The 507,230-nt window shown below is 53.8% G+C and overlaps 9 protein-coding genes, 2 long non-coding RNA genes, 1 other non-coding gene and 1 pseudogene across 34 annotated transcripts; 4 read left to right on the top strand and 9 right to left on the bottom strand.

Moving 5' to 3' along the window:
• The first annotated feature begins 21,002 nt into the window (after positions 1-21,002).
• Positions 21,003-112,826, top strand: GALNT9 (polypeptide N-acetylgalactosaminyltransferase 9). 3 transcript variants are annotated; one of them, XM_049697919.1, is made up of 11 exons: positions 21,003-21,293; positions 46,264-46,444; positions 61,964-62,130; positions 64,219-64,393; positions 67,554-67,751; positions 76,893-77,010; positions 102,591-102,776; positions 104,944-105,081; positions 107,080-107,175; positions 110,822-110,989; positions 111,315-111,710. In XM_049697919.1, exons 2-11 carry the CDS (start codon positions 46,320-46,322, stop codon positions 111,498-111,500), a joined length of 1,557 nt encoding a protein of 518 aa, XP_049553876.1. In that variant the 5' UTR covers positions 21,003-21,293; positions 46,264-46,319; the 3' UTR covers positions 111,501-111,710. The 3 variants fall into 3 exon arrangements, with proteins under 3 accessions (XP_049553876.1, XP_049553875.1, XP_004276672.1); XM_049697918.1 differs by lacking the exon at positions 21,003-21,293 and adding an exon at positions 21,414-22,056; XM_004276624.3 differs by lacking the exons at positions 21,003-21,293; positions 111,315-111,710 and adding exons at positions 21,415-22,056; positions 111,929-112,826.
• A 24,670-nt stretch (positions 112,827-137,496) lies between these two features.
• On the bottom strand, positions 137,497-139,033 carry LOC125961209 (uncharacterized). The gene is made up of 3 exons (XM_049697697.1): positions 139,021-139,033; positions 137,975-138,906; positions 137,497-137,610 (listed from the first exon to the last, which is right to left on the bottom strand). Exons 1-3 carry the CDS (start codon positions 139,031-139,033, stop codon positions 137,512-137,514), a joined length of 1,044 nt encoding a protein of 347 aa, XP_049553654.1. The 3' UTR covers positions 137,497-137,511.
• Positions 138,199-143,867, bottom strand: NOC4L (nucleolar complex associated 4 homolog). The gene is made up of 15 exons (XM_004276625.3): positions 143,597-143,867; positions 143,148-143,268; positions 142,552-142,658; positions 142,178-142,285; positions 141,859-142,008; positions 141,675-141,774; positions 141,560-141,594; positions 141,190-141,240; positions 140,998-141,109; positions 140,792-140,852; positions 140,549-140,659; positions 140,228-140,388; positions 140,056-140,138; positions 139,655-139,768; positions 138,199-139,568 (listed from the first exon to the last, which is right to left on the bottom strand). Exons 1-15 carry the CDS (start codon positions 143,711-143,713, stop codon positions 139,449-139,451), a joined length of 1,551 nt encoding a protein of 516 aa, XP_004276673.1. The 5' UTR covers positions 143,714-143,867; the 3' UTR covers positions 138,199-139,448.
• On the top strand, positions 143,865-150,987 carry DDX51 (DEAD-box helicase 51). Its single transcript, XM_004276626.4, is given in 16 exon segments — positions 143,865-144,203; positions 144,205-144,411; positions 145,407-145,557; positions 145,873-146,018; positions 146,130-146,201; positions 146,296-146,402; positions 146,567-146,675; positions 146,745-146,890; positions 147,021-147,219; positions 147,297-147,412; positions 147,494-147,610; positions 147,800-147,901; positions 148,015-148,078; positions 148,158-148,292; positions 148,516-149,829; positions 149,959-150,987. Coding segments are annotated over 15 exon segments (2,037 nt in total). The 3' UTR covers positions 148,543-149,829; positions 149,959-150,987.
• A 9,579-nt stretch (positions 150,988-160,566) lies between these two features.
• On the bottom strand, positions 160,567-272,068 carry EP400 (E1A binding protein p400). 12 transcript variants are annotated; one of them, XM_033440625.2, is made up of 54 exons: positions 271,702-272,067; positions 253,539-254,872; positions 251,912-252,022; positions 238,901-238,991; positions 237,161-237,268; positions 236,291-236,652; positions 233,917-234,210; positions 233,143-233,328; positions 231,058-231,198; positions 230,195-230,273; positions 229,470-229,519; positions 229,066-229,123; positions 228,162-228,251; positions 223,910-224,017; positions 222,785-222,975; positions 222,366-222,543; positions 217,559-217,695; positions 216,358-216,527; positions 215,766-215,940; positions 215,528-215,664; positions 213,021-213,207; positions 210,612-210,778; positions 209,000-209,166; positions 207,908-208,150; positions 205,898-206,062; positions 204,436-204,591; positions 202,694-202,788; positions 201,916-202,187; positions 197,731-197,933; positions 197,474-197,643; positions 195,816-196,012; positions 194,022-194,133; positions 193,727-193,870; positions 190,556-190,696; positions 190,276-190,359; positions 189,826-189,957; positions 189,575-189,619; positions 189,315-189,468; positions 188,955-189,196; positions 188,687-188,860; positions 187,337-187,473; positions 187,044-187,100; positions 184,165-184,243; positions 183,802-184,059; positions 182,716-182,764; positions 182,526-182,635; positions 176,306-176,513; positions 176,036-176,196; positions 174,238-174,456; positions 172,101-172,296; positions 171,616-171,740; positions 170,006-170,152; positions 164,324-164,401; positions 160,567-163,540 (listed from the first exon to the last, which is right to left on the bottom strand). In XM_033440625.2, the coding sequence occupies exons 2-54, from the start codon at positions 254,835-254,837 to the stop codon at positions 163,268-163,270; spliced, it is 9,312 nt and encodes a 3,103-aa protein (XP_033296516.2). In that variant the 5' UTR covers positions 254,838-254,872; positions 271,702-272,067; the 3' UTR covers positions 160,567-163,267. The 12 variants fall into 12 exon arrangements, with proteins under 12 accessions (XP_033296516.2, XP_033296518.2, XP_033296517.2 ...); XM_033440627.2 differs by having other exon boundaries at positions 182,716-182,761; XM_033440626.2 differs by having other exon boundaries at positions 253,539-254,869.
• LOC117195406 (small nucleolar RNA SNORA49) lies at positions 196,300-196,427 on the bottom strand. Its single transcript, XR_004475132.1, has one exon. It is a non-coding gene; the product is annotated as a small nucleolar RNA SNORA49 (small nucleolar RNA).
• Positions 272,069-279,198: 7,130 nt separating the features above from the next.
• Positions 279,199-291,532, bottom strand: PUS1 (pseudouridine synthase 1). Of its 3 annotated transcripts, none has more exons than XR_007471936.1 (7): positions 291,400-291,532; positions 290,396-290,627; positions 288,434-288,571; positions 284,568-284,670; positions 280,984-281,675; positions 280,405-280,830; positions 279,199-279,490 (listed from the first exon to the last, which is right to left on the bottom strand). XR_007471936.1 is itself a non-coding variant. In XM_004276628.3 (6 exons), exons 1-6 carry the CDS (start codon positions 291,021-291,023, stop codon positions 279,449-279,451), a joined length of 1,296 nt encoding a protein of 431 aa, XP_004276676.2. In that variant the 5' UTR covers positions 291,024-291,393; the 3' UTR covers positions 279,199-279,448. The 3 variants fall into 3 exon arrangements, 1 of the variants encoding a protein (XP_004276676.2); XR_007471935.1 differs by lacking the exon at positions 291,400-291,532 and adding an exon at positions 290,935-291,393; XM_004276628.3 differs by lacking the exons at positions 280,405-280,830; positions 291,400-291,532 and adding an exon at positions 290,935-291,393.
• Positions 291,533-295,599: 4,067 nt separating this feature from the next.
• Positions 295,600-317,834, bottom strand: ULK1 (unc-51 like autophagy activating kinase 1). Of its 3 annotated transcripts, none has more exons than XM_049698647.1 (28): positions 317,491-317,834; positions 317,048-317,227; positions 316,926-316,967; positions 309,241-309,273; positions 308,913-308,949; positions 308,050-308,223; positions 307,893-307,966; positions 307,566-307,667; positions 306,514-306,572; positions 306,344-306,426; positions 305,923-305,973; positions 305,490-305,578; positions 304,591-304,744; positions 303,875-303,935; positions 303,582-303,671; positions 302,965-303,090; positions 302,299-302,447; positions 302,088-302,174; positions 301,398-301,666; positions 300,538-300,731; positions 300,097-300,206; positions 299,867-300,010; positions 299,322-299,515; positions 299,050-299,222; positions 298,851-298,969; positions 298,303-298,460; positions 297,407-297,542; positions 295,600-297,311 (listed from the first exon to the last, which is right to left on the bottom strand). In XM_049698647.1, exons 4-28 carry the CDS (start codon positions 309,268-309,270, stop codon positions 297,256-297,258), a joined length of 2,919 nt encoding a protein of 972 aa, XP_049554604.1. In that variant the 5' UTR covers positions 309,271-309,273; positions 316,926-316,967; positions 317,048-317,227; positions 317,491-317,834; the 3' UTR covers positions 295,600-297,255. The 3 variants fall into 3 exon arrangements, with proteins under 3 accessions (XP_049554604.1, XP_004276677.1, XP_049554605.1); XM_004276629.4 differs by having other exon boundaries at positions 317,048-317,140; XM_049698648.1 differs by lacking the exons at positions 309,241-309,273; positions 316,926-316,967; positions 317,048-317,227; positions 317,491-317,834 and having other exon boundaries at positions 308,816-308,949.
• LOC117203978 (uncharacterized) lies at positions 316,217-318,704 on the top strand. Its single transcript, XR_004486958.2, has 3 exons — positions 316,217-316,634; positions 316,972-317,095; positions 318,420-318,704. It is a non-coding gene; the product is annotated as an uncharacterized LOC117203978 (long non-coding RNA).
• Positions 318,705-320,232: 1,528 nt separating this feature from the next.
• MMP17 (matrix metallopeptidase 17) lies at positions 320,233-369,372 on the bottom strand. Of its 4 annotated transcripts, none has more exons than XM_033440646.2 (12): positions 369,100-369,372; positions 359,394-359,526; positions 358,450-358,522; positions 357,684-357,967; positions 356,577-356,753; positions 354,795-354,894; positions 353,330-353,412; positions 353,079-353,231; positions 349,957-350,214; positions 342,458-349,203; positions 321,495-321,618; positions 320,233-320,655 (listed from the first exon to the last, which is right to left on the bottom strand). In XM_033440646.2, the coding sequence occupies exons 1-10, from the start codon at positions 369,241-369,243 to the stop codon at positions 348,890-348,892; spliced, it is 1,719 nt and encodes a 572-aa protein (XP_033296537.1). In that variant the 5' UTR covers positions 369,244-369,372; the 3' UTR covers positions 320,233-320,655; positions 321,495-321,618; positions 342,458-348,889. The 4 variants fall into 4 exon arrangements, with proteins under 4 accessions (XP_033296537.1, XP_033296536.1, XP_049554608.1 ...); XM_033440645.2 differs by having other exon boundaries at positions 358,450-358,579; positions 369,100-369,371; XM_049698651.1 differs by lacking the exon at positions 369,100-369,372 and having other exon boundaries at positions 358,450-358,579; positions 359,365-362,522.
• LOC125961329 (uncharacterized) lies at positions 364,036-365,881 on the top strand. Its single transcript, XR_007471939.1, has 3 exons — positions 364,036-364,174; positions 365,470-365,596; positions 365,745-365,881. It is a non-coding gene; the product is annotated as an uncharacterized LOC125961329 (long non-coding RNA).
• A 10,001-nt stretch (positions 369,373-379,373) lies between the features above and the next one.
• SFSWAP (splicing factor SWAP) lies at positions 379,374-459,753 on the bottom strand. Of its 3 annotated transcripts, XM_033440649.2 has the most exons (19): positions 459,389-459,753; positions 456,667-456,836; positions 455,954-456,085; positions 451,368-451,453; positions 445,442-445,667; positions 444,160-444,272; positions 443,077-443,212; positions 427,199-427,439; positions 426,058-426,189; positions 425,436-425,529; positions 424,312-424,483; positions 416,484-416,714; positions 415,170-415,360; positions 397,633-397,902; positions 392,521-392,672; positions 391,116-391,241; positions 381,451-381,606; positions 380,060-380,132; positions 379,374-379,683 (listed from the first exon to the last, which is right to left on the bottom strand). In XM_033440649.2, the coding sequence occupies exons 1-19, from the start codon at positions 459,604-459,606 to the stop codon at positions 379,618-379,620; spliced, it is 2,985 nt and encodes a 994-aa protein (XP_033296540.2). In that variant the 5' UTR covers positions 459,607-459,753; the 3' UTR covers positions 379,374-379,617. The 3 variants fall into 3 exon arrangements, with proteins under 3 accessions (XP_033296540.2, XP_004276680.2, XP_033296539.2); XM_004276632.4 differs by lacking the exon at positions 392,521-392,672 and having other exon boundaries at positions 397,637-397,902; positions 459,389-459,750; XM_033440648.2 differs by lacking the exons at positions 392,521-392,672; positions 459,389-459,753 and having other exon boundaries at positions 397,637-397,902; positions 456,714-459,059.
• A 36,258-nt stretch (positions 459,754-496,011) lies between these two features.
• The window catches only part of LOC101275615 (zinc transporter 9-like), an 11,492-nt pseudogene continuing 273 nt past the window's right edge, over positions 496,012-507,230 (bottom strand).

Here is a 507,230-nt window from a genome sequence, read left to right as displayed (position 1 = left end):
CAGTCTGCTGTGTGAGGAGTCTGGTGTTCAGATTGAAACGGGGCTTCTCTGGGAAAACTCAGTTCCACAGCAGCCTGGGATTGGAGCCTGGGGGAGCGCTTACTCTTCTGCAGAGGTAATGGAAAGCTCTCTTGCTGGTTTCAGGAGAAATTCTGGTAATTTCACCACAAGGCTCTCTGAGAGCCCTCCAACCCAGCCCCTCAAGTGGAGACAGAGCCCGAAACAGGCAATCTTCTCCTGCTGGGCCAGGCCCGGAGGAACGCCCCTTCCCTGGGCCGAGGCCACAGTAAGGGAAGGAAGTGTGGAGCAGGGAGGTAGGGCCAGAGGAGCTGGTGTGTCTCTGGCAGTGGCCGACGCAGCAGGCCGGGAGCTGGGCGCTGCACACTCATCCTGATGAATAACAGGATGGCTGATGTCTACCGGGCGCCTCCAAAGCGCCAGGCCCCATTGTTCACATGTTACAGGCGTTTATCCTTTAAATCCTCACAGCCTTAGGTGGAAAGCACCCCGTTTCTCAGACCAGAAAGGCCGTCAAGAGAGCTGAGGTGCTCCGCTCAAGGCCACAAGCCCCTCATTGGCTATCATGGGTCAGACTATGTCCCCCCGCCAAATGCACACGTTGACATCCCAAACCCCCAGTAGCTCAGAACGTGACCCCACTAGGAAACAGGGTCCTTGCAGATGTAATTAGTCAAGTTAAGATGAGGTCGTACTGGAGCGGGTGGACCCTCATCCACCATGGGACTGGTGTCCTCATTAAAAGGGGAGATTTGGACACAGACACGCACCCAGGGAGAAGGCCACACAAAGACGGACGTGGAGGGGGTGAGGCAGCAAGCCGAGGACACCGGGACTGCCAGCAGCCACTGGGAGAGCCTCGGAGGACCAGCCCTGAGATCCAGGACACGAGGGGACGAATGTGTGCTGCAGGGGCCACTGTGCGAGGTGCTCGGTAGGGTGGCCCGGCAGACGAACACAGCGGCATGTCTAGACCGGAACCAGGCAGGGCGGTTCCAGCCGGCTCTTCCTCTACCCCTGCCTCCCCAGAATGGGGGCTGTCACGCTCTCATAGGCAGGCTGGAGGCGGGGCAGAACCCGCACTGATTGGTCAGCCCTGAGCACATGCGCCCCAAGTGACCCTCCAGTTGCCGTTCACCCCTGTGTTCCACAGGTGAAATAGGTTAAGGCTGAGACACGGGCAGGTGCGGGGACTTGCCCGGGGTCACAGAAGCAAGGCTCAAACTCAGGTGTGTCCCTCAGTGGCTCTCGATGTGGGGTCTCCAGGACACAGAAGTCTCTAAATGTCCCCCATCTCAAAGGACACACCAGAGGCCTGCCCAGCACCACCAGGCCACCCAAGAGCCCTCAGATCCCCAATGCTGGAAGGAAGGCAGAGGCTCAGGGACAGCCCCCATCACATGGGAGCACACACACACACAAAGGGGCACACATGACACAACACATACACCATCACGTGGGAACACACACACACACAAAGGGGCACACATAACATGACACATACACCATCACAAGGGAGCACACACACACAAAGGGGCACACATGACACAACACATACCCGTGTGCACACACATACATTGGCACACACGCCACACATAATACACAAATACATACACATCCCAGTACACACCAGCACACAACACACATTCAGGCGCACACCACACGTGTGCACACGCACACACAAACACCAGGCACACATGTGCACACATGTATACAGCACACATACACACATGCTTGCACACACATACATAACCACACAACACACACATGCACACACATGCGGCACATGACAATACACATGTGTACGCACACACCACACAAACGCCGACACATAAGGCACACCACAACACACACGCACGACTACACAATGCACATTCCTGAACACCACACATGTGCACACACACAAACACATGCACACACACAGGTGTACACATATACAATGCTTGCACACACATGTATACAGATATGCGTGCACACACTCGCACACACATACACATGCACACACCCACAGAGTGCATACAGATACAAGCACGCATGTCAGTCCGGGAGCTGACAGCGCGGGCTCGGCTGTGACGGGGACGCCCAGTGAAGCGGTTCAGCACCTCAAGGCAAGGCCTCCAGGGCCCGGTGATGGCGAGAGCCGCTCCAGGGGCGAAGCTGCATTGAGCCCAGTGATGGCGAGAGTCGCTCCAGGGGAGAAGCTGCATGTCGGGGGCACCGTGGGGGCATTCCTGGGAAAGTTTGCGCGAGGGAGCTTCGCACGGGGGCTTGCGCTGTCTCTGCAGCCCACACCCGCTCCTTCCACTTCTGGAAACTGCGGCCCTCTTCTGTTTGGGGTCGCTGCTGCCCCACTGTGTGAAGTCTTCGAGGGACTGGCCAGACGCCATTCCCTGCCCTCCAAAGAGAAGCCAGCTGGCCTCTGTCTCCCCAGCATCTGGCTCCTGAGCAGAGAAGGGCTAATGCTGGTCCAGCCAGAGGCCCACGGAGCTCCGCCCCCGATCTCTGGCTCCACCCACTCCCGTCCAGGGGGCGCTGGCCTTTCTCAGAGCTCGGCTGTTCCCTTCGCCTCCTATGTTGCTCACATCTTCCCAGTAGATCCTATTCCTGCACTTGTTATTCGGGACCAGTGTCTGTGGCCAGCGAACAAAGGGCTCTGGGTAGATTGATGGCATCTGTGACCCCAGGAGCAGGCCCCGCCCTTCGGCCCTTTGCCTCCCACGTTGCGGGCCCCCCACTGTGACGCACGCCTTCCTCTGGCCACGGGCAGAGCAGCCTCGATGCAGACGGAGGCTTGAGACAGCCCTTGTGCATTTTCAGGCCCTCTCTTTCCTCTCCGTGAGCACTTCCAGAAGGTGCCCGGGCCAGCCCGCGGGGGAGCCGGGTCATCTCAGCCAAGGGTCCCCATGTGTGGAGGGGAGAGCCGTCCTCTCGCGACAGCTGAGCCAGCCCAGGAGAACCGGCTGACCTCGCCGTGGGCAAACATAACTGTTCAGTGTGGGCATCTGCTGCTCTGAGCGCCTGAGTATGACTCAGCGTAACGGAACGCAATTCAACAGATGAGACAGAGAGAGCCACGGCATCTCCACAAGGTCTCATGACCAGCCCACCTGAACACTTCGCCCGGACGTGACTCAGCAGGGCCACCAGTCAGGTAGACGGGAAGCTGCCTCCTCTGTGGGGGGGACGCGACCCCAGCCCGTCAGCGAGCTCTGCGTGTGGGCTGCTGCCCGCAGCTGCGTGGGTCTCAGAGTCGTGGCGATGACAGCTCCCACACACAAAGCAAGTCCCAGTGAGCAATTTCCTTTGATAAAGTCGTTAAGAAAATTATATGTAGAACTGAAATTATATAACTGTTATTACAGCTTGTTGAAAAATTATTTGGATTTAATTGATCAATTAGATTAAATTATATAGTAGTGATAGCTGGCAAAGGCCCAGGCCGGCGCTCACAGAGCTGAGGAGCCCACGCTCCGGGCTCTGGCTCCGGAAGCCTTGAAGCAGCACGGATTGCTTTTCTAATGAGGTTGTTACAGGTTATTCTAGATGGTTTGTTTAGAAAAAGGGCAGGTGACATTCCTGTGCCTGAACGGCCTCAGGACGTCCTGGGGACACCTGACAAGTCTCGCGGCAGCAGCACTGGCAGTTGCTCTGTGACGCGCCCCCGGCACAGAGCATCCGGGCGTCACTGCCACCGTTCCCTGCCGGCTTCCCGTTTTCCCACCTTCTCCGGACACCCTTGCGATGGCCGAGCCCCCGGAGGCCCAGAGGTGGCCGTGGGGAGCCCTGAGCAGGCAGCTTTCTCGCGACGGTAACTTTGTATGCAGGTGGCCCCAGGGGACCAGCTCTTGTGATCTCCTCCAGCCTCAGACCTGGGACCCGTCTTGGTGGGTTCCAGTGGCCGCTGTCTGGAGTGTCATGGGTGCGCCTGCGGGGGACACGTGCATGTGGGCAGAGGGCAGGTGAGGTCTGGGGGGGGCGAGTCCATCTGCCACTCTCCCAGGTGCCACTCTGGCCAAATCCGATCCCATCGGGTCAGAGATGGGAAGAGCTACAGAAATGTTTTCTCGGCCAGCACAGAAGAGTGCTGATTTCCCCTAAAAATTAACTCATGGAGTTACGACAGGGCGGAAAGCCAGGTGTCCTCCGAAACTTGGAACGATCCAGCCACCCACACGCCCTCTCTGCCATCTGCTCTGGCGCCCCCTCCTCTGTTAGCTTGGTGAGGAATTGAGGTTTTGATTAGAGCTCACTGCCAGCTCGCCTTCCCCAGTACCCCCGGCCAGCGCCTTCCCTTCCTTTCTGGATCTGTGTTTGCAGACACCCCGAACCTCCAGCTGGGAACAGGGCGTGGAGCTGGGCAGCTTCCCAGAGGTAAGTCCTCAGCCTCGGGACTCGGTTCCTACTTTACAGGAGCTGGTTAGGGCCCCCCCGAGACCCCTGGCTGCTTGACAAGAGGGCTAGTCTGGGGTTCCCTGGCACCTCCACTGCCCACCCCAGCTGTCTGTGTCCACTGGCTTCTCCGAGGCAGACCGTGCAGTTCACCTCTCCTCCGTCCCAGGAAATGGGAAGCAAGTGTTTATCAGGCTCCCCCCAAGCGCCAGGCACTGTCCCTGAGGCCCGGAGTCTGAACTGGAGACACAGCCCAGGCACACAGCCAGGACCCCGGATGCCTGCTCCGTGGTGACGAGGACCGTGAAGCACAGCGAGACAGACGCAGTGACTGCGGGGGCTCAGTGGGGGGTCGGGGCATGCTCGGGGGCGATGACACCAGAGCTCGGGCCTGAGAGGCGAGAAGGAGAGAGTCGGGTGAACACTGCGTACGGCGGCCAGCAGGTCACGGGTGTCCGGGGCTGGGACTCTGAGACAAGCGGGAAGAATAGCTTCCTACTCGCGGACGCCCACCCACGCATTCCACCTCCATGGATGCATCACTGACACCCACCCCTGCACTCCGGAAGGGGTCTCCCCGCCCACCGGTTCTCGGGACCGTTCCGTTGGCCGGAAGAAAGCCGGGAGCAGGGCAGTGACGCCCCGCCCAGAGCCGGCCGTCCCGGCAGGTGCTCAGAGATGCCTGATTTACGAGGACTGAGTACATGCAGTTTGGGACCCGCTTGCTCCTTCACACTAACTGAAAGGAAAGGCAGCGGCTGGGGCACCGTGTCCGCGAGCGCACACGCGTGTACAAAAGGCTGTTGTAAATCTTCCTGCGTGCCGGCTCTGCTTTGTTGCCTATCTTGGGGGGTTCAGCTGGAAAACCAGAGTTGGGGAGACTGCCCGGAGGGGAGAGGAATGTCAGATGGCCCACAGGGGCGCCCGTGTCCTACCCCGACTCTCACTGCTTCCAAACGTCACCGAAAGTGCTGAGCTTTCCTGCTGTCAGCTTGGACAAAGTGCTTGGCAAGTAAAGATCTTTCTGGGATTCCCAGGGAGACCCCTTCTTAGAACTAAGAAATTACATCCTGGGTAATGTGTTAGTAAGAAAGCTTTTGTTGGGAAGACTGCACAGGCTGCGGAGCAACTAAGCCCGTGTGCCACAACTACCGAGTCTGCAAGCCGCAACTACTGAAGCCTGCGTGCCTAGAGCCCGTGCTCTGCAACAAGAAAGCCACCGCAGTGAGAAGCCCGCTCACGGCAACAAAGAGTAGCCCCCGCTCGCCACAACTAGAGAAAGCCTGCACACAGCAACGAAGACCCAACACAGCCAAAAATAAATAAATAAATAAAAGAAATTAATTTTAAAAAAAAAGAAAGCTTTTGTTAGCAAGCAGTAGAGTTCCAGCCCACACAAGTTTAACCAAAACAGGAAATGTACTGATTTATGTAACCAGGGGTTGTGTGCTGGACCTAGGGCTTCAGACATAGCTGGATCCAGGGGCTTAAATGATATCATTACAATTTACACACACACACACACACACACACACACACACACACACACATATACACATGTGTTTGTGTATTTGGTCTATTATAATTATTCTCAGTAGTTATGTTCTATAAAGTCACTGCAAATACTGAATCCGTGGATACTAAACTGCTGTTCTTAGGGGTAAAACAGAGTTGCGTTCCTGTGAGCTTCTGGTCACAACATTTTCACCAAATAATCAATACATCACCTTGTTTTATATGCGTTTCTGTTTAAAGAAATCTCAATTCATCTATGTTGTTGATTCAGGAATGTGGACTTCACGTCCACAGCGCTGTGACCACACCAGAAAAAACCCTCTGACACGCATTTTCTCAGCGGCACGTCACAGCCTTCTTGTCCTTAGGACACTGGTTGGTGCTTCAGCTCTGTGCTGAGGGCTGTCTTAAACAGTGAAATCACCCACTAAAAGCACAAAAATGCAAAAAACATGGCCCTAAACAGACATGAAGTGCACTTGCTTACAGCCCCAGAGCTGCCACAAGACGGCAGCATCGCCTGGCTCCGCCCCTGCCAGGAAGACGCGTGTCGGGCCAGTCACGTCTCTCCTGCTCTGCCACGTCCCCAAGTGACCAGGAAGAACCATGAGTACCGATCGTGAGGTTACACACAGATTCCAGTGGGCAGGCACACGCACAAGTGCGGAATCCTCCAACGACGGGGAGGGACTGCACACGTGTGTACGTATGTACTACGCATGGATTCCCTACACTGTGTGTGTTCTGTGTGTGTGTGAGCGTCTCCCTCGTCCGCCCTCCCTCCCTCCCTCAGTTCTCCTGCCCTGGGCGTTGACTGTATTCTCAGGCAGGCTCCCTCCCAGAATTGCGACCAGGACCTCCAGGTGTGTATCTCATCCCCTTAGTGACCCCGGCAGAGAGAGAAAGTGCAGGCAGCCATCCTGGCCACAGCCAAGCAGGCGGCCCACCGCGCCCAAGGCAGAGAGAGTGGGGTCAGCCCAGGTGGGCTATGCGGGTTCTGGGCCCGTGGGTTAGAGGTGGGGGAGCCTGGCATTAGCCCGCCTCCCTGTGGTCACTGCATGGAAAAGGGCCCCGCTTGTGGGGAAGAGAGGGCCAAGCTGGCCCTGGTGGGGAGGGCATGCCGGGGAGCAAGGTGTTAACCAGGGGCCGAGACCGTGGGGTGGAGGTGGAGGGGCGGCGCAGCTGCAGCCTCTGCCAGTGTCTGTGGCGTGAACCTCCCGCCATGGCCAGTTTCAAGCCCCAGCGGGATGTCACCCAGTCCCCAGCAGCCCTCGCTGCTTACCGGGCGGTCGCTCCCGGGTGAAGGGCGGGCGTGAGCCCCGTGCGTCTCCAGAGAAGCTGCCCCAGGCGTCTCGGACGCGGTGCTGATCCGCAGCGTTTTAGCACGTGCCGCTCTTGCCAACATTTAAATACTGAGAAATTTCACGTGGCATTTGAAATTTCTAGTTTTCTTGAAAATTTTGGAACCTCTGACAACATTGGGGCCACAGTTGGCCGGAGATGAGATTTGTGAAGCCCTGGCAACAGTGAGGACCACATAAACATCAAATGGAATAAAGTCCCCTCCCCTCCCCCACTGGCAGACACCCCCCATCTAACCTCATGCCTGCGGGGTCCGCCACAGACTGTACAGGAAAACGGGATTTCCCTCATGCATTCTGATGTCCATTGTTATCACTGTTTATATTTGAAGCTTGTTTTAAAGTCCTGTTATGAGTTCCCTGAGCGCTGAAAACCGCAGGAGTTTGTCCTCTCAGTTCTGGAGGCCAGAAATCTGAGACCCGGGTGTCGCAGGGCCAGTTCCTCCTGGGGGATCTGAGGGCAGATCTGCTGCTGCTTCTCCCGCTCCTGGAGTGGCGGCCCCAGCCCTGTGGACCACGCACTCTGGTCTCTGCTCTGGCCTCGCCCGCCCTCCCTCCCGTGGGCCCCCATCCCCCTTTCTCCCCTCCCTTAGGGAGCCAGCCGCTGGCTGCCGGGCCCGCCCTCACCCAGGGTAATTCATCTCGAGATCCTCGCCTTAATTCCACCTGCAAAGGCCCGGTCTCCAAACGAGGTCGCCTCCACAGGCCCCGGGCTTGGCACATGGACGTGCGTTTGGGGGGCTGCCATTCAGCCCACGACGGTCGGAGGCCGCTGCGCCCCACCTGCCTCACCTGTTCTCCCGCAGGTGACTGCTCACAGCTTCAGCCAGGGCCCTGGAAGGCAGCGCAGAGACTTCAGAGGTCCCGGCTCGGGGTCCCCACAAAGCCTGAAGTTCCTGCCGCCCAGCCCCAGCCCTGCCTGCGCCTGCCTTTGCTCCTTTCTCCACGGGGGAAGCTCTCCCCCTTCCCCCCCGGGGAGCCTCTTCCTGGCTGCGGAAGCCCCTCCATCCCGTGGCATCTCCGCCCTTGCTTCGCTCTCCTGCACACCCAACCCGCCTGCTGGCTGCCTCCCAGCCACGCTGCACGAGCTCGCACTCTGTCCCCCGACCGCCCACCGCAGGACAGAAAGCCTGACCTTCTCTAACGAAGCGTGAGGTGCCCTCCGTGATTGGAACCCTCCCCTCTCGTCCAGGACACGGTCAAACTGTGCCTTGGGCTGCGCGCTTCTGGCCCCCCCGTCTCGTCCTAACCGCCCTTTCCCTCTTTCTTGCCGCGGCTCAGCCACTCCAGCCTGCTCCCGGTTCCAGAAGGTTCCCTGACCCCGCGCGGAGCCCATCCTCACCAGGTTCTCGCGGGATGACGCTTCCCTTCTTCACCTGTCGGGGCCTCCTGCTCGGCGGCTTCCTCTGAGGAGCCGGGCGCCCCGCCGGCTGCTCAGACCCCCTCTGCTATGCGCAGCCGCGGGCCCTCCCCAGGGCACAGCGCCCGTGCGCCGCGTGAGTGAGGCTGGGGCCCGAGCTGCCGAGGGTGTGGGTGTGTGTCTGGCTCAGTGAAGGGGCCGCGCCGGGGCCTCCACGGCTCCTCGGGCAGGGCCAGGGCCTCTGCATTCGGACGGGCCCGTGTGGGGTCACAGCCACCACGGGGCAGACGTCAGACTGCAGGACGGCAGCCCCGGTGGTGTGCGGTGGGGCGATGCTTGTGCGTGTGGGCCCTGAGAGGCGCCAGCAGCCTGACTGCGTGAGGTCAGGATTCCTGAGACAAGGGCGACGCGCCTGTATCCCGGTCGCCGGGGAGAGGCGAGCCCGCTTTCCGTCCCTGCCGCCCAGGCGTGGCGCCCATCGTCCGTGCCCAGAAGAACCAAAGTCCGCGCAGACGTCAGGCTTTCACGCCGAGACGACGCGCTGCGGCCTCCTGGCCTCTGACCCTGGCCTTCCTTTCTGCAAAGCAGCCTTGGTGACTTATGCAAACCAGCATTTCCCCTCTCCGCCCGGCCGCATGCCACCCACTCCCGCCAAGTCAGTCAGGCCCTGTCGCCGTGGGGGGCACACACGGGCACGTGCACACACACAGCCACACACACCACACTTGTGTGCAAGCACGCGCAGCACACGCCCACTTGCAAGTCACCTCCACGTACACACACTGCACACACACTCACGTGCACACCTGGCAAAAAAGCGTTCCCCACCCCCTCCCGAAACAGCACTCCAATCTCCTTGCACACCTGTCTGTTCACATCTGTTTTGGAAGCACACATGACTAGACGTGGTTTTGCAGTCAAAGGTGGTCTGTGACTGTGGGGACTTGGGTCAGTAGGGCTAGGTCGCCCCCAGAAAGCGCCCATTTACTCTCCCTGCAGCAGGAGAGGCAGCCCCGCCCCACTCCCGCCCCATGACGTCATGCTGTCCTTTCGGCCCCAGCTGGTCGAGCGGTTACGGTAATATTTATGGATGTTTTAATCTGGAGGTCTTTGGTCACCAGAGAAGTTGATTGTTCCCCATAAATGTACTGGCCACTTGTCTTTCCTCCTTTGTGAACTCTCTTTCTGGGGTGGGCGCAGGCCTTCCTGCAGGACGTGGGGCAGCGCTGGCTGGAGGACGCCGCCAGCCTGGCTGAGACTTTCCAGCCACACCTCAGACTGGGCTCCGCGGCCCTGATGCTCCTCCCTCCTGCTGCCCCGCAGGGGCCAGACCTGCTCGGTGTGAAGACGTCCCTGCCCCCTCCGGTTTCCTCCCTCGCACCCTCTGCAGGCATTTCTTCCCATAGGTTTCCTGCACCTTTCATCTGGTCTTGGCACTGAACTGACACAGTCGTGTACCGGCTTCAGGCACAGATTGACCCAGAGGCTCGGTCACTGACTCAGGGTCTTAGCTCTTCCCGTCCCGAGGCTGTAGTTTCCCCGGGGCTTGGCCACATGGCCCTTTGGGTTACTTCCCTGCAGCGGCACTGGCTGCACCGGCGTCACAGCTCACAGCCCCCAAATCTGTCTTTCCTGGTCATTCCAGCAGAAGTCTTGGGTCACCTCTGACCAGATCCAACAGCCTGGTCACTGTCCTTTTGTGAGCCGATCACGGTCACCAGCACAACGCAGCGTCTGATCCGCCCACCTGATGCCTGCCTGCCACGGGGTGAGTGCGGGGTGGGAGGGGAGCCATGCAAGCCCCTGGACTGTGGCTGAATGAGGGGTGGCGCCCCCAAACAGACATTATTCCAGAAGAAGGGGTGATGGGTGGGCGGCAAGAAAACAGAGGTCCTCCACAGGGCCGGCCACTCTCCAGGCCTCAGCCCCACCCCTCCCCCTGCAAGGCTGCCGACTGAGCAGTCAGAGGCCCCCTCAGATAGCTTCTGTTCCCACAAGGAGCTTAAAAAGAAGACCATGTTGGGGCTTCCCTGGTGGTCCGGTGGCTAAGACTCCAAATAAATAAATAAATATTTAAAAAAAGAAGGCCATGGGGCTTCCTTGGTGGCGCAGGGGTTGGGAGTCCGCCTGCCGATGCGGGGGACGCGGGTTCGTGCCCCGGTCCGGGAGGATCCCACATGCCGCAGAGCGGCTGGGCCCGTGAGCCATGGCCGCTGAGCCTGCGCGTCTGGAGCCTGTGCTCCGCAACGGGAGAGGCCACGGCAGTGAGAGGCCCGCGTACCGCAAAAAAAAAAAAAAAAAGGAAGTCCTGCCATTCACAACAACATGGATGGACCCAAGTGAGATGATCCAGACACAGAAAGACAAACACCGTATGATCTCAGCCACATGTGGAATGTGTGTAAAATCTGAAATCAGAGAAGCGAAAGAGTAGATGCTGGTTTCCAGGGGCTGCGGGGGGGGTGGGGAGACGCTGGTCAAAGGGCACGAAGTCCCAGTTGCAAGCGGGACCGCACAGACAGTGTGGAGACTGTGCTTAACAGCCCTGCACTGTGTACTTGAGATTTGCTGAGAGGAAATGTTATTCTCACCGCACACACAGAATGGTACCTAAGTGGGGTGATGGACGTGCCATTAGCTTAATTGTGACGATCGGTTCACAATGTACACGCGTATCAAATCATCACACTGTACACCTTAAGTATCTACAATTTTTATTTGTCATTTTTACCCCAATAAAGCTGGGGAAAAACCCCAATCTTATCGTGCGATTGTTCTGTGTCTACAACCTCCTCCAACTCCGCCCGACGCTGATATCTTTCCAGGTCAGGTGGGGCCACAGAGCGTGTCCCCGGGACAGGGGCCCCTTCCGGGGGCCTTCTGCTCGCTCCCAAGCCACTGTGTGTCCCCCAGCTTCCTCTGTGGTCAGACCCCGCCGTCAGCTCGCGGAAGTCCAGGCTGGACGCTCCCAGCCTCTCAGGGCCGTGTGTGGCACGGGGCCACCTTCGCTCACTCACCCGCGCCCCATGCCGCTCTGGGAGCCTCGGCCCACGAAGGTCTGACTCCGGCCGGCCTTGGCGACTGCGTGGGTAGCACACCGCAGTCATCGGCGGCCCACAGCTCCGCGCTGGGGCTGCTCCCCAGAGGCTGCAGCCTCCCTCTGCTTGGACAGGACCCCGCGAAGGCTGGGCAGTGGGTCCCTGGAAACTGTGAATGCTGTATTTTCAAGTCAGCCTGCGTTATTAGACCCTTTCAAGGGACCCGATAAGGGCGGGCTGGCCAGCTTACAGGTCTACTCCAGGCCTGGGAGTCGATGGAAATGAAAACCGTTTAGACGGAGATTTTCTCCTCTGGCAGAAGGAAGAGTGTCCAGTAACGGCCTTTTCCAGCTGAAGTGTTCTCTGTGAGCTCTGAGCTAATTCTGCCTACAGCAGGAAGGGGAATCAAAGACGCCCCTCTGCAGATGATGGTAATTTCATGTTCCTCATGCAAAGATGTCTGTTTCTCTGTGATAACGCGCTGACCCAGGTCACATCACTTCCCCGCATGACAGCAGCAGGAACCCTGGACAAAGGGCCTTCGTCATGGTCTTCTGGGCCTCAGGAACTTGCTGAGCCCCCTTATCCCGTCCTGGCAGCACACCGGGCACCTCGAAACGTGTCCTCCAGGTAAGGGGGAGGTGGCAGCCCTGGGCCTGCATGACTGAGGCCCCACACTCTGGATGTCTTGAGATCCACGTTCGCTTCCAACGAGGCAGAGCCTGCTGGCGGGGTGTGGACCTGGCATACGACTGCCCTCGTGCCAATCCTGGCTGGGCAGCTTCCCCACTGTGTGGCCTGTCTGGTCACTTCACGTCTCTGAGCTTCAGTTTCCTTGTCTGCAAATCGGTAGTGATAACACCATTACCAGGCAGCCGTGTCCGGGGATTCCTGGGAAGAGACAGCTGAGCTCAAGCACAGGGGCACGGGGCAGGGTGGTGAGGAAACAGCGCAGGTTTCCATTTTATCGACCAGTGGTGAGGGGAGATGGAGCGCAGCAGGAGATGATGCTGGGGACATAGCGGAGAGCGAGCGTGCAGAGGCCTGAGGCTTGCCGGGGCAGACTTTATCCTGGAGGCACTAGCGAGTCATGGAAGCATGTGAGGAAGTGTGGCACCCCTGCTGGAGCTGTGCTTTGGAAGGAATCCTCATGCCACCATCGATGATGGATGGCAAGAGGGATGGGGGTCACAGGGAACAACTTTTTTTTTTTAATTTATTTATTTAATTTATTTATTTTTGGCTGTGTTGGGTCTTCGTTGCTGCACGTGGGCTTTTTCTAGTTGCGGTGAGCAGGGGCCACTCTTCTATGTGCTGTGCGGGCTTCTCTTGCTGCAGAGCACGGGCTCTAGATGTGCGGGCTTCAGTAGCTGCAGCATGTGGGCTCGGTAGTTGTGGCTCATGGGCTCTAGAGCGCAGGCTCAGTAGTTGTGGCGCACTGGCTTAGTTGCTCCGCGGCATGTGGGAGCTTCCCGGACCAGGGCTCAAACCCGTGTCCCCTGCATTGGCAGGTGGGTTCTTAACCACTGTGCACCAGGGAAGCCCACGGGGACCAACTTGAAGAGGTGATGAAGACCTGCGCTGTGTGGTCTGATTGGGAAGGAAAGAAAGGTGTGGTGCGGAATGAGGATTACAAAGTGCGGACCACCGAACCACAGGATGGGCAGAGACCGGGATGGGACCAGTTGCCTGGACGGACCTGGGGAGTCGGCGTCTCCCTCTCGCTGAGGTCTCTGCCATTCTGGTCTTGTATCCGCAGGCTTTTCTCCTACGCTCCACAGTATGGGAAGAAGATGCTGACTCGGGGCATTCGGACAGAAGTGGAAGCGGGTGTGGATGCAGTCGGGTGGAGGGTGTTGAAGGAAGGTCTAAGGACGGGGCCCTGAGCGGCACCGCACTTCAAGCCTGAGCAGGGAAGACCAGTCCCCACAGGAGACCCAGAAGACGAGGCCGGAGGCGCAGGAGGGAATCCGAGGAAGGGTGGTACCACCCTAGCTGGAGAGCAGTTTCCGAGAAAGGCGAGCGACCTGGTGTCAGGGCCGCCGAGAGAGGGGCTGGCTGGGCGGAGAGGCTCCACCCAGCGCACAAAGCCCGACTGGGCGTGTCCCCAACTCTACGTTCAGTGGTGTCACATTGCCAGCTTGAAACCAGCCGTGACGGGAGTACTTACACCACGGAAATTGGCAAACCCTGCACAACTGCTCTCTTCCGCCTGCAGAGCTGATTGTTAAACACGTCCCAGCACAGCATGGGAGGGGCGTGAGGGAGGAATTGAGAGCAGGTCCCTGAGTCTGGCAAGTACCTTCACGAGAGCCCTTCTCGTGAAGGCAGGGGTGCCACTGAAGGGGGAACCAAGGATGGGAATCCAAGCAGGAAGTAAAGGCAGCCGCACCAGGAAGCTTAGCCACAGAGGGCAGGACAGAGGGACAGGGATTCATGAGGCCCTGGTGGTCCATCTCCTCCACGGGGACCAGACTCCAGGTCGGCACGGACCACAGAAGGGGCCCCGTCAGAGAGAAGCAGGTGTGGGCCGAGCCACGCCCAGGCAAGGCGGGCACAGGTAGGATGGGGGTGATGCCACGTGGGGCTGGCAGAGCCTGCGGCAGCGTTCCCACCTGGGTGCAGGCGACCCTCCTCAACCCACAGGGCGCTCAGCTGATGACAAGGCTCTGAGGGCGAGGACAGCCAAGGTCATGGGAAGCTCCCTCCCCGCCTCTTTCACTGCAAGGGTACCAAGCAGCCTGCAGCCTCTGGCCTTGGAGTAGCCTGGGTGCCCGGGGGCAGTGACAGCCCTGGATGCACAGAGCCCCAAGCAGAGGCCACGGGTGCTCAGGGCAGATCCAGGTTATACGTGTTGCTTTGGCAACAGTTTGCTAGTTGCAGTCACTGAAAGCTCCTTGCTCAGAACACAGGACGGGGAAGACACATCACCCTTGTCCTCCAGCTACAGGACGGTAGACATTTATGGGGGTTCATGAGTCAGGGGACCATGGAAGTTGTGCTTGTGGTGGATGATTGAGTGGTTCAGCCGGCCCCAAACCGTGGAGCAGCTCATGAGGTATATTAACTAGGGATGCAGGGCTGAAAGCCTGGCTAATGGCAGCTCAAGCGATAGCAGTTCATTTGTTTCACGTAACAGGATTCCACAGGCCAGCAGCCCAGTCCTGGAGAGCTGCTCAGTGATGCTGTCAGGGACCTTCCTCCTTCACTTTTCTGTTTTGTCATCCTTAATGGGTGTTGACCTTCATCCATATGCTTGTAGCTTCATGGTTACCAAACGGCTGCTGTCCCTCCAGGCATCACATTTGAGTTCCAGAGAGGACAAATGGAAGGGGGAAAGGGAACGTTGGCCAGATCAGTAGAATCAGTGCCTTTTACTCAAGGAAGAAAACCTTTCCTACAAGCTCTTCCCTGCAGACTTCTGCCTACATTCTCGGCCACAACTGGCTAATATGACCACCTGTCTTAGTCCATTGGAGCTGCTATAACAAGACGCCGCAGACTGAGTAGCGTATAAACAACAGATACTTATTTCTCACAGTTCTGGAGGCTGGAAGTCCAAGATCAAGGCACCAGCATTGTCAGGTGAGGGTCGTCTCCAGGCTACAGACTGCCAACTTCCGGCTGTGTCCTTACATGACGGAAGGGGCGAGGGAGCTCTCTGGGGCCTCTTTAATAAGGGCACTAACCCCACCCTTGAGGGCACCACCTCATGACCTAATCACCTCCCAAAGGCCCCACCTTCTACTAATACCATCACCTTTGGGGGTTAGGATTTCAACATATGAAATTTGCGGGGGGGACACAAACATTCAGACCATAGCACCTTCCATAGACCTATCATGGGTTGGTTTCAACTAATCAAGATTTACTTCTTGGTCTGAAATAGGCGTTTGTGGCCAAGAGGCGTTTGTTGTTGCTCTTGCAACAGGGAAGGAAGGGAGGTTGGGTAAGCAACTGATGGCATCTGCCCCGCTGGGACTCCAGCCCAGGGTTTATGACATTAGACTCAGCTGCTCAAGTGGTGTCGCTGTTAAAACGTAACTGCAGTCAAGAATGATGCCCACACAAACGAGACCCCTGGCTCCACCGGGGGGGATGGTCCTCCGTGCAGCTAGGCTTGAGCCATAGCCTTCCAACAGCTGGGAAGTGAGAGCAAGAGACGTTTCATCAGACTGGTTAGGGAAGAGGTCCCCAGGTAGAGTCATTCCAAAACATGCCCACAAAGAGATGTTGTCTGTGTCCCTCCCCTCAATCTGGGTGGCGGAAGCAACACTGTGTAACCTCTGAGGCTGGGTCACAAGAGGCAGTGTGGCTGGCCCTCTAGGCAGGCTTGGTCCTGGAATTGGAAGTCACGTTGTGAGGAAGCCCTGGCCACGTGGAGGGGCCAGTGTGAGCGGAGGGGCCAGCATGGGTGTTCTGGTAGCCCAGCCCAGGTCCCAGCCAACCACGGGCCACAACGACAGCCACGAGTGAATGAACCTTCGGATGGTCCCCTTCCACTCCTTAATGCCAACTGGGGCCCCAGACGCCATGGAGCAGAGATGAGCCTGACCTGTGAGCCCTGCCGTGGTTGTAGACACACCTGCTGAATGACTGAATGCTGTCGATTTAAGCTGCTGTTCGGTGGTGCTTTGAATACCCTGGGGGGTTAATGATTCAGCAGCCCAGGCACCTGTGATGAAGGGACAAGTTAGCGTTATGGGCGAGTAGGAAACAGGAGAGATTAATCTTCAATATGATAAAAGGAACAATATATTTTAGATAGCTTACTGGCAGCAGAGGCACCTGAGCGTAGAGTTTGAAAGCTGCAGCCAGGTGGCCTGGGTTGCATCCCAGCTCCATCTCCGATACCTGTGTGACTTTAGGCAGTTACTAAACCTCTCTGTGCCTCTATTTCCTCATCTACAAAGTGGGCATAATGGCTTCCCTTTGAGGGTTGCGTGAATGCACTTTGTAAAGTGCTTGGATGAGTGTCTGGCATGTGGTAAACGCTCTTTAAGTGTCTGGTAAATATATTACGAGTCAGACACGGAAGGCCTCCTAGATGAGGTTTTTGTTCTACGTGAGACCAGTGAGGAACAGACCTTTGAACCATTACTGTCGGGAAGTAGACAATGCCATTGTGCCGGAGCAGTTGTGAAACTGGGTTATAGCTTCAGAACCCAAGGGCCAGACGTGACTCAGGCGGTGAGGACGCTCGCAAATTCGATCACCGTTTTAGAATGTCTTGGGGAGAAATGACAGCAGGAAGCGACACCCAGCGTCTTCCATTGCGATGGACGCTCCCTTCCACCCCATCTCCCACCAAATTCTCTTTCTCCTCCGCCCTCCCTGTCCTTCCTGTCTTTCTCTCCCTGTCCATCTCTCTCTCACCCCCCCCCCGCTCCCCTCCCCACCCCTTGCACGCGCTTTCTGGTCATCCTGGCGCCACTTTCCTCTCTTGGCTCAGTGGAAGGTGCCCTCTGTGCCCGGAGAAGGAAGGTGTGGTCTGGCCTGCAGATCTCAGCCCTCGCTGCCTCTCCACCCACTGTGCACCCGCATCACCTGCCCGAGGACTGATGTGCCCATCTGGGGGGGTAACGGGCTGCAGGCCCACCGGCTGTCATGGGGGGCATCCAAAGGGGCCCGTGGTTAGTGAACGGACCCCGCCAACATCTCTGTTGCCTCTTTAAAGCTGCCTAGAGTCAGATCTGGTGGCCTAAGTCAGAGGCAGGGGAAGACAAGACTGGAGTTGGGATCCTGGGGTGTCATTAGCTCCCCACTTTGTCTCTGGTCATGAACTGGAGCTGTTGGAGCGTTCCTGCAGCTCCGTGTCTGGGGGTCAATCTCTCAGCGAGAACTTGGCCCGCACAACCTCTGCCCTCGTCTTGGGCCCCTGCCAGCTGGGAATCCCCATGGGGAGGAGCCCCGTCATTCAGAAGCTCAGCTTGCAATTCTCAGCGGATGGCGGCTCAGGAGCAATGAATCCTGTCTGAACCAAAATTCACCGCACGTTTTTTTTTTTTTTTTTTTTGCTTTAGTCTTCCATAAAATGGTTGCATTAATTTTTAATTTGACAACAATCATGTGTTGCTACCCTGGGGAGCCTGGTACTTGGGAGTGTGGGAGGAGTTTGGAATAAAATCCTAATTTTCTGGAAGGTTGCTGTGCGGATCCTGAGTGTTATTCACCCAAATACCTCCAGATCGCCCTCTTCCAAGTGCACGGTAGAATTTCACTTCTATCCCGGCCGTCGGTGCAGGGTGGTCCACATGACACTCTCTGGACGATACGTTTTGAGTGGAAATAGCAGGTGTCACTTCTAGGCTGGGAGTTTAATGACCAGCGTGAGGCCCCCCTAAGCTCTCCTCTCCTCTCCCCTCGGCACATTCGTAGGCAACGCTCAAGGCGGCTGCTCTCGGACGACTGGGTCCCGAGGTGAGTCGTCAGCAAACTCCCCTGTTGACCCCCGTGGATGTGCAGCTTGTCCGAGAAATAGCCCCGCATTGTCTGAGCTGCCGAGATTTGGCCGTTTGCTTCTGCAACACCACCCAGGCTCTCCTGACTGATACGTTTAGATAATGAAACACCGCATGCCGTATACGCAGGCTGAATTCTGAACAGGAAACGCCCTCCTCTCCATGAGCTGGGAGAGAATCATCTAGTGAATCCTGAGTTTCAGTTTGGGGTCCACAAAAGGACAAGGCCCAAGTCAGAGTGAATTCTGTTCAGACAAGAGTGTTGCCTCAAGGCAAACCTCGGGATGGAGGCTGGCTTCAAGGACATCAGAGGACCTAGCACGTCCTTTCCTGGGGCCACTTTGTGTTTCCATGGTTCCGCCTTCCCGTGGCCTGCACCAGCACAGACGCCTGCCCGCCTCAAGGCTGTGACCACAAGACTCCCTTAGTCCCGTGGCTGCCTTCCCACCTGGTATCCGCAATTCCGGTGAGGGTTTTCCCAGGCTGGCCAATCAGCACTGTGGACTGCAGGCTCCCTTGTGGCTTCTGAAGGGCTGGCATCTGAGGAAGCCCCCGGGAAGCCAGAGCTCTGTCAGAGGGAAGGTGGTCATGGTGGAGGGGGGGTGGTTCTCCTCATTGCACGGTCCTGCGTTAGAGCCACATTACTGCAGCACATCTCACAACTCACTGCTGAGCATTCAGTCTATTTAAGAAATCAAATGAATACCAGTTAGCTGGCCTGATGCATTTCCGTCCGTGCAAAGTACCCCAAACTTTCCCAGGTCAATGTGCTTGTACTTCAAATGAAATGTAGCCAAATATGAATGCGTATTGGGGATGCATCATTTCCTGCTAAACCTTAGGATGCAGCCCAATGTATTTACATGAACAAAGTAATGCTTCCTTTGCAAAACCACTCTAACATCATGTTCAATAGACACATAATGAAAAGTGCTTGATTCCTCTTTTCTCGAGTGACAGTGGCGAATACATTGGATTCTGGAGCCAAATTGTCTGGGCTTGAAGCCCAGATCCATGCTTTGCCCTTGACGTGACCTTGAACAAGGCTTTCGCCCTCTCACTGCCTCAGTTTCCTCGTAGTTTAATTAGATCATGCCAGTTGCTGTCGGTCTTAATCGGCTAATGGCCGTAAAGGACCTAGAACAGGGTCTGGTACAATCTTACCAACTGTGGAAATGTTAGCCGTTTGTATTTTTATTCCAAAAGCCATCCTTGTAAAATGGGGAAACATCTTACAACTTGGCATTTTATAAACAGAAAAATACAGTATTTCTTAAGGAGGGACAGGGGAATGGCTATTTACCAAGAACAGACCAGTGTTTATCAAACTTGCTGCATGTGAGACGCTCCCAGAATGATGATGAAAAACAGAATCTCAGCTTCCTCTCAGGCGAACACCCTGTAGCCAGCTGTGGCCTCAAGTCCCAACGGCTGGGCCCTTCCCGGTGATGGTTCTCTGCCTTTCTTGGACAAACTTCCTGAGAAAGAAAAGAAAGTTTTGACGAGGGAAAGGAGCAAGGGGTCTTTCGGCTTCTCAGGAGAATCTACCAAGAGGCACAGAACCTCCATGCTGGATAGGCTAGTATGTGTGACGTTTAGAAATGTATGCTTGCAAGAAGAGCACTGGACCAAGAGCCAGAGACCCCGAAGTTCCCCTAAACACTCACACATGGATACACACACATATACACACGAACACACACATAGGCACATGCCCACGGACACACCCATAAATGCACACATGGACAAATACACACATGTACACATATGTACACACACAAATGCACTTTTGGACACAAATGCACATACGTGGACACACATATGAACACACACACTCAAATACACACACAGAGGAACTTCCTTGGAGCTCCAGTGGTTAAGAATTTGCGCTTCCACTGCAGGAGACACAGGTTCGATCCCTGGTCAGGGAAGTTCCACATGCCACGTGATGTGGCCAAAAACCAAAAAGCACTCACAGAGACACACATGCATACAGACATGTGCACACACACACACACACGCCAAGAGCTCCCTGAAGCCCAAGGGTCAGTATCTTATTCATCTCTGTATAGTGAGGGACCAGCACAAAGCCAGCTCTTTTTTAAAAAAATTATTATTTATTTATTTATTTATGGCTGCGTTGGGTCATCGTTGCTGCACGCGGGCTTTCTCTAGTTGTGGTGAGCAGGCTTCTCATTGCGGGGGCTTCTCTTGTTGTGGAGCACAGGCTCTAGATGCACGGGCTTCAGTAGTTGTGGCTTGCAGGCTCAATAGTTGTGGCGCACGGGCTTAGTTGCTCCGCGGCATGTGGGATCTTCCCGGACCAGGGCTCGAACCCGTGTCCCCTGCATTGGCAGGCGGATTCTTAACCACTGCGCCACCAGGAAAGCCCCACAAAGCCAGCTCTTAATGCATGTTCCCACAATTATTCACTCAACAAGTATTTACTGAGCACCAAGTAAACACGAGGCACTGGCGAGACAGCGTGAAGTCGACAGAACCCCTTGCCTCTGGCCGCTCAGTTTCCAACGGAGCCCGGCTGTCTCATCTATAAAACGCTCTATGAAACGCGGGCTTGGGGCTAGATTAGAGATGGGAGTGGAGACGCGGTGAGCCGGGTTTGCTCTCACCTGAGGTCTGAGGACCCCGACCTGGAGCACCCGACGCCCAGCGGTCTGCACCTTTTCCCCCTCCTGGTGGGTTTCGCAGTTCCGCCTGGAGGTGCCCCTAGGTACCACCGACTCTCAAGCGCGGCCCACGCGTCATTGGACTCAGCTCTCCCCAGCCTTCAGCCTCAGAGAGGGGCAAGGGGAGGGAGACCGGGAGTAGATTCAGTTTGGCCTAGGGAAGGGGGAGACGAGCCACCGAGGTGGCTTTGACCCTACTGTCCCCCCTTCTCTCATAAAGACGCCCCCGCCTACCCCTGCTCATCCTCGTGGACTACACTGCCTTGACCAGGCGCTCCCCAGGACCCCGCTTCGGTCGGTCAAGTCTGGGGAGGGGGAGTGGAGAGAGACTGCGCGCGTGCTCCGCCCCCCCCCCCCCCGCCCCCGCCCGGATGCCCTTGGTCGGGGTACCCTGAGCGCGAGGCCCCGCCCCACCCTGCTCGGGCGCCGGGAGCGCGCGCCGGACCTTGCGCCCCGCAGGGGAGGTGAGGGGAGGGGAGGGTGGTCCCGGAGGGGGCGTCCCGGGAGGGTGGGCCTGCGGGGGAGGGTGCGGGCCCCGCTTGCATGCTGATGAGCTGGGCGGCCGCGTCACTCCGCACCGGCGCCGTGGCGGCGGGGCGGGCAGGAGCCGCACGCCAGCCGAGCGCCTGCCGGCCCGCACCTCCGTCGTTTCTCCGGGCCCCGAGGCCCGCCCCGCCGCCCCCGAGACTGGGCCGCGCCCCTCTGCAGAGGATGCCGGGTGCCCCCTGCATCCGCGGCCCCGCGCAGCCCCTGCGCGTGGGGAACCCGGGAGGCGGAGGGGCGTGCTGAGCCGGCGCGGGCGGTACTGAAGGGACAGCTCCCGGGGACAGGCGGCAGAGCGCGCAGCGGGTCCGCAGACCCCAGCCCGCGGCAAGCCGGGCTGGCTCATGGTCCCCGAAGCAGCGGGCCAGACGGAGGCTCCTGCGGCCGCCGGGCCCACGGGGATGCCCCGCGGGTGAGGCAGCCCCCAGCTTCCAGCCGCGTTCATGGCGGTGGCCAGGAAGATCAAAACTTTGCTGACGGTCAACATCCTGGTGTTCGTGGGCATCATCCTCTTCTCGGTGTACTGCCGCCTGCAGGACCGCTCAGAGGGGCCGGTGCAGATCGTGCGCAGCGCCGACCGCCGGGTGCGCAGCCGGCACGCCACGGTGGGCGCGCTGGCGGAGCGCGAGGCCATCCTGCAACGCCTCGACCACCTGGAGGAGGTGGTCTACACCCAGCTGAACGGTGAGCCGAGCCAGCGCCCCGCTCGGGACAGAGGCGCTGGGCAGGGGGGAAGCGTCCCCGTGCTTGGGACGCTGCACTGCGCACGACCGCTAAAACCTCTGAGGACCCCAGGGGCCCGATGGCCAACTAGGGCTGGGGTCGAACTCCTGTTTCTTGGCAGGGAATTAGGCAGGAGGCCAAAAGCGATGAAGGCTCCGTGTGGCAGAGGGCACTGGCCTGCTTGGCCACTCACGCATTCACTCGTCCAGTGGACCCTTGCGTACCGTCCCCCCTCCCCCCAGCACACATGAGGGGAATCCGCCTTGTCCCCCGAGGGGATGTGAGAGAACTTCCAGAGGTTGTAGGACCTGCGTTAAGAGCAGGCGGTGCCCAGGACAAGAGCTGTGATGCCCCGGGAGATGTGGCGCATCAGGGCTTAGCCCGGACTCACTCCCCTCCCTCGGGGAGGAAGTGCAGAGAGGTGGGGTGGTGACACTGCCCTTCAGAGGTGTCCTTTAAATGTTGGTGGAGAAAGGTACCCCCGGCCACTGGGCCCGTTCAGCCTCCTGTCCTGGGGATGCTCGGGGCTCCCTCCACAAAGAGTCGTGGGCCACGTCTGAGGCCGTGAGCCTGTGGCTCGTGGATGGAGAGACTCCAGGGCCTAGCAGGGGCTTGGCAGGTGTTAGTTACCCAGATGGACCCTGGAGTCCAGGAAGCTTCTCCAGGAAGCCCAGCTCCTGGAGGTGGGCGCCTTGTTTCATCCCAAGCAGGTGTGGGTCACCCTGAGAGTCAGAGTGGGAGTCAAGGAGGGTGAGGGGAGGGGGGGAGTACTTTTCCACTTGGGGATGCAGCGGGGCAGAAGAGAGCGGCTGCTCCCCCGTCGGTTCACCCGGTGCCGAGGTACGAGGAGGAAGGAGGGAAGTTAGTGCTTACCTCACTCGCGAGCTCCCCTCTGTCCTGTGCTATTCCGGTTTCTGCATCAGCAGACCCAGCAACACCCCTCAGGCAGCGTCAGTAACAGGCTCCAGCAGGAGCTGTCTGGGAGCCAGCTTGCACAGGCAGGGCCTGTTCTGCGTGGCGCCCGCCCGACGTGAGGGTCATCTCAGGATTTTCTTCTGGAGGCCCAGCCGGCCTCGGAGCAGCGGCTCTGAACCTGAGGCTTGGTGACGCCGGGGACGCAGGAGTTGTCCGCAGCCGTGCCCACCTGCTCGGGGAAGGCAGAGCGTCCTCTGGCTTCCCAAGCACCTTCTCACCACCCCCGAACTCCTGGTTTTTCTCTGGAGGTACTTTTGGTGGGCTCCGTGGCTTTTCTGATCTCTCCTGCTCAGCTGAAGCCACGAGGGCAGAACAGTTTGGTTCAACTGCCATTTGACCATTCCGGCAGTGATTCATCTCCGGGAAGGCGGTGTGCCCCAGTAATAGCACACAGCTTTATTGAAGTGTACTTGCCAGGGTGTTATGGTCTGTTCTATGGGGAAACCAGAGGATTCTATAAAAACACTGGCAGCGTGTCGGGTGGTCACATCATGACGGCCAGCTCAGCACCGAGAGCCATTCTCCCCACCCTTCAGGGTGAGAAGGGACCAGGATTCTTGGAGGCAGAAAAAGCCAAGACCTTCGACAGACTTTCCCGACACTGATGGGAGATGATGAAGGGTTTCGGGAAAGTGGAGTGTTATCCCCAGGCCCACCCCAGCCTCTCCCTCTCCTGTCTCCTGGCTTCTCCCTCCTTCCTCTCTCCATTCCCCTCGCTTCCCTCTTCCCCCTCCTCCCACCCTTTCTCCTTTCTTCTTTTTAAAATCTTTCCTCCCTCTTCCCTTCAGCAAGTCTCTTCCTCGTCATCAATGTCCCTCTCTCCTTCTCCTTTCTTTTTTTCTTTTTTTTTTTTTTGCGGTACGCGGGCCTCTCACTGTTGTGGCCTCTCCCGTTGCGGAGCACAGGCTCCGGACGCGCAGGCTCAGTGGCCATGGCTCACGGGCCCAGCCGCTCTGCGGCATGTGGGATCTTCCCAGACCGGGGCATGAACCCGTGTCCGCTGCATCGTCAGGCGGACTCTCAACCACTGCGCCACCAGGGAAGCCCTCCTTCTCCTTTCTTTACCCACCCCTTCCTCCAACTGTTCTGTCCCTCTGTCCACTCCCCCCAACCCCACTCTCTTTGATGAATCCGCCTTGCATCCCTCTCTTAGGCCATGTGCCTAGCATAGCATCTTACCCAGGGGTCATCCAGTATTTGTTCCTGGAAATGACAAGAGAGCACCAATCTAGCCCTCACCCCAGGTCGGTCCCTAAGGATAGGACAGCGCAGGCGTGGGGCTGACCTTGGTCCACAGGAAGCTGTGTGAGAGCAGTGCTCACGCCTTCAAACTGGCACCGACTCCCGTGTTAAAGGTGTTGAAGCGCGGCAAGGAGAATGCTTCCTGGAAGAGGCGAGCCGCTGCCCTTTGCACTAGTGTCTGTTGTGTTTTAGATCCAAGAAATATGAAACAGATTCCTGGAGTTTCTACTCGACACTAATTCAGCAGAGTTTAGAAAGGAGAGGGAGAAACCCAAACAAAATTGATTTATTGCTTATCTTTCCTTTGCTTTGACTGCTTTTAGAAATACCTCTCCTGGCTTGAAGGAGCTGGTGGGAAGGAAAGGCTGTCCCCGGGAGCAGGGCCCAGAGGCAGGGTATTCTCCCCAGCTCTCGCCACACCGTTTCTTTAGCCGGTCCAGTGACCTTTACTCAAGGTGTCTTGTTGACCTCAGCAAAGACTTATTAAGTGGTGTGTGTGGATTCAAATTCACAGGACCCGGGGGAAAATATTCTTTAAGGAAATGCAGTGTAGTCACATCCTGTACGTACACGAGAGTTTGCTTCTAAATTCAGTGCTCAAGGCAAGAAAAAATGTTTATAGACAGAAATCATCCTTCTGAATATCTTAAATTGCACATAAAATACAGCATCCCTGGTTCCGTTGCCTGCAACTGGCACAGCGAGTCTTTCGAAAGTGGAATTGGAGAACCTCTAAGCTCAGTGAGAAGGGAAAGAGAGTCCCATTCAGTTGATCGTATGTTCAAGCCCTTCTGCCTTCTTATGACCCCTTAGGAGCAGAGGCTGAATTCAAGCTGGGGATGGGATGGGAGGGTTTCCATTTGGGTTGGCTGGTTGGTTTTTAAAATTCAGACACATGTGCGTTAATTCCCTCTAACCAGACCCACCCCAGCCCAAGTGCTTTACAGTCAGAGGTCAAAGCCATTACAGTCAGAAGTCAACGCCATGGGCCCATTGTACAGATGGAAAAGCTGAGAGCCAGTGAGACAGCAGGACTTGCCCCAGGTTGTTTAGAAAGTTAGTGATGGCAGCTGCTAAAAGCATACTTGCTTCAGAATGATCTACATTTCTGCACTTATTAAAAGTTCAAGATAAAATAACAGAAGGTCCAATTGTGGTCTACCGGGCAATGGCCTTGGACATCTCAGGTGCAGGCCCCCTCCCGCCAGCCCTGCCAACGTCACTCCCCCTCCACTGGGAAGAGGTACTTGCTGGCCCTGCTGTCTCTCAAACTAGAGACATTCACGTAAGACTGGTACTGTTTTACCAGACTTGTGCACAACACCTGTTCTGCTATTCATCTCAGGGCGGGAATTTTTGTCTGTTTTATTCACAACTCTACATGCCAAGGGTCCAGGGAGGCACCCTGCCTATAGTTAGCGCCCCATAAATATCTGTTGGCTGAGCGAGTGAGCGGGTCTTTCTCTAAACAATTGTTTTTGTTTAGAATAAATTTATTTTAAAAGACACTTGCAAATCACCGCTGTACCCATAAGCAGGAGGGGACTGCGTGAATGAATGCGATGAAAACAAAATCATGCCCTTCAATTCCGGCGTGACGCAGCCGTCACCAGAGGCTCTGAGCCAGAGGCCTGCCCTCTCTTTGTTAAAGGGGAGATTCTCGCGTATGGGGGATACATTGGCATGAAACCAAGACTTTCTCCTCGAAGAAATCGGGAGATCCAGACAGACTTTAAAAGGCGATAAGTCGCATGGCGCGAGTCAATGCTGCTTAACACCGCGTTCGTTTTCTGCCAACGATCCTATCCTGCGTGCCGGTCCTGCCAGGGTTCCGACCCCACACTTTGGGAACCCCGGGTCTGCATCAGAGCAGCAGAGGGGATGGTACGGGGGGTGCGGGCATGGAGGAAGGGGGTGGGAAGAGTGGGGAGCTGGGCTGTCATGTTGCCAAGGGGCGTGTGTCCCCGAGGCTGCCTCCGCTGCGGCGGGGCCCAGGTTTCAGATCGGGAAGCTGAAATCCTACCAAGAGTCTGAGCGCCATGAGTTTTAATAATCGAAGCCTGTAGGAGCTGGGGCCGGGAGGCCCCCGGGGGAAGGTGAGAAGCAGAAGGGTGGAGAGAGTGCGTTCCCCTTGGACTCTCGGGCCACAGAGGGAGCAAGTGTCTCCTCGTGCAGCCGTCTTCCCCGTGCCTGCTTCCGCGGTAGGCAGGTGCCACAGCTGAGAAGCCAAATCTGGGGAGGCGTCCGAGGTTTCCCCACCTGCGATGGGGATTCAGACATCACACGAGAGCACAAGCCACATGAGGGCAGCAGGTGCCTCAGACTGTGGCACCGGGAGGAGGAGGCGCCTCGTCGGCACCGTTTACGCGACCAAAGCATGAATGACACACTTGGGTGGAGCCTGCAGGAGAGCGTCGTGGAGAAGGGGCTGGGTGGGAGTCTGAGAAGCGCATGGAAGGTTCTTGAGGCCAGAGGGGGGCCGGCCGCCTCACTGGACCACCCCTGGCCTCCGTGGCACTCCTGTGCCGGCCCGCCCACCCCTGAGAGCCGGCTTCTCAGGAGGGTTTCCGAGCGCCTTCTGTGCGTGAGTAGCTCCGTTCTGAAGACCACACTCCACCTGTAGGGCACGCACATTTCATCACAAAGCTTCCCCTGTTCATCGTGAGCTTTAATTCCAGGAGGAGCTCCCCGCTGGCTCCGGGGCCTTTCCAGCTTGAGTTCATCCACCTCCATCCTCCCTGAATCTGCTTAACGAGCTAAAATGTCCTGCCTCGCCCATCCCAGCAGTCAGAGCCACCGCGGCTGAAGGAACAGCTGCCGTCTGTTCGGGGTTTAATCACGGGTCCTGGCAGGTCTTGCTTCAAAGTGGCAGCATTTAACTGGCTGGCCCTTCCCCCCGCTCCGGGCCATTAATTGAGTGGCCTTATCCCCCTGCATCCGTCTCACATCTCCCCCACTGTTGCTGATTTACTACAGAAAGTGAGAAAATACTCGGTGCGCCCAACTGGAGCCCAGGCCTCCCACAGCCGCGGCCGGCGGGGTGTTTGACGAGAATCACCTTTTCCCTTCTCCTCCGCCGGAGCTGCCTGCAATTACATTTCACTCACCCTGAGAAGATTAAGAGCACGTCGGTTTTGCTTTTTTTCCTCTTCTTTGCCTGTGATCCTCTGCCTGCTGGTCTGGCTCTGACCCCAACTGACCACTGGTGAGTCAGAACGACCGAGGCCACTTCCGGTCACAGAGGTTAGCGCTGTGCAGACCTGGGCCTTGGCATTTTCAGGGGACGAGAGGCAGGGGTGCTTCACCCTGAGATAAACACCCCGCACGTAATTCCCTTGGGAGGAGCGGACCTCACCCGGGCTGGCTCTATCCGCAGACTTCTGTCTGCAGATCCAGTGGGCCAGCGCTTCTAGGAATAATTCATGCAGGCGGTGATCCCCGCCTCGGGAGTGTGCCGGGGCTAAGTGATTGCATTTACAATTCAGCTCAGCAATCTGCATATTTCAAAGTTTCGGCACCGTATTCTGAAAGGACAGCTTATCCTTCGTTGGCTGGAAACTCAACAAAAAAATGTCTCTATCCATTTCCATGTCCGATGTCCCACTGAGGACATTCCCAGATGGGATCCAGGTCTTGGAACAGTTTGGTCAGCTTCTCTGTTCTGCTCTCAAAAAGCACAGGTACCCTTGAAGGGAGGCTGGCCAGGTGTCAAAGGAGGGAGGGGCAAGGCCGATTCACGGCGAGAGGGGTCCTCGGAAACTCCCCTGCAGGCGGAAGCTCTCCCTCTCTGGAATGATGGAAAAGCTCTTTCATCCGTGTGTTGTTCACTCCTCACGTGTTCCTGATGCCGAGTCAGGAGTCACTGAGGCACGGGTTCCTGCCTCTCGGGGCTGACGTCCCACGGGGGACGGTAGTGCTGGGATTTGGACCCCGGCACACTGGCGCCAGGGTCCCTGCCCTGGACCACCTCCCTGGGGATGGACTGGGAAAGACATCAGCCCGGTCAGCTCGGTGGTGAGGGCTTATGCCTCCGGCTAGAGCGAAAAGGACTGCTTGTACTTTTAACAGGATGTAGTCCAGTCAAAGCCAGCTCTGGGCGCTGCCTGCATCTGAGACCCAGCAAGCCTCGATTCCATTTCAGAGAAAGAAAGTAACAGAAAGTGCCTGGGTTATGCAAGGGGCTATTTTCACACCATGTGAGCGGACTGTGGAAAATGTGTTAATATTCCATGTGCTTGAGCTCTTAGCAGTGGACGCAGGGAAGGAGGAAATCTTATCTTCCTCGGTGGGGCAGAGCTTTGCAGCTGAAATGTGGCCACAGAGCCAGACCACCCGGGTAAGCAGCCCTGCTCCCTGCAGCCTCGGGCAGCTTCCTTCACGGCCTCGCTCTCAGTTTCTTCACCTGTAAAATGGGATGAAATACTAACTATCTCCCGGTGTCACCGTGAGAAGTAAGTGAGGGAAGCACGTGAGCTCTTGGGCGATGCCTGGCGCGTGGGTCTCGCTCAGCTGACTTGGCTGAGCTCCAGCTCTCTTTTCCGCTTGTCCACAGTCCCCTGACCTTCCCCCCACCGACTCCGCCAGCCCTGTGGGTCCCTTTCTGACGCAGCCCCACCCCTGCAGAAAAACGCATGGCCCCCAGGCATCCACGGGAAGTTGGGGAGTGGGGATCAGGGAGGTGGTTTCATCCAGTTCACACTTTATTCACAGAACCAGCGCTGGCTGCTTGCAGAGCACAGGACGGGGTGCCCACAGCTCAGGGCCTGGGTGCCTTCCTCTGAGAGTTTACAGCCAGGTGGCGGGGAGGCAACTGCCTGGCATTCTCTGTTCTCTAAGGCAGTGAGTGTGAGTGACAAGAAAGCACGGTGTTGATGGGCTGTGTTGAAGGTCAGGAGGGCTTCCTGGAAGGAGAGGAGTTTGGAGCTGCACACTGGAGTTGCATAGATGACCCAAACCCCAACTGGGAGACCGTGGCAGGTCAGTTCCCCTCGCTGAGCCACGGTTTTCCCATCTGTGAAATGGGGAGGGTGATCATCCTTCCATGAAAGGATTTTTTTTTTTTTTGCGGTACGCGGGCCTCTCACTGCTGTGGCCTCTCCCGTCGCGGAGCACAGGCTCCGGACGCGCAGGCTCAGCGGCCATGGCTCACGGGCCCAGCCGCTCCGCGGCATGTGGGATCCTCCCGGACCGGGGCACGAACCCGCGTCCCCTGCATCGGCAGGCGGACTCTCACCCACTGCGCCACCAGGGAAGCCCCATGAAAGGATCTTGAGGCGATTAGACAAGATGATGCGTGTGAAAGTGCCTGACACATAACAGGTCCTCAGAAACGTGAGCAAAGACAGTGGAAGGAAAAGAATTGAAATGAGGCGGAATTGGGACAGATGGCTAGCATGGCGCCCGACATAAGAGTTTCTCAATAAATGTCCACTGGACGGGTGGATGGATTTATGGTTGGGGGGAGGGAGGGAGGGAGGGAGGATGTTTGAGTGGACAGGGGGATGGGTGGGGAGGTGGATGGATTATGGATGAATGAATATGGGAGGAGACCCCATAGAGGGTGCAAAGCCAAGCAGTGAGGAAGGGGGACGGGCATCTGGCATGGCTGGAGGAGGACAGAGGGCCAGGAAGGTGGGGGCCCTGCGCACCCTTGTGGAGATGAACAGCTGGCCTGGCGCAGGTGTGAGGAAGACAGCCTCGTATCCGGCGTGGCCCTGGTGTAAGGGCGGCCCCGCCCTGTGGCACAGTCAAAGGGCGCTGGGCACTGCCTGGGGCTGCAGGAAGCCCTCGCTGCCCCCGCGAACAGGGCTGTGAGGCACGTGCTCCCTCCGGGGCTGCAGATGTCAGAGCAGACTCCTGGCAGCTGGGAGCGAGTGTGCCCAGAGAGCTACCCAGAGAAAATTCATGTGGCTCTGAGACCCGCGGAAGTCAACTGCTAAGCTCTAGGCCTTCACCTCCTCGCCTCCAAGGTCCCTCCACTGCTGGAAGGGCTAGCATCTCTGTTACTGACCTGGTGGCCTGTGGGGTCAGAAGGACCCAAGAAGCAGGGACCTGCTGGTCCTCAGTCAGCGCCACTTAGGGCAGGTGTCTTCACGCTGCACCCCACCTCCCTCCGGAAAGGCAGCTCTTCCGGGCCCAGGACTCTGCCCCCGACCTGGGGCCCTGCGGCTGGAGCGGCCTCTGGGGATTAGAGGGAATCCCTCGGGCCGGTGGGTACCACAGGTCCCCAGCCCTCTTCCTGGTCTCACTTCATCCCAGCGCTAGCGAGGAGCCAGGAGGCCACAGAGCTGTGTTCAGTGAACTTGGAGCCGTCGAGGGCGATTCTGAGGGTGGGTCGGGGACAGCCACTGCCGGTCTGATCTGTCCTGACTCGGCAGCCAGCCCGGCTCGCAGCAGTTCTGCAGATTGGAGCCTGCAGGCCATCCCCCAGCAGGAGCTGGTCTGCCTCCTGCAGCCTCGCCCAGCCCTCCGTTCCCGCCTCCGCCCGCGCCACGTAACCGTGGTTGCCGTACCTGCCCACACCTGGCTGCACCTGTGCCACTCTGCCCTCGGGTCTTCTCAAAGGCACTTGACGGTGGGCCCATGACTCTCCTGTCTTGGTGGGAGTGGCTGGGATGCTAAACGTGGGGGAGAGAAACCCAAACGGCGGGGAAATGCGAACAGCCCCTGTGTCAGGAGCCGTTCGACTGTGTGTCGCCAGGAGGACAAACGACCCGAGCGCCCGTCGTGCTGAGTGTCACGCGCGCCACCTCGTCCAGCCCCACAGCAGCCCTGGGATGGGGGCTCTGCCCCCTTCACCCGAGGGAGGCACGCGAAGGCTGAGCGTCTCGCCTGAAGTTAGGACGTGGGCGAAGGTGGGGTCTGAATCTTGGTGGCTTCGCTCCAGCCTCCAACTCAAACACATTCCAGCTTGATTTAGGGGGGAGGGGGGGTTAGACCAGGAGCAAAACGAGACGTCGGACTCGGCCCCGGCCTGGCTCTGGGTCCTGGAGAGCCCGGCGCCACAGCTGTCCAGGGGCTCGGGTCTGAGGGGACGCGAGTGGCTGATACACATTTAGAGAAGCCCTTGAGCTGAGACTTCCTAGTTGATGCCAGCGTGGATTAAGGCTTTGGGGGTGTTGGGAAGGACTGAGTGTATTTTGCGTGAGAGAAGGATATGAATTTGGGGGGCCAGTGGTGGAATGCAATGGACTAAATGTCTGTGTCCCCCAAATTCCTACGTTGGAGCCCTAATCCCAGTGGGCTGGTGTCAGGAGGTGGGGCCTCTGGGATGTGGTTGGGGGAGATGAGGTCATAAGCGTGGCCCCCATGATGGGATTAGTGGCCTTGTAAGGAGAGGAGGTCGGGGATCTCATTTTCTCTGCGTGCGCACGCCGAGGAAGGACCCCTGAGGAAGTAGCAGGGGGGTCGCCATCCGCAGGGCAGGGAGCGGATTCTCATCAGGAACCAAATCGCTGTCTTCATCTGGACTTCCAGCCTCCAGAACCGTGAGAAACAGATGTCTGCTGTTAGGCCCCCTGTCCGTGGTGCTGGTTACGAAGCCCAAGCTGACTGAGCCGGGGGTCCCACGCCGTGGGGCGCTCTGCATCCTCAGGGTCAGCGTGCGCTTGTACGCTCGTCCGTCATTCTTTGTCTGGAAGGACACTCTCTGCAGACGGAGCGTGGGGGCAACACCCCTGGCTCCAGTTCCGTTTCCTTCGGTGGGCGCCCTGCAGTGGCCCCTTCATTCATGCATATGTGCCTTCATTCATTCATTCATAAACACCTACTATGCACGAGGTCCTGGGGCTCTGGCCTGAGTAAGGCGGGCAGCCCCTGCCCCGGGATGTCAGCAGCTAGGCCCAGGGTGGGGCCGGGCCCTCTGTACCTGTCCAGTGGGGCTAGGGGCACAGAGCCAGCCTCACTCTCTGGGCTGCCTGGACTCTCGGCTCCCTGGGGACCTGAGTGTGGGCTCTGAGGTCTCCTCCTGCCTGTGACCCCCAGAGCGGGGCTGGCCTACGGGACAAGCGTTTCCCGGGAGATTCTGCCGTCGGGACCGGAGCCCGATGCGGTGGGCGTGGGGAAGGTCGGGCCCCAGCCACCCTGACATCCTTGGGCAGCTTCGCTCAGAGCCCGGTCACCGCTGAAGGGACAGGACGCCCAAATGTCCCCCGTACCCACTCCCCAGCAGTGATCAGGCCCAAATTTGGGGCAGGTTGGCCCAAGAGCTGGCCGAGGGACATTCCACGGCCCATGTGCTTTACAAAGTGAAGGAGCTAGGAAAGGCATTTCGCCAGATGTTTCCAGTCATCCCTTATCTCCCAGGCTTTGGCCCCATAAATATTCATATTAGTTGAACAGGAGTATCATGTGTGAAGATTCATCAAATACCAGATTAGTCTCAGTGAGAATATAGTTTACAGGTATTGCCACGTCCTGCGAAATATTCATGGCTTCATAGTTTCAGAAGGGCAGTCCGCCTTCCCACTATTGACAATGTGTTATCGCTTTGGGTCCCCCGGGAATCTTAAAAGACCTGTCTGTAATGAAATTAGCCGTTGTGTTTGGAGAGAGTGGCTAAAGCTGAAGCCGGGAGGGACGTGGCCTTCGGAGGCGAACCAGGGGCTGTCGCTTTAATCTCCTCTTTGTAATCATCAACATTAACAATCAGGCACGTTAAATCAGCCCAAGTTCTCATAGGGGAAGGAAAGAGGGAAGCCGGGGCCACCGTTGCCACCCCTCATCCCCCCAACCCCAAGGTCACGGGCACTGGAAGGACACCACCTAGAGCCCGGCAGGTGACGGGCAGGTGACGGGCAGGTGACGGGGGATTTCTCCACTGCGCACTGTGGAGTCCCGCTTGCTGGGTGATGTTAGGAGAGGGGACTGAGGGCCTCTTTGATCCGAGGGCAGCGTGAGGACCCACAACCCGGCAGTGCCCGTCTGAAGCCTGTCTCTGTTCTCTCGAGTGTCCTGGTGTGTTTGCTGCGTGCTGGTCATCGTCAGGAAACACGGAGTTGTGGCCTCATTGGAGACCTGGACGGGCAGGATCTGTGTCTGCGCCGTTCCCCAGGCCTCCCAGAGGCTGTATGCCCCACACGGGGGTCCGTCTGGCCCTCTGACTTCCTTCCCCCTGTGCCCCCAAGTCCACAGAGTTCAGAACATCCTCCGGGGAAAAGCAAGTCCTGGATTCATCTCCCAGATCTCCACTGTTCTTCACGCTCATCCCAGTAATTTCTTCCCGTCTTGTCAGATACTTAGTGCTTTTTCACAATTGATTTTGTTACTTTGTTTTAAATCTTAGTGGTTTTAGGGCGGCGGGTCAGTCCGACTGGCCTGTCCTGTCCCTATGGGGACTCTGCTGACGGAGTCCCCTTCTCTAGGCCGCCAGCGGCCGTGTGTCCCCAGGGGTGTCCCAACACCGAGGCCGTACCTCACGGGCCTGTCCAACCCGGTTGCCAAAGGTGTCTTCATTCTGCTTCTTCCTCTCAGATTATCTTGTGACCGGCAGCCTCTCCATTTGGGCTGTTTCCTCTCTCAGAATATTGGCTTAAGTCGCTATGACAGATGGAAATCAGTGATTCAAAGAGAAGCTGGAAGCCTGAAAGCCACGCTTCCTTCCAAGTTGAAAAATTGCAGTCGCCCACGTAGCCCAGGTTTCTGTGCTGGAAGGAGTGGGTTGGCCAAGTGTGAAATGACTCTTCTGGGGAGAGGATGTTCCGGGGGTGGTCCTTGGGAGCTGGCGGTCCATCCACGTCCCGGGAAGCCTCTCGGCTCAGGGTGGGCAGCCAAGTCCTCTTTGGGTGGGAGGCCACTGGCTGGGGGAGGCGGCTTGGCCTTTCTTGTTGCAGTGTCCTCTTATTCCTAACGTGAACCCCCTCGCCTCTCGGGGTGAAGAATTCAGAGTCCTGACAAAACCCCAACTGACATGACCTAACTGCACTGTGCTTTGTTTTTCTTGCGAACATGAAATCCCGAGGCTGGTAGATGTCCTCAAGAGCCCAACCCCATTTGAATCGCAGCTCCCCCCTTCCTCTCGTGTGGCATTCCACCTCATGGTCACACGACGGCTGCTCCAGCCCCAGACATTGAGTCCTAGTTCCAGGTAGGAGAAAGGGGGAAGGGCTGTAGATAAAAGGCAAAAACCAAAAACAGACCCCACATATACCAGCTGAGTCTCTGCCCCTTTTAGACACGTTTCCCAGAAATTCCACCCAGCGAATGCCATTTAAATTTTATTGACCAGATTTTGGTCACATGCCACTCCTAGCTGCGAGGTCAGCCCAGGGAGGCGAGCCTTTTAGCTGAAGGCATTTCTCTCCAAAACAAATTGAGGTTCTACTAATAAAAAGGATGGAGAGAATAGATGCTGGCCAAGCAACCACAGGGTGTGCAGCTGGCCCTTTTCCCCCTCCTACCCACCCCTCCCTCTCCCCCTCCCCCTCCTCCTTCCCTCTCCTATGAGCTTCCTGGGGCCGCTGTAACAAATGACCACAAACAGGGTAGCTTTAAACAACAGGAACTTCTTCTTTCACAGTCCTGGAGGCCGGAAGTGTGAAATCAGTGTTGGCAGGCTGATCCCTCCTGGAGGCTCTGAGGACGTCTGTTCCAGGCCTCTCCCCAGCTTCTCGTGCCCCGGGCAATCCTCGGCAGTCCTTGGCTTGTAGACGCCTAATTCCAATCTCTCTCTCCCTCACCATGTGGCTTCTCCTTCTGTAAGTGTCTCTCTAAATCGTAAGGACGCAGGTCGTTGCATTTAAGACCCACCCTCATCCAGAGATTTCATCCGAAGTCCTTACCTTAGTTACATCTGCAAAGACCCTTTTCCCAAATAAGGCTACTTTCACAGGTTTCTGCTGGACAGCGCCTCAGGGGCCACCATGCAACCCAGCACCCCTCTCCAACCATCTAAACCAGGGGCACAACCTCTCGACCTCCAGGGCACCATGCAAAACCTGCAGGGACGGTGAGAGAGCAGAGGCCCTGCCTGGGGCGGGGGTGGAGCCCATCGCTGCCCTGTGGAGAAGCAGGCCTGTGCGGCCAGCACGCCAGATCCTTCCAAAGAGCTGGAGTCAGGCTTCCACGTGAAACCCGCATGGGCTGATTTCCAAGAGCACCACGTGGGGAAAACACCAGGACCCACAGCAGCACCTCTGGGGCTTCTTCCCTGCTCTAGCCCCGCTGGTTCCTCCTGTTGGCTGGTCCTCTGCAGGGTCCGGACCGTCCGCATTAGCTGAGGGTCAGCGCCCGAGGGTCCCGAGGCGTGTCCAGCTGCCGGGCACCTCAGAACCCAGGCACCTTCGCTCTAGCCGGCTGCCCTGAGGTTCTGAGGTGCCCAGGAGCTGGAGAATCCCCGGGCCAGGGCTCACCTCCAGAGCACCTGGACTCCTGGGCCAGTGTACCCGGGCGCCTGGACTCCACCAGCTCATGTGGCCCCTCGGCAGACGCCTTCCGCCTCTCCACCCCCCAAACCTCCGGGTCTGACAGTCTGTGCTCCCGCCATCCCTGGGGCGCCACGGCTCACGTGTGCTGACGGCAGATGAAAGGGCTTCGACTGCCCAGCCCAGGGCTACTGGCAAGGGCTGGTGAGAGCAGACCATCCCAAGACCCCAGCTCTGGGGGCCTCCCCACCTTGGCGGGCAGGTCTCCAGCAAGCGCTCTGCCTGGTCCCCTGCCACATCCTGGGGACATCAGGGCCCCAGGGCAGAGGAGCGAGAGAGGAACCGCCCAGGACGTTAGCTTCCCCTGCTGTTGCAGCAGGTCTGTCTGTCGAGTTCGTTTCCTGGAGCTGCGGTGACAGCCCACGTGTTGGGGACTTAACACCACGCAGATGTGTTCTCTCACAGTTCCGGAGGTCAGGAGCCCAAAATGGGTTTCCCTGGGCTGCGGTCGGTGTGTGGGCAGAGCCACACTCTCCGAAGCCTCCGGGGGAGGATCCTTCCCGCCTTCGCTGCCCGCTGAGCCTCCACGTCACAGGGCTCCCTCTCTGTCTCTGTCAAACCTCCCCCAACCCTCTCCATTCAGGGCCACTTGTGATGGCGTTTAGGGCCCTCCTGGGTCACCCACCTCTGCCCATCTCAGGGGTCTTAACTTAATCCCACCTGCAAAGTCCCGTTTACCATTTAAGGCAACGTGTCCACAGGTTCTGGGGATTAGAACCTGGTATCTTTGGGAGCTATTACTTAGCCCACCACACCGGTCCTGGCTAACTAACAGATAGAGACCCTATTTGTTACTTAACTTATGAGATTTTTTTCCAAAATATGAATGAGCTGCTGATATGTAGAGAGATGAATCTGTACTGCTGCTTTCTCTCGAAAGTCTAGAAGAGCTGGTGGCTTTGGACCTGTTAGATCCGGAGCAGTGGTCCCCGCAGGTCGGACGTGTGCACCCACTCACCGCAGTCCCCACCCCTCCCTATTGCCCTATGACACATGCCAAACGACAGTCCCTATTTATCATGAAATGCCATTGTCACTTTTCTCGGGGCACAACAAGAGAAAGCGTCTGGGAAACGGGCTCCAAACTCCTCCCCTCGGCTCCTGAGTCATCTCCTCAGTTGCACCTTCCTGCTGTCCTGCCTTCCAACCCAGAGTCAGTCCCCTTCCCCCCGCGTGAATAGGGTCTCCCACCCGCGCTCGGATAGAGACATCTCGCCACTGCGTCTTCCAAATTATCTCTTGTAATTAGAAAAGTGTGCTCCCTCAGGTCGTGGGAAAGGAACTTCAAATGATTATTCCATAAAAGTAGAACTGCTGTGGGCGACCGGCGGTCTTTCACATTAGTGCATGATCCCTGCCAGTTACCGCAGAGATGATGAATTTGAGACGGTTCACCCAGGCCCTCAAACGGAAGACACTTTACCTCTGGAAAGTCAAATTGTTGCCTCTGAAGCCAAATGCGTTTCACCAGAGGTGTCCCCTCGGGCTCTGGGCCAGAGCAGCAGAGCAGAGAATGTTCTGGAAGCAGTGGGCACCCCGACGGGCACTCCATCAGTAGGAGCATGCTGGGACTTTGGATTTGGAAAGGGAGCCTTGCTTTCCACCCGACCTTGACGAGTTGCTTCCTACAGCTCGGGACCCACCTCTGCCCCCTCCGCCTGGGCTCCCAGCTATCTGGGCCCCTGGGAGAGCCACCCACCCACCAGGCCTCTGTGCTGGGGCCTCAGGCCCTGTTCTGCCTTGGCCAGCTCAGCTCCTGTTTACCTGGGCTGGGCTGACTGCACCTGAGTGGGCCACCCATCCGGGCTGGGATGGAGAACACCTGAACGGGCAGCCTCCCTTTGTGGAGACCAAGATGGCCCTCAAAGCCCTTATTCTTGGTGCTCAAGATACCAGAGGAGGGGGCTGTTCTCCTGGTTATTAATCTTCCTGGGGCACATGCCCACCGTTGGCCAGTGTCCAGGGGATGAAGTGTCTCATTGGAACCCTGTGGCGGAGAAGGCAGGCCACATGGGTGACAGCCATGGAGAGGGCCGGTTCCTGAAAGAACTAGAGAGGGTCTGCTGAGGTCGGGGGGAGAGAGAGGGAGGGAAGGCACTGGGTCACCCGTGCCTACAGGCCACCTTGCCTGCAGGGAGCCCTCACCCCCTCCCACCTGGACGCCACTGCCAGACCGTCAGACTCAGCACAGGCCCCTCCGAGCCCCCTCCACCCGATGGTTAGTGTTCCTGGCCCTTCTGTGGGCCCCTTTCCTGCAGGTTCAGAAAGCTCCCCGGAGGCTCCAGGAGGCCGTGTCTGAACCCCCAACCCCAGCCTGCGGGGGCAGCTGCCCTGTGTCTTCCCGTGAGCGTGGCTGACCTCAGCACACTGGCCCACGACTGCGTTTGTGTGACTGTCTCCTGCCCGAGGGCAGGCATTGCGCGTGTTCCCCTGGGAACCTACGCACAGCACCTGGCACGGATCCTGGCATTTGAGATGCTTCATGTATTTTTGATAAATGGTTGAAGGAATAAACAGTACGGCCACAAGATGAGATTTTATGTTCGCAGTCATGAAAAGTGATGCTTACGCAGAATTTCTGTGACATAAGAAAATGCTTAGGACGTAGTGATAAGAGCAGAATGCAGACTTGTATATACATCATGTGTATTTATTAAACTCAGTTGAAACTATTATATACAATCTTATAAAAATAATCTAGAGCACTGAAATACTGATACTGGTTTTCCCTGTGGAGTGAGACCCTGGGTAGCCCTGTGGGCGTGTGTGTGTGTGTGTGTGGGCGTGTGTGGGCGTGTGTGTGTGTGTGTGTGGGCGTGTGCGTGTGTGTGTGTGTGTGTGTGTGTGTGTGGCTTCAGAACTTTCTGCAATAAGTATTTGTGATCTTTTCAATCAGAAGAAACGCACTTTCTAATTAGAGAAGTAAGAACGTATATTGCTGGCAACAACATAAAACAAACCTAAACTTTCTGGAAAGTAATTTGGCGCCAAGATCCACAAAAATATTTTATCCTTGACCCAGCGGCTCAATATCTGAATAAGGAAACAGACCTGAATGCACAAAATAAATAAACAAGTCAATGTACAGGACATAGGAACGGTTAAGTAAATGTTTAATATCTTGGTGCTTTAAAAGGTGATCATTAATTATAATTATTATCGAGTCACATATAACAGCACAGGAGACACTGACAATAACTTTAAGTGGCAGCAAAAGAGGGATGCAGACTTGCCCCTTGGTGCCCCCCCGGCCCCTCCCCAAGGGCAATGCAGAAGCGGGGAGCCAGCGGGCGCCAGGGAAGCCTGGGTCGTCCGATTCCCACTGAGCTGGAGAAGCTCCCTGAATGCCAGTGGGCAGCTCATCTTTGGGAGAGACGTGAGGCCCCTGTGGGTGTGCAGAGGGGCTCCATAGATCTCCCGAGCAGGGCTTGTGTTCAGTCTGGATGCTGTGACGGGGCTGCACCTGTTATCCACCGTCACCTGGTCGGTCCCCGTGCCATGCTGACTGTGGGTGTTCCCACACCATCCCTGCCTCTAACCTTGACTGGCATTCCCCCCCCTACCCACAGAGGGAGCCCCTTACCTGGCTGGAGGGGAAGTGTGCAACCAGGAGCACCGTGGACCAGCAGGTGCTGGGAGAGCCTCCCGTGGCTCACCTGTAGTGTGGGCCTGAAGCTCACCCCCGCGCCCCCACCTGCCCGGGGAAAATGAAAGCCAGGTGTATTTCACTAAAATGCTACCATGAGGGTGCATCCTTCCTGCCCAGGGTGTAGTGCAGGACCTTCCTTTCATGAGATGGTAGTAATAGTGACAAGTAATTGTAATTAAAATGTCCTTGATGTCAAAGTGAAAAGCTGGTGACCTCTCTGAGTCCCCTCTAAGAAGCTTCTTTGAGATGCTTTGAAGTTTACAGCACGTGGCTAAGAGGCTGGGCTCGCCACCTGCTGGCTCTGGGGCCATGGCGAGCCTCGGTGGTCTCCTCCGTGAAGTGGGGGGATGAAGGCGCCTGGCATAGAAGGGTCCGTGGGGAGTAACGGAAGCAGGTGTGGGCAGTGCCTGGCACGGGTGGGCCAGTGCGGCAAACGTCAGCTCTGACCTCCAGTCCCAGAACTGCGTTGAGGATGCTGGCTTTTGTTTCTTTTGTCAGAAAAGCTGTCCGACAGAGGTTTCCGAGCTAATGAATGCAAATTTCCCATTGTTCTCAAAATCACGGCTATTCAAGGACGAAATGACAAGTTTGCGGCACCCTCCACTGGAGGAGGAGGTGGAGGGTTTCAAACAGGAAAAACAACCCCTCTGCTCCTGTTAAGGAAGCCGGTGCCTCTGGAATCTGCGCCCACATCCGCGCAGGTCAGCCTGACAACGGCCTGAGCGTGCATCGGATGTGAGGGACGCTGCACCTTGGCACGTGCCGTTCTCAGGATCCACCGGCTGCAGGTCACGTCCCAGCGGGAGGCGTGAGTGGTGGGTCTGTGTGTTCGTTTCCACAAGCGGATGGCTGAAACAAGAGTCATCCGTTCCCTCACGGTTCTGGAGGCAGAAATCTGCAGCCAACGTGTGTGCAGGGCCACGCTCCCTCTGGAGGCTCCACGGGAGAGTCCTTCCTGCCTCTTCCAGCTCCTGGTGGCCCCAGGTGTCCTGCGCTCGCGGCCACATCACTCCCAACACCGCCTCTATGGTCTCATGGCCATCTTCTCTGTGTGTGTCTGTGTCCAAAATTCCTTCTTCTTTTAAGGGGCTCAAGTCATTGGGTTAGAACCCACCCCAAGTCAGGATGCCCTCATTGTAAATGACTACATCTGCAAAGGCCTATATCCAAATAAGTTTGCAACCACGGGTCCCAAGCGTCAGGACTTGGGTGTATCTCTGGGGGCCACAGTTCAACTCAGAACCGTCTGGAGAATCTGGTTTCTTGCTCTTTCAGGGGCCCTCACACCGAGGCTGGCTAATTGGAGCAGGAGCCCCAAGAGGCAGGGCAGGAACGAGGGCACTTTGCTGCCTCCCCACACCCCCACCCCCAGCCCTCCGGTCCCAGCCCCGCCCCTGCCCCACCCCGGCCCCGGCCCCGCCCCACCCCCGGCCCCACCTCTGGCGCCCCCCCTGGCCCCAGCCCCGCCCCTCCGGCCCACCCCAGCCCCACCCCCGCCCCAGGCCCCATCCCGGCCCCCACCCCCGGCCCCACCCCCTGCGGGCTGCTTGGTGATGCCAGGAGCTGAGAGATGTGAGGACAAAAGCCCAGTTGCAGGCGTGGCTCCAGCAGGCCTCGGCAGGCCCTACCTGGCCATCGGTTCAGTGGGCCTCAGACCCTGCAGTAACGGCCGAGCCATCTTTAATCTTGACAATTTTCTTCTCTCTCCGTTTGCCCTCGTTTCCCGGGGGTACCAATCAATCCCGCCTCTTAGAAGGAATTCTTCGGGAGAAGAGATGTGAGTCAACGCTGGGACACGAGAAAAAAGGTGGGATGAGAGCTCCGGGAGCCCTGCGGGGAAGCACCGATGTGCGCGACTTTCCTTGAAAACGAAACGAGATCCGTGGGTTCTCAATCAGGCGAGCGGTTACGGGTCTTTACTGCTCTGGAGACTACGACGGGGGCTATCAGAGACCCGCGGCGGGCAGCTCTGACCCCTTGCCTCCCCGCAAGGGTGCTCTGGGGGGCCAGCCTCTGAGAGCCGCTGCAGCCTCCTCTGGGTCGGCCGTCTCCGCAGAGCCAAGAAGGCCCAGGGTGAGGCCCAGAAGGTGCCGACCCAGGATCCTCCCCTTGCTTCCAGCCCCACTGGAGCCCAAAGGCCGGGTGTGCACCATGTTCTCGCCTGCAGTGCGTCTTGTACCTGTGGCGGGGTGAAAGGCGGTGAGCGCCTGTTCCACGGCAGAGGTCCTCCGAGTGGGGTCCCCAGCCGGCAGCATCAGCATGCCCTGGGGGCTTCTCAGAGGTGCCAGTTCTGCCTCCGGCCACCCCGGACCTGCGAAATCAGATGCTCCGGGTGGGCCCCTGCAGTCTGTGTCCTCCAGGGGTCGCTGCCCACGTTTGAGAACAGCCATCTAAGGGCAGCTGTTGCTCCGCGGAGCCCCCGCCTCCAGGGCCCAGCAGGAGAGTGTCTCGGGGGTACAGCCCCTTGGGGTTGGCGTGCTGGCTCCCTGCCCACCCTCTCTGTCCGTCGGGCTCAGTCATTCATTCTCCATCCACTCTCCCAGCTCACGTCCCTCCGGGCTCTGTGGCTGCTGGGAGATCAGCAATGAAGAGCACGGACAAGGCTCCCGGGGCTTTGGTTCCAGCGATGGCCAGTGTCCAGCTGGTCCCACCAGCACGTCCGCAGCGGTGTTTTGTGATCATTTGCGGACGTGGGCACCTGGCAAATGGCTGATTCAAGGAGCAAAGTCGTGGAGGACTTTAAGAGACGGGGACCCTGAAGGCGGGCGTCTCCTTGAAACTTGCACCCCAGGCACCTCACTCTAGTCCCAGCTCTGCCGTGAGGAGTGTCTGCAAGAGGAAACTGGACCCTGTCTCACGAGGCAGGTGATTCGGAAGCTCCGGGAGAGTCAGCAGCACAACAGTGAAGCACCTTCCCTCGGCGCCACACCGCCGGCGTACAGAGACAGGTTCTGGTGCTTGCAAACTGTGTGACCTTGAGCAGGTCATTGGACCTCTCTGTGCCTCAGTTAACTCATCTGCAAAATGGGGTGAATTATAGCCCTACCTCACAGGGGTGTTGTGGGGAATGAGTGTGCTGGTATCTAAAGGACACATGCTAGCTGAATGTTAACTGTTATCATTCTTACACGTTCATCTTAAAAAGCTGTACAGAAAGTCAAGCTGCAAACCTAAAGCAAACCAAAATATGCATACTTCGGGGAAATTAACAGAGTATCACAAAAGCCATCAACACTGCCTTGACATTTGGAAATTCTTCACTAAGTGCACGGGTTCAGTTAGTGATAGAATTCCACTTCAGTCCTCACGGGCCCTCATTGCTTGTCTCCACAGTGAATAATATTAACATAATCACAGTGTGGCAAATGTGGACTCCTCTCTCGTTTTGGAATCAACCCATGGACAAATCTGTGGAAAGCCCAGTCGCAGTTACAGAGCAAAATGTAGATGTTACAAATGATCTTTGACACCATAAAAGGGATGGCGCAGCTAAGTGGGAGACGCAAAGGAAGTATGCTAATGTCTTTTCTTTTTCTTTTGCGATTCAACATTTGATTTATTTATATTGTGGTAAGAACACTGAACAGGAGATCTGACCTCTTAACACATTTTTAAGTGCACAATACAGTATTGTTAACTAGGCACAGTGTTGTACAGCAGACCTCTAAGTTTATTCAGAGGGGTGTGTGTGTGTGTGTGTGTGTGTGTGTATCCCTGGAACAAATATATATAACTGAAACTTTATACCCATTGAACAGCAACCCCAGGAGTATGTTAATTTCCCCTGTAACCTGGTAAGGAGTCCATAGACAGCAGCTAAAGTTGATACTTCCAGAAATAGAGCCTTAAGTGTTCCTTTTAAGGTCACAAAAGTAACCACCAGAACAACTACAAATGATAACATAGCTAAGGAAAATCAAGGGAGGCAGGAGCGGGATGTAGGCGGTAGGGAAAATGGGCTAAATCCTCATCTTTCATGCCAGGAAGTCAAGGGAAATAGTCTCTGGCTGACAAAAACTAGACCCATAAAATTACTCTGCGTGTCCACAGTGGACAAAATGAGAAGGCCTAACACCAGAAAAAATCGTTTCCTTTGGAGAGAGGGAGAGAGCACGGGAAGCGCTGGCTCTTCATTTTATAGCTTTTTCTGGAGGGTTTGAATTTCTCAACAGGTGCATATTTTGCTTTCGTAAGCGGAACCTGGTGTGATGGCCTCAGCCACGCTGCCGGGGCCCGGCTGCAGCAGGCGGTCCCACCCGGGGCAACCCCTCCCTCTGGCCACCTGAATGCACTCTGAGGCTGGGCTGCCATGAGCAGTGAGACTCTCTCTTCAGGTGTGGAAGCACATTTGCCTGTGGGAGACGTCTGTTTACAAACCTTTCAGAGAAACTGCAAGTACAGCACAGACGTTTAAAAACAGCATGATTATATATATATATATATAGCAGTATTAAGATAAGCGGAAGTGATTTGTGTCATGTGATTTTTCAATTTTACATCCAGTGAGTATCCTTCAGTCCTACATAGATACCAACGCTACATTTGTCATTTACAATGGAGTATTCCCAGGACTTCCCTGGGGGTCCAGTGGTTAAGACTCTGCGCTCCCAATGCAGGGGCGCGGGTTTGATCCCTGGTCTGGGAACTGGGGGAGGGGGGGGTCCCTGGAGCCTGCGGCCTTGGCTCTGGTGATCAGAGGAGCCCCCGGCTGTGTGGAGGATGGAGGTCGGCTCCCCACCCCTGCCCTCGCTGGGAACCGCTAAAAGACAAACTGAGGCATATTGCAAATTTTAAGATTATATTGGACATGGGAATTCCCTGGTGGTCCAGAGGTTAGGGCTCCAGGCTTCCACTGCAGACGGGCGTGGGTTTGGTCCCTGATTGGGATCCCGCATGCGCACTGCCAGCCAAAAAATAAACAAAAAGGATTATATTTGGACAAAAATTGATTGGAATGGGGCAACCTAGAACTGGAAGTGGTTAGGAGCGCCCCACCCATAGCAGCTGGAGAACGTATAGACTAAGCGCTGAAGCAAAGCAAAAGTGATCGTTAACCGGTATGGCTTAAAGCCCAGCTGGGAGTGGTTGGCTGTGATTGGCTGTGTGTGATTGGCTGTGTGTGATTGGCTGAGAGTGGCTGTGTGTGGTTGTCTGTGATTGGCTGAGAGTGGCTGTGTGTGGTTGGCTCTGTGTGATTGGCTGTGTGTGGGTGTCTGTGATTGGCTGTGTGTGATTGGCTGTGATTCTCTGTGTGTGATTGGCTGTGTGTGGTTGGGTTTCCGTTTCGTAACCTCGAGGCATTCACAGGCTTAGGTTTGGGTTTCTTTGCACACAGGCCATGTATTAGACCCCCCAGCCAAGTGGCCTCCTTGTTTAACTAATTTAAAAACCTAAGGAGGGAGTGGGTGTCACAAAAGAAGATCCTGGTACCCAGTGTGGGGCAGCGTGTGACATCAATGTTAGGTATTTCCCTGGGTTTATACTTCTAGTGGCCTGAGCTAGGACCAGAGACTTCTCTGTGGAAGCTATTAACTGCATCTCTGGGATGGGAATTCATCCCAACTCTTTCTGGCTTAAACTTCTGCTCCCCAGACCTCACTCCCAAAACCAAGATGCCCCAGAATCACCCGTCCCAGAGACAGCAAGGGGTGTTGTCCTTGCCTGACTGGCACTGCTCTGGTCCCTGGCATCAGGGGGATGATGTCTCCTCTCCTGGCACAAGTGACCAAATAGAACATTCCAGAAAACATCCTTGGCCTGGCCTTCTCAGGCACCCACACATGCACACACACCCTGGTCATCCCGGGAGGGCTCCTTTTCAGCCAATGCCACCTTCCACCCCGGTGGTCCCTGTTCTTGCTGCTGTCACCATTGAGTAGCTTCCTCTGTTCCTCCAGTTTTGTAAATAGAGTCCTACATATGTTTTCCTCTGTGTCTCTGGAGGCTTCTCGCTCAACATAATGCTTTTGAGACTCATCCAGATTGTTGCATATTTGGTAGTTCCTTTGTTTTTATCCCAAAGTAGCATTCCATTGTGTGGATGTACAATTAGTTTAAATTATAAAGACCAACAATATCAAGGATTGGTGAGCAAGTGGGGCAGCTGCTTTGCATTTTTAAAGTTAATTTATTTTTATTTTATATTTTTAAAAAACCATGAGAGTTCCCTGGTGGTCCAGTGGCTAAGACTCCTTGCTCCCCATGCAGGGGGCCCGGGTTCAATCCCTGGTCAGGGAACTAGATCCCTCATGCATGCCGCAACTAAGAGTTCGCATGCCACAGCTAAAGACCCCGCGGCAATGAAGACCTGGGGCAGACAAAATAAATAAGTAAATATTTTTTAAAAATAGCTTTTGCTTTTTAGAACAGTTTTGGGTTTATAGAAACATTGAGTGGCAGGTGCAGAGAGTTCCCATGTCGCCTCGCCCCCGCCCAGTTTCTCCTGTTATTAACACCTTGCATTGATGTGGTACATTTGTTACAATTAGTGAACCTGCACCGACGCATCGTAATCACTGAAAGTCCACAGTTTACATGAGGCTTCACTCTCGGTGCCGTACATGCGCTGGGTTCGGACAAATGTATACGGACGTGTACCCACCATTACAGAATGATACAGAGTAGCTTCACTGCCCTAAAAGTCCTCTGTGCTCTGCCTGTTCATCCCTCCGCACAAACCCCGGCAACCACTGATCTTTTTACTGTCTCCATAGCTTTGCCTTTCCTGCAGTGTCCTAGAGCTGGAATCCTGCAGTATGCGAGGAATTTGCTGAGTTTGCACCTGCAAAAAGGGCCTTTTAGGGTGAGGCTGGGAGAAGGGCGGGGGAAGGACACGGTCGGTCCTGGCACGTGCCTGACCCCCTCTTTTCTCCGTTCCGCCAGGGCTCGCCAAGCCCATCGGTCTGGTGGAGGGGCCGGGCGGCCTGGGCCAGGGCGGCATGGCGGCCACACTGCATGACGACAGCCAGGAGACAGAGGGCAAGTTCGAGGAATACGGGTACAACGCACAGCTCAGCGACCGCATCTCCCTGGACAGGACCATCCCTGACTACAGGCCCAAAAAGTGAGTACGCCGCCCCTCCCACAGACACCTCCAGGCAGCCCCCCGCAGGCCTGGGCTCCTGGCACCCAGATGTTCACAGGATCTGCTGGACAGGCAGAGCGGAGGGAGGGGGGCCCTGGCAGGTGGGGCACCCCCCATCCGTCTTCTCTTCTCCGGTTTCTCTGCTCTCGGCCATGGGCATCCTCTGCAGGTGCCCAGTACAGGACTGAGGCTGCTGCTCCAGGTGCCGCCACTTATACAAATGACACAAGTGACAAGTGACACAGCTTCAAGCACAGTCTCTGCCAAAGGCGTCTGTCCTCCCACTTTTGGTGCAGGAGCCGCGATGGTGGGCGGAGGTCCTGCTTGAAATGAGCATCGCCCGTGTCTAAAAGGCGTTCCATTTCTGTCACTTGCCTGTAAACCCCGGTCCCCCCCACCCCCAAAGCCACAGCAGTTGATTAGTCAGAAAAGTCAGACCCCTCGATGGCTGTGCCTTGCCTTCTGGTCACTCAGGACTCCTGGTCTCAGATCATCGCCTCCTGTAGTAAAGCAGAGGCGAGACTAGAACAAAACTCCGTGTTGAGTGGACCTCACTGCTTTACTAACTTCCGCCGAGTAGGGCGCCTGCACCCCGGACATGAAGCCAGGCTCCTTCCTGTGGCCCTGGCCGCAGGAACTCAGCCTGCAGCTTGCAACGTTGAACAGGACAGCACTTTCAGCAGCACCTTCTTCCTGGCAGGGGCCACAGTGCAGGGCTGGGCTGGGCCGGGCAGCCGTGCGGTCAGAGTTGCCGCTCTGAGTCCTGAGTCCGCGGAGCAGCCTTCAAGGAAAGGTGGGTGGGGGGTGCGGGGGAGTGTCTCCTTTTAGCGCCTGTCTTGGTTTGCCCCTCTTCCAGTTGTGGCTTCTGAGATAGGACTCTGGTTTGGGAAGTGGTCCCAGAAGCCCTGGGAGGGGGGTGGGAAGGCTGACAGGGAAGGGGCCGGAGCGTGAGAAGGTGCATCATCGTTGCGGGTACAGGTGGTCGGCGGCGGATCAGCTCCACTGGGGACACAGGGCCTCGGGGCTACCCCAGCCCAGGGAGGACCAGGGAGCGGTTCTCACAGACTCCCTGTTCCTCCAAGCTTGAGGGCTTGCTGTGCGAGGAGTGAGGTGAGATGCCCAGAAATGAGTTTCTAGGGCGCTGGGGCAGGGCCGGCAGTGAGCGCGTGGCCGCCCCAGGGAGTGCTGGGGCCTGGGGCGCGGGGACCAGCGCGTCTGCCCAGGTTCCGTGCTCTAGCCGCAGCCGGGATGCGTGAGCTGCAGGGTGGGAGGTTAGGCCGTCTCGTGACTCCATTCCTGTCGCGTTATACCCAGAGAGCCTGGAGCAGGCGGCTCCCCCCGCCTTGACCACCACGGCTCGTGATGGCGCTATTTTATTTTCATCGCATTTATTTTCATGGTTACCGTTGATTTAGCATAAGTGGTGCTGCTTTGCATTTGCAGCGATGAAATAAAGGTGCCGTTTTGAATTAAAAAAATGCATTTAGGTGTAAAACAGGCCAATTTGGAGAAACATACAAAGTAAATAGTAACGCAGGTGGTGCCGAGATGTGACGGCAGTCACGGACGCGGACCTGAATGAGTCAGGGGCTCTGAGGGTGTGTGTGAGTGTGTGTGCACGCGTGTGCGTGCGCATGTGTTTGAGTGTGAGTCGCTTTCTGAAAGCCCCCGTTGTGTCCTGACTTTTGGAGGATGAACTAAGTTGCCCACCAGCAGGGTCAGCACAGCTGCTGGCGTTTAGCTCTGAGCGCCTGGGCAGCCCAGGTGCGGTTCGGGGGACCCCCCCAAGGCCAGCCTCAAGTTCAATAATTCACTAAAATGAGTCAAAAGGCTCAGCAAAGCTGTTGCACACGTGGTGCAGTTTGCTATCGCTGAAGGACACCAGGCAGGAGTTTCCAGCTGGCCCTCATGGTGGGGCTCACAGGGACGGTGCCTGATTACCCCAGCAATGAGGTGTGAGCACGCTATGACATATTGCCAGCCGCAGGGCTCCCTCGAGCCTTTTGTTTGTATGTTTTTTCCCTTGAGCCTTGGCGTCTGGGTTTTTACTGGCTGACCTCAGTCTCCAGCCCCTGCAGAGGTCAAGTCGAGACCCCACATGAATCCCACTGTAGCAAAGACCCCCTGGCAAGGCCCCAGGCCTCCAGGTGAAGGTGACGCTCTTCTCAGGCAGGACGTTCCAAGGGCTCAGAGGTCACCTCCCAGGAGGTGCAGGGCATGGACGAGCCAGACCTGTTGCCTTGGCCCCTTCCTGTGCACGTGGTCCTCGTGGGGACACCTCAGCTGACTTGGTACGGAAGTGGCACCATGCTCCACCTTCCTGAGCCACGCGGCACATCGGGTCACAGCACCCCGTCCCTGTGACTCCGGGGGCTTGCAGCCCCTGGACTTGGGTTGGAGGCAGTGGGGGGCGTTCTCCTGCTGCGTCTCCTCCTTCACCTCATGGCACTTGTTGTCATAACTGAAGACAGCCCCTTCTTGCCCTGTTTCCCAGAGATCGTCTTCTTTTGGTGGCTCTGCGGAACCCTCTGGAACCCCTCCACGCTGCCTCTGCATGGCTGGACCCCTTGCCCAGTGGGCATTGGGCTTGAGTCCAGTCATGCCCAAGTAATGATGAAGCGGAAGCCTCTCTGTGACCCCCTGAATGCCCCCAGGGCCCGCTTTCAGAGCAGTCCCAGCCCACAGGGGTCCAGCCCACCACCCCCAGCCCTGGGCCAAGGGCAGGGGTCTCCCAACGGTCCTGCCGCATCTCCCAACATCAGAGCAGTGGTGCTTACAGAACAGATGTGCGTCTGCGTGCAGCAGACGCTTGTCGGTCGCCTCCTCAAAATCCAGTTCTCTTTCTTCGGGCAGTAGCTCCCTGTTTCCATGTGGGGACCCATGGAAACTTCCCACCCCTGCTGCAGGGTGGGTCACATGACCAGGGCTAAGCCAATCAGAGCTCACGGTCCACCAGCCACAGTGATTGGCTCAAGGAGATCACATGGTCTGGGCCAGTCCAGCTGAACCTCGGAATTACCTGAGGCCATGGGGGGGAAAATCAAGATTTTCCCCAAAAGTAAAAGTGCAAGTTTAGGAGCCTGGGGATCTGCACTATCTTATCATCATGAGGGGAGAGCTTGAGCTCCCAGGGTGCACTTGTGAAACCGAAGAAAAAAATCCGGTTGCAGGGCATGGCAGAGCTGGGATGTGGGGAGGAACTGGGTTCCAGTGCTATGAGCACCTGGATCCAGCTGTCCCTGAAGCCACTTGCAATAAATTACAAATAAATTTTAAAAATAAGTCCGCTAGACTCTGCAGTAAATTAGTATACACACATACACATATATACTTTAAATTTTTTGCTTAAGCAAATTTGCACTGGATTTTCTGCTTTTTAAGCTGAAAGGGCTCCACCCGATGTGTGTGGTGTGTCACTGCACACTCTCCTGTCCTCGGGAGCACTGTCCTCCCATGTCTTGCTGGGCCTGGGATTTGCTCAAGCAGCAGGAGCGATTCTGGCTTTCCCTTTGAGGATTCAGATCCCCCGTAAGAAACCTCAGCCTGCCGAAATAAAAGCTGACAGAGTGATCAATCCCAGTTGTCACTCTCACGTCACAAAAGAAGACATCAGGGCGAATTTTGAAAGAGCTGACCTTTACACTCTGCCTTAATTGATAGAAACCTGCTTTACAGAAACTCTGATTTGAAGGGGCGGAGCTCTCTGCCTCCCTGAATTAGAGAATGTGGATTTTATCTAGTTACTTACCTGGTTGTTTATATCCCATTTCTTCCCAAAAAAGAAGCGAGGAGGCTTTGGCGCCAGGTACATGGGCAGACCACCCCTCCTACCCCCATGGGCGATGTGGCTGAAGAATCAGAAGTGGAGAGGGGCCGTCCACGCCCCTCCCCCCACGCCCCTCCCCCCAGTGCCCTCTTGTCCCACAGGCTCCGCCCGGGGCCTCTCTGGAGCTTACTCAACCCAGAGCTTCCCTCTGCACGCAGGGGGCTGCATCATGGGGATTTTTCAAAGCAGTGACAGCCCTCATGAGAGCCTCGCTTAAAACACGGGCTCCAGTCCCCCAGGGGCCTTTCTGACGAGGAGCTGGGGTCTTCTCATGAGCATGACCAGGCATCCAGTCTTCTATATTTGGAAGTGAGATCTTCCCTGACCTTTAGTCCTCCAACAGGAATTCCCCTTATTGCCTACCATTCTGGGGGCTGGGTTGGTAAGACTTAAAACCCAGTTTGAAACGGCTGAAGCAAAAAAAGGGAATGTATTGGCTCAGGCTCTGAAGGGTAGGCTTTCAGGCACGGCTTGATCTAGGGGATGCCGCTGTTACATCAGCTCTGCCTGCCTTCAAGTCGGGTCAGTCAGGATCCTGGAAGGAAATCGGTGACATCCTCAGGAGGGATGTGGGCAGAATCTAGGAACCCCACGAGGGCTGTGAGGCACCCAGGGAGCGCAGCAGCGGCTGAGAAAGCTGCTCAGTAACATACAATATCCTGGAGCCTGATGTTCTGCAGTGGGCGGCGTCAGAAGACTTTTCCTGAAAAAGGCCGTGTGTAAAAACCTCCCTGTTTTTCTTTACTCTCACAAGACTGCCACACTCACAACACTTGTGACATCAGATGTGTGGGGCTTTCCCACACCAGCCAATTCTCTGACACCAGCTGTGTGTCCTGCACTTCAATTCAGTTCTGACACTCTCTGCCTGCAGTCGGCGTCAGACCCGCAGGTGCAGGGCTTAGATGCCAACCTCAGCTCCAGGCTCTGCCCCGGCACTTGTGACCCCTGCTTGGCTTCAGACACTTGCTAGGACTGCGCACGGAACTCAGGGACACTTGTGTTTACTGGCGTGTTCTAGAATGAGGACGCGATGAAGGACACGGGGGAGGAGCCGGAAGAAGCGCTGCGCAGCGGGAAGCCTGGGAGGGTCCTGAGCACACGAGCGTCTGTCCCTGAGGAGCCGGGGTATCCCACGCTCCTGGCACTGGATTTGTTTGGGGCCCAGAAACTCTCCAAATCCCGTACTTCAGAGGCTTCATCACGTTGGCATGATCCATTTTTAGCTTCGCTTTCAGCCCCTCCTCCCCAGAGGGTGGGGAGGAGGGGCTGAAAGCGCCAACTTTTTTTTTTTTTGCGTTACACGGGCCTCGCACTGCTGTGGCCTCTCCCGTTGCGGAGCACAGGCTCCGGACGCGCAGGCTCAGCGGCCATGGTTCACGGGCCCAGCCGCTCTGCGGCATGTGGGATCTTCCCGGACCGGGGCACGAACCCGCGTGCCCTGCTTCAGCATGCGGACTCTCAACCACTGCGCCACCAGGGAAGCCCAACTTCTAATCGTGCTTCGGTCCTTCTGATGACCAGCCCCCAACCAGGAGCCCACCCAGAGTTGCCTCATTAGAACAAAACTCCCTCCCGTCAGCCAGGGACTCCCAAGGCACTCGGAGCTCAGTGTGAACACTCCGACCTCGCCCATCGCCCTGGAGGTTCCAAGGGTGCGGCTCTGTGTCTGAGAAACGGGCGCAGAGACCAGTGCATGTTTCTCGTTACTTCATGAGCCAGACAGTACCTGTTTCAGGCTTTGGGGCCGCGCGAGAGCGGCCACAGCCAGTAGGTACATGAGCGGGCGTGGCTCTGGCCCCAAAAAACTTTATCTGCAAATCCAGGAGGCAGCCTGTTGTGTGGCGTGATTTCCCCCAGTCTTACCTTCCTCACGTGACCCGGTGTGACTGATCGTATTTTCCAAAGGTGGACGCAAACCCCTCGTCTGGAACCTTGCCCCGCCCGCATCAAGAGGTGGAGACAGTGTCCGTCCCCTTGCAGTCAGGGGGCTTTTGAGGCTGGTCATTCCATCGAGGAGGGCGGACGTGAGGCTGTGGAGCTCTAGGGCTCCCCGCCAGCCCGGCAGGCGCCCTGGACCAGGGGCCGCCACGTTGTGAGGAAGCGCCTGCGCGCTCCGGCAGAGCGTCCATGCGGCCGGGCGCCGAGAGCCGGCGCTCAGAGACCCGCCAGCCGGTGCCGCCTCAGCCCCACCCGACGGCCCGCTCCACAGTCCCTGACCCGGCACTGCCAGCCGACACCTGGCAGGGGGCCGCGGCAGGAAACGAGATGACGCCGACCCCGCGCTGAGGATGCCTGGCGCCCGCGGGAGGAGGCCTGAGGCTGGCGCTGCAGCGGGCTCGCTCGCGGGCACCGGGGGAGCCTGCGCTCCGCAAACAGCAGCCGCTGCGCGTTGTCACACATCGGTGGCCGTGCCCGGTGCCTAGGGGGCCCTCAGGAAATATGCGTGGAGGATTAAATGAATCAATACATAAATGCAAGCTCTATCTACGCCCGTTTGAAACTTTCAGTTTGGTTTCCTGAACAGCCTTTAGCCCCCGGAGCCCATCCATCCAATCTGGCAGGTGCAGTCATCAGAACACACGCGGGTGGAGGAGCGTGTGCGTGTGTGTGCAGGCACACGTGTGTGGGCATGTGTTCCCACCTCAACTGGCAATTCCATCCACTCTCAAACCAAAGTTCTCTGTACCTTTCTCCATTGGATACATTATTGATTTCCCTTTGTCTGGAGGTAGATAGCTTTTCTGATTAAGCGGTGGCTTTAATTATGCCGCAAAGCACATAACAAAGATCTTGATTATTAAGACTGGCCCACGGGATAATGGAAGGAAGACTGGCAAACCCAAATTAAACGGCATCGTAAAAATGAGCGGCCTCGTCCGAGGCCCTGTCCTGCGTTCCCGTGCAGTGATGCCCCCCCCCCCCCCCGCCTCGTTAGGGCTGGAGAAGTCTTAGTGCTGTGAACCGTCTCTGCTGCGCGTGGCTCGGCGGTCAAGGGTAATGAGTGTGGATTTAGCGGATGGTGATCGCGAGGCACTGGAAACAGGCACCACATGCCACGTGCCAATCCGGCTCCACATGGGGGCTCTGATGCCACTGGCATTGAGGGTCTGCAAGTGGAGGCAAGGGTCCCAGATAACGGGATGGAAAGCACGGTGCTGTCAGGGAAACGGGCTGGTTTCTTTCCTCCTGCTGCAGCCAGTAGACCCCCTTCCCTTCCCACCAGGCCCAGGAGCCCAGGGAAGGAGATGCTTGGGGAGGGCGGGGGCCCCTCAGCTGAGGCTGCTCCTCCGCCTGGGAGGCTCGCCGAGGGGAACAGGCCCCACCCGCTCACCCTGCTGTGTGCCGGGCTCTTCCTTAGAGCCAGCTGGTCCCCCTGCAGCAGGGTTGGAGGCTAACAAAGCCAGACAGGAAAATCGGAGGCCACCTGCCCCGTGGCTCCGTCTCAGCTGGGGATTTGCTGGGAAGGGGGAGCCCACTCAAGGGCCCCGTGGAGGGTCCACTCGACGTGGGGCTGCCCCAGATCCCGTCGGGGGCCGGACAAACAAGTACCAGGGTCCCACCTCTCCCTTCCCTTCCACTGACCACCCTAAGGGCTCACTGATGATCCCCAGGGCCCTGCTGGGGCTGCTGGGGCAACAGAAGACACCTGCGCTGAGCTGGACCCTGGCATGGGGCGGGTCATCGGCCTCTGGCCCAGCGACCACAGGGACTGCCCTAGGGAGTGCCTGGAGGGGCTGGAGGTCGCAGGCCCTGAAGGTCGCACACTTGGGCCCCGATGGACCTCACTGCCCAGGCAGAGACACTCCAGGTGGGCGCAGGGGTCCTCTGCAGCACTGCACCCAGGGCTGTGTGGTCTGGCCACCCTTGCAGTCCGCTCGCTCTCCTGGGCACGAGCAGGCCTCCAGGCAGCCAGACGGCGACCGGGCCTGTGAGCGCGCGACCCCACGTGTTACTGTCCCACCGGGCTCCTATGAGGGGGGTGTGAGGGGCCTTTCTGTGCACGGGCCAGTGTTCTGTTTCTGACCGGCTTTTGCTCTGAGCTCTGAGGGTGGAGTGTGTGCTCATTTCTCCTTGAACACGTGGTGCAGTGATTCTCATGCATCTCAGCCCGTGTCTCTCCAAAGGTGCGTATGGGTCGCCCGCAGCTGTGAGTGAGGGCCTGGGTGTGGAAGGGTGAGTCTGAGACCCGTACTCACCCTTAGCTCCGCGCACAGGCTCCTCCAATGAATATGAGCCATTAATGTCTCCACAGAGTGCGGCTGTGCGTAAGGTGCCCGTGAGGGCATGTGTGTGAAGGCATCATGGGCAATGTCTCCACAGAGTGTGGCTGTGTGTAAGATGCCCGTGAGGGCGTGCGTGTGAATGCATGATGGGCACGTATAATGCGCATGTGCACATCTATGCTGTGTGTGCAGTTGTATGTATGTGTATTTGCAGTGTTTTACTTGTGTGCACGTGTGCTTGTGCATGTGTGTAGTATACGCATGTCTGGGTGTGTGCACATACATATTGCTTCTGGGAAGTCTTGCAGCCAGCTGCCTGGACGGATGGGTGGACTCAGGCTGGGAAAGACAAGACCCCAAAGCAGGAGGCTCTGGCGTTCCTCGTTGCTCAGGTTTCCTCCTCTCCACCTTCCCAAGCAGCCCCTCTTGAGCGGTTTTCTGTGGGGCTGCGCTGTCTCTGTGCCCATCAGGATCCTGCCTTGGGCTGGCAGGAAGGCCAGGCGTTGGTGTGGGATGCACTGGTCTGGGATTCCAGGCTCGCACCGATGTTCCTGAGAGGGCAGGAGCGTGTCAAGCCAGCAGGCAGCTGCTGCCCAGAAGGCATCCCCACTCCCCGGTGACGTGCTTCCAAGAACCCTCCTGACAGCTGTTCCCAGACACGTCCCTCTCGGCTTCCGATGGTACAGCTCCTGGGTCTGTGCTCAACCCGGACCCGTCTCCTCTGGCAGGAGATGGATGTGTGTCCTGTTGTCACAGGCAAAGCTTGCTGCCCCCCCGGGAGGCCACTGCCACTTCATCCCCTCTCCATCCTGCATTTATTTCTCCAGCGGCACAAAGGGCATCCCCATAAATTTCCATCAGTGTCGCTGCCATGGCCCCGTTTCCCCGGAGGCCAGCTGGGACACGGCGTGCGACGCATTCCAGTCACGACCTCGGAAGTGGCTTCGAGAGCCCGTAACCACTCCTGGTGCTCTGTGGGCTTATAAATCCTCTGTGGTTGAGGATGTCCTGCTTCTCTGGCTCCAGATGGGACATGCGAAGCCGAGCCAGAGCCTCTCTGGGGCCCACAGCCCAGCCCCTCCTCCGGCCTTGACCTGAGGGGGTGGGCGTGAAGCCGGCCAGCCTGCGGGAAGCGTCCAGCCTGTACCCAGCACTGTGTGGGAGGCGTCCAGCCTGTACCCAGCACCGTGCAGGAGGCGTCCAGCGCGTACCCAGCACCGTGCGGGAGGCGTCCAGCGCGTACCCAGCACCGTGCGGGAGGCGTCCAGCCTGTACCCAGCACCGTGCGGGAGGCGTCCAGCCTGTACCCAGCACCGTGCGGGAGGCGTCCAGCCTGTACCCAGCACCGTGCGGGAGGCGTCCAGCCTGTACCCAGCACCGTGCGGGAGGCGTCCAGCGCGTACCCAGCACCACGCAGGACAGCGTGTGTCCAAGGAAAGGACAGAGCCGCCGGACTTTGGGGAACGTACCTGTCCTGGTTACGATCGCTGCTTAGTCGGCTGCGTTAAACCACGTTTTAATGTACTGAGGGGCAGGAGGTCAGGCGGGGTGCAGGGGGAATAGCCTCTCTGAGCAGTACTTCCTGAGACCTCAGCTGCGAAGGTGTGATGGGGGTGCTCAACGGTGGGGGCTGGAATCATCTGGGGGGGCAGCGTGCACACGCCTGGCAGCAGATGGACGGTCCACGCAAGCACCCACACGCGGACCCTCTGTGTGGCCTGGGCTTCCTCACAGCGCGGCGGCCTGGGCAGAGTTGCCTCTCTGGTGCCATGTGGCCCCAGAGCAAAGTCCCAGCACGCGAAGCCTCGCTGCTCTTCGTGGCTCAGCTCAGAAGGTGCGCAGCACCCCTCCCGTGGCCTGTTGGTGAGAGGCGGCAGAGCCCACCGTCGTGCAAAGGGAGGGTGGCAAAGTCCCAGGGGACTTGGGGGCTGTCGTCACAGCATCTTTGGAAAGCATGATCTACCACAGCACCCATCCCGGACTGTCGTGAGGTGACGTCTGAGGGCACGAGGGCTAGATGACGTTCCGAGGGAGGATGGGATTCCCCTAAAAAGAATGGATGTTCTGTGTCACCGAGAATGCTTTCGGATGGAAACCTAGCGAGTCTGAAGCGGCTGCAACAACCCCGGGATTCCTGACCTCAGATAGTGAGAAGTCCACGGCTCGGGGTGGGGGGCAGAGTTGTTCATTGGTGGTTCAACGACATCATCAGGGACCTGGGCTCTTCCCACCTCTCTGCTCTGCCACGCTCAGTGCATTGGGCTTATCTCCTCATGGTCACAATATGGTTGCCATAGCTCTCAGCGTCACGTCTTCAGAGGCCAAATTTCCAAAGGGCTAGAATAAATATGTTCCTACATCTTGTCCCTCTTTAAGAACAGAGGAATCGTTCCCAGAGCCCCCTACAGACATCCCCTCCTGTGTCCTGGGCTTTCTGTGTGTCTCACCTTGCACCATGCAAGGCAAGGATGCTTTCCTGCTCCTTCTCAGAGCCCCTCCAGTGTTTAGTTTGCTCAGTCTTTGCCTCTCAGGATGGCGGAGACACCCAAGTCCCAAAGAATGGGGTTTGCCTAGAATTTAGCTGAGGAGGTTGGCAGCTGGCTCTCTCCTCCTCTCGAGGAAGCCGAGGTCCCAAGCTGGGACTGTCTGTGTCCTAGACAAGGACAGGGTTAGGATGAAGCAGCTGGTGTCATCTCTACCAACAATGTGAGAAAGGCCCAGCTCGCCTGGACGGGGACGTCCTGAGACAGGGTGTGCAATGGCTGAGGCCAGACTAACCTCTGTGAGCACTGGACCCGCCGGCCCCCTGCCTTCCCCTCTCGGCCTGGTCTGGGACTCTGGGGTGCGGCCGACTGGGCAGACCCCTCCTGAGGGGCGTTCACAAGTGTGTCCCTGCATCATACACATGGCAGGACCTGTGCAGGGTCAGGACTGACAGAAGATCCATTTCAAATCGGCTTAAGCTGGAAAAAGAGAGAGAAAGGGAGAGACGGGGAGAGAATGTATTATTCCTGCAACTACAAAGTCTGGAGGAAGCACTGGCTTCGTGTAGACTTGGATTTGAGGCTCAGCTGATGTCATCTGGACCTGGCATCTCACCATCTCTCTGCTCTGCTATTGGTCTCATTGGCTTCATCCTGACCACTGGACGCAAGATGGATGCAGCTGCTCCGGCCTCACATCCTGTCTCCCCAAGGCCCCAGCCAACCTCTCCATGTCTCTGTGTGTCTGTTCCTGAGCCTATTGCTGAGCTGCCTGGTTCAGACCCAGTCACGTCACCCCCCCGCTTCATCCAGGGGCTGGGATTCCACCCAGTGACTTAGAATGTGACAGTGGGGGATGAACCACACATGTTATGGGGGACAAGGAAGAGACTGAGCAGGACCACAGCAGACATCCACAGCCTGAGACGGGATGGACAGGACTCCGGCTGGAGTTCGATTTTCAGGGGGAGGAAGGGACCTAGGGAGGGTTTCACTCCAGCTAACATCAGTCACCGGGCACGCTGGGCTGGGTGCCGGGAGCCTCACGATGCTGGAACGGTTGCCAAATCCCAGCCCCCCCAGGGCCAGACCCCAGATCCTAGACCAGGGCTTCTCACCGGGCGATTTCACCCCGGGGCACATTTGGAGATGTCTGGAGGCATTCTGGGTTGTCTCAACCTGGCTGGGGGCCAAGGATGCTACTAAACACTGTATCACACACAGGACGACCGCCACAACAGAGAATTCTCCGAATATCCAGCCCCAAAAGTCCATAGGGCTGAGACTGGGAGACCCTGGTCTGGATGGATTAGACGTGGCTCAGCCAGGACTGGAGAGACCCCCAAATAAGGCAGATGCCCCAAGTGGGGCGGGGGCACAGCCCTGTCAAGGGCTCGTGGGTGTGTGTGTGAGTGTGGGCATGCATGCGCCCATGTGGTACGTGCACACGTATCCTCAGATTCAGCTCGAGGCTCAAGTTTAGACTTTTAACGTCTCCCTCACACAAAATCATTCGGAGCTCCGACACATGTCGCAGCTTTAAACGTGCACCTCATGCCCCACCTTTGATTCCACCAGGAGCTGTGAATGGAAGCTTCTTAGATATTGTGGATTGAAGCCCATGGAGCGTCTGCCGTTCTAGATGCCGTGAAGCAGTGACCAGACAAACAGGGGGCCCTGCCTGGGGGCTCCCAGCCCAGGGGAGAAAGAGCAGAAGAGCAGTCAGTGACGTGGCCATGGGAGAGGGCGTGCAAAGGCCCTGAGGCAGGAGCAGGACTGGCGTGCTCCTGGAGGCACTGGGGCCACGTGGGGCCATTGAGTGAGCAAAAGGAAACAGACAAAGAGGTAAGGTCAGAGGGGGCCCAGCTCACACATCCTAGAGACCACGCCCTTTCTCAGCGGACGGTGAGCACATCCAGGAAGAGAGTCAGGGAGAGGCGGGGAGACCACAGTCAAGGCCAAGGCTTTGCCAGAGCAGGTGGGCCAGAAATAGACCGTGTTCATCACTAAGGGGAGCAGGTGGGGGGCAGCAGGAGGGAGGGCTCAGGGCGATGTCGTCTGGTTCTCTCCCGACCTGTTTGAACGTAGAAATGTTACTCGGTCAAGTGGGAATCTTTAAAGTGTGTCACCCGTCTTCCTTCAGTTTTACGGTGACCAAGAGCCTCGGCGTGTGGGAGTGCTCTGCGTGTCCCTCCACCTCCGGAGGCTCTGGGAGGGGGCGATGGGGTACTCCTGCCCCAGGGCCCGAGTCCCTCTGTCCCGGCCTCTGCCCCACTCCTGGGGCCCACCCTGGGTCACCAGGTTTACAAGCTCTCAGAGCCGCCCCCTTGCTGAACTCTGATTCTTTCCAATCACCATAAACGTGGTTTATTTTCTGTCGGACAGGAACAGGGCTTTCAATTACAGAGGAGAACCTTCTGGCTCCGCTCAGACCGACTTCTTCCAGGGCTGCAGTGTGGCGGCCAGTTTTGTTTCCCCCGCCCCACCGAGTGCCTCCCGGGCTTCAGCGCAGGGACAGTCCCTGCAGGGTGGGAGGACATTGAGCCCTGAGACTGAGGCCGATTCAGGTGCAGAAGGAAACCCAGAAACACAGCACCTCCTGCCCGGAGGAGGGAAGCAGGGGCGTCGTGGGACAGTCCCACCCAGCGGCCACCCGAGCTTGTGCGGGTGCAAAGGCAGGACAGGAGGACTCCGGCCTAAGGTCAAGTCCACGTGCGCTACTGGCCAGGTGCCTGGGGTCAGAGGCTGTAAAGAGAAGCTCAGGGGGAGGGTGGTAACCTTCCTTGTCTTCAAGGGGGTTTTAGGCGTGGGCTTCTTACTTCCTCACTGACGTCATACCTCCCTGTGTGTGAGGAACATCCCCTTCGATCTGCTCAATATTTACCGATTGATTTTTAAGTTTTTGGCCTGCACCACTCGGCTTGCGGGGTCTTAGTTCCCCCACCAGGGATTGAACCCGGGCCACAGTAGTGAAAGCACCAAGTTCTAACCACTGGACCACCAGGGAATTCCCTCTGCTCAATATTTAACACAACCAATTTTTTTTTCAACTGAGAAGGGGATTATATTATAAGGAAAACAGATTATTTTTATGCAAATTTGTGGTGGACAAAAATGAGCCGTATATATTGCACGATTTCTAATTTAAACAACCATTTGTAAGCTGCACATGTTTATAACAGGAGTGATTTGTTACGTGTAGATGAACACAATAAAGTGAGACAGCGCATCGCCCCGTGGGAGACGTGCCCACACACTCCTGCCGCACCGGACGGCCCCGGTCCTAGCCTGGCTGGGCCCTCCTTAGCCTTTGGGTCTCGTTAGGGGCTGAGTTGTGTCCCCCGACCCCAATGCACAGGTTGAAGTCCTGACCCCAGGACCTCAGGATGTGACTGTGTGTGGAGACCGGGCCTTTACAGAGGTGACTGAGGCAAAATGAGGCCATAGGATGGGTCCTCATCCCATAGGACTGGTGTCCTTAGAAGAGGAGATGAGGGCTTCCCTGGTGATGCAGTGGTTGAGAATCCGCCTGCCGATGCAGGGGACACGGGTTCGAGCCCTGGTCCGGGAAGATCCCACATGCCGCAGAGAAGCTAAGCCCGTGCGCCACAACTACTGAGCCTGCACTCTAGAGCCCACGAGCCACAACTACTGAGCCCACGTGCCACAACTACTGAAGCCTGAGCTCTAGAGCCCACGAGCCACAACTACTGAAGCCTGTGCACCTAGAGCCCGTGCTCCGCAACAAGAGAAGCCACCACAATGCGAAGCCCGTGCACCGCAATGAAGAGTAGCCCCCGCTCGCCACAACTAGAGAAAGCCCGCGTGCAGCAACGAAGACCCAATGCAGCCAAAAATAAATAAATAAATAAATAAATTTATTAAATAAATTAATTAATTAAAAATCGCTCTATCTGAACTGTGTTTATTGTGAACTGCACACAGCAGAGCTGAGTGTGATTGAGTGAGTGTGTGCATGTGTAAGTGTGCTTTAGTGTGCGTGTATCTAAGTTCATTGAAAAGCCTCTAAAAAAAAAAAGAAAGAAAAGCCTCTGGCATTTTAAGGAGAGAGTAAGTTTATTTGCATTTATTGTAGCAGCCAACGTACTTGATTGGGTGCCTTCTGTCTTACTTTATTTTTTGTTCCTTTTTTCCCATTTCTCTAGTTTTGAGAGCTCCCTTTGCCCGTTTGTGAACTTATTCCACTGTCACCGGCCTCATCCCACACCCAATGTGGAATATTTTGCTTTCCCTGCCCCCCATCTTTTCCCCTCCCACAGCCCTACAGCCAAGATAAGACCTTGGGAAGAAGATACTTCATCCTTCCATTTCACCCTCGATGCTAAGGTTGGGCGGAGGCCGATTAGGCTGTCCCGTGCAGGCATCGCTCCCGCTTCAACAGCCCTCGTCTGGCACTAGCGCTCCGCCCTCCTGGGCAGCCCAGCACTGTCCCCACTTCAGGGGACAGTGGCCGCCGAGCGCAGGACCCACCCGGTAGATGCCACCTGCCCCGTGACCACCCAGTGCTCAGGTAGAGCTGGGCCTCGGGAGCTGACGTGGGCTCCGGGCTGGGCTCTCTCCCAGGCCCTCCACGGGGCTACACCGCGAGATGACTACCATTCCTTTCATCTCTCTTCCACGCCTTCCAAGGGCATCAAGGAGGAATGCTCTGTGTGATCCCAGTGGGACTTTAACCCCTTAAAGTGCAAGTTCCCTGCCTTTCTGCAGGAGACAGCAGGGTTCAGGCTCAGAGCCTTGAAGTCCAGAGCTTCTGAGACAAACGTCATCGTGCTGTTCCTCTCACCGTGCTCGGTCCTTTTCCATCTGTGGCATTGCTGTCGCCCTTCCACTGGGAGTAAGATTGAGAACTGGTCCCAGCAGGCATCCCGCGGGGGCACCAGGCTCCCACCTCCCCGTCACATCCCGACACGGACCACTGCCCCCAACCCCGTCTCTCCCGCAGGTGCAGACAGATGACCTACTCGGACGACCTGCCCCAGATCTCCGTGGTGTTCATCTTTGTCAATGAAGCCCTCTCGGTCATCCTGCGCTCCGTCCACAGCGTGGTCAACCACACGCCCTCCCAGCTCCTCAGGGAGGTCATCCTGGTGGACGACAACAGCGATAACGGTGAGTGGGACCCGCCCGGCCCCCCGCGAGGGAAGCATGTCAGAGCCCTGGCGGTCAGAAGTCTGAATTCGGGCTGGGAGTTGGGCCACACTCCCTCCAGGGGCTCCAGGGGAGGGTCCTTCCCGCCTCGCCCAGCTTCTCCCGGCTGCCGGCGTCCCTGGTGTCCCGGGCTTGGGGCCACACCCCTCCCACCTCTGACTCCACCTTCACAAGGCCTCTTCCCGGTGTGTCTGTGTCTCTCCTCTTCTAAGGACACTTGTCCTTGGAGTTAGGGCCCACCCTAACCCGGAAGGTTTTCACCTCAAGATCCTGAACTAGTTATATCCACAAAGATCCTACTTCCTCCTGAGGCCTCATTCTGAGGTCCTGGGTGGACCGAGCTGTGGCAGGGTGCTATCACTCCTCCAGCCAGGAAGGCCCCCAGCATGCTGAGTTCTCCCATATGCTAATGGCACCTGGACAAAGCTGCAGTGGGAGCCTTGCTGGTGGGGAAGCTGGACTGGCGCTCACGGCCGGAACCCGGGCCCTTAGCGTGGCCCTGCGTCAGCCTCAGTCCAGCCCAGCACGCTGTCCACACCCAGCAGGCACAGGGGCTCCGAGCCCCTAACAGGGGTCCGGAGGTGCCCCGCCTGCCCCCATCTGCGGTCCCCACACCGAGCCCCTGGCGCGCTGAGCCGGGCCTGCCGGCCCCTCCTCGTCCCCAGTCTCTCCCATCACAGCAGCCTCTCCTCCTAACCTCGGGAGTCGGGGGGCGGGTGGAGGAGAGCGGGGTGAGGCCTCCCAGAGCCCTCCAGGACGGCCTGAAGGAGCTCCAGCCCTGCGTGTGCTCTGTGTCTACGCGGGGGTGGGGGGGAGAGCCCCGCCCGACACCGTCAAGGGAGCCAGGAGCGGGTGGCCGGCGCCGGCCTGCGGGGCCCTGGAGAGGGGGGACAGAGCACAGGAAGGCTGGCCTGCGGGGCCCTGGAGAGGGGGGACAGAGCGCAGGAAGGCTGCTCCAGGGGCCCCTGGCTGCTGCGGCTGGGACACCCCAGGGACCAGGGCTGCCCTTGCAGGAGTGTCCACTGGAGCCTGGTGACTGAGGGGGAGGGATGGAGACAGGCTGCCCCGCACAGGCCCAGCCGACCCGGAGAAGCTCCCGCCTCACTCAGGTGTCCACTCGCTTTTCCCCTTTTTCTTTTTCCTGCCGGCTAAAGTCTGTTGCTATGGTGACTTACTTTGTTGCTTGCACTTTTGGCCATTGGGAGCTTCCTCACGTAGACGCCTGCGCCCTCATCAGTTTTTTAATAATTTACTGAGTTGAAATTCTCATAACATAAAATTAACCATTTACAAAATAAGTGTAGAGTTCAGGGGTATTAAGTACATTCACATCATTGTGCAACTATCACCATCGTCATCTCCAGAACATTTTCACTTTCCCAAAGTGAAACTCTGTCCCCATTAAACACTGACTCCCCAGAGCCTGTGCTCCGCAACGGGAGAGGCCACAACAGTGAGAGGCCCACATACAGCAAAAACCCCAAAAACCCCACTAACTCCCCCCCACCCTCCCCAGCCCCTGGCGCCCAGCACCCTGCTTGCGCCTCCGTGGAGCTGTCCGCTCTCGGGGCCTCACATAGGCGGAATCACAGGATGTGCCACTTGGCTACTGGGTTATTTCACTGAGCGCAACGCCCTCGAGTTTCTCCACGTGGCAACATGTGTGAGAATCCCCTCCTGTCTCAGGCTGGATCCTTTTCCATTGTATGGATGGGCCACGCTTTGTTTATCCATCCATCTGTCCACGGACTGCCTTCCTTTCTACAGCTGAGTAATTCAGGCCCGTTTTCTCCTGTCTTTATAACACGTGCCTCTGTCTGAATCAGTCTGGCTTGACTGTTCATTGTCTCTCCCGCTGGAATGCAGCTCCGTGCGGTGGGCTTTTATCTCTCCGAGGTCGCCCCCAGCACCCCGAGCCCACGTCCAGCACCGGCGGGTCCTCTTAAATGTTTATGAAATACGGATCCAGGGCACACAACGACCGTGGGTCTCGGTGACCTCAGGCCCTCCCGAGGTGTCACGCCCGAAACATCTCTGTGTCCCCCGCAGTGGAACTCAAGCTCCACCTGGACCAGTACGTCAGCAAGCGGTACCCGGGCCTTGTGAAAATCGTCCGAAACGGCAGGAGAGAAGGCCTGATCCGGGCTCGCCTGCAGGGCTGGAAGGTCGCCACGGCCCCTGTCGTGGGCTTCTTCGACGCCCACGTGGAGTTCAGCGTGGGCTGGTAAGGGCGGGGCTGGGCCCCGGGCGGGGTCGGCGGGGTCTGCTGGCGACTGCAGGACCCCCGCAAAGAGGATGAGCCTGGCAGGGCCGGGGGCAGCCGAGTCCAGCCACGTGGCCGCTCCATGTCCAGCTCCTGGACCCAGAACCTGTTTCTGATGCATATAGATGAAGATGGATCTGTATCCCCACCTTGTCCCCAAAGGAATTTGAATTGGCCACTCATTCCAGCAGGTGACAGTCCAATGAGGCTGTTCATGTGACCTCAGGCCAGGGGAACACACAAAGGTTGGGGGCAGTTCCTGCATGAACACGTGGTCTGTAGGGTCTCAGTAAGTCTAGGGCACAAGGTGGAAGCAATTTCTCATCCTTATGGAAAATTCTAGATCAAAGCGTCCACTCATTTTCTCCCACCCATCCATGCAGGGGTGAGGTGGGCTTCTAGTGAGAAACCTGGAGGGGGATGTGGCCAGGGGGGCGGCAGGGATACCTCAGTGACGCAGGAGCATCTGCGTGAGGTGATCTAGAGGTGCCCCGGGGCCCGCCCCGCAGGAAGCCTGGGACGTCTTGCTTTCAGGGCCCAGCCCAATCCAGGCTGATCTCATCTTGGGCTTTTTAACTGAATTACATCTGCAAAGACTCTATTTCCAAATAAGGTCCCCTCCCAGGTTCCAGATGGACAAGTCTTTGTGGGAAGACACCGCTCAACCCTCTCCCAGCTTCTGGGGGCTCCAGGAGTCCCTCCAATCTCTACCTCCGTCTTCACACGGCTTCTCCTCTCTGTGTGACTCTGTCTCTCCTCTTCTCTCTCCTAAGTACCCTTGCCAGTGGGTTTAGGGCCCACCCAGGTCACCCAGGATGATCCCATCTCGAGATCCTTAAGTTAAACCCACAGTGGGAGGGTCTGCAGGGGGTCCACACTGGGCAGGGAGTATGAGCCCTGCACCCAGGGGCAGCCTGAGCACCCACCAGGTGAGCTGCAGGGAAAAGTCAGCCCCGGGGTGGGTGGGCAGCTGGCCCTGTTTCAAGAGAGACTAAACCTCGCCGTTTTTATATCAAATCGCCCACATTACACCTTCAAACTCTGTGAAGCCTAAACTAAGACGTTCGCTGAGACACTCCCTTGCGGGAAACGCGAGGGCTGCGAACGCTGTAAGGAGGTGTTCGTGGTGGACGTGCTGACCAAGTCGCACAGCGCCTGGCCGGCATCCCCAGCTGGGGACCACGAGGGTCTGGCCTTCGGTGTCTCTCGAAGTTCTTGGTTTTCCTAATGGCTCCTGCTGGTTGGACCAGGGCTTTTGTGCCTGGGCGGCAGGTGAGTGGAGCCCTCTCCTCCACGTTCCCTCCACTCTCGCTGTGGCATCTCAGTCACCCCAGGACCACGAGTTTGTTCTCAGCGCTGCGTCTGTCCCAGTACGTTCCTGACCAAGATTCAATGTCTTTCTGCTTTGACTTCCCCTGCTGGCCCCCACTTCCCTCTCCTCTGCCACCCTCATGAAGCGAGTCTTCTTTTCCCATGACACCTGTCACGTTCTATCGTTAATGACGTGTTATGGTCTGCGCTCCCCACCAGGGTCACTCCATACTGTTGGGCAGGTTGTGCACTGCACAGCTGTACTCGGAGGCCTTTCTGTCCCTCTAACATACGTTAAACTCCCTGGAGCATTTGGAGGGCGTTTGGGAGAATCACAAGTCTACCACATCAAAACGCAACTTTAATTTTCACAACTGAAAACCCAGTTATCCATCTGCAAATAGCCCTTCCCTCCAAGAATTGCCTCCACAAAGATCCTGCCTGATTAGCAGATGTGGCATTTGCAGAGAGCTTTTCACTTCTGAAGCACTCTGCTAACAGTAATTAATTAAGCCTCCTCATGAAGCTGAAAGGCAGGTAAATACCAGGCTGTCGCTTGGAAGCACAGGAAGGAAGGCGGGCCACGTGGCGCATCTCGCCAGGGTCAGAGAACTGCCCCAGCCCCACCCTGCCCCCGCTGTCCCTGCCTGAGCTTGGCCCCCTGGCCCCCTGTAGCGTTCGTCTCTCTGGCTGCCCCGTCAGTGGGCTGTTCACGACCATGTTGAACTCCAGTTCGGTGACAGGCCCTCGGGCAGCATCTCATCCTTGCGGTAGACAAGGCCGCCTCCGGGGTCAAGCTGCACCCTGCTTGCCCCTTGGACTCCTGCAAGGAGAATCCGCAACCAACAGCCCATGTCCTCTGGTCCCCCTCCTCCCCGGCTTCATTGCCTACACTGCCCCCATCTTGCCACTCCAGGCCCCTGGCCCGCTCCCCAAGTGCACCAGCACATCCCAGGAGCTCAGCACTGGCTGCTCCCTCTGCGTGGAGTGCCCCCCCCTCCCCAGCTCTCCCAACCACCTGCTACATCCTACACCTCCTTCTGTTCACCACCCAGGGCAACATACACCAGGCACCCTATTTAAAAGTGCAATTCCAAATCCTCCTTACTTGCTCTCTTTTTCTACCACAACAGCTATCACCTCCTAATATATTATATCATTTATTTATACATTATTTTCTGTCCCCTGACCCCCACCCAGTCAGGGCTACCACATACTGTTGTGTAGGTTGTGCATGGCACAACAGTACCTGGTAGCCTTTCTGTCCCTTCAGTGTATCCTAAGTTCCCTGAGGCATGGATTTTTTTTTTTCTTTTCTAGTTCGTGAATGTACTCCGGTGTGTTAAAACAGGGTGTGGCACATAACAGGTCCTCAGTTCATGCTTGTAAATGAACGTACGGCCACCCGTGCGGGGAAGGAGGGCCCGGAAGTGGGATGCGCTGGAGGGGGAGGCCGAGCTGTGAAGGGACAGACTGAGCTGACCCACAGGGCCTCTGGAGCCAGGATGGACCCATAGAGGCGTCAGAGATTGGGCCCAATCCGTGTGCTCGTATCCCTGGTGTCCATCAGTCCTTAGCCACGGGCTGGCCCGGGAAGGGCGAGACCTCGGCAGGCGGGTCTGCAGCCCAGGCGACCCCGGGGCTTCCAGAGGTGAAGCTCTTGGATCCGCCGTCCGCAGGCGCCATCAGACCCGGGTGTGGCCGCCTCCCTGGAGGAGGCCCGGCTCCGGCCCCCCCCCCCAACCTGGGGGCATGGGGCGGGGGCTCCCGGCATCCACGCCCTTCCCCATGGTCATGCACCGCCCCGCAGGGCCGAGCCCGCCCTCTCGCGGATCCGGGAGGACCGCCGGCGCATCGTCCTGCCGGCCATCGACAACATCAAGTACGACACATTTGAGGTGCAGCAGTACGCCAGCGCTGCCCACGGCTACAACTGGGGCCTCTGGTGCATGTACATCATCCCGCCCCAGGACTGGCTGGACCGTGGTGACGAGGCAGCGCCCATCAGGTGAGCCGACCCCCGGGGCCCCGGGGCAGGGCCTGCCCTGGAAGGAGCCAGGACAGCGTGAGGTGGCGGTGGGGCAGGGCTGCCGCAGGGGGCTTGGGGGCTGGAGGGACGGGGGTGCTCTCCTGCAGAAAGCCAGGGCCTGCGCCATGTGGGGAAGGAAATGTGGTGGGATGCAGCGTCTGCCCAGACGTGCAGAGGGACATGGTGATGTGATGGGGGACTTGGGAGTGGCTCCAGTGTGTGACCTGAGAGATGACGAGGTCGGGCGGGGGCGGGGGAGAGGGAGGGAGAGGGAGGGAGACAGACAGACAGACAGACAGAGCTAACACCCAAAGAGAAAGAGCCAGTAAAAGAGACTGAAAAGGGACACAGACATGGAGAGAGCAGAACAGGGGACTCACCAAGGAAAGTGAGAGGGAACAAGAAAGAGAGATGAACAGAGGAAGACAGAGTCAGGGTAGGCGGCAGCGAGACCAAGAGACAAAACTGGGAAGGCGTCACGGAGTAGAGAGAACGAGAGGTGCAGAGATGGAGAGAGGGAGGGAAAGGAGACAGAGACTTAGAGAGAACGAGGGAGAGACAGACAGAGGCAGAGACAGCACCACAAGAGTCAAAAACATGAGCCGGGGAGCAGAGCAGAGACCTGGAGACCACAGATGCTGTGTGTGCTACAGAGACCCCAGGCATTTCAGCAGACCCCAGAGATTGTCCTGCAAAGCATTTATTTTATTTTGAATCGGTTCCCAAACATGAAAACGGAGAGATTTTCACATGTTAAAAATACACAACCCAGGGACTTCTCTTGTGGTGCAGTGGTTAAGACTCCATGCTCCCAATGCAGGGAGCCCAAGTTCAATCCCTGGTCCGGGAACTAGATCCCACATGCATGCCACAACTAAGAGTTTGCATGCCACAACTAAGGAGCCCGCCTGCTGCAACTAAGACCTGGCACAACCAAATAACTAAATAAATAAATAAATAAAATATTTAAAAAGAATACACAACCCAGGGCTTCCCTGGTGGCACAGTGGTTGGGAATCCACCTGCCAATGCAGGGGACACAGGTTCAAGCCCTGGTCCGGGAAGATCCCACATGCTGCAGAGCAACGAAGCCCGTGTGCCACAACTACTGAAGCCCGTACGCCTAGAGCCCGTGCTCCGCAACAAGAGAAGCCACCGCAATGAGAAGCCCGCGCACCACAACGAAGAGTAGCCCCCGCTCGCCGCAACTAGAGAAGAAAGCCCGTGTGCAGCAGTGAAGACCCAACGCAGCCACAAATAAATAAATAAAATAAATTTTAAAAAAACCTACAGCCCAGCATCTTTATAAAAATGGGAAGGTGCACATTCTCACAAGGCAGCAGTCCCTGGGGCTGAGAAGCAGTCCCCTGTCTAAACAGGGTGGTGGTCTCCAGTTCCCGAAATCCCCACCCCTCCCCATTGTCTCCCTGACGCTCTGCCTTCCTACCTGCGCTGTCATTTCTTGCACCTGGCCTGCTTTGTTTGTTTCCATCACCGACTGAGCTTCTGTAGTTTGCAGCCCTTCCTTCCACTTCCCTAGTCTGCTGAGCCCCTGGGAAATCTATGTTTCAAAATCTAGTGGGGCTACCACTTTCTCCTGGGGGCCCAGCAGGATGGAGGTATTTTTTTCCTGGAGTGAACGTGCATCTGCAGGATCTGTTGACCCCTTGCAGCCTTGGCCAGGTCACCCCTGTAGAGGTTTGGATCTTAGGGCCTCGGGCTGGGACCCTCCTGCCTCATCTGTACAAACTGATGTGTCCCTGCTGAAACAAGCCGCTCTGCCCGCAAGTGACCAAGACCATCCCTCACTGCGCCTCTGAAAGCTCTCTCTTCCCCTAGGAGTGTCTTACGGGGGCTTCCGGGCACCTACCCTCCATGAGCAAAGAGCCGTCCAGCGAGAAATTAAGTCTCAGAGCAGCCTGGATGCCCCGAGCTGCAGGAGGGACGCTCTGGACAGACTGTGCATCGTCTCAAGCTTTGCTCCTTATTACTATTACCTGGAGAGCATTTGAAACCCCTGATGCCCAAAACCCAAACAAAAAATGGGCAAAGGCCTCGAACAGATACTGCACACAGGAAGGTAGACAAAGTGCTAACACACTCATAGAAAAACGCCCCCCACGGAGTCACACAGTGTCCCAGTGAGGGGCCCTGCATGCCTGCTAGAACGGACAGACAGACCAGTGGCAGCGGGGACTGGTGACACGGAGTAGTCGGAACTCTCAGCACGGCCGGTGCGAGAAGGCATCGGCAAGACCACTTTGTAATACTTGCAGTTTCTCAAAGAGGTAAAAACACTTCCTGTATGACCAGCCGCTCTACCCCAGGTATCTTCCCAAAGGAAATGAAAACGCACGTCTACAAAAGACACCTGCGAATGTTTGTGGTGGCAGCTTTACTCACAGTAGTCCCGAATTGGACCCAGATGTCCACCAACAGGTGACTAGATAAACGAAGCATAACCTATCTATGTAACGGGAGGCTTCTCAGAACTAAAAGGGAATAAACGGTTATGCCCGTAACAATGCGGGTGAAACTCAAAATGGTGAAACAGAGGCGAAAGAGCCAGATACACGAGAGCGCGCAGTGTGTGATCTGATGCACAGAGAAGCCCAGAGAACGCAGTCCCCTGGTGGAGGACCGAGGAGCCCTGCGTGGGCACATTCTCCGTCTGGACTGGGACGGGGTTACCCGACGTTCCCTCCGTCAGACCACTCGGACCACACGCTTTGAAGGGATGTGTCCTGTTGCGTGTAAATTTAACTTTGTTGAGTTGATTTTTAAAATGAATTTCAAAACATACAAAAAAGCAATAATTCCAATGCCCAAGCTGCTTACCATGCCAGTTAAATTAGCATCTCTGAGCCGGGACCAGGAGGATTCCAGCAACAGAGAAGGGCGCCAGCTAACGTGAGCTGAAGCGGCTCTGGGGAGGAGGCAGCAGGAAAGCCAGACGTCTCCCCGACACTGCGGACGGGTGTCCCTCCACCCCAGTCAGTCCCCGGAACAGAGGAGGCAGGGGCTGAACTTGGGCCGCAAACCCCTGCCCCCACCTTTCCTGGAAGCAGATGGGAGAAGGCGTCCTCCAGCGACTCTCTGACCTTCACAGAGGGGAAGGTCTGGGGACTCACCGTCCCACAGGGAGTATGTGCAAGGAGAGAGGCGGTCTCCCTAAAAGATGTTGGGGTGTTTATAAGAAGGCTGGGCGCAGCAGACAGGCGTGTCCACATCCTGACCCCCAGAGCCCATGAAGGCGACCTCATTGGGGAAAGGATCTTTGCAGATGCAATTGGGATCTTGTGACGGGGAGATTACCTTGGATCACCAGGCTGGGCCCTGAATGCCGTCATGAGTGTCCTTAGGAGAGACACACACAGAAGAGGAAAGGCCACGCCACTCTGGAGTCAGAGACGGGAGGGACGCAGCCAGAAGCCAAGGGACGCCTGGGGCCCCCAGCAGCTGGAAGAGGCAGGAAGGACCCTCCCCTGGAGCCTCCAGAGAGAGCGCGGCCCTGGGACACCTCGACCTCGGACTTCCAGCGCCAGGAGCTGGGAGAGGACACACATCTCCAGTCCAACACACCTGACCTCGGACTTCCGGCGCCAGGAGCTGGGAGAGGACACACATCTCCAGTCCAACACCTCGACCTCGGACTTCTGGCGTCAGGAGCTGGGAGAGGACACACATCTCTGGTCTGAAGCCCGTTTATGGTACTTCTTTTCGCAGCCACGGGAAGTGAACATGCTGGGTAACCTAAAATGGCCAATGTCCAGAACAGGCCCTCTGCAGAGCCCTGCGCTGAGACTGGAAGGTCTAAGCCTTGCTGGGCATCTGCCAGGAGGGCGTCCCCGTGGGGATGGAGCCGGCACACAGCCACGCTGAGGCGAGACCATGGTGGCAGTCTGGAGCCGGTGCTGCATGTGACAGTCACAAGCATTCCTCAGCTCCACGCGGAGCCACGACCACAGCCAGTCCCCGAACTGCGTCCTCGACGGGCATGAGTGCAGCCCGCGGGGAAGCAGAGTCCCGACAAGGGCCTCTCAAGGCTGCCTGCGGGGCTGATGGCTTTGACCGCGCCCAGCCAAGGCTCCCTGGGAATCAGATGTGGTGTGTCCCTCGGGGAAGAGAGGAGGCCGACCGGAGCCTCCCCAGACCCGCCTGGCCCTCAGCAGGCTCCGTGCCGGGACTCACTGCCCTGCCCCCAGACCCCCGGCCCCTCTTCCTGGGGAGAGAAGTCACTCTGAATCTCCCGTCTCAGTGTGCACAGCACCCGGGGAGCCAAGGGTGGCGTAACCGCGTCCTTCAAGTTCTAGAAAAGGCCGTCTCTGAGTTACAGCGTGTTGCCTCGATTGTACCGTGTATGTTTTGAATTGGAACCAATGTTTACACTTAAGAGATTTCACATGAAATTGATATCTACTCTTTGAAAAGTAGAAGATTCTGGAAAACCCAGGCCCCCATTCCTGCCTGGTGACGGTCCACTGGAGCTGAGCTGCCACTGGTCCCCCGGGAGGGGCAGCACCACAGTCCCCAGCGCTCCCCGCAGCCTGTTCCCCTCGGGCCTCGAGCTGGGGGTTCAGGAGAAACAGGACCGCAGGGGCAGCCGCGAGGTCCTTTGCTTCCAAGGTTGTTATCCAGAGGATGGCCCTCCTCTCCCCCTTCTCAGGGAAGGGTCTTCACACAACCTCCCCGCGACAGCAGACCCCGCGGGAAAAGCCCTGGCACCCCAGTGCCTGCAGAAAAGGCTCCTGGCCACCCTCTGATGGAGCCCCTCACCCTGCACACCCCGACCCCCGGACCCCAGGCTGGGAAACTGCATCCCCGGGGACAGCGCGGGCCTGGAAGGGTCTCTCCTGAAAACCGCTCTGGGATTTCTCGTTTCCCTCGGACCTGGGCGCGGACCCGCTGCCCTTCTCCTGAAGGATGCAGCTCGCACACCCACCCTGGAGCCCGGGTGGGAAATTAGCCTGGGAGAGGCTGGCGTGTGAAGATTTCCTTTAGGAAATTTCCCTACCGTTCATTATCCTTGAAGCTCAAGGAAGAAAAAGGCGTGAGAAGAAGGCTTGGATTGCTGGAGGGAAGTATCTCAGCCTTGACAGAAGGAGAAAGACGACTCCCCCCGCACGTGGAAAGGGGAGTGAGGGGCCCGCAGGCCTGGTGTGGGCCCAGGGGTCCTGCGTGCTGGGGGCGGCTGGCCGCATGCGCAAACCATGTCACTGAAATGGAGCTATTTCCCGGGTCTGAAGGAGGTCAAAACGGGACCCGTGACCAGTGGCGTGTTCGTCCCCGTCTCCGCGTGGCTCCGAGCTGCCAGCAGGGTGCAGGCGCGGAGCGTCTTGGCCGCGTCGTACGGACCCCCGCCTCGGGGAGGGCAGTGCAGCCCCTTGGCGCACGCGGCTCGCATCTTCCAGGGGCCGTGGAGCTCGTGCGAGGGTTTGCACCCCGTCCCCCGAGGGGAGTCCAGATCCAGGCCAGTGTGTCTGGTGGAGGCGGAGGGATTGCGGGTGTAAGTCGCTACCAGTGGGGCCAGAGGAGCCCGGAGGAAAGGGGGACGCTCGGGGGGTGGCAGAGGGGCCCCCTCCCAGCACCCAGTCCCCCCCACCAAGCAGGGGAGCGTGGAACGAGGCCCCAAGTAACACACGCACACTCACACACACATGCGCAAAATCACACACAGATGCACACACGTGCATAGAGGTGCACACACAGATACAAATGCAAGCACACAGACACACGTACACACTCTCACACACAAAACCACACAGACCCGCCCACCCAGACACACACGCACACACACACACACATATGCGCAAGACCACACATAGACCCGCGTGCACACACACATTCACACATAATTGCTTCTCCGGTCACGGTGGTAGCATAGTGACATTTTCCTGCTGACTTGTCACTTACCCTCTCCTGAGCCGTCACTTCCCGTGGTGCTGGGGGTCTTGGTAAGCACCTCGCCTGCTGGGTGGGTAACAGTCCATAAAAGGGATGGCTCGAAATTCATTCGACCGTCTACACTGATGGACTCTAAGTTGATTTCCCTTTGGCCGCTATAACTCACGCTGCAGTGCACAGCTTTGTGCGAATAGCTTTTGGATTAGTCTCCTAGGATAAATGCCAGCTGTGGAATCAGGGGATAAAATAATAACAGCAAACGGTTCCCAGGCTCCAGACACTCCTCTATGCAGTTTTCATCTGCACAGCAGCCTGTGGAGGAGGCACCGTCCTGCCTTTCACGTTATGGGTGGGGCAGCCGAGCACAGAGAAGCTGAGCGACTTGCCCAAGGTCACACAGCTGGTGCACACCGAGCCGGGTCGTCGTTGCATCACTGCACAGGTATCGTTGGCTGTCTATTCATAGCTTTGGACTTTTCCAAGACAGTTGAGCCAACCCACCCCAGTTTCTCCACAAACTCGCCACCAGTGCATGTGACCCCTGCACCCAGTTCGGCAGCGAGTCTGCAAGATTCTGCACACGCCTTCCCTGTGCTTGTGCCGATTGCCTGGCCATGCCCTGCCTGCGAGCACGTGTTCTTCCTCAAGATGCCGGGAGCAGATGACTCTCTTGTCCCTTGTCACTCTCCTGAAGGCTGAAGGACCCGTTTGTGACCTTAATTCTATGCACTCCCATTTATACAGAACTCCAGAATTCCATGGACTCGAGGATGTGGATTGTCTATGCGTGGGTGTCTGGGTGTGTCTCTGTGTGTGCATGTGTTGTATGTGTATCTGTGTGTGTGTTCACTGCAGGTGTGGGTCTGTGTTTATGTGTGCGGGGGTGCACATGTGTGTTTCTCTGGGTGTTACCTGTGTGCATCTGGGTGTGTACATGTAGGTCTGTGTGTATGGGTATCTATCTGTGGGTACGTTTGTGGGACCATGTACGTGTATTACATGTGTCTGTATATCTGTACATCTGTTTGTTGGGTGTGTGTCTGGCCTTGTAGTGGGTGTGTTGCGTGTGTGTCTACATGTGTCCGTGTACCTGTCTGTTGCATGTGTGTACTTTTGCACGCACGCGTGTGTGTTGTGTGCATCCATGCATCTGTGTGTGTCCGCATGTCTGTTGCCTTTACAAGGCAAGAGCCCGGGTGAGGACCCTTTGCAGAGATGCCGCTTGCTATATCCCGGCATGTGCACATCAGCCCCGATGTAAGGATGCCCCCAGGACGACACGTCTCCCCCTGCCCGGCCGAACCTGAGAACCCCTCGGCCCTGGCTGTTTTCTGTAAACACAGCAAGAATTTCTCATGCAAATAAATTCCGTGCCAGCTGATTCTGCTTCCATCGCCTTCTGAGTTTAAGTTTATTTTGGAACTCTGAGCAGTAATAAAAAAATTCTTACTAGCTACATCAGACTTGGGAGGGATTTGGTAGTTAAGTTCACCAGAGATCGCCTGAGATTTTTGTGTCGTTAAGAAAATGAGAGAAATATCTCTCTTGGTTGGTGAACCATAACTTAACCAGTCAAACGCTTGCTATTACACATCACAGATGACATTAAAATTTCGTTGCTGTTAGATTTGTGGCTCAAATGTCATGACTGAACAAATTGGATCTTTTTACAAATAAAAGGATAATCGCCTTTTAATGCCTCTGTTATTCTTGGACAACTCATGGGCATTTGCTTCTGATGTCCTAGTCACATTGAAAAGAAATGCTTCTTTTAAATTGTGATTGAGAACAATTTATCATGGCGTTATCATGAGTGACTTCATACCTGTGGGAGCAGCGGGACAGCGGGGGGAACGGAGCAGGAAACAGCCTTAGCCTTCAGCCTTGCCAGGACCACAGGGGCCTTCGGGGACAGTGGGGAGCCTTTTTGTTTTTGTTTTTTAATTTATTTGTTCTATTTTATTTTTGGCTGCGTTGGATCTTCTTTGCGGTGCACGGGCTTCTCACTGCGGTGGCTTCTCTTGTTGCAGAGCACAGGCTGTAGGCACGCGGACTTCAGTAGTTGTGGCTCGCGGGCTCTAGAGAGCAGGCTCGGTAGTTGTGGCGCACGGGCTTAGTTGCTCCGCAGCATGTGGGATCTTCCCAGAGCAGGGCTCGAACCCGTGTCCCCTGCATTGGCAGGCAGATTCTTAACCACTGTGCCACCAGGGAAGCCCCAGTGGGGAGCCTTTACTAGTCCTCTCAGAGCTCGGAAGAAACTAAGCCCTCAGCCTACAAGGGAGGTGTCTTTGTTTTGAGGGAAACACGTCCTTCAAAAGCTTGGAAGGTCCTGCTTTCTTACAAAACAGAGACTGTGTCTACTTCTTGCTAGCAAGCTATTTTTCCGTTCTCTTTCCTTTCTCTTTTTTATCCCCTCCGACTAATAGGCACTCAGTATATCCTGCATTCATGATGTGAATGTATCATGAATGAATGAATGAGTCAGCAAATGTGCAGTTCTATTCACAGTGACACCGTCCACTTTTCTCTGCCACTCTGTCTCACCCTGTCCTGCTTTGACCACTGCTGCTCCATGAGACCAGTGGAGGTCTCAACACTGATAGATTGTTAATGCATTTTAGAAAAAACTATAACCAGCACATTGACACATGATTTTACAGATACAATTGCTTGGGACAAGGCAAGATTTACTGACATTTTAAAAATATGTAGCTGTAAATAGAATTATTACAGGAATAATAGTACAGTTGGCAGTCTTTTGCAGACAGCTGCACAGGTTGTGTACTGTACAACTTCAAGGTGTGTCATTCAGAGAGAGTCTGATATTGAAGAGCTTCCATAGAGTTGAGCAGTGCACAGCCTGTGCAACCGCCCATTACAGCCCTGACTACTGATACACAGATAAAATAACGAAGGAGGTAGGCAAGTGACTGATGATCAGGGCAACTAAACAACTCATCGGGTAAACAGATTTTTAAAAATTTCCACTAAGTTGCCTGAATTGAATACTGGTTTTTGTCATCTCTGAGGGATGCAAAGGCAAGTCCTAGGCAGCCCTGCCCGTGTCCCAAGCCCTGGGCACAGTGACCAAGCGGAGGCGAGGAGTGCAGGGATGAGGTGTGGGGACTTGGAAAGAGGATGGTGAGCCCACCCAGGCTGTGGAGATCCGGGGCCACACACCAGCAACCAGCTCATGCACTGCCTGCTTCCCTCCAGAACCCCGGCCATGATCGGCTGCTCCTTCGTGGTGGACCGGGAGTACTTCGGGGACATCGGCCTGCTGGACCCGGGCATGGAGGTGTACGGTGGGGAGAACATCGAGCTGGGCATGAGGGTAAGTGTCACTGCCTGGCCACCGAGGCCTCATGAGGGGACCGTCTGCCGAGCAGACCTGTTGGCCTGGCTGGTCCGTGAGCTGCGTGTTACCAGTAAGGGGGACGTAAGGCCCCCAAACTTAGGTCAATGTAAGAAACCTCGATGGCAGCGGGACTGGGAAACATTATGAATATGGTAACAAGAGGTTGTGTTTTGGATGTGACTTTCTTTCTCAAGCCACGCGTTTCGTTGCATTACACTAAAGTGGGGGCTGGTGGGGGGGTGGAAATTGTAAAGGCTGGTCCTCGGCTTGGGGAGTTTGCACGATGGCGACGAGGAGACCCACCCTGTTTCGTGGGCTTGTCTTGGTGGATGTGTGTGAAGCAGGGTGCAGATGGGGGTTGTGAGCATCTGAATTCCCCACGGCTGCTCCTGGGGGGGCAGCTTGTAGAGAAGGCTCCAGAGAGGACGTTTTCTTCTAGGAATTTTATGATTCCAGGCCTTATGCTCAAAGCTTTAGTCCATTTTGAGTTAATTTTTCTGTATGGTGTAAGACAGTGGTCCAGTTTTACTCTTTTGCATGGAGCTGTCCGGTTTTCCCAGCACCATTTTTTGAGGAGACTATCTTTTCCTCGTTGTATATTCTTGGCTCCTTTGTTATAAATTAATTGACAATGTGTGCATGGGTTTGTTTCTGGGTTCTGTATTCTGTTCCATTGATCTATGGAATGTTTTTATGCCAATGCCATATGTTTTGATTCTTGTAGCTTTGCAAGGTAGTTTGAAATCAGGGAGTGTGATGCCTCCAGCTTTGTTCTTCTTTCTCAAGATTGCTCTGGGGTCTTTGTGGTTCCACACAAATTATAGGATTGGCTGTTCTATTTTTGAGGAAAAATGTCATTGGCATTTTGATAGGGATGTACTCAATCTGTAGATTGCTTTGGGTAGTACAGTCATTTTAACAACATTTTTCCGATCCATGAGCATGGATACTTTTCCATTTATTTGTGTCTTCTTCAACTTCTTTCATCAATGTCTTATAGTTTTCAGTGTGCAGGCCTTTCACCTCCTTGGTTCAGTGTATTCTTAGGATAAAATCAGGTTTGGTTCGGAGCCCAGTCAAAGGCTAGTATATCCTGGGCTCTGTTCACGGCTCAGCGGGACGGTCACAGCATGATTAACGTGACGTGACACAGCCCATCCAGAGAGGGATGGGCAGGGCTTTCAAGGGCTGTGGACCTGGGGTGCCAAAGGACCCTGCTTCCAGGAGAGTTCGGGTTTGAGCCCTCAGCACCAGGTCGTGGGTTACGACCAGGTCACCAGGTCACCAATTCCTTGCCCTTCACGCACAAATGCTCCTTCTGAGGTGCTGTGACCCCGCTCCACACAGAATGCTCAGAGGCCCAGGATGGGGAAGCAGCTTAGCCATTGGTACCAGGGGCTGGAACGCATATCCCCACTAGCTCAAGCCTAACTAACCAGCTGGTTAGCTGTCTACCCAGTGGCGACACCAGAGCCCCCAAATCAAAGAGTTTTTGACACTGGATCTGTTAGCCTTGACAGAGTACCGTCACCCGGGAGGCCTAAAGCCACGGCCCCCTCCTCTTACTGCACTGAGGCTGGAGTCTGAAGTCTCCGGGGCTGCGCCCCCGGGGGCTCCCAGGGAGGGTCCTTCCTGCCTCTCCCAGCTCCCGGTATTTGCTGTGAACCCTGGTGCTTGTAGATGCGACCCTCCAATCACATGGCCGTCTTCTCCCTGTGTCTTTACGTCCCCTCCCTCTGTGTGTGCTCCCCGTTAGAAGGACACCAGTCACACTGGATTAGGGCCCACCTGAATGACCTTGTTTTAACCTGATTACCCCTTTATTTTTTTTAAAAAAAAAACACTGTTTTAAGTTTCCTCTCTCTTTTTTTTTAGACCTTTTTTTTTTTTTTTCTTTGCGGTACGCGGGCCTCTCACTGCTGTGGCCTCTCCCGTTGCAGAGCACAGGCTCCAGACACACAGGCTCAGCGGCCATGGCTCACAGGCCCAGCCGCTCCGCGGCATGTGGGATCTTCCTGGACCGGAGCACGAACCCACGTCCCCTGCATCGGCAGGCGGACTCTCAACCACTGCGCCACCAGGGAAGCCCCTGATTATTCTTAATTATCAGCATTGCCAGCACCAAGAGCGTCCCATCCGGGGGCAGAGTAACTTAGGCAGCTGTTGGTGCCCCAGCTGGTGATGTCCTCTCTCCAGGGGAAGCTGACTGAGCTTGGTCATGGGTCCAAACTGTGAAGCAGGGCAGCTCCAACGGCCTGGAAATGACGGTGGCCCACGGGGCTCTGGCTGTGTGGGAGCGAGGCTGCCAGCAGCTGGGAAGCCAGAGCTGGAGGTCAAGGATGTGACCCCCACACTGTCACCTCTGACCTCACTGCCGTGGCCTCCGGCCCCTCTTCAGAGAGGCCAAGGCTCAGGGTCTGGGGACGGCCAGTGAACTGAGCAAGTCCTGCAGCAGCAGGTGGGCCACGAGCTCCCAGCCACCAGCAGCCAAGCCTGAGGTTCAGAGCTGTTTCTGGATGTAAAACAGAGGAAGCCAGCGTGTGCAGTGACTGTCCCATTATATGGGACAAGAATCACAGTTAGCCAGGATGCTGAGTCCTGATGACACCGACCAGGGTTCTTGGCCTTCCCCAATCGATAGAAATTGTCCTGAGGCCAGACAGGAAATTCAGGCAAGGCGTTCCTGGGGCCCCTGCTGCAGGTTGGGGGGGGCGGTGCGGAGACCAAACAACAGCTTCCCTTGCTTGCCCGCTCCCTGAGGGGGGGCTGGTCCCTTACATGGGGTGAGGGTAGGGGTGTGTCCAGGGGTCGGGCTGGAGGCGTGGCTCAGGTGGTCTGCCCAGCGCCCAGGTGGTGCTGAGTGCAGGGGGCCTGCTAGGTGCCCTGCTTTTGCTCCTGACACCCTGTTTTTGCTCCCAGCTCTTCAGAAGCGGCAGCTGGGTTTTATTTGGTCTTTTTGTATCTTTTGTCCAGAATTTGCAGCAGCTGCACATGCGTGCATTTATTTTTAGTCCCGTATAGTTTCTTCGTATTTATTGCTGGAGGAGAGGTGTGTCCAGGTACAAGCACTGCAGCAAAGGGGCCCAGGTTCCAGGTCCCAGCCTGTCTCACTGAGGCCCCAGGATGCTGTGACAGCCGCTCCACCGCTCAGAGCGCTGAGCAGAGCACGTTCACAGGCAGAGCAGGAGGGGCCAGGAGACCTACCAGAAGGGTGAGGCTGGTCTCTGGGCCTGGTTCTCAGACTCCAGCTGCACCAGAATCCCTTAGAGTCTCCTTAAAATAGATCACTGGGCCCCAACCCAGAGATGTGGATTCAGTATGGCAGGGTGGAGCCCGGGAATCTTTTTTTAAAAATTCATCTATTTGTTTATTTTTGGCTGCGATGGGTGTTTGTTGCTGTGTGCGGGCTTTCTCTAGTTGCAGCCAGTGGAGGCCCCTCTTCGTTGCGGTGCGCGGGCCTCTCATTGCGGTGGCTTCTCTTGTTGCAGAGCACGGGCTGTAGGTGCACGGGCTTCAGTAGTTGTGGCACGCGGGCTCGGTAGTTGTGGCTCACGGGCTCTAGGGCGCAGGCTCAGTAGTTGTGGCACATGGGCTTAGTTGCTCTGCGTCATGTGGGATCTTCCCGGGCCAGGGCTCGAACCTGTGTCCCCTGCCCTGGCAGGCGGATTCTTAACCGCTGCGCCACCAGGGAAGCCCAGCCAGGAATCTTAATTTCCAACAAATTCCCAAGGGCCACTGACTCTGTTGGTCCAGGGAACCCACTTTGAGAACCAGCCTCCGCCCAGCCGCCACTCTGCGGACCGTAAGCCGGCCAGGCTTGCTCTGCACAGGGCCTGGAGCACTACTGAGCGCTCTGTAAATGCCCACGGATGGACGGAAGGGCAGCGGCCGGGGCCAGGCCTCGGGGTCCACTGTGGCCGAGCTCTGCTGATGTGGGGCTGAACTCTGATTGGTTTGGGGTCCTTGTGGATTTTGTGGGTTTTTTCTGGGGTTTCATTTAGGTTTTTGTTTGTCTGTAGGGACTTAGGTCACAGAAAAGATTATTTAAGGCTGGTTTTTAAAAACTTATATACAGTTTATTGAAGTTACACCTTTCCAAACCTGTTTGCTTTAAGCTTTTCAGTTAAACCTAGAGACCATATTATTGTGGTTATAAATAAAGTAAGAACACTCAGCTTCCCCTTTTCTTTGATTAATGCTTGATTAACTCAGTTTAACAGATTAAATGCTATTAAACAACCATCAGTTCCATTTCTGCCTTTAGTTAATTCAATTCCCTTGAGCTTTTAAAATGACACAAATGTGGCGTATTTTCTTTTCTCTGTAAGCACATTGAGTGCCTGATATCATGGCAGAAATTCCCCTAAGCGCTTAAAAGCTCTAGAGTGTCTAGTATATTAAACTTATACCAAATCTCAGCTTCCCTGAAGCATTTCGGTATTGTTTGCTAATGTTTAAAATTCTCTGACAAGGTCCAATTTTAAATCACAAATTGAGAATCAATCCTCAGTTATACACGTTAAAATGGAATCAGAGGATTAGCCGGCAGAGTCTTCGGTATGCTGACTTTTCTCAGCTGTTTTCGTCATTAAAGACAAATCCTTTCCGATGATTCCTGAACCTGGCAGAAAGTACCAGCTCTCCGTGTCTGATTGATTCCTGCACCTCGACACTGGATTCTAATCCTTCCCAGTGTTAGAGGATGTCAGCTCGGGAACCACAGTCAGAGTCCCAAGGAAGCTGCAGAGCCCCTGGGGGCTGCCCCTGACCCCTGGCCTGGGTGTGGGTAGCAGGGGGCTCAGTGGACATGCGCCTGGGTGGAGGGACCGCCCTGGGGGGGATGAACCACCACTGGAGACGCAAGGCGCCCACACAGGGAGGGGCAGGGGAGAAGTGCCCCGACAGACCTCTTGCGCCCTGCCTCCTTCCAAACCAAACCCAGCTGGGAGCCTGAGGGCAGGAAGGGACCTGCCTGGAAGGGCGACCGGGCCTTGCCAACCCAGCCAGGTGGGCCCGGCCAGGGGTTGTGGGCCGTGAGGGCAGGAGGAGGAATTTGAGGACGGGGACCCCCAGGGGCTCGCAGTGGCTCAAGTCGGAGGCAGTGCGGGGTCAGGCAGAAGCCAGCATGGGGGAACCGAGCAGGGAGGGAGGAACAGTGGGTGTGGTCGAGGTGAGAAGACACCAGGTGTCGGGGGGCCGGATGAGGGCGACAGCCTCATCCCACATGCCGTTGGGGAGAGAGAAGTGAGGCTGGACGCCACCACCAGCATCCAGGAAGCAGGCTGTGTACGGGGTAAGGTTAGGGTCGGGGTCCATCTGAGACCCCAATCTGTCCGAAAGAGAACTTGGTATGGGGGGTGGGGGAGGCACTGCCCTGGGTGTCACCACGTAGGCGCCTGGGAGAGGGCGATGGAGAGACAGGCCTGTCTCCATCCCTGGTGGCACCTGGGTGGGAATATCCTCCTGGAGGATTTTGCAGCATGGGGAACGGGGAAGGAGGTGAGCCTCCACGAAGGAGCGTCTCCTGAAGGAGAGGCAGGAGCCTGTTGCCGTGGTAACTAACTGGGGGCACGAGACACCTCACTGGGAAGAGAGGGCACCCTGCGCAGTGGTCGGGGAGACAGAGGGGACGGGGCGGGGGGTGATCCGAACGTAACACGAGCAGTGCCCACGCCCACCACGTACAGTGCGCGGCCCGCAGTGAGGGGGCGTCCAGGAGTGGGGTAGGTGCCCAGTGCACGTGGGGGACAGCCGAGGCCGCATGGGGGTCACGGGGTGCTGACCGGCGCAGGTGGAGGGCAGAGCTGGGCAAAGCCCCCGGTCCCAGCTGGTGAGGCAGGGAGGGGTCCAGGTGTGGAAGCTCCCTCGCACCCAGCTGTAGCTGGGAGACCTGAGCTCTGTGAATGCACAGTGACTGCGGGTTTGGCCATTAGACAGCGACAAAGGGCCAGGTTGATGCTCCCCTGGGTGAGTTCTAGCCGGTGGTCACAGTGACGAGGGATTGGAAGGAAGACAGAAACCCTCCGAGGTGTTGAAGAAGGGGCGTCCAGCAAAAGGAGGCCCGGCAGCAGGCTCCGTCTGGCCCTGGTGCTTTGACCACAGGTGGGTCCCCAACACCCCTGGTCTGGGTCTCCACTTTGTAAAGGGGGCTCTGAGCTCTGAGCTGGGCAGTGTCCCCCTAGCTGTTGGGGAGGGGTCTGGGGTTGGCGTTGCCTGTGGGACATCAGGGGACATTTGCGGACTGGGGTGATGCAGGTGTAGGTGTAGATATGGATTAGGTGTGGAAATGGGTATGGATGGAGCTACAGAGGCGTAGATATAGATATTGCTGTAGATCTGGATATAGATATGGATAGACAGGCGTGTAGAATCCATACAGATTATAGAGATAGATATGCATGTACAGAATCACACATACTTACGTACATTAAGTGTACAGATGTGTGTATATATGTATATATATTTTTAAACTTTTATTTTTTTCAGTTATAGATATATATACATTCTTTTTTCTACTCTTTTCCATTATGGTTTATCCCAGGATATTGAATATAGTTCCCTGTGCTATACAGTAGGACATGTTGTTTATCCATTCTATATATAATAGGTTACAGCTACTAGACCCAAACTCCCACTCCATCCCTCCCCCACCCCTTTCCCCCTTGGCAACCACAAGTCCATTCTCTTTCATAGATAGGTTCATTTGTGTCATGTTTTAGACTCCACATGTAATTGGTATCATGTGGTATTTGTCTTTGTCTGACTTACTTCACGTAGTATGATAATCTCTAGTTGCATCCATGTTACTGCAAGTGGCATTATTTCATTCTCTTTATGGCTGAGTACTATTCCATTGTATATATATATACACCACATCTTCTTTATCCATCATCTGTCGATGGACATTCAGGTTGTTCCCGTGTCTTGGCTACTGTGAACAGTGCTGCTGTGAACATGGGGGTGCCTGGATCTTTCTGCATTAGAGTTTGGTCTGGAAATACGCCCAGGAGTGGGGTGGCTGGGTCATAGGGCCACTCTATTTTTATAAACTTTTATTGTTGACCGGATTTAAGGCAGCTTGCCAGGAAACAGAAAAATCCCAGCAAGATAAAGTAAATTATAAATAGCAAGAAAGAAGAAAGAAAAAATCAGACAGAGACATGGAAGGGAGGTGGGACCTCCACGGGCGAGCCCGGAGGCCGGGATCAGAAGCCCAGGACCTCCCCTCTGGCGTCGGGTGAAGGCAGGCCCACATCCGGGGCAGCAGGCTGTTATCGCAGAGGCCTGCGGGTGGGGAAGGCCGGCGGACGCCTCAGTGATGCCTGCCCTGTGCTTTGCAGGCTGCCCTCTGCTGTTAACAGCCAGTGGCAGGAAACCCATGGGCCCGAGGGCAGCAGCTCCACTGTCTGTGCCCCGGGCTGGGGCCTCCGGCTCAGTCCCTGAGTTCAGGGCAGGGTCTCCTTACAAGCCTAGCAGCCCGTGGGCCACAGCAGAGTGCAGAGGAGCGAGGCAGCAGGCCCGGGCCGCGGGGGGTCAGAGAGGGCAGGTGTGCCCCGCCCCCGTTTAGAGCAGGGACGACATTCATTTCAAGCCACCTTTCCTAAATGTCGTTCTCAGTGGAACAGTTGTTTAACGTCATACAGCAATGTGGCCCCGTGGCCGTCCCTGACCCAGGGCACTGGAGCAGTTCCACACACCACCGCTGGGGGGCGGGGTGGGCCACGCCGTCCTCCATGTTCCCGGCCTCGGGGCTGTGCCCGCAGGATCCCCTGCAGGCTGCACGTCCAGGTCCTGGAGAGGCTCTGGCGGGGCCGGGCTGGGCATCCCTCCCCCATGCCTGGGGCTCCAGCTCCTGCCCTGACAGTCCCTAGGTGCTTCCGGCAGCTTCCAGGGAGAGGCCTGGGCGCTGTGCACCCCGTGCCCCTCACAGCCCGGCTGTTGCCTGTCGCTGGCTGCCTGAGCCCCGCCCTCCCCACCGCCCGCCCTACCGGTGACCAGTCCTGTGTTGCATCCCCTGTTTGAAACGATCGGATTAGTTTCTGTTCTGATCGGGGGTGCCTCGCAGCCCTGGGCAGTGTCCTCCCAGAAAAGCCACCTGTCCCTGGAGGAGGGGGGCCTGGGTAGAAGGCCTCCATCTCACAGGACACGAAGAGGGACAGGGAGTGAATGGAACGCGGGCCCAAAGCCCAGGAAGGAGGCTGGACGGCGAATCCCCGCTGAGGGTGGATGCGATGGTAGATGGGATTGTTTCTTGAATTTCTCTTTCTGATCTTTCGTCGTTAGTGTATAGGAATGCAACAGATTTCTGTGTATTAATTTTGCAACCTGCAACTTTACCAAATTCATTGATGAGCTCTGGTAGCATCTTTAGGAATTTCTACATATAGTATCATGTCACCTACAAACAGTGACAGTGTAACTTCTTTTCCAAGCTGGATTCCTTTTTTTTTCTTTTTCTTCTCTGATTGCCGTGGTTAGGACTTCCAAAACTCTGTTGAATAAAAGTGGCGAGAGTGGACATCCTTGTCTTGTTCCTGATCTTAGAGGAAATGCTTTTCACTGTTGAGTAAGATGTTGGCTGTGGGTTTGCCGTATATGGACTTTGTTATGTTGAGGTAGGTTCACTCTATGCCCACTTTCTGGAGAGTTTTTATCATTAATGGGTGTTGAATTTTGTCAAAAGCTTTCTCTGCCTCTATTGAGATGATCATATGGTTTTTCTCCTTCAGTTTGTTAATATGGTGTATCGCGTTGATTGATTTGCGAATATTGAAGAATCCTTGCATCCCTGGGATAAACCCCACTTGATCGTGGTGTATGATCCTTTTAATGTGTTGTTGGATTCGAATTGCTAGTATTTTGTTGAGGATTTTTGCATTTATGTTCATCAGTGATATTGGCCTGTAGTTTTCTTTTTTGTGGTATCTTTGTCTGGTTTTGGTATCAGGGTGATATCAGGTGGCCTCGTAGAATGAGTTTGGGAGTTTTCCTTCCTCTGCAGTTTTTTGCAAGAGCTTCAGAAGAATAGCTGTTAGCTCTTTAAGTGTTTAATAGAATTTGCCTGTGAGGCCATCTGGTCCTGGACTTTTGTTTGTTGGTACTTTTTGTTTTTGTTTTATAAGTTATGTTGACTCTTTTTAAAAAATTTATTTATTTAATTCATTTATTTTTGGCTGCGTTGGGTCTTCGTTGCTGTGCACGGGCTTTCTCTAGTTGCGGCGAGTGGGGGCTACACTTCGTTGCGGTGCCTGGGCTTCTCATTGCTCTCTTGTTGCAGAGCACGGGCTCTAGGTGCACGGGCTTCAGTAGCTGCAGCATGCGGGTTCAGTAGTTGTGGTTCGTGGGATCTAGAGCACAGGCTCAGTAGTTGTGGCACACGGGCTTAGTTGCTCCGTGGCATGTGGGATCTTCCCAGACCAGGGATAGAACCAGTGTCCCCTGCATTGGAAGGCAGATTCCTAACTACTGCACCACCAGGGAAGTCCCAAAAGTGTGGTTTTGAGACAGGCTGGGACCTGGGACCCTTTACTGGAGTGCTTGCAGCTGGACAACAGAATACGAAGAAAGTATAAGGGACTAAAAATAACTGCACGCATGCTCAGTTGGGGCAAATTTTGAACAATAAGGTACAAAAAGGCCACAAACCAACTGCCATTTGTCAGGTGCAGGGAGCAAAACCGGGTCCTGCCCACGATCCCTGCACACGGCATCACTGAGTGGGTGGGCAGACCGCCTAAGGCTCCCCTCCGGCCTGAGCCCTGGACCCACCCCTGCCCGCTCCCCATTTAAGGGACCAGCCCACCTTCCCCGGGAGCTGGCAAGGCCACCTCTAGTTCTCGCTCCCTGGTGCTTCAGCACAGCCCTGATAAAGCCTCGCCTGAATTCCTCACCTGGCCTCTTATCAACATCTACTGATTAAAAAACCCGGGTCGGCGTCAATCCCACCTGGAATTCAGCTCATCTCTGGCCTGCACCCTTCTGCCTTCTCATCTGCTCTACGTAAAAGCCAAGAGAGGGCTATTGCAACCTCATTAGGGCTTCCCCACCCTGAGAATTAATCCCAGACTCCCTCCCATGGTGTGCAGGACCCTCTCGCCATCCTGCTGACCATGTGTCCTGGTGCCCACCCTCTCGCCCACCCGCCATCCTGCTGACCATGTGTCCTGGTGCCCACCCTCTCGCCCACCCGCACCAGCCCCTGACCTTCGGCCTCCCTGTCCAAACCGAGCTCCATCCCCCACAGCCCAGGAGCCCCGCCCAGCCTGGCTGCTCCTGACCCTTGGTCTTGGCCCTGCCCAGCCACAGCGCACCAAAGCCTGGCTGTGTCTCCTTGCACGACACGGCTCTACCCATCACTGTCTCACTGCTTTGCTTACTTTTTACTGCCTGTCTCCCCGCTCCGTCACCAGCTGGGATGCGAGTGAGTCCTTGTGCCCAGGGCTGGGTCTCCTTCACTGCTGCGTGCGACTGCCTGTCGACGTTTAGGTTTACTTACAGAATAAACAGATGGGTCATTTGGGAAAGAGGGGGCCTCTGTGCTGTGCTAAGTGCTGGGTCGGTGGGGGGGCATCAAAGGGAGGCAAGCCGTCCATTGTCTTGTTGATGAAAACGAGCGTCTGGGTGCTGACCACCGTCCCAGGTGCTGGGATTCGGCAGGGTACGCACGTCCCCTCATCCCCAGGCTAGCAGTGTCTGGGATGGGGGAGGTTGTCATTTTAAAAGGGGTAACCAGGGAAGGGAATACAGAGATGTGACATCTGAGCAGACATGAAGGAGAGGAAGCGAGCTGTGTGGCTACGGGGAAGTGTTCCCGGCGAGGGAACAGCAAGTGCAAAGGCCCTGTGGCAGGAGCCCGTGAGCGGCCCTGGCCTGCGTGCTCCTCCCCCGCCTTCCTGGAACCCCTGCTCCTGCCCAGATGGCCCTTGAAGCCACCGCTGAATCCGATCCGTCGTTAACACAGATGACCACGCAGCCCTTCTGATAGATTCAGTCCAATTAGAGGAGTAATTCTGTGGTCTCGGGGCTAATTTACATTTCTGTGATTGTCGAAATGCCAACTGCTCGTCCAGTAATGAGGAAAGTCCTCGAGCCAATTAGGGGGAAATGAATCCGTCGCGTCCGTTAGGTTTAATAAAGGTCAAGACAGAATCAAGTGGCGCGCGCCTGGTTAGGCAAAGCTCTGCCACACAGAAATTGGAAATCGTTCGCTTCTCTATTTTAAAATGTTCCGACTCGCTGCCTTCCCAGGGTGTTACAGGCAAACCTCTCAGCACGGAGGGCAATTACTGGGCCTTCAACTCCCGACCCTCTGAGGGGCTGTCTTAGCGCTAGACATCTGGGGGCCGGGTGGTAGGTTTTCCCTATTCCCCCGGAGTGGATCGTCACAGGCTCCTGTCCTGCCAGAGCAGGGAAGTGGCCTCGTTACTCGTGGAGGAATCCACGCTGCTCCACGGGCCACACCAGAGGGGCTGTGGGTGTCCCCCAGGCTGGTCCTGGACCTTTCTTGGTGGCAGTGGGAGTAGACTGTGAAGTCCCATCTGGTTCTGCTTCAGGAAGGGCTTGTTCTAGTCACAAGTGGGTCTGTCTGCCTGATAAGGTGAGGACGCACGTCCTCTCCCCAGTAGCCCACAGGGGGACCGCTCGCCTGCCCAGCCAGCCTCCGCTCCCCCAAACAGATGACCCAGGCCTCCAGACAGCGGAAGCAGATGCAACGCGGGGGAGGGAAAGTCTCATCCACTTGAGTGTTCTGTGGAAAAGCCCCTGTGGCTACATGGGGTCTTCAGATGTCCCCTTGAGACTTGCCTTTGGAGGTGGTCCTGCCCGTCAGCCACCTGGGCCACCTCCTTTCTGAGCCTCAGTTCCCACTTCTGTCCCCAAGGGGCGTATAGGACACAACTCCTGGGGCCGGCTGGGGATTAAATGAAACGTGGCCAGCATGTGACGGCACTCATTGTTTGTGCAGGGATTTCTGGAATACTATTTTTCTTCCCTTTATAAGAGTGACTTTTATTAGAAAAACACAAGGTCAGCTAACAGGAACAAAATTAAGTCACCCGGGATTCTGTCTCTGTTGTCGCCAGGGTGGATGTCCTCTCAGAGGTGCCTTGCGTGTGTCTAAAATTCTCTCCACGTGCACATAATGTGTGCCACATTTTCGCTTATGTTTTATATATGTGTACATTTCTGGAAAGCCATGACCCCAACAGTTACTCGACGGTGGGTCTCTGTCTATAATGGGGCCGCCCCTCCACACGGCACAGCCCTGAAGTCGTGTTCTCACGTCTGGATCTTCCTTCATGTCTCAGCATTTCCTCAGGATGAACTTCTAGAAATGGAACTGCTAGATCAGCTGAAACACATCATTTTATGGCTTTTGATACAATTTGCCAAATCCCCCGCCCTGCCCCCCACAAAAGTCTGTGTGTGGTGTGTGTCTGTGTATGTGGTGTGTGTGTGTGGTGTGTGTGTGTGGTGTGTGTGTGTGGTGTGTGTGTGTTTTCTCAAATGGTACATGAGGAGGCAGTTTCCCAGGCATATAACACATGTGATCTGATTAAATATAATCTTCCTTTTTTCATACATGACAGACACACAGGGAACGTCTTGTTGTTTAACTTGCTTTTCTTCAATTACTAATGAGGTTAATTTTTTTTTGTTTTTGCGGTATGCGGGCCTCTCACCGCTGTGGCCTCTCCCGTTGCGGAGCACAGGCTCCGGACGCGCAGGCTCAGCGGCCATGGCTCACGGGCCCAGCCGCTCCGCGGCACGTGGGATCTTCCCGGACCGGGGCGCGAACCCGTGTCCCCTGCATCGGCAGGCGGACTCTCAACCACTGCGCCACCAGGGAAGCCGGAGGTTAATATTTTTGTACATTTGTTGACCATATACTTTTCTTTCTTTGCTAATTTTTTTCTCATGACGTCCCTCATTTTCTAGTAGATTTTAAGAGCACTTCATACATTAGGGATATTAACTCTTTCCTGTGTGACACGAGTGCTTTCCTTGTTCTTAATTTTATGATGTTGACTTTTTATAGAGAGAATTTTTTAATGTAAGTACCTACTTTTTATTAAATGGCTTGTGTATTTGCTGTCCTTCTTAGAAAGGCCTATTTGAAAGACTATTTGACCACATTTCCTTCTGACACTTTTATAGTTCCTTTTTTACATTAAAATCTTTAATCCACTTGGAATATGTTATTTATATAAGTTAGGTTGTGATATTTCTTTATACCGTTTTAAATGATGGACTATCTCTTTTCGCACCGTCCGCTAAGCATTCCATCCTTTCCCCCGATGAGAAAGGCGGCCTTTACCATATTCTAAGTGCTTCTAGATACGCTTGTGTCTATTTTGAACTTTTTACTTTTAGCCATTATCTCCTGCTTTATAAAATATGCTAATGTCTAGCAATTGAATGCTTCCTCCTTGTCATTTTAGAATCTTCCTGGCTGCTCTCTTGCTTTTCCTCTTTTGTATGAACTTAGAAACATTTTATCAGACTCTGTCCACCTGTACATCAGTTGAGTTTACAGAGTGTCACACAGGAATGGATGGGAAGATAGTCCTGGCCCCTGAGTCCCTCGTGTTCTAGGACCCTTTGCCTTGTATTCTTCTCGAGTGCTGGCGTACGTCATCAACCTGAGGCTTCTGTTTTACGGATCCAGAAGGTGCTCGGGTTCTTAGTATGTGGCCTCACCTGATCTGGAAATCCTGTTGGATGCCTGGTGAGGCTGTACCGTCGACCCTCCAGGTCTCTTCAGATCTCATCCACTTTACCACATCTTCCTCATCGTGCCATGTGTTCTGGGTAATGTCCTCAGCTCCATATTCCAGTGAACAAATTCTACCTTCAGCCAGGTCCAGATGACTACTTAAGCCACCTGTTTAGCGTTGCCTTTCAATTTTCATGAATACAGCTTACATTTATGAGCTCTTCTGGTGGTATTTTTCATATCTGCTTGTTCTTTTTTATAACTGCCTGCTGTGATTCATACCTCCTGTTCTGTACTGATGAGTGCTTTTCCCTCATTCCTCATCTCTTTGAAAAATGTTAATAGTCTGCTTAAGACCTTCTTAGTCACTTTTTCTCTCTCTCTTTCCTTGGGTTTAAATCCACCCATCTTTGGATTTGTTGGTGACTCTCCTGGAATCCGGTTTCCTTGTGTGCTGTATCTTCACAGCACACTCACTCATTCCTGGGAGGAAGTTTCAGGTTATCTTGTCCCCAGATCCATGGCTCAGAATTTAGTGGCTTAGGGTTTTTTTTCCTTTTTTTCTTTTTATCGAACCATAGTTGATTAGCGATAGTTTTCACCCTGAGATCTCCAGTTTCATTTCTCATGCAGAGAACCGGATTGATTCCAGGTGCTGTGTACATGTCTGCTTCCTCTCCTGGTAGATTATTTCTGGCTGAACCCCAGGGATCAGTCAGAGCTGGTTTCGCCTTCTACTCTACAGGGAGCCTAGTCTCAGCCCCAGGCTTCACACAGGATCCTGGCTACACGTTCAGCCCCGCCCCCTCGTAAGGGTTACATGCATCTGCCTTAGAGCTTCCGCCACACTTACATCAGTGCATTTCTGCTCTCTCTGAGCTAAGCGGAATTTCATCTTGCTTTCTAGTATATATTTTTAACTTTTAAAATCATTTTGTCTATCATTTCTATATGTTTGGGGCAGATAGGGGAGATTTTCACATCCATGATATTAGCTAGATGTCTTCTTTGTCATTTCATCCAGCTACAGTGGGCTTGGTTCCATGGGAATCATGACCTAAAAAGTATAGCCTCACTTCTGTTTGAGGACAGAAAACTCAATAAGACGTGGTCCCACCCTCAAGTAGTGTTCAAGGGACACAGCTTCTGAAGTAGACGATTATGCCAAGTGCTCAAAGGACTAATGAGAAGGTGGGGGGAGGGATGAGAAGCCTCAGCGTTTAGCACAGCTGTTCTCAAATTGCAGCAAACATCAGAACCCCCCCCCCCACAAAGTCCTTATTAAAACATTCCCAGAGTTTCTGGTTCAGCAGGAATGCAGCCGGAGTGCAGCCTGAGAATCTGCATTTCTAAGGAGTGTTGGGGGGTGCTGATGCTTCTGGTCCAAGGACCACAGTTTTTTTTTTTTTTTTTTTTTTGGCCGCCTTCCCCAACCAGGGATTGAACCTGGACCCCGGCAGTGAGAGCACCAAGTCCTAACCACTGGACCGCCAGGGAATTCCCCAAGGACCACACTTTGCACACCACTTGTTTAGAAGGAAGGAAACTGGTTTTTTCTTTTCTTTTTCTTTGAGAAGTTCAAAGCATTCAGTGAAACAAGTGGGAGGAATCTGGAATGAAAGCTCAGCTTGAAAGTTTCTGGCATAAGAACAGAACACTGAAACAGCAGTTTTCATAGCATATGTGTGTGTATATATATATAACCTCAGATAGTCCGGGAAGAGATGTGTTCTTGTCAAAATTTTATGAATCGAGCCCAACTGAGCCCTGGGAGATGGGACTTGCTTTTCCAAAGCTAAATCCAGTCAAATTCTGCCCCTGGAGATGAATCATTCCCGCAGAGCAAGGAGTCTGTGTGACGAGAGGGAGGCATCAGCCTTGGCTGCCCTGTAGGAATTATTTCCTGAAATTGGACCTGGGCTGGGGGGGTGGCAATTGAGCAGATTGTAAATCTTTTTTAAAATTAGGTTCCGATGTGAAATCTCTAAACATGAGGACATCGCTTTCTTCAGGGTGAATATAAAGCCCTGTTTTTTTGTTAAAGGTGGAAACTCTGTACGGCCAAAAGGAAGATGATGGTTGGTACCTCTTGGGTATGTGCCAGGTGTGAGGCAGGATGCCTGGGTTCCTGTCAGCCTCAGCCTGGACCACTGGTGCATCCGACCTTTTTCCTTGAGGCCTGGGCTAGGAACACTGAGCTTGCTTCGCCTCTCAATTTGATTTCCTGATCTTAATACAGCTTTGCACATTGCCTAGAGTCATGTTGATTGTATGCACTAATGCGGATGAATGGGTGGGTGGATGGATGGAAGGATGGATGGATGGGTGGATGGATGGATGGGCAGATGGATGGATAGATGTGTGGATGGATAGATTGGTGGTTGGTGGATAGGTGGTGGATGGATGGATGGGCAGATGGATGGATAGATGAGTGGATGGATAGATTGGTGGTTGGTGGATAGGTGGTGGATGGATGGATGGGCAGATGGATGGATAGATGAGTGGATGGATAGATTGGTGGTTGGTGGATAGGTGGTGGATGGATGGATGGACGAGTAGATGGGTGGATGAATGGGTTTATCAATGAGTGAATGGGTGGTGGATGGACAATTTGATCCGTTTTAGATCCATGGATTATTACAAAGGTAAAGAAGACAGAGGCCAGCCTGAGTAGATGTTGGCCATAGCTTGACAGGCAAAGTCCCATCCTCAGTATTTTCAAGGTGAAAACCAGCTTCTATCATGTTCAGTGGATCCCAACACCCAGAAGGAAACGTGTGTGTTCATCACATGTAAACCTAGGAGTTAAGAACTAAATTATCCCCAAGTTGTCCTCACCACTTACAAACGCAGGCTAGCCCAAGGACGACAAGCCCAGAGACTCAAGAAGATGTTCCTCGTAATACACAGCCTGGACAAAGCCAGCTTTAAACTCAGAACAGCACTCAGCAAAGACGTCAGCTTCAGCCCCTGTGGCTCCCTCGGGCCCTGCCACTGAGCCCCCTGCTCACCGGTCCAAAGAGAAAACACACTCCCCACAGACTGTGGAGCCCCTTCCCAGAGAGGTGGTGAGGCTACATGGATCTCAGGAGAAAGATGCCCAGTGAATGCCAGGGACACATCGACGGGAAGCCAGGATTGGGTGCTGCAGGCCTGGGGACCCACCGACATCTGCCATGAGCCTCCTGCCATAGAAAATCCCTTCAGGGCTGCAGGGTGGCGCAGCGAGGAGATGCCAGGCTGGGCTCCCACACCCCGCCTCCAGCTTCCCCACTCTGCCTGTTACACTGCTTGTTTGGAACCGAGGAATTGACTCACGCGGATGAGCCCACATGGGAGAAGCCTCGGAAACGCCAGCCCCTCCCCAGCTCTGGCACGGACGCCCCTTAGAAGGGATGAATGGAGGTGGGCCGCTCTGGACCTCTCATTTGCTTCTCCAGCCTTCGCTCAGCACGTGCTCCTTCTCTTCCACGGGGTCTCCCACGCAGGTGGATTGCTCCCCTCCATTTTGCTTCTCTCCCCTCCCCCCTCCCCTCCTCTCCCCTCCCCCCTCCCCTCCTCTCCCCTCCCCCCTCCCCTCCTCTCCCCTCCCCCCTCCCCTCCCCCTCCCCTCCTCTCCCTCCCCTCCCCCTCCCCTCCTCTCCCTCCCCTCCCCCTCCCCTCCCCTCCCCTCCCCCCCTCCCCTCCCCCTGCAGCAAAGCTCCCCTGTGTGATTGCAAGCCTCCCTTTCCTGGAGGCCAGCACCAGCCCGCCCCATTAGGTGTGGCCTCCCACCCCGCCCCCCACTCCCAGATGGGGCAATGCGGGGAGGGGGCGGCAGCTCCACCCTCAGGCCTGAGCAGGGACATTCTCCCACGCTGTCCTCGGCGCCCGCGCCCACGCTCCTCCTCCATCCAACAGGCGCTGGGAGAGCGCGTATCCGCCACGAAGTGCCGGGTCCCCAGGGGCCGTGTGGAGCCGCCCGGCCTGTGCCCCGCTGCCTGCAGCGCGCTGAGACGGAAGCCAGGCGTGAACTCCTGTGCGCATGCAGTGAGATCCGGTTGCTGATTAGAGCGATCAGCCTATCCTGATACCGCAAAGGGTCTCTCTCCATCCTCAGGTCTAGGGCTCAGAGACGAAACGGCCAGCTGGGGCCATCGGGGTGGATGTGGGACGTGCCGGCCTGGGCTGGGCCCTCAGGGAACCCAGCGGCGTGAGCTCCCCGGACGGCGGGAGAGGACGTCTGCTTGGGTGAGCCTGTCCACGTGGCAGCCGAGGCAGCTACCAAGAAACAGCCGTCACCAGGAACCGAGGGCCGCGCTCAGAGAACCCTTCCAGCCTGGACGCACAGCAGAGTCCGCGGAACAGCCGTGACTCCGACGCCACCAGGCATCTCTGCGCACACGGGGAGCGCTGATACAGCTCAGCTCAGGATGCGTGCCAGGGATGGTTTGTGTTACTGAAAGCCTCCCTGTGTCACCTGCAAATCATGTGAGAAAGACTTGAGGGTCCCGAGCAGGTCGCCTGTGAAACTGACGACTTCTGTTATGCCAAAGTGGCCCGGGGCGGGGCCCACGGTGCCTGACTGGGGTGTGCACCCCCGAGAGCCAGAGTCTGGGCATCATTCCCTCCCAAGTGGCCTTAAACAGGCTGGACCAGAGAGCAGTAACGAGGACGCTGGCAAGGCCACCAACAGCAGCAGAAGTTTCTCCCAGGCCCGCACATGGGAACCAGCAGCTTCTCAGATCTCCCAGCAGCACACTCTGAGTTTGCCCAGCAGCTAGAATCTTCCTCCAGGGCAGCTGGAGAATAATAACGGGGACGGGCCTCTGTGGAGTGGCCAAGCGCACCCTGCTCTGTGAGATGAAAGCTGAGAGGGAATTGGGGTCGAAGGCCCTGCTGTCACCTGCTGTCCCAGCCCCCAGGTAGCCGCCAGCTGTTTTATTGTTATTCAGGTATAGAGCGGCCAGCGGATCAGGAGACCACGTCCGCTGACGGGAGGGGGTTACTCCCAGCTCCCAGGAGGATGGGCCACGGGGAGGTCAGGAGGCAGAGGGTGGGGTGCACGGGGGTCAGAGCCTTTACTGGGCTTCCCAGGGGAGGATGCCTCAGGGGAGCCCAGCAGTGGCTGGCTGAGCCATTCCCGGGGCTCTGGGGCGCGGGGCTGGCCCTGCCCTGGGGGTGAGAGCCCACGGAGGGGGGTCGGGGGGGGCTCGGGCTGGCTGGGTTACACGTGACGGAGCGCTCAGGTGAGTGGCTTACAGCCTCCTGGAATCCGGAACCTGGGAGAGGCCGTCCCTCCGGGTCAGCGAGGCCCCAGACGTCAAAGTATCAGAATAAAGAAATTTAAGACAGTTAAGGGAATTCCCTGGCAATCCAGTGGTTAGGACTCCGAGCTTTCACTGCCGAGGGCCCAGGTTTGATCCCTGGTCGGGGAACTAAGATCCCACCGGCCTCTTGGAGCCACCAAAAAAAAAAAAAAAGAAGACACAGTTACTACACAGGCCAGCCCTCCTCTCCCCCCTGCGTGGCTCCCCTCTGGCCTGTCTCGAGTCTGTGCAAGCCCAGGCCAGCTGTCTCGTAATGAGCCAGCATCATAGGTCACGGACGTTTGCGTTTGGGCACATGAATCAATGCCCTCTTTTCCAGTGCCCTTTGGGGTGACCCTTCCCCTGAATAATCCTGAAGGAGGTGGTGTCCCCAGCCCTGACCCAGCCTGGCAGTGGCCACGTGCGTCAGGCTGGGCCACCAGCGGTGCTCCCCAGGTTCTCTGAAAGTACAGGAAGGATGGACAGATGTTTGGGGAGGGGCTCAAGGCTCAGACTGCCTGCGTTTCCAGGCTGAGGGACCAGCCCCGTGGTTTGGTTTTTTTTGTTTGTTTTGTTTTTCGGGGTGGTTTTGGCCACGCTGCGTGGTTTACGGGACCCTAGTTCCCCAGCCAGGGATTGAACCCTGGGCCGTGGCAGTGAAAGTGCCGAACCCTAACCCTGGGCCGCCAGGGAGTCCCCGCAGCCTGGTGGTTTACCTGTTCACCTCTTATCCGGCGCTGTTTCACCAGCCAGCGCCCACCTGTGGAGGGACTGGATTCGTGACCAGGAGCTCGGCCACCGGGGCACCTCCCGCCAGGTCTCCCAGAGGCGCTTCTCAGCTGTGATCAGGGAGGGTGGGCCGGGCCTGAGCTTCCGCACTGCTGACCGGCCCCCAGGCCGCTCTGAGGGGAGAGGAGCTGCAGCAGCCCCGGCCGCTCTCCTGCTTCGACGCTGGGACCCCTGAGGCCTTCGGGGTCAGCCCTGAGGCAGCAGACGCCCGACCCCCATTCCTCCTCCATCCCCCTTGGGGACCAGGGCTGCGTCTGGAGAAGCAGCTGCAGTTGTTTGCTGGGCCGCCAGCTCCAAGGGACCTGAGATTTGCTGGGTCTCTGCTCTGGGCCCGGAGCTCTTTATTTCGGGTCCAAGATGTGTCAGCGGCCTTCTGTCCCAGTGGCCGGCGCGCTGAGCCCTAGGGCTCCGGCAGAGGCCCCGGGGGGCTCCTGGATGTCCCTCCTGAAGTCCCCCCACGGGGCAGGGGCTGCTGACGGACCGTTATTTCCGGGCTTTGTAAGAAGGGCTCGTGTATAAAGGCTGCTGCTCTGGAATCCCAGCCTCAGACACCAGCAGCAAGGCTCCGGGAGCTGAGATCTGCTGGCTGAGGGGCGGGGGTCCCTCTGGGCGGGGTGGGCGCCCCCCCACCCCCGTGCCCTTCGCCCTCCCTCCAAGCCGCTGCCTGAAGGCCTGACACCTGGTCCTCTGCCTCGTGTTTGCTGTTTCTGTTTGGGTGGCAATTAACCAAGTCGATTGAGATAATTAGTGGTTGAGACACAGGGTGGGTGTGACAGGAACACTTAGATCGTGTGAATCGTCCCCGTGACGCCTTTCACAGCTGTGGGTGAAGCAGAAACTTCAGGGTCTTTGTGCAAGCGTTCTGAATCCCTGTCCCACCACGAACCAGCTGTGTGAGCCTGGATGTGTTTCTTAACGTCTCTGAGCCTCAGTTCTTATTTTCGTCTGCAGCGAGGGCGAGGTTAATCCCCTGCTCGCCCCCGCATGGCATTGTTGGGGTTTATCGTCATCCCACTGCTACCTCCTGGTCCAGCTTTGTCAGCTGGGAATGCGGCAATGGAAAACCCCACTGACCGAGGCTTACATTTTAGTGGGGCAGACAGACAACATGGAATCAGCAGGTAAATGGTGTCACATGTTAGAAAGACACAAAAGCCACAGAGGGAGACAGGGCTGCCCGGGGAATGAGGCTTGAGGGGCTGCGCTTTAAATGGGGTGGTAAGGAGGGAATCCCGGAGGAGGTGACATGCGAGCACAGTTGAAGGTGGAGAGGCGGCCAGGCAGGCAGAGCTCGGGGAGGGCGTTCCCGTCAGAGGGAGCAGCCGGCACAGGGGCCCTGGCAGGGTGTGGGGTGGGCGCTGAGACGAGCAGGGGCGAGGGGAGGTTCAGAGGCCTGGACGGCTGGACAGAAGCCCCGGCCCCGGCTGGAGACTAGGCAGGCACGGACAGCAGGGAGGCCCCTCAGGAAACGTGCGGTGACGGTGGCCACAGAGGATGGGCAGGGGGACCGGGCGCTTGCCCTGCGGGTGTGCAGAGCTTCCTCTGTTTGTTTCCGTGTTTGGCCTCCTGGAAGGTTCCCGGCTCACCAGGTGACCACCTGCGCTCCCAGCCTCCTGGGCAGCTGGGCCCCGTGCCGGGGTTTGACAGAGGTGTGTGAGCGGAAGTGGTGGGAGTTGGGCAGGGCCCTCAGCCCTCCCCCTGCGGCCCCACCTCCAGCCACGTGGAAGCAAAGCCACGTGGAAGCAAGACCGCGTCTGCAGCTCGGGACCTGGGCGTAAACATGCGCTGCGTCTCTGGTACAGAGCGTGCGCGGTTCTCACCATCGGGCGGAGGCCGTGGAGGCTGCCTGCTGAGCCTGCAGGGTGCCAAGCAGTGGTCCCGAGTGGCCATGAGCCGGGCCAGGGGAGAGCGTGCTGGGCACGCGCTCAGTGAGCCACGAGGAGCGGGCAGCCTCCCCTCCCTCGCTCGGGTGATTTCTTATCCCAGCCGTGGGTGGTGTCAGGAGGGGCCGCCCGTTACCTGCTGTGAGACTTTCCTGTCTTCCTCTGCTTTCCCGGGGCAGAGAGTAGGGCCGATGGAGCAGGCAGGGCTGGGCCGTGCTCTTCCCCGAGACGGGGGCTTGGCGTCTGTGGTGGGTGAATGGCAGCCCCGGAGACCTCTGCCTGGAAGCTGTGAGGGGTCTCAAGATGAGATCCTCCTGGAATTAGGGTGGGCCCTAAATCTGATGGCTGCTGTCCTTACCCGAGAGAGGAGAGGGGAACTTGAGACACAGACCCATGGGGGGGAGGCTGCGTGGCGGGAGGGATGGGGCCACAAGCCAAGGGCACCTGGGACCACCAGAAGCTGGGAGAGGGAGGTGGGACCCTCCCCTGGAGCCCCAGAGGGAGCGGGGCCTCAAGGGCTGTGAGAGAATGTGTCTGTTGTTTACACCTGGTCTGCGGTCCTCCTTACGCAGCCCCAGGAAAGGAGCGCGGCCTCTAGTTGGTGTGAGCTCTAGCAGGCCCCGCCTTCCACGCCTCCCGTGAAGCCAGCCCCGCTTCTCAAGCCCCTCCTCATGGGCCCCAGAGTGGGTTCTGCAAATTCAGGCTGGAGCCCCGAGGCATCAAGGCCACTCTGCGCAGTTGCTGTCTGGGAGGAATGGGCCTTGGTGAAGCCAGCGCCACTTAAACTGGGCGTGAGGCAGAACGTTTAGGCTGAAGAAGGCTAGACAAGAGGCCAGAGGGACCCACGGAGTGAAATCCATGCCCAAGACTGAGAAACACCCAGTTGTATTTGTCAACAAGACTTTAGCTTGAAGTACTCGTGCCTGCCAACTTACCGCGATGATTTAGCCCAAGAAAGTGTTTCTGATGTGGAGTACAGCCTTGATTTTAATAGTGAAGAAACTACAGGAGGAAAATCTAAATGTCTAGTAACTGGGGCAATAGGGAAGTGAATTAAGGCCCATCCTCTCTGCGATAAGAAATGACAACTTTTGGACTTCCCTGGTGGTGCAGTGGTTGAGAATCCGCCTGCTAATGCAGGGGGCACGGGTTTGATCCCTGGTCCGGGAAGACCCCTTCCACCGCAGAGCAACTAAGCCCGTGCGCCACAACTACAGAGCCTGCACTCTAGAGCCCGTGAGCCACAACTAAGGAGCACGCGTGCCACAACTACTGAGGCCTGTGGGCCTAGAGCCTGTGCTCTGCAACAAGAGAAGCCACCGCAATGAGAAGCCCATGCACCGCAACGAAGAGTAGCCCCCGCTCGCCGCAACTAGAGAAAGCCCAACGCAGCCAAAAAAAGCTGGAGAATAATAACAGGGACGGGCCTCTGTGGAGTGGCCAGGCGCACCCTGCTCTGTGAGATGAAAGCTGAGAGGGAATTGGGGTCGAAGGCCCTGCTGTCACCTGCTGTCCCAGCCCCCAGGTAGCCGCCAGCACTGGCCAGCTGTTTTATTGTTATTCAGGTATGGAGTGGCCGGCGGATCAGGAGACCCAACGCAGCCAACAAAGACCCAACGCAGCCAAAAAAAAAAAAAAAACCCACAACATTGTAAATCAACTATATTGCAATAAAAATTATTAAAAAAAAAAAAAAAGAGGGCTTCCCTGGTGGCGCAGTGGTTGAGAGTCCGCCTGCCGATGCAGGGGATGTGGGTTCGTGCCCCGGTCCGGGAAGATCCCACGTGCCGCGGAGCGGCTGGGCCCGTGAGCCATGGCCGCTGAGCCTGCGCGTCCAGAGCCTGTGCTCTGCAACGGGAGAGGCCACAGCAGTGAGAGGCCCGCGTACCGCAAAAAAAAAAAAAAAAAAAGAAATGACAACTTTCAAGTGTGGCTGCATGGACAAATGTTTGTGAACTGATGTTATATTTCAACTATAAAATACAACAGTTTCCAGAAGACAGTGGCCGTGTGGGGGAGGTATGACCAGCACAGCACTGACATTAAGAGGCTGTGGGATCAGTCAGGCCTGGTCAGGTCCCGTGAGCTCGTGTGACTGGCTTAACCTCTCTGACCCTCGGTATCTTCTTCTGTACAGTGAGGAGAACATTGCCTGTGGTACCCGTCCTTCCTGGGTCGTGGTGGGTTGAGTGAGATGAGGCGAGTAAGCACGTGCCTGGCATTTCCAAAATGTCTGAATTAGAAGAGGCTTAGGGGTAAGAATCTGACCGAAGAGAGCTTGGGCCAAGTTGATCAGACTGAGTTGTTCATGGTGAAGTCGACCTGGTGGGTTGCACTGCATTTTTTCAGTGGGATGGGGTAGGGTGGAATAAGATAGGGTAGGACATTAGTCTGGGTTATCCAGAGATGATAAGGAATTGGCCCACACAGCTACGGAGGCTCAGAAGTCCAAGACCTGCAGTTGGCTAGCTGGAGGCCCAGGAGAGCTGAGGGTGTGGTTCCAGACCAAGTCTGAAGGCAGGAGAAGGCCAGCAGCCCAGCTCGATGACCGTCAGGCAAAGAGTGAACTGTCCCTCCCTCAGCCTTTCTGTTCTGTTCAGGCCTTCAACTGATTGGTTGGGGCCCACCCACACTGAGGAGGGCAATCTGCTTTACTCAGCCCACCAACTTGTGTTCATCTCACCTGGACACACCCAGAGCCGTGTGAACCAAGTACCTGGGCGCCTCATGGCACAGGTAGGCTCGCATAGGCTGGGCTAGAGTAGAATAGACGAACACGACCCGTGCCTAGTGAGGCTGAGTTGTGTCGGGTGAGGCAGCGCAGAAGCAAGCAGGCATGAAAGGAGCTCCTGATGCGACGTTTCTATCGCAAGTGAGGGTCCTAGCGCTTAGGGACTTGGGGAGCCTTATTTGCAGAAGAAACAGCTGTTTGTTTAGACTTTTCCTTTAGACCGAGACTGTGTCTGGGGTGCTTGAAGCACTGTTTGCATAGCAAGCTGCTCTTTTTTTAAAATATAAATTTATTTATTTTATTTTTGGCTGCATTGGGTCTTCATTGCTGCACAGGGGCTCTCTTCTCTAGTTGCAGCGAGCAGGGGCTACTCTTCCTTGCGGTGCTCAGGCTTCTCATTGCGGTGGCTTCTCTTGTTGTGGCGCACAGGCTCTAGGCACACGAGCTTCAGTAGTTGTGGCACGCGGGCTCAGTAGTTGTGGTGCGCAGACTCTAGAACACAGGCTCAGTAGTTGTGGCTCATGGACTCTAGAGCACAGCCTCAGTAGTTGTGGCGTGAAGGCTTAGTAGTTGTTGTGCACAGGCTTAGTTTCTCCGCGGCATGTGGGATCTTCCCGGACCAGGGCTCGAACTCGTGTCCCCTGCGTTGGCAGGCGGATTCTTATCCACTGCGCCACCAGGGAAGTCCCGCAAGCTGCTCTTTTAAAATTAGACTGTAGGTTGGTTCTTCCAGCTGCGGGGGGAGGACAGCTGCTGGTGGGAAGTAACCCCTCTCAGGCCAGGCTCTGGGCCCAGAGCAAACACTGAGTGGTGGCAGGGGCCATAGGAAAGGGATAATAATGAATTGTCAGGATATCAGAAAAAAAACCCTCCATTGTTTAGATTGTGGGACGTGCAAGAGAAATGCAATTCGGTGGGAAATCCAGAAGGGGAGGCAGCCTTGCCCCCAGGCTTCGGTGGGCTTAACCCAAAGCCACGGCTTCTCTTTGGCATCTTCCGCTGGAACGGCCCAGGCGGCCGGGCCTCCTTGCCCTCTGGAAGGCCTGTCCCGGGGATCTGAGAACAGGGGATGCGGGGAGGGAGGAGGGTGCCCTTGGCCCCGGTGGCCGCTGGGAGGGGCGGGTCCACCATCCAGACCCGGGTCCCCACAGGTGTGGCAGTGCGGCGGCAGCATGGAGGTTCTGCCCTGCTCCCGCGTGGCCCACATCGAGCGTACCAAGAAGCCCTACAACAACGACATTGACTACTACGCAAAGCGCAACGCCCTGCGGGCGGCCGAGGTGTGGATGGACAGCTTCAAGTCCCACGTGTACATGGCCTGGAACATCCCCATGAGCGTAAGCTGGTGGACCGGGTGGTGAGGAGGAGGGCTGGGGGCGGGGCTGCCCCCGGGGACAGCCTCAGTGGTCATCCAAGGCACAGCCCGGCCATGCGAGGTGGGGCCTCCTGGACAGCTCAGCCAGGGTGAGGCTCAGGGACGTCATGACCTTCACCAAGCAGAGCCCGTTTCCAGCAGCTGTGACGCTGGTTGGCACGCCTCCCTCCCGCCCCGAGAGCTCCTTCCCTCCATGGTGTGAGCCCCCGAGCGGCCGCAGACGTGGCACTGCGGGGTCGCAGTCGCTGCTGCGCTGAGAGCTGCCCCAGGGTGACCACAGCCCCTCCTGGGACTCATAGCCTACCCCTTGCCACGCAGAAGCCTCTCCCCGTAGTTCTGCACGAGGCCACGGTGATGCGATGACCGTAATGATGACCCCATCACTTCCACACGGCAGATTGGGAAACCGAGGCACACGAGGGTGCGCGGTGAAAAGAGGCAGAGCCGGAACGTAACTCGGTCCCCCGCGGGACCCTGTCACGAGACTCTCAGGCCCGCCTGCTGTGGGTGTGGCGGCTTCTCCCACGTGTGATGTCTGCAGCCAGATCCGCCTGCCCTGCAGGGCGCGGGGGCAGGAGGGGTCTGTTCGAGGGGTCTGCCTGTGGCCGGCGGGAAGAAGGGTGTGAGCCAGAGGGTCCTAACCAGGGCCTGGGGGGTGGGGCAGCCCGGAGAAGGGGCTTGGGCGTACACGTGTGTGTGCACTGTGTGCATGGGAGTGCTGAGGACAGGCTGCCCATTCCGCTCACCCCCACTGGCGGCAGGCCCAGCCCCACGCACTTCTGCTCCCCTGGACACGGGAGGATTCGCGTCTCTGGGGTACACTCATCCTGGAAGCACCCACCCGCAGAAGGAGCTTCATCTTTTATTAGGACACACACACACACAGGCATGCGTGTGCATGGATTAGGACACACACACAGGCACGCGTGTGCATGGATTAGGACACACACACACAGGCACGCGTGTGCATGGATTAGGACACACACACAGGCACGCGTGTGCATGGATTAGGACACACACACAGGCACACGTGTGCATGGAGCTTGATCTTTTATTAGGACACACACACACACAGGCACGCGTGGGCATGGGTTTCTAGCTGTCAGCAGATAGAGCTTCGTGTATATAACAAAAAAGTTAAGAGACATTATCTTCATTACGTGCAAAACGTCCTGGTATTTTAAACATCTTCACTGCAACCTCCTGAACTGAGTCGGATTCACGGCCCCATGTCTGGGTGATGCCGCCTTGTAGGTGGGGGGCTCCCAGGGTCATTTGCTCCCGCGTCCAGCCCAGGGTCTGCCCTTCACACCAGGCCCACGGTCCTTCCTTAGCTGGTATCAGAGCCTCAGGGACCTGGGCTTGGGGAGGGGCTTTCTCAAACCCACCCACGTCCCCAACCTGTCACAGAGTGTCAGGGCCCCCAGGACCACCCTCAGGTTCAGTGTTTGGCGACAAGGACTCAGAAAAGCTGTTATGTGGGGGCTGTGGTTTATTATAATGAAAGGATATGACTCCCGGGGAGTCACAGAAATTGCGCTTAATGCTCCCAGCTGCGATGTGTGACAATATGTACAGCGTATCACCAACCCGGGAAGCGCACCCGAGCCTCGGCCTCCAGAATTTACTGGGGCTCACGTGCCTGGCCTTGGCCTCCGGCCCCTGCAGAGGTCAAGCTGATGCCCCACGGCGACCCCCGTAGATCACCCTGGAGCACAGACGACCTGGCCTGGCCCCCGTAAACAATACTCGGGATGTTTGAAGTCACCTCCCGGGAGCTGGCTGAGGGCAGGTCTTTCCTTCGGCGGGTGCAGGGTGTTACGAGCCTGGCCCACACACACCGCCGGTGGCTGTCTGTCCAGGCCAGCTGCTCTCCAGCTGGTCCTGCTGCAAACAGGCCGGAGATGCCAGGCCTTTCCCATCGGCCCCGCTGCCCTGGACCTTCCAGGAGCCTGGGAGGGCAGAAGGCCCCCAGACGAGGCTCGGGGCCGGGAAGCCCTGAGCGCGGGCACGCTCCTGTGATGGGGGGCCTGCGGGTCCTGGGGCTCCCCAACCCCCTGGGCAGAGGCCTGGCTGGTGCGGGCTCTGCACACCGCAGCGCCCGTCCCGCCTCGCTTCCGGCTTCGCAGAACCCCGGCGTGGACTTTGGGGACGTGTCCGAGCGGCTGGCCCTGCGCCGGAGGCTGAAGTGCCGCAGCTTCAAGTGGTACCTGGACAACGTGTACCCGGAGATGAGGACCTACAACGACACGCTCACGTACGGAGAGGTACCGCCTCCGCGGCATGGCTGCGCCCTGCACCCGCGCCGCGCCCCGCCTCCCGGCATCCTGGCCTGTCCCCGGGCTCACGCTCACGGCCAGCAGCCAGCAGAGCGCACGGGCACACTCACAGGAGTGTAAGAGCCGCAGGGACACACACTCGTGCCTGCATACCGAGGTACACAGAGTAGATTCAGAGACACGTGTGTGCATACGTATCTGTGTCGCACACGTGTGTTTATACATGCCCTCATGCACATGCATTGATCCGTGCACACATGCATATGGGTGTAAGTGCACACAGACACAGAAGTGTACATTTGCACACTGTTTTGCTCACAGACACACAGAAAGCTACCTGTACATCTTCACCTGTGTATGCAGACCCCACCCAAGCTGCCTGCCCTGCACGGTGCAAATACTTGTTACTGAGACAAAATGACACGTGAACACATAAGTACATATGCGCAGAGCCCTGCACACGGATGCGTTCACACACACAGCGTGTCCGTGTGCCACAATGCCTGCATGCGAGTGCACGACAGGACACACAGACTCGCACCCGTACAGGCACCAGCTGTGGGAAGACCCATGTGTCTGCACCGGCCCCCATGTGCACGGCCACGCACACCTCTCCTTAAAGCCGGGGGAGGGCACCGCGTTCCTGCCCACTCGTCCTGGTCTGTGCTGGGGGACAGGCCTCCCCCTGTCCCAGGCCTCAGCTCCTCCATGGGGACCCAGGCTCCCCAAGGCAAAGGAATGCATGAACTTAGGTGGGCCAAGCAGAAGTGATACTGGGGGCGGGGGACAATCCCAGGAGGCCCGTCTGTTCCTGGAGCCCCTGGTACACCCCCAAGCCAGATTCCCGCTCCTCTGGACACAGAGGTTTCCCACATGGCAGGGAGCTCCACGGGTGCACATCAGCAGCGTGGGCGGGAGGCCACTGTCCTCCCAGCCCCTCCCAGGCTGCCCTGCGTGCTCCTGACCACGATGAGTGAAATTCATGCAGCGCCCGCCCACAGAAGCCGCAACGTTAGGGACTTCGCCAGCTGACAAGGTTGGGGTGGGAGTGCTGTGTCAGTGAGTTAGTGCTGCCAAACAAACATCCCCAGAACACAGAGGGTTCGGGCAGCGCCCCTGTGCCCGCTCACAAGTCTAGGGGTCATCCGGGCAGCCCTGACCTCGGCCAGTCTGACATCAGGTCTCTGGGGACAGGCTCACCCGCACACCTGGAGGATGGCTGGCTGTCAACAGGGCACTGGGGCGCAGGTGACATGTCTGTCACCCCCAGCGGGCAGCTGGCTTGTTCTCAGGGTAGAGTCAGGGGTCAAGGCAGAGCGGGGGCTGCAGGTGTCCTGCGGCTCAGAGCTGCACACAGCCATCTCCGTTGCGTCTATTGGCTGAGCAAGCCTCCAGGCCAGACCAGACTCGGGGGCTGTGGGAGTAGCCCCCTGACCCCCGGTGAGGGGACGAGCTGCAGTCATGCAGCAAAAGGCGTGAGTGTGGGGAGGCTGTTCCCGGGAGCCAGCCAGGCCCTCCTCACTGTTTTCCAAGGCTACCGCTTCTGTGGTGAGCTTCACCTGGGGAGGGTGGCCGGGTCTACACGCGCACGCACGCACGGCACGTCGGTCCACATCGCCCCCAGAGCCAGGCCTGGTCATCCCTTCCGAGGAGCCCAGCCAGTCCGTCTGCAGCCAGCCCACCGGCCAGGGCACTGTCCCCTCCCTCCCCCCACCCACCTTTCCCCTCCTCGCCCTCCTCCCCCTCCCTCTTCTCACCCTCCCCCTCCCCCTCCCCCTTTCCCCTCCTCTCCCCCCTCCCCCTCCCCTTCTCGCCCTCCCACTTCCTTTCCTCCCCCCTCCCCCGTCCCTCCTCTTACCCCAGCAGGGCCACCCCTTCCTGCTAGCACAGGTCCTGGGCAGGGGACAGGTCGGTAAAGCCCCCTCTAGCCTGCCTCTGCACTTAGCACCCTTGTGACAGGGCCTCTCCTTTGATTTCTGGTCGTAGGTGAGAAACAGCAAAGCCAGCGGCTACTGCTTGGACCAGGGGGCAGAAGACGATGACCGTGCCATCCTGTACCCCTGCCACGGGATGTCCTCCCAGGTAGGGGTGGCGGTGACGTTCCTGAGGGACAGAGCCCCGAGCACAGGTGGAGGTGGCCCCCGGGGGGCAGAGGCAGGCCTGCCGGGGCATTCTGATGCCGTACAGGCTGTGAGCTCAGGCCCTGGGTAAATTAAGAGCAGCGGCTTTGCTTTGGGCGAATCACCTGACACCCGTGCCTCAGTTTCCCTATTCACCGAGGGGATGATCGCGGTACCTATTTCTCAGGGCTGCCGTATGAACTGAAGTGGAAAATGAGGGTAAATGGTAGCCACAGTGTAGACGTAACCCAGGAAGTATCACATTAGCCACCAGTTCTTATCAGCTGGAGGGCTTTAAAGACAGCCACTCGGGTGTCCAGACCCCAGGCAGGTGTGTTTCCAGAGGTGGCGGTGCTGCTGTGCTGGACCCCGATGCAGCCTGATGTTTCCAATCCCAAGCGGACCCGCCTTCTGCTTGCAGTGACAATGCTTCTTCTCAGTGGGTGGGATTTAAATTAACCCCCGAAATGACACTCGGCCCCCTTGAAGCTCTCTGAACCTGTTCCCGCTCTGGGACATCCACACGGCTGCGCAGGGGTCCATCGCGGGTGGGGGGTGCCAAGCCTGTGGCGACAGAGAAGACCGTGCTCCCCTGGCACCCCTGCAGCCTCTTCACAGGACCCCTGCTGGCACGTGGCCTTGCCTTAAGAGAGCGAAGCAGAATCACCCGTCGAGGTGCAAACGTGGCCTCCCGGGAGAAATCCAGTTTGCTGGGCCCTCAGCTGCAGGAGGGGAATCCTCTGGCCGGTACAGACCTGAGGTGAGAGGCCACGTCTGTGGGGCGTCGCCGGACACGCCCTGCTCCTCTTCGACTCCAGGTGGCTGGGTGGACGGTGGTCATTTCCCAGCGAGCCCTGCTGTGGCAGCGAATCGCGTGGCTGAGTGAGGTGTGGGTGTTCCAAGGACGCCGCGTGACGCCTGGGGGAGCGCCCCCCTCCACCTGCGAGTGGACCCTGAGGCGGCCGGCAGAAGCGGCCTCGCTGCTGGAACCAGGGTGGATGTGGACACAGGTGGACGGGGAGGCCAGTCCATGGGACCGCGCCCCACGGAGAGGTCGGATGGACCCATGTGCCCACCAGGCCGGACATGCCCGTGGTGGTGTCTCCTTTGCAAATGACTTCAGTCGGTGTGGTCTCAGTGGAGGCTGCTGAGGTGTTCACGGGGACAAGCTACATCCCCAAGCCCTGATCCCCGGCTGTGTTAGTGTCCTGGGGCCAACTGGGAACCAGTTTAAATGACAGGTGTTTATTCTCTCAGCTCTGGAGACCAGAAATCTGAAATCACGGCCTGGGCAGGGCTGTGCTCCCTCCTCAGGCTCTAGGGCCGCCCTTCCCACCCCGGTGGTCCCACAGTTCTTGTCTGGTGGCCGCATCCCTCCAGGCTCTGCCTCCGTCATCACGTGGCCTGGGCGGGCCTGTGGCTGAGTCTTCACCCTGCCTTCTCCTTGTGTCTCTGTTTTCTCTGCTTATCAGGATACCAGTCATGTTGGATTAGGGCCGCCCTAACCCAGTATGACCTCATCTTACCTTGAGCACTTCTGCAACGATCCTATTTCCAGATAAGGTCACATTCACAGGTGCCAGGGGGTTAGGACTTCAACATGACTTCTGGGGGGAAGCATTTCAGCCTACAACATAAAGAAAGCCAGTCTCGGACCAAAATCTGCACACGTACAGATGGTTAGTAAACAGTCTTCAGGGAGCAGACACAGACCAGTGCATGGACCCCTCACGATGGGGCCCAGCCCTCTGTCCTCTGTCCGCTGCGCTGGCCTGACCAGTGTGAGTGAGAGGGACACGGGGCAGGCGCGTCCAGCCCCATGTGGGCCTGGGACCCCTCCTGGGCTGGACTCGACATAGCCTGGGGGTCGTTAGGAGGCCCTTCCTTTAACCTGTCAGGTTTTATTCTGACCACTTTCAAGCTTCCAGAAAAGTAGAAAAGTCTTCAGATGACCAACCACACACTCATGGGGTCGACAAAGAGCAGCCCGCCGGCCAAAGAAAATTTTTACCTTTTTACAGGTTTATGGAGGGAAAAGAAGGGAAAACACGTGCAGCAGTAACCATGAAGCACACATGCTTGTCCCGGCCCCTCACAGACACGGTTCTCCACCCTGATCCTGATGCAGTGGTGTTCAGATCGGGCTGTATTTGCATCATTTATTTTTTTCTGAGTCATTTTAAAGCAAGTTGCAGGCGTCAGGTCCTTTCACCTCAGAGTATTTCAGAACGCATCTCTAAAAGCACACGGCTTCCCCACAAGCCAGCGGTGACGCCTGTGGTCACCGAAGCCCTTCCCAGCCCGGCTCGCTGCCCCGCTCGGCGTCTGGGACAGACCTCCCTGAGCACGGGCCGTGCTGGCTCCCCGGCACTGAGGCTCCCGCTTCCGAGCTCCGCCAGGCCTTACCTCCAAGGCTGAAGCTACAGGTGGCAGGGGCTCCGGCTTGGAGCTGGTGCTGGACATTTCAGGGGCTGCGGACCCCATATTCAAATCTCTGTGGCTTCAGAAAGTTTACAGAGAAGGGACACGAGCATATCTGTGACCACCTGTCCCCAGGCAGAATGGCCCGCCAGGACCACAGTCTTTATTTTACTCACAGATCTGCAGCAGGACCCACTCTGCACGGCACTGCCCAGGCCACCCGGCAGGCTGGTGAGGCCACGTCTGAGCCACCGTGAGCTGCCGCTCCGGGGCCTCGGCCCCTCCGCACACGGCCTCCCCCTGCTGCTCGGGCCTCCTCACCCTGGAGACGTGGGAGGTGTCACGCGCGTTTACGCCCCGCCCCCAGGAGGACGCAGGAGAGAACGTGGGCCCCATGCTAAGCGGGGGTGGCAGAGTCGCAGGGACACGCGAACATGCAGGGGAGGTGCTGCGCCACCAGGTTGTACTGGAAACACAGCAGAGGGCGCGCGCGCCCACTCTTCTGGGAGAGAAAACGCAAGAAAGGAGAGGAGAGAAGCACTTGACCGACCCCGGCACCTGCTGTGCTCAGCCTGCACTCCACACGCCTGTGGGGTCCCCACGGTGGCCCTGCCCGGCCGGCACTGTCATCATCTCCCGCTCACAGATGAGGAAACCAAGGCACAGAGAGGTGGCGTGACTCGCCCAAAGCCACACAGCCGGGGAGCGGAGGAATCTAGAGCACTGGTTTCCTCGTGGGTGCACAGGCGTTACTGAGCTGGTGTTTGGCAAATGACGTGACCTGGAACCATGAACTTGGGGCGGCCTCCGGTTCGAGGGCAGACGGGCGGGGCCCGGGGCACGTGTGAAGTCCTCCTCGTCTGAGGCCGAGGCTCTGGGCCCCATGGAGGGAGGGGTCCGAGCAGAGCTCCGGGGAAGGAGTCCGAGAGCATCCCGCTGGGGGAATTTGTGGAAGAAAGGGGGCTGGGGCCGCGGGGCCACCGGAAGGCATCCCCTGTGGGCTCCGCGCCCACGGCCTCTCGGGCGCCCTGGGGCCGAGGGGGCTCCTCGGGGCCCGGTACCTCCCCAGCAAGGCTGGCCCCTGACCGGGCTGGCCCACCCGCGATGCCCCACCTACTCCCTCCAGGGCCTCGGGCGGTCCCCTGTGAGGCCAGCCCCGGCCCACCGCCCGCTCCGCCTCTCCCCAGCTGGTGCGGTACAGCGCCGAGGGCCTGCTGCAGCTGGGCCCCCTGGGCTCCACCGCCTTCCTGCCCGACTCCAAGTGCCTGGTGGATGACGGCAGGGGCCGCACGCCTGCCCTGAGGAAGTGTGAGGACGTGGCCCGGCCAGCGCAGCGGCTGTGGGACTTCACTCAGGTCAGCGGGCTGCTGGGACCCCGGGCCGCCGGACCAGCCTGTGGGGAAGCCGAGGGCAGCGGGGGCTGCAGGGCTCGGGGGCTGGACCAGCTGCTCCCACGTGACCCCCTCATGGACGTTAGGGGACCTGCCAGCAGTCACAGCCAGGGAAGGGCCGGGCTGTTCACAGCCCCGTGGCTGCCTCTTCTGGCCTCCTGGGGAGGGGCTTTAGGCAGAAGGGATGGGGTCTGACTGCCCCGGAAGCCCCGCCCCAGCTGCTGGCCAAGCGGGGCCAGACTGGGCTCCCCAGAGATTTGTTGAAATCGACCCAACTCCTCCCACGCAGGAGACCCTGGGACAGATGCGTGCACGGTCCTGTCTGGGGGCTCCCGGTTACAGGAGAGGCTGCAGGGATGAGCTGTCACTGTCTCAAGTGGACCCAACAAGACCAGCGGGTCCCCAGGAGGCTGCGTTTGGAGCCAGGACGCTGAGGGCCAGCGTGCATGGGAGGGACCTGTCTGGAGAAGGATAGAGGATGTACAGGACATGAGCTTGGGGGTCCTTGGGTTTGGGCCAGGGCCCTTGATGTCTGGGGGACCAGAGGGCCTGCAGAGGTGACCGATGGGCAAATCAGACATGCCAGGGGTCAGGGGGGCAATTCTGAGGGAGAAGCCCGTCTCAGCGGCCCTGGGGTCCACTGTCTTGATCACTCCTGGGACTCCAAGAGAAGGGAGATGGCTGACGGGGGCGGGGGCGAGAGGACAGAGGGATTGGGGGACAGAGGGATGGGGGATAGGGGGTCAGGAGGGACCGAGGGATGGGGGACAGAGGGACTGGGAGAGTCAGGACCCCGAGTCCCAGGTGGCCGTGCAGTGACGCGCTTGGCCTTGGTATCACCCCCGCTCCTTGGAAGCTCTTGCGATGGGACCCCCGGGCTGACCGGGTCTCCCTCCCATGCAGGGCGGCCCCATCGTGAGCAGAGACACAGGCCGGTGCCTGGAGGTGGAGATGTCCAAGGACGCCAACTTCGGGCTCCGGCTGGTGGTGCAGAGGTGCTCGGGGCAGAAGTGGACCATCAGAAACTGGATCAAGCCAGGGCGGCACTGACCCCCAGGCTCACCCTGTGCCCCCGCTCCAGCGCAGACCCCGAGGACCTGGGGCAGGCGTGGGGCCCCTCCCACTCAGCCCACCACTGGAACCCAGAGGGCCCTGGCCGTGCCCGCATCCCCTCGGGGGGGGACCTATTCTCAGCTGCCGGCGGGTCCTGGGGACATGGGGACATGGGGACCTCTCCCCCTCCAGGAGTGCGGACCCCCCGCAGCTGGCGGCTCTGCCTGAGCGCATCAGCTGACCGCCAACTCCAGACCTGAATCACGTGCCTTTTCTACGGTATTCCTGTCGAGCCGCCAGTGGCCACCTCCTTGCATGTGCTGAAGCTCCCGTCCACCCCCCAGGCAGCAATAGCCCCCTGTGAACTCCGAGCTCCAGACCTCTCCGCCCTTTGGCGGGGCTGCCCCGGTGACCACCTCCATCTAAACCGAGCGGAGCTAGGCTCTCCCTGGCTGGTGAGGGGGGATGGGGACAGCAGCTGCAGTGGCCTCAAGGACAACCCCCAACAGTGCTTGTGCGAGGAGACTGATGTGACTGCTTCAGTCCCGGTAAAGAGTGATTAAACCGTACAGACCTGATGTCTCGCCCACAGGAGCCAGAGCTGGTCGGCCGTCCAGGGAGGAACCCTGTTCTAGCGGCTCACCAGGGGCCAGGCACCTCTTGTGTTGCTCTAAGGCAGAGGTCAGCAAACGATGACCCGCGGCCCCTCGCCTATTTTTATAAATAAAGTTTTATTGGCACACGGCCACACCCCTCGGTTTATGTACGTCCACAGCGGCTTTCACACTCCAGGGCTGGAGCTGAGAAGCAGCACACCCCCACCAGGGCTGTCCCAGAGCCTCCAGGAGGTCCTCTCAAGATTGCACTTAAAATTGCAGGACAGGGCTTCCCTGGTGGCGCAGTGGTTGAGAGTCCGCCTGCTGATACAGGGGACATGGGTTCGTGCCCCGGTCCGGGAAGATCCCACATGCCGCGGAGCGGCTGGGCCCGTGAGCCATGGCCGCTGAGCCTGCGCGTCCGGAGCCTGTGCTCCGCAACGGGAGAGGCCACGGCAGTGAGAGGCCCGCGTACCGCAAAAAAAAAAAAAAAAAAAAAAATTTCAGGACAAAAAGTTCTGCCTGTCCCTTTCCCCCATCAGATCCAGTGCCAAGCTAGCTTCTTCCCAATCCTAGCTGCTTCCTCCTGCCTCCTGTCTGATGGTGGAAGGCCTCAGCTGTACAACGGTGAGGGGCCCCAGGGCTTGGCTCACCCAGCCATGGAAATGAACAGTAGATGGGATGCCAAGCTCCCGACAGCCAACCCACCTAGCTCCCCCCACCCCATGCACAGGGTCTCCTGGCCCCTTTGGTGGTCTCCCAGGGACAGAAATTGTGGGCACCATCAGTAACTTCCAAGTTTCTCCCCATTCGTATAGAGTAACCTGGAAAGCAGGCTGGCAGGGTTTCCAGACATCAGGGCTTCAAGCTGGGGGGCTTGAAGATCCTACCTGTTCTCACTGTGCTGTGGCCAGGCAGCCCATCCTTCCAGAAGACGGGGAGCCAGTCCATCCCCCACACCTCCCGGGCTCCCCCCTCTTGCTCCCTGCCTCTCAGTCATTAATCCCATAGTGCCTCTTTCTGGGAGAGGAAAAGTCCCTTCTGGTAGTGCCAGGGATCTTATATCTCGTGGGGGAATTTTCCCCAAAGAAGAGATGAGAATTTTCCTGGAAGATATGAAAGAAGCAGAAGAAGTGTTTCTGAACCAAACTTGGGTCCGGCCGCCTGCGCACAGCAAAGCTGATCTACTGACGCGGGTTTGTGGTGAAGGGAAGGGCAGCGTTTCCTGCAGGGAGCGAGCAAGGAGTCCAGGTAGTTAGTGCTCAGAAGACCCGCACTCCCTGAGGGCTTTCAGGGGAAGGAAGAGCCAGGGTGAGGGAGGAGGTTTCCAGGTGCATGGCCACCTTGTGGACCTTCTTCTGATTGGTTGGTGGTGAGGTAATTGGGAGTCAACACCATCAACTTTCTGGTTCCAGCCGGTCTGGGGTCTACGTGCTTGTGGGCAGCATAGAGTTAACTTCCTCCACCTGGTGGGGGTCTCGGTATCTGCAAAACAGCTCAAGGACACGGCTCAGCATAGTATCTACAGCCCTTGAGGCGGAACTAAAGGTCCTTGACTTTGTTTAATGGCTAAACTATTATAGTCTTGTTTGACTGTTTTCCTTTCTTTTTGCATTTCCTCATTTCTCTGATTAAATTTATTCTTTGAAACTTGGGGAAGGCCTAGGAGGCTAAGTTTTTCTGCACACAGAGGCAGGCAGAGGTCATGGCAGGGGCAGGGGGTCTGTCCCAAGAAGGCCCCACAGGGTTCTGCTCAGTTACAGAAGCGAACTCTGGGTCTCTGGGGAGAGCGAGGGCTCTGGCCTTCCCTCGGAGTCTGAGGGGGCGTGTTGGTGATGCATCCATGGCCCCCCTGCCCTGGGGTGAAGTAATGAATCTACACTTCACTGTCCTCCGTCCCCAGCCCAGTGGCATGTGCCCCTCCCCCAGTGCCCTGCCCACCGGGCACCCTCTTCCGCTTCTCCTTCCGTGGGGATCCTGACCCCATTCCTCCAGTTCCTTGCTTCCTGCTGCTGGGAGAGCTCTGAAGTGTCCCAATTTCTCCATTCTCAGCAGAGAATTCTACCAGCTCTAACCCAAGTCCCCCAAACCCTCTCTCTATTCCAGATTTTCCCCAAAATTTAAGACGATGATGGAGGCAATAAAAGTGGCCATGAGTGAAGCCTTAAAAGCCAGTCTCTAGCCAAGGACTGGTCTGCAGGAATACAGAAGTTTCTTAAGTGAAATTATGACAGGTAGCGGCCATTAGCACGCAGAGTGCATTGCCTGTGGTTTAAAATAGGAAATATCACAGGCTCGAACTTTTAAACCTCACTTGTGTTACAGTTCATTGGGCAAATTGACACTCCCATCAGAGTCGGCTGGTTTGCAGCCCACACAGGATCCCATGAAATGCTGACACTTGGAAACTTGCTTCTCAAGGTCTTGACAAACCTCTCACCCCCTTGAAGGGGGTGAGTTCCCGTGTTTGGAAACCCTGCGTGTTCTGTCAGGGTCCTGTCTGGCACCAGGACACGTGAGGACAAAGGTGCTGAGCTGGGTCCACGGGCAGCGGGACTGTCAGTCAGCCCATCGCGGCCCAGCGCCATCCACGGTCTCCTAGCGGGAGGCAGCCGTCTATCGGACCCGAGTGGCCTTCATCCTAATACGTGGCCCTGGAGCACGCTTATGTCTATTCCCTGCAGTCCTTACCTGCCTCATGAGCAGGTGTATCCCTCGTGAGGATCGCCCTTTTCTAGAAGAACCGCCCAAGAATCCTGGGGGTAACTCCATGCAAAGAGTCCCCACCCAAACGTCAGCTGGAAAGAGAGTTGAAGGTGGACCACGGTTTCCATGCTGCTGTGTGTGGGGCAGCCACTTGGTGGTGCCCCTGGGAGCGGTCCCTGCAGTTTTGTGGTTGACACTTGGCCACGGCTGGTGGGACGTCCCTGCTGGTCGAGACCCCTGCCTGCACCCCAGGAGTGCCTCTGTCTGGGGCCAAGTTCACAGAGCTTTCTAATTCATGGTGACATGCACATTCATTGACCCCCGCCTCTGTAATCCTGGGTTCAGAATAACCACTAACGCCATCCACGGACGGTACTGAAGCCATCCCGGCCCCCTAAACCATTTGGCCCTCCTGTTCATACTTCCTTTACCTTAGGGACAGTGTTTCTCTTTGTCTTGTTTTCCAACCACTGGCCCATGGCTGAGGCCACTCCTATTGTACCAGCCTGCATCCCATCTGCCAGACAAAGGGAATTTGAGACCAGGGATTGATCACACAAGTTACGGAAGGGCTGAGGCATCCCAGGGACTCATCTTCCATCGGCTGAAGGGACCTGGAGGGGGTGGTGTAGCTAGAGCCAGGAGCCACAGCCAGAAGGACGGATGGACGAGACACGGCGCTTCCAGAAAGAGCCCTAAAGCCAGAGACGGGGAGGGAAACACCCTGCTTTCTCCCCACCCTCCAATTTCCCAACATATCCTTTTGGCTGATGCCATCTGGAGCCGAAGGACAAGAAACGTGGGACACAGAACGCTCTGCTTTGCAGGGAGAGCCATAGAGCAGGAGGCGGGTCTGAGCGCAGACCCGGGGGTGGCGGCTACAGCTCGTCTCAGCTGGACTGGACTCCTGACTCGGACGGGTTGAAGCCGGGCCAGAGGGTCCCCCTGCCCTGCAGAGGGCCCAGGACGCCCTCCCCCCTCGCGGGGCCCGGGCTGAGAGGCACCCACGATGAAATCAGGCCTGCTGTGTCCCCCACAGCAGCACCTGAAGCTGGACCACTCCAGCTGGCAAGAGCCAGTTTTGAAATTTTCAGGAATTTTGTGCACCAGTTGTGAACCAGAGCTATTACTAAAAATAAACTGCATGCACTTACAATTCAATTATACTAAAAGCAAAGGTAATAAATACTCAAAGCTCACCACTTCCTGGTGATTGACTCTAGTTGAGATTATTTGCGTTTATGTATCTGTGTGGTGAGGACGGTGGCAAGCTCCTGTTCTCAACTCCACGCTTTACAGAGCAGGTCAGACGAGGATAGGCAACAGGTAAACTGCGTGTTGGATGGTGGTAAGCGCTGAGGAGAGAAGCGAAGCACCACAGAAGAGGGAGAGGCTGGTGTGCAACCCTTAGAGAGACATCAGGGGAAACCCCACGGAGAAGGTGCCGCTTGAGCAAAGACCAGCGAGGACAGCCCGTGCAAATGCCCTGGGGCAGCAGCAACCAGAGAGCAAGTGCCCTGGGCTGGGGCAGGCGAGGGCAGAGGAGTGGAGGTGGTCAGAGCAGGGCAGCGTGTAGGCCTTGCAGACCCTCGGGGAGTGCCTCCAGCTGGGATGTGGGGTCATCGGAGGTCGGGCGGGGCAGCGTCACTGTCTGTGGCGGCGGAGACCGTGAGGACCGGACGAGGGGGTGAGAGAGGAGAAGCGGCCTCTCCTCCGATTCAGATATCTGGGCTCAGGATGGGCGGAGTTGCCATCAACCAAGATGGGGGTCTGGGGAAGGGGAAGGTGGGGGAAGGGCACAGGTGCATGGGGGCCGGTGCCCCTCGGACAGCTCACCGAGGGCACCGATGGAGTCTGAGCCTGGGGGAGAGGTCCGGGCTGGGATCAGGGCTGCTTCAAGACATCAGACTAGGTGACATCACCGAGGAGTGAGTGTGGCCAGGGAGGAGAAGCCAGGAAGGGCTCCAGTGTAGAGGCCTCGGAGACAAGGAGGCCCTGGGGAAGGAGAGCCCGTTTGCTGGGGCCGCCAGACAAAGCGCCACGAAGTCGGCACCTTCAGCAACAGACACATATGTCTCAGAGTTCTGGAAGCTGGAAGTCTGAGATCAAGGTGCGCCTCCTGAGGCCGTGCAAGGCGGTCTGTCCCTGCCCCTCCCCCAGGTCCTGGCCGTCCGCTGGCAGCACCCCTCAGCTTGTAGAAGCATCAGCCCACCTCTACCTCTGCTGCACGTGATGTTCTCCCTGTGTGCGTGTCTGAGTCCAAATTTCCCCTTTTATAAGGACATCAGTCCTGTTGGATCAGGGCCCACACCTTAAGGGTCTCATTTTAACTTAATCACCTCGGTAAAGATTTCGTCTCCAGATAAGGTCACAGCCTGAGGTCCTGGGGGTTAGGGCTTCATGGTTTTGGGGGGACACATTGCAGCCCACAGCAGGGCAGCTTAGTTACTGAGGTCAATGAAGAAAGCACGTCGCAGGGGAGAGCCAGAGCTTGTGTGCCCGTAGATGGCGTGAGAGGAGACCTGAAAGGACTGCCAGACAATAGAAGAGCTTCATAAAACACTGCCCGTCACCGTTTGGAGAAAAGCACCGCACACAGAGCTCCTGGCATGAGTGCAGCCAAACAGCCCTTGTGCAGCCCCGAGGGAGGGCCTGGCCTGGAAGAAGAAAGGGGATGAGGGGCCCCCCAGCACCTACCCCGTCCTGGGGTCCCTGGTCCAACCACAGGCACAGAGGGCCCATCGCTGTGCTCTCAGCCTCCCGGGCGTTCTCTCAGGGATAGATCTCACCCCCAGGCACACTCACTAAGGGTCAGCACGGTGCCCCCTGGCATCCCCACAGTGCCCCCCTCCCTGCTCAGAAGGACCCCAGCTGCATTTAATATTTACCTGAGGTCCCTAATCATATTTGGATGAGGAGCTGGGCAAATCGTGTGGTCGGTCCAGCCACACGCCCGCCGCCCCCCGGAGCCTGTCCTGAGACCCCCTTTCAATGGTGACTGGAGGGAAATACCTCTTGCCTGGGCCATTCATTCATTTATTCACTCGCTCACTTATTCAACGAGGGTGTTCTGAGCACACTGGCTGGGAGTGGGGAGCCTTGGGGAGTGAACGCTGGGGAAGCAAAGATGCCAGGAGCCCCCAGCCCCATGGCAGGGCCCCCAGAGTCGGAGAGAGGGTCCCAGCCCTGCCTCTCCAGGGCCTCCCCGGAGAGGTGAATTACGAGCACTCTCTCAACAAAGGTGTGCAAAGAACTTTACTCATGACGAGAGCCTGGAGCTCGCTTGAGATGTGGCTGAGATTTTAGGAGCCTGCAGCCCCGAGCACGGCTGGTGGCCCGCTGGCAGGCCCTGCGTTAGCCCCTCCTGTGCTGGCCTCGGGCGAAGCCCCGCTGCTCCGTGGATCTCTGCCCCGAGCACGGCTGGTGGCCCGCTGGCAGGCCCTGCGTCAGCCCCTCCTGTGCTGGCCTCGGGCGAAGCCCCGCTGCTCCGTGGATCTCTGCCCCGAGCACGGCTGGTGGCCCGCTGGCAGGCCCTGCGTCAGCCCCTCCTGTGCTGGCCTCGGGCGAAGCCCCGCTGCTCCGTGGATCTCTGCCCCGAGCACGGCTGGTGGCCCGCTGGCAGGCCCTGCGTCAGCCCCTCCTGTGCTGGCCTCGGGCGAAGCCCCGCTGCTCCGTGGATCTCTGTTATTTTAAGCCCAAAGAGCTGCTGTGTTCTGGAGTCACCAAAGCCTCCAAAAGGAACTAAAAGAACCCCGACAGAGTGGCTTTACCGCGTGGCCCCCAGCTGATCCATGGCTCTCACCTACCAGGTGACCAGGACGCTGCCCCTGTCATCCTCATCACAGCATCCGGAAGCCTTGCCGTTTGCCTGGGAGGGGACCCTAGAGCATCCCTGAGGCTTGGAAAAGGGAACATCCTCCCCTTCCTGGACCCAGACCGTCACACCCCCTTCTGCTTCAAAATGCTGCTGCTTCCAGCCGCAGCGCGGGGTGGGTCTCCCACCAGCGTCGCTTAAAGGAAGACGATATCTCTGCACAGTGACAGCAGGAGCAAAGTCGATAAACTGTCTTTGACAAATGTCTTCCGCGTCAGGCAGCAGAGGATTAAAAATGAGGACATCAACTGCCCCAAGCCCACGGACCACTTCAGGCAGAGGCTCCCAGCCCTGCCTCTCCCGGGCAGGCGGGGACAGCCAGGGACGCCGTTTGTCCTGGGGCTCCGAGCAGATGGTGGAGAAAAGACCCCCAGAGCCCAGGAAATGTCCTCCAACAGCTTTGAGAAAGCATGGGGGCCCCTGCAGAGAAAGGGGCTACTCAGAGCCACACAGGAGGCTCAGGACCGGGGTCTCCTGGCACCCTGTGCAGCTGGGACCCCCAAAGACACAAGATAGGTCTCCTGGACAGTAAAGAATCGTGCTGCCTTGGGCACGGGGCAGCGGAGCCCGAGAGAACCCTGCCAGCCCCGAGGCCTGGAGGGGGGCATAAAACGGGACCACAGCGCTGACTGCCAACCACCATCACTCCCAGGGGGGCCGAGGGCATCAGGAGGCACATCCCAGGTGCCCCCACCAGGACCCCCCCCACCAGGCTGCCCAGGCCTTCAGGATAGCGCCCCCCACCCCGGCGTGGGTCTGTGCCCCTTTTCCCAGCTCCTGAGGACACCATCCGTGGATGAAGACGCACCCCGGACGGCCCCATTTCCACTTAGGGTCACGAGGATGCCGCGAAAGCAGGCGTCAGTGATGAGGAGCTAAACACGTCTTGGGGCGGCAGTGGGGAGGGGGACACAGTCCACACCCCGTCTATGGAAGACAGAGCAGCCTGGCAGGCTGGCCCCGTGTCTGGGGGGCACAGAGGCCAGGTGCACTCTCAGAGGTAACGATGGCGGACAAGCGCCCCCAACCCCCGGCTCACCCACCCTGAGGGCTGTCCTCCCCCGGGCCTGCGTGAGGTACACGCCCCGACGCTGCCGAGCCTGGGCCTCGAGCAGACGGGCTGTCCTGGCAGGACGGGAGGAGGCCTGGAGCGCCGGCCTTGGAGACCAACAGCACCGTCTGGCCCCGGGGAGGCGAGACCCCCGGCAGAGCGAGAAACAGAGGGGCCAGGCCGGGGGCCACATCCCAGCCCAGTGACAGGAAGCCGGGTCAGGTGGGTGGACACTGGAAGCTCGGCTCCCCGGGTAGAAGGGCTGAGCCGCGCTGGGGGTTGCAGTGAGCGTGCGGGGGGCCGTGTGAGGCGGGAGGCCCCGTGGACGCCCACCCTGGAGCCCGGCTCCCCTCCCTTCCAAGAGCCTCCTACAGACTGGAGGGAGTCACCGCCAGACCGAAGCCAGAAACTGTCCTTGGGGACCGGGACTCACCCTGACTCTCGGGCTTGGCTCTCCTTTGCCCAAGGGTCCCAAGCCCGTGGCGTGTCCAGACCCTCAGGAGCGTCCCGGGTCCCCTGCCCTGTGCAGTGGGTCGAGGATGGAAGCCGTCCTGGCAGGGGCAGCACAGGGACAGAAGGGGGGCCACCACCAGCTCCCGAGTCGAATTTGGCTCAGAAAATACACGCTGCAGAAGCATCAAAGGGGCACAGAGTTGGGCCCAGCCCGCAGGGGCCCACGGGGTGCAGAGGGAAGCACCACAGCCGCCGGCGCGCCCTGGGCAACGTAGGCGACAGCGATGCCTTCCTGGGACGTGGGCAGGCCAGGGAGGAGGTCACTTCCTGTGCTGGGATCGGCAGTGCCCCCGAGATGGTGTCCACCTGGAACCTCAGAAGGTGACCTTATTTGGGACTAGGGTCTTCGTGGAGGTAATTGATTAGGAAGAGCTCAGCCAGGAGTAGGTGGGCCCTAACCCAATGACAGGGTCCTTAGAAGAAGAGATTAGACACAGAGAACGCGGCCATGTAAAGACAGAGCCAGAGATCGGAGTGACGCAGCCACGCGGCCGGGACGTCAAGCACGCCGGCAGCACCCGGAGAGGGAGAGAGGCCTGGACCAGTGTCTCCCTCTGACACCACGAGGAAGCAGCCCGGCCGATACCTGGGTCCCAGAGTCCTGCTGTTTTAAGCCAGGATGTCTGTGGTCACTTGGTGCGGTCGCCCAGACACAGATACACTCCTTTAGCCATAACTCCCGTCTCAGAGATGCGTGCGGCACCGTGCTCGCCACCCATGGCACCTAAAGGACAGAGCCGGGACCTGCAGCCTGGGCGCTCAGCTGACGTCTTTGTATCCCGGACGCTCCCCACTCCCCGCCGGCATCTCGGGCGGCTGGACCAGCACGCGTCCACCGCCTCCAGGGTCTGCAGAGCAGAAGTCAGATCTCCCAGGCCTGGTGGCCGAGGATGTGTCCACGTGGAGGCTGCACGAGGATGAGGCCCCCCGGGCTGACAAAAGACGTGAGATTATAGAGGAGACAAGTTCTGCTGGGATCCAGCCAGCTGGCAAAGTATTAAAAGCAAACGCAAGGGCTTCCCTGGTGGCGCAGTGGTTGAGAGTCCGCCTGCCGATGCAGGGGATGTGGGTTCGTGCCCCGGTCCGGGAGGATCCCACGTGCCGCAGAGCGGCTGGGCCCGTGAGCCATGGCCGCTGAGCCTGCGCGTCCGGAGCCTGTGCTCTGCAATGGGAGAGGCCACAGCAGTGAGAGGCCCGCGTACCGCAAAAATAATAATAATAATAATAATACAAACACAAGTGACAGAATCGGCTGCTTTAGCTGAGCTTCAGGTACGAAGCTGCGGCCGCAGGTGTGAGGGCGCCTCAGGATCCCAGCCGCGATGAGGCGGGAGATTTCTTCAGCGACGGCAACGATGCAAATTGAAACTCTGAGATTTCCACTGACGACATCGCCATCCACATGCTCCTAATAAAACCGAGGTTTGCCGCCGTGCAGCCACCCGTGTCATTCACAGATTCTGTATTTGTGATGTACCCGCCTGTTAAATCTCCCTGTGACCCCAACATCAAGAGGTGGGCGCTTTCGTGGGTGCTGAGAACGTGGCAGAGCGGGAGACACGTGACTGGCCCGACACGCGTGTTCCCGGCGGGGGCGGAGCCAGGTGACGCTGTCTTGTGTCAGCTCTGGGGCTGTGAGCAAGTGCCCTTTGCATCTGTTTAGGGTTTTTTGCATTGTTGTGTTTGTCGGTGGTTTTGCTGTTTAAAATGGCGCCAAGTTCAGAGCGGAAGCACCATCCAGTGTCCTAAGGACAAGAAAGACGCGTGCGAGACGGGCTTGGTCCCGGCGTGACCACAGCGCTGTGACGTGACACGGAGAAGACGCGTGCGAGACGGGCTCGGTTCCGGCGTGACCACAGCCTGTGGGCCCGAGGTCCACACTACGAGTCAACAACGTAGATTAAATGAGGTGTCTTTAAACAGAAACACATCGAATAACATCGTCTATTGATCGGTTGACAAAATATCGTGCCCAGAGGCTCACAGGACCCTGACTAACCCCGCATTTTCCCTGGAGCAGGTTTGGTAACCACTAATTCCGCGTTCATAGCGCGGGACTCCTGCAGGTGATGAGAATCGAGCGTGTTTAGAACTGAAGGAAACACTGCTTTCCATTTAGAAGTTAGCGAGGACGAAGACGTGGTTTCTCCCCCGCACGGTCACAGGCCCTGGGAACGGCTGCCGCGTGCTGGCACTGTCACCTCCCGCGACGGGCTGGCCCTCGTCTGGCTCCTGTCACGCCCTGTGCGGCCATAGGGACTCGGGCCCAGGGGAAGGGGATGAAGAGCCCCTCGAACTGGCTGAGATGTGTGTCCCCCCTCCGAGGAGGGGCCTCCGGCACACAGAGGTGTTTAGAGCAGCCAAGTTCCGTTCCTCGGGCGCCCGGACGCGGTCGGCGCAGTCAGGCTCGGATGCGCTCACGTGCGTTCGGCTCCGGGAAGCAGGAGGCGGGACCAGTGCCGGCGCTCGGGGTCTGAGCAGAGGGCGGCCAAGGGCTGTGCGCTGGAGATAGCGCCGATGGGCGTGAGCCCCCTGAACCGCTGGGCCCCAGAAGAGCCAGAGCCGCGTGAACGGACAGGGACCTGCAGGGCCTGGTACAGCAGCGCTGCCCCCTCTTCTTGATGAGAACTGCTTCCCAGGCCAAAGTCAATTAAACTGACAGCCTTGATAAGCCGCAGGGGTAACCGCTCAGGGATAAATAAGAGGAGATGCCTTGTTTGTTATTCCTTGTTGTTCTTTTAAGCACCCGATAAGACATTTTAAATGAAATTAAATGGCTTATCTGGGCTAATGCAGACGGACGGGGTGATCGACTCAGTGATGGGCAATCGTGTTCTCGCCCTGCAAACATCACTCATCTCGGCACAGCTCAGCCTGGCCGCGAGCTTCCAAGTGATGAATAACAAAGCCAGTGTTGTTTTCTCCCTGCAGGTTACAGTTGAGTGCGCTCCAGTTGTCCTTTCTGACCTCAGACCCCACCTTCACGGGGCGTCCAGTGCGGGGTGCCCACAGAAACAGGAACATCCTCGCGGCGGGCTCGCTCCTGTTTCTGGGCAGGGCTGTGGGGCTGCAGGAGGGAAGGCCCCGTGCCCACCATCAGGACCACACGGCGGCCTGGCGGCCCCTCGTCCGCCCCTCCTCCCACAAGTGCGGCCAGAAACTCAGGACATTCCGGAGAGAGACCTGGCAGGTGCAGAGACGGGCAGGCTGGCTTCGGGGCCTCGGGCCTAAGGAGTGACACGTGAGGAGGGCTGCTGAAACTCGGCGTCCGTGCACCGGTGCCGAATAGAAACGCGGAGGCAGAGTTCCGGGTGAAGGAGAAAAGAAATAGCTTTATTGCTTTGCCAGGCAAAGGGGGCCACAGCGGGCTCCTGCCCTAGAGACTGTGTGTCCCGACCTGGAGGGGGTCGTGAGGAGTTTTATAGCAATGGTTCAAAGAGGAGGGCGTGGTCAGCCCATGGACCTTCTTCTGATTGGCTGGTGGTGAGGTAATCGGGGGTCGGCACCACTGACCTTCAGGTTCCAGCCTGTCTGGGGTCTGCGTGCTTGTGGGCAGCAGACAGTTAACTTCTCCCACCTGGCGGGGGTCTCAGTATCTGCAGAGCAGCTCAAGGACACGGCTCAGCATAGTATCTACAGCCCTTGAGGAGGAACTAAAGGTCCTTGGCTTTGTTTAATGGCTGAAAATATTATTATTTTGTCTCACTTGACTGTTTTCCTTTCTTTCTGCATTTTCTCACTTCTCTGATTAAATTTGTTCTTTGACTAAAGTCTTTTCTGCAGACCGAGGGCAGGCGGAGGACACGGGTAGGGTCTATTCTGGGACGGCCTCACAGGGTCCTGCTCAGTGACAGGAGTGTCTTTCTTCTTGCCGCGTCAACCCACACTGACTGGGAGCCTCAGAAGTCAGCGACTCAGAAACCACGATGCCCCCAGCAAACAAGCCTGCTCTTTGCCAAAGGACCAGGAAAGGGGCAGCTAGCAGGACAGAAGACTCCCAAACCCGACTGCTCTCCTCTACCCAAATGCCGTGCAAGGTCTGGGCCCCACGCACGCTGGCCAGGGCCCGACCGTAGGGTCAGCGGAGGCCACGTGGGGAGCCAGGCCCTCTGCCCCCACCTGCTCCTGCCAGGGCCCTCTGTACTGAGGCCAGCGGGAAGTAGGATCCCCCCGATGGAGACGGAAATGAAACATCAAATGTGGGGGGCATTTAGGACGTGCAGCCCCCAACGCTCACAGGAAAGAGAAACATATCAGATCCATCATCCAGGCTTCCAGCCCAAGAAGCAAGCCGGCAGCAGAGAGAATAAACAGCAGAAGTCAGTGACCCCGAAAAAGGAAGACGGGATGTCACGGTGCTGGTTCCCGGAAGAGATCAGGACAGACCGTCACGGTGCTGGTTCCGGGAAGAGATCAGGACAGACCGTCACGGTGCTGGTTCCAGGAAGAGATCAGTGAAGTGGACAAACCTCTAGTGAGAATGACGGAAAGAAAAGGTGGAAGACAATCACCAGAATCAGGAATGCAGCCAGGACACCACTACCAACCCTACAGACGCTGAGAGAATCAGGGACTCAGGGACAGCTTGGACACACGCAGGCTCCCCTTGGGGCCTGGCCCCACGATGTCCTGCTCTATCTCTGACCATTTTCTGCTGGCCAGCCTCCTGGTCAGTGTCGTGGAAGGGACAGTCTTCCCACGAGGGGCCAGCGATGTCATCTGTCCCCTGGCGTTCTCCAGTCCTGACACCCCGAGCTGAGGGTGCACTCTCACATGAGGCCTGACGCTCGATCAAGCCCCAGACCCCTGGTGGGCTCCTGAAAGCAGACGTGAGGCCACTCCCAGAGCCTCTGACTCAGCAGATCTGGGCGGCCCTGGGAATTTGCACTTCTGACAAGTTCTCAGTGGACGCTGGTACTATGGGCCCAGGGTCCCCACCTGGACAACCTCTGACGAGATGAAAGCTGGCAATAGGATGTAGGTTCAAGGAAGATGGAGTCACGTCTCTTAGATGCCTCCGTGGAGGATGGAAACTTGCACACGTGTGGGAACGGAGAGCAGGTAGCGACGGCGGTGCTCACAGGGGGCACCTGGGAGCTCTCGCTGTGCACAGCACTTTCATACCTTGGTTCTTCCATCTTCACAAAGAGCCTGTGAGGGAGACGCCACATTAACTCCCATCTTGCAGACAGGGAAAGTGCAGTAGAGAGAGGCTCGGTAAATTGCCTGAAGTCACACTGCCGACAAGCGGTTGTAATAGTCAGGGCTCTCCAGAGACGTCGAACCAATACGATGGATGGATGGATGGATGGGTGGAGGATAGACAGATGATAAATGGGGAGATAGATTAGATAGATACTAGATAGATGGTAGGTAGATAGATGATAGATAGATAGATAGATGATAGATAGATGGTAGGTAGATAGATGATAGATAGATAGATAGATAGATGATAGATAGATGATAGATAGATAGATGATAGATAGATGGTAGGTAGATAGATGATAGATAGATAGATAGATGATAGATAGATGGTAGGTAGATAGATGATAGATATATAGATAGATAGATAGATGATAGATAGATGATAGATAGATAGATGATAGATAGATGGTAGGTAGATAGATGATAGATAGATAGATGATAGATAGATGATAGATAGATAGATGATAGATAGATGGTAGGTAGATAGATGATAGATAGATAGATAGATAGATGATAGATAGATGGTAGATAGATAGATGATAGATAGATAGATAGATAGATGATAGATAGATGATAGATGATAGATAGATAGATGATAGATAGATGGTAGGTAGATAGATGATAGATAGATAGATAGATGATAGATAGATGGTAGGTAGATAGATGATAGATAGATAGGTAGATGATAGATAGGTGGTAGGTAGATAGATGATAGATAGATAGATGATAGATAGATAGATGATAGATAGATGGTAGGTAGATAGATGATAGATGGTAGGTAGATAGATGATAGATAGGTAGATGATAGATAGGTGGTAGGTAGATAGATGATAGATAGATAGATGATAGATAGATAGATGATAGATAGATGGTAGGTAGATAGATGATAGATAGATAGATGATAGATAGATGGTAGGTAGATAGATGATAGATAGATAGATGATAGATAGATGGTAGGTAGATAGATGATAGATAGATGATAGATGGTAGGTAGATAGATGATAGATAGATGATAGATAGATGGTAGGTAGATAGATGATAGACAGATAGATGATAGATAGATGGTAGGTAGATAGATGATAGATAGATAGATGATAGATAGATGGTAGGTAGATAGATGATAGATAGATAGATGAATAGATGATAGATAGATGGATAAGCAGATAGAAGAGACTTATGAGGGACTGGCACAATGGAAGCTGAGGAGTCCCAGGACCTGCAAGCTGGAGGCCTAGGAAAGCGCGTGTCGTTCAGTCCAAGTCCCGAGGCTGAACTGAAGTCGGCGGAGCCACTGGCAGGGGGCGGGAGAACATGGCTGTCCCAGCTCATGCAGAAAAAGCAAATTGTTCTCCCTTTTTGCTCTACTCGGCCCTTCCGTGGACTGGATGATGCGCCCCCGCCACTGGAGAAGGTGGATCTCTTTATCCGCTGATTCAAGGGAACACCCTCACAGGCCCTCCCAGAAATAACACGTTACCAGCTCTCTGGGCGTCCCTGTGGCCCGGCTGAGGGGCACCTAAGACCAGCCATCTCAGGGGTCAAGCTGAGCTTCCTCAGAGCCCACACTGCCAGGACGACAAGAGACACGTCCTGATCAGCGTTTGGACACCCGATTCCCTGCTGAAAGCGGGCAGAGGGGGCCGAGGGCGGGAAGGCCCAGACACATGGTGGTGTTCTCCTCGGAGCCCCCCAGCCCCAGCCCCTGAGACAAGAGGGCTGCTCGAGGCGCTGGCAACCCTGAGCCGGCGGGTCCGAGGAGGGAAGAGGGGCGACGCAGAAGCTGCAGAGATCGCCTCGTCCGACACACACTCTGCCCAGAGGGGCCCTCCCGGATGGTGAGAGAGAGCTCCTGGGGACCGAGAAATTAATGTTACGGAGAAACAAATGAGAAGTGCTGAGGGGATAAACCTCACAGCTCCGGGGACGTCTGCTGGGGACAGGCGTCTGTTCTCAGCCTGGGTGGGACGCCCGGGTCATCAGGCAAAGCCAGGACCCCCAGGCCGGCGGAGGGGCCTCCTGAAGGCAGGGGACAGGGGCCCTGTGCGAGCCCTCTGCACCAGCTGGGCTGGCAGGCTCCCTGTGGACGGGGAGGCCCAGAGCCGGGGTCAGGCTGGCTCAACCCCTGCGAGAGGCACAGGCTGCAAGTGGGACCCACGAGGAGTCCAGAGGCGAGTTGAAGGAGAGAGTCACGTCTTAGATTTGCTTTTCTGCTCTATCTATAACAAGAAAATAATATTCTGCCGCTTCTCATAATTATAATTGTGGTTATAATTAATATCTATAGTGATTATATTAATAATTTCATTTAATTGTTAGTATAAATAATAGAAATTATTTAAATAATGATTTATTATTAATTACATAGTGATTACAACTAAAACTATACAATTTATAATAATTAGTATCTATTAATTATATAGTTACAATTAATGATTATATAGTAATATAATTAATAACTATGTTACTCATTTAAAATAATTGAGTTATACTTAGTTATAATTATAATTTCTATAGTTATTCTATAATAGGATAATATTCTATGTCAAGAAATGATTATTTCTTTGTGTTTTTAAAAAATATTTATTTATATTATTTGGCCGCGCTGCGTCTTACTTGCGGCATGCAGGATCTGCGTTGCCACGTGCAGGATCCTTTAGCTGCGGCAGGCATGTGGGATCTAGTTCCCTGACTGGGGACAGAACCCTGGGCCCCTGCATTGGGAGCGCAGAGTCTTAACCACTGGACCCCCAGAGAAGTCCCGAAACGATTCTCTCTTAAATCACGGATGAGTTGAGTGAGGGCCCAGGGGTCTCTGCTGGGCTGAAGGGACCTCAAAAGCCACCTTTGGGCCCATGGGCAGCTGTGCATCAGCTGGGCCGCCTGCTGGGCAGGGGTCCAGGCAACCCATCCTGGGTCCCTGACTGGCGCCCACCTGCAGTTCCGTGCAGGGCCCAACTCGTCCCAGGAAAGCTCAGGCCTGCGGGAGGGAGCGACGACACCCTCTGGGAGAGCCACGCCCCTGCCAGGGGAGACGGGCAGCAGGACCCTCCAGACCCGAGAGCCCACCTTGCTCCTCAAAGGCAGACCTGAAAGCCTCGGGTCTGGCTCGGGGGCTCTGACCCCACCCTTACCACTCGGCTGCCCGCCCCCCACCTGCAGCCAGACGTGTCCAGTCCTCTCCGTCCGCAGCCCCCTCAGGACGTGCTCTCATTTAATTCTGGGTCCACCCCGCAAGGGAAGCGTAAGGGCTTTAGGAAACGCTGTGCTTCTTACAGTAAGAGCAGGTCTACGTCTGCCCCACTGCAGCCAGTAGGCAAAGCGATGCCTCTTAACAGACTCTGCACCGCAACTTCAGGTGCCACCCGAGACAGGCCCCATGGCAGCGCCCAGAGGCCCCCTGCTAGCCCGGGGCGGGGGGCCCCCAGCACGCTGGCGCCTCTAAACCACTGCTGCTCGCGCTGGGGGCCTGTGTGAGAATGAGGCCACCCCACCCTTGGAGCTTCCAAGCCACGCGAGGCCAGAATTTGCATCTTTTTCTTGGTTTTTAGGGCAAAAGATATTTTAATACATATAACGAAGAACCACAACCAAAATGTGTGTAAAGAACATCTACAAACCAACAAAGTTAAACAGAAAAGTGGGCAGAGGTTGCTTGACCAGACTTCTCAGCACTAAAGACACATGTGAAGAGTATAGCTCTCACGTTAAGAGTTCTTATCACAATAAAAAGTGCTTTAAAGTACTCATACTAATACTAATAATTGGCGTTTCTAGCAAGTTCCCAGGTGCTGCTGGCGCGGCTCCAGGGACCCCACTTTGAGAACCAGGGGTGGGAAGCAGTCCCCGCTCCCTGAGAAGCTCGGGTGTGGCCTCGAGCCCAGGAAGACACTCCTCTTGTTACTGGGACCTCATTACCACGAGCGTAAAGGTGAGTTTATCAGACGTTCACTGTGAGACGCGTCATCACGGTCTGGGCAACTTCTGTTGACTTCACTCTTCTGCACCTCCCCCCCCCACCTCCTCCCCAGGTGCCCCCTCTCCAGGTGCCCCCCTCCCCAGGTGCCCCCTCTCCAGGTGCCCCCTCTCCAGATGCCCCCCCTCCAGGTGCCCCCTCCCCAGGTGCCCCCTCCCCAGGTGCCCCCTCTCCAGATGCCCCCCTCCAGGTGCCCCCCTCCAGGTGTCCCCCTCCCCAGGTGCCCCCTCCCCAGGTGCCCCCTCTCCAGGTGCACCCCCTCCAGGTGCCCCCTCCCCAGGTGCCCCCTCTCCAGATGCCCCCCTCCAGGTGCCCCCCTCCAGGTGCCCCCTCTCCAGGTGCCCCCCTCCAGGTGTCCCCCTCCCCAGGTGCCCCCTCCCCAGGTGCCCCCTCTCCAGGTGCCCCCTCTCCAGATGCCCCCCTCCAGGTGCCCCCCCTCCAGGTGCCCCCCTCCCCAGGTGCCCCCTCCCCAGGTGCCCCCTCTCCAGCAGGTCTGATATTTATCTTTAAATAGACACGTATCCTTGCAAAACGTGTAGGATTGTTTTGTGTGTGTTTTCTAGTCACACCAGTGGTATTGTGTTTCCACATCTCAATCTGTTTCCCCTCCTTTTTCTCATCAAACCCTGCCTGTCACCATGTTTCCACGTTGCTGTATGCGTGTCTGGTCCCCGCCACTGTGCCCACCACATTTCACTCATCCATCCCTTTGTCTGGAACGCTCAGCAGGCCCCCAGCTCCCAGTCCCTCAACAACAACCAACACATAACCTCATCGCTTCTTGGACGTGTAAGAATTTACCCAGTGCCGCAAAGCCCAGATGTCTGAAAGCGTGTCCCTGCGGCCCAGCATCCTGCCCCACCGTCACCCTCGTGAAGCAGCACATCCGCCCTTGCGCTGGCCGAGGATGGAGAGGCCGGCTACCAGCCCAGGACACCAGGGGCACCGGCAGCACCAGAGGCTGGGGAGGCAGGGAGGCTCCTCCCCTAGAGCCTCAGGGTGACGCAGGAGATGGACGGGCCCCGCGCTGGACAGCTGGGTTCACCCAGTGGAGGACCACGAAGCTCTGTTCTCACCCAGACGCTCCAAGGACAAAGCTGGTGGCCGAAGCTGAGCTCTGCTGGAATAAAGATAAGACGACCCCTCCCGGGGTCAGGGAAACTGCCCTGCCTGCACATGCGCAGGAAGGCTTCTTGCGGGTCAGAAAGGGAGGGGGCACCTCCCACAAGCCTCTGCAGCGGGATCTTAGTGGCGGTGCGCAGGCTGCTCTCTCTCGTTGTGGTGCTCCAGAGTGCATGGGCTCAAGAGCTGCGGCGTGCGGGCTTAGCTGTCCTGCGGCAACTTAGTTCCCTCACTAGGGATTGAACCCACGTCCCCTGCCTTGGAAGGTGGATTCTTAACCACTGGACCACCAGGGAATCCCAATTACTCTTGCTTTAAGCCTTGGAGTTTGTGGTGTTTGTTACGTGGCCCCAGGACACTAATTCCCCCAATTCTCCATGTACCCCTCGTCATTCCCCATGGGACGTGTGCTGTTCTCGTTACCACTTTACAGGTGGGGACCCTGAGGCCTAGCCAGGCCATGTCACTTGCCCACAGTGGTAGAGCCGGGTCAGCGTCTCCCTCCATGCACAACCTCCTCCCCATGCCTGAAGAGGAAGGACCTTCCCTCCCGCCAGCCCGGGGCCAGCGGAGGCTCCGCGGTTTGACAGCTTTCCAGTTCAGAGGTGAGGTCCATGTTCCCTCCCTCGAGGCTGGGAGCACAGCCGGTGGCCCTGGGTGACTTCTGAAGCAGGGTCATTAAAGGCCACGCAGCATCCACCTGCTCTCAGAGCCCTGGCCGCTCCGTGGAATCCACAGGCCCGAGGCCCCCAGAGCCACAGAACCAGCCCTGGGAGTCCAGCTGCCTCCAAAAGACCTGGCCCTGCCCTCGAATCTCCGCCAGGCTCCCACCAGCCCGCTGGGGCCCCAGACACTGTGGAGCGACGTGAGCCATCCCAGGGGGCCCTGCCTCTGAATTCCTGACCCAGAGAACTTGGGAACATAGTAAAATGCTGTTTCTTGCCACCGAGTTTGGGGGCGGTTTGTTTCACAGGAACAGTAAGGGGAGGGATAGGAGGCCTGCGGGGAAATGCGCACATCGTCCCAGAGACTGTCAGGGCTGCACCCTGCTTGGGGAGGCTCTCCTGGAGGCCCCGATCACACAGCTTGCGATGGGCCTCCAGATCCCAGCCGGCATTATGCGGGGAGGGGAGCAGCGCTGAAGTGCTTTGCCCGAGAGACAGGCCAGGCAGAGAACGGGCCACAGTGCGGGGAGCAGGGCCAGGGGCTCCTTCTTCTGGCAAGAGACTCAGATTTCCAGGCAAATGCTCACCTGTCTGCCTCCGCTAAATGGGGGTGGGCGCCAAGGAGAGGCCCTGCCACTCGGGACCATCCCTCCCCTCTGCCCCCCAACTGAGACTGGTTCAGCGGCAGCCTCTGCAGCTTCTGGGGTGGCGAGGATGCAGAGGGAGGGATACAGAAGGTGTCACAGCACAGACACTGTCACATTCTCCCGGGAGAACACCTGACCACACGTTTAATATTTAATCCACTTCCCAGGAATCTGTTGTGTCCAGTAACCCTAGAAATTAGTAACGGCCTCTCAGAAATTCAAACAAATTCCTCACGGGTCAGAAAAGAAAGGGGGGGGGCTTCCCTGGTGGCGCAGTGGTTGAGAGTCCGCCTGCCGATGCAGGGGACACGGGTTCGTGCCCCGGTCTGGGAAGATCCCACATGCCGCGGAGCGGCTGGGCCCGTGAGCCATGGCCGCTGAGCCTGCGCATCCGGAGCCTGTGCTCCGCAGCGGGAGAGGCCACAGCAGTGAAAGGCCCGCGTACCGCCAAAAAAAAAAAAAAAAAAAAAAAAAAAAGAAAGTGAGAATCGATACTTCAATGACAGACATTCGATGACAATTCAATACATCGCAGCTCAGGGGACATGCGGGGCGGCCAGTCAGCGAGAATGCCACATGCACACACTGTGTCGTCATGTTTCCGAGGCAGACGGGTGGCTGGGGCGCACGAGCCCTGTGATGTGATGCTGGGATTTTTCATTAAAGGGATGCTGGGGAGAGGGCAGATATGCACCAAGCTGGCAACCACGGTCGTGTCGGGGACTGGGGTCCCGGGGACTGTTTTTTAAATAGATTTAAATTTATTTATTTATTTATTTTTGGCTGCATCGGGTCTTCGCTGCTGCGCGCGGGCTTCCTCTAGTTGCGGCGAGTGGGGGCTACTCTTTGTTGCAGTGTGTGGGCTTCTCATTGCGGTGGCTTCTCTTGTTGCGGAGCACGGGCTCTAGGCGCGCGGGCTCAGTAGTTGTGGCATGTGGGCTTGGTAGTTGTGGCTCATGGGCTCTAGAGCACAGGCTCAGTAGTTGTGGTGCACGGGCTTAGTTGCTCCGCGGCATGTGGGATCTTCCCGGACCAGGGCTCGAACCTGTGTCCCCTGCACTGGCAGGTGGATTCTTAACCACTGTGCCACCAGGGAAGCCCAATCCCGGGGACTATTAATGGTCAGTTTCTGTAAAAGGGAAAAAGCATAACTCACCTACAGATACAAATGGACGCGTATCAGAGAGTCGATTTAACCGTTAACTAATGAAACGGCTGATAAAACTTCAAACTGTTCCTGGGGGGACCCGAGAACAGGCCTACCGGGAGAACTGAAGTGAATCCCCCAAACTGATGCAAAGCTGCCCCCTTCCACCTGCGGGGGGGACACCACCATCCCTCCTACAGACCAAGTTCATTCCGTGGACAAGAACTGTTTGCATAGCTCTTGGTCATGTCCACCAAAGAAGACCCAGAGACAGACAGACAGACCGGGAAGGTCGCTAGACCAGGGGTGGGCAAGCTGTGGCCCGCAGGCCGGATCTGACCCCGACTTTGTAGAGCGTTTTATAGGCACACAGCGTTCACGTCCGCGCTGTCCTGGCGGCTTTCTACAGCAGAGGCGAGCTGCTGCCCCTGGCCACCCTCTGGGCTTTCCAGAGCCTCGTGGCTGCCCCCCCGGGCAGTGCCCATCTCCCAGAGCAGTCTCCTGGGAATCTCCTTGATCATTGCAGACCTCACAGGTCCTCCATGTGCGGCTTTCCCTTCCCACCGACGTCCATCTCCATAGTAACTGAGGTCTTTATAATGAGCACAAATGAACTGTGTGGAGAAGAAACATTTTGCCCTACTTTAGCACATCTGTCTCGGCAGGCCTTTAAGCCTCAAGCAATGCCAGTGGTCCAGGCCTCCTCTGACCTCGACACGCCGTACTTAACGACCTCAGTGGCTCCGGCTCTGACCTAGAACAGCCCAGACCTCAGGGAGCTCAGCCCCGACGTCCCAGCCGCCCCAGCTCCTGCCGAGGAGAGCAGAGACCAGCTGTCCCCCCGCAAGCCCTGTGCAGGCTGCAGACTCATGAGCGAAATCGATGTTGTAGTGGTTTCATGCCTCTAAGTTTTGGACTGATTTCCTACGCAACCACAGCCCCTGGAACCGCCCACTTTGTGGATGAGAGGACCGAGGCCTGGAGGGGCTGGGCAACTTTCCCGAGCACAGAGCGGGGCACCAGCCGGTGGGCACTGAGGCCGTGACCTCACCAGGCCGTGATCAGCTGGGAGCAGGGGTGGGGCCCCGGGAGGCTTCCATTAACGGAGGATGCCCCACGGAGGAGGGCGGCTCAGTGCTAGGGGCCAGCTGCTGCCCCCCACCCCGTGCCCCCAGCCCAGCGGGAAAGCCCTGGTGGGGGCGCACATTCCCCAAGGTCTACGCCCTGGCTGTTTCAGGAGGCACCCCTCGGACATCCGGTTCTCTGCAGCTTACTTGCTACATGCCCGTTAAATGCTTGAGCACTCCTATCGCTGGAGAGTGTTCTCCGCGTCTCGTAATACGTTCCTCATTACGCGTGTGACTGTGACTTAATCATCCAACAGCCCCATTCGTCTCCTGGAGGGAGACAGAGAGACAGACAGGGAGACAGAGGGACAGAGGGACAGACAGGGCTGGCCTGTTTGTGCAGCAGGACCAGGGGACGGCGCCCCGGGCACACAGCAGGCAGCCCCCCCCCCAACATCGGGCCACCCCCGCCCTCCCTCCAAGCTTTTCTGAAACCCTGGACCCGACAGCCCTGGAGCCGTGGCATCGTGCAGCGGGGTAGTCAGCGGGGGCCCGCCGCAGATGCAGGAAGGGGTCCCCCATGTCCCTGGCTCACCGGGTCTCAGTAACTCGAGAGGCAGGACCACGGGTCGTGCAGGAAACAGCGCGTCCCTGTGTTTCTGCCGCGGGGTTGAAACTCTACTTCAAGCTCCGGCTCCGGATGCGGCAGACATGAGGTCTCTGCTGGTCAGGGTCCCCCCTTTCCCCGGTGGGGTCGGGACAGGTGTACGTGCCGGGAACAGAGAAGCAGCGTTTGAGTCAGGAGGAGGGCAGGCTGCCCTGAGATGGGCAGCAGGGAAACCACCGTCACCCTGAGCGAATGAGGCAGGGAGGCAGGGCCCGGGCCGTCTGGGCAGGCACACCCACGGCGGGGCTCCCTGCGAGGAGCCTGGACTCAAGGCACTTGGGAAGGACTCGGCGGCCCCCTGGCACGCAAGGTACTACCTGTCCTCACTGGCACCCCGAGAGACCCTCTTCCCCTCCGTGAGGCTCCTGCCTGCCCTGCTGCCCCTGGCGATCCTGGACGCCCCGTCCAAGACCGTCCGCCAACCTTTCTACTCTGGAGGTGCCTCCCGGCCTGCCCCGGACCCTCCTCATAGCGGGGTATCAACCCCCTTACTGCTTGGTGGGGTGGCAGGTGCAGGGACTCTCTTTCTCAGGGGCCCTCCAACATCAGGCACTCAAGACCATCCCCACCCCGACACCGACTACGAGTCCAAGGCCCCTGAGATCCCCTCGGGTTGGACAACCCCCCGGGAGGATCACCCGAGCCCCCTCAGGGCTCTGTTCTCACAGTCCTGGTTCACTGCAGGGAGGGGGTGTGAAGTACCCCGGCCAAGGGAAGGCGCAGGACAGACCCCGGAGATCTCTGACCACGAGCGTCCAGTGTCTTCCCCGTGGGCCCTGACGTGCGACAGCACACGCACGGGGTGCTGCCAGCCGGGGGCTCCCCGCCTCGGCGTTCCGATTTTACCGGGGCTGTGGGACCCACGTGGCTGCCCCCAGTGTCCAGCCCCTCCGGAGGGGGAGCGGATGCCACTCAGCCCAAAGCCCCGCCGTGACCCCCATCGGGGACTCTGACGGGCCGCGGCCCCACAGATGGTGCTCCCATCAGGACGCCCGGGGCCTCGGGTCCCTCCTGGAGCCAGACAAAGGCCAGCCCTCAATTTCAACCAGGTTAAATCCCCCACCAGACGCCAGACTCCCGGGGGCGGGCATGGCAGGCTGGCAGCCCAGAATGCGTGGACCTCCCTCCTACAGACCCCAGCCCAGGTGCTGCCGCCCGAGGGTCCTGGCTCTGCGCGTCCACTCAGGTTTCCGATTCCTGCTGGAGGCCTGGGGCTGACCCAGCTCTGAGTGGCCACCCAGCCTTGGAGGGAAAAGATGGCAGAGCCCACTCCATGGGGCCCCGAGCAGGCCTGTGGGGACGTCTGGCCTCCAGACGCCTTCCCATGGACATGGGCCTCCTCTTGAAACAGGAGAGGTCAGGATACACACCATTCACGGGTGACAGAAAGTTCTAGAACTATATACAGGCAACGGTCACATGTCATGGATGCACGAATGCCACTGACTCATGCATTTTTATAAATTTATTTTATCTATTTTTGGCTGCACTGGTCTTCATTGCAGTGGCTTCTCTTGTTGCAGAGCACAGGCTCTAGGCACACGGGCTTTGGTAGTTGTGGCTCGCGGGCTCTGGAGCGCAGCCTCAGTAGTTGTGGTGCACGGGCTCAGTAGCTGTGGATTGCGGGCTCTAGAGCACAGGCTCAGTAGTTGTGGCACACGGGCTTAGTTGCTCTGCGGCATGTGGGACCTTCCCAGACCAGGGCTCGAGCCCGTGTCCCCTGCGTTGGCAGGTGGATTCTTAACCACTGTGCCACCAGGGAAGTCCCTGAATCACGCATTTTACAGCGGTTAGATGTTTTGTGGATTTCACTTTAACTTTTAAAATTTAGTGCATCTCAAATATCAAACGGGGCATACTTAAGCTAAAAAGGTATTCATTCTGTGTCTGAAATCTTTTTTAGAGCAATTTGTAAAAACTGGACCTAGGAAACAACAGCGTCCCCAGCGCCACAAACAAAACGTCTGCGTGGGCAGGTGGAGGGAGGCTTTGGGCAGGTGCACCCGGCCTCTCCCCCGGCGCGGGAAGCACGAGGGTCTGTGCGGGCGAAGTGGCGGCAGAGGAGAGGGTGGGTTACGGGCCTGGGGAGCGAGCAGTCTTCCCCATCTCCCCACACGCTGCTCTTTCACTGGAGTTCCTAGTTAGACGCGAGCTGCTTTGTAACTTACTAAAGGCCAAACAACCCGGGGCAGGGCTGTAGTTAAGCAAAGGGCAGCGGGCTTCCCCTTCGGCCTCCTCCAAGGGAGCCCTGGAGGGCTGAGGCTGCCAGTAGCGGGTTCGCTGGTGCCTGTCTTTTCTTCTTTTTAAACATATAAACGTTTACTCTTTCTAAGCGCCTGCACTCTCGTCTCTGGGCTCAGAGGTGGGTCGCTCACAAGCGGCTCAGGATGGTCTCCTGGTACAGACCAGGGAGCCGCTATGTCCTCCACCCTCAGGTACGCCTGCCCGAGGCCCTTCCCTCCCTCCGCCCGCCCACGTAGACATCTCACTTGATCCCAGGTGGTTCCAAAGCCCTTGAAAGTCTGAGCTTGTACCTCCCCTGGAGCCAGGAGCCCTGCAGTCAGCCCCACGTGCCCCGGAGGCTGTCCCGGCCACCCCTCGGGCTCCTGAAGGACAGGCAGAGCCCCAGCGGTGGCCCCAGCCCCCCCCCGTTCAGTTCTTACCTCCAACCCACCACGCGGCCTCTCAGTCAACCTCGCAGCCGCTGGGAGGGGCACTCTCACCCCTCTTCCCCCACGGACAACCAGGCCCAGAGGACAGGAAATGGGGACCTGCCGGAGGGCAAACACGGCAGAGTGCAGCTGCCCGGGCACCAGCGCGGCTACGGGCCACAGCCAGGACCTACGGGAGCGCAGGACGCCGAATGCAGACAAGACCAAGAGAGCCTGTTCAAGTGTTTTGTAGTTTGTAAATTTTTTTACACAGTGGCATTTTTCAAGAAAAGCGGGAGGCCTCAGGCCGTCCAGCACTGCCCCCTGGCATCCCCACACAAGGCCACGGCGGCCTCTGGCCCACTGGACACTCCTGGTGCCAGATGGCCTGGCTCTCTCAAGACCGCCCACCCCCGCCCCCTGCTCCAGGCAAGCCCTGCGCCCCAGGGACAAGGCGGTTTCCAGCTCAGTAACGGACGTGGGAAGACGGGTAAAGGGCAGCGGGGCCACGTGGTGTGCTGCTACCAGCAGGGTGCACTGGGACCCCGGGCCGGTGGGGGGTACCTGGACACCAGACTGGCGGAACCCTTCCCTGCTGTGACTCCAGGGTGCCCACCACGAGCTCCCACCCTGCTCCCCGGGGGGAGGGGCAGGGCGGGGCCAGGAGCAGCAGAGGGCAGCGAGGTATCTTATCTCCCTGGGGGCTGCCCCACCCCGTGCCCCCACCAGCCCCTGCCAACCGTGGGCCGGCTCCAGGCGTGTGCCGGACCAAGTGGGTTTTTTAAAGGAAACAGGGTCACTACCAGAGCCGGAAAACCCGCCACCTTTGGCAGAAAAGAAACCTCTAAAAGATAACCGTGGAAACAACCGGGCTGCTGGCCCACTCCGCTCAGGGGATGGAGGAATGAACCAGCCCCGCCTGTAACCCCTCGATGGGGCAGACGCTCACCCCCGGACTCACTGTGCTTCTGGGGACAAAGGTGACCTCAGTAGGGCCTGGCCAGGCACAGAGAGCTCGTGCCCCTCTCTGTGCTCCCCGCCGAGACTGACCGGGGCACAGAGCCACCCCATCGCTCCCACGTCACAGTCTAACTGCAGCAGACAGGCTCTCACGGCCGCCCCGTGTCAGGAAGCACAGCGATGCAGAGAGCCTGGCGCGTCTTGGGGGGGAATCGCTGGGGCCGACAAAAGCCACGACCCGGCGCGCTTGTAACTTGAGGCCCCGGAAGCAGGGGCTGCCCTGCAGCGCCCCCCATACCCCACCTCGCCCCTCCCCACCAGGCCGCAGGGAAGGGAGGGCCCCGAGCAGCACCCTCCGGTGAGGCCAGCAGGGTAGGCGGGTGGAGGGGCGGCAGGTGGACGGCGCTCTGACCCCAGCCCCAGGGGCACAGGTGAAGGCCCTGCACCTCCCGAGACCCCCGCCCACCAGCACCCCCCAGCAGCTTTCCCACAAAACCATCTGTCGGGGGCAGCGGGGCACGCAGGGTCAGCTCAGCGTGAAGTGCTGGGCACAGAGGTCGCCCCGCCGGCCCAGCAGGCCCTGGGCCGGGATGAACTCCAATGGCACCGGCTCGGGCCCTTTTTTCTGCAGGTCCTGCTCGAATATCTGCGGGGCGGGGACAGGCGGCCGGTCACGCGCCCCGTGCTGCACGGCCCTCACTGCCCAGCGCCCAGCCCGCCTCACAGCCTCACCTGGAAGGCGGTGAGCCCCAGAAGCGGCGCGATGCTGGCCTCGGCTGCGGACAGCACCTGGCTAATGGCGCCGGCGGCCTCGGACACCTCGGGGTGGTAATGCTGCTGGAGGGCCTGGAGGGGCACGTGGGACGTCACCGCCCCTCGTGGGCAAAGCGAGGGGCACAGGACGCACTGAGCAGGGGACCATCCCCCCACCTCCGCAGGCCAGGGACAGGAGAGGCGGAGGCAAAGGCTCCTCTGGGTGAGCAAAGTGACAAGGCAAGGTGGGATCCTTGGGGACCTGGAAGAGGTGCTGGCAGGGGCGTGCAGGTGGGGCTGGGTGGGAGGCCGAGGGGGAGCGCCCAGGTGGAGCGGCTCCAGGAAGCCCAGGGAGTGACCGGCAGGCAGGGCGCCCTCACCTGCAGCTCCCACAGGGAGCTCTCCAGGGCTCGGCTCCGGGCTGGGTCCTCCTCTTGGGGGTCATAGGGGTCGGCGTCCAGCTCTAGGAACGAGACCCAGGCTCCATTCTGCCACCTGCACCCACGTGCTGGCCTCTTGGCCAGGCCTCCCAGGGGCTCCGGCCGCACTCACCAGGGCCCCTGGGGCGGTGCATGAGGACGCAGCAGGCTGGGTGTCTGCGCAGCAGGTTGCAGATAAAGGGCAGGACCGTGAGTAGAGCCTCGGGGGGCGCCGTCAGGGCCAGGCGGGCCAGGCGCTTGGTGAAGGCAGCCACCAGGTAGGCAGGCAGATGCCTGGGGGGGGCGGGGGGGAGGCGTAAGACTCCACCCCTCCATGCCAGCCCCCAGCTCCCGTCCTGGCCTGCGGGCCCGCAGCCCCACAGGGATGGGCGGGGCCCAGGCAGCCCTGCGGCTCTGAGCCAGGCCAGGTGTCCCCAGCCCCGCCCCCACTCACGAGGACGACAGGAAGAGGTCAGCCAGGTGGAAGAAGCGCGCCCGGTACTTGACGTGGAAGACAGACGGGTCGAGCAGACCATACAGCTTCCGGTAGAAGTCAGGGTACTCCCTGGAGGCGGAGGTGAGTGACGGAGCACGTGTCGGGGCAGAGCCACAAACAGAACAGATCAGGAATCCCGGCCGGGGTCACGGATGAACGGGCAGAGCTGAAAAGCCCTCAGACCCCGAGGCGGACACTCACAGGTTGTGCTTATGAATCAGGATGAAAAGTCCGTTCAAAGCCAGGAGGCTGACGGCTCCACCTGCAGACAGACACGCAGCCGTGGAGCCCAACCCGACGGCACACCCCCGCCGGCTGCCTGGCCCGGGGCTGCAGAGCCCCCCGCCCCACCGCCGCCCTGGTCCCGCTGCTCCCGGCTCCGGGCCCGCCAGGTGCTCCCTGCTCACCGACGTCACAGGCGCGGGCGAGGAAGTCGATCATGAGGCTGGGCTGTGCCAGGTGAGGCAAGATGGAGTCATGCATGATCACCAGCACCTTCTTGCAGATGCGAAGAGGCAGCTGCCGGAAGCAGCAGTCAGGTCGGTGCGGCCCGCCCCGCCTGCTGGAGCCCAGCCCCGGGGTCCCTCCCCCACCCCTACCTGGTGCTTGAGGAAGCCGAGCCACATCTGCTGGAAGGCCTTCCTGTGCTCCTGCGGGGAGGCGGCAGGGTGGGCGTGCCCACGCTCCCAGTCGTGCCCACTCTCCTCCTGCCTCCGCTACGGAGCCAGGGCCTAAGAAACCCCAGCGAGAGAACACCTCCCTCTCGGCCACAGGCCCTGTGTTCACAGCCGCCCTGGCAGTGACACTCAGCCCCAGAGAGATCTGGGCAGGCCGCCTCTGACCTCCGGGAACCGTGCCTGGGCCCTCGGGGCCTCCTGTGACCCCGGTGGCTGACAAGGCCAGGAAGGGGGCGCTAGCCCAGGACCGGGGGATTCCCAGGGAAACCACCACCCACCCAGGGCGTCTCACCCTCAGATGAATGACCTTCCACTTGTCCGAGAGCTCTGCAGATAAAGCGAGGGGTCACCCGACACGGGAGAAGGCCGGGCCCCTGCCCTCCCGCCCTCCCAGCCCCGGCGCTCACCCGCGTGCTTCACGTAGAAGCTGGGGTGGGCGCTCTCCTGGCGGGGCAGGCTCACGGAGGACAGCAGCGTGAAGGCGTTGTTCCAAAAAGCGAGGGGCACCTGCCGCAGACCTGGCCTGAGCACCTGGACGCCGCGTGCCCATCACCCCCCTGCCCCCATCCTCCCCGGACCCAGGCGGCTCACCTCAGGGCGCCCATCAGTGGCCCGGGCCACAGCGTCCGCCGCGGCCTGCATCGTGTGGTAGCGGATGTCGTCGTGTTCCAGGTACTCCTGGAATTGACAGAGCAACAGGGAGCGGTCCTCTTCTGGAGAGAGCAGGCCTCCTACCACCGACTGCAGGGGAGGGGGAACAAGGTGGTGAGCACCTCTCTGACCCCCAGGACAGGCGGCCCAGGTGTGGAGCTCACATAGCAGAGTCTGGGGGGAGGCTTCCAGAGTCCCCCCAAACCCCACAACCCACAGGCAGCCGGGGAGACCCGCAAGCGGGCAGCCTGGGCCTCACCTTGAAGAGCTGGTAGGGGAACAGATAGTTGCCTTCCCACTTGGGCTTCTCCAGGGGGTGTTTGCCCTCCAGCTGCACGAACTTCATGAGGGTGCTGAGGGCCAGCTCCTAGGAGGGGCGGCAAAGGGACCGCGAGGCGCCCGCCACACGTCACCCCTGCAGACAGGCCCACAGAGCTCCCCCAGCCCTCAGGCCTGAACACCCGCAAGATAAAGCTCCTGTGAGAATCAGGAAACAGGACGGACGCAGCCACACCCAGAGGAACCAGCCACAGAAGGAGACAGCACCCTCACCTGGACCGGCACCTGCAGCCACGGCCCCAGACCCCTCGCAGACCCCTGCGTGGGCAAGCAAGGCTAGCGGCCCAGACTCACCTTGATCCGAAAGGAGGAGCGAGCCAAGAGCTCCCCCAGGCGGTTGCAGCAGCTGTGGTACCGATGCCGCATCCACACCCTGTACTTGCGAGTGGCCCCCCGGGACCCTGCAGGTGGGGCAGGGCGGTCAGCCCACACCGACGCCCGCACATGCCAGACGGGACCCAGCCCCACCCTCCCCCTGCCCTCTACTCAGCCCACCCGAGGAATGAGTGAAAACGAGTCACTGTGGTTCCAGACCTGGGGCAGGACCAGCACGTTCCCCCAGGCAGGATCCTCTCTCCTTTCACCCCAAGACCCAGACGCGCCAAGGGCTGAGACACATAACTCTAAACCTCCATGGAATTAACAGTCAACCATACGCATCACCAAATCCCACAAGAGGCACAAAATAAGACCAACAGTTCCACCCCACCCAATCTTTACTCACACCTGGCTTCAACGCCCCTATTACCCACCCCTTCCCCCAAACACAATCTCCCGATTCCACCGACCCACATGACCTATGATGGAGTTCTGGGGGGGGGGGGGCTCATCCCATGTTAGCAAGATCCCCCTCTAACCTTGTCAGAGACCAGGCCCTCCTGGACACTGACCTGCCATGACCATCTCCTCAGAGGGCAGCTGGCCCACAAACAGCTCTCCGCGGGCCAGCAGGGCCCCGAAAAGTCGGCTGCATGCACGCACCGCTTCGTGGACCTCCTCCTGGTCCTCAGACTGCGGGGAGATGCCGGTCGCGGGGTGCCCCGCCTGAAGCTGTGGCCCCTGCCCCCTTTCCCGACCAGGACCCCAGCCCCACCCCACCCCACCCCTGAGCCCGCGTGACCCTCCCATCCCACCTCTGCCAAACCCCGCACCCGACCCTCCAACCTGGGAGCCCTGCGAGACTGGAGAATACCCCCAGAAAAGTCCTGAACTCCGCTTTGCAATTAGCTGCCGCATTCCGAACCCAAGCCCCACCTCGTCAGAGCCCGAGAAGGCCCCCATTCTGGTCTCCAACCCCGGGACCCGGCCGCGACCCCCGCCGCTCCCCACGGGCCCCCACCTGCAGCACGGCCAGGATGTCGAACACGGCGTTGGCCTTGCCTCGGTTTGCCAGCACCGCCTCCACCAGGCGGCCCAGCGCCCGGCGCGCGCCCCCAGGGCCGGCTTCCCCTTCCATGCCGCCACCCCACGCGGCAGAGACCAACTCAGCCGCCCACCGGCTCCGCCTCCCGGCGCGCCACTGACGTCACCGCCGGCGCCTGATGACGTAGCGCCCCGCCCCCTCGTCATCGTGGCGCGTCGGGCCGGACTGGCGCGCGGCGGGTGGCATGGCGCTCTTCCACGTTGCGCGGTACGCGGGCCCCGAGGCGGCCGGGGCGGAGGCCGAGGCGGACGGCCGGGCTCGCGCGCTGCTGGAGCGGCTGCGGTGCCGGGCCCGAGAGCGGGAGCTGCAGAAGCAGCCGCCGCAGCAAGAACCCTCGGAGCCCGCGGAGGCCGCGCAGACCGCTCAGGCGGCGGGGAAGCGGCGACGGCGGCCGCGCAGAACGCGGAGGCGCAAGAGCGGCGGGGCGCCGGGGAGCCCGCACGCACCTCCCTGCAAGCGGCGGAAGGCGGACGACGAGGATGAGGACGCGGGCGCAGGTAGGGCCTCGCGGGGCGGGGCCCTGGGACTCGGGACCGCGTGGGGCTGACGCGCCGCCCCGCCCCCGTTTCTGCCGCGCAGAGAGCAGCGAGGAGGCGCCGGCGGGGAACAGCGTGGGCGCCGAAGCCGCGGGGTCGCCGGAGGGCCAGGGCGGACCGCCCCCCGAAGAGGCTTCTGGTCCCCCAGCCCACGCCCTGGTGCTCGGGGGCTTCGGGAGGAGCAAGGCGCCAAAGGTGAGCGGCCCGGGGAGGAGGCTGCAGCGCTGGGGTGGCTGTCGTTATCGCGGCTTGTGTTCGTGGGACGGCTTGGAGGACGGTGCTTTCGCCTGATGGGTGTATGGTTTGTGTTCGGTGAGTGAACACCTGAGCCGGCCGACTGCTGATGTCTTAGCATCCTCGTTTACGGTTTGAATCCTGTGCAAACTCGGCACTTCTATTTTCAATTGTAAGAGTTCTCTTTCTTTTCCGAAACCAGCGGGTTGACTTGGTTTCCGTGCTGCTGTCACAGAGATCTCTCTAAACAGCTTCGCTTCCTTGGTGTACATTTAAGGAGCTTCCACTGTGCTCACCAATCTAGCGAACAAAATGGGAGATCCTACCAGGCCTACCAGGTTCCTGGGCGAGTAGCAGATTTATGTCAGCATAAGATTTCAGTAGTCGAATACGTGAGTTAAAGGATGTCTGGAGCGTGATCGTCATCATGAAGAATAAGAGAGGCTGGGTAGAGTGCCCTTGGGGAGATCCACTTTGAGTTGGAATCAGAAGACAGGGATCAGCCTGGTTAAGGTGTGGTGGGGGCAGGGGGGTGTGTGCCAGGGAGAGGGCCGAGTTGGGGCAAAGGCCCTGAGGTAGCAATGAGTTTGTTGTGTAAAACGACAGAAGGGTTGTACGGTTGGTGCAGAGCCAGTGATAGCAAACAGGTCACGGGCACCTTGCGGGTGTAGTCCGGAGCACAGATGTCATTGGGGCACGGGTGTTACTAGGTGCGAAGGTGCCCCTGGGTGGTCTGGCTCAGGGAGTGGCGCTTTCTGGTATGTATTTTTCACGCCTTTTAAAGGCTTCACGGAGAGTGAGACGTGGGCGGTCTAGGAGAAGCTAGAAAGCTTGTCTCTTTCCTGCGGCCTCTTCAGCCTGAGTGTCTTGAGCGCTTGGCTCACGGGGCCCTGCTCTGCTGGCCTGGCGGGTTTGGGAGCGTTCACCGCATCTCTTTCTCTTTCCCTCTGTGATAGGTCCAGCCTTTCCTGCCAGCGTGGCTGGCTGAGCCAAGCTGCGTTGGAAAGAGTGTCACCGAAGGCCTGGTGCCTATTGAGGATATCCCGGAAGTCCACCCGGACCTGCGGAAGAGGCTGCGGGCTCAGGGCATCTCGTCCTACTTTCCAGGTGCCCCTGCCCTGCGCAAGTGGGGTGGGGTGGCGGTGGGAGCAGGGTTTCCTTCCAGAGCATCTTCTCCCAGAACCGGGCAAGGCCCTCGCTCAGCAGCTGTCCACACAGGCAGCCTGTGCACACGTCCGGTGGCAGGTGTGGTCCTGGCCTCGGCACCTCCAGCCTCTCAGCACTCCGGGAGGCTCTGGTGCGGACCTTGAGTGAGAGCTCAGCCCAGAGGTCACAGACAGGGAGGCGGCCGTCTCTGGTGCCTGTGCTGGTACTGGGTGTCCCTGCACCGATGTGACGTGCGTCTCGCCGTTCCTTGTCCAGTGCAGGCAGCAGTGATTCCCGCTCTCCTGGAGAGCGCAGCCAACGGGTTTCTGGTAAGCAGAGGCGGCTACCGGCCTAGCGACCTCTGTGTGTCTGCCCCAACGGGCAGTGGGAAGACACTGGCCTTCGTCATCCCCGTGGTGCAGGTGAGCGCAGAGAGCCCTCGCCCTCCAGGCGGGTCTGCAGGCAGGAGCGGCTGACGCGGGCGCGGGCGGACGCGGGGGGTGGGCTGACGCGGGCGGCTGTCTACCCCGCAGGCCCTGCTACGGCGAGCCGTGTGCCAGGTTCGGGCCCTGGTTGTGCTGCCGACCAAGGAGCTGGCCCAGCAGGTACGTGGGCCCATGCCTGGAGGTCAGAGCCGGGGGCTTCGTCACTGCGGCGCGGGGCCTCGGGTCGCGCTGTTCATGGCTGCTTTTCCTCCAGGTGAGCAAAGTGTTCAGCGTCTACACAGATGCCACTCCTCTTCGGGTCGCCCTGGTCACCGGGCAGAAGTCGCTGGCCAAGGAGCAGGAGAGTCTCGTGCAGGACACGTAGGTTCCTCCGGTCTGTGGGCTCCTCCGAGAGGTGGGCTCGCTCTGCAGCCGCATCGTAGCCATCTGGCCCCGGGGAGCAGAGCGCTGCCGTCCACAGGGTCCCCACGTCGGGGGGGTGGTCAGTGCAGGGCGGCCCTCCTGAGCCACTCTCCGCTCCACAGAGCAGACGGCTTCCGCTGCCTGGCAGACATCGTGGTGGCCACCCCTGGCCGCCTGGTAGACCACGTCGAGCAGACCCCAGGATTCAGCCTCCAGCATCTCCGCTTCCTGGTAGGTGGCCCACGTGGAGGGAGGCCCGGGCCCAGACCCGAAGCTGACCACGGCCCCCCCGCCCCGCAGGTCATCGATGAGGCCGACCGCGTGATAGACAGCATGCACCAGGCCTGGCTGCCGCGGGTGGTGGCCGCGGCCTTTCCCAGTGAGGGCAGTAGGGATCCCTTTGCTTTGCTCCAGAGAACACAGCCCCGGGCTGTGACTGCAGCCAGGTACCAGGCCCTGCACTCTGCTCTGCGCCCAGTGCCGCCGCCCTGAGCTGGTCCCCTCTGCTGTCCCCCATCTGAGACGCTCTCCCACCAGGCTGGGGTGCTGCTTTCCCAGCGTGCCCTCCCTTTCCAGCTTCTGCTGCCCCCAGATGCCACTGCAGAAACTACTCTTCTCAGCCACTCTGACCCAGAACCCCGAAAAGCTGCAGCAGCTCGGCCTCTACCGGCCCCGGCTCTTTTCCACGGGGTCGGTGCACGGGGGCCTCAGAGACCCCGACGTGGACGTGGCCGGGGACTTGGGTGGGAAGTATACCTTCCCTGCGGGGCTCACGGTGAGCAGGGCACTTGGAGGGGGGAGGGGGCGCGTCTAGGCACCGGGCTGTGGCCAACCTCGCGCCGTCCCCCGCAGCATCGCTACGTGCCCTGCAGCCTCCGTCTCAAGCCGTTGGTCGTCCTGCACCTGATCCTGGAGATGAATCTCTCAAGGGTCCTGTGTTTCACCAACTCCCGTGAGAACTCCCACAGGTGAGGCCCGCGTGGTGCAGGGACTGGAGGGGAGAGGAGGTGGTTCCCCCAGCCCACCCGGCTCTGGCCTCTCCCGCCCAGGCTCTTTCTGCTAGTCCAGGCTTTTGGGGGCGTGCGCGTGGCCGACTTCTCCTCCCGCTACGGGCCTGGCGCTAGGAAGCTGATCTTGAAGCGCTTTCAGCAGGGGAAGATCCAGCTGTGAGTACCTGGGAAGACAGGCCGGGGTCCTGCTCTGGGGAGGGCGCTCGCTCCGGCGTCAGCCTGGGTTCCTGAAGGGCGCCTCGGGCCCTCCCCAGCTCCGTGGCGGGGTCCCCAGCAGGGCGGGAAGGGGCGTGTGTCCCTGCTCCCGGCCTCAGGCAGGGCCCGTGGCCCCTTGTGTCCTGCCAGCCTCATCAGCACCGACGCCACGGCCCGCGGCATCGACGTGCAGGGCGTGCAGCTGGTGGTGAACTACGACGCCCCCCAGTACCTGCGGACCTACGTGCACCGGTGCGGGACTGGCCTTGGGTCTGGGGAGGGGGTGGCTTGTGGAGAAAGCCTGGTCCCAACAGCCCTCAGGGGCTGGGGGCCACGGCTCTGGAGGAGGCTGTGCTCCGTTTCAGGGTTGGAAGAACCGCCCGCGCCGGAAAATCCGGACAGGCCTTCACGCTGCTCCTCGAGGTGCAGGTCAGCCTGGGGGTCTCAGCCCGAGGTGGGGCCCGGGCGGGGCGGGAGCCTCTTCCCCTCACGTGCTCCTTCCCCGCAGGAGAGGAGGTTCGTCCGGATGCTCAGGGAAGGCGGGGTGCCCAGGCTGGAGCGGCACGACGCCCCCAGTGAGCTCCTGCAGCCGCTGGTCCCACGGTACCAGGAGGCCCTGTCCCAGCTGGAGAGGGCCGTCAGGGTGAGGCGCCGTGGGGGCTCGTCTTGGGACAGCTGAGGTGGAGGGAGGAGACGGCAGGGGGCCCCACGGCCCGGAGGGGTCCGGCACCGAACTGGCTTTCCGAGCGGGCGTGGGGATGGGGCGTCTCTGCCCTCGGGGGTGGAGGGCGGGGCCGGCCGCAAGGAGTGAGCGGCGGGTGGCGCCTGCCAACCCCTGCCAACTGCCACCCCCGCCACCCCCGCAGGAGGAGCAGAGGCAGAAGGCAGCCTAGGCCGGGGCTCTGCCCTCGTGGTGGGGGAGCCGCCTCCTTTCTGGAAACATCCCGAGCACCGGTTGCTGGACGCACGAGCAGGAGACGGGGATTCCTCAGCTGAGCGAGCCTCGGTCCCCAAGCACGCTGCTGCCCTGGACACAAGGCTCCGGCCCAGGCCTGAGACCTTCCAGGGGGCACAAGGTCAGCCCCCTGTCGGGTGGTCTTTCTGGAAGCAAGTCTCCAGTGAAACTGTTTACACTCCCCCGGAGCTGACGGGGTGGCGTCTGCCACGTGTTAGGCTGTAAGTTGGGGATCAGCCTTGAGGTACCTTCAGGAATTCAGTTCTTCTAACAGCGTAAGCCACCACCCTGTGTGGGAGAGGTGGCCCTGAGTCCCTCGCTGTTGGGGTGAACGGCCGGCTGCTAAGTAGCCATTCCCCGCAAGGCGTCACAGAGACCGGAGGATGCGCTGCGAGGTCATCATGGCTGTACTTCACGATTAGTCATCGCGTGTGTGAGACGAGTGTCCAGGAAACAGGCTTCAGAGCACTGACCGCCGTCTCTGAGAAAGCTTCGTTTCCAAGAGTCACGTGTTGACAGAGCCTTAATGGGAATGAACCGCAGCTCCTTGTGTTGGCAGAATCACCACCATGAGTCCTGGCGTCCCGTGTGCTCGCTGTCGCCCGAGTGGACGTCATGGGGCAGAGTGGGCAGCTTACGGGAGAGCACGCGGACCAGGACTCGGGTCGCACCAGCCCGGACCTCTCGGGGCTGTAAACGCACCCTGCATACCGAACCCGCTCACATTTCAGTCCAGGCTTCGCACGGGACCCGGGGGGCGGCACAGCCATGCACAGCCTCTGAGAGGCGGCTTCCCAGTCTGTGGATTGTATCTCAATAAAGCATCTGTTTAAAAACACATACGGACTTCTTCCCTGGTGACGCAGTGGTTAGGAATCTGCCCACCAATGCAGGGGACACAGGTTCAAACCCTGGTCCGGGAAGATCCCACATGCCGCAGAGCAACAAAGCCCGTGTGCCACAACTACCGAGCCTGCATTCTAGAGCCCACGAGCCACAACTACTGAGCCTGTGCTCTAGAGCCCACGAGCCACAACTGCTGAGCCTGTGCTCTAGAGCCCGCGAGCCACAACTACCGAATCCTGTGTGCCTAGAGCCCGTGCTCCGCAACAAGAGAAGCCACCGCAATGAGAAGCCCGCGCACCGCAACAAAGAGTAGCCCCCGCTTGTCGCAACTAGAGAAAGCCCCCGTGCAGCAATGAAGACCCAATGCAGCCAAAAATAAGTAAGTAAATTAATTTTTTTAAATAAATAAATAAAATTTAAAAAAATAGTGAACACACGTGCCCCTGGGTGATAGGATTGCTGGAAATACCAGATTGCCTCCTCAGCCTGCCTTTTCTTTTACATTCAGTCACGCTTGTGTCAGAAGACGGGAAGAGGCCCAGGCAGGTGACTGAAGACAACGGCTGAGCTTTTAGAAGTTTCGTAATATTGATAATTGCCAGCAGAACAAAGAATTCCGATGTCACCTTTACTGAGCATTGCGGAGTGGCCGGGCGCGTGGGGACAGGAGAGAAGCTGCAGCGTGTGCGGAGGCCCCGAGCCTGCCCACGGGTTCCGGGAAGAGGTTGAAGTGGAGGCTGGGGGCTGGGAGCATGCAGCCACTCATGGGGGCACCGCAGGCGCTGCCGCTGCCGCGGGAGACTGAGCAGAAGCACCTCGGCTGTGGCCTGTCCCGAGCCTTCCTGCCCCTCACTTCCGGGAGGGGGGGCCCGGGAGTAGCAAAGTGACCACTAGGCGGAAACGACATTGCCTGCTTTCGCCCTTCACTTTGAACTTGGGAGATACAGGGCCTCCCCTGCACCTGCTGGGTCTCTGGGGCCTTGGGCATCTGGGAGACGGGCGGTAGTGGTGTCTTCAAGGCAGGCTGCGGTGTGCAGGTCACTTTGCTGTTGGGTTTCAACAGCGACTTGCTGGGCATTTATCTGGAAAAGAAGACGACTTCAGAGAAAAGCGAAGTAGCAGGAATTAACAGCGTGTAAGCCAGTCACTCATACTGCAAAACAAACTCATAGAAAGAGAGATCAGGTTTGTCATTACCAGAAGCAGGGGGATTGGATGAGACGGTCAAAAGGTACAAACTTCCCTTTATTAGGTAAATAAGTATTAGGAATGTAATGTACAACATGACAAATATAACACTGCTGTAGGTTACCCATGATGTGTATGAGAGCTGTTAAGAGTAAATCCTGAGTTCTCACCACAAGGAAAACATTTTTTTTCTATTTAATGTTCTATCTGTGTGAGATGGCAGACGTTCGTTAAACTTTGATAATCACTCCATGATGTGTAAGTCAGGTCATTATGCTGCACACCTTAGACGTATACAGTGCTGTATGTCAATGATATCTCAATAAAACTGGGAGAAATAAGAAGCAAAGAGTGAAGGGGGCGCGAACGTGGCAGACCAGCCTCGCAGGCATTCCTGCTGCCACCGCACACACAGCAGGGTGGGCACAGATGCTCTGTGCTGGCAGGAACTGAGCTCACAAAGGCTCCAGGGGGACCTCAGACCCCGGAACTGCATCCCCCCGAGGGTTAGAACTGATCAGGGTTAGGACTGAGCAGGGCCGGGCCGGGACCCACCGGTCCAGCAGCTGTGCTGGTCGTCCGACGGCCCTGGGATGGCTGTTCGGCCCTCCTGGGGGGACCCCTCGGCCAGGCCGGCCCACGAGCACCGAGACACGCAGATGACAGCGTGGCCTTGGTGCAACCATTCTGCTGCCCTCGCCCCCCTGGGCACGCGGGGCAAGGATGGGGAGCGAGGCACCTGCAGGTCTCGTCACCCAGGAAGGCCCCAGGTGCTGCCTCTCAGAAGGCTGGAGGGGAGGTGCCACTCTGGTGCAGCGAAGGCTCCCTCCTGCTGAAGAGCAGTCTAGACTGTGCCCACCGGTGCTCCTGGGAGCGTTCCCTGGCAAGTGTGCAAAGGGGTGCTGTGGCCTGCCAGCTTCTCCTCCCCCGGGCACATCGACGCCTTCTGGTACAAGAGACAGAGGAGGCGGGTGGCGAGGCCACAGCCGCAGCTCTGGACACATGTGCTGTGTCTGCGAACCCGCACCCCCAGAGCATCACGACAGAGCCGTGAAAAGGCAAATAAGGGGACTGTCAGGTACCATCCAATACTCCGTCTACGACTGGATGCTGCCCATCACCCCACACTCCTCTCTGTGAATCCCTATTCCCGCTCCATTCCCCCCACAGATCTAATGTATTTTATGCTTGGAATTATTTTATAGACCCCCGATCATGCGTCCCTGCAATAGAAATGTGCTCCAGAATTGACCACAAGGCTCTAAGTGTTCAAAAATAATAATCTTCTGGCCGCTGAGCCTGCGCGTCCGGAGCCTGTGCTCCGCAACGGGAGAGGCCACGACAGTGAGAGGCCCGCGTACCGCAAAATAATAATAATAATCGTCTGGATTGAGAAAGTGGTACAATTATTATTGGTATGCAAGTAATCAAAATGACAAGTGTATTACAGTTATGGTAAATAATTACTAAACATAAAAATTAAAATTTAATAGATGGAGAGGGCTAATCTGTTTTCTTCAGTTAGTTCCTATGCCCACAAGGCTCAGCGTCAACTCTATTCTTATTTTTCCAATTTATAAATCAAAACACTGAAAAAATCCCATTCCCATAAATAAACCGATGGCACCAGAGAGCTTTGTTGTCGAAACGTCACTCGATCCTTTGGTCCCTTTCTGAGCTCTGTGAGGTCTGTTGCCAAAATCTACGTCCAGTGCTCTCAGTTGGAAGGATGGGTCCTCCAGGTCGTGCGGAGACACAAAGCAGAAGCTGCCACCCGGAAGCTGCTGCATCCCCGCCCCCAGCCTGCCTGAGAGCGTCCTGTCCTCAGACTTGTGCCCACGCGAGCGGGCACGGTGGGTGGAGGGACACCCTAAAGCGGCTCCCGTGAAGCCATCCGCGCGGCACCCCACGGAGCCTCTGTTTATCCCAACTCTCGGAAGAACTCTCCGGTTTCTGTAGTTACCACTGAGAAGTTAGCCATCGGTCTAACTGTCCTTCTGCAGGTGATCTGTGTGTTCCCTCCACTCCTGTGACCTCTCCTTGCCTCCCGAGTTTACCGTTGGCCTAAATGTGTCTGCGGGGATCTTTTCTTTATCCTGTTTGAGACCTTCTGGCTTTCCTGAATCTCTGGATTGGCACCGTAAGCCGGTTCTCGAACGTCCTCAGATATTACCTGTCTCGCATTCTCTTCTGGAACTCAACTCCGACATTAGACCTCTCACCCCTCTGCCATCTGTCTCTCCACGCATCTTTCTTTCTTCCTGTTCTTCGTGTTGCAGTAGGTTGATTTTCTCCAGATCTCTCTGTCACTAATTCTCAAATGTACTGTTTACTCTCCCATGAAGTTTTTAAAAACTGCAGTAGAATTTGCATACAGGGGACCTCTCTGGCAGTCCAGTGGTTAGGACTCCACGCTTCCACTGCAGGGGACACGAGTTCGATCCATGGTTGGAGAACTAAGATTCCACGTGCCACACAGCTTGGCCAAAAAATAAAATTCAAAATGTTCTAAATTAAAAAAAAATTTTAATAAAAAATTTGCATTGAGTAAAAATCACCCCCCCCCCCTTTTTCCTGGCTGCACTGGGTCTTTGTTGCTGCGCGGGCTTCTCATTGTGGTGGCTTCTCTTGTTGCGGAGCACGGGCTCTAGGCGCGCAGGCTTCAGTAGTTGCAGCACGCGGGCTCGGTAGTTGTGGCGCACGGGCTCAGTAGTTGTGGCGCACGGGCTTAGTTGCTCCACGGCATGTGGGATCTTCCCGGACCAGGGTTCGAACCCGTGTCTCCTGCATTGGCAGGCGGATTCTTAACCACCATGCCACCAGGGAAGTCCCCAAAATCACCCTTTTTGATGTATGGTTTTATGAGTGTTGACAAAGGCCTGTGGTCATGTAACCACCAACGCAATCGAGAACAGGACATTTCCATCACCCCCCAAATCCCCAATGGCTCTTTTGAGGTCAGTCCTTCCCCCCGCCCCGCCCCCATCCCACCCCTGAGACCCCTGAGCTATAGTCTGACCCTATCGTTTTGCCGTCTCCAGGACATCATATAAGTGAAATCATAGAGTATGTAGCCTTTTGTGTCTGGCCTCTTTTGCACAATACATTCGAGTTTCCCCCCTGCCGTCTGAGCACCAGCAGCCTGGTCCTGCTACCTGAGTGCCACGTCATCGTTCGGAGGGGCCGTGGTTTGCTTCTCCATCTGGCAGTTGAATGGCTGGGCTGCTTCCAGTTTGGGGAGATTACGAATAAAGCTGCTATAAACATTTGCATACAGGTTATCATGTGGATGTGTGTTTTCACTTCTGTGTAAACTGTGAGAAGTGAGATTGCTGGGTCAGAGAGTAAATGATTGTTTAAGTAAAATACATGAGAAACTGCCGAACTGTTTGCAACGGGGCTTGGCTCTTGGGCGCCGCCCACCGGCAAGGCACGGGAGCAGGCCACTCCTCACCCTCACTAGCCCAGGTCCTCGTTTTTTAGCTGGTGTGTCCTTGTATCTCCTTGCGGTTTTAATTTGTATTTCCCTAATGAAAGGATACTGACATCTTTTCATGTGCTTATTTGCCATTCTTAGAGCTTATCTGGTGAAGTGTCTGGTCAAATCTTTTGTCCACTTTTAAAAATGAGTCTTTCTTTTGTAAAAAAAATATTCGGTTGCACCACGCCTTACTTGCAGTAGGTGGGTTCCTTAGTTGCAGCTCATGGGCTCCTTAGTTGCAGTTCGCCAGCTCCTTAGTTGTAGCACGCAAACTCTAAGTTGAGGCATGCATGTGGGATCTAGTTCCCTGACCAGGGATTGAACCCGGGCCGCCTGCATTGGGAGTGCAGAGTCTTAACCACTTCGCCACCAGGGAAGTTCCAAAAATGAGTTATTTTCTTGTTATGGAGTTCTGACAATTTTTTTAAAAAATAAATTTATTTATTTTCATTTTGGGCTGCGTTGGGTCTCTGTTGCTGTGCGTGGGCTTTCTCTAGTTGCGTTGAGTGGGGATTACTCTTTGTTGCAGTGCGTGGGCTTCTCATCGTGGTGGCTTCTCTTGTTGTGGAGCACAGGCTCTAGGCACGCAGGCTCGGTAGTTGTGGCTCGTGGGCTGTAGAGCGCAGGCGGGCTTAGTTGCTCTGCGGCATGTGGGATCTTCTTGGACCAGGGCTTGAACCCGTGTCCCCTGCATTGGCAGGCGGATTCTTAACCACTGTGCCACCAGGGAAGCCCTCTGACAATTCTTTACTGTGAAATGATAAGAAATATATGTTGTATATTGGTCTCTGCCCCCAGCTCCTAGAACCCTTGGAATCCACTGAGTGGCAGGGGTGCCAGGAGGTCTTTTGTTCCAATGAGGTGACTTGGTGGGCTCCTGGCTGGGGGTTGGTCACCAGAAAGACCAAACTATGATCAGAAGCTTGGAACCTTCAGCCTCACCGCACACACACCCCCCCCATCCTCTGGGGAGCAGAGAAGGGGTAGGCACTGAGGTAATCATCAATCCGGCCCATGTAACGGAGCCTCCACAAAACCCCAGGACAGGTTCGGGGGAGCTTCCAGGTTGGTGAACACGAGAGGATTCTGGGAGAGTGGTGCCCAGAGAGGTCAAGGAAGCTCCACTTCCATTCCCCACACTTCGCCCTATGAATCTCTTCCATCTGGCTGTTCCTGAGTTATATCCTTTTATCATAAACCACTAACCTCGTAAGTAAACTTTTCCTGAGTTCTGTGAGCCGTCCTAGCGAACGATCCAACCCAAGGAGGGGTTGTGGAATCCTCCAATTTATAGCCAGTTGGTCAAAAGGACAGGTGACAACCTGGCACTTGTAACTGGCATCTGAAGGGGGTCGTCTGTGGGGCTGGGTCCTTAGCCTGCAGGCTCTGTGCTAGCCTCGGGCAGTCAGCGTCAGAACTGGGCTCTTGTAGGACAGCTGGTCCATGTCACGGAGACCTGGAGAACAGCTTGGTGTGGGAGACCCCCATGCAGCTGGTGTCAGAAGTGTCGTCAGTAAAGGAAACGCGTTTTTTCTTTTATTTATATATCCTATTACAAGTGCTTCATTGGCTGTGTCTTTTGCAAATGTTTTCTCCCAGTGGCTCTTCATTATCTCAATAATGTTCTTCACATAGCAAAATGTTTTTAATTTTAATAAAGTTCCACTTTTCATTTTTATTCTTTTATAGATTTGTGCTTTGGGTGCTGTAGCTAAGAAATCTTAATTTAACCCAAGGCTACAAAGATTTTTTCCTGTGTTTCAGAACTGTGAGTTCCACATTTAGGTCTCTGATCCATTCTGCGTTAATTTTTGCATATGGTGTGAGGTAGGGATTGAGATTACTTCCACTAAATTTTAAATTTCAATTGTTTTATGTTTAATTTCTAGAAGAACTATTTGGTTCATTTTTTTTTTTTTTTTATCTGCTTGGTCTCTGGTGACCCCTTGTTTCTCCTCCATGCTTGTTATTTCCTCTTTTGTTTCTTTAACCATATGAAATACATTTTGCATTTCTTATTCTAGATCCAGCAATTCTGGCATCTTAATGTCTCTACAGGTGTGAGTCAGACCCTCACTCCTGAGGCCTCTTCACTGTGTATGCTGTGATTTTCTGTCATGAGCATACATTCTGGGGGCTGCTGGCTGGAGTTCCTTGAGGCCTGGAGTTGAGGGTTCCTCCAACCAGGCTAACATTTTCTAAGGCCAGTCCCCTGGGCTCAGACATGTGCTAATGGCTTCCCATCCCTCACTCAGTGATTATTCATGAGAACACCACCAGACCAATTCCACCATCTTCCTATTTGACACCAAGGGAACTGAGGATGAGAGGGGAACACCCTGCCCGAGCCAAGAGGCAGTGGGTGTCTTCAGCCCCTCCACTCCATCGCAACTTGGGACTCAAGCCCAGGATACAGGTGATTCCCTATTTCCAAATATGTTTGTATAAAGTACGTGTATTTTATAGACAAATGTATTTTACAAGATGCTCAGATCTCATTTTTTTCCATCATAATACATCATATAAATTCAGGGGAAACAGCTTAAAAGTTTTTCAAACCACATGATCCGATATAGAATTTCTATCCAGAAGAATTCTCAAACTCAGTTTGAAGAAAAAAAATTTTTTTAAATCATTTACAAAATTTTTATTTATTTATTTTTGGCTGTGTTGGGTCTTCGTCGCTGCGTGTGGGCTTTCTCTAGTTGTGGCGAGCGGGAGCCACTCTTCATTGTGGTGCGTGGGCTTCTCACTGTGTTCCCTTCTTTTGTTGCGGAGCATGGGATCTAGGTGCATGGGCTTCAGTAGCTGTGGCTCGCGGGCTCAGTAGTTGTGGCTCGCGGGCTCTAGAGCGCAGGCTCAGTAGTTGTGGCGCACGGGCTTAGTTGCTCTGCGGCATGTGGTTTCTTCCCGGACCAGGGCTCGAACCCGTGTCCCCTGCATTGGCAGGCGGATTCTTAACCACTGTGCCACCAGGGCAGTCCCTGCACACAATTCTTAACATACGTACCAAAAATCGAAAAAATCATGTAGTTGTGATTCTTTTCTGAACAGTTATTCCAGTGACTTTCCAGCTTAATATTTGGAGGCAAATTTTCCTTAACAGGATAGCAAGTACCAATACCTTCAAATATTGATATGCTGTTCCGTCATAAGTCCCACTAATTCACAATTTAATATCATATACTGTACATACTCAAATTGTCCATCGTTCACAGCACATTAACAAAGTTACTAGAACTGTACTACCACGACCAAAGATGTTACAGAGCACACAGAATTCTGACCAGGAGAGCCAAGATCAAGGAGTGAGTGGTTTGCTTCAGGAAGAATTCTATCAAAAACAACATGGGACGAGAAGTACTTTAAAGTGTTGGGGGTCAGGGGGATGGGATGAATTGGGAGATTGGGGTTGACACACATACACTATTGATACTATGTATAAAATAGATAACTAATGAGCACCTATTGTAGAGCACAGGGAACTCTACTCAGTGCTCTGTGGTGACCTAACTTAGAAGGAAATCCAAAAAAGAGGGGATGTATGAATATGTATAGCTGATTCACTTTGCTGTACAGTATAAACTAACACAATATTGTAAAGCAACTGTACTCTAATAAAAATTACCAAAAAAAAGTGTTCAAGACATTAAATGCACACCTGACTCCAAATGCCATGTAGTAAATGCTTTGTATTACAGGATATAAAAGCTACCCCCATCTATGGAATGTTAAGCTGACACCCAAGACAGTCAAAGCCTCCCGTATTCAATATCCCACTGTTTTCTGGTTGTACCAAAAAATAAATAACCAGCCAATGCTTTCACCTCTTAAAAAAAAAATTTTTTTTTTACACTTAAAAAATGGGATGAGGGGGGAGTCCCTCCTTTTAAAAAATGTTTCTAGAGCTCCTAAAAAACTGTCATTTACTAAATAGTTGGATCGTGCAGGAAGAGAGACAGGGACCACTGATAGGACCAGGTGTGTGATACTAATCAGACTTGGCTTCTCTCTCTCCTGCGTCAACAGAAGCTGGGCTGTCCTCGTTTTTAGTTTCTCCATTTTCTGCAGGTACACCTTTAGTCTCTTGGTTAGCCGCTTCAGCCTGTTTTCCCTTCGCTCCCCCTTTCCCTTTTGTTTGCACCTTTTTTTGTCTGAAGATTTATTCTTTCCTGCCGCCTTTTTGGGCTTCGTTTCCACTTTTGCAGGAGCCGGTTTAGCTGACAACCTTTAAAGGAGAAAGTCGTATTTCTCTTGCTATCTTGATGTGAACATTAAGAAAACACTTTTATAAATAAACGAACATCCTGTCTATCTGCTTGGCAAAAGGTTACAGAAATGCGTGCGCAATGCCTCTGTGTCACTCTGTAGGCGTTGGGCATCCCCACTCAGCGCACGGAGCACCCAGTAATCATCAAGACCCAACACCACAACTGGAAGGCAGTCACGTGGGCTGAGAGGTGCTCCACGTTCTCACGTGTCATTGGCGGACGCCGGCCCCGTGAAGCCCGGGAACAGACCTGGGAGCTGGGGCTTCGCGCGCGAGCTGCGAGCTGCGCGTAGCCAAAGCAGTTTTCGGCGAGGAAGGGATCCTCCCTCAGCTCTGGGGCCGGGTTGTGAAGTGTCTGCTAGGCCGCGCGGTCTTCGGGCCTGAAGGCAAAGCTGAGCTCCGTTCTCGCTCTCCGTCGTGGGAAAGGCCTCCGTGGGCAGGGGTGCCCAGGCGCCTCTCCCGACAGACGCCCCGGCGGGGCCGGCCGAGGAGACGCCGCAGCCCGGACTCCACTCTGCCTCCCGGGTGTGCGGCGGGGACACCCCGACCAGCGGCCCCTCCAGACACGCGGCGCCGGCGGCGTCAGCACCGCGGACAGCGGCCTCCCGGGGCCGGCGGGGCGGGGGTCAGCGGCGAGGGTCACGGGGTCGTTGAGGGGGAGGTGGACGGGGGAACGCTGGGGCACCGGGCGGGCGGGGAGGCCGAAGGAGAGCCGCGCGGCCCTGAGCGCCCGCCCCGCCCCGGCGCGGACAGGCTGCGGGCCCTCACCGCGGCTGCCGGGCGACGCGGCGGAGAGTGCCGGCGGGGACAAGAGCGGCGGCAGCCGAGGGCGGGCCCGGGCCACCCGACCCGACCCGACGCAAGCCGGCGGCCGGCTTGGACCCAGTGCGCAGGCGCGGCGCCGGCCGATCGGCGCGGGCAGGCGGGGCGAGGGCGGGAGGACCGGAAGCAGCGGCAGCTGAGGCGGGAACTGCACCCGAGGCCCCCGGGCCGCGCCTGCGTACTCCCGCGGCTTCCTTCGCCCGCGGTCACGTGCGCGCCAGCCTCCGTTCGTTCCTACCGTTCGCCTGCAGCCTTCCGTCCACCCGTCCGTCCGCTCCTCCGCTGCCCACCCACCGCCTCATCGCACACTTAACTGCCTGTTGCGTTGACCAGGCACGTCCCGTCCTTGCCCTGGCAGGACCTGCGGTCTAGGGAGGAGGGGGCACACATCGGCAAAGGGATGCCCGGTTACAGGAAGTAGGGCCGAGCGGCTGAGAAAAGGAGGTGGAGGTTGAGTGCCCATTTTAAGTTAGGGGGCGGCAGTCAGAAAATGCCTCCTAAGGCTGTTGAGCTGGGATCTGAAGACCCACAAGGATGGTTTTTTCCCTTGTTTGTGACCAGGGAGATGGTCCAGCGGGTCTGTCCCTGGTTTCACTCTGGCTACCTTCAACCACCACCTCCCCTGCAGACACAGTGAGCTTTCCAACTTGTAAGTCAAGCTGTCTTCCAGGCTTCTGCTTAGCATGAAGTCCAGATCGCCGGCCGTGACCTTGTCCCTGTTTCTTCATGGTGCTTACACCGTTCTGAATCATTTTATCATCTGTCTGGACTACTAGAACGTAACCTCCTTTTCTACTTTGCTCGTAGCTATCGCTCCAGGGCCTAGACACACAGTATGCACTCAGTAAGCATCAGCTGAATAAACCAATAATTTACCCATCTATCTCTCATTAGTTTTGATTTTCTTGAAGAGCCAAGTGTTGCTTTTTTAAAAAAACTTCCACCATTAGTGATAACGTTGGCATGTATTATGCTTCAGTAAATACTCACTGCACAGGGACAGAAGCACAGAGCAGCTGAGGAAGTGCTGCTGTCTAGTACAAGGTAGCACTGGAGAACAAGAACATTACGAAGAAAAATAAACGCACCGGGTCCTTCCTCCTCGTGTGGCTTTGGAACACAGTGGCCAGGTGGACATGGTCTCTGCGGAGAGAAATGGTGATTTCACTGAGAAACTCCATCCCTTCTAGTTCTGGCTACCGTCTGGGGGAGGAGCGAGGAGAAGAAAACCTCCGTTCGCAACACTAACTTGGTTTCCCTGTGTCTTGTTTTCTCTTCACACAAATGAAATGAATATGACTGGTATCTTATTTTAACCTGAACAGTAGCTTTCTATGAAAGACAAAACAAAAAAGCATATAAAAAGGTCAATTTATTATACCTTTTGTTTGGTGGGGTATCAGTGCCCTTTAAAACCCTACTATTCAAGTACAAATGATTGTTTACAAAGTATTTACAATTTCGGTCTTCTTCCTTTATATTTTAAAACACAACAGCTATCTGGTTACAACAGTTAACAAATAGTCCTGAAGGTGGCAAAAGGGAAAGCCTCTGCCTCAGGAGGCTGACTCCAGCCTCCTACTTCCCCCGCCCCCGGATCCTCCAACCACCACCCAGCCTCCCTGGAACAAATGTCTCTGAATTAAAGAAAACCTGGGTGACTGCTTTTTCCACGGTGGCCCATTCCAGTTTGACGGTGTTTTTGCCTGCTGTCTTTATATTTTATGTTCTGAAGATTTCTCTCAATCCTTACCATGCATTGGGTGGGAACCCTGTTCTACAAGGTAATGTGGGATTCTGACAACAGTAACAATCTGAGGAAGCCTGGAAAACATCGTCCTAAACTCACACTTACTCTTAAATATGGAAAGTTTAACCTTTAAAACAGAAAGCGAAGAAAACAATACACCGGACCCTTTACCTAAATGGCTGTGGAAGACTAGGAGGTGAGTGCTGACATCCAGATGTTACTAAATCGTCTGATACCAGTAACGCTATTTTCTGTCCCATATTTTGCAACAGGGAATCGCTGAAGAAAACACACTTCTTTCACTCACATAGTAAGACAGGGCAGGAGTCCCACACTGCAAATATTCAGACCCTAGTTCTGTTATCTTAGAAAGCTTTTGAGAGATTTTTCTAAATTCTCTTCTAGTGTTCTAGATTAATAGAGGACTTCTACTCAGGCAGCTATGTCTAGGATATTCTAAACACTCAACACTTCACCATCATCTACAGAGATCGTCCACACCCCAAGAAGGGTAAGAACAAAACCAACAGGCTTCACAAGTTAAAATAAGCTGAAAAGGAGAATTCCTTTTTAGTTCTGCACATTTGAGGATTTAAAAAAAAAAGTAGGAACTCTCCTCAGTACCCAGATACGAAGCACAGAAGCCTCGTGCAGCCGCACTCCCTCATTACAGCACATGCTGAACCCACAATGAACAAGTCAGAAGGCAAATTATAGTGTTCAAGTAACTAGAACGTTAAATCCTGTCCACTTTGAACAACTGGTCTTTACTTTTTTCCAAATTTCTCACCAAGAACTCAAAAATGAGCTGCCCGGTTGGCTTCACTAAAGTATCAATCGCCGTATTAGTGTCCACATATATTGATGGGAAACAAAAAAACTCGGGACAGGACACTTTCCTTTGTGTCATATAAAGTGATATAAAGGGGGAGGAGACAGACTGATTACAAATTTAAAATCTCTCAGTATGCCGGAACTGTTCCTAAGTACACACAGACCTAACACAACCTGATGTCCTGGACCAGAACTGTAGAAGAGGCACAGAGACGGAGCGGAGAGGGTGTCATCAGACACGCGCCTTTTGCTTGGGTGGACACCTCCAGGTAATCAGACATCGTCAGCCAATCAAGCCCTTTGCAGTTGCCACAGTAAAAAAAAATAAAAACAGCAAATCCAGGGCCCCCTCTTTGCCCCTCAACCACGGGCCCCCCACCCCAAAGAGCCTGGATGGCTCCCTGCTTTACGCAGAACCCCAAGTGGGCGACATGCTCACATACGAGACATGGCAGTCTAGTATGAAGAGCTTACCACACCCATTTCTGTGGGTAATACTTGTAGGTGCATACACACAGCACCTGCACAAGGAGGCTTCTCACCTCTGCACGTCACGCCTGGGCTGGGCACGAAAGCAAAGGGGCGATGGCAGGCCGCCCCCTTGCAAGGGCCTCGCCGAGCACTCAGCAGTGCCGTCTGCAACGTGACAACACTTGCACAGCACTCTGGGCCCCGAACCATATTCCCAGACAGGAGCCCCACAAGGTTTGCTGGCGCTGCTTCAGTAGCCTAAGTCCACTTACAAGTTTATCCGAAACCCGGGAAACTATCGTGGATGTGCTGGGGTGGGGAGCAGCCCCAAGGGTTCCGTTGACGTGGAAACCGGCCACTCTGAGGGAAGCCACGCGATGCTCTTTGCAATGAAAATGCAGTCACAGACCATTCCCCTTCAACACAAGCTGGGAACGCGTCACGAATGTGCTTCAATGCATGTCAGTACTAAACGTCTCCTTTAAGAGTCCAAACAAGTCACATTTTAGGAGGGAGGGGAGAAACCATGTTGGTTTTCCCTGATCTGAGATGACCTACCTTTGATATCAGACAGTCTTTCTCCTCTCGAAGGACCATAACGTGCTTTCAGTTAGGAATAAAGAACCAGGCAGAGACAGATGCTGTCAGACCACATTTTAGCTCCACAAGGTCTATTTTATGACTCACTGCACCTTCCAAATGGCTACTTGTGATGTGCAAAAAACACTGTACACTAACAGAGAAATTCTAAATGGCTTTCAAGACCCAGCAGTACTGCCCTGGAGGAGAAACTAAAAGGTAAAGCATCGAGGAAACACTGCCACTGCCGCTTTCTCAGTCAGCCACATAACACGTGACGGGGGCGCTCGCTGAGGGTCGCCGCTCCAGGCACTGGACGCCCTGCAGGGCACTGTCCTGGGGCTCAGTAAATAAGTCCACCCCATCTGGGCGGGGCGGTGGCAGGCACGGGCGGCCCGCCTGGGGCCGCGCCGCGCTCCCGACTAGGGGCACGGAGGCTTGGTGGGCGTCTTTAACCTGACGGCGGGGACTCTCATCTGGAGCTTGGGCTGCTGGTTCGGGCTGTCGGAGCTGGCCGGCACCTGGGCTGGGTTGGGAACACCGGGGGTCTGCAGCTGGGCCGCCGCCGTGGTCACGACTTGCTGCTGCATGAGCTTCTGCTGGACTACCTGTGCTGTCGCTGTCACTGCGGGGATCACCTGGACCTGCTGCCCGGCCGCTGTCGCCTGGGTGAGGGTCACAGTCTGTGGGGAAGCCTGAACCAAAACAGAAACACATCTCCTAGAAAACGCAGATCAGGTGACATGAAAACTTAGACGTCCTTGGGGGTGGGGGTTAGAAACATGACTAGCGCGAATGCTTCCATGAAATGTAAAAACCACCTGACCTATCAAAATAGGACCTCTGGTTTCTAACCAAACAAAAATAGAAAACGAAACTACTGCTGCTTTTAGGCTGCAAGCGGACGCCTCTGGGGAAAGGATGGCCGGGGACTGGTGCTGCTGGTGTCCAGCTCCTAATACTATCTGGTTTCTTGACACCTACATGCCAGTGTGATTCTGAATCAACTACAATTATTTTAAAGCACTGCTTTTATACGGCCACATTTTTAGCAGTAAAAAGCCGGTAAGAACCGAAAGCTAGGCTCTGTTGGGAAGGTAAGTCCTGGCTGTCCCCAGTAGTATTTCTACTCTAAGACCCAAGGTCGATACGAACGGATTCTGTTTTCTTTCTTCGTTTCCCTAAAAGGAAGGTGTGGTGGCTTCAGCTGGCAGGATGCACCTAAGGTTTACTGGCTGAACGAAGGAGCCCAGAAATGAGCCCCCTCAGCACATGTGACACTGAGTCCAAACACATTTGTTCAGGGTTTTTTTCCTGCTAGTCTCAGGATATCAAGTGTTTTCTCCAAAGTTAATTTTCTTTTCTGTATTATGAAGATCACAAGCCGTTCTCTAGGAATTAAAATTCTATTTCCTCGGATGAAAAGCAAGAACTCTCTTCGTGGGAACCCCCGACAGCTGCGGGTCTCCAGGTCCTACCTGTTGGGAAGCAGAGGCAACCTGCTGGATGCTGGCCACGGGTGTCTGCTGCTGGACGACTTGAGGGAGTTTCGCAACCTTGGACAAAACAAAAAAGACAAATGGAGATGCCAAATGAACGTGTGCGCAAAAGAGATTTCTTGCCCTCTCTCCTTCTCAGTTCTTAATGCAAAAAACAAAAAACAACAAAAAAAGACGGTGGTCAGACGACACAAAATAGCAGGTCTCAAAAGTGGGCTCACCTGGAACCCTGAGAGAACCAGTTATTTCACCTTTGCACTGAGTAACGACTGCCTTCCTAATCGGTAATCACATGTAATTTGAAGCTTATTATCGGTCTCATATTTCAGACAGTCACATTTTTCTTTTATAAAAATCGCTACAAGTCTATATGAGAGAGTTACATGGAAGACAGAGTGCCTGGGCGCCACTCCACGTATGCCCCCATTGTCAGGGGACCCGGACCAACACCCAGGTTCAGCCCTAGTCCAGAGACATCTACGCCCAAACTCTAAAGTGGTTACTTCACCATTTTTCTACATTCTTCTTCATCATGATTGATATCTTCCTCTACAAAACAAAACCTTCCACCCAATGGTCACTTTTTGTAAACCTGCCTATCTTGCTGTCCTGCTGTAATAAGACAATTCAGGCCACTTGTGTCTACTCAGGGCTTCGGGGACACCGGTTCACAGAAGCAGCTCCCGAGTGGGTAGCTGCTGGGGGCCATGGAAAGCCCCCTCAGGTCTCTAACTGGCGGAACAGGGATGAAAATAAGTCTTGCCCAAGATAATCCTGGAGGAAATGTGAAATTATATGATGTACTTGCAAATGACAAGCTACCAAATAAATACGAGTTCTCACGGAAATTAAAATGAATCAGAAGGCATTTACTAGTTTACTGTAACTTAAATCAAAAACTGTGAACCGCACTCACTGACATCAAAGGAACCCCTGAGTGAGCCTGTGCGCTTCCTCTGACGGGAGAGACGTTTGGTCAGCTACTGCAGCGCACGGGCCACAGCTCAGACCGGCAGCCACGAAAATGCTGGGATGCCATGCATAACACCAAGGTGACGTCTTAAAACGCATCGATAAACTTGCAGGAAGTCCAGAGCTCCCAGTGCCAAAACTTAAGCAAATGGGGGACCCCGAGCCATGAGAAGGTGCTACAGCAGCTCGTGCCCGAGACCACGTGCTGCAGGGGAAGCCTTGCACTGGGTTTTCATGGCCTCCCGGGTGCAGCAAAGAGACCAAGTCCAAACCCACTCTCAGGAGGAGATAACAAGAGGGCTGCCCGATGCCCCCCGCAGCTGCGATCCTGGCACTCAAAGGGTCTGTGAGGAAGCCGCCTGCCTTAGGCCTCGGTGCTAGGCAGGGGAGGGGGAAACACAGGCTGGCAGACCAAACCCTCAAGCCACAACTGATGTGGTCCTGACGGCACCCATGGGAGCCCAGCACAAGGAAGAACCCACCTTCAACCCAGACCTCAAAGCCTTCCAACCAACAGAACTTCAAGGGAAACTGGCTCACAAGAAGACAACTCCTATAATGACAAAAACCCCACAGTTCCTGAAGCAAGAACAGCAGAAACAAGTAAAATCAGACGCACATGGACTTCAAATAGAGGAATTATCAGGCACGCACAAAACAGTGTGCCGTCCTGTGCAGCCTGAAAACACGTATGGGAACAAGAAACTACAAAGACCAAGCAGGTTTGAGACAAAAACAGAACTTCGAAGAATAAAATACTTATAATCACCAAAATTAAAATTCAATGGACAAGCTTAACAGCAGATTAGACCTAATGAAAGGAAAGCTCAGTGAAATGGGAGACAGGTTAGAGGTCATTACTCAGAATGCAGCACAGAGAGACAATGGAAGGAAAGCACAGAGACTGAAGAGACACGGAGGGCAGGAAATGGGGTAGAGGCGGCACCTAAAGAAACGGCGGCTGGTCATTTCCTAAACTGACAAGAGAGATCAATGCCCAGATTCCAGACGATCAGCAAATTCCAAGCTAGATCGTCACAGCATTTATAAAACGCCAAAGACAAAGAAAAGATCTCAAAAGGAAACAGAGGGAAAAAAGACAGGTTCCCATCGAAGCAGCGACCCGCTGCACAGACATCTGACTTCTCCTCAACAACAAAAGACCAGGAGCCAGGGAGTACTGTTAATGTGCTGAGAAAATAAATGTCCATCTAGAATTCCATACAACGCAGAAGCATCCTTCAGGAACAAGAGTGAAATACAGGCATCTTCAAACACTATGGGAAACTCCAAAGGGTGTACTTCAAGCAGAAGAAAAGGAATTTTACATGAAAAGTGAAAATGAAGCAGGATAGAAGGAAACTGCGTGACTGCAGCAGCGTGTGAGTTGAGAGGGCCAGGGAGCAACGGTGTTGACAGACCCGTGCTCGAGAGCAGAGCAGAGACGGTGGTTTGTGCTATACTCTGACAAGGTAAATCTGCACATGGAGATTTTAGGATAACCACTTAGAGAACAGAAAAAAAACATGTAATTTTCAAACGAGTCAGAGGAGGAAAAAAACCCAGAATGACAAAAAATAAATACATAAATGGAATAAGAGAAGGCAAGTAAGGCTGGAAAGAGAAAACAGAACAAGTTGAAAATGCAAACAAAATGGAAGCTAAAAGCCGTTCCTCCCAGGCCTCACCATAAAGGGAGTGAATGTGTCACAGCTGAAGGACCAAAACTGAGACACGGGACAATGACAGTGAGGCGGCGTCCAATGACTGTTTCTGTGACATATGGGTAGAGTTCTCGGTATGAGGCACAACAGGCTGCCACACCGAAACAGTACTTCAAAATAATAAAAGTTAAAATTTTAATTTATGTGCAGCTAACAACAGAGCACCTAATATAAAAAGCAAAAGTAGAAAGGAATATAAGGAAAAACAGATAAACCCATAACCAGAATGGGAGGGGGTTTTTTCCTCCATTTTTTGGGCTGTGCCAGGCGGCATGTGGCATCCTCAGTTCCCCGACCAGGGATGGAAGCCGCGCCCCCTGCAGTGGAAGCACGGAGTCCCAACCACTGGAGCGCCAGGGGAGTCCCAGAATGGGAGATTTTAACTCACCCCTCTCATAACTGACAGAAGAAGCCGACTAGCAGGCACAACACCCCGGAAAAACCTGACCTAGAGGTGACAAAGGGACCCCACGCCGCCACAAAGCACGTCTCAGCGCACTTCACTGCAGGATCCGTGCTGGGCCGGGTCTGGAGCGTGAAGAGCAGCGGAGGGTTTGGCCCAGGAAAGGCTGAAGGTCAGGGAAGACAGAACTGCTGTCCCAGAGCTGGAGGAGGAGGGGCTAAGGTACCAGAGGCACACACCTCCAGGGGGCCGTCCAAAGGCAGCCAGGATTAAAACCCTGGGCGAGATGAGAGCTGGCCGCAGATGCGAATCTGGACTCATGGGCACAGAGATGGGCTTGAAGCCTCGAGACTGGAGGGACCACGAGGGGAGGGGTGCAGACAGAGGGTTTGTAAAGAAACAAAACACCACAACCAAAGGAACAAAAAGTTGTAGCAATCTAGATAAAGAAGAGACTTTTCTTACTGTGCTGAAGGGTGATTTTAAAAACCCAACCCGGGCTTCCCTGGTGGCGCAGTGGTTGAGAGTCCGCCTGCCGATGCAGGGGACACAGGTTCGTGCCCCGGTCCGGGAAGATCCCACATGCCGCGGAGCGGCTGGGCCCGTGAGCCATGGCCGCTGAGCCTGCGCGTCCGGAGCCTGTGCTCCGCAACGGGAGAGGCCACGACAGTGAGAGGCCCGCGTACCGCAAAAAAAAAAAAAAAAAAAAAAAAAAAAAAAAAAAAAGCTTGTAAAAAAAAAACCCAACCCGCAGAACGACCATGAGGAGAGCCATGTGGCCGAGCTTCCTGTCTGCACCTGTCACACTGCCTTGCGGGCATCGCCAGCACGTCGAGGCGGGAATAAGAAACAGAAGGACGAAGGGGAAGATGCCAGCCGCCAGGACTCACAGGTGATGTGATCGACACAAGGGAAACAGAAACCAACTAGAACAGATTGAGGCTGTGGGATTCAAAAGTCAACATACAGTGTCCTACAGACACAGACAAAAAGAGGGAACTTAGAGCAGAGTATCAGAAAACACCCGTTACTTAGGAATAAATCTAATACACGCAATAAGATCTTTATGGAAAAAAAATCAGAAAACTTACTTAAAGGGCATTAAAGAAGATTGAAACAGCAAATGATGTATCATGTTGGTGAATCTGAAGTCAAGGCTATAGAGATGCCCACTCTCCCCCAAACTGATCTACAGAGTCAATGCAGTTCTAACAAAAACGCCATCAGTTTTGACCACGGTGCGTATACTAAATAAGCTGACTCAAAATCGACACGGGGGCTTCCCTGGTGGCGCAGTGGTTGAGAGTCTGCCTGCCAATGCAGGGGACACGGGTTCGAGCCCTGGTCTGGGAAGATCCCACATGCCGCGAAGCAACTGGGCCCGTGAGCCATAATTACTGAGCCTGTGCGTCTGGAGCCTGTGCTCCGCAACAAGAGAGGCCGCGATAGTGAGAGGCCCGCGCACCGCGATGAAGAGGGGCCCCCGCTCGCCGCAACTGGAGAAAGCCCTCGCACAGAAACGAAGACCCAATGCAGCCAAAAATAAATAAATAAATAAATTAAAAAAAAAAAAAAAACGACACGGAAGTGCAGAGAGCGGGAAAGCAGGATGCTCCCGACAGCAGGAGGTGGATGCCGAGAATCATCGTGCAGCAGAGTGGCGAAGAGCGGGCAGTGTGGGCTCACAGGGGCCGAGACCACGGTGCTCAGAGAAGCCCCCGAGGAACCGCACGTCACGCGTGCCTGGTCACACGGAGGGTCGGGGGAGAGAAGGGACTCCCGAATGAGTAGTGTGAAAGTAACAGGGCGTTGTGTTCACGTGGAAAAATTAAACTGAACCCCTATTTTTGCATCATCTCCAAAAACCAATTCCAGGAAGGTTAAAGACATAAATGTGAACAAAAAAATTATCAAGTTTTTAGAAATGATCTAGGAAACAGCACCATGACCTCTGGGAAGGATTTCTTAAGCAAAGCGCAGAAGGCACTGTTCAGACACAAAAAGATGGATAAATCCCAATACACTCAAATCCAGAAGCTCCGTTCGTAAAGTGAGCGAGCAGGTGAGGCACAAGCTGGGAGAAGTGTGACACCCAGGCCCAAAGCAGACGCCCGGGACGCACAGCCCCACCGGGAAGCCCCCGAACAGGCTCGTCCCAAGGGAGGGGCCCCGACGGTCAGCAGATTCGCACCGCTGCCAGAGGAAGGCAGACGGCAGGCCGGCACGGGCCGAGGCTGAGGGACCACAGGAGCTCGGTGGGTGGGCGTGCCCACAGCCCCGCACCCCGTCCCGGGCGTCACGCGTGTGCCGGGACCCAGGAGACGTGCAATGCTGGGCTGGCCAGTGCCGGGCAGCCGGCGGCAGCGGAGGAACGACCACGACCCCTGCAGGAGCCTCACCAGCACAAAGGCTGCCACCGCAGCAGGACCTGAGCACAGTCCCCAGGCCACGCTGCAGGGCCCCACGACGCTCTCCATGGGGCGCTGGTTGGCGGCGCCCCCCTGCTCTACCTCCGAGCGCCCGCCGCGTCTGCTCCCAGCCCTCGGGCTCCCCGCTGCTCACCTGGATCTGGGTCTGCACCTGCTGGGTCCCAGCCAGTTTCTGGGCCTGGGAGATGGGCGTGGTGAGAAACTGGGTTTTAAGGGCTGGCTGGGTGGCGTAGGTGACCTTCTGTGGCTGGCCCTGAGCGGCAATCTGCTGTGCTGTGATCTGAGGAAAGAGAGGCCGCCCAGGGTTAGAGCAGGCAAGGCTCTGCGTCCCCTTCTCAGAGCCCCCCAGACGCCCGCAGCGTGACCACCCCGGCTCCTGGCCCTGCCCGCCCGCTGCCCTGTGTTCTTGCTGCTGCCCCCCCGGGGGGCCCGGTCCTGGGTCATCTCCTCCCCTGCTGGGAGGTCCCCTCATGGCCCAGGCTGGGCTTCATCTCCCATCCTCTGAGGCACCTGGTGCCACGTCTGCTCATCATGTAAGTGAGCGAACTTGACAATACAGAAAACACACACCGTTTCCCAAATCTAACTTTAAGAATTTGGCCCATACTCAAAACTATTTAGCACAAACAGAAACAAACCTGTACGCACAATCTTTACACATTTAGTCTAATTTTCCGTTTTCCCTGCCAGGAGCGTTTAAATACTATTCAGAAAGCCATGCGTGTATGTGGCCCATATATTCGGTTTACAAAGCCACAGCTATGGACAGTTTTAACGTCTCAGAAATCTTCTTTCAAGTTATGTGAACATACCGACTGGCACTTTGGCTAAAGCCCTTCTCCTTCTCTCTTTCAGACGCTGGCTAAGCCCCCGCGATGACCCAGCCCGGTCTCCGTCCTGTCACAGTGCCTCCTAGCCCGGCACGCCCCACCCCAGAAGTCACTTCACGTCTCTGCGCGTCTGTCAGTTTCTGGAAAGGGGCACCAGCCGCCTGCAGAGCCCTCAGCACATGGGGACAGGGCGCTGGCTCGCTCCGGTTCAGAAAACAGCACAGATGCAACACGAAGGTCAAGAGCCCAGACGCCATCATCTGTGCGTCGGGCTTTGTGCCACCAGGAGCAGATGAGGCAGAAGTCCTGGGGAGCAGAGCGCCTTGCACTCCGCTCCTGCTTGCCAGCGCAGCCCCGAACCCCCGCCTCTGAGGAGGACTCGCCTCTGGGGCCTCAATCAGCTCAGAGCTGCCTCCCAGCCTTCTGAGACAGAGGGTCGCTGACAGCACTCCTCTCACAGTACCCCTTCCCCTCTCTCCCCCCTCTCCGTCCATCCGCTGATGGCGCGTGTGTACACACGTACACACACACATGCACACACGTGTACACACACACACACACACACAGCTGGCTCCTGTGCACCCAGATGGGTCGCACACCAGGAGCTACACATGCTTCCCCGAGTCCTTCCGGCCCCTCCCAGTCATACAGTTCCACAGCCTGCGTCCTTCACAGTTGCCCCCACGAGCCGGCAGGACATGGGGGCTCCCCCTCTCGTGAACCATGCCCTCCCTCCAGGGCCAGCCCCAAGGCCATCCTACGTACAGCCCAAGGCCACAACCATGGGGTCTCCGGTGCGTGGAGGCCAGGCAGCCACGCAGGGCCGGCTCGGAACCCTATCCATCTCCGTGCATCCCACGCTTGGCAGCGGGGCCCGGCTCACGTGAAGAGGGGTCAACCGGGCGCCCGGTACCTTCTGCTGGACGGCGGCCGGGCCTGGGGCGGCTTGCGGCTGGATGGCCTTCTGCTGCTGGACGGCCTGCTGCTTCAGCTTCAGCAGCTGCTGGACGTGCACAGGCTGGGCCACGACAGTCTGCCCTGAGAACACAGGTCAGGTCATTGAATCACAAGCGCCAAGTAGGGACAAGGTCTCAGGGCTCACAGTGAGTTCAGCTTCAGTGATCTCTGTACAGAAAACTACACGCTGAAATGATGCTGAGCTGAATAAAGCCCGCCTTACATCTACTTAAAATGTTTCCAGGTCCACAACGACATTTGGACAAAGGGCGGGCAAGTTAAGAACGTGAACGGTTAAATCGAGGGACACTTCTGCTAAAATACACCGTGACACACCCGAGATGGCTGCGGGCCACAGCTACTAACTAGAAAAGGCTTGTCAGCCCCACTCAAGGCTGTACGCGGAGCGGCGGGGGGCGAGGGGTGGCATGAGACAGGCACCTGCGGCTTTCTGCGGCTGCCCGATGGCCACACTGATTCCAGCAACGTTCATGGGCAGCGTCGTGACGCCCGGCGAGGAGACCACGGCTGCGGGCACCGACACCACCGGGGGCTTCGCCAGTGCCACCTGGGCCGGCTGGGGTGCCGGGGCCTGCATCTGCCCTTGAGCCTGCAGCTGTGAAGTGGGGACCCGGGTCTAGACAGTGAAAACAATGGGAGAGTCCAGAGACATTCAGCATTCCACACGTCTGCAGACATTTCCCCACCAGCGGTCAGGTGGTGAGAAACTGACACATTCACAAAGGTGCTGCGTGGCGGTCAGCTAATGGAAAACAGCTCACTGTGGGCCGCCTATGTGCCCTGACCGTCACCAGCGGACACAGGGAGCGGGGCTCGGCGGCCCCCGGACGCCTGGGCGCACTGCTGCTCAGATGCGCTCCTGTCCCACAGCGAGCGTCTCTGCCTCCTGCATCTCAGAGCCTGACAGCACCCCACTCCAGCCACACTTCCTACGCTCGTCTCCTATCCCTCAGCGGCCACGGAAGATCAGCCCGAATTTACGACCTCGGCCTCCCACCAAGGGCCACTCTCGGTCTCCACCTCCTGCGACTTGCTTATCACTCGGCTACCAAGCACTTTTTTCCTTAAGTTATATTTTTTAAAAGGGAAATGGAAATAGATCCGTTTTTATACATACAAAAACTCAGACTACCTAAGAAAATACGAGGAAGTAAAAATCAGCCATAGCCCTAAGGTGCCCACATGTGAATGTGGAAACGACACCCAGCCCCCCAGACCTTGTCCTTATCTGTGCGGCCTGCCAGGAAAGTGTGTAAAGTGGGATGAGTTCTAGGTATCTGTAAGCTCTCCTCCTTCTACAACCCCTTTTCCAAAGCTGTGCACGACCCCACTGTGCGCACGCTGTACAGTCTATGTAGTCAACTCCCCAGTAACGGAGATTCAGGTCCCCTAATGCTCCTGGTGCAAGTCTGTACATTTACTACTTTGTACTGGTCCTATCACTTCTTTAGGATACAGCAGAAACAGGATCACTGGGTAAAGTAACGGGCATGTTTCTTAGCTCAACTGACTACCACCCCCTCCGGGGGAGCCGGCTCCTGCTGGCAAGCCCTCCGCCCGAGGCCTGGGCTGCCTGAGGCGGGCCGTCATGCGCGATTACCACTCGGCTCGTTTGAGCTGGCATTTTCTTGTGAACACAGGTAACACCAAGCTTGCTTTCACAGTTTTTATCCACTTCTGTCCCCTCTCTTACAGACTTAAAAGTGGAGTGAAGCACGCGGGAAGCAGAGCCTGGGCCCCCAGAGCCCCGGATCACAGCTGTGCTGTGGGTGACAAGCTGTAAGATCTGGGTAAGTTCTGAAGGCATATGCCTTGGTTTCTGCGCCTGCAAAATGGAGCTAGCATCACAGCACCCACTCCTGCCTCAGCACCAATCAGGTGACAGGCGGAGAGCCTACGGCGGCACCTGACCCAGAGCAGGAGCCCTAATGCTAGCCGTCGCCAGTGCCAGAAAGGGAGCCGCCCGCGCTGGGCACTGGTCTGCCTGATGTGCAGCATCTGGGCTCCAGGACACCCCCTCGACACGTGCCGAATGTAGCTGGCGTTCCCAGACACCCCCTTCACCACACCATCGTCCCCTCCTTCAGAAACCTTCGATGCCTCTCTGGGCCTGCAGAGCACCGCGACCCCTGAGTCTGGCTCTGGGGCCTCACTCGCCCCTCCACCTCCCCTCTGCTCTGACCACACGGGCCTCGTGCCTGGCCTCTGCCCCAGCAGCACCGGGACACCTTCCAGGGGCCACACCTCGCCCTCCCGTCGCCCCCCCACGTAAAGCCTGCTCTCCCTCCGTGGTCGGGCTCGCTCCCCACCCCACCCCCAGCCTCTCAGGCCACCATAAGCTCTGCGACACCGACATTCTGGAAAGCGTGACTGTGTAAATGTCTCCCACGTGCTGTTTCACCCTCTCCGAGGAGAACTTAAGTTCCTGGGGGAACGACCGTGCCTTTACTTGTCACTCCGCCATAATACCTGCAAGGGCCTGAGCGAGCAACAACGGTTCAGTTAAAACGTAAGAAGACGCTGCTCTGGAAAAACAAGCGTATCGACCGGAACTTACGAGCCGGGCCACCTGGAGGTTGGCCACGGTGGTGCCCGTGAGCAGGGCGCCGGGCCTCGGGGCCGTGACCGTGGTGAGCTGGGGGCTCTGCTGCTGCGTGGGCTGCGGGGGCTGCACCTGCACTTGTGCCGTTGGCTGCGGGGGCCCCGGCGGGGCCTGTGCTGGGGGCGCCTGCTGGGGCAGCTGCAGTTTCTGCTTCTGCATTTTGATCAGGTGTTCCTAAAACCCAGATAAAGTAATCTTTTCATCAACGTCAACTGCATTCCATTTCGTATATATCTTGGTTTTAAGTTACTGTTCTACTACCCGTTCAATGTCGAAGTAAACAGTTGCTGACGTGCAGTATGCAAACCATCCTCCAGGCCTTGCCAACATTTTTTAAATGTTCCCTTTACCACTGATGAAAACTAGCAACAGTGATTCTCACAGATTAGCAAATGCACAGCAAAATTCCTGGGTTCTTATCGCTTACAAGCAAGGCGATTCGAATCTGTGGTACCACCCCAAATCGTTAAGTCTTAAAATTGTAGTCACTCTTGAAGTTCTACAAGGTACCATAAGGTAAGCACGAGCTCTAAATTTTGTACTCCAACTGTCTCCAAATGAAAGTTTAATTGGTAAATAAACCCATGTCTTTAAAGGAAGTCAAAATATCAAGATAAAGATAGCTCAGGAAATATTTTAGGGGATAAAAATGTTTTAAGGAAATTTATATTGAGTTATTCACGACCCTCCGATCTCGTTCAAGGTGCTGAAAAAGAAAAGGACTTTGCCGCTGGTTTAGGAGAGGGAAGGGAAGGGAGTAACAGGACCAGGCAAGCGAGCCGGTGCGTGGGGCTCTGAGCAGCTGCAAGAGGGGAGCAGGGGCAACTGAAGGCCCCGCCGCCTTAGAGCGCGAGGAGCGTTGGTGGGGGGGAAGGAAAGGCCGTGGGGCGGGAGGACCCTAACTCAGCGCTGTCTGCTGGTCGCCAGCTTCGGCGGTGACGGACACGTTCTGGAGCTGGGCTGTCCAATGTGGCGGGCACAGCCATGTGTGGCCTTGCGCCCTTGAGCTGTGGCTGGTGTGATGGAGGACGGAACGCCTCGTTTCCCTGGCGCGCATTCGGGTGCCTCCGGGACGAAGAAGTCTCAGCTGGTGCTCGCACGTCCTCACCGCCCTCCAGCGCCCTCGTCCCCTCTGTCACCCGCAAGGGGCAGGCCCGAGGTCAGGTACTTACTGTGGCAGGCCCGACAGCGCGCTGGAATTCTGAAGTACCATCTTGCGTTTATTACACGTTTTTCTGGTTACTTTCTGTGTTGAGTACTAATGCTTTTCCACTTGTGGCAGGAATATAGCATTTCCTTTTAAAATGAACGTGTTTACTTATGTAACAGCACAGGTCGTGCACAGACTGGCAAGATTCAGGGGCATCAGCACCCACATGAGAGAAACGACACCGCACACGAGCTACTCCTCAGGAAGCCAAGCTCCACCACCTCGTCTCTTAAAGCTGTCGAGGAATACTTTTCACTGACATTTTCTCAGGTTGGGAAAAGAGCACAGAGCCTGAGCACAGAGCACAAGCAAGCGAGTGGGAAGATCCATCCGGAAATGGGGATTAAGGCCTCAGAGAGCTGTGAACAAGCTGGTCGCGTGATCATGGAAGCGGCCCTGTGTGCAAAGTGATTTCTAAAGACAACACAAACACACTTCCCACATAAAGACGATGGCGGACTGTGCAAAACACACTCTGAATCACATGACACACCAAGGCATCATCACACAGTGTGTGTGTTCGGTTTTCTAGAGGACGCTCACCGGAGTCAACTTGCCCACCGCCTTGATCTGCGCCGGCGCCTGGGCCTGGCCCTGGATCTGCGGGACCTGCACCTGCGAGGCCTGCTGCTGCTGTTGCTGCTGCCGCAGGAGCTGGAAGTGCGCGGGAGTGATGGTTTTCCCCGGAAGCTGGACCCCTGTGGCTGAAGAGGTCGTCTGGTGAGACTGCGGCCCCGCACACGTGTGCAAGCCTGAGCCCTGAGGGGCCTGAAGAGCGGGACAGGCCACACAGGAAACCAACCCTGCCTTTACCTTGGGACACTTGAGTCACCAAAGACCGGGTCGGGGTCTGCACCGGGGTCAGGCTGGTAGTGACCACAGCCGAGGCCGTCACTGAGGTGACCGCTCGAACACCCTGAGTCGGTGCCAGGGACACCATGTCGGACGTGGCCGTGGCGGGGGACCCAACTGCTCGAGGCTGGGTGTGGACCACCTGGGCAGGAGCAGAGCCTCCCGAGGTCTGGAAAAGGCGAAGAGAAGAAAAGCGTCAGGCTGCTGCACAACATTCAAGACTCCTTATAGCCGTCGGGTGAAGAGAAAAGGACATCAAACGCTAAATCCTAGAAAACGAAGCACATTCCAGATTCTGGCCTTTTGACAGATTGCTAAGAGACTGTTTCCCTTGTGAACTCAAAGCCTGTGCCTAGGGCTAGCGTGGATGGGTCGCTCGCAGAAGGGAAGATCACGACGCTGCCGCCCCCAGTCTAAAACACTGCCTGTCCCCGTCCCGCTGTCCTCGCTCAAAAGACCTTTTGGTCCCAGGAACCATCTAGATGCCCGTGTTCATCCCCCGGAAACATACAGGCCCCTAACCCCCCACGGCCATCCCCAGGCAGCTGCGGAGGCTGCAGCCCTGGACCCGTGCGGCGTCTCGACTTGGCCTCGCTGTGTCCTCGTCCCTTGGCGCCCCGGCCGCCGCAGCCCCTCAGCGGACTGGGCCCAGCTCCACCGAGTCCGCCTCTGAAAGCACCCTGAAATGTGGCGCTGGCCCCTGCTGGCCCCCTTGGTGCAGACGGTCATTATGTTTTCCTGTTTAGTTTGTCCCTAATCTTACATTTCATTACCTATTTGAATCCAAATCCAGTATCTTATTCTGTGCTTTCTATTCAACTCACCTGTTCCGTATTTCTTTTAATCATCTTTCTTGCCTTCCTGCACATTACTTTCTTCTCATCCCACTTTCCCCTCCCAAAGTTTGGAAGTTATACTCTATTCTTATTCTTTTGGTGGCTTGTCTAAAAATTGTATCAAGAACTTACAAAAGTCTAATCCATAATTTCACACTTTTCCTGAACAATAAAGGGATTCTGGAATGTTTCAACATCCCTAGCCCTGCTCACGTCATTGCATCGTGTATGTCATGTCTGCCTTTGTTGACCCTACAGTAAGTTACTGCTGTTCGCAAAGTCCGTTTGCACCTCAATTAGTTCATGTAGGCGAGATCTATAGGGAATTCTCTTAGGCTTTGTTTGGAAATGTTTGTTCTTCAAGGTATTTTCAGGGCTGGCAGTTATACTCTCCGACTACAATGAAGATGCCATTCCATTCCAGGAGCTGGTTCCTGGCTTCATTACCACCGTTGAGAAGTAAGCAGCTGTACCTCTGAAGGCAACCTGACTTTTTCAGGCTGCTTTGAAGACCTCCTTGTCGTTGGCATTATGTAAGCATGGAGCCCCTTTCATCATCCCTGACCGGGGTATACGGATCAGTGTCATCAATCAGTTCTGGGAAACTCTTACATCTTCACATACTATCTCTGCTCAACTTTCTCTCTGTCTGGAACTCTGATTAACCTCTGATTACATCCTCTCACTCAATCTTCCGTGGCTTTAAATTCTCTTCCGTACTTCCATCTGTTGTCTCCCTGTGCTGCATTCGGGATAACTTCTTCTGATTTATCTTCCAGTTCACTAACTCTCTCTTCAGCTGTGTGGAAAGTGATATTAAGCCCGATTATAAGACATTTATTTTTCAAGGCTGGTAACCATACTTTTCATTTCTTAAAGTTCTCTATATTCTTTTAAGTATAGTTTCCTGGTTTTTACAGACATTCGCAAGCTTCTCTTTTATTTCTTTAAAATAGAAAGTATAACCGTTTTATCATCTATGCCTGCTAACCCCCACCATCTCAAGTCTTTAAGGATCTGCCCAGTGTCTGTTGCTTCTGTTGGTTCTCACTCATGGTGTCTTCTTTCCGTGTGTTTGGTTATCTTCTATTATATGCGGCTCGTTATACCTGGAAATCACTGTGGACATTCTAAGAAGTCCAGGTTGAAGGCACATTCCTCCAGAGAATCTGCATTCGATTCTGGCCACTTACCCAGGAACACTGCTCATCCAGGTCTACGTCACATGATTTGAGGGGCTTTGGGAGCCCTTCTGGGGAGCCATCAACGTGAGCTGCAAACTGACAGCTGACTTGGGGCTAGAGCTCCACAGGAAGAGCCCCCGCCCCACCCTCTGCTCAGCATGATGGATTTTACTTCCGGTTCACCCTGCCCTAAGGACTTAGCCGTTTGGGGGCCTGTCTCAAGGCATCAATGCCTCCTTTTAGACTCTCCACCTGGGTGAGTCGAGCCTTGGGCTTGAACGGGGGGTCCCCCTGTCTGAGAAGGTGAAGTGTACTCCAAGGCGGACACAAGGGCACCCTGTGTATCTCTCTGGGTTGCCTCTTCCCTTAGATTTTGGCCCAATAATTATTTACTCTTTTGTCAGCTCCTTGAAATTTTGAAGAGGATACTTAAAAATTTTATCCAATAATTTCAGTTCTTTTCATTAGGAGAGTGGTATAAATAACTCAACTCACCTTATCACCAGAAACAGAAGTCCTTTCCCGCACTACTGAAATAGCTTTCTCTCTAACCTTTTCTGCAATGATCTACTCTACACATAAAACATCACATGAATTTCCCTAAAACACACCTCTGCTCAAACATTTTCAAGGGCTCCCCATCGCCTGGTGAATGGAACCCACATTCTTCAGCCTGAAATCCAAACACCATGACAGTCCAGGCTCACCGTCACACAAGACCAAGCACGCGCAGCCGCTCAAGAACCTGTGAGAGGTTGTGGGAACCACCGCTTCTCTGCTAATGCATCTTGTGCTCCGTCCAAACAGAACCGCTTGCTGTGCCCAGTATACACCATTCACTTTCCCACCACTGAACCTTTGCTTGTACGACTTGCCCTGCCTTCCAAAGAGCCATTTTGGTGGATGACATCTTCCTATTCTGTGGAAGCCCAATGCTCCCTTCTCCAGAAAACCTCCCTGTTACCTGTACCTCTTTTAGGTGCGGCCACAGGACTGACTGTAAGAACCCCATGAAAGCGAGCCGTGTGTTTGAGTCCTACTTCTAGCCCCACATCACCAGGGAGAGAATCTTGCCTGTAAGAGCTGTTCAAAAAATACATTGTGGATAAATTGCTTTATCTTTTAAAAATATGACTACAGAAATAGGTCTTTTCAAAATAAAATACCAAGTGCAATGATCTGGGCTTGCCACCCTCACGGAAGTAGTGACACTGGTCATAGGAAATGATCCTAATGCCACAGGCTAACTAATAGCTTCTGTATTCAGTGAACTGGCTGAGTGTAAAGTGGTTTACTACAAAGTAGAAAGAAAAATGAATGAAATAATCCACAGTCACATTCTAGAAAAACTGTTTTCATAGTCACTCTACTGCTTAGAGTATTCTAATTTTTTAAACCCAATTTACTGAGGTGTAACTCACATACAGTAAAATTCACCTGTTTCAGGAATACAGTTCTATGAATTTTTATAAATGTATGAGGCCGAGTAGCCACCAGATAGATACAGAACATATTCTGTTTTCCGTCCGTAAAGCCTTGCCTTTTCCATGTGGTTTAAATGGAATCACACACACACGAAGGCTTTCAAAACTCCTATCAGCCAGCACAATGCCACTGAGATCTGCCGTGCAGCCGCACGTGCCAGCAGTCTCCTGCCCCGCTGGGCAGTGCCAGATGGGCCGGGTGCACCATCTTCCCTTCTGCTCAAGGACATTTGGGCTGTTCCCTTATGTCGTAATTATGAACACAGCCACTAAACACATTCACGCTCAGGTGTTTTTGTGCAGACGTGTTTTCATTTCTCTTGGGAGAAAACCTAGGAGTGGAACTGATAGGCTGGAGAGTAGGTGTACGTTTAATTTTGTAAGAAATAAACTGTCTTCCAGACTGACTGCTAAGGTTCTGCATTCCCATCAGCAATGAGGATTCCAGCTGCTCTGCATCCTCACCAGCATTTGATACTGCCAGGTTTTTCTTTTCTTAAAGCCATTCTCAGAGATGTGTAGCAGTAGCAGATCACTGTAGCTTTAATTTACATCTCCCTAATGACTAACAATGTTGAACATCTTTTCCTATTTATTTGCTATCCATATGGTGTGTGTGTGTGTGTGTGTGTATATATATATATATCTCCATATGTATCTTCCATGGTGAAGTAACTGCTCAAATCTTTTGTCCATTAAAAAAAAATTTTTTGTCCACTTTTAAAAGTTGTTTGTTTTCTTATTATTGATTGAAAAAATCTCTGTATAATCTAAGTACCAGTCTTTTATCAGATATGTTCTTCAAATATTTTCCATGCCTTGCTTTTCATTTTATTAACAGTATCTTCCAAAGAACAGAAGTTCTTGATTTGATGAAGCCTCATTTATTTTTTTTCATAATTTGTAGGCTTTTGGGATCCTAGGAAATCTTTGCCTAAAACCAAGCAAAGATGTTCTATGTTTTTTTCTAGAAATTTTATAGTTTTGGGTTTTACATCTGGGCCCATGATCCACTTTGAGTGACTTTTCATATACAGTATTAGTAACAGTTCAAAGTTCATTCGGCTTTGAACGTTTCCCCAGTTCCTCCAGCACCATTTGTTGAAAAGACTGCCCTTTCTCCACTGAAATCCCTCGGCACTCTTTTTTTTCTTTTAAAATTTTATTTATTTCTGGCTGCGTTAGGTCTTCACTGCTGTGCGCGGGCTTTCTCTAGTCGCGGGGAGCGGGGGCTGCTCTTTGTTGCGGTGCGCAGGCTTCTTATTGCGGTGGCTTCTCTTGCGGAGCATGGGCTCTAGGCGTGCGGGCTTCAGTAGTTGTGGCTCACGGGCTCTAGAGAGCTGGCTCAGTAATTGTGGTGCACGGGCTTAGTTGCTCCGCGGCACGTGGGATCTTTCCGGACCGGGGCTCAAACCTGTGTCCCCTGCATTGGCAGGCAGATTCTTAACCACTGCGCCACCAGGGAAGCCCCTCTTTTTTTTTTAAAGAGTTCTCCTCTCTATTTTTAATTAATTAATTAATTAATGGCTGCGTTGGGTCTTCGTTGCTGCGTGCGGGCTTTCTCTAGTTGCGGTGAGCGGGGACTACTACTCTTCGTTGCGGTGCGCGGGCTTCTCATTGCGGTGGCTTCTCTTGTTGGGGAGCACGGGCTCTAGGGGCGCAGGCTCAGTAGCTGTGGCACGTGGGCTCAGTAGTTGTGGCTCACGGGCTCTAGAGCACAGGCTCAGTAGTTGTGGCGCACGGGCTTAGTTGCTCTGCGGCATGTGGGATCTTTCCGGACCAGGGCTTGAACCAGTGTCCCCTGCATTGGCAGGCGGATTCTTAACCACTGCACCACCAAGGAAGTCCCTCCCTGCACTAAGAGTCCCGCCCGGCACTCTTAGTAAAAATTAATCAACTATGTACATGTGGGTCTATTTCTGGACTCTCTATCCTACTCCATGGATCTATGTGTCCATCCTTTTCCCAACACCACACTGTCTAGTTCACTACCAACAACACCTTCATAGGAAACACATTCCTCAGAATCCAACAGGGACATCACTCTATTTGCCAAAGCACTGCTGACTTTGAAGCAGCTTCTCACTCAGGGCACATGTTGTCTTTAGATCTGTGACTAAACTGCAACTCAGGATGTAAATGTAAACTCCTTTATTTCCGTCATTTATTTTTGTTTTCTACGGTGACACCACAGACGGCAGGTGCGTCCAGGTGAGCGCCCTGTCTCCTTCTGGTTACATGCTCAGAGGTCTTGTGGCTCTGCGTCTCTCCCTCTGCCCACATCTGGCCCCTTCCTGCTTCCCACGCATGGGCCTAGACACCCATAAACACACTGCCCCGCCTTGTGCCCCGTTGTGCAACAGCGCCATGTCCACACACACGGGCAAACCTGCCGCTACGGCATGTGGGCACCCTGTCCGTGGAGCTGGAGACGTGCCCTTGCACCCCCTCCCTCCTCCTGGAACCACGGTGGGGGATTTCAACACACTCTCTCCCAGAAAGCACATGTGGAAACCATCCTCTGTACCCCTCAATGTCCTCAGTATTTTATGAAACGCAAACTAGATCAGGACTTTCTGTACCAATGGAATAGAATTTTTTTTAAGAAGCCAACAGCTACTGCAGCGTCCTGGGTCATGCATGCCACCAAAAGCACCCAGGATCAGGGACAACTCACAGTCAAGGCTCCAGGTGCCACGGGTGAAGCGAGGCGCTTGTTAATGGACTGGAAGGTGGCAGCGGGGACGCCGGCGATGGTGTTCACGATCACATTTCCGCTCACTGTGCCTGCGGGGAGAGGACACGAGGTAGGAGAGCAGGAAAGAACTCACCTCCAATCGCGGCACCTCGCCCGTGAGACTTCTTACCCGCGGGCATGCTTGTCCCTGTGACGGATGTCTTGATGGCTCCTGCCTGCTGAAAAAAGAAAACCATTTGAATTTCAGGTCAAGCTGCGCCCTGCGTAAACACTCCAAAGCCTTCCCCCTCATCAGGATCAAACCCAAACCCTTGGTCACGGTTACTTGGCCCGCATGGCTGACTTCAGCCCCCTTCCCCCACCTCCTCCCACAGTGCTGAGTCTGTCCCTCCGTCACCAGGCTCCGGCCACACTGACCCTTCTGAGCCCCACGCCTGCCAAGTTCAGGGCCCCTGTGCTGGCTGTTTTCCATTCTTTTCTGACTAATGTCACTTGGCCACAGCCCAGGGGTCAGCCCTGCAGAAGGTCTCTTCCTGACCACCCACCACTGTTCTCCTGGGCAGGGAGCAGCCCTCACACCAGGCAGGTGCTTAGTTTTCTGAACAACGAAGGACGGAGCTGCCAAGTGCACATCGAACGCCACTGCAGCAAATGTAACAAAGAACACGGGGTGGAAATGACCCCGTACAACAAGACCGTCCCGCGCCGGGCAGCAGTGCTTCCCCACGTGGGACTCTAACGTGTCACCAGGCACACACAGAGAGGGAACGCGGCAGGGCACAGCGGCGACAGCGCAAGGTGCGTAAGATCGGCACATTGCCTTTCTTTTTTTATGCACTTCACCACCTTCCTCTCACGGGCACTGAAGATGCACACGCGTGTGCACAGCTCTGGGGGAAAGTGGGGCAGGGTGGGGAGAGGGAAGTCTGCACTAACAGTACCTGCTCTTCGAGTCTGTAGGGACAAGAGAGGGCGACCTCTTCACGCTTCACAAAACCCTAATTCCACACCTCCCGCTCACCTCCACCTAGAAGAACTGCCTCGTCTCCCACATCGCTGCCCAGTTAACCCAGCCCAGAGGGCGGAGCTGACCCAGCACCGGAGAGACGGGGTGAGGCATGCGCTTCCTTGAGGGGCAGACTGGGGGAGACTGGGCTGGCCTCCCACTTCCTCTGGGAGGAAGGTCCGCGGGCTGGAAGCCACAGGACCCTGGACAGGGGCGCGCTGGAGCTGATCGCTCTGTGTGCCTTCTCACCAGCACTGCAGCGCTGCCCACCGTCGTGATCGCAGGGGGCGCCTTCGGCGGGGGCGGCGTGGGCTGTGCCGGGGGCTGCGCCTGGGCCTGGGGCTGGACGGCGGGCGGCCCCGCAGGCTGCTGGCTGCCAGCGGACGGGGGCTGGGGCAGCGGTGGGGGCGGCTGCTGCGGTGGCGGTGGCTGCGGCTGCGGCGGCGGCGGTGGTGGCGGCGGCTGTGCCACGGGCGGCTGCTGCGCCTTCTGCTGGTCGGCCAGCGCCTACGGGGCAGGAGGGAATGGAGCCGTGTGGAGGAGCTGGCCCGGGGTGGGGGGACCCCTGGCCCCCTCTCATGGCCCTCCCGCCGCCCGCTATACCACACACACCTTTTTTTCCTTGGCGATGCGCTCCGCCCGGAGGGATGCGACCTGAATAGGAGGCAGGGGTTTGTCGTAGTTGATTCCACTAAAGACAAGGGAAAAACGAGAAATAAACTGCGAGTTCTAAGTAGACAAATGCACTAGAAATCCAAAGTCCTCATTTCCCACGACGCCGAGTGCCGGGACGCCAAGGCCGGGGCCCGAGCGGCTCGGCCCTGGAGAGGAGAGGCTGCCAGTCTGCCCCAGACAACGGCGGCTCCCACTCCCTCGCAACAAGGACCACCTGCCAGAGGCGGGCCCGGGCCTGGTCCCCTGCAGCAGCGGCACTCGGCACGGCGCCTGGATACCACGCGTCCCCGAACACGTGGGGCAAGAAAGCCCCTCGGCGCCGTGCTCCTCACTGCAAACCAACGCCCCCGCCCCCAAAGCCAGGCCTGCCCCCGCCTGCACTGAGCGCCAGCCCTCGCCCCGCGGAGAGCAGCCGGCCACCCACCCAGAGCCGTGAGCGGCCCACAGCCCTCCGCAGCCTCTCACTGAACCCTTGCTTCCAGGGGCTCCTGGGCTGACGGTCACCTACCAGCCTTGAGTCCTGCCGCAGGGAGGCTGCCTCTGCCCTCGTGTGCCGCTTCTGCATTTCGGGGCGGCGCAGGTGCCGCTGCTGCGCCTGTCTGGCCCCTCTGGACACCAGCCCTCCCGCGTCATGTGCCCTAGCTCACGCAGTGCATCCTCTCCCATTCTCTGACCTCGCCCACGTCAGTCCACTCAGTCCCCCGACACCTCGAGGAACTCCTGCAACCACCCTGCCGCCCCCATATTCGCATGCTGGCCCCCCTCACCCCGTGTCTCTCCATCACGCCTGGTGGTAAAGCCACAGCCTCAGCGCACTCCCCACTCCGCCTGCCCCAGGCCTCCACCACTGGGGGGAATTCAACCGCTGGGCGTGGCGACGGTCCAGCCGCCGCAGCGGTCCCTGCTCCACATCCAGCTCCCTCCCGGGACACACGGCCTGGCCTCCCACTGCTTACAGACCCTGACCCTGGCCACTACCTAGAGACAACCCCTCGGCACACCTGGCCTGCACGTGGCCAAGGCCAGCCCGGCTCCACCCTCATCCTGTCCGCCAACCTCTCCCACCGGCGCCAGACACACAAAAACAAAACCGAGCCACCGAGATGCCTCCAGGTCTGCGTTCACCTTGCAGCCGCTCTCCAGCTCACTCTGATCGGCCTCACGCCACCCCTGCTTCCGCCCAAACTGCGGGCCACCCCTGCGCTGCCCTGCTCCCCGCCGCGGGGGCACCATCCCCAGACCTCCTCCCTCGCATCCTGCACGCCAGCCTTCTATTCGCCCACCCTGCGCTCCGTGCCTTCCCACCCGCCGGCCCTCACTCAGAGGAACAAGTGTCCCTTCTCGCACCCGCCCCGTTCTCCCCAGCTCAGCCAGGCTAGGTTCTGTTCCCCTTCAGGATGAATCCTCGCCCTCCGTAAGGATTACTCAGAGTCTGTGTCTTGTGCGAGAGAAACAGGAGGGCAGGACTGGGCCCGCCTCGTTCACTGCTGAACCCCGGCCCGGCCTGTTTTTCTTGTTAAGAAAACCAATTAATGAAATCATCATCAATTCGATCAATACACACATACGGAACATGTGCTCTGCGCCTCTAGCCTCTAGAACCCCTACGTCCACGGAGCTCATGCAAGATGCTGAAGGAGTCAAGTAAAAATGCAAAGACGATCCGCTCCAGGAAGAAACACAGAGAGGGGCTGGGGCGCGAGTACCAACGAGGAGAAGATGACGTGTGAGGGAGGGCCTGGCGGGGGGCCGACGGGTCCAGACAGACGGTCCCAGATGGAGCAACCCGCAAGGCCGAGCCAGCCGCCAGGCGGAGGAGCAGGCTGTGGAGGCCGGGGTGCATGGAGCGGGAGGGCAGCGCAGGCCTTGGTCCTTGGTGTGGCCGGGGGGCCCTCAGCAGGCACAGGCCCGTGTCAGGTGGTATCTGCAAAACCTACCTGGTGACGAGGAAGGCTTGAGCCAGAGGAGCAACTGGGCTCCGTCTGAACATGTGTTTTTTCCCGATATTTTATTAGAAAGAGGCAAACATGCAGGAAGTTGCAGGGATTTTATAGCAAACGCCCACGTGCCGAGCAACTCAGACCGTACAGTTCTCTTTCCCTCTGTCCGCTCTCTCACACCTACCCATCTCTCTACCCATCTACCCAGTCATTTTTCTTCCTTTGCAAAATTTCAAGGCAAGAACACTCACCCCAGGTCTTCCCTGGTGGCGCAGTGGTTGAGAATCCGCCTGCCAACGCAGGGGACATGGGTTCGAGCCCTGGTCCGGGAAGATCCCACATGCCGTGGAGCAACTAAGCCCGTGCGCCACAACTGCTGAACCTGTGCTCTAGAGCCCGCGAGCCACAACTGCTGAGCCGGCATGCTGCAACTACAGAAGCCCACACGCCTAGAGCCCGCGCTCCACAACAAGAGAAACCACCGCAACGAGAAGCCCACGCACCGCAGCTAGGGAAAGCCCACGCACAGCAACAAAGACCCAACGGAGCTATAAATAAATAAATAAATAAATAAAAAGAACACTCACCCCCACCCCCAACCCCGGTCAACTGGGTACATTTCTAGGGCGGGGCCAAGCAGACATATGCCAGCTGAGAGGTGGCACAGCCGCTGTGACACTGTCAGACTGCAGGCAGGACACCCCATCCCGTGAACGGGGACACGAGTGTGCCCGGCCCGCCTCACCTCGACACCACCCCCAGCTGATGCCTGGACACGCCATTCGCACAACAATTCACTGAACTTGTAGGGTTTAAGAAAACATTAAAATGAAATCATTTCAAACGATGAAAACTGTGCCACACATACAGAAATACCTTTCTGCCAACACGGAAGCGTGCTTGGGGTTTTTCTGAAAGGGATTCATGCCAAGCCTGTAACACACAGAGAGAGGATTACTGAAGAGAGGACAATGCACTGAAGAAGGAAGGGAAGGCCAAGGACACACGGAGCCCCCGACCCCACGGAGCCCCCGACCCCACGGAGCCCCCGGCCCCACGGAGCCCCCGACCCCACGGAGCCCCGACCCCACGGAGCCCCCGGCCCCACGGAGCCCCGACCCCACGGAGCCCCGGCCCCACGGAGCCGGCGCAGCGGCGCGGGCGCGTACAGAGGCTTGATGGGGGGGCTCCTCTTGCCCGCAGTCATCTTCATCAGGTCAAAGTGACTCGTGTACAGCTGGGTGTGCGTGGCGTTCTCGTCCTGAGCGTACATCTGGCCAGTGCGCAGAGGACGGTTGTTCTTACTCTGAAACAGGATGGGGCGGACACAGCAGGGTCAGACGCCGACCCTGCGAACAGGGTCCCTGACTGGGAGGTCTAACGTGCAATCCCCGGCTTAAACAATGAGTCCCTTCTTCCCACCCTTCTCTCTGAGACTCAACACAGATGCAACAGCGACGACATAGTGGCCGTCGTCCACCGACCGCAAACACACTCCCCGGCCTGGGCTACGCCTTCCCGCCCGTCCCGCCGCCAGCTCGGCAGACAGCAGTGAGGCCGAGTGGCCAGGCTGACACAGCCAGCGGCCCGCAGCCAGCGCGCCTTCACCCTGGTCGGCCCCGGGGCACCAAGCGGCAGCTGTCCCCCAGTTTGGAGACAACTGTTCTTAGAAAAATGAAAACCAAGATTCGTTAAAGCGTGCTTATAGAAACAAAATAAGTAATTTCCATGAATTAGAAACCCAGGAGCAAACTTCATCAAAGCCCAGGATGTCTGCCGCTGCCACGCATGCCCTGGCCCGTCCCAGGCGGGAGACGCGGTCATCGCTCCCGCTCTATGACTGGGCGCCGGCCACAGGTACACGCCAGCCCGACGCCGCGTGCCGAGGCTTTCTGCATGGAGGCCACAGACACCCTCCTGAGGACAGGCGAGGAGCTGAGAGGCAGCAAGGCGGGGACAGAGCAGATGGAGAAATGGAAAGAGACAAATGCAGCTCAAGGGAGACGAGAAAAGGCAGCGCCCTGGAGACCCCCTCAGCAGCCACGCGGACTTGAGGGGCCTGGCTGCCCCACAGGTGGCCTCCTGATGACAGACACCACGTACTCGGCTGTTCTGCACTCAGAGTCTCTGATGCCCGCGGCTGGGACCAGAATGTCTAGCGCCTGTCAAGCCGCTGCAGTGGCCAAGGCCCCGGGAAAGCACAGTGATGCACGAAGCGGGAGGCACCGACGGGCCCTCCTTCGATGAAGCTAACAGCACAGAGCCGTGCCCGTCTACACACCCAACCCGGGAGGGGGGACGAAGCGCTAGGACGGCACTGGGCCACAGGCAGCACACAGAATCTTCCAAATGACGCAGCAGCGCGGCTGCTCTCTGTCGGGCAAGATCTCGGCGCAGGGACTCCGGCCGGCGGGAACGGGGACTGGGACTGTGTCTGCCCCAGCTCAGGGCCGCGCCCAGCACCCATGCCCCTCCCTCCCCCTCGCCGAGCCGCGTGCCCCGCAGGAAGGAGGCCTCACCTTCCCCTCCTCCCTTGGGATGAGCACGTTCTCGTAGCGGTTCCGGCACTGCTTGGAGGAGCGGTAGATGCGGCTGCAGGAGTTGACGACGTCGCTGACGAGGTCCCAGTTGGGCGTGTGGGCCGGGGACACGACTGTGAGGTTGAGCGGCAGCTCGAGCAGCTGCTTCACGGCCTGGAGGACCAAGATCAGGCGCCGCGGGTCAAGGGGCTGCGCGTCAGCGGCTTCCCCGCCCTCCGAAGGGCCCTGAGGACGCGGCCGGCCTCACCTGCAGCAGCGCCCAGTCCTCGCTGATGAGCCACTCCGGGTTGTCGGGGCCGGACTCGGCGGCTGGTTTGGCAAAGGTGGGCAGAGGCTTGGCGAACTGCGTCTGCTGCTTCAACAGGATGTTCTTCTTCTGCTCCTTCCCCTCTCGGCGGATCTTCAACATGCCGGGCGTCGCGCGGTCGAACAGCGACCGCGGGGGCACCACGGCCTCCCCGTGACGCTGCTTCTTCTTCCTGCCTGCGGCTGCACGGAGAGGCTGCTTCAGCCAGCAGGGCGGCGGGGAAGGGGGGCAGCAGGGCCGCGGAGGAGGATTACCGAGGCCACCGGGAGCGCCGAACCCTCTCCCGCCACGGGAACCCACCTGACGGGTCCGTCTTGTGTCTCCGGCGCTCCTTCCTCACGTACACGGGCGGCAGCTTGGACTCCGGGATGGGAGTGGTTTCGTACATGAGACACATGACTGAGTCGATGTAGATGTCGTTGTCGTCCTGGGGGGGCGTGGGCGGCGTCCAAAGCTGCGTGTGGAAGGGAGAGCCCTGAGCCGTGTGGCCCCAGGAGCAGCCGCCCGACAGGGCGGGAGGCGGGAGGTGAGCCCAGGGACACGGGGAGGCGGGCACTCACCGGCATGACCTCCGTCTGCCCGTCGGCGCCCTCATACACGAACTCCTACAGGAGAAGGGGAGCTTTTCAGGTCCACCCAGCCCTGGCTTCAAGCTGCAGCCACCCAGCATCCACCTTCACGCCGGTCAAGTCTTGGAAACAAGCTCGCAGCGTGGCTGTCGAGAAGCCCCGCGGTGCGTCTGCGCCCCGGCCGGCGGGCAGCGCGGCGGGGCACGCCCGCGCGGGTAAGGGGAGCCCTCGGGCACACGTACCGCGCGGCAGGCGTCCTCCCGGGTGTAGGTGAGCAGCTGCTGCTCGGGCTCGCGCCGTGCCCGGGCCTCGCGCTCCCGCAGTGCCCGCGCGTGCCGGGCCTCCCACTCGCCCACGGCGGCCAGCACGGCGCCCTGGAGAGACAGCGGTCGTTCCCATTGCCGCCCACGCCCCCTGCGCCCCCCAGCCCTGCCCCGCCCCTGTGCTCCCGGCCCGGGCCCTTCTCTTTGTTCCCAATACGTGACCCTCTTTGGAGCCCCAAGCTGCTTCAGAACCGAGGAAAACTGCACCTGCAGGTTCCTGAGGCTTCTCCCTTCCGATCAGTTTGTACACAGGTGGGTCTGGGTTTATTCCTTTAATTCTAGGCAAGTCACACTTAGTTCCAACCTAGTTTAACCCTGAAGAATCTGAGATTCTCACGTGTTAAGATGGTCAGAAGTTCATTCTCTTACCTCGCTATTTCTCTCCTTTTCTTGATCAGTGGAAGTATGGAATAATTCCAGGTAATTCAAAGCATACTTTTCAATTGGTGTGAGCTGTTTCAAGATGTATTTTTTGAATACGGTTAACAGCAAGTTCACAAGGACTTAGTTCCTCTTATGACCCCCCACCAACACTTGAATCAAAACAGCGACTGTTCTTGGTCAAGATGAACAAGAAATATCTCCCAGAAGGGTCACATGTTTAAAGTATTTAGGTGCAGAGAAGCAAATGAAGTAGAAAATGCCAAACCTGTCCCATGAAGTCCGCTAACTCCTCCAGTGGCGAGGGCTCCTCGCCCCACCGGGAACCGTCGGGGCACCGAGACCCGGGCGCCAACTCCTCTGCTGACTCGTGTGCGTCCTCCTCCAGACACTCGATGCTCTTGAGGGCCTGCAGGAAGTGCGCCCTTAGTGGACGTGACTCGGATGCGCTCTCAACACTTCAGTTGAGGGGTACAGCCCACACAGCTGCCCACGTGCCCACACTGTACACCAAGCCTCCCACGGTGATGCCTGCTCTCCTCGGCCCCCCTCGTACGCCTGAGACGGCGGCGCCGCGGGCACAGGGAAAACGGGCACGCCCTCGAGAAGAGCCACAGGCACACAGGCTGACATGCACAGCCCGGCCCCCAGACTCAGAGAACCGAGCAGGATGGGGCGTCTGGCTGCATCTCACACCCGCCACCCACCACCCTGCCCCGGTCCTGACCATGAGAACAATTCTTCGTCGTGCACGAGATACAGGCCGTGGTCTGTGGTGAAGACAGAAACCAAGCCCCCAGAAAACGTGCTGCAGACGGCGACAGACACATTAAGGGTCAGTGTCACCACAGTTCAAGAAACGCCCATTAGACTAGCAGATGCTGCATGTGCCTCTCCCGACACCCGACAGCCAGGCTGGCAAATGCAGACACACACGCTCACGTCGGGGCCGGGGCTGGGGGGACCATGCAGCTGAGAGGATGTCAGTTAAGACGGGTACCTCTTTCCAGGGCATTGGGCAACATCTGCAGAGTTTAAAATGTAACCCTTCCTCACACGATACCCAGAAAGTATTTCCAGACAGACCGTACGTCTAAGTATGAAGCACAAAACACTGAAACACGCAGAAGAAAATAGAGAAGAACCTCTCTTAGAACGCAAAAGCACCAACCATGTGATAAAGATGGTCTGCTGGGTGGCATTAGGACCAAGAATTGCTGCTTGCTGAAAGACAGCATTAAAAAAGGCAAACCACAGGCTGGGAGAAGACATTTTACATGTATCCCACAAAAGCCTCGCATCCAGAATACAGAAAAAAGCCAAGAAGCCATTAAGAAAAAAAAAGAATCCAGTTAAAAAAAAATAGGAAAAAGACGCAACGAGCACTTCATCAACAAGCACCCACGCTGCCGATGAACGCAAAGCTCACCAGCCAGGAGCAAACTGCACCTCAAGCAGGGATGCGCCCACACTGCCCCCCCACGCCTGCACCTCTGAACCGGCCCCAGTCCAGGGTCAGCATACAGCCAGGCGATGCTCCCAACCCACATGTCCGCGGGCAGCCCGTCTCCATCGCCCTCGTCCCCCAGCCACACCTGGCCCCTACTGTCCGGACCCGGAGGTGCTGCCCCTCCACCCCTAACACTCCTCCTGGACACCGCATGGCGCACCATCTCCGCAGGGTGATGGTGTGTCATCTCTCCTGTCACTAGAATAGAAGCTTTGTGGAGGACGAGAGTTCTTTCTCTCAACTCTATACCCCTTCTGCCTACAACAGCGCCCAACTCACAGTAGGATGTTCAGCCAGAACGTTTCAAAGAATCTGTGTGCTGAAACACCACACTGTGCCGACATCTCAGAGATGCACTGAGAAACAACAGCAAGGGTGTGTAACACACTCACATTCCTCAAACACACATGCCTTCAGGCCTCACGTTTCTTCCAGGATCCATGTAAGATATATACTTTTAAAATTTATTTATTATTTATTTATTTTTGGCTGCGTTTTTGGTCTTCGTTGCTGCGCGTGGGCTTTCTCTAGTTGCGGCGAGTGAGGGCTACTCTTCATTGTGGTGTGCAGGCTTCTCACTGCAGTGGCTCCTCTTGTTGTGGAGCACAGGTTCTAGGCGCGCAGGCTTCAGTAGTTGAGGCACGCGGGCTCAGCAGTTGTGGCTCACAGGCTTCAGTAGTGGCACGTGGGCTCAGCAGTTGTGGCACGTGGGCTCAGTAGCTGCGGCGCACAGGCTCAGCTGCTCCACGGCACGTGGGATCCTCCCGGACCAGGGCTGGAACCCGAGTCCCCCACACTGGCAGGCGAGTTCTTGGACACTGTGCCACCAGGGACCCCCATAAGACTTTTAACAATGGTTGAGTGGTCACCTCCAGGACAGGTAACCTACTGTTTCCCTACTATCATTTCTGTTGTGAGGTTTCTACAATCATTTCCGTTATGAGGTTTAGATCATGCTGTTTGACGTTTTTTTTTAAAAAAAACCTGGTGCACGTATCACCAATTTTTAAAAGAAAACGGTACATCTATCTGTCCCTCCTGATACCGAAACAGCTGTAAGGTACTTCTGTGCAAGTGACATTATACACAGACAACTCCTGGAAGAAAATGTGAAAGACAGCTGACAGTGGTGGTCTCTGAGAGGGAAGTGAGGGCCTGGTGCAGGACACTTACTTTTCATTATAAATTCTTGAAGGTTTTTTACCACACGCATTTATTACTTCTCAATCACTGGATAGTCAAGTTTCAAAAACAGGAGAGGAGGTGTCCTGCAGTCAAAGGCCCCCAGGAGGCAGGACGGGAGCAGGGTCTCGGGGAGGGAAGCAAGGGGCCTGACAGGCAAGCGTGTGCCAGGTCTGCACAGCAGCACTGCCCCAAAGCAGCAGCGCGCGAGCCAAGCGCGCAGTCTGCGACCTCAAGGGTCCAGGCCGGAAACGCAGAAGGCGAGATTTCAGTTAGAATCCAAGGCATTGTCATCTCAGCGGGTCACCAACGCAGGGAGGCTGGGTGAGACAGCTGCTATTCTTTTTGGTTCTGTCCTCAGAGTGGGACGTGTATCTCACACTCACGCCAGGGCTCCCTGCAGAGCGGGGCATCCTCCCCAGCAACGCTGTGACAGAGGTGCTGACACAGCAGGGTGGAGGGGTCGGGGCACAAAGTCACACAGGACGGCGAGGGGTGGCCCGAGAAGCGTGGGTGAAAACGGCGACGGTGGCAGGGTGGGCAGCGAGGCCCACACCGCTCTCTCGCGCGTCCTTCACCTCTTTTTACAACTAAAATCCCCCAAACCAAAAGCAGGGAGGGAGGGGCTGACAGGCCAGGCTCGAGCGACTGGAGCCTGGGGAGGGGGCGGCAGCAGTGCCGCAGGAGCGGAGGGCAGACCCAAAGCCCCAGACCCGACGCCGCCAGGCCGGCGCCGGCCACCCTCACCTCTATGAAAGGCCTGGCAATTTTGGGTGCGATGGTTTCTGTGACAGAAGGTTCCTGAGAAAGGACGACAAACTCCTCGGCTTTCACTGGGAAGCCAGTGTCATCCACGGGTGGATAAACCTCAAACAGCTCCTGGATCGTCCGCTGACACAGAAATGAGGACCACTGAGCTTGAGGCCTCCACGCGTGGAAAACCGCCAGCAGCCACCCCCCTCAATCGTTACACCCGCCCGGTTCCCGTCACTGTGTGGCAACCCCGCCCCCCGGCCCCAGGCCTCCTTGTGGACGAAGGTACCTGCGTGAGGAATGCCATGGAGTAGTCGTTTCCCTGAGCGGCCACTTCTCGGATCAAATCTTTGGTTCCATTTTTCAACAATTTCTCCTCAATGGAATTGCCACTCACGAGCCTACAAACCAAATACACATGCGACAGCTAAGTCCCCGGGAGCTGAGGACGGCACGAGTGCCACGGTGCCTGGACCACCCGGCAGAACAGCACCTGCGTGGCACGGCTTGTCAGCCCCACTCTGCGCTGGTTCCTTCCTTCGTGTGGAGCCCAGAGGTGACCATGCCTGTCCCGCCTCCCACACGGCAGGAGGGCGGGCCCCGGAGGCCCGCATGCCACCCACGCTGGCCATCCATGTCCCCCACCGGCCTCCACCTGGAAAGGCCCCCGGGGGCCTCCGGACCCTCGAGCCCCGTCTCCTTCAGTGCTGACGGTGGCGGGCGGGCGCCCCCGCATCACTGTGCACCTCTCTGCACTGCACCCCCAAATGAACCCGTGTCCAGTGGCTGCAGCCCAAGGATGCGTGTCCCCTGGCTCCCGCTTTGTGCCCCCAGAAAGCTGCAGTAACCATTCCCACACCCATGATCAGCGCTTTCACTAAAAAATGATGTTAAAACTTTCACTATCGCTTTGGGGAGACTTCACAATTTTACGAACCAGGTCTTCCCGTCTAAGAACAGAGCACATCCTCCCGCTGGTGACATCTCTCAGCTTATGCCCTTCCACGATTTTATACTCTACTTCCTACACATCCAGCACCTTTACTGCTAAGGTCATTCCTAAGAGTTTACAGATTGTGTCTCCTGAGAATAAAACGTTTTCCCCCGTTTCTAGCTAGTAACTGCTAAAGGGCCAATGATAAGGAAGGGATTACACAATGAAACGTTATCCATTTATATAAACAATGTATCAAATTTATATTTATTAACACAGAAATACACTCACAATATACTGTTAAAAGAAAACAGGATTACGCAGTAAGACTGACTGCTGGCATGAGCCATCTAAAAAAAACCAGGGAAATGTCTGGAAAGACACACACCAAAATGCTACTGACTGCCGTCTGGGCAGGATACTGATTTTCTCCATGTGCTTTCCTTTTTTTTTTTTCTTTTTCTTTTCAATGAACAAGTAATACATTTATAATCAGGAAAAAATTAAAGCTATTTAAACACAGTGCACGGATGACGACGTCTTGATGAAAACGGCGAGGGTTACGCACGTGGGCTGGGGTCCCCGTCCCAGGCTGGCCGCCAGGGACCGCACCCTCGGTGCCGACCCCAGAGGTGGCAGGAGCGCAGGGGAAGGGGGGCGGCGCGTGCCTGGCACACTCGGGCACCAGACGGGCAGCCAGCGGGGGCCGAGTGCTGCTGTGCTCTCCCAGTCGACACTCCCAGAGCTCAGAAACAATGGCAGAGGCTTCTCTGCTTTCCTCAACTGCGTGTGGTTGGCCGCTTGTAAGATTTAAATGCTTTCAATAGGGAATTTACAAATTGCTAACTGTTAAGTTATGATAATTTATATCTGAAAATACTTGAAACAACCTAGAACATGAAGCACCCTCTTAAGGGTCAGGGACTCCAGGAGAAATACAAGTACACGTCGGAAGGACAGCAGTTATGTCTCAGCAGCACAACCCAGTCACCGCTGCAAACAAACTCAGTTACGCCCCAGGCAGATGCTGAGTATAAAGAAAGAACACACAGGACGGCAGGAACACGAGCCTGCCTGAAGGAAAGTAAACAGAACGTGGGAGAAGCTTCTGCAGTACGCTGCAGCCCCCGGCCCAGCCGCCTGCCTCACCTGTATATGTGCACGTCCTTGCGCCGCCCGATCCGGTCGCACCACTCCTGGGCCTTGGCGTCCATCACCGGGTTGAGGTCGTGGTCGTAGAACACCACCGCGTCCGCCTCCACCAGGCTCACGCCCGTGGCGCGGCTGTGTGTGGAAAGGAGGGCACAGAAGACCCGCCGGTCCCGGTTGAAACTCCTCATCAGGTCCTGAGGCGAAATGAAACCCCGAGTTACCATCCCTGCCAAACAACAGGCAACCTCTGACGTGTTCTGGTACTTATCAGTTAGAAATTATTCCGTAACACAACTGTTCGGTTTGTGTTTCTTTTGGCGCGAGGTCCGTGTTCCAATTACACCGGACTTCAGCATTTTATCGTGGCTCTTCCGGGCACGTGCCGCATCTCTCGCTTACTGGTTGCCGACACCTCTACCCTGTTTAAGCATCGCCAGTCAGCAGGTACAGAAAGGAAAGTGTCCGACCCCACCCGACCTGTGCTGTCAGCTCCACGAGTGGGCCCCACAGGACAGCAGTCTCCCTGGGGAGGGATGCGTGCTCTTTCATGTACCCTCCGGCAATGCCAGGCGCTTTACAGCAAAAGCCCCTGGAGTAAGGCTGAGGGAGCAGCCGCCGGCCTCCCCACTCCCGCAGGGCCGCCAGCTGAAATGGCCTCATTCCCACGACTTCTCTCCTGCAATGACGTCAGCGCCCAAACAGACTTAGCAGGTGTGACCTGCCCTCTTCCTTCAGGAAATTCTCTATATAATTTGTTACATCACTCCGGACAGAACTTGTCACTAAGACCGTGGTGTACCTCCTTCCAGGCCTTCTCAGCATGGGGAGGGCTGCCTGTGCTGGACGGCGTGAAGTGGGTAATGTGATGTACAGGCCAGCAGCTTGCCTGCACTCGGGAATGCTCTGCCTTGATACTAAAACCTGTTCTGAAACGCTGCTGAAGATGGCTTCCTAGTTCACGCTGTGGGACACTCGGGACAGGGCCAAGCCCTGTGGCATGCAGACCACTACTGACCCATTCTCCTACTCCTGGACTGGGACTTTGCTCCCCACTGGGGCTTATCACAAACATTTCCACCATCAGCAACTGTGCATGTGCACCCCTGAGTGCTGCTAAAGGAGAGAGCCCTGATGCAGAATTAGCAGGTCAGGCGCACATCCTTTTTCAGGCTCACAACCCACACTGTCAGCTCGCCTTCTAGAAAGTTGTGCTAATTTGCGCCCCACCAGCAGCGCACGAGAAAGCTGCTCTCACTGTGCCTGATGGAATCCAGCTACCCTGAGCTAACCTGACAGGTAAAGAACGGGCATGTTATTTTAACCTGTAATTCTTTAACTGTAGATCAGTCTGCAGAACTTCCCTGTTTTCATGTGGCTGCCTCCCAAAGGACACCCATCTCCTCCCTGTAAGGACTGCAGGTCACCAGTTTTGATTCTGAGACATCTAGCCGACTGCACTTCCCAAATAACAGGACTTAGGAAAAAACATCAAAGGATGGAGCTAAAGCCCAAAGACACTAAGAAGTTCTTCCCTTGTTTAGAAAGCATGGCAACACTGAGTTTGCACAGCTCTGAGAAACCAGGTTAGAAACTGGCGATCAAAGTTAACCCAAATGAGTCATAAACGATAACAAAAGAAATGATTTCCTTCCTACCTGCCGTTGTTCACTGTTGGCGTTTTCGTCAATTCTTATATAGGTGAGATAATGGAAGTTCAAGAACATTTCTAAAATGTCTAACATGAGAACCATCTGCGATAAAATCAGCACGCGACGTCCTTCAGATTTCAACTTCTGAAGTAAGATAGCCAACGCTTCCAGCTTTCCTGTGAAATGAGTAACATCAACAGCATCTCATACTCCAAAGCAAGTGCATCCGACACAGGCAGCAGTACAGACGGGGTGTCTCGTACCTGAGTCAAACTGGACCAGTCTCAGCTCGGGAAACCGCAGGGAGCGCAGAGCTGTCACCCGCTGCAGCTGCTGGGCGAAGGGCGCCGTGTGCTCCCGCAGGTAGTGTCTGAAGAGCCTCATCTTGTGGCTGTAGCGGGAGGGCGGCCTCGCCACCCACAAGCACGGGGGCGCGGCCACCACCGGCGGAATCACACACACCACCCTGAGAAGCAGAAAGCACATGTGTCACAGGTGGCGCACCTGGGGTGTCTCCGCCGAGCGGCCCCTCTGTCTCAGGCAGCGAAGGCTTGAGAAGGAAGAGGGCAGAACCACCTGGCAGTCGGGAGTCACCAGGGCAGCCAGAGCGCCTAGCTCCAGTCACCGGGCTGCTGGACCACACTATCGCAGCAACCACGGGGGCGGGTCCTGACCAGTCCCGGCCAGTGAGGGCTACCCAGATCAAAATGAACAGCGCAGGGTACCCCCCAGGGCAGAGGGATGGGTGCAGAGGCAGCCTGCCGTCTTTGGATGGGAATTCCGGAATGCAGGCACTCTGTTGCCTGGACGGTCTGGGGGAGGATGTGAGCCCTGAAGCTGCTACAGCCACCGTGCCACCAGAAAGGGAGCCAGACTTGGGAGGAGGGGCCCCGCAGAGAGCAGCACCATGACGACTCAGATGAGCCATTACAGCCAACCTGACACCCACCTCCCAACCTGCAAACACCACCTGCTCCAGAAAAGCCCTCATTCTGGGACTCAGCACAAGCCGGGCTTGCATGATGACTTGCTACCAACTGCATGCAAACTACAAAACCACTTATGACCAAAGCTCTGATCAATGAAATCAAAGAGGCACTAAATAAATGGAGAAATATTCCATGTTCATGGACAGGAAGATCCAATACTGTCGAGATGTCAGTTCTTCCCGACTTGATCTAGACGTTCAATGCAATCCCAGCCAGCTATTCTGTAGATACCAACCGACTGAATCTAAAGTTTACATGGAGAAGCAACTGCCCGGAAGAGCCAACACGATACTGAATAGGAAAAAGTTGGAGGACTGGCACTACCTGACTTCAAGACCTACCAGAAAGCTACAGTGATCAACAGCACGGTACCGGCAAAAGAACAAGCAAACAGATCAATGGAACAGAACAGAAAGCCCAGAAAGAGACTCTCATAATTACCGTCAATTGACTTTTGGCAAAGGAACAAAGGTAACACAAGGGAGCAAAGACAGTCTTGTCAACAAATAGTGCTAGAAGGCTTCCCTGGTGGTGCAGTGGTTAAGAATCCACCTGCCAATGCAGAGGACACAGGTCTGAGCCCTGGTCTGGGAAGATCCCACATGCCGCAGAGCAACTAAGCCCGTGCGCCACGACTACTGAGCCTGCACTCTAGGGCCTGTGAGCCACAACTACTGAGCCCGTGTGCCACAACTACTGAAGCCCACGCGCCTAGAGCCTATGCTCTGCAACAAGAGAAGCCACCGCAACGAGAAGCCTGCGCGCCGCGACAAAGAGTAGCCCCTGCTTGCCGCAATGAGAGAAAGCCCGCGCCCAGCAATGAAGACCCAACGCAGCCAAAATAAATAAATATTATTAAAAAAAAAAAAAGAACTGTTACCCAAAATACACAAAGAACTCTTAAAATGCAACAATAAAAAAACAAGCAACCTGTTTTAAAAATGGGCCAAAGACCTTAGGAGACATGTTACCAAAGGTATACAGATGACAAATACGGATATGAAAAGATGCTCAACGTACATACCATCAGGGAAATGCAAATTAAAACAATGAGATACCACTACACATCTATTAAAACAGCCAAAATCCAGACCACTGACAACAGCAGTTGCTGGCGAGGCTGTGGAGCAACAGGAACTCTCGTCAGTGCTGCTGGGAGCGCAGGATGCTGCAGCCACTTTGGAAGGCAGTGTGGTGGTTTCTAACAAAACTAAACATGCTCTTACTGTGTGATCTGGTAATCACGCTCCTTGGTATTCACGCAAATGAATTAAAAACCATGTCCACACAAAAACCTACACATGGGTGTTTATAGCAGCTTTATTCATAATTGCCAAATCTTAGAAGCAACCACGTTGTCCTTCAGTAGGTGAACGTATTTAAGCAAACTGTGGTGCTTCCAGACAATGGAATATTATTCAGGGCTAAAAGGAAATGAGCTATCAAGCCATGAAGAGACAAGGAGAAACCTTAAGTGCACATTCCTACGTGAAAGAAGCCATCTGAAAAGGCTGCCTACTCTACGTTCCAACTATCTGACATTCTGGAAAAGCAAAACTATGGAGACAGTGAAAAGATAAGTGGTTGCCAGGGTTTCGGGCGGGGCTGGGGGGGAGGGACGAATGAGCAGAGCACAGCGGGGTTTCAGGGCAGTGAAGCTACTCTGTACGATCCTCTAATGGCGGGTGCGCGTCACTATACACTTGTGCAAGCCCACAGAACACCCAAGGCCAAAAGCACAGCCCCCCGTGCACCGCGGACCCTGGGCGCTGATGAAGAATCACCGGAGGCGCGTGGGTTGTAAGGAGTGCGCTACTCCGGCGCGGGGTGCTGACGGTGGGGGCAGCTGGCGGAAGGCGGGAGCCCTGCGCGCCTTCCCCTCGATTTTGCTGTGAACCCGAGACTGCTCTAACAAACAGCCTCTGTCTTAAAAAGTCATCTGTAACGTCAGAGGAAAAGGAGGAAAGAAAGACAAGTCAGCATCCGAAGCAAGACAAGTGCGGGGAGGGCGGCAACCTCCCTACACAGTGAAGCAGGGAAGAGCTCCTTGCGGAGGCCGCGCCCAGTTCCATCGTTTCCATGATTGCTGTTCCTGATCTGAGAGGCCTAAAGAGGACACACCCTGAAAGCTGAGCCCGGGCACACAAAACAGAAGGGACAGGAAATACCCTCAGGCTGAAACTCAAAATCAGGCCAAAGCAGTGAACGAAGCTGCAAGCAGGGCCTGACACTCTAGTGGGGCAAAGAGAGACCAGGGCCCCGGCCTGGCGGGGGAGGGGCTGATACCGCCGGTGGGCCCCAACAGCACCTGGGCTTCTGTTTCTCTCTCTCTCTCTTTTCTTGGCCTTACTGGGCGGCATGAAAAACTTCCCCGACCAGGGCTCGAACCCACGTCCCCAGCAGCGGAAGCGTGGAATCTTAACCCCTGGACACTTAAACACATGTTTCTCATCATGCAACGGTAAATCATTCCTGTGGTTTCTTAATAAAATATTGTTATTGGGCTTCCCTGGTGGCGCGCTGGTTAAGAACCCACCTGCCAATGCTAAGGGACACGGGTTCGAGCCCTGGTCCGGGAAGATCTCACATGCCGCAGAACAACTAAGCCCGTGCGCCGCAACTACTGAGCCTGTGCTCTAGAGCCCGCGAGCCCCAACTACTGAAGCCTGCACACCTAGAGCCCATGGTCTACAACAAGAGAAGCCACTGCACTGAGAAGCCTGCGCACCAAAATAAATGAGAAGCCAAAAATAAATAAATAAGTAAATTTAAAAATAATAATAATTTTTTTTCTTTTTTTTTTGGCTGCGTTGGGTCTTCGTTGCTGCATGCGGGCTTTCTCTAGTTGTGGTGAGCGGGGGCTACTCTTCGTTGCGGTGCGCAGGCTTCTCATTGCGGTGGCTTCTCTTGTTGCAGAGCACGGGCTGTAGGCGTGCAGGCTTCAGTAGTTGTGGCACGCGGGCTCAGTAGTTGTGGCACGCGGGCTCAGTAGTTGTGGCTCGCGGGCTCTAGAGCACAGGCTCAGTAGCTCTGCGGCATGTGGGATCTTCCCAGACCAGGGCCCGAACCCGTGTCCCCTGAATTGGCAGGCGGATTCTTAACCACTGCGCCGCCAGGGAAGTCCCTAAAATACTATTTTAAAAAAGCAAAATGGAGAAAGCGGTCTACAACACAATGGTCTGGCCCCCAGCCCCGAATGAGCACGGTGCTGTGCTCTGCACCCAGGCCCAGGCCCATGGGGTACAGAACTGATCCGCAGGGAGGGGCACACAGGCTCCCAGAGGGTGGAGAGGCCATCTGGTGCCAAAGCTGAAGACTCTGAAACAGATTTCGGACAGACTCCAAGGGACAACACGGGGAGAAACTTAGAGGGATGAGATCAGCGTCCACAGAACAACAAAAGCTGCTTGGGTGCGACACAGCGACTGAGTAAAGAACGCTTACAGCATGCTACCATACCTGTCCATGACGTCCTGGAGGGATTCCTGACGTTGAGTCAGGGTCAAAATCAGGTCCCTGTGAGTTGTTGAGGGTGACGTGTACCGGCTCGCGGGCCCAGCCCCCTTCCCATGACCTCCATCAGGAGCCCCGAGCCAAGGCAACCGCCCTCTGCCGGGCAGGGAACAAACCCCCAACAGGTCTCTGCCGTAGACAGGGGTGCGAGAGCAGCGCCGTTCGTTGACAAAATAAATCTGGTCCAGCCGCTCTTTCAAAAGTCTGGTCTTTTCCTCCTTCATCAAAAACAGAGATGAAAACGGTTACTGAGAAACAGCACGGCCAGTTCCCGGCCTCACCAAGCCCCATGGGTCCCTCACGCACGGTGACCGGCCGCAGAGCACGCTTAGACGTGCGGGCCCTGGCTCCACGGGAAACAGTGACAGAAAAGAGAGCAGAGCAAATGGGCGCCGTTTTCTCTGCCAACGTGTAAAGTACTTCTTGAGACACAGTGAGCGTTTCTAATGCCTGGAAGACCAGTAGAAGAATACAAAAAAATGTGAAAGGGCATTTTTGCAATCCTAAAGCCTGGTTTCATTTCTTTTAGTAGGAAAAGCGTCTTTAAGATCAAAATTCTCTAATTTAGAGAGACAGCGCGTTTTTAGCAGCAGATAAACTGATGCCGCCTTGCAGAAGCGGTTAAGTATCACAACCCTCCCGAGTGACAAGCAGCTCCCGAGAGCGACCTCCGCGCATGCAGGGGTGGCGCTGGCACCGCGTGCTGGGGTCTGCTGCCCCGTACCTGCGTCGGCCCGGCGATGGGAGAGGCTGGCTTGGAGGCCACTCCAGGTTCTCCTGCGGCCAGGGGACTGACGGCCAGTCGGCTGGGCACACCCACTACAAAGGCAAAAACGAAGGGTTGGCATACAAAACTACGGGCAACACTCCGGAACATCGTCAGCTTCCACTAGCACGTTTCTGGAGTGGGTCAACCGTTCACAACCACCAGTAAGTGCTCTCCCGCTCTCTGGCCAGGGTCTGAGCTGAGCGCCGCGATCTGCCTCCTTCCTTTGGCAGCGCCCGGCGTGACCTCAGACCCGCAGTCACTCCCGTCACTGCGCCAAGCAGCAGCCACGCGGGCCCAGCGCTCCACTGCCCTTGGCACCTCGGCAGCATTGACCTGCGTGCCTGGGACAGAGGGATGCCCGGGCCCCACGCGGCCTGCTCCCGTCAGCCACGCCACACTGCCCGTCTGACAGAGGCTCCTCCGCAAGGGCCTGCGGAAGAGGCGGCTGAGGACCGAGAAGGGGCCACTTGCGGGGAGCGACAGAGAAGGGTCGAGGTGACTAGAACCCAGCGGCCGGACTGGTGTCAGGTCGGGAAGCTGGGGCCCGCAGAGCAGGACTGAGCGCCCTCCGGGGAGGGTGCTGGCACAGCTGGTTCCAGGAAGCAGGAAGAAAGGCTGAAGAACAGACCAACCGAGTAGAGCTGCACGGCCTGGCTGGGAGGTAGAGCGGCCGCCAGGCAATGCTGCCAGCCTCATGGTCCCTCCAGCACCCACTCACTGACAGAGCCCAGTGGGGATGGGGTGCAGAGGCCCCACTCCAACGGCACCACCGACGACCCAAGGCCTGGGGCTGGGCAGTGACCAGGGATTCCACTTGAGAGAGGTCCCTGCCGCTTGCATACATCAACCCGACCCAAGTGCCCGTGCCCGATGTTTGCAGTGTGGGTGTGTCTGGAGAGCAGGGGACCCTGGTGGGAAGGAGGCTGCGGAACAGGCAAGGAGGCACACTGGCCGCAGACAGGCCCAGGTCCAAACCCTGCTCCGTTACCTGTCCAAGAACTTCTAGCACGTGCCCTAAATGTATCTGTAACATTAACAAGCAAAATTTCTCATGATTCCAAGTTTCTTGTCAGAGCAAAACCAAATCAAACATCTAAAGGCTGAGTGAGGGTGGTTAGGCTCGACCGTTACCTTTGGGAGCAAAAGAGAAAGAAAAGAAACCAAGCTGACACGGGCCATCTATGGAAATCAGAGGTGGCCACAACTGGGACTACGGGTTCTGAGGCATCACAGAAATCATCCACGCCCCCCACTTGCCTCAGAAGCAAAGAAAGTCAGAAAGAAGTTTCATGGACTTCCCTGGTGGCGCAGTGGTTAAGAATCTGCCTGCCAATGCAGAGGACACGGGTTCGAGCCCTGGCCCGGGAAGATCCCACATGCCACGTAGCAACTAAGCCTGCGTGCCACAACTACTAAGCCTGCGCTCTAGAGCCCGCAAGCCACAACGACTGACCCCACGTGCCTAGAGCCTGTGCTCTGCAGAAAGAGGAGCCACTGCAACGAGAAGCCCGTGCACCGCAACGGAGATAAATAAACAAATTTATAGAAAGATAGAAAAGAAGGAAAGAAAGGAAGAAAGAAAGAAAGAAAGGAAGGAAGAAGGGAAGAAAGGAAGAAAGGAAAGAAAGGGAAAGGAAGGAAGGAAGGAAGAAAAGACGTTTCAAAACCAAGCCTCCTTCCGGCTCACAGCACTCTACCTGGAGGGGTCATGGGTGCGGGGCTTGGGCCGCCGGCTGGGGGCTTGCTTCCCAGGGCGTTCAGGGCCCCCGCCTGAGACACTGTCTGCATCACCACGGGGCCTGGAGGTCGCAGGTAGGACTGCCCGGGCGCGGACACAATCTGGAGGACGCTGCCTGCAATCACACATGCATGGGGGTCAGTCACGAGCCAAGTGTGCCTTCAACCCCCAGGCTACACCCACTTCCTAAGGTACAGGAACAAGGCAATAAACCGAAAATCCAAAATCAAACTTCCTCCAATGAGGCAATGCCAAGTTCAGTTACTTGGAGAATAATGAAACTGTTTCATTCACAGTGAATGAAAATGCCAAGGATCAAAGTCACTTGGCTTAACGTCAAGAAAAAGCGCCTCTACTCCTCGCGATGCCTGACTGCTTTCGGGTAATGCAGCGAGCACCCGCTCAGCATCTGTCACGTCTGCTCGAGGCCTGAGGCAGTCACGGGTTGGAAGGTCCCAGCTCCCAGATCACATACTGGGTGCGCCTGCCAACCAGACAAGCTGGGTGAAGAAATACCAAAACACTCGTTTGTTTTTAGCCCAAATGCTGTGGCTCTATCGCCACTGTTCCAGGAGCCTGCCATTCCAACCTCTCTGTGATGAAGTCTCCTGGCATCTTCTGCTCCGGAATCGTCCTCTACAAAAACTAGAGTTCACCAGAAATTTTAAGAGATGACCTCGCCCCTTTGGTCAAAAAACCAGAGAAATATGGAATGAAACCAAATGAACCCGTTTCTTTGTGGCGCGTTTCCTGGGGGCCTCTGCTCTGCTGAGGTGCGTGTCCCCAGCGTCCACACAGAGCACCCCAGACCTGGCTGACAACTGAACCTTCCGCCCCGATGAGAGCCGTGAACGACGACGCGTCGGGGGAGGCTGCCTGGGGAGGTGGCCGGATCCCCCCTCTGGGTCCTACCCTCCAGCTGAGTCGCTGAGGGTTAACATGAACTAAAGTGCATCCCCTCGTTTCCTCCGAGAAGCAGTTACTACACGAACACAGTGCTCTCAGCCACAGGCCTGGGAGGGCTTTGGTCTGGAAGTTTTAAAACCTGTACATAAAAGAAAATAATTTCTCCTACATAAATTGCTGGACCTTTGGCACTTTTAGGACAATTTACCTCACAATGAAATTTGAAAGGAGTAAATATTTCTATTTTGATTTTTAAAATAGGAAACTTTACTCAAAGGGCAGATTTTATTTAGAAACGACTATCCTCTATTTAACGTGTGTCAGGGTCCAGGCCACCAGGTGATGTACCCGCTATCTCCCAAGTCCTCTGAACGCCAACGAGGTGAGACTCATTAAGGCCATTTACAGGTGAAGCACCTGTGCTTAAGGGGGCCAAAGTCACAGCTGCAGTGGGGAGCTGCCGGGACGCCCCGGCTTAAAGCCTTCGTGGGTCACCGCCCGTCAGCGAACCCTACCTTGGAGCTGCAGGGGCTGGCCGGCTGTCAGCTGCCGCAGCTGGCTATGCGACAAGGTGAACTTGTTGCCCTGGAACTGAAGCGTCACGGGGCTCTCCGGCTGGGCGACTCGGCTCGGCGGGCCCGCGAGGGAAGCCAGCTGGGCTATTTTGACCACCTCCCCACCTGCGGAGACGCAGAGGAGACGAGAAAGAAAACTCTTGGGAAGAGTTTTCGATTGCTATATTGACGATCACTTGTCACAGAGAATGATCGTCTGTAGCAAACTGAAGTGTCACAGAAACATTTATTGGGTATTTCTAACACTTTCAGAAAATATTTTAATAGAAAAAAAACAATTAAAATTAACACCAGATTTTAATGGTTAACTTCATCATAACTGGTAGAAATTTTAGAGTATCAGATATTAATATAATTAACCAAGCCCTTAAGGAACATTTTGCTTTTCTTTCCAGGCAATAAAAAAGTAGCAAACATCAGAAGTAGCGGAAATGTATTGGTCATACACTTTGAAACTCTCATATCAACCTCTCAACTTCAGAATCCTTTCAGAATGTGAGAAAGTACATGTCCGATTTAGCTCACAGAGATAAACAAGATTTTATCACTACAGATATAAAATAGAGAACTAGCTTCAATTATACTCATAACCTTTTCAAAATGTGGGAATGTATTTAAGTACATAAATACATCACACTTTATGATACAGTGTTTCACACTACTTTGAACTAGATCGTAGGATTCAGTCTATAATTTTAACTGTGAAAAAATGGAAGATTTAACACTGCTTCAAGCATTTTTTTTTTCTTAAAAACAGAACTCAGATGGAGTCATATGCACCTCACTCAAAAAGGTACCACCTTCAAACTGTAATTCAATAATAGCTTTAAAGGCTTTTTTTTTTTTAAACCCAATGGTTGATATTCGAGTCTAGATGTTCCTCCCATGAAAATTCAGGCCAGAATTAGTAGTGATGCTATAAAGAGAATAGTTAGCAAAAGACAAGGAAAACATCCAAGGATATCTTGCCCACAGAAACCATAAACAGGAAGGGAAAACGGAAAAAGAGATGCAGAGATCTGTGCACAGAACTACGACTCTCCCACAAGCCCTCCTCAGTCCAGAAGTGGAGGCATGAAAGGCGGCCTGACCCTGCGCCCCCCAAGCACGGCTCCTGGGTACACCCCCGGGACTCCTACCCCTGGCCCAAAAGAAAGAAAAAGCGCAATGTATGCAAGGGCTGTCCTCCCCTGGGCAATGAACCAGGATAAGTGCTTCGCATCTGCTGGCACGGAAGACAGGCTCATCACAAGAGAAAACTAGCCAGAACCCGGTGTCTCCTCATGACACTACTTCTCTCTCTCTCCTGTCTCTCCAGAAAGGCCTCAACACAACTTGTGCCAACCGATAAAGTGCTCCAGGTGGCATCTGAGAAAAGGTGTAGCCCAGGACAGTTTCCATCAGGGTACTTCCAACAGCAGGGTGGACAGAGGTAGTACCCTAATCGCGCTGGTCACAATAAAAAGTTCTATTTAAAAAATGTAAGAAGGTTGCGATGTTTCAGTGAGTTATTGCAAAATGTCTCACTTGAGCAATAGTCATTCCAGATTTAAATTTGGTAATAAGCAAGAGACTAAAAGGAAGTCGAAGCCTAGTTCACAAGGCTTTCGTTTTATTGCCCTTTGCTCTCCGAGGGGCCCTGGAGGCTGGCGGGACAAACCCGTGGCTCACAGAGGAGAAGTACCATCCTCGGCCACCGGGCCGAGCACGAGCACGGGGGAGAAGCAGAGCTGACGGACGGGGTCAGAAGGAAGGACAGAGAAAGGCCCTGAGCGGAGCCCTCCCTCTGCAGATTTAGGGCTGGAAAGGACAGCGTGGCGAAAGGCAGCACCGGACACGGGGTCGGGGAGACAAAGGGAGTGGACAGCAAGGCCCTTCACACGCCGCTCGTGTGAACGCAATGTCCTTGTACAAAGAGGTGGCAGACCCAGGAGAGGCGAAGCCACTTACTAGGCAGGCGCGCCTGGGCCTGCGAGGTGAGCACCAGCCCCTGAGGCAGCGCGCTCTGCCCGGCCGGGTGCGAGGGGGCCTGGGGCTGGGGCTGGGGCGGGCCCGGGGTGGAGGCCGGGGCAGTGGTTTGAGCCCGCAGTTTCACAGGATGGGCTGGGCTAGGTGCTGTGCTGAAGGTCGAGGCGGGCTGGTGTCTCGGAGCACCGGTGGAGGCCTGAGAGGTCTGAAACGGGGTTGCTGGCGCTGCAATCGATAAGGTTGGTTTGTGCAAAGCTGTTAGAGGTTCTTCAGAAAATGCAGTATTAAACCCGAATTTTAAAGAAATAAAACAAACATTACTTCATACCGCCTCTCAAAGGAGACGCCCTCTCTAAAAAGGGGGTGGGTGGTCTACAGGATGAGAGAAATCTAATTTTTTATCCGTCGTTAACTATTGATATTTTCACTTCGAGTCCACCAGTCCACGACACGGTGCATTTCTGGAGTAAACGGGAGTGTCACAAGCCGGCCCCTTCGGGCATGTCCGTGAGAACCACATCTTAACCACGCACGGAGGTCAGGCAGCGCTGGCGTCCCCAGCTGCACGAAGAGCTCTTGCAACAAGCAGCTCTGGCATTTATGAAGATCTCAGAAAAACACAGGGGACTTGACATTGAGGACCCCGTGGATTAGGGTTAGAAGACAATTTTTATTACCGTTTCTGCCATTTAACCCTATCCTTCTTCAAGTAACAATCAGGTTACATTGAAGCGGTGGCGCAGAACACAAAAGCAGACTTCCTCAGAAGTTTCATAAATGACTTCGACACGCGTTTCCCGACATAAAAGAGAACGTTTCTGCCGAGGTACATCTTCCCCATCACATCAACAGTAACTCGACTAAGAAGGGGATATCTTATACAGTTCAAAGACATTAAAAAAAAGCGTAAAACTCACGTGAGAACTACACATGGTCTCCTGGGCAGAGCCAGGGTGCACGGTCCCACTCCCGCTAGAGGAGTGGTCACACGTCCCCATGGGGCCAGGGAAGCACGAAGAACTTCTTCCACAAAAACCCTCTGCGGTGCCGAGCACACCCCCACGAGAGGCATACCTTTTGCATCCGGATTTGCAGAGAACGTGGCGATGGGCGGCCGTCCTCGAACGTGGCCCTGCGGCGTGGCAGTGGCTGTGGGCGTGGCCGTCCGGGGCGGGTGTGTGCTGGGGAAAGCCACGGTGCGGCCCTCGGGCTTCTGGCCGTACTGCACGGGCTGAAACAACCTGGACGCCCGAGCGCGGGCAGGAAGACACGAGCACTGCTGAGACGCGGCAGGCATGGCCTCTTGGACGGGCCCCGGGGATACAGGGCTGCCCCGCGGGCAGTGGGGTTCCCACACCCTGGGTGCAGTTTAAAGAGGGGTGGGGGGATTTCTAAATGCTGTGCTAAGAAGCAGCGCTCACCAGGGACGCTGAGGGAGGTGCTTAGTACCTAAAAATGGTACATCTACCCCAACGCTTGGGCGATGTAGGGGTGAATGTGATTAAGTTCCCGTGAACGTGGACTAGAAAAACTGCTTCTAACACATAAAGTCCATTCTACTACTCTTTTGAATAAGAGTAAAGTGGGGTGAAAAGTCAACTTGCACAACTAGGTAACAAGGCAGTACAGGAAATGGAGAGAAACAGCAGACATGGTAAAGGCACCCCACAGGCACCAGTGGGTAAAACTGTGAAGGGGGATCCACACCATGGCTGCTTCGTCCGATTTTATCACAAGCAACATGCTCCTCCTATTTCTTTAACCCGGAAAACCATGATGGCAGGACTTCTATACCAAAACCCCCGTGCAATGCGCAGCCAGCAGAAAGCCACTACACGAGGCCGGGCCAGCCCCGAGGACTGCGGCTTCGTTGCCCTGGCCACGTGTTTAGCTGAGGGCTGCAGGCTCCTGTGAGTGTGGGCCAGGCAGCTGAGGCGAGGGTGGTCGGATCCACGTCGCCAGGGAGGGCACACAGAGAAAAGGCAACAGAAATGGCTGCCGTCTGCAGAGCCGGCCCGTTTCTCTCGAGAACACCTGTCTGCTTTTCCTGTTTTTAGCTGGAGCGCAGAGCTGTGCACAAACCCGGCTGCCCGGTGGGGCCTGTCTTGAATCACGTGCTTCGAGTTCCTCCATCTGCGCGCACCGCTCCTCCCAGTCTCGTGGCACCTGTATCATGTCCCTGGAGGCCCTTGACGCTGCAGTCAGGGGTGGAGCCTCTGCCAGACCTCAGGGTCCCAAGCCCGCCCCCCCGCAGTGCCCCCCTGCCCTGACGGTTGCCACCATACCCGCACCAGGTCAGAGGCAGCCTGAGCACCCCGCCCCTGACCACCCCCCTAGGCAGAGCCCTCCCAAAGGCCAACGCTTCTTCAAGATGATGAAAAGAGCCTCTCCTACGCCCTGCACACCCCTGCTGCTTATCCCAGGATCCAAGGACATCTGGGTAATTTCCAGGAGAAGCAGATAGCCCAATTAGATGATTAGCCTTTCTTTTCACAGGCTGTAGCCCCAGTTCTCGTGTGGAGCTCCAACCTGGTGGTCCCAGGTCTGCCCGAGAGGCTGCGGGGCCGGGGTCCCTTTCAGCAGGAGAAGAGGGGATGCCACCCAGACCCCACGACACACAACCAGCCAGGACCCAGCCAGAGCCGGCTGGTGAGCAGGAAGTGACGCTCCACACCACACCACACACCTGCTGGGCTTCAGTCTGACGGCCGCTGGCCTGCCCGATGGTGGCGGCGCGGTGAACAGCTCCTCGAAGAGTTTCCGCGTCACCTTCTTCTTACCCAGCAGTTCTGACTCGTGGCGAGTCATTTTATTTTCTAAGCCAATAAGATCAAATATAGAAAGGTCGGTTTCCTAAGGAGAAAAAGAAAACAATTTTGCTACAGGAGGCAGGAAGAAAACAGCTGACTAGGAATCCAAGTCGATTCCAAACCGGGAAGGCCAGGCCCCGAGCAGCCGTATTGCTGAGAGGCACCCGCCGGACCTCGGTGTGCTCAGTTCCCCAACTTAAAGAAAGGTGGGAGTGATGGCACGTGGTCATCCCGAGCGGCAGTGGGAAAGGAGAGGGTGGCACTTAAGAGACAGACTAGACTCAGCAGAGAGGGACGAGCCTGGAAAACGCTCGTCTAAACGGACGGAGATGCTCGGCCTCGTTGGGGAGGCTGAGGGAGAGACCCTAGCGTGCTGGTGCAGGTGCAGCGGGCGTGTGGCACGTCGCTATGTCCGGAGCCCTGGGGATGTTCACTCCACCTGTGCTTCTCTCAGACGTTCTCACCCCCACCAGGATGGCGGGAATCAAAGAGGATGGACAGCAGGTGTGGGCAAGGATGTGGAGACGTGAATGCCCCCACCCCCTCACACCCTGGTGGGGATGGGAAACCTGGCAGCCACCATGCAAGGCAGTTGATCAAAAGGTTAAACATGGACTCTACACGTGACCCTGCAACTCCTCGCCCGTCAGACATGTGCCCAAGAGGAGCCCCACAAGAAGGAAGCCCCACGCCCACGCAAAACTTGCACATGAATGTGCACTCACAGTGGCCAAAAAGTGGAAACCACCCAAGTGCCCATCAGCTCGTGGACGGATGAACATACTGCAGTCCATCCAGACAATGGAGGAAGGAGATTCTGACACAGGCTGCAACGTGGATGAACTCTGAAAATATTATGCTCAAGTGAAGTGAGCCATTGATATAAAATATCTGGACCTGGTGAATCCACAGAGACAGATGCAGGTAAGTGGCTGCCAGGGCTGGGAAGGGGAGGGGGAATGGGAATGACAGTGCGTGTGGATTTTCTCTTTGGGGTAATGAAATGTTCTAGTATTAGTGGTGATGGCTGTTACACAACTCTGTGAATATACTCAAACCAACAAACTGTGTGCTTCAGAACAGTGAGTTTTACGATAATGAGCTACCTCAATAAAACTGTTTTTAAAATGAAAACACAACATAAAAACTACTATCCATGAAACACCCCCCCGCCCCAGTGGTATCTTGAGGTAGCCTGCTTCTGACGCAACTTTATCCTCCATGGCTCAATTTTTCTTTAACTCAACGAAAAACTCATCCCTACCTAAAAGTAATACTATAAATCAACTACACTCCAATAAAAGAGTAGTAGACATAGTGGTAGGAATCACATTCATCACGTAACTCACCACATACTACTGCTTACCAACCAGGCCCTTCCTCAGACCATCACGTACATTAACTGACCGATTCCTCACGACTTCCCGGTGTGGTGAGGAAACCGAGGCAGACTGACCACCCGAGGCCGCACTCCTCATGGGGCAGAGCCGGGACGTGAGCCCCTGCAATCTGGCCCCAGGGTCCCTGTCCTGTCCACACCCCGAACCTGCACAAGCCTATCGAAGCCACAGAGCTGGTTCCTGTTTCTCCGCATTTGTGAGACCTCGGTCCCTGGTCCTCTGGGGTAGAGACAGCCGAGGGGAACTCAGGCACCAGCCTGCCAGCGGCCGGCTGGTCTGGGCAAGCTCTCGGCCTCCTGCGTGGAAGCCAGAGCAGGAACGACGGCCCCTGAGGGCTCGGCCCTGCCCTGCTGAGAGCCACGAGCCCAGCACACTTGCGCTCAGAATCACCCAACCTAACCCAATCTCTTTTGTTTTAAAAATTTTGGTTTTGGAAAAACTTTCCAAAATTACCCCAAAATTCAAACACAGAAAGGTATACGACTCTATTTTTTTGGTCAAAAAATAACCGAGTTTCCCCACCTAGGGACAGTTACTAACATTTTAACAGAAAGGCCCCCGCAGGCCTCAGACCACGCGCGTGCGTGTGAGGACACCCCCGCGGTCCCGCAGTTCCGAGCCCTGCTCTCCTCCACACGCTCTGCCATTTCTCAGGGACCAACGGTCAGGCGAGGAAAACCCTCCCTGCTCCTTCACACTGTGGGCTCACCCCTCGGGGCCCATTCCAAAGCGGGTTCTAGGTCGAGGGGAAGGCCCATCACACCGCCACTCGATGCTGCCCAGCATCAGGCGATGGCGAAACGCAGGACGCAAGTTAGTGGAGACCGACGTTCCGGAAGCACCCAGAACAGACCTCAGGCAGAGCCACCCGCACCCTCTGCGTACCTTCCAGAAGTCTCGGTCAAGCGCCTTCAGGATGAGCGAGGCCGAGCGGCACTGCAGCGGCCCCGCCGTGTAGGAGGACTCCGGGAGCCGGGGCGCCACCAGCCCGGGGTGGTTGCAGATCCGCTGCAGCCGCAGCAGGATGCTCAGCACGTCCACAAAGCGCCCGCTCTTCAGAGCTTCCTGCGTCCTGTGCGTGGGGAGAGACACGAGCACTGCCTTGGCTGCAAGCACGTGCCGGCCGGGCTCCACAGACACGCAGTCGGCGCGCTCTCCCCAGACCTGGCTCGCACGGCAACGACATCCGGACCCACCTCTGTGCGGTGAGGGTTCTCAGACTCGCTCACCACCCCCGTGACACAGGATGGGCAGCCGGAGAGCCAGGGCGCGCGGCAGACGGGAACAGCCCTCCTCGCCTCCCGCGACAGGGACGACGCCATTCTCCACGGCAGCCATGACGGGCACCGGCAGGCAGTGGCGGGGTGAGAACACCCGGCCTAGGGGAGAAGGCCCTCGAGGGGCAGGGGTAGGAGTGACTGGACGGGGTGGTCCGGCGAAGGAGGAGACCCACAGTCCTGATACCGCGCCGGCGCCACGGGGGCCACAGTGCGGGGACTGCATGGAGGCCAGCTGAGACCTCCAGGCTGGGGGCCCCCAAGGGCGGCCGCAGAGCACAGCGCGCCCAGCGGGCGAGGCAGGAAGGAGCTGTGGAGAGGGGCGGGCAGGGACTCGCGAGCAGAGGGGGAGCAGAGCGGGAGCAGAGGGGACGGCAGGACGGGAGGACGGCCTGGACGGTGGAGCACAGCGTCCTGAGTCAGGCAAGCCTAGCGGAGAGGCACGTCTGGGGAAGCCAGTCCCGCACACGTGGGATCTGCGGTGCCTGGGGACAGCTCAAGCCGCCACAGGAGGACGCGGTCAGCCCGGCGGCCCAGGCAGCTCCCGCCAGGACGGAGCGCGTGGGCGCAGGGGTGGAGCGGGGTGGGGTCGGGGACATGGACGGCGCACAGGCGGTGCCAGAGAGCAGAAGGGGAGTGGGGAGGGCGGCCGTTCAGAGGCCAGCGATATGTGTCCAGATGAGACAGGAGAGAAAACACAAGACCAAGAAAACTGCACATGGAGGCTCCTGAGGGCTGAGCTCAGAGCTGCCGGAAGGGCTGTAACAGAAACCAGGAGGAGGTGGCGCCACCACAGGCGGGCCCGCAGGGCTCTCTGGGAAGGCGGTAGAAACGTGTGACACGGTCGCCACGCAGAGGGCAGGAAGGCGCTGACCGGGAGCGACGTTCAGAGCCCATCCGAGGACCCCGAGACCATAGCGTCAACACGCGCCAAGGCGTGCAGGGCACGCCCGGGAGCCGCCGTGGGGTTAGCACACGCCTGCTCATGGCCCCCCTTGACTTGACCAACAGGCCCGAGAGAAAGAGGTGCAGGGACCTAAGACAGGGAATCTCCCCGCCGCTCCATCGGGACCTTGCGGCACAGGACAACCTAGGCTCTGCTGGCCCAGTGCTTCCCGGATGCAGGGGCCTCTCCTATGAGCACACAGAGAGCATCCCACACTCGACAAGCGGGACCAAGCTCGTCACTGCCAAGCGCAACCAAAGCGACGTCCCACGGCACGCCACCAAAGAGCGACACGGCAGGCGTCCCGAGGACGCCGGGGCTCTGTCTGTCTGGTGAAGGGATGCCTGCTGGTCCAGGACCCGCCCTTTGCGCACGCTGCGATTCTCTCCGGATCAGCACGGGCTGAGACAGCTGACCGCCAGCAGGCGCCAGCCGTGCCGCGGGCTGTCTGCTCCCAGTGTCCCGGAAGCAGGAGCTGTCACTGCACGTGTTGTCAGGGGTGGGGTCTCCACAGCTCCTATGCCTGACTGAGATGGTCAACGGCCTGCCGCAGCATGACGCTGGTTGCCAAGGACTGGCTACTTACACTCCGTCCTAAAGCTGTCTAAAAAGAAGCCTATGACACAAGCAGGCATTAACAGCAAAACCCTCTCCTGCACACCTGCTGCCGTGGACGCTATCCGGACCACGTTACGCACTTAAGCACACAACGCTCGCGACCAATGACAAAGAGCCAAACAGGTCATGGGAAGGATCATGGACAGGACGGGGCCCCACCCTTCTAGGGTCCATACAGAGGTGCCCGTGGCCACCCGGTGTGGCCCTGGAGCGCCTGACCACACGGCACACGGGCCTCGGTCTCACATCCTACACGCGGCTGTGAACGGACGAGCCACTCAATCAGCACGGCCTCCTGCGTGAACCTCCAGTGCAGTGCGGCACCGAGCGGCTTGCGACGCTGTGCTCCTCCTGGGCCGGCTCTGGGCATGGCCTCTGACGGGACCAGGGAGGGGCAGCCTGCCAGCCTGAGAGGAGCGGAGCCGCCAGGGCCGGGCGTGAGCATGGCCTCCAGCTGCAGAGGCCCACCGCCGAGGAGGAGTCTTCTGGAAGGCCAGAGGGGCCCGCTCTTCCCCAGGAAGGTGGCCAGGAGTGCGCAGCCCTGAGCTCACCCCGGCTGCAGGATGACGTCCTCGTACAAGGCCTTCTGTCGATTGGAGAGGCGGCACTTCAGGACGTGCTCGTATTTCTTCGTTAGCTGCTTCTCCACATCTCTCTTAGTTCTCCGCAAAATAAAGGGCTGTGTCACCTGAAAAAAGAAAGTTCTCCTTTGCTAAAATGAATTCGTGGCCCATACACGCTAAGCCGGGGGTGCTCGTGAAGCAGGGACCCGCAGCGGCGGCCGCATACCCGGTGCAGCCGGATGACCACTTTGTGGTAGTAGTCCTGATTCTCCTCGCTGGGGGCTTTCAGGGGCAAGTGCAGGTACGGCCTGGAGATGCCCGGGATGAGGAAGTGCACCATGGTCCACAGCTCCAGGAAGGTGTTGTGCAGCGGGGCGTCGATGAGCAGCAGTCGCTGCTGGCTGAACACACAACGGGAGATGACACCTGAAACGTCAAGCTGGGCGCAGAGCCTGTCTCGGGAGACATTCAAGGAAAGGGACAACGATCCTCGGGAGCTAACACACACACAGACACACATACACAGACACACACACACAGAGACACACACACAGACACATGCACACACACAGACACACACACACAGACACACACACGCAGACACACACACGCGCACACACACACACAGACACACACACACACACACATACACACACACACGTCTTGAGGAACGGACTGAATTAAATGAGCGCCTTCAGTGAGGGGAGCCCTTGAAGCTGAAAGGCCATTCTGGGAGCCTGCAGTTTCCTACAGTCCCTCCAAAGAACCTCTACATCAACAATACCCAGCACACGGCATGCGGAGAGGGGTGGCCAGACCTCTGCAGGGTGAACACGGCCTCCCAGTGCCTCTCGGTCATGCCCTTCACACGCTGCATCTCGTCGATGACCAGGCACTTCCAGCGCACCCGTGTGAAGGACGCGTAGCCCTTGAAGAACTGCTTGTAGGACGTGATGCAGACGTTGATGCGGTTGGGCTCTGTCCACCCCTGCAGCACAAAAGCCAGGCCTCACTGTCTGTGCAGGAACAAGCGGCCTGGAGAGGACTTCCGTGCGCGCTCACTACCCACCTAACCTGCCCCACCGCCGTCACCCCTCCTTTTCCTTGGTCACCTGCTCTCTCATCACACAGAAAACAGCTGTTTATGTTTTTATGATCTTTTTCTTTAGGAGGCTAAGCACTTGTGTGGACAAATTACGAAACTGCTTTGGAGGCATTAACAATCGCTTTTGGAAAACAGATCAGCAAACAGCATCCAGAAATGGGGCTCGCTTTCATAGTCTATCATCTTAGTGATGGAACACGTATTCAGAAGATGACAGGAAATGTGAGCATCTATGCTGCAGCTGACTACATTCCAAGATATTAAAAAGCAAATTAATTACCAGAGGGTTAAAAAAAAAAAGAGAGGAAAAAAGAAAAGACCCCTCAAAGCACTCGCTTTTTAAGTAAATATTACTCAACACAGTAGAGTCTAACCGTAAGCCAAAATGTCCTCTCTGATGAAAACCTGTGACCTGTAACATACTTCTACCTAGAATCTAGTGCTAGGAACTACTGGGCAGAAAATAGAAAAGTAAGAGTCCACATTTATTTCAGAAGCTCATCTGTTTGTCACAAATATTCCTAATAAACACATCCATGGGAATTATTTTACGGATCTGTAATTCAGAACTCAGGATGCATCACAATTTCTTATTTCTGCCTGTGATAACCAACAGGTCTACAGTTTAATAAAAGGATGACAGCACCTCCAGAGACCATCCGAGCTCTGGGGGAAGCTCCCTCGCTTCCTGGGAGGTGAACACAAGCCCTGCATGGAATGGCCGGTTTCCTGAGTGTAGTCTATGCTTCAAGGCGGCTCTAAGCCCAGACAACCAGAAGGTCTCGTATCTCATAAACGAGTGATTGACAGTAATCTCATAAACGAGTGATTGACAGTGGACACTTTGAAATGTGTCTTCCATAGAAAGTAAGATGTTTTCTGTTTAGTTCTATTTCAAGTTTAAACTAACATACCTGTCTCTTTGCCTTGAGTTCTCTATGGCTGCCAACATACAAGAGCGTTTTGAGCCCCGGACACCAGCGCTTCAGTTCGAGCTCCCACTTGAGGATGTTACAGCCCCTCACAACGACAAGATGAGGGCCCCAGTTGCCTACACAGGAGACATACAAATGCCCTCTGTAACAAAAACCATCTGTCTGGGGCAGGTCCCCAGCGCTGTGCCCGGTCAGCAGGTGTGCGTGAGGCCAGGGTGCGACTAGAGCAGACATCACTGGGACGCGGGGGGTCCCTGCCCGCCCTACAGTGCAGCCGCCACCGTCAGGACGGGCCGCTGCCCGGCTCCCAGGGCCAAGGCAGGACGCACTCAACAGAGAGGAACCGAGTGAGTGAGCAGCCAGTAAAATGAGAGCGGATTCAAACATGACCCCTTAACGTAAGCAGGGGAAGGACTCCCATCTACAGTGAACAATGCTCAGAAAGGAAGACCCTCAGCCTCGAGCCCCGCGGCCAGCACGGCCCGCTGGCAGCCCCATGCTACAGGCACTGGTCCAACACTCACACTCGTCACGGTCCCCAGCCGCCAGTCAGAACACACCCAAACCCATCCCAACCCAGCCCAAAGCACACGGTTTCAACTGCATTCTTCGGAAAAGTAAGCGTTTCTTAAATTTCTGGGCAATACACACATAAATGTCAACTTCTGTGCTACAAATAAACATAAACCAAGTTAAAAGTCAGAAATGGCAGGCTTGGAAACAATACCTGTAACACACACATCTCGAGCCATTACAGCTCATGAGCAAGTGTTATTACTACTGATCCTTGAAAAGAACCAGCCAAAACGGGAGAAAATATCTGCAAACAATACAGTTGACAAGGGTTTTAACATCCAAAATATACAAACAGCTCATAAAACTCAATATTGAAAAGACAAACACCTCAATCAAAAAATGGGCAGAAGACCTAAACAGACATTGCTCCAAAAAAGACACAGATGGCTAAGAGGCACATGAAAAGATGCTCAACATCGCTAATTATCAGAGAAATGCAGATCAAAACTACAGCGAGATATCACCTCATACCGCTCAGAAAGGCCACCGTCAAAAAGTCTACAAGCAGTAAACGCTGCAGAGGGTGTGGAGAGAAGGGAACCCTCCTACGCTGTTGGTGGGAATGTAAGTTGGTGCAGCCACTATGGAGAACAGTATGGAGGTTCCTCAAAAACTAAAATGAGAGTTGCCATATGATCCAGCAGTCCCGCCCATGGGCGTATATCCAGAGGAAACTCTAATTAGAAAAGGTACCTGCACCCAATGGTCACAGTAGCACTATTCACAATAGCCAAGACATGGAAACAACCTGAATGTCCATCAACAGAGGAATGAATAAAGAAGATGTGGTGTACACACACACACACACACACACACACACACACACACACACGCACGAATACTACTCAGCCATAAAAAAGAATGAAATAATGCCATTTGCAGCAACATGGGTGGACCCAGAGATTATCATACTGAGTGAAGTAAGTCAGCGAAAGACAGATATTATGTTAACACTTATATGTGGAATCTAAAAAATAATACAACTGAACCCATTTACAAAACAAAAAAGATTCACAGACACAGAAAAAAAATTAACAACTTATGGTTACCAAAGGGAAATTAGGAGTATGGGATTAACATACAAACTACTATACATAAAATCGATAAGCAGGGCTTCCCTGGTGGCACAGTGGTTGAGAGTCTGCCTGCCAATGCAGGGGACGCGGGTTCGAGCCCTGGTCTGGGAGGATCCTACATGCCGCAGAGAAACTAAGCCCATGCGCCACGGCTGCCGGGTCTGTGCTCTAGAGCCCGCGAGCCACAACTACTGAAGCCTGCACGCCTGGAGCCCGTGCTCTGCAACGCGAGAGGCCACCGCAATGAGAGGCCTGCGCACCGTGGCGATGAGTGGCCCCCGCTCACCGCAACTAGAGAAAAGCCCGCATGCAGCAATGAAGACCCAACGCAGCTAAAAATAAATTTAAGAAAAAAAAAAATTGACAAGCAGTAAGGATTTACTATAGCACAGGGAACTATATTCAATATCTTGTAATAACCTATAATGGAAAATAACCTCAAAATATATATATATAACACTCAATCACTTTGCTGTACACCTGGAACTAACACAATAATATAAATCAACTATACTTCAATTAAAATAAAACCACCTAAGAGGAAAACGAACAAGGAAGTGAACGGAAATTCTACAAAGGATGGGACTTCCCTGGCGGTCCAGTGGTCAGGACTCCGTGCCTCCACTGCGGAGGGCCTGGGTTCGATCCCTGGTCAGGGAACCAAGATCCCACAAGCTGCGCGGTGCAGCCAAAAAAAAGAGAAAGAGAAAGAAAAAAGAAATTTCACAGAGGGAAACATACAAGCAGGCGGTACACTCTCCGAAGGGCATGGCCTCGTGCGTAGGGAAATGTAAATCAACCCCAGGTGCCTTGCCCCTCCAGTGAAAAGCAAGTTTGTTTGTTTGTCTCACTAGCAGTTAGCACACCGTTCCATTTCTGGAGAGGAGGGACAAGTGTCTGTGTATGTGCTTGTGAGCATGTCTGTTGACACCTGGGCGAAGCAAGGCAGGACACACAGCAGACTGCCCCGAGGGGTCACCACTGGGGATGGAAGCAGGTGGACAGCTACAGACTGTTGGCTGTTTTACTTTAGAAAGAAAAAAGTGGTGAGTTTGTGAGGGATTCCAACTGTGAACTTACCAGAACCCCCTCGCTCAGAGTCTCTTGGAGTGAGCCCTCTGCTCTTGAGGAACCGGTGAACTCCAGCTTTACGGTCCCACAGTGAGGAGGAGGCCAAGGACACTGGGCCCCAGGGGGCGGGGGCAGGCAGGGGAGCCAGGTCCCAGGCAGGCCCCACTCGGCCTGTCCTGTGCGGAAGCGGAGCGGGCGGCACACGCCTGCCCGCCCTCCCTTCAGGCCCCCCAGGACCTGCCAGGCCCCCGCCTCTCCCCCAGGGCGGCAAGCTTCCCAACAGCTGGCCCTCTGAGTCTGTTCCCAGCACCAAGGAGGTCCAGTGACCCCTCCGACACCCGCACTAACACGGACCTCTAACCAGGAAGAGCCAGACCCTGCGCAGCCTGCAAGGCCCTCACCTGGCCGGCCGGCGGCCTTCCTGGCTCTGCACCCTCTGGCCTCCGCACCAGCCTCAGCACTGTCCCGTGGACACACCGGCAACCCCTTCAGCCTCTGCACCCACCACCCCATGTTCCCAAGTCCCTCGATCCTGGTGGCCACGGCTTTCTCAGGCCTCTGCTCACAGGCTGTGCCGAGCACGCCATACACAATGGCAACGTGCTGCTTCCCATGTGTGGAATCCTTATTCACTGTGCCTGCTGTGAGCCTCACGGGTGGTGGGGGGGCTTTGTTTTGCTCACAGCTGCACCCCCGGTGCCTACAACAGTGCCTGGGACCAGGTAGGTGCTGGGTAAGCACCTATGGAACGAATAACTGATCCATTTGTTTGTTCAACCGATGAAATAAAATCCCCTACTTTTGAAAGTGTACACTGCTTCCAAGTTCTTACTATTATAAATACAATAATGAACACTTTTTTCAACTAAACAATACAATAGTAAGACAAGGTAGCTCTTCTATCTTGAGATAACTATATATATATAAAAACTCATTTTAAAGTACTACATCGTACACTTTGCAGTACTGGGTCAAAAACAAACATATTAGCACAAGGAAATAAGGCCTCAAAGTTGATCTATTTGTACTAAAGGTAAGATCAAGTAAGCTTTCAAAACCAAGGGCAAAGAAGAGTTATTTACTAAAGATGCTAAGGTAACTGTGAAGGAATTTAGAGGGGCCGGGGAGGAAGAAACGATCCCAGGGCTGAAGGAATCTCCATCTAGCCGACTCAGGGTGCCGACTCCCCCTAAACTCAAGGGCCCCCCCCCCCGCTACTGAAGCTATGACACGGAGATGAAGGTGGAGGCCTGTGCTTCCTCAGGAGCTGGCTAAGTGCTGGAACGCGAGGTTCCTGCTCCCCTACCCCCGGTGCTACGGGACACTTCCCTTGCGAGAGGAAGCCTATAAGCCCCTGTCCCGTGTTAGAGACATGCACACAGGCTCGTCCACAGCCCCACAGCACAGGCGGGGAGCAGGCTGGCGCCAGGCCCACAGCCAAGCGGAGGGCAGTGAACGGGGGCCGAAGGCTGAACGTCTGTGCGAGCTGGAAGAGCCGAGGGGTGAGGAGGCAGACGTCCGGGGTGAGGGCACGGCCTGCCGCAGAGTGTGGGCACCCCGTCCCTCTGCTGCTGCACAGACGCTGAGCCCTCACAAGGCTCCAGGGGTGGCGGAATCCAGCAAAGACAGGAGGGCCTGCGCCACAGCACAGGGGAGACGCCGATAGGCCTCAGCAGGGCGACCAATCACGCCACGGGGGACGCGCACCCGCCGGCCCACGGGCAGCCCAAGGGGAGAGCCCGGCCACGAGGACTCATGCCAACGTGAAGTAGCGCAGAGGCCCTGCAGCCTGGAAGTCACAAAGCCCCAGTCACACAGCCTGCTGGGTCTTATATTACGTTAGACTTTGAAAAATGGTGAGTTACTCGATCTAGTGTTTGTTGTGAACGAGTGCTTTGTTTGTTCCAGTGATGAGTGCCTCTGAGCCCAGTTCTCTGAGTCTGGACCAGAGCACGGAACAAAGGAGCAGAGAATAAAGGCCTCTCCCCACCCTCATGCCAGATGCACTGCCTATGGTTCAGTTTCAGCAAATACGAACTGTTCAAAAAACAACAAGCTCTTACCTTCATTACAGGCTAGGTGGGCAAAAAAAGCAATGATCTGCACTGTTTTACCAAGCCCAGCTTCATCTGCCAATACGCCATTGAGGTTCTTCCGGTAGAGCTTGGCCAGCCAGTCCAGGCCAATCTTCTGGTAATCTCTGAGGGCGCCGTACAGAAGAGCCGGAGCGTTCAACTTCACCTGCAGGGGCAGACGGGCCCAACAGGCACATCTCAGAACAACAATTACAACTGTTGTCAGATCACTCATATGATAAGCCTACTGGAAAGCCACAAAGATGATTTACAGATAACAGCAAAAGAAAGATCCTTGATTGTTTTTCCTGACAACTTCTGCCGTTGGGATAAAGAGCTCGTTTGGAAGGAGGTAGCTTTTCCCCTCAACAGAGACACCATCCCTCACACAGGGCGCAGCGGCTCACCGCGGTGCTGATCCGAGCACTGCCCTTGGGCAGGATGGCTTCGGCCACAGCGGTCACTTCCGCGATGTCCTTTGTGTGAGGCTTCCCGACAACCACTCTCTCTGTGGCTTTAAACTGGTCCATGATGAAGAGCGAGTCGATGAGAACCACACCCTTCCGGCTCTCCCGGTCACCCGAGCAGTCTTCCATGTCTGTGATCAATGGAAAAACGGGATTTGTGAGGTTTGAGAGGCTGTGATAGTATTATGAGGCCACTTAACATGACAAAAAAAAGAGAGAGAAGAGAAAAAAGAAAAGGAGTTGCTAGAACCCAAACACTTCAAAGACAGAATTGAGCAGCAGATTTTTGTTTTTAATCCACTTTAGATAGTTAACAATGTATCCAGATAAACAGGTACAAACTCTTATGGAGTTTGTAGGACGGCTCTGGAAGGCCCTTGGGTGAAGTTGGAAAATGTCTGTGCAGCATCAGGAGCTAGTATCACCCAGAGATTTACAGCCATCTAAGGGTTTAGTGACTGCCCTCCACCACCAAGAATGGAAGGATCAGAAGCATCCTAGTTTGGGCAAGCAAGGGGGCCACCAGCCCCCCCTGGAGTCCTGTTGCAGCGTGGGGTCCGGCAAGCCCTGGCCTCCCCGCAGAATCTTCTGGGCCCCTCCCTTGCTGCCCCCCGCAGGCAGCCACGTCTATGGACCAGAACAGGGGGGATGAAAACGACACGTGGACTCTTCCGGGCGTAGTCTGTGTACCTCCTTGGAACTCCAATAAAAGTCAAGTAAAGTCCTTAAACTGGGTGTGTTAAATTAAACAAACACAGCACAGCCTGGATAAATGATAAAACCTAGGCCCGTAAAATGTGTATAAATGTGGAGAAGAGTATTTCTACACTGTTCACAACTTGATCAAGTACTCTGATAATTATGCCAAGTTAACCAATAAAAATAAAAAGCACAGAATTTAATGAAACTATTAATATAAACTTTCATATTAAATATATTTTCAACTTTTTATCAGACTGAAAGGAGTGAAGGTAATTCTTAAACTCTGTTTTAAGCACCCTTCCTCTGTTAAGTATTTTGGCTTTTGTTTTCAAAGCTGAATTCTTCAAAGATGTTAAAACAGACCTTCGTCTTCACTTGTCTCTTCACTGTCAGGTTTAGGTTGGGGCCACTGGAAATTCGGCAGAAAGGCACCTTCATACAACTTCATCAAATCAATTAAGGGCAATTCAGCTGGAAAGGATTGTAGGAAGAAAGATTATTTTACACCAATAGTGTCAGCAGGGAAGAAAACACAGTGAGAAGGGCCCTTTCATATACAGTTGACCTTGAACAACTCAGAGGTTAGCGTTGCCGACCCTGCAGTGGAAAACCCGAGTGTAACTTAGTCTGCTCTCCTTGTACGAGGTTCCTCCACACCCGATCAACCGTGGATCGATCGTGTACCACTGTAGTGTTTACTATTGGAAAAAATCCACGTGTAAGTAAGTGGACCTGTGCAGTTCACACCTGTGTTGTTCAGGGGTCAAACGTATATTCCTTTTCCTAGCTTTAAATTAATTCCTTGGGAAATGTATGTATTTTCTAAAAGCACATTTATTTTTTTCCAAAAACTAATAATGATTGTCCGTTACTGATACAAGATATACGACCTTTTCTTTATAAAGATGAGAATCTTTGAAATGAAGAAACTCAGGTTTTATTCATAAAGGAACAAATATTCCTGAAATAATCTTAATAAATGTACAGTAAAATCTACAGATTAATAAATGAAAATATAAAAATACTACTGATAGAAATAATCAGTGGAGATGAGACATAAAAATACAAAACATCAAGTAAAAGTAAAAATAAAACAAAAAATGTTCAAAAAAGATGATAAAATATTGCTATAGACTTTTTGTATAAAGAGCTCACCCTAATTGATCAAACAGCCCACCACACGGAAGCCCAGTGGGCGAGGGACATGGAGCTGTCTCACACACAAAACACTCTAAAGGGCTCATACAGTATCTCTTTAACTGAGCACCTCCAGAAACCAGTGCGCAATGCATCCCCCACTGCATGGCAACCACCTTACAACCGTAATGCTGGATGAGCATAATGAATCAGTCTCACCACTGCGGGTGATGGTACAAACAGGCTTAACTTTTCTGGAAACCAGTGTGAAAAGCTGAAGAGCTTTAAATTTCATGCCCTCTGACGTCGCTATTTCCCAGTCCATGGGTCTGTCCAGGGGAGTAATCGGAAACTTGGACCCAGGTTTGTATTCAAACACAGTTCCACTGGGTGTTATATATAACAAGGCAACGAACGCTGTGAGCTGTGTACCTGTGATACATGAGCCTTTCTGCACGTACACCGTATGTCACTAAAATCTGTGGTCAAAGTAACAAACGCCACAGAGAAGTACCCCAAAAGAACAGTATTAAGGGCTCTCTTTGTTTAAGACTTATAATCCAGTGACTTCACTTGCTCATGATTTAAACTATTCATCATATGGGTCTGATAGGTAGATACGTGATAAAGCGAAGACCAATTGTGGAAGGGAGGTGGCGGGTGTATGGGCGTTCGTAATAAGGTTCTTCAACTTTTCTGTTTGCATGTTTTCATAACAAAATGCAGGGAAATGTACATATACATCATATAATGACTATCAAAGTAGGAAAAAAAGAAAAACAGCAGAAACAACTGAAAAACTACCTCAAGAATAAGATAATTCGTAAGGTGTCTTGGAACAAACAACTCACAGGAATCAACAGCCTTCACACATATAAACTAGTTTGAAGATATAATGGGAAAGAAGATTCTATTTAGACAGAAAGTATTTCTATACTTCTTTAGATAGGAAGTATTTAAATACTTAGAATTTAGGTTTTAAAAAATTCACAACATCTACATAAAGAAAGTGCTGAAAGGTTCATGAGGGGCACGAGAGGAGACCCGACCAGGAAGAGGCACCCCAGTAAATGGACGAAGATGTGCCCCGGTGACACGGCTCCCTGCGGTCACAGCCTGGTCAGTTCCCCTGAGTGGCCAGGGATAACCAGGGTGATCGCCTGCTGTGGGGACACCAGCCACCGTGCCACCCCATCCTGAGGACACTCGAACAGCCACCCAGAGAAGTCCCCGTGTAGGGGGACTGGACTCGCCTGCCAACCACCATCCACCCGGCCAGCTCGGGGGCCAGCTGGGGAGGACCGGAGGCTGGGCCTGCTGGCGGCCGCATCTCCGTGAGACCCGAGCCAGAAGCACCCGGCCGGGCTGCTCCCAATTCCTTACAGGAAGGGGTAGAGTAGCTCCAAGTTAACACAGACTCTACCAAGTCAGGGATGCACACACGAATCAGAAAGGCCTGCAACAAGAACGCAAGACAAGGTGTAGCTCAAAGGCTAAGAGAAGAGATAAAACAGCACACTGGATTTGAACCAAGCAGTCGTGACCAACCACCACAAGCTGCTGCCTTTCCGGGTGAAAACGTCCCTCTCAAATCACGAACGAGCCGAAGGCCGGGAAATGCCCTGGCGGTCCAGCAGTTAGGACTCCACATGCTTTCACTGCTGAGGGCCCGGGTGCAATCCCTGGTCGGGGAACTAAATATCCCACAAGCTGTGTGGTGCATCCAAAAACAAAAGAACAAGCCAAAGGTGCCCACCGTCAGCACCTCTATTTCTACACTTCATTGCAAGGAACGGTAATAGAAGGACCAGCATTATAAAGAAAAAACTGTTATTCTTCAGAGATGAAGTAATGTGAGAATTTAGCACAGCTGCTGGATTTAAGATCAGTAAATAAAAATCAACTGCATTTCTACAGACCAGCAACAAATTAAAACGTAATCTGAAAAAAAACCCACTGATTACAACTTCAAAAAATATAATGCACCTAGAAATAAATCTAATAAAAATATGCAACCATAACATGTTAGCGGAAGCGATTTAAGGAGATCTAAGTAAACGGAGAGGCTACCTTGATCATAGGTTGGAAAAGCTCTTCATAGAGATGCAATTCTCACCAAACACCCACTAATTCAACCACATTTGAATCAAAATCCCCAAGCAGTTTTTCTCTGAAACTTGATAAACTGATTCTGAGCTGTATCTGAAATAGACCCAAATTAGTCAAAGGTCTCCTAAAAAAGAATAAGGCAGAAGGACTGACCTAGCTACGCCTCAAGAATTATTATAAAGCTAGAGTAATCAAGGGAGTGTGGTATTGGTACAAACTGACCAGTAAAACAATGAAGGTCCCAGAAAGAGCCGTGCGTCTCAGGAAAACGTGACTAACACGTGAGCCAGCACTGAGCATCACTGAGGAACGATGGCCTTTTCAAATGGCATGGGGAGAGTTAGTGAACCATTTGGGGAAAAAAGAAGAAACTGCACTCTTATTTCACACTAGAGACAAAAGTGATTCTTGGTGGATTACAAACATTGATACGAGCGTAAAACAAAAATTTTTAGACAATGCACAAAGACATCCTTTTGATCCTGAGGTTAAAAAAATTTAAACAACACGGACAAACTCAACTACACTAAAATTAAGAACACCTGTTCCTCAAAAGGCACCATAAAGAGAAGGAAGACCCACTCCAGACTGGAAAAAGGTTACTAGGACACACGTCACTGACAAGGAAACGTGTCCAGAACACAGGAAGAACACCCAGAGTCAGTACAGAAAAGAAAACCCAAAATCAAGTGGGCGAGGACAGCTGTGAGAAGACGCTGCGCCTCGTGGGTGACACTCCCCCACCACAGGCAGACACCACCAGGCGCTCCTGGGACGCAGGGCCCGGCCAGCACTCCAACCACGGCGGAGCGCCGCCTCGTGTGTGCACGCCCTGCAAGCCGGCCCCCCCGCTCTGAGCACAGACGCTCGAGCATGTGTGCACAGGACACACGAGAGTGCTGCAGGCAGCGCCGCCTGTGAGGACGAACGCAGGGAAACCACTGAACTGCCCACCAACAGCACAACCGCTAACCCGTGACACATGCACACACAGACCACCATTCAGCAGTGGGCACTGATTCTGTAGCAAGACACCTCCACGAGGACGAAACTCGGAAACGGAACTGAGAAAGGCCAGCGGGTGAGCCTCCAGAGTGATTCCGTTTATACCAAGTTCTAAGACCCAAACAAAGCGGTACGTTCAGGATTCACGCAGGGGGAGGGGGAAACTGAGTGGAAGGAATGATAAACGCCAAGATCCAGGCCGCAGTCACCCGCTGGGACAAGGGCAGAGGCAGAATGGCGCTCTCTCCTACACTGGGTGGCGTGGCCGCTTACACCGCATGCAACCTATTGCGGTTTTCATACCTTACGTGTGTGTTTCAATAAATGTTTAATAGAGCATCGCAGGAAGCCGCTCGGAGCCCACCTTCTCTGGCTAACTCCAACAGCTCCGCCTGGTGGTCCGCAGCCCCCTCCAGCGCCTCTTCCTCTGCAATCGTCTCCTCCTCGTCTTCCACTGGAATGGCCACCATCAAATGTCAGCGAGAGACCCCATGGCATCTTCCTCGCAATTACTCATGAAACGCTACAAGGCTTCAAAACTGTCATGCACAGCCATTAGAGAAGTGAAAACTAAGTCCTAATTTCTCAGGTTAAATCTGGAAGTGATAGTTTATTAAGTAAGCAAAAAACAAGGGACCATACTTTATACTTTCTCTTCCATTTCACAGTGTGAAATAGAGGCCGGTTTTCATCACATCCTACTCAGGCCCAAACAGGGAGCGATGTGGAACTTCCTGTCCACCTGCAGAGCCCACTACAGAAAGACCCACAAGCACGTTGTTCGGTGTCACTATGAATTCATCATCGCCCATTTCAGAGGTCCCAGCCCCTGCCCAGCTGAGGATTCCCCGAGCTCAGCTCCTGTCCGGCAGCTCCAGCCCTGCAACCCCACAGCCGGCTCCTGGTGGCTAAGAGTCCCACCCGCCCTCGGGCCACCTCTCCATCTGAGCTGAGCCCTCACCATGGCACGCCTTCCCTCCCGCTGACTCCTGCCCCCAACACGCACTGCCTCTCCTCCCTACCGACAAAAGGCACACGCGTGCGCACGCACGCACACGGTCCGACACCTTCCCTCCTCCACAACTCCTCATCTCTCCACTGCAAAACCCCACCATCCACCAAGGCCCCCGGCCCCCAAGAGCATAAGCCACTGAGCCACCGGACTCTCGCGGTCCAGGCGGTCCTCGACGCCCCGGCAGCACCGAGTGAGCTCTCCAGCTGCGCGTTCAGAGAGCCCTGCAGACAGCCAAAGCACCAGGGGGACAGACCTTCATCATCGGTTAAAGATGTGCTTGCTTTTCTTTTTCTTCCAGGTATCCCCGAATCCTGTGACACAGAACACAAATCATAAGCGTGAGATCTGAAAACACAGAATGAGAACCCAGAGCAGAACTGTAGTCAACATGCAACCGGGAGGACCTGGGAGGCCGTGCCAGGCGTGTCCACGGCAGACACCGCAAAGGTGGGGAGGAGGCTGCGGGGAAGCAAGACGAAACCCACGCCTGCCCTTCCCAAACCACCAAGGTTAACACCCAGGTGAGCCTGAAGCTGGAAAGAACCAGCTGTAGGCCCAAGGGGGACTGCTCTCCAGCGAGAGGGAACGCTATTCATGCCTACGACTTCCTGCAGACAGACACCCCCTCGCACAGCGACGCGACAGTCCCGAACTCACCACAAAGCTTTCCCGTAACGCATCAAGCCCCGTAGGTCTCGACTCTTTACCTAAAGAGACAGGTAACGCGATTCGCTTTCACTAAGGCAGTGGAGGAGGTGATGCTCCTCACACGACCATGGGCACCTGTGCCCGCCCCCCAAGGAGAGCAGAGGACAGCAAGGCGGGTCCCACCTCCCCTCTGCGACGCAGGGCGGCACAGCCACACCGCCACGCCCGCTCTCGGCTTCAGCAGGAACCTAGAGTCTCCAACCTGGCAAAGCTTCTCGCTCATGACTTGCATAATCTTAGAGCTCCGTGACTCTCAACAGGGACCACCTCCTTCACCTCAGTTTCCTCATCAGTAAAAGGGAGGAATCCTCCCTGCCCCCTCCCCAGGTTTCCAGTGATGGGGTAGCTACTGCTGAGCGCCGTGGGAGCAGCACGACGCCTAGACACGGGGACCGCGGTGGGGTGGGGGGCAAAGCCGGGGGAGTTCATCTCACTCTCCGGGGACACGGGGGACAGGCTCAGAACCTCAATCCTGAGAGCCCCCCAAAGTTGGTCACCCTGGGGCTTATTGACTCATACTAGCGAACCTCAGAAGAACTGAAATGCCAGGACCAGGCTGCTGAGTAAACAGCCTCGCCGGGGAGGCTCCACGGGAAGCCACGATGTCACAAGGCGACGGTGAGCAGAAAATCGAGCACCGCAAAAGGGGAAGGCTTTTTAAAAAGTAATCATACCTTTCCGGGAGACTTTCTGGAAATTTAAAGCCTTTTTCCTTTTTTCTTCTAATTCTACTTGTAGTTTTATTTCCACAACCTAAATGCAAAGAGTTAAATAAATAAGCATGTTACTAAGAAATACAAGTTCTATATATGAAAACATTAAAACTCACACACGTAGGCCAAAAGCACAGCTGTCCCAAGCCCATTTCAGATTAGAGCTGACCCTTGGACAACGTGGATTTGAACTGTGCAGGTCCACTGGTACTCAGATTTTTTCCGGTAGTAAACCCTACAGAGCTGCACGGTCTGCGGCTAGCTACACCCGCAGCCATGGAACCGCAGATGCAGCGGGCAGATGACGAGGGGTGTGCAGATTTTCAGCTGCACGTAGGGTTGGCAACCCTAACCCCCCACGCTGTCCAAAGAGAAATGTTCAGTTTGGTCCTCTTTCATTATTTTGTGTCAACTGCATCCTGCCCAAATTCTGTCAGACGGTAAGAAGAGAATTTTTACGAAAAGGAAGCGAGAGACAGAGCAAGCCACTCTGGAACTAAGCAGCTTTTAGTGACCTGCGCCAATACTAAACAGAACTACCGGAAGGACCCCTCAGGAAGGCTCCCAGACACCAGAGAGCACGCAGGCCACAGCTGATGGGGATTTCGATGCACAAAGAGAAACACAGAGGCAGAGCCAGGTCTCCTGATGAGCCAACAGCCCAGAGGTGCCCAGGAAGTGCGGGCACCCGCCTTTCCAAACGACGCCACAGGCTCCACCGGTGGGATTTCCCCATGGCACAGGCAGGCTGGGCTCAGAAGGCCGCCTCAGCAACCCCGACACAGTCTGTGCTCCCAGGAGCCCATCAAAATCTCAGAATTTACCTGTTCAATATTTGACCAAAAATATTCTATTTCTCTAGCAGTTGACGCAGCTATTCGTCTCAATCGGTTCTGTTCTTCTCTCCTTCCCCGCTCCTCCCGAAGCTGCTTCTCTTCGTGATGACGCACTACAGTTCTGACAAGCTAGTAAATGAAAGTCCAAGAATTTTACGTTGTGCGCTGTGTCATGCTATCAGAAAAAAGATACATAACGTTTCTTTAACATCTTCTCGGCCCGTAACTACATATAATCCACAGAGAGACACACCCTCACCTGCTCTACGGGCACGCGGGAGAAATGCTGATCCCAGAGCAAACCACCACCAACGGTCTGCCTGGCTTTCCTACAAGTGTTATTTTACCAAATACACATATTTTTCTCCAAAATGGAATATCATACTGTGCTACAATCGTCCTTTCCCCCTTTAATATGAGTAACGTCTTTCCATCAATCAACACAGATCAAAATCATTTTTAATACGTATCATTTCCACTGCGTGGATGCAGCCAAATTTAACTCCTAGGATTAAAAAAGTTGGGTTGGGATAATTCACATTTTTTAAGGCTTTTGCTTTAAATTGCCAAACCGCTTTCCAGAATTTCTACTCTTTACCTCCTCCCCAGCTGTACCTCCAAAAGGTGCAGAGAAGTAACTCAGAAAGGGACACATCCTGAGTCCCGAGTGCAGCGGAGCTGCCAGCCCCTCAGCTCTGGGATGCCCCCGAGGCGGCCGCCCAGCACAGGACTCCCAGGGCCTTGTGCTGGTCAGCGCGCACCCCTCGCACAAAGCCGCCGGCTCCCGGGGGTAGAGGGACGGCGCGAGGAGGGGCAGCACAGCGCGCAGCCGCGGCCCCCGGCTCAGCTGCCTCTCAGTCCCACCGCTCGGCGTCCATCCCTGCCCCTCGGCCCCGGCCACTGCCCTGTCCAGCCCTGCGTCCACATGCTCAGGACCATCAACTTTCGTGAAAAAGGAAATGTTTAAGGAGCGATCTGGTTTTTTTCTTAAATACACATGAATCTGATTAAAGACCCTTTACACTCAGACCCTGCTGTTACCCCCTTGGTCTCGGCTTCTCTCTACCAAAACTACGTGGGGAAAGCAAGGGGGAGAATTCAGAGGAGGGAGGTGGACAGGCCAGGCACACAGGATCAATCCCCAGTCCTGAGAGTATAGGAAATATGAAGGCAGCATCCAGGTCCCGAGGAATAAAGACACACAGTGATGGAGGAAGAAGCAGCTGGGCCTGGAGCTATGTACACGTACGCAAGGACAGCTGCTCTACACTCTGGGACCCAAGAGTCCTAGAAATCTGTCACTTTCCACACTGCCAGCTTTAGCAGTAGCATCTCCTAGAGGTCCTACCCCGGGCTGGGTGCCTACTTCGGGAGCAGAGAGAAGGTAATAAATTCTGAGCCAGAACTGGAGAGAAGCTGGACCGGAAGACCAGGCAACACAGAGCAGGCAGGCTGCGGGGAGCCAGAGGGCCGGGATGAGTGCCCGAGCTGCCGACCAGCCACCTGGCCTCTTCCCCCTTCCTACTCTCAGCCTGGATCTGGGGGGCTGCAGGCATCCTCATGCCAACTGCCGGGCAAAACTGGCCAGAAAAAGAACCCAAATCCCAGGTCAGAACTGCAGCAGAAGGGCCTGTGTCTGTTCCCAGCAGTCCACGCTAGAGCACTGGGGACAGCCCTCAGAAATGAAGCAACGCAGCAGTTACTTTCTAAATAGCAGCAAAACATTCTTCAGATACATCGTAAGTCCAGAAACTCTTTACAGGGACTTCCCTGGTGGTCCAGTGCTTAAGAATCCGCCTTCCAATGCAGGGGACGCAGGTTCGATCCCTGGTTGGGGAACTAAGATCCCACATGCCGCGGGGGAACTAAGCCCGCACCTCAACTAGACAGCCCACGCGCCACCAACTACAGAGCCCATGCGCTCTGGAGCCTGTGTGCCACAACTAGAGAGCCAACACAGCCAAATAAATAAATATTTAAGAAGAAAAAGAAACCGTTTAGAAAGTGGGGCTTAAGCCCCTGGCGCTGCTTGATGACCCCTGGGCACCGCGGTGGCCTGTGTCTCAAACCCACCTTCTTGGCAGCGGCCACCTTCCACCTCCTCTCCTGGGCGAAGTCTGTGGCCATCCACTGCATCTCCTCCAGCAGGTAGTCCCAGTGCGATTTGGACCGCGGGGCCTCCTGCAGCTTGGGCAGCCGTCTGAGGGACCACAGGCCTTCTTTCCTTAAATCTGCTATCCGCTGATGGATCTGGTTCTCCTGCAAGGAGCACGGGGTGGAAGACGTCCGGCACAGTTTAAGTGCAAGCCACCGACGCACACCCCAGTCAGTGCGACCCTGCTACGTGGCGGTCTCAGCAACAAAGAAGAGTTGCTGAACAAGGCTCTACGAGAGGGCAGAGGCAAGGGCGTGCGACCCCCGGGAGCCTCATCCTGGAAACCCAGGACAGAGCTCCCAGGCCAGCGCTCACGGCGGAGCACTTACAAATAACTGCTCAGTCGCCCAACAAACAGCAAACGCTCACTAGGTGCAGGCCGTGAGCTGCACTGGCCTGGGCAGCCTCCCGAGGGCTCTGAGCTCTCAGCCTGCACCCCACACCCCCCTCCCCCCGACTGCTGACACCAGCACAGAAAAGACCTTCTCCACACCAGTCTAGCTGCCCCTCCGGCAGGACAGGGCCAACTACGCGGTTTTAATCTTGGTTTCTCCGGATCACAAACCTTACTATCAGGTGTTCCGTCTTGTACTACTGCCCCCTTAGAAAGTGAAAGCACACGCGTTCCACAGGCTGGAGTATACGGTGAGCTCTTCTTGAGCACTTTCAAGAGCTTCTTCAGGCGCACTTACCAGCGCTATCTGTTCTGCCAGCTTGTCCTGAGAACCGTCGTGGGGCGCGGCGGCATTCTGAGCGGGGCTCTGTGGTTTCGGGGGCGCTGACACGGCTGCCCCTGGGGAGCGGGCGATGACCGGAGACAGCGACTTGGCTGCCGGGGAGGGTCTGTTCACCGGGGAGGCCCGGGCAGGCGAAGGCCCCGGGCCTGAGCCACTGGCGGGGACAACGGTCGAGGCAGAGGAGGCGGAGGGCAGCGGCCGCGGGCAGGGCTGGGCGGGGTCCATGGGCGGTCTGGGTGGCGCCGCCGTCTGGCAGGGAAAACGGGGCTCAGCGCCGTGCCCGGAACCCACAGGCTGGCTGGAGGCCCCTGTGCAATGCCCCTCCCTCTCCCCAGCAGCGCAGACTGACCAGTGGGCCTACTGCGGACCACAGGGCCACGCAGACTAACCGTGTCTACAGAAGAGAAGAAGCCCTGTTAGTCCACAAAGCCACATCAGAGCTCCCTGTAAACGGTGCCTTCACATATGGTCTTACGTCGGGTTTGGTTTTTTTTTTTTTGCTTTTTCAAGTAATTTTTTAGAATTTTTAATTGTAGAAACTTCTTAACTGAGAAGTACCAAATGCTCACCGTGCACCTGTTCTCTGAAGGGCAAAGACAAATTCCACGCGGCCCCCTCGCGGTGGGCAAGCTGGAAGGTTAGAAACCCTCCTCCGTGCCGTCCCGAGAGCCGAGCTTGTAAAACTGAGGAGCCCCTCCGCCCAGCCCTCCCTGGGCCAAGGGGAGCTTAGATTCACACGGGAGTTCCAGCCGTGAGGAGGTGGGGGGACAGAGAGCAGGGAAGCCAAGGCCCTGCCGCACCAGGAGGCCTGAGGACAGAGCGACGCGCTCGCGGCACATTTATAACCCGCGGTGCGGACGAGACACCGCAGCCAAGGCCGGGCCCCTCACGGCGCACAGCTTCTCCGCCCACCTCTAAGGAGATTTCCTCCACCTCAGCGGTCGGTAAACTGTGGCCGGCCACACACTTTGGGAGAGTTCCACAGGCCACGGCCGCTCATCTGTGGGCCCTGGCGCTGCTCTCAGCTTCAGCGGCGGAGCTGAGCAACTCAACAGGAAGCACACGGCCTGCAAACCCTGAAATACCGTTACACTCCCTCTCTGTGGCCCTTTACAGAAGAAGACTGCCGGCCCCGCCCAATCTGGAAGGAACAGAATTCCACGGCTTCTGTAAGGAGCTTCTTCTAAAATCACATCCCACAGCTCACACCGTTGACAACAAGGGCGGGAAAGAAACCCAAGAAAAACGTCAGTGCTGCGTGAGGTCGGTACCAGCCTCAATGACAGTATTCAAAACAGAGAGCCTCACTTCCATGGAACCCTCAAGCCCGCGGAGGCCCAAGAAGCTCAGCGCCCTGGCGGGGGAGGGGGTACTCCTTCCCAAGGCGCACAAAAGGCTCCAGAATCAACCAGGGGGCCAGCCACAGCCCCTCCAGCACTGGCTGACCAACCGTGCCAAGTTATCTGGCCTCTCTGGCCTCCGTCTTTCCATAGCTAACGGGCGTGATAAAGATTCTACCACAGAGGGCTGCCAGGTAGAGGAGAGCAAATAATGGCCCGGAAGTGCCCATCACCGCGCCTTGCACCTGGCAGGCGGTGAGTGAAAGGTAGCATCCTTACATGAAAGCAAACTTCTACAATCACCAGAAGAACTCGAACTCCGAGCCCAGCTAGGAAATCTCCTTGTTAACGAGGGAGAGGGGAGAGGAAGGGGAGGTTTTCCTAAGCGGCTGACCACACGCTGCTGAGACAAGCCTCTGAAAACACTGCCTCTGGCCCCTTTGGTGCCCCAGACCCATGCTTCACAAACGCACTGCTCCTCAGGGGCCCCACGTGGTCTACTGTACACGTTCAAAAAGACGTCTGGGTGAAGTTAATTTGTGGACGAGGAGGGGCATTATAAAACCTGGAAACGTGTATCAAGCCTGGAAAGCAGCCTCACCCACGCTGGTGGAGTGGAGCGTCCGGGGGAGGCACCGTGGACAGAGCCTGGCAGACGGTCAGGCTCATAGGAGCCCCACCGCCCCCAGGCCTTCGCTCCTATGACCTCGCGTTACTCGGCACATCAGGTGGGACCAGGGCCACCGTGCCCTGTGCGTGGCTCCCTGTGCCGAGAGCAGCACTCAGAATCGTGTCGTTTTCTGACATTTTAACAACAATAACTACAACTGCACAGTAAATTTACGTTGCAGCTACTGAACTGACTGTTGCACAGTGGAGAGCGAAGCGCTGGGAGAGAGGGAGTTACCCAGCTGGGCACCATCCCGTCCAGCACACAGCCTGTCTCTTGTTCCACCTCTAGCTCGGGGAACGGCAGGGGCCCGGAGTACCTGCGGCTGGGACGGGAGCGGAGGGGCCTGCATCTGCGCCTTCGCGGGCACCGGGACGTGGAGGGCCGCGGGGAGCTGGCCAGGCGGAGGCGCCGGGGCAGGGGCGTTTGGCGGCTGCGTCTTCACCGGCACCGGGAGCGGGGTCTGCGGCTCCGCCGTCTGCGGCTGCGGGGGGAACTGCAGCGCCGGCGGCAGGGGCGCAGCGGGGAGGCCGGCCGGGGGCAGCCTGGCGGGCAGCTGCGGCGGCGGCGTGTGCAGGCTGGCGGCGTTCTGCACCGGCGGCCCCGTGGAGGGGTCGTACCGCTGCTGGCTCTGCTTCTGGCCGGCGAGCTGAGCAGCCTGCGGCGCGGGTGGCATTCCCCCTGCAACAGAGGGCAGACCCAGCGGCCCTGACTCCCGGGCTCGGACTCCACCGGCCAGGGCTGCCTCAGACCCTGCGCTCGCAACACACACACTCAAACGGGAGGTTTACCTGGTGGGAGATCTCTGTGTATTAGGTCTAACGTGATAAATGAGCACACAACAAAGGAAAGAAAGGCCTCGGCCTTTGCGTGTTAGCATCAAGCAGAGCAGGCACGGGATAACCGCAGGGTCCCTACCACAGCAGCAAGTCAGAGAAAACACAGGAGGGAAAACCGGAGAGAAGCTGAGGACAGTGGGACGTGCGGCTCCGCTAAAGTGACAAGAGCTGGTCTCCGGTGGTTTCTTCATACTGTGTGAAGTGGGACTCAGAGGAACGTCCCGATGGCAGAAACCACCTCAGATATGCTACCTGGACTGCACACGTTTTAGTCTGCTGCTGCTTCCTTAAGCCCTCTCTGCACTCCCTCTTTCTGAGCTAAGAGAGCTAGTTCTGGCGCTGGGTCTTACCTTGAACTGTCGGCATTAACTGCTGGAGAGGAACTCCTGTATTCACCCCTGGGTGCTGGAAAACTACCCCTTGGTGACCCACTTCGAGTCGAGGTCTCTTAGACTGCTCTAGAATAATTTTCAGAAAAGGTGCAGTTTGATGTAAAAATGAAACCACAAAAGTAGTAGAAAAAACATGTGTAAGTGTTTTTATCATCTTTGAACAGAGAGGCCTTTCTATGCATGAACCAAAATGCAGAAGCCATAAAAGATAGGGTTGATAAATATAATTTCTTTCCGTTAAAAATTTGTAAATATAAGGAAAAGCATCATAAAAAAGGCAAAGGACAAGCGTCAACCTAAGAGACAATTATCTGCAACATACACAACGGGCAACATTCATAAAGCTCTTACAAATTAATATGAAAAGGATCAACAACCAGAAAGACAAAATGGGCAAAGAACACAAACAACGAGCAGAGGAACACATTCACAAATGGTTAAAAACATGAAGAGGTAACTGAAACCGCATCAAAATTAAAGAAATCCATTATCAAAACAAAGATTTTATTTTTTACCCATTGGATCGACAAAGATTAAAAGATACTTAATAAAATGGCCAAAATTTGAGAGAACCAGAAACTGCTGACGGGAGCAAAAGCTGACCCTACCCTTTTGGAGGGCAACTTAGCCTCACTAACACTTAACTATGCACACATTTTGATCTAGCAATTTCACTCTTGGAGCGCTGCTTTTAGATACATGGACAGGGCTTCCCTGGTGGCGCAGTGGTTGAGAGTCCACCTGCCGATGCAGGGGACATGGGTTCATGCCCCGGTCCAGGAAGATCCCACATGCCGCAGAGCGGCTGGGCCCGTGAGCCATGGCCGCTGGGCCTGCACATCTGGAGCCTGTGCTCCGCAACGGGAGAGGCCACAACAGTGAGAGGCCCGCGTACCGCAAAAAAAAAAAAAAAAAAAAAAAAAAAAATAGATACATGGACAGACATGTATAGAAAAAACTGTGAAACTAAATGTTCAATCAGGTTTTGATTACAACAGAAAAAAGGTGATGCTAACAAATGAATGCTAACACGGGTCTGATGCCTAAAGAAGGAAGCACCCATGCAGTGGGTGCAGTATTTTGCAGCTATCAAAAAGAATGAGGTCCATGACTGGGGAAGATGGCCTAGTCAATTCATATTAAAGACATAACAGTGTATATATATAGGATCACATTTGAACTTTTTCAGAATGACACACCTGTAGCAATGCTTGTCTGTGAAACTGAACAAACATAGCCAGCTCTGTGGCTAGGGAATGGGGAAGGAATACCAAACCAGAGACAGACTTAAACTACACCCTTCTAAACTGTTTGAATCTTTTACACAAAATGTGTATTAAGTTCCTAACTTGGAGAAAAAATTCAGTTTGTAAAATGAATGACAATTTGAAAAGGCAGATGGCTTTACACTTCATCATGCCATGAGGACTGAACAGCCTACAAATGCACACGGAAAACCAAACTGGAATGTACCTACTCAACTGACAAGTTTCTCACTTCAGCACACATAAACATGCACATAAACATTTTGCTTAGCTGATTACCACAAAAGAAAAATTAACTTTCAAAGTAGAAACTAACCAAAACTAAGTTCCTTAGGGGCCACGCTTTAGAAACAGGCGGCCACTACGCTGGAATTCCCAAACTAAGACGCCAACTGGCTCCGGGGGGCCCTTCAGCCTGTGCTCCGTGACATACCTGCCGGAGGTCCCGCCTGCTGCCTCTTAAAGGGGTCCGTTTCGATCACACTGCCAGCCCCTGCCACAAGGGTCCCTGCAAGGGCTTGTTGCTGGAGAAAAAAAAAAAAGGAAAAACTGAGATTTTCATAATTTAAATGCATTACAAGAATGAATGTAAACTAAAACTATCATAATTATCCCAAACACTGACTTCCCTTCTTTTTAAGAAGAGAAATGTCATCTACCCGATGTACTATAATAAATAATTTAAAGTTCTAACTTACCTCTGGAGGATAAAAAAGGATTTGCATTCTGGTTTTAAATGGAATTTCAGTTCAATGCAAATCTAGAGTCCTTCAGAAACGAGCTGGCTTTGCACACACAATGACAGCAGAAGCTAACGCAGGAAACCTCAGTCTCGGCAAGGACTACAACTTAGCCTCCTGACCAGTCACACTGCCTGGCGTCGCTCAGCCCGCCAAAATCACAAAAGCTGAATGATAAGAAGACTGAAATTGTCTTCCTACTGGAAAATGGTGCTAAAACTCCAATTAAGCACTATCTAATTGACTTCAAAATGGTACTGCAGTTAGTACCCTACCTGATATATAACTGTGTGAAATATATACAGGTTATTTAAAATGTTTAAGTGAAAAGCTACCGGCAAAGACAGAAACTAGCTGACTCTGGGCGCCCTACACCTTTGACACCTCTGCACTACCCCTGAAGGGCTACTAAAGGCTAAGCACGATGTTTAACAGTTGCTAACTTTTTTAATAATTCAATTATATCCACTCTACTTAGCGAGGCATTTTAAATGCAAAAGTTACAGGTGTCCGAACGAAGAAACTGCCTGTGAGAGTGGCTACTGACCCCAGCATCCCTAGGAAGGGACACTGCACTGCCAGGACCATGAGAGTGGCTACTGACCCCAGCATCCCTAGGAAGGGACACTACACTGCCAGGACCAGGAGAGTGGCTACTGACCCCAGCATCCCTAGGAAGGGACACTACACTGCCAGGACCATGAGAGTGACTACTGACCCCAGCATCCCTAGGAAGGGATACTACACTGCCAGGACCAGCCATGCTGCAGGTTTTGCCTCACATGGGGCAAGGCCTCAGAGTAAGGAAAAGGGAAAGTAAGCACCCCCTGTTTACATTTAACAAAGATGGGGGCGGAAGGAAGAGAGGGAAGGAGGGAGAAGAGAAAAGAATGATTTAAAAAACAGACAATATGTGAACAGTGGTTGTCTCTGGGGACAAGATTACAATCAATTTATAATCTGTGTGTGTGTGCACTTTTCTAAATTTTCTAAATGTTTTACAATGAACATGTATTACTTCTGTAATCAAAAAAAGGTTTTGTGTTTTTTTTTTAATAAAAGAAATTGATACAGGGTTCTGTGTCCAGTAATGGCCAAGTACTTCCTGTTGGACTAAACACATTCAAGATAAATACAAACTCTACAAGAAATATTAAAAATGTGAAAAGGTGGGCAGATACAGCATGGGACTCGATACCTGCAAGGAGGGAATGACACTAGGAGACGCTTCTGGGTTTATGGCATTTGGCACAAGGGCAGGCCCCAGTCTCAGACCCAGACAGGGAGGGTCTCACTGGCTTGAAGACTACTAGGATGGAGAGTAGGAGACCAGAGCGGAGACAGGTAAGGGAGAATCGCCACAGGAGGCAGCAGAGATGGGCCCCAAGCTCCCCTTTTTTCTGGCTGCCTCCTGACCACCCACATGCCAAGACGCCAAGCACAGGCCAGCATAACCACACTGAGATCTCAGGAGGCAGAGTCTACAGTTTCAATCCAATCACATTAACTAGATGTGAAAGCAAACCAGCAGAACTCCTCAGAAGGATATAACAGATCTCAGGGTCTCTGCAACCTATCATTCACGATACCCAAAACCCAATCCAAAATCAATCAACATGATACACCATATTAACAAATTGAAGGATAAAAACCATATGATCATCTCAATAGAAAAAGCTTTTGACAAAAGTCAACACCCAATTCTGATAAAAACCCTCCAGAAGGCAGGCACAGAGGGAACTTACCTCAACATAATAAAGGCCATATGTGACAAATCCACAGCCAACATCGTCCTCAATGGTGAAAAACTGAAAGCATTTCCTCTAACATGAGGAACAAGACAAGGTTGGCCACTCTCACCACTATTATTCAAGATAGTTTTGGAAGTTTTAGCCACAGCAATCAGAGAAGAAAAAGAAATAAAAGGAATCCAAATCGGAAAAGAAGTAAAACTGTCACTGTTTGCAGATGACATGATACTATACACAGAGAATCCTAAAGATGCTACCAGAAAACTACTAGAGCTAATCAATGAATTTGGTAAAGTAGCAGGATACAAAATTAATGTACAGAAATCTCTTGCATTCCTATACACTAATGATGAAAAATCTGAAAGAGAAATTAAGGAAATACTCCCATTTACCATTGCAACAAAAAGAATAAAATACCGAGGAATAAACCTACCTAAGGAGACAAAAGACCTGTATGAAGAAAACTGTAAGACACTGATGAAAGAAACTGAAGATGATACAAACGGATGGAGAGATATACCACGTTCCTGGATTGGAAGAATCGACATTGTGAAAATGACTCTACTACCCAAAGCAATCTACAGATTCAATGTAATCCCTATCAAACTACCAATGGCATTTTTCACAGAACTAGAACAAAAAATTTCACAATTTGTATGGAAACACAAAAGACCCCGAATACCCAAAGCAATCTTGAGAAAGAAAAACGGAGCTGGAGGAATCAGGCTCCCTGACCTCAGACTATACTACAAAGCTACAGCAATCAAGACTTCCCTGGTGGCACAGTGGTTGAGAATCTGCCTGCCAATGCAGGGGACACGGGTTCAAGCCCTGGTCTGGGAAGATCCCACATGCCGTGGAGCAACTAGGACCATGAGCCACAACTACTGAGCCTGTACGTCTGGGGCCTGTGCTCTGCAACAAGAGAGGCCGCAACAGTGAGAGGCCTGCACACCGCAATGAAGAGTGGCTCCCACTCGCCGCAACTAGAGAAAGCCCTCACACAGAAACCAAGACCCAACACAGCCCAAAATAAATAATTAAAAAAAAAAGACAGTATGGTACTGGCACAAAAACAGAATCTATAGATCAATAGAACAGGATAGAAAGCCCAGAGATAAACCCATGCACATATGGTCACCTTATCTTTGATAAAGGAGGTAAGAATATACAATGGAGAAAAGACAGAAGTGGTGCTGGGAAAACTGGACAGCTACATGTAAAAGAATGAAATTAGAACACTCCCTGACAACATACACACAGAAAAACCTCAAAATGGATTAAAGACCCAAATGTAAGGACAGACACTATAAAACTCTTAGAGGAAAACACAGGTAGAACACTCTATGACATAAATCACATCAAGATCCTTTTTGACCCACCTCCTAGAGAAATGGAAATAAAAACAAAAATAAACAAATGGGACCTAATGAAACTTGAAAGCTTTTGCACAGCAAAGGAAACCATAAAAAAGACGAAAAGACAACCCTCAGAATGGGAGAAAATATTTGCAAACGAAGCAACTGACAAAAGATTAATCTCCAAAATATACAAGCAGCTCATGCAGCTCAATATCAAAAAAAACAAACAACCCAATCCAAAAATGAGCAGAAGACCTAAACAGATATTTCTCCGAAGAAGATATACAGATTGCCAACAAACACATGAAAGGATGCTCAACATCACTAATCATTAGAGAAATGCAAATCAAAACTGCAATGAGGGGGCTTCCCTGGTGGCGCAGTGGTGAAGAATCTGCCTGCTAAGGCAGGGGACATGGGTTCGAGCCCTGGCCCGTGAAGATCCCACATACTGCGGAGCAACTAAGCCCATGCGTCACAACTACTGAGCCTGCGCTCAAGAGCCCGCAAGTCGCAACTACTGAGCCCACGTGCCACAACTACTGAAGCCTGCGTGCCTAGAGCCCATGCTTCGCTACTAGAGAAACCACCGCAATGAGAAGCCCACGCACCACAACAAAGAGCAGCCCCCACTTGCAGCAACTAGACAAAGCCCGCACAAAGCAACGAAGACCCAATGGAGCCAAAAATAAAAACAAATAAATAAATTTATAAAACAAAAAAGCAAAAAACTACGAGGTATCACCTCACACCGGTCAGAATGGCCATCATCAAAAAATCTACAAACAATAAATGCTGGAGAGGGTGTGGAGAAAAGGGAACCCTCTTGCACTGTTGGTGGGAATGTAAATTGATACGGCCACTATGGAGAACAGTATGGAGGTTCCTTAAAAAACTAAAAATAGAACTACCATACGACCCAGCAGCAATCCCACTCCTGGGCATATACCCTGAGAAAACCATAATTCAAAAAGAGTCATGTACCAAAATGTTCACTGCAGCTCTATTTACAATAGCCGGGACATGGAAGCAACCTAAGTGTCCATCGACAGATGAATGGATAAAGAAGATGTGGCATATATATACAATGGAATATTACTCAGCCATAAAAAGAAATGAAATTGAACTATTCGTAGTGAGGTGGATGGACCTAGAATCCGTCATACAGAGCAAAGTAAGTCAGAAAGAGAAAAACAAATACAGTATGCTAACACATATATATGGAATCTAAAAAAATGGTTCTGAAGAACCTAGGGGCAGGACAGGAATAAAGACGCAGACATAGAAAATGGACTTGAGGACACGGGGAGGGGGAAGGGTAAGCTGGGACGAAGTGAGAGAGTGGCATGGACATATATACACTACCAAACGTAAAATAGATAGCTAGTGGGAAGCAGCCGCATAGCACAGGGAGATCAGCTCGGGGCTTTGTGACCACCTAGAGGGGTGGGATAGGAAGGGTGGGAGGGAGACGCAAGAGGGAGGGGATATGGGGATATATGTATACATACAGCTGATTCACTTTGTTATACAGCAGAAACTAACACAACATTGTAAAGCAATTATACTCCAATAAAGATGTTAAAAATATATATATTTTTAAAAAATTACTCCAAAGCACAGAGACAAGAAAACACAAGCCATACTCAAAACAATCAATGGACACCAACCCCCAGACGCCTCACATTCTGGAAGTAGCAGCAGGGATTTTACAGTAGGTTTACTAAGGACGCCCAAGGACATAAAGGTATGTTGTAATGAAAGACGAGAGGAAATCCTGACAGAAAAAAAGAAACGATTAAAAAACAGAACCAATCTGAAAAAGAATATATATATCACTTCGCTGTACACCAGAAACACTGTAAATCAACTATACTTCAGTAAAAAAATAATTTTTTTTAAAAAAGAAAGAGAACCAAATAAAGACCTAGAACAGAAAAAGTGTCTGAAAGTTAAAAAATTCATTGGATAGGCTGAAGAGTAGGGTGGGGACACAGAGGTTGGTGAATTGAAAACAGAGTCTTGAGGGAAGAACAAGAGGAAGCCTGGACTTCAAGACTCAGCAGATGGCACAGTGCTGCTTAAGGATGGACGACAGATAAAAACAGCTGAGCAGAGAGCCCAGAGGGAGACTCAGACTCACACAACCTTGCCAGTTCCTAAAGACACCAAAGCAACCCAAATGGAATGAAAAGTCTTTTCAACCAAATGATGCTAGAAGACTGGATATCCATGTGAAAAAACTGATAAATTGAACTTCATTAAAATAAAAAACTAAGGGGCTTCCCTGGTGGCACAGTGGTTAAGAATCCGCCTGCCAATGCAGGGGACACGGGTTTGAACCCTGGTCCAGGAAGATCCCACATGTTGAGGAGCAACTAAGCCCATGCGCCACAACTACTGAGCCTGCACTCTATAGAGCCCACAAGCCACAACTACTGAGCCTGCGTGCCACAACTACTGAAGCCTGTGCGCCTAGAGCCCGTGCTCCGCAACAAGAGAAGCCACCACAATGAGAAGCCCGCGCACCACAACGAAGAGCAGCCCCCGTGCATGGCAACGAAGACCCAATGCAGCTAAAAATAAATAAATAAAATTTTAAAAGAATAAAAAAATCAGTAGTTGGGGGATAAATCAGGAGCTTAAGGTTAAAATATACACACTACTATATATAAAATAGATAACCAACAAGGACCTACTGCATAGCACTGGAAACTATACTCAATATCTTGTAATAACCTATAATGGAAGAAAATGTTAAAAAAATATACATATATTTATATACATGTGTGTATAACTGAACCACTTTACTGTACACCTGAAACACAGCATTGTAAATCAACTAAATTTCAATATATTTTTTTAAATGGCAAAAAAAAAAAAAAAATCAATAGTTGGGGTAGGGTTACAGAACTATAATTATTCATTCCCTTTAATGCTATAATCACCGAAAAATAATCTCCACTTAGGATTTTTTAAGATCTAAATAACTGTAATAAAAACTATTTTGGGGAATTCCCTGGCAGTCCAGTGGCTAGGACTCAGCCATGGGTCCGGGGTTCAATCCCTGGTCGGGGAACTAAGATCCCACAAGCGCGGCCAAAAAAAAGAAGAAGAAAGAAAAAAATACTACCTCAAAGTCTTTTGGAAGCAGACAGAAATTAATATACTGTGTATGTAATACAAGGAATTCTGAATTTATTTCTAGAGTTTCATTGGTCAATATAAAAATTCTACAACTGGTTGTAAATAATAAAACTCATACTGAGATTTTTTTTTTCCGAAGAAAACAAAAGGTATGTTTTTTCATTTCAATTCTTTCCTGACAGACTCTCCATTTTCTTGTCTCCTTAGACATCCACTAGTATTTGCGACAAAGATCTATAATTCAAAATGGAGATTCCTTGGTTTTCCTCTTTTAGGTCTCTTAAATATTTATAACATTAAATAATGTGATTTTTAAAAGCATAGTAAAATTAATCATAGAATTTTTTTAAAAAAATTTTTTCAAAACTTGAATAGGTTTTTCTCCAGAGAAGATATACAAATGACCAACAAGCACATTAAGATGCCCACCATCACTCATCATAAGAGAAATGCAAAAGAAAACACAATGAGACACCACTTCACACTCACTAGGATGGCCAGAATTTCTTTTAACAGGAAAAAAAGAGTTGGCAAGGATATACAAATATCGGAAGCTCTGTATATTGCTGACGGGATGTAAAATGGGGTAGCTACTAAGTATTCATAGTGGACTGTTCGCAACAGCCAAGAGCTGCAGACAGCCCGAATAGCCATCAAGAGTGGATAAGCAAAATGTAGCACACCCGTACAATGGGTACACACTCTGCCATAAAAAGTTATGGAGTGCCGGGGCATGCTACAATGTGGGTGAACCTTGAAAACATCGTGTTAAGTGAAAGAAACCAGACACAAAATATTGCACGACTCCACACTAGGTCCATCTATGGAGACGATGCCGACTGGTGGCTGCCAGTGGCTGGAGGAGCAGGTACTGGGGAGTGACTGCTTTTTGGGTACGGGGTTTTCTTTTAAGACAATAAAGATATTTTAGAAATTGATATACATAACAGTGGTTGCTTAACACTGTGAATGTACTAAATGCCACTGAATATTATGCGGTTAATACAAAAATGGTTATGTGAATTTCACGTATTTGTGCATAATCACAGAATTTAAACAGTGGGATGTGAGTGTTCACTGAACACTGTTTAGCTTTCCTGTCTGAAATTTTTCATAATAAAATGCTGAGAATTAGAAAAACTTATAAGTTTAAAAAGTAATGATAAAGCAATCACCCGTGTACTCATCCCGAGGCTTAAGAATAAGCTGTTACGCATGCCCTGGAGACCCCACGCACTATGAAGGCATCCCCCTCCCCGCCTGAACTGTGCGTGAACATTCTCCCCTGGCGCCACCACCTACAGGCTTAGCTCCACGCTACGCTGCGTTTGGTTTTGCTTCCTAGTGAACTTTACCTGAAGGAACGCTGCAGCTGGGCTCTCCCGTAACTCCTTCTGTTCCACAGGGCGCTGCTGAGACCCGCCCACACCGACTCACTCCTTTTCACTACTGATACTATTAGCATTCCTCTTATATGAATGTGCATGACCCGCTGATCTGTTCTACTGCTGACGGACATTATGTATCTTTCCAGTTTGGGGCTATTAGAAGAAACGACGCTGCTGGGAACATTATTAGATGTGTTTTCTGGCACACAAACACAAGAATACCTTTAGAGCATGCTGTTTGGATCAAAAGGGCCTACCCACACTCACCTTTTCCAGATCATGTGAAATGTTTCCATGCTACACTCCCAATCAACAGTGGGTAAGAATCTCATAGACCTACATCAACAGATTCTGTCCAATTTAATTTCTGGCAATCTGGTGAGTATGACAGTAAATCAGAGGGCTTAATTTGTGTCACTGTGGAGACCATGCAACCTAAGTTTACAGGCACTCCCTGCCAACCACTGTCCCACGGTTCTTATGCAAATATTTATCAATGTGGTCTATAAACGCACTGATGTATTACATTCCTCTAAGCACTAACAGGAAATTTGTCCCACTAATAAACTTTCTGACAATTTCCAATTCAAGAAATTTTATCTTCAGTTGTATCAAATTCATTACAAGAACACCTAAATATTGGGTTCAAATTATTATTCCCCACCAAAAAGAACACAGTTCCTTGGAGAAATGACTGATTCCTGGACTGAATCAAGGCATGTGCGAGATAAACTTTAAACATTTTGTGCCAGAATGTAAGGAAGTACTTGGACAGTGCCAGGGATGTGTCAAAAGTATACTAGAGCCCGCTTGAAAGGGCTCCCACTGGTCAAATTACAGATAATTTGAACATCAAAATAAACAGTAATAGAATAAATAGTAATAAACTGGGGCGGGGGGGCTGGGTAGCGGATGGCTGGCAGGGCACAAGGAGACTTGGTGGAAGTGGACGCCCTGACACGTGTATGGGTTACACGGGCACTTGTCAAACTCAACAAATTCTAACATTTAAGATCTGTGCAGTCCCTGCCTACAAATTATACCTTAATATGATATAATTCACCACTTTTACAGACCAAAAAAGAAAAATCACATGATTATGTGAATAGATGCAGCAAATAGTATTTGACAAAATCCAACATCCATTCATGATAAATACTAGGAATAAAGGAATTTCCTTAACCTGATAAAGGACAGCTACAAAGTCTACAGCTAACATCATACTCCATATGGTGAAAGACTAAATGCTTCCCCCTAAGATCCAGAAGGTAAGAATTGTCTGTTCTTATCACTCCTATTCAGCATCACAGTGCAAGTCCATGCCAGTCCATGCCATTGCCAGTGCAAATAAGGCAAGAAAAAGAAATAAAAGGCATACAGATAGAAGAAAATATAAATTTTGCTTTCTTTGCAGACATGATTCTCTAGGTAGGAAATCCCATGGAATCTACAAAAAAGCTCCTAAAACTAATAAATGAGTTTAGCAAGGTTGCATAATCAACTGTATTCCTATATACTTGCAATGAACAACTAGAAAAAACTTTTTAAATTTAAGTACCATCTATAGCACCACAGAAAAATTGGAATAGCTGGGTATAAGTCTAACAAAACATACATAGAATTTGCATGCTGAAAACTACAAAATACTGATGAAAGAAATCAAAGAAGACAAAAATAAATGGAGAACATACCATATTCCTGGCCTGGAAGACTCAACGTTGTCAAGATATTACTTCACCCCAAACAGGTCAATAGAGTCAATCCAATCTCAATCAAAATCCTAGCAGGGGGCTTCCCTGGTGGCGCAGTGGTTGAGAGTCTGCCTGCCGATGCGGGGGACGCAGGTTCGTGCCCCGGTCCGGGAGGATCCTACATGCCGCGGAGCGGCTGGGCCCGTGAGCCATGGCCACTGAGCCTGCGCGTCCGGAGCCTGTGCTCCGCAATGGGAGAGGCCACAGCAGTGAGAGGCCCGCATACCGCAAAAAAAAAAAAAAAAAAAAAAAAAAATCCTAGCAGGATGTTCTATGGATATTGACAAGCTGATTCTAAAATGTATATGAAAAGTGAAAGGAACCAGAATGACCAAAACAATTCTGAAAAAGAACAGAGTTGAAGAACTCACACTAACTGATTTCAGGACTTACTACAAAGATACAGTAGTAAAGACAGTGTGGCATTAAGCAAAAAGATAGACACAGAGATCAATGGAAGAGAAGAGAGCCTAGAAACAGACCCATACGGACAGGATCAACTGATTTCTGGCAAAGATGCAAAATCAATTCAGCAGATACAAGACAGTCTTTTTAAGAAACACTGCTCAACTAACTGGCTGTCAATATACAAAGAAATAAACTTCTACCGATGCTTGCATGTTATACAATACTTTACTCAAAATGGATCACACGGGCTTCCCTGGTGGTGCAGTGGTTGAGAGTCTGCCTGCCGATGCAGGGGATACGGGTTTGTGCCCCAGTCTGGGAAGATCCCACATGCCGCGGAGCGGCTGGGCCCGTGAGCCATGGCCGTTGGGCCTGTGCATCCGGAGCCTGTGCTCTGCAACAGGAGGGGCCACAACAGTGAGAGGCCCGCGTATCGGGAAAAAAAAAAAAAAAAGGATCACAGACCTAAATGTAAAACATAAAACTATACAACTTCTAAGAAAAAAAACTAGAGGAAATTTTTGTGACCTTGGGTTGAGTGAAGAGTTCTTATATATCAAAATCACAATCCATAAACGAAAAAAAATGATAAAAGAGACCACATCAAAATTCAGAACTTCTGCTCTGTAAAAAATGATATAAAAGAAGAAAAAGATACGGCACAGAATGACAGAAAAATATTTGCAAATTTATATCTGACAAAAAGCTTATATCCAAATTATATAAAGAATTCTCAAATGCAACAATAAAGCAAATGACTCAATGGGAAAAAAATGGTGAAGGAAATGAACAGATACTTCACCGAAGAAGATATACAAATGGAAATGAACGCATGAAAAAGAAAAGTTGTTCAACATCATTAGTCTTTAGAGATATACAAGTTAAAACCACTGCATACGTATTAGAATAACTACAGAAGAAAACTGACAAGAACAAGTAGTGGGGAGGACGCAGAACAAAAGGAACTCTCAGTCACCGCTGGTGGGAATGTGAAACGGACAGCCACTGTGGAAAGTTTGGCAGTCGCATGTGAAACTGAATGTACTCTTAATAACAGCCCAGAAACCTGTCTCCTAGGTATGCCAACAACTGGAAACAACCCAACGTCCTTCAAAGGGTGAATGGCTCAACAAACTGGGGAACACTCATATAGTGGAATACCGCTCAGCAAAAAAAGGAAACAATTGGCAAATTCAACAACGTGGATGAATCTCAAATGCATTAATTATTATGCTAACTGAAAGAAGCCAGACTGAAAAGGCAGCATGCATATACTATACTGTATAATTCCATTTATATTTTATTCTGGAAAAGGCAAAATCATAGACAGAGAACAAAGGTTAAGGGAGGGAGAAAATTTGACGACAGAGATGTGGCATGAGGAACATCTGGGGGGATGACAGAACTCCTCTGTCTCTTGGGTGGTGGTGGTTACACAACTCTAAGCATTTAACAAAACTCACAGAACTATAGACCAAAAAGAATAAACTTTACTGAATTAAATAAATTTAAATAAATAAATACCGTTAATGACATATGAAAATGAAATAAGAATCTGTATGTGAATATACGTAATGGAAGAAAAAAGAAAGTTCATCATTACAGCAGAATGCCAGCCAATGAATGCAGAAGGAATAATGGAGTTAGAAAATCCACTTTGCAGTCTTTAACGTGACAGCTGACTCCAGCAGGACTCGCCAATAGATCACAGAATTAGTGGCCCATGTCAAACGACATTCTACAAAATAACTGACCTACACTTCTCAAAAATGTGAAGGCATGAAAGAGCGAGGAACTTGCCCAGATTAAAGAAGACCAGAGAGGCATGGCAACTAAACACAACGGGTGATCCCAGACTGGGAGAAAAACAACTATACAAAGGATGTCACCGGAACAAGAGACAAAATTCGCACATGAGCTGTGGCTTAGTCATAGTAAAAGTTACTGTAAAATTTCCAGAATTGATTGTTATACCACGGTTAGGTCAGGTAACACTCGTACCTGATACCATATGAAGAAGGACTTAGGGATGCAAGTGTGATATGATGTCTGCAATTTACTCTCAAATAGTTTGGGGGAAATGTGTATGTGTGTACATATAAAAGAGAGAGAGAATAAAAATAATGCAAATGGGGCAAAAAGTTAACAACTGGTGAATTTGGGTAGAGGATATAACGGGAGGTCTTTGTACTGTTATTGCAACTTTTATATATGTTTGAAATTATACCAAAATTAAAAATTAAGAAAATTTTAAAAACATTATCACCACAAGATTCAACTGCTTTCAGAACCTAGCACAATCTATTCCAAAATGACTAGAATCTGACCTGTACTTTTAGGTTCTTGGCATTTATTAATGTAACACTGAGTGATTTAATTTTCAAAAAATTAAAAATAATCAGTTTGCATTCAATTAACATCCATTTAGAAGCCTAAGGTCCTGGTATTTTAGAAGTGTGTTTCATTTCAGTGTTTCTTCTAGCTACAGAAAATATCAAGTTATCATCTGTGTAATCTTTTTTTTTTCCTTCTGTTTGCACTGTTCTCAAAAATACAGATAGAAGACACAAGAAAGAACCAACATTTAAAACACAGCACACAAGGAATCCTGAGCATACATTCAACAGGACTGTAGGTATTAGATGACATGCATGCTGAAGCTACTACTGCGTTACAGGTCAATACACACAAAAAATAATGCATTAAGGTCTGTGTTGTCATTTACTCATGCAATTTAGTTGTATAATTTTATATGCAGGAAGGCTTTTTTACTTTTTTAAAATAAGGAATGGGCTCTGGAAAAAAATGCTGAAGAGCAAATAGTAAATTGAAGGTTAAAATATCTGGATGAAGGAAAAGTTTCGGATGAGACTACATTTTAGAACCATCGAAAAGTACCTGAAATGGTTGCTGCTGGGATGAAAAAGCAGCAGAAACATTTGGAGGAAGCTGGGTTGCTATAGCAACAGGAGTACCAGTCTGCCCATCCTTTCCTGTCACAACCTTTACCTGAGAGGAAATATTTTGAGAAAAAAAGGCAACATAATTTTTAAGACTGCTCAAAATTTTGTTAGAATTTTATTGCTGATAGCTCACTGATGTCTGGTGTTTAAAAATGGAATTTTTTTGCATCAAATCCTGTAAAAGGACACTGAACTGATTTGTGACAGATTTATAATACCCTAACTCAACTGCAAATCTTGCAGAAACTCCAATTTAAGTCACAAGTGCAATGTCCTTAGATTCTGCAACTTCAAACTTTAAAAATGGTAATGGCGGACAGTCTTCAAGTAGCAAAGCCCTGACAACCTCATAGGCAGTTTACACCCTGGCCTACTACGTGCAGGTCAGAATGGCAATGACAGATAAGGGGGATTGAGCCTACAGACAACATTGGTGTACAAACATAAAAGAGAACTGAATTTCACTATTTCATGGCAACAGAGGTGAAATCCTCAAAAAAAAAAATCATATAAACCTTTTAGAAAATAAAAATGGTTCATCCTGGAAAGGGTGTTAAAGAAAACACCAAATGGCAAAGCCACACATAATAAATATCAACGAGGAGATGAGCAAAGAGGCCAGCTTTTGTTCATCAAAGGCTGATTTCTTTGCAGAAGAACTGACAGAGATTTACACTGTTTTAGCTGTATCAAAAAACAAAATGAGCTCCACCAACACAGTGTACAGTCACAACACAGAGGCACAAATCCAGTGCATCACGCTGCACCTCACTGTCGCCCTGTCTGCTCAGCTTCCTTCTCTAGGAAGTACCAATAAGGGACCTTAGGAATCACTAAAGTACTGAGAATCCCAATTGGGGTTATTTATTAAGCACCCATTCCAGGTACCCAAAAAGTTCACTATCTAAAAAAGATTCTACCTTAAATACCACTCAGTAGCTATGTGCAACAGCGTGAGTTAAATATGTGATCTCAAATCTAAGACTACATCTAAAAATTGAAAAAATTCTCAGTTGCTTTGCCATAATAACCATATTTTAATCATGAAGATACCTTATAAATGTATCTAGTGATTTAAATCATAAGTGATATACTGTAACAACCTAGTGATTCAAATCCCTTCTTTAAAAATGACATTCATGGTGTTGAGAATCCCAATGGGTGAACCTGCGTAAGTAAAATGTGAAACCTGGGGAACCAGCGGGAAGGTGTCCACGCCCCTGGCTTCTGCAGGCCCTTCGGGGCTGGCCAACCTCCACACACCCAGCAGAGCACAGGGGAACGCTGGGTCAGGCCAGGTTGGCTCCCCAAACCGGGGAAGCATCCCTGTTCTAAACGCACCGGCAATACTCACAGCACCACTCTGCACCGTCCTCCTAACTAGAGCAGCTCTTTCCTTCCATGAAGGAAAAAGCAAATGCATCTTCCATTTGCTCCTGGATCAAATCCTTATGAACTGCATCTCATGAACACCCCAGGCTCACAGATCACGTGCAATTCACGGCTGCCTGCACGCACAGCCAAGCAGCCCGGCCTGCTGGTGACTGGGCGCCGCCCCTCACCTCGTCGTTGATGACCTCAGACTTCTCCTCGTCCTCGTCCTCGTCCTCCTCCTCCAGGTCCAAATCGTTCTGCCTAAGGTAAGCTTGTAACGGGGCATAATGCTTCTTCTTGAAAGCTAGGAAATCCATCATGTTTCCCTGAAGGTGCTGCAAGAAGAACAGCTCGACCAAGTACTCCTTGAAGGCCGCCTTCAGAGCCTCCATCTCCCTGAAGTGGTAGTCCAGGCACTGCTTCCGCATCTGAGCCAGCTCCTGGGAGGCCGCGGGGATCTCTTCCAATTTCCTGGGAGCCTTTCTTATCCCCGCGCTCCCCGCAGACGGGACAGGAAGGCTGGAGAGGCCCGGGGGCGCTGCGGTCCTGGAAGGGCTGGTGGGGGGCGGGGACGTCATCCCAAACGCCGAAGTCCCCCCGACCCCAGGGAGCAGAGGCCTGGTCAGCGGAGGCCCCTGCAGCACCTGCTGCTGCTGGATCAGCTGCCCCTGGATGATACTGCTGATCTGGGGCGGCAGGCTCGTCGTGGTGATGTGGCCAGGGCTGGCCAGGGGCTGCAGGCCGGCCCCGCCTGCGGCCGCGGGGCTCTGAGGTCCCAGGTGGTGGACGGTGCCCCCCGACTGCGCGTGGGGCTGCGAGAGTCTGCGTTCTCTGACCGTGATGGGCGCCCCCGTGTGCTGCAGCTGCACCTGGGCGCCCGGGGCCATCTGCGCCAGGCCCGAGCCCTCCTGGAACACGAAGTGGCCGCCACTGGACGGGCTCAGGCTGATCTGTCTCACCAGCACACTGGCGTCCACGAAGCCCCCGGTGGGACTGCTGCTGCATAGGCCCAGGCCGGGGCCAGGGGCTCCCGCCCGCACGCTCTGCAGGCCCGGTCCCGGCCCGGGGCTGGGCTGGGTGGGGCTCTGAGTCTGCACCTGCTGGGACAGCGGCGAGGTGACCTGGATGTACGATGGAGACCCGTGCTCAAACCGCCTCTGCTGTGCACTGAACTGGAATCCCGGAGAAGTGGGGCTGGGCAGCGGCAGGGGGGCCAGCGTGATCTGGGGGTTCCCTCCCACCACCGGCCCCACATTCTGAAGGGCGATGTTCACGCTCTGCCCGGCCACGGGGCTGCGGTTCATCAGCTGCTGAACTTGGTAACCGGGGGACTGGGGCGCGGACGGGCTCGCCGCCGGCGCAAAGGGCGTGGCGGGGGACTGCGGGGGGTTGGGACGGGCCTGCTGCTCTTCTCCTTCGCTGCCAGCGAAGGCCCTGGACCTCTGCAGCTGGTGCTGGACGTTCTGAGGGCCGCTGCCATGGTGCATGATCGCCCTCCTTTTTTATCCAACTTAATGCTCTGCTGAAAAAACAAAGTTAAAATCAAGTTACTTAGAGGCAAATATAACCATCTGATCACTACTTATTCTGAGTACCATTTAGCAGCACCGGACAGATGCTCTGGAGGGATGTTCCCACCAGCATCTCATACAAACCACTGTCTTACTGTCATCGAGCCCCGACGAGATGGCACTGGAGACCATCTCCTTCAGCACAGAGGAGGGACAGGGCCTTCTGGGTCACTGCTGTGCCTGGGGCCAGGACATGGCCTGGCAGGAGCAGGTGGGTGGTCCCAACCAGCTCCCGAGGAAGCTAACTGGCAATCACTTGCTCAAGGCCAGCGGGATATGAACCTGGTGCTGGCGCTCGTGACAGGCATGTTTCTTCCTGGGAGGCTATTCCTCGTCCGGTGGCCCTGCTCCGTGCCGCCACATGCTGGGGCAGTCTGCCCATCTCTCCCAGTGGAGGAACGGTGCCCAGGAGGCCGCCAGTGGCTCCCACACATGCCACCATCGCATGTCATCAGAAGAGAACCGCCCCTCACCAGCTGGCAGTTCTCATGAGCATCTGTGCAACGCCCCTGCAAACACCCCCGGGTTACTTGAGTGTGAACACACAGAGCCCCTCTGCGCTCCTGGGGGAGAGACCCAGGCCTGGTGCCAGCCTCGCACCTCAGCCCTCTCTACGAGCTCACCTGGGGGTGGTGGGTGTTTCCAGAAGAAAACCTCAGGAGAGAAGGGAGCAGCCAGGACGGGAGAGTCCCCGTCAGGGGTCCGCCAACTCTCTGGGAGCTGGGACATGGCTTTAAAGGGGCTCATGGCCCCAAGAGTGCTGAGGGCTGTGGACTAGGGAAGGGGACGGGAGAGGGGACAGGACGCTGAGAAAGGACGGGAGGAAGCAGAGGACTAGCGGGAGGAGGATAATTCCGAGGTGAGGCAGGGAGGCCGCCCACAAGTCACACTGGGCTGGAGCCTCGCTGTCTGCAAGGGGGTGACCCCGCTGGGAACAGGACGACAGCCGCAGCCTGTCTGCTGCCCACTGGCTGGGTCAGAAATACCCTCCCCCCGATTACAATTCTCAAGTCTTTGCTGACACACCTAGCTCCCCATTTCTTGGTGTTCCCTCCAGCCCTCCCCGCAAGACAAGCAGGAGCATCCTTTCGTCTTCAGGGCATCAGTGTTATTTCACGGAGAAAACGGACAAGGGATGAAAAACATTATAAACCGAAAGTTACAAGACTTAAAAAGTGAAAACACACATTTGTATGAATGCTGCCACAGTCCCAGGCCCCTGGCTGAAACACACATATGTATGAAATCAAGAGCTAGAGAACTCACGGGTGCACAAGTGAAGGCTGGGAAACATAAAGACCAGTGCCTGCTTAGACTAGCAGGAGAAGGCACTCTCTGCTCTGATGACCGTCTCTGAAGATGGAGTCTAAAGACCATGGGCAAGCTGCAGCCAACACATCCAAACGGGAAATCGGGACCACAGCCTTAATTATCATCCCAGGAGCCCTCTCCCACCCTCGCCCCCAGCAGAGAGCCCAGCAACGTGGGCGGGAACCGTGAGCTGTGGGACACTCAAGGGCGGGCGGGGGACTCTGGGGCATGCTTATTGCTTTCAAGACGAGCTTTTGGGACTTCCATCGTGGTCCAGTGGTTAAGACTCTGTGCTCCCAGTGCAGGGGGCCTGGGTTTGATCTCTGGTCAGGGAACTGGATCCCGCATGCATGACGCAACTAAGACCCGGCACAGCCCAATCAATCAATCAAGTTTTAAAAAAGAGCTTTTGTTCCTGATCTTTTTAAACAAGCATTATGAGGAAGATTAGTGTAGAACAAACACAAAAATAGAATAAAAAGAATAAACAAACACATTAGGACATATTTCAGATTATTTCCTTAAAATACATTCCCAGAATACCAAAGATGATAAGAGAGAACAAAGGCCAGAAAGAAACTCTCTCACATATAATAATTTACAAAACCAGGGGGAAGGTAAAGAATGCGGGGGGGAATACGTTGTGATGACTGACCTCTTGAAAAAATGTGGAGGGAGACAGCGCAGATCTCTGAGGGCTCAGAGCTCAGAACGTGCCTAACAGGGTGGCCGACAACGGTGGGGAAGCAGGCCCCATTACCTTTGACCTACTAATCCAACCTCTGGGAATTGCTAAGGAAATTCACCTACCAATTTTTTAAAATTATGCATAAAAATATTTATTACAGAATAATACAGTAGAAGTAAAAAGAAGTGTAACCAGAAATATCCAATGTTCAGGGGACCCCTGCCTACACCAAGGGGCATGCTGTTTGCCACACTGACTCGGTCCTGCTTGGCAGTTCACAGGAGCACAGGGATGAGGCCCCGAGGGAGCACAACAACAAGCTAACTGCAGGGAACACGTGGCGGGCACTCCGCCCTGTGCTGGATGCCAGCAGCGCCCGGGGCGCACCTGCCGGCTGCAAGAGCCAGGCACACCTTGGCTGATCCAGCACATAAAGAAAACAACACATGAAAGCAGACTCACAGATACAGAGAGCAAACAGGTGGCTGCCAGAAGGGAGGGGATGAGAGGTGGGTGAAATGGGGGAAGGGTATTAAGTGGTACAAGCCTCCAGTTATAGAAGTCAGTCATGTGATGTAAGGTGCAGCATAAGGAATATGGTCAGTGACACTGTAATAACACTTTGTACGGTGACAGATGGCTACTAGACTCATCACGGTGACCGTTTCATAATGTGCGCACATGTCAAATCATTAGTACACCTGGAACTAACACAATATTGTAACCAACTATACTTCAATTTAAAAAAAAAAAGAAAACACTTTGCAATAGAAGAGACGCCACACCCTCCACTCCAGCCTATCGCACAAACCCCCGCAGTTCTCTGCCTTAAGACACAAGACCCCGCTGACATATCTGTCCCTGCCTCCCTGCCACCTCCAGCAATGGTCCACCCGGTGAGCCTCTCAGGGTTTCGTGGGGCCCACAAATCCGTGCCTCACCAAGAGCTGCAGACCACAGAGAAAAAGGCCTCTCACAGACAGATGCTATTTTTAAACCTCTCTGACTGTTGTCGAGATGTTTAAAATAAGAAGTCTTTTTAGAGCATTACTAAAGTTCACAACAGCTTTCTGGAAGGCTAAAGAATTATTTTTTTATCACTTATTTATTTTTTTATTTATATTTTGGCTGCTCTTTGCGGCACGTGGGATCTTAGTTCCCTGACCAGGGATCGAACCTGCACACCCTGCAGTGGAAGCGTGGAGTCTCAACCACTGGACAGCCAGAGAAGTCCTGAAGCTAGAGAATTAAAATCCAAACTTTCTTAGATCGATCCATTTAGAAAAATAAAAGTCAGATCTACCCCCTGAGCCCCGCCCACCCCTGCACCTCACACCATTCACAAAAATTACTCAAGGGGGTAAAATCAAACCATAAAAATATTTTGAAACATATGAGAATATCTTTATAATCCTGCAGTAATGAAGAGTTTCCTAAACACGGCGTGAAACCTAGAAACAATATTTATTTTTAAAAAGCATTAACAACTGCCAACCTTACTAAAGAAGAACACTACAATAAAAAAGTGAGATTGATAAAAAATATTTGAAGCCTATGGGCTTCCCTGGTGGCGCAGTGGTTGAGAGTCCACCTGCCGATGCAGGGGACGCAGGTTCGTGCCCCGGTCCGGGAAGATCCCACGTACCACGGAGCGGCTGGGCCCGTGAGCCATGGCCACTGGGCCTGCGCATCCGGAGCCTGTGCTCCGCAGCGGGAGAGGCCACAACAGTGAGAGGCCCGCGTACCGCAAAAAAAAAAAAAAAATTTGAAGCCTATATGACAAAAGGTTATCCATCCTTAAGAATTCCCACAAATCAAGAAGAGCGAAACAACCCAAGAAAAGAGGCTAAACCAGAAATTCTACAAGAAATTCAGATGACACATAAACATCAAAAATGCCTAACCTCATTAATAACAAAATATGAAATAAAGTGAGACAATTATTTGTTGTTTGACAGGTTAGTGAAGATCAAAAGACTGGTAATATTCAGGTTTAGTAAGGCTGCTAGGAAATGGTGAACCCGCCATACACAAATGAGGGAAGTAAAGCACAGCTATAGCTTTCTGGAGGGTAACGCGGCATTACCTATCACAATTTTAATGTACACTGATCAAGGAACTCCAGCTCTAGGGATCTATTCACACAAATATACAGTTGTCCAAAGGTGTTCATTATAATATTATTTATAATGTCAAATTTCAAACAATGTAAATGCTCACCTATAGGGAACTTTTAACAAAATTTGGCATAACCACCCTTTAGAGGCAGCCACTAAAAGAATGGGGAAACACCTGTACGTACTTAAATTATATAACTTGAGTAAAGCCAAACATACGTGTAGCATATATATTATACGTACACACGTTTTTAAACTCTCAACATGACAACACATATATGGGCGTGTACACATTTCTAGCTCTCTCTGTACACGTTAAAAGAAACGTCTTTGGCCAAGCATAACAGCGTGTCGTGTGAGGGAGGCTGTCTGACTGGGCTCACTGATGAACCACCAGCACCCAGAACAGAGCCTGGCATATGAGAGACACCCGGTAGGTGCTTGGTGAGTAAACGAGCGAGCATGGGAAAAGCAGAGGAGGGGAAAGTGCTAGAATACTAGCGTGCTGAAGACCAAGGCCAAGGAGACAGACAGAGCCAGGGCTCAGAGGGCCATTACGCCACACTGGGTGGGGAGTCCCCAAGTCGCTCGGCAGGAGATGCTGGCAATCATGGCCGCCCTGGCTCTATGCAGACCAAAGACACGGTTTTAGTCTGTATGATGTCATCTGCTGTTTGGATTCATCTCAATTGATATTTTTATACCAGGAGATTTCACATGAAAAACGCAAGTTGTCAGCTTCATTCATGAGAAACGTCCAAGTACTGGCCACACTGGGCCACATCCCAGCCGGCAACAAGAAGCGGGAGCTGAGCAGAAGCCCCAGGCTGCCAGGCTCACTGCGCTCATCGCCACAGTCGACGCGCCTCCCACACCACAGCCAAGGGCCAGGCACCGCTCACCACCCAGGGAGCACTGCTGTTAGAGTGGGGAAGCATTTCTATACTGCACCATCAAGGGGGCCATTTCTGAACAGGAGGAAGCCCACATCCAATGTGCAGCGTCTGCATCAAAGAGCCCCTCACAGGCCATGAAGATATGCAGAGGCAGAAACCAGAGAAGGCCTGGCCTGCCAGAAATAAAGCCAGCTCCACAACTTCCTAACACAATTACCAGCATCAACCAGAACCCAGGCTTGGCCTTCTTGACTAACATCAAAACCCACCAAAACACTATGACTCTCTCTACAAGGTTGCTCACATGTAACGAACCAAACGCCTGATTCATTTCACTCACGCCTAGCCTGTATTTATGAAATGGGATTTTCTATTGCAAAAATCAGTAAAACAAAGTAAAACTCCAAGGTAAGACTTGAGGCTGAATTTTTCAAGCACATTCACTTGTAAATCCATCACTCATAATGAAAGAAATATGAATTAAAGCTAAGCTGAAATACCATTTCTCATCTCTCAGCCTAACAAAATTCAAAAGCCAGACAACACACTCTGTTGGTGAGACTGTGGGAACCAGGCCCTCTCAACTCTGCTGTGGGATGCTAAGCTGTACAACCCTACAAGGGGACCTGGCACCATTTACCCAAAACTACACATGCTCAGGACTTCCCTCGTGGTCCATTGGTTAAGAATCCGCCTTCCAATGCAGGGGACGCGGGTTTGATTCCTGGTCGGGGAATTAAGATCCCACATGCCGCGGAGCAACTAAGCCCTCAGGCCACAACTACTGAGCCCACACGCCACAACTAGAGACGCCCACGCACCACAACGAAGAGCCTGTACACCGCAACAAAGACCCAGCACAGCAAAAAAGAAGAAGAAACTACACATGCTCTTACTCTTCAACCCAGCATCCCACTACACATTCACCATGAATATCCACCTCCGAAATGAAAACACACAAGCACAATGTTTATTCACTACAGCATTATTTGTAAACGCAAAATACCGGAAATAAACTGCACATCCATAATATTTCAGAGACTGGTTGACTATATTACAGTACATTCACTTAATGGAGTACTACATAGCTGTACAAAAGAACGAGGAAGATTTCCATGAACTGGTATAAAGCAATTTCCAGAACGCATACTGCTAAATCAAATAAACAAAGTGTAAAAGACTATACATATGGGGAAATAACTTTGTATAAGAAAGGGGAAAAGAAAGACAGACGGACTAATTAATGGAAGGACAGAGACATACCTTTCCTGCACTCATTCATTCATTTATTTTTATCTTTATTTGGCTGTGTTGGGTCTTCATTGCTGCACCCAGGCTTTCTCTAGTTGCAGTGAGCGGGGGCTACTCTTCATTGCGGTGCACAGGTTTCTCACTGCAGTGGCTTCTCTTGTTGTAGAGCATGGGCTCTAGGCGTGCAGGCTTCAATATTTGCAGCACGCGGGCTCAGTAGCTGCAGCATGGGGGCCCTAGAGCATGTGGGCTTCAGTAGTTGTGGTACACAGGCTCAGAAGCTGTGGCTCGCAGGCTCTAGAGCACAGGCTTAGTAGTTGTGGTGCACGGGCTTAGTTGCTCCATGGCATGTGGGACCTTCCCGGACCAGGAATCGAACCCACATCCCCTGCATTGGCAGGTGGATTCTTAACCACTGCACCAAGGAAGCCCTGTTTATTTTTGTAAAAAAAAGAATGCAGGGACACGGGTTCGAGCCCTGCTCCGGGAAGATCCCACATGCCACAGAGCAACTAAGCCCGTGCACCACAACTACTGAGCCTGCGCTCTACAGCCCGCGAGCCACAACTACTTGAAGCCCACGCGCCCAGAGCCCGTGCTCCACAACAAGAGAAGCCACCACAATGAGAAGCCCGCGCACTGCAACGAAGAGTAGCTCCCACTCACTGCAACTAGAGAAAGCCCGCATGCAGCAACGAAGACCCAACATAGCCAAAACTAAATAAATAAACAGATACATTCCAACAAACAAAAGTCCAGGACCAGATGGCATCACTGATGAATTCTACCAAACATTCAAAAACGATTTAATGCCTATCCTTCTCAAACTCTTCTAAAAAATGAAAAGGAGGCAACGCTCCCAAATTCATTTTACGAGGCCAGCATTACCGATACGAAAACCAGACGAGGACACCACCAAAAGAGAAATTACAGGTTAACATCCCTGATGAACACAGATGCAAAAATCCTCAACAAAATATCAGCAAACTGAATTCAACAATACATTGAAAGGATAATACACCGTGATCAACTGGGACTTATTCCAGAGATGCAGGATGGTTCAACATGAGCAAATCAATCAACGTGTTGCACCACGTTAACAAAAGGAAGGATAAAAATCACATGATCATCTCAATAGAGCAGAGAAAGCATTTGACAAAACTCAACATCCATTTAGAATAAAAACTCTTAACAAAGTGGGTACAGAGGGAACATACCTCAACGTAATAAAGACCACATATGACAAGCCCATAGCTACATCATACTCGACAGTGAGAAGCTGAAAGCACTTCCTCTCATATCAGGACAAGACAAGGGTGCCCCCTCTTGCCATTTTTATTCGACACACTTTTGGAAGAGCCCTAGCCAGAACAATTAGACAGGGAAAAGGAATAAAAGGGCATCCAAGATCAGAAAGAAGTAAAACTGTCACCATCTGCAGATGACACGATATGATGTACAGAAAACCCTCAAGACTCCACCAAAAACCTGTTACAGTTAATAAATGAATTCAGTGAAGTTGCAGGATACAAAATCAGTAAGCAAAAATCTGTTACATTTTCATATACTAAGAATTATTAGAGAAGTTAAGAAAAACACCCATTTACAATTGCATCAAAAAGAATAAAATAAAAAAAAAAAAAGAATAAAATACTTAGGAATTTTCTGGCCAAGGAGGTAAAAGACCTGTACACTAAGAACTGTAAGACACTGATGAAGAAACTGAAGATGACACAAGTAAATGGAAAGATATCCTGTGCTCTCAGATTAGGATTAACATTGTTAAAATGTCCATACTACCTAAAGCAATCTACAGGTTCAACGCAATCCCTATCAAACTCCCAAAGGTATTTTTCACAGAAATAGAACAAACAATCTAAAAATTTGTATGGAACCACAAAAGATCATGAAAAGCCAAAGTAATCTTGAGAAAAAAGAACAACACTAGAGGCATCAAGCTCCCTGATTTCAAACCATATTACAGAGTTTTAGTAGTCACAACAGTATGGTATTGGCATCAAAACAAACCCACAGATCAATGGAACAGAAGGTCCAAAAATAAACCCACACATATATGGTCAATTAATTTATGACAAAGGAGGTAAGAAAATACAATGGGAAAGAAACAGTCTCTTCAATAAATGGTGTTGGGAAAACTGAACAGCCACATGCAAAAAAATAAAACTGGACCACTATCTTACACCATACACAAAAATTAACTCAAAATGGATTAACGACTTGAATGTATGACCAGAGACCATAAAACTCCTAGAAGAAAACACAGGTGGTTAAGCTTCTTGACATCTCTCTTGGAGACTTTTTTTTTTTTTTTTGGATCTGACTCCAAAGGCAATGGCAACAAAAGCAAAAATAAACAAATGGGAGACATCAAACTTAAAAGCTCTGTGCAACAAAGAAAACCGTCAACAAAATAAAAAGGCAATCTTTTTATAGGAAGAATAGAAGAAGATATTTGCAAATCATATATCTGATAAGGGGTTAACATCCAAAATATATAAAGAACTCATGCAGCTCAATAACAACAACAAAAAAATCCAATTGAAAAATGGACAGAGGATCCGAATAGACATTTTTCCAAAGAAGAAACAGATGGCCAACAGATACATGAAAAGATGCTCAACATCACTAATCATCAGGCAAATGCAAATCAAAACCACGAGATACCACTTCACACCGGAAAGGCAAATCGAAACCACGAGGTATCACCTCACACCTATTATCAAAAAGACCACAAATGACAAATGTTGGCAAAGATGCGGAGAAAAGGGAACCCTCAGGCACTGTTAGTGGGACTGCAAACTGGTGCAGCCACTATGGAAAACAGTATGGAGCTTCCTCAAAAAAAATTAAAAACAGAACTACCATATGACAATTCTATTACCAGCCATTCCACTGTATCTGAAGAAAACAAAAACACTAATTTGAAAAGTTATAGGTACCCCTATGTTCATATGCACCATTATTTACGATAGCCAAGACAGAGAAGCAACCTAAGTGCCCGTCAATAAATGAGTGGATAAAGAAGATGTGAGCTATATAGAGAGACAGATATGGAGAGATACACAATGGAATATTACTCAGCCATAAAAAAGAATGAAATCCTGCCATTTGCAACAACATGGATGGAACCTGAGGTATTATGTTAAGTGAAATAAGTCAGGCAAAGGAAGACAAATACTGTGTGATGTCACTTGTATGTGAAATCTAAACAAAACTCACAGAGAACAAGCTGGTGGTTGCAGTGGGGGTTGGCTGGTAGGTGAAGTGGGTTAAAGGGGATCAAAAGGTACAAACTTCCAGCTATAAGATAAGTAAGTCCTGGGGAGGTAGAGCTTGGGAACTGTAGTCAGCAATATTGTGCTGCATATTCAAAAATTGCTGAGAGTAAATCTTTATTTTCTTTAATTTTATTTATTTATTTTTGGCTGCGTTGGGTCTTTGCTGCTGCGCGTGGGCTTTGCTCTAGTTGCGGCGAGCGGAGGCTGCTCTTCGTTGCGGTGCGCGGGCTTCTCGTTGCGGTGGCCTCTCTTGTTGCGGAGCACAGGCTCTAGGCACGTGGGCTTCAGTAGTTGTGGCTCACGGGCTCTAGAGCGCAGGCTCAGTAGCTGTGGCGCACGGGCTCAGCTGCTCCGCGGCATGTGGGATCTTCCCGGACCAAGGCTCAAACCCATGTCCCCTGAACTGGCAGGTGGTTTCTTAACCACTGTGCCACCAGGGAAGCCCCGAGAGAGTAAATCTTGAAAATTCTCATCACAAGAAAAAAAAAATTGTAACTCTGTATGACGACAGATGGTAACTAGACTTAATGTGGTGACCATTTTGCAATGTACACAAATGTCAAATCATTATGATGGACACCTAAAACTAATATAATGTTGTATGTTAATTATATTCCCATAAAAATAAGCAGATACATACATATCTATATATATATTTCTTTCTTAAAAAATATATTTCCTAGTTATGTCCACTAAAGAGTCTGGAAGCAATAACACCCCATAAATACCTGCTTACTTTTGCAAAAAAGGAACTCAGGAAGAATAAGCCAGAAATGAAGGGGGTGGGTGCAAGCAGACTGGCAGGACAGGGGAGGAAGGGGCGCTTCTGAGTACACCATCTCGTATCATTTTGACTTCTAGAATCATGTTAAAGTGTTACACGTTCAAAAAGCAAAATTAAATCAATAGGGATGAAGAGCTCCCTAAAACTGAACGCAAACAGAAGCAAATCTAACTCTGGAAAGGACAAAATAATCACCAATGGAACGGGGAAGGAAGGCACGGATCAACTCCATGATGCTGGATGAGAAGAGGGAGTCAGTATCAACTCATGGTTTTTCCTTAAAACACATTTCCTGTCTCCTGAAATGGCCTAAAAACAATGACATCCTGGCAGAATGGAGGAAAACTAGGGGCAGAGAGCTCTGCAGAACAAGCAGCAATGTACACAGCCTTGCCCGGGGTGGTGACGGAAGACAGAGAGAAAGGTTAGGAGATTTTAGGACAGTGGTTCTCAGCAGTTTCATCTCCATCTTTGAAATAAATAAACTCATGCCATCGTTTAACACCATTTGTATCTCAAAGTCAAGTCAGCGATGGGACTACAAACAAATCCAAGACTAAGTAAAGCTTCTCCTTTCAACCTGAGGCTCTCCTCAAACAGAGACGCTGCTGCACACACACTCACACTCTAGGAAACCAGCAGAGTTAAGACTGGAGGCCTAGTAACAGGCACAGGCGGGTTAAGAAAGGCCAGGGTGAAGGACGCCACTCAGGGCACCGTGGGGGCCGCGTCACCACACGGAGCAGGCCTCTGCGGGGCTGAAACGCAGGCAGCGTCGGCCGGGGGAGTCTGAGGTCCGCGGGCTCCAGGCACCACCACCACATCTCAGTTTTGTGAGAAAGCGATCCAGGGGGAGCCCAGGCGGGATGGAGACTGACCCCCATCAGCAGAGCGGTGGCAGCTACACCACGAGGACCTTCACCCCCAGACACCACACGTGCAGCCACGTGAACCCTCCCTCTCTCCCTGAAAAAGCACCGCCGCCCTCCAGAACTCCCCTCTGTGGAGAATGCTCTCTGCCCTCCACTCCCTGGTAACCTGTATTCAAGGGCTTTTTATATAAGTTGTCTTTGTGCGGCCCTAAGTAACTTGATAGACACCCCTAAAACGGACCAACTACCTCTGCGAGAGGGAGTAAAAAAGAGGCTTAAATTAAACACATTAAAAACAATGCTTTCACTCATCTTGAATTGCTCCCCCAAATTTTTAAAAGATGGATGGATAGATGGATGTGTGATAAAGCAGGTCAGTAAAATGTTAATAATAGAAAACTAGGTGGTGGGTATCTAGGTGTTTACTATAAAATTCTTTCAATCTTTGTGTATCTTTGAAATTTTTCATAGTAAAATGTTAGCATCTATTAAGATGGTAACACCAGATGCCACTTAAGAAAAGTCCTATTGGCTAACAAAACACTCATTCTTCTCCCACCTCAGAGCAGGTTACGAAGGTTCCACAGTAGTTCCTAAAATACGTAAGTTCCAAAAGATATAAAATGGACTAAACTGAGTTTTAAAACTCGGTTTTAAGGGTGCACTACACCATGTGCTACTACACAGGCCTGACCTCTCTGGGGCTGCAGTGCAAACGGAAGCCCAGACTTCATGTCCCCAGAGTCCCTTCTGATTAAAACCATGGTGTTGGTGGTGGGTCCTTAACCCGATGGGCCAGCGCCCCCTGTACTACGCCAGGTGGGATCTATCTCAGCTTGAGAGGAACATTCAAGACAAACTGAAGAAGTGCTTCCTTAAACACCAGCTAATAAAGCTACAAATGCCCAATTCATTATTCTGCTGCTATTTCTCAACCTTTTTTCCCCCACTGTCCCCCTAAGAAGCCTATTTAGGCATTTCTCTCCCGACCGTCCCCCGTGAAGTTGTAAACCATAGCTATGCTGTATATCTGGGAAGTACTATGACTCTTTGGGATGCCACAAACCACTGTCATACCTAATTTTTTCTCACCTTCCTCTCAAGAACCAATTCTGATCCTCTTGTGGGAGATATCACCCTCACAGAGAATGTAGCTTCTAATGTATAGAAAGAAACCTATTTTTGCAAATTTTCTGTACATCTAAAGTTATTCCAAAGTGTTTATTTAAAAGTTAAACAGAGGCTTCCCTGGTGGCACAGTGGTTAAGAATCCGCCTGCCAATGCAGGGGACCCGGGTTCGAGCCCTGGTCTGGGAACGAAGATCCCACATGCCGTGTAGCAACTAAGCCCGTGCGCCACAACTACTAAGCCTGCACTCTAGAGCCCGTGAGCCACAACTACCGAAGCCTGCGCGCCTAGAGCCCGTGCTCCGCAACAAGAGAAGCCACCGCAATGAGAAGCCCTCGCATCACATCCAAGAGTAGCCCCCGCTCGCCACAACTAGAGAAAGCCCGCGTACAGCAATGAAGACCCAACGCGGCCAAAAATAAGTAAAATAAATTTATATTAAAAAAATTAAATAGACCAAATATCAAATAAAAATCTTAAAGTCACAATCTAGATTAAGAAAATAAGACTCAACTATATGCTGTTTACAAGAATACACTTTGAAAAGAAATGGATACCGGGGAATTCCCCGGTGGTCCACAGGTTAGGATTCAGTGCTTTCACTGCTGAGGGTCTGGGTTCAATCCCTGGTCAGGAAACTTAACATCCTGCAAGCCACATGGCATGGCCAAAAAAAAAAAAAAAATTTTTTTTTAAATTTAAAAGTAAATAAAGAAATGGATACCAAATCAGTCAGTCTGGGGAAGTCAAGAATGAGGAGAAAGAGCAAAGAGGAACCTCGTCATGCTTGGGGTGCTTCTGTACTGTCTGACTGTAATGCAATGTAAACTGTTCATTCATTACTTGTATTAAAATGCTGGCAAGAATCCAAATGTCCTTCAACGAGTGAATGGATAACCGCGGTCCATCCACACTGTGGACCTACTACTCCACAAAAAGGGACATTCTTGGTACACGCAGCAACCTGGATGAATCTCAAAGGCATTACGCTCAGTGGAAGAAGCCAGACTCAAAAGGCTCCACGCTGTGTGAGTTCCTGTAGCTGACATCCTGAAAAACACAGAAAACACACACTCAGGGGTCAGAGGCTGCCGAGGGCTGGGGAAAGAGTTCACTACAGAGTGGCAGCACAAGGCAACTGCTGGGAGGGAAGGAATTGTTTTGTATCCCAATTATCATGGAAATTACACATCTGTCAAAATTCTCTGAATTCTACTCCAAAAAGTGAATACTATTAAACGTACATTAAAAAAAAAAAAAAAAGCTAAGTAAAACAGCAAAGTGAGGATATACAAAGACCTTCCCTTCCACTCAGAACATAAATGATTTTTTAAATTTATTTCTACACTATAATAGTGCACCTAAACAGGATAAAAATTTCTGTTGGTTAGAACAAAGCAAAAAAAAACACAGAGGGGGCGGGGCTGAGATAACAGGCCCAAAGGATGCTCTACGCAGAAGAAAAGTCTAAGGGCCAGGGTCTTGACTCTGAAAGGCAGCGGTGCGTAGTCCCTGTACAGGGGGCTGAGGAGCAGAGGCAGCCCCAGAGCAAGATGTGAGGCCGCAGCCGCAGTCAGCTGCTCGCCCTGCAGGCGCTCACTGCCGCCACACTGGGAACGCGGGACCCTGGGGGTGCGGGTAGCAGTGCAGAGAGAATGCCAACGAGAGAATTCAAGACATAAGACGGACGGCCCCGGTGAATGGTCCACGTGAAGGACACCACGCTGCCTGTGCAGGACGTCTAACTTCACCCAGGGCCCCCTGAATGCAAGATCCAGCAGCTGAACCCTTCCTTCAATGGCCTCCGGAGCTCCCATCTCCAACTGCAGGAGTCAAATTCAATTCTCTTCATTTCTACCTACGAAATCCAAACCTCACCTCGTGCATTAAGTCTCTACTAGAAAAGCCAATTTCCCTCCTCTAACTGAGAGCATGCGAAGTCTATTCCTCAGCAACCCCTACAATTTCTAATTACGCTTGCATGCCTAGGTCCCTACCAAATCCACCTGCTTTAGAAAAGAATGTGTTCACTAACTTATTTACTCAACAAATGTTTATTAAGCACGTACGCCATCAGACACGATTTGAAGCACTGTGTGTACGACAGCGAACAAAGCATAGCTCCTGCCCCAACGCACAAAGCGGTGAGTGCCAGACCATCAGTGCAGTGGCGCAGCTCAGGGTAAGGGATGGAGCACGCGGGCGAGTGGGCAAGGCGCTGGGTTATCCAGCAGCCTCTCTGAGGAGGGAACTGCTGAAAAGAGAACTCAGTGAGAGGCAGACCCGTGGCACGTGGGGACCTGATGTTTCAGGCAGAGCCGAAGTGTGCCCAGGCCTGAGCTGGGTGTGGCAGGAGCCAGGTGACAACGAGTGGGGTCAGGACATGAAGTCACAGGGGCAGCAGGGACCTGGGCACAAGGGGCCTCATAAACTGCCTTAAGGACTTTGGCTTTTTTTCTCAGGGAGATGAGAAACGATGGAGGGCTCTGAACAAGCAGTGCATCACCCGAATCTGTGCTCAGAGTCAACTGCAGAGCAGCTCAGCTCAGGTGAGCAGGAAGGAGGTCACTGGAATAACCCAGGCGAGATGACCCGGGGGGCTTAAATGACAGCTGTAGCCAAGAAGGCAGTGAGAAGCAGTCAGGTTTGAGATCAATTTTTAAAGTGCCGACCAATCAAATTTGGAACGTGGAAGGAACGCAGAGACCACACAAGGAGCTCTGTCCTGAGCAACAGGAAGAATGGCGCTGCCTCTGACTGAGATGCAGCAGTGTATAAGCAGGTTTCACACATGTAAAAGTGGCTGTTTGGAAGATCCTGCCAGGAGAAACACATTCAGGATGTGTTGACAAGTGACCCAGTCGTGACACGGGATGAGATCACCCAGTGTACAGACCAGAGAGGAGGTGAGAGGACCACCTCGAGGCCTTATAATTTGTGTAAGTTAGGGAGATGAGAAGGAACCAGGAAGGAGGCTGAGGAGAGCAACCATCAAGGTAAAAGGACAATCAACAGAGTTATGTCCCAGTGCCACCAGGGCACAGCGATTCAAGGAAGCCATGGGAGGCCCAGTCAAAGGTGGCCAACAGGGGGACTTGGCAATATGGTGTCACCTAACCCCAAGAGGAGCTGTTTCAGAGGCGAGGTGGGACCAAAAGCTTAGCTTGAACCAACGTTCAAGAGAAATGAGAAGAGGAAGTAGTGATAGGGAGCTCGCGATTCTTCCTAATTCTGGTATAAAAGGAAGCTAAGCCCTAGAAAGGGTAACGGTAGCTGGAGGGGCTGTACGTTGATGAGAATACTCTGAAGAGAAGATAAACTGAAGGCAACACAAGGATATTAAAGCCACGGCCTGGGATAGGCAAGAAAGAGGGGATCCAACACAAGAAATTAAGTAGATGACGGTTCACTAATACTACTCGACTAACAGCAACTGCTGTAGAGAATTTCATGGCACCTGATCATGCTAACTACATGTTTTTAAAAGCACATAGAATTACACTGTACAATCCCCATTATTAAAAAAAAATTACACGAATAGAACAAGGGGCCACAAAGAAACTGCTAAGTGTGCTTATCTTTGGGTGGTAGAATGATTTAGAGTTTTAAGATGTATTTTTACATTTTCTTCCAACCATTCAGAAAGCATATTTATATTTCACTGGTTCCACTAAAAAAAAAATTACAAAAACCATTTTATTGCACATATCAGGTAAAAAAATAAAAATTCACCAGAAAATACAAATAAGCGAAGAGAATAAAACTCATCTGTAACGCCCGGGATAATCACTACTAGCCCGCCGCTAGGTTATTCTTCTCCGACTGAGGAGGTGGCGTCTGAGCAGAGATGTGGGCGGCAGATCTCTGCGGGAAGGTGTTCCGGGCGGAGGGCGCGGGCAACGCGAAGACCCCGGGGGCGACAGCCTTAGCCAGCTGAGAGCTGCAAGTGGGCGAGGGAGGGGGGCTGGAGGCGGCCGCACGCCGCGGCGCCGCAGGGCTCCCTGGCCAACGCGTCTGACAAGTCACTCTCCCTCGGCACCTTTGCCCACACCTGCGGGGGACACCTCGCGCGAAGCAGCAAAGCCGCGCCATCCCCATGCTGCGGAGAGGGTCGGGCATCGAACCCGGACCACGAGACCAAAAGAAAGCAACAGACCTGACTTGAATCCCACGCACAAAAAAGAATGCGAGGCGCCCCGCGGCCCCACGGCCCACTCACCGGGAGGAACGGGCGGGCCCGCAGCGTCCCCGGCCGCCGCCGGCCCGCCTCACGGCCGACCGGTCCCGGCGCCGAGCCCGTCCCGTCCCACAGCCAGCGCCGCGCGGGGCCTCCCTCCCCGGAGCCCCGGGCCCCCGCGGCTCCAGGGGGAACCGAGGCCGGGGCGCAGGCCATAAGACCCCCGGCCCGTTGTCCCCGCCGCGCCCACACCTACCCCGGGTCTGAGCCGCGCTCCTCCACGTCGGGCTGGGGCTGGGGACCGGGCCCAGACGGCACCGTTCCGCTCGACACATCCGGGGCCCGGCCGGAGGAAGCGGCGGCGCGCCTGCTACGGCGAGCCGGAAGGGACGCGCGCCCCGCGCTCGCAGCTGCGCGTTGGCGCCCGGCGTGACGTCGGCGGAGCGGGAGGAGTGGAGACGGCGGTGAGGGCTAGACCGGCAAGGCGAGGGCGCGGGCCGATGGGCCGGCGGCGGAGCGGGCGCCGGGTTTGTGGAGAGCGGAGGTTGCCCTGGGGGCGCTGCGAGGACGAGGGAGCGGGTGTGCGCTCGCTCCTCCCGCCGCAGCGCCTATTGCGCGCCGGCTGCTGGCCTCCGGAGGAGGTCTCGGAAGCCCCCGGGGCCGCCCATCCCGGGGGGGCGGGGTCGGCTGCCGGCGCTGTGGGCGGGGCGAGGGGCGGGCAGGCGGGCTGGCCGAGCCGGAGGAAGGGTCAGCCGGAGGGCGGAGTGAGGAGGCGGTGCAGAAAGGGGGCGGGAGCCGAGGAAGTCACCCCTCAGAACCAGACAAACCGTGCGGGGAGACGGGGTGTCCACTGGTAACTGTTCCCCAGCTCAGCTTCGGCTGCTCGCTGCTCAAAGCCAATAAACGGGAAGCAAGAGTCAGGAGAAGGAAAGGTGCTTTAATCAGAAAAGCCGGCCGTCTGGGGAGGAGGTGGACTCGCGTCCAGAGATCAACTCCGAGGATTCTGCTCAGCCATGACAGTTTTTAAAGGGAAGAAGGGGGGAGAATCTCAGGCAGACATCGAGGCAGGAGGGTGGGTTCTGCGTCCTTCTCCATTGCGTGCACACTGCCTGACTCTTCAGATGTTATCTTGCCTCAGTGATCTGCCTGCAGGATTGCTAAGGGGGCTGCTGGGGGCAGAGAGCTGGTCAGTTTTTAACTGCTTAGTTCTTCATTCTGACTTCTTTTAATCTAGGGAAAGAATCAACAGGTTAGGCAAGGCATGTGTGCATTCAGGAGAGCATCAGTCAGGAATTAGGTTAAATTGCCTAGTGGTATCATTCCTATAATTAGGTTCTTTTAAGGTTAGAGGGGAACAGAAATGGGCAAACAGGGAAGGGGCAAAGGAGCTGCTTTCATAAAGAATGGAGTCGGACCACAGCCTCACACTATATGCAAAAGTGAACTCAAAATGGATCAAAGGCCTAAATGTAAGTGCTAAAATTACAGAACTCGCAGAAGGAAACAGATGCAAATCTTCAGGTTCATGGATTAGGCAGTGGTTTCTTATGACACCAAAAGCAGAAGTAACAACATAAAAAATAGGTTGGACATCATCAAAATTAAAAACTTGTGCTTCAGATGACACCATTAAGAAAAGACAACCCAGAGAATGAGAGAAAATAGCTGCAAATCATATACCTGATAAGGGACTTGTATCCAGAATAAAGAACTTGCAACTGAAGAGTTAAAAGGCTAATAATTTTAAAATGGGCAAAGGGGGGCTTCCCTGGTGGCGCAGTGGTTGAGAGTTCGCCTGCCGACGCAGGGGACACGGGTTTGTGCCCCGGTCCGGGAAGATCCCACATGCCCCAGAGCGGCTGGGCCCGTGAGCCTGCGCGTCCGGAGCCTGTGCTCCACAACGGGAGAGGCCACAACAGTGAGAGGCCCGCGTACCGCAAAAAAAAAAAAAAAAAAATGGGCAAACGGATGGATTAACAACAAGGTCCTACTGTATAGCACAGGGAAATATGTTCAGTATCCTGTGACAAACCATCATGGAAAAGAATATGCAAAAGTATATATATATATGTATATGTGTATAACTGAGTCACTTTGCTGTACAGAAGAAATTAACACAACATTGTAAATCAACTATACTTCAGTTAAAAAAAATTTTTTTAATGGGCAAAGGACTTGCATATATGCCTCAAAAGAGGATGTACAAATAGGCCCATGAAAAGATATTCAACGTCATTAGGGATCGGGGAAATATAAACCAAAACCACTAGGATGGCTTGAATCAAAAAGTTAGGTAGGGCTTCCCTCGTGGCGCAATGGTTAAGAATCCGCCTGCCAATGCAGGGGACACGGGTTCGAGCCCTGGTCCGGGAAGATCCCACATGCCGCGGAGCGGTTGAGCCCATGCACCACAACTACTGACCCTGCTCTCTAGAGCCCGTGAGCCACAACTACTGAGCCCACATGCTGCAACTACTGAAGCCCACGTGCCTAGAGCCCATGCTCCGCAACAAGAGAAGCCACTGCAATGAGAAGACCGCGCAGTGCAATGAAGAATAGCCCCGGGCTTCCCTGGTGGCGCAGTGGTTAAGAATCCGCCTGCCAATGCAGGGGACATGGGTTCGTGGCCCGGTCTGGTAAGATACCACATGCTGCGGAGCGGCTGGGCCCGTGAGCCATGGCCGCTGAGCCTGCGCGTCTGGAGCCTATGCTCCGCAACGGGAGAGGACACAGCAGTGAGAGGCCCGCGAACCGCAAAAAAAAATAAAAAAAGAGTAGCCCCAGCTCGCCAAAACTAGAGAAAGCCCGCGTGCAGCAACGCAGATCCGAGGCAGCCAAATAAATTAATTAAATTTTAAAAAGACATTGTTTAAAAAAAAAAAGGTAACTGCATCTTTATCTTGGATAGCTCTGAATGAGCCCGTGTGAGCCCCGAATGTAATCACAAGTGGGAGGTAGAGGGAGATTTGACTCCAGAAGAAGTAGGAGAGGAGATGAGAGAAGCAAGAGGCTGGACAGGTACGACTGCTGGCTGTGGGCTGTGAGGCAAGGAATGTGCGCAGAAGCTGAAAAGGACAAGGAGATGAATTCTCCCCTGGAGCCTCCTGCCAGCACCATGATTTTAGCCGCATGAGACCCATTTTGGACTTCTGGCCTGCATGACTCTAAGATAATAAATCTGCGTTGTTTCAAGCCAAAAAAAAAAAAAGGTAACAAGAAGTGCACAAGCCTATGGCGAAATCGGAAACCTCATACACTGCTGGTGGGAATTTAAAGTGATGCAGCCTCTTGAAAAAAATGGTTTGGCAGTTCCACAAAAGACTTGTTAGGAGTTAACATACGACCCAGGAATTCCACTCCTAAGTATATACCCAAGAGAATTAAAAACACACAGCCAAATGGAAGTGTGTATGAAAATGTTCTTAGCAGCATTACTCATAATTCCCAAGAAATGTAAACAACCCAAACGTCCATCAACTGATGAATAAACAAAATGTGGCCTAGCCATAGAATGGAGTATTATTCAGCAGAAAAAAGGAGGGTGAAATATTGACACAGGCTACAGCATAGATGAACCTTGAAAAAAACACTACACTAAGTGAGAGAAGCCAGCCGCAGGAGGCCGCGCATCTCATGATCCCATTTATATCAAATGTACAGAACAGGCAAATCCACAGAGATGGAAAGTCGATGCGGGTTTCCAGGGGCTGGAGGGAGGGCACTGGGACAGCAGCTGGGTGCAGGGTTTCCTTTCAAGGTTGATGAAAAAGGTGAAATTAGGTAGTGCTGGTGGTTGCACAACTTTGTGAATTTACTAAACACCGCTGGATTGTGCACTTTGAAAGGATGAGTTTCGTGGTACGTGAATTATATCTCAATCAGAAATCCACCTTAAAAAAAGAAAAGCAGGCTAAAGTGATCAACTGCTCAGCAAAATGCAGATGCAAGTATCCTCTCTGATATAAACACACAAAAAATTCTAAAGAGAAAGGAAAACTTGACTATAAAAGGGAGACAGGAGAGGGACATGAAAGGGATCAAATTAGTTGGATGAAAGAGGGGAGTGATTTCATGTTTCTAAGTACTGGTAGGGAGGCCCTTTCAATCTTCACTCCACCCTCCTACTTAGCAACGTTGGAAAGTTAAAAACTACACCTGCCAGACTCCTTGGAGGCCCGAGCCCCAGCCAAGACGTGGGCCCCTCCCGCTTGCTGCCTCTGCGTGACTGGGGGCGGCGGGGAGGTGCCCTCCTTCCTGCTGCTCCTGGCTGCACTTGCTGACGGATATGAGTTGACAAATTTGAGTCTCTCCTGTAAGGGAGGTCCGGTGGTGGGTGGCTTCTTGACCGGAATCCCTGACCCTGGACGCAGCTCTGGGCCTGCCAGAACGCATCTCCAAGTGTGGGGGTCCTGGGGCCTCCCATCCCTCTCGGCTCCAGAGGCAGCATCAGCAACTGGAGGTGCCTTGCGGGGGGTCAGTTCTGTCTTGTTTTGGGAGTCATTCCAGGAGACCCAGTCCAAACCAGGTTATTAGGCCCCTCCAACAATGCACAAGCCCCACATGTCCTGTGGAAAACGTCTGCCCAACTCAATCTGCAGAGTGGCTTCCGTTTCCAGAAGCAGCCTGTAACGTTTTCCCTCTTAGACCCTCTCAAACTGCAGCTTCAATACACACAGATCAAAACTGCTTAGATGTAAGCTTTAAAAACTGTGAACCGCTATATTGTATACCTGCAACTTATAGAATATTGTAAACCAACTACACTTCAATTAAAAAAAAAAAAAAACGCTTAAATGATTTTCCCACTGTTTTCTTGGATGGTTGATTCCTGTGCACATCTTACATGCTGGCCGATGTGGGAATCTGCGGGGCAGCCGGGGGAGGCTGGCATGATGGGCCGCCAAGCTCCTCCCTCAGCCAGGAGGGCTGGGGCCGGGGAAGGAGGTACCAGCTCAGGCTCTGCTTGCCCTCCGGCATCGGGGGGATACAGAGCTTTTCTGTTTTTGTTTTTTAATTTATTTTATTTATTTATTTTTGGCTGTGTCTGCTTGCCCTCCGGCATCGGGGGGATACAGAGCTTTTCTGTTTTTGTTTTTATTTTATTTATTTATTTTTGGCTGTGTTGGGTCTTCGTTTGAGCGGGGGCTGCTCTTCGTTGCGGTGTGCGGGCTTCTCATTATGGTGGCTTCTCTTGTTGCGGAGCACGGGCTCTAGGGCACAGGCTTCAGTAGTTGCGGCGCACGGGCTTAGTTGCTCCGCAGCATGTGGGATCTTCCCAGACCAGGGCTCGAACCCGTGTGCCCTGCATTGGCAGGTGGATTCTTAACCGCTGCGCCACCAGGGGAGCCCTGCTTTTCTGTTTAAATCAGCCAGACTGAGTCTCAGTTGCTGACAACTGAGACCCCGACTATGCAGGCCCCTGACTCTAACTTTTTCCTGAGTGTGCTTCCCCACTCAGGGAAGGGGCACGAGACCCAGAAGAAGGCCGGCCCCAAGATCAGGTTTGCTCCCTGATGTTGTGGAGAGTGGGGGACTAGGCATAGTCATATGATACTGGCAGGGACGCAAGGAAACGCTTCTACGGCGGACAGGGGCTGTCAGAATTAGGTAGGCATTAGAAACCCGCCAGACCACCGAGTCAGCATCTCGGGATGCTCACACGTGGACAAGGATGTATAGGGCTGGTCGTTGTGTGCAAAATCACAGGCTGGACACATGTCCACCAGCAGGCTGAGTGGTATGGACTGCGTACACTGTGGGCCACCAGCAAGAACGACACAGACTTTTGTGATGGCAAAGACCGCCACCGTCTGTGAAGACAAGGGTCAAACACGCTCATACATGCACAGAGACCTCTGGAAGTCACAAGAAAAACGAGTAGGGGCCTATGGAGAGATACTGGCAATTAGGGAGGGAGGGCAACTTCTGTTTTTCTGTACTCTGTTTTTCCAAGTACACATTTTATTTTATTTATTTTTTTGGCCGTGCCGTGCAGCATGCAGGATCTTAGTTCCCCGACCAGGGATCCAACCCACGCCCCCTGCAGTGGAAGTGTGCAGTCCTAACCACTGGACCACCAGGGAATTCCCTCCAAGTACATATTTTAAAATATCACATACCCATGGATCCTCCAAGGTGATTTAAATGAGTCACCCAGGGACTTCCCTGGTGGTCCAGTGGTAAAGAATCTGCCTTCCAATGCAGGGGTCGTGGGTTCGATCCCTGGTCGGGGAACTAAGATCCCACAGGCTGCGGGGCAACTAAGCCCTCACACCACAACTACTGAGCTCACGCGCCTCAACTAGAGAGAAAACCCGCGCCCCGCAACTAGAGAGAAGCCAGCGCTCTGCAAGGAAAGATCCCACATGCCTCAACGAAGATCCCGTGTGCCGCAACTAAGACCCGATGCAGCCAAAAAAATAAACAAACAAAATTAATTTTTTTTTTTTAAAGAAAGGAGTTTGTTCTTTGCTAAAAAACAAAACAAGACTCACTCACTAATTGCCTGGAGTCACACTTGGGAATTGTCTACAATTTGACCCTGAAACCAAGACCACGTAACCTTCCATGGGGAGAGCCCCACGATCCCAGCAGTGCTTAGGTTACTTTCTGCCCTGGGAAGTGACTTTAAAAGCCCTATCCCAGGTAAAATTAACATGCTTAAAGTCAAGCCCCAGGATTTCTCCTGCAAGCCCATCCTGTTCCCAATCACGCCACCTGTTAATGGCCCAGCTAGCTCCTCAATTCCTGAAACCCAAAGCCCAGGTCGGCCTCGAACCCTGCCTCCTGTCCCAGCCGCAGGCCACCCGGCAGCGGCAGCCGCTCGGCAAGGTTTCTCGGACCCAAAGGCACACCTCACTTGGTCTCTCCCCCATGGCACTGCCAGTCTTGCCGATTCTACTCGCCCCACCCGCCCTGTTCTCGGAAAGACAGTGCTCCCTCGAGGGGATTTGCCCAGCCACGTTGTACACACGTGTGCAACCCACCACACGGCATTTGCACATCACACGTGCACACGTACCCATGCAGACACATCACCTACGATCACATCACAAATACACGTGCACAAACTGCTCACACACCACACGTGCGTCCACGTGGCCACACAGCACGTGCACGCGTGCGTCCCACGTGCACACACACCACGCGTCTCCTGCAGCAGACTTGCCGACTTCCTTGGTAACAGAGCGTCCCCTTCTCCGCAGGGCGCCACTTAATAAAAGCATTTCCCTGCCCCCCTTGCAGCTGGACGTGACCACGTGACACACCTCTGGCCAGCGAGGGGATGAAGTCGCTGGCGGAACGTCCAGGAGGGCTCGCTACGGGACAGTCAACGATGTGCCCCTTCCTTCTGCCCTCCCTCCTCCCTCCCGCCCGGAATACAGGCGGCGCCAGGGATGCACGGACCAGGATGAAAGCTGCGTGCCGCAGGGGGCCAGGTGGACACCCAGAAGGAGCCCGTGTCCTCCAGCGCTGGGGACTGCTACCCCTGGCCCGACGGCCCCCCTGTCCTGTTCTGGTCTGCGCCGCTCGCCGGGCCGCCGAGCCCCACCCTGACAGCCGGGCAGCCAGTCCTGCCAGGAGCCGCCCGCTGTCCCGCCGGCTCCAGCCTGCGCCCAGCCACGCGCCCCCACCAGGTCACCCGTTCCCACCGCTCCGGTCTGCTGCTGACACAGCGCACGGTGCTCCTTGCACCTCTCTCGGTGAAAGACCCGTGGAAAAGACCGAGAAAAAGGTAAAAGAAGTGACTAAGCAAGGTTTGTACTTATTTAATAAGAAAATCGCTTCTTTAAAAAAATAGTGTCTTTACGTGCTGAGTTGTGTGTAGTCAACGCGTGAGCTGAAAATAGACTCGCGGCAGGTTCTCCCTGTGACGAAAACTCAGAATGACGCAGCTCTCAGGATCCTGAGCTGGGGAGGCCGCGCGCGGGCCGTCCCGTCTGGGCGAGGCATGCCGCCAGCAGCAGGCTGGCGGGTCCCGGCGTGCGGTGTCGTGGGCCAGCTCAGTCACTGTCCCCATCACTGCCTTCCAGGGGGCGGGGGACCTGCAGAGCGACAGCAGACAGGGAATGACTGTGGGGAGCGCTCCGCCCGGCGGGGGCCCTCTCCTGCACAGGGGCTGCCCAGGGCGAGGCTCAGCCTCACCCGTCTTCCTCTTCACTGATTCAAGAACCTGTCTTGAACGGGCAAAGCCAAGGGCTGGGGACCAGAGGGGGTCTTCATTGGGCTCCTCCAGCTCCCAGAGGCTTCAGTGACCTTGGGGACATAAAACTGATCTACTGCAAAGCTGGTCAAGTACAAGCCCCTCGGCGCTATATAGAGACGGCAGACGGTCAGAGGCCTCTGTCTGTGGGAATCAAGCAGAGAGCAAGCCTGGCCCCCAGGTCCCATCTGTACACGTGCTCCATCTGGCCTCACAGTGCTGGGAAAATTGATAACCACCAACATTTAAAGAGTGGACTATTTCACATACACGTCTGCAATCCCAGTTTCTCCTGAGAAAAGGCAAGCTCCGACAACACTCAGGGCCACCCTCCCCTGGCTGGCGCTGAGCTGCAGGGGCCCTTGCGGTGGAATGAGAGCTCTGCCGTTTCCCACAGTCTCCACCAAGTCCCGTCTCCTCCCCGACGCTGCTTGGAATTCACCATCTGACCTGCAACCCCTGCCTTTCTTACACCTGGCCCCCTTATCTGTATGCACATGGGTTTACAAGCCCAGCTGGGGAGGGAAGACAGTGTTTTTCTAGATATCTAGACAATGGGAAGAAATCTCCCAGAGCTCCAGGTGGGAATCTCACCCTTTGACAGCCTGCTGGGACACCATGAGCGAACATGGGCTTTGGGGACCTCCCTCGCCCCAGGGTAGAGAATCGAGAACGAGAGTAAAATGTTCACTTTTAGCTCCAGCACCTCCAATCGTGGATGCTCTCCTTCTAACATAAGGTTGGCAGTTAACTCACAGATGAATCACACTTTGAGCCAGGTCCCTGGGCGGTATCAGACAGCAGGGCTCCGGGACAGTGCGGCCGAAAGCACAGCCTGCGTCCCCTCCCAGGCGGAGGAGACTACCCGGGCCTGGACAGGAACGCCGCCCAGAGGGCGAGGAGAACGACGCTTGGCCGCTCAGCGTCCCTGGCGCCTGCCAAGCGAGCCCATGTTCTGGAGCCAGGTACGTGCCAACTGACAAGCAGCATGAGCCAGAGGAGGACGTCCCAGCGGCACCTCCGTCCCACACACGGGACGACGGCCACCGAGCATGTCCCTCCCCAGCGTCACTAAGCGCGGAGCAGGGCGGCTGGCCACCAGGTCCTATGCCCTGGCCCTGCTCCTCCCACTGTTGTGGCCCCGGGGCAGCGACAGGCCTCTCGGTGCCTCAGCTTGCTCATCTGTACAATGGGTACAATGACAGGGGGCAGAGTGGGTTGAAGCTTAGCCACGGACAGTGACAGATGTGGACAAGTGCTTGGCTGAGCTCCTGGAAGGGCCAGCGCCAGCCCCACGGTTCCCCTGAGCCCCAGCCCCCGTGGCCCCAGCCCCACCTTGGCGCCCGGGCCGGCGGCTGCGTGGGCAGTGGCGCTGAAGTCATGCATGGGCAGGGTGCTCAGCCACTGGGCCATGGACCTCTCGTGGCGCTCGGTGCCGATGATCGTGGGGTAGATGTGCTGCTCCTTGAAGGCCGTGACCTCAGCCTCCTCCCGCGCCCAGTCCAGCGGCTCGTGCAGCCCGTCGTGGCCGAAGCGCTGATTGTACTTCTCGAAGTGCACCCGCTCCAGGACCAGGCCGAGCCCCGGTGCCTTGGGCACGTCCACCTTGGCCTCCCCCCAGCAGCGCTCCAGCACGCTCTCGGGCGCGTAGCCCTTGACGATGGCCACCACCAGCCCCACCATCTTCCTGATCTGGTGCGTCATGAAGCTCTGGCCCTTGACCTTGATCACCGCAAACTCCATGCCTTCGCGCACGAAGGGCTCCTCGCAGAACATGTCGAGGATGTAGCGCCGGGCGCTGGGCTCGCGGGGCCCCTTCTGCGAGGTGAAGTTGTGGAAGTTGTGGGTGCCCCTGTAGCAGGCCAGGAGCCGGTTCACATGCCCCAGCGTCTCTGCGTGCAGCCGGTACGTCTCGTCCTGCGCATCGTGGTCCTTGTGGGCAAAGGCGAACGTGGGCAGCATGTAGAAGTAGGTCCTGGCGTCGCACTTGTTCTTGGAGTTGAAGCCGCCCGTGACCCTCTTCAGTCCTGGGGGCAGAGGAGGCGATGAGGACAGACTGACGACACCCTGAGCAGGTCTGAGCGCCAGCACCTTACCTGCCGAACCCGGACGAGCCCGAGGGGGCCCCGGCTCCGTGCGCTAAACCCTCAGCTAAACCCTATCAAACAAACCCCGGGGTCGGCCAAGGTGCGGGACACCCTGCTCTCGCCTCACGGATCCCGGGGGACCCACGCGGACTAAAGCACCAGCCGGTGACCCCGACCCAGAAGCCTTGGATCACACGCCATCCTGCAGGTGAGGCCAGGGACAGCAATGTGTTCAGACAGCAAAAGAAACTGGAACCAACTTAAAACGTCCAGCAACAGGGAAGCGATCAGCGGCTCTCAGACATTTGCAGAACGAGCCGAAAGCAGCCCCGGAGCCGGCGCCCGTGCCCAGGACCGGGGGCTGCAGCGCTGAACACTCGCTGTGCCCGGCCAGGGCTCCCAACAGGCTTCCTAACCGCTCAGGGAGAAAAGAGCAAAGCGAAGCACTACGTGTGCATTTCTTTGTGAGAAAAATACAAGCACACGGATTATGTCTGTATTTGTAGAGAAAACTTCTGAAAGAATCACAACCGTGGCGGGGGGCGGCTTCTGGGAACTGGGGAGCACGAAGCGCTTTGTGGCCCTCGGTGCTCCGTGCTGCGCGGCTGTCCTCACGCTAAGCCCAGACCGGGTGGCGAGGACTCAGCCTCACAAGGAGGCTGTGACTTAAAGGCCAACGTTGGCTTCATGTTACAAGGACTGATGACCCCGCCCCGGGGCTGCCAGTTCAAGGCTGCGTCTGCGCCGCCCTTCCCGTCTTCTGTCTCTGCTGTCGTGTCTGATTTGGGGTAATCTTATTTTTGTGTTTTGTCTTGCTTTAAGAATCCAATTTCATCGACACAGCATCGCAGGTATGCTCTGTGCACCTAATTTCTGTCGTGCGGAACGTAAGTGCCAAGAAAAGGCTGAAAGGGGCTGGCAGCCGACTACGTGGCTGGGCTGCTAACGAGGGAAACACAGCCTTGGTGTGTCATGTTACGTAAGCAGTGCTAACGGCTGCGAATTGTGTAGGGTCTGGTATTATTTTAGCGAAAGTGGGGAACAACCTGTGGCATACATGAGAACGTTCCCGTGGAATGAATGTTAAGAGGCATCACATGGGGCTTTAAGAGGACTGGCTCCCAGAGAAGGTCTTCAGGAGGGAATTATCCTCACCAGGCAGAGAAAGACCACAGGACAATAAAAATAAAACCATGTCATGCCAATAATAAATGCAGAGCCTTCCCCGGCGGTGCAGCGGTTAGGACTCCGTGCTGCCACTGCAGGAGGCGCGGGTCCCATCCCTGGTCGGGGAATGAGATCCCGCGTGCCGTGCGGTGCAGCAAATAAATAAACAAATAAAAATTTAGAAACTAAATTCAATAGTGGGCAAAGTAACCAAAAACAAGGGTTGTGACTTTGTGCTGAGATCCCTATTTATACTTGTACCCAACGTTCATGGCAGTGTCTTTCTGTAACAGCCCCAAACTGGAGACACCCGCAGTGTTCCCCACCAGGTAACTGGATAAACAACTGGAAACCACGCAGCAATGGAAAGGAACAAACCGGATGCACCTGACAACGTGCAGGAATCTTTAACCAGAGGCTCCGTGCAAGAGGCCATTCCCTACGATGCTATTGACATAAAACTCTAGAACTACGAAGCAGTCTATAATGAAAGAGAGCAGATCAGTGGTCGCCTGGTGAGGCATGGGGTGGGAGGGGCGTGGGGAGGGTCACAATCTTCTGGGGGTGACAGAGGGTGACTCTCTCAAGTGGGCTGGTTTCACAGGTATGCACACATATCACAACGTTTTAACTGTATAATGAACTACGCAGTTTACCGTACGCTGATTATACTTCAACTTTAAAAAGCATTTAAAAGTGTTTTTAATTCTCTGGTTAAAGAAAAACTGACACTGTAGTGTGCGGGTGATGACACAGGCAGACCTGAAATACACGTCACGACAGCAGGACAGGTGCAAGTGCGTGGCTGCAGGTGTGAGGTGCGTGCAAGGTGGCCTGGCTTCACGTGAAGGCAGCTGTGGTAACTGGCCCATGGATGCTTTGACCCCGGGGCTGGCAAACAGTGGCTAAAACCATGGCCGTTCCTGTACAACTTCTGAGCTAAGGCTGAAAGGGTGGTTAAAAGAAGAAACAAAGGAGAAGAATATGCAACAGAGACAGTGATCTGTGTGGCCACAAAGCCTCAGACAGTTTACTACCTGGCCCTCTACAGAAAGCCTCTGCCAGCCCTTGCTTTAAGGGCCGGCAAAGCGATCACTAAAAAAAACCATAGCGAGTCATCGCATTAGCTAACCAAGGTGATAATGAAATGCAATGATAAGAAACATCAATTAATCCAAAAGAAGGGAGAAAAAGAAGAGGGAAACAAATGGGACAGAGAGAAACAGAAGGCAAGCAGAGCTACCCCCAGCCACCCCAGTACCACATTAATTATCAATGGCACATATATGCCACTTAAAAGGCAGAGAGGGTCAGACTGCAAATCCCGTTATCAGGCCTGTTACCATAGGGAGTCATAGCCCCTGTTTTAATTTTATCAAATCTGGACTTCCATATCCAAGCATTTGGTTAAAACAAGGCACATGTAGCACCAAGATGCTGCACTGAGGGCCTTTCCAAGTCTGTCTGTCTGGCTGTGTCCCTTTCTGAAGGAGGTGGGAATACTGAACCCTTCCTTACAGCTGACTCACAACCACTCCTTCCAACTGCTAAGCGACCACTCTGTTATCTTAGCTCCGCAACAGAGAAATTCGATGAAAGAAGAAATTTCGTGTCCCTGTGAGACGGGCCGCCACCCAGTGTGCAGCCCAGCGCTGCCAGGCTTACCCAGTATCCGAATGTGAGACGGAAGGTGGCTGTTAATCTTTTCTAAAAGGTCGTCAATCAGCCACACCTTCAGGGACACAACCTGGCCGGCCGCAGACACACCCTGCAAAGGAAGCAGACATGGGAGGGCCAGCTGGGCCTTGCACTTGGAGCACCGACACTGCAAGCTGGTCTCTTCAGCAGAAGGACCACACGCACGCTACATCTGTCCGTGGAGGAATTCTGCTTTCAGAAGTGCATCTGAAGGGAATAACCAGATACAAGAACAGTGCTCTATATACCAAGGGAGTGAGTGCCACATAACTTACAAAATATTACAAGTGAACTTCAGAGCCCAACGAAACACGGGAACGAATACATGAAATCCTGCAGATAGGAGATAAAGTCCCACCCTGGATGTGACTCTCAAGGACTTAGGAAAAAAGAAAGTGCAACTTAGATGACAGAACACTGGAGCTGAGCAAGGTCACCATCTAAGTCACAGCAGCAGGTATCCTGTGGGGATGGGGTGCTAGTGACACAGGTAAACTGAGCAAGCGCCGCACTCAAGAAGAGCACAGTTCACCATTTGTATGTTACACCTTTTTCCTAAAAGCAAGTTTTCATAAAAGGCAATACGGCAGTAAGGTCTGGGGGAGGGGAGCGGTGTGATTCGGAAGGTGGACGAGGAGGGGGCTCCTGGGACGCGGGCAGAGACCCACGTGTGGACCTGAGTGGAGATTATCCGGGCGCTCACCAAAGAATCACCCGTTTCACTTTATACTGACACTGTATGCACCTTTCTGTTTGCTACAATCATACTTTCTAAAAAGATTTTTTTAAATGTAAGCAAAGAAGACAGAGTACCGTGTAACACTCCTGCCGAAAAATTTCTTTACTCTGTATCGAGTCATGAGAACAATCAGACAAATACAGATTGAGGACATTCGTCAAAATAACTGGCCTGGACCATCCAAAACATCACATCAGGAAGGACAGAAAGGAGGTGACGAGACCATTTTAAAGGAAACTCAAGGGCTTCCCTGGTGGCGCAGTGGCTGAGAGTCCGCCTGCCAATGCAGGGGACACAGGTTCGAGCCCTGGTCCGGGAAGATCCCACATGCCGCGGAGCAACTAAGCCCGTGCACCACAACTACTGAGCCTGCTCTCTAGAGCCTGTGAGCCACAACTACTGAGCCCGCGTGCCACAACTACTGAGCCTGCGTGCTACAACTACTGAAGCCTGTGCACCTAAAGCCCGTGCTCTGCAACTAGAGAAGCCACCGCAATGAGAAGCCCGTGCACCACAACTAAAGAAAGCCTGCGCGCAGCAACGAAGACCCAACACAACCAAAAAAATAAATAAATAAAAGAAATAATAAAAAAAATAGAAAAAACATTTTTTTAATTTAAAAAAAAAAATGAAGGAAACTCAAAAGACATGACAACTGAATGAACCATCAACCCTGGGTTAGACACAGGATCAACAAGAAACAGTGTACCAGTGTTAAATTTCCCAAGGGTGACAGCGACACCAAGCAGTTGCCAGAGGATGCCACTGCTCACGCGACATATTTTGGGGTGAAGGGTGATGACGTCTGCAACTTCCTCTCAAATGGTTCCATTCAAAGGCACAAAAAGGAAAACAAATATGGCAAAAGTTTAACACTGCCGAGTTTAGGGGAAGACCAAGGGTGTTCATGCATTGTTCCTGGGACTTTCGGAGGTCTGAAGTTTTTCCAAATAAAAAGTTGGAGAGATTTTTGTAAAAAAGAAGAAAGACAAAAAATAAACTGGCGAGATGGAACACAGGCCGAATCCACTGTTCACCAGGCAGACACCCTCCAACACAGAGGCATCTGGCCATGAGTGGCTACTGAGGGCATAAAATGGCTGTTCTGAAATGAGGTCTCAAAGTCTCAGTACACGAAAAAGGAATGGAAATACATCTCATTGCTAATCTTTTTATATTGATTACACGTTTTTCTGGTTTTTTTAAAATTTTTGGCTGCATTGGGTCTTTGTTGCTGTGCACGGGCTTTCTCGAGTTGCAGCGAGCGGGGGCTACTCTTTGTTGCGGTGCGCGGGCTTCTCATTGCAGTGGCTTCTCCTGTTGCAGAACATGGGCTCTCTAGGCGCGCGGGGTTCAGTAGTTGTGGCTCACGGGCCTAGCTGCTCCGCGTCATGCGGGATCCTCCCGGACCGGGGCTCGAACCCGTGGCCCCTACACTGGCAGGTGGATCCCTAACCACTGTGCCACCAGGAAAGCCCTGATTACACACTGAAGTGAGAATTTTCTGGATATGCCAGTGGAGAGTAGGTGATGACTAAAGGGTGCAGGGAAGTTCTGGGGATGATGAAAATGTTCTAAGCTGGGCTGTGGTAATGGCTGCACAACTGTGAGAAAGGACTAGAATCAATGAATGTACCCTTTAAATGGGCAAAATGTGTGGGAGTGAATGACAGCTCCTTGAAACTTTTTTTTTTAATATGAAACAAAAACTAACAAAATATCATCATTTGTTCATCCAGGGGGATGTTAGTATCAAAGGTTTTCTAGATTTCCCAAAATGTAAGAAGGAAAACATATTCGAATAAAACCATCTCTAACAACAGTGAAAACTGAAATAAATGCTAGCCCTATATTTGGAAATGCTGTCTTCATTAGCTCAGGCAAATGTTTACTTTTCTTCTGCCTTGAAAACAACCAGAGAGCTGTAAGTGGGAAAGTTAAACAGAAAACAAACACCACGGAGAGCCCCGGTACTCTTTACCTGGACCAGCTAACATGTGACTGGATCACCCACGAGACTGCCAGGCGCCTGTTTTTGTTCTTAGCTGTCTGTGCGGTAGCTCTGGCTCCGGGGTTCTGGCCTGGGCCTGTGGATCCCAGGGGACGCTGCGCCTTTGAAACTCAACGTTATTCAGATTCCCAGGACCCTGACCTGCAAAAAGCTACGTGTACCACAGACTCCCAGTGACCTTAGGTGGCCAGAGAGATGATTCAGGGCCCGGGTCTGAGAGAGCAGGCTCACAGGTGCACAGGCACTTTGGGTTTTCTCTCTCCTGGGGGAGAGCTTCACGTTCTCTGTGGCTGGTTGTCCCACCTGCCTCGGCGACACCCTCCACTCCTTTGTGGGGAGCCCCTGCTCGCACCAGCCCCACACCTGGCAATGTGCCAGGGTGGGACCAGCCAGCGATTGGCCTGGGACGGTGGGAGAGCCAACCAGACAGCAGGACTCAATCTCTTGAGCATGAATGGACAGTGCTGGGTCACAGCCACCCGAGACTCCTGAGCGTGCGACTCCCGCGGGGTTCCAAAGACTTGGCGCTCACACACGCACAATGGAAACTATTTCCCGTTCATCGCTTTTTATGTTGATTACACGTTGAAAGGCGACTACCTTGGACACACTAAGTTAAATAAAATTGATAACAAAACCCAGCGTCACCTGTTTCCTTTTCCCTTTTGGCTGTGGCTCCTAGGAAGTTTAACATCACACGCATGGTGGGCCTCTGCGGCCACGCGGTCCTACTTGTATCGCGAGCCTGAGATGGATGGATCTAAGGCAGATGTTGTGGCCACCACGCCACCCACAGGAGCGACAGAGGAGAAAGCACAGACAGAGAGGATGCCAGACCTTGTGGCCCTGAGCACCTAGGTCCAGCCACACCTGGGCCAGAAATGCCGCAGTTTCTTGGCCACACGAGGCAACAACTTTCTTTCCACTTACACTAGTCTGAGCTGTGCATCTGTCAATTGTAACCAAGAGAATCTTGAGAGATAAAGGTGCTAAGATGGAAAGTGGGATGAGGGCAAACACAAGCCACAGACCGGCGGCTTCGGTGCTGCCTGCACCCGCAGGGGATGTGGGGACAGCACCTACCTTGTCCGTCCGGGCGCAGCGCTGGAAGGACATCTTCCGCATGTCCTCCCCGTGATTCTCCGGAATACAACCCGACCGGACCAGGGCAGACACCAGGTCATCTTCGATGGTCTTGAATTTCGAGGACCCAACGTTCCTCTGAGGAAAAGAGAAGAAGAAAACTTGTTTTTCACTCAATCACTACCACAGTAGGGGCCCTGGGCCGTGGCTGATCCAGGTAGGGGCATGTGCGTTGTGCCCGCACCCGGCAGGTGGGGACCGCACCTGTGGGCGTGGAGAGACCCTGCAGCTCGTCCCCCGACCCACGGGAAGCAGGAAAGCCACCTGTGGGTACCCACAGTCTAGAAACTTCCCACCCTGGGCAGCTGACACTGGGCATCACCTAAGACATCATTTCCCCCTACCTGTCAGATGTGAGACCAGCACCCTCCTGCTGGAGACCCATCTGTCTGTTGCACCCGGCCAAGAGGGACTCCCCTCCCTCATCACCCCAGGGCCTCCCCTCCCTCACCACAGCAGGGAGCAGGCCCTCCTGCATCACTACAGGGAGGCAGGCGCCCCTGCTGGAGGAGGACGCCACCCCAGGGTGCTGCCAGCACCTAGTGGGTGCAGATGTAGTGTAATCACAGTCCAGGGCCTGCAGGACCCTGCGACATCAGTGAGATCACCACGCTGACGTCAAAGAAAATCTTTGCAAAGCAAGGGACACAGGGCGACAAGCACGTCGCCAAGACGCACCACAGTGGGCAGGTCCTTCCCAAAGTCTACCTCACGGTCCCCACTGCAGCTTAAGTCCAATCCCTTTACTCAGCAAGAAGCTATAAATGCTCCTCCAGTGATCGGAATGGATATTAAGAAACGGGGATAACCACCCTTCCCCACATCCCGCTGTGTCCTTCTGTCACCCTGTGAGCTACCGTCACTCTCTACCCCCCCTCCATTCCCCTAATGGGGACACTGAGGCAAACGGAAGATGATGAGACACAGGCAAAATTCTCAAGACAGCGCATAAGGCAACAACACACGTAATCAGTCACCCTCAAACAAAAAAGCATTTAAACATCGGCGAAGAGCAGCGCAGGTGGTTTATTTGTTCCACTACGTGAGACCGAAGCACTGCTTCCACCATTTCACAATCCACCCGTGGTCATCAAAGGTCATCAAATTGGTTTCACGGGTGCAACCCCATACTTAATGAAAAATACTAAAATAGGATACAAAGTATCTCATTACTACTATTATTTACAGTAAAGGTGACCACAGCACCTGGTAAGGTTGGGCACTGTTTTCCTAAACTTCCGCTTCAGTGAGATACTCTACACAGCAGTGAATTCCTCCAAGAAGTTTAAAGAACGAGGCACCGAAGTGTAAGAGCCACACCGCTGACCACAAGGGACGAGAAGAAGCTCTACGTGCATCTGCCGGGGCGCCGGGGCTCTTGTGCCTTTCAGGAAAGGGTCACGGGGCTGGGCTGGGCAGGGAGCTCTCACGTGCCTGCGTACCCGCAACCGTCACCTTCACGTGTCTAACAAAGAGTAACAGCTGCCCCTTCTGAGCATCCCTGGCGCTGTCCCAGTTCTAGTGTGCGGTATCGGTCAGCCTAATGACTCTTCCTGCCCTGTAAAGTCAGCACTGTGATCAGAGAGATGAGGAAACGACGGACTGAGAGTTCTCGTCACTTGCCGCCTCTGGTCATCGGCAGGCCTGGGCCTTTAACTACCCTGGGAGACCCATGAACACCTCCCCCCCCCCGCCCCCCGCAAGCACCCAAGCAATCCATGGATGAAACAGGGCTCAAAGCTGCTTCGATCTGAATCTAAATCTTGCCAGATGGGACCCACACGATAAAGGAGGTGAGAATGAGACCCCTCTTTCTGCCACTTCCCGAGATGGCTCCCTGGGTAACCGTCGCTGCGAGGTCCCTGCCCCAAGCACAGCGGCCCAGCCCGCGGGCGCCCTCACCTGCATGCCGTGGTAGCCCTTCCCGGAATAGGCCACGAGCAGCACGACCTTGCGCTTCGGCAGCTTCCCGTGCTGCCCTCCACCCTCGCTGCTCCTGAGCCTTTTCGCCTGCTGCTCTGTCTCCTCCCAGATCCTGGCCGCGCCCTGCCAGCCACGCCGGACCTTCCTGTCCTGCTCCTGCTTGGTCCCCACGGGCACGGGGGCCTCCCCATTCCCTGCCATGGGGGGCAAACTGAAAAGACACGGTGGCGAGGGGGGGTGGGGTGTGAGCAAAACACAGAAGGAAGCGGCCCAGTGAAAGACCGACGGTGGCAGCATGGTCCAGTAAACACCCTGGGCTGACCACCGAGTCCAAATCCCAGCTGGGCGCTAACTGTAGATCTTGCCCAACCACCAACTTGGCCTCGGTTTCACTGTCCAAGAAATGGAGCAGTGACAGCACTTTATGCGATGAGGGCTGGTGCTCGCCGGGCATGCAGTCGGGCTCAGTGGGGGTCAGCGTGCTACCCTGGGGTCACGGAGAAGTGCACTGTCATTACCAGAGGAGGCGCGGTCCCAGGCGCGGGGTCCACGGTCCGCAGGCTCTCCTCAGGGCCCAGGCCGCCGCCCGCAGGCTGGGGAGCCCCATGCAGGCCCGGGAGGGGCGGGGGGGCACGCGCCCGACCCCTGACCTCCCCCGGTACGCACCCACCCGGGTCCTCTAGACCCCTAACCTCCCCGGGGCCCCTACACACCAGCCCGCCCCTCCTTAACTCCGACCACGGCCACGCTCCAGCCCCACCCCTTGAGAACTCTAACCTTCCCGGGACCCTCTCACGCTCCAGCCCCGCCCGCGGATAACCTAAGTCGTCCCTGACCCCCAGGCTGACCTCTGACCTCCCCAGTCCCTCCTGCTCCCCCCTCGTCCTCTCGCCTCGCCCAGCCGGCTCTCCCTCGGGAATCGGGGAGACCCCGGCCACCCACGCCGGGACTAGTGGGGCGCGCCCCGACCCGGCCCCACTCACGGAGCGGCGGACTGAGCCGGAGCCGAACCACGTGGGCGAAGGCGGAAGCGGAGCGCGCGGCCGGACGGCAGCCGGACGTGGACAAAAGTACTTCTGGGCGAGGCGGGCCGAGGCGGCTTGGGGCGGAGCTTGGTGTCAGGGGCGGGACTGAGCGGGGCTTCGGGGCGGGGAGGGCGGGGCCTGGCGCCGGGAGCCCGGTTCCCCGCTGCCAACTCGGGGGTGGTTTGAGGCCGATGTGGATGCGCCCTCTTAGGGCGAACAAATCGTCCTAACAACTACGCTTCCAGGCTCTGTTCCGTGTTACAAGTGTCAGCTCATTCAGGCCTTTCGCCCGCCTTAGGGAGCAAGCACCGTAAGAGCAAGCACGTTACTGAAGAGGAACCCGAGGGACAGAGAGGCTGAGCCCATGGCCGGAAGCCACACAGCACCAGTCCCGGCTTCTGGAATGACAGCCTGTCTTTCAACAGTGTGCAGACCAGCGCCTTCCCACAAACCTCTCGTAAGAAAACATTTGCCATGTGCCAGTGCCAGGTGCTGCTCTAGTGGCTCGATGCCTGTTAGCTTATTCAATCCTCATGAAGCCTTGAGGAAGGTTCTCTTGTCCCCATTTTACAGATGAGGAAGCTGAGGCACGGAGAGGGGCCCAAATGCCAGGGACAGACTGGGTCATGCTGGAGCCGCCTGTGTGAGAGCTCCAGGGAGTGAGGACCTCCTGGAAGCTGGTAGAAGACAGATGGGAAACTCGTCCACACATGGGGTTTGGGAGGCGGCACAGATGTCACCACAGCTGGCGGGAGCGAGCGACAGCCCGCAGAAGGTGGAAGGAAGTGCGGCTGGCGGCACGGGACTCAGACCTCCCTGAGACGGCCACTCGGTAAGTAGCTATTTTCCGAGCACCTACTAGGTTCCCAGCGCCTGCAGAGGCTGCGAACAGACTAGGAGCAGAACCCGTGCCCTCGGGAAGCTTCCACTCTAGTGGGGACAGACAATGACAGACCAACAGCAAGAGTGTGTGTGATCAAGTGTTAAACACTATGTGAAAACGACTCAGAAGTACTGACGCATGCTACGGCTGGGGGTGAACCTTGAAAACACATTCAGTGGAGAAGCCAGGCGCAGAAGGCCACGTCGTGCGTGTATGATTCCATGCACAGCTGACCCTTGAGCAGCGCAGGGTTGAACGCACGGCTCCACCTATACAGAACTTGTTTCACTAAATACGAAGTGCAGGACTAGTAGGTCTGCCAGTGGCTGAATCCACGGATGCGTAACCACGGACATGGAGAGCCAGCTGTCAAGTTATCTGTGGATTTTCGACTGCGTGTGTGGGGGGGTCTGGGCCCCGAACCACCACGTTGCTCACAGGTCACCTGTACGTGAAATGTGCAGAACGAGCGAATCCACGAGAAACAAAGTGGAGCAGTGGCTGCTGACGTGGATCCTCTCCTGGACCAAATTCTACTCGGACTCCTAGTCGGAAAAGTCAGGCCTAGTTGGAAAAGAGCTCAGGCAGGCGGAAGGGCACAGCTCACCCGTGCTAAACGATCCCCCAGGACAGCCCACCCCTCTGAGGAAGGGAAGAAAGAGCTGCCCCAGGGCTCCAGGCATGAGGAAAGGTCAAGGTCACATGTGGTCTGGGGAACTCAGGTGGCTGAGCAGTCTTAGGAAGCATCGGGGCACCTTCACGCAGAGCACCCACCTTCACACAGAGCACCCCACAACAGAGCACCTACCTTCACCCAGAGCACCCCGTCACACAGTACCTACCATCACAGAGCACCCCTTACCATAGAGACTCCTTTGTCGGGGGACACTCCTTCCCCGCCCTCGGCCTCTGCAGCTCTGGAGGCCTGGACCCGCTCTGGCACATGGAGGTGGACACGGGGCCCAGGCTGAACCATCCGTGTAAGCGCACGACCTGGGCAACTGTGAGGCTGGAACTAGAGCCGCCGAGGAAGGCAGTTGAGACTGGGTGATGGGACTTCAGGTTGTGCCCCGGGAAGCAGTCCATCTCCCCCTGCCCGTGTGAACCAGGAAGCTCCCGGTGCTTGAACAGAAACCCAGGCCGGGTGAGGGCAGTCTCCGGGGCAGGCCCAAGACCCCAGGCTGTGCCGCGGGCCAGCAGGTGGGGAGGGTGGAAGCTTGGGGCCGTGCTCTGAGGTCCTGTGTCAGGTGAGAGAATGAGAGGAAAAGACCACCGAGGGGCCTCCCTGCAAACTGGCCATGGTGGCACCGAGCCGGACTCTGATCTACGGAGAACAAACTGAGGCCTGTGAGGCTGGGACAGGTGCCCAGGGGGCAGTTAGGAGTGGGGCAGGCACCTGAGCCGGACCTCCTGGCCGAAGGCCCCCTGTGAGCGTGCCAGGAGCGCGCAGGGCAACGTGAGCCCCGCAGGAAGTGGGGAGCCGGTCCCTCCCGTGTGCCCGCTGCACCCCCGGCCCAGCCAGCCCTCCTGGGCCCTCCTTACTGTCAGGCTCCTACACAGGGTGTTTACAGCAGCGCTACCCATGAATACCAAGACTGGGGAGCAAGAGGATATCCTTCAGTAGGAAAATGGATACATAAACTCAGTACCCCCAGACAGGGGAGTATCATTCAGCATTGAAAAGAAATGAGCCATCGAGCCATGGAAAGACCCAGAAGAAGTCAACCTGAAAAGGCTACACTGTGTGATTCCAGCATCGTGGAAGAGGCGAAGCTATGGAGACAGTAAAGGGACAGGGGTTAAAGTCAGGGGAGGGAACACAGAGCACAGAGGATATTCAGGGCAGTGAAACGACTCTGCATGACACTGAAATGGTACAGGTCATCATGTGTGCGTCCAAACCCACAGCACGGGCACCAAGAGCGAATCACAACGTAAACATGGACTCTGGGTGATGCTGACGTGTCAGTGTAGGTTTATCAGTTGTAACAGATGAATCCCACCCATGCAAGGTGTTAACAGGAGAAGTAAAGTGGGTGGCAGGGGGAGAGGGAGTATTTGGGAACTCTCTGTACTTTCTGCACAATTTTTCTGTAAACCTAAAACTACTGTAAGAAATGAAGTCTATTAATTTGACAACAAAATGCCACGGTTGTCTTAATCCTCTTTCGGCATTTCTTTGTGCAACATACCGGGAGCCCCACAGAGCGGAAGGGGCTGCATCTCCACCAGGCACGGCCCTTCCTGTCTGCAGAGCCCGGAGCACGCACTCCAGGAAGCCAGACTGGAGCAGCCCTGCTGGGACCTAGCCTTTTGAGGCCCCACCTTCCACTTCCTCTATCACTACCCCTCCGCGAACTTTCGTTTCACATTGCGGTTAGCCTTTCTGGTAACTTAATGAGATACTTTTAGCCTATTAAAACAATATGTAGGGCTTCCCTGGTGGCGCAGTGGTTGAGAATCCGCCTGCCAATGCAGGGGACACAGGTTTGAGCCCTGGTCCGGGAAGATCCCACACGCCACGGAGCAACTAAGCCCGTGTGCCACAACTACTGAGCGTGCGCTCCAGAGCCCGTGAGCCACAACTACTGAGCCTGTGGTCTAGAGCCCGCAAGCCACAAGTACTGAGCACGCGTGCCACAACTACTGACCCTGCGAGCCTAGAGCCTGTGCTCCACAAGAGAAGCCACCGCAATGAGAAGCCCGCGCACCGCAATGAAGAGTAGCCCCTGCTCGCCGCAACTAGAGAAAGCCCGCGCACAGCAACGAAGACCCGATGCAGCCAGAAAAATAAAAATAAATAAATTTATATAAAAAAAACCTTAAAAACAGATAAATAAAAAACAACACGTAGTCTAAAATATGGAAACCTTACCACTCAACAACAAAAAGAGAAAGCATCCGATTCAAAAACGGGCAAAGGACATGAATGGATATTTCTCCAAAAATGACCTAGAAATTGCTGACAGACACATGGAGAGATACTTGAGGTCACTAGCCGTCGGGGGCGCGCACACCAAAACCACAGCCTCTCACACCCACCCAGAGGCGGAGCGGGGGGCCCTCCTGCGCCGTGGGTGGGGACGGAAGTGACGCGGCTGCTGTCAAGGTCTGGCACCCGGTGAACCCCTGGAGGACTGAGCTCCCAGCCTTGCCCCGAACCTGACCTCCAAACTCCAGCTGCTGCTGCAGGACATGGGGGGGCGGGGCGTGTAGTCTGAGAAAGGAGGTGACGGGAGAAGGGTAGGCCGTGACAAACCATCAGTAACAGCAGCCCAACAACTCCAGAGGTTTATTTCCTTAAATTGATGTTACACAACTTAACGCAAGGGGTGGGGGTGGGGGCGGGTGACACAAACGTCTTGTAAGGTAGACCAAGGGTGGAGAGCTGTGCTGTGGAGGACAGGCTGGGTGGGCGGCGCTCACCCCACAGCCCGGAGGTCACCCGCGGACAGAGCCCAAGGGGCCCCTCCCACAGCGCCGGCCCCCCAGAGGCCCCGGTTCCAGCCAACCGTAAAGCAATAAATACGGACATTTTCTGCGCAGGAGGAGAAGCTCAAGCCACCGGTGAGGAGACAGAAACGAGTCCCAGGGCTGCTCTTCTTCTGGGTCCAAGCACAGAGGCAAGATTTCAAGTATCGCAAGAGAGAAACGCGTGGGGTCCTTGCCTGGGCCTGTGGTGAAACCTCAGCACCGGGGGTGCTGGGCTGGGGCGGCTCCTTCTGCATCCTTGAGGACACGTTCGAGAGGAGCTAGGCAGAGCCGGGCAGACCAGAAAAGGGACCCCCCGAGCCTGGAAGGTGGCCTCCCCGCCGGCCCCCCATGGCAGCCAGGACCTGGTGAGGGGACAGAGAGCTTGACATCAAAACCTCCTGTGAGAGCTGGACAGGTAGGTTTACGCACAAAAGCAGTCCTCAGCTGCCCGCGGTCTTCAGGCAGGGAGCAAGGGCAGGGGTAGGGCCGCCCTACAGGCGGGAGGGCGGACGGCCACGCGCAGACCACACGCGCCCAGCGCCACCGGCCCCCGGGGTCTCAGCATCGCTGCCGAGGCTGCCCCGATCCTGCCCCCGTCCTTTAGGAACAAAACGTCAACTCATACGAGTTTTCTTCTTTTAAAAAAAAAGAAAAATGAAAAAGAGCTGCAGGAGATAAGACACATCTTAGGAGTTAAGTGTGAAAGACAGCAACAGCGTCCGTGCTGGGTTTTGGAAGCTCGGTGCTTCGTACTGTCCGTCCCTAAAAGAACATTTAAATACGACGGCGGCTTCGCCTCGAGAGCAACCCGGGCGCAGGCACAGCACACGCGCTCGCGGAGCTGTCTGCACACGGACGTGTGATTACGGGTGTGCACACGCGCCTGGTGGTGCAACAGCTGGGCCCAGTCGCCTGCATAAAGTGCTGGGTGATCACAAAGCTGGGTGGTGGTCTCGGGGCAGGGAGGGGTGGGAGCCAGGAGGACACACCTTTTGCTGGGTGGATCCGCTGGGCAGGCCTGGCGGCTTTGGCTTGAGTGGGCATCACGGTCTCAGGGCCTCTGCTTGTCCTCAGCGAGACAGCCCTGGGGTCTGGGCGGGGCGGGGGCTGCCCACGCATCCCCACCTGCCATCGAGGCAGCCGGGAGAGCAGTTCAGATCGCCGGCTGGGCGGGGAGTTCTGCCCGTCAGCCAGGCCAGGGGACTGGCCTACGTCGAGGTTCTGTGCGGGGCCTCCAGCGCCCTGAAGTCCACGGCCGCGGAGCCCAGGAGACAGAGACGCAGCCTGAGGCCTGGCTCCAGACGCTGGGTGGGGAGCCACGGTCCTTTCCCCAGCACCAGCGAGTGGTGTCACGGCCGTGGGCTTGTCCCTTCGAGTCCGGCCAGCTGCTCCCCACCCCATGGATCGGCAGTGAAGGTCCAGGCCCCTTGGGCACCATGGGCCGGGCCTCCAGGAGGTCAGGCACAGATGCCGGTCAGCAGGGCCGAGAGTCTCCGCTCGATGCACAGCTTGCCTGGAGCGAGGGAGGGAGGGGGGGCGGGCACCACGGTGAGCGGGCAGCGGCTGCCCCCTCCCGCCCCCGCTCCCAGGGGCCCAGCAGACACTGACACTTGGCGATGTTCTCCACGTCTGCCTGGTCCGAGAGGATCTGCTGCAGTCCCTCCATGAGCAGCAGGGCCTTGTGGTAGCGCTGGACACAGTCCTCCCGGCGGTGGAACATCTCGTCCAGGGCGGCCGACTGCACCTGCCGGGTGAGGGCGGAGGCTGGGCCCAGCTGCCTTCCACAGAGACGGGGGACCCAGGGCTGACGGCCGCACGAGCCACGGGGCAGCACGCTGTGGGCGCCGCCGGGTCACGCGCAGGCAGCCGGGGTTACAGGGCAGGCGACCGGCCACCCGCACCGGGCAGAGCACTCCCTCGGTCCCAGTCATGTCAGTGATGGTCACCCCTGGGGGAGGGGAGCTCGGGGACGAGGAGGCCGACTGTTCCCGAACGTCTCTTCGGGCTGTGTTTTTACTGCACGAGTGAATTTTCTCGAAAACAGGCACTGCCTCAGAAGCAGCGCTTTTTGGGCACAAGGACCCCAAAGCGACAGACGCAGAGCACTGGGCAGGGCCCCTCCCAGCCCCTCCTGCCTTCACGCCACAGCTCCCAGCTGGGCTGCCTGCGTTGGTTCCCTCTAGAGAAGAAGGAACCAACTCACCTGCTAAGAGCCTTGAAAACCAGGTTCCCCATTTCCCAGGTAAGGAACCTGAGTTTCAGGGAGGGACACGTCTGGGCCGTGGAGCCTCACAGCGAGGCGGAAGCCCAGGTGAGCTCCCGGCTCCCCACCAGGGCTGGAGGGGCCCGGGTGACATTTGCTGGCTGAGGGGACAGAGTAGTGGAACTTCCCACCCCGGGAGTGATGCCCCTGAAATCCGGCGGAGCTGTGGCCGTCAACCCGCCCCTGCCGGCCCCTCAGCCCGCTCTCCCCGCCCGGCCCCACGTGGCCCCGCCCGGCGTACCGTCTGCACCGCGTGGCTAAAGATGAGCTTCTCAGCGGCGACGCTCTGGATGCGGTCTAGGAGCCGCTGCTTGTCTAGGAAGAAGCGCTGCAGCCGCAGGCTCAGGCCTTGGCAGGACACCACACTCGTCTTGTACAGCTCGTTCAGCTTCCGCACCACTGTGGGAGGCGCCCCGGCAGCTCAGGCCGGCCCCCAGCAAGGGAACCCACGCGACCAGCCGGCAAAAGCCCCTCACTCCGTCCCCGGGGCGCTGTCCGACCCCACCTCCTAGGTGCTCTGCTCAGCAACTCACGCTGCGCCTTCCCGCCCCAGGCCCATGGGGGCCCTGCCGCAGGGCCTTTGCACCTGCCCCCCACCCCCACTATCCCTCCCCGGGCTGGGCCTGCACCAGGGAACCTCCACAGGAAGGCCTCCCTCGTCACCTCTTCCTCGCTGACCTTCTCCCAGAGATAGCTATCCCTCCCTCCCCGACTCCCTCAGGGTCTCATGCCCCGAACGCTGCTGCTGCTGCCGCTGCCGCCGCCGCCACCGGCCAAGGCTGCCCTCACCCTGCTTCACGGTGGACGACAGGCAGAGCTTGCCGGCCCGGATCTGGTCGATGGCGGTCTGCAGGCCCGAGGAGAGGAGCTCGGCCGCCTTCAGGTAGAGCACCAGCTGCTCCGCGAAGCTGGAGGGCGGCAAGGACGCGTCAGGGGCGGAGGCCGCACCCCCGCTGCCTCCCCGCGGGGCCCCGCTGGGCACACGCACCTCCACTCGCGGCTCAGCAGGCTGATCCGGTCGGCCACCACGCTCTCCTGCAGCTGGTACTCGGGCCCCCCGGCCGCCTCGCTGGCACTGCCCTTCAGGGCCGCGATCTCCAGGACGTGCTGGACAAAGTCGAGCGTGAAGCGCAGGCTGTGCAGGATCTCCGTGTGCTCTTGCTGGGGAGACGGGGCCACTGAGGGACGCTCCTCGGCACCGCCACCAGCCCTGCCCGGACGCCACGCTGGGCCAGGCGCCTGCCCCCGCCCGGCCCTCACCTCCATGAGGGTCTCCTCGGGCAGGTCGGGGGCCTCGAAGGTCACAGCCCCCTCCAGGTTGGCGGCAACGGGGTCGGCAAAGCTGCGGCAGTGGCCGGGGGCGGGTACCTCGAGGGGGGCCTCGCCGTAGGCCCCGGGCGCCAGGTGACGGGCGGAGGAGGAGCCTGCCGAGCCGAGGGGGCTGGAGGGGCCCCCTGTGGGGAGAGGGCCGGCCGCCCTCCCCATCAGGCCTCCGCCACTCTGACACAGAGCCGGTCCCCACCCGCTCCACTCCTGCCCCTCTGCGAGCAGGCGCCCCAGCGGAGGCCTCACCCCTCCCGGGCCCCCGCCCACTGCAGGGGCACCCCGGAGTCCAGGGCCGGGGCTTCAGGGGCCTGGCTGTGGGAGCCGTGCCCCCGAGCCTCCAAGGAGGACCCTCCCAGGGCCTCGCGTGAGAGTAGCGCCTGGCTCAGCTCCTGACTCTACAGCGAGGGCCCCTCCCGCTTCCCGATGGACGGTGTGGGCTGCTGATCCGCCGCAGCCGCGAGGCCAGCAACGGTCCTCACCTGAGAACACGGTGGCACGGGGGCCCTGGGGCGGCGTGGTCCCGCCGGGGGGCGAGCCCACCGTGAACACCACGGGGGAAGGGCTGCCGGCGCCCCCCGCACGGGCTCCCGGGTGCAGGTTCCCTCCGAAGCCAGCAGACGGCCCTGAGAGAGCAAGAGGAGGGGCTCAGGGTCTTCCCGCCGCGGGCGCCCCCACTCCCCAGAATGCTCTCCGGCGGCCCCCCACGCACCAGTCTCCATGGGCTTTTCCTGCAGGCTGTCCACGCTGCCTGAGTCAGGGGCCTGCGTCCCAAAGGCAGCCTTAAGGAGCAGATCCGTGAGGCGGCCGGCGCTGAGGGACCTGCAGGGTGAAGGGTGGTGAACACGTGCCCTGCGCCACCCAGGGGATCCAGAGACCCAGGCACCAGGCCACCCGCTGCCCAGGGCCAGTCCCCCGGCCCCCCCAGGCAGGGTCTGGGGGCCCCGCAGCCTGGTCAGCATGCCCAGCCCGTCCCGACTGTGCTGGCCACCCGGTCCTCCCACCCACCCCGGGCAGTTACTGTCACCCATTGAACAGACGCACAAACTGAGGCTCAGAAGGGGTTGAAGAGGGAGTGAGGTGCCCGCAGACAGCAGGCAGGGCTGGGCCTCTCCTCCCGCAGGCCACGTCGGGGGAGTCCCCACCCACTCACCTGCCAAAGGAGCCCTTGGCGTCCTCGGTGGGCCGCAGGCCGGGGCCCAGCTGCTGCCCCTGGAAGGGCCCCGCCTCGGAGAGGTCAGGCAGCGTCCGGTTCCGAGGCGGCGTCATCACCACGCCCTGCCGGGCCAGGAGAGTCAGCAAGTTCTGGGAGCTGGGGGTCTTGGTGAAGTCGAACGCGGGCACGGCCTAGGAGGGGCAGGTTAAGTGCTGAGAACGACCCGCCACGGTGACATTAACATCTCAACGGGGTCAGCAGCGCTGGTCTGAGCCTGCAGGGCCCCATGCCGCAAAACCCCAAACTTCCACGATCCAGGTCTTCACAGCAAAGGTGTGAAGGCTGACTCCACCCTGTGCTGGAGGACAGTGACACACGCAGACGCACGCGTCCAACACAGGCCATGCACGTGTGCACCTATGCCCGCACAGAGACACCACGAGGTAGCTGCAGGTTCTGGCCCCATTTCACAGACAGGAAGACTGAGGCAAGCGATGAGCTAAGTAATGTGCCCATGGTGGCAGCCTGGGTTCTCTGGGGCTCTGGATGCTGGGCCAGGGTCGGGACGCTTCCGGTCAAGGGCCAGAGAGCAGGTGTTTTGGCTTTGGGAGCCAGTCTTCGTCACGGGGACGTGGCCACCCCACACGTGAACGGGGAGACACAGATCCAGCCACCAGCCAGTGCAAGAGGTCTCAGCACAGAGGGCAGGCGCTGCTATGCTGGAGCACACCAGCCCTGCCTCTGGCTTCCGGGGCCCCTCAGGTCCTGTGGGAATCCCGCCAGACACAAAGCCCGGCGGCCCGAGCACATACAGAGCCACTCCCACCCACCCCCCTGGAGGCCCGCGGCCCTGTTACCTTGGTCGGGGAGCCCAGAATAGGGGGCAGGGGGTTCCGCTGCAGGAAGTCGGGCAGCTTGGGCGAGCCGCGCAGGGGCCGGCAGGACTGCAGCCCATGGGAGGGCTGCGGGGGGCTGGCTTGCGGGTGGCCGAACGCCACGCCCAGCGGGTCCGTGGGGGGCTTGGGCAGCTTGGGACGCACCACACGCAGGTCGGACAGGTTCGGGGCACTGTGCAGGCGGCAGCCCAGCCCGGCGCTGTGGGGAGAGTGCTCAGGTGCGGAGGAGCCTAGGGCGGGACAGGACGGGCCCAATCACAGCTGTCCCGAGGACTGCCTGGACCTGCCCACACGACCAACCAGGACAGTGTACAGAGACCCCCACGCCTGCTCAGGATTCCCTACGCTCCACTGCGCACCTGAGGAAACAGGCACAGAGGAGCTGAGACACCTGCGTGAGGTCACACAGTATGGCGGGGTCGGGGTGGGATCTGAGCCCCACAGTGGGCCTCCATAAGCTGAAGGCTTAAGCTTGTTTAAATAGTCTCACAGAGTTTCCTGCCTTCTTTTAACGCGTAAGAAATGACGGTTGTGAACCAGGAAAACGGCCACTATCCCAAGGAGCGACAGACCAGCCCAGGGAGGTCAGCCCAGCTCCTCCGCCCCTCCCCAGCTCCACCTGCACACCCACTGGGCCGGAGCTGCACCTACCTGGACGAGGGGACCTGCCACCCCGCATCTCGGCTGCTTGGGGGGAGGGCGCCCCGCTCCAGCCTGGCCGCTCGGGGATGGTTCCGACTTGGGGGCAAGAGGGGTTGCCAAGGTCAATGTGGGACAGAGAGTGAGTCCCTCCCCCGCCCCCCGCGTGGAGACTCCCAGTCCCAGCTCCGAGGCTGGGTCCACCAGTGGCGTGCAGGCTTACCCTGGGGAGACGGCGTGTAGGGCCGGCCCCCACCCAGGGAGAACTTCCTGGACAGGGCAGCTCCGTGCTCGGTGTGAGACGGGGGTGACAGGCTGGCCCGTGCAAAGCCCAGCGGGCTGGTGCTGCCTGACCTGCGGATGGCAGAGGACCTGCGGACGCAAGCAGGCACAGGGTGTGAGGGCCCCAGCCACGCCCGGCCAGGGCCACCAGCATGCCACGTGTCTGTCCCCCTCCGTTCAAGTAACGGGCCTCACCAGCAGCCACAACCCGGTGGGAGCCGCCAGTCCCTGCCAGGGCAACCCCCAACCCACAGGGGTTTCTGTGAATTACAAAAAAAGGTGCCCTCTCCTCTTCCGAAACTTACAAAAATCGAAGTCAGTTTTGTGGACACAAGACACTTCACTGACATCTACCAGAAAGCCGTCACGGTACAGCTTGAGTGCCAGTATGTCCACAGGGCGGTGGCGCTGACGGTCGCGCAGTGTGCAGTCTGCACAGCCGTGCGTGTGAGATGGCCCCGCACCATCCAAGTGGGCTGCGTGGGGCCCTCACTACAGTCCTCTAGGATGTGCCTGGCCATGGGGGGCCCGTGCACTCACCGCGCCACCTGGTACTGGGTGGGCGACTGAAGGCTCTGCCTGGCCACTGGGGGCCCCGTGCACTCACCGCGCCGCCTGGTACTGGGTGGGCGACTGAAGGCTCTGCTCAATGCGCTGGTAGTTATGCACCTGAGTGGGGACTGGGATGGGGGCCGAGGCCCCGCACCTGCTGCTGGAGGATGCCCCGGCCCGGCTGTGTGGGGAGAGAGGTTGGGGTCACCGCGGCTGGGGCGCTGGGCTGAACCCCAGGCCCTAACATCCCGGGGCAGAGGCCACTCCGGGCCACCTGCTTCCTTGTTTCTGCACACGGCCAGCACTGCTTCCCTGGTACCCCATGCCCCCCACTCTCTGCACCCAGGTGGCTTCTGGCTGGGACCAGCCAGTAGCGAGGTTGGGCCAGCTCCTGCTGGCACTGGGAGTCACTGCCCGCTTCACCCCACAAGCTCGGGAGGGGCGGAGGGAGCGACGACACTGGTCTCTGGTGGTTCCGGTAACCACCCCTGGGCCCCAAGCCCACCCTGCATCCCTTCCACCACAATCCCTTCCTTCTGCCGGACCACCCACAGGGCCCTGGCACCCTGCCGGGGCTGAATGAAGGCAGGGCCTCTGGACACAACCGCTTCCTGCAGGATACGACTGGGGCTGGGGCACTGTGATGCTGCCTGTGCCCCGGGCCCCGCTTACCCTGAGGGGCTGAGGGAGCTGCTGCAGGGCGGGGAAGGAGACGGGGTCCGGCCGCGGCTCTCCAGGCCAGCAGAGGCCGCCAGCGAGCTCCTGGCGGGGACAGGGCGGACGGCAGGGCCTCACATTCAGGCCAAACCAGCGCAGACCCTGGCCCCTCCTTGGGACTCCGTCCTGCACTGGGCACAGCAGACTCGGCACTTCCCAAACTGTCTGGCCCAGGCAGGTCAGGGGACAGCCTGAGAGCAGGCGTCGCCCTCCCCGCAGAGCCGGCGGGTCTCGGGCTGGGGGCTTACCCGCTGCACATCAGGCTGTCCGGTGGCGGCTTGGCACCGACCGCCTCGGCCACCAGGTCACCTGTGGATGGGACACGGGTGAGGCTGGGCCCAGGCACCTCTTCCTGGGCGGGCCCAGGCCACGGCGAGCCCAGCACTCTCCCGTCCCCGCTCCTGTCGCTCGCGCTGACACCCCCCTTTGCCTGTCTGGACCTCACGGCACTCGGAGACGCTGGTACCCTCCCCACACACCAGCCTTCAGCGAACCCCAGGCTGGGTGTCCACACCTCCCAATCTGGGCCTCACTCCTCCTCCAGGACCGCTGGGTCCCCACCTTCCCGCTGCCCTCCTTGAGCTGCCGGTGGCTGGGTACAGGGCCTCTCCTCCCCTGCGAAGCCAAGCCAACAGGCTCAGGGTGGCCCGTCGGACACCTGGGCCCGCTCCCACGCGGCCCCGGCCCGGGAGTCTCAGGGCGGCCAAGGCCGTGAGGGAAGTACCAGCAGCCGGGGTCGCGAGGGGAACTGAGGGCCCGAGAACAGGGCTCTGCGGGGTGGGCGGGGGCAGCAGCTCCCCCCTCGGAGCAGGCGCCCCGGACGCTCCGCGGCGGGCAGGACTCAGCTCTGACTCTCTGGCCAGGCTGATCTGGGGTAGAAACTTCCAGAAGCCCCTTCTTAGGGGTTCCGTCTGGCATGTCTGCAGCGATCTCCCTGCCCACCCCTGCCTGGTGGCCCCCTGACCTGGAAACTGGGCCGGGACCATGACGAAGTCATCAGTGTCACAGGACGAGTCCTTGCTGCTGCCGCCCGAGTCCCGGGAGCCCTGCAGGAAGCCGGCGGCCTCGGCCGGGGAGGTCAGGGTCTTCTGGAGCTGCTGCTGCATCTCCCCCAGGGACTGGGGGTCAGAGGGGAGGCCGCTGAGACCCGGCCCCAGGGCCTGGGTGAAGGGGACCATGGGGACGAGGCAGAGGCTCTGCACGTTCTCCTCCCCCAGGCCGCTGCTTCTCCGGTGACCTCCCCACAGGAGCGGTCACCTCACGGAGCCCCCTGCTGCCCAGCACGAGGAACCGCTTGGCCCCCAAAGGCTCCAGAGGCCCCATGTCAAGCGACTCCCCCCCTGCCCCCCGTGGCCCTGCACAGCGCTCGGGAGGTGGGGCGTCTGGAAGGTCCACCTTCGGGCGTGAGCGAGCCTGGCCCTGGCCCCCGCCTGGCAAGACGGACGGACAGACAGACGGCCCAAGGGAGGTTCAAGCCCCAGTGCCCCCGCCCCCGAGCACAACCTCGGCAGACCTCACCCCAGCCCTGTGCTGGGGACGTGGGCTGCGGGGCGGGTGGGCTCCCAGGACACGGGGCCCCCACCCGTGGCCACCCGCGCGCCCGTGCACATGCAGGCGCGGAGCTGACACGGTGCTGAAGAGACCGACGGGACACAGGGACCCTGAAACAGGCCTCCACCCGCTTCTAACTCCGCCACATTCACAAGCAGAACGTTTCTGAGTCTGGTGTGATGAGACCAGACGACACAGCAGAAGGCGCGAGCTGGGGCGGGGCGGGAGCCCGACGAGGTTCCTGCGGACGCCCGCACGCCCTGAAGCCGAGGCGACAGGAGCCCGCCGCCCGCCGCCCTGCACGTGACTCACCGGTGGGGAGGCCAGGTGTGAGGTGGAGCTGCTGCTGGAGCTGCTGCCGGACCCCGAGCTTGGGTACGAGGGCACGGGCACGGGCGGGGCTGCCAGAGGGCGCGGATCAGCACCCGTCAGCATGGGATGCTCCGCTCCCACCCTGCCCATGTCAACCCCACGCCGAGCACAGCTGCCGGCTCGGGACCCGCCCCGCCCCAGAGGAACCCAGGGACCGGGAGGGGACCTGTGCGAGGGCCTGCCCTCACCTCTCCAATCCCACCGCACCAAGTCAGCTGAGCTCGAGCCCACCCCCTGGCCTCTGGGGCCCCTGGGGACCACAGGCTGGAGGAGGGCTGAGGAGCTGGTAGCCCCCAACCTCCCGGGGTGGGGCTGGCAGCCCACAGGGAGAAGGGGGGGGGCATGGGAGTGCTGAGACCCTCAGGGGACTCACACTTCTTCACAGCGGCACTGGAGTCAAGGAAGGGGTGATGGAAAAACTCATCTGCAGGAGAGGGATGGGCCCGGGCTCAGGAGGGGTGAGGCCAGGCCCCACCGTCCCCGGGGCCCTGTCCCCGCTGCCGCACTCCAGCAACGGAGGGAGGCAGAGTCCCAGCTGGTGCCCCCAGCGCGGCCCAGGCCCGGATCCAGCCACCCTGCCCACGGTTTTCCCAGCAGTGCTGCCCATTGCAAAACCGGGGATTTATCTCCGCTGCTGGGAAAGGAGCTGCGGGCCCCGGGAAAAGCCACTCACTGCCGCCACAGGGCCCCTGGGAGTGGGGTGTGCAGGACGTGGGGGGCAGGGGTGCAAGCCCGAGGGCCCTGACCCCCCAGGCCTGTCGGGCGAGGTGGCGGGCCAGCCAGGGGGTGCTCACCGAAGTCCATGCGGTCTCTGTGGTTGCGCTGAAGCAGAGACAGGAGCAGCTGTCTCAGCGGGGCCGAGGTCTCCCGGGGGATGCTGGGGGCACAGGACACGACGTTGACAGGGCAGCCTGCCCGGGGGCGGGGGGGCGGGGTGTCTGTGTCTGGCGGGAGGGGCACTCACGGGGGGACCAGCGTCTTGTTCTTCTCATAGAAGAGGCGGAGGTCCTGGGGGCTGCTGGCCTGGAAGTGAGGGCCAGGGGGCCAGGCGTGAGTATCCCTGCTGCTCTCAGCCACTAGCCGCTCAGAGCCTCTGTCTCCCGAGAGGCCCCTGGTCCAGCACGGCCAGCCTGTCTGTCCAAACACTGAGCACCCTCGCATGCTTCCAAGGAAGGGGGCCCCCTCCCCCCCCACCAGGCTGTGGAACCACGGGGACCACACAGGGGGGCCAGGGGGGCCCAGAGCAAGGATGCTGGCTGGGCCCCCTTCCCACCTGGTGCGGGTGCATCCTGGGTATCTGGTGTGACCGGTCATGTGCTTCTTAAAATTAAAATGTGGTCCGTGCACCCCACCCCAGCAAAGGGCCCCAGAACAAGCTCGCCCCCCAAGTGGGCCCCGCCCACACGCCTGTTCACGTGTCACGCGCTCAGCACTGCTGTGTGCCAGGCACTGTTCAAGGCTCGGGGGGTACAGCCAAGAGCAAGACAGCCCCTGCCTTCCCAAGGCCAACATGCCAGCGGGGGACGGCCCTCCGCTAGTCGCTTGCTCACGTGCAGGAAACGGCAGGCAGGGAGGTACGGGGAGCGGGGATGGGGGCAGCCTAGGTCACCGGGCAGGCAGAGGGCGCTTTGGGGCAAGCTGGCGACAGCGGAGAGCTGCCGGGTCAGCCCACGAGGCCAGCACGGGACGCAAGGGCCTGCGACACAGGCTCGGGGCCCTGGACCCTTTGGGGTCCAGCACACGGCAGGCCACTGCCTTCCAAATGCAGGGTGTACCCCAGAGCTTGGGGTCCTCGTACCAATCTGGTGGGTCACGCCAGCCCTGGAATGGGCAGGAGGGAGGCCACGAAACTTGGTTCAGACACACATGTGGACACGCACAGGTACGCCCCAGAGCCAGTGGAGGCTCCGGCCTCGGCCCTGAAGTGACTGCACAGGGGGGAGCTGGGCGGCCACGGCATGCCGGCAAGGGGAGGCTGCAGGGCTGAGCGCGCCACACCCCCTGCCGGGGCCTCACCTGGAAGGGCGCCTTCCCTGTCAGGCACTGGTACACGATGGTGCCGATGCTCCACAGGTCCGCCTTCCCGTCGTAGTGCTGGGACATGATGACCTCGGGGGCCTGCGGGGTACAGTGCGTCGGCGCGACGGCAAGGACGGACGCTGAGCGCGCGCTGCGCAAAGTCTGGCTCCAGCCAGGTGCCAGCCAATCATAACACACGCCAGCCGAACGCCACAGATGTGGCGGGAAACGGTACAGCCACGACGGCTGCCACCCAAAGTGAGGCCACAGGATGGACACGGGAGGGAACCCCACCGCGGACCCCCCTTCCAACAGGCCACCTACCATGTACATGGGGGAGCCGCAGAGCGTGGCCGCCATCATGTTGCTCTGCAGGTACCGGGCAAAGCCGAAGTCGGCTGCAGGCAAGGAGAGGCGTGAGAGGGGTGGCCGCGGCCCCCGGGCCTCCGCCGGTCTCCCCGGGCCCCGGCCGCCATCTCACCGATCTTGACCCGGATGTTGCTGGGGGTGGCACGGCGCCCACCAGGGTTGGACAGCAGGAGGTTCTGGGGCTTCAGGTCCCGGTGGATGATGCCCTTGCTGTGCAGTAGCCGCACGGCACCGGCGATCTGCTGCAGGAAGAGCCGGATGGTGTCCTCGCTCAGCGTCCGCATGGCTGAGGGGAGACGGGCTCCGTGGGGCGCAGCTCGCCCGGGCGCCCCGGGCCAGCGGCCTCCCGCCCCGCATGGCTCCCGCGCCCCTCCCTGCGGCCTCCAGGCCCGTCGGCCACGCTGTCTGACCCTGAGCTGCCCCGTGTCCGCTCCCAGCCTGCGAGCCCCGCGGTGCTGCCCAGCACACCCCGCCCCTTCTCAGCTGAGGGCCGCTTCTCAGCAGCTCCCTCTACCCGCTGCCCAGGGCATGCACCACGGCCAGCGGCTGTGCGATGAGCCCCAGGCCCGGCCTCAACGGTGGTCCCCCACCCGCGCCAGGACCCTGCGAAGGCCCGCCCCCTGAGGAGAGCCGGACCCCACCGGGGCCCAGGACAGGTCTGGCCCCCGCAGAGCAGCCGACCGGCGACCGGGACCCTGCCGGGCACCACATCCACAGCGGGCCGCACGGGGCCCCGCTCAAGAGTGACCTTGCAGACCACGTCTGCCCTGAGAAGCCATCCCTCGTGGCTCTGACGCAGCATGTGTCCCCAGCGGGGCTCCGCTCCCCCGTGCATCTTTCCCAGCAGGCGCCAGGGGGATGGGAGCCTCCGCCATCACCATCAGGCCCAGGAGAGCTCGTTCAGGCCAGGCCCCCTCTCAGAACGGGTCAGGTGAGCCTCGCGGGCAGCCCGTCCCGCCGCACGTGTCCACTCACTGTGCAGGTAATCGGCCAGATCGCCGCCGTTACAGTACTGCAAGAGACCGCCACATGCCTCGGTCAGCGGCCAGGGCACCCCGCCCGCCGTGCCCGGGTCTCCCACCACCCCACCCCTGGGCGCTGCTCCCTGGGCACTCGGTGCCGTCTCCAGCCTGGGCAGGCGTCCCCCGCAATCCGTGCTTGAGGAGGTCAATGGGGGTGCTCGCCGGTGAGGCGGCCCGAAGCCCACGGACATGAAAACAACTTCTCACCGCAAGGTGACAAGGGGCCTGAGAGCCGAGAGGGCCCAGCCTCCCCGTCCTCACAGCTGGCCTCCAGGACTCACCTCCATGACCAGGTAGACGGAATTGGCCATTTCCTGCAGGACACAGAAGAGGCAGTGAGAGGTGGGCAGCGGCACGCCCTGCCCCCCAGTCTGGCAGCCGTCTGGGAAGACTGGCTTGGCCCCAGCGTGACCCAGGCACCCGGCACCTGCAGCTGCCCGCAACACACTGCCTGCGCTCAGGCAGGAGAGGCCACTGAGCGTGGACACTGGCTGGCCGGGCAGCCCTGGGGCCTGTCATGCCAGGGCTTAGCCAGTTCGTTAGTGGCCAGGAGATGAGGAGGTCTGAGAGCCAAGTGGGCTTGAGTGACCAGAGAAGCAGCCAATCAGATCACTCCATCTGTCAAGTCTGGGGAAGGGGCTGAGGACCCAGGAGAGGTGTCAGGGGTGGAGCAAGGACCCCGCCTCCCAGGGGCAGCCCTCAGCAACCCAGGTCTCCATCAGGGTCAGGGTCAGGGTCAGCCCTGGCCCGGAGGTTCTGACAGGGCTCAGCTTGCTGTTCTATGAGTGCTGAGTCCTGGCCACGTAGAAGCACCTAGTGGGGGACCCAGGCCCCCAAGAAGGGACACAGCGAGGGTGTGAGGGCCTGACTCTCAGGCCACGGAAACTGCTCCTGGCTCTGGAACCAAAGATGCCAGCAGCATTATAGGTTGGCGCCGCCAGCCCACTGCCGGCCAGCTTCCGGCTCAGCCCTTGGCCACCCATGGCCTCGGGCTGCCACCAGCATCCACAGCTCGGTCCACGACAGCAAGACTGCGGAGCCCGTTGCTCAGGCCAGCGCACAGACGCCTTCCCGCACTCACGGCCCTGGCGTCCGTCTAGGAGGGGCCCCTGAGATCCCCAGGTCACAGATGAGGAAACTGAGCCCAGCGAAGCCAAGTCAGCCAGGCAGGCGGGGTCCTGACCGCTCTGCTCTCCTGCAGACAGTCCCCTCCCCTCCTTCCCAGGCGGGGTCTTCCCTAACGGAGGGGCCCTGCCAGCCAGGAGCAAGTCCCCAAGCCCCTTCAGCACCAGTACACTGCTGGGCCCTGCGGACCGGGAACAGCCCCTCCCCGCCGCCCAGAACGCACCGAGTCCCCATTCCCCACCCGCTGCTCACGGGCAGCTCCAGCTTCTAACCCCCAGGGGCAAGGGGGCAAGTGCGTGCGCTGGCCCCGGAGCTCTCAAGGCATGCGGGGAGCCCCGAGGGAAGCCTGGGTGGAGGAGGGAGGTGGCTGCAGGAGGGTCATTTCTCAGCGGCCTTTGGGGGAGGGCACCCGAGGCCCAGACAGACTTGATCCCCAGCAGCGGGCCACCACCCCGACCTGGCAGGACAGAGGACCCCTGATCAGTCACCCTACCCCCAGGAGGTTGGGCCTGGGCTCAGACCCACACCAGTAGAACACAAAGCCACTGAGTGACACCCCAGGTGTAAATATCAGCCCCCTGAAACAAGAGAAGACCCCTACGGGACTGCCCTGGTGGCGCAGTGGTTGAGAATCCACCTGCCAATGCAGGGGACACGGGTTCAAGCCCTGGTCCGGGAAGATCGCACATGCCACAGAGCAACTGAGCCCGTGAGCCACAACTACTGAGCCCACGCGCCACAGCTACCTCCGAAGCCTGCACGCCTAGAGCCCGTGCTCCGCAACAAGAGAAGCCACCACAGTGAGAAGCCCGCGTGCGGCAATGAAGACCCAACACAGCCAAAAAAAGTAAATAAAAAAGATACATTTATATCCAAAACAAAAGAGAAGCCCCCATGCCTCCAGAGCTCCCCCAACAGAGGGGCTGTGCGTCCGGGACAGGGACGCCCCGGGGAGCAGGGCTGAGAGGTGGACACTGACAGCTCCGGGGGCTGGCTGGGCCGCGTGCCCCACCCTGCTTCCCCAGGCCCTCACTCAGCGGCGTGTCCGCAGGGATGCAGAAGCCTTCCCAAGTGCCCAGCCGGGCTCCTCTGGGAGGGGGCGGGCTCCGCCCACCAAAGCAGGCCCTCCCTCCCACCCCCGCCCCCCCCACCCAGGAGAGAGGTGGGAGCTGCCTCAGCCCAGCACGCAGGCCCCGCCCTCCCAGGCCAGCTGTGGGGAGAGATAATGCAGGGAGAAAGTCCCCGGTCACGCCGCACCCACGACTGCGGCCAACCCCGGCGGGGTTGGCAATGGGGACAGAGGGGTACCAGGAGGAGGGAGATCCCAACAGAGGGAGGCTCTGAGAGCCGGGTGCAGAGCCAGAGGCTCCCAGGCAGAGGGGCCAGAGATGAGGACCCACAACTAACCCAGGAGATAGAACAGCCACTCCCCGTGACACCCAGGCCACCTGTTCCCTCGCCTGCCGTCACCCTGACCACGGCCACCTCTGGGGACATGCTTAACAGGCTCCCGAATTCACCCGCCAGGGAGCAGCCTTGTCTGGAGTGGCCCAGAGGTGCCACACCGCTAGAGGGGCAGCGCAGGGTGGGGCCCAGGCACCCCCAGCTCTCGGCTGTCCTCCCGACGGGACCCCTGCTCCCCAGGAAAGCCTCCGATGACCGACCGAGCCAGGACGGGCAGGGCCGGATGACAAGGACAGGAGACAGTGCAGCCTCCACGCTCCCGAGGGTCCCCGGGCAGCCACCCAGGGCTGGCAGAACCGTGGCTGGATGGACAAGGGGCCTGCCAGCTGGGAGGTGAGTCCCGCGCAGCCTGGACCCCAAGACCTCCTGCCCCAGAAAGGAGGTGCCTGTGCATCAGTGACAGCACACTGCCCTTTGTGCCCAGGAACCCACGGGACCCCCGCACAGGACCCCGAAACCCGCTCCAGCTGGGGGCGCTTCCAAACACCAGGCCAGACGCCCTCCTTCCCGCGGGGCCACCCCACGGGGCCCGCCGCCCACTGGCTCAGGGCTCCTAGCCCTCCCCGCTGCCCGACACCCTGGACCCCCGAGACCTCCCTGAAGCCTTCCTGGTGCCCTCGGCGAGCTCTCAGTGAGCAAAGACCAGGGGCTCTGGGGCCCCTCTTCTCCCCCGATCTCTGTCCCTTCACCCCGTGGGTCACCCAGCAGAGACCGAGCGTGTTGCCCGCAGGCCCTACTGTGCACAGAGCCCAGAGGTTCAGGGCCTGAGGGGGAGAGCACAGCAGGGCTAGGCCGGGGGAGTCGTGCCCACCTCCCCTCACCACGTGGGATTCGGGGTCCCCCACTGCCCTGGCTTCGGAAGGCCCCTTCCCCGCCCGCAGCATCAGCTTGTGAGGCGCCAACCCCATGGGCCGGCACGAGCCTCGGCCACGCCTGCAGCGCCCCCAGTGTGGCAGTCTCCGGGACGGCTGCGTGCCTGGGCCCCCCTGAGGAAGCCGGCTCTCCAGGCTCCCCGGGGGGGCCGTCAGCACGGCCTCGGTGGCACTGCTGGTCTGCCCCTGGCAGCCTGCTGCCCACCCAAGACCCGGAGAGGTCACGCCTCGGCCCTCCTCCCCCTGAGCTAAATTTGGTCTCCACGAGCTCCCCCAGGCTGGGGGACCAAGCGGACTGCAGACAGCAGGCCGCCTCCTCTGGGGTCGGTCCAGACTCGGCCTGGACACTCGAAAGGACCAGGACTGCTTCCTGGGGCTGTGGCAGCCGCCGAGCCAGAGGGCTCCCCTCCTGGGGGAGGCGGATGAGGGAGCTTCTGGTCGCGCTCTTGGCCCCAGGAGTCCATCATGTTCTTAATGCAAAACCACCAACACGGCCGAGGTGCCGGCCCACCGGGCCTCCAGCCTGCAGGGAGCACAGCGGGGCCACCCCCATCCCACCAGTCCCCCCGGCGCAACCTGAGGAGCGGGCAGGTCCCATCGACGTCCCAGCCGACTTAAGGGGAGGAAACGGGCACAGACAGGCCCTGTGATTCTGCCTGGCATCCGGGCACCAGAGTCCTGGCCGCTCCACCGTGCGTGCGGCCCCCAAGGAAGGGGGCCGTGAACGCTGACCTGCACACCTCGAGAGGACAGGCGAAGCCCTGAAGGCGGGATGAAGCGGCACCCTCTCCGTCTCTCAGTGGCGCGCCCACAGGCCCTGGGGACCAGGCCGGCCCGGGTGTCGGGGCCAGGTGTCCCAAGCAGCCTGGCACGGGCGCCCGGGCACGCAGGAGGCCGCCCTGCCTCCACAGGGTGCTAAGGTGCTTTGCTTAAGAGGATCCCAGCTCCCGGGCTCGGCCAAGCCTGCTCTGTCTGGTGATCCTGGGCTGGGCCTGGTGGGCTGGTGGGCAGGTGGGCGGGCGGGCACTGGCCTAGTTAACCCCTTGGAGTGGGCCGTCCTGGCTCCAGAAGGAGGCAAAAGCCACAGCCAGGGCCGGAGCACAGCCACCCGCCCATGGGAGCCGCGGCACTCCCCGCCCCCAGGCTGGGCTCTCCTGGACAGCGCCCAGACGGGAAGGGATGCCCAGCCCCACCCTGAGGAGGAAGCCCACCCTTCCTCAGGGAGCCTCCTTCAGCTTCCATTGTGTGCCTGTGGCTCCTGGGGGCTGGGGAGCCGGGGGGAGGCCAGCTGCCCTCCGCAGACCCCTTTTTCCCACACTCCGGGCCTGCCCCTGACTCGGGAGAAGCAGGGGACACTTCCAGAACGGAAAACACAGGATCGACGAGTCCCTGCCCAGGCCCACCAAGCCCACCTGGGTCACGACAAAGCAAGGCCAGAGGGTGGCACTGTCCTGAGTGACCCCACAGCGAGGCGGGCCTGCCCCTTGACTGAGGTGTCCGCCCACCCAGGGCCACTACGGGTGGCTCTGTCGGCCAGGCCGGGAAGTGAGTCACCCAGCGGTGGGGACCAGCTGGACGGCGTGCTGCCCTCAGGAAGGCCCCCGTCCCAGGGCGCACGCTGGGCAGGGGTGTCCCCTGACCCCTGTGATGGCCACTCTCCCCAGAAAGAGCACACCCAACCACGGCCCAGCAGGCGAGGGCAAGACCCAGAGCCAGCCGTCTGCCCCTCAAGGAAAGGAAAGGCCAGGGGCTCCCGCTGCCTGCCCACATGTCTGTGGGCCACAGAGCAGAGCACCACCCCAGAGGCCTCCCCCACGCACGCACAGCAGCCTGACAACGGTCACTATTCCGTATGGCCACGAAACAAAACCACCTCAACAGACAAGAAGCAACCTGAGGAGGAATATTTGCAACCTATCACGGAAGGGCTTTCCTTAATATATAAAGAGTTCCCACCAACCAATATTTATATAGCACTTACTAACTAACAAGTACAGATCTAAACACTTAACATACATAGACTCAAGCTGTCATCACAACCACCGTACGACATAGATGTACTGTTATCATCTCCCATTTTCTGGGTAACACTGAGGCACCAGGAGGCTGAGTAACCTGCCCAAGGTCACACAGGTAAGTAAATGGGTGAGTTGGGCTCAGAAAGGCAGGAGGGCGCAGGGCCCAGGCTGTTAACCACAGTGCCATCCAACCTCGGTAATCACAAGACCCACAGGAGCACATCCCTGGGTAGGAGGCATTCCTGGTGTTCACGTGCACACAGAGCGATGCTGAGCCTCCCCCAAAGTGAACAACAGAACCATAAGAGATGTCATTTTCCACCTCTCAGGCAGGCCAAGATGGAAGTCTGATAACCGACCTCCTGGCAAGGATGTGGGGAGACAGGCGCTCCTGCCAGCAGCACTGCTGTGCGCACGGTCCATCCTCTATGGACCACAATCTGGCAACTGTTCCAAACTAAAATACACATCCTCTTATTTCTAGGAATCCACCCTGTGGACACACAGTCATGGCAAAGGTGAACCCAGGAGAGTCACCGCCACACTGCTGACATGTCAGAATCCCAGAATAACCCCATGTCCCACCAGTGGGGGACAGGTGAGGTCAGCTGTGGAATATAGGGCCACGGAACACCACACAGCTGCAAATAACACCACAGTCACAGTCGTAGCGACGCCAGCACACACAGTGCTAACTAGGACCAGTTTCAACCAAACAACTCCAGACTCTCTGTTTTACAGAGAAAGACATGGACGCACAGACGGATTAAGACACTTGTTCCAGGACACACAGCTCGTTTAAGTGGCAGAGCCAGGACTGGAACTAGGTCACCTCGCTTCAGAGTCTGGACTCTGAAGCTTGCAGAAAGAATGGGGGATAATTTTCTTGGGAGGAGAGGGGTGTCACTTCTCACATATGGATTGAGTTCATGTGGAGTGACACAGACCTTCTCAAAGACACACACTTAAGTGAAAAATGCCACAGTAGAACTGTAGATGGTGTGGCAGCAAAGAGGTACGTGAGGATGTGTCACTGTCCCCAGAGAGACCCTCTGGGGGAGATGGGGCTCATTGGGCCAGGGATGGTAGGGTCACCTTTTTCCACGTCCCTTTTGTACTGTTTCTTCATTTTTTTTTTTTAAGCCAAATCATTAACTGTTTTTAAAAGCCATGATTTCCTGGGTCCCATGTGTGTCTCAGACAAGTGTCTAAGGACTTGGGGAGCCACCCCACACCCCAAAGGCTGAGAGCACAGGGCCCCCGCGGGGGGGGCCTGCAAGGGAGAGGCTGGCTGGCCTTAAGCACTTCCTCTGCACAAGGGAAGCCACAGCACTGCAAGCCCTGGAGGAAGTGGCACTGCCCACAACCAGGTGTGTGGCCCAGCCAGGATGGGAAGGAGGGCGCGCAGAGGCAGGGGCAGGGGACAGGGAAGGGTGGGAGAGGAGGAGGGGGAAGGGGGCCGCCCTCTTGGCCCCAGAACACAGCTTCCAGGCACTTCCTGTCGCTGTCACATTGGACCTGGGCCCTCCCCAAGTCACCTCATGTCATGCCACAGCCCCCAAGGCCGCAGCCCGCTCTGAAGCGGGAGGGAGAGGACAGGGAAGGAGGGAGGAGGCCACCAAAACACAGACAGCCAGGCTGGGAACTTCCCCTCAGCCAGGGGCTGGTCCCGTGGCCTCAGTAAACAGGTTTCAAAACCATTAGTCAGCACTTCGGCCCTCAGATCTGCTGCCTCAGGTTCCTGGTCCCCAAACTGGGTCTCCAGGGTCCCAGACCTGGGCCGAGGCCGGGCCCCCCCCACCGCCAGGCCTGGGGGCCCGGGGTCACTGGGGGAAACAGGCCGCGGTCTTCTGGGCCAGCTAGGCCTGAGATGGCCTCATCAGCCGGGCACCCGCCTCCCTCCTGCCCGGGTGGCTGGCCCCAGCTGCCGGCAAGAAGGAATCTCCCTTAGCCCCGCCCCTCCCCCAGTCTGACACAGGGAGACAGTGGCCAATGCCAGGCCGCTGGGGTAATGTCAACAAACAATCCGCTGGCCCAGACAGGTGGTCCAGGCCGGCAGGGCTGCCCTGAGCCTGCGCTGGGGACAGGACTCACCGTCGCGGCCGCTGGGCCAGACACCCCCGAGGGCCACGCTGTAGCCAGACCTCCCTCGGTGGACCTGCGCTGGCGCCCCTTGCACTCAGGTGGCGGGGGAAGGTGGGAGCTCTCCCAACACGCCCAGAGGAAACCCAGGCCCAAGAACTGGGCTGAGGGTGGGGTCTCCAAGGTCCCAGCAGGCCTCCGACGCCCATCCACACAGGGGGGTGCCCAGCTCCTTCCCCCAGTACGAGACGCTAGCCTGGAAGAGTCCACTCCTGGCCAGGGTCTCCAGCACTTGGCTGGACTGGGACTTAAGTCAGCGGGGCCTGAGGCTGTACTGGGGCCGGTGGGGGCGGGGGCGGAGGGGAGCACAGCCCGTCCCCACCAAGACGGCGCCGGCAGCCTTACCTGGAAGTCATACAACGCCACGATGTTTTCATGTTTCAATTCCTAGGACAGAAAGCCAGGTTTCCTGTGAGCGGAGCGCCCTCGCCCATCACCCGCTCCCCCTGCTGCTGAGGCCAGCTCACCTTGAGGATCTTGATCTCCTTCCCCAGGAGAGTCTGCGACTTGGCCAGGTTCTTCTTGTTAATGCACTTGACAGCGACCTCCAGGTCGTGTTTCTGAAAACCAAGCGCGGGTGTCCCTCAGGGGCGGGGAACCCGGGAACGCCTTGAAGGCCTTGCCCAGGCCAAGCGCCCAGCAGGTCCCTGGAGATGAGGGGGTCAGGAGTGCATGTGAGGGGGACGTGGGGTCCCGGGGCTGTGGGGTGAGACGAGGGGCGCCCGGCTGTGTTCATGTGGGGTCCCCGGCAGGATGAGGGGGCCTCTGGGGTGTGGAGGTGGGGATGGGGGTGGCCGGCGGTGGGGATGACGGGGGGGGGGTGGTCCCTGGAGCGGGGGATGGGGAGAGGGACCCCGGGGCGGGGGGGCCGCCCTCGCCGGCGCTCTGTCCGGGCCGGCCGGTCCCTCACCTCGCGGTGGCGCCCCTTGAAGACCACGGCGAAGGCGCCATGCCCAATCAGGTCTTTGCGCGAGAACTCGAACTTGCCCACGGTCTCCAGGCCGCCGCGGCCGGACTCCATGGCGCGGGCCGGGCCAGGCAGGCCGGGGCTCAGGCGACGGCACGGGCCGGGGGCGGTGGGCAGGGGGCGCGCCCCATCGGGTAGCCCGGGCTGCGGACGCGATCCGACTCCAACCCAGTCTTGACCTGGGCTCCGACCCTAGCTCAGGATCCAGCTCGGGCTCCGGCCCGGAGACAAAAGAACCGCGGCCGCCGGGCCCGGGAGCCTGAGACGCCGGCGCAAGCGCACAGAGTGCCGGGCGGGGCGGAGCCTGGGGGCTAGCCTGGCTGGGGCGGGGCGGGGCCTGCCGGGCGGCCGCGCTCAGTGGGTGGTGGCGTTGGCGGTGGGGCGGGGCCTGTTGGGGCGGGACCAGATGGTTGGGGCGGGGTCAGTAGCAGGCCCGCCTCCTTGGGAATGACAGGGGAGCTGCAAGCCTGGGCATGAGCCAACGGTCGCCCTCCAACCAGTTCTGCTGCAGCCTTACACTACATCCCTGGTCTGCGCATCTGGGGGGCGCACATGTGCCATAGCCGCCATTAATACCTGGGACGTGGCCTGTGTACCCCAGGGCTGGAGATTGGATAGAATAAATTCTTAGAAAGGGAACGACTGCGTTGCAGGTTATGCATTTAAAATTGCGCTCGATAGTTACAAACTGTCCCCCAAACTGCACCAAACCTAAGAAATAGCCCACAAGTCCTAAGGTTAGGTAAATCCTGGTGCATCCTTTCTATGGAATAATACACAGCAGATTCTTAGAGGCAGAGATGCTCAGATAAAAAGTGCTCCAAGGGACTTCCCTGGTGGTGCAGTGGTTGAGAATCCGCCTGCCAATGCAGGGAACACGGATTCAAACCCTGGTCCCGGAAGATCCCATATGCGTCAGAGCAACTAAGCCCATGCACCACAAATACTGAACCTGCACTGTAGAGCCCACGAGCCACAACTACTGAAGCCCACGCGCCTAGAGCCCATACTCCGCAACAAGAGAAGCCACCGCAATGAGAAACCTGCGCACCGCAACGAAGAGTAGCCCCCACTCGCCACAACTAGAGAAAGGCCGCGCACAGCAACGAAGATCCAGTGCAGCCAAAAATAAATAAATAAATTAATTAATTAAAAAATAAAGAAAGTCACTGGAGAGAGAGGTGTGTATACCATACCTACATGTGTATATAGTTTTATGTATGTATATACATATATAGGGTTCCTAGTACTATACTATGTATGCATATATAGTACATTGGGTAATTATAACAGCTAACCCATTGCTTACCATGTACCAGGCAGTAGTCTTTCCATGTATTAATTTATTCCTCACAATGATCCCATGAAGTACTTGCTATTTTATCCCTATTTTACAGATGAGAAAATTGAGGCCCAGAGAAGTTAGGTAAAAAAGTCACACAGCCAGGGCTTCCCTGGTGGCGCAGTGGTTGAGAGTCTGCCTGCCGATGCAGGGGACATGGGTTTGTGCCCCGGTCCGGGAAGATCCCACATGCCGCGGAGCGGCTGGGCCCGTGAGCCATGGCCGCTGGGCCTGGCGTCCAAAAAGTCACACAGCCAGCAAGAGAAAGAGCCCGGATTCTCTCACAGGAGAAACTGTTAACGGTGGTTGCTTTGGGAAGAGCCGGTCCTTTTCACTTTACACCTTGAGTGTGAATTGCTCCCATAACCTCCCATTATTGCTTTTGCAAATGCAGAATTCTAAACAGCCCTCCCTGCCACTCCCAGTCTTCAGTAATAGCCCTGGAAGGTTGCACCAGCCTGTGGGAACACACTTCTGAGGGATAGGCTCCCAGGCACTCCATACCCCGGACTGGGGCCAGAGACCATCAAAGCTGGAAGGGACGATGGGTCTCCTGGGCCACACCTTTGTTTTCCAAAGACAAGGTCTTGCAGTGCCATGTGGTCAGTCGTAGCCTGCCCTCAGGTCCTCATCCATCCCCTCACTTCATCCAATGACTGTTTTCTCAACACCCAGAGTTGCCACAGAAGAAAAACACAGAATCCCCTCCTTCAAGACCTTCCTGTCTAGTGGTTGGGGTCTGGGGACAAGATGGGCAATGATTGCACAGACAGTTGTAAATTTTCGACCCAGGAAAGTGCAGAGAACGGGCAGGGCAGACAGTGGGATCCCCCGGAGACATGCCTCCAGGATCCCAGCACACCCTGGGAAGGAGATATTCGCCCTAAACTTGGGAAGTGACAGGGCAGAAGTTAGGAAGGGGGCAGATGAGATGGGATGTGCGTTTGGAAAAGGTTTCTGGGCCCTCGACAGTGGAAGGGAAGGGAGGCGAGGTATGCTCGATTCCCCTGGCCTTGGGCCCAGCTCAGTTGCTCAGGCTGCCACCCTCCTCTGTGTGACACGCCCACCATGGTCTGTGCCAACTCCATCCTTGTGACTCAGATTCCATATCTGCGAATTTGCCTATTCGCTAAGTGTTTCACGTAACCCCCAAATCAGTACTCCAATGCTTCTGTGGGCAAAGTGTTTGTTGCCCCAGGCCCCCTTTCCCAGCTGAGGGTGAGGGAGGCCACTGCCTCGCATCAGCAGCTCTCGTACCGCAAACAAGGGTCCTGTGGGCCATTTAGGGCCACATCTGTTGCGGTCCGAACGCGGGCCGGAAAAGAATTTCCAGACACAGGGCAGAACGTAAAGAAGATAGAATTTATTGGAGGGAAGGGTCGCTGCCAGAACAGCGGGCCAACGTCCTAGCAGTCTGGGAGAGTCGAGCCTGAGCATGTGCTATTGATCAGTTTTTATAGCCAGGAAACAAAGGAATGGTCTGAGGTGAAAATCTCGTTTACTGATTGGTCGAGGCACATATACCTTCCTTCTGTAGGGTGGCAGTGGGACAGGGCAGATGCCTTTGCTTATTTGGGACAGGTCCCTGTTGCTCAGATGAGTGTCGCCCAGGTGGGCTCAGGAATTTTGTAACCATGGCAACAGGGTGGGGCGGGTAAGAGTCCGGTAGGGGCTGTGACGCTGACACCTTTTCAAGCAGGGCCGTCCTTTGTCCTTGGAGCCCCACAACATGCTTCGGATCTTTGTGCTTTTTGTTGGTGATTTCGCTGTTCAAAAGTAAACAATGGTAATGAATCAACAGCATATATTAAAGAAGATGTCTTTTAAACAGAAACACACATAAACACACAGTGATGTATTGAACGGTTGACAAAAGTGTTGTGACCAGAGGGTGGCAGGAACCTAAATGTATTTTTCCCAGAGCAGGTTCAGAATCCGCTAATCCTGTGCTGGTGGCAACGTTATAGAGCATGAGTACTGTCGACTGAAAAAAATGCACAACCTAAAAGTTCAGAGTTATGCTTTATTCGATGGACAAAACTAAGGACTTAAGCCTGGGACACAGCATCTCAGAAACTCTGAGAGACTGTCCCAAATGGGCAAGGGGCGGGGAGCCAGGATCTATAGGAGTTTTTGAAACTAAGACCAGGTAGTCGGAACATTGAAAGATTACTGTTAAATAAGGAAAACCAGACATCACAAGTTAAGGAATTTAGCGCTTCGTTATGTATGGGAAGATGCAAAGTCTGGGCTCATTGAAATCATTCCTCTGATATGCACCTCAGCTATCCGGGGCCAGTGTCCTCTGCTTCTCATCCTGAGTCTTCCCAGAATGCACCGTTGGGGCAGCTGTAATGTGATGGCTGGATGGCTGCAACATCCTTTGTTTACTGATATGGCAGCAAACATTCTTCATTCACAGTACCATGAACAGTGAGAATCGACTGCCCTTGCTATGTGCAGGCAACTCTCTTTACAGGAAGTAACTCTTATGCCCACATCAACCCTGGGAGGTAGATTCCTATGGTTACTCCCATTTAATGGGGGAAGAAACTGATGCCCAGAGAAGTGACTAGCCCAAGGTCATACAACTAAGAAGTGATACCTCTCCACTGCAAGCACTTGCACCTTGTCCTCCTGGGTCTCCAAACCTCCCGAGGAAAGGACAAAATCCTGTTCAGCTCTGACCTCTGGTGCTCAGCCCAGTGCCCAGCAATCAGTCAAGAAACCTGTGGAAAGGATGTTGAGTGACGAAAACCACCCCTGACTTGCTTACTCAACAAGCCAAAACACACCACCTTCCATGGAGGTGCCACCTGCCCACCCAGACAGGCCTCCAGCACTGCTGCTACCTTCTATGAAAGGAATGGTGAATGGGTGTCGTTTCAAAGGGACTGGTGGCAGCTACCTAGAGTCTTAAACTTAAGAGTTCTGAGAATTCTGTGATGGATTAGTAATGTCTGTCACAGGTGCTGGGAGTCGGGGGTGGTTTGTGTGCCTTAAAACAGACAGGGGGCTGCATTCCTGTGTCATTGAGACTTCACCAGTGTAATTTTCAAGAAGTTAAAAACTAACTCTCAGGGACTTGCCTGGCAGTCCAGTGGTTAAGACTCTGTGCTTCCAATCTAGGGGGTGTGGGTTCAATCTCTGGTCAGGGAACTTAGATCCCACATGCCATATGGTGTGGCTGAAAAATTAAAAAACAAATAAACTCTCATATGAATATGGAGCAAAAAGTGGGCTAGAGGTTTAGCTAACTCAGTAACGAGGGAACCAGCCAGACAGTAAAGATGGTTCCTGGGTAGAATTTGAGGGATTGTTTATTTATAGGGATTTGAAAAGAAGAATGTTAGAGTAAGATTGGTCAGTCCGATTCAAAACTGGTTATTGTTTCCCAGGGCAAAACATTAACCTTTGATTATCTTTTCTATCTCAGAGAAATCATCTATCTTCTGTTTGACAAAAACCTACAAGTTAACATGGAGATAATGTCACAGACTCAGAGCTTTGAATCAATTGTCAACAGAAAGGTAAACACGGGTGAGGAACCCCCGCATCAAGGATCAGCAAACTTATGGTCTAAGGGGGCAAATCCAGCCCTCCTCTTGGTTTTTTCCTTTTTTGTTGTTTTTCGTTTGTTTGTTTTTTTGGGCCGTGCCCTGCGTCACGTGGGATCTTAGTTCCCCAAGCAGAAGTTGAACCTGTGCCCCCTGCAGTGGAAGTGCAGAGTCTTAACCACCAAACCACCAGGGAAGTCCCAGTGTTTTCTTTCTTTTTATTTTTTTAATATTTGTAGAATACACATAACTTAAAAATTACCATCTTAACCATTTTTAAGTGTACACCTCAGGGTGTACGATACATTCATATTGCTGTGCAACTATCACCACCATCATCTCCAGAAATTTTCCATTTTCCCAAACTGAAAGTCTGCCCCCATTAAACACTAATGCCATCCCCCTGCAAAAACTCTAACACCCTACTCCCTCTTGCCTCCACCCTGGCACCCACCCTCCCACTTTCTGTCTCTATGGATCTGACAGCTCTAGGTACCTCATAAAAGTGGAATCCTACAGTATTTGTCTTTTAACGTCTGCCTCAGTTCCCTTAGCATATAATGTCCCAAAGTTTCATCCGTGTTGTAGCATGTGTCAGAATTTCCTTCCTTTTTAAGGCTGAATAATATTCCATTGTACGTATACACCACATTTCGTTTAGCCATTCATCCACTGAAGGACACTTGGGTTGCTTCCACATTTTAGCTATTGTGGATAACGCGGCTACGAACATGAGTGTCCAAGTCTCTCTCCCAGATCCTGTCTTCAATTCTTTTGGATATACATCCTGAAGTGGAATTGCTAGTAATTCTATTTTTAATCTTTTGAGGAGCCACCTTACTGTTTTCCACAGAAGCTGCACCATTTGACATTCCCGTCAGCGATCCCAATTTCTCCACATCTTCACCAGCACTTGTTATTTTCTGCTTTATAAAAATAGCCGTCCTAGTGGTTGTGGTTTCTCACTGTGGCTTTGGTTGGCATTTCCTTAATGATTAGTGATGCGGAGCATCTTATTTGCTTACTGGCCATTTGTTTAACTTCTTTGGAGAAATGTCTGCTCAAGTTCTTCGACCAGTTTCTAATTGGATTGTCTGAGTTGCAGGTCTTTATATATTCTAGAGATTAACTGCCTACTTCGGTAAATAAAGTTTATTGCAACCCAGCCACGCCCACTTGCTTATTTAGTGTCTCTGGCTGCTTCCAAGCTGCACCTGGAAAGCTAAGTAGCTGCAAAGGTGGCCGTGCGACTGGCAAAGCCATATGTGCCATGCGGCCCTTTACAGAATGAGTTTGGTGACCCTGGCCTTGAAGTATTAAGTAGTCCTTCAATGATGCTCCAACTGGACCACGGAAGAGCATGCTGAAGTCATTGCTTACAAGTTCTGGATCATTCTTCCAAACAGTGGTAGTGGATACCAGCAAAACCTAGGAGTTCCCGTCTCTATCACCCCAGTCCACGATGCCCAGAGGTGAATCCACTCCTCAAATGCCACTGAAACACCACTGGTGTGTGTGTTGGGAGGACACTCCTCCCCAACCATGGGCTGGACGGCAGAGTGGGTGAGTGTCTGGGTGGGTCCCCTCTAGGCACAGCGGGGAAGCCTGGGTAGCCACCTGGCTTCTCTGTGCCTAGGTCATCTCACCTGGAATAATAAGGAGGATTAACTAGAACAATGGAGACAGCCAGCTTCCTCAAGCAGAGTTCTCTAGAACACCACCACCTCCCAGTCCCGTCCCAAGCTAACTCCAGCCATCGCGGAGCACTGCTGAAGGGGGAGCTGGTGGTCTCATCCCGAAAAGGTCTTTATCCTCCGCTAGGGGACTTTAGGCAAAGCTGCTCGGGGCCTAGGCTCATCTCAAGGACTTCAGACTTTGGGGCAGGATGGGAATTTGCTTCCTGGCTCCCAGAAGGGTGGGATGGTGACAGCCGGGGTTCTAAGGGGGCTCCGGGCTGGTTTCAGTCCCGGGTAACCTCAGGGTGCCACCCACCTTGGCCTTGCAGCCAGCCCCTTCCAGCCTCAAGCCCAGAGGGAAGGTCTGTACCTGTGTCCCCCAGGCAAGGATGGCTGAACATAAACTTACAACCCAGCAATCCCACTCCTGGCTGTTTACTCAGGGTGCCTGATGGGAAATGTTCATTACAGCTTTATTCAGAGTAGCCCAGAGCTGGAAACAAATGTCCATCACAGGGGAAAGCAGAAACAAATGGGGATATCCGCGCTCTGGAGTGGAGAGAATAAGCATCTTGTCCACGCAGCAGCGCGGCGAACCTTGACGCCCTGTACGTAAAGTGAGAGAAGCCAGACCCAGAAGACCTCTGCTGTAGGGGTTCATCCTGTGTGGGATTCACCCGTCAGAAACGGACCGCTTGTTGGTTGCCTGGGCTGGGGGGAGGGATCGGGAAAGGACAGGCAGGGCTTTGGAGGGGACGAGTGTTCTATGGTGATTGGAGTCTGGTGGATACATGGCTTTATACAGCTGTCAAAACCCTTGAAATGCGAGTATTTAACTGTGTGTGAATTATACCTCAGTGAAGTTAATTTTATTTTTTAATAAATTTATTTTTTTATTTTTGGCTGCATTGGATCTTCATTGCTGCTCATGGGCTTTCTCTAGTTGCGGCGAGTGGGGGTCTATTCTTTGTTGCGGTGCATGGGCTTCTCATTTCGGTGGCTTCTCTTGTTGCAGAGCACAGGCTCTAGGTGTGCGGGTTCAGTAGTTGTGGCACGCGGGCTCAGTAGTTGTGGCTCACAGGCTCAGTAGTTGTGGCTCGCGGGCTCTAGAGCGCACACTCAGTAGTTGTGGCTCACAGGCTTAGTTGCTCCGCGGCATGTGGGATCTTCCCGGACCAGGGCTCGAACCTGTGTCCCCTGCATTGGCAGGCGGGTTCTTAACCACTGCGCCACCAGGAAAGTCCCAAAGTTAATTTTAAAAAGAAACACCGGGAATTCCCTGGCGGTCCGTGCTCCCACTGTAGGGGGTACACGGTTGATCCTTGGTCAGGGAACTAAGATCCCTCAAGCCGCGGGGCATGGCCAAAATAAAATAAAATAAAAAGAAGCACTGACACAGTCTACAGTGTGGATGAACCTAGGACGCGTCCTGCGAGTGGAAGAAGCCCGACGCAAAAGGCCACATCTTGTACAGAGACATTTACATGAAGCATCCAGACGGGCGAATCCAGAGACCGAAAGAGGATTGGCGGCTGGCAGGGGCTGAGGGGAGGGGGAGGGGCAGGGACTGCTGAGGGGGAGGGGCTTCCCAGGGTGCCCGCGGCATGTGGGGGCTGTGCTGGGGGCTGGCGGCTCTGGTCCTAGGAGGCACATCGGGTGCCAATAGCCTCCTCGAAGGCCTGGAGGGAGAAGGAGTGAGTGACTGCTGGGTCCAGGACGCCGAGCTTTAGCCTGCATTTTCCCAGCCCCAGAGGGCTCCAGCCCTTGAAGTCAGCAGCTCCTGAGTGAGAACCAAGTTGGCTCAGAGCCTGCGGCTGCTGCTTCTTGCAGAAGTCAAAGCAGAGTGCCCCAAGGCCTTTGCATCCTGCCAGGTGGGTGACTCAGCCTGACACGGACCACTGCCACCCTGCTGATGGACGACGGAGAGTTAGGAGCCCTGTCAGGTGTGCAGAAGCCCCCGCCAGGCCTGGAGCAAGGCTCGGGACTTGGGGCTTCCTCTAAGCGCCTGGGCCGCAACTCCAGAATCCTGCGGCGTCCTGCCCTCCCGCTAGTCCCCGTCTCAAGGGGCAGCCAGGTGTGTCTTCCGATGATGTGCATGGCCCCCCCCAACCTGCTGTCCTCCTCTGCCAGTTCCAGGCCTGGCCACACCCTGGTCTAAGCCACTGCCTGGGGCCTGGGGCCTCCTGGTGGGCGCAGTGCTCGGGGCATTGCTGTCTTCTTCCGTCTTCACCTCCCTCATCCAGCCCCACTCGACCTACCCCAGCTGCAGGGCCTTTGCACTGACCAGCTGGTCAAAAGGCTGGCTCCAGCCAGCCATCTCCTCCAGAGGCTTTCCCTGACTGCCGTTCCATCCAAAGAAGCCGGGCCCCTCTGGCACTCTAACAAAGGGGACTGTGGGCCAAGGAGCACAGTCAGGGGTCTGGGAAGTGGGATGGGAGACACACTTACAACCTTATTTCTCTCACCTCCAGCAGAAATTTACCATTCACCCTCTCCAAAGCGCTTAAAATTAAAAAAATTAAGAACTCCTCAGCCCCACTTCATGTCCTTCCTCACTTATCCTTATGGGAACTCTCCTTGTGAATTTCTTATTTTCTAGTTCCCTCCACCTCTGTGGAAGCTCCAAAACAGGGAGCTTGAATTTGTTACTAGCCTAAAAGGGACTTAGGAAACCTTCAATTCGTTACTGTTATTTATTTATTTATTTATTTATTTGGTTGTGCTGGGTCTTAGTTGTGGCTCAAGGGCTCCTTAGTTGTGGCCTGAGAACTCTTAGTTGTGGCATGTGGGATCTAGTTCCCCGACCAGGGATGGAACGCCAGCCTCCTGCATTGGGAGCGCAGAGTCTTAACCACTGCGCCACCAGGAAAGTCCCCAGTTCGCTATTGTTGAAAGAATGAATGAATGAGCAAATGAACGGGGCACAGGGGCTGGGCGAGTCCAGGCATCCACCTTCCCATCCATCCCCGGAGACCCTCCTCTCCTCTCTGCTGTGGGAGCCTGTTCTTGTTTCTGTCCCTGCTGAGCCCCCTCCAGGCCTGTGCCCTGGACACACAGACACTCACACACACACACACACACACACACTCACAGAGGACAACCTATGATGTTTACAGCAGTAGCCTTTTTTTTTTAATGTTTTGAATTTTTAAATTTAATTTAATTTTTTTATACAGCAGGTTCTTATTAGTTATCCATTTTATACATATTAGTGTATATATGTCAATCCCCATCTCCCAATTCATCACACCACTCCCCCACCCCCTGTCCCTTTCCCCGCTTGGTGTCCATATGTTTGTTCTCTACATCTGTGTCTGTATTTCTGCCCTGCAAACCGGTTCATCTGTACCATTTTTCTAGGTTCCACATATATGCGTTAATATACGATATTTGTTTTTCTCTTTCTGACTTAACTTCACTCTGTATGACAGTCTCTAGATCCATCCATGTCTCTACAAATGACCCAATTTCGTTCGTTTTTATGACAGCAGTAGTCTCTATAAAAGGAAAAATACTGAACCCTCCCCTCCCCAAACCTCTGCTATAATCTGTTTCTGCAATGGAATATTGCCCCGTAGTGGAAAAAAAAGAACAGATGCCAACTTCCTGCAACAACAAAGATGCTTTTTACCGACATAATATGCAGTGGGAAAAAATGAGTCCCAGAAGATGACCTATAACATGACACCCTTTCAACAAAGCTGAAAACAATTAAAACGCAACGTGACATTGTGATGCGTGTGGATGAATGTCTGGGTGATTGTTCATTTGTGTTAAAACTACCATCCAACAAAGGTGAGGTGACAGCACAAAACTCAGTGGTCCCTGGGAGGGATGAGAAGGTGTGGGGCACAGAGGCGGGTGGGAGTTATCATTGATACTCTTGTTCTTGCGTGGGTTGGTGAACTCACGCATTTTTATGTTATAAATAAGTCCAGCTGATGGTGACAGCGCACCACGAACTAAGATTCATCCAAGCAGTGCCTCTGGGGTTTGTTTAGAATTTTTTTGAAAAGGACAATTCACATAACCATGTGGAGACATATTTTTATTTTCTCATCTCCCAGCAGCCTCAAGTGAGGGAAAGTCTAAGGTCCCATATCGCGAGTGGTCCATCTATATGAAACACCTGGAAGACATGAAGCCACAGATACGGTTGCCAGGGCCTGGAGGAGGGGGGAGAGGGAGGGGCTGCTAATGGGGGTGGGGTGTATTTCAGGGTGATGCAATGTTTTGCATCAGAGGTGGTGGTTGCACAGCATTGTCGACATGCTAAACACCCCTAAATTGTTCACCTTAAGGTGGGTAATTTTGTGTTTTGTGAATCGCACCTCAGAAAAAAATATCTCGAGGGGCTCTGGCTTGGGGACAGGCGCTCCGAGGGCTCTGTGGATGGACGGGTAACACAGCGCCCCGTCCAGGCCCTGCTCTTAGGGCTCCTCGGAAACCCACCCACTGCCTCCTCACCCCCGGCCCCAGGTGGGCACCATTCCCTTCCCCATTCTACAGGTGAGGAAGGAGGGGCCTGGCTGGCCCAGAGCCACACCCTGGCAGGTCCTGGAGCCCGGCTGTGGACCAGCATCCACTCAGGTCAGCCTGTCTTGCGGGCAGCGCACAGCGGTGGCGCCTTCGATGTCTACCCACCCCAGGCTGCTTTTCCAATCTCTGCAACCGGAGGCAAGCGGGTCAGGCAGTACTCCATTTTTCTTTTTTTTTTTAATGTCTATTGCATTTGTCTTCATTTAAAAAAAAATTTACATTATAATTCACACACCATAACATTCAGGATGTTAAAGCGTACACTCCAGCGGATTTTTAGCATGCTGAGCTGTGCGACCATCACCACTATCGCATCTCAGAACATTTTCAGCACCCCAGCAAGAAACCCCACACCCACGGACAGGCTCCCTCTCCCCCAGCCCCGGGTGACCACTAGTCTGTCTCTCTGGATTTGCCCGTTCTGAACATTTTGTATGAGTGGAATCATACGATGTGTGGCCTCTTGTGTCTGACTTATTTCTATTTCTTTTTTTTTCTTCTTTTATTTCTTCTTTATTTATTTACTTTCTGGTTTGTTTGTGTCTGGCGTCTTTCACTCAGCATGTTGTTTTCAAGGTTCATCTACGCTGTAACATGTATTGGTACTTCATTTCTTCTTCTTGCTGAATGATACTCCATTGCTCAGATAGACCACATTTTAAAATTTTTATTTATTTATTAAAAAATATATATTTGTTGATTGATTTTTGTCTGTGTTGGGTCTTCCTTGCTGGGCGCAGGCTTTCTCTAGTTGCAGCGAGCGGGGGCTACTCTTCGTTGTGGTGTGTCGGCTTCTCATTGCGGTGGCTTCTCTTGTTGTGGAGCACGGGCTCTAGGCATGCGGGCTTCAGTAGTTGTGGCACGTGGGCTCAGTAGTTGTGGCTCGCGGGCTCTAGTGCACAGGCTCACTAGTTGTGGCGCACAGGCTTAGCTGCTCCGTGGCATGTGGGATCTTCCTGGACCAGGGGTTGAACCCATGTCCCTTGCATTGGCAGGCGGATTCTTAACCACTGCACCACCAGGGAAGTCCCTAGACCACATTTTTTTAATCCATCAGTTAGCGGACCATTTTTTTTTTTTTTTTTTTTTGCAGTACGCGGGCCTCTCACTGTTGTGGCCTCTCCCGTTGCGGAGCACAGGCTCCGGACGCGCAGGCTCAGCGGCCATGGCTCACGGGGCCAGGCGCTCCGCGGCACGTGGGATCTTCCCGGACCGGGGCACGAACCCGTGTCCCCTGCATCGGCAGGCGGACTCTCAACCACTGCACCACCAGGGAAGCCCTAACTTATTTAATTAATTTATTTATTTTTGGCTGCACGGGGGCGCTCTGCAGCCGCGGTGAGCGGGGGGCGGGGTTGGGGGTGGGGCCCATGGGGCCCATCCCCTCTGGGCGCTCATGCCCCCCACCGCGGGGCCCCTCCCACCACGGAGCTCGGGCTCCAGGCACACAGGCCTCAGCAGTTGCGGCAGGCGGCTCACCAGCTGCAGCCCACGGGCTCCAGAGTGCAGGCCCGGCAGCCCTGGCGCACGGGCCCAGCTGCTCCGCCACAAGCGGGATCCTCTGGGACCAGGGATCGAACCCGCACCCCTTGCACCGGCAGGTGGACCCTCAACCACTGTGCCACCAGGGAAGTCCAAGGTCACATTCTGAGGTCCCCGGTGGACATGAATTGTGGGGACACCATGCAGCCCAGTACAGCACCTAATCCAGGTGGGAGGTGCTGGCCTCTGCCAGAATCCCCCTCCTGGGCCGCATCCCCGGCCTCTAGCCGGGGTCCACCAGTCTCTTCTCACCTGTGCAGGCTCACAGCTCTGGAAAGTCCAAGCCAGAGCCTGCAGCTCCTCTCCAAGGACGCCCAGGTCCTCACGCTCCAGGTTGGACACGCTTGCCTCCCGCTTCTGGCCTCCGTGCTCCCCCTGAACACACAGGGCACCCATCGCCCTGCCCCAGGGCCTTTGCACGTGCTCCCCCTGAACACACAGGGCACCCATCGCCCTGCCCCAGGGCCTTTGCACTTGCTGTTTGCTCTGCGGGGAGGGACCCGTGTCGCCCAGCCTGCCCCCCACCCCAGGTCCCGACCTCCCTATTTAGAGTTATGACCCTTCCCGCACACTCGCGCCCCTTCCCTGTTTTTGTTCCGTCTAGGAAACCCAGCACCTTCTAACAGACCTCGTTTAATGGCGTTTCTTGTCTGTCTCTCAGTGGAACGGGAACTCCATGACGGAAGGGATTTTCCAGAACCTCAGATGGTACCTGGCCCTCAGGCAGCCCTCAGTCAAAGTTGTTGTGTGAGTGGTCCCTGCCTAACCTCCCAGACCTCCCTGGTGAAGTGACCATTATCAGTCAATATCCTGACGGGAGACAGAATTCCACTCCGCAGGGTCTCACTGGACGTTAATGAAGGGAGTCACAGGGCGGTGGGGACCTGGGGCTTCGCCAGGCCCGCAGGGGCTACTGGAGCTGGGTGGAGGGCCCGGGTGGGAGGTGGTCATAGAACTCACCGCTGTGGAGGATTGGGGACTAAGGGCCTCTGCTGGGCCAAACCCAGGAAAAGCCAGAGGCCCCCGGGCGACGCAGCCTCCAGGGCCCAGAGCCTGGTCTGGGTGTGGGGCACCGAGCATGTGCAGGACACGCCTCTCGGGGGGGAATTGGAGGCCCGGGGTCCCGGTCCCAGCCCTCACCACCAGCTGCACAGCCCGCCGGGGACCTGGGGCACCTCCGGGCTAGGAAGCAAGTGTCCGGAGGCAGATTCCAGCCTTCGGAGGCAGACGGGCAAAACGCTTGTGCCCTGTGTCATGGGGCAGGAGGAACAGCCACAGCCACCACGCCCATCGGCATCCTTGTGCCAAGGCCTCTGCCATCAAAGCCCAAGTCCAGGCCAGCTCTCCCTGCCTTGCCAGTAACCAGGTGTGAGGCCTGGGGCAACTTACTTTGATCTTTTTTAAACTAGTTTTCTCATCTGTAAAATGGGGCCACAATGCTACTAGGATATTTCCGGGTTCCCAGCTTCTGGGCGCCCAGTGGGAAGAAACTTCCTGTCCTTCTTGTGGTTACAGCCGTGCGGTCAGTTCTGACGGATGAGCTGTCAGTAGAAGCTTCCGGAATGGAGCTCCTAACGGCCCCTCCTGAGCTCCCCCCTGGTATGGCAATGCCAGACGGTCCCACGTTCATTCTGGAGCCCGTCACCAACCCTGGGATGGATCACCACATAGCAGGAGCAAGACATAAACCTGCAGGGTTTCGAGTGGCGGAGCTTTTCGGAGCAGTTTGTTACTGCTGCAGAGCCTGGCGGGTCCTGAGTGATAGTCAGGAACTCACGGGGCTGTCGTGGGGATCGGGTGGGTTGACCGCACCAAACGCTCAGTGCAGTGCCCAGCACGTCGCACATGCCCAGCAGGTGATTCACAGACACGGGCGGTCATCTAGCTGGCATGTCTGTGGCAGCCTTCGTCCACTGGCTCGCTTGCTCCTCGTGACCTGCTTCCCCGGCTCCTCTGACTGCGCCTCCAGCCCTTCCTCCGGCTCGCCTGCCCGCCCACTCTGGCCTCCACGCTGCACCTCAAACATGCTGAGCCTGTGCCTTGCCCCTGCTGGGCACACTCTCACCCTAGAACTTTGCGCGGCTGGCTCTTGGGTCAGCCCAGGTGGCCCCTCCTCCCAGAGCGTCCCTGACCACTTAAAGCAAAGCCACGCCCCCTCACTCCGTCTCCATCACTTCACCCTGGTCTGCCTTGTCTAAAGTACCTGTCTGGGACAAACATCATAGGACATCACATATGTGGAATCTAAAAAATGACACAAATGAACTTATTTACAAAACAGAAACAGACTCACAGACTTCAAAAAAAAAAATCTTGTGGTTACCAAAGGGGAAAAGTGGGGGTAAATTAGGAGTTTGGGATTGACATATACACGCTACTATACATACAATGGATAACCAACAAGGACATGCTGAATAGCACAGGGAACTATACTCAGCATTCTGTAGTAACCACATAAGTTACACCTGAAACTAACACAACTCTGTAAATCAACTATAATCCAATATAAAATAAAAATTAAACAAAAAAAATAAAGTACCTGTCTTGGGACAATCAATCCCAGTTGCTCATCAGGTTAAGGGCATGGGGAAAATAGGGGTCTGCTGTAGATTAAAAGAGATTTACAAATGCAACCATGGTTCTGGACCAGGACTGATTGGACAAATCCACTGTAAAGATATTTGGGGAGACAAGGGGCAACTTTGAATATGGTCACGTAGGAGATGACATCAGGGCATTATTGTTCATTTGGGGAGTGTGACAGTGCTGTCGCTGTCATGCAGGAAAATGATCCTTTTCTTTTTAACTGACGTATAATTGACATATTAAAATATCTGTATTCTCATACAAGGTACTTAGGAGTAATATGTCATTATGTTACTTTATTTTAAAAAATTGAGGGGGGTATATGTGTAAATATTTTATTTTACTTTCCAAATTGTGAAAGCAAGGTCCAAGTCTCATGCCACTGGATTTCTTTCTTTCTTTCTTTTGTAAAATTTTATTTTATTGGAGTCTAGTTGATTGACAATGTTGTGTTAGTGTCAGGTGTACAGCAAAGTGATTCAGTTATACATGTACACATATTCATTCTTTTTTAGATTCTTTTCTCATAGGTCACCACAGAATATTGAGTAGAGTTCTCTGTGCTCTACAGTAGGTCCTTGTTGGTTATCTATCTTATGTATAGTAGTGTGTGTCTGTTCATCCCAGGCTTCTGAAGTTCCCTGTGCTATACAGTAGGTCCTTGTTGGTTATCTATCTTATATATAGTAGTGTGTGTCTGTTCATCCCAGGCTTCTGATTCATCCCTCCCCAACCATGTTTCCCCTTTGGTAACCGTAAGTTTGTTTTTGAGATCTGTAACTCCGTTTCTGTTTTTTAACTAAGTTCATTTTTTCCTTTTCTCTTTTTTTTAAAATTAGATTCCACATATGGGTAGTATCACTTGATATTTGTTTTTCCTTGTCTGACTTACTTCACTTAGTCTGATCATCTCTAGGTCCATCCATGTTGCTGCAAATGGCATTATTTCATTCTTTTGTATGGCTGAGTAATATTCCATTGTATATACGTAGCACAACTTCTTTATCCATTCATGGGTCGATGGACATTTAGGTTGCTTCCATGTCTTGGCTATTGTAAATAGTGCTGCAGTGAACATTGAGGTGCACGTATCTTTTCGGGTTATGGTTTTCTCAACTAGATTTCTTTCACAGCACCTAATACACAGTATCTTGCTCTTACCAGATACTCTGGAAACATTTATCGAACAAACGTCAAAACTTAGCTCCTTGGCAATCACTGCACTTGGAACTTTTTTGCATTAAGACAATGAAGGCTCCTGATTAACCAAATTATGTTTTCCAAGAAATGTAACACCTTAATTGATCCAGAAAAAGCAAGTCTACTTCTTACAAAATGCAGTAGGAATGAAACAAGGAGGTCTACTTTACTCTAAAATTACTTCAGCAAGACCCAAAATAAGTGAAGCAATATGGCAAAGTGCTAACAATAATTAAATTTAGGTGCTGTGTATGTGCTGCCCATTGAACTATTTTCTTTTCTAAGCTTGAATTTTTTCACGACAAATGGAAAGAAATACTGCATAAGCGATATAAAAAAGTAGTTATTGTTATTGGACATCCCTATATGTTTCCTTTGAAAATCTTTGTTACCATTCAATACATACAAAATAATATCTGTAGCACACATGGAAGGCATAACCAGAGAATGAACAACCTTGAAAACCGTGCCAAAGAGGGGCGACATTCCTGATAATTTCCATTTCTGTCCGTGTTCCTTCCCATCCTGTCCACTCGACCCCTCAGTCAGAGGTTGCCGGTGCCTGAGTTGCGTGTTTGCTATTCCTTTGCTTTAACTTTTAATTGAGGTGTAACTTACACGCAGTTAGTGGACTAACCCTAAGGATATGGATTCATCTTACAAATGTCTGCACTTGAGTAATCACTGCGCAGCTCGAGATGCAGCTCTTGCCCAGCCCCAGAAAGCTCTCAGGCACTCTTCTTCACCCCTGACAATAGAACCACTACCCTGGCCTCTTTCTCCATAGATTGGTGTTGCCTGTTCTTGAACATTATAAAAATGGATCATACAGGGACTTCCCTGGCGGTCCAGTGGTTGAGACCCTGAGCTTCCACTGCAGGGGGCGCGGGTTCAATCCCTGGTCGGGGAATTAAGATCCTGGGTGCCGCATGGTGTGGCCGGAAAAAAAAAAAAAAAGGATCATGCAGAGCTCAGTCTCTGTGTCTGGCTTCATTCAGGAAGAGGTATGTCCATAAGATTCACCTATGAGGTCACATCCTTCCCTTGCTTTTGCAAAACAATCTTAGCATATATATATAATATGTGTATGTATGTATTTGTATATTCATATATGTAGACATTGTGTTTTGTTTGTTTTTAAGCTTTATAAAACTGACATCTTAGTGTACAAAAAACACAACACAATAGCATAAGAAAACTGTTGGTGAAGGTAAATATATAGACAAATACAGAATATCACTGTAATGGTGGCGGTAAATCACTTTTAATTCTAGTTTAAAAGTTGCAAGACAAAAGTGTTAAACTATAACTAATAAATGTGTTAAAAAGTACACAGTATGAATAGATATAAATTGTGACGATACCATAAAGTGTGTGTGTGTGGTGGGAATGCAAATTAGTGCAGCCACTACTGAAAACGTTATGGTGGTTCCTTAAACAACTAAAAATAAAACTACTGTATGATCCAGCAATTCCACTCCCAGATGTATACCCAACGAAAACGTAAACATAAATTTGAAAAGATACATGCACCCCAATGTTCATAGCAGCATTATCTACAGTAGCCAAGATACAGAAGCCACCTAAATGCTGATCTAAAATAAATGGATAAAGAACATGTAGTATACACGTATAAAATGCAATATTACTCAGCCATAAAAAAGAATGAAATTTTGCTATTTGCAACACATGGATGGACCTGGAAGGTATTATACTTAGTGAAATAGATAAAGACAAATACTGTATGTTATCATTTATATGTGGAATCGAAAAGATAAAACCAACCGGTGAATATAACAAAACAGGAACACAGTTACAGAGAACAGACTAATGGCTACCAGTGAGGAAAGGGAAGTAGGGAGGGGCAAGGTTGGGATGGGGGATTGAGAAGCACAAACTACTACAAATGAAATAAAGACACTACATGGATATACTGTACAGCACAGGGAATATACTCAATATTTTATAACTTTAAACAGAGTATAATCTATAAAAATATTGAATCACTATGTTGTACACCTGAAACTAATATAATATTGTAAATCAACTATACTTCAATTAAAAAGAAATACGTGTAGGGGGGAGGTAACTACAGGGCTTTTGTATGCAACTGAACATAAGTTGCTATCAGCTTAAAATTGGCTTTTATAACTATGATATTTTATGTAAGTCTCAAAGTAACCACACATACAAAATTACCTATAGAGTTACACAAAAGAGAAAGAGAAAGGAATCAAAGCATATCAATATTTTAAAAATCAACAAACCCAATAAAGGAAAAGAGGTTACAAGATGAACTGAAAGCCATAAACAGAATGCCAAGAGCAAATCCTTCCCTATCAGTAATTATGTAAATGGATAAATGTAAATCCGTAAATGCAAATGCATTAAACTTCCTAACGGAAAGTCATTGGATGGCTGAGTCCATAAAAAACCCAGAGCCAACTGCATGCTGCCCGCTGTGTGCTGCTCTCTTTAGATGTAAGGACACAGTCAGGCTGAAAGTAAAGGAATGGAAGAATATTCCAAGGGTCAGCCACACACCGTGTTGCTTCAGTGCTTCAGGGCTACGGGGACTTGGGCTTCCCTTGTCTCTGAGCTGTTTTACAACTCATTGTAAATTGCAGGTAACTGACAGACATGGGAATTCTTTCTTATCCACAGAGGTTCAGTTATCTTCCCTCCACCTCAGGGGGAAAAAATACAGATTTTCCTCCATTTACATATGCACTTCAATACTCCTTATCTATAAAGGTGTCTTTTTCTTTTCTTTCTTTTCTTTTTGGCCGGCAAATTTGGGCCGGCGGGATCTTAGCTCCCCGCCCCCCCACCCCACCCCGCCACCAGGGGCAGACGGAACCCGTGCCCCCTGCAGTGGAAGCTCGAGGTGTCTTAACCACTGGACTCCAGGGAAGCCCCTCTTTATTTTGTTTTGAAGTTTCTAACATCTGCCTGGGTCCCTCCTTGAGCAAAATCTTTAACACCTCTTCATTTTTATAGCTCTGAATCATGATTTTATAGCTCTGAATCATTTTTTTTTTTTTTTTTTTTTTTTTTTTGGGCAGTACACGGGCCTTTCACTGCTGTGGCCTCTCCCGTTGTGGAGCACAGGCTCCAGACGCGCAGGCTCAATGGCCATGGCTCACGGGCGCAGCCGCTCCGCGGGATGTGGGATCTTCCCAGACCGGGGCACGAACCCGTGTCCCCTGCATCGGCAGGCGGACTCTCAACCACTGCGCCACCAGGGAAGCCCTGAATCATCATCTTCAACAATAGCATTTGTAGTCCTTTGCACCTTGCTGTTCTCACTAAACATTTTGTCACTGAGATCCGTTCTGTGCTGTTCAGCAGCAGCCCATTCTCCTCACGGCCGCCTTACCCTGCCCTGTAATATCTGTCCCAGAACCATGATCCGTTCTGATGATGGACACATAGGTTGTTTCCAGATCTTTGCTGTTAGGAACAGGCTGCTACAAACACTTTCATTCATGTCTCCTACTGTCCCCTGCCAGAGTTTCTCTGGGGGACATACCTAGGGGTGGAATTGCGGAGTAACAAAGTGTGCAGAGCTTCCACTTTACAAAATCATATGCCCATTTATGCTCCAGAGGGGTTGCAGAGGGCTACACACCCACCAGAGTCCCCTGACCCACGGGTCCTCCCTGCTAACACCAGCCCGGGACAGCACTCACTACTGGACAGTGTTCAGTTCAGAGAGCATCTCTTTGCTGCCTCAAATTGCGCTCTTCCGGCCTCTTTTGTGAAGTGGCTGCTCATATCGCAGCAGGTCGGCCCAGGGTGGAGGAGGGGCTGCCCCTGGGGCTCAAGTTCTCTGCCATCCCCTGTGCCTGGAACAGAACGTGGAACGGAGTAGGTGCTCCACAAATAGTTCTGCGGTGAATGAACGCGGGGGTGAGCGCCTACTGAATGCATATGCGTGCAGGCAACGCTTCCCGAGACCTCAGGCACCTCTGCTCTGCGCTGCCCAGGTAGGAGAGCAAAGCTGAGGGGCCTGGGCCACCAGGCATCTCTAGCTTGGGGTAGGGGCGGAAGTCAGTCCTACCCCCTCCCCATTCTTCTGCTTGCCCAGGGCGAGAGCCCACAGCTGTTCAATGGCCCCTTTGTGTGTGCTTTGGGTTAGGAGTTGGAAATCACATCTCCTGTTTAGCATTCCTTTGATGTGCCTCTTTTTTCTTCCTTCTCGCCTTCTCGCAAGCATGCTCTCTCTCTCTCTTTTTTTCTTTGATGTGCATCTTAACTGTCTAGGGCCAGTATCTTGTTTTTCTGCATCCTGAATTCCCCTCAGGGTGCACCATAGGTGCAGCTGCAGCGGCTGTTGGCTTTGTGGCCGCAACATCCTTGTTTACTGAAAAGGCAGGCGACATTCTTTGTCCACAGACTGATGGGGGTGCAGACTGTCCGCAGACTGATGGGGGTTTTAGGACCGCAAGAAATCAAACAGGCATGTGTACCAAATACCTAAACCAGGTTCCCCAAACCCTCTCAGAAGGGCACTCTCTTATCTCCTGCTAGTTCCCCTTCTTGATAAGTGATAAACTTTGGTATAGGCTCCAAATCAATTTGCCTACTCCGTGGCTTTTGTAGGTAATTAGCTCAGGGTCCCCGCAGGTATCTGCTTGGCTCTGTGCTCCTGGCGACTCTCCCACTCCTCAACCCCTAGCCACCACAGCTGGTGACCCCAAGGAAACAGTCCAGCCCAGCCACACTGCAGAGTCCACACCTGGGCATCCCTGGACTCACCTGGAACAGGTGGTACTCAGCCTCCAGGACCTACCTGATGGGCTTCTGCAGGAACCCCTTTCCCTTCCCCAGACCAAGACAGGCCCCGGGTCTCAAATCCAGATGCCCTCAGGGACACGGCAGAGCCTCTGCAGGAGATGGAGGGTGCAGGACATTTGCACACACCCCGGGCAAAGCCGTCACAGGCATTTATGCTCTTGAGCAGCGGACTGTCTGGGAAGCTGGTGGATTGGAACTCCTGAGATCCAGCCTAGAGCTTAGACCCAGTCAGCACCCCTTCCCCGGGCACAGCTTCTGGGTCGCGGTTGTGTTGCAGGAAGGGGGACCCCTTCCAGGGCCCGAGAGTGGGCTCTCGTCTAACATGCGAACGTGAATTGTACGAGGAGACACGCGTGCTGACGAAGCAAGAGACTTTGCTGGGAAGGGGCGCCCGGGCGGAGAGCAGCAGGTAAGGGACCCCAGGAGAACGGCTCTGCCACGTGGCTCGCAGCCTCGGGTTTTATGGTGATGGGGTTAGTTTCCGGGTTGCCTCTGGCCAATCACTCTGACTCAGGGTCCTTGCTGGTGACGCACACATCGCTCAGCCTGGATGGATTCCAGCGAGAAGGATTCTGGGAGGTTGGTAGGACATATGGACTGGCGTTTCCTCTCTCCTTTGGGCCTTTCCCGAATTCTTCTGGTTGGTGGCAGCTTGTTAGTTCCACGTTCCTTACCAGGACCTCCCGTTGTAAGGTAACTCAGGCAAGGGGTTACTATTGGGTCTGGCCAGGGCGGGGGTGGGGGGGTGGTTTCGGTCAGTGGTTCCCCTAACAGCCGGGTGGAGGGGAGTGGGAAAGGATGGGGAGTTTTACTCTTCCAGACCTGACCCAGGCTGGGCGACAGAGCATCTGCACCCTGCTGTGCTCTCAGAAGCCCCCTCGGGTTCCCCAGTAAAGCCTGTGTTAGACTTCCGTGTCTACTCCCCGGAGGACTAAAACCGGGGCTCAGCGAACACACACACCCACGTTCATAGCAGCATCATTCACAGTTGCCAACCCTGATGTCCATCTGCGGATGGATGAATAAACCAATGTGGGCCGGCCGCACAAGAGAACATGATTCAGCCGTAAAGAGGAACGGAGCTCCGATTCACGCTACGACACGAACGAACCTTGGAAACATGTTACATTAAGGCAGCCAGCCGCAAAGTGACGACGATTGTATGGTTTCCTCCCAGATGAGGTTCCCGGAATAAGCAAATGCAGAGACTTAAAGGAGATTCGTGTTGGCTGAGGGCTGGTGAGGGGCTGGGAGTGACCGCTGCGGGGCACGGAGGTTCCCTCTGGTGGATAAAAATGGTCGGGGGCTGGGTGCAGGGCAGGGTGGGCACCGGCAGTGTACTCAGTGTCACTAATGATAAATTTTGTGTCATGTGTATTTTAGCATACAGTTGTTGAGAAAGGTATGAGCTGAAATAAAGTATGGATAAGTGAAAAAGAACGTCAAATCTACATTGTCAGAGGGCTTCCCTGGTGGCGCAGTGGTTGAGAGTCCGCCTGCCGATGCAGGGGACACGGGTTCGTGCCCTGGTCCGGGAAGATCCCACATGCCGCGGAGCGGCTGGGCCCGTGAGCCATGGCCGCTGAGCCTGCGCGTCCGGAGCCTGTGCTCTGCAACGGGAGAGGCAATGGCAGTGGGAGGCCCGCGTACCGCAAAAAAAAAAAAAAATCTACATTGTCAGAAACAATACAACAGTTCCAGTAGGGAGGCGAAATAACCTGAGGTGTGAGCTGCGGTGTGGCCAGCGCCCCTACAGTTGGGCATCTCATCCTACAGGGAGGGGCCTGGGCTCAGAAAGAAACAGACCCTTGAATTTCCGCCCAGCTCCTCCCCCAATGCCCGGCTGCCTGTTTCCGCCTGGAGGGCCACCTGGCCTTGGGACACCTGGCTCTGAGCGTTGCCTTCCTCGGGGACGGTCAGAGGTGCACGGGACTGAATGTGAGATGCGCCTCTGCCGGCCACCCTCTGCCCCTCCCGGCCACCTGCCGCCGCCTGCCTGCCAAATGCCCACGCCCAGAGCTGCCCCCTCTCCTCCTCTTTGTCCTTCGTTATAACCGATAACGTGGTAAGCGCAGCTGGACGTGCCTGGGCCCTGGCTTCAAATCCACCTACTGGAGCCGGGTGACCTGGGTCAGCTACCCTGACCTTTGGCCTCTTTCTGTCTCCCCCGCCTCTCAAGCTGGCTCCCGCCTGAGGCCTTTGGCTGCTCCCTCTGCCTGGAACACCGCCCCCATGCCCTCCCATCACGGAGGTCTCACTCAAATGTCGCCTACTCCAAGAGGCCCTCCGGGACCGCCTGGTCAAAAGCACCCCAGGCCCACCTTCACCCCGGCCGCTGTGATCCCCACTTACAACCCTCCTCTTACTGATGGCGGCACTGACTTCTCTCTTCTGCCTCTGGAATGAGAGCTCATGACGTCTGCTGGCATCTTGGAGTCCCTGAGACCCCAGGGGCCAGGTGTCCAGGGGCTACGGTGCCCTGGTGCAGCCTGGGACCTTCCTGGGGTCCCCGAGCCCAGGCACTGTTAACCCCACTCCTGGTTCACAGATCTCTTCCTCCGCTTCCCCTCCGTGGAGTCTGTGACCCCCTGTGCTCTCCGGCTTAGTAATACTTCTGTGTTCAGTCAAATCTAAATGCCACTGATAGTAAGACCCCCATTCCTTTACGAGCTGCTAGAAAGAACACAATGTTGTGGGTTGTACCTTTGTTTTTTTGGGCTGCGCCGCGCAGCACCTGGGCTCTTAGTTCCCTGACCAGGGATCGAACCCGTGCCCCTGCAGTGGAAGTGCAGAGTCTTAACCACTGCACCGCCAGGGAAGTCCCTGTGCTGTACTTTGACCCTCCATCAGTTTTAAGACACATCCTGATTTCACGTGAAAAACTGTTCATCGAGGACTCAGTGAAATTCGGTCATAACACTAGCAGGCTCTGGCATTGCACCTGTGCCCCGGCCGGTTCCTCTCCTCCGGGTGTGGCTGTTCGTTTAATCCGGCCCACCGGGCAGGTGCACTTATCCCCGATTCACATACGAAGCAGCTGAGTAATTAGTCAGAGTCACACCGTCAAGGAGAAGAGCAGGCGTGAACGGGCGTCTGGCTGGGGGACCCACGCTCCCGACAGGGGCGCACCTGGCTCCCCAGCCCCCGGGCCGCTTGGGAGGTGGGAAAGGAAGCCTCGGAGGCCGCTAGTGACTTGCTTGGCACCGCAAGGCAATAACTCCAAGTGCTTCTAGATGGAACCTGGGAGCAGGGGGCAGCTGGAGGCTGCGCTGGGGGCCAGGGCCCCCGGAAGGGCAGAGTCCAGGCCGGCAGGCCAGCGAGGCCACACGAGTCCAGGCAGAGGATTGCATCAGGGTCCACGCTGCTGTGGCCCGGGGCTACCTGGGGCCTCGCTGGGGTGATGCAACCCTGGCCGGTGGCCACCTCCCTGGGCAGTGACTGTGATGAGGGTGGGCCCTGGGAGCTCCACATTCCATGACCCTCTGACGGTCCTCAGACAGCTCTCAGCCCAGGCTGCTCCGCGCAGACCCCTGGGGCCTCCGTCCTTGCCAGAACTCTCGCCCCTCGTTCACGGCGCGCGGTCACCACCCATTTTCCTTGCTATTTACTCACGTTCCCCCCAGCCTGCACCCACCTGGACTCCCGCCCCTGCAGAACGTCCGACTTACATTTACCCGTTGGGTCCTGGGCGCGACTGTGAAATGGGTCTGACAGTAAACGCCGCGGTGCCGTCTGTCTCGGGGGCCCGCCCGTGTCCTCTGTGGGCTCGGCCAGCACTTTGCGTCCTATGCCCTGTGTCTCTGTGACAAGGGCTCTGCCGGGCAGGGAGTGGCCGCATCGTTTAGGAATCACTCACTCATCTCTCATGTGTTATCACTAAACAAAGGGCTGGGAGACCTGAGGCTGCAGAGCAGCGTCTGTCTGCTGAGTCTGCTCTGCGTCACGCTGCTTCTCGCGTCTTCACCTGGTGCTGATTCAAGGTCCTCGTGTTGCTCTCCGCAGTCGGCCAGGCAGCCTCTGCTGCACCAGCCCTGGGCCTCCCGATAGCTGACCGCAAGAGGCTTACCTCTCGCCTCTGAAACCAACACTGACGGAGAGAGGTTCAAACACCACGGGCCCCAGGAGGGAGTCGTGACTGAGAGCGGCTCTGGGACTGGGGCTTGTTTCGGTCCCAGGGAGTCTACCCCTGAGTCAGGCGCTGCTCTCCTGGTCTGGCCTAGAACGAGGGGCCAGTCATCCAGGTCCATCCAGGACAGTCCTGGTTTTCATCCAAATTGAGCGGCCGCCCTCCCAAAGGCCACTTCCTGGGCCAGGAGGAAGAGGGGAGTCCTGAGATGGCTCAGGGAGTAGAAGGCCTGGCCCAGCCGCCAGCATGGGGCCTGGGTCCACCTGCGGCATTTCTGTCATTCGTTTGTTCACTCAGCAAACATTTAGTAAGCCAGAACCACGGCGTTGAACAAAATAGGCCAAATCTTTACACTCTAGTGGAGAGGAAAGACAGCCGACAAAATACAAGCTGAGTATCTAAACTGACTATAGAGCGGGTCAGATGGTAGTGGGTACCATGGAGAATAAAGGAGGGAAGGGGTGTGGGTGCGTTTATGGGGAAGGAGGGCTGTTTGCGGTTCCAGGGAGGTGGTCAGAGAGGCGCTACTGCAAAGGTGACACTGGAGGCACCTGTGTGTGCAAAGGCCCTGAGGCAGGAGCTGTGGTCTGGGAGGGGCTGGGTCAGGGTGGCTGGAGCGAAGGCGGGAGGGGAGATGGAGGACAGGGACGAGGGGCCAGATCTAGGCCGTGGTAAGGACTGGCTTTGTGCCCTCACACTCACTCCCAAGGCCAGGGGATCCACGGGAGGGTTTGGAGACCAGAGGGATCTGGTCTGATGAAGCTTTTCACGGGTCCTGTGGTTGCTGTGTGGAGAACAGATGGGAGAGTGGCCAGTGCGGATGCCGAGGACAGTTAAGAGGCAGAGCGGATGGTGGCTTGCCTGGGGGTCAGAGGGGCTGATGAGCCGGGCGGGAGGTGACAGCAGGGTGTCGAGGTCTCTGCTTGAGCCACGCGGTAGCCTGCTGTCCGCCTGCGGAGGAGCAGGTCTGGGGGGCTCAGGCCCTTGGTTCTCCCATGCGAACGGGAGCAGCATGGCCAGCTGAGTTTCCCAAGAGGAGCAAAATCCTTGGATCTCACATGGTTTCTCAGACTGTGGACTGACACTTGGCACCCACTGAGAGGTGGGGTCTGTCCCCTTCCCTGGGGGCCGGCGGGCATGAGGCCAGCAGAAGTGACCTGTGGCTTCCGCTCAGCCTCCTGGGACTCCTGCCTTTGGCACTGGCCGCCGCCTGGTAAGGAAGCCCAGGCCAGGCGGGGGCTCCAGAGACAGCCAGCGTCACTGCCATGCGGGTGAGGAAGACGCGGCCCTGGTCACCACCTGGCTGCCAGCCCACGACGGCCCGGGTGAGACCCAGGAACGGGGGAGGGCAGGTGGGAATGCTTGCCGCAGCCTCGAGCTGCCCAGTGCCCGGGGAGGCAGGGGAGCAGGCAGCTGTGCTGGGCTCCGTCTGCTCTGGTTTCCTCTCGTTTCTCTGGATGCACTGGGGTCCTGTCACCCTTTGTCCACTCAGAGAGGGCAGGGGCTGCAGAGCCAGCAGGGGCCCAATGCCCAGCTGGGGTGGGAGGCCCACGGGCACACAGTCGCGAGGGACACCGGCCCAGCGCTGGCCTGGCCCCAGAGCCCTGGAGGAAAACCCACTCACCGTCCTTGGGATTCCAACGAGGGGCACCCGCGCTGCTGTCCCATAATCACACCCCCTCCCCACCCAGGGAGGGCCACGGCAGCCTGTGAGGAGGACCCCCAGAGCAGGACCGTCACGGGTTCACTCCCAGCTCCCCCGCCCACCAAGTGCCCGAGCTTCAGCAAATCACTGCTCCTCTCCGAGCCGCAGTTTTCTCATCTGGAAAATGAAACTAAGCACATTCCGTCCCTTGTGTCTGTGAAGTGCAGAACAGTACCAGTAACTGTACCATCATGATTATTCTTTAGGGTGAGTCACCCAGAGCCTCCTAACCTCCCATAATTTGCTCCTAGGAAAGGTGGCAGGAGGGGATGAGGTGTGGCTGGAATCTGGGTCTGGCCTCGGTCCCATGCGAGGGGCAGCTGCAGTGCTGGGGGCCCCTCTCCCTGTGTGTTACGGGCTGAATGTCTGTGTCCCCCCAAAGGTCGTATGTTGAAGCTCTAACCCCCGACGTGATGGTACTTGGAAATGAGACCTTGGGAGGTGATAAGCTGAGAGGAGGTCACGAGGACGGGGCCCTCATGGTGGGCTTAGTGTCCCTATAAGAAGAAGAGACCAGACTTGCCCTCTCTGCCATGTGAACACACGGCCAGAAGGTGCCGTCTGCAAGCCCGGAGCAGGCTCTCACCAGGAACCCAATCTGCCGTCACCGTGGTCTTGGACGTCCAGCCTCCAGGACTGTGAGAAATAAATAACTGCTGTTCAAGCCCGCACTGTGGCTTTTGTTATGACAGCCTGAGCCAAGACCAGAGCCTCAGTTTTCCCACCTGTAAAATGGGAGCTAGAACAGAGCCCTTCTGGTCCAGGGGTCCCCTGTGTAGATGCGTTTTGTATACTTGACACCCATGCACACAGGCATGAGTGTTTCCCTGCAAGGCCCAGTCATGCTGAGGTCAGCCAGCACCTGGGCCTCCACGGCTGACCTCGCCCGGGGTCTGTGCCCTCACCGGCGTGGTGTGAACCCTCGACCTCCTCCTGAGGGATCTCTCTGGGTCTGTCACCATGGCTGCAGGCTCCCTGGGGGATCCACAGCTTCTCCAAGTACAGCCAGCACAGCTTGGGGTGAAAATAGAGACTTTTGACTGAAAACCCAAAATTTTACATGAAAGCTCCAGGTGTTTAAATACTCACCTAAAATTGAAAATTGTATGTGAGCATAATATCATTTTGCGACATTACTACCAGAGATGCAGAACCGGAATGGAACCGTGGTGACACTTGAGGCCGCTGGCATTGAGGGACAGTCTACAGGACAGCCAGCCTGTGACCTTCACGAGGCCCAAGGTCATGGAGGTCAAGGGAAATCCAAGGCTCAGGGAGCATAAAACCTCAGGACAGCTGAGTGTGATGCTGGGTTGGGTCCTGTCAATAAACGATGTTGCTGGGACAAATGCAGAAACCAAGTGGGGTCTGATGTGTCCTATTATTTCTTGATTTTACAGAGACTTGAGAGAAAGTCCTAGTTTGCAGGAAACATATAGAAAAGTGTCCGGGGTCATCAGTGTGCTCCCAAATAATTTAGGTAAGAAAAAAAAAAAAGTCTTGTACTCGACCTGCATCTTCTCTGTATATATGAGACTATTTTAGAATGTGAAAGCACGTGTATTTATAAAAAGATGGGCTCAAGCCGAGTGTTTCCATGGGTTTGTTCAGTGCCCAGACCCCTGGTTCGCAGCCCCTGGTGGGAGCAGCTCCTGCTGCCACTACTTTTACTGCTAATTTGTCCTTTAGGACTGAACACAGAGAGGCGCCACTTCTGTGTCTACTGTTTACTTCATGTGAGACAGAATTAGTGGGAACGTTTGATAAAATGGTCTTTGGCTTTAACACAAGAGTAAGACCACCACCCACCATGAGAGAGCCTGGGTTCTTGTAGACCCGGTCCACTGCCGGCTCTGACCCATGGGCTGTGTGCCCAGGGGACCTGGGGACCCTATCTGAGCTGTTTCCCCAAATACACGAGGGCCTAGGATTGCCCCCCCACCCCCCCGCAGGCTGCTGGAGAATGAAGTGGGACCCCAGCGGGGGGGGCGTCCTTGATGAGCAGAGGTAGCCTGTTCCCCCAGGAGGGACCTTTAGTCCATCTGGTGTGGTAAGACGGGCGGAGACCCTTCCTGGGCCCAGGGACCAAATGGCGGACACACGGATGTGGGACGTGGCCTGGCCTGGAGACTGCCTGCCTGGCCATGGCATCCACGCATCCCAGGATGGGCCCTGAGCCTGCCTCTGCTACCTGGGCATCAGGCAGGGGTGGAGGTGTGCAGCTGCGGGAGCCTGAGCTCTCTCCTGAATATGCGAACGTTTGGGCCTCACCCTAGAGCGGGGGTGGTGGTAACTCCCACGATGCAGGGAACGAGTGCCAGTGCCTTCCAGCAGCCTCCCACGCCCCACGTGGGCTGGCCTCGCACTTCCCGCTCTCCTCCTGGAAAACCTCCAGGATGCAGGGGCTTCTGCTGGGCAGGCCCATTGCACGCCAGGACGTGTGCGCCTGCCCTGCCCCGGCCCCCCCGCGCCCCCAGCCGGCCTCTTCCCTCAGATCGCTGCACAACCAGCTCCTCCTCGCTGTTTCAGCTCATTCCCCGGCTCAGGCGGCCTTTCCGGAGCCCCCTGGAAAGCAGCTGTTCACAAACTTCCCCGTGTATCACACTCGCAGAAAGGGGGGGAGGGTAACACATGGCCGGCCCCACCCCCAGCCTTCTGATCAGCAGGCAGGGCCAGGCCCAAGAATCTGCATTTCTACCGGCTCTGGGTGATGTCGATGCTGCTGGCTGGGCACCCCGCCTGGAGAACCCCGGCTCTAAGGCGGCCCCTGCAGGGGCTCTTCGCACCCCCTTATGGCCTGATGCTCACATCACCTACTCTCCTCTTTCTAACCGACACCATTTTTGCTGCAGGTGTTCACCTGCCCCAGCCCCAGGGAGGGGTGCTGATTGCTCTAGACCAGAGGTTCTCAACCCAGGTGACCCTACCTTTGGGGCTACCTATGGCTGCGACAGGGATGGGCAAGGACCGTCCCACCCCCATGTCCACGCACCCCCAGGAGAAGCACTGATGAATCGCTCCCTGCCAGTGAGAGCGGGCAGGCAGCCAGGGCTTCTGGGAAAGGTCGCCCTCCCGGGTGAAGGGGGTACAGCTCCCACTCTTTGCCCCTCCGGGTGGGAGAGCGGTGGCTGCCATCCTGGCCTTGGAGCCGGAAGCAGAAGGAGCAATGGGACGGAGCCACCTCCCTGCACTTCCTGTTGGGAGGCCCTCAGGGGCATTCGGGGTGGCAGACAGCGTCCCAGGTGCCCCACCCAAAACCTTGTCTCGTTCTGCACGTCCCGCACTGAGAGCAGTACCTGCACGTGCAGGTAGGCACTCCGTCCATCAGGGAGGGTTGGGCGAACGTGCCAGAACCCCAGGTCCTAAGATCTGACCCGGCCCGACCCCTGCCTGCGGGCAGGAGGCTCGTTTCCCTGAGCTGGGCCTCAGCTTGTCCAGCTGTGAAATGGGTGTAATGACCCAGGGGTCATGGAGTCGTCAAGTAAGCGCTGGGCAGGAAGGTGTTGGTGACCACTGCACAGGCCTCCCTGCAGGCCCCCCACCCCAGAGTGCAGGTGGTCCGGGGCCAGGGCTGCAGAGGCCCCGGAGGACGCCCACGCTCGGACCGCCTGAGCGCGTCAGGGAGCCGAGCCTGAGCCGTTACAAAGCAGGAAGAGATCGTGTTTGTCTGAAACGCGTCACAAGGGAAGCCCACCACGGCCCCAGCTTGGGGGCTCGCCCGTGGAGGCGGCTGCCCTGGTCAAGGCAGCCGGCAGGCCCACTGGGACCAGGAGAGGAAGCCCCACGGGCGGGCGGAAGCACCAGGGGCGGCTCTGCGGCAGGGGACGGGGAGGGGGTGCCCGTGGGCCTCCGGGCTGCTCTTGCCAGGGTCTGCGGACCCGATGTAACGCCCCCAGCCCAGCCTACCCCTGGCTCCTCGGTCAGTCTCCGTGGGATTCAGTCACTCGCTCACCGAAAGGACGGCTTCCGGCCCCAGCCCGGCCGGGCCGTGACGCAATCTCCCCAGCTGGCAGAGGGCAGGCAGGCCAGGCGGGAGCTCCCCCAGCATCCGCGCCCGGGGAGCAGCGCCCTCTGCTGGCCTCTGCCGAGTCGGGGGGCTGCACCCGGTGGCCTCGGCCTGGGGGGCTGGCGGCGCCGTCCCCGTCTGCAAGGCGGGGTCCGCTCTGCAGGGACGCTTGGCTCCGGCGCTGGAGGGGCGGGCATCAGTCCTTGCACTTTGTGGCTCTGGACTGCAGCCCCTTCTGTCCTGTCGCAGGCCAGCGCCGAATGTCACAGCGCCAGGGCCCGGGCCGGTGTCCACAGGAGGCTCAGCAGCGCGGCCAGCAGTGGGCCCGCGGCCCGCGGTGCTGCGGCGGCGATGGAGGTGCAGGAACAGACCTCGTAGGCGTCCTCTGAGCGGCTGTGGTCGCGCTGCCCCGGCCGGGCGTGGGCCCCTGCCTCTCCGTCTGCGTCCTCGGGGTCAGCGGGCGGGTCTCTGCAGACCAGCCAGTCCCGGGCCGTGGACTGCGGGTACCCGGGCGCCACCTCCAGCTCGCCATCCAGCACCTTCCAGTACTCCTTGCCGCGGAAGAAGTAGGCGGCACCTGGGGGACAAAAGGGCAGGCAGCTGAGCTCCGGCCGCTGCAGCACGCGGGATTCGGTGTAGACGGCAGGAGGACGGGATACAGAGAGCTGCGGGGCCAGTAGGAAGAACGGACGTAGAATGTCTCAGGTGAGAGTCAGAGTCTTGGTCTCAGCCTACGGGGAGCCCATCTGTGGGCACTCAGAGCATTACAGGCCTGGGAAAGCTCAAGGAGCCGCCTGGAGGCAGGGGGATGGATGAGATGACCTCTGCTTTTCCCCTACTATTTATTTAGTGAGGGCCTACAATGTGCCAGGCTGTTCTAGGTACTGGGGACATGGCTTTGCAAATAGAACAAATGAAACTTCCCGTACGGGTGGAGCTGCCCCTGTGGGAGGGTGCTGTACTTCTCACTGCAGCCAGGGGGCGCTGCAATGACGTTTGGGCGGAGGCCTGAAGCCGGTGGGGAAAGTGTTGGCGGCGGGGGGGGGGGGGGGGGGGGGACGCACGGCAGGTGCAAAGGCCCTGAGGTGTGTGTGTGAGAGCAGGAGGCAAGGCTGCTATGGCTGGAGGGGTGACGGGGGCGAGGAAGGGACCCCGAGAGGTGAACAAGAGCCAGAAGGGGCGACCCAGGGGCCCCTCTGGGGGCGGGTGGTGTCTGCAGCGGGGGTGGGGGGGGCGGAGCAGACGCACGCATCTGCCGCTGGATCCCAGCTCCCCAGGTGTGGGTGCTGAGGCTGCCCCGGAGTCGCCCTTCCCCCCGCGCCCGGCTCACCATCGGACCAGCGCATGGCATCGTCGAGCGTGCTGGGGATGCCCCTCCACGGGGGGCTCTGGGCGGGGTGGCCAGGGTCCATGCGCCGTGTGTGCTCATCGTAGCGCCAGTACAGCTGGTCCTTAAAGAAATAAGTCTTGTCATTGTGGGCCCAGGAGAAGGCAGCATCGACGCCGCCCGGCGGGAGGCCGAAGTCCGAGATGGGCCGCGGGTATCCTTCCTCTACGTTATTGTCCTTAAACACCCAGTATCTGTCTCCTGGGGGCGAGAGAAAGAGCCGTGGGCCGGGGTTCGCCCAGCCCGCCGGGCGAGGGCCCCAGCCCTTGCTCCTCCCACAGACGGGCACCCCGATGCGCAGTGCCCATGGCGTAAGTCCCAGGAGGGTTCACCGAGCGCCTGCTGTGCTCCCGGCAGGGGTCCCACACGTGCCAGCAGCCTGGGGAGGCGGGGCCAGATGAGGCGGCCGCGTCACAGCCAGGGGGCAAGACGACCCGCTCCCACCCTGAGAAGCCACTTCGGTCAGCGGGGCCTTGTCCACTTCTGCTGTGAGGCGGGCTGAGCACGTTCACGGGCAAAGCAGGAAGGGCGCCGGGTGAAGGCCCACCGGACCTGCACGTGTGCAGCCTTGTCAGATTACACAGAAGCAGAGCTTTAGAAATCACCAAGAACTTCAAATCCGCACGTAAAGCTTTCGGGAAATGGTGTGATTAAGACCCTTGTTGGGTGTCCTTGACTCTGTGCTCTGGAAACACATCCTCAGCTGCTCCGCCGCAGGAGGGTGGGATCAAATTTGGGTATGTGTTGTCATGTCCCCCACTCCCGCCCGGTTTAGCAACTAATCGACCCTGTTATTTCGAAAACAAATGAGGGAATTCCCTGGCGGTCCAGCGGTTAGGACTCTGTGCTTTCACCCTGCAAGCTGCAAGGTGCGGCCAAAGAAACAAACAAAACAACAAATGAAAAAAGAAACAAATGAAAACAGAAGATACAAATGAAGAAGAAGCAAAACATTAAAAAAATCTTTGGCTGGACAAAGGACTGGAATAGACATTTCTCCAAGGAAGATATTCAAGTGGTCAGTAAGCACATGAGAAGATGCTCAACATCACTGATCATCAGGGAAATGCATGTCGAAACCCTAACGAGACACCGCCTCACACCCAGTAGGACGGGCACGATCAAACCCGCCCCCCGAAAACAGCAAGCGTAGGTGAGGATGGGGGGAATCGGGCACCGCTGGTGGGAATGTAAACTGGGAGCGGCTGCTGTGGGAGAAAGAAATAGTCCAGGACCCAGTAACCCCACCCCTGGGTATATACACAAAGGAACTGAAAGCAAGTTCTCAAAGAGCTATCCGTACACCCATGTCTACGGCAGCCTTATTCACAACGGCTAAGACGTGGAAGCAAGCCAAGTGTCCATCGACAGATGATAAAATGTGCTCCATCCACGCAATGGAACACGACTCAGCCTTGAAAAAGGAAGGCAATTCTGACACCTGCTACACCGTGGATGACCTTGAGGACGTGATGCTCAGTGAAGCAAGCCAGTCGCAAAAGGACAGATCCCGTGTGCTTCCACGATATGAGGCCCCCAGAGCAGCAAGTCCACGGAGACAGGGAGCAGGCTGGCGGGTGCCGGGGGCTGGGGGGGGATGGGGAGTTAGTGTTTCATGGGGACAGTTTCAACTTTACAAGATGAAAAAGCTTTAGAGATGGACGGTGGTGACGGTTGCACACAGTGTGAAAGTACTTAGTGCCCCTGAACTCTACACTTATAAATGGTTAAGACGGTAACTTTTACAGTGTGTGTGTGTGTGTGTGTGTGTGTGTGTGTGTGTGTTTTACCACAATTAACAATAATTTCTAAAAGATCATCTGTCAGAGACTGGCAACAACTGAAGGAAACGACGGCACAGCTGCAGACAGGGCCCCGTCGATCACAACGAGAAGGGCCATGAGTGGGCACACGTGGGGTGATGTCGACAGGGCAGCCCGACCTGCTCCAGCGGACGCTGCCAGGCGAGTGCAGAGGCCCCAAGTGCCCACACTGTCTCACATTTCAAGTCTGGAGCTGTGATTTCTCGTGGGGATCTCCCGATTTTTAAATGTTAAGAAATAATCCAAGTTACTTAGAAGATGCCAGACGGGTCCCCCCACCATGACTGTGGCCGGCCCTTGACATCCAGCCTGGGAGACGGTGATTCCACTGTCAGGGGGCGCGTCAGGGTGAGTGTGGAGGGGTCGAGCCCAGGCACCACACAAGGGAGGCCAGGTTGGAAAGCCTGGGTCAGGGCAGCAGGGTGGCTTCACTCTGGGGAGCCACAGACCCTGCACCCCCAAAACACAGCTGCACGTACATACAGCAGTGCGTGAGACTGAGGAAGGCTCACAGCGCCCGAGGCGCCCACAGAACTGGCAGGGCTCAGTCTCCTGCTGCAGGCGGGGCACCTTGCCTTTTCCCCAAAGAGACAGCACGCTCCCCAAGGGCAGGAACCACCACCCCAGCCCCGCCCGGAAGCCGGGCTGTTGAGGGTGAAGTGACACCCCTCCTCCAGTGGACCCTGGACTGTCACCCTGGACTGAGATGCGAGAGCAGTCTCCCCCTGCTCTTAGGCTAAATCCAGCTCCTTCCCGCGGCCCCTGGCGAGGACCTGCACTTCCCACCCCTGCCTCCTCGCCCTTCACTCTGATCCAGCCTCATCACCCTCTTCCAGGTTCTTTCAATCAGCAAGCTTGTTCCTGCCTCAGGACCTTTGCACTGGCAGCTCCCTCGGCCTGGTATGCTGGTCCCGCAGGTCTACCTGAAGTTAACTCCCTCATTACCTGCAGGTGCTTATTGTGTGTCCCCCGGCCCAGAATGAGGGCAGGGATTTTCGTGTCTTGCCCACTGTGTGCCTGCAAGGCCTGCCACAGTGCAGAGCACACAGCAGGTGCTCAATAACTACAAACTGGTTGAGTGCACACGTGAACGTGAGCCTCTCTGCTCTGAGCTCTGGACCCACAGAGCAAAGCACAGGACTGGCCTCCTGCGTGGACGCGAGCTTTGGGGATCCTGGGGAGCGCGGGCTGCGGCCCCCGGTCAGCGATGCCCGGCAGGCACCCAGATGGGGGGGCACCCACCTTTGAAGAAGACGATCTTGTGGTCACTGGTGCGCTCGTACACGGCATCCACGCTGTCCAGGCGCAGCGGCAGGCCCCGCCAGAAGCGGTGCACCTGTGCCGGCTGCAGCGACACCAGGTGCCGGTCCCGGGTCAGCCGCCAGAAGTACTTGCCTAGGGGAACACAGGGGGTGGGGCTGCAGGTGGCCGGCCTGGGGCCCAGGGTGGGCTCTGCTCCTGTGTCCGCCGGCCGCTGGACCCGAGGGGGTTACCTTTGAAGAAGAAGGCCTCGCCTCGGATCTGGGCTACTGCGTCAAAGTGGCCGCTGCATCTGTGGGGCATGTCCTTCCCGGGCCTGGGGGCAGAGAGAGGGCTGGGCTGGGAGCTGCCCCGGGGAGCTGGGCTGGGCAAGGCCATGGGGACAAGCATCCCCGAAGGACCCTGCACGCCCGCATCACCGCCTGCAGGCCCAGCGACCACAGCAGTTTAGTCAAGAGAGAAAAGCAGGTGAAACAGCTCCACGCTCGCCATGCAGGCTGCGAGACGGATCGCTGAGCGAGCGCACTGGACGAGCAGGCGCGCTCCACGCTGCCAGCGAAGCGTCGGGAAGCCAGCTGGGCACTTTCCACAGAAGCGCGGAGCGCGCGTGCCGGGACCCCGATTCTGAGTCTGGAGCCCTGTCCACGGACAGTACTCACAGCAACGTCATGTGTGACGACAAAAGGTCAGGAACTTAAATGCCCGCCGATCCAGGACTTAGAAACAGGGCAGGGCACACGCGTACCGCAGTGCAGCTCAGCCCCGAGACCCAGGCATCTTCACAGACACAGAGGCCTCCACGGGTCACATCTGTGACCTCAGTGGCAATTCACCACATACAGCAGAGTGAGAAAAGCATGAAAACATCCCACGTCTGGAAAACCAAACCTCGAAACAAACCAAACCACGGAAGCCTAAATACATAGATTTCTGTTTGTATTTTTGTGTTTAGTGTTTTGTGTGAGCGTGAAGGTGGCACGGAGGCATGCCAGGCTGTGAGGGCAAAGGTGGGAGGGGTGGACGGGGACGCCTCCCTGCAGACTCTGTGGCACTTGTTCCACTGGGGGATGGGGGGTGAGAGTAGGCAGGCTCTGACTGCTTTCACCACGGGGCTAGACGAATCCAAGCTGGGCCTTAAAAGGCGGACAGCTGCCGCGCAGCCTCCAGCACTGCCAGCCCTCCGGATGCTCCCTTGGGACAGCCACTCCAGGAATCCAGCCTCCGGCACGGGACACAGATGGTGCCCAGCTGAGCCCAGCCCTCGAGTCAGCCCAGCCCAGGCACCAGACCTGAGGCAAGATGCCCCCAGACGATCCCAGCCCCCAGCAGGTGTTCCCAACACCGCGGAGCCGACCCCCGACCCCCGACCGTGCCCTGTCCGAGTTCCTGACCCACAGAACCCACGAGCCTCACGATATAGTGGGGGTTTCATGCCACGAGGCAGGGCTGCTTGTTACGCAGCCGTCGATGACTGACTGGGATGAAGGGTGAGAGGAAATCGCACATTTGAAAGTCAAGGCCTCTGCACGGTTCTGGGCTGGGGTGAGCGGGGGGTCCCCTCCACTGTCTGTCCATAAGAAAAGAAACTAACTGTCACTCAGGGCTCAGCTGGCCCAGAAGCCCCACGAGCTCAGGACCCGGAGCCGCTGCTGGGGGCCGTGCTGGCCGCAGAGTGGAGACAAGGGGCCCACGGCTTACGGGGTGCTTGCGCGATCATCAGGGGGCTCTGGCAGGAGGGGCGGCTCCTCGGGCTCTGGGGCGTCTGGCTGTGCCGTTGGGGACACGGACTCCCGCACGCCTGTGGAGACAAGGAGGCTGCATTGGGCCCTGCAGACCCCACCACCCTTCCTGGAGCCGCCAGGACGGAGCCGGGGCCATGGGGTGGGTGGCACCGCGTCTTGACCGGGCCGAGCGCCGGGCTGCGGCGGTGAGCAGGGCAGGGGAGACTCCGTCCCTGGAGCCGGAGCCTCGGGATGCGTGAGCGGAAGGCGCAGGTGCCCCACTGACTTAAGGGCGGGTTTACAACCCCCGCCCCCCAACTCCACTCCTGGGCACAGACCCCAAATAACAGAAAACCGGTGTTCAGACAAAAAGCTGTACATGGATGTGCACAGCAGCGTTATTCATAATGGCCAAAAGGTGGAAACAACCCAAATGTCCACCAGCGGAAGAATGGATAAATAAAATGATCGGCTGTCAAAAGGAATGAATTACTGACGCACGCTACGCCGGGGAGGACCCTGGAAAACACACGCTGCGTGAAAGCAGCCGGACACAAAAGGCCACGCATTGTACGATTCCATTTATGTGAAACGTCCAGAAGAGGCAAGTCCAGAGACACAGAAAAGGGACGAGTGTTTGCCGGGGGCTGGGGAGTGGATGGGACATGACTGCTAATGGGTGAGGTGGGATGGCGGGGGAAAGGGGGGCGGGATGAGAACGTTCTGGAAGTGGAGAGAAACGGCGGTTGAACAGCATTGTGAATGTACCAAATGCTTTCAAAGGGTAAAAATCGTAAACTGTGCGTCAGTAAAGGACGTGCACAGATGTCAGAAGGTGGGAAGCGCTGGGGCAACAGCGACGGGGGGGTGGGGCGGTCCAGGCGGGGGGAGAGGCTGCGACGCGGAATGAGGGGAGGCTGGCCTCCGAGGTGAGGCACCCCATCCCAGGCTTTAAGAGGACTGCTCTGGCCACTGTGGGTAGGGGCAGACTGGCGTGGGGTTAGGGAGACCAGCATGGAGAAGGGGGGTGACTGGGGGAGGTTCATCACCCCCACCTTGCTCTCGCAGCTCCCAGGACAGACCTCCTTCTGCCACCTTGCCTGATGTGTCCCCAGCGGAAGGGGGCCCGGAGCTGGCCCTGGGTCAGTCCTGGCTCAGCGCTCCCGTCTCTCAGTGGGGATGTGGTACCTACTTCACAGGTTGTAAAGACTGGATGACTTAATACATGTAAGTGCTTTGCATGGGCCCTGGGTCACCATCAACGTCAGCTGTCACAACCTGAAACCGTCTGGGGATTGGACGTGGGATCTTGCCCGGGGCTCTGAGATGAGCTCCGTGGAGAGGGCAGCGGGGGCCCCAGGTCCTAGGGACCCCTGGCGACACAACTCACCTGCTTATTCATTCTACACACACCGCGGGGCAGCCAGCGTGTGCCAGGCGGCCCCAGGTGCCGAGCACGCAGCAGACAAGACAGAACCAGCCCTCTGCCGTGGGGCTCTGTGCTCTGGGGTCCCCGGCATTTCTGCCGTGGGGCTCTGTGCTCTGGGGTCCCCGGCATTTCTGCCGTGGGGCTCTGTGCTCTGGGGTCCCCGGCATTTCTGCCGTGGGGCTCTGTGCTCGGGGGTCCCCGGCATTTCTGCCGTGGGGCTCTGTGCTCTGGCGTCCCCGGCATTTCTGCCGTGGGGCTCTGTGCTCTGGGGTCCCCAGCATCGCTGTCCCCATCCCCGGGTGACCCGTGACGGCTCTGGGGGGGACTCACCGTACAGCTGCCAGACGCGTACCCTGTCCTCATAGGGGAGCCCGTAGCGCAGCGGGTCACCCACCGGGCCCTGGTAGTACGGCTGCATGATGGAGCGTGTGGCCGCCACATGGCTCAGCCCGATGGCGTGGCCAAACTCGTGGACAGCCACTGCGAACAGGTCCATGCCGTGGGCATCTGGGGACACAGGAGCCAGTGAGCCCAGGGAGGCACCGCCAGCTCCTGCTGGGCCACGGGGACGGGACCCGTGGGGTGAGGTGAGATGAGTCCGCCAAGCTGGTTACAGAGGAGGCCCCGGTCCTGACAGACGGGTCCTATGGAGTCACTCAGGGCTTGTCTGCTTCCCAGGAGGCCCTGTGGAGTTCACAGGGGCCTCTCGGGCCCTGGGGGTCTCTTGGTCCCCCTCACCTCCCACGTGGCCCTCACAGTAAAGTTGGCAAACTATTCTGTACGGGCCACGTGGTAAATATTTCAGGCCTTGCTGGCCGTCAGGATCCCAAGTTACAGGGGTCACTGTAAGCTCCCTCAACCCCACAGCACTGAATAGATGCTCCAGGCCCCACAGGACGGGCCTGGGCTCCCATCGAGGCATAAAACCCACAGGTTCTACGGGGCCACTTCTGGCTCCTCCAGCCGGGATGGGCTCCCCAGCCTGGGATATAGACTCACGCCACGAGGCCCCCGTCTTCCCCGCCCGCACCTGCAGCCTGTGCCACGCGGCTCTGCCCCTCGTCCCGCCTTGAAGCTGGGGGCCCGTGACTCCTTTGGCCAATGGGACTTAGCAGAAGTGATGGCGTGCCGAGGCCTCAGAGGCCTTCCAAGCTTGCACTCCCGCTTGGGAGCTGGACCAGGGGGAGGATAAGCCTGGCTCACGGAGTCACGTCCCAGGCCTGCGAGCCCAGCCCGGGTCCGCCAGGTGGGTTGCCCGTGCAGAGACGGCTGGAGGCAGAGCTGTCCTGAGCTGGACAGGTGCCCACGGCTTTAGGCAGGGGACGCGTGGCGGTTTCCTCTTCCTGGGGGGCTGGTGTGGCTCCCTACACCATCGTGGGCTCTGTCAGGGGCTGGGGGTCATGCGGGGTCCCCAGGGCCACCCCAACCCGGACGCACCTGAGGAGCGGAACGTCCAGGCCTCGTCATCGTCAAAGTGGGTGTCCCCTGCGGTGTGGTGGTCGCCCGGGAGGAAGGCGTGGGCCACCGCGCCGCCGGGGCCGTCGAAGGGGTAGCGGTCGTTGTGGTCAGCTGTGGAGAAGTCGATCTGGATGTCGGCGGCGCTGCCGGCCACCTCGTGGAAGTTCAGGGGCGTGAGGTCGCTCCAGACTTTGAGCGCGTAGTGCATGAGCGCGCGCACCGTGTCGCGGCCCAGGGGCGAGTCCCGCGGGAACGTGCGGACCCTGGGGCAGGCGGGGCCAGAGCCGGGTCGGTCACAGGGACAGGCCCAGTGCCCCCGCCCCAGGCTGGAGTGCGCTCCCTGGAACAGCTTGCCCCGCGGCGGTGGGGGGCACCGGGGCCCTTATTTGGAAAGGGGGTTTGGGGCGGGGATGGAGATGAGCTCATCCTGGAATAGGGCGGCCCTAAATCCAGTGGTGTCCTCACAACAGACAGGAGGGGCCACAGACGCGGAAGGAGGACACGTGAAGACGGAAGCCAGGATCAGAGCCACGGGCCCAGGGCTGCTGGCGGCACCCGGACAGGGGCGGGGCCGGATTCTCCCTCACAGCCTCCAAGGGACCTGTGGCCCCTGGACCTCGGGTTTCTGGCCTCCAGAACCGAGAGGATAAATTCCTGTCTCTTAAGCCCCGGTCTGTGGGTGCTCATTTTGGCCGACGCCCAGACCCCCGGAAAGGCCAGGCCCAGTGGAGCCCCGCCTGCCCACCTCCATGACAGGTTCCTCTTCCTCCACTTGGTCGGGGCCGGAGCCTGGCGCGTCCTTCGAGCCGGGGCTGCGGCTGGGAGGTCAGGGAGGGAACAGCGTGGGGTTCTCATCAGCGCCAGGGTGGCCTCATCTGCAGGGCGGGCGGGCGGGCGGGGGTCAGGAGCCAGGCCCAGCGCACGCGCACCCCCAACCGGGGATTCCCAGCAGCTCCCCGAGAGCTGGCCCCAAGCTCCAGTCCCGGCCCCTCGCTCTGCACCAGGTCTGGGGGGACGAGGCCCAGGCCTCCAGCTATGTCGGGCCCCCCTGCCAGGGGTGCGTCCACAGGCCAGGAGTGGGGGCTTTCAAAGCATTCACTGACGTACGGCAGGGATCTGAGCAGTCGGAGGGGGCACGGCCCCAACTCGGACCGTCGGCCAACGTTCCCTGCATCTCACGGGACACACACCCGACCGGGTCTGTGTGTGACACACGTGTCTACTCCCGAGAGGCCCGGGGACAGCCATGTTTTGATCAGCTGGCCCTTCGAAAAGTCTTTACAAAATTGGAATTTGTAGCCAAAATGTAAAAAGTGGGGTGCTCACATAAACCCCCCAGATCTCTGGTTTCTCCTGGAAAGCGGGCAGTTTCAACAGCACAGGCCTAGCACCCCAATGGGGCGACTCAACTGGGGCATGGGTGGCCAGACCCCACTCCGACAGCTGGCCTGCCTGGCCCGTGGCATGGAGTTTGAGACCCCACTGAAAGTGTGGAAAGGGGGTCTGGGTGCGGCTGGTACACACTCACCCCCTGCTGTGCCCACGGCCGGGGACGGGGAGGGGATGACGGAGGGATCCCATGCGGCGGGAATCCTCCCTCCATCCCAGGAGAGCAGGGCAGGCTGGAGGGGGCAGTTAGGAGGAACTGGGCTCAGCTCACCCATCTCCCACTGCACCCTGAGAACTGACCCAGGACGCCAGTGGCCTCCAGGCCTCCGAACTGCTGCATGGCCACGATGGCCTTGGACAGCTCTTCTGGCGTCTGCAGCTGCCCTGTGTCGGGGTCTGCCGGGGGCAGGTAGCCGAACCTGCTCAGCCACTCCTGCGGGCAGAGAGTACAGTGAGGGGTGGAGGGGGAGCTCAGCCCCACAGAAGAGCCACCTGCCTGGGGCCATCACTGCGGGGAGGGGCAGGCCTCTCCTAGCCCTGATCAACACTCCAGCCCCTGCCCAGTAGCCCACAGGGCGTCTCATGCTCCTTCCTTGCCTAAGTGTCTTAATAAACTTGATGCCCCTTAGATGGGTGGGTTTGAGCAGTGCACAACCTGTGCGACTGCTCATGGCAGCCTGCCCCACCTCACTCCTCCTGAGGCAGCAAAATGCCCAGGGGACACTTCCGGAAGTGAGATTTTTAAAAGGTTATTTAACATCGTGAGCGCCCAATTCAGGCCCGGAGCTGGCTTGTGAGGCAGCAGTTTAGGACCCAAGGTCTGAAACCCATGCTGAGAAGGGCAATGGGCTCAGAATCTGGTTTTAGGAATCTGGTTATGAGCTGCATGTGCACAGTAGTTAAGAGCCCAGACTCTGGAGCGAGGCTGCCTGGGTGCAAATCCCACCCAGCCCCCTCCTCACTGTGCAACTGAGGCAAGTCACACCCCCTCTGGGCTGTTTCCTCGCCTATGGATGTGAGGATATAAAGAGTTAGAACGTGGAAATGCTCACATCAGCCCTGACACAGTTACCCTCCATATAAGGTGTGTGTTGTCAGCGGACAGCTCTGATGCAAAGTGCCCCAGTGGGGGTCCTCTGAGCAGGAATGGGGGGCAACCCTTTATACCACGGACACACATAGAACCCCTTTACCATCTGTGGGGGGCCAGGGGACAGGGAGGCACTGATGCCATCTGTGGGGACCTCCTGGGGGGCTTCTGTTTCTTCAGCTGCCACACGGCGCTCATGCCCACTTCCCAAGCCATGTGACAATCCCATAAAAAGCACTCAGCCGGGCTTCCCTGGCGGCAGTGGTTGAGAATCCGCCTGCCGATGCAGGGGACACGGGTTTGAGCCCCGGTCCGGGAAGATCCCACATGCCGCAGAGCAACTAAGCCCGTGCGCCACAACTACTGAGCCTGCGCTCTAGAGCCTGTGAGCCACAACTACTGAGCCCACGTGCCACAACTACTGAAGCCCGCACACCTAGAGCCCGTCCGTGCTCTGCAACGAGAGGCCACTGCAGTGAGAGGCCACTGCAGTGAGAGGCCCGCGCACTGCAGCGAAGAGTAGCCCCCCTCGCTACAACTAGAGGAAGCCCGCGTGCAGCAACAAAGACCCAACGCAGCCAAAATAAATAAATAAATAAATGTCCTAAAGGATAAAAAAAAAAAAGCATTCAGCCATATGGACGCAATGCCAGGGGTGGGCTCATCAGCCAGCTTCAGATGACCCACAGGTGGGTGGAAGGCAGGGTTTGGGAGATTCTCTGAGCTCCACCCCCTCCCAGACTAGGCTTTAAGAAATGCACCGACTTGCAGGTCTATTGTTTTTTTTTTTGGTGGACATGTAAAAAATCTTCGATTCATTTATGCTACCTGCAGGGCCCCCAGAAGCTTGCGAGTTTGCAGCCCCTGCCTGAGGACTCCCCGCCCCAGGGATCTGACCCCACAGGGGGCCCAGAGGGTGCTCAGTGGGAGGGGGTCTATCCTCCTGGAATTCCCAGGGAATGTAACTGACCAGGAGGGTCCTCAATGATTTGCATATAATTTGCATACACCTGCAGCAGACTAGCTGGATTCCCTCCTTTCCAGGAAACACTGAGTCCTTGCTGGGGTTCTCTCTGTTCCGTTACCTCCTCCCCAACTCCTGAAGGAACCCCCAGAATGCACAGAACTGGGGGACCAGGAGACCCCCCTCGACCCAGGCAGCACAGTGCACAGCAACCAAGGGGCGCTCCCGGTGGACACCCGGGTGACATCCTGTGCCCAGACGAGGGGAGCACGAGGGCCGGGCAGGCTCACCCCGACCCGGCTCTGCCGGCTGTGCTGTTGAGGCCTCTGCCACCCTGAGCACCCTTCTTTTGGGAGGACCGCCCTTCACATCACTTCAAACACATTTAAATGCATCCCGTCACCCGTCAACAGGATATACTGAGTCCCCCGGCTAATCAGTGTCTGAGAGCATTCCCGGTTACAGATGTGTATTTGTATCCACTTTGCTGTACTAACAGAAACTAACGCGACATTGTAAGTCAACTATACTCCAATAAAAATTATTTTAAAAATGTGTGCTTGTGGCTACACATCTTGGGGGAAAGTTTTACATGTGCTTTAAGGTTTTGATGCTGCCGTTTTCTTTCGGAAAGTCAGAAAACACACACACTCTGCAGCTCTTTGTTAAGACTGCAGGACTGAGCTACAGAGCCTGGAGGCGCCCAGCACCACGAGGAATCCCTCCGGGGTGTCCTCAGACCGTACATGATGCTGGGTGACGATGCTGTCCCCACTCTCCTTACCAGGTAATGGTCCACCCAGGCAAGCGCCTTTCCCCACCCAGGCCAGTTGCTTTGGGTGGGCAGGGGCTGAGACAGCCTGGGGGGACCACCCGTCTCCCGGCTGTCCCCTTCTAGGCTGGGATAACAGCTGGGCGTCTGATCGTAGCAGAGCCCCGCTCTGAGCCCTCGCGGGGCTCCATGGGGCTCACAGAGGAGCTGCGCCCGCTGGTGCTGGGCAGCCTGGCCCGAAGGCCAAGCGCATCTTTGGGCTTCAGGCCTCAAGAGCACCTCAGGTGGTTTGGAAACGTCTGCTAACATTGAAAAGCAGGAGGTTTCAGCTACAGGTCAGAACAAGGGCAGAGCTGAGGGCCTGCGCCAGCCTGGGACAAGCTCTGCTCCGACCGCGGCCGGCAGCTGCTGGCGCCTGCCCGGGCCCTGGGCACTGCAGCTTGCAGCTCCTGCTGCACGCAGGAGCACAAGAAGGGACCAGATCTGAGGGGCTGGCGGGAGGCAGGGGCTCCCTCCCCCTTTCCCCGCAGGCTTGGGCTCAGACATCCCACCTGCCCCCAGCGCAGCTCCCTCCCCCATCGCAAAGCCCGTCCCTTCTCTTCATACCCCGGGCCCACCTCCTCCCTGTGGCCCCACCAGTGGCGGTGGGCTTCTGTGTCGATTCCTGGACGGCTCGCTGGGGGAAATCCTCAGGAGGTGTCTGACAACAGGACGAGCCCCTGGCAGCCACCGGCCCTCAGGTGATGCGTGGATCGGGGGGCCTGAAGAACCCACGGGGACCCTAGCCCAGCCTGAGCCATCCTGTTCTGCCTTCAGTGGAAACACAAGTGTCCCCGACAAGAAGCCCCCATCCCTGCTGGGAAGGAACAGTCACCCTAGAGCCCTGTGAGGGAGGGGGCGTCTTGGACAGCCCCTTTCTCTCTCTCTTTCTCTCTCCCTCTCGCCCTGCCAGCTCGTTCCCCTCTTCAGGGGAGACAAGCAAATTCCCGAAGGGCCGGGGTTTCACTTTTTTTCCTGGTAGTACGTACACGCTGGAACATCACAGAGGAACCAGGCTGAGAGCCCGTCCTCAGGGCTGGGTCCTTGCATGGGGCGAAGGCTGACAAAAGCCCTGCCTCAGCTGCCCCTGGAGCCCGCGCAGCCCCGATCCCTGCACCCACCGCAGTGGTGCCCACATGAGGACGGCCCCTGGGGTGGGGGCCCTGCCCCTTGCCCCCCAATACCCTGCAGAGCCTGTGGGTCGCCTGGGCCAGCCCCCTCCTGTGCTCATCCACTGGTCCTCCCTTCACTGTCACCACGGCTACCGTGTCTCCAGGGCAACGAGGCTGTGTGGGCAGAGGGTGAACTTTCCAGAAGGCTGAGGGGAGGGGGGAGGGGTGGGAGCGAGGGGAGCCCCAAACCCGCAGGGGCTGCCCCGCCTTGGAGAATCGCTAACAGCCAAGGACATGCTCTCACCCTCCTCCCCGCAAGGACCCCCGTGAGCTGAGCCATTACTGCAGATGGGGAAACCGAGGCCCAGAGAGGTGGGTGTCCTGCCCAAGGCACTGGCAGGAAGTGGGGCGCCGGCCCCTCCCGCAAATGCAGTCACCTACCATCCCTCCCGTGGCTTTCCCATTCGCCCTGCCCAGCCCCCGCCTGGTCTTGTTTTTCTCTATGTCATTTATCGCTGGTTGACACAACGTGCATTCGTTCACAGCGTTAACGATGTTTAACGATGTTTAACGCACACACCACAGAACCCCCTCCTGACCTCCGCAGTCACAGGCCAGTGGGCCATCGCCGCCACGGAGCGGCCCCGTGTTCACGTCTTGAGCGGCCCTCGGCCCAGCAGGTCAGCCGTCAAGTGCAGGCACCGGCGGCCTCGGTGCTGGCTCCCAGGAGGCGCAGCAAACCAACCTTCCACAGACGGGTGGACCAGTGGGCGAGGGAAGGCCGCGCTGCGACGTGCTTTACGGCGCCGGTGCCGGTAAACAAGAAGTGCTTACTGTGTGCAGTGCCCCCGCAGGTCCCTCCCACAGCCCCAGGCCTGGCCACTGCTGTCCCCACTTACAGGGGGGAAATGAGGGCTCGCCGCATGCGCTGGCCGTGGGAGCAGGACCGGAGCGAAGCCACCGGGACCCCGGGACGCCTGTCGGCTCGCCGATGCCCCGTGAGGGGCCCGTGTCTGGCCGGGACAGTGGGGACGGCGGCTGAACTGTCGGCGCCCCCTTCGCCCTCCGTCTCTAACTGGATTCCGCCAGCCTTGTCTGGAGTGGGTATGGAGAGCGGGTGTCGTTAGCCCCACGGCACAGTTGAGGAAACGGAGGCCCAGGGCAGTGCAGACACCGTCACAGCGCTGGGGGAGCGGAGGCGGGCGGGCAGTGGCTTTAGAGCGCCCACCCCCACCCCCAAACAGTAACAGGCCCTTCGGCACCCACTGCGTGCCGCCGGCTCTGCACCTTCACCCACTCACTGCTCAGCACCCACGGGGGCGGTGTCACCATCACCTCCACGTGCAGCTGCGGAAATGGCTCACGGTCACAGGGCGCAGCTCTGGCTCAAGTCTGTGTCTGACCCACTTGGCCGTCCGGGCGCTAAAGACCCAGAGCTAAAGGAGTTGGTGGCCCCCCGGCAGGGTGCGTCTTCCTCCAGGGGCTGCTGGCGGTTGGGATGACCCCTTGCCCCAGCATCTTCCCCAGGGGGATGCTCCCAGAACCTCCTCTGACGGTCCACCCGTCCATCCGACACCCTCACCGAGGGATCCCTGTGCCAGGTGCCGGGGGGACAGGGAAGGTCTGGGGAGACACCGTCCTGCTGTCTACGCAGGAGGGACAGTCTTGCACAGAAAGCCAAAGATAAACACGTGATAAGTGTCACAGATGATAAATGATTAGTGATCCTAATGGCCAACGATTATTGAGCGCTGCTCAATTACTCACAGCACCCACAGGGGAAAGCTGTGAGAACAGGGGTCTGTGGGGTTCAGTTCCCACTTGGCACACAGTAGGCGCTCAACAGAGAACTACTGAAATGATCTTACAGGTGGGCGCTATTATTATGACCATTTTACAGATGAGGAAACAGGTGCAGAGAGGTCAGGACACTTGCCCACGGTCACACAGCCAGACAGTGCAGAGCTGGGAGGGGAACCCAGGCTATCTGGCTTCAGGGCCTATTCCCAGGACCGCTGTGCTATGAGGGGAAGTGAGACAGGGTGGAGGGGCTCCTTAAATGGGTGCTCGGGGGGGTGGCACCTGAAGGATGAGAAGGAGCCGGCCAGATGATGAGCCGAGGTGAGAATTCATGGCAGTGGGAACAGCTTGTGCAAAGGCCCTGGGGCAGGAACCAGCCTTGGAAGTTCAGGGAGCAGAAAGGAACTGGTAGGACTGGGGTACAGAGGGAAGAGAGGATGGAGGAGTGGGCAGGCGGGCCAGGGAAAGGGGGAAGTGGGTCCCGCATCCTGCCCAGGCCACTATCCATCCCTCCTGAGAGCTGGACAGTGCCTGGGAGGGACACAGCAGGCTGTCGGCTAGCGTGTGACAGACGCACCCGTCACCCCTCCCGTGCTCAGCAGAGGCCCTGCACCCAGAGCATCTCACTGGAAGCTCCGAGCCACCATTAACCGAGAGGCAAAAACCACATGCACGCAAAGCACCCTCGCAAACCCCCAGGAAGGCACTGCATCAGGGAGGACCCTGGTGAGCCCTCAAGCCCTTGTCCCTGTTCCCACACCCCCTCCTCAGAACACGAAGGCAGCTTACTGCCTGCAGACGCTGTGGTGAGAGATTCAGGGGCATCACCCAGGGAACGTCCCCACTGCCCCGCTCTCATGGCCCCACTTTACAGACGAGGAGACTGAGGCCCAACGCTCAGATCGCAGGCTGTGAGCAGAGGCTGGCCCCGGAGCCCCTTGAAAGAGCAACGACATTTCCTCAGCTGCCAGGCTGCTCGCCAGCCTGTTTAGTCAGCTTCCACAGTCCCGGGGCTCAGACCACAGGCGGCCAGGGCGGTCCCGCCCACGCCACAGGCCCCCGAAAGCACCACAAAGACTTCTCAGTCATCCAGACGCCCTAGGCCATGAGTGTCTGGGAAACGACTCACTTGTTGACAACGTGCCTCCAGGGTCGGGAAGGGGCCCAGTTGGGTCCTAAGCTCTGGGAGGGGAACCTGGAGGCGAGGCTCCCCTCTGGGCGGCTCAGTGACACCATCCCTGGTCCCCTCGGTTGGGTTCCCTGACTGCAGCCGAGAGGGTGTTCCCGGCCCCAAGCCAGGTCTGATACGGGTCCTGAGTGCACCGAGGTGCCAGACGCTTGCTGGGGACCCAGAGGCGACTGGCTGAGGCCAGGGTGATGGTCACCCCCGCCACCCCCCTCCCTACCCCCTGGAGGGGGATACATGCTCACAGGAGCTCCAGCCCCTGCCCAGCCCCCTGGGCCGCTACTCCCGGCCACCCTCACATACTCTCAGCCACAAGCCACTGTCACCGTCTGGGTGTCAGACATCAAAAGACCTGCCAGCACGCGTGGTACAAGGCACAAGAGCTCACAGACTTTGTTGCTGGGATAGAAACCTGAGAACAAACTTTAGAGGACGGTGGCGAATCTGCCAACATACGATACGTTACGTGCATACCTGTCACCTGGGCTCCCCCAGCATGGGTCCCTCACATACTCACGTCGCAGTAAGCGGGCGTCCTGGCAGCTCCTGGCTATGGCGAACTATTAGGAACAGCCTGCCTGTCCGTGCAGTGAAATGCGACGGGTGGAAAGAAAGAACCAGGAGGACCGAGACGTTCCAACACGGACCGTTCTCCAGGATAGACTGGGAAGTGAAAACCGCAGGGCGCGCGGCAGTGGGCAGCAGGTCGTCATCCGTAGAAATAAGGGACCGAGGTCCCCATGCCCTTTTACGTGCCCAGACAACCTCTGGAAGGATCCTCAGGAAATGAGGGAGACAACGGCCCCTGCAGACCCTTCTGCATGGTCTGAATATTCTGCTGTGGGTACTACCTACTCAGAAATAAAATAATGAAAACGGGCCCAGAAGGACTTGCGGCTCAGTCGACAACCCCAGGAGGGCACGGGGCTCTTTTGTCCCGCTCGCCGAGGCCTGAAAGCCCACCGTTGGACCGGCGCGTCAGGCCTCAATCCGGTGCTTTGTTCTCCTCTGAGGCTCGGGCGGGCTGGGCTGGGGAGCCCCCTCCCGGGGACAGCCAGCGCACAAGAGACCCGCTGGGCACGGCTCTGTCTGGCAGAAGCTGGGTCACACTTACAAAGGGGCCCTTCTCCTCACTGGCAGCCCTAGATCTGAATATCCAGTCAGTGGGCCCCTGGGGGCAGCGTGCAGAGCTGGGTGGAGGGGAGTCCTCCCTCCTCCCCGCAAATCCCTGCTGGTACTCCCAGCCTTCCGGCACCTCCGGGTCTGATGCGCTGAGGTGTCATTCCCCCGAAGGCCACCAGAGACCGCCCTCGGCCCGCAAGTCGGGGGCAGGAGGCAGGAAGGTTTCTCTCACTCAGGCTGGAGAGGTCCTGGCCTTCCCTGGGTGGGGCGGGGGTCTCTCTGGGCAAGGGCAGCATCCTCTGCTCTTTATGCGCCGGGTCGTATACCAGGGCCCTGCTGTCTCTGGGGCTCCAGGCTGGGGAGCCACGTCCCCTGCCCAGTGCCCCGTTGCCGGGGAACCCAGGGGAGCAGGGAGAGGCGGAGGCATGGCGGTGCAAGCCAGGAGCCGGAGTGTGCACCTGACCCGCTTCCTCTGGGTGGGCGGCGAGAAACTTCAGAACAGCCCTGGGCGAGACACACGCCCTTGGCTGGGCCAGGAGCTCCACGCCCTGAGCGTGCGGGCCCGACCCCCAGGAACCCTCCCGTGGGGCCCCTCACAGCTGGAAGGTGGGAGCCTGGTTCTACTACCACCCAGCCCAGACCTAGAGACTTGATGCCCTCAGACACCCCAGGGCCCGGAGGAGGTGGGCAAAGGCACCCCGATTTCAGAGCAGTTTGGCTGGGAGGAAGCGGCGCTGGGGACCCTCTGGCGTCTGGATGCAGACAGCAGGGATTGTGGTCGTTCCCCCGCAGGCGGCTGCAGGGGTTGTGGCAGCTGGGCGGGGGTGGCCGAGTCCTGCCAACCACGGGGCTGCAGATGCCGCCCAAACGCCTGCACTGGCCTGAAAGCCACCCGGAGCTCGAGAATGCCACTGGCCTGGGAGAGGAGCCTTTTCAGCACCCCTTTAGGAGACTGCCGTGGGCCGGGGGCGGAGGCAGGGAGCAAGGTCCCCGGCCCTGTCCCTTCATGGGTGCAAGTGAGGGCAACTGCAGGGGCGGAAGCCTCAGAAGGAATCTGCTTCATCCACCGCCCTGCTCTCGCCCTCGCCTGGCCTCCCGGGGCCCGGGGGTGGCGAGACCCATGAAGTCTGATCTAAATCTTCCAGGTCCCGAAGAGGAGGCTCCAAGCCTGGCGGGCTGAAAGGGGGAGGGGCTGTGGGAAGAAGACACTGCGCAGTCCCCCAGTATGGTTTCCAAGCCAGTGGGACAGCTGATACTGAGGGAGGGGCGCAGGAGAAGGCGGGACGGCTACATCCGAGCCTGGGAATGGGAGGGGGACTCCAGCAGGCTCAGGACAGGGACAAGGGTGGCAAGGCAGGGCTGGCCACCCTGGGGGTGGAAGGAGACAGGGACTTGGGCCAAGATCCATGCCCAGCGGGGGGCTGGGAGGCCGGCTCCCTTGCTCCCCAACGTCTTCAACATCCTCAACGGAGCAAACTCGAAACCACCGACTTTCCGGGGCGCCCACACTCAGCAGCCCTGTCTTTTTCTCGGTTGTGGGCGCGCACCCCTCCCCCCCGCCACTCCCACGGGGAACGCACTCGGGACCGCCCTGCTCTGGGCGGCTGCGACTGCTGTCCCACCCGCCTCAGGGGCCCCTTTGGGGCTACACGGAGCCGGTAACGGGGCTGGGGCCAGTGAGCCCCCAACCTCCGCGGGCTCCGGCGACTGCGGCGGGCTCTGAGCGCACGGAGCCCGGGAGGGACCCGCCGCCTCTTTCCCAGACCCGGGTGCGCGCGCGTAAGACACTCAGACTGTGACCCAGCCTCAGCCTTCCTGCCCAGGAAATGGGTGCAGGGCGTCCGAGTTCCCGCAGGCACCGAGGCGCCCCGGTGGGGTCTCCCCGGCCCGCGGGAGCCCTGCATCCCGGCCGCGCACTCACCACTCCCAGGCTGAGGTCCTCGGCTCGGGGCGCGGGTGCAGCGCAGCCCCCACGGGCGGCCAGCGCGAGCAGAAGCAGCGGCAGCGGCGGGACCCGGGCCCAGGGAGGTGGCGGGCCGGGCCCCCGGGTGGCGCGGCGCCGCATCGCGCTCACAGGGCGGACGGCGCGGCGGTGGCAGTCCCCGCGCCCGTGCGCCCCGCGCCCGCGCGCCCCGAGCCCGCGCCAGGCTGCCTGCCCGACCGAGCCCTGCGCCGCCTCCCAGCGGCGGGGCGGGGCATGCTAATATATGTTAATGAACGCCGCCGGCGCTCCCTCCCTCCGCCTTAAAGGGCCCGCGCCCCGCTCCCGCCAGAGTCCCGCGCCCCCTGGAGGATGCTCAGAGCTCACCCACGCCCCGCCCGGCGAGTCCACACGGGGACCCCTTGGCTGCGGCGGCCCGAAGGAAGACACTTCCTGAGTGTCCCCAGACGGCCCCGGGGCGGCGGAGGCATGCAGACGGGGGCACAGTCCGGGGCTCTGTGCCGGCCTCCGGGGAACGGACCCCGCCTCCCGCCCGACAGCTCGTACGTGGACCCCGCGCGCCAAGCACTGTTTCACGGTCAGGGCTGGGGACCCGGAGCGGCAGCCGCAGCGCGCCCGGCGGACGCCTGGGGGAGCCTTTGCACCGTGGTAGAAGGGAGGTGGGGTCGGATGGCGGTTGAGGAGGGAGAGTGGGAGGGGTCGGGGTAGGGGTGGGAGCAGAGAGGGGCTGGGGGCGTGAGAGGAGCCGGGCTGCAGCGGGGCTGGGGGTGGGAGCTCGGGAGGGACTGCGGGAGGGGGTGGGGTGAGAGACTAGGAGGGGCGCGGGCGGCGGCCCTGACTCTGGTGGGGTCTGGGCGCAGCTGGGAGTCAGCGAGGGCCGTGGGTCTGTGGTCGCTGTGGGTTTGAGGGCTGGGTTTTCGGGCAGAGCCTCCTCTCCACTGTCCTCCCGTGGCTGGGGTCTTGCGCATCCTTCCCTGCTGTTACTCTCCAAGCCTGCTCAGAAGACCGTTATATTGACCCGCTGAGATCACTTGCAGTGAAGACCCTGCATACGATGGCCGTTCACAGGCACATGCCCCAACTTTGCTCAAGTGCTACTGGCAAAAGCCTAGCTCAGCCTGGCTCTGGTCAGGGAAAGGAAATTTATGGGCTCATTAAACTAGGCCATCTCAGAGCAGGCTGACGTCAGGCAAAGCTGGATCAAGTTGCACCAGGACATGATCAGAATACGGTTTCTCTCTCCATCTCTGTGTTGGCTTCATCCTCAGGCGAGATCTCGCCAAATGGCAGCAAAGACAGAGTGGGCAGCCGCCCCCGACATTCTTCCAGATTAGCAAACCCGGCCGACCGACTCTCAGGCCGCAGTCCCAGGGCCATCTCTCATTGGACGCTGTGGGCCGTGTGCCCATCCCTAACCAAGCATGTGGCTGGAGGACGAGCGGGACCAGCTGCGCTGACGATGGGAAGGAAGGTGTTTTCTAAAGGAACTTTGAGATGCTGACGTCAGAGTGAAGGAGGGTGGGTGGCAGCCAGGGCTGGCGCAAGGGGCTCGGAAGAGATACCGGAGCAGTCGACCGCATGGTGTAACAGTTCTTCCTGCACCTGAGAGGGGACGCTGGCTGAGGAGCTGTAGGAGGCCCTGAAGGCGGTGAAGAGCCATGGCAGTGGCCGTGGCAGGGCTACAAGCATCAGAAGCTGTGGACAGACAGACATGGTTCTCGCTAGGTAGGTCCAGACGGTGCCTGGTGGACGGTGCGGGAACCAAGGATGCTTGGTGTCGGGGGACGTGTCACTTCGTGGCGGGGGCTGTGTGGCACCACGGCTGCTGTTTTCTCCTCGAGCCTGCCCCTGAATGCTGGCATTTGAATGTGGCCCAAATACAAGCGCTGACGAGAGGCCACTTTTCACCCATCAGATGGGCGACGTTGAGAAAGTCATCTATCATCACTCACCGCGGAGGGAAGTGGGGACTTTGGTGCTGCTGGAGGGGGTGCCACTGGTGCAGCCTCGCTGGGAGGCCATCAGGGAGCAGCTATTAAAGTTTGAAATGTACACTTTCTACGGCCCAGCATTCTTGGTGTCTGCCCTGGAAAAACACGCCCATCTTTGCACAAGACAGCTGATGCGAGATGTAATAGTTAACCAAAAAAAAAAACCCAGAAACTGCCTAACTGTGTGCTCTGGTGCTGGCTGTGGTCAAGGACGAGGGTGACGGGCAGAGTCCCGCTGCACCCGTTTGCCGGCCTGTGTTTGCTGCGGTGGGGTCATGTCCCACTGCAGAAATGGGCACTTTTCTAAGACCCGCAGGTGCTGTGTAAGCTGGTGGCCGCCCTGGGATGACCGCGCTGGGACGTACCCCAAAGATGGAACACTGCATTGAGTGAGAAAGGGTGAACTAGATCCAGGTGTGCCAATGACGCTACTCAGACCTATTGTTGAGTGAAAAAAAAATTACAAGAAGAAAAGCAGAGAGCAGAAAACCCCCACAAAACAACGACATAGTTACATTTACCATGTGTACCATGTACAAACACACGTGTCATCTCTTCTGAGCTTGGTCTGCTCAGGGGACCAGATGAGGACCAACAGGTAGATACCAGGATGTGAAGGGACCAAGGCCTTCAGGGTCTCAGCACAGTTTTACATTCTTACCAGGAGCAGCTATTCCTGGTTTACTTGTGTAACTCAAGGTCAGTGGGAAGAGCAGGGTGCATGTGTGTGTTGGATGGGAAAGGTCAGCTTGCTCAAGGAGGTCCCTGCTCCAAGATGGGGCCCCAAGGGGATGTGGTGCCCTTAGACCAGGCCCCAGGCCTTCAGTCCAGCAGAGCAATGGGGCACTGGCCACATGCCTGAATCCCTGCCCTTGTGGGGCTGACACCTGGCGGGGTGGGCATAGATGAATCGGGTGCAAAGTAGAACAGTGGCTCCCAGAGGTTCCAGGCCCCATCCCTGGAATCCACCATGTGTCCCCTTATGTGGTAAGGGGAGCCTTGCAGATGTGATTAAGTTAGAGATCTTGAGATGGGGGTGGTCGCAGTGTCCTCACAAGGGCCCTTGAAAGAGGGAGGAGGGGGAGGCTCAGAGTCAGGGGAGGAGGCCACGGGGCGATGAAAGCAGAGGTCGGAGCGATGCAGCCAGGCGCCGAGGGATGCAGGTGCTTCTAGCAGCTGGACAAGGCAAGGAGCAGAGCCTCCCCAGGGGCCCCAGAAGGAGCCAGCCCTGCTCACACCTTGCTTTCTGCCCAGCAAAACTGTCTCTAGACCTCCGGACTCCAGAACTGGGGGAGAACAAATGTGCCTCACTTTGCACCACTAGGTTTGTGGTCACAGTTAACTGCAGCCACAGGAAACTCCTGTGCATCTTACGGGCGGGGTCAGGAGGATGAGATGTCAGCTTCGCAAAGGCCTGAGGGAAGAGCAGTCAGCCAGGGGGCCAGCCCGTGCAAAGGCCCCGGGGCAGTCTCTGTGTGTTGGAGGTTCAGCCATGGGGCTGGAGTGCTAACAGGGGGAGGTGGTTTTAAAACTTGTCCTTGGGACTTCCCTGGTGTCACAGTGGTTGAGAATCCGCCTGCCAATGCAGGGGACACGGGTTCCAGCCCTGGTCCGGGAAGATCCCGCATGCCGTGGAGCAACTAAGCATGTGCGCCGCAACTACTGAGCCTGTGCTTTAGAGCCCGTGTGCCGCAACTACTGAGCCTATGTGCCGCAATTACTGAAGCCCGCGCGCTCTAGCGCCTGCGTGCTGCAACTACTGAGCCCGCATGCTGCAACTACTGAAGCCTGCGTGCCTAGAGCCTGTGCTCCGCAACAGGAGAAGCCCCTGCTTGCTACAACTAGAGAAAGCCTGCGCGCAGCAACAAAGACCCAACGTGGCCAAAAACAACAACAACAAACTTGTCCTTGAACTCCTGGCTACGCTTCCCAGCGGGGGCTACACCCTTGGTCTTTGTGTCCACCTCCATCGACAGATGGGCCTGCAGGCTCACTTCTGAGCCTGCCTTAGCAAAGGCCATGGGCTCCCCTGGACCCCCTGGCACTCAGTGCAAGACACTTGCCATCTCAGTGGGGGCGGAGAGAGGGAGAGAGAGAGAGGACGCACAGGAGCCCCAGCGGCTCTAGCCGGCGGTTTGCGTCTTCCCAGCTCAGGGGCCAGCTTGTGGGTGAAGAAGCTTCGGATGGTCTGGGGGTGGCTGCAGGGAGGCCTTGAGGAGCGCTGCCCGGCCGAGCCCGGACAGCCGCAGCCGTGGGAGATAGTCAGGATGGCTGAGAGGTGCTTAGTCCTGCCACATTTGGGATGTTTTTGCTGGTATCTAGATGCCGTGTGAGTCTGCTAGGGCCGCCGTAACAAGCACCCGGACATTTATGGTCCTGTGTCCTGGAGGCGGGAAGTCCGAGATGGAGGTGTCGCAGGGCTGGTTCCCCCGAGGCCTCTCTCCTGGGCATGTAGACGGCCGTGTCCTCCCATGTCCTCACGTGGCCGTCCCTGCGCGTGTCTGTGCCCTGATCTCCTCCTCCTATAAGGACACCAGTCACGCTAGATCGGGGCTCACCCTATGGACTCATTTCACCTTAATCACCTTTAAGACCCCATCTCCAAGTACAGTCACATCTTGATGACCGCAACACCCAGATTTTGGAGGAACACAGTTCAGCCCAGAGCAGACGCCCAGATGGAGGGAGAGGGGGTCGTAGCCAGAGGTGAGAGGTCGTCAGGGCGGGGACCACGTGCGCTAGGGGTTGTGTGGGCCGAGTGGCCGTGGGGGCCGGGGCGGGGCGTCGCTGGCGTCCCTGGGCCCCACCCCACTCAGCTGCCAGGTGCAACTCTTGGTCCTGGAGCCGGACCCTCTGCCCAGCCCGTGCCCCCGGGGAGCACCCCAGCCCCTCCCTCTCTGGGGCACCTGCCTGAAAGGGAGGCGGGTCCCCATGCCACGGCCTCCGGCGAGGGCCAAATCAGTTCCGGTTCAGAATACTTGTATTCACCTCTTGGTATTTGAAGAGAAGATGCTCTAACTGCTGGGATTGTCTGTGGGACATGCTTTCCGGCGCTCAGGCTGTCTCGTACCCTGTTGTCTTCCATCCAGGACGAGCCTCTGGCCCCCTTGGCCCCATTGGTCCCTGTGCAGGAGGAACAATTTCAGGTGCCTCCGAGAAACCCAACTTAAGAGGGAAAATTAGAGAGTTAGCTTCAGGCATGGCTGGTTCCAGGGGCTCTGGGCCCAGACTCTGCTTCCTCCCTTTGGCTGACCTCGCGTGCTCCCCAACCCTGCCCAGAAGAGGAGGCCCCCCTTTTTCTGGGCCATGCCATGCGGCACACAGGATCTTAGCTCCCCAAACAGGGCTCAAACCTGTACACCCTGTGCTGGCAGCTCGGAGCCTTGACCACTGGACCGCCAGGGAAGTCCCGAGGAGGCTCTTCCTAACGTTTCAGGGAAGGTCCTGGATTGTCTCACCTGGGTCTTGTGCTCTTCCCTGAGCCCATCACTGGGCCAAGCAGACGTGAGTTCTGATTGACTGGCCTGGGTCTTGGGCTGAGGGCCTGTCAGCCCCACCCTTACCACGTGGGCCAAGTCGGGGAGGGGCGGCTTTCCGGAGGAAAATTGGGGTGCAGGTGCCAGAAAGGGGTGTTGGCAGGAAAGAGGCTGGCAGTGCATGTTCCCGCACCCCTTCCAGGCTTGTCGTCCGGTCGCTGTGCTCTGGGAGCTGAGCTAAGGATGTACAGACCCAACTCAGTGAATTCCGGCTGCCCTACTTGGAGGCGATGCAGCTACTCCCAATTTAAAAAGAACCAAAGCTGAAAACCTACGTCCACAGACAAACTTGTGCATGAGTGTCCGTTGCAGCATTACTCAATGGCCCCCAAATGGAAGCTGCCCAAAGAGCCACTGACCCGTGAAGAAGGGACACACAAATGTGGTGTCCACACAATGGAGTATTATTCGGCCCTGAAAAGCTATGCAGTTGTGAGGCATGTTGCAGCGTGGAAGAGCCTGGAAAACACACTGTAAGTGGAAAGAAACAGGAAGACAAGGCCACGAGCTGTACGATTCCATTTATAGGAAATGTCCAGAACCAGCAAATCCAGAGAGGCGGGAAGCAACGCGGTGGCTGCTAGGGGCTGGGGGAGGGGAAGGGGGTGACTGGTAGTGAGTAGGTGGTTGGTTTATTTTGGGGAGGTGGGAATGTTCTGGAATTGGATAGGGGTTGATGTTTGTACGGTGCTGAGTGTACCAAAAGCCACTTTAAAGGGGTGAATGGCATGGTGTGTGAGTCTCTGCTTAAAAGGAGAGAAGGAAACGCGGGGATGACGGGTTGGGGGCTCTGCTCCAGGCGCGCTGGTGAAGGGTTGGCAGGTCGGACCCGCCTGCCCCGTCTGTGCCGTGTGGCTGCTGCTCTTCCGGCCCCGGCTGCACAGGGGACAGCTGCTCGCAGGGGTCAGCAGGTTGTGAAACTGAGAAGAAGCCAAGTTACTGTGCATCACTGAATCAGCGGTACCACAATCTCAGAGAGCGCGAAGAAGGGGAAGGGCCGCCACGCACACGGTGACGGGCTGCTTTGTCACGTGCAGTTGGTTCCCGACTTACAGGAAGAGGTTTCTAGACTCAGCAAGACACAGCCCTTCACCGTGCATCCCTATTAAACACACATTAAAGAGCGAGGAAAGTTAAGCAGGCTGGTGAGGTGTTGGAGGCGCTGTCAGGTCTGTGCTCTGTCCATGTGGGGGGGAGAGGTGGGCGGAGGGAGGGGCCGGGGAGGGAGGGGGCGGGGGCGGGGGGAGGGGCGGGGAGGGAGGGGGAGGGGGGAGAGGGAGGGAGGGGAAGAGGGAGGGAGGGGGAGAGGGAGGGAGGGGGAGGGATACTGCTTCTTAAATAGTGCGGGGAGGAGCCTAGCCGGCTGGGAACGCAGGAAGAGGGTCTGACGCTCCCACTGCCCTCAGCCTATAGCCATGTGCTCCTCAGAGCTCAGGCCTGCTCCTGCACAGCAGCTGGGGTTTCCTTCCAAGGCCCTGTATCAGGGCAAGTGGTGTCCCCGCAAATTCACGTCCACCCAGAACCTGAGAATATGAGCTTATTTGGAAAGAGGTTGCTGCAGATGGAATCAAAGCTGAGGCTGGAGATGAGCCCATCCTGGATTGTCCGGGTGGGGCCCGAACCCAGTGACAGAGTCCTTGGAGAGGAGGTAAGAAGCGGGGAAACACACGGGCAGGTGGCGGCAGAGCCGGAAGCCGTGCGGCCACGAGCTGAGGACACAGCAGCGCCCAGGACGCCGGCAGCACCAGGAGCGGACGGGCAGCAGCACATCTGCCCTCAGAGCCCCAGCCCTGCGGCAGCCGGGCCTCGGGCTTCTGGCCCCCAGAACTGAGCAGACAAACTCCTGAGTTTTCAAACCCTGCTTAGTGGTGGTTTGGGCGGCTGCCCAGGACCCTGACACACCTCCCAGCTGTCCTCTGTGCCCACCCTGCCTTCCTGCTGTTCCCTAAACCAGGCCCAGGGCGACCTTCCCCACATGTGGAGGGATGGTGCCACCTGCCTCAGCGTCAGGGGCTTCCGCTGTGCTCGGGGGGCAAGTCCCAGCTCGTACCCCAGCCCGTGGGCCCAGCCCGCCCCGCCCCCCCTCACCCCAGGCCTGCTCCTGCCTCAGGGCCTTTGCTCACGCTCTTCGTGGCCCCCCAGCCCCAGAGCTCCCCCAACCCTCATTACTTCCTGCAGGTCTCGCCCGTGCCTCTTCCTGAGAGATGCCTCCTTGCTGAAGCCTCTGCAAAGCAGCCTCTGCCCTCGACCCACTCCCCGCTGTGCAGCCTCCACCACCCGCCGTCTGGTACCTTCTTGTCTGTTCATTCCGGGCCCCCCTCAAGGCCGGGGGGCTTTGCTGTCCTGCCCTCAGTGGCTCTCAGCAGCAGCACGAGGGCCTCAGGAGGGATCCTCCACCTTTGAGGGGAGGCTGCCCCAGCCCACTGCCAAGGCGGCGAGGGACTGAGGGGACCAGCCCCTGCCGGGGCTCCAGAGGCCTGGTGTCCCCGGGTCTCCTGGGCCCTCAGCCCCCCCCGCCCAGCCCTTCGGTGCAGGCTCCCCAGAGGCTGGTCCCGCGTTGCTGTCTCCCTGCTCTGATGCCCGTCCTGCTGACTCTGGAGGCTCCGGTTACCAGCCACGTGCTGCGGGCATGAGGCCCCTGCCACCCGAGCTCTGGCCTGTTTGAGCCTTTGGCCAACAGCCTCCTCCCTGGACAGTCCCGTGGATGAGCCACGCCAGGCAAACCCGTGCGTCCCCAGCGCCGGTGCTGAAAGCAGCACGTGCGTGTAGTAACCCGCGCGTGTAGTAACCTGTGTGCGCGCGCATATGCAGGTTGCTTCTACATGCCACCTTCCGGAGCTGCGTTCAGCTAAACGTGCGCTCCCGCTGCGGTCCCCGCGTCTAGTCCGTCACCACAGGGATCACCCGGCCCCTGCCCTTGCCGACCTGGGACCCTGGGAGTCACTTGGGGCTCCTCTTTCTCTTTCTCTGTGTCTCTGTCTGTCTCCCTCATCGGCCCCTGAGCCCGGAACGCCTGGCCCTGCCCCCATTCGCGCCCTCTGCTCGGCGTCCCCTCTCCCCCAGGCCCAGCGACCGCTGCCGTGGACCAGACTGTGTTGTCGGGCCTCCCGCCTCCAGGGCTCTGTCCTCGCCTGGCTCGTGTGCTGAGCCCGGGCCCACGCTGGGCTGGAGGGCGCTGGCCCTGGAGTGGGTTTTGCGTGCCGAGTCGAGAGATCGGAGGCCCCGTGCGCTGGCTGCGTGGACGGCTGTGGCCTGGCCTGTCAGGGGGACTCGGCACCGGCCCCAGACGCCAGGTGGGCAGCCCCTGACCCGCGGGCACGGAGTGGGGTGGACGGCTGGCTCTCGGAGGGCCCGGCGTCCTTCGCACCTTCTGTGGGCAGCGGAGCCCGATTTCCCTGGGGCTTGGCCTGCGTCCCTCTCTCGCCCGGGGACCTATGGCCACGCTGTGCCCGCCGAAGGCCCTGCCGGCGCCGAGCCCGGACAGAGCTGGAGGAAGACGGAGCAGGGCAGCCGCTCGCCTGCGCCCTTGCTGGGAGGTGGAAGGGCCGCTCCTACTGCCCTGCCCGACTCCACCCTCGGCCAGGTCAGTGGAGACGCTCTCTGCCGCTGCCCCCCCGACCCCCGACCGTCGTCAGGGATGGGCTGTGAGGGTCCCCCGAGGAGCTGAAGGCGGCTGGAGGGAGGGGCACCGGTCAAAGGCAGGACGATCTGAAGCGTGTGGGCAGCAGGTGACGGAAATATATCAACATTGGCCCCGGAGAGCGACAGATGTCCCTCCTGACGGTGCAGCGGACAGTGCAGGGTGAGGGCTGCTGGCCGGCCTGTGAGAACTTTCTCTTCATATTTTTTCAATAAATCTAAACGTGCTCTAAAGCTTCTTACAGAGAAGATAAAGGAGCTTTCTGTACAGGTACAGAAGCAGCTCCAAGACGTAGAGTAACTGCAAGTGCAGGGGAAGCAGGCACGTGGTTTGCTTTTCTGTGTGTAGGAGACGCGGATGCAGATGTGGGCCGGGCGGAGGAGACCATAATTTCCCACTTCCTTGTAGTTGTAAAAAGCAACTTGGAAGGACACACGAGGAAGTCATATTTAACCAGGTGGAGGAATCACTTATTCAACACAAATGGAACCCCAAACTGCTGAAAGCCGCCTGTCGGTGTGGCTGTCGGATTGAGCTTCCAGCCCCTCCTGGCAGCAGCCCGGCCCCCTGCGCGCTCTGGGTGGCTCGCTCCCGCTGCCCGTCTTCTCATCTCTCCGGGAATGTGGGTCACGGACAGCAAGCTGATCTGGACGCAGGTCTCACCCGGGCGAGCGGGGACATCCAGGCAAAACCTCACTGAAAGCTGGTGGGAATGTGGTTTTTAAAAAAATATTTATTTATTTTTGGCTGCATCCTGTCTTCGTTGCGGCGCACGGGCTCAGTTGTCCCGCACGGGTTTAGCTGCCCCGCGGCACGTGGGATCTTAGTTCCCCAACCAGGGATTGAACCCTCGTCCCCTGCCTTGGAAGGCAGATTCTTAACCTGCCACCTGCCTCTCCTGCTTTGCGGGGGCTGAAATGGCTGTGGCCTCGCGCCCCGGTGCAGGGCTGGGGGAGTGGGACAGGCGACCCCTACAGCCGTCCCCATGCCGCGCGACACCCACGCGGCAAGTGTTAGAGGCCAGTGACAGACGACAAACAGTAATGAACTCACAAGCCAAACAAGGAAGAAACTGCCCACGGTGACTAGCTAGAAAAGGTGTTTTCTTCCCATTTTATTTGATAATACATTTTCACAGAAACAGGATATTATTTACAAATATACAGGTAAGAGACTGCTGGTCAAAAATCTTAAACCTAAAATGTCATCAAAAATTAATTTACAAAACCCGCCAACCGTCCAGGAGCCCCAGCGGGATGGTCTGTGCAGGACGGAGCTCTCTGCTCTGCCAGCTCCTGGGGCCCCAGGCCCAGTCACCCACGGCCGGATCTCAGGAGGCACTGGTCTGCATGTTTTTGGAAGCTGCGAGCATCGCTCTTACTTTGGCCATGAGGTCCTGTGCGAGGAGAGACAGAGGGCATCCCTGAGGGCTCCTGCTAAGTCTCAGGAAGGGGACGCTCCACACAGGGAAGTAGCTCGTGAACGTGTTAACGGGTGAAGACCGAGGAAACTGAGGGCAACGTGCTGGGTGGCTGGGGACACACCCAGGCAGGCTCAGGGCCCAGGAGGAGACGCTCAGGCCTGGCCGGGAAGGAGGAGACGGGGCTGACCGGAAAGGGGGGCCCAGGGACCAGCTGCCCTGGGCAACGCTGACACCACCGCCTCCAGAGGACCAGCCGGGACCCCCGTCAGGACCCACAAGATAAGGGGACAGGGAGTGGAAACCAGCCCCCTTAGAAGAAGATGGGAAGAAAGAGACCCTCCCGCCTTACCTGAGTGATTTTGCTCTGCACGGAAGAAACAATTGCTGAGGAGATCTGACCGTCTTTTTCCTGAGAAACTCCCCTAACGCAAGTAAACAGAGAGGTCAGAGGCTTAAAAAATACTTTCAGAAGCCATTTTGTTTTACTTGTTTCCAGTATCCTTAAAAAAGAAATCAACATTATAAATATATTTCACTTTTATGTTTTATATAACACGTTTGACATATTTCATAAAATGCAACATTACTTAAAGATATAGGGCTTCCCTGGTGGCGCAGTGGTTGAGAGTCGGCCTGCCGATGCAGGGGACGCGGGTTCATGCCCCGGTCCAGGAAGATCCCACATGCTGCGGAGCGGCTGGGCCCGTGAGCCATGGCCGCTGAGCCTGCGCGTCTGGAGCCTGTGCTCCGCAACGGGAGAGGCCACAGCAGTGAGAGGCCCGCGTACCGCAAAAAAAAAAAAAAAAAAAAAAAAGATGAAGAAAAGGACAAAAGCACAGAAAGCGGGCGCCACACTCCCAGAGCCTGACCACAACCCGAGTGGGCGCCTCTGGTGCATCGTGAGGACTTTCGGGGCCGTGGACACGACACACAAGTGGTGGTCGGGGCCTGTACTGAGGCACGTTTTACCTTTGAAGAAGCCGCACCTTAGATTCTGACCCACCTCAAGTGAGCTGTGGCCTCTGCTACTCCCCCACCAGCATCGGAGCACCGTAACGCACACTTGCGGAAGCAGGGGGTTTACAGGTGCGATGGAGGACCTGATCCCCTGCCCCCGACCCCCGCCCAGGCTCTGGGTGGGTGGGTGTGGGCGGGCGGCTTTTCAAAACAGGACTAGGTCTGGCAAATGTCCCCCGACAACCACGGGCAGCCAGGCAACGGGGGTCACCTGCGCTGGCACGGGGAGACCGCGGGACGACCAGCGTGGACGCCAACATCCCCACAGCCTGCGTGGTCAGGAAGTGATGGGTTCACCCCTGCCCACTCGGGCTGAGAGGGAGCAATGGGTGGGTGGGGGTCCTGGGCCCCTGTCACCGCGGAGTCCAGTGCCCGACCCCCTCCTTTGGTCACACCGGGCTCCCCAGCTCCCACGCCATACGGCCCACGTGAGCACAAGGCACTACTGGCAGGGAGCCTGGAGAGACACTGGTTTGGGGACCGGCCGCTGGCACACTACGCGGCCGCCCCACACCCGCTCGTAGGGTTCCCCCTGCCCAAGCGCGGGGCGGGCGGCCCGGGCGGCCTCTGGACCCACCCCTCCGTGTGCGCCCTCTACTCATCTGGAGCCCGAGGGACACCCGGAGGGGGTGGGGCGCAGGGCCTGGGGCCGGGGGTCTGCCAGCCCGCCCCTTCTCGGTGCCCCCCCCCGCCCCCGTGGCCCAGAGGTCAGGGCGGGGTTACCTGGAGCGCTCCTGGCTGGAGCCCCGACTCTCCACAGGAGAGATGCTGGCCGAGTGCCGGCGCGCGGCCTGCTTGCTCGGGGAGGCTGGCTGCGAGCCGGCCTTGGACTTGGTCCGCGACCGCGAGCGCCGCTTCTTCTTCTTCTCGTGGGGGCTTCTGGAAGGAAAGCAGTTTTAGACAAAGGCACAGCGCGGGCTCTGAAGGAGCTCTGGGTGCTCTCCACGGGACAATTCAGCAATTTCACCCACCCTTCTATACACATTGGCTCCTTTTCAAAACCATACACATTTAATTAACTTGAAACGGATGGATATAACAAAATAAAAGTCGTGCAGAAGTAAAACGTGGACCACCTTCTCGCCAGAAGTCCTGCAGTCAGATGCCTGTGGGTTTAAAACACCATCAGCACTTTATCTGCATTTAAAATAACCCAAGATAAGTAACCAAGCGCTGTTTGTACTGCTTGTTCATTTACGCTGACTCATGGGAATTTCCAACCAGAAGTGGAAAATCATCAAAACCCAGCACTTCGAGCACAGACGCTCGGCGTGTCCTTGTGGCCTGAGGCTGACGGCCCCCGGGGCCACCCGCTCTCCCACCGCCCTCGCGGCCGCGCCTCGCTGCCCGCGTCCTCCGAGTCGCCAAGGCCCGTAACTCCACGTCAGAAACGACCCCCAGCCCCTACCCCTCCAGCCCCGCAGCCCGCACTCTGCCTGGGCCCAGCGCCTCCCGCCCAGAGGCAGCTCTCACTCCACTCCACGCCCTGCCCTGTGACCCCACCTCCCCACGGCCCTGAAACACAGCAAGAAAGAGGGTATGTGTAGGTGGTGGAAGCGCTGCGGTGCAGGGCCCTGCCTGCTTCTCCTGAGACCACGGTTGCCCGCCCTTCAGAACCCGCCGGCGCCTGGGCTGCAGGCTGCCCTCCTGCTGGGACGTCTCCTGGAAAGTCTCTGCAGGCACAGGTCACCGCTGGTTTCATCAGCCCCCGTCTCAGTTTGTCGCTCCCCGCTTCCTCCCGGGCTGCGACTTGCTGCAAAGCACTAGAGGGTGGATCCCTGGCCGTGGGCAGCTGGGCGACAGGACGGGAACTGGACCTCGGGAGACATCGCCCGATGCCCACGCCCTCGTCCTCAGAGCGCGGCCGGAGGGTGGGCGACGGGCTTCTGGTGCTGTCACTTCCCTGCGTGCCGTCACTGCTCTAAACACGGACGTCCTGGGTCACCGCCTGCACAGCTCACACTCCTCCTGGTTCCTCGGGACTCAGGTGGCTCAAAGGCCCTTCCCAACCTGGAGACACCCCGGGGCCTGTCTACATGCCCACCCACCCCACTCGTCGGGGCACCTCCCTGGGGCGGCTCCCGCGGACCCCTGGTGCAGGAGGCTGCTGGCCAGCGAAGCAAGCTGACCGTCCGGCCGGGCAGGGCGTGGCTTTCTGGCTCTGTCTCAACAACAAGGACCTGGCCCTGGGTGGTGGCAGCTGGGCAACTTCAGTTCAGCTGTGGGAAGTGTCCCTGGTGCGCTGGCCTACGTGCAGGACAGGAGCAAGAGAAGTGGTCCACAAAGAAGAGGCTGTTCCCGGTGCAGGGTACACAGAAGCAGGAAGTGCACACCACAGGCCTACTTCCTACACTGCAGATGTTTTGTGACTTTTTGTCACGTGGCTAGGATTTCAAAAGCAGCAGCAAATAAAACAATAAATATTTAGTAGCACGTGACATACGTCCCAAATGATTTCAGCCCCAAATCCGGCTAAGTTCCTACGGCTGCCTACGTGAATTAATCAAAGGTAGGTGAGCAATCCTGAACTGTAGATCACGTTCAATTTCACTGCAACTTGATCTCATGACAAAACTTTTTAAGCGTTCGCTTAAGGAATTAACTCATCTTTTTGCTTTTTAAATTGAGGTGTGCTTTATATCCAGCGAAATGCAAAGGTCTGAAGTGCTATTTGCTGAGTTTTGGCAGACATGGTGAAACCCAGACCCGTCACGACCAGGAACACTCTACCATCCAGAAGGTTCTTCCACTGATGCTCTCAGGCATCTGCATCCCCTGCCCCACCATCCCAGATACCCACTGCTCTGATTTCTATCACATAAATGCAAACTCAGATAAACCGGATCACACAGTGCTAGTCCTCTGTGACTGGCTTCTTCCGCTCAAGCAGGACGACTCTGAGATTCGTCACGAGGGGGTTCTTTTCGCGGCCGGGTAGCGTTGCACCGTATGAATCTGCCATCACTGGTCTTTTTGCGGCCGGGTAGCATTACACTGTATGAATCTGCCATCACTGGTTGAGGCTCTCCTCTGTTAACAGACATTTGGGCTGTTTCCGGTTTCTAGCAATTACAAGTCAAGTTGCGTCTGTGGTCAGATGTTTATGGCGAGTAAACACCTGGGACTGGCACGGTCAGGCCATGGAGCAGTGTATGTTTAACACTGTAGGAACCCGCCGAACTGTTTCCCAAGCGTTTCAACACTTAGTAATGTCCGTCTGCTTGTTCCCAGCCATTCCTGTCAGTGTAAAGAGCGCCTCACTGTGGTTTTAACCTGCATTTTCCCTGACAGGTGACTAAGGAAGCTGAGCACATTTTCATATGCTACCTTCACTGGCTATTTAAATATATTCTGTTTTTCCACCAAGGTATTTGTGGTTTATTTATCAAGAGAAAACTATTCCTTAGCCCAGATATGCATAGTTCATAGTTTCGAAACACAAGCATGTGACAAACTCCTGTGGAACTCAACCCAAAGAAATCCTTTCCATTCCAAAATAACTTTGCACTCTAAGAGATACCGGCCTTCCGCATCTCCTCAAAATCTCTTATGGAACCGTAACTTCTGTAGACATCTGCTTGTGCCTTCTTTCTTGGTTCAACCACAGCAAGCTTACAGACAGCTGCGACACCCGGGGACACAACGAACGCTCCAGCAGTAGGAAAGTGCAGGCGCTTGGCCAGGAGGCTGCCCCGCTGAGGCCTCGTTACGGGACGCGAAGCTCCTCTCTTTCACAGCTCAGTGACAACAGCCTTCCAGGCCGATGGAGAAATGGACCTGAAATACATTCTGTTATGAAATGTCTTTCAAGCCCTCTGCCCCTTTTGTAATTGGGTTGCCTTTTTGGAACTGACATAGGCCTCTGTCAAAGATACACATTGCAAATCTCTCTCCCCATTTGGGGCCTGCCGATGCACTTTCTTAACTGTCCCTTTTGAATGAAGTTTTTAATTTCAATGAAGTCAAATTTATAATTTTTTTCTCTTATGGTGGCGTTTTCTACATCCTCAGGAATCTCTGCCACCTCATAAATGTATTCTCTTTGTTTTCTTCAAAAACAGAATGGTTCTAGTTTTCATGTTTAGGTCTGTGATCCATCTTGAGTTAAGCTTGGTATTTGGGGTACAGGTCACTTTTCTTCCATTCTGATGTCCAGTTGTTCAATCAAGTTTTGCTGAAAGACGACTTTTCCTCCCTGCACTGTTTCGGCTCTTCACCTTTTTAAGGTGTGCAGTGCACGCCGTCTGACTCCTGTGGCTCTCTAAAGTCCTGAATTGGTAGCAAGAGTCTCCAACTTAGTTTTCAAGGTTGTTCTGACTGCTAGTCAGTGTGCCGAGGGCACAAGAAGCCGAGGGCAGTTCTGATTGGGACCGTATTGGGCCTACAGATCCTTTTGTGGAGAAGAGCCATCCGAACGACACCGAGCCTTCCAGTCCATGAATATGGACTTTCTCTCCATTTATTTAGGTTTCTCCTAAACATTTTCTCTGAAATGTTTTGTGATTTTCAGTGTAGAGAGATCTTATACACATTTCCTTACATTTATCCGTAAGTAGTTTGTTTTTTTGATACTGTTCCAATTAGTATTGTTTTTAACTTCATTTTTCGGTTGTTCTAGGCTAGTATACAGACATAAACTTAGAGGTTCCTTAATAAGAAGACACAGCTTTACGCTCTCCTTTGCAATCTTTAGGCCTTCTATTTCTTTCTTCTTGCCTTACTGTCGAGGCTATGAATTCTATTACAGAGCAGACACCTTGGCCTTGTCTCTGATCTCAGGGGGAAGGCACCAGCAGGTGTGATGCTAGCTGTAGGCTTTGCAAAGATGTCCTTTGGGAATTCTCTGGTGGTCCAGTGATTAGGACTCCACACTTCCACTGCTGAGGGCCCGGGTTCAATCCCTGGTTGGGGAACTAAGATCCCACAAGCCACAGGGTGTGGCCAGAAAAAAAAATAGATGCCCTTTACCAGATGGAGAAAATTTCCTTCTATTCCTGCTTTGCCAAGTTTTTTTTCCCCCCTTTTCCCTTTTTAATGAACAGGTGATGAATTGTGTCAAATATTTTTTCTGCATCTATTGAGATGTCATATGATTTTCTTCACTTATTCTGTCAATACTGTGAATTACAATGACTGGTTTTTGAATGTTAACGAACCTTGCATTTCTGAGACAAACCCCATTTGGTCCTGATGTATTTTATCCTTTTAATTAATTGCTAGACTCAAATCAGCTAACACTCTGTTAAGGATTTTTGCACTTATTTTCCTGAGAGTATTAGTTTATGAATAAACACATGCGTGTACACACACATCCACCCCCCCCAACAAAGCACTCCACACCACACAGATGTGCACACACTGTCCATCTGCTTTAGGATGGTCTCATGCGGTGAACTGGGAAGTGTTCTCTCTTCTGTTTCCTTTGAAGTGTCTATAAAATTGGTTACCCCCTTTTCTTGAATGTCTGTTAGACTCTACTGGTAAAAGTCATCTGGGCCTGGAGTTTTGGGGAAAGGTTTTAAATTATAAATTCAGTTTATTTAGCAGATGTGGAGCTACTTAGATTTTCCATTTCTTCTGCTGTCCATTTGGTAGTTTGTTTCTTTCAAGGCATTTGTCCATTTCACCTATGCTGTTAAATTAACCGGAATGAGATTTATTTTCTTATTATCCTTTTAATGTCTATAAGGTCTTTCATTCTTGATCTAAAAAAAGATTTATCATTTTTAAAATTATTTTCTAAGAACCATCATTTGCTTTTACTGTTTTCCTCTGTGAGTCTGTTTTCTATTTTGTTGATTTCTGATCTTACTTTTATTATTTCCTTGCCTCTATTTACTTTGAGATTAATTTGTTCTTCTTTTTCTAGCTTTAGACAGAAGATTGGTTTTTAGACCTTTCTTTTTTTTTCTAATAGAAACACTTAAAGCTACTAACTTCCTTCTGAGTACAGCTGCAGAAGGAGTATGTTACATTTTCATTATCATTCATTTCAACATATTTTCTACTCTCTCTTGTGATTTCTTCTTTGACCTATGGGTAATTTAAAATGTGTTAACTTCCAAGTATTTGGGGACTTTCCAGATACCTTTCTACAGATTTTTATGTGTAAAAAGACATACTCTGTATCATCTGAGTCTTTTGGAATGTGCTGGGACTAATTCGGTGTTACAGGGAACGATTTAGCCTGGTGACTGACCCACGTGCATGTCACGAGAGTGTGCATGCTTCACTGCAGGTGGTAGTGTTTAGCTGGTCAACAGTGCTGTTCATATTTGCTGCATCTGTAGTGTTCTACTGCCTGCCTTTCCCTTTAGTTCTGTCAGTTTTGTTTCAAGTATTTTAAAGCTCTTTTATTCAATGCACACATTTAAAACATTATGTCCTCATGAAGAGCTGGCCCCTTCATCATTATGAAACTGCCTTCTTTATCTCTAGCACTACTTTTTCAAGTCTGCATGGTCTCCTGTTAATACGGCCACACCACCTTTCTTCTTATTAGCACTGTACGGTGTATCTTTCAGATCTTAACCTATTTGTATATTTAAAGTATCTCTTATAAGCAGCTTAGTATTAAGTTTTGTTTTTTAATGCAGTCTAAAATCTCTGCTTTTTAACTAGAGTTTTTAGTCTGCTTACATTTAATGTAATTATTTGTATGGATGGTGTTAACAATCTTCTTGTTTTCTAGCTGTCCATTTGTTCTTTTTCCTCCTCTTCCCCACTTTTCTGCTTTCTTTTGCATTAATAAAGCATTTTTATGGTTCTCTTTAACAGTATTGGATTTTTAACCTTTTTATTTTTAGTGGTTGCTCTAGAGAATTATGATATGCATCTTTCAATTGTCATAATCTACACTGAATTAATAACACTTCATGTATGATACAAGAACCACAGAACAGCAGCATATTCCCATTCACTCACTCAACAAGCGTTTGCTGATGTGCTCGGTGAACACTGAGCTGTAGGGATTCAATGCTAAACCCTGCCCCCCATCCTAACCAATCACATACTATTTACTGTCATAAAGTAACCGGGACTTCCTGTTGGAGTGTACTGTAATATGATTTGGCTAAACATTTTCATGAATTTTACTTTTAAAAATATTCACTCTGCCCAGATCTGGATCTCCAAACACTAAAAGGAACCAGGATTCCTAGGAGAAACAGCTGACCCCAGGTCTGGGGCAGGGAAAGCACAAGCTAAGCCTGGAATATCTTGGGCCAAAAGTGACAAAGTACTCAAAGAACAATGGGGCCAAATGTGAGACAATGTTACCATCAAATAGAATATAATGGCAACGGATTGTTGCACAACAAATAAAAAACAAATCCCCAAACCCAAAGTCCACAGTGATACTAAAACAAAGGGGGGTGTTTAGAGAAGAAATGAGGAGAAAGCTGCTGGCCACAGGACACTCACATTGTTCCAGTGCCACCCCACAGATGACTTGTTAGTTCAAAGAGGTATGATTACACAGCAGACACAACCTTAACCAAGTGATCAAACTCAGTGTCACTGGCAATGGGACAAAGGGACACTTGTGTGCCTCCTGGTGTGATGCAATGGCAAGTTACACAACATCACTATAGAGTATTCTTGCTAAAAATACTTAACATGAACACAGCCAAAAGGACACAGTAAGACAAATCCAGAGTGTGGGATCTTCAATGATACAGGTGACCTGGGCTTGTCAAAGTCATGACATGCCCTCACAGGAGGGCATGAGGGAGGGAGGAAGAGGAGGAGAGAGAAAGGAAAGCAAATGTGGCAAAACGTTAACACTGAATCACGCTACAAGTTACACGCAGATGGGTGTTTTTAAGTAGTAAGTTAAAAACTTTCTAGTAAGTTAAAAGTTTTTCAAAAATAGAAGCCAGGGGCTTCCCTGGTGGCACAGTGGTTAAGAATCCGCCTGCCAATGCAGGGGACGTGGGTTTGAGCCCTGGTCCAGGAAGGTCCCACATGCTGTGGAGCAACTAAGCCCGTGCGCCCCAACTACTGAGCCTGCGCTCTAGAGCCTGCGAGCCACAGCTACTGAGCCTGCACTCTAGAGCCCATGGTCCACAAAAAGAGAGGCCACCGCAGTGAGAAGCCCACACACCGCAACGAAGAGCAGCCCCCACTCGCTGCAACTAGAGAAAGCCCGTGCGCAGCAATGAAGAACCAACGCAGCCAAAAATAATAAATTAATTAATTAAAAAAAATGTTAAGTTAAAAAAAAAATAAAATAGAAAAAAAGTCAGTGAAAGAAGCACTCGGTGATCAGCCTGTAGAAATAATCCTTCAAATCTGGCAGGAGGCACTTCCCCTCAGTTGGGGTGACCTGACGGGATTAAAGTGACCCTGGCTTGGTGGACGGATTAGTCACCTGCTGCCACACTGAAGCAGAGACCCTGAAGCTACTCCGAGTAGAAGGACGGAGGGGACAGCCTGACTGCTGGGTAACAAAACGCGCCTGCTAACGGAACATATTCCTGGCCTACAGAAACTCTGGGTTTATAACCAAGCCCAGGAAATCGACCAGTAATCGTGCACATGTTCACCTCTACTGGGTTCCTCCTGAGTCCACCACTGTCCACGACCCCTGAGTCAGGTCACAGGCTTGATCCCATCTATCAGGGCAGGGTAGCTAGGCCCTGCAGTAAGTTGAATCTTAACTTCTTTTATCTGACTTACTGAAGTTCTGATGATAGCACAAGCTCTGATGAATCCTAATATAATCACCATCTTCTCTAGTGATAGCTCTTCTAATGCAAAGGTTAATTTGAGGGCAAAGCAAGAACTCTTCTGTTAGGAGAGATCTTCGGCTCCAAGGAATTAATTTTAGACCATGCCCTTTACATATACCAAGGGTGACGATAAATTTCAAATGTCAATTAACTTGCATAAGGAATAAAATTTAAAATGGACTTCAATTTTCATCATTTTATCCTGCAACAGTCACGTATGCTTAGCGTGGGAGTTCCAAGGCACAAAGTGAAACTTATAAACAGACGGAGTGAGTCTGTGCGTGAAGCCTTCACTGAAATGTATCAGTTTTACAGCTCCTTTCCTGATTTTTCTGTTTTAAGAAAGAGATGACATTTTATCATTTAATGGAACTATTGCATAACTAGCCAGACTGCAGGAACGTTTTTCAGTTAGAAATGCCTTTCAGAACTGCTCCTGCATGTATACATGTAGCTGATTCACTTTGCTATACAGCAGAGACTAACACAACATTGTAAAGCAACTACACTCCAATAAAGATGTTAAAAAAAAAAAAAAACTGCTCCTGTTGAGGATGTCTGCTGACGGAGGGGCGTCTCTGAGGCAGGTTTGGGTGATGGCTGGGTTCATTTGTCCAAGAATGGTGGACACCTGAAATGCAGATTTGTCCTCTGGAAGACCCTGGAAGGTTCTGGAACCCCGGGTGTCCTGACACTCAGCAGCATGACATCATGAAGTCTGAGACTACGATGGGCAACAATGGCGTCTTGCCCTTTTCTGGGTGCCTTGGTCACCGGGCCAGCAATGCTCCTTGTCTACCTACCAGAGCCGGGGCCTGCCTTAACTCCAGTGCAGGGACACAAAAAATGGGAAGCCCTCATTTTCAGAGAGGATGGAAATACAGAAGCCAAGTGACAAAAAGCATTCAGGTGGCATCACCCAGGCTGGACGGGGCGATCCCCAGGTGGCGCCCCTCAGCCGAGAGGGACACGCCCACCGGCCCACCGGCCACGCTCCTGGCTTAGGCCCTGTGTCTCCTCAAGGCGGCGGTGGTGCCAGGGCCTCTGGTGGCAGAGGCCAGCCCCGGAGCGCTCTTCCTGGGAGCGGGGGCAGGGGCCCTGGCTTGCCGAGGGTCCAAGGCCCAGACTGGGGGTGACGGCGACATGGGAACCAGCCTCCCTCACTCTCCTCAACTAGACAGGTCTCTCCTAGCGGTCAAGGGGCCAGAGGACGGGGCCTCTCCCTGCTCTCAGACCCCACGAGGACCCTGCGGCACTCTCCTGGGAGCTGCAGCCGAGGCGTGGCCGCCTGGGCAGCAGGAGGGATCCACCTGAAATCTGAACTTCAGACTCTCCTTGTCGGTCGCCCCTCCACTCCTTTCCCTGCTCAACACGTGAAGGGTAAGGAGCTGCGTGTGGGGGGTCTAGGGGCAGCTAGGCTTGGGGGAAATGTGACCCCAAGAGCTCCCAGCAGGGCCAACCACCTGCAAAGACAGACGTGTTCCAGCACAGGCAAGCACCCTCTGCTTCTGAGCTCCAGAGCAGTGAGAACGCTGCCAGGATGACTCGGGATCGGCCAAAGCAGCTGTTCCCCGGCTCCGGACAGCTCTGTGCCGGAGACGTGGGAGCCCCACCTTCCAGCGCAGGTCCCGTGTCCACGAAAGCTCCGCCGCCTACCTGGACCGGGTCCGCTTCCTGCTGACTCCAGGGCTGTTACTCATTCGGTAGGCAGTGGGGACACTCCTGTCCTCCCGCCGTCTCTCGGGGGAGTGTGCTCGTCTCCGGGGGGACCGGGACCGGGACCTGGCAGAGGAAAGCAGGCATTTCAGTCCTGTGTGGGGTGGGCAGGGAAGCACCTCCACCGCTGAGACGGAGGCCAGCCCTGGCCTGAGCCCGTTGGGCGTGGTGGGTCCCTGCCTGTCCTTTCAAGGCCCGCCCCCAGCCTCCCTACTCTGCTGACCCGGAACTGGATCCAGGCTCAGAGGCAGAACGCTCATCACACCAATGCTAAGCTTCTAAGTGGGGCCCAACTCATGCTTAGGCTGGAGCCGTGGGCTGCTGGTGCGGACAGCCAGCAGGAGCCAGCTCCCGCCCACTGGGTCCCTGCAGTTCCTGGCGGACGCAGGCCCGCTGCTGCTCTTCCTTTCTCTTGCCTTTGCCCATCTGGTCTCCCTAAAACACGTTCAGCTCACTGGTATTGCTGTCAAAATTAGGTAAGCAAAGGCAACAAGGTCCAAGTGAGCTGTTTCCACTTGTTCTGAACACTGGCAAGAGGAAGAAACTGACACGTGATGAAGTTCGAGGACCCCCTGGAAACCTCTCTTGTTTGCACTCATCTTATGGCCTCTCAGCATGAGGAACAGCCTGCAGGCCCACTGGCAGGAAGCCTGAACCTTCAATCCGATTCAGACCGTGCCGTTCCCATGAAAGTTCTGGCTAAACCATTTGTTTATGAGATGTCTAATACTTTTTCTTCCCTTTCCTGTGCCTGGAAGAGGACTATTCCATTCGTGCAGTGCCGTGACCCACACACGGCAACCGTGCCCCAGACAGCAGCACGCAGAACTCCAACTCGAGACCCTCACCCACGGGGTCACGGTCCTAACGGACGGCCCTTTAACAATGGGTTTAGGACTCTTATTTTAGTTTTTTGTCCATTCAGTGAAATTACTGTTTTGGGGAGACCTGAAATAAGCAGAAATCTGGGGGGGGGGAATTTCTTTCCGTTCTGTTTCTATGACAACCCACTCAAAAAACGATATACAGAAGAGGTTTTGATTTTGTCATCTAAAGAAGTTCTACACGGAATCATTTTAAGTCACAGTAAAACCCCCAACAACGCACACCGTTGTTGCAAAGATCAGCTTGTATCACATTCCACCCTCTGTGTCACAGGGGGAACGCTGAGTCACTCCTGAAAAACACCGCAGCCACGGAATGACCTGCTCCGGGAGAAACGCGCCTTGGCCCTGGGGCTCCTCTGACACAACTGCTTTTCAGCTTATACAACGGTTGTGATTTTTGTTTCCAGAGCTTTCCTAAGATTTAAGTAACGATTACAAAGCTGAGGTCAGTCAGACACCTTGACATTTTACCAGGCTTTCCCTCAAAAGGGCTCCAGGAGTCAAATCTGTTTGTGGTGGAGGCTGCCCGATAACTGCCTCGCTGTGCTGCCGCCACTGCCGAGCTGCCCTGACAAGGCTCCGGGCTCAGCATCCCTGGGAGGCCGTGGGTCTGTGGCACGGAGGCACACACTTAACGTTCAGAATGTGCTGGGCTGCGCGGTGCTAGAGCCCCGAGAAAAGCTCTGCTCAATCAAAGCCATAGCGCCTACGGAACGCTTAAACACAGGCTTCTACGATAAGCTCAATAATCAGGAAAATAAATCACTTTTTACTGTCTGCAAATCCCTAACTTTGACATACAATACCACTTTGCAGCGGCCACTGGTGCTTTCTTTGAAGTGAGGTGCCTGTGACCAGTAGATTCCAAGTTACCTGGGAAAAGCACATCTCAGAACGGAGGGCCATGAGCTACACCAGATGACGCTTAGGTTTTATTTTAATTAAAGAAGCTCCAATGCTTTTATTCTGTTAAGTAGGGTCTGAATATTGCTACCATGGCACAGTGCAAGGAACAGGAAGTCCATTTTGTAAGTAAATCATCTGCATAACGTGACCGGAGGCCTTCTCATAAAGAAAATGAAATAGTCTGAATTAAAAATTTTCAAGCATGATGCAACTCAGATTTTTTTCTTAAATGATCATAATGGTTTGCTTTCAAAGAGAGTCATAAGGAGGCTTCTCTTCTGAACGACAGCGATATTTATAAACAGCTTCTTTCCACCAGTGTTTAACCATTTCAGGAACCCACTTCCTCCATTCCTGTTACTTTACTACTCACAGGTCCTCACGGAACTGAACAAGCAGCAACGATCTGGTACCAACCAGGCTGGGAACCTGGCGGCAAGGATCTGGTACCAACCACGCTGAACAAGCAAGAGGCTCCCAGGTTTTAGTTCTTCTCAAGCTTGAACTGTGGACCCGACTTCACCCGCAAACCCTTCCTCCCCTCCTGCGGGGACAGCTTCTCCCCGCAGCGCTGTTACCAACACGGCGGCCACGGCTCTGCCTGGGGTTACGACTCACTTCCTGGACACCAGCACGTGAACCGGCGCCTGGGGGAACGTCAGGCACCCCATCCTCCTTTAAGGGCCTGGATCAGGAGATTAAACCAACCACCCTCACCGGTTTGCTACGCAGTTTTATCAGGGGGAAAACGTAAGGAATTACAAATTTCAAACTAAAATACGACCCCAATTTTGCCCGCCTGAGTTCTTTTTGAACATTAAATAGAGCACTTGCAAAAGTCACATTAACCCCCCAGCTCCCAGGCCCCTCCCCGAGTGAAAGCCCTGAGGGAGCCTGACCTCTGGAAGCCACACGGGGGGCCCCTGGCCCTCCTCCACATAGAGCACCTCACACCGCGGGGCTGCAGAGTTCCACCCAGAATCCCCCCAACCACAGAACAAGCGAAACCAACCCCCCACCAACTAACCAACTATACGACGCTGCAGGCGATCTCATCAAAAGCCTTACAAACAAGCTGAATTTCAAGCTTTAGTCTCATCGAGCTTTGTTTTAAAATACCTACACTGTTACAAGTGGATTTTAATTTTAGGCAGTGAATTGCATGAGTACATCTTCATCCATTAAGGTGTAAAACCTAATGTGATATAAAAGCAGAAAACAACAGAGAAAGAAGTCTTATACTTTAATCAGTGTTGATTTAAAAGACACCAAATACTGTCTTTCGGTAATCACTGTGCTTTCTGAGAAGCAAAAGACTGATTTCCAAAACTAAAAATTTTCCTATGACAAATTCACCTTTGGAGAGCCAGAGTCATCTATAATTTAGACATATTTGATAAATGGGACTTCAACCATACGAGCATTAACATATTAACATAAAAATTACTTATGACATAAAAGCTTTTTAATCTTAACTTTCTATATTTTATACAGGATTTCAGTAATTTAATATACAAGAGAAAATATATTTCAACTGTAATATCCTACAACAAGTAGAAAGAAATATTAACAAAAGTCATTTTACTTGGAGCTGGCGGTAGTCTTTTTAAAACAATTGATTAAGTTGTGTCAGGCCCAAGAAACAAGTCTTATATATCCTATGCAGACATTATGTCTGTCATGGGTTAGTCTATCTGGAAAGACAGATAGTTAAAGAGAAAATTATGACAGTATCATTAGCAGCTGGTTAAAATTTAAATTTCTTTTTTTTATACTTCAAACAATTCATATCACCAAGAATACCAACCTCTTTCATTTTATAAGTTTATTTTATAAATCCAGTTGGATCCCTAGAAATTATTAGTGTGAGCCTGGATTAAGAAAGCAGGTCTGTAACCAGCTTAAGAAAAAAGGCAGTATTATCAAATAAAACTCACTCTTCTCAGAAATAAGAGCCGAAGCAGGATTCTACCTGGTGAAGGTGACTTATCCGACTTATGTCCCCAGGGCCCAGAGACCCACCACGAGACAGCTGGTCTCTCCTCCGTACCTCCGATCAGAGACCTGCAACCCGCCTCTGGGCCCTGAGCTCAGAGGTGGTCTGATTTCAAGGAGCGTCACTGCCACATATAAGCTGTCAAGGCAAATACTCCTGGACAAACACTTTGAAGGTTTGGTTTTATAATATTATTTTAAAAATATTTTATAATAAAGTTGCACTCTGCCTTGACATTTTATCTAAACTGCAAAATCAAACATCTGACTTATTTAGTGAACTTAAGTCAGCTGATTTAAATCAAATTAACTAAAAGTATCACACAGATACTATTGAGATTAAAAAAAATGTTTGGGAGTTATGAAAATACTCAGCTCTTTTTACAAACATTTTAACTATAGGTCAAATTAAGGTAAAATTGATGGTTTGCCATCACAGAACTCACACTAAAAATTTTTTGAACTTAACTTTTTCTTTTAACTGAAAATTACAAACTAAGGATTAGGAATTTGCTTCCTGCAGTTGTCAGCACTGAATATATGAGAACAATATAAAATATACTTGAATATAAAATCTGTAAATCTATTCTAAAATAAAAAAAAATTTAAATGTATTAAAATAACATACAAAATGACTTACTATTATATATAGATAGTCAATAAATATCACACAAATCCTAGAAAGTTAGAATTCCAAGTGTTTCACGAACACTTCCAGTTCTGAACAGACCAACCTGGGGGAAAGGTCTGTGGCCATCAAATCTGACCAGCCAGGCTCACTTCAGTACTAGACACCGGCACCTACTGTATGCGCTGAGCACTCACCATGAAAACCTACTCATTTCTTACCCTGGGAAACAATCTAAGGAATCCTGAGAGTTACCAGTCCCCTAGATGGGGGTTTATGAATGCATTTTACTCTCTTCTCTTTGAGCCCTGGAATAAAGGCTAACTAGGAAGAATTTTACTGGGTATGTTATTACTCAGAGGGCTTGTACAGGCCTATTTATTTATTTCCACTATATAATGTTATAAGAAATTTTTTCAAGTAAGAAACTTTAAAAAGTTTTGATATATACATACAAGTTTCTGGGGACTTTCAAAAATTGAAAATATGTCAGCAAAGTTGTTCATTTAGTTAAACAACAACAAGCTCTGTGTGTGTGTGTGTGTGTGTGTGTCTGTGTGTGTGTGTGTGTGTCTGTGAGAGAGAGAGAGAGAGAGAGGGAGAGAGGGAGAGAGAGAGAGAGAGGAGTGATGGAACGTCTAAAGAACTAGCAAAAACGCAGAAAGCGGGACTTCCCTGGTGGTGCAGTGGTTAAGAATCCACCTGCCAACGCAGGGGACACGGGTTTGAGACCCGGTCCGGGAAGATCCCACATGCCGCGGAGCAACTAAGCCCGTGCGCCACAACTACTGAGCCTGTGCTCTAGAGCCTGCGAGCGACAACTACTGAAGCCTGCACGCCACAACTGCTGAAGCCCGTGCTCCACAGCAAGAGAAGCCACAGCAATGAGAAGCCCGCACACCTCAACCAAGAGTAGCCCCCGCTCACCACAACTAGAGAAAGCCCGCGTGCAGCAACAAAGACCAATGCAGCCAAAAATAAATAAATAAATTTATTAAAAAGAAATGCAGAGAGCCAAAGATCAAATTTATTCTAATTTCATTGTAGACAAGTGTAAATACTTGTCAAGCCTTTAAGGTCTGGTCTGGGTAAAAATAGAGAAAGCATTGTTGTTCTAGGATATATTTAAGACAGGCAGATGTGTATACAAGTACACTTTTTTTTTAAACATTAAAAAATAAAAAGTATAGGGCACCTGCATTTTTCCCACGGAAAGGAAAGAACTAACAGCAGCTGGAGAAGAAGAACTAGATCAGTACAAGTGCTATGCTAAAGAGAAACTGAGAGAAGTCCAATCAATGTTCAGTAATAAATCACAAGGCATGAAGTAAGTTTTAAAATTAAAAATTTGCTTTCCTGAACCTCCTGCAAGCCAGGTGCTTTAAGAAAAAGAAAAATACCTGCTTTACTAAGCAGCAAATTCTGTGATGCTTACAGGTTTTCATGTTTATTACTTCTGTTGCCTGAAATGTTAAGCTGCTTCCTCAAAAGCTGGCTCCTTGTAAAGGTGGTTTTGGGTTGAACAGTGACTGTGGGTGAGAGGTTTGGAGAAGCAAATTAATCGAGAAAACAGATGTGTGCCACTGTGCTCCCTCCTTTATGTGCACTTGTAGGTGCTGTGCCAGGGAAGCTGAACACAGCCGAAGTACAAATCCTCCTGCTTCGCCATCTGCACATTCACAAGGAGTTAGCCTGGGAAAGCCTGCTCGTTCACACCAAGCAAAAGACCCCCAACCTGTGGATCTTCCACACATTTCAGCCGATATGCTAGGCTTGCTTCTAAGACCTGTTAAAATGTAAATACCTCTATTTTTTAAAAACCCTGGCAGTAGCTGATGAACCTTAGGAAGTCAGGTTAAAAAAATATTTTGAAAAGACCTTATTTGGGTTGGCAGGGCGCATCTCTCATCAACACACGCAGGTGTGTGGGTCTGTGCTTACGGGGAGCTGGTCTAGGGAGGCCCCACCCAGCTCTGCTGGTGAGCAGGTGCGGGGGTCTGCACCCACACCAGATGCACGGCCGCAGGGGCGCCCTGCACACCCACCTCGAGCGCCGTGCTGTCCGATAGGCACTGGGAAGACAATGCTTTGCTTTCGAGTGGGATCTAGACCTGGACTTGGATGACGAATGGTACTTGGGAGAGCGTGATCTTGTTCGAGACCGTTTTTTGTGCTTTTTCTTCTTCCTCTCTCTCTCTTCTTCTCTCGGCGGGTCTTTGCTTTTGCTTGAGCGCCCTTCCGGAGGCTTAATGTCTAAAGTGGGCAGCGGTCTGCCTCCGGCCAGTAGAGGGCAGGACACAGTACTGGCTTCCTGGGAACAGAAGCAAACGTCTGGATGTTAACAGGGAAAATGCGACATTTAAAAATGTATGTTTATAAGCTTCCGACTTTGGGGCCCTCTCACCAGTAACAAACCAACACCTCCTAGAGCTGACCACGCCTCCCTCTGTGGTGCTAAAAACCCTGCCCTGGCATCTTAGGGAGAATGACGGCTCCTTCGAAGTCAAGAGCTGAATGCCCACCTCTCCCGGCCGAGCCTTCCCGTGCAGGGTTCCCCCCAAAGCCTGCTGCGCTGCGGCAGCTGGATTTGGCGAAAGGAACGCGGCACGAAGGGCACTGTGTTAGGAAAAGAGCCCCGCTTGCTCTTTCGTAAATAATTGTGACCTTCCACCGAAAAGGAGATTCCTCTAGTATCGCGTTTTGATGAACCTCTGCTCTGCCTGAACCAAAAGAGGTTCCTCTTTGATTTTTAAAAAACTCTTTGTCACAAGGAAAATACATTTCTCTCCTTTCTTTGTACCTGTGTGAGGGGATGGATGTTAACTCCTAACTCCTACTAACTTACTGTGGTAGTTATTTTGTTCTATATGTAAGTGAGATCATGCTGTGTACCTTGAACACACAATGCTGTGTGTCAACTGCTAACCAGAAAACTGTCACTCGCCATCTGCTCTACAAGGATGAAGACACTGGCCACTGCCGTCGCTGACCTCTGACACCCCCTGAAAGGAGCTCTGGGTGGAGATCAGGAAGGAGGCCCTCGGTGCTCTGGGAAAACCTGGCAGAACAGGCCTTCAGACAGAGTTTCAGAAGACTTTATGGGCCTAATTTCTTGCAGCTCCTCATGCCTAGAAAAGCACTAACATCATTAATGGAGACACCTGCTCCTCGTGACGCGCAGCCACCTTCTGCCAAGATGTGTGCTCGACTGCACGCACCCCCTCACCAGAGTCACTTATCTACTGACCCCCGGCCCCCAACCTCTGCGGAGCAGTTCCTCGGCGCTCCTGAGAGGCTGTCTCCTGGGCTGTCATCCTCATGTTGCCCCAAATAAAACTTAACTCACAACTCTCACGTTGTGCACTTTTTTTCCATTGACACAATTATATCTCAGTAAAACTGAAAGAAAAAAATAAAGCCACTAATGGGAATCACAAACAAGATAATCCCATCAGTGCAAGTCAGCCGTGCTCCACACATGTGAACGCACCACACCACAGTACCGCACTTAGTAAGTTATCAGTCATCCTCAGAAACTCTTTACCCAAGCATGACAGACACACAGAAGAGTGCACAGGCCTTCAGGACGCTGCCTGCTAAACTCTCACGGTGGGACACCAGCACACACATCAAGAAGCCACCACCCTCAGCGCTGTGGCATCCAGAGCACGCCCATCGCTGGGACTTTACTGTAAAGTGCTGGAGACGCACACCTGAGGACCACATCGCACTCTACGATGACAGGAATGATAAGCTGCCTGCATGGCCATCAGAAGGGTGCCCTCCTGGCTCACTATGGTCCATCCCAGCAGTGAGTCAGTACAAACCAGCTTGAAAGAATGATGTGGTGACATCCTATTTTTATTGACTTTAACATTTGTCCACATCACGTTGTAAGATGAAAAAATGAAAAACCCCAACAAACCCAGAACTCCAAAAACCCACCACCGGTATTTTACACTTGCAGCTGTGGCCACCCACCTGCAGCCCTTCCCCTTGTCCTGAGAAAGGTCATTTCCTCAATTCATTTACATGAGTTTTAACTACAGCCAGTAAATACCACACGCAGAGATATATCGAGATATCTGCAATGTGTCACTTTGTGCCTCGGAGGATTCAGCTGTAAGGTTTACGGAAAACAACCCCAGGCAGGGGCTGCGGCCCGGCCCCGTCTCGTGGGCTGCGTGGACGCTGGCTGCTGTCGGGTGCTGGGCTCTAGCAGGACCGGCCTCCCCTCTCTTCTCCGCAGGTCCATTTGGACAAGGCCAACTGGATGAGGGAAAACAACACTTTGTGCAAATGGTTCTTCTAAAGTTGCGCTTCTTGCCCTGGCGGTGCTCCTGCGGCCGGACGAGGATGCCACCCTGGGTTAGGGGTCAGGGCTGCGACCCGAGGGCAGTGCTCTGCCTGCCTACTGTTTACACTCACAACACCGTCTCTCACACCTTCCCTTCCTTGTGAGCTGAGAGGCAGCAGGGCCGAGAATCGCTCAAGAACAGTAGAACAGTGCGCTCTGTTCCCAAAGCAGTTTGCTCTCTGTAGCCGGGGCCACCGCAGGACGGGGGGCGCACGGGCCGCCTGCCGCTCCTGGCTGGCTTCGCTCGTCTCCTCCGTGTCAGCGCTGCCCAGTTCATTTTTAAGGCTCTGCCTAAATTGTCTCCAGGGAACCCAGTTCATCGTGAGACAGTTCTTCCTATCAAAAAGGTCTCTCTCACTTCAAATTCTTTTAGTGCAATAATATTTTTTGGGTTACATTTAAAAATAATTGGTTGTTGTTAAACAATTCTAACATGTAGAAATGAACCTTTACTTCTAAGAACACCTAACTCCCACTCTGGCACTCCATAAACTTATATACAAAATGATATGTTAAGACTAAAATAAATAAAATGTAGTGGCCTTTCTAACTTTAAAGGCTGGCGGAAGGGAAGTGCTGGCTGTGCCGCCAGCCGTGCTGCCTAGTAGAGAACCCTGTTGCCGCTCGGCTGCAAGAACCAGCTTTTAGTGCATTTAAAAAATCCCAGTAACTGTGGACTCTAAATTAGGAATATACACATTGCACGAACAAGGAGACGGAAGTAGGGGTAAGAGGCGCCAGTGAGCACTTCCACGCCGGATGCACGAGGCCTCCAGCAACGGGGAGTTAGTGGTCACGGCCCCAGGAGCCACAGGGCAGTCAGGGCTGCTGCGGAGATTTTCCCCGGAGAAGCAGAGAGAGTCTATTTTAGGAGAACTGAGACATGGTTTCCATGCCTTATCTAAGTGGTTTGTTGAGTGAGGAGAAACACAGAATGGCTGTCTTTCTCCCTCAGGGTTCTCCCTTCCTGCACATGAGGACAGAACCACGGTACTAATTAGTGATGATTAGTGCTGCACTAAACGGGGGAGAGATGGGAAAACACGCCCCCCATGATGGACGTCTGCAAAGGATAAGAACCAGGTGGACGAGGCACACTGCAGGCGGCCAGTCCAGGACAACAGGAGAGGGTGAGTGGCAGCTTATTAGATGAATTCCTATTTATACGTTATTGCCAACCTGGTAATTTGTACCTCTGAACTTTATTACTGCTTCTTTTGCCTTTATCCTAACTAACGCCCGTCATTAGGAATACTTATTTCACCACTGTGGTTATAGTTTAGTACTTCATTTTGAGGCGAGGGAATAAGTGAATCAATATATTCAAAATATAACTCGTAATTAGGTCATGGGGTCTATTTATTCCAATAAAATGATTGATTACCCTTCACCATTAAAGTGAAAATCAGCAACTGAGGTGGGGGGCCTTGGCTGGGCTGAATTAAGATGATGCATTGTGACGACCTCACTGTTTTTTTCAGCCTAAAAGTACTAAGAGGATATTAAAAAAAACCCCGGCAGTTAGACTTGAGAATAAGAAAAAAAAAAAGGATAACCAATCCCACACGCCCAGGGGCAGCCCCCCAACAATGGTGACCCCAGGGGCAGGCTGTCTGTGCCAGCACGTCTCGGGGTCCTGAGATGTACGCTCTCCCCAACACGGCTCCACTTCTGAAACCAAGCAACCTCATGACGCGTCCCACCACGCAGGGCGGCGGCTCTCGTGACGACCGCACCAGGGGGAAGCAGGCGCGGGTCACGCCCTTCATGCAGGGTGAGGCTGAAGAGACTTGCAGGCCGCCCGCACTGCCAGACAGGACGGCTGGATGCAGGAGCTCTACCCAAACACAAGCCGAAGGGCCTGGCCTGCCCGGGCCTCCAGGGCTGCTCAGAGGCAGGGCTCCGGTATGTCCAGGCTCGGGGAGCGGCCAGCACCTGGGACACGTCAGGACAGGCGTGTGTTCTGGCCTCTTCAACTACACCCAAGGCGTTCCTGGGTGCGCTGGCGCAGGGGGCACGGACTCAACAACACAGAGGGGTGGTTCGTGGATATTAACGACATGAGCCACAGAACTATTTCAGGAAAACATCACTCGGGCTGTTCAGAAAAGCGTGGTGGCCCCCTGCTCTCTGCAGCCCGGCACCCTCTCCCCTACTTGCAAGAACACCGTTGATGTGGACAATGGCCCTTCCTGCCCTCTCAGTGCGTGAATTCCGGATGAAGATCTCCAGCTGAAGCAGAAGACAGACCAGAACATTCTGCTCTCCCCGGCCACCTTGCTACGTTGAGGGAGAAGCACATGACCCGAGTCTGGCCCAGGTCAACAGATTCAAGACCAGGCTGAGCGGGGCGGGGCTGCGGAGTGAGGCACTGAGACAGGGGCCGGAGGGAGCAGAGCTGCGGAGCTCAGCCCGCCCAGGAGGCTGAGCCTGCAGAGGAACCCTCGAGACATACGTGAGCCCCAAGCACGCTGCGCCCCCCTCACAACTCAGAAAGTGAACCCAACTAGTTACTGGACTTGCTTAAGTCATTTGGGGGCAGTCGGGTGGTTTTCTAGCACGTGTAATCAGGGCCCTGACTGATGCAGCAATCCAGGCTTTCAAACGACTGGAAAAGAGATTTAAATACCCAGCTAGCTCTGTAATCTAGACCTGGCTGCAGTGATGGAAACGTACTGTTTCTGCACTGCCCCCCACTGCAGTTAGCTACCAGCCATGTGCGGCTACTGAGCGCTTGAGATGTGGCCAGTGTGATCAAGGACCTGAATCCTCAATTTTAATTGAGTTAAGCTGAAATTGCCACGTGTGGCTGGTGGCCATACTGCACAGTGCACATCCGGAAGAAGTCAATGGCCCTGCTAATTTGTACTATAAATTATACGAAAACCCCAAGACCAAGTCACTGCTGAGTCAACACCCTCCCTGCAGCCCCACACCTCCCTTGTCTAGTTTCTGAAGGCGCCTGGCTGAGGCTCTGCACAGGGTGACCCGTGAGGAGCTGCCTGTGATGCCCGCGGGGGACACAGCAACAGAGCCGTGCGGCAACCAGTGTCCATCAAGCAAAGCGGCCTTTTGGGGATGGAATGTTAATACTCCAGCAAAAATGATCAGAGCACAGATCATCATGGGGTAGAAGAACACACAGGTTGGTCTGAGTCATGACTGGCAAAATCAGGAAGGAACATGAGAAAGATTAGTCATTTATAAGAGTATTTAAGGGCTTCCCTAGTGGCACAGTGGTTAGGAATCCGCCTGCCAATGCAGGGGACACGGGTTTGAGCCCTGGTCCGGGAAGATCCCACGTGCTGCGGAGCAACTAAGCCGGTGCGCCACAACTACTGCGCCTGCACTCTAGAGCCCCTGAGCCACAACTACTGAGCCCACGAGCCACAGCTACTGAATCCCACGTGCCTAGAGCCCGTGTTCCGTAACAAGAGAAGCCACCGCAATGAGAAGCCCACGCACCACAATGAAGAGCAGCCCCCGCTCGCCGCAACTAGAGAAAGCCCGCGTGCAGCAACGAAGAACCAACGCAGCCAAAACTAAATAAAATAAGTAAATAAAAAAAAAAAGAGTATTTAAAAACTTGTGCCCCTTATTTTGGTAACAGTGGGAAACAATACTGATCAGTCTTTGATCACAATAAAGTATTTGTCAACAAATTAGCACACAAACTAGCAACTATTATTTCCTGCTGTGGAAAAATAAATTGCTCAAAAGCAGACTAACATACATTTTAAAATAAAATCTTATTTCTGAAGTAACACTACATTAACCACTAAATGGGATAATTATATAAAGGACTCAAGATATATTATACGTTTGAAATCAGACTTTGAAACGCATCCTCTAAAACCGCATTTGCAAATGTCTACCAGTGCACATCGAGCCAGAGTCTCCCCAGTCGACCTCACAGGCAGGGCAATCGCCCAGATCTGACTGCTGAGGCCTCTTTCCAGATGACCCTCTCCTGCCCTCTAATCAGCTGTGCCCGCTCAGAGTGCTGTTGCCGCCGTATCCACATTCTTCCGTGGAAACGTACTGCAGCGGTTCAGCCTCTCCCAGACCTGTCCCCATCGCCGTGCTGGTTCTGCCCCTTCCTCCACAGACCCTTCATTCAGTGCGGGGTTGGGCCAATCACTGCTGCCTGCGCAGGCTTCCCCTGTCTCTGCAGCTTGTGGGTCTTTGGCCCCAGAGTGCCCTCGCCCCCGTCACCTCTCCAAATGACCATGGTTCCCCAAGACCCTGCTCTGTCCCCAAGCACTCTACGGACCCTGCCCTGGGCCGCCTCTGCTGTCCTGGGGGCCCGCGCCCTCACCCTCTTGCTCAGAGCTGCTCTGTGCCCCGCAGGGCTGACCTGGTGGAAATGTCCATGGGCAGATGCCAACCACACGAATGCGACTGGTCACGGAATAAGAGACAGGCTTCTAATTCACATCCCAAAGCGCCCTGAATATAACAGAGGCTCAACAAACATGGGCTGATTTTTGTTCCCCTTTCCTTTTCAAACTCTTGTTGGACCTGTAAACTTGGCAGGATCATTAACTTGAAAAAATTACTGTTATCTAAACAATGTCTTGAAGTCTGTTGTTACCACGTAAATGATGGCATGATTCAACAGGGATTCAATTCAAGACTTCTGATTTCTCTTTGTTTTGAATTAAGAGCACAAACAAACACACACCAGAAATGGGATGGTATATACACAGATTTCTAAGTACTACTTATGAATAGTGTTTTAAATATTTTATATACTGCTTACAAATTTAACATACTAGTATCTGTCCACATCAATAAACACACTCCAAGGCATCATTAAAAGTTATACCTGAGTATGTAAAAATCACCTCTCCTAAGAGATCGATGGAACCGAACAGACAACCATGCACTAACAGAGCATGTACAGCTGGGACTGAGTGTATAATAAAGGGGCCCTTGAACTAGTGCAAAAAGATGTGTGATTTAGTGGGTTGTGTTGTGTCTAGCTATATGCTCCCCAGAATGAAATAAATTCCCAGTGGGGCAGATTAAAAGACAAAAAGGAAACTGTTGGTAACTCTAGTGATACAGAGCTAACACAAAACAGGAGAGAAAAGCCAGCCAGCCAGGAGAAAAGTAAAGGCTATGGAAGGGGTTCACAGCAGGGGAATAAAAAGGCCACAAAACCCATGAAAAGTTACTCAGTTAACACCTATAATTAAAATATGTAGGTTAAACCAAACAGATACCATCTTTTCCTATCTATCAGACTCACAGAATTAAGGTGATGACAGCCAGTGACGGCAGGGCGTGAAGACAGTTACATTCACACACCACAGAGACAAACAAAACGAAAACAAACCCCCCCCCCCCAAACTGCTATAATCGTTCCAGGCACTAATTTAGCAATAAAATAAATTTTAAAAATCTTAAATCTGAAATTTAAAAATCAATTCCACAGTCAGGGATTTATGCCGTGGATATACTCCCCTCAGTGAGCACAGAAGCTTAAAGCAGCACTGCTGTAACAGTAAAACCCCAGGAGCGGCTCGCGTTTCCACCAGCAGGGAGGGGTGAACCAAGTACGGCACAGGCAGGCGGTGCCTGATTTCAGGACTGATGTATGCAAGGACTGACAGTCATCCTGTAAACAGTTACCAAGTGTCTATTACACACGAGGCACTACTCTGGCATTGATATGGAAAGATCCCTAGCAGAAGTGAAAAGAATCGAGATACCAGAATAATGGACAGGGCACAGTCCTATTATTGTAATATTCAAAATCTGTTCCTAACTAAATAGGATGACGGGTGCCAGGGGCCTGGAGAGGGGAGTGGGGAGCTGGGGTTTAACGCGGACAGCTTCAGTTTGGGAAGATGGAGAAGTTCTGGAGATGGATGGTGGGGATGGCTTCACAACAATATGAATGTACTTAATGCCCCTGAACTATATGCTTAAAAAGCGTTAAAATGATAAACTGCATGTATATTTTACGCAATAAAAAATGAATTAAAAACGGATACTTTGGAGACGGCGGGGAAGATGGCGGAAGAGTAAGACACGGAGATCACCTTTCTCCCCACAGATACACCAGAAATACATCTACACGTGGAACAACTCCTACAGAACACCTACTGAACGCTGGCAGAAGACCTCAGACCTCCCAAAAGGCAAGAAACTCCCCACGTACCTGGGTAGGGCAAAAGAAAAAAGAAAAAACAGAGACAAAAGAATAGGTACAGGACCGGCACCACGGAGGTGCAGGGAGGAGCAGGGCGGAGACTGCGGATGGCGGAGGGGGAAAGCTTCGGAGACGTGGAGGAGAGCAACAGGGGTGCGGAAGGCAAAGCGGGGAGATTCCCGCACAGAGGATCGGTGCCGACCAGCACTCACCAGCCCGAGAGGCTTATCTGCTCACCCCCCGGGGCTGGTGGGGCTGGGAGCTGAGGCTCGGGCTTTGGTCGGAGTGCAGGGAGAGGACTGGGGTTGGCGGCGTCAACACAGCCTGCAGGGGGTTAGTGCACCACGGCTGGCCGGGAGGGAGTCCGGGAAAAGTCTGGACCTGCCGAAGAGGCAAGAGACTTTTTCTTGCCTCTTTGTTTCCTGGTGCGCGAGGAGAGGGGATTAAGAGCGCTGCTTAAAGGAGCTCCAGAGACGGGCGCGAGCCGTGCCTATCAGCGCGGACCCCAGAGACGGGCATGAGACGCTAAGGCTGCTGCTGCCGCCACCAAGAAGCCTGTGTGCGAGCACAGGTCACTATCCACACCCCCTCCCGGGAGGCCGTGCAGCCCGCCACTGCCAGGGTCCTGGGATCCAGGGACAACTTCCCCGGGAGAACTCAACGGCGCGCCTCAGGCTGGTGCAACGTCACGCCGGCCTCTGCCGCCGCAGGCTCGCCCCACATCGTGCCCCTCCCTCTCCCCCCGGCCTGAGTGAGCCGGAGCCCCCAAATCAGCGGCTCCGTTTTTTTTCTTATATTATTTTAAAATAATATCCTAGCAAATTCTACCACCATTTGAGTGATTAATAAAAAATAAAACTTTCATTTATTTTCTAGCACCTGAAAACATCTCTAAACCTTTCAACTGAAGTATGTATAGATGAATGTGCAGACCAAAGTAAAAGCATCAAGATAATTATATTTAAAAATGAGTCAGGATTAAAGGCGATGTCCTCCTTTTTAAAAGCATATTGCAGTATTCCAAGTACATATCCTTACTCTCAGCGGCTCCTTTAACCCCGTCCTATGTGAGTGAAGAACACACGCCCTCCTGCGACCTACGCGCAGAGGCGGGGCCAAATCCAAAGCTGAGCCCCCCAGCTGTGCGAACAAAGAAGAGAAAGGGAGGGAAATCTCTCCCAGCAGCCTCAGGAGCAGCGGATTAAAGCTCCACAAGCAACCTGATGTACCCTGCATCTGTGGAATACCTGAATAGACAACGAATCATCCCAAATTCAGGAGGTGGACTTTGAGAGCAAGATTTATGATTTTTTCCCCTTTTCCTCTTTTTGTGAGTGTGTATGTGTATGCTTCTGTGTGAGATTTTGTCTGTATAGCTTTGCTTTCACCATTTGTCCTAGGGTTCTATCTGTCCGTTTATTTTTACTTAAAAATTTTTTTTTCTTAATATTTTTTATTTTAATAACTTTATTTTATTTTATCTTACTTTATTTTATTTTCTTTTTTCCTCCCTCCCTCCCTCCCTCCTTCCTTTTTCTCCCTTTTATTCTGAGCCGTGTGGATGAAAGGCTCTTGGTGCTGCAGCCAGGAGTCAGTGCTGTGCCTCTGAGGTGGCAGAGCCAACTTCAGGACACTGGTCCACAAGAGACCTCCCAGCTCCACGTAATATCAAATGGCGAAAATCTCCCAGAGATCTCCATCTCAACACCAACACCCAGCTTCACTCAACGACCAGCAACTACGGTGCTGGACACCCTATGCCAAACAACTAGCAAGACAGGAACACAACCCCACCCATTAGCAGAGAGGCTGCCTAAAATCATAGTAAGTCCACAGACACCCCAAAACACACCACCAGACGTGGACCTGCCCACCAGAAAGACAAGATCCAGCCTCATCCACCAGAACACAGGCACCAGTCCCCTCCACCAGGAAGCCTACACAACCCACTGAACCAACTTTAGCCACTGGGGACAGACACCAAAAACAACGGGAACTACGAACATGCAGCCTGCAAAAAGGAGACCCCAAACACAGTAAGTTAAGCAAAATGGGAAGACAGAGAAACACACAGCAGATGGAGAAGCAAGATAAAAACCCACCAGACCTAACAAATGAAGAGGAAATAGGCAGTCTACCTGAAAAAGAATTCAGAATAATGATAGTAAAGATGACCCAAAATCTTGGAAATAGAATAGAGAAAACACAAGAAACTGTAACAAGGACCTAGAAGAACTAAAGATGAAACAAGCAATGATGAACAACACAATAAATGAAATTAAAAATACTCTAGAAGGGATCAATAGCAGAATAACTAAGGCAGAAGAACGGATAAGTGACCTGGAAGATAAAATAGTGGAAATAACTACTGCAGAGCAGAATAAAGAAAAAAGAATGAAAAGAATTGAGGACAGTCTCAGAGACCTCTGGGACAACATTAAATGCACCAACATTCGAATTACAGGGGTCCCAGAAGAAGAGGAGAAAGTATTTGAAGAGATTACAGTTGAAAACTTCCCTAATATGGGAAAGGAAATAGTTAACCAAGTCAGGAAACACAGAGAGTCCCATACAGGGTAAATCCAAGGAGAAACACACCAAGACACATATTAATCAAACTGTCAAAAATTAAATACAAAGAAAACATATTAAAAGCAGCAAGGGAAAAACAACAAATAACACACAAGGGAATCCCCCTAAGGTTAACAGCTGATCTTTCAGCAGAAACTGTGCAAGCCAGAAGGGACTGACAGGACATATGTAAAGTGATGAAGGAGAAAAACCTACAAGCAAGATTACGCTACCCAGCAAGGATCTCATTCAGATTTGATGGAGAAATTAAAACCTTTACAGACAAGCAAAAGCTGAGTGAGTTCAGCACCACCAAACCAGCTTTACAACAAATGCTAAAGGACCTTCTCCAGGCAAGAAACACAAGAGAAGGAAAAGACCTACAATAACAAACCCAAAACAATTAAGAAAATGGGAATAGGAACATACATATTGATAATTACCTTAAATGTAAATGGATTAAATACTCCCACCAAAAGACACAGACTGGCTGAATGGATACAAAAACAAGACCCATATATATGCTGTCTACAAGAGACCCACTTCAGACCTAGAGACACATACAGACTGAAAGCGAGGGGATGGAAAAAGATATTCCATGCAAATGGAAACCAAAAGAAAGCTGGAATAGCAATTCTCATATCAGACAAAATAGACTTTCAAATAAAGACTATTACAAGACATAAAGAAGGACACTACATAATGATCAAGGGATCAATCCAAGAAGAAGATACAACAATTGTAAATATTTATGCACCCAACATAGGAGCACCTCAATACATAAGGCAAATACTAACAGCCACAAAAGGGGAAATCAACAGTAACACATTCGTAGTAGGGGACTTTAACACCCCACTTTCACCAATGGACAGATCATCCAAAACGGAAATAAATAAGGAAACACAAGCTTTAAATGATACATTAAACAAGATGTACTTAATTGATATTTATAGGACACTCCATCCAAAAACAACAGAATACATTTTTCTCAAGTGCTCATGGAACATTCTCCAGGATAGATCATATCTTGGGTCACAAATCAAGCCTTGGTAAATTTAAGAAAATTGAAATTGTATTGAGTATCTTTTCCAACCACAATGCTATGAGACTAGATATCAATTACAGGAAAAGATCTGTAAAAAATACAAACACATGGAGGCTAAACAATACACTACTTAATAACGAAGTGATCCCTGAAGAAATCAAAGAGGAAATTAAAAAATACCTAGAAACAAATGACAATGGAGACACGACGACCCAAAACCTATGGGATGCAGCAAAAGCAGTTCTAAGAGGGAAGTTTATAGCAATACAATCCTACCTTAAGAAACAGGAAACATCTCGAATAAACAACCTAACCTTGCACCTAAAGCAATTAGAGAAAGAAGAACCAAAAAACCCCAAAGTTAGCAGAAGGAAAGAAATCATAAAGATCAGATCAGAAATAAATGAAAAAGAAATGAAGGAAATGATAGTAAAGATCAATAAAACTAAAAGCTGGTTCTTTGAGAAGATAAACAAAATTGATAAACCATTTGCCAGACTCATCAAGAAAAAAAGAGAGAAGACTCAAATCAACAGAATTAGAAATGAAAAAGAAGAAGTAACAACTGACACTGCAGAAATAGAAAAGATCATGAGAGATTACTACAAGGAACTCTATGCCAATAAAATGGACAACCTGGAAGAAATGGACAAATTCTTAGCAACGCACAACCTGGCAAGACTGAATCAGGAAGAAATAGAAAATAGGAACAGACCAATCATAAGCACTGAAATTGAAACTGTGATAAAAAATCTTCCAACAAACAAAAGCCCAGGACCAGATGGCTTCACAGGCGAATTCTATCAAATATTTAGAGAAGAGCTAACACCTACCCTTCTCAAACTCTTCCAAAATATAGCAGAGGGAGGAACACTTCCAAACTGATTACACAAGGCCACCATCACCCTGATACCAAAACCAGACAAGGATGTCACAGAGAAAGAAAACTACAGGCCAATATCACTGATGAACATAGATGCAAAAATCCTCAACAAAATACTATCAAACAGAATCCAACAGCACATTAAGAGGATCATACACCATGATCAGGTGGGGTTTATTCCAGGAATGCAAGGATTCTTCAATATACGCAAATCAATCAATGTGATACACCATATTAACAAACTGAAGGAGAAAAACCATACAGTCATCGCAATAGATGCAGAGAAAGCTTTCGACAAAATTCAACACCCATTTATGATAAAAACCCTCCAGAAAGTAGGCAGAGAGGGAACTTTCCGCAACATAATAAAGGCCATATATGACAAACCCACAGCCAACATCGTCCTCAATGGTGAAAAACTGAAAGCATTTCCACTAAGATCAGGAACAAGACAAGGTTGCCCACTCTCACCACTCTTATTCAACAGAGTTTTGGAAGTTTTAGCCACAGCTATCAGGGAAGAAAAGGAAATAAAAGGAATCCAAATCGGAAAAGAAGAAGTAAAGCTGTCAGTGTTTGCAGATGACATGATACTATACATAGAGTATCCTAAAGATGCTACCAGAAAACTACTAGAGCTAATCAATGAATTTGGTGAAGTAGCAGGATACAAAATTAATGCACAGAAATCTCTGGCATTCCTATACACTAATGATGAAAAACCTGAAAGTGAAATCAAGAAAACACTCCCATTTACCATTGCAACAAAAAGAATAAAATATCTAGGAATAAACCTACCTAAGGAGACAAAAGACCTGTATGCAGAAAATCATAAGACACTGATGAAAGAAATTAAAGATGATACAAATAGATGGAGAGATATACCATGTTCTTGGATTGGAAGAATCAACATTGTGAAAATGACTCTACTACCCAAAGCAATCTACAGATTCAATGCAATCGCTGGCATTTTTCACAGAACTAGAACAAAAACTTTCACAATTTGTATGGAAACACAAAAGACTCTGAATAGCCAAAGCAATCTTAAGAAAGAAAAATGGAGCTGGTGGAATCAGGCTACTTGACTTCAGACTATACTACAAAGCTAGAGTAATCAAGACAGTATGGTACTGGCACAAACACAGAAATATAGATCAATGGAACAGGATAGAAAGCCCAGACATAAACCCACACACATATGGTCACCTTATCTTTGATAAAGGAGGCAAGAATATACAGTGGAGAAGAGACAGCCTCTTCAGTAAGTGGTGCTGGGAAAACTGGACAGCTACATGTAAAAGAATGAAATTAGAACACTTCCTGACACCATACACAAAAATAAACTCAAAATGGATTAAAGACCTAAATGTAATGCCAGACACTATAAAACTCTTAGGGGAAAACATAGGCAGAACACTCTATGACATACATCACAGTAAGATCCTTTTTGACCCACCTCCTAGAGTAACGGAAATAAGAACGAAAATAAACAAATGGACCTAATGAAACGTAAAAGCTTTTGCACAGCAAAGGAAACCATAAAAAAGATGAAAAGACAACCCTCAGAATGGGAGAAAATACTTGCAAACGAAGCAACTGACAAAGGATTAATCTCCAAAATATACAAGCAGCTCAATATCCAAAAAACAAACAACCCAATCCAAAAATGGGCAGAAGACCTACATAGACATTTCTCCGAAGAAGATATACAGACTGCCAACAAACACATGAAAGGATGCTCAACATCACTAATCATCAGAGAAATGCAAATCAAAACTACAATGAGGTGTCACCTCACACCGGTCAGAATGGCCATCATCAAAAAATCTACAGACAATAAATGCTGGAGAGGGTGTGGAGAAAAGGGAACCCGCTTATACTGTTGGGGGGAATGTAAACTGATACAGCCACTATGGAGAACAGTATGGAGCTTCCTTAAAAAACTAAAAATAGAACTACCATATGACCCAGCAATCCCACTCCTGGGCATAAACCCTGAGAAAACCATCATTCAAAAAGAGTCATGCACCCCAATGTTCACTGCAGCACTATTTACAAAAGCCAGGACATGGAAACAACCTAAATGCCCACCAAGAGACAAACTGATAAAGAAGATGTGGTACATATATACAATGGAATATTACTCAGCCATAAAAAGAAACGAAACTGAGTTATTTGTAGTGAGGTGGATGGACCTAGTCTGTCATACAGAATGAAGTAAGTCACAAAGAGAAAAAGAAATACCGTATGCTAACACATACATATGGAATCTAAAAAAAAAAAAAAAAGGGTTCTGAAGAACCTAGGGGCAGGACAGGAATAAAAACGCAGATGTAGAGAATGGACTTGAGGACATGGGGAGGGGGAAGGGTATAAGCAAGGATGAAGTGAGAGAGTGGCATGGACATATATACACTACCAAACGTAAAATAGATAGCTAGTGGGAAGCAGCTGCATAGCACAGGGAGATCAGCTCGGTGCTTTGTGACCACCTAGAGGGGTGGGATAGGGAGGGTGGGAGGGAGACGCAAGAGGGAGGAGATATGGGGATATATGTATAGCTGATTCACTTTGCTATACAGCAGAAACTAACACAGCATTGTAAAACAATTATACTCCAATATAGATATTAAAAAAACCCCCAAACAAACAAAAAGCCCACAGTTTTATTAGAAAATATAGAAGCAACCATGTAACATAATGGGTTACAGTATCTATGTATGCAGATACCTTTTAATTAAGCCCTATATTCCCTGCGCAAATGACATCAAAACAATAAAGGAAATTAAAGTAGTCCACTCACACCCCTCCCATGTGGCAGCTCCCTCACCTTCTTAAGTTCCCTGCCTGCCCACACTATATGCGCGTTTTTACAGCTGCAGCCATAAACGTGGAGCTGTTCTGTACTCTGCCTCTCCCCCCTTTTCTATCTGTGGCAGTTATAGCGGCTGCATGTTTTCATCACTGCCCTGGTGCAGAGGTGCTCCCAAAGCCAGGGCATGACTGCAGGTGCTTTTCTGGGCCCGCCTGCCTTTGGCCTCCCCAGGCGGCCGCCTCCGGAAGCAGCACAGGGAAGCACAGAGGCGGCCAGGCCGGTGCTCCAGCAGGTGGCCGGGTGCCCAGGAGGATGGCAAGCGCGCCCAGCCCGCCAGGGCACAGCCCACAGTCCACAGGCTCTCACGGAAGCTGGCATTCGTGCTCCCCAGCCTGATCCAGCTACCATTTTTGAGGTCTCCTGCCTGATTTGAATTTCAGACCGACTCCTGAGGTGAGAAAGCTGATTCGACCTTCAACAGAATGCTGAAAATCTGAACTTAGAATGCTGCTTTCCATGGAGAAACAAATAAACCAGTGGCTACATGCAGCAAAAATCAGTTTTTAGTAACGGCCTTAGACGCTCAGAAATGTCAACATAATTAAAGTAAAAAACGCGCAGCGCCTGTTCTACGTTACAGGAAAAAGGCAGCTGCGAAAGACGTTTGGGGACCCCTGGAGAAGCGGGGCAGGCCGTGTTCTGAGCAGCCCAACGCCCCACGCCCCACTGCCATGTGAAGGGAGGAAACGGGCCGGGGACTAAGCTGTGGTTCTACAGCTTAGGAAGGAGTTGTGAGCATCTGACCCCTTTCAGAGAAGACGACGGTAACCATATCTTACTTTTCTTTTTAATTAAAGTGCTGCTATTAACACAGACCCCTGAGTAAGGTTCTTGGCCGTCAGTGTGAGCTCAAGGGCCACTGCTGTGGCAGGAGCCTCACTGCTCTGGTGAGTCTGTCCAGGCCCGAGGCAGCCCTCGCAGCCGAAGCTGTCCTGCAGCTCCTGGGAGGCTCACCACGAAGCACAGGCTCCCAGCCTGAGCCCGAAGGTCCGTGTCTGTGACACTGCACCCAGTATTTGGTGTGCATGTGCACTCAGGGAGTTTTCATCAGGTTCTCACTGACCCCAGCTATACAGTACAGACAGACCTCATTTTATTGTACTTCACAGATACCGCGGTTTTTGTTGTTGTTGTTTGTTTTTTTACAAATTGAAGGTTTGTGGCAACTCTGCGTCGATCATCAGGGCCACCTTCCCAAGAGCACTTGCTTATTTCATGTCTCTGTGTCACATGTTGGTAATTCTCGTAATGTTTCAAACTTTTTCATTATTAGATCTGTGATCAGTGATGTTACTATTGCAAAAAGATTACCACTCGCTGAAGGCTCAGATGATGGTTGGCATTTTTTAGCAATAAAGGGTTTCTAAATTGAGGTATGTATATATTTTTCAGACATAATGCTATTGCACACTTAATAGACTACAGTATAATGTAAACATAACTCTTATACACACTGGGAAACCAAGAAGTGCATGTGATTTGCTTCGCTGCTATGGTCTGGAACTGAAACCACGGTATCTCCGAGGTCTGCCCGGAAAAGCACGCGATCCCCCGTGGCAGAAGGGCGGGGTCTGCTCACAGCCTTCACGCAGGCTCGAGCGCTGAGTGGCCAGAGGAACCCACACTCAGGTGCTTTTACCAACCGCGCTTTGCCCAGAACACAGACGTGGACTCTTGTTTAACTCACCTCGACGCTGAAAGGATTTTCTTCCACTTTCCCGACTTCTGCTTCTGGCAGAGGATTTTTTAAGGTTTGTAAAAATAAAGCTGCTTTCCTTTTACGTTCCGCTTGAAGCTGCTTCTCCTTTGATTCCTTAGACGCCTGGGCAAGCTTTTCCCTGGCAGCAGCTGCCAGTCGGTCCTCCAACTTTTGCTTTGCTTAAGGAATAAACAGAAAAAAAGATGTTTAGAGCAAGCAGTACTGTATAAATATATTGCTATCTTAATTTCCATGGGCAGTAAAAGGGTCGTGAAATATAATGCAGTTATTTTAAAACGTGAATATGATACAGGTTTCAGGAAAGGCCAACAAATCAGGCAAACAATTCTCAGAGCATTAGTTTATAATGCTTTTACTATTGGTACTTCTCACATTTTACATTCAAAATCAAAGTCAGAAAGTTGTTGGGATTCCACAGCAGTGAAACCTGAAATGATGAAAACCTCGGAATGGTTCTCATAAACATGTGCCCAAATTACCAGGTAAGGAACACCGTGAAAAGTGTTTTATTCCAAATGATCTGACACACTGTTCAGTCCACACGCAATAAATGCAGATTTAGGTACACATGCATGAACACAAGTGTGCTCGGGGGGAGCAGCACAACGCTAGTTCCCGAGAGCAGGGCATCCTGTAGTTTAAGAATTACCTTCCATCAATGTTGCGTGATCTGTTTGTGTATACAAAGAAAAATTCATTCACAAAACCAGTTAGAACAGATACATACTGCAAACGCAACTGTTAATTCACTACTTTAGTGAGAGCAGAACAGAACTTATTTTGGAGGAGGGACAGAACACGACAAGACGTTCCCCACAAACACTGCTAGCCATGCGTCAGAGGCAAGCGGTGGCCACACCGTGACCCCTGAAGACGAGCCACAGCCTGAAAACCAGCTTGGGCCCCAGCACCTTCAAGGGTCCGATGGTTCTGCAGGGAGATGGCCTCGCAAAGAGGCGTCTCCCAGCTCGGAACATTACCCCGAGCTGGGCGCACAGGCTGAGCATTTGCCCCAAGGCTGCCATTAAAGCCTTCTTGGCCACCCTCAGCCGATCCTCTGAAAACACATCGCCGAGGGCACTGCATCTGAGCTTAAGGAACAGCAGCGCTCCTCACTCCACAGAGAACTTCTCAGCTGAGCCAAAGCAGCCCGCGGCTCCGCAGTGGTTCTGATCTCCACAGGCTGGAGACTCCAGCTGGCAGTCTCGTAGTTTTGCCTTAGTAGGTTAATCTTGTATTTATGTACTTTTCTTTTAAGAAGTTTAAAACATATTGACAAACCTTGCTTTGCTTCTAGCTCCTCCTGGGTAAGTTGAGGCCGCTTCTCCTCAACAACTACACAGGGTGGGGCAACTGCCGGGTTAGTGTTTGTAGCACTACTAGAACTTTCTTGGCCTTCTTTGCTTTCTTCATCATCATCACTGTCATCATCTAGCTTAACACGATTTTTTTCCAGGGGAAGTAGATCATTTTCTTTGGCCTTGATTGCAAAGCTTATTGGAGCAAATGAAGCTATTGAGAAAAGGTGAAAATGGTAATACATTTTTAAGTAACTGGAAGCACAGAGCAGAAATCTACACGGGCCCCACCATCCACATGAGCATCAGCTGGTGGAGCAATGTCTTGAGTGGAGCCACATCTTACGCAGAGGGAGGTTCTAGGGGCCGCAGGCAGTGCCTGTGATGTCAGAGGGCATTTAAGAGGACATCACACGTGCTGAGCCCGATGGAGGGGAAGGCAGAGCACCGGCTCCATCTCGGGCCACGTCAGGATGCACACACTGAGTGCCAGCTGGGGTCACTCTATGGGCAAATGGTCAATTTTTGTTGGTGTTTTCCTTTTTTTTCTGGGCTCAGCACATTGCTGAGTTTGCAGAAGTAAGCATATGATGGGACTCCACTATTAAAAGGTACTTCTAAAAAATCCCAACCATAGAAGGTAACCTTTTCTTACAAAAGCAAGCTGCAGAAACTGTTCCTTTATTCAGCAAACGTTTGACTGGGTGCCTACTTTGTGCTAGGCGTTATGTCAGACTATTCTCTGCACCTTTAAGAATATCTTAAACCTAGTGTAACAAAAATTTAGGTGGTTCAATTTTTCTCTCCTAGAATATTTGGAAATTTTAATTGAAGAGAAATACAAAGGCCCCAAAGGAAACAATCTTCTTCCCCTTCCCCCGTCTACTCAGCACTCACTGAGTCCCTGCGTCCTCAGACTATGGCAAATGGCTCCTAACAACACCTAACTGGTTGTAATGAGATACTTTATTTTTAAAAACCATGTGTTATTACTGATGAAAGCTATTCAAGTAAACCACAGCGAAGGGCAATGTCAAGTGCAGTGCAAACGGGCTGACTCTGAGAGGGAAGTGGATCTAGGTTACCGAAGGCAGGTTCTGATGTGGCTATAACTGTGAAGGTGAGCTCACCCAGCTGCCCCCGCCCCCCCGGGCTTCTCTACTTTCAGCATTTCACGGTTCCAAACCCAAGTGTGACTTGAAGCTGGTAAATAACCCAGATCTCTGACATATAATCATCTCTCGTCAATAATCTCTCAAGCTACACAGCACACCCCAAGATGTTAAACGTTAGCAAAGTGATATTTTATAAGTCAGAATGAAAAGGGGGCAAAATCAGTCTCTGTTGATTATGCAACGCCATGCACTTGCACTGTACGTGGTGCGCTGAGGTCTACTTTCCTAACAAGCCCCAAACAAAGATATAACACGGGGTGGAAAGCACACTTTGCTGGGAGAGTCAATATTAACCATTTTACCGTGGTTATGTTAAGAACGGCCCTTATCTTTTGGAGATAAGTGCGATCACACTGATGGATAAAATGCCATGATGTTGGGATCTGCTTCAGAATATCCTGGGGGTGGGCTGGACTGAGAATTCTAAGATGTGTCCTGCGTCGGCCACGGGCGCTGGATGCTAGCACTGCGTGTGTGACTATTACACCAGGCTCTGTTTCTGTACTTGTTTGAAATTCTCCGTAAGAAAATACTTTCATAATATTAACCGTTTATAGCCTCTAGTAATATGTTCTCTTTAAGAATAGAGTCAAAGAAACAGAGAAAAGAAAACTTCAGTTAAATGTTAATCAAAATTACTCAAGTTAACTTGGGCTAAAGTATTATATCACAAAATAATTTTAAAACAATTACTCCCAATCTCTTCCTCCAAATTAAAAAATATGCAATCAACAAATATATTAAAATGAAAACTTCTGGAACACAGTTTAATGCATGTCGAATACAGTGCCAAACAGCACCACTGTTCGATACATACTTGAAAGTGATTTAGGGACTTCCCTGGTGGTGCAGTGGTTAAGAATCCGCCTGCCAATGCAGGGGGACACGGGTTCGAGCCCTGGTCTGGGAAGGTCCCATATGCCGCGGAACAACTAAGCCCATGCGCCACAGCTACTGAGCCTGCGCTCTAGAGCCCGCGAGCTGCAACTACTGAGCCCACGTGCCACAACTACTGAAGCCCGTGAGCCCTAAAGCCCATGCTCCGCAACAAGAAGCCTGCACACTGCAATGAGGAGTAGCCCCTGCTCGCCACAACTAGAGAAAGCCCGCGCACAGCAACGAAGACCCAACGCAGCCCCCAAAATAAATAAATAAATAAATTTGTATTAAAAAAAATAGTGACGTAATAAAAGAACTGACTAATGTGCAGAGTCTCCACGCCTCACCTGACTTAACATTTGCAACCCCTGGAGGAGACAGATACTATCAGGCCTCCCCATTTACAGATAAGGAAACTGAGGCTCAAAAGGTCAAGTAAGCTTCCCAGAAGAGCTCAGCCAGAAAGCAGGGGATGAGGAACTATTTTCTTTGGAGAATTACTCAATTACACAACTACTGCTTCTACCTGGAACCTTATTTGCAAGTCACCTCACAACACGTGAAAAGCACTTCCTACAGCCTTCAGCGGTTTCCTGTTGTGTTAAGGATGAGCAGCAGCTGTGGAGGGGCCCCTCTCCCACCCCCCCGCTCCTGCACTGCGCTCCAGCCCCGCCCTGTCTTCTGCCTGGAGCCGTCATCCTTTTCTCCTGCCTGGCTTTCTTGCTCGTCTCATCTCAAATGAAGACTCTCCTCAGACAGGCCCTGCCCGGCCTCTCTCCTTCACGCCACTCTTGACGTTCTGTGTTGTGTGTGCGGTCTGGTTACCCCAGAGCCTGGAGCGGGCAGGACCGCAGGACTAACGTGGCCCCGGTGTGCACTGACGCAGAGTACCCTGTGCTCAGGAAACACGCGTGAGTGAGCCGACGGCGCCCGGCCCTCCACCTTCCACATCAAATATGCTTCCTTTCTTAAGGTATCAAGTTTCATTACTAACTTTTAACTTCTAAGGTAATACATATTCTCTATAGGAAATTTTGAAAACACAAGTGAACAAAATGAAAGACCAACTGCTATTCAGATACGGGAAAGAAATGATCTGAACACAATGGCTCCGAGGCACGTACACGTGCATGTGTACAAACACGCGAAAAATGGGACCATACTTTATAGCCTGCTGTTTTCACTTAGTAAGTGACACCTTTCCATAGACAACGTTTAGACATCTTTCCATGTCAACATACATCATTTTAATAAATGGCAATAATATTTCTTAGTATGGACATGCCAACTGATTTCAGTCTCCCATGATGGTTCCCAATTTTTTATTTTTAAAAGCCCACGAGCCTTGGGAGTAACACCTGGTCGAGACGTCCTGGTGAGCCAGACGTTTCTAGGAGTGGGAGGGCATCCGCATTTAGGGTTTGGTCCCCATCATTGGGCTCTCCCCTGGAGAGGCCTTACCAACAACACTCCAAGGACAACGCACGATTGAGGGTCCTGCCACTTGCACGCTCTCTGTTACTTTCTAACTTTACCAAATTGGAGGCAAAGAACAGTATCTTGTTAGTGAGGATATATTTTAAAAGTTTAGGACTTCCCTGGTGGTGCAGTGGTTAAGAATCCGCCTGCCAGTGCAGGGGACACGGGTTCGAGCCCTGGTCCAGGAAGATCCCACATGCTGCAGAGCAACTAAGCCCACGTGCCGCAACTACTGAAGCCTGTGCTCCGCAACAAAAGCCACCACAATGAGAAGCCCGCGCACCACAATGAAGAGTAGCCCCCGCTCGCCGCAACTAGAGAGCCCGTGCGCAGGAACAAAGACCTGATGCAGCCAAAAAAAAAAAAAAAAAAAAGTTTATTCACTGACCAACTGTTTTCCTTCTTTTGTGAACTACCTTTTCATGTCCTTTGTTTTTCTACTGCAGTGACTCTTCTTACTGATTTACAAGAGCTCTTTCTATAGCAAGGACTTTGACCTTTATCTTCTGTTATATTAGCCATCACTGCCATCCTGACATTTGTCTTTCAACTTTATACAGGCCCAGTTCCCATCAGACCTATCTTTCTTTATCATTCATGGCTTCAATTCTTAGAAAATCCTTTCCACTCTGACTAGAAAAAAATTACCTTTATTTTCTTCTACTTCCTGATTTTATTTTTTATGTTTAAACACTTAAATCTATCTGGAATCACTATAATTGTCAGAGGTAATGTGAGAGTCTTATTTTTTTCACAATGGAGAGCCTGTTTTTGCAACATCAATTACTGTCATACTAGGGAAGCTTTATCATAAAAATCTTGGGAAATGTTGGTGCTTTTCCAGCATCTGCTAGCAAGGTAAGACTGTCCTTGGAGGCTTTTCTGGCAGGACGCCGCACTGGGATGGCTGCAAGGAGCCCCACCTGCTCACACCTGCTCTCACTGTCGTTCCCAGCTTGCTTCCATCTGAGGTGCTAACATCTGGGTTTCCCAGGGGTCCTGGCCTGCAGACTGCTAAGCTTTATGGGGCTAAGGTGCTAGGGCTGGAGAGCTTCCTAACTTTCCACCTTTGGGCTCTGGAGTAGCTTTAATCAGACAGGCTTTTCTCTTCTTGAGGGAAGTTACCTTGACCTTAACTTTGTCCTGGCCTGCCTGCTTTTAGAGGTATTTCACTGACCAGTTTTCTAAATTCTTTCAGGCCTATAGATCTGTCGTCTTACTGCCTCTCTGGAGACATTTTAGCAATTGATCAATATATTTTCTTAGACAATTTTTTTCAGTTATTTTCAAATTTATTCAAATTTAGTTAAATATATTGTTCTCGTGTACTTAAAAAATACCGTGTTTTCTCTCTCATTATGCTGTGCATTTGCTCTTTTTTCTGTATTAAACTTGTACAATGATGATAAGTTTTACTGGTCTTTTATTATATCCTCACCCATTTCTGCTTTGATTTTTACTGATTCTCCTTTTCTGCTTTTCTTACGTGCATTTTTTTGTTTGTTTTTGTTTTTTTGCGGTACGCGGGCCTCTCACTGTTGTGGCCTCTCCCGTTGCGGAGCACAAGCTCCGGACGCGCAGGCTCAGTGGCCATGGCTCACGGGCCCAGCTGCTCCACGGCATGTGGGATCCTCCCAGACCAGGGCACGAACCCGTGTCCCCTGCATCGGCAGGCAGACTCCCAACCACTGCGCCACCAGGGAAGCCCTCTTACGTGCATTTTATAGAAACTTTCTTCCTAGGTCCTTGAGTTGAATGCTTGCTTTGTTTTCACTTTCTCTTCACCAACATAAGCACATGAGGTTGTAGGTTTTCTTTAAGTTTTCACTGCATCTGATAAGTCTGGATAATATGCTCACTGCCCTCACCTTCTCTGACTGATCAATTTCAGGGCGCTGACATGTCTGTAAGAACCTTTGTCCTCCAGCATTCAGAACACTTTTCATTCAGAAGTTCAGATAGATCTGAACTCCCTGGCATTTAATGCTGTAGATACACGTCCGATGCGCCAGCCTCTGCTTTTTCTCCCCCGTGAAGGACAACCTGTCTATTTTCCCATCTGGATGCTTTTCCTTCCATCTCTATCCTTTCCCTTGGAAATCTGAGAAAAATTTTGAACTTGTCTTCTCACCCAGTCTGATTTTTAGTGTTTTTATTATATTTTAAAATTTGGCAATCTTTTTCTAAACAATCTTTTCCAGATGTCAGATTATCGCTTGCACTAATTCTACAGTACCTTTAATTCTGTGAGAATACGCATCAGAGACACAAAGAATTTTCCTGTCACTTAGTAACTGTTTCCAAGGTGCCCACGTGCTCCGAGGCTCGGATCGTGTTCTCCTGAGCTCCTGCCTCTTTGCGGAGCCGAGACTCTCTGTCTCCTCGTCCTCACCCTGACGGAGCTGAGGGTGGGGTGCGTGCTTTCGGACACCCGCAGCTCTCGGGCGCCTCAGGCTCAGAGGGTACGACGAGGGAAGTGGCGAGCGAGCACCATTTCGTCTGCTGAATCCCAAGGCGCTTGCTCCCGGGAGCGGGGAGGGCGCTCCATGCGGGGGCTGGCCCACTGCGCCCCGACCACACCCTGTTGGGGCCCCGCTGCCCCCTGGACGCTCCTGGTGGTTCTGGCCTTCTGCCCGCCCCCTTCTTTGGTTGACAGTGGTTCCCCCGGGGTCACTGCCACTGAGTCCCCAAATGTCCTACTCTTTCCTATGAACTGAAGTCCAGGTGGCCTGGCCTGTCCTTCCTAAACATGAACAGTACCTCCCCCTGCTTCTGGAGCAGTAACTGTTTTTACTCTCCTTACTAATACATTCCTTTGGTTATTCCAATGAGAGCTGAAGGCGGCTGGGAAGGGTGAGAGATTAAACACGTGTGCTCAGGTGACCTCCTGGACTGAGAGGCTCACAGGCACTTCCATAAGTTTCCCAGTTACCCATCTGGGTCATTTGGGTTACTCCTGATCGCCATCTTTGTATCAGAAAAGGCATCTGTATGCACAGAAAAGGCCTTCCTGCAATCCTGGCCCGTCCCGCGTCTCCTCTGCCTTTCCTTTTAACCTGGGCACTGGCTCCTGCACCACCCGGCCACGCCCCCTCCTCCACTTCAGGCCACCAGCTCCACCCTGAACCCCCCGCATGGCTTCTCTGCCTCGATCCCTTCACACACTCACCATACTGCATAAAGTGATTCCTCTGATCTAAGCCGCAAGGTGTGCTGTCCCTGCTGGAAGCCCCGGGACCCGCCAGGAAGGCAGAGCCCCACGAGCTGGCCATGGTTACCTGGGCAGGTGTGCCCCCCTTGACACCCGGGTCCCTCAGACCACTTCCCGTCTCTGAACAGGCCACACGGCTCAGACCACGCCGTCCCGCCTGGGAGCTCCTCTGGCTCTGAACCCTCTTCCCTCTGCACAGCCCTTCTCATTCCCACCTGGTGCAACTCACTGCTTCTTCACACGTCCAACCACAGAGTTCTCTGCTACCGTGCCTGTGTCAGCTTTTTTTTCTTTCTATTTATTTATATTTGCTCTTTTCATGTATGTCTGTCCTGGTAGATGAAAAACTCCTCCCAAGAACATAAAAGGTAACTGAGGGGCTTCCCTGGTGGCGCAGTGGTTGAGAGTCCGCCTGACGATGCAGGGGACACGGGTTCGTGCCCCGGTCCGGGAAGATCCCACATGCCGCGGAGCGGCTGGGCCTGTGAGCCGTGGCCGCTGAGCCTGCGCGCCGTGGCCGCTGAGCCTGCGCGCCGTGGCCGCTGAGCCTGCGCGTCCGGAGCCTGTGCTCCGCAACAGGAGAGGCCACAATAGTGAGAGGCCCGCGTACTGCAAAAAAAAAAAAAGGTAACTGAAACGGAGCGAGTGGAATACCGCCTGGTAGAGACCCTCAAGGGACTTGCCTTAACAAATAAAGAAAACGAATTCCATTGGCACAATAGTTTGCATATAGTTTCAGAAGTCCAAGGGGGGGGGTACAAAACATCATTTGAAAAATTCTAAACATTTCCATTAAATTGGTAGAACAGGCTGTTAGCAACAGCCTGTAGAACGCATACCTAAGATGAGCTTATATCCAAATGACCCCAAACCCGAAATCAGGAAAGTACTATGAAATAAGCAAGTTTTATTAATAACAGCAACTTAAAAGGGGCAGCCATTTCCTCCTGTCCTGTGGCTAAAGGCACCTGACCTTAAGCGGTCCAGCGTTCTTCCTTGCTAATTTGAAGTGACACCTGTGAGGTACAAGGTCAAAACTGGAACCCTTGGTAGTGAGGGCAGCGTACCTTTCACCAGCTTCCCGTCGGGGACGGCTTTGCTGCACGACACCTCCTTCTTCCCCGAGGAGCCACCTCTGCCCCCTGCGTCGGCCACATCTTCAGACACACTGTCATCCCCAATGTCACTCGGCTTTTCAGGAGCAGACTCTGCAGGAGCCTCTTCCGGTGCTGACACAGCCTGCAGAGGTTAAACATGACTCTGAACTGCTCCATTGGAAATGACACAGGATTTGTCAGAAAAGATATGCAGCACATACATTTCATGGGACAACAGCATGGCTACGTTACTGCCTAAGTAACACCACGGAATATATTTTCTAACTCAGATTTACTATTTTCTGATACAACAGAATGAAAAGAGGAGCGGAAGGAGGTATTTTCCCTGTAATACTGTTTTGGGAACCAATGCCCACTAGCTCTTCTTTGGAGAATGACCACTGAGAACACGTTTAGAACACCAAATTATGCCCAGCACGTACAGATGAGTCCATTTTCTTCAGTTTGAGCAGTCAGAGATAAAAGCCTGTAGAAATCCACTGATACGCAAAGCCTACGTGATCTCTCTACCAAAACAGGTTTTAGAAAGACATTAGGGTGCCCATGTAATTGAGGAGAGGAGAGGAGAGGAGAGGAGAGGCAGAAGAAAGGATTACAAGGACAGGAGGAAATGCTTCTAACAGGTGCCTGAGAACCAAGTGTGGGGACGTCTGCAGGGATGGGAGTCGTGAGGCGAGCTGCTGGCAGGTGGCGCCCGAGGCCAGTGGGTGGGTGGCACCTGTGCGGCTCCAGCCTCTCAGCTGGGAGCACCTGTGGTTACACTTAGGCATTTAAGTACACGTTAACACAACAGAAGTATAATACACAGCTTCCACCCAAAGTAGTTAAAAACAACAGCCAACCAAAACACCAAACGCCTGAAGAGACAGGATTACTTTGTTTACAACATTCTGGACAAATGATCATCAATGAACTATGAATACGGGTCAAAGATTTCAACAGATGTAAAACAAGAGAGGTGGGAAAAGCTAAACTCGGCAAATGCAAGACACACGTTACACGTAAAAGTGAGTGTAAAATCAGCCAACCCTGTTAGCGCACATCCCGAGGATTACTTCCTCCCAGACACACACCTGTGCGCTTTCAGCCCCTTCTTTCTGGAGGAAGAACTGCTTCTTAAACTCATAATAGGCATTATACTGGTGCCACGGCTGCAGGAACTCAAACCTAGGAACAGAGAAGGGGACGAGTCATTCAACAAGACACGCTCGCTCGCTGTGACACCCCTCGGCTCCGACGGACCACACCTGCTGCTCTGAGGCTTCGCAGTGACTGACCCTGGCGATCACACAGATCGTGTTGCGACCACAGCCTCCTGTTGTTATGTTACGACCCGAGCACGGAACATTATTTGATGAAAAAAACAAAGTGCAGTGTGTGTCTGAATTTCCACAGCAGATTCTTGAAAAGCATGAATTCCAGCTTTTTATTTTAGGGAGGTTCAACATTTTTTAAAAAACAAAGCAAAACAGGTTAAACAAACAAAAAAATTATAACAATAAAAAAGACAACCACCCCAACTCTAAGTAATTTACCAAGATATATTTATCTAAACACATAAGGATAAAAAAATATATATATATGTATATATATATATACACATATATATAAACAATTATGTAGCTAGATTAAAAAAAGAAGCTAAACTAAACCCCAAATACCATTCATCTACCCCACATAAACTCCTTCACTCACCTTTGATCATTCTTGGCACGAACGCTGGTCTCAAACTTAAGGCCGTTCCTGGCCACGTACTCTGCCAGCTTGTCAATCACGGGCTGAATGTCGGGGGGCGGGGGGATGATGGCGGCCACGGAAGCAAGTGCACTGCAGAGGAGAGCTGGGTCACACACACAGTGCCAGGCCCTCCTCCAGATCAGCGGCAGGGGGGCGGCCAGCAAGGCTGCTGGGGGACTTGCACTGTCTCAGTTCACACCGGCAGGTAAGTTACACACAGACAGGGAGGCCCTTATCTGAGATGACTGGGACTACAGAAAACTAGTCAAAGTCAATCCATTTGACACAGGGACCAAAATATCATTGCCAGTGATGAAAACAGGGGTTTCACTCCAAGTGACACTTAAGGTCATGAACACGGGTTCATCTTTTCTCTCCTCACATTTCCCCCAGTTGCTAATTCTAGAAACAACCGAGGACAAATCAAGTGTGAACTTGTGTATATATATGAAGGTATGCTGGCCGGCGTGACTCATCATCCTTCGTTTCCTGTTTACTGTCTTAGCATGATCAGGAAGTGGGAACCATCCAAGTGCTCCGTCAAGGCTCCTGAGCGGCTGTCCTGTCAGCTTGAGACATGCCAGTGCCTCTTAGGAAGTGCTCGCTCACCCACAGACGCCCTTCAGAGCCCCCTCCACGCTCCCCAGGACAGGCGCGGGGGTCCAGTCCCTGCCTTGCTGGCTCTGTTAGTCGATGGTTAGCTGGACTAACAGCAGATCCGCATTTCCTACCAGCTCGTGAGCCATTCACTTGCATCGGCTTTTATGAAATCCTGCATTTTGGGCAGAAACTGGGCGTCGCTTCACACTGCCCGTGCCTGGTGCTGCCCCGCCGAGATGGCGGTGCACGGGAGAGAGCAGATGCTGGCTCAGGGCAGCGGCGTGGGATGCTATCTGGGAGTTCATTTTTCTCAGTGGCTGGACCTCACTGCTACAAGTGCTTATGTCATGACAGTTTCCGTTGCCCAATCAACCCTGCAACTCGGGGATTTGGATAATAAGTACTCAGGTAACGGAGACCCTCTATGTGACTCACACTATAAAGAAGCCCAAACCAAGAACACAGGTGCTCCAGGTGACCAGCAGAAGTGAGAGCATACCTTGTGGTGATGGTGGTGGAGGTCACCCCACTACTCGTCTCTGCTGTGCTTGGGGGGGGCGGTGGCGTGGTCCCTGGAGGGGGCGGGGCCGTGGCTGTCACTCCAGCGGAGCCGGACACGGCCACCCCGGCAGGCAGGGTGCTGTAGTAAGTGGCTACGTCAACCCCTGGAGGGGGAGGTGCCAGGCAGTAGGTGCCGTCGGGCAGCATGTAGTAGCTGTAGTACATGGCTGCCACTGTTGCTGTGAAAAGACACATTTTGGGGGCGTGAGAGTGGCAAAAGACAGGCTAGTTGGTGAGTATCCACAATGCAGGAAAAAGGGACACTTTTCCAAATGCAATATCACTTCTGTCCAATGTCAACCACATCGTTTTATTTTTCTGATATAAGAAAGGCTGCCCAGGTGACACACAGTTTGGAAGAATCAGGCAATGCCCAGACACACACCCAGGGACGATGGAAAGTGAACATGCACGGGGACATTCAAGGCAGCCCAACGTGGACCTTCCTACTACACAATTGATGTCCTCCCTAACTGCAGAGCGGGCAGATTAGGACAAAGTCCACTGTCCAGCAGCACTAGCTCCCTTCCTGTGTGGCCTGTGAGGTGATCCGTCTGAGGACTAAACACCCTTCCCTGGCTTCCCCGTTTGATACTAGCTCTCCACTCTCTCCTCTCCTTACTTTTCTCATTTAAACATTTGTCTGGGCATAAATCACAGCCATGTATTCTTAGGTCAGTCTCCCAAGGCACGACACAAAAGCAAAAATAAACAAATGGGACCTAATCAAACTTAATAAGCTTTTACACAACAAAGGAAACCACAAACAAAATGAAAAGGCAACCCACAGGATGGGAGAGAACATCTGCAAATGATGTGAAGGACAAGGGCTTAATTTCAGAAATATACAAACAGCTCATGTAGCTCAGTAACAAAAAAAACAAACAACCCAATCAAAAAACGGGCAGAAGACTCAAATAGACATTTCTCCAAAAAAGACATACAGATGGCCAATAAGCACATGAAAAGACGCTGGACATGGCTAATTATTAGGGAAATGCAAATCAAAACTACAAGGTACCACCTCACACCAGTCAGAATGGCCACCATTAAAAAGTCTACACATAACAAATGCTGGAGAGAGTGTGGAGAAAAGGGAACCCACCAACAGTGTAGGAGGGGATGTAAATTGGTACAGCCACTATGGAAAAGAGTATGGAGGTTCCTTTAAAAACTAAAAATAGAACTACCGTATGATCCAGCAATCCCACTCCTGGGCATATACCCTGAGAAAACTCTAACTGGTAAAGACACATGCACCCCAGTGTTCATAGCAGCATTATTTACAATAGCCAGGACATGGAAACAACCTAAATGTCCATCAACAGAGGAATGGATAAAGAAAATGTGGTACATATACACAATGGAATATTACTCAGCAATAAAAAAGAATGAAATAATGCCACTTGCAGCAACATGGATGGAACTTGAGATTATCATACTAAGTGAACTAAGACAAAAAGAAAGACAAATATCATATGATATCACTAATATGTGAAATCTAAAATACGATACAAACGAACTTATTTACAAAATAGAAACAGACTCACAGTCATAGAGAACAATACCAAAGGGGGAAGAGGGAGGGAAGGGATGAATTAGCAGTTTGGGGTTAGCAGATACAAACTACTATATACAAAACAGATAAACAACAAGGTCCTACTGTATAGCACAGGGAACTATACTCAATATTTTGTAACAAACTATAATGGAAAAGAATCTGAAAAAGAATATATATTATATACAACATTCATATAAATGAATCTGGTATGTATTTCTTATATATATGTAACTGAATCACTTTGCTGTACACCAGAAACTATCACAACACTGTAAATTAACTGTACTTCAATAATAAGCAAACAAACACTTGTCTTGGAAGTCATCTTGTCTACAAAGCTGTGCTGCTCTGTAACCCCTGCATGCCTTCACCCCAGCACAGAGACGTACTGCAATTGATTTAAGAAGTCCTGACGGCACTGAGATCATCTGGGGCTCTATTATTATAAACAGTGAAGTACAATCACTTCCTACATATTTTGCCCACCCATGCAAGTATCTGTAAGATAGAGCCCATTTTTTAAAACAATCAAAATTCCTGTAAATTTATTCATTTTTTATTTGGGGGGAAAATATTCAAAACCAGTGAAATCACAGAAGATCCAATGAACTAATTAAGAATTTAAATTTCTAATCCTGCTGTAGATAAGCAACTGGTTCTGACTACACAGAGATTTAATTTCCTCTGCATTAGAGCATGGTGAAAGATTTTTCTCATTAAGGAATTTTATTTTGATCTTCAGTTAATCTACTTTAAAACAAAAACATTTGCCAATAGTGAGAGCCTTTACACTGACCACAGTTTCCCGCACTGGAAGCTCCGTGGGGAAGGTGTCAGTGGTGCAGCAGCTCACAACCTGTCCTTGACAGCTATACCCCAGCCTTTCCGCCTCGGCTGGGACAACTGCATCACTCACACGTGCTGCAGGCATATCCGCGGCTGGTAGCGACTTACTTTCTATGAATTATACATGTCTGAACTCCCAAGTTGTGAATCGCTGGCTCGATGCTGTGCACCAACCACTGTTCACGTTCACCGCAATGTTCCACATTTTCAAAAAAAGATGTGTGGCCTCAATATCCTCTCTGTGTGATCTTTAGCACAGAGACATTCAAAGCATATCTCTGAAGGAAGGCGGGGGCAGAGGGCAGGAAAGACACGTTTGTTCTGTAACCCCAGCGCTCAGCACACAGAATTTGTTGGGTGGACAGATGGATTCGATGCTTCAGATATAAGCTTTTCCTAACCCAATCAGGTATTCAAATATGAACAGAGGCTTCTGTGAGCTGTATCATCCTCCTTGAGACGATGGAACGACTTCCCCACTCACCCTGCACTCGGTCGAGTGACGGGGGCCCTTCTCACCCCTGGGCACAGACACCGCCACGGAGGAGGGGTGAGGAAGCAACGGCAAGACCAGAGCGTAGCCCTGCCCACAGAGCACCCCCTGTCTTGGGAGGGGCAGCAAGAGCTGCTACTGCCCAAAGTGTCACATCTCAAGGACAGGACAGACACTCCATGTCCCTCCTATGCCAGGTGGCCAGCCTCTGGCCTGAAAACAGGCCAAAATACATCTCAAAGTCGTAGCTACAACCAATGAGGCGTATGGATTAGAACAAAACAGTTTACAGTTAAGTGTCAACTATATATTATGCAACTGCAATTTAATGCATTCTTTATGTAACAGAAGTGAATAAATTATTTTCAAAACTAAGGATCATCCCTTTGAAAGAATGAACATGCAGATTAACCATCAGTCTGTACCTGAGTCACCCATCAAATTAAATTAAAACAAAGTCTAAAAATAACCCTGCCAGAAAGACGGCAGATTAACTCAGGAACTCACCCATTACAAATACCTAAAAATGCTTGTAAAATATAAGGGAAAAATTTAAATGCATAGCTGAGCTCACAAAGAGAAAAGGCTCCATTTCCATGTGTGAAAATGAAACAAAGCCTCCAAGCCTGAAGGCAGCTCCTAAGCCCTGAGCCAAGTCTTACTCCGGAGGCAGGGATCCCACACTGGAAGGCCAGCCCAGGGCACACCCCTGGGGATCTTGCAGAGGAGGACAGACTGGAAGCAGAAACCTAAAGACAAGGCACGCAGGATGCCCTCTCACTTCTCACCCACGCGCTCTGTGAGTCCTTTCCAACGAATTCTAATTACACCTTGCAAATGTTTACTAAAACATGCCTACTCCAAATAAATCCAAGACAGAGATGCCAACGGGTGCCTCCACTTCCCAAGGGCAGGCATAGCTGTGTGGAAAGATCAAGCCGCTTAAAACCACCGGCACATTCTTAAGCACTTCCTCCCTGACACTCTGTGCGCTCAGAAACGTACAGAGCTGCGGAACCCAGGGTCAGACAGACCTGCCTAATTACCTTCCAAAGCCCTTCTATTCAACGGGCTTCTTGCAAAAATCAGAGCCAATTTACTGATTCCTGTATGTGATCTTAATCTCGTACAAATCTAACTCTCAGAAGAGAATGTAAGCCTTGGAAGGGTTCTTGGAAGTCAGCGGGCTGGTCAGCAATCCCTGCTGTCAGTTCAGAAATATAAACGTGTGTCTGTATTAAGAATGAAAGAAAATAGCTTTCCTGAGTTCCGTGGAGAAAAATAAGTATACTCTTAAAAGACCGATCTACTTTATCCACACAAGATCGTGAAAAAGAAGCGCTGTGCTACCAGCTGAGCGGGCCTGGGCAGCAGCAGCAGCAGCAAGACTGCCCGCCCGCCCGCAGCGCCCCTGCCCACCCCCGGCAGCGCCTGGCCCCCTGGCCTCCGTCACTGGATGGCCAACCAGTCTCCATCCACCTGCATCCTTGGGACTTCCCTAATAACTTCAACGGCTTTAAATCCTACGTACACCTGCTGATTCCAGAACTGCTGTCTCTAGCTCTGAGCTGAACTGGTATGTTAAGTGCCTGCTCAACACGCGCACTGGGACATCTCATAAACCTCTCAAAGGGACCGCGTCCAGAACACAGCCGTCCCCACACACTGCCGCTCCTGCTTCCTGCGGCCGCGCCTCCTCCCGCTGAGTCAGCCCGGGCTCCGTGGTTTCTCTCGGACCCATACCCGCCTCCTGGGAACCAGAGCCCTTCAGGCCGCTGCCCTAGAGGCTCCAGGGACCCCTTCCTAGACCAGCCAGAGCCCCCATACTGCCCACCCAGCCGCGTCACTCCCCATCAAGGCCCCAGCCACGTTCCCTTTCTGTGAGGCACCTGCCTCGGGTCCCATGCCCCCTCCCCCCCACTACCCAAATCGGGCCTCACCCGGGCTTCCTCAGGCCCCTGGGCCCCGGAAGCCTTGGCTCGAGGGCCTCCCTGGTTCTGTCCGCCAGCACTGCGGACTCCCCCAGGGGTGTCACTAATTCTGCTCCACGATGGTGGGAACGCCATGCACTGCTCTTCCCAGCATGGCTTGCCCGCGATGCCAGTTTGTTCAAGGAATGTACAAGTCACGTGTGGAAGAACAGGAACTGGAATGGCACAGGGCAAAGGCTTCTAGGAGATGGTGGCCTGGAACCTTCCAAACTCTGAAGGGCAATATTCAAACCACAATTCTGGGCCCATCCAAATGACCTACCACGAGTGAGAGCAGAATTAGGGCATTTTCAGACATTCAAGAATCAAAAAAAACGGTCTTCCTGTGTACCCTTTCTTCGCAAGCTACTGGAGGACATGCCCTAGCAAAATACAGGAATAAACAAACAAACAAGGAGAGAACAGCACTAACACTCAGGAAAGCAATGAATGGAAGTCAGCGGAACACCCCGGGTTACAGGCTGGGAACACGGCCTGTCCAGATGGGTGCCAGCGGCCAACAGCTCCAGAAACACAGCTGTTGGACTTCCCTGGTGGCACGGAGGTTAAGAATCCGCCTGCCAACGCGGGACACAGGCCCTGGAAGATCCCATGTGCCGTGGAGCAACTAAGCCCGTGTGCCACAACTACTGAGCCTGTGCTCTAGAGCCCGCGAGCCACAACTACTGAGCCTACATGCCACAACTACTGAAGCCCGTGGGCCTAGAGCCCGTGCTCCACAACAAGAGAAGCCACGACAATAAGAAGCCCACGCACCACAACGAAGAGTAGCCCCTGCTCACCACAACTAGAGAAAGCCCGTGCACAGCAATGAAAACCCAACACAGCCAAAACTAAAACCAAATAAATTTACTAAAAAAACCCCAAAAAACCAGTCTACTTGACTGGAGACTCTTTTTCTGCCTACAGATAAGAGTTAGCTTTTTCACACTGAAAACCTTTACCTGAGGAGAGGTTAAACTATAGGAGTTTAAATATTAAGCATCAACAACACAATTCAATGGTAAGCAAAATTATCACTGAATTCTGCATTTTCAAGGGGGAGGAAAGTGCCCAATAATCCCAGGGAATGTTAAAAACGTTCAAGGTGCTTCAGAAGTAGAATGAGAGAAATCAAAGCTGAAACCTCCCTCTCTATCCCTTTTCTTAAGACTCTCTTATCCATGCAACTGTCTTGATGTCTGTTCTCAAGCCTTCTGGCTTCACCTCCTGGACTGGGATAATTTTCAGGACTTCCTTAAAAACCCCTCCTGGCCGCCATTAGCTCTAGGCAGAGCACTTATCTACTAGCTCTCTATCATATACAATTGATGATACAATTGTGTATCATACACAATTGCAAGGGAAAATTACAGTCAAAACAAAAACTCCCTCAAATTCTACATCCACAGTTTTTAAGTAAAAAAATATTATGACCCTGGGACTTCCCTGGTGGCACAGTGGTTAAGAATCCGCCTGCCAATGCAGGGGACACAGGTTCGAGCCCCGGTCCGGGAAGATCCCACACGCCGCAGAGCAACTAAGCCCGTGTGCCACAACTACTGAGCCTGCTGCGCTCTAGAGCCCGCGAGCCACAACTACTGAAGCCGAGTGCCTAGAGCCCATGCTCCACAACAAGAGAAGCCACCGCAATGAGAAGCCCGCGCACCGCAACGAGGAGTAGCCCCTGCTCGCCGCAACTAGAGAAAGCCTGCGCGCAGCAACGAAGACTCAACGCGGCCAAAAATAAATAAACACATTTATTTAAAAAATAATATATTATGACCCTCCCCACGCCCCAAATACTTAAAAGCTTTCAGCATCTGGATCAGCACATACCGTGTCTAAAAACCCTGGGGCTCCTCTCACCACAGTGAATGGCGGTGGCCGACGGCTGTTAAGGGCTCAGAAGCCAGATGCTAGAGAAGATGGAAGCTCAACGTGGGCTCACAGCAGCCACTCTGCTTAATTTCCTTCACTGTGACATCCAGACAGCCCTGTGTTTAAGGAGAAAGAATCCCCAAGCAAAAGGAGACTTGTTTTGCTGTGACCAAACTGGAAGAGGAAAATCTGAAGACTTCTGTAGTGACACAGAGAATTTCTCACTTGTAAACGCACTGGAAACCACCCAAATGGATCTGTTTTAGATACATGAATGTGTGACTCAGGAACTTTAAGGCCAGTGTTGGAAAGCAGTTGCTCTTTTTTTTGCTTCTCAAGATGCCTTGCCTCCAACTACTACTTAAAGCCTCCATCAGTGACCCTCAAGCAAAATGGCCTGGATTTTTCATACCGTGTGGAGGTTTTGGAGGCAAGCTACCTAAGAACAGGTCCTGGGGAGTCCGGGTGGAACCATCAGGCAGCTCAAGCGCGAGACCAGGAGCTCAGGGTGAGGCAGAGCCTCAGGGGTATGGGAGGTGGGAGCCTGCGGCCCGGGCTCTGTGCTGTCATAAGTCTCCCCTGGGCCCCCGACTGGGGGAAGGACATCTGCTCCAGGGCATTTTGGGGATCTCGCGAGAGCAGAGAATGGAGTCTCCAGAGGAGCTGCACTTGGGAGGGACGACCAAGCATCTCAGGGCAGGTGAGAACGGTGTCTAGCAGGGGTGGCCAGTGCTGGGATGAAAGGTCTGGATGGAGCTGCCGACCTGAGTGGGGGAAGGTGAGAAGGACATGGCCCAGCAAAAGGAGCCCAGGGAGGAACATGCCGTGCAAAGAGCAAAGAACTGAGTCTGGAAGGAGACAGAACCCAGGCAACCCGAGTTCTCTGGGCCACGGACGAATCTGGAGAGACAGGAATTCAACTGAGCACAAAGAAAAGGAAGTAAGACTAGTAATGAGATGGAAGGGATCCTGCTGAGCAGGGCCAGGAACTGGGCCCGTGCGCCTGCTTCAGCCCAGCTCGGGAGAGCTCAGGATGCTTTTACATTTTCAAACAGTTCAAAAACAAACCAACAGAACAACATTTCATGATGCAAACATTCTATGAAATTCAAGGCTCGGTGTCCATAAAGCAAGTTCGATTAAGGCTCGGCCACATGTCCTTGCTCCCGATGGTCAGTGTGGCTTTCACGCTCCACCAGCACCAGCAGCCGCCACAGAGGCTGCTCGGCTGCCACACTGGAAACGCTTACATCCTTTACAGAAAAGGGCTGCAAACCTGCTGGAGAGTTTAGAAAACAAACCGAGGCCCAAAATACCACCATTATCGACTAGAAGGAACAGAACAGTCACAGCTGAAAAAAACCAAGTCACCAACCAAGGAGAAGATGGATAGGAAGTGGATGTAATCATGCTGAATGCCAAAGAGAAACATTAAAAAAAAAAACAAAAGAAAATGACAGATATGGAAGAAAAAGATGATCCAAAATAAGGAAGCTGGTGTCTTTTAAAAGACGTTCAGAGGTATAACAGAAAATAATTTCCCTGAAATGAGAACTGCATCTTTGACTGAAAGGGTATACAATAAATTCCAGGAAAACGGGGGCCTTTATGCTGATTAAGTTATTAAAATGTAAGGGCAAAGAGAATTCTTCACGTATCCAGTCAGAAAAAGCAAGGTCTTAAGGGGTGAGGGAGGGGAAGAGGGAGCTGGCCTCACCCCTTCCACAGCAACATGCAGCAACGCTCCCAAGTTCCAGGCAAGTGTGACTAAGTGTAATATTCTCTGCCTAGTTGCTATTTATGTCAAAGGGCAGCAGACATTTTCAAACATAAGATCTCAGAGAACAGCACCCAGGAGCAACTAATGAAAACCAACTAACTCACTCAACTAGTCGGTGGCAAAAGTCAGCCAACCCAGGTTTCTCTGATAGGAAGGACCATGTGAGATTCTAGTTTACAAGATCTCAGAGAAAGAAAATACAACCCAAGTATTTTATACCCAGGCAAGTTTTCCTTCCTACACCAGGGTCAATGGCAGGCACTTTTCAAGAATGCATGAAATGGAACCCTTGTAAAAACTTACTTGTTTATGAAATTCAAACAACCAAGAAACGAATCAGATAAAGAACTCAAAGACAGATGCTCTGACAAAAAAACTAATCCGTAGAACTCAGACTAACCAACCAGGGAAAAGAACAGAATGTAAATACTACTTTAAACTCTCACAATCTAAACACGGTATTTCTTAAAAAAAAACCCCGCAGTTAGGGGAGGGGTGAAGGGAAGGCATTTTAATAGTGCTGAATTTTCTCTACTTTCTTAGTTGATTAATAACATCTAAGATAAAAAACATAGCTTGAAAAAACCCCTACAATTCCAACCTCTCTGATGTTCTCCTTTTAGAACTGAATTCTTGAGGTATGGAAGAAACTTTTAACTGAAGTTCAGGAATTACTTCATTTTCATTTTGATTACAGTTCTTCAGCTAAATTCAAGTAAAATTATAAAGCTTATTTCTACTTTAACACAAATATTTCTATCTATACATTAACTTTTTAATATATCTTTGCATAAAAATTATCTTTGTATTCTAAAGATATGAGCTTTCTTTTTTTCCCCATTTTCCCACAATATCTCAGTCTTTTTCACTGTGTCAATGATGCTCACTTAATGTTAAAAATGGCTATTTCTGGATGGTGGCATCTTGGGTAATATTTTTACTTTTTCCCTTTTACTTCTCTTGAATTATAGTACAGCTATTTCTAAAAAAGAGTTTGCAAGGTTAGTAAAGCATTTCAAGGTCACGACTTTGCAGAAAAAAATGCTAAAAACAATAGCAAAACTACATTTTAAAAACTGGGAAGAAGCATGAAAATATCTACTGCAGCCATGTGACGTGGTTTAATTTCACTTAAGCTATTTATAGACCGAAACATCAAAAAACCCAAGCTGGCATTTTATTTAAAAAACCGCACGCTGTAATAGTGGGTGGTATTTCAGCATTACTGCTTCCGGCATAATTTATTTTTATTAGCTTTTTTGCAAGGATTTATAGATAAATAGCAGAAGACAACTAAATAATAACAGAAAACAGCATGAAAGACAGTTCACTGTCAGGTTAATAAATGAAAGAGATTGTTTAAGTTTCGCATATCTATATTTAAGGAGCTTCTAGAAAAAAATTCTTTTAAAATAAAAATAGGGGCTTCCCTGGTGGCGCAGTGGTTGGGAGTCCGCCTACCGATGCAGGGGACGCGGGTTCGTGCCCCAGTCTGGGAAGATCCCACATGCCGCGGAGCGGCTGGGCCCGTGAGCCATGGCCGCTGAGCCTGCGCGTCCGGAGCCTGTGCTCCGCAACGGAAGAGGCCACAGCGGTGAGAGGCCTGCGTATCGCCAAAAAAAAAGATGCTTTTCTTCCTAGACTGCCAAATCTAGGAAAACCTCTGATCAGCAGAAAGTAAATAACAAGGGACGACTGAGTCCATTCTAAGGTGATTATTAAACACCAAGTAATGTAAAAAGACGGAAAAGCTCAGTGACTTCAGCTGCCTGGACGGGCCCCAGCCGGTGGGCTCCCTCGCCTCTGTTCGGGACACAAGCTGTCACAAGGACTGCTTCAGCCTCAACAGGATACAGGGAGAGCTGACAAAACAGTCTTGCCATTAAAATCTCAAAACTGCAAAGAATTAACTCAGGATACGAGTGTTTCAAATGAGCATCACACACACCTGCAATTTTTCTGAGAAGGTTCAAAGTGGTACAAATGGCCAGGGAAGGAGTCACCCCCTCACCCTGAACCCTCTTCTAAGCGCACCGCTGGTACCAGTCTCTTACCTGCCCCTCTAGTCTCACACCAAACGCCCCCTTCGGCCCCACCCTCGCCCACCAGGAGCCCCAGGCAGAGCCTCCAGCTGCCGCTGTGCCCTAACCCTACTCCATTCGTCCTCCCTGAGGGACACACAGGGCATCTCAGTCTTTTGCTGCTAATAAAAATCGTTCTTACAGTGAACATTCTTGTAAGCTCAGTCTTTACACACATAAGCTCAGTTCTGGGTCAAAGGCGCGCATTTTAGGTTCTGGTCTACACTGCCAGCTTGCCCTCCACAAGTCTAACACTCCCACCAGCAACATGATGTCGACCTTTTTTCCTTCTTTGCTTACGTGACAGTTGAAAAATGGCGTGTCTCTCTTTTATTTAATCTCTATGATTACTAAGAAATTCAAATAAGTATACATGAAACAACATTTCCCACAGCCCAGAAGCCTCGATTTTATCTGAAGACTTATAATTTCAAAGTGTTCTTGTGTGCCTGCGAATGGGTATTTTCCCACCATAACAAAAAGTCTCCGATTCTTCATATATTTGCTGTAGTCTGATTTAGATGAAATGTTGGATTTTATTTTCCACGGAGGTTAGGTTCTAAAGTCAGCAGATACAATGCCATCTGAGTGAGCAGCAAGGGTAAACCTTTAAAAAAATTTTTATGGTCATTTTTACCTTTGTGAATTATTCATACTGCAGTTCACTTTTCTACTGGGCTATAAGTTGTTTTCCTATTGGACTGTAAAAGCTGTTTCTGTTAGTTTTTTTCTGCTTTCTCAACGGTTTTGTTTTTTCCATTAGTTGAATATAATGTCTGTTGGCTTAAAATAGATGATTCTTGTTCTGTTATTTTCGGGCTTCCCTGGTGGCGCACTGGTTAAGAATCCACCTGCCAATGCAGGGGACACGGGTTCGAGCCCTGGTCCGGGAAGATCCCACATGCCACGGAGCAACTAAGCCCGTGCGCCACAACTACTGAGCCTGTGCTCTAGAGCCTGCGAGCCACAACTACTGAAGCCCGCGAGCCTAGAGCCCGTGCTCCGCAACAGGAGAAGCCACCGCAATGAGAAGCCTGCTCGCCATAACTAGAGAAAGCCCACTCACAGCATCAAAGACCCAACACAGTCAAAAATAGAATAAATAAAATAAACAAATCTATTAAAAAAAAACAATTAGGGGGCTCCCCTGGTGGTGCAGTGGTTGAGAGACCGCCTGCCGATGCAGGGGACACGGGTTCGAGCCCTGGTCCGGGAAGATCCCACATGCCACGGAGCAACTAAGCCCGTGCGCCACAACTACTGAAGCCCGCGAACCTAGAGCCCGTGCTCCGCAACAGGAGAAGCCACCGCAATGAGAAGCCTGCGCACCGCAGCAAAGAGCAGCCCCCGCTCGCTGCAACTACAGAAAGCCCGCGTGCAGCAATGAAGACCCAACGCGGCCAAGACTAAGTAAATAAAATAAATTAAAAAAAAAAAGTTGTTACTTTCCTGAGAACTCTCACATCTGGCACGTACACCTGGAAGTAGTTTTGCTGTTGGATAAAAGGTGAGGCTCTAACGGGATCTGTTTTCCAAACAGCTTTTCATAAGCCAGTCCTTCCTTGTTTGAACCTGTCTCGGGGGGCTTGCTCACCCCTCCCCTCTGAAGGGCCTCCTGGGTCTTGGGCCGGGGAGGCCCTGGAGGCACTAACACACCAGGCCAGGGCACTGCTCTTTAGAACGCTGAGCCTTTCTGCTTTTTACCAGCAGAGTTTTTCACTTAAACTTTTTCTGGTTAAACGTACTGTAATTACGTATTTAATTAAAATTTATGCAAACAGATGAAATCTGAGTGAGAGAAAAGAGAATTACTGATTCTGTGAAAATGAAACTGAATCCTTTGAAAAGATCAGATAAAAACACCAATTGCTTAAAAAACAAAAACAAAAAACTGTTGTGGAACCCAAGGAGGGAGAAAGAACTGTGAAAGCCTTGAAGTAAGACACTGCAAGCTTGCGGTTCTGCTCTTGGGCGCCTGGCGTGCACCTCACCGCACAGAACTCAGGCTGGCTGTGCTGAGGACATCCGTCAGAGGCAAGGCCGTGGCCCACGTCAGAAGTGGGTCAACAGCAGCACGTGTCAGGCACGTACGTATGTAGCATTTTCAGACCTGTTTTAATCACACATTTTGTGTAAACCACCAATTACTTAGGCCTCCCAAGGACTTCTATTGTAACATCTCATTTTATTATCTGATGAGCCATGTTGCCTTTACTTGCCTCTTTTTCAAATTTTTCATATTCTTCCTTGCTACTTTTTAAGATAACCATAGACTCTAATTACAAACAAAAACATCTTTGAGAACCCAAGTACAGGTGTCTGTGTTCATTTCTTCTAGGCATTTTTCTGATCTAGATCCAAATTCTAAGGCCGCCTCTCCCATCCTATGACTCCCGGATGCTAGATGGGCTGTTGTCATGGCAACCCAAGGGGCCGATCCTGGAGGCAGGGCTCTCAGGGAACATTTTCTCCACTAGGCACTGCCCCTCCCCTCTTCACAAAGCGGCCCGTGCTCAGGTCTCCACTTCTACACCACCCATTCACTTCCCACCCGGGTGGAGTCTAGCTTTTGTCCTCTCCATTTTAACGAAACTGCTCTCACTTTCCAGCACGATGCGTTTAAATCTGTGTGAAATCTGAAGGCCACTTGACAGCCCCTCCCCAGCTTCTGGGCAGAGCTGACTACTGCTGAGCACGGTCTCCACAGAGAAGCTCTGCGACCTCCCTCTGTCCCGCTGCCCAGGTACCCTCCTGCACCCACAGCAGAGGCTGGACACGGGCACCTATGAGTAGCATCTGGCTTGCCTTATGTTTTGTATTTTTACAAAATACGCCTTGTATTTTTACAAAATATGAATTCACTGCTGACATGTGTAAGTTGAGATGTTTCACCTAAACACGCTAGGTTCCTTGCTTCTCTGGAAAACCCAGAACCTGGTCCCAGCCCTCTGGCATGGCTGAAACCCACGTCTCAGCAGAACACACTCTGTCAGCACCGACTCCCTCCTTCCCTCCACTGGTCTGGGCACACGTGAGGCTGGCCCCCAATGCAGCGTGTGTGTCCATCACCAGGCATAACCCCCATACCGCCTCTCCTACTCGTGTCTGTCACTCTTGCATGTGTGAAGAAGATGACTGTCAAAACAATTATTTCATTGAGGGGAAGAGGTGGTCACTAACTGGTGCCCCACTGCTGGAGCACCTCCGGCTGGGGTCAGGGGTCAGGGGTCAGGGAGGGGACCAGGACACCCCGCCCATGGACTGGCCTGCAGGGTTTGCATAGAGCAAGGGTGGGATTTCCCCTGGGCGAGAGGCTGTCAAGGGTCACCCTGGCCTCTGGGGCCCCTGATGAGTGGCAGGAGGGACTGAAGTCATGGGGCTCCAGGCTCCCTGGGTCCTGCCCACCCCTCTCATCCTCCAGCCAGCCGTGACTCGGCCCAGGCCGTGGTCAACAATCAGAGCGTGGGACCTCGCAGTAAAACCCCGAGTCATGGAGTGGCCTCCCTCGGCTCCCCTGCCCAGTCCTACAGGCTATGTAGAAACACAGAGCCATTACCGACCTCGTAGTTAACTGCACGCACACTAGTGATTAGCGGCGCGAATAACCGGATAACGGCCACTCAACCCTGAATTTTTATTCCTTTCCGATGCAAGAAGTTTAATAGCTCTAGAAATCTAGAGGAGGCGAAGGGACACTGCATTCAACTTGTGCAAATTCAAAGACAGGTGTGAAAAGAGAAAGCAAGGAAAAAGGAAGCCAGAGACGTACCACTCAGTGAGCTTATAACCTGGACTGAGATAAAGATGGGGGCAGAAGCTCCCGGTCACGCCCAACTCCTGATTCACGGGCTTCCCCCGGGTGGGCTGGCTGTCAGTACTGAGAGCCCCGCCGGGAGGCATGAGGAGTGATTTACAAAGCGCTTCCCTGTTGGCGCAGTGGTTGAGAGTCCACCTGCCGATGCAGGGGACATGGGTTCGTGCCCCGGTCTGGGAAGATCCCACGTGCCGCGGAGCGGCTGGGCCCGTGAACCATGGCTGCTGAGCCTGTGAGTCCGGAGCCTGTGCCCCGCAATGGGAGAGGTCACAACAGTGAGAGGCCCGCGTACCGCAAAAAAACAAAGAAAAACAAAGCGCTGCAGGGATTACCGCCCACTCTGACGCCCACTGCACCCCCAGCCCAGAACCAACAGGCAGGTAAGATGAGACCGCACCAGATCCGCTCTTTGATTTGAACATTTAAAGAAACTGTATTTAACTTGATTTATGCATTAAAGAAATTATCTGAGTTCTCTAAGACATTTTTTTAAAGACACATACATTAAGTTCACTCAAGTAATTGATTTTTGAAGTCTAAAAATGTTAATTTAGCACATCAAAATTACACATTGCATGCCAGTGCCAGACGGGAATGGCAAAAGGACACAGTTATCATTTTTAACAAAAGCTTCTTCCTAAAGTGACAAGCAGCTTACGTTTTAAAAGGGAATTAACCTCAGGCTGACCCTCCAATCTCTAGCTGAGAGTGACAGGCTTTATAAATTCATTGTATCAGGTGTCCCTGTGAAGTAGGCTGAACAGATGAATTCCCGTGGCTTTGCTAAAGGTTCTTCTCATTCAGTATTTAACCTCTGAATAAAATAATTTTAAAAAGACCTGATAATGAGACCAAGGTTAAATACTTTCAAATGATTTCTTGAATAGAACTTCAAGATTCACCTTCTATTAATAACCTTTAAGTAATTAAAAAGAGAAAAGAGTAGCAACCAGCAAGAGCAAGTAGGAACTGTAGCCAATTCCGAGGTGCACATTAGACCCCTGTGTCCTTTAGGAAAGCAACCCTGGCAAACAGCGGCACAACACATGTCCCCCGATGCCCACTTTCCCCGTCCTTCTTAACAGAACTCTGCTTTTGTTTAGGGCAGCGATGTAGCCGACTGAAAGCCCACTTCCCAGCCTGTGCTGCAGGACAGCAGGACCATGAGAAACTGCTTTCTGCTCTTGCTCTTCCTCTTCATCCTTCCTGGAATGCAGGGCTGATGCTGGTGATGGGGCAGCCATCCTGCCAACGTGAAGTGACAGGCAAAAGGATGAGGCCACATGCTAAGGGTGCTTAACATGAACGCTCCTCATGGCACCTCTACCGGACCTGCAAACCTGCCCCCGCACCTGACACCCTGCCCGGAGGCGCACAGTGAGGTACTCACAGTCAGTGGTGTACTCCACCTGGGAGGGCTGCACGGCCGTGCCATCTGCCGTGGGTGCAGTGGGGGCAGGACTGTCGGCCTGGGCTTTACGGACCAGGGCCGCAAGGGGGTGATCTGGGTCCACCACCTTCAAAGGCTGCAGAGAGAGAGGGTGCAAGGTCACACCACATCCTGCATTCTGAGTCACGCAGAACCCTTCTGTGGCAAGAAGGCTCTAGGACGGTGTCTACGCTTCAGAAAAACCTCAGCACACGCATGCACGCAGCACACACATGCACACCACACCCACACACGTGGGCAGGCGCACAGAGGGAGGCCCTGACCGTGGCCGACGAGAACTCTAGCTGGTTGTGAGTTCCAGAGGAACTGAATAAACAAATCACCTCAATCTTCCGAATGACATGAAGGAAAAGGAGGGATGACCAAGACTAGATTGCTGCTGAGAAAAGTGTGAGCCTCCAAATTCACTCAAAACCTCAAACTCTGCCCATCCTTAAAGCAATTTCTGATTTTTAATCACCAACAGCTTTTAAAGCCCAATCAATCAGCCACACTGCGTGACTGCTGAAATGACATGCTTAGGTCTGATGGACCCCTGTTTTTTCACATCACAAATGGCACAATGAATGGTGTGGATTAACTCCTTATAATAAGAATGAAAAGAAAATTTTTCTTTAATTTATGTTTCTCACTAATACATTATGCTATCCGTGACGGTAACAGACTATTTCAAGCGGCACATACCCTGGACACCTATGAAATCTAATCCTGTTTTAATAAAACCTGCATGAAAAAGTAATTTTCCAAGTCTTAACCAACATTTTACTTAATCTAAATATCCCAAATAGTAAAACTATAACAAAATGAAAATAAATTGCTTGTGATTTTATAAAATGGGATATATAAGAAATAAAGGGAGCAAATCCTTTGCCACCAAGCCAAACAAAAAGGCGAGATACACGTCAATGCTAATAAAATTAAAAAAAGCTATTATACAAAGAGATGCCTGCTTAACAATTTTCCGAAGTTAAATGAGCAGTTTTGCCATGGCATAAAGCTACAGCTCAGTAACGAGATGAGAACCTTCATGAGCTCCTCCAGGCGGCTGCACTTCTTGGAAGCGAACAGGGACGGGTGCAGGTAACTCCCGCCCTCTTCGTCATCGTCATCTTCGTTGTCAGAGCTGACCCCCGACTCTGAAAGCAAAACACATGTCAAGACGTCAAGGTACAAATAAATTACGTAAGACCTCAGACGCACACAAAGGCAGAACTGTATGCAGCCATTTCTTGGTTATCTGTCCAAAAACCACCTTCGGAAAATATTCCCTAGCTTGCTGCCACCCAAGTCGTTCAGCAGAATGACATTTGCTTGTGACTTTATCAAGTGGGATCACAAGAAACAAAGGCAGCGAGAAAGGAGCCTGACCTCGGCCCCGCTGGCACCTTCCCTCTGGCATTTACTAGTCCGGAGCCACTGAATAGTTAAATTTTTTGGAAAAAAGGCAAATATCGTACTGATTTTGAAGGTAAAATAACAGCAACAGATTTTTTACTGAACTACAGCAAACGAACAACCGTGGAGGAGATGAGGTCTGGGGTAAGATGCATACAACTGATTTTGCAAATCGTGTTTCAGCTGGAAGAAAAATTCAATGGCAGACACATGTACTGCTATCTCAGAATGTTATTCAAAATACTTAATTGGTCTTTGTAGTAAGAATTCCAAATTTAGACACTTATAAAAACAACAGCTTAAGGCACAGTAAAGAAAAGAGAGTAAGATTAGCTACTTCATTCTGTGGACTTGTGTAATTTAGCCTCAGGCCCTAACACGGGGTGCACGCTAGAACGATGCACGGAGCACGAGGCTCGCTGTTCTGTCTGTGACATGTTCAACAACCAGAATGAGGGGAAACGCTTCCAACCTAGATGGTTATGCTCTGATGGCATCAACATTTAATTCTATGTCACCCATCTTTGAAAACGTTAATTAAGAATCTAGGGCTTCCCTGGTGGCACAGTGGTTGAGAGTCCGCCTGCCGATGCAGGGGACACGGGTTCGTGCCCTGGTCTGGGAAGATCCCACACGCCGCGGAGCGGCTGGGCCCGTGAGCCGTGGCCGCTGAGCCTGCACGTCTGGAGCCTGTGCTCCGCAGCGGGAGAGGCCACAACAGTGAGAGGCCCGCGTACCGCAAAAAAAAAAAAAAAAAAAAAAAGGAATCTAATATATGTTCAGACTTATTGCACAGCAGGTTTAATCCTCGTGCCTTAGTGGCAGGATTTCACAAACGTTCAGGAAGTCCTACAGCGCAGATCTCAACCCCTCCCCCAGCCCAACACAGGACAGAAACAGTTTCACATACTCTTTTTCTCTTCACTTTTGTTTTCTGCCAGTACCGTATACCGTCCTTCTTTCATAGCTTTCTGGATGAATTTGTAGTAGGGATTGAGGTAGTGATCAAAGCGTAGAAAGTCGAATTGAGAGTTTCGGGCCTGTTTGGCCTTCAGCATTATTTCAAACTGTGCACCCTGCTTGCACACGAAGTTGGCCGTGCGCTCAATAATGGCGTGCATTTTGGCTGTTGGTGGCTACAAGAGAACACACGCATTCACGTTATCAGTCTGTCCTCTTTTCCACTGAGCGTGTGGCTTAAAACACAGGAATAACCCTGGTTTTACTACTGACTAGAGACATTTCAATGGGAAGAGTCCAGTTTGAACAGACTGTGGCACTGGCCCTGTTACACGACACTCAGTTTTTGAATTTTGCAGTATTTTGTGGGAAGAAAACTCACCTGCTGAGGCAGGCCATTCTAGCTTTGTACTGAACCCACAGGAGGCAAGCTTTTCCGCACCAATCAATGTGTTTCCTACATTGGGGGCCCTTAACCAGGGTTCCGTGATAGGGTTCAGGGGGTTGTGGATCAATCCTCTGGGGTATGCAAATTTTGCACATACACATGCAATTTTCTAGGGAGAGGGGTGCATGTTTCAATAAGTTTCTCAAGGATCTAAGAATCATTTCTCTTCCCTTTTTCTCAGCAGGGACTAATGTTTAGAGCTTCGAAAACACTACTTTTGTACATCCAAGGAAAGCCACAGGCTCACGCCCAGCCTTTCCTTCTGCACCTGACCTCTCCTCACCCCGTTCCTCCTTCTTACTCCAAGACTGCCCCGTGGCGCCCGTTCATCAACGCTCCCACTTAAAATTACAGAGCTCCAGGGACTTCCTTGGTAGCGCAGTGGTTAAGAAACCACCTGCCAGTGCAGGGGACACAGGTTTGATCCCTGGTCCGGGGAAGATCCCACATGCCGCGGAGCAACTGAGCCCGTGCGCCACAACTACTGAGCAAGTGTGCCACAACTACTGAAGCCCGCAGGCCTAGAGCCCGTGCTCCACAACAAGAGAAGCCACTGCAATGAGAAGCATGCGTATCACAATGAAGAGTAGCCCTGGCTCGCCACAATTAGGGAAAGCCCACATGCAGGAATGAAGACCCAACGCAGCCAAAAAAAAAAAAAAAAAAAAGTACAGAGCTCCAAACTGAGGCCCAGCTACCTGTGGTCTGGCCAGAGCAGAGACGGTTTCACCCACATTTACTGGGCGAGTCATCTGGTTGCCTTGAAGTGCATTCACTACCTGGAACCAGACCCCACCTCTCTCCTGCACGTGCTGCTAAGTTACCTCCGCCACATCATGAGCTGAGCAATTCCTACCCACACAAGGAGCCCCTCGGACCAGAAGCTGGAAGCCACACATCTGAAATACTTTTAATATTAATGAAAAGATTAACACTAGAAAATTACATGCAAATAAAGTGGGAAATTATTCTCATTAATAATGGGCGGTTAAGAACTCAAGATGCTTACTGTAATTTCAGGGCTGAATCCTTCACAAAATACAAACGCCTTAATTCTCAAATGTGATTCCTGAACTAATGATGTCCTTCACACTCACACTGGATAAATGTCTATGACTGTTTACTGGTCCCCAAATACACCAGAGTCCATGTCAAAGGCCCCCTGTTGCACCGAGGTGCGGATCCTGATGCACATGTTCAGCGGCTTTGGCTCAACGGGAAGATTCATTTTTGCATTAGTGTGTTCCGTATATATGACAATTGTTAAGGACCGCTTCAGAATAATGATCCTTAAAGGAAAATACAACCCCTCCCGCCGCCCAAGTAGAGATGTTCTCCACTGACCAAACCAAAACGCTGGTCTAAAACTTCTTAAAAGCAGGCCCTCTTATGATGTCACATTATGGCTACAGCAGTCACAGAGAGTGTGGGAGTCATTTTACAAAGCGACGACGATTACAGCGAAACAAAGCAGCTTACGAGCACCCTTCAAGATGTGCTACTGAAGCAAGTGGACATAAGATAAACATTCGGTTTGGAGAAAGTCATTCTCTGCTCTCCTTATCATGTAGGTTTTAGAAAAATCCTCTTCTATTTAAGAATATGATTATTCCTACCATAAGATGGGATTTTCAGGATGTAGCCAACACATAAATACGTATGTGTTACAAAGACTGACTGGTCCAGGGGAAAATGCTTTTCTAATTTATGGAAGCCTTTTAAGAAAGCAACTGAGCCCAGGAAGGGGGACTAACACCTCCCAGCATCTCCAAAATTAACGTGGCTCTAGAAACTCGAATAGGCATCAGGAAATGGGACAACAGTATGTGAGGTCAGAAAACCTGCACCCATTTTCCAAAGAGCTTTGGAAAATGCTGGAGCTCTGATCCCTGCAGCAGGGTGGGGCTGGGGGCCAGGTTGGGCGGCAGGTGGGGTGAATAAGCGAGGAGCCCCAGGAGCAGCTGGGCTGGCCCTCTCTCCTCCTCTGTGATCAGAGCCCCAAATAATATCAGACTGAGGCACGAACTCAACTGTCAAAACAAAACTATGGAAGTAACAGCAGGAAGTATAGGAAAATATTTAAAAACTGTCAGGGGTGGAAAGGTCTTCTAAGACAAGATTCAAAATCCTGAAGCCAGAAAGGAATACAGTGACATATATGGTGACATAAATGGCTTCACAAATACCTTTAAATTCTGCACGGAGAGAGGAACAAACAGGTAAAAGACAAAGCGCCAGGAGAACAAGAGTGCACGACGCTTACCGGACCAGGGCTTAGCACTCATCATACGCGACAAGTCTTCACAAACCCCCAAGGAAAGGCAGGACTCCACAGGAACACAGGGGTAAATCGTGCTTCTTTTGTCTCCCCACCCCCATCTCATGGCAACACAGCACCTGAAGGTACGGTGAGACTGACGCTCTAATCAGAACAACATTTGGTAAAGCGTAACCGCAGTGGCTCTGGGCTGGAAGTGCAGGCCTGACCCTTACAGGATGACCTGGGGCAGCTGCTCTCGACGGCTCTGCCCCTTGTCCCCGTCAGAGGCACTGGTGTCGTGAGGACAGAAGACCCGAGCTAACACAGCGCCTGGCATACAGCACATGCTCAATGAATACTCACTATCTGATGTTGTTATTAACCTACTGGTGCCACCGCGCAGGACCAGGACGGGAATTGTACATTGTATCCTCCCCCCTTTTCCTTCTGTCCATAAAATATGTTAAACAAGCACATTTCCCTTGTAAATACACTCAAACGGGCGTGCCGAACAAGCAGCACTTCCGATCCCCTTGCTGATCCGAGGGGAACGTGAGGTGTCACACAACAGGCGGGGGACTCACGAGACCTCGCGCGCCTCTGGGCAGTGCTTGTGGAAACCTCGTTTGGGCTCAGAACCCGGATCTGCGGCGTCTCGGGTGGGTGAGAGACTCGGCTGAGACGCGCCCTCCACCTTCCCCGCAGTGCAAGACAACACAACACAGCCAGAGACGGACCTGGGCACGTGTAGAACTCAGGAGGTGACAGAGACAGGCCTTCAGGTCCCTGGGAAAGGGACAGGTAACTGAAAACACAATGTCGGGACAAGTGATGCTGGGCTACATATTCCGGGAGAAAACAGTTCCTTACTTCCCAAGAAACATACAAGTGGACAAACAGTCACTACGAAAAGCTAAAATAAAGCTGTGAGGTCACCTGAGGAGCTGGCGTCTAGAGGCCCAGTGGGACCAGGCGGTCAGCCTCGAGCAGGCGCCGGCACACGGCTTCCAGGACGCTGTGACCTCTCACTGCTCCTGACCCTTCGCACGGACCCCCAGAGACCCTGCAGCCATGGGGTTCTACTCCAAAAGCCTAGTTTAAACCTGAGAACCCCTCAAGCACCCGCTCTCTTTACCACCCCCGCCTCCGCCGCTGCCCGAGCAGCCCCTGCCCACCGAGGCAGCAAGCGTCACCTAAACACGAGCCGGCAGTTTCATGCTCGGTCACCAAGACGGAACGTACAACGCGGACACCTGTCTCCTAGGCAGTCTCCCCACTAACGCGGACACGACAGTGTGTGACGTATACAGCAAATCACTGCCCCGATTCACAGCAATTCTGAAGAATGACATACTGCTACCACCGTACAGGAAAGGCCAGCTGTCCACAGGCCACCTGGTGAGCACTCACACACGGTTTCTCCACAATCGCGAGATTTCCTACCCGGGGGACCATTTTATACGAACATCGGGAGACAGCAGACCACTATACACCAGGCTTGCTGTGCTCTCCACGGGGAGCAGACGCTTTGGTCCCGGCAGGCCACCACGCAGCCTAGTGCTGCTGACTCTGGGAACATACAGCCATGAAATACTTCAGTAGGAATTAAGGCAACAAAATCTACTACACCTCTATGTTTATGTTTGCATAAAAGCTTAAAAATGATCTTCATACCAAAACTTAATAAGAATCTATAAAGTCAACCTTAAATAAAAGCTTTTAGCATTATGTGTGGGTAAGAGAGCAACTGTTTTTAATGCGTCTCTCACGTAGAATAGCATATTCCAGAAAAAACAGAAATACAATACATAAAAATATATCAATACAAGTCTCAGGATATCAAATCTTCAGATAACATTTTCAGTTTTAACTATAGCAAACTGATCAACGGTAGAAACGGGAATCACACATAAATAGTGATTCTACTTGGCAAAATCCAAAGAAATTTTGACCCATATTTGCAAGAAAAGAGAAAGAGAAGGAGAGGATTTATAAATGAGTAAGTGGAGGAAGGAATGGGTGGAGGCAGGAATTAAATTCTGTTATCTCCCATCGTCACATAAAACCGAAGGGCAAGAACCAGCAGATTCACGCTGCGCTAAATAAGGGAAGTATCACGTGCTAGCGTGGGGAACGCAAGAGGCTCCTTCTATGGGGAATTTTCAGCATCCACTGTTTATTCAATGATGCTGTAACAGGACACAATGAAGGGGCTGGAATACCCACATCCGTGGTGCTTGCAATCCAGTTAGGAAGATGCCAGAGAAAAACCTTTACTCTGAGCACGAATATCCCTTTTCCAAGCATGTACACGCAACACAAATATTTTAAACGTCCCTAATGAACATGTGAGAATCCCACAAAGCACAGCGACTCAGGATGGCACAACGGCTAAGACCATGGGTTAGAGGTCCTGCCTGGCACGCACGACCCAACTTCTTCACTTTTCTGCATCTGTGAAAGGGGAACAGGAAGCTACCTTATGGGGTTACTAGCATTAAGTAATACTTAGAAAATCCTCAATGGGGCCTGTCACAATGTAACCTTGACTGGACGTAGCTGAAATAGCGAAGTGAGATCAGTGGGAACTAGAGACCCAGCTGCAGAGCACTTAGGCCAAGAGGATGCGACCCAGGTGTCCCTCCCGAGGGCAGGGGCCGCCTGGAGATGCCACAGGGCCCTAGTCATAACGGTGAGGAGAACCGGGTGGAAGGGTGCCAAGAGAATGTTACAGTAAAGGTCCCCATCTTGAGTGCCCACAAAACCACACCAGCAAAAGACAGGACACAGCAACTGTACTGAAAGCCACGTGCCTTGAGCAGGAGGGTTTTTGCATCTAAACGTGGCTAACAGTCTCCTCACCAGTAGTTCTGACTGGGTTTTTCCATGTTGGTAAAGTCTGGGGATTCAACCGTATGGTCTCCGAGACTGAGCCAGCTCCCCAGGCCCCTGATGCTCTGGCCTGGTGATTCTGCTAGAATTTCTCCCTTTTTCTTTAGGGGGGAAAGAGGTGGTATGTGATTTTTTCTCCATTAACTCACAAATAATTTTAAAGCATTACACACCCAAACTAGAAAGCAACTGTGATCATGGCGGGGTGCTCTCACCAGTACTTCCCGATAAGTAGTAACAAAGGTTAACAGTATTGTGAACGAGAAAGACACCTACCAGCTCCACATCAGACGGCACGTTCAATCCTAAAGGGGCAATGAAAGGCTCCTCGTTTTCCTCCAAATTTTCAGCCTCGTGTTTTTCTGTATAAAAAGAAGACATAGAACTTCAGAACCGTGACCTGCAGAGGAGGCACACCCACCAGCTGTAAGCCACTACGGGGCCAGGGGGCGCGGGCATGACGGGCCCTTCCCGGTTCTGTCGCACACCATCCCTCCCAGGAACACTTCTGTTCTCTGCTCGCTCCACCACGTGTGGGCAGAATCACTTTACCAAACCCCCGAGGGGCTGGGGGTACAGACACAGCGGCAGCGTGGACTCCCCGGCCGTGGGGAGGGTGCAGCGAGACAAGGCATGTGAGCATTTCCCCGACAAGGCTCCGCACTCGGCAGGCACTCGACACACGCTAGGCTCTCCTCCTTCCCAGCCCCTCTGACCTGCTAGGACCGCCCTTCAAACTATCGCTGTGGGTCCCCCAGAGCATCAGGCACAGGTGCTCAATTCCAAGACAACCGCTTTCACCGCTGAACCGTAAAACCCCAGCACGTAACTGCCAAGACTTCTCCCCCCAAGCAAACCACCTCTCTTTCCACAAATAATCAGATGTATTTCCAATTCTTCTTCTTCTTCTTGTTTTAAAGACGTACTTATTATTTATTTGTTTGTTTGTTTATTTATTTATTTATTGGGGCTGCATCGCGTCTTAGTTGAGGCACGCAGGATCTTTGTTGAGGCATGCGGGATGTTTCTTTGCGGCGAGCGGGCTTCTCTCTAGTTGCAGCGTGCGGGTTTTCTCTTCTCTAGTTGTAGTGTGCGGGTTCCAGGGCGTGTGGGCTCTGTAGCTGTGGCGCACGGGGTCCAGAGCGTGTGGGCTCTGTAGTTTGCAGCATGTGGGCTCTCTCATTGTGGCACACAGGCTCAGCAGTTGTGGCATGGGGGCTTAGTTACCCTGCGGCATGTGGGATCTTAGTTCCCCGACCAGGGGTTGAACCCGCGCCCTGCACCGTAAGGCAATTCTTTACCACTGGACCACCAGGGAAGTCCCTCCATTTCTTCTTTAATGGTTCATTTAATAAACATTTGTCTACTGTATATTAGACAAGGCACTACACATTATAGCTTTCTGAATTCTAAGGTACCTATATACAATTCAATCACTCAGAGGATCAATTTAAAAGAATATAGTGAAATGTACAAAAAATAGTAGAAACCCTGTAAAAGCTAACAGTTTTAAGGATTTCAACATCTACTTGTTTTTCTTTCAAGAAAGATGACATGAGATAAATATTAAATCTTCATCAAAACAAACGTTTCCATCATACATAATAGAGTCTCTTGAAGAGATGAACAATTTCAAAAGTCTCCTATCAAACCTAATTCTCTGTGAAGCCAAGAGGGCATTTTAAACAGGCTTCACAGTACACAAAGACCCGGGGACTGTAGTCTGATGAGATACAGATTGATTATAAGTTCCTATTAAATAAGAGTATTTAATACTGTCCCACAAGTTCATGTAGCCTTACTCTCACCCAAGGGCTAAAGACTTACTGTGGCCTGAAAGCTCCCTGTAATCAACAATACCCCCGCTCAGCTTCAGTAACCAAATGACACACTGAACTGGTAGATATTAGAAAACACTGGTTTGCGACATGCCAAGTAACAGCTCCAAATCCTCAATTTCCTTTGGGAATGAAGCCAAAGGTGTCTCTATAAAAGTACAACTTTTACCGTACCTCCCTAAAATGACAAAGTGATGGAAACTAAGGAAATAGCCTTTCCTTAGTGCTAAGTTGTTCTCAAAAATAAAGCCACTGGAATCAAAAGAGCTGTCTGGAACAGGTGGGTTACACAGCTTTGCTCTACTCTTATACATACCTTTCTTTACAGAAAAATGGCTTTAGCAGCACAAAATAAAACCCAACCATTGCCAATACTAACTCAGATTCAGATAAATTTAAATAACTTTTTCTTTTTTAAAAAAATGGATATGTAATAATGATGAAAAACGGAAAATTTAAAGGATGGAACTGGGATGAAAACAGTAAGCTGCAAAAAGGGAAGAGAGAAGTTAAGCTGCACAGAAATAAAGGTTCCATCAAATGCTTCTGTTTAATGTCACAAGGCTTTAAGGTGCTAAAGACGCCCAGACAATGCGGTCATCCCTCAGTATCTGCAGGGGAAACCAAAATCCGTGGATACTTAAGTCCCACAGTTGGCCCTCTGTACCTGCGGTTCCACATCTGTGGATTCAACCAACAGTGCAGTACCGTTTGATTGGAAAAAAAAAAAATCTGAGAATGAGTAGACCTGCACAGTTCACACCTGTGGTGTTCAAGGGTCAACCACATAGTAATTCTGGAAATCAAGGAATATTTAGACATGTTGGTGACTCAGGAAAACAAACAAAAATTAAATTTTCAAATTTTAAGATAACACAGCAGTAAAGTAAAGTTTGGCTGTTAGTGGTGCTGGGCACCGAACACCCAATGTTTGAATTCCGTCTACAAAGTGCGTGAATGTATAGGTACACATCCACGTACGTGTATGTTTGTGTGCACGTGTACATGTTATTCATAGATGTGGCATTTTATTTATATTAGTGTAAATTAAACATAAAGTGTCAAGCTGTAAGGTTTACATGGGCCCAACTTCCACTAAAAAGTTAATCAGCATACCAAGCAAAGTTCTGAGGATGTGATTACAGAAAGAAACAACATTTTAAATACAGAGAACGTTACGTTAAAGAGAAAACATACTAAAACTTGGAAGAGAAACCAAGTCACATGGAAGTTCTTAAAATGCAATAATCATAGCAAAGTTCAGCACCAGCCAGCCCAATAATTACACCAAGACAAGTGCCCATCACCTAGAACAGGGCTGGCAACCGCTTTCTGTAAAATGCCAGACAGTAAATATTTCTGGCTCTTCGGGCCACGTGGTCTCTGTCTCATCTACTCAACTCTGCCATTGGAGTGCAAAAGCCACACAGATAAAACGTGAACAAATGAGCACAGCTGTTCCAATAAAACCTCACAGAAACGTGCCAGCTGGGCCTCGGTCATAGTTTGCTGATCCCTAATCTGAAATGTTAAGGAATGATTATTATACATTTTTCCAAAGGTAGTCGATGGACCTTGCAAAGGACATCTGGGCTCTATAAATCTCAATTCTTCACTTGTGAAATGGTGACAGTATGCATTCCTTCCTTCTGATCAAACACTAGATATTTAAAGCAGACATAATGTATATGGTTCAGACACAACAATAAAACAGGCAACTATTCAGAATCCCAAAGTGGATGAATTATTTTGGATAAAGGAACGAGTGTATACTTCTTAAACCTGCAAGAACATGTCTACCGCACCCTAACTTCTGAGGTATGGTCAGATCCAAAGGTCAACGGAAAAGGTGTTTAATACCTTAACCATGCTTTAACTCAATATGGTTAAAACTACACCTGGAAAAACTCTTTAGAAGCTCGCAGAACAGAGCTGTGCAACAGTGATTCTTATGTCCATCAAGTAATGAGCAGAAGGAAAGGAAGGGCAACAAGGCAAGTGTCTGTACTGCTCTCCCAGCATCACGCCCCTGGCGAGGGGTCAGGAGAACCCCGGTGCAGCTGCACCGTGCAGGGCAGACAGCATGTTAATATTAAACTGCTATAATTACTTCATACGTGTCAGGAGGTTTGTTAAGGAGAAAACAATCAAGTCCCACATCACAGGTTCAGTTAGCTCGAAAGTGAAATCCCTCTATGATGTGATTCCTGTTCATTATTCTGAACGTCTGACTAGGTTTCTGAAGTTCTCCTTCTCTTCAACAGAACACCATGAGTAGAGTGATCCACCCTCAATGACTATCATCACTGACAATTCACGACTGACCAGCATGCAGGGCTATAACAAAGGTGCTCTCAGGTCTTACCAAAGTGACTACGGACACCTGCTCCTGAACTGCATATGGGTCTGGATTTTTTAATAGCACTATTTTTTTTTAAAATAAATATTCCGAGTTAATCCAGAAAGGCATAAATTTAAAATCTTTAATTCTATGTAAACATTATTTTGAAATACCATATGGTTAAGTCTATCCCCTAGGGCCTACTGAGCCTAAGCAGGACATACTGTGCTGTTTTCTGTCTGGTAATAACTGACTCCACAGGCGTCCTTCCACTGGGCATCGGCCACTGTTTCAGTCGTGGGGGGATGTGAAGGAGCAGGCTAGCAGGAGGGTGGTTAACGCCTGTCCTGTCAACGGCCCAAGAGCAAGTCACTGCGGATTTCAACACATATACTGTCTATCTAGAAACAAAGAATCCAGGGTGAGTAACTTCCTATTCCCTGAATCCAAAAGAGATAAAGGAAAGGCACCCAGATCCCAGACAGTAACTAAAGTCTGAATTCACTCTCCATCTCCATTAACAATTCATCTTCTGGTTTTTAGCTTTGTTTTACCCTAATACCAATAATGTTCTCTTTCTGTCCCAGCGATGCTGTAATTACTCAGTGCCCGTATCGTGTTTGGGAGACTCTACCGCTGCACGTAGTACCTGCCCAACGTCATCACCCCGGGCAGCCCCCCACCTCGCTGTTTAGAAGGCTCCTCTTCCTCTGTTGGTTCGGACGGGTCATAGTAATCACTGCCGTAAGTGAATCCCACCGCATTATAGCTCCCATCCTCCGCCAGTGCTTCACTCAACCGCTTGTATTCTTCCTCTTGAAGAAAAATAAGAATTATGTTAACAAAAATAGAAATTTACTGAGAAAAATTTTATATATTTCTAAAGTTGTAGCTATCAGTAAAGCATACAGCACACTTTTTCCAACCTCTTTTTGAGGCAAAAATGTTTCTAAAAATTCACACTTCATATCTATCAATATGTACTTTTGCCAGTACATGTTTACCACAGACAGCAGAATACGTGTCTTTTGTGGAAAATTTCTTCCTGCTGAGAAATTTGGGGATTAAGAACTGTATTAAAGATTGTTAAGGCAAAGACAAGAACATCAATTTTAATTTATACGATACTGTTAAAGAAGAACAGTTAAAGAGTTTGGTTTTTGTTTTTTCAAATCCCAGTCTGCCCTCAAAAGCTGGGAAAATTCTTTGTGGCTCTATATATAAACTATCCTGAGGTCCTCTCAGAACGCAAAGACTCCTGTTTTTCCAATCCACTGGGTACTGTCAAGATAATATCAGAAAGAGTGAGTATAAAAAAATGAATGGGAGTAAATTTTTAAATACTTAAAAAATTTTAAAGAGTTTGTTGCTTAAATAAGTTTTTCTTGAGCAGTACCTTGCCTTGCCTCTTCCTCAAGCAAGTCCGTATGCAAGGCTAAATACCTCTCTTCATCACACAGGGCCTCTATTCGTGCCTCCTCTTCAGAGAGCTGGTAATCTCTGTTCCATGTGGAATACTCAGCATCGCACTCAGAAAGGTCATGCAGGTGACCGCGCCCATCATATCTGTAATATGAACGTGCTGGTCAATGGAAAGAAATTAACGTCTGGGTTGGTTTGTGTGGGATGTTTTATACATATACTTACCGATTAAGATAAAGAAATAAAAATAGGAAAACAAACATATAAACTCTTCTCAGATTTATATTTAATTTGGCTAGTCATAGCTCACCTACTTTTAAGCTCAAGTTATCTTAACAAAGTCTAAGCTCCTTTCTGCAATATGATAAAACTTATAATTAAAGGTAAACAATCCTTTAATAGCTTAAAATGGTATCCACTTCAGTGGCAGTTCTTACCGTGTATGGTTTGGTTAACCATTCAATGCCATTTGCAAAAAAAATAAAAAATAAAAAAAAATTTTTTTTCTGAAAAGTCAAATATCATAGCTTACATTCACACAAACCGGATACATAAATACCTATCCGTAAGAACCAAACGGTCGAAATTTCCTCGCTTCCTTCTGCTAGTCCCGAACTCTCAGGAGAGATCTTCACCAAAGAAACTTGCGTCCATTGGAGGTAAAATCTTGGCTAGGCTCGCCCCCTAGCCACTTGGCTGAGGAAATAAGTGCTGGGTTATGTGATAGAGAGACACACATACATAGGAACAGTGACATATACGTGCAGTTTAAGGAGGTTCACTCGAAACAGAGCAAAACTATTAGGAGATGCAGGATCATTATTTTCTTCCAGACTTTATGCCCCCAAGATATAACATACATGAAGACGCATCCACGTGTACTTGCATGGACCGATAGATACTTTAGCCAAATTAAGAAGAAGAGCACTTCCTGCCATGCTTTTAACACAGAAGATTCAGTGAAGATGCTGCCAATGTGCACCTCTCAGATAATGAGTGAATTAGTAAATTTCACTTAAAACACTCAGATTTAGGGTTGCAAAAACAAATGTAGAAAGACAAACAAAAGTCTGCTTAATTTTTTAATGCTGACTTTTGTAATGAGAACCAGAAAATACTACAGGTAAAAAAAGACATTTACAAGAAAAAAAGGCCAAAAATTTCAGGGTAGCCAAGTTATTGCATTTTATTAAATTTCAAAATTATGTTTACTATGCTGTAAACCTCCTTAACTTACAAATGTAGATCATTATTTTAAAATATTACACATGTACATGTGTGGTGTTTGCTCCCCACTGGTTTTGGAAGACCTAACTCCCATCGTATACAGAATGATATGGAAAACTGTATAAAAAGCTCAGATTTTCTCGCTTATCAAACTTTAATAATAAATACCGCAAGTAACACTTTGGAAAAGGAAGCTGCCTGACAGCTCAGGCAGCATGATTCAATAGGAACCATGGTTTAAAGGCACAGCATGCTTGAGCAGAGCATGGGGGCCCTCAGGTCCAGACCTGAGCTGGCCACCCTCCGTCCATGAGTCCTTCTTGTCTAGATCTAACTCCAAATGGAAACGTCGGGGATGGAAAAAGCCGTCTGGTCATTACTGTGTCCATTCTGGCCAGCTCAGAGGTCATCCCTACAGTCATGTTCCAGGGCTCTGCAGAATCCAGTTTTAATTGTCTCAAACGATGGGCTTCCTTCACTCGGAGACTATTCCACAGTCTAATGGTTGGTCACGGTTACTTTTCAGTCCGGGCCCCAGAAGCAGAGTTGCCAAATTGGCAAAAACCAAACCGACAAACAAAAATCCCAAGGAGAAGGAAAGAGGGACTGAAAACATGGGAGGGGAAGAGAGCAAACAACCTACATCACGTAAGGGCATCCTTTTCAAATCAAACATCTTTAGAAATCCAATCCCGGAAGCCCTCTGCCCAAAGTGGCTCAACACCCTCCAGGGTGATCACCTAAAGCGCCTTTGATTTGAAAAGAACACATCTGTATCCCAGCCCCACCCTTCAGTTGTAAGAGACAGTGAAACCAGCCCTAAGAACGCTACGTCTAAGAGCAAGGCCAGTGTCTGCACGAAGTCAACTGGCCTCCAATTGATTGGCAACTTCACCCTCGGCCTGAATCTGTCAAACTCATGGGATTAACACAGGATGGGGGAGGAGTCGGGGGGAGTCAAATGTCAAGCCGGCAAAATACGCGCGCTCCACAGAGAGCGCTGCGGGCACGACAGGTTCAAAGCCAACTCAGGGGACCCAAGAGGTATCTAATTGCGGCATCAAGCTTGCGGCGTTCCGGGCTGCCCTCCCACCCACACCGAGCTATGGGAGCGCGGAGGGCTCCAGAGCGCCGGTCAGGAGAGGCCCAGGGCCCAGGCAGCTTCCACTGCCCGGAGTGGCAACTGCAACCCAGGGACAAGAGTGAGAGGTCGCGAGGTGGCTGCGGGGGCAGAGACGATCCCTCCGGCGACAGACGCGACACGCAGCTCCAGCCAGGGCCTTAGGGCCGGTTTCACCGTCCCCCTCCCCCCGAAAACCAGGGGGATGTGGGGACAGGGGAGTGGGTGTCCCCCCGGATCCCTGATGGCTCCAGAAAACCCCTCTCCAGTCCTGGCCATCAAGTCAACATCAGACGAAATCAAGCGGGCGAGGGAAGGGGAGGACCGGCGGGTGGGGGGAGGAACCGACCTGTCGATGAGGATCTTGTGGTCCCCCATCCAGGGGATGAGGTGCTGTCCCTGCTCCTGGGCCAAGGCCCGCTCGTCGTCTCGGAACAGCTTGCAGGCATAGCCGAAGACCAGCAGCTCCACTCGGTTCCCCCCACCGCCGGCACCGCCCGGCCCGGCCTCCTCCTTCGCGCCGCTTTTCCTCTCGGTTTTGGCGCGGCCTCCGGTCGCGCCGTACATGACAGCGTCCCCGGCGTCCAGGCTGGTTCTCTTCTGCGCCGCGACGATGTCCCCGATGTCTCCGCCTGGCCTACCCCCTCAGTCAAACGCGCCGCATCCCGGCCCCAACCTCTACACCGCCGCCATAGCGGGCAACAAAATGGAGGAAGCGCAACTTCCGGCGAGGGGCGGCCCTACTTCCGGCGAGCAGGTTCTGCAGATTCGCTACTCCCGGGGCAGTTTGAGCCGCTAGAAAAGATTTGGCTTTAGCCTTTCGCATTCGGAGGCGCAGCCACGTTCGGGGCTGCAGTTATCAGAGAGGAGTGTGGTTTTCGTTTTTATTTTTCTCCGGCGGCCGTCCAGGGCAGTGGCGAAAGCGCAGCTTTGGATCGCGCGCTGCCCACACCCTGGCCCTTCCCGGCTCTGGGCGGAAGGAGGGCGGGTGCTTCGTGGGCCGAGTGCGCGGCTCGGTGTGGGCGGATATATCTTTTCTGGGCGAGGTTTCCTGTTGGCTGCCGCCTGGACCGGGGGTCCGTGGGGTCGGGTGCTTTGGAGCCGGGGGTCGTGGGGTCGGGTGACCTGGGGCCGGGACTCTGAGGCCCGGGGGGTGGCTGACAGGCTGTGCCCTGGGATGGGTCGCATGGCCTTCTGGTGCCCTGGTTTGTTTTCGGTCCTGGGGGTCACGACCCTCGTCTCGCGTACCACGGAAGGTTTCCTTAGCGGGTGTCAAAGAGCTTAGTAAACGGGAAGCCCTTCGCGGTGACGGACTTGGGGGTCCTGGGACCCATGTGGGAGAAAAGGGGTTGGGGCGCTGGTGGCAACCCCGTTTGCGGAGACCTGTCACTTGGATGCGGGGTGACTTTGCTTTGTTTTGTTTTGTTTCTTATTCTATTTAGTTTATTGGTACAACCCCTTTTTAAAACCGTCGCTATCTAGTGAAGGTCAACATACTTACCAGTACCCAGCATTTCCACTTGTCTTACCTGATATCCCAAGACCTGCGGGAGACTTGGACTCAAGTGTTTATAGCAACTTTTTGTTTCTTTTTTTTTTAACATCTTTATTGGAGTATAATTGCTTTACAATGGTGTGCTAGTTTCTGCTGTATAACAAAGTGAATCAGCTACACGTATACATATATTTCCATATCCCCTCCCTCTTGCGTCTCCCTCCCTCCCTCCCTATCCCACTCCTCCAGGTGGTCACAAAGCACCGAGCTAATCTCCCTGTGCTATGCGGCTGCTTCCCACTAGTATAGCATCATTATTGAATGACCCCAAACTGGAAACAGCCCAAATGTCCATCAACAACAGAACGCTTAAATAAATTGTAGTATAGTAATATACACAGTGGAATATACAATGAAACCGAATGAGCTGCAGTTACAAGCAAGAGCCTGGATGAATCAGAAACAATTTTGAAAGGAAGCAAGACGGAAAAGTACAAATAGTACTTTTGTGATTTCAATCCTAAAATTCAAACAGGCAAAACTAAGCTATAGTGTTTAGGTGGTAAAAGATTAAAGCAAAGGGAACTTCCCTGGTGGCACAGTGGTTAAGAATTCATCTGCCAGTGCAGGGGACACGGGTTCGAGCCCTGGTCCGGGAAGATCCCACGTGCCGCGGAGCAGCTAAGTCCGTGCATCACAACCACTGAGCCTGCGCTCTAGAGCCTGCGAGCCACAACTACTGAAGCCTGCATGCCTAGAGCCCGTGCTCCGCAACAAGAGAAGCCACCGCAATGAGAAGCCCGCGCACCGCAACGAAGGGTAGCCCTCGCTTGCTGCAACTAGAGAAAGCCCACGTGCAGCAATGAAGACCCAACACAGCCAAAAAATAAAATTTAAAAATAAATAAATAAAATTGAAGTTGCTTTTAAAAAGAAAAAAGATTAAAGCAAAGTAAAGCAATGTTAAAAGAGATGATTACATGAGGGATGTGGGGGAAGCAGAGTGTTATGATCAGGAAAGGCTGATGGGATGCTGCAAACATTCTATTTGTTGAGCTGAGTGATAGTTACAAGAGTGTTGACAACTCTGTGGAGTGCATTTTTAAAAATAATTTTATTTATTTATTATATTTGGCTGCGTTCGGTCTTTGTTGCTGTGCGCAGGCTTTCTCTAGTTATGGCAACCAGGGGCTACTCTTCATTGCAGTGCGTGGGCTTCTCATTGTGGTGGCTTCTCTTGTTGTGGAGCACGGGCTCTAGGCATGCAGGCTCAGTAGTTGTGGCACACGGGCTTAGTTGCTCTGCGGCATGTGGGATTTTCCCGGACCAGGGCTCGAACCAGTGTCCCCTGCGTTGGCAGGCGGATTCTTAACCACTGCGCCACGAGGGGAGTCCTGTCAAGTGCATTTTTGTTTAATGTTTTTAAAAAGAAGAAAGGGCATCTCGGGTGTAAGCTGTTATTATTTTTTGATATTTTTATTTCAGCCACACACACATATGGTCATAAGATGTAGTTCTTATTGTGGACCACAGTAAAGAAGTTTGCTTATATTATCTGGAAGATTCCTTCCTATTCTGTAATTTGAAATGGCCGATAACTTCCATTAACATTCTTCCCACACAGGAATGCCTGCTTTTTAACACAACCGGAATCTTAAAGTGTGGGTGGGTTTTGGGCAGTCGTGATGGGTAGGATGGCCAGCCCTGTCCATTGCTGTGGACGTTAGCTCAGTCCACTCAAACTGGAGCTCTTTGATCTCCAGTTACTTCATCTGTCCAATGAGGCTAAGAACTTAGCCAGGTCCCTGCCATGAATGCTAACTGGCCACGTGAATGGTAACTAGTCAGAGCCAAGTTGGGTGAGGCCATAGAGGAAATGCCTCTCCTAAGATCACCCCACACTGGCAGGCACAGGCTGTGAAGGGGTGATACATTTTTGGAAGTAAATAGTCATAGAAAATGGGTCTATATGGTCTAGATTTCTAGGTCCATCTTCGTGCAATTTTGTCCTTTTCAACCAAATGTGATTTAACTTTTATACATTTGCAAGAGTTTCTGTGAATAATGCAGTAAATCAGGAATATAAGTCCAATGTCAGGTCATGGGTCCCAGCTTGCATTCAGGTTTATGAAAGAGCATATCAGTCAACCCATCTCACCTGAGCACTTACCATGTGTCAGGCACTTGAGTGCGCCTCACAGGACTGTGAACTCCTGGGTGATAGGAAACGTATTTGTATCCCCAGTTGGACAAAAATTAATGACAATGCCTTGTCTATCGTTTGGAAATTTCATTCAGTGGCCGATAACATCGCGGCCCCTAGGTGAGATGCATTGTCTCCTTGAATAAAGATTCTTTGCTAACGAAGAAGGGAAGAATGGGTATTGGGTGGGCAAATAAGCAATGTCTGTTACATTTTACATTATCCCTACTCATAAAAGGCAGGGGGAAGACATGTAACACATAAATACGGTAAAGGGGCATGCAATTTCTATGAATCTGAACATGCTTAATTTAAAAATAATAGCTTATATTATCGAGCATTTTTCAATTAGGGTTCTCTTAGGAAAACAAAGGTGGTTCTACAGAGGGAAGTTAGTACCCTGGACTGGTAACAAAGGCGTAGGAAGAGCTGAAGACAGGAGTAGGTGGGGCAACCCTGAGACAAACAAGAGCTGGCGCCCCAACCATCCTGGATGCTGGCTGAGCACGGGGAAGGTGGCCCCGTCAGACCTGGGGTTGTGAAGGAGGTGCTGTGCAGAGCCCTGGAATCAGGAAGAAGATACAGATAGAACAGGAGATGCCTTTCAAAACAGAGAAGCGGGGCTTCCCTGGTGGCTCAGTGGCTAAGAGTCCGCCTGCCGATGCAGGGGACACGGGTTCGTGCCCCGGTCCGGGAAGATCCCACATGCCGCGGAGCGGCTGGGCCCGTGAGCCACGGCCACTGAGCCTGCGCGTCCGGAGCCTGTGCTCCACAACGGGAGAGGCCACAACAGTGAGAGGCCCGCTTACGGCAACAAACAAACAAACAAACAACAGAGAAGCAGAGAGATACACAGGCTTCTCCCCTCACACCCTCCAACACCCAAACTGTCAGCATTTGCTGGACGGAGGTGACGCCAGTGGGCAAGGGAGCCTGGAGGCTCCGCCTGCAGGCCAAGCCCCTCGTGACACTGGGCAGAAGGACCATAGTGGACATGAGGGCAGATAGGTGCCCTCCTGAGCACGTGTATTATCCAATTGGTCCTCACGAGGCCTGGCTAAAAACAAGACGACCGTCCCCAAATGGAGTTGATTATGCTAAGCCCCACATCACCAAACTAAGACCTAATTTAATAACGGCTTTTGCTCTCCAGAAATGGGACCTTAAACCTGTGAACCAGGAATCACCAGATCAGCACCAGTTAGGTCACCTGCCTCTTAGACGCCTGTCACCTGCACAGGAAAGTAACCTTGCAGTAACCAGCCCATGTTCGGTCTAGTATGACTTCCTCATTCCTCTTCCCTTCTGTCTATAAAAGTCTTTCATTTTGTACCGCTTCTTGGTGCTTCTTTCTCTCTGTTAGATTGGATGCTGCCTGATTCATGAACCACTGCAGAAAGCCAGTAAGATCTTTTTTTTTTTTTTTTTTTGCGGTACACAGGCCTCTCACTGTTGTGGCCTCTCCCATTGCAGAGCACAGGCTCCGGGCACGCAGGCCCAGCGGCCATGGCTCACGGGGGCCCAGCCGCTCCGCGGCATGTGGGATCTTCCCGGACCGGGGCACGAACCCGTGTCCCCTGCATCGGCAGGCGGACTCTCAACCGCTGCACCACCAGGGAAGCCCAAGCCAGTAAGATCTTTCAGGTTTGCTCAGTTGAATTTTCTTCTTTTATGGCCCCTTCATGAAGGTGCTCTGTGATCTCAGTCTTACCTGGAGATGTTTGGTAACTTGTCCGAGGTCACAGATCCCTGGCTGCCTGCCCCCCGGGCCTGTACTCCTGCCCACCAAGGAGCTTCATCTTTCCGTATAGACGTGTCTGGGTGTCAGTACCCACACGTTCACTGTCGACATGGCCTCGTATGGCCAGAGGGACTTTGCAGATGGGATTAAGTTAAGGGTCTGGAGTTGGGAGATTATCCCGGATCATTTGCGTGGGCTCAACGTGGTCACAAGGATCCTTGTAAGACGGAGGTGGGAGTTTGGGGAGCCGGCCTTGAATACAGAAGCAAATTGGACGGACGCAGGCGCCTCTAGAAGCTGAAAGAGGTGAGAAACAGACCCTCCCCTGGAGCCTCCACATGGAACCAGCCCTGCCGACACCTTGATTTTAGTTCCTTTGAGACTCCTGACCTCCAGAGTGAAAGAAAATAAATGTGTTGTTTCAAGCCACTAAATTTGTGGCATTTGTTACAGCAGCAGTAGGAAGTTAATACATATGGTAACTCTGTATTTAACTTTTGGGGAGCTGCCACGCTGTTTTCCAGATGGCTGCAGCATTTTCCATTCCCACCAGTACTTGGCATGGTCCATCCCTTTGATCTTAGCCATTCTAGGGGGTGCGTACCTCACTGTGGCTTTAGTTTGCTTTTCCCTAACGATGAGTGTCTTTTCACGTGCTTATTAGCCATTCAGATATATTCTCTGATGAAGTGTCTATTAAAATCTTTTGCCCATTGAAAAATCATGGTCTTGGGATTTCCCTGGCGGTGCAGGGGTTAAGAATACTCCTGCCAATGCAGGGGACATGGGTTCGAGCCCTGGTCCGGGAGGATCCCACATGCCACGGAGCAACTAAGCCAGTGCACCACAACTACTGAGCCTGCGCTCTAGAGCCCGTGAGCCACAACTACTGAGCCCGCGTGCCACAACTACTGAAGCCCGTGTGCCTAGAGCCCATGCTCCGCAACAAGAGAAGCCACCGCAATGAGAAGCCTGTGCACCGCAATGAAGAGTAGCCCTCGCTCACCACAACTAGAGAAAGCCCGTGCACAGCAACGAAGATCCAACACAGCCAAAAATAAATAAATTTATTTATTTAAAAAAAATCATGGTCTTTTCCATATATCATGATACGCTGATTTGTTTCCTCCTTAAAGGTAGCTGTTCCCTGACTTTTATCATGGTAGATCAGTCTTGCCTATTTTTATGTTTTAGGTGAATGGGATGACGCTGCATGTGCTCTTATGTGCTCAGTGTCTCACTCGTCATGTTTGCAAGTCCTCCATATCATGGTGCATGATTTCTAGATTTCTCATTCTTAGTGCTGAATAATTTCCCATTGTGAAAAGCCACCAGTAATCTATCCATTCTACTGTTTATGGCATATGAGCAGTTTCAGTTTGGGTCAGTGCTGCTATGACCATGCTTGTGTGTGCCTTTTAGGACGCAGGGTTACACGCTTTTGCGCTGAAATCGACAGGTATATACCTAGGGGTGGAATTGATGTGTTACAGCGCTCAGCTTGAGAAGATGCCACCAAGCTTTCCCGCTGGGGGTGTACAGATCCAGACCAGGTTGCTTTTGTCATTGGACATTTTCACTGTGGGGACCACACCCAGGTGACACTGTTGTTGATCAGTGTGGCCCGCACTGTCATCTTGGAGCGGTGGAAGCACAGGTGAGTGTACAGATTGGAAACTAGGACTGGGCTGGGGAGAGACCAAGGTTGGTGTAGAGATGGGTTAGTAAAGGTCTATTCAGTGCCTACTCTGAGCCCAGCACCCCTGCAGGAAGCATCCAGCCCCTCATGTTGGGGGATTTAACTTAGGGGCATGTATGATCTAAGTGTGTGCGGGTATACTGGTGATCTGTGAAACAGGTGCGAGAGCATTTAGTATTTTCTGCTGTTGCCAAGTTACATCCTTTGCCATCTGTCAAATGAGCCCAGAAAGAACAGAAATGGTGGCATCAAACTGCCGTCACCCGGGGGCATCCGAGAACGACCCTGTCCTCCACCCAAGGCGCTCCTCCAAATCAGCGGCAGAAACAAAGTTGGAAAGCATCTCCTTTCCACTGAGACCAACTCTTGGTGGATTTCCTTCCACAAGGAGCAGGTGGTCTATGGAGTGGCTGACTTACCCTGTATTAAATCTCCCTTTTCTAAGCCTCGAAATCCTTACATCCCTCTAAAACAACCTGGCTCGTTACGAGTCTCCAAATAGTCTTTTCCTCTACATCGGGAACATGGAAGGGCCCAGGCATGTAACACCGATGAGGACGCCCCAGCGGGGAAGCGGACCCCAGCCCAGGGGAAAGGGACACTGGCCACGCCCTGCTCGGACCTCAGCCCAGGGCCACCGAGGTGCAGGTGAAAGTCTGGGTTTTTATGTGAACGTCTTTTCCCCCTTTTTAAAGTGGGAAGAAGCAGGCCCCAATAAAACATCTTTCAATCTCTGCTTTACTTGCTTTTATTTATTTACTTATTTTTTGGCCTCGGCCCGCGGCATGTGGGATCTTAACTCCCCAACCAGGGATGGAACCCGTGCCCCCTGCATTGGAAGCGTGGCGTCTTAACCACTGGACCGCCAGGGAAGTCCCTACATGATTTTACATGTGATTTGAACCAGCAAAATCATACTTTAACGAAGGGGCTCCGGTAGGGGGGACCTTGCGGAGCTCAGCACTTCTCAGACCCCTGGAAAAGCCCGAGCGTCTGCCCTATAACCAGTCCCTCGGGCATGCCCCACAGGGATCCACTTCCTCAGGAACTGGGACTGCTCCAGCTACTGCGGCCGCCTCCCCAGGGGCTCCGGGAAGTGAGATGTCCTCCCGCCGTGCTCGCTGGGTGATGCATCCCCTGGGGTGTGTCCACATTTGAATGCATGGCTCTCTCTAAATTTAGCTCTCCGATCCCACTGAGACTCACTGTGGGCACCATCCTTCCTCTGCTCACCTGCCAGAGCTGTGTCATTTTGTCATTAGGAGAACCCAGTAGGGAGGCACGCATGCAGAGAAGGCCACGGGCCACCACAGGCATGGACAGCCTCTACAATCTGGGCCCAGTCCACAGAGAGCTGGCCTCTGCCTCCTGCTTCCCAGAGCCTGGGGTCAGTGGGAACCGCCTGCCTCCTGCCTACGAGGCTGGCAGCCAGGCGTGCGGCAGGGCATCCGGCCTGGCCGACCTGGAGGTGGGAAAGAGCAGCGGGGTGGCTGACCCCAGCAGGTTGGGTTTAGGAGGCCCAGAGGCGCGACTTCAGTGCTGGGACCGGTGCTCGGGAATCTACTGGGCTGGGCAGGCTGATTAGCCTACAGACGGCGGCTGGTGAGTGAGCAGCGTGGAAATGATGATGGGCTGATTGCTGTTTCCTGTGCGGGGGTGGGGTGGGGAACGGGTTTGTTCCCAGAGAGTTAAATCTCAGGGATCACATTCACTGTCGAAGTGCTGGATAAACCTGTCTGGGCTCTCAGAGCCCTGCCCATGGCCCCGGGAGGCCGAGTCAGGGTCGTCTGAGTGAGTGGGCCGGGGGAGGGCGGGTTCACAGGGACAAAACCCACCTGAGCTCTCCCTGGGCAACGCCCCCAAATGCCCCAGCTCCACTCAGCTTCTAGGTCTGAATTCCCCGTGTAAATAAATGAAAATTGGTGGATTTAGGGGACCTGAAGATTTGCAGAATTTGGGATATGTGGACATAGGTGGGTTTTGGACTAGAAAGGTCTCCCTGCCGCCTGCGGTCTGCATTCTGTCTGGAATGGGTCACGTTTGGTCCACAGAGGGTTTTCTTAAAAATCTGAAGCAATATTTATGTATTTGGAAACTTCTCTTGAAGAACTGGAATGTCTGCAACTCTGGGCCGCGATTCCGGGATTCTGGCATGTACATGCTGTCCTGGGGCTGGGGAGTGGCTGTCCCTGTGGACTCAGTGTGTCCCTCCCCTGCCCCTCCCCGACTCAGCCTTGCCAGGCGTTAACCACTCAGTCACCAGGTCCTGAGGAGGCTGGCAGAGGGCCGGGTGCTTGCGGGGCTTGGGGCAGTGCCTGTTCACCACGGTTAGAGACGTGTTCCCATATTTCAACACTAACAATTGTTAGGGCCCGTGAACTCAAAGCCACACGGTGGGGAGGTGGTGTCCTGACTGTGTCCCAGGGCTCTCCAGCTGCTCTGGCCTCTCCCTGAGTGAGCCTAACACTGATCTCGGAGGGGCAGCAGTGAGTGGTGGCATGAAGCAAGATCTTTATTCCCTGCCCAGGACTTGAACCTGGGGAGCCTGGATGAAAACCAGGAATCCCAGCCAGCACACCCCCTGGCTCTTGCCCCCCAGTGAAAAACGCATTTCTCACCGAGGCAAAACTGTAAAAACAGGTGCAAAGTTTATTGTTAGGGACACAGCACAACAACAAGTGGGAGAGCACACCGAGAAACAGCTTGTTTGGTTAAGACAGAAGCAGGGCAGAGATGCACACCCGGAGAGCAAGGGTGTGGGCATCCCCCCTAACGAGGAGGACCCCAGTAAAGAGGCACTTAAGTCACTTATATAGGGCAGGTCTTCCGGGTCTCTGTTCACCTCTGGCCAATTATATGGTTTCTTTCTCCACATCTGCTCTGCCCTAGGACCCTCCCTAACATGCGTGGGCAGCTTCTTTCCAAGATGGATCCCAGCCCAGAGGCCTATGGGACGGCCTTAGCATCACCTATTATGGGGTGGTGCCCCCTCCTTTTTGACCCCCAAGGAGCCTTTCTGCGCATGTGCAGTGTCTCCCTTGCCCCAAGGATGGGAGATGTATGACCTCTTGATCTTTTAACAGGATTTAGTCCCACTCTGTTCCTGCCACAAAACTGTCCAATGTCCGATTATTTACCCTATTTCTCTTACTGGTTTTTATATCGAGGTGCAGATCTCGAAATATAGACAGGAGTCCAGTCATAAATATGTAGTCCTGGAGCCCGTTTGTCTCTTGCTTCAGGAAATGTAAACAGGGGGCTGGTAAGGAATGTCCACCCTGGAGCCCATCTTCTTCTCCCCCCAGGAAGTGTGAACAGGAGGCCAGTTGTAAATGTCTAGCCTGGAGCCCATCTCCTGCCTCAGTACCATCACGTGGACCCACGGACGTGCCCGTTGGGATCAGTGCTTCCTGTCTCTGGAGCAGACACGTGGTGCTTCTCCTCCTCTCTCTCCCCCATCCTCTGGCTCTGGTTCCACGTCTCTTTGCAGAGGAAGGAAAGAGGAAAACCCCAAATCACCGCCCTGCCCAGACCCTACCTCACAGGACTGGGGAGTAGGGTCCCGGCAGGGCCACCCTGCACCCCCCAGAAGACACTCCTAATGCCATTTCCTCTCTGTCTCTGTCTCTCTATCTCTCTGTCTCTGTCTCTCGATCTGTCTCTGTCTCTCTATCTCTCTATCTGTCTCTGTCTCTCTGTCTATTTCTGTCTTTGTCTCTCTCTGTCTCTCTCTCCATCTCTTTGTCTCCCTGTCTCTGTCTCTCTATCTGTCTCTGTCTCTGTCTATCTATCTCTGTCTGTCTCTGTCTCTCTTTGTCTCCCTGTCTCTGTCTCTCTATCTCTCTGTCTCTCTCTCCATCTCTCTGTCTCCCTGTCTCTCTGTCTCTGTCTCTCTATCTGTCTCTGTCTGTCTGTCTCTGTCTCTCTATCTCTCTGTCTCTATCTGTCTTTGTCTCTCTCTGTCTCTCTCTCCATCTCTCTGCCTCCCTGTCTCTGTCTCTCCTGTAGATTCAGTCACTGAGCTGACAGGGTCAAAGGTGATCATTAAAAGCCCATCATCTCAAAAGAGCCACTTCTGCACCCAAACGGGGGCTTGAAGTTGCACAAGGTCAGTGCATTAAGTCCGCAATCAAAGTGGCTGGAGCTCCCAGACCCCCGCGGCTGCCTCCGCGGTGAAGATGGTCCTGACTCTCCCATCACAGGTCCCCTCGAGGGGCCGTTTCCGTTCAGACGGGCAAAGCTCTGCCTGGAAGGTTGTCGTAGGGGCTACTCTAAGTGTGTTTTCACCCACTAAGATCGCGCTATCGCTCCGAGGTGACCGCTGCCACTAGTGTGGACGGAGGTGGGCGCTCTGCCGGGATTTCCCCATAAAGTGTAATTGTGAAAACCTTGAGAGATTTCAGCTGGGACACCCACCCCCGCGGCGGAGGCGCTGGGTGGCCCAGGAGGAGAGACCCTCTTTGCGCAGCCCCAGGCCGGCCCCTGGGGACAGAGCTGGCTCCCGAGCCTGGGGACTGGGGTCTTCACAGGGACGGCGTCCATCCGCAGGGCCCCCGCGGGGCTGTGAGCTCCCTCGGCTGGGATGGCTCCCTCAGGCCGCGTCTCCCCTCGCACAGCTCTCTGTCCAGACGCCAGCACCCCTCCCTGTGCTGGGCATGGCAGGGGGACCAGGCACTGGGCTCAGAGGGAGAGCCCAGCTCAGTCCATCCGACCCCCCTCGTCGGGGGCAGGAACTTCCTCACGGTCCCCACCAGCATCCTGGCTGCTGCCCAGGCCCCATCTTCCATTCTGGGATCCACGGGCCCCCAGGCCCACGGGGCATGTCTGGTCCACGTGGGGTGACTTGTGGGGTTAGGCAAACCCTCAGGACGCAGACGGGCATCACTCAGCTGGTGACCAGTGGGGGAATCCGTGCCTGCTGTGGACGGACAGGCCCAGGGGCTGTGGGCAGAAGGGAGAGGGCTCTGCACCTCACCCTGGGCAATGCTCAGGGTCACCTGGATGAGGCAGGACAGTCGCTGGCCCCGACCCCAGCCCCTGGGGCCCCTTGTGGGTGGTTTCAGTCAGGGGACTCCACTGACCTCAGACTCTTTGACAATTCAGCCAGGGCTCTGCTAGCAATTTCTGTGCCTCTGTGCAGACTAGAAAAAGTTACCTGCTCCAGGGGGCACCTGGATACCTGCGGAGTGGACCACAGGCTCCTCCTCAGACCCTTCCTGCCCCTTCTGGGACCTCTGAGCCGTGTGCAACCTGCACCACCAGCGGGGCAGCCCTGACGCAGGCCTTGGGAAATGGGCTTGAAGCAGCTTCAAGGTTAAAATGTGTTTACCCAGCAGCTCCTTCTAGAAATTCATCCCAAGGAAGTATTCAGGGATGCGTGTGAAGATTTATGCTCATAGCAATGCTATTTATAATGGTGGAAAAATTGGAGACAATCAAAAGGTTTAAAAACAGGGATCCACTAAATAAATTATTGTGCAGTATTCTCACAGCTCTTGAAGCAGCCATTAAAAATAGTGCTGGGCTTCCCTGGTGGCGCAGCGGTTGAGAGTCCGCCTGCCGATGCAGGGGACGCGGGTTCGTGCCCTGGTCCGGGAGGATCCCACATGCCGTGGAGCGGCTGGGCCCGTGAGCCATGGCCGCTGAGCCTGCGCGTCCGGAGGCTGTGCTACGCAACGGGAGAGGCCACAGCAGTGAGAGGCCCGCGTACCACAAAAAAAAAAACACACACAAAAAACAAAAAAAACCATGAGGCAAGATGTCCTGTCCCACTAATCACCAGGCCTTGAATGCAGAGGTCTGTGACGTTTCTGCCCTCCCGATCCAGGCTAATGTGCTTCGGAGTGCGGACACCAGCCCGGGGACGCCAGCCCCACCGCTTTGCAGGGGCAGCCCCGACGCCTCCCCTGGAAACTCCCCAGGAGGTGGGCACATCAGCCTCGTCAACAAAGTGACCCAGCGCCTGCCCGCTGGCGTCCACTCCTGATTCCCCTCAGCTAAGCACAATGGGAGCCGCTGTCTCGGTGCCACTGCAGGAAGCAGGGTCTGCGATGTTAACGCGCCTTCCAGGACACCAGGCCCAGTGGGGCCCTTGGTACGGGGTTGGGGGACGGCCTGTGTCCCCTGCTTGCCTGCGGGACATTCGTGCCTTCTGTAGAGGACTCCTGCTGAGGACAAGCTGGGAAAGGAGGTTTTCTAAAGGGGAGCTCGTTTCCTGCCTTCTAACCAGGGGCCCAGGACAGGAGGGGGAAAGTCCACTTCACCAAGAACATGAGGTATTAGTAATAATGATATTAGTAACAGCAGGCACAGGGCCTGCTCCAAGCCCTGCCATTGCCGCATCACCTTTCCTCCTCTCCCTGGAAATAAGGCACCATCTTCACCACCATCATCACCATCACCGTCATCATCCCTATTGCGCAGCTGCGGAAGCCCAGCCACAGGAAGCTCAGTGATCGGCACATGATAAAGAGATTAAATTTCTCCAAAGCTCACAAGACCCCCTTTTCCCTTGGGGCCTCCTGGGCCCAGATAAGAAGCTGACCCAAGCAGACTGGGCCTCATTCAGCCAGTGGATGGGAAAAATGGGAGGGGAGGGCTCCCCTGCATCCCCTCAGGGCGCGACCCGAAAGCCGCTCCCATCACCTCCTGCATCCCCTCAGGGCGCGACCCGAAAGCCGATCCCATCACCTCTGCTCGCAGTGCATTGGGCAGAACTCCAATCCACTGGTCAGATGATCCCTGATTCTGCGAAGGCGGCGGGGAAATGCAGTGTGTGCCCTGGGGATGCTCGGGGTTCTGATGCACCGGAGGGGCCAATGCGGAGGGAGGAGCCTGGGAATCTGCATGTATAACGAGCTCCAATGCTGCTGCTGCTGCAGGTCCAGGGACCCCAGTCTGAGTAGCAAAGCTTTAGGGGCTCAAACACCCCTGCGTCTTTCCCCGTGGGAGGCACCTGCTCAGGACCCTAGAGGTACCCACTCAGCCCTGTAACCCATCACCCCCCGGGGTCCTCTCCGCTGTGCCTCCTGATGGACCCGTGAGGACAGACCCGCGCGGTCTCCTCCGCTAATTAGTGCAGCATTTCCTGCGGTGGATTCTCCCCCAGAACGCGTCCGCGGGATACCTGGCGCCTGTGTTTGTTTTCCCAGCATTGATCCGATGCATGTAATGAAAGCACAGAGCTGGCTTAGCAGAGGGCTAATTTCTCCTGTGGACATCAGACATACTCAGTGCATCGCCAATACTGCTCATTAAAATTCCACCTGCTTGCACAGAGGGAAACCTAAAAATACTCACCAGTCTCTCGCTGCCTCAAACTTCAGAGGGGAAGGCGTGTGCGGCCCTGGACCGGCGTGAGGAGACCCTGAGACTCCAGACAAGGGGAGAGGACCCCTGTGGCCTCCTGGGCGGGGAGGCTTGTCTTCAATGTGCAGAAGATGTGGGAGGGAAGGGGCCACGGTGCTCTAGACTGCAGCGCCCACTGGGCAGGACACACGCTCATCAGGGACCCTGAGCCGCGTCTCCGAGGCCTCCAGCCCGAGTCCCTCGCTCATACCTGAGGTCCAGCGTCAGCTAATGCCCGTGAAAGATGAGAGAGTCCCACAAACCTAACTCCACAGGAATCAGCGTGGCACAAACACTGACAAGTCAGGGTGCTGCCCACTAAGGTTCACCGTCCGCCCTGCGGTGACTGCCTTGTAAGACTTACAGACCCCTTGACCCAGCCTCACTGCATCACAGTTGGGGGGGGCAGCCGCACACCCCACCTCCCAACCACACTCTTCTACGCACCGTTTTACGGCAAAGGGGTCAGCCCGGAACCCCCTCCCCCAGGCTTCCAAAGTCCAAGAACTGAAGCACCAGATTCCTCTGCATTGAACCAAGTCTCCATTGCAGAACGTTTCATTTTTTCCTCCGAGCTCTCACTCCTTCAGGGAACATCGTGGTGGGTGTTCTCTTTCTCGCCTCCTTTGCACACGAGTGGGTGTTTCTCCAGGTAGATCTGGGAAGCGGAGAAGCCAGGGCCTGTGCGGTCTTTGCGCCAATAGATGCGCCCAGATCCCTCTCCGCAGAAGGCCCTTCAAAGTACGTTCTCACCAACAGCACGTAGGAATCCTGTTTCCGCACGTCTCTGCTGATACCCGCTCTTGTCCGTCGTGCTCGTGCTTGCCAATCAAACAGGTGAGAGAGGACGTCTTGTTTTAACGAGTTTTCCCCTCATTCCTACCGAATCGAGCATTTCCACGCTTACTGGCATTTGTAATTTCTCCCCCATGAATCGTGTTTATATCCTTTGCCTGAATTTCCACCGTTGTTTATCTTTTTCATATTATTATACGGAGATGATGGCATATTGTATCTGTGAATCCCTTGCTATGTATGGTGTGAATGTTTTCTCCAAGTCTGTGGGTAATTCTTAACTGTATCGTGAGTCGTATAGGAATTTTAAATCTTGAGGTAGTCAAGCTTATGTGTTCTTTAGTTTAGCCTTTTGCATTTTCTGTGTCTTGTTTGAGGTCTTTTGTCTCTCCAGGTTCCATTGTCTTATATTTTTGTCCAATGTTTTTACAGTTCTGTTTTACACTGATGTCTGAAATCCACCTGAAATTACTTCGGGAAATGATGTGAGGTTGAAGATTAATTCTGTTTTTCTTCCACAGCAGTAGAGAAGTGTCTCCACACCATTTAGTGCCATCAATCCCTGTGGATGCGAAATGCGTCCTTTCCTGTGTATTAATTTCACATACGCTAAAGTCTCTGTTTCTGGACTTTTCATTACGTTCGATTGATCTATTTGCTCACGTCAGCTGCCCTCCCCATTTTATACCCATTTGTTTTGTGCCCAACATGGGGAGAGAATCACCACCCCCTCTTCCTCCTTTTCTTCCTTTCTTATCTTTTCTGGTCTTGCCCTTTCTCTTCAAGATGAATTTTAGATTCCATTTGTCAGTATCTCTAAAAATCTATGTTGAGCTTTTGATTGTTGTCTCACTGAACGTGTAGAGTAAAATGGAAGAAAGTCAGCCACGCACTCCTGAGGCTTCCTGTTTAGGAAGGTAGCAAACCTCTGCTCCCTCTGTCAGGGCGTCGCAATGTCTTGCAAGGATGTCGTACTGTCATCTCTGTAAGGATCTCACACGTTAATCAGGCTCACTCACGTATGTTAAAGTCCTGCTGCCGTTGTAAATGGAAAATTACTTTTCTATTGAATCTTCTAAGCAGTTACTGCTGATAATTAGGACAATTTTGATTTTTTATTAAAAGTTTTTCTTTTGATTTGAATTTGTCCTTTTGATTTGTGATGTTGGTTTTGGGGTTTCTACTTAGACAATTATAAGTAGAATATACTTATATTCTACTAAACATGTAATTTCCACCTTCTCAATTGACTCCCTTTCCTAGCCATGGTAACTGGTCTAAGGCTGGACTGTTGACACCCACTGGACCAAATAATCAGGGAGGGAAGGATCTCGTCTATTATATATCGAGTCTCTGTAGTAGTCAGTGTGTGGGGGTCTGTGGGGAAAGTCAGTGTGAGGTAAAGGAGATCAAAGTTTGCACACAGACAGAAACAGAAGATGGAGAGAGAGAGACGTGGCTATTTGAAAGTAAAACTGAGCGTTGACTAACACAATTGCCTTATTTTCTTGAGATTTCTCATTATTTCTCATTTATTTTTATTGAAGTATAATTGACTTATAATATTATACTAGTTTCAGGTGTACAACATAGTGATCTGATACTTTTATACACTACAAAATGTTCACCTTTTAAATTCTATTTATAATCTGTCATCATACAAGTTATTACATTATTATCGACTTTACTCCTATGCGCTACGTCACATCCCTGTGACTCATTTATTGATATTTTATGACTGGAAGTTTATACCTCTTAATCTCCCTCACCTATTTCACTCATTCCCCCGTCACCCTCCCCTCTGGCAACCTCAAGTTTGTTCTCTGTGTCTGTTTCTGTTTTGTTGCATTTGTTCTTTTTTTAGTTTTCTTTTTAGATTCCACATATAGTCAAAATCATATGATTCTTTCTCTGTCCGACTTAATCCACTTAGCATAACACCCTACAGGCCCATCCATAGTGTTGCAGATGGCAAGATTTCATTCCTTTTTTATGGCCAAGTAATATTCTACTGTACATATGTACCACATCTTCTTTATCCATTCATCAGTTGATGGACACTTTTGTTGCTTCCATATATCGGCTATTGTAAATAGTGTTGCTATTAACATTGGGGTGTATGTATCTTTTGACCTAGAGTTTTTGTTTCTTTGGAAAAAATACCCAGAAGTGGAATTGGTGGATCATATAGCAGTTCTACTTTTAATTTTTTGAGGAACCTCCATCCTGTTTTCCATGGTGGCAGCACCAATTTACATCCCCACCAACAGGGCATGAGGGTTCCCTTTTCTCCAAGTCCTTGCCAACATTGTTATTTGTTGTCGTTTTGATGATGGCCATTCTGACAAGCCTGAAGGTGATAGTAGCTCATTGTGGTTTTGATTTGTATTTGCCTGGTGTGGAGCATCTGTTCATAGGTCTGTTGGCCATATATATGCCTTATTTGGAAAAATATTTATTCAGGTCCTTTGCCCAATTTTTTTTTTTTTTTTTTTTGCGGTACTTGGGCCTCTCACTGTTGTGGCCTCTCCCGCTACTGGCTCCGGACGCGCAGGCTCAGCGGCCATGGCTCACAGGCCCAGCCGCTCCACGGCATGTGGGATCTTCCCAGACCGGGGCCTGAACCCGTGTCCCCTGCATCGGCAGGTGGACTCTCAACCACTGTGCCACCAGGGAAGCCCCTTTGCCCATTTTTAAATTGGTTTTTTTTGATGCTGAGTTGTACAAGTTCTTTGTATATTTTGGATATTAACCCCTTATTTGATTTATTATTTGCAAATATCTTCTCCTATTCAGTTGTCTGTCTTTTCGTCTTGTTGATAGTTTCCTTCACTGTGCAAAAGCTTTTTAGTTTGATGTAGTCTCATTTATTTTGCTTTTATTTCTCTTGCCTGAGGAGACATATCCAAAAAAAAAAAATTACTGCTGAGGCCAATGTCAAAGGGCATACTGCGTGTTTACTTCTAGGAGTTTTATGGTTTCAGGTCATATATTTAAATCTTCAATCCATTTAGAGCTTTCTTTCTCTTTTGCATATGGTATAAGAAAGTAGTTCAGTTTCATTCTTTTGAATGCAGCTGTCCAGTTTTCCCAGTACCATTTATTGAAGAGGATGTCTTTTCCCTACTGTATATTCTTGCCTCCTTTGTCATAGATTAATTGACCATATGTGCCTGGGGGGATTTCTATTCTGTTCCATTCATCTATGTGTCTGCTTTTGTGCCAGTACTATACTGTTCTGATTACTGTACATTTGTAGTATACTTTGAAATCAGGGAACGTGATACCTCCAGCTTTGTTCTTCTTTCTCGAGATTGTTTTGGCTATTCAGGGTCTTTTGTGTTTCCATTCAAATTTTTGAATTATTTGTTGTGGTTCTGTGAAAAATGCTATTGGTGTTTTGATAATGATTGTGTTGAATCTGCAGGTTGCCTTCAGTAGTATAGTCATTTTAACAGTATTAATTCTTCCAATCCATGATCAGGGTATATTTTTCCATTTGTTTGTGTTGTCTTCATTCTTTTTCATCAATGTCTTATAGTTTTCTGAGTATCGGTCTTTTACCTCTTTGGTTAGATTTATTCCTAGGTATTTTATTCTTTTTGATGCAATTGTAAATGAGGTTGTTTTCTTAATTTCTCTTTCTGATAGTTCGTTATTACTGTATAGAAACACAACAGATTTCTGTATATTGATTTTGTATCCTACAACTTCACTGAGTTCATTTATTAGTTCTAATAGATTTATTTTTGTGGCATCTTTAGGATTTTCTCTAAATAGTATCATCATCTGAAAACAGTGACAGTTTCACTTCTTTCTTTCAAATTTGGATTCCTTTTATTTCTTTTTCTTTTCTTATTTCCGTGGCTAGGGCTTCCAATACTATGCTGAATAAAAGTGGCAAAGGTGGGCATCCCTGTCTTGTTCCTGATCTTAGAGGAAATGTTTTCAGCTTTTCACCCTTGAGTATGATGTTGGTTGTAGGTTTGTCATATGTGACCTTTATTATGTTGAGGTATGTTCCCCCACGCCCACCTTGTTAGGAGTTTTGTCATAAATGGATGTTGACTTTTGTCAAAAGTTTTCTTCCTGCATCTATTGAGATAATCATATGAGTTTACTTTTCAGTCTATTAATGTGCTGTATCACATCGATTGATTTGTGGATATTGAACAACCCTTGCATCCCTAGGATAAATCCAGCTTGATCGTGGTGTATGAGCCTTTTACTATATTGTTGAATTTGGTTTGCTAATATTTTGTTGAAGATTTTTGCATCTATATTCATCAGTGATATTGGTCTCTAATTTTCCTTTTTTGTGATATCTTTGTCTGATTTTGGTATCAGGGTGATGCTGCCCTGGTAGAATGAGTTCAGAAGCATTCCTTCCTCTTATATTTTTTTGGAATAGTTTGAGAAGGATGCATGTGAACTCCTCTTTAAGTGTTTGGTAGAATTCACCCATGAAGCCATGTGGTCCTAGGTTTTTGTTTGTTGGGAGTTTTTTTTTTTTTTCAAACTGATTCAATTTCATTCCTGAGAATTGGTCTGTTCGTATTTTCTATGTTTTCCTGATTCAGTCTTGGGAGATCATACATTTCTAGGAATTTATCCATTTCTTCTAGGTTGTGCATTTTATTGGCATATAGTTGTTCATAGTACTCTGTTATGATCCTTTGTATTTCTGTGGTGTCAGTTGTACCTTCTCCTCTCTCATTTCCCCTATTTTCCCCCCTCTCTTTTTCTTGATGAGTCTGGCTAAAGGTTTATAATTTCCTTGAGATTTATACTGCTCATGGATGATCCTATTCCAAAGCTCCAGTACACTCTGGGAACAAAAGTAAATCTTAGATTAAACTTAACAGAGATATTGGATCATGATAGGAAACCATGCCCCACGTGAAGGTCTCCTGCTAACACTCTTCAATCACAAACTCTGCTCCAATAGGGGGATGATAGTGAGCTCTCAGAAAGCTGGTTTCTGACCAAACCATTTATTTCCTAAATGTACCAGCTAGTTGGTGGCAGTTCTACAATACATGTTATTTCATCTTTAATATTCTTTTTTTTTTTGGCGGTGCCACACAGCATGTGGGATCTTAGTTTCCCTACCGGGGATCGAACCCATGCCCCCTGCAGTGGAAGCACAGAGTCTTAACCACTGGACCACCAGGGAAGTCCCTCATCTTTAATATTATTATATTGAATGTTGACTCCTTATAGATCTAGAACTCTTCAGATTTAAAACCTCTCCTTCTATCTCTTTATAAGCACCCAGATGCCCAGCACAGTGGGCACAGTGAATGTTGACTCCTTATAGATGTAGAACTCTTCAGATTTAAAACCACTCCTTCTATCTCTTTATAAGCACCCAGATGCCCAGCACAGTGGGTGATCAGAAGGGGTTTGGTAAACATTTGCTGAGTCGATTGATAACCCCTTAGCATTATTTCTACTGACATCTGTCTTACAGTCTGCAGACATCTCAATGGATTTAGAGACGTATGTGTCTCAGAATCTGTATTTCTGAGGATATTCAAGATAAAGCCACCATCTCCCCAGGCTTCAGCCCAGAAGCATCTTTTCAGACAGAAAATCTTTCAATTATGTATTTTTAAGCTGTTACCTGTTGGAGTTAAGGCATGAAGGAAATATTAAAATAACATTTAGTACTGCCACTGAATCCTCACATGTGTTCACCGTGGAACAGAAACACCAGCTCCATCCTGGCGTCCCAGCAGGTTTCAGAACCTTGGATAGGGCCAATGCCCAACTTGGTTTGGGAAGCTCTTCAGTCTTGGAGGGAGTTGCTAAGGACGATTCCACCTGGTGAGGTGAGGGGGAAACAGAGGAATGAAGTCGGCAGCTGAGGGACAGGAATATGGGAGAGAGATGGGAGGACAGAAGGGGTTGTGGGGGAGGAGTGTCTAAAGGCCACCACCTGGGGAAACGTGTCACACATGCTTTGGATGGCTTGTTCTTTTTTTTTTTTTCGATTAAAGATCTGATTTATTCAAGCATCTGAAAACATTCTACAATGAAACCTGCTATTAGCTGCTGCTTATACTGTGCTAGGGACCACGCACATACTGCCATACTGTTTTCAGAAGAGTTGAAATGCCAGTGATTGATAGTTTAAAAACTGTACACCTGATGGAGAAGGAAGACAGTTTAATGCTTCACCCGGATCCAGAGGTGCACAGATGAAAGGACAGCTCCAATCGGCAAACGGGTGTTTCATGATCGTATCCGAGAAGAATCGACTGGTGATGGACAATTCAGAAATGCTTCCCCAAAAGGTGTATGGTTCCTTAAAAAGTTTCAGGTCACAACCCTTGCAGAAAACACTGACGCCCAACACACTGATTCTCGGTCCAGGAAACCTTCCAGGTTCTACGTGGCTGGGTGCCCCTCATAATCATGTTTCTGTGGTGTAACTAAGAGGGTCCTTTGGACCGGACAGGGCGCAGGTGGGGACTGTGCACCAACAGTCATAGTGGATGGCAGTGAACAAGGCAAACGATGTCATAAACCCTTCCTTTGTGAGCTCCAACGTGCTGCCATATTTTTTGCGGTACGCGGGCCTCTCACTGCTGTGGCGTCTCCCGTTGCGGAGCACAGGCTCCGGACGCGCAGGCTCAGCGGCCATGGCTCACGGGCCCAGCCGCTCTGCAGCATGTGGGATCTTCCCGGACCGGGGCACGAACCCGCGTCCCCTGCATCGGCAGGCGGACTCTCAACCGCTGCGCCACCAGGGAAGCCCTACCACACTCTTCCTCATCGATCTGTAGGTAGTTGCTGAAGTAGAGGGTACAGGACACCGGCGCTGAGCAGGCAGAGTCCTGCTCGTCCCAAGAAACCTCGCCATGGTAACTCACCCCGGATGACACCTAGGCCCACAGCAATGATCTGTCGGGACCAGTAGACCACATCTAAAATTTCATCCCTGTCCTCCCGGGCCGCGTTGCCCCGCAGCACCTTGCTCCAGACAGAGACTTTGAGGGCCCCGTTGGCCAGCTGCGGCTGAGAGGTCGCCTCCTTCCGCCGCGCCGCGCGGGCCGGGCCTGGGGCGCGCGGGCGGATCGAAAACAGGTCCGGGTCTGGGGTCGCGGGTCCCGGCGCACGGGGCGGGGCGGCGGCAGCGACAGGCTCAGCAGATCGGTTCGGCGGCGCGCATGCGGCTGCCCACACTTAACCTAACACTCCGGCTCTGCCAGCTCTGCCGAGACCAGGAGCGCGCAGGGCGGAGCATCCCTGGATGGCTTGTTCTCGGGTACCAGGAGACAACTTGCCTGAGGTCAGGGATCCATCCACATTTGGGCAGATTTTCTCCACTGTCACTACCCACGCTCCTTGGTGGCCATCTCACACTCAGGCCCTACAGGGTCCCGTACACTAGACCTAAAACGTACACTGATTGAGCCATTGTGACACGTGGTCTGCGTTCTGACGCACGCCAGACCCTTATTACAGGAAGGAAAAGAAAGAGGACAGAGGAGAAATGTTAGCTCCCAACACCTGGCAGAAAGAATTTGTTAAACAAACAAACGAACGAACCTATTTCCCCTCTTCATTCCCCCCTCCGGGCAGTGATACGAACCTAGCTTCCCTCCCTGCAACCTCACTGCTTCTGGGACCTGGACCCTGTGCTCAGTTCACGGCTGCCAATTGCTCTGCTGGGTCTCATTTTACCTCCGGCTTTTCCTCTCTGAACATATGTGCACACACATTTATTGTTTATTTACTTTTGTTTGGTGATCCAACTGCAGTTTACTTTAATTAGAAAGTTAGCCTCGGGCCAAGCATAATATACATGTGTTTTGTTTGACTACTTTTGAAAACAAAAACCCACCTAAGATCCCCCATAGCTAATTAGCTTGACAAGATTTGTTTGATAACAAAGACAGTGAAATGTTTCAAATGCATCCACCCAGCTTGGCAAGAAGGTGGAGGGAATGCCTTCCAGCTCTATGTTGGCCCAGGTGTGGAGAAAGATGGATAACCTGAGGCTCAGAACGTTCCTGTGCCCTTCCCAGGACAGGGGTGTCCACCCTGAAACCATGAGAGCTGACTGCTCAGCCCCCTCCTACGACCCTTCTTTCTGATAGGCTCTGCTTCTGCTGAGCCGTGGACAGCCACAGCCACAGTCAGAGGGGCATGGCTTAGCCTGCAGAGACAGAGCCTTGGTGCCTGCACCCCTCCTCCTGGCTCCTGCAGAGACAGAAAATATGCACCATGAGAGGCAAAGGTAACTCTGCTCCGGCCTCAGAAGTGGCCCCCGCCCCTGAATTATTTACAGGGACATGTGATTAGATAATTCCTGCCATCACATCCCTACTATCCCTGCTGCTGGCTCATCAGTCACAGGTGGTTACAGGTAATTAGGGAAGTCTTCACCAGGGAGGTCTGTTTACTGTCACAGATGATTCATAAATGAATACTTCATCCTCAAATCTAAATCATTAAAATAAAAAACTAAATTTGACTACATCCAATTAAGATAATAATCATCTTACCTTGGAGTTATCTCATGCCTTATCCTGGCTAAGCCTCCAAGTCTTTCTGTGTTATTTCTTCTTATATCCCTAAAAAGTTCCAACTAGAGAAAAAGGGTCAGGAATTATTCTGCCCATTTTGCAGATGGATAACCTGAGGCTCAGAATGTTCCTGCGCCCTTCCCGGGACAGGGGTGTCCACCCTGAAACCATGAGCGCTGGCTGCTCAGCCCCCTCCTACGACCCTTCCTTCTGGTAGGCTCTGCTTCTCCTGAGCTGTGGACATCCACCGCCAAGGCTCTGCCTGATGCTCATGGGTTGCGATGTGATTTCATCTGAGGTCCGCTCACCCACGTTCTTTGCCATCCAAGAGAAGGACATCTCCACTCTTCCAGCTGGTTAAGCCCAAACCTTGAACTGTGTATGCAATCTTTCAGAAAATCCTCATGGTTCTACCTGTAGAATATCTTTACCATCCAGCCACCTCCCTGCCCCACATGGCAATTCTCATACAGGACCATCACCTCTTGTCTGGATCCTGCATGAGGTCCACCAGCTTCTGCTTCCACCGAGACCCCTGCAGTCGGCTCCCCACGCAGCAGCCTGGGGGTCCCTTGCCCCCATATGTCAGACCATGTCCCCCTCTGCTCAAACCCTCCAGGGTCTCCACCTATGCTGTGCTGTCCAAAATGGTAGTCACAGGCATGTGTGCTGCTGAGAAATTAAAATGTGGCTGCGCGACTGAGGAACTCAATTTGCATATTACATAATGTAACTGATTTAAATTTACATAGTGACCCGTGCTCCGTGTTGTAGAGTGAAGATCTAGGCCCTGCCCACCTCTCCACCTCCCTCTTCCTCTGCTCCTGGCCACCCACCCATCTATCCACCAAACACATCACTGTGCCTCTCTGGGCCTCAGTGTCTCCACGTGACCAGCGGGGGAGCAGTTCTACTTCCACATCCTCACAGGGAACGCTGGGAACGCTGGAAGAGTGACACGTCCTTACACACAAGTAGGGAAGCTGTGCAGCCACCAGGGTGACAGGACGGATAGTCTGCAAAGTGGCAGCTCAGTCCAGCCTCCTTCCCACCCCCTTCCCGCTGCGAATCCCAGCATCCCCCACACTCCCCTGGGCTCTGTGTCCCCCCCCCTTCCATTCTGAGTGCCCAGCTTAGTCTGTGAGCTCCCCACATGGTGAGTGGGAGGGTGAGGGCCCTGGAGCAGCTGGCCTGTGTGCAAATCCCAGCTCTGTCCATGCGCCGGGTGCCCTCGGGAGGGACACTTAACCTCTCTGGGCCTCAGTTTCCTGAGGACTCTCCTGGCGGGTCTCCTCATGGTGTCCTCTGGCCCCATCACAGTGGCCCCTCCCCATATCCCCCACTGCATCACAGTGACACCTCCTCATGTCCTCAGGACACATCACAGTGACGTCAGCATCACCAAGACGTGTAACGGGCAGTGCAGCAGCAGCCACCTGTGTGTGAAACGACAGCTCTCGCCTCTCCAGACGGTCGGGGAGTTTATTCTGGGCGGGGGGAGCAGGCAGAGGCCACACTGAAAGGTTCTGTGGCACATCCAGGGATGCGGCTCTCCCTGGGGCGGTCCTGCCCCAGCCTGCGGGCTGACAGGCGCTCACGGCCGCCCTCGTCCTCATGCATTCCTGCCTCTTTCTGCTTCTGTTTTCTGCTCCCTGCTCCGACTTCCCTGGGACCCACCTCTCTGCTCTGAGACGCCGCAGCTGTAAACGCCAGATGCACGAACGGGCCTGGGGACCAGTCTAGCCCATGTCAGCGCATTTTCCACTGAGACCTTCCTGACTCGTGTTACCTGGGTCACGGGGACGATTTGAAAACACTTTCTGTTCAGTTCTGCGGCCGGCTGTTCTAATTCCAGATCCCCATGTAAGTTCACAGGTATTTTTTCTTTGCTTTTTGCTGGAAGCATCGGAGCAATTTCCTCTCTGCATGTTTCCCTCACCCACCTGGCAGGTTTACACACCGAATATAAACCGTGAGCGTAAAAGTCAGGAGTCTGCAGGCCCCGTTCCTCTCAAACTGGAGCCGTGCGGTTTAACAGAGGAGAGAGGGCCTGGGGAACCACGGGCGATCACAGTTAGAATTGAATTCCCTTCTGGCACCGGACCCACCCCTGCGCCCAGCACCCCGCAGGGACAGGGAAGGCGGGGAAACCCGAGTTTCCCACATGTGTGGACCCCGCGTTCCCCGGCTCTGGACGGGTCCTCGGTGGGCGTCTCTGCCCCGGACCCGGTGGCCATCCGCTGTGTCACGCACGAGCCCCTCCCGGCGTCCCCGGCCGTGCTCAGCTGCACGTGGAGGGATCGGCAGGTCAGGGCCTGAGTTCCCGCCGCCACCTGAGGGTGATGACGAGCGCGTCAGCACCTGCCGGGCCGTCGGTGCCTCGTGTGGTCACAACGTGTCTGTCCACAGACAGGCCGGACCGACTCAAGCCCAAAGGGGCCTCTATCGCTGGTGGGCCTTGAAGGGCCGGGGGAGCTGGGGATTCAGGCGGCATTTGGACAGGGGAGGGCGCGTGCCGGGCCAGGGGTCAGGGCCTTGGGGTGTCCTCGGATGACCTGGTCACACACTGAGGGATGTCGGGAGGGTCCGAGCACAGCGCCTGAGGGTCCCCAGTGCCCCGGGTACGGTCCACCTCCCCACCACCCAGCATCGTTACACATGTGAGTGTGTTCCATCTTGGCTTCCTCTTTTTGAGAAGCGCTGCTCCATGTAGCTGGGGAGGTGTGGGGCTTTCTCATCCCACGGCTGCTGTCCCGATGCCCAGAGCCCATGCAGCACTGGGTGAGGTGTGAGTGTTCTGGGTCCTGGAATGGGGACTGTCCACCCAGGGTACGTCGGACTCGAGGGCTGAGACGAGCACCCAGGGTGTGCTCAGTGCAAGGGCACATGTGAGCTGGGGCACAGAGGAGTCGTGCTGGAGGACGCTCTCTACTGGAGCGCTATCAGGGTGCCAGGGCGCAACGCTGCTGAGCCCTCACCGTTCACAGTCCCCACGTAGACTTTGGTGGAAGAAGCCTCCCGCCCCCCCCCTTTTTTTTTTGGCTGCACCTCCCATGTTGGCTCTTAGTTCCCTGAGCAGGGATGGAACCTGTGCCCCTACAGTGAGAGCACAGAGTCTAAACGGCGCCCCGCCCCCTTCCTGATCGTCTCTCCGTGCCCCCGCCTCCCTCCCCCCCCAGCCGGCGGGGGTCCTTGGTGGAGATGGGAGGGGGCAGGAAACTGTCTCTGAAGTGCAGGTCTGACTCTTCCTGTTACACACACACTCATGGTTTCTGAAATTAATAGCTGCTGTTTTCAGTTGTCTTGCTGTCTGTGCACAGAGGTGGGAACGGGGGAGACCCCCAGAGGGGCACTGGAGGAATTTATGAGCCCCCAAGTCATACTCAGAAGACACCCTGTCTTGTGCTGTGAAGAAGCTCTGCCCACAACTGGCCTTGGAGAGGGTGACCCAGTGACACAGCTCTGGGCCACGTCAGGGGTCACACAGAACTGTGTCGTCTCGCACATGTGCTGGGTGTCCCTGGGGCTGTGCACGGCTCCCCCCCACACTGGCTGTCAGGTCAGTGCACAGGAGGGAAATGGGGCCCTGGGTGTGGGTGGGCAGGTCTGGTACTCGGCTTCCCCTGGGCTTCACTCTCCCCACACGTGCACGCCCTGTGTCCGTGTCCCTGTGATGAGCCATGGGTCACCTGTCCCTCTGGGTTACATCCTTCCCAGGCTCACAGCTCCCCAGGGAGCCTGAGAGGAGCAGCTGCCCAGGCCCCATGTGGAACCTCCCACCAGACAGATGTTTATGAGTTGCCGTGACTGGTACAGCCTCCCCAGGCTGATGGGCAGATGGGCAGAGACAGGCCCCGAAGGCTCAGGCAGGGCCTCGTAGGGGGGCTGCCCACCCGGGCCCTGACCAAGCCCACCCCCGGGGAGTCGTGCTGTAAAGAAGAATGTCCGAAGCTCTCCGTGGATGAGCTCTCCGTGGATGAGCGCTCCGTGGATGAGCTCTCCGTGGATGAGCGCTCCGCGGATGAGCGCTCCGTGGATGAGCTCTCCGTGGGTGTCCCCGTGAGGGCATCAGCATCTGAAAATGCCAGCCCAGGGTGGATGCACTGAGTGCAGGTGAGGGCTCAGCACTGCCAAAGTGTCTGGAGACTGAGTCTCAGCTCAGGCTCTGCAGCCATTATTCTAGAACATTCTTGCCCCCCGGCTCCCGGAGTGCTGGTGGCTGCAGGGTGTTCTGGGTCCCTCATGTCTGATGTCATTTACCTCCTATGCTCAGGTGGCATCATGTCCTTGTGTGACAGTGACCGTGAGCCTGGATGACCAGAGCTTCCGCCTCTGGATCCATTACACACGGAGAACTAAAGACCAAGCTGTCTTCCTCTGTGACGTGGGTGGGTCTGCTGGGTGGTGGGAGTGGGCAGAAGGGGGCAAAAGTTCAGCAGGAAGCGTGTTTGTGAGAGGGTAGGGGAGAGGGAGGACGTAAAGTGGTTCAATCCACAAGTTTAAAGAAATGAAGTCACAGAGTTATTTATGATTAAATGTAACTCTTTCTCCAAATCTGTCACCACTCAATGTAGGTGACACCAGATTTAGACAGTCTGTGGGCGTCTGCATGGAAGCAAATCACATCTGTTCGTTGCCAGGAAAGGTTGATCTGAAAACGGATTGAAGTTATCCGTGCTAAAAATGAACATTTCATGAAGAGTCATGTGAGCGAGTGGCAGCCCGAGCATATGCCCAGCTCTCAGCTAGGGGTGGGGACACCATGATGACAGCATCTATCCCCACCCCGCCTGGCTGTGTCCGGGAGAGGGTGGTCAGGTCTCCCAAAGGAAATCCAGAGGGAGGGGGGAAAAAACAAAGAGAACAGGGAGGCAGGGTTGAGCCCCAGGCAAGGGGCAGCTGGTCCTAGGAGGCCACTCGCTGCTGGGACCTCAGAGACAAGGACTGTGTGTATTTGATATCTGTGCTTAATGACCAAATGGAAGTTTTGTGACTCCAAACAGGAAACCGAGGTATCAAGTACACATTTTTATCCTGAGAATTAGCAGACTGCTGAATATTGTAAGAATAGGACTTGGTGTATCCACCAGAAATCATGCTGTCCCTGGATTTGAAACTGAGCAGGACACTGTGGGGCCTTCCTGGGGACAGATCCCCTGCCCTGTGTCCCCTCTCTCTTGTTTGTAGAAGAACTTTAGCCTCCTAGGCCTTCCCCAAGTTCCAAAGAGCAAATTGAATCCGAGAAGTGAGAAAATGCAGAAACAAAGGAAAAGAGTCAAGTAAGACAAGTTAGTAATAGTTCAGCCATAAAACAAAGTCAAGGACCTTTTGTTCCTCCTCAAGGGCTGTAGATACTATGCTGAGCCGTGTCCTTGAGGTGTTTTGCAGATACTGAGACCCTCACCAGGTGGAGAAACTAAATGCATGCCGACCACCACCACGTAGACCCCAGACCAGCTGGAACCAGAAGGTTCATGATGTTGATTCCCAAAATACCACCTGTTACCTCACCACCAACCAATCAGAAGGATGTCCACAAGCTGATCACACACCTGCGACCCTCTCCCTCACTTTGCCTTTAAAAACTCTTCCTGAAAGCCATCAGGGAGTCCTGGTCTTTCGAGCATTAGCAGACCCACTGGTCTCCTCGCTTGGCCCCGCAGTAACTGCTGTACTTTCCGCCGTCACCACAACCTGGTGCTTTGCTAGCAGACCCAGGTTTGGTACAGTAATAGGTTTCTGCCTTTAATGCTTTTCTTTATTTTTTTCTCCTTTGAAAAGATCTCCTCCTTCCTCCCTCCCGTCACCTTCCCATCCCCTTCCATCTCCAGTTCTCCTCCCAGGCCATGCCCCTCTCCGGGTCCCATGGGGGCACATGCGTGGTGCCTGGGCATTCTCCCCCTCTCCTCACATCAGTGCCCTCACTCAGGTCTAAACCAAACAGGGGCACTCCACACCTGCTGTGAGCTGGCGTCCTGGTGGGCCTGCCGTGTCTTCTCCACTGATGGCTTCTGGCTCTGCTGGTGGGATGCCCAGCTCACTGGCTCCCTGGCAGCTCTGCCCACCTCAGAACCCACGCCAGTGGACCAGGAGGGTCACGTGCACCCTCCCCAGCCAATCCTGCTTCAGGGATGGGGATATTTATGCTGATTGGCCAGGCCTGATTCCCTGCTCTCTCCTGAACCAATCACCGTGCTTGGTGGGGGAGGGGGGCATGCAGTGATTGGCAACTTCCTGAGTCACGTGCCCCATCCACATCACTCCATCTAGAAAGGCAACATGTGACTCCCCAGAAAGAAAATGAGGCCACCTGACCAGAAGGCACCCCCCAGAAAATGGGTGCAGGGACGTTGAGACAACAGCACCCACCCACTGCTCACACCCGGGAGAGCTTACCCTCCCTGCCGTTGCTTTGATCCTAGGCCCCGTGCCAGGTGCTGGCCGTGCTCCTGCACTACCTCTTCCTGAGCGTCTTTGCGTGGATGCTGGTGGAAGGGCTGCATCTCTACAGCATGGTGATCAAGGTCTTTGGATCAGAGGACAGCAAACACCGCTACTACTATGGGATAGGTAGGATGGGGTAGGTGGGGATGGGATAGGATAGGATAGGGTGGGATGGGATGGGGTAGGGAGGGCTGGAACAAGTTAGGTGGGGATAGGATGGGGTAGGGCAGGTGTACCTTCATTTTCAGGTCCTTCTTCGGACCTCTCTGCCCCCAGAAGGGCAGGAGAGGAAGGAGAGTTGGACAATTGATGGCAAAGACCTGTCGGTTTGTTTGTCTCTCTTTGTTCTTGTCCATCCTGAGGAGTCCTGGTGAGGACCTGAGGCCTCGTTTCCTGCGGGAGGGTTGGGCTATGTAATTGACACCTGGCCTTCCGGCATTTGCCGTAAGGAATCTACCAGCCGCTGGAGACCTGCGATTTCTTTCTGATTGTCTCTCAGTAGTTTTAATTTTCACAGTCCTCGTTATGCGAAGATAACACGTTTGTTTTATGCTTCGAGCTGGCAAATACTTCTTTGGTGAGGAATTGGAGGTAAAGTACACACACACCCTGTAAGGCCAACGGGCCGAGGCAGGGGAACACAAGCAGATTCACAGGTTGCATCAGACCGAATTCTCCGGACCACCCAGTTCCAGGAACTGACCTGGGGACTTTGAACCCAGCCCAGCCTTCCCGCCTTTCGAGGGGCGGGACCAACGGTCCCCCAGGATACCCGAAAAGACCACCAAATAAGGAATACCCTGCGCCCTCCCAGATTCACCACACCCCTTTCCCTTCTTCCCCTATAAAGTCTTGCCCAACCCTCGCCCGGGCGCGACTTCTCTGGCCCCTTTCTCTCGGACCAGTGCACCTCGCCCGGGAGCGCTCCCTAATAAAGCTCACTTGAAGCTTTCCTCTGTTCCGCGGTGCCGTTTGTTAAGATCCGACCTTACACACCCCACTGGTTTTCCTGGAGTGAATAGCTTCATTATTCCCCTGGGAGGATAGAAGGGGGAGAATTTGGACTTTGAAGGGCAACTGTTGGAGGGGGGGGGGCGTTCCTGGAGGAGGGGCCACTAGAGAGAGAGGGAAACTCCTGCGAAGAAAGAAGGGGAGAATGGATGCAGGTAGACAAACTGTCTCTGCCTCATTCTGCATTATCTTATTGCTTAGAATTTTTATATCTTTTATTGAGAATTTGAATCTTCCTTTTGCAATAGATGTGCTCCTGACAAGGAAGGGGTTACTATGTTTTTTAGCAGTTGTATGATAGCCAGGATGGAGCAGAGTTATGAAGACGAGGGCCTTCTACGACCCTCCCGCTGGTCGCTTCAGCTGAGGACTCACTCTCAGTCAGGGGTTGCAAGCCCCCATGTCCACTGAGACCAGACAGGGAATTGGCACCCTGTAAGACCTGGCACCCTGGACTCTGTCCCTTCCTGATGGTACTTGGCTGGAGCTGGACAGCGCATGTCTCCTCCCCAGCCCCTGGAGGACCCCAAGCCTGCGGGCCTGGATGTGAGCTCCCTGCAGACAGAGCGCTAGGCTGGTTTCTAGCAGCCTCCATCCATCTTCCTGCCAGCTTCCCCTTAATGAATTTCATCGGCGGCTCAGGAGCTGTGTTCTTCGCTCTGAGTGGGCTAGACTTGGCTCTGGGCCTAAGAACAGACAATCTGCAGGTGGCTGGCCTCTCTCTACCTGCAGTTATTAATTAGGAAGGAGGTGGAGGCTGACCCAGGGCCCCAGGAGCTCACCCTGCAGGGAGGGCCCCTCAGAGAGGCTGCTTCTCCGCGGATTTCCTCCCTGCTCTTACCCCAACCCTCAAACCACCTGAAGCTGGTGGGAGTGGCACCTTCAGATGCCAGGCCCCGAGCAGGCGAGTATGCGGTGGGTGGAGGTGGATGACAAATACACCCTGTCTTCTAGAAAGTTCACGAGGAATCCAGGAGAGGACGGCAGTGGTGAGCACACAAGAGTTTCAGTACCAGCATAGTGTACACCAACCTCAGCTCCCACACTCAGAAGCGGAAGAGACGTGTGTGCTTTTTTTTCTCGTGATGCTACCTTATTTCTTTCAGAAGCTCCCATTCAGCTGGAAGGTGGAATTAAATCAGCCAATTCTGGATCCTACCAGGAAGACTCATTACACAGCGCCAAGATAGCTGAAGGCGCGTCCCAGGCTGCATTGTGCTGCAATAGCGAATAACCCACAAAATCCCGGTAGCTTGAAACAGCCAGTTTTTTTCTTGCTCACACTTCATGTCTTTCATGAGAATCAGGAGGTTCCACTTATGACAGCAAAAATCTCAATGAAGAAAGCACAGCCTGATCCCTTTGAAAAGTTTCTATTTTCAAAGGTGGAAGCTTGAACCCCCCAAAATATATTTCATTAAGGTGGGACCAGGATTCTGAAATGTTATCAACTGTCTTGTTGGTATCTCACAGTTCAGAAGCTGGTAATAGAGAAAAAGGAAGTGGGAACGCGAGGTAGTTAATAATAGTAGATTATTGTAGGGATTAGCTTCATGCCTTGAGTGACTTATTTTACATACACCTGGAGACACCTCATTTGGTCTTCACAATAGCCTAACGAGGAAGGTATTCATTACCAGTTTTCACAGTGAGAACATGAAGGCTCAGAGGGGTTTAATGAGTTCCCTAAGGCTGCACAGCTGGTCTGGGGCTGGGAAAGGAGCCAGGTGTTGCTTGGCTCCAAACCCACTCACTGTTTTCCCCATCCTGCTCCCACGTTCCTCATTCTGCCATCTGTGAACCTTTTCTTAACACACACACACTCATCTAGTCTCTGTAGCTTGTTCTGCAGCTGTGAGTTCGAGGAAAGATCATCCCAGTCTCTACTTTCTATTGAGTGTTTGCGCCAGTATTTTGCTGCTACCCTCAAAGCCGCAGAGAATATCTTCGTACTTAAGTAGGACAAATTTCAAGCACAATACCTGGTACTTGGTCCTCGATAAACATTCATTACATTGATATGTTTATCTAGGTCCAGGTGTCATTAGCAGGGTTACACATGCAGTTACATATTTTAGATGCTCTGTTAGTTTCTCCTTATTCTCATCCATCACCCTCCACATCCGTCACTTCATCACATCATCATCATGGCCTCCCAGACACACAGGCCACCGACATGCTGACCTGGCCTCTCATCCTTACACAGATTATCTTCCACGTATCTGGAGACACAGGAAGTAGGAGGGTAGTGGGACAAATTCATGGTCATCAAATCCTACTATGGAAGAATCTTGCATTTGTATGTGGTCAGAACTAGGGAAAATGTGTCTGGGCTGCAGACACACTCTGACTTGGCACAAAGCTGGCTGTTACTCAGAAGACTCTGTGAGGCATCAGCTCCAGGCATTCGGCACCTTGCCAGGAAGCTCTGTTTTCCGTTTCCCTTTCATTGCCATTTAAAATTTTTAATCAAGGTAGACTTGTGAGAGTCTAAAATTGTCCTCACTACAAAAGATGGGTGATGTTCTAGACAGAGAGAACAGGAGGGACTGAATTCCAGGTGGAGGTAAAAGAAAGCTACATGTGAGATGCTCAGGCTGACCCTATAATCATTCTCAGCTTCCAGCAGCTCCAGCGGAAGCCCGAAGAGCAGCTGCAGTTGGTGCGAGTGGGGTCCTGACCCTCCCCTGCGGGTCCCGATGCCCTGATGCTCTGGAGCCCCCTGGGCTTCATCTACGCAGGGTTTCTACCCCGCAGGAGCCAAACTAGGTGGATCAGTGAATGCCCAGCGTCAATGCTCAGCAAGAACAGGTGCTGGCTCCTCCTGGCTCCTGTGCTTTGCTCCAGAGGTGGAGGTCTCAGCACACTCAGGGGTTAGTCACAGTATTTCCAGAACCTGTAGCTGGGTCTGTGCTGCACCCATGGAATCCAGCAGCATCCACGTGATGGAGTCCTTAGGTTATGTTCCCCAGGAGCAGGGCCTCAGGGACATCCGCTTCCTCATGCAGAGGAAACTGTGGTCTCAGCTCTTTGCACCTGGTCAGGCACCAGCCCTGCCCCTGGATCCAGTCTCTTCACACTAGACTGTGAATGCAGGTGCACATCAGCTCTAGACCCTGGGCTGGGGTTCCTGAGCCCTTCACTGGCAGAGGGAGCAGAGGGCTGGGGTTCCTGAGCCCTTCACTGGCAGAGGGAGCAGAGGAAGAGGCTGCTGTGCTCAGGGCGGCTGCGTCATTTATCGACCTTGGAGGAGGCACGACTTTCTGAGTAACTAGGGTGGGTTGTTTTCAGAAGCAAAGTCCGATTCTCAGGTCAGGATCCTCAGAATTCACCTGTGTGTGTGGAAGTGGAGAAAGTCCTATTTTCGATGTGTGCTCTCCAGGACAAACTCCCCAGATAACTGGGGTGGGGAATGCTGCGTATCTGCCTCCCTGTTTGAGGTCCATAGACATATTAGCTTATAAATGCCTCTAAGCTACACAGTGTCATCTGGAAGAGAAAGAGAAAGAGGAAGGTTCCCTATGGTCAGGCCAGATTTCCCAAAGCTGTTCTTGAACATAGGGCCCTTTCTTTGCGGAATGACTGATAGCTGATCCAGAGTAGGTTTGAAAAACTTTATTCTCAGTATGAGAGCTTTCTTCCAACTCCCAATCCCCAAACAGACTCTGACGTGGCATTGTAAATACCAGGCAGATTTATTCTGTCTTAATTCAATGTCAAGTGGCAGAAACTCAACTGAAAGTAGCTCATAGAACAAAAACACCAGGGCGATGGTTTCAGGCACGCTCGCTCTAGGGACTCGAGTGACATTATCAAGATTTTTTCCCTTTTTTCCATCCTGCAGATCTGACTCCTCCATTTGTGCCTTGGCTCGCCCCATGTAGTATCAAGATAGCTGCTTGGATCTGAGTCTCACTAATATTTGCATCTTCTTAGAAAGCTCAGCTGCTTCTTTCTCAATCATTTAAATGAAAAACCCAGGACTGAGTCTCATTGGTCCATCCAGTGCTACACGTCCATTTTTCGGTCAATCTCTGGCAAGAGATTTAATGATTTAGTAAGCTGGGTTTGGGTAACATAGCCATCTTAGACCCATGACAGGAGTCAGATAACCTGACCACATAGAATGATGATGGCTCTGAGGACTTCCCTGGTGGTCCAGTAGTAAAGAATCCGCCTTACAATGCGGACGCGGGTTCCATCCCTGGTCAGGGAACTAAGATCCCACATGCTGCAGGGCAGCTAAGCCCACGTGCCGCAACTACTGAGCTCTCAAGCCTCAACGAGAGAGCCCGCGTGCCGCAAACTACGGAGCCCACGCCCCCTGGAACCCACGTGCCACAACTAGAGAAGAGAAAACCTGCACGCCGCAGCTAGAGAGAAGCCCGAGCGCCGCAGCTAGAGAGAAGCCCGAGCACTGCATCGAAGAGCGGTGCACCCGTGCGCCGCAACTGAAATCCGACGCAGCCAAAAATAAATAAAAAATAAATCTTTGAAAAACAAAACAAAAAAACAAAATAAAAAAGGATACAGTCTTCTTAAAAAAAAAAAGAATGATGATGGCTCATCAAGGAAAATGCAGGCTCAGTTACTTGAAGAAAGTGGACCCATGGAGCAGATCTGTAACGGTGCCTGCAGACCCCGCAACACTGACAAATACCCATCATCCTTCAAGTTCCAGGTGACCTCACCTGCTCCACCTGTCCCCCTTCCCCCACAAGCCATGGCTCTAGACTGGCAGATTGCTTCCCATCACTGCAGGACCACACCTTTTCCAGGTCATCCATTTTGACGTGGAATCATTCACTTCCTTATCCTCGCGCGTGCGCGCGCGTGTGTTGCGTGTGTGCGTGCCCAAGCATGTGAACGCAGGCACCTCCCTGTTTAGTTGCATCTAAGCTCTTAGGAGACTTGTATCTCATCTCACATTTGCCCTATGACCCCCACCTGTCAGATTAACCGGGGAGATGGTTTTGCACATATCTTCTCCCGTTCCGTAGGCTGCCTTTGCAGTTTGCTGCTTGTTTCGCTGTTCAGAGCTTTTTAGTTTGATGCAGGTCCACTCACTTATTTTTGATTACGTTGCTTGTGCTTTAGGCGTCATATTCAAAAGCTCATTGCCAAGACCCATGTCAAGGAGTTTTTGCCTGTTTTCTTCTAGTTTTATGGTCTCAGTTCTTATATTAAGTCGTTATTTATTTTGAGTTAATTTTTGTGAGCATTATAAGAGATGGGTCTAGTTTCATTCTTTTGCACGTGAATATGCAAATTTCCCAGCACCATTTATTGAATAGACTGGCTTTTCTCCATTGAGTATTCTTGGCTCCAGCTTTGTCCTTTTTTTCAGGATTGCTTTGGCTATTTGGGGTCTTTTGTGGTTCCCTATAAATTTTAGGATTTTTTTCTACTTCTGTAAAAAATGCCGTTGGAATCTTGTTAGACATTACATTGAATCTAAATGTAATTAAAATGAGAATTTAATTACATTACTAAAATGAGAAATTATGAATGATATAAGTAACCAAAATATTTCCTGTTGAAACATGAAAACATGATTTCCAAATTGATTCAACTTGTAATATGTCTCTGAGAAGTAAGAAGTTGTTTTAGTTTCTGCGGACTGTTGAATTGCTCTTTACATAAATATTTCCTCTATCTTAAAACAAACCAGAAGGGCTTCTGGATGGCATTGACCCCTTCAGCGTGGGAAGGTAGTCTTGACAAACTTGCTTCCAAGGCTGCCTCCAAGGTGATTCATTCCGTCAAGTCTATAGTGTCTCCAAATCTACATGTCGAACTTCAGGATTTCGTTTTTTCAGTTCCTTCTCAAGTCTATCTACTTCATCTCCTAAAGTATCAATAATATTTTCTCCATGTTTAAGCGTAAAGGTCTCTAGTTCTTCAGGAGTCTTCACTTCTTGAACTTCTTGTAGCATTTAGTCAAAATCTTGTTTTTCCAAATATGATCTTGTAACAACTCGTCCATCGAAATCTACTCCTGCCTTAAATCTTACGTTCCCTAATCCTAGATCTGTGGCTTTAACATCACGAATTGCGCTTACTCATGGGTCGTTCTCCAGGAGTTCAAGTAAGAACAAGTTGTACTTGTTCTGGCTGGCTGGATCGCCCTAAGAGTGCTTCTGTGTTAGTGTAGATGAGGAATGCTGAGACCACACCTAATAAGGTGCCCACACCCAAAGAACCTAGGCTGTCGTACAGTGGATTGCCTGTTATAGAAGCAAGGCCCATACAAGTGGCTGCTTTGTCACTCCCAACGCTGCTGCAGTGTCCTCCAATGATATAACATTTGTACTAGGATCACGGCTTTCCATTACATAATTGTAAAATGACATTTCTTTGGCCTGAGCGCACTTACGAAGCTCATTTACAGCAACAAGGCTGGGGCAGGGGAAGCAGATGCTGAGAATCCTGGTTCCTGCTGAGGGGAGCCTCTGTCTGGGGGGAGGTCGTGGCTTTACTGCTCTGTGGGGTTAACTCCCTGTTCATTAAAATTAACCAACTATGGTGAGGATGTGGGGAAAAGGGAACCTCCTACACTGTTGGTGGGAATGTAAATTGGTGCAGTGACTGTGGAAAACAGTATGTTATTGAATTTCTTGTTTCGGTACGTTGTGTGGTATTTTTCATAAAATGACTGGTAATTTTTTTGTTTAAAGTCTGAGCCTACTGATAGGAATGATGATCTGAGTTTGAACCTTTCAGGTGATGACATGGGAAGCTTGACAATGACTTTAATCAAGGAGGCAGAACTATGTGCTAGAGACTGTGGTCCTGATGATGCTACGGAGCCCTGACTGCAGCTCTGCCTGGAATTGGTACTAACATAGTCTTTTCAAAAATGCAAGCAAAACAAAAACAAAAACAAACAAAAACAAAAACCCTGTTTGCTGCTTAAGCGAGAAAGAATCAGGTTTAAGTCACTGGCAGCCAGGAGTGACTTATAAAACTATCTTCTCCAAGCCTTTTGGAATTTTTGCCTCCTGTCTGGCACCTGTTACCATGACAACCGCGCAGACTGTAATGAGCTGGTCCCGTGAGTAAAGGAGGTGAAGAGGCAGCTTATGGCGTTCGTCTCCTGAAGCTTTATCAACTGCAGTGTTTTGAGATTAGATTCTCTAGCCATGACAGACTTCCAGATGTTTCAAAGATCCCGAAAGACCAGATGTTACCCTTAAAATGGACAGCCTATCTGAGGAGAATTTAAACCCCATGTGCACAGGGAGCAGTACAGGAAGAATCAGCAAAAGTCTGTCCACACTGTCCTGGGACATCTTCCTTATTTCCTAGGTGTGAAGACTCTGCTTTGGGATTTCCCCCTTACTCCTGAGGTGTCCGCTCTAGCCTGGGATGTCTCCCTAATTACCCAAGTGTGTCTACCCTGACCTGTGGCCTCTGCCCTAATTCCCCACTTTGTCTGCTTTGATCTGGGATGTCACCCTAATATCACCCTTTGTCTCCCCTGAATAAGATTTCTCCCAAATCACCCAAGCATGTCTAAGCTTACCTGGGACGCCTTCCTATTTCCCCAGAAGCGTCTACTCTAACCTGAAATTTCTCCTTAATTCCCCAACTGCTTTACTCTTTCTGGGATGCCGCTCTAGTTCCCCAGGTGTGTCAGCCCAACCTAGGGTGTTTCCCTAATTCCCCAGGTGTGACTACTTCAACCTGGGCTCTTTCTCTAATTTCCTAGTTGTGTCTACACTGACCGGATATGTCTCCCTAATTTCCCGGGTTCATCTCCAGTGAAGGGGGATGTGTGTGTAATTCTACAGGCATATTTACCCAGATCTGTGAGGTTCCTTACTTCCCAGTGTGACTACCTGACCTGGGAGGTCTTGCTAATTCCCCAGATGTTTCTACTATGACCTTGGATGCCCCCCTAATAATCCAGTTTTACCTACACTGACCTTGCATGTCTCCCTAATTCCCCAGATGTGTTTACCCAGACCTGGGATGTATCTTAATTGTTTAAGGGTGTCTATATTGACCTTTGCTGTCGTCTTAATTCCCCAGGTGTGTCTACTCTGAACTGGTAAGTCTCTAGTTCCCCAGTGTGTTTACTTGACCTGGAATGGCTCCCTAAAACCTCTGTAATATCTACACTGACCAAAGATGTTTCCCTGATTCTCCAGTTGTGCCCACCCTGAACTTGGGTAACTCCTGAATTCCTTGAGTGTCTGTATTTAGCTGGGATGTTTATTGATGTCTGCCTAACATCTTAGGTTGTCGACCCTGACCAGGTATGTCTACATAAGAAACCATATGTGTCTACCCTGACCTGGGATCTCTCTAGTTCCCCGGTTCGATTTACCCTGTCTTGAATGTCTTCCTCATTCCCCAGGCGTGTCAACCCTGACATTATTTGTCTCCCTGATTCACTAAGTGCGTCTTCTCTGACTGGCATGTATCCTTATTTCTCAATAGTGTCTACGCTGACATGAGATGTCTCCGTTTCCCCCAAATATGTCTGCTGTGACCTAGGATGTGACCCTAATTCTCCATCTAACTATGACTTTGGATGTCTCCCTAGTTCTCCAGTGAGTCTAGTGACATATAATGTCTCTTAATTCCCTCAGGAGTGTATATACTGACTTGTCTCCATATCTCCCTAGTTGTGTCCATTCTAGTCTGAAATTCTACCTATTTCCCCAGATGTGTCTTCTTTGACCTGGGTGTTTCTCAAATTCTCCCAGTCTACTCTGATTTAGAATGTCTAATTCCCCAAGAGTGTCTACCCTAACCTGGGATGTTAACCCTTCTCCCTGATGTGTGTCTGCAGTGATCTGGGCTATCATCTCCCTTAAATCTCCAGGTGTACCATTTATGATCTGGATATCTCATATTTCGAGATATGGCTACACTGCCTGGGATGTCCCCTTGTTTCCTAGGTGTGTCTACTGTGTCATGATGTATCTTCATAGATCCAAAGGTGTGTTTACACTGACCTCAGATGGTTCCCTAATTCCTCAGGTGAGTCTACGCTGACCTGGGATGTCTCTCTGGTGTATCCTCTCTGACCTGGAATATCTACATAAGTCCCCAGGTGTTTCTGCTCTAACCTGTTTTTTTCCCCTCTATTTGTAAAGATGTGTCTACCCTGAAATGGAATGTCTCCTTGGTTTTCCAGTGTGTCAGACTTGTCCTGTGATATCTCTCTAGGTGTTTTAATTTACAACTCTTAGCTGGAATCTTGCTCTAATTCTCTGGGTATGTCTATTCAAACTAAGATAACACCCTTATCCCTCAGGTGTGTCTTCCCTGCTCTGGTCTTCTCAACAGTGCCCCAGTTGTGTAACTACTGGTCTGGGATAAATATACTTAATTCCCTAATGAATCTAAGCTGACTTGAGATGTGTCCCTAACTCTCCAGGCGTGACTATTGTGACCTAGGGTTTTACCCTATTTGTCTAGGTGTGTCTACTCTGAACTGTGATGTCTCCCTAATTTTCCAAATGTTTCTTCTTTTACCTGGGCGATCTCTGTATTCCCCAGGCATGGCTTATTTGAATTTGTTGCTCTCCTTACTTACCCAGGTTTGTCTATATTGATCTGGACTGCCTCAGTTGTCCAGGTGTGTCTCCACTAGCCCTAGATGACCTCCTAACTCTCTAGTGTGTCTACGCTGATCTGGGATGTGTACCTAATTTCTCAGGTGTCTGTTATGACATGGTACACTATCTAATTTTCCAGTAGTGTCTACCTTGACCTGGTGTGTCTCCATAATTTCTAAGGTGTACAGTGACCTGTACTGTCTCTATAATTTCCACTCTCATCTTGATATCTCCCTATTTCTAACATGTTTGCCTACTCTAATTTGAGATGTCTTTCTTATTCACCATGTGTCTCTACTGTAACCTGGGATGTCTCCTAATTCAATAAGTGTCTTTACCCTGACTTAGGATATACCCCAAATTCCCCAGGTGTGTCTCTCCTGACCTGGGATGGTCCCATAATTGCTCAGGTGTATCTGTACTAGCCCCGGATACTTCTCTAATTCCTCAGGTGCGTCTACCCTGATTCTGGATGTCTGCCAACCCCCAGGTATGTCTACGCTGAATTGGGATGTCTAATTCCCCAGGTGTGTCTACTCTTACAGAGCATGTCTCCCTATTCCCTAGGGGGGTCTATACTTAATGGAGGGGGGGGGGTCCTCTCCTTAATCCCCCAGGTTCATCTACTTGAACGTATCACATCTTTCAAGTGCCCCAGGTATATCTACACTGACCTGGAGTGTCCCCCAACACCCTAGTTTTGAGAATACTGACTTGGGGTGTCTCCCTAATTCACAAGGTGTTTCTACTTTGACCTGGGATTTTCCTCTAGTCACTAGGTGTGTCTGTCTTGAACTTGGATGTATCCCTGATTACCCAGGTATTTCTGTAATAACCTTGGATATCTCCCTAATACCAAAGGTGTGTCTAGTCTGGCTTGGGATGTCTTATCCCCAGGTATGTCTTCACTGGCCTGGGATGATTCCCTATTTTCCTAGATGTGTCAACCCTGATTCTGTTTTGGGAGAGACAGCAGCGAATGGTTTTGAAACAGGATCTTAGTTTCCTGCCCAGGAATTGAACCTGGATAGCCTGATTGAAAACCAGGAATCCTAGCCACTGGTCCACCAGGGACCAGAGGCTAGAGACCAAGTTGCACTGGCTGTTGCCCCATTTGAAAAATGCATTTCTCAGAGGCAAAAACTGCAAAAACAGGTACAAAATTTATTATCAGAGACATAGCACAACGTGTGGGAGAGCACACAGAGAAACAGTTTATGCAGGACAGAAGCAGGGCAGAGAAGTGGTGTGGGCGTCCTCCCTAATGAGGAGGAGTGCAGTAGAGAGGTGGCTAAGTCACTCATGTAGGGGCAGTTCTTCTGGGTCTTCGTGTACCTGTGACCAGTTATCTTGTTTCCTTTCCACACCTGACATGTCCTAGGCTCTCCCAATATGCGTGTGCGTGTTTTTGCCAAGATGGTCCAGCATAGAGGCCTGTGGGAGGCTTGACGACGCCTATTACGGGATGGCGCTCGCTCTCTTTTTGACCCCCGAGGACCCTTCCTCGCATGTACAGTCAGGGAGGTTTCCTTGACCTCAGGAGTGGTAGATGTGGTCGTCTTATCTCTTTACTCCAGCAGGGCTCAGCTCCTGCCATTAGCTTTATCCTTGGAGTGTCGGGGGAAACAAAGCTCCAATTTACTCTGCTTGACCGACACCAGCTTCTCTGCCCCGGGGCCCACTTACCTCTTACCTCAATTCTGGTTCCTCTCTCTAATTGCCCTGGCGTGTCTATACTCACCTGGGATATCTAATATCTGTCTGACCTAGAATGTTTCATTAATGCCCTAGGTATGTCTACACCGACAAGGAAGACTCTAATTCCCCAGGTGCTTCTGCCCTGGCCTGGAATGGCTCCCTAATTCTTCAGGTGTGTCTACACAGAACTGGGGTGTTTCACCAAATTGTCAGGTGCATCTATCCTAATTTTGATGCCAGCCTAAACATGCTTGTGTGTCAGCAGTAATCTAGGATGTCTGATTCCACAGATTTGCCTTCTATGAACTGCGATGCCTTTCTATTTCCCCAAGTGTGTCTTCCCCAACAAGGAATGTCTCCTCTGTTCCACTGAAATGTCAGTCATAACCAGGGATGTCACCCTAACTCCCCAAGTGTAACAATTCTGAGCTGGATTATCTCTCTAGTTCACCAGGTGTGTCTACCCTTACCTGGCATGTGTCATTTTTTTTCTTCCCCATGTCTCTATTCTAACCTCACACATCTCTCTAAATCCCCAGATGTGTCTACACTGGTCTGGGAAGTCTCCTTTATTCCCCAGTTGTATTATCAATAATGTCTCACCTAATTCCTCAGGTAGGTCTATACTGAACTGGTATAACTCCCTATTTCCCAAGATGCGTTTACACTGATGTGGGATGTCTCCCTTATTCCATATGAGTTTCCATCTTGACCTGGGATGTCACGGTAATTTCCCAGGTGTGTCTCCCCTAACCTTTAATGTCTTGCTAATTCTCCCAGCTTGTCAACCCTGACTTGGGACCTCTCCGTTATTCCCCAGTTATGTCTACTCTGACCTGAGTTGTTCCCTTAATTCCCTTGGTGTGCCTACCTTGACCTTAGATGTCTCTCTATGTCCTCTGTGTCTTACCTCTCACCTGTGATGTCTCCCTAGCTCCTCAGGGATGTCCACCTTATTGTAGGATGTCTCCTTTGTTCTGCATGTTTAGCTGCCCTGATCTGTGGTGTCTCCCTCCTTCACCTGATGTGTCTACACTAACCTGAGATGTCTTTCTAATCCCAGGTATGTCTACTATCAAAAGTAAATTTAGTGAATTTTTCTTTATATGAATATTTTATTGAGTGAGAAGCAAAGTTTTTGGAAACAGGGAAACATCCCAATTGAAATGGCTAAGAAACTTGACTCTCAGTAGCTCCAGGTAGCTTATAAAGCACGAACCTGCAAGTACATTCATTGTTTTCTGTTGTGCTTTGCTTACCAGACACTTACATCTCTTTTCATCACATGAGCTTACTTGACTGTAGCTGATTAGCTTGAAAGCTGTAATGTCGTTCTGACATGAATAAGCTTGAGTTTTGTTCAAGATCAGAGTCAGAATTTCTGGAATCAGGACAGTTTTAAATTTTGGTTACATAACTATGGGTCTTTTTTAAAAATTGAAGTATAGTTGATTTAAATATTGCACTAGTTTCAGATGTACAACATGGTGATTCATTATTTTTATAGATTATAATTCATTTGAAGTTATTATAAAATAATGGCAATATTTCCCTGCACTGTACAATATACCCTTGTAGCTTATTTATTTAACACAGTAGTTTGTACCTCTTAATCCCCTACCCCTATCTTGCCCCTCCACCATTCCCTCTCCCCACTGGTAACCACTAGCTTGTTCTCTGTATCTGTGAGTCTCTTTCTGTTTTATTATATTAATTTGTTTTATTTTTTAGTTTCCAGATATAAGTCATAGCACACAGTATTTGTCTTTCTCTGTTTGACTTATTTCACTAAGCATAATACCCTCTAGGTCCATTCATGTTGTTGTAAATGACATCATTTCATTCTTTTTTATGGCAGAGTAATATTCCGTGCTATATATTTATCTATATACACGTATATATGTATATATATATATATACTCTACACTAGATATATATAATAAGTACTATAAATACCATATACATATATATATATCACATCTTTTTTATCTATTCATCTGTTAATAGACATTTAGGTTGCTTTCATATCTTGGCTATTGTAAATAATGCTGCTATGAACATTGGGGTGCATATATCTTTTTAAATTAGTGTTTTCATTTTCTTCAGATATATACCCAGGAGTGGAATTGCTGGGTCACACGGTAGTTCTATTTTTAGTTTTTGAGACACCTCCATACTGTTTTCCATAGTGGTTGCACCAACTTACATTCACACCCACAGTGTACTGGGCTTCCCTTTTCTCCACATCCTTGCCAGCATTTGTGATTTGTAGACTTTTTGATGACGGCCATTCTGACAGGTGTGAGGTGGTAGCCACTGTGGGTTTGATTTTTCTTGCTCTGATGATTAGCAATATTGGCCACCTGTGTATCTTCTTTGGAAAAATGTCTATTAGGTCTTCTGCCCATTTTTAAGTTGGGTTGTTTGTTGTTTTGATATTAAGTTGTATGAGCTGTTTATATATTTTTGGATATTAGCCTCTTATCAGTCGTATCATTTGCAAATACTTTTTCCCATTCAGTAAGATGTCTTTCATTTTGCCAATGGCTTCCTTTCCTGTGCAAAAGATTTTAAGTTTAATTAGGTCCCATTTGTTTATTTGTACTTTTGTTTCCTTTGCCTTAGGGGACATATCCAAAAATATTGCTATGATTTATGTCAAAGAGTGTTCCGCCTTGTTTTCTTCTAGGAGTTTTATGGTTTCTATCTCACATTTAAGTCTTCAACCATTCTGAATTTATTTTTGTATATGGTGTAGAAAATGTTCTAATTTCATTCTTTTACATGTAGCTGTCCAATTTTCTCAGCACCACTTATTGAAGGGACTGTCTCAAGGTATTTTCTGATTTCTTTGATTGTTTTCATTGACCCACTGATTTTTTAGTAGTATGTCATTTAGTCTCCACATGTTGTGTTTTTCCCATTTTTCTTCCTGTAATGATTTCTAGTTTCATACCATTGTGGTCGGAAAAAAATGCTTGTTATAATTTCTCTCCTCTTAAATTTGTTGAGACTTCTTTTGTGGCCTAGCATGTGATCTATCTTGGAGATCATTCCATGTGTACTTGAAAAGAATGTGTATCTGCTCTCTTTGGGTGGAACGTTTGTAGATATCTATTAAGTCCTAGTGGTCTAATGTGTCATTCAAGACCACAGTTTCCTTATCGATTTTCTATCTGGATGATCTGCCCATTGAAGTAAGTGGGGTGTTTTTTTAAAAAAATTATTTATTTATTTATTTATTTATTTTTGTCTATGTTGGGTCTTCGTTGCTGCACGTGGGGTTTCTCTAGTTGTGGCGAGCCGGGGCTACTATTTGTTGGTGTGTGGGCTTCTCACTGAGGTGGCTTCTCTTGTTGCAGAGTATGGGGTCTAGGCATGTGGGCTTCAGTAGTTGTGGCACGTGGGCTCAGTAGTTGTGGCTTGCAGGCTCTAGAGTGCAGGCTCAGTAGCTGTGGTGCACAGGCTTTGTTACTCCACAGCATGTGGGATCTTCTTGGACCAGGGCTCAAACCTGTGTCCCTTGCATTGGCAGGTGGATTCTTAACCACTGTGCCACCAGAGAAGTCCCATAAGTGGGGTGTTAAAGTCCGCTACTATTATTGTACTACTGGCAATTTCTCCCTTTATGTCTGTCAATGTTTGCTTTATATTTAGGTGCTCCTATATTAGGTGCAAATATATTAATAAGTGTTATATCCTCTTCTTATAAGGACCCCTCTATCATTTTATAGTGCCCTTCTTTGTGTTTTGTTAGAGACTTTGTTTTAAAGTCTATTTTGTCTTATATGAATATTGCTCTCCCCACTTTCTTGTCGTTTCCATTTGAATAAGATAATTTTTCCCACCCCCTCACTTTTAGTCTGTGTGTGTCTTTAGTTCTTAAGTGAGTCTCTTGTAAGCAGCCTATAGATGGGTTTTGGTTTTTATCCAATCATCAACTCTATGTCTTTTGATTGGAATATTTAGTCCATTGACATTTAGAGTGATTACTGTTAGGTATGTACTTATTGCAATTTTGTTACTTGTGTTTTAGTTGTTTCTGTAGTTCTTTAATGACCTTTTCTTCTTCTTTTAGCTTCTTCCCTTGTGGTTTGATTATTTTCTTTAGTAGGAGTATGCTTGAGTTCCTTTCTCTCTAGTTTTTGAATATCTATTGTAGGCTTTTGATTTGTGGTAACCATGTGATTCATATATATTGCCCTAAACCTACTTGTTTTAAACTGGTAGTCAATTAAGTTCAAAAACATTCTAAAACATTCTAAAATAGCTACACTTTTTAAATTTAACTTCTTACACTTTTTTTTTTTTTAACTTCCCTCTCTGGACATCTGAAGATCATGAACCAGAATCTCAGTAGGTTCTTCTGATGATTCTTGTTCATGTAGTTTTTGTTGTTCAATTCACATGGAGATCATTTGATTAGTCAATGACTGCTGAAAAGCACTGAGGACACATGAGAGAATACAACACAAAAGGGATATTATTAATATGATTAATAGGAGGATAATATCAAGTGTTTTAAAAAATACTCCAAAGCCAAGATGTACATTTGCCCAAATTTAAACAACTAAAGTATCAAATGGGGAACTACCATACGACCCAGCAATCCCACTACTGGGCATATACCCTGAGAAAGCCATAATTCAAAGAGAGTCATGTACCACAATGTTCATTGCAGTTCTATTTACGATAGCCAGGACATGGAAACAACCTATGTGTCCATCAACAGATGAATGGATACAGAAGATGTGGCACATATATACAATGGAATATTACTCAGCTATAAAAAGAAACGAAATTGAGTTATTTGTAGTGAGGTGGATGGACCTAGAGTCTGTCATACAGAGTGAAGTAAGTCAGAAAGAGAAAAACAAATACTGTATGCTAACACATATATATGAATCTAAAAGAAAAAATGGTTATGAAGAACCTAGGGGCAGGACAGGAATAAAGACGCAGACATAGAGAATGGACTTGAAGACATGGAGAGGGGGAAGGGTAACCTGGGATGAAGTGAGAGAATGGCATGGACTTATATATACTACCAAATGTAAAATAGATAGCTAGTGGGAAGCAGCTGCATAGCACAGGGAGATCTGCTTGGTGCTTTGTGACCACCTAGAGGGGTGGGATGGGGAAGGTGGGAGCGAGACGTAAGAGGGAGGAGATATGGAGATATATGTAAGTGTATAGCTGATTCACTATCTTATAAAGCAGAAACTAACACACCATTGTAAAACAATTATACGCCAATAAAGATGTTAAAAAATATATCAAGTGGGTTATAATTGGATTCATTTTTTACTTTTCAAAGTCAATCTGCATTGTTTTGCATAATTTTTAATTGGCTCCTGATTTTTCTGAGTTATTTATATCAGCAAAACATGATGTATTAACAATAATGTATATTTCTTCCTGTTCAGATAGTAAATAGTCTGAGGCTATGCAATTGTTTAATATATAACTCTGGTAAAGAGTTTATAGATTCTCATTGTAATTTTAGATATTTTGAAACATATAAGGTCACCCCTAACGAGTTTCAAGTCTTTAGTTAAATACACCTGGGGAATTCTGGAGAAATAATTTTTAAGTTTAGGCATTCCTGGGCAACTAGATCAAAACCCCAGTTTATAATAGAAACATCTTG

Source organism: Orcinus orca, chromosome 15 (assembly GCF_937001465.1).
Source record: "Orcinus orca chromosome 15, mOrcOrc1.1, whole genome shotgun sequence".
NCBI classification, from domain to species: Eukaryota; Metazoa; Chordata; class Mammalia; order Artiodactyla; family Delphinidae; genus Orcinus; species Orcinus orca.
This window is presented reverse-complemented; position numbering and strand designations above follow the sequence as displayed.

Bases quoted from the DNA above. Each gene is read 5' to 3' on its own strand.
- PUS1 (XM_004276628.3), bottom strand. From the start codon at position 291,023: ATGGGGCTCCCCAGCCTGCGGGCGGCGGCCTGGGCCCTGAGGAGAGCC. The intron at 290,628-290,934 runs GTAATGACAGTG...GTGTCTTTTCAG, and splicing joins CTGGGACCGCGCCTCCTCTG to TTTGCCCCCCATGGCAGGGA. The intron at 281,676-284,567 runs GTAAGCCTGGCA...CTCTGCCCCCAG, and splicing joins GTCTCACATTCGGATACTGG to GACTGAAGAGGGTCACGGGC.
- ULK1 (XM_004276629.4), bottom strand. From the start codon at position 317,601: ATGGAGTCCGGCCGCGGCGGCCTGGAGACCGTGGGCAAGTTCGAGTTC. The intron at 316,968-317,047 runs GTGAGCTGGCCT...TTTCTGTCCTAG, and splicing joins AGGAGATCAAGATCCTCAAG to GAATTGAAACATGAAAACAT. The intron at 304,745-305,489 runs GTGAGTCACGTG...TCTGACCCCCAG, and splicing joins CACACCTGGCCTCCCCACCG to TCCCTGGGGGAGATGCAGCA.
- LOC125961209 (XM_049697697.1), bottom strand. The intron at 137,611-137,974 runs GTAAGAACTGAA...ATGTTTAAAAAG, and splicing joins GGCCGCGTGGTGGGTTGGAG to AAGAAAAGACAGGCACCAGC.
- EP400 (XM_033440625.2), bottom strand. From the start codon at position 254,837: ATGCACCATGGCAGCGGCCCTCAGAACGTCCAGCACCAGCTGCAGAGG. The intron at 176,514-182,525 runs GTGAGTTGTCCC...CGCCTTTTCCAG, and splicing joins TGGCACCTGGAGCCTTGACT to ACCTCGGGAGGCTCTGCTCC. The intron at 164,402-170,005 runs GTGAGCAGCGGG...GTTTTGTCCAAG, and splicing joins AGGTGCAGACCCAGATCCAG to GTTGCGAAACTCCCTCAAGT.
- GALNT9 (XM_049697918.1), top strand. From the start codon at position 21,816: ATGGCGGTGGCCAGGAAGATCAAAACTTTGCTGACGGTCAACATCCTG. The intron at 77,011-102,590 runs GTAAGTGTCACT...GGGTCCCCACAG, and splicing joins ACATCGAGCTGGGCATGAGG to GTGTGGCAGTGCGGCGGCAG. The intron at 102,777-104,943 runs GTAAGCTGGTGG...CCGGCTTCGCAG, and splicing joins CCTGGAACATCCCCATGAGC to AACCCCGGCGTGGACTTTGG.
- NOC4L (XM_004276625.3), bottom strand. From the start codon at position 143,713: ATGGAAGGGGAAGCCGGCCCTGGGGGCGCGCGCCGGGCGCTGGGCCGC. The intron at 140,660-140,791 runs GTGAGTGTCCGC...CTCCGCCTCCAG, and splicing joins CTGATTCATAAGCACAACCT to GGAGTACCCTGACTTCTACC. The intron at 140,389-140,548 runs GTGAGTGGGGGC...CGCCCCCCCCAG, and splicing joins GACCTCTTCCTGTCGTCCTC to GCATCTGCCTGCCTACCTGG.
- MMP17 (XM_049698651.1), bottom strand. From the start codon at position 359,764: ATGAGCAGTCGCACAGGTTGTGCACTGCTCAAACCCACCCATCTAAGG. The intron at 356,754-357,683 runs GTGCGTCCGGGT...CTGTGTCCCCAG, and splicing joins CTGGACGTTCCGCTCCTCAG to ATGCCCACGGCATGGACCTG. The intron at 353,413-354,794 runs GTAAGCCGTGGG...CTCTGCCCCCAG, and splicing joins GATGATCGCGCAAGCACCCC to GCCCGGGAAGGACATGCCCC.
- SFSWAP (XM_033440649.2), bottom strand. From the start codon at position 459,606: ATGTACGGCGCGACCGGAGGCCGCGCCAAAACCGAGAGGAAAAGCGGC. The intron at 445,668-451,367 runs GTAGGTGTCTTT...GTTCTCTTGTAG, and splicing joins TGCCGTCTGATGTGGAGCTG to CCACCAACAGCCAAAATGCA. The intron at 415,361-416,483 runs GTTTGTCAATAT...TTATTCCTTAAG, and splicing joins GGAGCTAGAAGCAAAGCAAG to CAAAGCAAAAGTTGGAGGAC.